At 52.3% G+C, this 531,769-nt stretch overlaps 23 protein-coding genes, 2 long non-coding RNA genes and 1 other non-coding gene across 55 annotated transcripts; 8 read left to right on the top strand and 18 right to left on the bottom strand.

Moving 5' to 3' along the window:
- Positions 1-2,573: 2,573 nt before the first annotated feature.
- On the bottom strand, positions 2,574-7,442 carry LOC141968036 (glutamine-rich protein 2-like). The gene is made up of 13 exons (XM_074922370.1): positions 7,196-7,442; positions 6,977-7,068; positions 6,746-6,860; positions 6,374-6,577; positions 5,978-6,103; positions 5,677-5,751; positions 5,199-5,363; positions 4,923-5,044; positions 3,966-4,031; positions 3,638-3,739; positions 2,900-3,053; positions 2,636-2,704; positions 2,574-2,594 (listed from the first exon to the last, which is right to left on the bottom strand). Exons 1-13 carry the CDS (start codon positions 7,385-7,387, stop codon positions 2,574-2,576), a joined length of 1,503 nt encoding a protein of 500 aa, XP_074778471.1. The 5' UTR covers positions 7,388-7,442.
- Positions 7,443-15,139: 7,697 nt separating this feature from the next.
- LOC141967865 (phosphoribosyl pyrophosphate synthase-associated protein 1-like) lies at positions 15,140-17,147 on the bottom strand. 2 transcript variants are annotated; one of them, XM_074922065.1, is made up of 3 exons: positions 16,861-17,147; positions 16,015-16,161; positions 15,140-15,340 (listed from the first exon to the last, which is right to left on the bottom strand). In XM_074922065.1, exons 1-3 carry the CDS (start codon positions 16,927-16,929, stop codon positions 15,182-15,184), a joined length of 375 nt encoding a protein of 124 aa, XP_074778166.1. In that variant the 5' UTR covers positions 16,930-17,147; the 3' UTR covers positions 15,140-15,181. The 2 variants fall into 2 exon arrangements, 1 of the variants encoding a protein (XP_074778166.1); XR_012634774.1 differs by having other exon boundaries at positions 15,229-15,340; positions 15,439-17,147.
- A 4,994-nt stretch (positions 17,148-22,141) lies between these two features.
- LOC141968035 (glutamine-rich protein 2-like) lies at positions 22,142-27,010 on the bottom strand. The gene is made up of 13 exons (XM_074922369.1): positions 26,764-27,010; positions 26,545-26,636; positions 26,314-26,428; positions 25,942-26,145; positions 25,546-25,671; positions 25,245-25,319; positions 24,767-24,931; positions 24,491-24,612; positions 23,534-23,599; positions 23,206-23,307; positions 22,468-22,621; positions 22,204-22,272; positions 22,142-22,162 (listed from the first exon to the last, which is right to left on the bottom strand). The coding sequence occupies exons 1-13, from the start codon at positions 26,953-26,955 to the stop codon at positions 22,142-22,144; spliced, it is 1,503 nt and encodes a 500-aa protein (XP_074778470.1). The 5' UTR covers positions 26,956-27,010.
- A 1,560-nt stretch (positions 27,011-28,570) lies between these two features.
- On the bottom strand, positions 28,571-30,937 carry LOC141967896 (uncharacterized). 2 transcript variants are annotated; one of them, XM_074922120.1, is made up of 4 exons: positions 30,580-30,937; positions 29,559-29,663; positions 29,033-29,189; positions 28,571-28,940 (listed from the first exon to the last, which is right to left on the bottom strand). In XM_074922120.1, the coding sequence occupies exons 1-4, from the start codon at positions 30,907-30,909 to the stop codon at positions 28,573-28,575; spliced, it is 960 nt and encodes a 319-aa protein (XP_074778221.1). In that variant the 5' UTR covers positions 30,910-30,937; the 3' UTR covers positions 28,571-28,572. The 2 variants fall into 2 exon arrangements, with proteins under 2 accessions (XP_074778221.1, XP_074778222.1); XM_074922121.1 differs by having other exon boundaries at positions 28,571-29,189.
- Positions 30,938-34,541: 3,604 nt separating this feature from the next.
- LOC141967867 (phosphoribosyl pyrophosphate synthase-associated protein 1-like) lies at positions 34,542-36,549 on the bottom strand. Of its 2 annotated transcripts, XM_074922066.1 has the most exons (3): positions 36,263-36,549; positions 35,417-35,563; positions 34,542-34,742 (listed from the first exon to the last, which is right to left on the bottom strand). In XM_074922066.1, exons 1-3 carry the CDS (start codon positions 36,329-36,331, stop codon positions 34,584-34,586), a joined length of 375 nt encoding a protein of 124 aa, XP_074778167.1. In that variant the 5' UTR covers positions 36,332-36,549; the 3' UTR covers positions 34,542-34,583. The 2 variants fall into 2 exon arrangements, 1 of the variants encoding a protein (XP_074778167.1); XR_012634775.1 differs by having other exon boundaries at positions 34,631-34,742; positions 34,841-36,549.
- A 3,373-nt stretch (positions 36,550-39,922) lies between these two features.
- LOC141968034 (glutamine-rich protein 2-like) lies at positions 39,923-46,381 on the bottom strand. The gene is made up of 13 exons (XM_074922367.1): positions 46,135-46,381; positions 45,916-46,007; positions 45,685-45,799; positions 45,313-45,516; positions 44,917-45,042; positions 44,616-44,690; positions 44,138-44,302; positions 43,862-43,983; positions 42,906-42,971; positions 42,578-42,679; positions 41,840-41,993; positions 41,311-41,644; positions 39,923-40,977 (listed from the first exon to the last, which is right to left on the bottom strand). Exons 1-13 carry the CDS (start codon positions 46,324-46,326, stop codon positions 40,778-40,780), a joined length of 1,947 nt encoding a protein of 648 aa, XP_074778468.1. The 5' UTR covers positions 46,327-46,381; the 3' UTR covers positions 39,923-40,777.
- A 14,489-nt stretch (positions 46,382-60,870) lies between these two features.
- LOC141967879 (phosphoribosyl pyrophosphate synthase-associated protein 1-like) lies at positions 60,871-62,661 on the bottom strand. Its single transcript, XM_074922088.1, has 3 exons — positions 62,593-62,661; positions 61,746-61,892; positions 60,871-61,070 (listed from the first exon to the last, which is right to left on the bottom strand). The coding sequence occupies exons 1-3, from the start codon at positions 62,659-62,661 to the stop codon at positions 60,912-60,914; spliced, it is 375 nt and encodes a 124-aa protein (XP_074778189.1). The 3' UTR covers positions 60,871-60,911.
- A 5,512-nt stretch (positions 62,662-68,173) lies between these two features.
- On the bottom strand, positions 68,174-72,664 carry LOC141968033 (glutamine-rich protein 2-like). Its single transcript, XM_074922366.1, has 12 exons — positions 72,473-72,664; positions 72,254-72,345; positions 72,023-72,137; positions 71,651-71,854; positions 71,255-71,380; positions 70,954-71,028; positions 70,476-70,640; positions 70,200-70,321; positions 69,244-69,309; positions 68,916-69,017; positions 68,245-68,331; positions 68,174-68,177 (listed from the first exon to the last, which is right to left on the bottom strand). Exons 1-12 carry the CDS (start codon positions 72,662-72,664, stop codon positions 68,174-68,176), a joined length of 1,350 nt encoding a protein of 449 aa, XP_074778467.1.
- Positions 72,665-74,060: 1,396 nt separating this feature from the next.
- On the bottom strand, positions 74,061-76,479 carry LOC141967882 (uncharacterized). 2 transcript variants are annotated; one of them, XM_074922091.1, is made up of 4 exons: positions 76,373-76,479; positions 75,352-75,456; positions 74,826-74,982; positions 74,061-74,733 (listed from the first exon to the last, which is right to left on the bottom strand). In XM_074922091.1, the coding sequence occupies exons 1-4, from the start codon at positions 76,421-76,423 to the stop codon at positions 74,366-74,368; spliced, it is 681 nt and encodes a 226-aa protein (XP_074778192.1). In that variant the 5' UTR covers positions 76,424-76,479; the 3' UTR covers positions 74,061-74,365. The 2 variants fall into 2 exon arrangements, with proteins under 2 accessions (XP_074778192.1, XP_074778193.1); XM_074922092.1 differs by having other exon boundaries at positions 74,061-74,982.
- A 3,807-nt stretch (positions 76,480-80,286) lies between these two features.
- Positions 80,287-104,286, bottom strand: LOC141967682 (phosphoribosyl pyrophosphate synthase-associated protein 1-like). 4 transcript variants are annotated; one of them, XM_074921721.1, is made up of 11 exons: positions 104,170-104,286; positions 103,375-103,486; positions 96,883-96,935; positions 95,149-95,215; positions 90,712-90,884; positions 90,178-90,293; positions 88,968-89,023; positions 88,304-88,449; positions 82,056-82,126; positions 81,209-81,355; positions 80,287-80,533 (listed from the first exon to the last, which is right to left on the bottom strand). In XM_074921721.1, exons 2-11 carry the CDS (start codon positions 103,455-103,457, stop codon positions 80,375-80,377), a joined length of 1,071 nt encoding a protein of 356 aa, XP_074777822.1. In that variant the 5' UTR covers positions 103,458-103,486; positions 104,170-104,286; the 3' UTR covers positions 80,287-80,374. The 4 variants fall into 4 exon arrangements, 2 of the variants coding, with proteins under 2 accessions (XP_074777822.1, XP_074777821.1); XM_074921720.1 differs by lacking the exon at positions 104,170-104,286 and having other exon boundaries at positions 103,375-103,672; XR_012634730.1 differs by lacking the exon at positions 104,170-104,286 and having other exon boundaries at positions 80,422-80,533; positions 80,632-81,355; positions 82,054-82,126; positions 103,375-103,660.
- Positions 104,287-112,174: 7,888 nt separating this feature from the next.
- SPHK1 (sphingosine kinase 1) lies at positions 112,175-119,862 on the top strand. The gene is made up of 5 exons (XM_074921894.1): positions 112,175-112,642; positions 117,140-117,289; positions 117,588-117,682; positions 117,945-118,060; positions 118,603-119,862. The coding sequence occupies exons 1-5, from the start codon at positions 112,225-112,227 to the stop codon at positions 119,384-119,386; spliced, it is 1,563 nt and encodes a 520-aa protein (XP_074777995.1). The 5' UTR covers positions 112,175-112,224; the 3' UTR covers positions 119,387-119,862.
- Positions 119,863-121,811: 1,949 nt separating this feature from the next.
- UBE2O (ubiquitin conjugating enzyme E2 O) lies at positions 121,812-187,736 on the bottom strand. Its single transcript, XM_074921692.1, has 18 exons — positions 187,362-187,736; positions 153,379-153,438; positions 148,121-148,231; positions 147,084-147,181; positions 145,565-145,628; positions 143,681-143,824; positions 142,921-143,030; positions 141,924-142,074; positions 140,623-141,125; positions 137,692-137,846; positions 136,127-136,239; positions 134,903-135,028; positions 132,983-133,072; positions 129,938-130,595; positions 128,876-129,012; positions 128,213-128,416; positions 127,449-127,506; positions 121,812-125,854 (listed from the first exon to the last, which is right to left on the bottom strand). The coding sequence occupies exons 1-18, from the start codon at positions 187,734-187,736 to the stop codon at positions 125,091-125,093; spliced, it is 3,921 nt and encodes a 1,306-aa protein (XP_074777793.1). The 3' UTR covers positions 121,812-125,090.
- An 11,404-nt stretch (positions 187,737-199,140) lies between these two features.
- Positions 199,141-201,692, top strand: AANAT (aralkylamine N-acetyltransferase). Its single transcript, XM_074921959.1, has 3 exons — positions 199,141-199,393; positions 200,407-200,561; positions 200,950-201,692. The coding sequence occupies exons 1-3, from the start codon at positions 199,234-199,236 to the stop codon at positions 201,253-201,255; spliced, it is 621 nt and encodes a 206-aa protein (XP_074778060.1). The 5' UTR covers positions 199,141-199,233; the 3' UTR covers positions 201,256-201,692.
- A 758-nt stretch (positions 201,693-202,450) lies between these two features.
- RHBDF2 (rhomboid 5 homolog 2) lies at positions 202,451-224,516 on the bottom strand. Of its 4 annotated transcripts, none has more exons than XM_074922173.1 (19): positions 224,457-224,516; positions 214,159-214,306; positions 211,748-211,897; positions 211,525-211,640; positions 210,741-210,933; positions 210,457-210,669; positions 209,768-209,896; positions 209,263-209,396; positions 208,782-208,994; positions 208,523-208,634; positions 207,895-207,969; positions 207,333-207,494; positions 207,070-207,170; positions 206,512-206,575; positions 206,292-206,386; positions 205,999-206,074; positions 205,414-205,514; positions 205,012-205,165; positions 202,451-204,376 (listed from the first exon to the last, which is right to left on the bottom strand). In XM_074922173.1, exons 3-19 carry the CDS (start codon positions 211,871-211,873, stop codon positions 203,957-203,959), a joined length of 2,484 nt encoding a protein of 827 aa, XP_074778274.1. In that variant the 5' UTR covers positions 211,874-211,897; positions 214,159-214,306; positions 224,457-224,516; the 3' UTR covers positions 202,451-203,956. The 4 variants fall into 4 exon arrangements, with proteins under 4 accessions (XP_074778274.1, XP_074778275.1, XP_074778276.1 ...); XM_074922175.1 differs by having other exon boundaries at positions 204,092-204,446; XM_074922174.1 differs by lacking the exon at positions 205,414-205,514 and having other exon boundaries at positions 203,979-204,446.
- A 9,901-nt stretch (positions 224,517-234,417) lies between these two features.
- On the bottom strand, positions 234,418-252,047 carry CYGB (cytoglobin). Its single transcript, XM_074921971.1, has 3 exons — positions 251,567-252,047; positions 240,484-240,715; positions 234,418-239,898 (listed from the first exon to the last, which is right to left on the bottom strand). Exons 1-3 carry the CDS (start codon positions 251,707-251,709, stop codon positions 239,734-239,736), a joined length of 540 nt encoding a protein of 179 aa, XP_074778072.1. The 5' UTR covers positions 251,710-252,047; the 3' UTR covers positions 234,418-239,733.
- A 14,218-nt stretch (positions 252,048-266,265) lies between these two features.
- Positions 266,266-267,593, top strand: LOC141967749 (uncharacterized). The gene is made up of 2 exons (XR_012634749.1): positions 266,266-266,636; positions 266,922-267,593. It is a non-coding gene; the product is annotated as an uncharacterized LOC141967749 (long non-coding RNA).
- Positions 267,594-290,244: 22,651 nt separating this feature from the next.
- LOC141967841 (uncharacterized) lies at positions 290,245-293,691 on the top strand. Of its 2 annotated transcripts, none has more exons than XR_012634767.1 (6): positions 290,245-290,297; positions 291,042-291,140; positions 292,155-292,243; positions 292,973-293,043; positions 293,318-293,451; positions 293,614-293,691. It is a non-coding gene; the product is annotated as an uncharacterized LOC141967841 (long non-coding RNA). The 2 variants fall into 2 exon arrangements; XR_012634768.1 differs by having other exon boundaries at positions 292,954-293,043.
- Positions 290,899-290,974, top strand: LOC141968111 (small nucleolar RNA R38). The gene has a single exon (XR_012634811.1). It is a non-coding gene; the product is annotated as a small nucleolar RNA R38 (small nucleolar RNA).
- A 784-nt stretch (positions 293,692-294,475) lies between the features above and the next one.
- Positions 294,476-306,236, bottom strand: ST6GALNAC2 (ST6 N-acetylgalactosaminide alpha-2,6-sialyltransferase 2). 2 transcript variants are annotated; one of them, XM_074922274.1, is made up of 10 exons: positions 305,931-306,236; positions 300,300-300,392; positions 300,120-300,177; positions 299,256-299,430; positions 298,284-298,449; positions 298,061-298,199; positions 297,792-297,895; positions 297,548-297,631; positions 296,888-296,987; positions 294,476-296,707 (listed from the first exon to the last, which is right to left on the bottom strand). In XM_074922274.1, exons 1-10 carry the CDS (start codon positions 306,053-306,055, stop codon positions 296,540-296,542), a joined length of 1,212 nt encoding a protein of 403 aa, XP_074778375.1. In that variant the 5' UTR covers positions 306,056-306,236; the 3' UTR covers positions 294,476-296,539. The 2 variants fall into 2 exon arrangements, with proteins under 2 accessions (XP_074778375.1, XP_074778376.1); XM_074922275.1 differs by lacking the exon at positions 300,300-300,392.
- A 7,393-nt stretch (positions 306,237-313,629) lies between these two features.
- On the bottom strand, positions 313,630-334,900 carry ST6GALNAC1 (ST6 N-acetylgalactosaminide alpha-2,6-sialyltransferase 1). 4 transcript variants are annotated; one of them, XM_074921848.1, is made up of 11 exons: positions 329,432-329,512; positions 328,988-329,093; positions 327,391-327,426; positions 323,183-324,254; positions 318,939-319,107; positions 318,572-318,743; positions 318,055-318,193; positions 317,598-317,701; positions 316,940-317,029; positions 315,573-315,672; positions 313,630-315,147 (listed from the first exon to the last, which is right to left on the bottom strand). In XM_074921848.1, the coding sequence occupies exons 2-11, from the start codon at positions 328,990-328,992 to the stop codon at positions 314,977-314,979; spliced, it is 2,058 nt and encodes a 685-aa protein (XP_074777949.1). In that variant the 5' UTR covers positions 328,993-329,093; positions 329,432-329,512; the 3' UTR covers positions 313,630-314,976. The 4 variants fall into 4 exon arrangements, with proteins under 4 accessions (XP_074777949.1, XP_074777948.1, XP_074777947.1 ...); XM_074921847.1 differs by lacking the exons at positions 327,391-327,426; positions 328,988-329,093 and adding an exon at positions 334,803-334,900 and having other exon boundaries at positions 329,432-329,575; XM_074921846.1 differs by lacking the exons at positions 327,391-327,426; positions 328,988-329,093 and adding an exon at positions 334,798-334,868 and having other exon boundaries at positions 329,432-329,575.
- A 10,057-nt stretch (positions 334,901-344,957) lies between these two features.
- Positions 344,958-375,011, bottom strand: MXRA7 (matrix remodeling associated 7). 3 transcript variants are annotated; one of them, XM_074921920.1, is made up of 6 exons: positions 374,460-375,007; positions 367,113-367,208; positions 364,720-364,780; positions 360,521-360,620; positions 357,950-358,030; positions 349,393-351,083 (listed from the first exon to the last, which is right to left on the bottom strand). In XM_074921920.1, exons 1-5 carry the CDS (start codon positions 374,874-374,876, stop codon positions 357,997-357,999), a joined length of 708 nt encoding a protein of 235 aa, XP_074778021.1. In that variant the 5' UTR covers positions 374,877-375,007; the 3' UTR covers positions 349,393-351,083; positions 357,950-357,996. The 3 variants fall into 3 exon arrangements, with proteins under 3 accessions (XP_074778018.1, XP_074778021.1, XP_074778019.1); XM_074921917.1 differs by lacking the exons at positions 349,393-351,083; positions 357,950-358,030 and adding an exon at positions 344,958-346,317 and having other exon boundaries at positions 374,460-375,011; XM_074921918.1 differs by lacking the exon at positions 357,950-358,030.
- A 935-nt stretch (positions 375,012-375,946) lies between these two features.
- JMJD6 (jumonji domain containing 6, arginine demethylase and lysine hydroxylase) lies at positions 375,947-393,817 on the bottom strand. 2 transcript variants are annotated; one of them, XM_074921658.1, is made up of 7 exons: positions 393,548-393,817; positions 392,424-392,812; positions 389,229-389,515; positions 387,759-387,894; positions 387,501-387,639; positions 386,714-386,841; positions 375,947-380,414 (listed from the first exon to the last, which is right to left on the bottom strand). In XM_074921658.1, the coding sequence occupies exons 1-7, from the start codon at positions 393,713-393,715 to the stop codon at positions 380,366-380,368; spliced, it is 1,296 nt and encodes a 431-aa protein (XP_074777759.1). In that variant the 5' UTR covers positions 393,716-393,817; the 3' UTR covers positions 375,947-380,365. The 2 variants fall into 2 exon arrangements, with proteins under 2 accessions (XP_074777759.1, XP_074777760.1); XM_074921659.1 differs by lacking the exon at positions 375,947-380,414 and adding an exon at positions 381,258-385,163.
- Positions 393,818-393,933: 116 nt separating this feature from the next.
- On the top strand, positions 393,934-396,108 carry METTL23 (methyltransferase 23, arginine). Of its 2 annotated transcripts, none has more exons than XM_074921852.1 (5): positions 393,934-394,509; positions 394,616-394,720; positions 394,813-395,050; positions 395,390-395,474; positions 395,762-396,108. In XM_074921852.1, the coding sequence occupies exons 1-5, from the start codon at positions 394,429-394,431 to the stop codon at positions 395,928-395,930; spliced, it is 678 nt and encodes a 225-aa protein (XP_074777953.1). In that variant the 5' UTR covers positions 393,934-394,428; the 3' UTR covers positions 395,931-396,108. The 2 variants fall into 2 exon arrangements, with proteins under 2 accessions (XP_074777953.1, XP_074777954.1); XM_074921853.1 differs by lacking the exon at positions 395,762-396,108 and adding an exon at positions 395,552-395,750.
- An 817-nt stretch (positions 396,109-396,925) lies between these two features.
- On the bottom strand, positions 396,926-400,436 carry SRSF2 (serine and arginine rich splicing factor 2). Of its 9 annotated transcripts, none has more exons than XR_012634748.1 (4): positions 399,737-400,404; positions 398,629-399,377; positions 397,861-397,972; positions 396,926-397,360 (listed from the first exon to the last, which is right to left on the bottom strand). XR_012634748.1 is itself a non-coding variant. In XM_074921856.1 (3 exons), the coding sequence occupies exons 2-3, from the start codon at positions 400,096-400,098 to the stop codon at positions 399,074-399,076; spliced, it is 666 nt and encodes a 221-aa protein (XP_074777957.1). In that variant the 5' UTR covers positions 400,099-400,130; positions 400,317-400,436; the 3' UTR covers positions 396,926-399,073. The 9 variants fall into 9 exon arrangements, 4 of the variants coding, with proteins under 4 accessions (XP_074777957.1, XP_074777958.1, XP_074777956.1 ...); XR_012634745.1 differs by having other exon boundaries at positions 396,926-397,972; positions 398,629-398,732; positions 399,067-399,377; XR_012634747.1 differs by having other exon boundaries at positions 399,067-399,377; positions 399,737-400,402.
- A 102-nt stretch (positions 400,437-400,538) lies between these two features.
- MFSD11 (major facilitator superfamily domain containing 11) lies at positions 400,539-424,398 on the top strand. Of its 2 annotated transcripts, XM_074921851.1 has the most exons (16): positions 400,539-400,719; positions 403,087-403,246; positions 403,456-403,621; positions 405,157-405,212; positions 406,227-406,334; positions 406,766-406,845; positions 406,943-407,039; positions 409,379-409,437; positions 411,392-411,410; positions 411,710-411,775; positions 412,545-412,585; positions 413,718-413,783; positions 415,757-415,882; positions 416,842-417,016; positions 418,004-418,139; positions 419,441-424,398. In XM_074921851.1, the coding sequence occupies exons 3-16, from the start codon at positions 403,526-403,528 to the stop codon at positions 419,606-419,608; spliced, it is 1,293 nt and encodes a 430-aa protein (XP_074777952.1). In that variant the 5' UTR covers positions 400,539-400,719; positions 403,087-403,246; positions 403,456-403,525; the 3' UTR covers positions 419,609-424,398. The 2 variants fall into 2 exon arrangements, with proteins under 2 accessions (XP_074777952.1, XP_074777951.1); XM_074921850.1 differs by lacking the exon at positions 411,392-411,410 and having other exon boundaries at positions 411,634-411,775.
- Positions 424,399-451,488: 27,090 nt separating this feature from the next.
- Positions 451,489-521,076, top strand: MGAT5B (alpha-1,6-mannosylglycoprotein 6-beta-N-acetylglucosaminyltransferase B). 2 transcript variants are annotated; one of them, XM_074921787.1, is made up of 17 exons: positions 451,489-451,815; positions 458,221-458,333; positions 476,969-477,113; positions 488,669-488,781; positions 490,142-490,215; positions 491,727-491,897; positions 492,749-492,913; positions 493,573-493,742; positions 504,352-504,483; positions 505,386-505,519; positions 506,187-506,317; positions 508,877-509,032; positions 509,750-509,896; positions 511,494-511,610; positions 518,416-518,490; positions 518,976-519,250; positions 520,375-521,076. In XM_074921787.1, exons 1-17 carry the CDS (start codon positions 451,748-451,750, stop codon positions 520,571-520,573), a joined length of 2,385 nt encoding a protein of 794 aa, XP_074777888.1. In that variant the 5' UTR covers positions 451,489-451,747; the 3' UTR covers positions 520,574-521,076. The 2 variants fall into 2 exon arrangements, with proteins under 2 accessions (XP_074777888.1, XP_074777889.1); XM_074921788.1 differs by having other exon boundaries at positions 506,187-506,323.
- The last annotated feature ends 10,693 nt before the right edge of the window (positions 521,077-531,769 follow it).

The following is a 531,769-nucleotide window of genomic DNA, read 5'->3' as shown; positions in this document are numbered from 1 at the left end:
GGCTGGGGGGGGGCTCAAGGCACAGCAGCAAATCATCCCCCAGGGAAAGGGGAGACCCCCAACACGGCCCAACCTCAGAAGAAAAAAGGAAAAAAAATGCCCCAGCTGGGGCTACTCTCCTGCTCCAGCAGCGCAGGCAGCACCCAAAAAGGGACATGGGGCTGGGTGCTCATGTGGGGGGGTGGGGGGTGTTTATAGGGCACAGCGGGGTCCCAGCAGCAGCGAATGGGACAGTGGGTGGGAGAGGGGCTGAGCTGGGGGACACACAGACACACACACGTGCACGCAGCAAAGGGCTCAGCCCCAGCTGGGCCAAATCCTGCAAATGCGTTTTTAAGCCCATCAGTGCCTGACCCCCCCTCCTGGGGTGCGGGATGGTCCTTTGCTGGCTCTACTCCAGTGCCCACCAGTTTGCTCTGAGTGCTCCCAGTTATCCCACTGGAGGTGGCACTGAGGGAATCCCAGATCCTGATGGAACCACCTGGGCACCCAAAGCAGGTATTCAGCACCTAGTTTTCCCCTGAAAAACCAAACCCACCAGGGGAAACATCCCCGGCCGGGGGGGGGGGCCTCAGGTGCCTGGAGACTGCAGTGGGGTGGGCAGGGATGGGGTCTGCCATTGTTGGGGGGAGGTTTGGGTGCTTCCTCGCCCCAATTTAGGGAGACGTAGGGGAGCAGTTTTTCCACAGGGCAGCCCCCAGCACACACCATGGCGGGGTGAGGGGATGCTCCCCGGGTGCCTGGGTCCCCCCAGGCTGCCTCTGGGGTTCCCCTCAGGGTTTCCCACCCTCCCACTCACCTGAGAGGTGCCACCCGCTTGGTGTCTGTCCCCCCCCTCCATGTCACTGCGTGTGTGCATGGGGGAGTTGGGGCTGTCACTGCGTGTGTGCATGGGGGAGTTGGGGCTGTCCCCGGCACTTGACACTTTGTGCTGGGACAGCCCTGGCTCCCCCATACACACAGCCACATGTCCCCAGCTGTGACACCCCCAGGTCCCCCCACCATGTTGCTTCCAGGGACTGCAGTTTCCCTGCCCGGTACCTCTCCATTTGTGACATGACTTATGCCAGGTCTCAGCATGCCATGGGCCTTTCTCCCATCTGATGGTGAGGGGTGGCAGAAAGGGGCTGGGGAAAAGTAGCCCCCAGCAATGGGGGTGGCATCAGAGAAAGGAGGGGATGTGTGTCCCCAGGGCTGGGGGCACAGAGGGGTTATGGTGCTTCACTCCGGAGGTGGGAATCATCAGCTGCCCCGAGCCCGGCAGCAGTGGGGTCAGTGCCTTCCTCCTTCCATCAATGGCAGCATTGGAAGAGGGACGAGGGGGTGACAATCCACGAGCAGATAAGGAAACCTGCTCAGTGATGCTCATCGCGCAGGATAAGAATAGCAAACCAGCGGGCTTGGGGTGGGATTGGCTTTTGGCGTGAAGCCCTGTCCTGCTGCCACCCTTCCCACCGCGGTCCCCATCTCCCACTGTGGTCACCGTATCCAACCACAGTCCCCATCTCCCACCACCTTCAGCAGCAACGGAGCGTAATCCTCCTCCTGCTTTAGTGTGGGCTCCCCCAGACCCTTTTGGGGGCCACGAGCTCCCTGCCAGGGGCTATCAGGGCCAGAAAGGGGTTCATGGAGGCCAGGGGGTGTCAGGGGGAGTGTGGCAGCACGGGGCTGGCACAGACGCCGGGATGGGGGTTGGACAGGGGCTGGTTTCAGCTCCTCTGGCCTCCTGTGGCTGCAGGACAAGGGATGCTGCGACCCCTCCTTATGCATGAAGGGAAGATCCCGGCCCAGGGCCACCCCACTCAGGCCACACAGGTGCTTGGCTGCCCATCGCCCTTTATTGCTGCTGGCCAGAGATGCCTGCTCTCCTGCTTGGTGGCGGAGGTGGTGGGGGTTCGGTCGGGGACCCCCAGTCCTGCCTGGCTTCCGAGGTGCTGGATCTGTCCCACAAGGGCCGGAGGGGCGGGAGGAGCCCCCGTGCCTGGGAGAGGTGGCCGTGGGAGGAGGCTGTCCTGGTCTCTGGCGAGGCGGGGGTGCCTGGGGGCGAGGGGTAGGGGTTAGCCCCCCTGCAGCCCCTGGGGCAGGCACCACCCATGTGCACCTGCCCGGCCAGAGACACCCAGAAACAGGGTCCTGGTCCCCACCCTGAAGCAAACAGGCTGTTGTCCCAGAGCGGCCAGGACCACCCTGCCACATCCCCCCACCTTGCTCTGGCTCCAACATGGGGATCTGGTGACCCGTCTCCCAGTCCTCCCCCTCCAGCCTCCTTCCACCCCACCCCAAACCCCCATCCCACCCTGCTTTCCCCCACCCACTGGGACACAGCAGGGTGTCCTCTCCCCCCACCCCGGTGCCCTGGCAGGGCTGTACCTGGCTGGCTGAGCGAGGACACAGCACTCTGGGGCCGGGAGAGCAGGCGGCCGGTGTCCCTGGCGTCCCGCTGCCTCGGGGACAGGTTGGGCTTGGCCCTGGGGAAGTTCGGCAGGAGGGAGCAGAGGGAGCTGGGCTGGGGGCAGCCAGGGGGAACATGTGTGGGGGGAAAACTGGGCACCCTGCCCACTCCACTGCCCCCTTCACCCCCGCTGGATCCTCTCCTTGAGGGTGGCCCAGCCGTACCCTCCTTGCCCACGAGCACAGACAGCTGCCTGCCCCGCCGGCCCCTGTAGACGTGGCCATCCTGGCCCAACAGCTCCATCTCGTCGTGCTGGGAAGGAGAGAGGGGGCTGGCTGAAACACAGCGCCCAAATCAGCATCCCCAGGCAAACCCCCCCCCAGCTCTCCCTGAGGAAAATGAATCACAGATCATTCCCCGCCCCACCCCCCCCACCCCCCCCGGATGCTCAGCATCACCCTCCCAGCCGCGCTCGCCCCGCCGTATCCCTACCTTCGTCATCCCTACCTTGGTGGGGAGCAGGGTTTGGGGCTGGAGCGGCCGCAGGGCGCCGGGCGGGAGGGGCTGGGGGCACGGGCAGCGCTGCAGCGGGTGGGTGAGGGTGTGCCGGCCCCCGCAGCGCCGTGGCACGCTGGGGTACCCACACTCAGCCGCCAGCTCCCTGTGGGACAGAGCACAGGGATGCTGAGTGCCCAGCACTGTGGCACCCCGTGCGTCACCCTACTACGCCGGGGAGGGGGCCGCGGGTGCTCCCCAGTGGGGTATGTCCCTCCCGGGTCCCCTCCGACTGCTGAAGGAGGCCCACACCCATCCAGCCGTGCTGGATCTGCTCTTTCCCCATGGCCCTGGTAAGCTGGTCATGGCCATGGCAGGTCCCTGCACCCTACGCAAGGGACATCAGGAGGCAGGAGCTGGGCTGTCCCAGCTGCAGTGCTTAATTTCGGCGACTTGTTTCACAGGAGGCAGCTGACTCCGCCCGCAAGCCTGAAGTCAGGCTGAGACCAGACACAACTCATCACATGTGGCTTCAGCACCACTGAGACACAGACCTGGGCTAGACAGGGCAGCGCCGGAAGGGCTGTAAAACCCCACAGACCTGGGACAAGCACAGCTGACCCCTCTGCAGCACTCCCCTGCCCTGCCCAGGCCCCCCCTGCATCCCTTCACACCCACCCTGGGAAGAGCTCTCCCTCGCCAGGGCAGGGCCAGCCTGCACCCCAGGGGCCGGGTGCCCACGTCCCCTACCTGTGGCTGTGCTGTGGTGTTTGCTCCACCTCAGGGACAGCATGGGAGCGCCCGGCAAAGTTGGGGGGCAGCGGTGGCATGTATGGGTTGGCCACGATGTGCCTGGGGAGGGCAGGAGATGTGCGTGAGTGACAGGGGACACACAACCCAGCCCAGCTCGGGGCAGTGCCCCAAAACCCACAGGCTTGTACCCCATTCCCATCCCACTGCCCTCAGGGAGGGGCTCAGGAGGGCTGCACCCCCCAGGCAGACACCCTAACCCCCGTGCCGGGCACAGCGGGGCACCACCAGCACCCATCTCTCCTCCAAATCGCCGGGCGCTACTCACGGGGCAGGCACCAGCACGCTGAGGGGCCGGTCGCAGGACAAGCAGTGGAAATGGGCCAGCACCTGCCTGGGGGGGGGAAGAAAAGGGCTGGGTGAGTTCCTGGGGGGGGATTCAGCCCTGCCTGCACACAGGCAGGCAGCTGGCAGGCAGCAGCAAGGTGCTGGGCACTTTATGGTAATGAGTTATGGTATTTGAGGGTGGAACCGCAGGGGTTTGAGCCTGGTTTACTCACCCCCCCCCACCCCCAACAAGGTCACAACCCACCGGCTGGCTACAAAATCAAGGGGGTACAATGTGGGACAGCGGTTGGTTGTGGGCTCCTGCTTGGGAAAAATCTCCACCTCATCTTAGGCACTGGAGAATCCACTGAGGGGAGCACCCAAAAACCACCATTATGGGAACTACTCCCACGGGCACCCACATGGGAACTGGGGGTGCCGGCAAGGACAAAACGGCGGTGTTGCTGTACCTCTTGCTGGGGTGCAAATGCCGGGCCTGGGGGATGCAGGATTACCACGTTTTTCGGGATGAGTTTTGTCACAGCTGCCCCGAGGACAGGGACACGCTCGCCTTGGCCCTGCGGCCGCCTCCGAAACCTGGCAGCTGCCTGTGGCTGCCCAGGGCGAGCAGGGATGGGAGGTGAAGGGCACAGGCGCCCATAGCTGCCATCCCAACCAGCCCTCACACTGGTTTCATCACTTTGTCGGTGCTAATAACCCCCCTGCACCTTGCCAGGGGGGCAGGTCAAAACGCAGCTCTGTGATGCCGCGTGTCACACCCCTGCCCAGGGGGACGAGTCGCCGTCCCTCACCCTTGCTCCAGAAAACCTTTGCACCCACATCCCAGTTGTGGTTCGGGAGGGCTCCATCCTGCAGGTCCCCCTCCTCGTGCCTTCTTTAACTTCAGGAACCTACTACTGGTGGGAGGAGAAGCCACCGCCACCCCCATCACACTCACTTCTTCGTCCCAGCTGCATCGTCAGCCTCCGTCAGCGGCGCCTTCTCCTCGAGCTGCTCCAGGATGCTCCTGCAGTGCTCCTCCAGCTGCTGCCGGAAAGGGCCCAGCTCCAGGCGGTCCAGCTACGGACAGACACACACCCTCAGCCACTGCCCCGGGTGGGACATCGTGTTCCCCATGAAAAGCCAGGAGGGGGGATCCTCAGAGAGATGCTGCCTCAGGCTGCCAAGCCCCGAAGGCGCCAGTTTGGCGCAGCAGGGACGTGCCACCCCTCACCTTGGAGTCCATCTCTTCACTGAGCTGCTGCTGGACCTGGTGCCAGCCCTGCTCCTGCCCCGTCACCCGGCTCAGCATCTCCTGGATCATCTCACGCTGCCGCTCCATGCTTGCCTCAAACTGGGCGCGACTCACTTTGCCGGCCAGGGCGGTTTTGACTGCCTTCTAGCAGCAGGGAAAGGCAGGAGAAAGGTGAGGAAAGGATGGAGGTATGATGGGCAGGGCCAGCTCGTGGCGGGAGGAGAGGGAGAAGTGGCTACATGGCCCCACTCGCCCCATCACACCCGTGGGGTTGGTCACAGTAGCTGAAGGGACCCGGGAGGAGACAGAGGGACCTGGGGAAGGAGCCACAGCCAGTCTGGAAATCCTCCCTCCCTCCCCCAGGCCAGTTCTGCCACCGAGCCCCCAAGAGACAAGGGGTGTTTGCCACCCTGCCCAGCACCCCCTTGGCTGGTGCCAGGACCCCCCACGGCCATACCACGTCAATTCCCAGCACAAGGTCTTCCTTGTCGGCTTTCTCCTTCTCCAGCCTCTCCAGGGACCGGAACAGAGCCTTCCAACACAGAAAAGCATCCCGTGACACCACGGCAGGGTTGGAGCTGCTTCCTGGCCAGCCGAGCAACCCCCACTCCCCCCACCTCACCCAAACTTCCAGGAAAGGTACACTGAACTTCCACAGGGCTGCAAGGTTTGGGGGGGTGCAGACAAATCCCTTGTGGTTCCCAGCCTGGGGTCTGCCTGGAGGATGCTCTGACCCCGGGGGGGTTTCTGTCACCTACCTCGATATCTTTCTGCTTCTGGTGCCGGTCATTCAGGAGGCTCTCGGTGACAGAGCTGAGCTTCTCGTAGTCCCCTTGCACCTGCGTGATGGTGGCCTGGATGCGCTTCAGCAGCTCCTCGTCCTGCTTCAGGGAGGAAGATGACAAGGTGGTGCCGTGCAAGGGGGGGCTGGCTGCCCCCGTGGGGACAGACCCAGGTTACTCGCCCGGTGACCATGGGCTCAGTGCCAGCAGGACATTTGCATCAAGGCTTTAATTTCCTTCCACGCTGCTCACTTGTATGAGCCAATCTGGGGGGCAGCGAGGGGCTCCCCCACATTACAGTAAGTGAGGCACAACCAGCTGTGGGGGTGCTGGCAACCCCCTCCCAAGCCCCCCATGCCGGTATCTCCCTACCTGGCTCCTCCCTGGCAGCTGCCTCACCACCTTGCCCACCGCCTGCCGCGACATGAAGTCGTCCACCAGGTCCTGGAGCTTCTCGTAGCGCTGGAGGAGCTGCCCCACCTGCTTGCTGAGGTCTGTGCTGCAGACGGGGCACGCTGCCTGCACCTCTGCCTGCTCCTGCCCCGTGCTTGACACGGTCGCCCTCAGCTCACCCAGCTGCAGGAAGGGGAGAAGGAATCAGCTCTGAGATGAGGTGGATGCAGTCAACAAGTCTGGGTGCCGTGGAGGCTTGATGGCCCCAGCCAGCCAGGGGATGTGGCTGGGAACCCCTCCAGAACCACCCCACCGAGCTGCAGCGGTGGGAGCGCTGCCCCCAGACCTCACCTGCTCCTGCGGCTTGTCAGCTGTCTTGGCCACCAACTGCTCCAGCGTGGCCTTGGTCATCTGCTGCTGTTCTTCCAGCTCCTTCAGCTTATACTTTATCTCCTGCAGTGTGGACCTGGTCAGTGAGACAGAGGCACAGGCAGGCTTAGCCTCCACAGGGACACTCAGGGGGTGTCCCTTGTCCCCCCAAGCTCCTCCTGCAGGGTAGGAAACCCTGTCCCATCCTTTTACCCCAGTTGCAGGGTGATCTGGTTGCTGACGTCCCCTTTCCAGGTGGCTCCAGCTACCTCCAGCTTTCCAAGGGCATCTTCCAGCTGCCTGATCTGGGAAAGGCAGTGGTGGATGAGTCAGGGCACAGCTCCTTGTGTTGTCCCAGCCCAGGGGCCCTTCAGCTGCCTCCTCCCTGCCCAACTCCCCCGCTGGCAACCCCGCAGCCCCCCAGGGACTCACCTTCCCTTTCTCGCCCTGCAGGTCGCTGGTCAGGCCCTGAAGCGAGGACACCCGGCCCTGGAGGTCGGCCAGGATGCTGGCGATGCTCTCCTTGTCTAGATGTGGTCCAAGGGGACACGCTGTCAGTGAGGGGGTCTCACCTTTGAGGCCAGGCTCTGAGTACAACGAGCCTCCAGCCCAGGGTGTCCCCATGCCTACCCCCCGCCCCGGCCGTCCCCCCACGGGGTCCCCCCTCCCCCTGAGAAGAGTAGGCGCAGCTTCTCAAGCTCAGCGTGGTCTGACTTGGTGACTTCCAGCTGGGCCACCTGCTGCTTCAGGGTGGCACAGAGGTGGCTGAGCTGCCCGATCTGGCGGAGAGCCTCCACCGTCTCTGCGTAGCGGTCGGGGACACTGCTGGAGCCCGAGGACCCGCAGGGCACGGGAGGCTCTTGTGAAGGGGACGTGGCCCTGGGATCAGCGTCAAGGGGGATCTCTAGCCCCTGGGATGTGGGCAAGGTCCCCACCGCCGGGTGGCCTGTCCAGGCAAGCTGTGTGGTGGATAAAGCCTTGCCTTCCTCCTTGGGACTTGTATCATCCATCTGTGTCCCCAGAGCATCAAGGATCGCTTCACCAGGGATTTTCTCAGCACCAGAAAGGCTGGAGTCCATGCAGAAGGGGCTTGGCTGAACCCCTGCTCCTCCTCCTTGGGTCCCTGGAGGTGTTGGCTGCACCCCTGGGATGGTGGTTTGGGTGCTGGGGGCCCCTCTCTGCACCCCTGCGGTGGTGGTTTGGGTGCTCGGGATCTCTGGCTGCACCCCTGGCGTGGTGGTTTGGGTGCTGGGGGCCCCTGGCTGCACCCCTGGCGCGGTGGTTTGGGTGCTGGGGGCCCCTGGCTGCACCCCTGGCGCGGTGGTTTGGGTGCTGGGGGCCCCTGGCTGCACCCCTGGCGCGGTGGTTTGGGTGCTGGGGGCCCCTGGCTGCACCCCTGGGGGCGTGGTTTGGGTGCTGGGGGCCCCTGGCTGCACCCCTGGGGGGGTGGTTTGGGTGCTGGGGGCCCCTGCCTGCACCCCTGGAGTGGAGATCTGGGTGTCAGGGGCCCCTGACTCTGTCCCCAGTTTGGTCGTCTTGATGCCAGGGGATTCTGTCTGTGTCCCCACGGTGGTGGCACGGGCATCAGAAGTCTTTTTCTCGTCTGAGGAAGTGCCTGCCCCCTTCTCAGTGGCCACTGGTGCTCTCTGTGTCCCCAGGGAGCCAGGCTGTGTCTCTGGAGTCCCCTTGCTTGTCCCTTTGCTGGTCCTGGGTACAGGCTGTGTCCCTGGTCCCTTCAGTCCCAGCACTGAGCTTGCCCCGTGCGGGGTGTCCATGTCTGCAGTGGGAGGCTCGGCGGGGACAGCCTGACCTGCACTGCCATCCTGGGAAGAGGAGGCAAAGGGCAGCAGGTTTATGGGCAGAAGTGCAGCAGCAAGGGCCACCCGCCCTGTCCCCAAACCCCCCAGCTCATGGAGCCAAACTCAAGTACCCCAAAGGCAGAGACTGCCCAGCCCACAGAGACCCCAGAGCACCCACAGCCACCCGGCCCCTCCCCAGCCTCCTTATAGTCCTTTGGCCACATCTGTGCCTGCAGAGTCATTTTAGCAGCCGATCCAGAGGATCCGCAAAGCCCCTGCTGATGCCACCTGACACAACAGCAAGGCATTTTCCTCTCCAGCCATGGGATTCTGTACTCCAGAGCTGCTAGACTAGACCCACTTCCCAGTCTAATGGGCTGCATCTTCCTTTCAGGAGCAGCAGCCCCAGGTAGGATTTGGAAACCATCTCATGGTGGGGTTCACCCCAGAATGTCCCTCCGCTGTCCCCAGCTCCCACCCACCAGCTCCAGAGAGACTATGAGGGCAGGGAGCCATGGTCCTGCCCAACGTTGAGCAAGGACAGGGGGCTGTGCGGCCACTCCAGGGTTTTGGGTACTCGCTTGCCCAACAGAGGGGCTGTCGGGGGCTGTCAGTGGCATAGACGATGAGGAGGTCTCTGTTGGGGCAGCCAAAGAGCTGCCCTGGCTCTGCCAGTGCCAGGTCCTGCCTCCCGGCGGGATGCACAAGGAAGACAAGTGCTGAGTAAACCTCCGCTGAGGGCCCGGGGTGCGCAGCAGCTGGAGGCGCTGGGGGCTGCGGTCCTGCTCAGTCCTGCTCCCACAGCTGGGATGCCCCAGCACTCACCACCGACAGACCTCGACCTTCTCCTTCTCCTCCTCCTTCTCCTACTCCTCCTGCTTTGCTGCCCACCAGGCAATCCTCCAGCACCTCCCAGCGCACCATGTTGCTCACCTCCTCCGGGGCCGGGTAGAGGCTCAGCCTTTCCTTCAGATTTTGCTGGGGAAAAAAGGGATCGGAGGGTCAACCCTGGCCACGTAGCCAGGTGGGGTGGGACCCACAGGAGCACTGACCCCCCCCGGGCCCATGACTTGACACGGAGGGACTGCGTGCACTGGTGCCTCGGGGATGCAGCTGCCTCCATCCTGGAGCAGGATCCGGGTGTGCGTGGGGCCGTACCACGTCACTGTCCAACGCTGTCTGGTCACGGAGGGCCGGCAGCTGGCCGGCAGCATCCTGGAGATTCCCCTGGAGTGGGACAAGGAGAGGGATGGCAGCCCGGACACAGGAGCGGGATTTAAAAGGAGCATCCAGGAATCAACTTGGGCACAGGACAGAGGGATGCCAGGCAGGGCTGTGGCTGTGTTGCATCAGTAGATCTTTATCTCCACTCCTTCTCAGCACCCATGTTTCTTTTTTTACAGCTGTTCAAAAATGTCTTAGCTTCTCTTTGGTTGGTGCATGCAGTCACCTCTTCAGCCTTGGGACACCCTTCTTGCTCTTCCCTCCTGGCACCCTTGACACCCAAGGGCCGCGGGGCAGGGGCAGCAGGGTGACACAGGGGCAGGGAGGGGGGTGAGGGCCCAGCTGCCTCCCGGGGACAGTGGCAGCAGCTCACCATGCCAAGCGTCTCCTGGATCGTCCGGATGTCCTCTTCCATGCGGGACTGCGCCGCCTTCGTCCTGCCGATCTCCTCGAGGAGATCCTGGGAAAGAGCTATGGCCTGAGAGAGGGGGGTGGCAGGGGTGAGTCCTGGGGGCACTGCGGGCAGCACTTACCATTCATCACGCCTTCAGCAGCTCCCCAGAGACCCCCCCACCCCTGCCCAAGGGGCGTCCACTGTACAGCCCGATTCAGCAGGGACCGATCCATCCCCGCCTGTCCACGTCGGCCGATTCAAAGGGCAAAGAGCTGCTGCCATCCTGTCAACCGCAGCCTGGCCTGGGAGGGCACCGGCAATCGCCGCTAACAAAGCGAGGAGTGATCAAGCAGGGGCCTGCCCCGGGGAGGGTGAGCTCACCCGGTCGGGAAACTCTCCCTGCTGCCTTCTTCCTACGTGTCCCAGCCTCAGCAGGATCCAGCCCTGCAGTGCTGAAGGTGGCCATTTCCTTGAACCTGAGCTTATTTCTTCCCACTGGGGATGTGCACGGCTGCAAGTGGCTCAGCACTGTGCAGGATGAGGCCCCTCTCCATCCCCACCAGTGCTGGGTTTAGTGCTTGGGCGAGCCAAGGGGATTTAGGGTGGGAGATGAGGCCCAGGAGATGCTGATGGAGCCTCTCAGCTGCCTGAGGAGCAGAGGTGGTACCCAGCTGTGGGTCAGGAGTAGGGAAGGAAGGGATGGATAGTGGTGGGGCAGGACCTCCACAGGTGCTGAGCTTCTGACTGGTGGAGCTGAGGGCACCGGGTGCTGTATTGGACCAACAACTTGATGGAAACTTGGGGAGAACCCAGAGCAACTGGAGCAGCATTTCAGCCCCAGCACTTTCTCCCCAAAACTCCATCCCTTTCCCACAGTGAAGCTCCACACACCACCTCGAGCTTAGGCTTAAACCAGACCTAAGGGCAGACAATGGTGGTGCAGACCCCAGAGGAGGGGGTGTCTCGGGGGGGCACCCAGGGAACTGGGAGTAGCCTCTACCTTGGAGATGCTGCTCTTGTTCTCTTCAATCTTTGTTTTCATCTGTCCCATGTCGGCAGCCGTGGAGGCATCACATGGGGTGCTCACGGTCCCCTGCAGCGGGTCCCTCGAGGGGGTCAGCAGCTCTGTGCCTGGGCCTCTGCCCTGTGCCCCTTCTGCTCTGAGGGGTGCCTCGGGGGGCTGATCGCACCCCAGGGCAGGCAGGTCCTCCAGGCCCAGGTGCCCCAGCACAGCCTGCAGCAGGCTGTACAGCGCCGTGAAGTTGACGGCCCCGACCTCGGGCGTCCCGATGGCGACGTCCAGCAGCTGGGACAGGCTGAGCGGGGCCATGGCTGCTGCCCTGCCCAAAAACACGAAGCCTCACCTAGGGGGGACACACAGCACTCCTTTTGCCTGGAGGGGACCTGGGCAGGTGGGAGGGATGGGCAGCCGGCAGCCGCCCGCCTCCTCCTCACCACAGAAAGTGGCCGAAGCAGCGGGTGACCCGGTGACCCCCCGAGGGCAGGGCTGTCTGGGGGAGAGGGGGGGTGTCTCCTTCCTCGGCCACCCCCAGCCCCATACCCGGCTCTGCCTCACCCCCAGCGCCCCGAACCGCCCGGGCCCCCCGCCCCGCCAACCTCTGCCCCCCGCCAACCTCTGCGCTCTGCCGCCAAGCTGCGCTCCCCTAGCCCCTACCCTCACCCTGAGCCCGCCCCTCCCCTCTTCTTATTGGCCAGCAGCCGCCGCTGCCCACCGTCCATTGGCCGAGCCCGCTGCCCACGTGCCCGTGTTTCCATGGCAGGACACAGCAGCGCCTCCCGTTGCTAGGCGACGCGGCGGCCCCGGCGGCGGGCAGGGCCCAGGCTCCCCGCTGCCTTCTCCGCGGCAATAACCCAAAATGCAAACGATGACGGCTAATTTTGACGCAGCTCCCTGCAGCCCGTGGCTGCGCCATGCACAGAGACCGTCCTGCCCGTCCGGCACCCTGCTCCCCCCGGAAAATCTCCCAGACAAGCCCAGTCCCGGCAAGGAAGCACCTCCGTTTATTTATTGGTTATCAAAAGCATGACAGATTTCACCCTCTCCCTCAGACGCGGGAATGGTGGAAGGCTGCTGCTGATTGCATCGACACCGCCCCTTGCAGCAAAGTAAAGGGCCGTGTAAGCGGGAAAAAAGAAACGCAGCTAAACACAGGCACCCAGACAGCCCCAGCAAGTGTTCAAACACTGGGAAAAATCTTCGAGCCTGAGGGATCCATCGAAGGACTTACAAAAATAATCAACAAGAATTTCTTTTCCCTTAGAAACCTCCGGCTCAGACCATCACAGGGTCAGAGCACCCCCTTGGCTGAGGCACTCAAAGACCATTTCCAAGAAAGGATGAGGGTGGGCAGGCAGGAAGCGGAACAGACACCTCGTGTTTTTAAATGACACCCGATACCTGTTTTCAGACATTAAAATCAAAGCATCTAGATCTGCTCTGTATTCTTCTTTTTTCAGACTGGGAGGACTAAATTCCAAGAGGGAGTAGAAAGATTAACAGATGGGAACAAGATGCACAGAGGCAAGAAGCAAACCCTCCTCTGAGTGCCCCTCTTACCTCCAAGTCAGCGTCAGACCTGCAGGCTCAGGAGTGCGAAAGCTACACCCAGGGGCTGCTCAAGCTGTCTAGACAGCACTCGGGACTGGCAGGAAAAGATGTAAGACCCCCTAAAAGAGCACAGGCTCCATCAGCACAGCGGCGCAGCAACAGCAAGGGGAGGATCTTGGGGCTGGAGAGAAAATGCTGGTTTGATGCTGATGGGACAGCAACCTAGGTCTGGGCTGGTCAGGTCGGGCAGATGCTGTGTCCCCAACCCATATCCCGCTGCCACCCTTATGGGCCCAGGGAATACAGGGTACCAGTTTTCCTAAAGCAGTTAAGGATTTTGAGATGTGAACATCTCCTGGCTTCAGTTTAGCCAACTGCTTTTTTGGCTTCTAGTCAGGGTAAGGTTTGAAGCAAAGCCTGAGAATAATTCAGGTTGTGGTCCCAAGCATAACTCTCTGCACGCCTGTGCTGTGGTTTCAGTTTCCACACAAATACAGCCCAGTACAAGCAAGCCTGACTGGGGCAAGAGCACTCAGCAAGCCCTGGCCGTGCTTCTGGCCGGTCTGACAAGCAGTTTGAGGGGAGAAAAGAGCAACACTGCTCACAGTGTAAGCCAACGTTAAAAGTGTGAAGAGTATGATCCAGTACTGGCTCCGAACAAGGGGACATGCAGACACCTGCAAGGGCTTCACACACTTCAGCACAGAACTGTGTTCCTCCACCCAGCTGAGGACCCACGCTGTGGTCACAAAGTACAGCTGTGATTTGTTCACAGTGCTTTGAAAACGCAGGAAAACAATCAACAGCATCAAGAGCTCATTCAGCCCCAAGCATCCCTCATGGGATCAGGCTCGGAGGTTTAACCCATGCTGGATACTGGAGATGACCCAAGAGCTCTGGGCTTCTGTGTACCCTCACCAGCTACGAGACAAGGCGCTATGCTGCAGAACCAGCTCCCCCAGGCCGAGGCACGCTTGTGTGCCCAGTGTTCAAGGCTTGTCCTTCTCCCAGAGTCGCTGCCTGCTCCTTGGCACTGCGCACACTTTAGATGCTGGAGTGGAAGAGAAGGATGTAGGCAGAAGTTGAAGGATAAGCAAAAAGAAAACAACTGCCTGCTAGAGACAGCCCGTTAGCAGCAGTGCTCTTTTAAAGCTACTGCCTCCAAGCAGGATTTGTTCCACACATCAGCCGGCTACAAAGTGGCATACATTTTACTGAAGTGTGTTTGTCAGCCTCATCAAGGGGGAAGATCACAGTTTGGGAATTTATCCTTGTTTCATCCTGGAGATGAAAGCTTTCACAAGCACCTTGTGCAACTTTCTCAAGTGCCCCTCCAGCCAAGGATTAGTGTCACTCAAGAAAGGAGCAAGCAGCGAGTCCTGCTTCCCCATGGAAGCTCCAAGTGAGCCTGGTGACAGCAACAGCCCCACGGTACAGACAGAGCAGCTGTTCGGGGGGTACAAGGTTCAGGGCAACCACCAAAAATGAAAAATTCTATGCTTTTTGTTGCAGGTTCAGTGTTAGTGTTTTGGAGAGCACAGCTGCATTAGAGGCAGATATTGTTCCAACTCCCCTTCCCCGTGAGAGTGCCACAATTCATCAGCTCCATGCTACTCCAGAAACTGCGCCTTGTTTTGCAGTGCAGACAAGTTTCAAGTGAGGACTTAAGACTCTCATGTGACTTGCCACTGAAGAACAATAATGATCCAAGGCTCGTAAAATGAAAAGGCCAGCACATTAACTAGCACCCCTTGCCCTGCTGGGAGACACATGTGAGCTTGTTCCCAGAGCCCCGACACAAGGATGTGAGCAGCCCTGCGAATGGGTTGCCCTAAACTGCCCTGTCTGGATATTCCGCTAACTTAGTTCTGATGAAAGTCCTTGCTATGCTGTGCAGGAGATGAGAGGCCACTCGGTTGGCAAGGAGCTGCTCTGCTGATCAGCCCTGCCAGCAGCGAGCAGTCCTGCCCAGCTGTCTGAATAAAGCACTCCCTTCTGCGCTCTCTCAGGCGAGTCACAGTCAGAAACAGAAACCCAAAGGCTGTCTCCTCTTGCTGCCCACACGCAGCAATGAGCAGTCTCTATTCCCTTCTCATAAGCTGACAGCTACTTCTTTTTGCTTTGCTTTCCACCCCTATAGGGCAAGAGATAACAACTAAAAAAAAAAAAAAAAAGAGGAACTTAAAAATTCAACACCACCTCATTTCTCCATCTCTCTCACGATATAATCCTCCCCACTGCCAGTGGCCTCTTCTGTTCACCTGTAAAGTGCTGGCCAGGTTGATGTTTTCTATTAGATCTCATGGCTCAAGACTGAAAACCTTCACGCTCCTACAAGAATAAACTGTTGTGTTATGCCTATAATTTATGGTATTGCCATTTCATGCGTATTTCCTTCTCTTGTGGAAGCCGGGACGGGGGCAGCGCCAGGTCTAGTCATCGACAGTGATGTTGCGAAAGAGATAGGCCATGGACTCGCCATTGTGGATTCGTCGGATGGCTTCAGAGAGAATCAAACTGATATCCACCGTCTTTATCTTGGGGCACTGCAGCTTCTGTACCTCGTGAGGAACTGTGTTGGTCACTACCACCTATGGAGTGACAAAAAGAAAAGATGGTTAGCTGTGCTGCTGATACGCTTGCTCTCACTGAACAGCCACCCTAGATTAACTCCACGAGAGGTGTGTACCTGCTGTTTCCCAGTTCAGGGGGAGAAATCCTTGTACGTTAGGAACAAAAGATGAAAATAAATGGTCTCCCCCACATGACAGTCAATCTGTTGAGGGGCCCGGCGTAACCAGCACTCTACAACAGCCACCTCCACACAGGCTGACGGGTGCGTTTAGAGCGCAGGATCTGACATGTTTGTTCCTAAGGGCGAGGTTTGAAATCTTATCCTCTTAAGGCATCCAACAGCTCGTCATCAGCTGGGGGAGAGGGGCAGGTAGAAGGTCTGTGCAGTGAGAAAGCGATCACATGCACTCAGCTGTGGGAAGGGAAGTGTCCAGGCAGGGATGACTAATATCTGTGCATTAAGGAGAAAATATACACAGAGAAGCATGATCTGAACACGTATTAATCACACACGCTTTTTTTTTTTTTTTTTCAGTGAAGAACCAGCTAACTGAAAGCATCTGATGAAACCAGTCGTTTCAGAGATGAGCTACGTGGCAGGGGAAGAACATCAGTTTGTGGGTTTTGGTGCCTTAAATCAACCCAGTTACCAGAGCCAGCCCTTCCCCAGCAGCCCAGAAAGCAGATGCACCTCATCGATGGAGGATTCCTCTATGAGACGGGGGGCATCTGCTGACAGGAGCCCGTGAGTAGCCATCACAAAAATCTTGTAGGCTCCACGCTCTTTCAGGAACTCTGCAGCAGCTACAAAGCTTTCCACATCATCGATGATGTCATCCTGAGAAGAGACAGAAATAACATCAAAACCAGAAGTTTATTGTGCCTGCAGGGCAGGAGTGGATCCGCAAGGTACTGCAGCTTTGGCCACAAACACAGCCAAAAAGAATATAATCTCTGGCTACTTCAGCTGCTGTTGAGATTCAAGCACAGCCACGTGCACAACTTAAATCTGTGGACACCATTTCCCTAATTTACACACCCTTTTGCTAGTGTGCAGAACAAATATTGTGTCTTGGAAACAAATTAGTCCCTGCACATGCTCACAGGCAAACAGAGCTTATCTTCAGCAAGCGTTTTTGGTTTTTTTTCCACAGTGATAGTAGCTGCATGTTGATTACTTATACTGCAGCATGGCACAGCATGTAAGAAAAGCTCAGCGAGTACTTTGGTTGGTTGGCGTTTTTTTTAAATACTTCAGGAGATTTCTCTGCATGTCCTGGATTTGTTGAGTATTTGCACACATCTGGTATTTGTAGATTCAAGGGAGCAAGGAGATTTCAGGGCTTAAAGCACTGAAATACAAAGGATTTTCAGTGAAAGCTGAAGTAACCAAAGCCACCAGCAAAACTGGAAAAAACAGTGGTGACAATCCTGTTACCACCCCTACATGAGCAGTCCCTCCTACCCTCTGGGATAAAGCAGCTCAAGGAAAGATGCTGGGAGGAAGCCACCCCCCTCCTCTCCATCACACTCATACCACAACGATGGCAATTCTTCCTCCAACGTCTCCAACCACAGTTATTGGCGGTTTCTCCTTGGCCATCATCACTAAAGAAGAAAAAAAAAAAAGCCCAGGTCAGTTAGCCTTGAGTCAAACCACAACAGCTTCACCACACAAGAGGCCCTTAACTGTGTCTTACTGGTGCACAGATACAGGCACGTGCTTTCCATTATCCTGACACCCACCTAAGTGGGGAACCACTCGTTTAACCATTGTTTTCCTCCTTAAATGAATAGCACTGCTGCATGAAAGATGAAACTCAGTTTCTGTGGGGACCTTGTACTGACCTCAGAGACAGTAAGCAAATCCAAATAGGTCACAGATACCTGTGCAAGGAGAGCTACAAAGCAGCACCTAGTTTATGGGAAACATCAGTGACTTTTTATGCTCCAGAACAGGACTTGGAATTTAAAAAAAGAGGGTATTTCATGGCTGGGAACAACAAAGGGACTTCTCTGAGCAGCACCTCTCAAAGGGCATATGCTTTACCAGGTGCAGTTTTTCACCTGCTGGACTCACTAATTCATCTGAAGGATCTGAGACTCACACTGCAGCTTGCTTGCTTTCTCTCACATCACCAAACACACAAGGCTCTTTCGGAGGGCATAAGCACCTTCATAATATCTGCTCAGGCAAAGAAAGCTTAAGGAAGCTTACAGGAGCAAATTTGCTAATTTTTTAATTTTTTTTTTTTTTTTTTTTAAAGTGGATTAATGGAAAGAGCAGGACAAAATCCAGTTCAAACTCAGTTCTACAAGCTCAGGGCAATCAGCAATTTGAAGCAAAAGGATACCTGGATGAGCTGTGCTATCTGACACACAGTGATGTACTGCGAAATAAGGTTCCACTCCCTCCTGACTCTACTTTTGCACTGACACGGTTCATAGAAAAACTACATGTGTAGCAGCCTTTGTCCTTTATCCTGAAAAACTTCCAGCAGCACTATAAAAAGTAACAGAGAGATGAACTAGGATGCACTGAGAGTGTCCAGACATAACAGAGTCTTCAGGCTTGAACCAAACAGCAACCAGCCTCTGATATGGGCCAGGGACTTGCTGTCCATAAGCCAAACCTCTCGCCTGCCAGAGGTGCTGGTTTATACAGGGAATGCAGTACAAAAACTCCAGCATGGAAATGACACAGTGAAGGGCATGCCCGCGTCATGAGGCGATAATCTGCGCTGATCTAACCACTGAAGCAAAGAGGAACATCCAGCATTTTGGAACACTTACCTGGCCTAAGTGGGGGGGGATGACACACGCTGCCGGGGAGGGCACCAGCCCACGAGAGCCTCTGCAAGAGTCACTAGCTGGTCTTTTCTCCCCCCATTTTTTTAAAAAAATATATATAATATATAAATATATCTAATGTATATAAATCCAGAGAGAAGGAGCAGCAGCACGGAGGTGGCTGCTGGGGGGGGGGGGGGGGGGTTCCCTGTGGCTCCCCGTCCCAGCAGGAGAAGGAAGAGGGCGGGGCAGGGGGGGAGGAAATAAAAAATAAACGGATGGAGGCAGCTGTTGGCACCCCAGATCATGGCCACGGGCACGGAGCCGCTGGTCCCCCCATCCCTGGCTCTGGATTTCCTGGACACTTGTTGCAGCGCCCAGAGCAAACATGCCTCTTCTCTGGCTTCTGAAATTCAGCTCAGCTTCTTACACAGACCCCCCCGGACCCCCCCCCCCCCCCCCCAACCCCATCCTCCCTCCCTTGGCACCCCCAGGGCATAGGGGGATTTATCAAGGTGATGCCCCCACCCTCTCCCTGCAACTGCCATTCATGGCCCTTCCCCAGAGAGGGGGGAGCTGGGGGGAGGATTTTTTAGTTTTCAAATCAATCTTGCTAAAAAAAAAAAAAACAAACCCAAACAAAACAACAACAACAAAAAACAGGCTGAAGGTTTTTTATTAATTTAAAAATAATTAAAAACAAAAATCACTTTTTTAACACCAGCTGTCCCTGCCTTTTCTCTTTGCTGGGAGAACATCCCTGGGACTGAGAATGGGCTTGAGCACCCCCCCAGGAGGCTGCGCCAAGTCCCATGTGCTGCCCGCACCCTGCCCGCACCCTGCCCGCACCCTGCCCGCACCCTGCCCGCAACGCCACCGCTGCCATCCCCAAAGAGGGGGCGGAGGGAAGGGGAGACCCCGGAGCCATGGGGGGGCCATGTGAGCACAGCAAGGACCCCCATGTCCTGGGCTGCAGCGCAGCCCCCATCCTGCACCCTCACAAAACACTGCGGTTTGCAACCCACCCCCCTCCCCAGCCCCATCACCCAGCCATGTGATGAGCCCCCCAGGCCTCAGCCCTGCAGGGACCCCTGCCATAGGAGGGCTGCCAGGCCTTTAGGCAAACCCTGCTTGGGGGGAGGGAGGTGAGCATGATCTTTTTTCAGTGTCCCCCACGGCCCGAGGACATGGGTGGGGGCTCGCTGGCCACCAACTCCTTCCCCCCCTCCCCGGGCCCAGGCGCTGCTCAGCCCCAGGCCCCGACCTCCACCCCCCTTCTAACGGCTCCAAACAACACAGCAGCCCCGGGTTTGTGCTGAAGTATCCAAACGGGATTAAAATTGAGTCAGAACACGGCACCTCCCCCATCGCCACACCGCACACACACCAAGCGACTGGGGTAAAAAACCCCAAAAACCAGAAGGGGAATGCAGCAGCTCCGGAGATGGCAGCAAGGGCTGGGGGGGGGCTCAAGGCACAGCAGCAAATCATCCCCCAGGGAAAGGGGAGACCCCCAACACGGCCCAACCTCAGAAGAAAAAAGGAAAAAAAATGCCCCAGCTGGGGCTACTCTCCTGCTCCAGCAGCGCAGGCAGCACCCAAAAAGGGACATGGGGCTGGGTGCTCATGTGGGGGGGTGGGGGGTGTTTATAGGGCACAGCGGGGTCCCAGCAGCAGCGAATGGGACAGTGGGTGGGAGAGGGGCTGAGCTGGGGGACACACAGACACACACACGTGCACGCAGCAAAGGGCTCAGCCCCAGCTGGGCCAAATCCTGCAAATGCGTTTTTAAGCCCATCAGTGCCTGACCCCCCCTCCTGGGGTGCGGGATGGTCCTTTGCTGGCTCTACTCCAGTGCCCACCAGTTTGCTCTGAGTGCTCCCAGTTATCCCACTGGAGGTGGCACTGAGGGAATCCCAGATCCTGATGGAACCACCTGGGCACCCAAAGCAGGTATTCAGCACCTAGTTTTCCCCTGAAAAACCAAACCCACCAGGGGAAACATCCCCGGCCGGGGGGGGGGGCCTCAGGTGCCTGGAGACTGCAGTGGGGTGGGCAGGGATGGGGTCTGCCATTGTTGGGGGGAGGTTTGGGTGCTTCCTCGCCCCAATTTAGGGAGACGTAGGGGAGCAGTTTTTCCACAGGGCAGCCCCCAGCACACACCATGGCGGGGTGAGGGGATGCTCCCCAGGTGCCTGGGTCCCCCCAGGCTGCCTCTGGGGTTCCCCTCAGGGTTTCCCACCCTCCCACTCACCTGAGAGGTGCCACCCGCTTGGTGTCTGTCCCCCCCCTCCATGTCACTGCGTGTCTGCATGGGAGAGTTGGGGCTGTCACTGCGTGTGTGCATGGGGGAGTTGGGGCTGTCCCCGGCACTTGACACTTTGTGCTGGGACAGCCCCGGCTCCCCCATACACGCAGCCACATGTCCCCAGCTGTGACACCCCCAGGTCCCCCCACCATGTTGCTTCCAGGGACTGCAGTTTCCCTGCCCGGTACCTCTCCATTTGTGACATGACTTATGCCAGGTCTCAGCATGCCATGGGCCTTTCTCCCATCTGATGGTGAGGGGTGGCAGAAAGGGGCTGGGGAAAAGTAGCCCCCAGCAATGGGGGTGGCATCAGAGAAAGGAGGGGATGTGTGTCCCCAGGGCTGGGGGCACAGAGGGGTTATGGTGCTTCACTCCGGAGGTGGGAATCATCAGCTGCCCCGAGCCCGGCAGCAGTGGGGTCAGTGCCTTCCTCCTTCCATCAATGGCAGCATTGGAAGAGGGACGAGGGGGTGACAATCCACGAGCAGATAAGGAAACCTGCTCAGTGATGCTCATCGCGCAGGATAAGAATAGCAAACCAGCGGGCTTGGGGTGGGATTGGCTTTTGGCGTGAAGCCCTGTCCTGCTGCCACCCTTCCCACCGCGGTCCCCATCTCCCACTGTGGTCACCGTATCCAACCACAGTCCCCATCTCCCACCACCTTCAGCAGCAACGGAGCGTAATCCTCCTCCTGCTTTAGTGTGGGCTCCCCCAGACCCTTTTGGGGGCCACGAGCTCCCTGCCAGGGGCTATCAGGGCCAGAAAGGGGTTCATGGAGGCCAGGGGGTGTCAGGGGGAGTGTGGCAGCACGGGGCTGGCACAGACGCCGGGATGGGGGTTGGACAGGGGCTGGTTTCAGCTCCTCTGGCCTCCTGTGGCTGCAGGACAAGGGATGCTGCGACCCCTCCTTATGCATGAAGGGAAGATCCCGGCCCAGGGCCACCCCACTCAGGCCACACAGGTGCTTGGCTGCCCATCGCCCTTTATTGCTCCTGGCCAGAGATGCCTGCTCTCCTGCTTGGTGGCGGAGGTGGTGGGGGTTCGGTCGGGGACCCCCAGTCCTGCCTGGCTTCCGAGGTGCTGGATCTGTCCCACAAGGGCCGGAGGGGCGGGAGGAGCCCCCGTGCCTGGGAGAGGTGGCCGTGGGAGGAGGCTGTCCTGGTCTCTGGCGAGGCGGGGGTGCCTGGGGGCGAGGGGTAGGGGTTAGCCCCCCTGCAGCCCCTGGGGCAGGCACCACCCATGCGCACCTGCCCGGCCAGAGACACCCAGAAACAGGGTCCTGGTCCCCACCCTGAAGCAAACAGGCTGTTGTCCCAGAGCGGCCAGGACCACCCTGCCACATCCCCCCACCTTGCTCTGGCTCCAACATGGGGATCTGGTGACCCGTCTCCCAGTCCTCCCCCTCCAGCCTCCTTCCACCCCACCCCAAACCCCCATCCCACCCTGCTTCCCCCCACCCACTGGGACACAGCAGGGTGTCCTCTCCCCCCACCCCGGTGCCCTGGCAGGGCTGTACCTGGCTGGCTGAGCGAGGACACAGCACTCTGGGGCCGGGAGAGCAGGCGGCCGGTGTCCCTGGCGTCCCGCTGCCTCGGGGACAGGTTGGGCTTGGCCCTGGGGAAGTTCGGCAGGAGGGAGCAGAGGGAGCTGGGCTGGGGGCAGCCAGGGGGAACATGTGTGGGGGGAAAACTGGGCACCCTGCCCACTCCACTGCCCCCTTCACCCCCGCTGGATCCTCTCCTTGAGGGTGGCCCAGCCGTACCCTCCTTGCCCACGAGCACAGACAGCTGCCTGCCCCGCCGGCCCCTGTAGACGTGGCCATCCTGGCCCAACAGCTCCATCTCGTCGTGCTGGGAAGGAGAGAGGGGGCTGGCTGAAACACAGCGCCCAAATCAGCATCCCCAGGCAAACCCCCCCCCAGCTCTCCCTGAGGAAAATGAATCACAGATCATTCCCCGCCCCACCCCCCCCACCCCCCCCGGATGCTCAGCATCACCCTCCCAGCCGCGCTCGCCCCGCCGTATCCCTACCTTCGTCATCCCTACCTTGGTGGGGAGCAGGGTTTGGGGCTGGAGCGGCCGCAGGGCGCCGGGCGGGAGGGGCTGGGGGCACGGGCAGCGCTGCAGCGGGTGGGTGAGGGTGTGCCGGCCCCCGCAGCGCCGTGGCACGCTGGGGTACCCACACTCAGCCGCCAGCTCCCTGTGGGACAGAGCACAGGGATGCTGAGTGCCCAGCACTGTGGCACCCCGTGCGTCACCCTACTACGCCGGGGAGGGGGCCGCGGGTGCTCCCCAGTGGGGTATGTCCCTCCCGGGTCCCCTCCGACTGCTGAAGGAGGCCCACACCCATCCAGCCGTGCTGGATCTGCTCTTTCCCCATGGCCCTGGTAAGCTGGTCATGGCCATGGCAGGTCCCTGCACCCTACGCAAGGGACATCAGGAGGCAGGAGCTGGGCTGTCCCAGCTGCAGTGCTTAATTTCGGCGACTTGTTTCACAGGAGGCAGCTGACTCCGCCCGCAAGCCTGAAGTCAGGCTGAGACCAGACACAACTCATCACATGTGGCTTCAGCACCACTGAGACACAGACCTGGGCTAGACAGGGCAGCGCCGGAAGGGCTGTAAAACCCCACAGACCTGGGACAAGCACAGCTGACCCCTCTGCAGCACTCCCCTGCCCTGCCCAGGCCCCCCCTGCATCCCTTCACACCCACCCTGGGAAGAGCTCTCCCTCGCCAGGGCAGGGCCAGCCTGCACCCCAGGGGCCGGGTGCCCACGTCCCCTACCTGTGGCTGTGCTGTGGTGTTTGCTCCACCTCAGGGACAGCATGGGAGCGCCCGGCAAAGTTGGGGGGCAGCGGTGGCATGTATGGGTTGGCCACGATGTGCCTGGGGAGGGCAGGAGATGTGCGTGAGTGACAGGGGACACACAACCCAGCCCAGCTCGGGGCAGTGCCCCAAAACCCACAGGCTTGTACCCCATTCCCATCCCGCTGCCCTCAGGGAGGGGCTCAGGAGGGCTGCACCCCCCAGGCAGACACCCTAACCCCCGTGCCGGGCACAGCGGGGCACCACCAGCACCCATCTCTCCTCCAAATCGCCGGGCGCTACTCACGGGGCAGGCACCAGCACGCTGAGGGGCCGGTCGCAGGACAAGCAGTGGAAATGGGCCAGCACCTGCCTGGGGGGGGGAAGAAAAGGGCTGGGTGAGTTCCTGGGGGGGGATTCAGCCCTGCCTGCACACAGGCAGGCAGCTGGCAGGCAGCAGCAAGGTGCTGGGCACTTTATGGTAATGAGTTATGGTATTTGAGGGTGGAACCGCAGGGGTTTGAGCCTGGTTTACTCACCCCCCCCCACCCCCAACAAGGTCACAACCCACCGGCTGGCTACAAAATCAAGGGGGTACAATGTGGGACAGCGGTTGGTTGTGGGCTCCTGCTTGGGAAAAATCTCCACCTCATCTTAGGCACTGGAGAATCCACTGAGGGGAGCACCCAAAAACCACCATTATGGGAACTACTCCCACGGGCACCCACATGGGAACTGGGGGTGCCGGCAAGGACAAAACGGCGGTGTTGCTGTACCTCTTGCTGGGGTGCAAATGCCGGGCCTGGGGGATGCAGGATTACCACGTTTTTCGGGATGAGTTTTGTCACAGCTGCCCCGAGGACAGGGACACGCTCGCCTTGGCCCTGCGGCCGCCTCCGAAACCTGGCAGCTGCCTGTGGCTGCCCAGGGCGAGCAGGGATGGGAGGTGAAGGGCACAGGCGCCCATAGCTGCCATCCCAACCAGCCCTCACACTGGTTTCATCACTTTGTCGGTGCTAATAACCCCCCTGCACCTTGCCAGGGGGGCAGGTCAAAACGCAGCTCTGTGATGCCGTGTGTCACACCCCTGCCCAGGGGGACGAGTCGCCGTCCCTCACCCTTGCTCCAGAAAACCTTTGCACCCACATCCCAGTTGTGGTTCGGGAGGGCTCCATCCTGCAGGTCCCCCTCCTCGTGCCTTCTTTAACTTCAGGAACCTACTACTGGTGGGAGGAGAAGCCACCGCCACCCCCATCACACTCACTTCTTCGTCCCAGCTGCATCGTCAGCCTCCGTCAGCGGCGCCTTCTCCTCGAGCTGCTCCAGGATGCTCCTGCAGTGCTCCTCCAGCTGCTGCCGGAAAGGGCCCAGCTCCAGGCGGTCCAGCTACGGACAGACACACACCCTCAGCCACTGCCCCGGGTGGGACATCGTGTTCCCCATGAAAAGCCAGGAGGGGGGATCCTCAGAGAGATGCTGCCTCAGGCTGCCAAGCCCCGAAGGCGCCAGTTTGGCGCAGCAGGGACGTGCCACCCCTCACCTTGGAGTCCATCTCTTCACTGAGCTGCTGCTGGACCTGGTGCCAGCCCTGCTCCTGCCCCGTCACCCGGCTCAGCATCTCCTGGATCATCTCACGCTGCCGCTCCATGCTTGCCTCAAACTGGGCGCGACTCACTTTGCCGGCCAGGGCGGTTTTGACTGCCTTCTAGCAGCAGGGAAAGGCAGGAGAAAGGTGAGGAAAGGATGGAGGTATGATGGGCAGGGCCAGCTCGTGGCGGGAGGAGAGGGAGAAGTGGCTACATGGCCCCACTCGCCCCATCACACCCGTGGGGTTGGTCACAGTAGCTGAAGGGACCCGGGAGGAGACAGAGGGACCTGGGGAAGGAGCCACAGCCAGTCTGGAAATCCTCCCTCCCTCCCCCAGGCCAGTTCTGCCACCGAGCCCCCAAGAGACAAGGGGTGTTTGCCACCCTGCCCAGCACCCCCTTGGCTGGTGCCAGGACCCCCCACGGCCATACCACGTCAATTCCCAGCACAAGGTCTTCCTTGTCGGCTTTCTCCTTCTCCAGCCTCTCCAGGGACCGGAACAGAGCCTTCCAACACAGAAAAGCATCCCGTGACACCACGGCAGGGTTGGAGCTGCTTCCTGGCCAGCCGAGCAACCCCCACTCCCCCCACCTCACCCAAACTTCCAGGAAAGGTACACTGAACTTCCACAGGGCTGCAAGGTTTGGGGGGGTGCAGACAAATCCCTTGTGGTTCCCAGCCTGGGGTCTGCCTGGAGGATGCTCTGACCCCGGGGGGGTTTCTGTCACCTACCTCGATATCTTTCTGCTTCTGGTGCCGGTCATTCAGGAGGCTCTCGGTGACAGAGCTGAGCTTCTCGTAGTCCCCTTGCACCTGCGTGATGGTGGCCTGGATGCGCTTCAGCAGCTCCTCGTCCTGCTTCAGGGAGGAAGATGACAAGGTGGTGCCGTGCAAGGGGGGGCTGGCTGCCCCCGTGGGGACAGACCCAGGTTACTCGCCCGGTGACCATGGGCTCAGTGCCAGCAGGACATTTGCATCAAGGCTTTAATTTCCTTCCACGCTGCTCACTTGTATGAGCCAATCTGGGGGGCAGCGAGGGGCTCCCCCACATTACAGTAAGTGAGGCACAACCAGCTGTGGGGGTGCTGGCAACCCCCTCCCAAGCCCCCCATGCCGGTATCTCCCTACCTGGCTCCTCCCTGGCAGCTGCCTCACCACCTTGCCCACCGCCTGCCGCGACATGAAGTCGTCCACCAGGTCCTGGAGCTTCTCGTAGCGCTGGAGGAGCTGCCCCACCTGCTTGCTGAGGTCTGTGCTGCAGACGGGGCACGCTGCCTGCACCTCTGCCTGCTCCTGCCCCGTGCTTGACACGGTCGCCCTCAGCTCACCCAGCTGCAGGAAGGGGAGAAGGAATCAGCTCTGAGATGAGGTGGATGCAGTCAACAAGTCTGGGTGCCGTGGAGGCTTGATGGCCCCAGCCAGCCAGGGGATGTGGCTGGGAACCCCTCCAGAACCACCCCACCGAGCTGCAGCGGTGGGAGCGCTGCCCCCAGACCTCACCTGCTCCTGCGGCTTGTCAGCTGTCTTGGCCACCAACTGCTCCAGCGTGGCCTTGGTCATCTGCTGCTGTTCTTCCAGCTCCTTCAGCTTATACTTTATCTCCTGCAGTGTGGACCTGGTCAGTGAGACAGAGGCACAGGCAGGCTTAGCCTCCACAGGGACACTCAGGGGGTGTCCCTTGTCCCCCCAAGCTCCTCCTGCAGGGTAGGAAACCCTGTCCCATCCTTTTACCCCAGTTGCAGGGTGATCTGGTTGCTGACGTCCCCTTTCCAGGTGGCTCCAGCTACCTCCAGCTTTCCAAGGGCATCTTCCAGCTGCCTGATCTGGGAAAGGCAGTGGTGGATGAGTCAGGGCACAGCTCCTTGTGTTGTCCCAGCCCAGGGGCCCTTCAGCTGCCTCCTCCCTGCCCAACTCCCCCGCTGGCAACCCCGCAGCCCCCCAGGGACTCACCTTCCCTTTCTCGCCCTGCAGGTCGCTGGTCAGGCCCTGAAGCGAGGACACCCGGCCCTGGAGGTCGGCCAGGATGCTGGCGATGCTCTCCTTGTCTAGATGTGGTCCAAGGGGACACGCTGTCAGTGAGGGGGTCTCACCTTTGAGGCCAGGCTCTGAGTACAACGAGCCTCCAGCCCAGGGTGTCCCCATGCCTACCCCCCGCCCCGGCCGTCCCCCCACGGGGTCCCCCCTCCCCCTGAGAAGAGTAGGCGCAGCTTCTCAAGCTCAGCGTGGTCTGACTTGGTGACTTCCAGCTGGGCCACCTGCTGCTTCAGGGTGGCACAGAGGTGGCTGAGCTGCCCGATCTGGCGGAGAGCCTCCACCGTCTCTGCGTAGCGGTCGGGGACACTGCTGGAGCCCGAGGACCCGCAGGGCACGGGAGGCTCTTGTGAAGGGGACGTGGCCCTGGGATCAGCGTCAAGGGGGATCTCTAGCCCCTGGGATGTGGGCAAGGTCCCCACCGCCGGGTGGCCTGTCCAGGCAAGCTGTGTGGTGGATAAAGCCTTGCCTTCCTCCTTGGGACTTGTATCATCCATCTGTGTCCCCAGAGCATCAAGGATCGCTTCACCAGGGATTTTCTCAGCACCAGAAAGGCTGGAGTCCATGCAGAAGGGGCTTGGCTGAACCCCTGCTCCTCCTCCTTGGGTCCCTGGAGGTGTTGGCTGCACCCCTGGGATGGTGGTTTGGGTGCTGGGGGCCCCTCTCTGCACCCCTGCGGTGGTGGTTTGGGTGCTGGGGATCCCTGGCTGCACCCCTGGGGTGGTGGTTTGGGTGCTGGGGGCCCCTGCCTGCACCCCTGGCGTGGTGGTTTGGGTGCTGGGGGCCCCTGCCTGCACCCCTGGAGTGGAGATCTGGGTGTCAGGGGCCCCTGACTCTGTCCCCAGTTTGGTCGTCTTGATGCCAGGGGATTCTGTCTGTGTCCCCACGGTGGTGGCACGGGCATCAGAAGTCTTTTTCTCGTCTGAGGAAGTGCCTGCCCCCTTCTCAGTGGCCACTGGTGCTCTCTGTGTCCCCAGGGAGCCAGGCTGTGTCTCTGGAGTCCCCTTGCTTGTCCCTTTGCTGGTCCTGGGTACAGGCTGTGTCCCTGGTCCCTTCAGTCCCAGCACTGAGCTTGCCCCATGCGGGGTGTCCATGTCTGCAGTGGGAGGCTCGGCGGGGACAGCCTGACCTGCACTGCCATCCTGGGAAGAGGAGGCAAAGGGGAGCAGGTTTATGGGCAGAAGTGCAGCAGCAAGGGCCACCCGCCCTGTCCCCAAACCCCCCAGCTCATGGAGCCAAACTCAAGTACCCCAAAGGCAGAGACTGCCCAGCCCACAGAGACCCCAGAGCACCCACAGCCACCCGGCCCCTCCCCAGCCTCCTTATAGTCCTTTGGCCACATCTGTGCCTGCAGAGTCATTTTAGCAGCCGATCCAGAGGATCCGCAAAGCCCCTGCTGATGCCACCTGACACAACAGCAAGGCATTTTCCTCTCCAGCCATGGGATTCTGTACTCCAGAGCTGCTAGACTAGACCCACTTCCCAGTCTAATGGGCTGCATCTTCCTTTCAGGAGCAGCAGCCCCAGGTAGGATTTGGAAACCATCTCATGGTGGGGTTCACCCCAGAATGTCCCTCCGCTGTCCCCAGCTCCCACCCACCAGCTCCAGAGAGACTATGAGGGCAGGGAGCCATGGTCCTGCCCAACGTTGAGCAAGGACAGGGGGCTGTGCGGCCACTCCAGGGTTTTGGGTACTTGCTTGCCCCACAGAGGGGCTGTCGGGGGCTGTCAGTGGCATAGACGATGAGGAGGTCTCTGTTGGGGCAGCCGAAGAGCTGCCCTGGCTCTGCCAGTGCCAGGTCCTGCCTCCCGGCGGGATGCACAAGGAAGACAAGTGCTGAGTAAACCTCCGCTGAGGGCCCGGGGTGCGCAGCAGCTGGAGGCGCTGGGGGCTGCGGTCCTGCTCAGTCCTGCTCCCACAGCTGGGATGCCCCAGCACTCACCACCGACAGACCTCGACCTTCTCCTTCTCCTCCTCCTTCTCCTCCTCCTCCTGCTTTGCTGCCCACCAGGCAATCCTCCAGCACCTCCCAGCGCACCATGTTGCTCACCTCCTCCGGGGCCGGGTAGAGGCTCAGCCTTTCCTTCAGATTTTGCTGGGGAAAAAAGGGATCGGAGGGTCAACCCTGGCCACGTAGCCAGGTGGGGTGGGACCCACAGGAGCACTGACCCCCCCCGGGCCCATGACCTGACACGGAGGGACTGCGTGCACTGGTGCCTCGGGGATGCAGCTGCCTCCATCCTGGAGCAGGATCCGGGTGTGCGTGGGGCCGTACCACGTCACTGTCCAACGCTGTCTGGTCACGGAGGGCCGGCAGCTGGCCGGCAGCATCCTGGAGATTCCCCTGGAGTGGGACAAGGAGAGGGATGGCAGCCCGGACACAGGAGCGGGATTTAAAAGGAGCATCCAGGAATCAACTTGGGCACAGGACAGAGGGATGCCAGGCAGGGCTGTGGCTGTGTTGCATCAGTAGATCTTTATCTCCACTCCTTCTCAGCACCCATGTTTCTTTTTTTACAGCTGTTCAAAAATGTCTTAGCTTCTCTTTGGTTGGTGCATGCAGTCACCTCTTCAGCCTTGGGACACCCTTCTTGCTCTTCCCTCCTGGCACCCTTGACACCCAGGGCCGCGGGGCAGGGGCAGCAGGGTGACACAGGGGCAGGGAGGGGGGTGAGGGCCCAGCTGCCTCCCGGGGACAGTGGCAGCAGCTCACCATGCCAAGCGTCTCCTGGATCGTCCGGATGTCCTCTTCCATGCGGGACTGCGCCGCCTTCGTCCTGCCGATCTCCTCGAGGAGATCCTGGGAAAGAGCTACGGCCTGAGAGAGGGGGGTGGCAGGGGTGAGTCCTGGGGGCACTGCGGGCAGCACTTACCATTCATCACGCCTTCAGCAGCTCCCCAGAGACCCCCCCACCCCTGCCCCAGGGGCGCCCACTGTACAGCCCGAGTCAGCAGGGACGGATCCATCCCCGCCTGTCCACGTCGGCCGATTCAAAGGGCAAAGAGCTGCTGCCACCCTGTCAACCGCAGCCTGGCCTGGGAGGGCACCGGCAATCGCCGCTAACAAAGCGAGGAGTGATCAAGCAGGGGCCTGCCCCGGGGAGGGTGAGCTCACCCGGCCGGGAAACTCTCCCTGCTGCCTTCTTCCTACGTGTCCCAGCCTCAGCAGGATCCAGCCCTGCAGTGCTGAAGGTGGCCATTTCCTTGAACCTGAGCTTATTTCTTCCCACTGGGGATGTGCGCGGCTGCAAGTGGCTCAGCACTGTGCAGGATGAGGCCCCTCTCCATCCCCACCAGTGCTGGGTTTAGTGCTTGGGCGAGCCAAGGGGATTTAGGGTGGGAGATGAGGCCCAGGAGATGCTGATGGAGCCTCTCAGCTGCCTGAGGAGCAGAGGCGGTACCCAGCTGTGGGTCAGGAGTAGGGAAGGAAGGGATGGATAGTGGTGGGGCAGGACCTCCACAGGTGCTGAGCTTCTGACTGGTGGAGCTGAGGGCACCGGGTGCTGTATTGGACCAACAACTTGATGGAAACTTGGGGAGAACCCAGAGCAACTGGAGCAGCATTTCAGCCCCAGCTCTTTCTCCCCAAAACTCCATCCCTTTCCCACAGTGAAGCTCCACACACCACCTCGAGCTTAGGCTTAAACCAGACCTAAGGGCAGACAATGGTGGTGCAGACCCCAGAGGAGGGGGTGTCTCGGGGGGGCACCCAGGGAACTGGGAGTAGCCTCTACCTTGGAGATGCTGCTCTTGTTCTCTTCAATCTTTGTTTTCATCTGTCCCATGTCGGCAGCCGTGGAGGCATCACATGGGGTGCTCACGGTCCCCTGCAGCGGGTCCCTCGAGGGGGTCAGCAGCTCTGTGCCTGGGCCTCTGCCCTGTGCCCCTTCTGCTCTGAGGGGTGCCTCGGGGGGCTGATCGCACCCCAGGGCAGGCAGGTCCTCCAGGCCCAGGTGCCCCAGCACAGCCTGCAGCAGGCTGTACAGCGCCGTGAAGTTGACGGCCCCGACCTCGGGCGTCCCGATGGCGACGTCCAGCAGCTGGGACAGGCTGAGCGGGGCCATGGCTGCTGCCCTGCCCAAAAACACGAAGCCTCACCTAGGGGGGACACACAGCACTCCTTTTGCCTGGAGGGGACCTGGGCAGGTGGGAGGGATGGGCAGCCGGCAGCCGCCCGCCTCCTCCTCACCACAGAAAGTGGCCGAAGCAGCAGGTGACCCGGTGACCCCCCGAGGGCAGGGCTGTCTGGGGGAGAGGGGGGGTGTCTCCTTCCTCGGCCACCCCCAGCCCCATACCCGGCTCTGCCTCACCCCCAGCGCCCCGAACCGCCCGGGCCCCCCGCCCCGCCAACCTCTGCCCCCCGCCAACCTCTGCGCTCTGCCACCAAGCTGCGCTCCCCTAGCCCCTACCCTCACCCTGAGCCCGCCCCTCCCCTCTTCTTATTGGCCAGCAGCCGCCGCTGCCCACCGCCCATTGGCCGAGCCCGCTGCCCACGTGCCCGTGTTTCCATGGCAGGACACAGCAGCGCCTCCCGTTGCTAGGCGACGCGGCGGCCCCGGCGGCGGGCAGGGCCCAGGCTCCCCGCTGCCTTCTCCGCGGCAATAACCCAAAATGCAAACGATGACGGCTGATTTTGACGCAGCTCCCTGCAGCCCGTGGCTGCGCCATGCACAGAGACCGTCCTGCCCGTCCGGCACCCTGCTCCCCCCGGAAAATCTCCCAGACAAGCCCAGTCCCGGCAAGGAAGCACCTCCGTTTATTTATTGGTTATCAAAAGCATGACAGATTTCACCCTCTCCCTCAGACGCGGGAATGGTGGAAGGCTGCTGCTGATTGCATCGACACCGCCCCTTGCAGCAAAGTAAAGGGCCGTGTTAGCGGGAAAAAAGAAACGCAGCTAAACACAGGCACCCAGACAGCCCCAGCAAGTGTTCAAACACTGGGAAAAATCTTCGAGCCTGAGGGATCCATCGAAGGACTTACAAAAATAATCAACAAGAATTTCTTTTCCCTTAGAAACCTCCGGCTCAGACCATCACGGGGTCAGAGCACCCCCTTGGCTGAGGCACTCAAAGACCATTTCCAAGAAAGGATGAGGGTGGGCAGGCAGGAAGCGGAACAGACACCTCGTGTTTTTAAATGACACCCGATACCTGTTTTCAGACATTAAAATCAAAGCATCTAGATCTGCTCTGTATTCTTCTTTTTTCAGACTGGGAGGACTAAATTCCAAGAGGGAGTAGAAAGATTAACAGATGGGAACAAGATGCACAGAGGCAAGAAGCAAACCCTCCTCTGAGTGCCCCTCTTACCTCCAAGTCAGCGTCAGACCTGCAGGCTCAGGAGTGCGAAAGCTACACCCAGGGGCTGCTCAAGCTGTCTAGACAGCACTCGGGACTGGCAGGAAAAGATGTAAGACCCCCTAAAAGAGCACAGGCTCCATCAGCACAGCGGCGCAGCAACAGCAAGGGGAGGATCTTGGGGCTGGAGAGAAAATGCTGGTTTGATGCTGATGGGACAGCAACCTAGGTCTGGGCTGGTCAGGTCGGGCAGATGCTGTGTCCCCAACCCATATCCTGCTGCCACCCTTATGGGCCCAGGGAATACAGGGTACCAGTTTTCCTAAAGCAGTTAAGGATTTTGAGATGTGAACATCTCCTGGCTTCAGTTTAGCCAGCTGCTTTTTTGGCTTCTAGTCAGGGTTGTAAGGTTTGAAGCAAAGCCTGAGAATAATTCAGGTTGTGGTCCCAAGCATAACTCTCTGCACGCCTGTGCTGTGGTTTCAGTTTCCACACAAATACAGCCCAGTACAAGCAAGCCTGACTGGGGCAAGAGCACTCAGCAAGCCCTGACCTTTCTTCTGGCTGGTCTGACAAGCAGTTTGAGGGGAGAAAAGAGCAACACTGCTCACAGTGTAAGCCAACGTTAAAAGTGTGAAGAGTATGATCCAGTACTGGCTCAGAACAAGGGGACATGCAGACACCTGCAAGGGCTTCACACACTTCAGCACAGAACTGTGTTCCTCCACCCAGCTGAGGACCCACGCTGTGGTCACAAAGTACAGCTGTGATTTGTTCACAGTGCTTTGAAAACGCAGGAAAACAATCAACAGCATCAAGAGCTCATTCAGCCCCAAGCATCCCTCATGGGATCAGGCTCGGAGGTTTAACCCATGCTGGATACTGGAGGTGACCCAAGAGCTCTGGGCTTTTGTGTACCCTCACCAGCTACGAGACAAGGCGCTATGCTGCAGAACCAGCTCCCCCAGGCCGAGGCACGCTTGTGTGCCCAGTGTTCAAGGCTTGTCCTTCTCCCAGAGTCGCTGCCTGCTCCTTGGCACTGCGCACACTTTAGATGCTGGAGTGGAAGAGAAGGATGTAGGCAGAAGTTGAAGGATAAGCAAAAAGAAAACAACTGCCTGCTAGAGACAGCCCGTTAGCAGCAGTGCTCTTTTAAAGCTACTGCCTCCAAGCAGGATTTGTTCCACACATCAGCCGGCTACAAAGTGGCATACATTTTACTGAAGTGTGTTTGTCAGCCTCATCAAGGGGGAAGATCACAGTTTGGGAATTTATCCTTGTTTCATCCTGGAGATGAAAGCTTTCACAAGCACCTTGTGCAACTTTCTCAAGTGCCCCTCCAGCCAAGGATTAGTGTCACTCAAGAAAGGAGCAAGCAGCGAGTCCTGCTTCCCCATGGAAGCTCCAAGTGAGCCTGGTGACAGCAACAGCCCCACGGTACAGACAGAGCAGCTGTTCGGGGGGTACAAGGTTCAGGGCAACCACCAAAAATGAAAAATTCTATGCTTTTTGTTGCAGGTTCAGTGTTAGTGTTTTGGAGAGCACAGCTGCATTAGAGGCAGATATTGTTCCAACTCCCCTTCCCCGTGAGAGTGCCACAATTCATCAGCTCCATGCTACTCCAGAAACTGCGCCTTGTTTTGCAGTGCAGACAAGTTTCAAGTGAGGACTTAAGACTCTCATGTGACTTGCCACTGAAGAACAATAATGATCCAAGGCTCGTAAAATGAAAAGGCCAGCACATTAACTAGCACCCCTTGCCCTGCTGGGAGACACATGTGAGCTTGTTCCCAGAGCCCCGACACAAGGATGTGAGCAGCCCTGCGAATGGGTTGCCCTAAGCTGCCCTGTCTGGATATTCCGCTAACTTAGTTCTGATGAAAGTCCTTGCTATGCTGTGCAGGAGATGAGAGGCCACTCGGTTGGCAAGGAGCTGCTCTGCTGATCAGCCCTGCCAGCAGCGAGCAGTCCTGCCCAGCTGTCTGAATAAAGCACTCCCTTCTGCGCTCTCTCAGGCGAGTCACAGTCAGAAACAGAAACCCAAAGGCTGTCTCCTCTTGCTGCCCACACGCAGCAATGAGCAGTCTCTATTCCCTTCTCATAAGCTGACAGCTACTTCTTTTTGCTTTGCTTTCCACCCCTATAGGGCAAGAGATAACAACTAAAAAAAAAAAAAAAAAGAGGAACTTAAAAATTCAACACCACCTCATTTCTCCATCTCTCTCACGATATAATCCTCCCCACTGCCAGTGGCCTCTTCTGTTCACCTGTAAAGTGCTGGCCAGGTTGATGTTTTCTATTAGATCTCATGGCTCAAGACTGAAAACCTTCACGCTCCTACAAGAATAAACTGTTGTGTTATGCCTATAATTTATGGTATTGCCATTTCATGCGTATTTCCTTCTCTTGTGGAAGCCGGGACGGGGGCAGCGCCAGGTCTAGTCATCGACAGTGATGTTGCGAAAGAGATAGGCCATGGACTCGCCATTGTGGATTCGTCGGATGGCTTCAGAGAGAATCAAACTGATATCCACCGTCTTTATCTTGGGGCACTGCAGCTTCTGTACCTCGTGAGGAACTGTGTTGGTCACTACCACCTATGGAGTGACAAAAAGAAAAGATGGTTAGCTGTGCTGCTGATACGCTTGCTCTCACTGAACAGCCACCCTAGATTAACTCCACGAGAGGTGTGTACCTGCTGTTTCCCAGTTCAGGGGGAGAAATCCTTGTACGTTAGGAACAAAAGATGAAAATAAATGGTCTCCCCCACATGACAGTCAATCTGTTGAGGGGCCCGGCGTAACCAGCACTCTACAACAGCCACCTCCACACAGGCTGACGGGTGCGTTTAGAGCGCAGGATCTGACATGTTTGTTCCTAAGGGCGAGGTTTGAAATCTTATCCTCTTAAGGCATCCAACAGCTCGTCATCAGCTGGGGGAGAGGGGCAGGTAGAAGGTCTGTGCAGTGAGAAAGCGATCACATGCACTCAGCTGTGGGAAGGGAAGTGTCCAGGCAGGGATGACTAATATCTGTGCATTAAGGAGAAAATATACACAGAGAAGCATGATCTGAACACGTATTAATCACACACGCTTTTTTTTTTTTTTTTTCAGTGAAGAACCAGCTAACTGAAAGCATCTGATGAAACCAGTCGTTTCAGAGATGAGCTACGTGGCAGGGGAAGAACATCAGTTTGTGGGTTTTGGTGCCTTAAATCAACCCAGTTACCAGAGCCAGCCCTTCCCCAGCAGCCCAGAAAGCAGATGCACCTCATCGATGGAGGATTCCTCTATGAGACGGGGGGCATCTGCTGACAGGAGCCCGTGAGTAGCCATCACAAAAATCTTGTAGGCTCCACGCTCTTTCAGGAACTCTGCAGCAGCTACAAAGCTTTCCACATCATCGATGATGTCATCCTGAGAAGAGACAGAAATAACATCAAAACCAGAAGTTTATTGTGCCTGCAGGGCAGGAGTGGATCCGCAAGGTACTGCAGCTTTGGCCACAAACACAGCCAAAAAGAATATAATCTCTGGCTACTTCAGCTGCTGTTGAGATTCAAGCACAGCCACGTGCACAACTTAAATCTGTGGACACCATTTCCCTAATTTACACACCCTTTTGCTAGTGTGCAGAACAAATATTGTGTCTTGGAAACAAATTAGTCCCTGCACATGCTCACAGGCAAACAGAGCTTATCTTCAGCAAGCGTTTTTGGTTTTTTTTCCACAGTGATAGTAGCTGCATGTTGATTACTTATACTGCAGCATGGCACAGCATGTAAGAAAAGCTCAGCGAGTACTTTGGTTGGTTGGCGTTTTTTTTAAATACTTCAGGAGATTTCTCTGCATGTCCTGGATTTGTTGAGTATTTGCACACATCTGGTATTTGTAGATTCAAGGGAGCAAGGAGATTTCAGGGCTTAAAGCACTGAAATACAAAGGATTTTCAGTGAAAGCTGAAGTAACCAAAGCCACCAGCAAAACTGGAAAAAACAGTGGTGACAATCCTGTTACCACCCCTACATGAGCAGTCCCTCCTACCCTCTGGGATAAAGCAGCTCAAGGAAAGATGCTGGGAGGAAGCCACCCCCCTCCTCTCCATCACACTCATACCACAACGATGGCAATTCTTCCTCCAACGTCTCCAACCACAGTTATTGGCGGTTTCTCCTTGGCCATCATCACTAAAGAAGAAAAAAAAAAAAGCCCAGGTCAGTTAGCCTTGAGTCAAACCACAACAGCTTCACCACACAAGAGGCCCTTAACTGTGTCTTACTGGTGCACAGATACAGGCACGTGCTTTCCATTATCCTGACACCCACCTAAGTGGGGAACCACTCGTTTAACCATTGTTTTCCTCCTTAAATGAATAGCACTGCTGCATGAAAGATGAAACTCAGTTTCTGTGGGGACCTTGTACTGACCTCAGAGACAGTAAGCAAATCCAAATAGGTCACAGATACCTGTGCAAGGAGAGCTACAAAGCAGCACCTAGTTTATGGGAAACATCAGTGACTTTTTATGCTCCAGAACAGGACTTGGAATTTAAAAAAAGAGGGTATTTCATGGCTGGGAACAACAAAGGGACTTCTCTGAGCAGCACCTCTCAAAGGGCATATGCTTTACCAGGTGCAGTTTTTCACCTGCTGGACTCACTAATTCATCTGAAGGATCTGAGACTCACACTGCAGCTTGCTTGCTTTCTCTCACATCACCAAACACACAAGGCTCTTTCGGAGGGCATAAGCACCTTCATAATATCTGCTCAGGCAAAGAAAGCTTAAGGAAGCTTACAGGAGCAAATTTGCTAATTTTTTAATTTTTTTTTTTTTTTTTTAAAGTGGATTAATGGAAAGAGCAGGACAAAATCCAGTTCAAACTCAGTTCTACAAGCTCAGGGCAATCAGCAATTTGAAGCAAAAGGATACCTGGATGAGCTGTGCTATCTGACACACAGTGATGTACTGCGAAATAAGGTTCCACTCCCTCCTGACTCTACTTTTGCACTGACACGGTTCATAGAAAAACTACATGTGTAGCAGCCTTTGTCCTTTATCCTGAAAAACTTCCAGCAGCACTATAAAAAGTAACAGAGAGATGAACTAGGATGCACTGAGAGTGTCCAGACATAACAGAGTCTTCAGGCTTGAACCAAACAGCAACCAGCCTCTGATATGGGCCAGGGACTTGCTGTCCATAAGCCAAACCTCTCGCCTGCCAGAGGTGCTGGTTTATACAGGGAATGCAGTACAAAAACTCCAGCATGGAAATGACACAGTGAAGGGCATGCCCGCGTCATGAGGCGATAATCTGCGCTGATCTAACCACTGAAGCAAAGAGGAACATCCAGCATTTTGGAACACTTACCTGGCCTAAGTGGGGGGGGATGACACACGCTGCCGGGGAGGGCACCAGCCCACGAGAGCCTCTGCAAGAGTCACTAGCTGGTCTTTTCTCCCCCCATTTTTTTAAAAAAATATATATAATATATAAATATATCTAATGTATATAAATCCAGAGAGAAGGAGCAGCAGCACGGAGGTGGCTGCTGGGGGGGGGGGGGGGGGTTCCCTGTGGCTCCCCGTCCCAGCAGGAGAAGGAAGAGGGCGGGGCAGGGGGGGAGGAAATAAAAAATAAACGGATGGAGGCAGCTGTTGGCACCCCAGATCATGGCCACGGGCACGGAGCTGCTGGTCCCCCCATCCCTGGCTCTGGATTTCCTGGACACTTGTTGCAGCGCCCAGAGCAAACATGCCTCTTCTCTGGCTTCTGAAATTCAGCTCAGCTTCTTACACAGACCCCCCCGGACCCCCCCCCCCCCCCCCCCCCCAACCCCATCCTCCCTCCCTTGGCACCCCCAGGGCATAGGGGGATTTATCAAGGTGATGCCCCCACCCTCTCCCTGCAACTGCCATTCATGGCCCTTCCCCAGAGAGGGGGGAGCTGGGGGGAGGATTTTTTAGTTTTCAAATCAATCTTGCTAAAAAAAAAAAAAACAAACCCAAACAAAACAACAACAACAAAAAACAGGCTGAAGGTTTTTTATTAATTTAAAAATAATTAAAAACAAAAATCACTTTTTTAACACCAGCTGTCCCTGCCTTTTCTCTTTGCTGGGAGAACATCCCTGGGACTGAGAATGGGCTTGAGCACCCCCCCAGGAGGCTGCGCCAAGTCCCATGTGCTGCCCGCACCCTGCCCGCACCCTGCCCGCACCCTGCCCGCACCCTGCCCGCAACGCCACCGCTGCCATCCCCAAAGAGGGGGCGGAGGGAAGGGGAGACCCCGGAGCCATGGGGGGGCCATGTGAGCACAGCAAGGACCCCCATGTCCTGGGCTGCAGCGCAGCCCCCATCCTGCACCCTCACAAAACACTGCGGTTTGCAACCCACCCCCCTCCCCAGCCCCATCACCCAGCCATGTGATGAGCCCCCCAGGCCTCAGCCCTGCAGGGACCCCTGCCATAGGAGGGCTGCCAGGCCTTTAGGCAAACCCTGCTTGGGGGGAGGGAGGTGAGCATGATCTTTTTTCAGTGTCCCCCACGGCCCGAGGACATGGGTGGGGGCTCGCTGGCCACCAACTCCTTCCCCCCCTCCCCGCGCCCAGGCGCTGCTCAGCCCCAGGCCCCGACCTCCACCCCCCTTCTAACGGCTCCAAACAACACAGCAGCCCCGGGTTTGTGCTGAAGTATCCAAACGGGATTAAAATTGAGTCAGAACACGGCACCTCCCCCATCGCCACACCGCACACACACCAAGCGACTGGGGTAAAAAACCCCAAAAACCAGAAGGGGAATGCAGCAGCTCCGGAGATGGCAGCAAGGGCTGGGGGGGGGCTCAAGGCACAGCAGCAAATCATCCCCCAGGGAAAGGGGAGACCCCCAACACGGCCCAACCTCAGAAGAAAAAAGGAAAAAAAATGCCCCAGCTGGGGCTACTCTCCTGCTCCAGCAGCGCAGGCAGCACCCAAAAAGGGACATGGGGCTGGGTGCTCATGTGGGGGGGTGGGGGGTGTTTATAGGGCACAGCGGGGTCCCAGCAGCAGCGAATGGGACAGTGGGTGGGAGAGGGGCTGAGCTGGGGGACACACAGACACACACACGTGCACGCAGCAAAGGGCTCAGCCCCAGCTGGGCCAAATCCTGCAAATGCGTTTTTAAGCCCATCAGTGCCTGACCCCCCCTCCTGGGGTGCGGGATGGTCCTTTGCTGGCTCTACTCCAGTGCCCACCAGTTTGCTCTGAGTGCTCCCAGTTATCCCACTGGAGGTGGCACTGAGGGAATCCCAGATCCTGATGGAACCACCTGGGCACCCAAAGCAGGTATTCAGCACCTAGTTTTCCCCTGAAAAACCAAACCCACCAGGGGAAACATCCCCGGCCGGGGGGGGGGGCCTCAGGTGCCTGGAGACTGCAGTGGGGTGGGCAGGGATGGGGTCTGCCATTGTTGGGGGGAGGTTTGGGTGCTTCCTCGCCCCAATTTAGGGAGACGTAGGGGAGCAGTTTTTCCACAGGGCAGCCCCCAGCACACACCATGGCGGGGTGAGGGGATGCTCCCCGGGTGCCTGGGTCCCCCCAGGCTGCCTCTGGGGTTCCCCTCAGGGTTTCCCACCCTCCCACTCACCTGAGAGGTGCCACCCGCTTGGTGTCTGTCCCCCCCCCCTCCATGTCACTGCGTGTGTGCATGGGGGAGTTGGGGCTGTCCCCGGCACTTGACACTTTGTGCTGGGACAGCCCCGGCTCCCCCATACACGCAGCCACATGTCCCCAGCTGTGACACCCCCAGGTCCCCCCACCATGTTGCTTCCAGGGACTGCAGTTTCCCTGCCCGGTACCTCTCCATTTGTGACATGACTTATGCCAGGTCTCAGCATGCCATGGGCCTTTCTCCCATCTGATGGTGAGGGGTGGCAGAAAGGGGCTGGGGAAAAGTAGCCCCCAGCAATGGGGGTGGCATGAGAGAAAGGAGGGGATGTGTGTCCCCAGGGCTGGGGGCACAGAGGGGTTATGGTGCTTCACTCCGGAGGTGGGAATCATCAGCTGCCCCGAGCCCGGCAGCAGTGGGGTCAGTGCCTTCCTCCTTCCATCAATGGCAGCATTGGAAGAGGGACAAGGGGGTGACAATCCACGAGCAGATAAGGAAACCTGCTCAGTGATGCTCATCGCGCAGGATAAGAATAGCAAACCAGCGGGCTTGGGGTGGGATTGGCTTTTGGCGTGAAGCCCTGTCCTGCTGCCACCCTTCCCACCGCGGTCCCCATCTCCCACTGTGGTCACCGTATCCAACCACAGTCCCCATCTCCCACCACCTTCAGCAGCAACGGAGCGTAATCCTCCTCCTGCTTTAGTGTGGGCTCCCCCAGACCCTTTTGGGGGCCACGAGCTCCCTGCCAGGGGCTATCAGGGCCAGAAAGGGGTTCATGGAGGCCAGGGGGTGTCAGGGGGAGTGTGGCAGCACGGGGCTGGCACAGACGCCGGGATGGGGGCTGGACAGGGGCTGGTTTCGGCTCCTCTGGCCTCCTGTGGCTGCAGGACAAGGGATGCTGCGACCCCTCCTTATGCATGAAGGGAAGATCCCGGCCCAGGGCCACCCCACTCAGGCCACACAGGTGCTTGGCTGCCCATCGCCCTTTATTGCTGCTGGCCAGAGATGCCTGCTCTCCTGCTTGGTGGCGGAGGTGGTGGGGGTTCGGTCGGGGACCCCCAGTCCTGCCTGGCTTCCGAGGTGCTGGATCTGTCCCACAAGGGCCGGAGGGGCGGGAGGAGCCCCCGTGCCTGGGAGAGGTGGCCGTGGGAGGAGGCTGTCCTGGTCTCTGGCGAGGCGGGGGTGCCTGGGGGCGAGGGGTAGGGGTTAGCCCCCCTGCAGCCCCTGGGGCAGGCACCACCCATGCGCACCTGCCCGGCCAGAGACACCCAGAAACAGGGTCCTGGTCCCCACCCTGAAGCAAACAGGCTGTTGTCCCAGAGCGGCCAGGACCACCCTGCCACATCCCCCCACCTTGCTCTGGCTCCAACATGGGGATCTGGTGACCCGTCTCCCAGTCCTCCCCCTCCAGCCTCCTTCCACCCCACCCCAAACCCCCATCCCACCCTGCTTTCCCCCACCCACTGGGACACAGCAGGGTGTCCTCTCCCCCCACCCCGGTGCCCTGGCAGGGCTGTACCTGGCTGGCTGAGCGAGGACACAGCACTCTGGGGCCGGGAGAGCAGGCGGCCGGTGTCCCTGGCGTCCCGCTGCCTCGGGGACAGGTTGGGCTTGGCCCTGGGGAAGTTCGGCAGGAGGGAGCAGAGGGAGCTGGGCTGGGGGGAGCCAGGGGGAACATGTGGGGGGGGAAAACTGGGCACCCTGCCCACTCCACTGCCCCCTTCACCCCCGCTGGATCCTCTCCCTGAGGGTGGCCCAGCCGTACCCTCCTTGCCCACGAGCACAGACAGCTGCCTGCCCCGCCGGCCCCTGTAGACGTGGCCATCCTGGCCCAACAGCTCCATCTCGTCGTGCTGGGAAGGAGAGAGGGGGCTGGCTGAAACACAGCGCCCAAATCAGCATCCCCAGGCAAACCCCCCCCCAGCTCTCCCTGAGGAAAATGAATCACAGATCATTCCCCGGCCCACCCCCCCCCCCCCACCCAGATGCTCAGCATCACCCTCCCAGCCGCGCTCGCCCCGCCGTATCCCTACCTTCGTCATCCCTACCTTGGTGGGGAGCAGGGTTTGGGGCTGGAGCGGCCGCAGGGCGCCGGGCGGGAGGGGCTGGGGGCACGGGCAGCGCTGCAGCGGGTGGGTGAGGGTGTGCCGGCCCCCGCAGCGCCGTGGCACGCTGGGGTACCCACACTCAGCCGCCAGCTCCCTGTGGGACAGAGCACAGGGATGCTGAGTGCCCAGCACTGTGGCACCCTGTGCGTCACCCTACTACGCCGGGGAGGGGGCCGCGGGTGCTCCCCAGTGGGGTATGTCCCTCCCGGGTCCCCTCCGACTGCTGAAGGAGGCCCACACCCATCCAGCCGTGCTGGATCTGCTCTTTCCCCATGGCCCTGGTAAGCTGGTCATGGCCATGGCAGGTCCCTGCACCCTACGCAAGGGACATCAGGAGGCAGGAGCTGGGCTGTCCCAGCTGCAGTGCTTAATTTCGGCGACTTGTTTCACAGGAGGCAGCTGACTCCCCCCCCAAGCCTGAAGTCAGGCTGAGACCAGACACAACTCATCACATGTGGCTTCAGCACCACTGAGACACAGACCTGGGCTAGACAGGGCAGCGCCGGAAGGGCTGTAAAACCCCACAGACCTGGGACAAGCACAGCTGACCCCTCTGCAGCACTCCCCTGCCCTGCCCAGGCCCCCCCTGCATCCCTTCACACCCACCCTGGGAAGAGCTCTCCCTCGCCAGGGCAGGGCCAGCCTGCACCCCAGGGGCCGGGTGCCCACGTCCCCTACCTGTGGCTGTGCTGTGGTGTTTGCTCCACCTCAGGGACAGCATGGGAGCGCCCGGCAAAGTTGGGGGGCAGCGGTGGCATGTATGGGTTGGCCACGATGTGCCTGGGGAGGGCAGGAGATGTGCGTGAGTGACAGGGGACACACAACCCAGCCCAGCTCGGGGCAGTGCCCCAAAACCCACAGGCTTGTACCCCATTCCCATCCCACTGCCCTCAGGGAGGGGCTCAGGAGGGCTGCACCCCCCAGGCAGACACCCTAACCCCCGTGCCGGGCACAGCGGGGCACCACCAGCACCCATCTCTCCTCCAAATCGCCGGGCGCTACTCACGGGGCAGGCACCAGCACGCTGAGGGGCCGGTCGCAGGACAAGCAGTGGAAATGGGCCAGCACCTGCCTGGGGGGGGAAGAAAAGGGCTGGGTGAGTTCCTGGGGGGGGATTCAGCCCTGCCTGCACACAGGCAGGCAGCTGGCAGGCAGCAGCAAGGTGCTGGGCACTTTATGGTAATGAGTTATGGTATTTGAGGGTGGAACCGCAGGGGTTTGAGCCTGGTTTACTCACCCCCCCCCACCCCCAACAAGGTCACAACCCACCGGCTGGCTACAAAATCAAGGGGGTACAATGTGGGACAGCGGTTGGTTGTGGGCTCCTGCTTGGGAAAAATCTCCACCTCATCTTAGGCACTGGAGAATCCACTGAGGGGAGCACCCAAAAACCACCATTATGGGAACTACTCCCACGGGCACCCACATGGGAACTGGGGGTGCCGGCAAGGACAAAACGGCGGTGTTGCTGTACCTCTTGCTGGGGTGCAAATGCCGGGCCTGGGGGATGCAGGATTACCACGTTTTTCGGGATGAGTTTTGTCACAGCTGCCCCGAGGACAGGGACACGCTCGCCTTGGCCCTGCGGCCGCCTCCGAAACCTGGCAGCTGCCTGTGGCTGCCCAGGGCGAGCAGGGATGGGAGGTGAAGGGCACAGGCGCCCATAGCTGCCATCCCAACCAGCCCTCACACTGGTTTCATCACTTTGTCGGTGCTAATAACCCCCCTGCACCTTGCCAGGGGGGCAGGTCAAAACGCAGCTCTGTGATGCCGCGTGTCACACCCCTGCCCAGGGGGACGAGTCGCCGTCCCTCACCCTTGCTCCAGAAAACCTTTGCACCCACATCCCAGTTGTGGTTCGGGAGGGCTCCATCCTGCAGGTCCCCCTCCTCGTGCCTTCTTTAACTTCAGGAACCTACTACTGGTGGGAGGAGAAGCCACCGCCACCCCCATCACACTCACTTCTTCGTCCCAGCTGCATCGTCAGCCTCCGTCAGCGGCGCCTTCTCCTCGAGCTGCTCCAGGATGCTCCTGCAGTGCTCCTCCAGCTGCTGCCGGAAAGGGCCCAGCTCCAGGCGGTCCAGCTACGGACAGACACACACCCTCAGCCACTGCCCCGGGTGGGACATCGTGTTCCCCATGAAAAGCCAGGAGGGGGGATCCTCAGAGAGATGCTGCCTCAGGCTGCCAAGCCCCGAAGGCGCCAGTTTGGCGCAGCAGGGACGTGCCACCCCTCACCTTGGAGTCCATCTCTTCACTGAGCTGCTGCTGGACCTGGTGCCAGCCCTGCTCCTGCCCCGTCACCCGGCTCAGCATCTCCTGGATCATCTCACGCTGCCGCTCCATGCTTGCCTCAAACTGGGCGCGACTCACTTTGCCGGCCAGGGCGGTTTTGACTGCCTTCTAGCAGCAGGGAAAGGCAGGAGAAAGGTGAGGAAAGGATGGAGGTATGATGGGCAGGGCCAGCTCGTGGCGGGAGGAGAGGGAGAAGTGGCTACATGGCCCCACTCGCCCCATCACACCCGTGGGGTTGGTCACAGTAGCTGAAGGGACCCGGGAGGAGACAGAGGGACCTGGGGAAGGAGCCACAGCCAGTCTGGAAATCCTCCCTCCCTCCCCCAGGCCAGTTCTGCCACCGAGCCCCCAAGAGACAAGGGGTGTTTGCCACCCTGCCCAGCACCCCCTTGGCTGGTGCCAGGACCCCCCACGGCCATACCACGTCAATTCCCAGCACAAGGTCTTCCTTGTCGGCTTTCTCCTTCTCCAGCCTCTCCAGGGACCGGAACAGAGCCTTCCAACACAGAAAAGCATCCCGTGACACCACGGCAGGGTTGGAGCTGCTTCCTGGCCAGCCGAGCAACCCCCACTCCCCCCACCTCACCCAAACTTCCAGGAAAGGTACACTGAACTTCCACAGGGCTGCAAGGTTTGGGGGGGTGCAGACAAATCCCTTGTGGTTCCCAGCCTGGGGTCTGCCTGGAGGATGCTCTGACCCCGGGGGGGTTTCTGTCACCTACCTCGATATCTTTCTGCTTCTGGTGCCGGTCATTCAGGAGGCTCTCGGTGACAGAGCTGAGCTTCTCGTAGTCCCCTTGCACCTGCGTGATGGTGGCCTGGATGCGCTTCAGCAGCTCCTCGTCCTGCTTCAGGGAGGAAGATGACAAGGTGGTGCCGTGCAAGGGGGGGCTGGCTGCCCCCGTGGGGACAGACCCAGGTTACTCGCCCGGTGACCATGGGCTCAGTGCCAGCAGGACATTTGCATCAAGGCTTTAATTTCCTTCCACGCTGCTCACTTGTATGAGCCAATCTGGGGGGCAGCGAGGGGCTCCCCCACATTACAGTAAGTGAGGCACAACCAGCTGTGGGGGTGCTGGCAACCCCCTCCCAAGCCCCCCATGCCGGTATCTCCCTACCTGGCTCCTCCCTGGCAGCTGCCTCACCACCTTGCCCACCGCCTGCCGCGACATGAAGTCGTCCACCAGGTCCTGGAGCTTCTCGTAGCGCTGGAGGAGCTGCCCCACCTGCTTGCTGAGGTCTGTGCTGCAGACGGGGCACGCTGCCTGCACCTCTGCCTGCTCCTGCCCCGTGCTTGACACGGTCGCCCTCAGCTCACCCAGCTGCAGGAAGGGGAGAAGGAATCAGCTCTGAGATGAGGTGGATGCAGTCAACAAGTCTGGGTGCCGTGGAGGCTTGATGGCCCCAGCCAGCCAGGGGATGTGGCTGGGAACCCCTCCAGAACCACCCCACCGAGCTGCAGCGGTGGGAGCGCTGCCCCCAGACCTCACCTGCTCCTGCGGCTTGTCAGCTGTCTTGGCCACCAACTGCTCCAGCGTGGCCTTGGTCATCTGCTGCTGTTCTTCCAGCTCCTTCAGCTTATACTTTATCTCCTGCAGTGTGGACCTGGTCAGTGAGACAGAGGCACAGGCAGGCTTAGCCTCCACAGGGACACTCAGGGGGTGTCCCTTGTCCCCCCAAGCTCCTCCTGCAGGGTAGGAAACCCTGTCCCATCCTTTTACCCCAGTTGCAGGGTGATCTGGTTGCTGACGTCCCCTTTCCAGGTGGCTCCAGCTACCTCCAGCTTTCCAAGGGCATCTTCCAGCTGCCTGATCTGGGAAAGGCAGTGGTGGATGAGTCAGGGCACAGCTCCTTGTGTTGTCCCAGCCCAGGGGCCCTTCAGCTGCCTCCTCCCTGCCCAACTCCCCCGCTGGCAACCCCGCAGCCCCCCAGGGACTCACCTTCCCTTTCTCGCCCTGCAGGTCGCTGGTCAGGCCCTGAAGCGAGGACACCCGGCCCTGGAGGTCGGCCAGGATGCTGGCGATGCTCTCCTTGTCTAGATGTGGTCCAAGGGGACACGCTGTCAGTGAGGGGGTCTCACCTTTGAGGCCAGGCTCTGAGTACAACGAGCCTCCAGCCCAGGGTGTCCCCATGCCTACCCCCCGCCCCGGCCGTCCCCCCACGGGGTCCCCCCTCCCCCTGAGAAGAGTAGGCGCAGCTTCTCAAGCTCAGCGTGGTCTGACTTGGTGACTTCCAGCTGGGCCACCTGCTGCTTCAGGGTGGCACAGAGGTGGCTGAGCTGCCCGATCTGGCGGAGAGCCTCCACCGTCTCTGCGTAGCGGTCGGGGACACTGCTGGAGCCCGAGGACCCGCAGGGCACGGGAGGCTCTTGTGAAGGGGACGTGGCCCTGGGATCAGCGTCAAGGGGGATCTCTAGCCCCTGGGATGTGGGCAAGGTCCCCACCGCCGGGTGGCCTGTCCAGGCAAGCTGTGTGGTGGATAAAGCCTTGCCTTCCTCCTTGGGACTTGTATCATCCATCTGTGTCCCCAGAGCATCAAGGATCGCTTCACCAGGGATTTTCTCAGCACCAGAAAGGCTGGAGTCCATGCAGAAGGGGCTTGGCTGAACCCCTGCTCCTCCTCCTTGGGTCCCTGGAGGTGTTGGCTGCACCCCTGGGATGGTGGTTTGGGTGCTGGGGGCCCCTCTCTGCACCCCTGCGGTGGTGGTTTGGGTGCTCGGGATCTCTGGCTGCACCCCTGGCGTGGTGGTTTGGGTGCTGGGGGCCCCTGGCTGCACCCCTGGCGCGGTGGTTTGGGTGCTGGGGGCCCCTGGCTGCACCCCTGGCGCGGTGGTTTGGGTGCTGGGGGCCCCTGGCTGCACCCCTGGGGGCGTGGTTTGGGTGCTGGGGGCCCCTGGCTGCACCCCTGGGGGGGTGGTTTGGGTGCTGGGGGCCCCTGCCTGCACCCCTGGAGTGGAGATCTGGGTGTCAGGGGCCCCTGACTCTGTCCCCAGTTTGGTCGTCTTGATGCCAGGGGATTCTGTCTGTGTCCCCACGGTGGTGGCACGGGCATCAGAAGTCTTTTTCTCGTCTGAGGAAGTGCCTGCCCCCTTCTCAGTGGCCACTGGTGCTCTCTGTGTCCCCAGGGAGCCAGGCTGTGTCTCTGGAGTCCCCTTGCTTGTCCCTTTGCTGGTCTTGGGTACAGGCTGTGTCCCTGGTCCCTTCAGTCCCAGCACTGAGCTTGCCCCGTGCGGGGTGTCCATGTCTGCAGTGGGAGGCTCGGCGGGGACACCCTGACCTGCACTGCCATCCTGGGAAGAGGAGGCAAAGGGGAGCAGGTTTATGGGCAGAAGTGCAGCAGCAAGGGCCACCCGCCCTGTCCCCAAACCCCCCAGCTCATGGAGCCAAACTCAAGTACCCCAAAGGCAGAGACTGCCCAGCCCACAGAGACCCCAGAGCACCCACAGCCACCCGGCCCCTCCCCAGCCTCCTTATAGTCCTTTGGCCACATCTGTGCCTGCAGAGTCATTTTAGCAGCCGATCCAGAGGATCCGCAAAGCCCCTGCTGATGCCACCTGACACAACAGCAAGGCATTTTCCTCTCCAGCCATGGGATTCTGTACTCCAGAGCTGCTAGACTAGACCCACTTCCCAGTCTAATGGGCTGCATCTTCCTTTCAGGAGCAGCAGCCCCAGGTAGGATTTGGAAACCATCTCATGGTGGGGTTCACCCCAGAATGTCCCTCCGCTGTCCCCAGCTCCCACCCACCAGCTCCAGAGAGACTATGAGGGCAGGGAGCCATGGTCCTGCCCAACGTTGAGCAAGGACAGGGGGCTGTGCGGCCACTCCAGGGTTTTGGGTACTCGCTTGCCCAACAGAGGGGCTGTCGGGGGCTGTCAGTGGCATAGACGATGAGGAGGTCTCTGTTGGGGCAGCCAAAGAGCTGCCCTGGCTCTGCCAGTGCCAGGTCCTGCCTCCCGGCGGGATGCACAAGGAAGACAAGTGCTGAGTAAACCTCCGCTGAGGGCCCGGGGTGCGCAGCAGCTGGAGGTGCTGGGGGCTGTGGTCCTGCTCAGTCCTGCTCCCACAGCTGGGATGCCCCAGCACTCACCACCGACAGACCTCGACCTTCTCCTTCTCCTCCTCCTTCTCCTACTCCTCCTGCTTTGCTGCCCACCAGGCAATCCTCCAGCACCTCCCAGCGCACCATGTTGCTCACCTCCTCCGGGGCCGGGTAGAGGCTCAGCCTTTCCTTCAGATTTTGCTGGGGAAAAAAGGGATCGGAGGGTCAACCCTGGCCACGTAGCCAGGTGGGGTGGGACCCACAGGAGCACTGACCCCCCCCGGGCCCATGACTTGACACGGAGGGACTGCGTGCACTGGTGCCTCGGGGATGCAGCTGCCTCCATCCTGGAGCAGGATCCGGGTGTGCGTGGGGCCGTACCACGTCACTGTCCAACGCTGTCTGGTCACGGAGGGCCGGCAGCTGGCCGGCAGCATCCTGGAGATTCCCCTGGAGTGGGACAAGGAGAGGGATGGCAGCCCGGACACAGGAGCGGGATTTAAAAGGAGCATCCAGGAATCAACTTGGGCACAGGACAGAGGGATGCCAGGCAGGGCTGTGGCTGTGTTGCATCAGTAGATCTTTATCTCCACTCCTTCTCAGCACCCATGTTTCTTTTTTTACAGCTGTTCAAAAATGTCTTAGCTTCTCTTTGGTTGGTGCATGCAGTCACCTCTTCAGCCTTGGGACACCCTTCTTGCTCTTCCCTCCTGGCACCCTTGACACCCAAGGGCCGCGGGGCAGGGGCAGCAGGGTGACACAGGGGCAGGGAGGGGGGTGAGGGCCCAGCTGCCTCCCGGGGACAGTGGCAGCAGCTCACCATGCCAAGCGTCTCCTGGATCGTCCGGATGTCCTCTTCCATGCGGGACTGCGCCGCCTTCGTCCTGCCGATCTCCTCGAGGAGATCCTGGGAAAGAGCTATGGCCTGAGAGAGGGGGGTGGCAGGGGTGAGTCCTGGGGGCACTGCGGGCAGCACTTACCATTCATCACGCCTTCAGCAGCTCCCCAGAGACCCCCCCACCCCTGCCCAAGGGGCGTCCACTGTACAGCCCGATTCAGCAGGGACGGATCCATCCCCGCCTGTCCACGTCGGCCGATTCAAAGGGCAAAGAGCTGCTGCCACCCTGTCAACCGCAGCCTGGCCTGGGAGGGCACCGGCAATCGCCGCTAACAAAGCGAGGAGTGATCAAGCAGGGGCCTGCCCCGGGGAGGGTGAGCTCACCCGGTCGGGAAACTCTCCCTGCTGCCTTCTTCCTACGTGTCCCAGCCTCAGCAGGATCCAGCCCTGCAGTGCTGAAGGTGGCCATTTCCTTGAACCTGAGCTTATTTCTTCCCACTGGGGATGTGCACGGCTGCAAGTGGCTCAGCACTGTGCAGGATGAGGCCCCTCTCCATCCCCACCAGTGCTGGGTTTAGTGCTTGGGCGAGCCAAGGGGATTTAGGGTGGGAGATGAGGCCCAGGAGATGCTGATGGAGCCTCTCAGCTGCCTGAGGAGCAGAGGTGGTACCCAGCTGTGGGTCAGGAGTAGGGAAGGAAGGGATGGATAGTGGTGGGGCAGGACCTCCACAGGTGCTGAGCTTCTGACTGGTGGAGCTGAGGGCACCGGGTGCTGTATTGGACCAACAACTTGATGGAAACTTGGGGAGAACCCAGAGCAACTGGAGCAGCATTTCAGCCCCAGCACTTTCTCCCCAAAACTCCATCCCTTTCCCACAGTGAAGCTCCACACACCACCTCGAGCTTAGGCTTAAACCAGACCTAAGGGCAGACAATGGTGGTGCAGACCCCAGAGGAGGGGGTGTCTCACGGGGGCACCCAGGGAACTGGGAGTAGCCTCTACCTTGGAGATGCTGCTCTTGTTCTCTTCAATCTTTGTTTTCATCTGTCCCATGTCGGCAGCCGTGGAGGCATCACATGGGGTGCTCACGGTCCCCTGCAGCGGGTCCCTCGAGGGGGTCAGCAGCTCTGTGCCTGGGCCTCTGCCCTGTGCCCCTTCTGCTCTGAGGGGTGCCTCGGGGGGCTGATCGCACCCCAGGGCAGGCAGGTCCTCCAGGCCCAGGTGCCCCAGCACAGCCTGCAGCAGGCTGTACAGCGCCGTGAAGTTGACGGCCCCGACCTCGGGCGTCCCGATGGCGACGTCCAGCAGCTGGGACAGGCTGAGCGGGGCCATGGCTGCTGCCCTGCCCAAAAACACGAAGCCTCACCTAGGGGGGACACACAGCACTCCTTTTGCCTGGAGGGGACCTGGGCAGGTGGGAGGGATGGGCAGCCGGCAGCCGCCCGCCTCCTCCTCACCACAGAAAGTGGCCGAAGCAGCGGGTGACCCGGTGACCCCCCGAGGGCAGGGCTGTCTGGGGGAGAGGGGGGGTGTCTCCTTCCTCGGCCACCCCCAGCCCCATACCCGGCTCTGCCTCACCCCCAGCGCCCCGAACCGCCCGGGCCCCCCGCCCCGCCAACCTCTGCCCCCCGCCAACCTCTGCGCTCTGCCGCCAAGCTGCGCTCCCCTAGCCCCTACCCTCACCCTGAGCCCGCCCCTCCCCTCTTCTTATTGGCCAGCAGCCGCCGCTGCCCACCGCCCATTGGCCGAGCCCGCTGCCCACGTGCCCGTGTTTCCATGGCAGGACACAGCAGCGCCTCCCGTTGCTAGGCGACGCGGCGGCCCCGGCGGCGGGCAGGGCCCAGGCTCCCCGCTGCCTTCTCCGCGGCAATAACCCAAAATGCAAACGATGACGGCTAATTTTGACGCAGCTCCCTGCAGCCCGTGGCTGCGCCATGCACAGAGACCGTCCTGCCCGTCCGGCACCCTGCTCCCCCCGGAAAATCTCCCAGACAAGCCCAGTCCCGGCAAGGAAGCACCTCCGTTTATTTATTGGTTATCAAAAGCATGACAGATTTCACCCTCTCCCTCAGACGCGGGAATGGTGGAAGGCTGCTGCTGATTGCATCGACACCGCCCCTTGCAGCAAAGTAAATGGCCGTGTTAGCGGGAAAAAAGAAACGCAGCTAAACACAGGCACCCAGACAGCCCCAGCAAGTGTTCAAACACTGGGAAAAATCTTCGAGCCTGAGGGATCCATCGAAGGACTTACAAAAATAATCAACAAGAATTTCTTTTCCCTTAGAAACCTCCGGCTCAGACCATCACAGGGTCAGAGCACCCCCTTGGCTGAGGCACTCAAAGACCATTTCCAAGAAAGGATGAGGGTGGGCAGGCAGGAAGCGGAACAGACACCTCGTGTTTTTAAATGACACCCGATACCTGTTTTCAGACATTAAAATCAAAGCATCTAGATCTGCTCTGTATTCTTCTTTTTTCAGACTGGGAGGACTAAATTCCAAGAGGGAGTAGAAAGATTAACAGATGGGAACAAGATGCACAGAGGCAAGAAGCAAACCCTCCTCTGAGTGCCCCTCTTACCTCCAAGTCAGCGTCAGACCTGCAGGCTCAGGAGTGCGAAAGCTACACCCAGGGGCTGCTCAAGCTGTCTAGACAGCACTCGGGACTGGCAGGAAAAGATGTAAGACCCCCTAAAAGAGCACAGGCTCCATCAGCACAGCGGCGCAGCAACAGCAAGGGGAGGATCTTGGGGCTGGAGAGAAAATGCTGGTTTGATGCTGATGGGACAGCAACCTAGGTCTGGGCTGGTCAGGTCGGGCAGATGCTGTGTCCCCAACCCATATCCCGCTGCCACCCTTATGGGCCCAGGGAATACAGGGTACCAGTTTTCCTAAAGCAGTTAAGGATTTTGAGATGTGAACATCTCCTGGCTTCAGTTTAGCCAGCTGCTTTTTTGGCTTCTAGTCAGGGTTATAAGGTTTGAAGCAAAGCCTGAGAATAATTCAGGTTGTGGTCCCATGTAGGGGGAGGCGCTCGGAAGATCTCGCAATGTACGGGAAAAACAGAGGCACATGAAAAGATCTCGTGATGCATGGAAAGAACAGGGAACTAAAGATCTCGCGATGTACAGAAAGGGGTATATAAAGCAATTGCGCAGTTAATAAATCGAACAGATAGCATCCACCATAGTGGCGTTTGTGCTCTCTTTTCCCGCGGTGGTTAACCTCCTGCAAGGGTTTGCTGTGATCTGAGCGCCGCACCCCTGTGGCTAAGCAGATGGAAAAACCAGCTAATACCTTACCACAACAAGTGGCGACCCCGGTGTACGGACGGTGGCTGTCGGCGGTACACGGCAGGAGGCAAAGGAGCTTCACGCAGGACGGGAGACTCCAAGGCGTGCCATGCAGGCCACAATAAAGGTAATAAAAATATGGACCAGAAAATAAAAGACTTCTGTGGAGTCGAGCGCTTTAATGAGATGCTACAAAGATTATTAAAGCTCGGTATTCTGCCTGAGCCGATGGATTGTATGAAGCTTGAGCTGTGGCCCCTGATTAGAGGTGATTTAAAAGAGCAAGCAAGAAAGAGAAATCCGCAGCACTTGATGACTTGGGATAAAGTAAATGCATTGATGAAAATTGCCCAAGCCGAACAGCACGCATCTAAGGATGCACGTAGAGGGTTGCAAGGTTTCTCAGAGAAAATGACTCAGACAAAGAACCTTGCAGATATTTCCTCTAAGGAGGAAGCTATCAAGCTAGGGGCGGCGTGGCCTACAGAAGGCAAACCCCCTGAAGAGAACAAAGGGAGCCGAAGTGGCACTAAGCCCTTCCAGTTCGCCCGCACACCCCCCCCCTCCCCCCCGTATGCCCTCGGGGAACATCACAAAAAACAGAAGCCGCAATACAACTGGCTGACTTAGAGGATGAGGAGTGGAGAAAACAAATGCAAGAATGTAAACAAGAAATGCAGGCACTTCAAAAACAGCAGGAGAGCAAAAAAGGGGCGGCTCCGGCCGGATCCCCTGCTCGATTGGCTTGCGGGGGCACCCCCTCCTCCGGAGGAAGTGAAACCTTGGATTGTAGCGGAGCCTCCTGACCCCTCCGATATAAAACAATCAGGCAGTCAGTTTGCTCATTGCCGAGATCAAAAAACTCAGGCGGAGTCAGATGACGAATCAGCCGACAGCGGTCCGACATCCAATGACAGGGGAAAGGGAGGGGCGCTGCCGGAAGGGGAGGAGGAGAACCCGGGGGAGGAAGTGACGAAATGGCTAGCGGCACTGACGGCAGCGGTGCGCACACCGGCAGCCTCCACCCAAGAAAACAGACGTCTGATCCTGGGCGGGGCTGCTTCCTCTTGTTTACAAAAACCCCCTACTGATCGGCAGCTCGTAGCGAAAGACTGTGTAATGTCAGGAGTGAAGCTTCAACCTACAACCGTAGATGCTTACCCAGTTAGGTTACTCCCAGGAGGACAGCAAGAATGGCATCCCCTTGGTGCCAAAACAGTACAAACATTGTTTAAAGCAGTGAACGAACATGGGCTGAGACATCCGGGAACGACCTTATTATCAGATACTATCTTAGCTCTACCACTAACCCCAGCTGATCTAGGACAGTTAGCAAAAGCAAGATTAAAACCAGCTATGTTTTTGTTTTGGAAGGAAGCATGGGGCAATCGTATTAATAACCGTGTACAAGCAGCCGTAGATCTACAACACCCCTCACGTGGAGACTGCTTTCGACCGCCTTACAGGACGGGGAGCATTTTCAACAACCCCTGCTCAATTACAACTCAGACCCAGGGAATTTACCGCCACTACCGAAGCTCCTAAAAAAGCTTTCATGGATATAGCTAAGTTAGAAAAGGCAGAACCCCCGTGGACCTCTATTAGGCAAGAACAAAATGAACCGTTCTTGAAATGTGTTAATAAGCTCCACGCTGCGGTCACAGAATCAGACTTACCTGATGGTGCTAAGGAAGCTGTAATAATAGAATGTATGCGACAGCAATCTAATCTAATGATCAAGGATATTGTAAAGGATATTCCTTTGAATACACCTATAGCCACCCTCTTATGACAAGTGGTGCAAAAGGAGGCAATGATCCATGCCCCAGGTGACATCCATCTTGCAGAAAAACCTATATCATATAGGAAAAACAACCTCTCTGGTGTTCGTAGAAGATCTCATCGGATGAAGCGACAAGAACCACGTTCCTTGCTAACTGCACCTTGCTGGGTATGTGGCAAAACAGGTCATTGGGCACGTGATTGTTGGTATAAGTATCAGGGAAACGAAAGGGGAGGAGCCAGGAATGGGGGCCGGGCTCCTCCAATGCCCCGCAAGCAACCCCCAGAAATCAGAGACAACTTCTCCTATACTCCCCGAGTGACAGTCAAGTATGCCCACAATTTTCCACAAGATGTCCCTCAGGGACAGGAACCGTGGCTCTCGTTTTAGATTGTAGCGATAAGCCCACGGTCACCGTGTGGATGAGCCAGCTTCGCCCAGGAAGAACAGAAGAAATAGTGCTGCAGGCCATGACTGATTCAGGAGCTGATACAGCAGTAGTGGGCAAACAATGGTGGCCAGGACCCTGGCAGACTACATTTGGGGGATTTGTGGCAGGTGTCAGAGGAGAAAACCAGTGTACAAAGCAATCACCGACACAACATTTAAAATCCAAGAGCAGAAGAAAGGGGCCTTGATTGCAATACTCAAGCCTATAGTATTAGCAAATTTCCAGGGAGTTTTGTTGGGCCTTGACTGCATGCAACAAATGAAAACTGGCATTACAAATTTAGATTAGAGGCCACTGCCGAACACATACCAGCCCTAAAACTTACATGGTTAACTTCTTCACCGCTGTGGGTCGAGCAGTGGTCGCTTAATTCAGTAAAACTAAGTGCACTTCAACAATTAGTAGAAAGAGACGTACAGGTGGGTCATTTGGAACCCTCTACAAGCCCTTGGAATACTCCTGTGTTCGTTATCCAAAGAAAGATAAGACTAAGTGGCGCTTACTCCATGACCTCAGGGCTGTAAATCAACAGATGCAGGCAATGGGCGCCCTGCAACCTGGATTGCCCTGGGGTTCCGCCATACCAAAAGATTGGTCCATTGTGATTATTGATATTAAAGATTGTTTATTCAGCATCCCTTTACATCCCGCTGACAAACAAAGATTTGCCTTTACTGTGCCTTCTGTGAACCTTGCTCAACCAGCTCAGCGTTGGCAATGGACTGTACTACCTCAAGGTGTGAAAAACTCACCTGTCATTTGTTAGCTATATGTGGCCAAAGCCATTGCACCCTTGAGAGAAGGTAAGACTGACCATTATGTGATACACTATATGGATGACATTATTAGCAGCACCTACAGAGCAGCAAGTGGAACACCTGTTCCAGCGTGCCAAAGCCTTGTTGCAACAACATAATTTGAGTATTGCCGAGGCAAAGATCCAGCGAGGTACGCAATTACAATATCTGGGTATGACTTTAGCTGGGAACAATAGAAGTCCACAACCAATAGCTCTTGCTCCACACATTGCCACTCTACATGATGTTCAGAAATTAGTAGGAGCCTTACAGTGGCTCCACAGCTTTGTCTGTATTCCCTTGGGACTTATGCAACCCTTTTACGAATTGCTGAAAGGGGAACACTTGTGGGAACCAAAAAAACTCACAAAAGAATGCCAGGACAATGTAGCACTTACACAAGATATTTTACAACAACAGAGACCTTTGCAGCAATGGGATTCAAAACCGCCAATCATAGCAGGGTGCTTTATTTCTGACCATGGCACAATAGGCATCCTGTTTCAAGGCACGGACGGCAAGCCTGCGCCTTTAGCCTGGGCTTACCAAAATACCAACAAGGCCGCCTTTGTTACCATAGTTGCTGTTACAGTAGACCTTATCGGACGCCTACGTAATATGACCCTTCAACACTTTGGGAAGGAACCTGACACAATACTCATCCCCTGGAAGCAACAAGTATGGGATGACATAGTTATGCGTTCAGAAGATTTACAATGTGCCATCTTTGACTTTCTGAGCACCATAGTAACTGGAAAGGGTCTACAATGGGTTTCACACTTGAAAACACTTCACCTACAACTTACACTACCTCTAGTCATGCGCCCTCTTATTGGCACAACATACTTTACAGATGCCTCATCACAATCCCAAACAGCTGCAGTCGTATGGAAAGCTGAGGAACGCCGGCAAAAGAAGTTGTGGACTCAGATTGACAAATCAGTACAATGGTTGGAAGCCAAAGCGGTCCAGACGGCACTTCAGCAGGAAACAGAAAATCCAATTAATATTGTTACAGACTCTTTATATGTTTATAAACTTGTACACAAAATGACAACAGTAGGATTTGTACAGACAGAAGCATCAACTTTACTTTATGATGCTCTACAACAAGGCATAGGGCAGGTCTTTCTTACACATGTGAACAGTCATCAATCCCTACCTGGTCTAATTGCAGAAGGCAATCATCATGCTGACCAGGCGGCTCAGGGCGTATGGTCACTAGATGCTGCAAAGCATTTGCATGCCTTTCTACACCTCGGAGCAAAAGCCTTAGCGAAAACATGTCATATTTCTCTGTCACAAGCAAAAAACATAGTAGCACTTTGCCCCTACTGTCAAAAGGGCCCATTGTGGGAAGCAGGTGTCAATCCAAGGGTTCTCTCTTCCAATCAGATATGGCAAACTGACATAACAGAATGTGACCTATTAAAACCAAATAAATACCTCATAGTAACTATCGACACCTTTAGCTCTACAATATTAGCCACAATGGCTCGCAAACAAACAGCCAGACACATTACTGCTCATTGGGAGGGCGTCATTGCCTTATTAGGGAAGCCCCAAGAAATCAAAACAGATGACGGCCCTTGTTTCATTGCTAAACGTGCTAAAGAACGGTGTGCATTATGGGACATCAAGTTAGTACACGGCTCCCTTACAACAGTCAAGGACAAGCAATAGTAGAACGTGCGCATCGCACCCTAAAAGCAAAACTACAACAGCTTGGGGAGGGGGAAGGTCATAAGGGGACAACACCCATAGACCGGCAGCAGACTCTTTTGTCCCGCGCCCTTTATGCTCTAAATCACTTTGTTAGAGGCGACGAGTCCACACCTCCCCTACGGAAACACTTTATGCCAACCAGGTGACAAGAAATTATCCTTTGGTTCAGATCAAGGAACCGGGAGCGATGACATGGGAATCGGGCTGGTCACTGAGAGTGTTCGGACGTGGGTATGCAGCAGTGGAAAAGGATGGTTTAATTAAATGGATACCTGCACGATGTATAAAACCTGAAATAACCACTTCTTCTTAAAAGTTTTGTAGATTTTCTGTGGCCTCTGGCTACTTAAATCCTTTGCGAGACGAATTCTCTCGCCCAGACCTAACATATGGGTAACTATAGCAAATGAGACGGGAAAAGAACTCTTTTATTTATCACAGGTCAACACCACTGCCCAAAATATTAATTTTGGTGGCAACACCACAAACATTTGGTAAGGTTAAATTAACGGATGGTGGAAAGGTGTGGTGCAAATAGAACTATTTTCTTTAATAACCTGGAGAAGAGGTTACGCTTGTGTGTTCACAGGTCACAGTCCCTGGTGATTACTGACAAGGTGTGTGCAACCCCACCTGAGGCGTGAGAGGCAGCCAGCACTCAGGATCCAGCTGTGGGTGCTGTGGATGCCCCTGTACCAACTGTTTGTAATCTCTTCGACTGATCTTTTTAAGCAGAATGTCTGGGTAAATTTTGCTACTGCGACAGAACGAACCACAATACAGTTGCCTTAATGAAATATTTAGATTTATTAGTCAATAGTGGAAGATGTAGTTTAGATGAAATGTAGTTATTAACAAGGATGAAATGCTGTAAGAATGCATGTATTCAACTTTCTTTGCTTAGGAATATTAAGAATTAAGAACTCAAGTGTTTAACCCTATTTAGAAACTCCCTTGGTTTTCCCCCTGGAGTTCTGGCCAGACTCTGGGTGGAACCCAACAGGAGGATGAAATCAGATGTTCCCGCTCAAAGAAAACTGCCAGCTGTTTTGGCCTGTTGATTTAGAGGCTGGACCTGCTTGCAGCGACGTTGGACGCCTCACCTACGGATGGACGCATCGCGTAGGATTTCCGGTTTGTGAGGAAGGGCACTCTGAACTCTCGCTGCATCCAGGGTTCCCTAGGAATTGCGGCTCTGAACATTAGTATTTTATTAATTAAGTGTGCTACTTCATATTTTCCTCACTGTTTCACATCCCTTAATTATAAGTAGTGAACTTAGCTTATCTTTTAGTTAGTAATCATAACTGCTGTATTGTTTTCGCCTTTTGTGGAATTATTCTAAGTGTGCTCTGTTTTTGAAGTTTGACTAACCCTTGATTGAGACAGCTCCCGGACGGGTCTTGCGGGCGCCGCTGCAGAACAAAGAAAGGGAAGATCCGGAAGGCATCGGTCTGATACAACTTCTGACGCATGGTCAATAAAGCATGGGGAGGGGAAAGTGTAGGGGGAGGCGCTCGGAAGATCTCGCAATGCACGGGAAAAACAGAGGCACATGAAAAGATCTCGTGATGCATGGAAAGAACAGGGAACTAAAGATCTCGCGATGTACAGAAAGGGGTATATAAAGCAATTGCGCAGTTAATAAATCGAACAGATAGCATCCACCATAGTGGCGTTTGTGCTCTCTTTTCCCGCAGAGGTTAACCTCCTGCAAGGGTTTGCTGTGATCTGAGCGCCGCACCCCTGTGGCTAAGCAGATGAAAAAAACCAGCTAATACCTTACCACAACAGTCCCAAGCATAACTCTCTGCTCACCAGTGCTGTGGTTTCAGTTTCCACACAAATACAGCCCAGTACAAGCAAGCCTGACTGGGGCAAGAGCACTCAGCAAGCCCTGACCGTGCTTCTGGCCGGTCTGACAAGCAGTTTGAGGGGAGAAAAGAGCGACACTGCTCACAGTGTAAGCCAACGTTAAAAGTGTGAAGAGTATGATCCAGTACTGGCTCAGAACAAGGGGACATGCAGACACCTGCAAGGGCTTCACACACTTCAGCACAGAACTGTGTTCCTCCACCCAGCTGAGGACCCACGCTGTGGTCACAAAGTACAGCTGTGATTTGTTCACAGTGCTTTGAAAACGCAGGAAAACAATCAACAGCATCAAGAGCTCATTCAGCCCCAAGCATCCCTCATGGGATCAGGCTCGGAGGTTTAACCCATGCTGGATACTGGAGATGACCCAAGAGCTCTGGGCTTTTGTGTACCCTCACCAGCTACGAGACAAGGCGCTATGCTGCAGAACCAGCTCCCCCAGGCCGAGGCACGCTTGTGTGCCCAGTGTTCAAGGCTTGTCCTTCTCCCAGAGTCGCTGCCTGCTCCTTGGCACTGCGCACACTTTAGATGCTGGAGTGGAAGAGAAGGATGTAGGCAGAAGTTGAAGGATAAGCAGAAAGAAAACAACTGCCTGCTAGAGACAGCCCGTTAGCAGCAGTGCTCTTTTAAAGCTACTGCCTCCAAGCAGGATTTGTTCCACACATCAGCAGGCTACAAAGTGGCATACATTTTACTGAAGTGTGTTTGTCAGCCTCATCAAGGGGGAAGATCACAGTTTGGGAATTTATCCTTGTTTCATCCTGGAGATGAAAGCTTTCACAAGCACCTTGTGCAACTTTCTCAAGTGCCCCTCCAGCCAAGGATTAGTGTCACTCAAGAAAGGAGCAAGCAGCGAGTCCTGCTTCCCCATGGAAGCTCCAGGTGAGCCTGGTGACAGCAACAGCCCCACGGTACAGACAGAGCAGCTGTTCAGGGGGTACAAGGTTCAGGGCAACCACCAAACCCGAAAAATTCTATGCTTTTTGTTGCAGGTTCAGTGTTAGTGTTTTGGAGAGCACAGCTGCATTAGAGGCAGATATTGTTCCAACTCCCCTTCCCCGTGAGAGTGCCACAATTCATCAGCTCCATGCTACTCCAGAAACTGCGCCTTGTTTTGCAGTGCAGACAAGTTTCAAGTGAGGACTTAAGACTCTCATGTGACTTGCCACTGAAGAACAATAATGATCCAAGGCTCGTAAAATGAAAAGGCCAGCACATTAACTAGCACCCCTTGCCCTGCTGGGAGACACATGTGAGCTTGTTCCCAGAGCCCCGACACAAGGATGTGAGCAGCCCTGCGAATGGGTTGCCCTAAGCTGCCCTGTCTGGATATTCCGCTAACTTAGTTCTGATGAAAGTCCTTGCTATGCTGTGCAGGAGATGAGAGGCCACTCGGTTGGCAAGGAGCTGCTCTGCTGATCAGCCCTGCCAGCAGCGAGCAGTCCTGCCCAGCTGTCTGAATAAAGCACTCCCTTCTGCGCTCTCTCAGGCGAGTCACAGTCAGAAACAGAAACCCAAAGGCTGTCTCCTCTTGCTGCCCACACGCAGCAATGAGCAGTCTCTATTCCCTTCTCATAAGCTGACAGCTACTTCTTTTTGCTTTGCTTTCCACCCCTATAGGGCAAGAGATAACAACTAAAAAAAAAAAAAAAAAAGAGGAACTTAAAAATTCAACACCACCTCATTTCTCCATCTCTCTCACGATATAATCCTCCCCACTGCCAGTGGCCTCTTCTGTTCACCTGTAAAGTGCTGGCCAGGTTGATGTTTTCTATTAGATCTCATGGCTCAAGACTGAAAACCTTCACGCTCCTACAAGAATAAACTGTTGTGTTATGCCTATAATTTATGGTATTGCCATTTCAAGCGTATTTCCTTCTCTTGTGGAAGCCGGGACGGGGGCAGCGCCAGGTCTAGTCATCGACAGTGATGTTGCGAAAGAGATAGGCCATGGACTCGCCATTGTGGATTCGTCGGATGGCTTCAGAGAGAATCAAACTGATATCCACCGTCTTTATCTTGGGGCACTGCAGCTTCTGTACCTCGTGAGGAACTGTGTTGGTCACTACCACCTATGGAGTGACAAAAAGAAAAGATGGTTAGCTGTGCTGCTGATACGCTTGCTCTCACTGAACAGCCACCCTAGATTAACTCCACGAGAGGTGTGTACCTGCTGTTTCCCAGTTCAGGGGGAGAAATCCTTGTACGTTAGGAACAAAAGATGAAAATAAATGGTCTCCCCCACATGACAGTCAATCTGTTGAGGGGCCCGGCGTAACCAGCACTCTACAACAGCCACATCCACACAGGCTGACGGGTGCGTTTAGAGCGCAGGATCTGACATGTTTGTTCCTAAGGGCGAGGTTTGAAATCTTATCCTCTTAAGGCATCCAACAGCTCGTCATCAGCTGGGGGAGAGGGGCAGGTAGAAGGTCTGTGCAGTGAGAAAGCGATCACATGCACTCAGCTGTGGGAAGGGAAGTGTCCAGGCAGGGATGACTAATATCTGTGCATTAAGGAGAAAATATACACAGAGAAGCATGATCTGAACACGTATTAATCACACACGCTTTTTTTTTTTTTTTTCTCAGTGAAGAACCAGCTAACTGAAAGCATCTGATGAAACCAGTCGTTTCAGAGATGAGCTACGTGGCAGGGGAAGAACATCAGTTTGTGGGTTTTGGTGCCTTAAATCAACCCAGTTACCAGAGCCAGCCCTTCCCCAGCAGCCCAGAAAGCAGATGCACCTCATCGATGGAGGATTCCTCTATGAGACGGGGGGCATCTGCTGACAGGAGCCCGTGAGTAGCCATCACAAAAATCTTGTAGGCTCCACGCTCTTTCAGGATCTCTGCAGCAGCTACAAAGCTTTCCACATCATCGATGATGTCATCCTGAGAAGAGACAGAAATAACATCAAAACCAGAAGTTTATTGTGCCTGCAGGGCAGGAGTGGATCCGCAAGGTACTGCAGCTTTGGCCACAAACACAGCCAAAAAGAATATAATCTCTGGCTACTTCAGCTGCTGTTGAGATTCAAGCACAGCCACGTGCACAACTTAAATCTGTGGACACCATTTCCCTAATTTACACACCCTTTTGCTAGTGTGCAGAACAAATATTGTGTCTTGGAAACAAATTAGTCCCTGCACATGCTCACAGGCAAACAGAGCTTATCTTCAGCAAGCGTTTTTGGTTTTTTTTTCCACAGTGATAGTAGCTGCATGTTGATTACTTATACTGCAGCATGGCACAGCATGTAAGAAAAGCTCAGCGAGTACTTTGGTTGGTTGGCGTTTTTTTTAAATACTTCAGGAGATTTCTCTGCATGTCCTGGATTTGTTGAGTATTTGCACACATCTGGTATTTGTAGATTCAAGGGAGCAAGGAGATTTCAGGGCTTAAAGCACTGAAATACAAAGGATTTTCAGTGAAAGCTGAAGTAACCAAAGCCACCAGCAAAACTGGAAAAAACAGTGGTGACAATCCTGTTACCACCCCTACATGAGCAGTCCCTCCTACCCTCTGGGATAAAGCAGCTCAAGGAAAGATGCTGGGAGGAAGCCACCCCCCTCCTCTCCATCACACTCACACCACAACGATGGCAATTCTTCCTCCAACGTCTCCAACCACAGTTATTGGCGGTTTCTCCTTGGCCATCATCACTAAAGAAGAAAAAAAAAAAACCCCAGGTCAGTTAGCCTTGAGTCAAACCACAACAGCTTCACCACACAAGAGGCCCTTAACTGTGTCTTACTGGTGCACAGATACAGGCACGTGCTTTCCATTATCCTGACACCCACCTAAGTGGGGAACCACTCGTTTAACCATTGTTTTCCTCCTTAAATGAATAGCACTGCTGCATGAAAGATGAAACTCAGTTTCTGTGGGGACCTTGTACTGACCTCAGAGACAGTAAGCAAATCCAAATAGTTCACAGATACCTGTGCAAGGAGAGCTACAAAGCAGCACCTAGTTTATGGGAAACATCAGTGACTTTTTATGCTCCAGAACAGGACTTGGAATTTAAAAAAAGAGGGTATTTCATGGCTGGGAACAACAAAGGGACTTCTCTGAGCAGCACCTCTCAAAGGGCATATGCTTTACCAGGTGCAGTTTTTCACCTGCTGGACTCACTAATTCATCTGAAGGATCTGAGACTCACACTGCAGCTTGCTTGCTTTCTCTCACATCACCAAACACACAAGGCTCTTTCGGAGGGCATAAGCACCTTCATAATATCTGCTCAGGCAAAGAAAGCTTAAGGAAGCTTACAGGAGCAAATTTGCTAATTTTTTAATATATTTTTTTTTTTTAAAGTGGATTAATGGAAAGAGCAGGACAAAATCCAGTTCAAACTCAGTTCTACAAGCTCAGGGCAATCAGCAATTTGAAGCAAAAGGATACCTGGATGAGCTGTGCTATCTGACACACAGTGATGTACTGCGAAATAAGGTTCCACTCCCTCCTGACTCTACTTTTGCACTGACACGGTTCATAGAAAAACTACATGTGTAGCAGCCTTTGTCCTTTATCCTGAAAAACTTCCAGCAGCACTATAAAAAGTAACAGAGAGATGAACTAGGATGCACTGAGAGTGTCCAGACATAACAGAGTCTTCAGGCTTGAACCAAACAGCAACCAGCCTCTGATATGGGCCAGGGACTTGCTGTCCATAAGCCAAACCTCTCGCCTGCCAGAGGTGCTGGTTTATACAGGGAATGCAGTACAAAAACTCCAGCATGGAAATGACACAGTGAAGGGCATGCCCGCGTCATGAGGCGATAATCTGCGCTGATCTAACCACTGAAGCAAAGAGGAACATCCAGCATTTTGGAACACTTACCTGGCCTAAGTGGGGGGGGATGACACACGCTGCCGGGGAGGGCACCAGCCCACGAGAGCCTCTGCAAGAGTCACTAGCTGGTCTTTTCTCCCCCCATTTTTTTAAAAAAAAATATATAATATATAAATATATCTAATGTATATAAATCCAGAGAGAAGGAGCAGCAGCACGGAGGTGGCTGCTGGGGGGGGGGGGGGGGTTCCCTGTGGCTCCCCGTCCCAGCAGGAGAAGGAAGAGGGCGGGGCAGGGGGGGAGGAAATAAAAAATAAACGGATGGAGGCAGCTGTTGGCACCCCAGATCATGGCCACGGGCACGGAGCCGCTGGTCCCCCCATCCCTGGCTCTGGATTTCCTGGACACTTGTTGCAGCGCCCAGAGCAAACATGCCTCTTCTCTGGCTTCTGAAATTCAACCCAGCTTCTTACACAGACCCCCCCGGACCCCCCCCCCAACCCCATCCTCCCTCCCTTGGCACCCCCAGGGCATAGGGGGATTTATCAAGGTGATGCCCCCACCCTCTCCCTGCAACTGCCATTCATGGCCCTTCCCCAGAGAGGGAGGAGCTGGGGGGAGGATTTTTTAATTTTCAAATCAATCTTGCTAAAAAAAAAAACCCAAACCCAAACAAAAAAACAGCAACAAAAAACAGGTTGAAGGTTTTTTATTAATTTAAAAATAATTAAAAACAAAAAAATCACTTTTTTAACACCAGCTGTCCCTGCCTTTTCTCTTTGCTGGGAGAACATCCCTGGGACTGAGAATGGGCTTGAGCACCCCCCCAGGAGGCTGCGCCAAGTCCCACGTGCTGCCCGCACCCTGCCCGCACCCTGCCCGCACCCTGCCCGCAACGCCACCGCTGCCATCCCCAAAGAGGGGGCGGAGGGAAGGGGAGACCCCGGAGCCATGGGGGGGCCATGTGAGCACAGCAAGGACCCCCATGTCCTGGGCTGCAGCGCAGCCCCCATCCTGCACCCTCACAAAACACTGCGGTTTGCAACCCACCCCCCTCCCCAGCCCCATCACCCAGCCATGTGATGAGCCCCCCAGGCCTCAGCCCTGCAGGGACCCCTGCCATAGGAGGGCTGCCAGGCCTTTAGGCAAACCCTGCTTGGGGGGAGGGAGGTGAGCATGATCTTTTTTCAGTGTCCCCCACGGCCCGAGGACATGGGTGGGGGCTCGCTGGCCACCAACTCCTTCCCCCCCTCCCCGGGCCCAGGCGCTGCTCAGCCCCAGGCCCCGACCTCCACCCCCCTTCTAACGGCTCCAAACAACACAGCAGCCCCGGGTTTGTGCTGAAGTATCCAAACGGGATTAAAATTGAGTCAGAACACGGCACCTCCCCCATCGCCACACCGCACACACACCAAGCGACTGGGGTAAAAAACCCCAAAAACCAGAAGGGGAATGCAGCAGCTCCGGAGATGGCAGCAAGGGCTGGGGGGGGGCTCAAGGCACAGCAGCAAATCATCCCCCAGGGAAAGGGGAGACCCCCAACACGGCCCAACCTCAGAAGAAAAAAGGAAAAAAAATGCCCCAGCTGGGGCTACTCTCCTGCTCCAGCAGCGCAGGCAGCACCCAAAAAGGGACATGGGGCTGGGTGCTCATGTGGGGGGGTGGGGGGTGTTTATAGGGCACAGCGGGGTCCCAGCAGCAGCGAATGGGACAGTGGGTGGGAGAGGGGCTGAGCTGGGGGACACACAGACACACACACGTGCACGCAGCAAAGGGCTCAGCCCCAGCTGGGCCAAATCCTGCAAATGCGTTTTTAAGCCCATCAGTGCCTGACCCCCCCTCCTGGGGTGCGGGATGGTCCTTTGCTGGCTCTACTCCAGTGCCCACCAGTTTGCTCTGAGTGCTCCCAGTTATCCCACTGGAGGTGGCACTGAGGGAATCCCAGATCCTGATGGAACCACCTGGGCACCCAAAGCAGGTATTCAGCACCTAGTTTTCCCCTGAAAAACCAAACCCACCAGGGGAAACATCCCCGGCCGGGGGGGGGGGCCTCAGGTGCCTGGAGACTGCAGTGGGGTGGGCAGGGATGGGGTCTGCCATTGTTGGGGGGAGGTTTGGGTGCTTCCTCGCCCCAATTTAGGGAGACGTAGGGGAGCAGTTTTTCCACAGGGCAGCCCCCAGCACACACCATGGCGGGGTGAGGGGATGCTCCCCGGGTGCCTGGGTCCCCCCAGGCTGCCTCTGGGGTTCCCCTCAGGGTTTCCCACCCTCCCACTCACCTGAGAGGTGCCACCCGCTTGGTGTCTGTCCCCCCCCTCCATGTCACTGCGTGTGTGCATGGGGGAGTTGGGGCTGTCACTGCGTGTGTGCATGGGGGAGTTGGGGCTGTCCCCGGCACTTGACACCTTTGTGCTGGGACAGCCCCGGCTCCCCCCATACACACAGCCACATGTCCCCAGCTGTGACACCCCCAGGTCCCCCCACCATGTTGCTTCCAGGGACTGCAGTTTCCCTGCCCGGTACCTCTCCATTTGTGACATGACTTATGCCAGGTCTCAGCATGCCATGGGCCTTTCTCCCATCTGATGGTGAGGGGTGGCAGAAAGGGGCTGGGGAAAAGTAGCCCCCAGCAATGGGGGTGGCATGAGAGAAAGGAGGGGATGTGTGTCCCCAGGGCTGGGGGCACAGAGGGGTTATGGTGCTTCACTCCGGAGGTGGGAATCATCAGCTGCCCCGAGCCCGGCAGCAGTGGGGTCAGTGCCTTCCTCCTTCCATCAATGGCAGCATTGGAAGAGGGACAAGGGGGTGACAATCCACGAGCAGATAAGGAAACCTGCTCAGTGATGCTCATCGCGCAGGATAAGAATAGCAAACCAGCGGGCTTGGGGTGGGATTGGCTTTTGGCGTGAAGCCCTGTCCTGCTGCCACCCTTCCCACCGCGGTCCCCATCTCCCACTGTGGTCACCGTATCCAACCACAGTCCCCATCTCCCACCACCTTCAGCAGCAACGGAGCGTAATCCTCCTCCTGCTTTAGTGTGGGCTCCCCCAGACCCTTTTGGGGGCCACGAGCTCCCTGCCAGGGGCTATCAGGGCCAGAAAGGGGTTCATGGAGGCCAGGGGGTGTCAGGGGGAGTGTGGCAGCACGGGGCTGGCACAGACGCCGGGATGGGGGCTGGACAGGGGCTGGTTTCGGCTCCTCTGGCCTCCTGTGGCTGCAGGACAAGGGATGCTGCGACCCCTCCTTATGCATGAAGGGAAGATCCCGGCCCAGGGCCACCCCACTCAGGCCACACAGGTGCTTGGCTGCCCATCGCCCTTTATTGCTGCTGGCCAGAGATGCCTGCTCTCCTGCTAGGTGGCGGAGGTGGTGGGGGTTCGGTCGGGGACCCCCAGTCCTGCCTGGCTTCCGAGGTGCTGGATCTGTCCCACAAGGGCCGGAGGGGCGGGAGGAGCCCCCGTGCCTGGGAGAGGTGGCCGTGGGAGGAGGCTGTCCTGGTCTCTGGCGAGGCGGGGGTGCCTGGGGGCGAGGGGTAGGGGTTAGCCCCCCTGCAGCCCCTGGGGCAGGCACCACCCATGCGCACCTGCCCGGCCAGAGACACCCAGAAACAGGGTCCTGGTCCCCACCCTGAAGCAAACAGGCTGTTGTCCCAGAGCGGCCAGGACCACCCTGCCACATCCCCCCACCTTGCTCTGGCTCCAACATGGGGATCTGGTGACCCGTCTCCCAGTCCTCCCCCTCCAGCCTCCTTCCACCCCACCCCAAACCCCCATCCCACCCTGCTTTCCCCCACCCACTGGGACACAGCAGGGTGTCCTCTCCCCCCACCCCGGTGCCCTGGCAGGGCTGTACCTGGCTGGCTGAGCGAGGACACAGCACTCTGGGGCCGGGAGAGCAGGCGGCCGGTGTCCCTGGCGTCCCGCTGCCTCGGGGACAGGTTGGGCTTGGCCCTGGGGAAGTTCGGCAGGAGGGAGCAGAGGGAGCTGGGCTGGGGGGAGCCAGGGGGAACATGTGGGGGGGGAAAACTGGGCACCCTGCCCACTCCACTGCCCCCTTCACCCCCGCTGGATCCTCTCCTTGAGGGTGGCCCAGCCGTACCCTCCTTGCCCACGAGCACAGACAGCTGCCTGCCCCGCCGGCCCCTGTAGACGTGGCCATCCTGGCCCAACAGCTCCATCTCGTCGTGCTGGGAAGGAGAGAGGGGGCTGGCTGAAACACAGCGCCCAAATCAGCATCCCCAGGCAAACCCCCCCCCAGCTCTCCCTGAGGAAAATGAATCACAGATCATTCCCCGCCCCACCCCCCCCACCCCCCCCGGATGCTCAGCATCACCCTCCCAGCCGCGCTCGCCCCGCCGTATCCCTACCTTCGTCATCCCTACCTTGGTGGGGAGCAGGGTTTGGGGCTGGAGCGGCCGCAGGGCGCCGGGCGGGAGGGGCGGGGGGCACGGGCAGTGCTGCAGCGGGTGGGTGAGGGTGTGCCGGCCCCCGCAGCGCCGTGGCACGCTGGGGTACCCACACTCAGCCGCCAGCTCCCTGTGGGACAGAGCACAGGGATGCTGAGTGCCCAGCACTGTGGCACCCCGTGCGTCACCCTACTACGCCGGGGAGGGGGCCGCGGGTGCTCCCCAGTGGGGTATGTCCCTCCCGGGTCCCCTCCGACTGCTGAAGGAGGCCCACACCCATCCAGCCGTGCTGGATCTGCTCTTTCCCCATGGCCCTGGTAAGCTGGTCATGGCCATGGCAGGTCCCTGCACCCTACGCAAGGGACATCAGGAGGCAGGAGCTGGGCTGTCCCAGCTGCAGTGCTTAATTTCGGCGACTTGTTTCACAGGAGGCAGCTGACTCCGCCCGCAAGCCTGAAGTCAGGCTGAGACCAGACACAACTCATCACATGTGGCTTCAGCACCACTGAGACACAGACCTGGGCTAGACAGGGCAGCGCCGGAAGGGCTGTAAAACCCCACAGACCTGGGACAAGCACAGCTGACCCCCCTGCAGCACTCCCCTGCCCTGCCCAGGCCCCCCCTGCATCCCTTCACACCCACCCTGGGAAGAGCTCTCCCTCGCCAGGGCAGGGCCAACCTGCACCCCAGGGGCCGGGTGCCCACGTCCCCTACCTGTGGCTGTGCTGTGGTGTTTGCTCCACCTCAGGGACAGCATGGGAGCGCCCGGCAAAGTTGGGGGGCAGCGGTGGCATGTATGGGTTGGCCACGATGTGCCTGGGGAGGGCAGGAGATGTGCGTGAGTGACAGGGGACACACAACCCAGCCCAGCTCGGGGCAGTGCCCCAAAACCCACAGGCTTGTACCCCATTCCCATCCCGCTGCCCTCAGGGAGGGGCTCAGGAGGGCTGCACCCCCCAGGCAGACACCCTAACCCCCGTGCCGGGCACAGCGGGGCACCACCAGCACCCATCTCTCCTCCAAATCGCCGGGCGCTACTCACGGGGCAGGCACCAGCACGCTGAGGGGCCGGTCGCAGGACAAGCAGTGGAAATGGGCCAGCACCTGCCTGGGGGGGGAAGAAAAGGGCTGGGTGAGTTCCTGGGGGGGGATTCAGCCCTGCCTGCACACAGGCAGGCAGCTGGCAGGCAGCAGCAAGGTGCTGGGCACTTTATGGTAATGAGTTATGGTATTTGAGGGTGGAACCGCAGGGGTTTGAGCCTGGTTTACTCACCCCCCCCCACCCCCAACAAGGTCACAACCCACCGGCTGGCTACAAAATCAAGGGGGTACAATGTGGGACAGCGGTTGGTTGTGGGCTCCTGCTTGGGAAAAATCTCCACCTCATCTTAGGCACTGGAGAATCCACTGAGGGGAGCACCCAAAAACCACCATTATGGGAACTACTCCCACGGGCACCCACATGGGAACTGGGGGTGCCGGCAAGGACAAAACGGCGGTGTTGCTGTACCTCTTGCTGGGGTGCAAATGCCGGGCCTGGGGGATGCAGGATTACCACGTTTTTCGGGATGAGTTTTGTCACAGCTGCCCCGAGGACAGGGACACGCTCGCCTTGGCCCTGCGGCCGCCTCCGAAACCTGGCAGCTGCCTGTGGCTGCCCAGGGCGAGCAGGGATGGGAGGTGAAGGGCACAGGCGCCCATAGCTGCCATCCCAACCAGCCCTCACACTGGTTTCATCACTTTGTCGGTGCTAATAACCCCCCTGCACCTTGCCAGGGGGGCAGGTCAAAACGCAGCTCTGTGATGCCGCGTGTCACACCCCTGCCCAGGGGGACGAGTCGCCGTCCCTCACCCTTGCTCCAGAAAACCTTTGCACCCACATCCCAGTTGTGGTTCGGGAGGGCTCCATCCTGCAGGTCCCCCTCCTCGTGCCTTCTTTAACTTCAGGAACCTACTACTGGTGGGAGGAGAAGCCACCGCCACCCCCATCACACTCACTTCTTCGTCCCAGCTGCATCGTCAGCCTCCGTCAGCGGCGCCTTCTCCTCGAGCTGCTCCAGGATGCTCCTGCAGTGCTCCTCCAGCTGCTGCCGGAAAGGGCCCAGCTCCAGGCGGTCCAGCTACGGACAGACACACACCCTCAGCCACTGCCCCGGGTGGGACATCGTGTTCCCCATGAAAAGCCAGGAGGGGGGATCCTCAGAGAGATGCTGCCTCAGGCTGCCAAGCCCCGAAGGCGCCAGTTTGGCGCAGCAGGGACGTGCCACCCCTCACCTTGGAGTCCATCTCTTCACTGAGCTGCTGCTGGACCTGGTGCCAGCCCTGCTCCTGCCCCGTCACCCGGCTCAGCATCTCCTGGATCATCTCACGCTGCCGCTCCATGCTTGCCTCAAACTGGGCGCGACTCACTTTGCCGGCCAGGGCGGTTTTGACTGCCTTCTAGCAGCAGGGAAAGGCAGGAGAAAGGTGAGGAAAGGATGGAGGTATGATGGGCAGGGCCAGCTCGTGGCGGGAGGAGAGGGAGAAGTGGCTACATGGCCCCACTCGCCCCATCACACCCGTGGGGTTGGTCACAGTAGCTGAAGGGACCCGGGAGGAGACAGAGGGACCTGGGGAAGGAGCCACAGCCAGTCTGGAAATCCTCCCTCCCTCCCCCAGGCCAGTTCTGCCACCGAGCCCCCAAGAGACAAGGGGTGTTTGCCACCCTGCCCAGCACCCCCTTGGCTGGTGCCAGGACCCCCCACGGCCATACCACGTCAATTCCCAGCACAAGGTCTTCCTTGTCGGCTTTCTCCTTCTCCAGCCTCTCCAGGGACCGGAACAGAGCCTTCCAACACAGAAAAGCATCCCGTGACACCACGGCAGGGTTGGAGCTGCTTCCTGGCCAGCCGAGCAACCCCCACTCCCCCCACCTCACCCAAACTTCCAGGAAAGGTACACTGAACTTCCACAGGGCTGCAAGGTTTGGGGGGGTGCAGACAAATCCCTTGTGGTTCCCAGCCTGGGGTCTGCCTGGAGGATGCTCTGACCCCGGGGGGGTTTCTGTCACCTACCTCGATATCTTTCTGCTTCTGGTGCCGGTCATTCAGGAGGCTCTCGGTGACAGAGCTGAGCTTCTCGTAGTCCCCTTGCACCTGCGTGATGGTGGCCTGGATGCGCTTCAGCAGCTCCTCGTCCTGCTTCAGGGAGGAAGATGACAAGGTGGTGCCGTGCAAGGGGGGGCTGGCTGCCCCCGTGGGGACAGACCCAGGTTACTCGCCCGGTGACCATGGGCTCAGTGCCAGCAGGACATTTGCATCAAGGCTTTAATTTCCTTCCACGCTGCTCACTTGTATGAGCCAATCTGGGGGGCAGCGAGGGGCTCCCCCACATTACAGTAAGTGAGGCACAACCAGCTGTGGGGGTGCTGGCAACCCCCTCCCAAGCCCCCCATGCCGGTATCTCCCTACCTGGCTCCTCCCTGGCAGCTGCCTCACCACCTTGCCCACCGCCTGCCGCGACATGAAGTCGTCCACCAGGTCCTGGAGCTTCTCGTAGCGCTGGAGGAGCTGCCCCACCTGCTTGCTGAGGTCTGTGCTGCAGACGGGGCACGCTGCCTGCACCTCTGCCTGCTCCTGCCCCGTGCTTGACACGGTCGCCCTCAGCTCACCCAGCTGCAGGAAGGGGAGAAGGAATCAGCTCTGAGATGAGGTGGATGCAGTCAACAAGTCTGGGTGCCGTGGAGGCTTGATGGCCCCAGCCAGCCAGGGGATGTGGCTGGGAACCCCTCCAGAACCACCCCACCGAGCTGCAGCGGTGGGAGCGCTGCCCCCAGACCTCACCTGCTCCTGCGGCTTGTCAGCTGTCTTGGCCACCAACTGCTCCAGCGTGGCCTTGGTCATCTGCTGCTGTTCTTCCAGCTCCTTCAGCTTATACTTTATCTCCTGCAGTGTGGACCTGGTCAGTGAGACAGAGGCACAGGCAGGCTTAGCCTCCACAGGGACACTCAGGGGGTGTCCCTTGTCCCCCCAAGCTCCTCCTGCAGGGTAGGAAACCCTGTCCCATCCTTTTACCCCAGTTGCAGGGTGATCTGGTTGCTGACGTCCCCTTTCCAGGTGGCTCCAGCTACCTCCAGCTTTCCAAGGGCATCTTCCAGCTGCCTGATCTGGGAAAGGCAGTGGTGGATGAGTCAGGGCACAGCTCCTTGTGTTGTCCCAGCCCAGGGGCCCTTCAGCTGCCTCCTCCCTGCCCAACTCCCCCGCTGGCAACCCCGCAGCCCCCCAGGGACTCACCTTCCCTTTCTCGCCCTGCAGGTCGCTGGTCAGGCCCTGAAGCGAGGACACCCGGCCCTGGAGGTCGGCCAGGATGCTGGCGATGCTCTCCTTGTCTAGATGTGGTCCAAGGGGACACGCTGTCAGTGAGGGGGTCTCACCTTTGAGGCCAGGCTCTGAGTACAACGAGCCTCCAGCCCAGGGTGTCCCCATGCCTACCCCCCGCCCCGGCCGTCCCCCCACGGGGTCCCCCCTCCCCCTGAGAAGAGTAGGCGCAGCTTCTCAAGCTCAGCGTGGTCTGACTTGGTGGCTTCCAGCTGGGCCACCTGCTGCTTCAGGGTGGCACAGAGGTGGCTGAGCTGCCCGATCTGGCAGAGAGCCTCCACCGTCTCTGCGTAGCGGTCGGGGACACTGCTGGAGCCCGAGGACCCGCAGGGCACGGGAGGCTCTTGTGAAGGGGACGTGGCCCTGGGATCAGCGTCAAGGGGGATCTCTAGCCCCTGGGATGTGGGCAAGGTCCCCACCGCCGGGTGGCCTGTCCAGGCAAGCTGTGTGGTGGATAAAGCCTTGCCTTCCTCCTTGGGACTTGTATCATCCATCTGTGTCCCCAGAGCATCAAGGATCGCTTCACCAGGGATTTTCTCAGCACCAGAAAGGCTGGAGTCCATGCAGAAGGGGCTTGGCTGAACCCCTGCTCCTCCTCCTTGGGTCCCTGGAGGTGTTGGCTGCACCCCTGGGACGGTGGTTTGGGTGCTGGGGGCCCCTCTCTGCACCCCTGCGGTGGTGGTTTGGGTGCTGGGGATCCCTGGCTGCACCCCTGGGGTGGTGGTTTGGGTGCTGGGGGCCCCGGCCTGCACCCCTGGCGTGGTGGTTTGGGTGCTGGGGGCCCCTGGCTGCACCCCTGGGGGCGTGGTTTGGGTGCTGGGGGCCCCTGCCTGCACCCCTGGCGTGGTGGTTTGGGTGCTGGGGGCCCCTGCCTGCACCCCTGGAGTGGAGATCTGGGTGTCAGGGGCCCCTGACTCTGTCCCCAGTTTGGTCGTCTTGATGCCAGGGGATTCTGTCTGTGTCCCCACGGTGGTGGCACGGGCATCAGAAGTCTTTTTCTCGTCTGAGGAAGTGCCTGCCCCCTTCTCAGTGGCCACTGGTGCTCTCTGTGTCCCCAGGGAGCCAGGCTGTGTCTCTGGAGTCCCCTTGCTTGTCCCTTTGCTGGTCCTGGGTACAGGCTGTGTCCCTGGTCCCTTCAGTCCCAGCACTGAGCTTGCCCCATGCGGGGTGTCCATGTCTGCAGTGGGAGGCTCGGCGGGGACAGCCTGACCTGCACTGCCATCCTGGGAAGAGGAGGCAAAGGGCAGCAGGTTTATGGGCAGAAGTGCAGCAGCAAGGGCCACCCGCCCTGTCCCCAAACCCCCCAGCTCATGGAGCCAAACTCAAGTACCCCAAAGGCAGAGACTGCCCAGCCCACAGAGACCCCAGAGCACCCACAGCCACCCGGCCCCTCCCCAGCCTCCTTATAGTCCTTTGGCCACATCTGTGCCTGCAGAGTCATTTTAGCAGCCGATCCAGAGGATCCGCAAAGCCCCTGCTGATGCCACCTGACACAACAGCAAGGCATTTTCCTCTCCAGCCATGGGATTCTGTACTCCAGAGCTGCTAGACTAGACCCACTTCCCAGTCTAATGGGCTGCATCTTCCTTTCAGGAGCAGCAGCCCCAGGTAGGATTTGGAAACCATCTCATGGTGGGGTTCACCCCAGAATGTCCCTCCGCTGTCCCCAGCTCCCACCCACCAGCTCCAGAGAGACTATGAGGGCAGGGAGCCATGGTCCTGCCCAACGTTGAGCAAGGACAGGGGGCTGTGCGGCCACTCCAGGGTTTTGGGTACTCGCTTGCCCCACAGAGGGGCTGTTGGGGGCTGTCAGTGGCATAGACGATGAGGAGGTCTCTGTTGGGGCAGCCGAAGAGCTGCCCTGGCTCTGCCAGTGCCAGGTCCTGCCTCCCGGCGGGATGCACAAGGAAGACAAGTGCTGAGTAAACCTCCGCTGAGGGCCCGGGGTGCGCAGCAGCTGGAGGCGCTGGGGGCTGCGGTCCTGCTCAGTCCTGCTCCCACAGCTGGGATGCCCCAGCACTCACCACCGACAGACCTCGACCTTCTCCTTCTCCTCCTCCTTCTCCTCCTCCTCCTGCTTTGCTGCCCACCAGGCAATCCTCCAGCACCTCCCAGCGCACCATGTTGCTCACCTCCTCCGGGGCCGGGTAGAGGCTCAGCCTTTCCTTCAGATTTTGCTGGGGAAAAAAGGGATCGGAGGGTCAACCCTGGCCACGTAGCCAGGTGGGGTGGGACCCACAGGAGCACTGACCCCCCCCGGGCCCATGACCTGACACGGAGGGACTGCGTGCACTGGTGCCTCGGGGATGCAGCTGCCTCCATCCTGGAGCAGGATCCGGGTGTGCGTGGGGCCGTACCACGTCACTGTCCAACGCTGTCTGGTCACGGAGGGCCGGCAGCTGGCCGGCAGCATCCTGGAGATTCCCCTGGAGTGGGACAAGGAGAGGGATGGCAGCCCGGACACAGGAGCGGGATTTAAAAGGAGCATCCAGGAATCAACTTGGGCACAGGACAGAGGGATGCCAGGCAGGGCTGTGGCTGTGTTGCATCAGTAGATCTTTATCTCCACTCCTTCTCAGCACCCATGTTTCTTTTTTTACAGCTGTTCAAAAATGTCTTAGCTTCTCTTTGGTTGGTGCATGCAGTCACCTCTTCAGCCTTGGGACACCCTTCTTGCTCTTCCCTCCTGGCACCCTTGACACCCAGGGCCGCGGGGCAGGGGCAGCAGGGTGACACAGGGGCAGGGAGGGGGGTGAGGGCCCAGCTGCCTCCCGGGGACAGTGGCAGCAGCTCACCATGCCAAGCGTCTCCTGGATCGTCCGGATGTCCTCTTCCATGCGGGACTGCGCCGCCTTCGTCCTGCCGATCTCCTCGAGGAGATCCTGGGAAAGAGCTACGGCCTGAGAGAGGGGGGTGGCAGGGGTGAGTCCTGGGGGCACTGCGGGCAGCACTTACCATTCATCACGCCTTCAGCAGCTCCCCAGAGACCCCCCCACCCCTGCCCCAGGGGCGTCCACTGTACAGCCCGAGTCAGCAGGGACGGATCCATCCCCACCTGTCCACGTCGGCCGATTCAAAGGGCAAAGAGCTGCTGCCACCCTGTCAACCGCAGCCTGGCCTGGGAGGGCACCGGCAATCGCCGCTAACAAAGCGAGGAGTGATCAAGCAGGGGCCTGCCCCGGGGAGGGTGAGCTCACCCGGCCGGGAAACTCTCCCTGCTGCCTTCTTCCTACGTGTCCCAGCCTCAGCAGGATCCAGCCCTGCAGTGCTGAAGGTGGCCATTTCCTTGAACCTGAGCTTATTTCTTCCCACCGGGGATGTGCGCGGCTGCAAGTGGCTCAGCACTGTGCAGGATGAGGCCCCTCTCCATCCCCACCAGTGCTGGGTTTAGTGCTTGGGCGAGCCAAGGGGATTTAGGGTGGGAGATGAGGCCCAGGAGATGCTGATGGAGCCTCTCAGCTGCCTGAGGAGCAGAGGCGGTACCCAGCTGTGGGTCAGGAGTAGGGAAGGAAGGGATGGATAGTGGTGGGGCAGGACCTCCACAGGTGCTGAGCTTCTGACTGGTGGAGCTGAGGGCACCGGGTGCTGTATTGGACCAACAACTTGATGGAAACTTGGGGAGAACCCAGAGCGACTGGAGCAGCATTTTAGCCCCAGCTCTTTCTCCCCAAAACTCCATCCCTTTCCCACAGTGAAGCTCCACACACCACCTCGAGCTTAGGCTTAAACCAGACCTAAGGGCAGACAATGGTGGTGCAGACCCCAGAGGAGGGGGTGTCTCGGGGGGGCACCCAGGGAACTGGGAGTAGCCTCTACCTTGGAGATGCTGCTCTTGTTCTCTTCAATCTTTGTTTTCATCTGTCCCATGTCGGCAGCCGTGGAGGCATCACATGGGGTGCTCACGGTCCCCTGCAGCGGGTCCCTCGAGGGGGTCAGCAGCTCTGTGCCTGGGCCTCTGCCCTGTGCCCCTTCTGCTCTGAGGGGTGCCTTGGGGGGCTGATCGCACCCCAGGGCAGGCAGGTCCTCCAGGCCCAGGTGCCCCAGCACAGCCTGCAGCAGGCTGTACAGCGCCGTGAAGTTGACGGCCCCGACCTCAGGCGTCCCGATGGCGACGTCCAGCAGCTGGGACAGGCTGAGCGGGGCCATGGCTGCTGCCCTGCCCAAAAACACGAAGCCTCACCTAGGGGGGACACACAGCACTCCTTTTGCCTGGAGGGGACCTGGGCAGGTGGGAGGGATGGGCAGCCGGCAGCCGCCCGCCTCCTCCTCACCACAGAAAGTGGCCGAAGCAGCGGGTGACCCGGTGACCCCCCGAGGGCAGGGCTGTCTGGGGGAGAGGGGGGGTGTCTCCTTCCTCGGCCACCCCCAGCCCCATACCCGGCTCTGCCTCACCCCCAGCGCCCCGAACCGCCCGGGCCCCCCGCCCCGCCAACCTCTGCCCCCCGCCAACCTCTGCGCTCTGCCGCCAAGCTGCGCTCCCCCAGCCCCTACCCTCACCCTGAGCCCGCCCCTCCCCTCTTCTTATTGGCCAGCAGCCGCCGCTGCCCACCGCCCATTGGCCGAGCCCGCTGCCCACGTGCCCGTGTTTCCATGGCAGGACACAGCAGCGCCTCCCGTTGCTAGGCGACGCGGCGGCCCCGGCGGCGGGCAGGGCCCAGGCTCCCCGCTGCCTTCTCCGCGGCAATAACCCAAAATGCAAACGATGACGGCTAATTTTGACGCAGCTCCCTGCAGCCCGTGGCTGCGCCATGCACAGAGACCGTCCTGCCCGTCCGGCACCCTGCTCCCCCCGGAAAATCTCCCAGACAAGCCCAGTCCCGGCAAGGAAGCACCTCCGTTTATTTATTGGTTATCAAAAGCATGACAGATTTCACCCTCTCCCTCAGACGCGGGAATGGTGGAAGGCTGCTGCTGATTGCAGCGACACCGCCCCTTGCAGCAAAGTAAAGGGCCGTGTAAGCGGGAAAAAAGAAACGCAGCTAAACACAGGCACCCAGACAGCCCCAGCAAGTGTTCAAACACTGGGAAAAATCTTCGAGCCTGAGGGATCCATCGAAGGACTTACAAAAATAATCAACAAGAATTTCTTTTCCCTTAGAAACCTCCGGCTCAGACCATCACAGGGTCAGAGCACCCCCTTGGCTGAGGCACTCAAAGACCATTTCCAAGAAAGGATGAGGGTGGGCAGGCAGGAAGCGGAACAGACACCTCGTGTTTTTAAATGACACCCGATACCTGTTTTCAGACATTAAAATCAAAGCATCTAGATCTGCTCTGTATTCTTCTTTTTTCAGACTGGGAGGACTAAATTCCAAGAGGGAGTAGAAAGATTAACAGATGGGAACAAGATGCACAGAGGCAAGAAGCAAACCCTCCTCTGAGTGCCCCTCTTACCTCCAAGTCAGCGTCAGACCTGCAGGCTCAGGAGTGCGAAAGCTACACCCAGGGGCTGCTCAAGCTGTCTAGACAGCACTCGGGACTGGCAGGAAAAGATGTAAGACCCCCTAAAAGAGCACAGGCTCCATCAGCACAGCGGCGCAGCAACAGCAAGGGGAGGATCTTGGGGCTGGAGAGAAAATGCTGGTTTGATGCTGATGGGACAGCAGCCTAGGTCTGGGCTGGTCAGGTCGGGCAGATGCTGTGTCCCCAACCCATATCCCGCTGCCACCCTTATGGGCCCAGGGAATACAGGGTACCAGTTTTCCTAAAGCAGTTAAGGATTTTGAGATGTGAACATCTCCTGGCTTCAGTTTAGCCAACTGCTTTTTTGGCTTCTAGTCAGGGTAAGGTTTGAAGCAAAGCCTGAGAATAATTCAGGTTGTGGTCCCAAGCATAACTCTCTGCACGCCTGTGCTGTGGTTTCAGTTTCCACACAAATACAGCCCAGTACAAGCAAGCCTGACTGGGGCAAGAGCACTCAGCAAGCCCTGACCTTTCTTCTGGCCGGTCTGACAAGCAGTTTGAGGGGAGAAAAGAGCAACACTGCTCACAGTGTAAGCCAACATTAAAAGTGTGAAGAGTATGATCCAGTACTGGCTCAGAACAAGGGGACATGCAGACACCTGCAAGGGCTTCACACACTTCAGCACAGAACTGTGTTCCTCCACCCAGCTGAGGACCCACGCTGTGGTCACAAAGTACAGCTGTGATTTGTTCACAGTGCTTTGAAAACGCAGGAAAACAATCAACAGCATCAAGAGCTCATTCAGCCCCAAGCATCCCTCATGGGATCAGGCTCGGAGGTTTAACCCATGCTGGATACTGGAGATGACCCAAGAGCTCTGGGCTTTTGTGTACCCTCACCAGCTACGAGACAAGGCGCTATGCTGCAGAACCAGCTCCCCCAGGCCGAGGCACGCTTGTGTGCCCAGTGTTCAAGGCTTGTCCTTCTCCCAGAGTCGCTGCCTGCTCCTTGGCACTGCGCACACTTTAGATGCTGGAGTGGAAGAGAAGGATGTAGGCAGAAGTTGAAGGATAAGCAGAAAGAAAACAACTGCCTGCTAGAGACAGCCCGTTAGCAGCAGTGCTCTTTTAAAGCTACTGCCTCCAAGCAGGATTTGTTCCACACATCAGCAGGCTACAAAGTGGCATACATTTTACTGAAGTGTGTTTGTCAGCCTCATCAAGGGGGAAGATCACAGTTTGGGAATTTATCCTTGTTTCATCCTGGAGATGAAAGCTTTCACAAGCACCTTGTGCAACTTTCTCAAGTGCCCCTCCAGCCAAGGATTAGTGTCACTCAAGAAAGGAGCAAGCAGCGAGTCCTGCTTCCCCATGGAAGCTCCAGGTGAGCCTGGTGACAGCAACAGCCCCACGGTACAGACAGAGCAGCTGTTCGGGGGGGTACAAGGTTCAGGGCAACCACCAAAACCGAAAAATTCTATGCTTTTTGTTGCAGGTTCAGTGTTAGTGTTTTGGAGAGCACAGCTGCATTAGAGGCAGATATTGTTCCAACTCCCCTTCCCCGTGAGAGTGCCACAATTCATCAGCTCCATGCTACTCCAGAAACTGCGCCTTGTTTTGCAGTGCAGACAAGTTTCAAGTGAGGACTTAAGACTCTCATGTGACTTGCCACTGAAGAACAATAATGATCCAAGGCTCGTAAAATGAAAAGGCCAGCACATTAACTAGCACCCCTTGCCCTGCTGGGAGACACACGTGAGCTTGTTCCCAGAGCCCCGACACAAGGATGTGAGCAGCCCTGCGAATGGGTTGCCCTAAGCTGCCCTGTCTGGATATTCCGCTAACTTAGTTCTGATGAAAGTCCTTGCTATGCTGTGCAGGAGATGAGAGGCCACTCGGTTGGCAAGGAGCTGCTCTGCTGATCAGCCCTGCCAGCAGCGAGCAGTCCTGCCCAGCTGTCTGAATAAAGCACTCCCTTCTGCGCTCTCTCAGGCGAGTCACAGTCAGAAACAGAAACCCAAAGGCTGTCTCCTCTTGCTGCCCACACGCAGCAACGAGCAGTCTCTATTCCCTTCTCATAAGCTGACAGCTACTTCTTTTTGCTTTGCTTTCCACCCCTATAGGGCAAGAGATAACAACTAAAAAAAAAAAAAAAAAGAGGAACTTAAAAATTCAACACCACCTCATTTCTCCATCTCTCTCACGATATAATCCTCCCCACTGCCAGTGGCCTCTTCTGTTCACCTGTAAAGTGCTGGCCAGGTTGATGTTTTCTATTAGATCTCATGGCTCAAGACTGAAAACCTTCACGCTCCTACAAGAATAAACTGTTGTGTTATGCCTATAATTTATGGTATTGCCGTTTCGTGCGTATTTCCTTCTCTTGTGGAAGCCGGGACGGGGGCAGCGCCAGGTCTAGTCATCGACAGTGATGTTGCGAAAGAGATAGGCCATGGACTCGCCATTGTGGATTCGTCGGATGGCTTCAGAGAGAATCAAACTGATATCCACCGTCTTTATCTTGGGGCACTGCAGCTTCTGTACCTCGTGAGGAACTGTGTTGGTCACTACCACCTATGGAGTGACAAAAAGAAAAGATGGTTAGCTGTGCTGCTGATACGCTTGCTCTCACTGAACAGCCACCCTAGATTAACTCCACGAGAGGTGTGTACCTGCTGTTTCCCAGTTCAGGGGGAGAAATCCTTGTACGTTAGGAACAAAAGATGAAAATAAATGGTCTCCCCCACATGACAGTCAATCTGTTGAGGGGCCCGGCGTAACCAGCACTCTACAACAGCCACCTCCACACAGGCTGACGGGTGCGTTTAGAGCGCAGGATCTGACATGTTCGTTCCTAAGGGCGAGGTTTGAAATCTTATCCTCTTAAGGCATCCAACAGCTCGTCATCAGCTGGGGGAGAGGGGCAGGTAGAAGGTCTGTGCAGTGAGAAAGCGATCACATGCACTCAGCTGTGGGAAGGGAAGTGTCCAGGCAGGGATGACTAATATCTGTGCATTAAGGAGAAAATATACACAGAGAAGCATGATCTGAACACGTATTAATCACACACGCTTTTTTTTTTTTTTTTCTCAGTGAAGAACCAGCTAACTGAAAGCATCTGATGAAACCAGTCGTTTCAGAGATGAGCTACGTGGCAGGGGAAGAACATCAGTTTGTGGGTTTTGGTGCCTTAAATCAACCCAGTTACCAGAGCCAGCCCTTCCCCAGCAGCCCAGAAAGCAGATGCACCTCATCGATGGAGGATTCCTCTATGAGACGGGGGGCATCTGCTGACAGGAGCCCGTGAGTAGCCATCACAAAAATCTTGTAGGCTCCACGCTCTTTCAGGATCTCTGCAGCAGCTACAAAGCTTTCCACATCATCGATGATGTCATCCTGAGAAGAGACAGAAATAACATCAAAACCAGAAGTTTATTGTGCCTGCAGGGCAGGAGTGGATCCGCAAGGTACTGCAGCTTTGGCCACAAACACAGCCAAAAAGAATATAATCTCTGGCTACTTCAGCTGCTGTTGAGATTCAAGCACAGCCACGTGCACAACTTAAATCTGTGGACACCATTTCCCTAATTTACACACCCTTTTGCTAGTGTGCAGAACAAATATTGTGTCTTGGAAACAAATTAGTCCCTGCACATGCTCACAGGCAAACAGAGCTTATCTTCAGCAAGCGTTTTTGTTTTTTTTTTCCACAGTGATAGTAGCTGCATGTTGATTACTTATACTGCAGCATGGCACAGCATGTAAGAGAAGCTCAGCGAGTACTTTGGTTGGTTGGCGGTTTTTTTAAATACTTCAGGAGATTTCTCTGCATGTCCTGGATTTGTTGAGTATTTGCACACATCTGGTATTTGTAGATTCAAGGGAGCAAGGAGATTTCAGGGCTTAAAGCACTGAAATACAAAGGATTTTCAGTGAAAGCTGAAGTAACCAAAGCCACCAGCAAAACTGGAAAAAACAGTGGTGACAATCCTGTTACCACCCCTACATGAGCAGTCCCTCCTACCCTCTGGGATAAAGCAGCTCAAGGAAAGATGCTGGGAGGAAGCCACCCCCCTCCTCTCCATCACACTCACACCACAACGATGGCAATTCTTCCTCCAACGTCTCCAACCACAGTTATTGGCGGTTTCTCCTTGGCCATCATCACTAAAGAAGAAAAAAAAAAAAGCCCAGGTCAGTTAGCCTTGAGTCAAACCACAACAGCTTCACCACACAAGAGGCCCTTAACTGTGTCTTACTGGTGCACAGATACAGGCACGTGCTTTCCATTATCCTGACACCCACCTAAGTGGGGAACCACTCGTTTAACCATTGTTTTCCTCCTTAAATGAATAGCACTGCTGCATGAAAGATGAAACTCAGTTTCTGTGGGGACCTTGTACTGACCTCAGAGACAGTAAGCAAATCCAAATAGTTCACAGATACCTGTGCAAGGAGAGCTACAAAGCAGCACCTAGTTTATGGGAAACATCAGTGACTTTTTATGCTCCAGAACAGGACTTGGAATTTAAAAAAAGAGGGTATTTCATGGCTGGGAACAACAAAGGGACTTCTCTGAGCAGCACCTCTCAAAGGGCATATGCTTTACCAGGTGCAGTTTTTCACCTGCTGGACTCACTAATTCATCTGAAGGATCTGAGACTCACACTGCAGCTTGCTTGCTTTCTCTCACATCACCAAACACACAAGGCTCTTTCGGAGGGCATAAGCACCTTCATAATATCTGCTCAGGCAAAGAAAGCTTAAGGAAGCTTACAGGAGCAAATTTGCTAATTTTTTAATTTTTTTTTTTTTTTTTTTTTTTAAGTGGATTAATGGAAAGAGCAGGACAAAATCCAGTTCAAACTCAGTTCTACAAGCTCAGGGCAATCAGCAATTTGAAGCAAAAGGATACCTGGATGAGCTGTGCTATCTGACACACAGTGATGTACTGCGAAATAAGGTTCCACTCCCTCCTGACTCTACTTTTGCACTGACACGGTTCATAGAAAAACTACATGTGTAGCAGCCTTTGTCCTTTATCCTGAAAAACTTCCAGCAGCACTATAAAAAGTAACAGAGAGATGAACTAGGATGCACTGAGAGTGTCCAGACATAACAGAGTCTTCAGGCTTGAACCAAACAGCAACCAGCCTCTGATATGGGCCAGGGACTTGCTGTCCATAAGCCAAACCTCTCGCCTGCCAGAGGTGCTGGTTTATACAGGGAATGCAGTACAAAAACTCCAGCATGGAAATGACACAGTGAAGGGCATGCCCGCGTCATGAGGCGATAATCTGCGCTGATCTAACCACTGAAGCAAAGAGGAACATCCAGCATTTTGGAACACTTACCTGGCCTACCTGCCCCCCCCCCCCGCCCCGATTTTATATTCTCTACAGGGAGTGCAGCAGTGTCCTACCAATGCACTTTGTGCCTCTCCGTAAACTCAGGTCTTGCCACGATTCTATCCACAGAGGCTTCTCAAACGCCAAGTTTTGGGCACCCTGGCTAGCAAGACTTTTCTCCTTTAAGATAACCTACTTCAATATAATACTTGAGCAGCACAAGAACACAAGCCATCGCCCATCAAAAAGCCTGTCTGAATATTGATTTCTGCCCTCCTGGGTCAGAGAAGTCCTACACGCAACTCCCCATCCTGCACAGCAGGCTGATCCAGTAGCATTCCCACAGCTCAGTGCCCGGGAATGCCTGGAGTGCAAGCACAGCTGGGTGAGCAAGTCAGGCTGAGGGACGTGATGAAAGCAATTATAAGGACCACAGCTCCAAAGATTTGTGTGTAGAGCTGTTCTTCATATACACAGCCTACTCCGCAGACTGGTTTTCCGTAAGCCTACCAAAACTGTATAAAAGGTGTCCAACAGTTCTGTTTTGACCAAAGTAACATTACTCATTGCTAGGTTTTGCAGTTGAAGTCACAGCTACCTTGGATTTAAGAGTTAATTGCTCTTTGGAGCACAGATTCCCCAGCCTCCCTTGCATTGTTATTCCTGAGTCTCCTGTGAAATGCAAAGTCAAGTCTAAATCCTGAAGGAAAACTATTCTTATGAGAAGGAAGAATATTTGTAATAAACCAAGATTAATTATCACAAGAGATAAGCAGACCATAAATTTCAATTACAGGCACTACCTACCTGATTCGATTAGTTATTAGTTTATTATCTGGTTTGGACAGTAACAAAACTCCTGGCAGGAGCTGTGAAAATACCTGTGAAATGGGCTGCCATCCCACCCTTCTGTGCCTCAGAGTGCCATTTCTGTTTGCAACAGCCAGGCTAGGGAAAATTCTTTGCTAAGCAAATGGTGAACAGGCCTAGGGAGCTGAAATTCAGTACTATTTTACTTACAAACACATGAAGTTTCAGCAAATCAGTATCCTTCTATTCCATAAAGGAAGCAGACACATTCCTTGCTATGCTTAAAAGCTAACACAGCAGCTAGCAACATCAGCAGTGCTTCACATCTCTTTTTTAAATGCTGTACTTAAATTGTGCTTTATTTTTAAAGTATGGTAGGCAACACGTCGACCTACCCGGATCCTAAAGAGATGTTCTCCCTTTTTCTTGTTCAATTTTCTCTGCAAAGAAAAGAAAAAAATTGCAAGCCAAAGATCTACCCACAACCACATGAAATCTCAAGAGAATTGCTCCAATGTGATAAGACCTTATGCAAGGGTTACTGCAGCCAGGTTCTTTTTCTTCAAAATATTTGGCCATATCAAGATGTGCAAGTCAGAACTGCTACAAGAAGGTAGCTTGAAAAAAATTACTCAAATAACGAAGAACGTTTTCCTCCCATACACAAATCTTCTATTTATATGTAGACAAAAGAGGGCAACAGAAGTAAACCACAGCTGCACTTCTGCCTGGTGTAACCCCTTCGATTACGTATGAGTTTAGGTTAAAAGAATTGCTGGGGTTTTTTTCTGAAGAGAAAGAAGAGTTTGTAGTATCTGTAGCTTCAGGGGGGAAGAGGAGAATAAAGTAAAAAGAGAAAAAACCAGAGCAACCACAATTTTTATAAAACAAGCCTATCAAAGAACACTGAGGAGTGGCGGGGAAATAAGTTAATCAGCCAAACAGTCTATCTTGCCCTTTTATTTCGATGCGAGTACCACATGTTAAAGGTGAGATTATCACTGGCAGGAAGAAACAGCATTCCCAGGTGCATAAACCTGTTGCTTTAATTAAGCGGTCAAAACTCGGTTAAGAAATGCTAAAACAAACTCTGTTTGGAGCTGACAGCTGCATTAAAGTGATAATCACCAAGAAAAATAGCGTTACATTTACAACAGTCTATTGAGCTCAAGAACGAACTGTTTTGTGAAGAGATAGTACTGGAATGACAGATAATATCTCTGTGCCCAGCCCAAACACAGGAAAGAGATGGGGACAGGGAAGGAGGAACAGACCTAGTCGCTCCTGGTTTTCACCCAAACTCTCTTCCTTCATGGCAGTTTGCTGGGCTCTGGGTTTGAAGCAGACCATTAGCTATCTGTATAAAGTACTGAATTTCAAAGCACTGAAATGATTTAACAGATGGTGCTCCACCCCTTTTCTCAAGGACAGAGTCCACACGCATTTGTTAAAGCACAGCCCCAGGCCAGCTGCAAGCTTTGAGACACAAAGAGCACACAATCAAACAGAATAACCCCGGAGTAACGGCCTGGCTCAGAAACTCAGATTTCTGGGTTTTGAGTGAGCTGAGCTGTTGCTGCGGCTCTAGCACCACACTTGGTGCAATTGGAAGCACCTTCAGCATTTTTCTGTTACAGCTCCATATGACGCTAAATCAGAGTATCACATCAAGCTACACTCTCAGGACAAAAAATAAGCCATTACACTGCATAAGACTCGTTAATTAAAGGCACATGACCTCTACTAGAATAAGGAGAAAAGGCATATGCCAGGACACAGGAGCCCAGCCAATTCACTAGGAAGCCCATGAAGAATGGCATAAAGCACAAGCCATTGCTGTAGGGCTCTGAGGCTGCTCCCAAACAGGGGTTTTGCCTCTCTTCTGGCTGCAGCACAACCGTCAGGGACCCTGAACTGCGGAGTGCAGAGAGGGAGGAGAGGATGCTCCACACCGACTGGGTTGTAGCCCAGAGCAGGATCCTCCACAGTCAGTCTCAGCCACCCTCCAGGAGTGCCCCCACCTTCCAACTGCCCAGACCCAGGCAGACTGGGAGACCGGTTCCGTTTCAACAACCGGAGATTTTTCTGGCCAGTGTTGGTGTAAGGAAGCACCAGCTCTGGGTGAGCAGCACACATCCCACCTTTCACAAACAACAATACAGGGACGTAGCTGAACCCTGCTTCGCTGCCATCAGACCCGACACCACCAGGATTGCTGGTGATGGTACACAGAGCAGGAAGAGTTGATCAAGGGTTTTGTTTGATGTGCCAGTTGAGGTGGGAACACCAAATCAGACAAAAAAAGGAGGCGCAGCAGAGAGGGTAAGTACAGACAGTCACAGTGTTGCCATCCCTGACCCTAGCTGCATTTTCACCTCCCTCTGGCAGAGTGCAGCTCCCCGGCAGAGGCTGTGACACAGCCAGGATGCACTAGAAGCTTACAGACTGCTTTTACACAGCTCTCACCTCACTATTGTGCACCACCAGCACCAGAGCCCAGCTCACTCCAAACCAGGTTTCTATTAGATTAGAAAACTGGAGAGAAAAGCAGCTTCCTACTGAGAGTTTTGGACAAGACTGCCCCATAATCCACCCCACGTTTCCCTGACAAGACAGCTACCAAGCCACAGCTTGATTATTTTACATTTGTGCCTTAGGCACCAAGGAATGTAAGGTCGTTAGTCAAGTGCTGAGTTTCTGCAGGAGATAAAATAAGAAAGTGGTGATACACAGCAAATTAGTTTGTGTTTGGATAGCTGAGGACCGAAAACAATTTTCCAGTGGAATCATAACTAAACTAGACAAGGGCACATTTCTGTACAAGCTACCATCTACAAGGCTCTCCAGCAGCACAAGCCCCCACAGCTGAGCTTCCTTAAACTGACATGGTTGGAAATGAAAATACAGTTGCATCAATGCCCCAGTAGCAAACAAATGTCAGCTACTGATATTTCGGAGGACAGCATCCTCTTCAGAGCAGGAGTGGAAGAAAAAGGCCAAGAGGAACCACACAAATTCCTGTTTTGTTAGAAGGGCATGGAAAAAAAACCCCTTGCCTGAAGGGGAATGATTGAGATGAAGTCCCAAACTTCAATGCCAAACCCCACGTGTCCTCCAAGGCCCAAGAGTAGTTTCACCAGCAACAGAAGCACTGTTTAACTGATTGTATTATAGTGAGCAATGACTGGGGTGATGTAAAATGCCTGCAGTCTTACTTGCCTTCCCTCCATGACTTGCTCACAAACTGGTTGGATGTTCTCCCTAAACTTCAAGAAGATGAGAGGAGACACTTATCAGTAGCTCTCACCACTGCTGGTATAATTAAGTTTGGCTGCACGAGGGATAGCTCCTTACCACACAGCACAGCATGCATCCTTTCCCACAGTCACTTCTCAGCCACATTCCCTGCACTCAATTTCTGCTCTACCACCATCTACCCAGAAAGCAAAAATCCTTCCAAAACAGAGCTGGATTTTGATTGTACTGTTGTTACATGGCTGCTGCCGTTGGAGGAATACAAGCAATCCTAAGAGGACAGCACTTCCCAGAACACAGGTTTCCTCCTTTTTCCTTTGCTCTGTGCTCCAAAATCAGTGCTTATCCATCAATGCCAAGAGCACAGGAAGAAGCTCAGCAACGCTCTCGGAGGACCTATTCATCCTAGCCACATAAACCTCAGAACCTTATCAAAACAGACACTGGAACATGATCACCTCACTGCCAAAACGAAGAAAATTTCCAGCGGTAACAATGGCTGCAGCAGGAGGGGAAGACAAAGGCCAGCCGTCCCCGGCACGCTGGGGACAGCAGCCTGTCTCAGTGGCTGTTCCCATGGTAGTTACACTTTTGAATTTCTTTTCTGTTCCATTAGCTCAGTGAGTTTTGTTGCTGAGCACTGTAAAAGCACCGCCTTTATCAGAGGTTTGTCAGTCTGACACTGTTGAGTGGGCACAGCCAAGGAGAACAATACTGATGCTCTGCATGGCCAGAAAGAGTTAAATAAAAACCTTCCCCTGTACCACCTTCTACAACTTGATGATATCAACCTTTCCATGAGAAAAATTCCACCCGTCCAACTGCCATTAGACTGGATATACCTATACAGCTAAACCAACAGTTATTTCCCACCAAACTTTTCTTTTTTTGTTTTCCCTCCCCAAAGGTAAGCAGAGAAGCTTAATCTTACATGGTAGCTCCAGGCCAGGATGCACAGTTGCATTTTTGACCATTGGAGGGGAGTGACGTCCATCATCCATGTCCTGCTCAGTACACTGAGCCTCTCCGTGGATCACTGCTAGTCCCAGCCGTAGCCTCTCAGCGTAAGACTGAGCCCTGCAGGAGACAACCACAGCATGTCAGGAACATGTTGGGCTGATGCAGCTCCACAGCCCAGTGCAGCAGGCCTCTCCCAAGCCCAGCAGGGCAAGCAAAGGCTGCATCTCTGTGGCTGTTTCCCAGCAAGAAGCTTCACTAGAAATGACTTTTCATTCCTCCTTAATATCCCAAAGCCCACTCTACCCCTTGGCTCCACCGCGGGGGTCTCCTGGCATTCCTCCATATGCTAAATACTTTCTGAGATGGTCAGGCACTACTGAAACTCAGCTAGTCTGATCCTGGCCCCAGGTGAACCACCCAGCTCTGCAGCAGCAGAGATCTCAAGCATTTACTCCCACAGGGTTGGGACTGCAAAATCCAGCTGCCCATCTGCACCACAAGAGACTTCCATCCCAAAGGACTTATGGACCAGACTGCTGATCTATTTGCAACCCTCCCATACTTTTCCTGGTGTATTTCCCATCAGCCCAGATCTTTTCCAAGTTTCTTAACCCACTAGTAAAGCATCCATTTACCTTTTAGCTGCATCAGGAGATTTGGCTACAATAACTGCATTTCTGTAGTCTGGAATCTGGATGTGATAAAAAATTATTTAAGTAAAGACCTTTTAGCCGGTAACTGATTTGATACATAGCTGAATAATCATGCCCACTCTCCTTCCCCAGACCCAACTCTTCATTCTGTGGCAAGAAACTAGAGAGGCAATTGCACTCATTTTCAACACCAGTATTTGTGTATTCTGCCCTAAATGCAACACAAATAAGTTTAGTACAGCAAGACTGCAGGTCCTACTCTGGATGTAACTGCAGCTCCATGCCTCCTTCCCTGCTGGTGCCCGCAAGTTACAGCCTGGTCTGCAGTGCTGAGCACAGCTGCCCGAGGAACAGGGAAGGAAGGGGAAGGGGTTGTGACGGGCCCTGGGGGCCAGAGGCAGCGCACCTCTGCAGAGATCAGCATGTGGAGACCCAGAGCCTGCGAAGAACAGGCGCCGGCCTTGTGTTCAGAATGGGCAAAGGTGGGAACGTTCACCATGTTCAACCTACGCTATGGGGACTGACAGCAGCTAATTCTGTCTGCAGGAGGAGGTCTGCCCGTATGGGGAAGCCTTGTCCTTGCTGTGTAGGCATAAACCATCGTCTTCTGCACACAGAAAATAAAACCTCCGTGCCCTGCCCCCAGCCCTGCTGTGCTCAGCATTCCTACACTCAGCCCAAGACAAAGTCTATCAATAATTCAGAGCAGTCAGACATCCACTGCAGAACAAAGGGTGAGGGGAGACAGTTTAACAGGATTTAAAAGGTGATTAAAGGCAGGAGCATAAATGGCATCTATCAAATGGCACTAACCCTACAGAAAACAAGCTCATCTTCTGCTTATTGTCAAGAGCTCAATTTCTATCCAGGTACAATCACACAATGTAACATTTCCCCACTTCCCTAAGAAACATGCAACAGGTGCCCCCCTAAGAAAAAATTCATTAACAGAATGATTGACCTAGCCCGATAACACCACCTCTGCATGAGCTGAGGCCCAACACTGCTGTCACATTAAGACGAGTTACGACAAGATCATATATATAGAATCACAGAATCATTCAGGTTGGAAAAGACGCTTGGGGTCATTGAGTCCAACCATCAGCCCGACTCTGCATAGTTCTCCTCTACACCATACCCCCCCAGCATCTCATCTAAACAACCCTTAAATATAGAACTAGAGTAACCTCACTTCTTCCTGTATATACTGAAGCAAGAAAGGGGATGCTCTCAGGTTGTCTACTGGGAAGCTGAAGAAGCCTTGAATTTCTTTTTGATGAAGGTCCATAGTGATAATGTGTGTTAAACCTAAGGGGGAAAAAAAAAAAAGGTAACAATTCATTGAGAAGACTCTCACATGGCTAGAGTTCCTCGAATATCTCCATTTTCCAGACTATTTTAGCTATTACTCAGACTGTTAAGCCATGTGATAAAATAAGCATGAACAGGTTAATGTAAAAAGTTCCAAAGACATAATGAGAAACAGGCATGCGGTAAGTCACAGCACTAGGCTGACACTGTATTTCAGTATGACACTTCTAGGCCACTTCCCCAGGTGCAAGTTACAAAGAAATAAAATTAAGCTGAAGCAAAGGAATTCCCCCAGAGTGGCACAAGGGCTCAGCAGCACATCCCCACACTGAGTGGGAGAAGAATGGAAGGACAGACGCCCTCTGGGATGCCCGGCAGCCACATGCAATGCAGCGTCCAAGCCTGCAACACTCACCTGCCTTGGCGAGCATCGAAGCCAGCAGCTTGCAGACTATAGAGCCCCTTTTCCTCATCTTGCTCTGTTTGCTGTAGGGAAAGTAAGGGATGACCCCAATGATGTTCCTGGCACAGGATGTCTTCAGTGCATACGCCATTATCAGCAGCTCCATGACAGCAGTATTCACATCCCTAGGAGATTTGAAAACCATTCCAAGTATCAGTAGGTGGTTTTCCAATGCAACTCCTTTTCCTTTTATACCCATACCTCTCCTCACTGAACTTCCAAGCAAATAATGCTACATCTTATGCTAATGTATGCAAGACCCAGATTGTAATTGTATAGCTCCTTCCATCGTGCCACAGCACATTACAATCAACCGTTGCATGTACAGGACATGACTCCAGCACTCAAGAGCTGTGGACTAGAATTTGATTTTGTATTCTAACATGAGGTGTATAATGATTCCCCTCCCATCATCACAACAAAAAAGGGCATTTTTTTCATTTATGTTGTAACAAATGTCACCTCATACAGTGTATTTTGAAATAAAATAGTCTTTTAAAGAAGCAGAACACATGTAGCCAACACAACTTCATCCACATTGGATTTATTAGGGTATTTTCATTTTTAACAGTATAAGGCAGGGTATTTTTCCTGTCATAAGAAATATTGCACTTTGGAGCAGTACAAAGTTCAGGCACAACACTTTGGTGGAGATCGGCATCTCCATGCTATCTTGCTTATCAGAGATGGGAGGAACAACAGCACAGTAAATGCCAAACAACTCCTTCTTGAAAGAAAAAACAAAAATGCAACACAGGCAGAACTTATCTGTAGACCACAGCAAGGTATACTCGTAAAACCCCATTTTCAGCTCGCTTCAACGTGATGACTGACATGGCCCAGCAAGGGATGTATTAGTCTGTACTTTAAATAATTTTGGGAAGGGGAAAAAAAAGCCAAGCCCTTTTACTTCCTTAAAACCTCCAAAACACACCGTCTGCATCGTCCCAAACTGACTTGAGGTCACTTGGGAACTGAAGAACATGCATTTCAGAGAAGACAGGGACTGGCAATCCTCTGACAGCACAGACACCCGCAATTGCCTGGGGGGGGGGGGGGGGGGGGGGTCAGCACAGATGGCCTCAACTGACACACCACTTGCACAGACTGGTCCCCGGGAGGACAACACCGGCAGTGGAGCCCATGGTGACAGAGCAGGGGCTGAGCAGACCATCCTTCCACACAGCAGCAGAGGAACAAACAGCACAGAGCAGCTTAAAGCTCTGCAGAGCTTTCTGGATGTTACCCAGACATTGCTCGAGGACCCATTTTCCTCCTGACCACCAGGGAGGGCTTCCCCAAGAGCTCAGAGAGATGGTTTATCCCAGCCTCTGTCCATGTGACCTGTGACAAACCCCTAACCATTTCCATTCCTCCATCACTCCCCCTTCCTTCAGAAATTAACCTCTGTTTGTGCCTCTTCATTTGGGAGCGCTCTGGGTCTCTGTTCTCCTGCTGGCCCCGCCAGCCCTCGCACACAATGCCGTTTATACACAAGAAAGCTTTGTTAGCTCTGAAGAACCCAGCCAAGAATTACATAAAACATAGCCCCCTGCCACATAGGACAACGAGCAAACAAAGAACTGTTTCTTCCCTCTGGTGTTTTAGCTGTGCCAGTGGGGCCATGAGAGGAGAAAAAGATGCTACTATCAGTGTTGTATGAAAACAAAGTGGCCAAGTTCAAGCCTATTTAAAGTTCATCCCAGAAATACAATATTTTCCATCATTATTTTTCAAATTACTCTTTAAAAATACATATATTCATGTGAAAAGCAGATAGAGAACAAAACTTCTCCTGGCAGAAATGGTTGCCACTGATTTCAAATGGCACCAGCAGTCCTGGTGCTGCTGTGGGACACTGGCAGCCATGTCCATAGAGAAATTACTCGAGGAGGAGCCCTTCTCTCCATACTCAAGCAGGACCCCACGCTGGGCTCTGGGAAGCTCCTGCAGACCAGCCAGCACAGCACCAGGCAGAGGCGGCTGCGTCTGTTCCTCCAGCAGGACCCGGGGGGCCGCTGGGGGGTTCGTAGAGGCGAGGAGCACCCTCCTGGAGGCTTCACGCTGAGCCAGCCATCACACTGACCCACTCCTCTGCAAGGGGCACGGACCCCAGCCAAGGGCCTGGCTTGGGGTGGGGACTAATTGGGGGAAATAACATCTGCAGTGGAACCCCGGCCACAGCACTTCCAAAATGGGTACCCAGGAGAGCACCCCAGCACCCTTGCTGCACTCCCCACCTCCTGCCTTGAAGCTGTGCTCGTGGTTACTGCTGGAAAACCTGAGCCAAGACCTCACACAGGGACTGTCAGCTCATTACCAGGACATTCAGAGCCAGCTCAGCTATCCCTCACACCCCACTTACCACCCCTCTCCAGCCAGCCTCCCACACTGCTCCCAGCCCTGTTCTTGGGGCTAAGCAAATGGCTTATGTGAAGCTGCCAATCAACTTTGCAACAACCAGCACCAACACTCAGCACTAAAAGACTCCTTTTGCTCTTAGTGTATCACTAAAGCACCAGTTCTTCCATTTTTCTACAGTCTAAACATGAGCTATTTGGTTTTCCCTCATACAAATGCTAGTCCACACACCAACAGTCTTGGATGATACTGGTCTCGCTAACATTTTTAGTTCTGCTGTATGCTTTTTGGACAGGGAGCTGGTATCAAATATTCAGGTATTTTCATTCTCTCTGTGCATTTAAGATGCAGACTGCAAATTCACATTGCAGCATAACAAGGTTGTTTCCCTCTCTACTCCCTTCCTACTGAGTCCTAACATTTTCTTTGATTTTCAAACCGCTACTGAACATGGAAGAGCTATTCTTAGAATATTCAACACAGTTGTTGTTTTTACTCTCCTGAAAAGCTCCCTGAAACTCACTGCAAAATTGAGATGCCCTTGAACCTGTCCTCTCAAGCAATGCAGCAAAGCACAGCTGCATTTTAAGAATAAAAGATGACTTGGCTGCACAACGGCAGCTCCTCACCTGGAGAGCCTTGAACATTTTGGCTAAAAAGGACCCTTTTCTTGGCCCACAACACTGAATTCAGTTTATGGAAAAACAAGGAGATCAGCAAGTTAAAAGCAGAGGAGGTTTTCCCCTCCCCAAACTATTGCTGCCCCTAACGCTCTGAGTTATCTCTCTCTCAACACCTTGTCTGTTCCATGTTTACACAGCTCTCAGTTACAAGTTATTTCAGAGAACTCTCTCACGAGGCACAGGAGAATGGCACTATTCACTCGAAACATAATCCTGCATCACTGGACTTTCTTCTCGCAGAGATTTAGTTGCTCCCTGAGGAAAAAAACACTTTGAGCATCTGTCCAGAGAGAGATGAGCTCTAGGAAAATGTCTCAGCCTGCAAGAGGAACTCCAGAAGGGAGCAAGCTGATCTTGTAGTCCTACTGATTTCTTTAACAACAGGCCAAGCACTAGAAGAGAAAATGAATCTGAATTCTCACGGGGCTCTATTTCTTTGGCAAGCAAGAAAAAGTTCTGTTTCAATGGTATTCTGCTACCTGCTTGAGCTCTGGTACTTATCTGTTCTTGTGATTTCCCAAATCTGAGCAGAATTTGCTAACTTGGAAAAAGCTATCAGAGCAGGAATATCCTTGTTTTGCTAACTGTGCAAAAGGCATCCTACCAAAATCTCATCTCTGAAAACAGCACCTCCCCTACTCACAGTTGGTCATTTTGCAGTTACTGTTTGTTTGTAGGCTCCCTTCCCACTATACTAGTGCTATCTTGCTACACTCTTCCTCAGTCAGAAAAGCAGCAAGATTCCTGAGGTTAGCAGCTGGTTTTCTAGTCCCCTAGTTACTTGCAGCACTTCTTGTTCCTCTTATTCCAAGGCTAGAACAGATCAAAATAAAAACCAGAAAGGCTCACTTAAGAAAAGGCCCAACATCATCAAGAATACAGGAGGGAAGGTACAGACTTCCACCTCACCACAGCAAAAGGGGAAGAATAATCCAGCCTGCAATGAAATCAATAGCTGCTGTTTGTTGCTGGCTCTGCTGCTTGGTAATTGGGAGGCAGAGGAAATTACACATTTCAAAATGGAAATGGCAGTCAGAAATCATCAAACAACTGAGCCGGCAAGGACACCAACCCACAGACCAGGGATATTCCACTTGAAGCCATCAGTCACACCTGTTCTTGCCTCAAGTGACACACTCATTTGATGGGACGCTTCTCAGTTTGCTGTGGCACAAGCGATCCTCTGGGAATTTTAACAGCTTAACACTACGTGGTGTCTTAAATGTAAGTCAAAGCAATGACAACACTGGGAGGATACTGGTTATCATGCTGGCTATCGAACAATCTTCTGAACCAGAAATTCAAAGCATATCACAGCTCTAAAACTGAGCCACAGGTCCCCTACCTGGGGATTGTCTGTATAATGAAGATATCCTGTACCCGGACAGATTCTTTTATTTCAACTCTTGTTTCTGAAGAGGATTGAAAACACAGTCAGTTTTGTTTCCAAACATCAGATTAACAGTGATAACAAACTATGTTTTAGCAGCAACTTTGCCCACTGCTCAGGGCAGATGAGGACCTGCTCCTTTGCCCCTCATGCACATACACCCACTATACAAATGGCAGATGAGTCAAGGGGATTTTCCAAAGGCTGGTCCTGGAAAGTAAAGAGCTGGCACGACATATCAGTGAGTTAGTTGGATTTACAGCACAAAATCAGGCTGGATAGCTGTTCTCTTACATGTATAAGACAATTAACTAACTCTCAATGAGAGATCCATTTCACTTCTCCATGCTGAGTGCTGAAAGCTGTCAATACCACCTGCATTAGCGACCAACCAACCACCCAAAGCAGTGTAACCTTCAGTACTTACCAAGAAAGTAACTTGGCTCTTTTGCAGCTTACCATGGGGTCAGCTCCATACAGACTGGAGAGCCCAAGGCAACACCAGCAGCACAGAGTTCAGAAGGAGATCTCCCCAAACTCACTACCAAGGTCAAGACATTTCAAGACTGACACTAGCTGGAAACCCAGGTCCTTGCTGAACACAATTTCTACGGTCCCAGACTCAAATGCAAAGGCCAAGGCCCAAAGCAGAGCAGCAGGCTCTGCAGAGACAAAGCAGTGACACGAGGTTTCCCGAGGTGCCTGTCTTAGCCACTCATTTCCCACACAGTTGTGAATTAAGAGGGCAGGGATAATAAGTGAAAGGAGAGAAACATCTACCCAGCTACAGAATTCAAAGTCTAATTGCCTGGGCACTGGCAGTAACCTTAAGGGACTCTGCTGAAAGCAGACGGACTTGCTGTGCAGTGATGAAGAACGACTTCAGACCTTGTAGCAAGTAACCTGATTTAACGCTAACCCCACAGGGCAGAGAGCTCTCACTAGCACAAACACAACAGCCAACCCAACCCTAACCACGGCAGCTTACACACTGCGTGGCCCATTCTGGCTGTAAGAGCAGCAGCACTATCCTAAATCCTCCCGCCGAGCCAGCCAGCACCGCTTCCTCTTGCCTGTATCAGCTCTTTGGTTCCAGTCTCTCTTGCAATAAGGTCTTCAAACAGTAAGTGACTCTCAGCCACTGAACTCTGTTAGCCAATATCCTTGTTTTAGCCCAGCGTTGGAAAACAGACACTTGCCACATTAGAGAGAGGAAAGCAAGCTCCAAGAGGCACGCTCCCTGGCACAGCCCTGAATTTGCACTCTCTAAAGCAAGAGGACAGGTCCTTGCTAGGGCAGCTGTAAACTGTGGCGGGGAGGGCTGGAAGAAAGCGATAATTTACAAGTTTGCAAGGCAGACACTTAGAAAGCAGGCCATTACTTTTAAACCTGGGAGATGTTTTGCTAAGCACAAGAGCATGGTAAGATTTTGTAGCAGCTAACACCCAAGGTAGGACTCTCCCTTAGACAAGCATTAGCTGATGGGCAGACGAACGAGATAACAGGGGAAAACAAGGAACACATTTAATTGCTTTGTCCAAGGTCAGCCACGGGGGTTTAGCACTGCCAGGAGCAGCAGCAACTTCACAGCTGAATCACTGCACTTACTAGACAGGTTTCACTGATAGAGTTACCCAGCATTTCTGAGATTACCTCAAAATAGTTGCAAATAGTGAAGATTTCTCTCACCTCCATTGGTTTCCTGGTACACCACAGATTTCCCCAGCTCAGCACCGAGACGCCTGGAGAGAAAAAGGAGATTAAAAATGGAAGAACCCAGCAGTTCGTGATCCAAAGCAGAGACTGGACCAAACATTACACACCAAAACACAGCATTGTCTAACTGGGAGCCAAATGCACCAGCCAGGTTGCAGAACTACACATCCTCCCCTTCCTCGGGAGGCTCCTTCCCCCCCGACATCCCTGGGGCATGCTGCCCTGCAGCAGGTCAGCGCCGCACTCGAAGAGCCAGTCCTTGCACTGACCACAGGCTGTGCCTCCTGATGGCACAGGATATTTTGCCAGCCTATGCAATGCCACCTTAGGCAGATCTGTTGTGATTTACTCAGATTTGATTAATGGCAACTAACTCGGTTTATTTGGTTTTGGGGGTTTTTTTTGACTCCCACGTCTTTTTCTTTTTTCTTCCCCCCATACTTTCCTTCTGAAATAACTCAGCTGACTGAAGAGATTTTAACTTCAGAAAATACTTTTCTGATTTTTTTAAATTACTCCTTCCTCTTCTCAAATGTCAAACCTACAACATTCATCACAACAAAGATTAACAATTGCACCTCCCTTTTTTTTATTTCTTATATAAGAACAACTAATTTTGAAAAGCATTTTAAAAGGCTCCGAAAGGCAGATTATTCCCTCAGATGACACTTCTGTATTTAGCTGTATGGCAAGTAACCCATCAGTGAGTATTTAGAGGCACATGTGCTTTAACCATGAGCCTCAACTGAGAGACCCCACACCAGCGAGACACTTGGGATAGACATGTTGCTGCAACTGAGCTGGCTGGAGCAGACGGCAAGTCCCTCCTCTCTTCTAGGGTCTGCTTGGTGGCCGTGCCCACACGCTGGATTAGCAAACAGTTTATGCCTAAAAAATACCTTGTTCAATGCGTGGATTATGGCAGTGGTTTCCTGTCTGCACAAATAGTGTATTTACCTGGACACATGCCAAAATTATGTGAATTGAAACTATCCCCAAATAAAAGGCCCACACCCGTTGCTAGTTTTCCTCCAGTTTACCTCCTTCAGCAACTGATCTCTCTCCATTTCCTTAGCCACAGACTCAGCCCTGTATTTCAATTGTCCCAAAGATTTGTTTTTTCGGAAGTCAATGAGCAAGACAGCCTGACACAGGCACACTGCTGGCCCACCAGCAACTGCTGGACTCAGCTACGAGCCCACAAGCTGGAGGTCTCAGCTAGAAGCTGACCTGGAAAGCGTGCCCGTGACAGCTGCGATAACAGATACTCGAATGCAACGGGATATAGTTGCTTAGCTGGCTACGAAGCACGTATTTGGCACGCACACGTTTGCGATCATGTGTCTGGCAGCACGTTTTGCCATGGCTAGGGCTGATGAGTAAACTCCTGCAACAAGAATAAGTGTGTGGTTGTCACCAGCTGACTGCAGCATCACCCGGGCACTGTGCCATCCAGAGCAGGCAAGTCACCCAAATCTCCAATTCAGCTTCTCTCATCAGCCCTGTTGACTTAAAACGTGCAGCTGCGATACAAAGGCATCCTCAGTACCTTCAGTATCTTCAAAAAAGAACTGGCAGCTGGACAAGCAAAGGCATGCCCAGGGATGGAAGGACAGTAAAGGCGAGTTTTGCAGATAGGCTCCAGCAAGCTCTTTCAGCCCGCTGGGATCCTGCTGTCTTTCCCATGACAGTCAGGCATTTGCAACCACTAAGCTTTGGCCTAATCGCTGCCAAGGCATCCAAGTTGAAACTAACTCAAGAATCACATGCAAAACAAACCAGTGTGGGGGGGTAAACGTTTAATGACTCACACTTGTTCCTCCACCACTGCATGGTAAGTCTTGCAGCTCCCTTTGGAGACACGTGCACCCTGACTTTACTGCAGACAGCACGCTCCTACCTCCCTACTGGAAAAAAACCTCCATCAACAAGATTGTGCAAGTGCCCTTAGTCACCCCTGCATCTCGTGGAAGGTGGGGAAGCTTCAAAAACAGTCCAGCTGGACACATCTCAGAAAACACCTCTTAGAGGGTGGCACTTTGAATGTTAAGAGGTGGCAAACGCACACAGTGGAGGTTGTAAGGCAGTTGTAAAGTTATCTCCAGTACAAACATTCAATTTGAAGAGAAACCTGCATACAGACAAAGCCCTTGACTATGACACGATTTTATTTTGCCATTAGCTTCATTACAAACACTTTCACTGGTCTCAGCTCTGGAAATATCCGACTCTCCCCACACCTAGAGACTCCACAAACCGCTGCAGACTCCAGAAGGAGCTGGAGCTGACAGCAGAGGGATCTGCTCCATGCTTGACCACAGCCAAAGCAAGCCACAGCCTGAGTTTGAATTGCTTTTCAAACTCAAACAAACTTTTATTTAAAGATCAGCTAGCACAGTAGCAGCTCCACAGTGTATTTCCTAATCTCCCACTACAAGAACCTGCCAAGAATGGGAAAGGAAACAGCAGCTTCCTGGATACAAGACGATCTGTTCAAATATCCTGTAACTATCTGAGCTGGCCTTTACCTCCCTCCATCCACCCGGCACAAATGGATACTTGAAGAAGAGTCCCTGCTGCTCATCTGCCACTTACTGCTTACTCATCTGCCTCTGTACCCAGAGCTATCTAGCACTTGCATCACTCGTTCCAGCCATGCCAAAGCTGTGCAGCTGAACTACCAGCAAATACTGCACAGATTTTCCTCTACTCCTACCAGTCCACTCCTCAGGAAGGAACTTCCCCTAAACCTGGCACTGGCCGGCACAGAAAGCTACCACACAAAGCCAATCTGCTCAGCCACATTACATGCTTCATCTAAGCTGCACAGAAAATCTTAAAGCCCAACTGCTCCATACTCACCCTACTCCAGCACTGTCCCCCACCTGTAACCCTTTTCACCTCTACTGTTTTTTAAATTATTTTCCTTTTTCAAAATCCTCTGATGCAGTTTCACCCTGTAGTATCTGTTAGGCCCCTGCCACAGTGCTGCATCTTCCGAGCTGGAAAAGGGTTGGTGCTACCTCCTCTCCTCCCACAGCACCACTCAAGAGCTCTTTCAAGAAGGCAAGAACAGGGTTTGAAGAGGGAGAGCAGCATCCCAAGGTCACCGTGATCTGACTCCCCTCTGCCATCCTCTCACAGGCCGGCAAGATGACCTAATGAGGAAGGCTGACATTACTCTTCTTCCATCCCATCAGAAATTCTCCTTCAGCTGAGAGAGGTTGCTGCGAGTCCTCCTAACATACTGTCTCTTCCAAAAGCGGGGCTCACCTCCCACTCATTCACAGAAAACACCACCCTGGTTTTAGTGTTGTGTACCCGGCTCCCTGCAACCAGAGATCAGAACACGAGGAGCACTGGGGAGGCATTAGCAAGCTTCAATCAGCAATCCCCTCCAACCCAAACACACAAGGAAGGAGTGGAATGTAACATTTGTACCCTCTGTGCCAAACACTGCAGTCAGAGGGAGATCTAAATACATCTGTTGGATTCCAGAGATTAAAAAGACTTGCTAGACTTCCCTCCCCCTTGCAGCACACAAGGCCCATTAGGGATCAGCACTGGTCACAGAAATTATCTTTCTCCCCTGCAATTGCAGCTTGTAATCAGGTGCCCAGTGTCTCCTAATTAGAGCAGGAATTTTCTTTCCATCTGGGAAAGAATTTTTAAAAAAACCCACATCCCTCTCAATTTATAAGATACAAATAAACATATTATTTTACTCATATTTCAGTGGTCCTGAGTCTAAGGAGCATCTTAAAGTTTCACAAGGTATTTGGTCCACATAAGCCAGCATCATCTCCTCTCCCTGGCAGACACTAACATAAACAAAAACTCTGAAAACTCGAAGTGAAAGTTAGACTAACCATCTAGTCACTCATCCTATAGACAGACAAGAATGCATAATGGGAAATTGTAAAGATGGGAAGGGTGCCAGAATGCCATGCTCAGAGCCTGAATCGAAAGGAACTCTGGAAGTTTTGCATTAAATGAAGTCAGGAGACTGAAGAGCTTTCAGATGTCTGGTTTATGTCACACTGCTCCTCCCCAGACTTGAGATTTTTACAAAAGGATAAGCCAGGACTCCTCAAATATTGATTTTAACATCATACCTACAGGCAAAGAGCAATGGAGCCTGGATAGACAAGTGTCTCAAGGGGCCCTACTCCTAATATTGCGTGTTGTTTTAAAGTTCTTTTACTACTTATACTAAAGGTCATAAAAAAACTTTAAAGTAAGAACGCACAATATTAGAGGACAGACTCACCCTTATAAGACTGCTCCAACTCTATTAAAAGGTGCAACTGACCTCCCCAGCAAAGTACAGGCTGGGATGTGACACAGTGGGAAAGCCAGCAGTCACGAATCTTTTGCAACCTGAAAAAACAAGGGATGTATTACAAACGTGTTGAAACAGCCCCTGAGCTCCTAAGGGAAGTCAGTGCAAAGCCACCACACAAGATACTGAAAATACCTCTTGGGATTTTTTGGAGACATTTTACTGTGAACAAATCTGTTCTATTAACGGTTCCAGATTTTGCACCCCTTCCAACAAAACAGCACTCATGTATAATGCTTTACACCTTTCAGAGTGGTCACTACTCCCATCCTACAGAAACTAAAGCTACGCGTCCTCAAGTCTCAGTTGAAGCAGTAGCTGTGTATCTCACTGTTGTGCTCATAGCGCCACCAGAGCATCCAACTTCCTCGCTGACATTAGAGCCAAGGCAAAAAGCCCACACTGCCTCTATTAAAAGTTTACTTTGTGAAGAACAGCCAGGAGGTCTCTCTGGATCCTGCTGTCATTCACCCTCAGAGCATCACTGGGAACCCTGCAGAGGGTTACAGCAGCACGGTGCCACGACCCAGGGAAGCCTGCTCCATGTCTCTTCTCATTACATCTTTAAAAAAGTGAGTTATTTTTAAGACAAAGAACAGAGAATAAAGACTGCCCGTTTTCTCTTTTAGTCCTGAGAACCTGGAGCTCGTCCCCAGGGGACTTCTGTTATGGTCTCTGTTGACGCAACAGGACAAGCCTTGTAAAACCATGTCCCATCTGTTGCAGTAAAACTTACTTTTTTATATAGAGAAACACTATTTTCAGAGTTGTACCTGTGAAGGGGAAGTGATACGGAACTGACCAAATATAGCAAAAATACATGAACCAAAAAAAAAAAGCTTTCCACTGCCAAACACTGGGATTTCCCTTTCCAACTCACATCCAAAGAAGTCCATCACTATTACCCAACACCAGTGCTCCCAGCCCAACAGCCAAGTCAGCTTCAAAGAGATAATCTGTGCTAAGGATTGAACACACTGTTTATTAAGCTAGCTGGACAAACAGCAAAATATGCTTGCAGTTTAAGGTAGCGGCACACCTCTATTTGGTAATGTGTCCAATTTAAGCATGCCCTTGGAGACAGGAACAGACCAGCAGCTGCTTAAGGGGTAGCAAGGACACTATCTGCTGCAGGAGACAAACAAGCACTGAGCCCCCTCGATTCTGCGAGCAGCTTCCATGAACTGTAGCCAAGAAGAAAGGAAATCCAAATCCTGCTTTAGAATGACAGCTCCCCAATGCACAGATGCCTGTCTCAGAAAAGCCCCTTCGGCTGGGAGCGCCCTGATGTGAACCAAACTAATTCTAAACAAAAGATCAAGTGTCAGGGTAAACTCAGTGCCCCTCTGTGCTGCAAAAGCCCCATTCTGGAGTCAGCTGCTACACACCTCCTTCAGCAGGACCCCACACATCCATCCCTGCCAAGCCAAGGTCAAACTCTGCCCAAATCAGTGGGCTGAAAAGAAAAAAAAAAAAAAAAAAAAAAAAAAAAGGAAAAAGGGGGGGGGGGGCACAATTCTATCTCTAAACTCTCTTTTGTTAGCATGTGCTGCCCACCTCTCCTACCCCACCGAAACTCAGATTCACTAATCCACTTTGGTTAGTGCAAATGCTGGTGTTACACCGAGGTCTGCGCAGGTAATGCTCCCCTTGCCCCAAGCAGTAAAGCTGTTGAGCACACAAGGTTGCTAAGCTGTCCCCATGAAAAGCAGGAGAGAAAGTTTTGAGCATCTCCCAAAACAGTTAAAACACTTTCTGAGGTTTGCTCAGCCAAGTTTTACCTTCTCCCTCCCCAAAAGGAACAGCTTTTACTGCAACCCGGGCTCTCCAGCATTGAAATGGATGTCAGAGATGCAGGAGACAGAAAACAGCCGGTCCATCTTCGTCGCTGGGTCAAACCGAGTCATCGGGAGGGATAAGCCGGCACCGAGGAGGAAAAGCGCAGAGCTGCTGAACGCTCTCAGTGCAAAACCTCCACAGCAAAGGATCTCACAGCAAACACCTTTGGCTTGGGAACGCAGGAGGACGCCAAAAGCCTCTCCAGCCGCTTTGAAGAAAGGCTGCCTGCACAGAGGAGCTCGGGGGAGGAGGGGAGGAAGAAACTTGAAAGAGAAGGAACTTACTCCGTGATCCTCTTCGCCAGCTCGGTGCAGGCTGCCGTGGAGTTGGCCGAGAAGACCCGGTAGCCACTTCTGGCTGCGTTCATCGCCAAAGAGTCATGCAACCCCCGTGGAGCTCGAAAGTGAGAAAAAACAGATTTGTAAGGCAACAACAGCTTCCGTGGCATCCTTTTCTTCCTCTCCGCCACGATCACCGCCCCTTAAGGGGTGGAGAGGAGGAGGAGGAAGGGAACCCTTCCGCTACCTACGGTCTTACTGGTCCACTCCTGTAACAAAGTATAAAAGGGGGTGGGGGTGTGTAGAAAATAGGAAAATATGGCTATTAAAATAAAATGCACCTGCAGGGCGGGGGGGCTGCGTGCTGCTTGCAGAGCAACCTCCAGCCCTCAGGAGCCAGGCCTTGGGTAACCCCAACCCAAACCCGCCTCACGCTCGCCCAGAGGCACCTCATGCACCGGGGGGGGGTGTAAGACCCCCCCCCAAACGGGGAAGAGCAGATGGGAGAGGGGATCCCTCGGCTGGGGAGGGTGGGGGTGAGCTGAGGGGAGCGTGGGGGGCTAGGGGGGTTCTCTGTGAGGCAGCAAGGCTAGACGGGGGTCCCTGTGGTGATGGTGGGGGTGCCTACGAAGCCGGGTGGGGGGGGACGCCCTCCCGCTCCCCTCACCCAACCAAGCGATTTCCGCCACCCGGCTAGAGCGCCGCTTCCCCCGGCGGCCATCTTAGGTGAGGGCACAGCGGCCGCGCTCTCCCCTCACTGGGGCAGAGAGGTATCAGCTACTGCCCGAAGAGCGCCGGTACCTGAGGAGGAAGCGTGAGAATGGCGTAAACTCTCCCTCCTCGGGCGGGACACTCCTCCCGCTTCCCGGGTGCTGTTGACAGCGGAGCCCACTCTCCCTTCCGCCCGGCTGTGCCGGGCACGGCCTCAATGCGGCGGCTTCACTGCCCGCGCCTAAGATGGCGGCGGCGCCGGCGGAAGCGCTGCGGCGGCGCTCTAGCCTCGCTCCATGGCGGGCGGGGCGGGAGGCCTCGGGCCTGAACCCGGTGGGGCGGGCGGGAACCACAGCCCTCCCCGCCCCGCCGCCCTCAGGCCCGAGGCCTCCCGCCCCATAGGACTTAAAGCGGAGCCCTCCCGGAGCCGCGCAGTGTGCGGGAGGGGCTCTGCCAGCCGGTCGCTGGTCCCACGCTCTGGGCCTGGGGCTCACCTTAGCACCCCAGGGCTGTGACAGCAGTGTGATGGCGGCCCTGAGGAGGTGCTGCTGGAGCTAAACCTGGTCTCTGCACCATTTCTCCAAGGTGCTCTGTGCTCCTTGGATGTGAGGACAAAGTCCCTCTCGGGTACAGGCACTAAACGACTTACCTAAGCAGAAAACTTCTGCCCCAACCCATCTGGCAGAGCTCTGTGCTGACCTTTCCAGGCCCAAAGAGCATACTTTATATGGCAGGGAGGGCAAACAGCATTAATTTCATCACTAGGATCGCCCTGCAGCTCACTCTGGAGGGAGAGGTTTTTCCTGACAGTTTTCTAAGCCGCTGCACAAGGTTGTTATCCCTTCTCCCAGCTGAGAGTGGGGAAGGAGGAGGAAGTCATGCCGGCCTGCGTTCAGGACGTGGAGGACGTACGCATCTGTTATTCAGGAGTGACTCTCCCCACTGCTGGGCTGCTCTGTGCGTGGGATCAGGTGTGTGATGGGATCAGGTGTGTGATGGCAGTGGTGCCTCTGGCAACAATTCCTGTCATAAAGCATTTCATGCTTAGCTGGGAACTTCAGCATCGCTATCAGTCCTCTTCCACTGAACACTTCATTAAAAGCTGTCTTCAGCCTACATTAAGATTCAGCATCCTCAATGTAAACAAGACAGAAATGCATCAGTGTCACCTCTGCCACTGCTGCGCCTCCTGAGCACCAGGATGGTAAGTTTTGTCCCCCTTCGCCATGCCTGGTGACGTGGATCTGTCCCTGCAGTGTGGTTCCATCCCATCTCCCTCTGTGATGGTTCAAGACCACCCCACAGTTATTTACCTGGTGTAAGAGCCAGGACAGTCCCCCTTTTGCCTCACCAGCCACCTGGGTTTGCTCCTGCAGCAGGATCAGGCCGCCGGGCTCAGCACAGATCCCCCATCACAGCCGCAGCCCTGCTGGGACCAGCCATGAGCACAGCAACAGGGGCTTCAGGCTCGTGTCCTGCAGTCAGACGAGGTCAAGATTTACATCCCTGTCCCCACAGTGCCTGTGCTGGCAGGGCGAGGGGAGCCACGGCACAGCCCTCACCCCCTTCGCTTGGCACCAGACGCATCTGCCCTAGTTTTCTGCCACCAAAGCTGCGTGTGGTCCAAGCTGGGTCGCTGGTGCCTCTCCAGGTCCCCTCTGTCCCCTGCAGGTCCTTCATCCGTGCCTTGTCCTGGCAGGGGCTATTCCAGCTCCACTCCCCTGTCCCCACTTGTTCCCTGAGGTGAGGCGAGAGCTAACAGCATCAGCTGCCTGCATTCATTCCGTGCCTCTGAGGAGAAACCCAGCCATCAGGCTGGTGGTAACCCTGCAGCTTGGGATAAAACAGGAGCATCCATCTGAGCACCCCCAGCCCCAGTCTGCTTCAGCCACGCATGCCACTGCGCGTTTAGTGATGGCGGCTGCTGCCCTGCAAGGCATGTTTGTCTGACAGTGGTCACAGCATCCATGCTACAGCCCTGCACTTGTCACAAGTTGCTGGCTTTGTATTTCAAAAGCAAGAAGCTCGACAAAAAGTTGGGGGGGCAGACTATTTTTGGGATGTAGGAAGTTGGCTGCTTCCTGAGATCATTTCTGCACCCACCAGAGAAATGGCAGTTCCTGGAGGAGCAGGAACACCCTAAGGAACAGGGACAGGCTCCTGTGGGACACCCCAGTGAGGGCAGCAGAGTTACAGGGAGAAACCCCAGAGCAGCACCCAGGCAGGGGGAGTGAGGGAGACCCAGCGCTGAGGGGCCATGGCACAGCACCTCTGCAGGGTGCTCAGCCTCCCACCAACTCCTTCCTGGGCCCCTGGGGAAGGGATTTGCTGCTCCCCTCCTCTTTTAAAGCCCTTCCCTCCTGGCTTGCCATGCAATTCAGGTGTGCGAGAGAAAGAAGGGCTGTTTAACCCCTTCCTAGTGCTCCTTGCTTGGCAGCCTGGACAACACCGGCCCAGGGCTGATGCTGTGGCCTCTTTGAGTGTGCTCAGCCTCTGCTTTGCCCTCTGAGTCCTCCAGCATCATCCTTCTGTCCTCATTCCTCCTGCCTCGTGGGGTGCTCAGAGCCATTCCAGCCATAGGGGATGGATCCTGCCTGTGTTGTCACCACCCCTCACGTTCTCAGCCACTGAAGCTGAGATGCAACAAGTTTGTGCATTCTGCTGCAGGGCAGCCACCGGCACGGCAGACCCCAGGTGGCACCTCTGCGGTCACCTCGGAGGGGCTTGACAACACGTCCTGCCCCAAAACCACCCTGCTCTTGTTTTTCGGAGATCTCCCTCAGTGCCACCAGCTTCATCCCTGTGGGGAGAGGACCAACCGCCTTGCAGGGACGGCCCTGTGCATCCCACCAGGATGGCTGGTGGAGCTTGTGGGGTTGGGATCTGCACCCGAGAAGCCTGGGCAGGGCAGCGGGCAGAGATTACGGCTCTTATCGCTGCAACAACCAACCTTTCTCCTGGGAAAGGGAGCGACTTTGCTCTGCGGGCTGATGGTCACACCTGGTTTTACAGCCAGGCAAAGGAGAAGGAAGAAGCAATTCTGTTTACTTAGGGAGTAATTAATTTCGCAGCTCCTGGCATGTACAGAGGCAGCAGTAACCTCCCCCACAGAGCAGTGGAGAGCAAGGCTTTGCAGCCCTTTATTATTTCATTATCAACCGTGCAGGATTAGGAGGGCGGTCAGGAACAGCACGGGCTTTAAGCAGGTTTAGCTCCTTTGAAAAGGCTTATCCTGGCTCAGTCTCACTCGCTGGCTGTCATGCAGTTATTTGCTGAGCAGAGGGGTTTGAGTAATGTTGGGGGGACGGGCAGAGGGTCATGCATTTTTAATAGCAAAAAATAGTAAAGCCCAGCAGGGAAATCTTGGGAGGTTCCTTTAGCAGGAACTGGCTTTATTTGCTGAATTTCAACAAGGAAGGAGGGCAGTTTCTCAGCTCTGCCAAGATCTACACCTCTCCCCAGAGAAAGCAAGGGCCTCGGTGCTGCTTTGGGGTGGTTTCTTGCACAGGGCTGACATGGCACCGGGTGGAACAACCATTGCAGGCAGCTTCCTGCAGAGCTGGACCAGGTTTTGCCATTTCTCCTTTACCAAGTTTCTCCCTGGAGCCCGGGTGGGGTGGCTGCAGCGTGCCGATCCCAGCTCGGCGAGGAAAGATGAGCTGTGGGAACCGCAGCAGTAAATTCCTCTTCTTCTTACCCAGGCCAGAACCGGGGGGCTGTGGTGGGATGCTGTGTCCCCCATAAGTAATTCTGCCCCGGGAATGCTGCCCGGAGGCGCCGAGCATGGCGGCGGGGATCACCCCAGGATCCAGCCTCCCAGCGGGGCCTGGCCAGGTGGTTTTCATTGCAGCCTCTGACTCACCTCCCAAAAATGTCTGTGTGCACATCACAGCAGGAAACCGCTACCGGGAAGTGGTGAAAACCTTGCAACAGCCTGAAATGTGGCTTTCCCCAGCAAAGGGGGAGATCAAAGAGCAGCACTTTGGCCTCAATCCCACCGACGCCAGGGCTAGTCATAGGGGTGACTTTTTGGCTGAGTGAGCGGTGCGTGTGGTTACTCCAGACTCAGCAGCTTCTTGCGGGGCGTTTGGGAGTGTTTCTCCCAAGGAGGCCTGACCTCAGAAATACTTCGGAGTAAATCATCAGCTGGGAGGAATGAGCTCAGCTTGCAGGCATTACTGAGGGCATCCTGGTGAGCCCTGTGGTCCTGGGCTGTGCTGGCGGCTGCCGAGAGCTCGGCGGAGGGAGGGTCAGGGCTGGTAGCAGCCCCAAGCAGGTTGCAGAGCCTGGCTGTGATTTAGGAGCTGTCATAACACTCAGCTCTTTGGAGGCTGAGAAACCTCCTGGGTCAAGTCCTGGCCCTCGTGTGAAGCTGGGATTGTGGGTGATACCTGCTGCCTGCCCACAGGTCACGGAGGCAGAGACCAGGGGTGCAGTTACTTGCCAGAGTTCCACAGCAAGTCAGTGGCAGACCCAAAACCTGCATCCCAGCTCGTGCATCTCAGGTGGGATGTGATCCCAATTGCTCTCCTCCAGGAGATACTTCTGTTATTTCTGTCCCCTCCCACTCCATGCTGGTCCTCTGCGTCAGCACCAGCATCTCCCCGGGGACCCCTGTGGCTAGGGGCTGAGAGGGGCTGAGCTGCAGTCCCCAGGCTGGGTCTGCCCCGAAACATCTCCGACTCTGCACCGGCCGCTCCCGCAGGCGCTGGCTGGAAAGTTCCCACTGCTGCAGTCGGTGCCTGTCCCCCTGCCAAACCCTGCAGCCCTGCCAGCCCCGACGCAGCGCGGAGCCGCGCTATTTCTGGCTCCACCTTGAGAGATGTACCTTCAGCATGGGAACAACGATGCAAGAGTCGGATCCGGGATAAGTGCATCCCCCTCCTGTTCCCATTCCCCGAGCGGCTGGACGCGGCAGAGCGAGCAGGGATCTGGAGGAGCTGCCTGCCTCGAAGTGAAACGCTGCAGTTCATCTTGCAGCAGAGCCATGTCCTCTGCACGCCTCCTCCGGGGCTGCCTGCTGTGGAGGCAGCAGGAGCCCGAAATCCGGGCCTGCCCTGGTGCAGAGAGCCTCGAGTCCGCGCTGCAGCCGGGATGCATCAGCCGGGGGGACACAGGGTTATGGCAGGACTGAGAAGCCCCCAGCCTCTCTGCTTTCTTCCCCCAGGACAAGCTCCCTGTGGGGACCAGCTCCTCTAGTACTGGGGGCAGGAGCAGGAAGAGTAGGGGCAGGAGGGAGCTGAGGGGGTCTTAAATTGCCATATTTAACCCTTGGCTTCTTACACAACTCAAGGCAAACCTTGTCTGCTGCTTCTACCTCAGTTTCCCCAAACACATCTTCTCCAGCGAGCCCAGGGCACGACGCTCCAGACATACAAGCCTTTTTCCCCAAAAATTATGTCAGTGGGGTCTGGGATACCCCACAGGCCCTCCCAGGACAGGATTTTGAGGGGTGTTTGCTCTTGGAGGGAGACTGGTGGCCCCCGTGGTCACAGCTGGACTGGACACTCTGCAGCTTTGCGATGAGAAAGGAGGTGGGGGGGGATTCACCACCAGCTGTCCCCACCGGCACGCCGGGTCCCTGCCATGTCCCTGCGCCACGTCCCTGCGCTGCCCTCCCACACACACGGCCTCTGCGGCACCGCCGGGCGGGAATGGAGCCAACCAGGACAAACCCGACGGGCAGACACCTGCCCACGGCACGAGAGCCCCGGCTGCAGAGCACCCTTTGGGCCGCCAGTCGGGTCAAGGGAGCTCGTTAAGGCTCTCATAATTAAGATAGCGCTGAACGACTGTTTATCAGCACTAAGCGGTGACGGAAGCGATCCCACTTCCGCATTAGACCTCGCGTCTGGAGGCAAACTAGTGGTGGCTGTGCGGGGCTGGGTTGAATCAGCTGGTGGCTGTGGCGAGCAAAGGAACCCACATGGGCTGGTGGTGGGCACTGGGCTGGCCGTGGCATGAAGCGGGCATCTGCCAAGGGTGGCACGGCATCGGGACAGGCCCACGTGAAGTCCTCATAGACCAGTACTAAGATGGAACAGCTCTGTCCCTTGCTGTCACAGAGGCTGAGACTGTGCCATTCCCCATCTGAGCAAAACCTGGCTGCAGCCCCCTCATCTCCCTGCCCTGGGCACCCCCCCCACCAGTATCCCTGCACTAACCCTTCCCGTGTCCGAGCGTGGTGGCATTGCCGCCTTCAATGGCTCGTGAGGGAGCTGCTCTCAGCCCTTCTCCCCAGCCCACAGCATGGCTGTGGCAAGCAGAGCCCAGCTGGGCATCTGACTCCTATTTAAAGCACAGGCAGCCAGGGCAAGAGGATCCCTGCGGCATGGGGCCACCGACGGATGTAGCACGGGAGGACAGAGCCCAGAGCAGCCCCGTCAGCCCAAGGCACCTGCCAGGAGTGGCTTGACAGCTGCTCTCACATCCTCCCACCACATCTCGTGCCTTCCTGAGCGGAAATCGGGAGTGGATTAGTCACCGAGAAGGGTGAGGGGTAGGTCAGGGTGCTGCACTCCTCAGCAGCCAGCTATTTCCTCCGGTGACACCTTGCTGAGGACCGCAGGGATGTTTACAAACGCTGGACCCGTGGCAGGGCAGCAGCCGGGGAAGTGCCCGTGCCCAAATCTCACCCAGAAACAGATGTGGGGGCTCCGGTTCTCCAGTCGAAAGCATCAGCCAGCAAACGGGTGGAAGTGGGTTTTGGGTTTTGCCCCCCCTGCCCAAGCATCAGTTTGAACCCATAGCCCCCAGGGGAGTCTTTCTGGAAAGCGCAATGCTCCAAATCATGGCACCTCGGCTCTTGTTTTAGGTCACTCTGGGAAAGCAAGGCTTAACCACATTATGTGCCCATCCTGTGCCCTCCCTGCAATTTTTGGCCAGTTTCAGTGGGTTTAACTGGGGACAGAGGGCCAAGGGCTCACCGCTAATTAAACTGCTGTGAGTGTGAAGAGCGATGCCTCCCCGAGGTGCGAGCTCAAGGTTACGGGGTGTCAGGCTGCTGCCAGCCCAGCAGCACCCGGCGTGCGCAACCTGCATGAACACTGCCACGAAGGGTGGTCTGAGGGATGAGGAAGGGGCAAGGCCCAGGAGAGCGGAGGGAGGGACTGGGGCATCTCTCCATCTGCCTTACCATTCCCCCAGCTCTTGTCCGAGTGCTTATCACCCGCTTGCCGGCGCAGCTCTGCTTTAGATGGGGCCTCAGGAGAGCAAAGGGCCAGCTGGAGAGTGTGGAGCAGAGCTACATCCATGGGGCTGGCAAAAAAAAAAATCATTGTTGAGCTGGGCCATCCCCCCTGGAGCCCAGCAGCCCCTCGGGAGGGGGAAGGTCAGTCCCGTCACCATCAGAAGCTGCTGTCAGTGATTTTTGCCAGCCACCGCGGGCACCGAGCGGCTCCCAGCCGTGCTGGCACCCTCCAGGCAGGTCCCCTGGGCTCTGTCCCAGCTCCCTGGTGCCCCGAGGTGGGGTTCAGAGCACTGCCCACCTCCCTCCACGGGGCTCCCTGCCCCTGGCATCCTCCAGCCCTCACCGATACCTGATGGGGCCACCAGTGACGGGCAGGACATCGTCCCCCTCCATCCGCCCTCCCGGAGGTGTCCCTCGCCGGCTGCCCGCTGTCGTCCTCATCCCTCGCCGTACCCCGATTTCTCCAGGCACCCGCCCCACTCCTCTCGCCCTGTCCCGGCCGGAGAGATGCAGAGATGGCGTTTAACCGCTGCTCAGCCCCGCGTGGGCTGGCGCGGCTGCCCGGTGCTTTGCCGCTGCTCTCCCGGTGGGAGCGCGGGTCGGTGCCGTGCCAGCCCCAGGACCGGGGGAGCACCCACGCCGGACACCCACCCCGGCAGGGCAGAGGCACCCACGGCGGGTCGTGTGTGTGTCCCCTCGCTGCCCACCCGTGGGAGCTGCCGGCCGGGAGCGCGGGGCGGCGCTTGGGGAAACTGAGGCAGGAGCGGGAGTGGGGGGGGCTGGGGGCAGCCCCGGGACGGGCCCCCCCACCCCGGGGAGGGGGCTGTGCGCGGGTTAAATTTTATGAATGGGGCCGCCCCGCCTGCCATTGCCGGGCGGCGCGGCGGGTGTCAGCAGCGAGCAGCGGCGGGCGGCGCTCCCCGGTGCGTCCCGCTCCCGTTCGGGTTCCGCCGCCGATGGCCGCCGGCCGCCGCGCTCCCCCGGAGCCCGGGGGGGGCCCGGTATTACTTCAAGGCATCTTCGGTGCGGGACCGAGCCCCGGTGCTGCCGCCTGCTCGCTGGCTCTGACGGCGCGGGAGCTGCAGGTGCGGCGTCCCGGCGGCTGCCCCGGGGGCTCGCCCGGTCCCGACGCCGCGCTCCGCCTGGCCGACTGCGTGGGCTCCGCCGCCTTCCCCGCCGCCGCCGCCGCCGCCTGCTTCTCGCTGGTGTGTTACCCGCTCCGCGAGCCGCGCTGGGGCTCGCCCGCCCGCCAGCGCCTGGAGCGGACCTTCCGCGTCTGCCTGGGCCCCGACGCCGAGGGCAACCTGCGCATCGCCCAGGCCTGGAGCCGGCGGATCCGCGAGCTCTCGGTGCCCGCCGTGCCCACGCAGGACGGTGAGTACCGAGCCGCCCCACGCTGCACACACACGCACCCGGACGGACACCCACCCACCCGCGTCCGCTCCGCCCGACGGAGCGAGCCTCGCCACCGGGGCCAGCGGCCACCCGAGGGCGTGGGAGCCGCCAGCCCTGCCTTGCCCCGTCCCCACGCGGGACGGGTGTCCCCGAGGAGCGGCCTGGGGACGCGGCTGGCGCCGCGGTCGGGCCCCGAAGGGACCGGTCGGGGGCGAGGAGGGACCCCCATCCCCGCGAGGTCACCCGGATCGCCCCGGGCCTGGGGGGACGGGGACATCCCTGTGCACAGCCGCGGGGACAGGGGTGGCTTCTCCCCCCTTTCGCCCTTAAGTCGAAGGGGGAGCAGGGACGTGGTCGCACCACGGGGTTCCTTTGCACGACACCCCCCGCCCCCCGCTTCCCTCCGCATCGCTTTGGTTTGATAACTAGGAAAGCTCCAAAGGGCAGCATGTTAACGAAAGGAAAAAAAAAAAAAAAAAAGTCATCGTTGCTGACGCAGGGAGGAACGGGAGCCAGACACCGTCCCCGGCAGGTCCCATCCATCACTTGGGAGCCAGCGAATCCCCCGGGACTCCCCCAAGACCCGCCCGCGGTCCCGGGGCAGGACGGAGAGGTCCGGGTTTCAGTCCCCCCCCGGAGCTGCCACCAGCTCAAAGGGGAGCGGCTGGTTCGGGGGCCAAGTCCCCCAGCCCCTGCAGTCAGGGCAGGGCAGGCTGGCATATATTTGAGCATCTGAGCAGAGATTCAATTATATGCACTACTTCATTTATTTAGCTGTCCAGTCCCACTGATCAGACTTGGAAATTAAGAGGCATGCGGTTAGAGGGATCCTGTCAAATCACATTTAGCCCAACTCTTCCCTGCTTGGATTTTAAAATGCAGATTTTTTACATGACCTGCAGCTACAAAACAACTTTCTGCTACTCTTCCTAAAGAATAAAAAAATCCAGTGGAAATGGGTGAGGGTGAAACCAGTTCCTCGGCTCTATTTCCAGACTGAACTCTGCAGCTGTAGGTCTCCAGGCATTTTAAAGCCCTCGCCTTTTTGCAGGCGGTGCGAGGGTGCTGGGGCAGGAGCAGCTCATTGCATGGCAGGAGCCTCGGGGGAGCCGGAGGAAGGAGGACGGCAAAGGCGGTGTGGGATTTTGCGGTTATTTTTCTAGCTGAGGGCCAGCAGGATTTGCAAACCTCCTCCCCCAGTTTGGGACAGAGCTAAAAATGCCTCTCGCCACACCCTGTGCTCGCACGCACCCTCACGAGCGGCATCGCGGCGTGTGCGGGACCGATAAGGCCGTGCCGGGAAGCTGCGTGTGAGTCTGTGTGAAGCAATCCTGCCACCCCATCCCTGTGGGGCCACCAGCCATCCCGTCCCGCTGCCCTCTCAGCTCCAGCACCCCCTGGGATAAAAGCCCTGGGGAGAGCTACAGCAGGGAGGATGCTTCTCCCTCCTTATTTCACCCCAAGGGGACCAAAAAAAAGTCCCTCAGCGGTGAATAACCCCAGAGCTGGGGCTGCCTGCAGGGGGGAGAAAACAGCCCCTGGAGTTGTGTCCTGATGGGGAAATCATCCCCTGGGCCGTGGCACTGAGCTGCAGTTGAGCGCTGCCAGCAGTGAGTGGGACTGGCCCTGCCACAGGCCCCTGTTGTGGGGGACTCCTTTGCCATGCTCGTCCCCTCGGTGTGCGGAGGTGACACTGCGGAGAGGGGATGCAGCCTCAGGCCAGCTGGGTCACCGGGCAGGACAGCCCTGTCCCCCGCCAGCTTGTCACACTGTTCCCTGTGCTTGGAGGGTTTCCAGAAGGATGTGAGGACACAACGGAGCAGCTGGGGCTGCTGATGGCGGAGCCGCGGCAGCGTGGTCCCTGCCTGAGTGCTGCCAGGACACGTGTCCCATGGGGGGATGCGGGCGGAGGGGGGAGAGCAGAGTTTGTGCGCTGGCAGCAGCTGGAGCCCCTTCCTCCTGCTGACTCAGTGTCTGCTCTGCGCGGCGTTTGAGGTTGAAAGCAACCGCACTGTGCCGGGAAGTGGCTGAGCCTCGCTGAGATGCCAGGGGCCGGCCAGTGTTGCGCAAGGGAAGGGGATGCTGCTGAAATCTGTCCCCTCTGCCTGGACATCGCTGCTGCCGGCTCCGGCTCTGAAGCACCACTCTCCACTTCTGCCACGGGAGCCTGGGCTGAGCCTGGTGCTGCTGGTGTCACTGGTCCCACATCGGGATCACGTCCCCATCCCTGTTCACACCCGGGTACCAGCAATCTGCCTTGTGATGGAGTCACGGCATCCCTCTGTGCCCTGAGCAGGGTTTGCCTTTCCCCCTCCAGCCGAGGAGCAGGTCCCTGGGGTCCCAGATGTACCCCACTGCCCAGGGAGGCCATGGGCCTGCAGCCACAGGTCCAGGCAGGATTTTCAGGCAAGACCCAGCTGCAGGTCTGTGTGCATGTCAGAAATGATGGGGCTTTAAAATGCTGTGGGTTTAAAAATTGCATTTAGATTCTTGTGCCTCTTGCTCTCACTCTGCATCCTCCAGGGATGAAGGGGGGTGGGGGGAAGAGAGGAAAAAGCCCCTCCATCACCTGCCTCCGGCAGCTGGGGCTTGAGGCCCCTGTCCTGGGGGCTCGGCTGTGTTTGTCAATAGGGGATTTTAATGCCGGTTGTGACCAGGGAAGGCTCCGGAGGGGCAGGAGAGGGGCCAGCCCATCCCCGGGGTTGCTGCCCGTTATCCCTGACCCAAGCTGGGGTGGCCTCTGCTTGTGGCACTTCACCACTGTCCCCAAGGGCAGCTGGTCTCCTCGCGTCTGGCACCCACTGATAAGGGGCCGGGGAGGGAGGGGGGCAGCGGGTGGCTTCCTCTGGCCCTGGGTGGCAGCAGGGAGAGCCGGCCCAGAGCCAGCACCTGCACCCAGGCTCAGCCCTGGCTGACGGGGCTCCCATGGGCAGACAGACCTTTGCTGTGGGCTCGGTGGCAGGTCCCAAGCAGGTGGGTGATGGCCTCACCGGATCATTCCCAGGGGCAGAAAATCAGCCTGACGGTGCTGAAATCAGGAGCGCTCTGTGTGCTCCCCACGGCTGGGATGGGCACAGCCATGGGATGCTCCAGGCAGCTCGTGGAGCTCTGCCGGCCCACGGGGAAGCCCCTGGCGTGGCCGTGACCAGTGTGATGCTGGGTGTCACCTCAGGGAGTTGGCACATGTGGGGACCTCCATTGCCCCAGGATCCCCTCGCCTTGCCTCCATCCCTGGTGTGGGCAGCAGGAGGGGGTTTAGCTGTAAAACTGCTGCCTGCATGTTCAGATGGCTCAAATCAAAGTGTACAGACAAGAGGGGGGGGGCGGGTGGTTGGACCCAGCCCTCCTGCCCTAGGTTAGAGAGGGGTTCCTGGCCTGGGGGTAGTGCTGGGAAATGTCATCTGCTTGGTTGACTCAGCCCCTGACAGAGCAGCAATTTCTGCTGAGTCAGCAGACCAGCCCCCACGCTGTCCCGCTGGGCCCCAGGTCAGGGCACAGAGCGGGAGGGGACGTCCCCACCCCCACAAAACTGGCTTCCCTCTGCAGGGCCGGGACTTTCCAGAGGCGCTGCAGGAGCTCGAGGCACTCTGCCCTGCTCATTTTGGGGCTTGGGGTGCCCAAGCAGCACACAGGGGTCCTGCCCTCAAGCACGCTGTCACCAGCACCCCTGGGTGCCATCACGTCACTCCTCCTCCCTGCGCCTCCCTCATGGGGCATCTGCAGCCAGGGCTCACCCCGTCCCCCCGCACGGGGACCACTGGGCTTGGGGGGGATAGGGGGGCTGGAAGTTAGCGGAGAGGGGGCAGAGGGATGTGGATCCCTGCCAGGCTTGTAATTACAGCCCAACCCGGGCCCTCGCATGTGAAACCTGAGCCCCGTGGGGAGCAGGGGAAGCAGAAGTGTCCGTCTGTCGGTGCAGGTGTCTGTCCTGGCCCGGCTCCATCTGGGGTGGATGTGGGGAGTTGGGACCTCGAGTCCCCCTGGCCCTCACAGCTCCCCCTCCCCGCGCTTGGCTCCGGGTGCTCTGGGGACTGATCCGTGGGGCCCAGCAGGGAAAACTCAGAGCTGAGGGTGTTTGGGGCCGGGTGCCCCAGCGGGGGTTGGGTTTCAAACCTCCCCTTTGCTTCCACCTTCCCTGTCTCAGCGTGTCCGAGAGCACAGCCAGCAGCGCCCCGCGGCACAGGGCCGTTGGGCGCAGCAGAGCCCCGGCTCCTCTGCGGCATCACTGGCTTGTTGCGAGTCTCCGGCCTGGGCATAAAACATCTCTGGTGATTGTGGGAGAGCTCCAAGTCCCTGCAGGACCCCGTGTCCCTGCCACCTCCCCAGGAGAGATCCTCCATCCCTGCTCACCTCTGGGTACGGAGGTGGCCCAGGGAGCTTGTGGGGATCTGGGGGCAGCTCCTCATCCCCTGGGGCTGCCCTCCCTGGGCAGCACCTCGGCCCCGGTGCCCTAAGCCCTGCTCTCCCCCCGCCCAGGTGACAGCTATGGGGTGCTGCCCCGGCCCTGCCGTGCCCTGGTGCTGCTGAACCCACAGAGTGGTGCCGGCCGCGCGCTCGAGGACTTCCAGGCCGTGGTGCAGCCCATGCTGGCTGAGGCCGACATCGCCACCACCGTCTTCGTCACTGGTGAGTCTGTGAGCAGCTCCACCTCCTCCTCCTCCTCCCTTCCCAGGATCCTGCCTGGGTGCTGCCGCCCTGGGACAGGCTCCTCCAAGGGCCTCGCGCTCCCCCCGCATTGCCGTGGCTCCAGCGATGGTTTGGACGATGCGATGGGGGGGTTGGCTGCGCTCAGTGGGGGTGACTGCCTGACCTCCTGCACCCCTGGGGCTGGGACCCCCGTGGGGGCAATGGAGCTGGGGTCACTGTCTGGGCGAGGGCAGAGGGATGGAGGGCGATGCTCGACTCTCTCTACTTTCACCTGCAGAGAGACCCCACCACGCACACGAGAAGGTGCGGGATGAGGACCTGTCGCAGTGGGACACGCTGGTGGTCATGGCTGGGGACGGGCTGCTGTATGAGGTGAGGGGCACCGTGGGGCAGCCTCCCGGCCAGGGTGGACAGAGAGCTGCGAGGAGAGGGGTGCCTGCGGCAGGAGCCAAGCTTGGAGACACAAAAGTGGGCAGGGAATGGTGAAGGAGAGGTGGCACCTAGCTTGGAGCAAAGCCGGGCAGCCATGGCCTCGGTCCTGCCCTGCCCGAGGGCCCCGTGGGCACCGTGGGCTCTGCTCCCAGCGGGTCCCTGGCCCAGCCCTGGGTGCCAGCAGGTCCCTCCCTCCCTGCAGGTGGTGAATGGGCTGATGGAGCGGCTGGACTGGCAGGACACCATGAAGAAGCCGCTGTGCATCCTGCCGGGGGGCTCTGGCAACGCCCTGGCTGCCTCCATCAACCACTACGCAGGGTGAGTCCTGACACCGTGGGGGCACCCACTGCTGGCACCGCACCGAGCCGGGGGGGGGATGAGGGGAGTGAAAGGCTGAGTGTGGCTCCAGCCCGGGGGGGGTGCTGGGTGCAGGGATGCCTAGCACAGGGGTGCCCACCTGGGCCTCCACCACCCCGCAGGCAGGTGCTGCCCAGCCCCAGCCAGTCCCTGCGAACACCAGCGTGTGTCCCTTTGTCCCCAGCTCCCCCCCCGCCCCAGCCTTTCTGCTCTCTGGACTGAGCCTGGCAAAGCTTTACCCTAAACGATCCACCCTGGGGCACAGCTGATCCTGCTGTGGGGAGGGCAGGGACTGGGACTGCCCTGGCCCAGCAGCCCCAACTCAGTTCCCTCTTTCAGGAGCTGTTTTATCCTTCCCATCCCCACCAAACCCTCTCCCAGCAGCTGTCCCAGGGGAACACTGTCACCCAGCTGGGATATGTCCCAGCCGTGACCCAAGGTGGGTTGCACACAGAGGCCCCAAGCTGGGTCCAGGCTAAACTCACCCTCTTCATCCCCTGCAGCAATGATCACGTCGCCAAGAAGAAGCTGCTGACAAACTGCACCTTCATCCTGTGCAAGGGGCTGCACACACAGATGGACCTGGTCTCGCTGAGCACGGCCTCAGGCAAGCGCCTCTTCTCCTTCCTCGGCTTCGGCTGGGGCTTCATCTCGGACGTGGACATCGACAGTGAGAAGTACCGCCGGCTGGGCAATGCCCGCTTCACCCTGGGCACCCTCCAGTGCCTGGCCAAGCTGCGGGTGTACCAGGGCCGCCTGTCCTACCTGCCTGCCGTCCCCGAGCAGGACACCTCCCCAGCACCCAGGGACCCCCATGCGCCCATCACCAACGGCCAGGCTGGTCACACCGCGCCGCCGGCGGGGACGGATGCGCCCGGGGCTCGGCCCAGCGACTCGCTGCTGGTGCCACTGTGCCAGCCGGTGCCGCCGCACTGGACGGTGGTGCCCGAGGAGGAGTTTGTCTCCGTTTACGCCATCTACCAGTCCCACCTGGGCACCAACCTGCTGATGGCACCAGCGGCCCAGCTGCACGACGGCTGCATCCACCTCTTCTACCTGAAGGCCGGCATCAGCCGTGTGGCACTGCTGAAGATTTTCCTGGCCATGGCCAGGGGGACCCACCTGGACTTGAACTGTCCCCACCTGCACTATGTCCCTGTCCGGGCTTTCCGCCTGGAGCCACGGGCGGCCGCGGGCATCATGACGGTGGATGGCGAGGCGCTGGCCTGCGAGCCGGTGCAGGGCCAGATACACGCCCGCCTCTGCCGCGTCCTCAGCGGCTCCTGAGGGGCCAGGTTCGCCCCTCCCCGCAGCGCTGAGCTGCCGGCACGGCCCAGCACGAGGGCGGCAGAGCCTTCCTCCCACTCAGGAACCTCCTCCTCCTCCCATAGCAATAGGTGTTGGGGGCTGCGGGCACTCGTCCCCTCGCTTGCCCCCATGCTTAGCTTTACCCCCTTGGGACAGCCACCAGCACTGCCCCAAAAATGAGCTGCGAGCCCCATCAGGTACTTGGTGCCGGCGAGACGCCAGCGCGGCCTATCCCGGTACGAAATCCTGGCCCTGAGCGGCTGCGCCGGCACAGCCCCGTCCCCTCCCTGGCTCAGACGCACACGGTGGCAGCGCTCGTGTCCCCGCCGCGGAGCCAGTGCCACCCCCCAGAGATGGTCAGGACCAATATGTCTAATACAAGAAAATGGCTTTTTTAAGAACATTTCTACCCAAAGCTTCCTGTAGAAGCAGAATTTATTCTTGTGAGAAATGCAATAAATATCTAGTGTTTGCAAAAAAAGTGCCCCCTGGGTTTTAAATCTGGGTTCCTGGCTGTGGGCAGGGTGGGGCAGGGGTGCTGTCACCCCGGGCTGGGGTCACACACAGCCTGGCCACGTGGCCGTCAGGACAAGTTTAGCTCAGCACCGTGGCCCTTCGCTTCCCAGGATCCTGCCCGTGCTGCCAGACCCTGATATCTTGGGGCCAGGAGCAGTCTGGAATGATGGCCCAGGAGATGCTCCCACGGAAAACACCTCAGAAGCAGGACACAGGGCACTGCTGTCACCAAACCTGATTTTTGGGGTGCACCAGTGCCTCCCTGCTCAGCCTTGCACAGGGGCTGATCAAATCCAGGGAGCTCAGCCCTGCAGCAATGCTTTGGGCCATCCTGGGGAAGGTTCAGCGCCTCTGAGCGAGCCCAGGGAAGGGGTCAGAAAAGAGATTCAAGGAGGGGGTTGTTGGAACCGAGGGGTTTGGCTTTCTGCCGGGAGCAGGGGCCCTACGGGGAACTCGAGCATCCCCCTTCCCGGGCAGCCCGGGGCCAGCTGGAGCTCTGCAACAGGTCCCTGCCCGGGGGATTGCCTGGGGGCGGATTACTGAGCGTATTTGGTATAAAATTGCAGTAATTAAACCTCATTTACAGCGCTCAAGTACAAAGTAGGAGAGTAAACAGTGGTGGCTGTTTGCATTTATTCATCTGCAAACTATGCAATTAGGATTGCGGAACCGGGAAAGAAAAGCACGATTGTTCCCCCCGGCCACGTCCCCACTGGCTCCTGGGGAGTCGAGCAGTTCCCGGGCCAGCAAGGCAAGCAGCAGCTGGGAACCACCTCCCAAAATAAAGTTATTTCTCCCGTGGCATTAGGCCAGGCCTAAGAACAGGCTGAGCCATGCTTCGCTGAACTCTAACCGTGTGGAACAGCCGCCACTGCCGGAGGGGGCTGCAGGGAGAGCCCGGGGTAGGGGACGGGCTCAGAGCTCTCGGCTGCCTCCTCAAGTGGGACAGTTCACAGAGCTGAGCCCTTGGGGACTGCAGCACCCAAAAGGCTCCCTGGAGTCCCCTCCAGGGCTCTCCCACAGACAGCTGGATTGCTCACAGCAGCAGGTTGGTTGGGTTTGCCCGTGCCATCCCTTTCCCAGGTTTTGCTGCACAAATCTCTTCCTTGACCCGACCACTTCTAGAACCTGGAGCCCCGCCCCAGCTCTGCCCGTGCAGCCCCTCGCTCCTGCCACCCAAGGGAGGTGGCAGCAGCAGCCACACACCCCTCCAGAGGCAGATGGTTGCTGGTTTTGAACAACTCCAGCAAAGCTGCAAGTCTGACAGCGCTGCCCCTGTCCTCTGCCTGTACCGGTCCCCTTGGACCCTGCCCGTGCAGGCAGAATGGGGCCAGGCAGAGCAGCCCTGGGGGCAAATGTCCGTGGGGGTCAAACACCCCCCCAGCACCCAGGAGGGGCAGGAGGTCCTTGGCTGGACACGGCTGCATTTGCCTCCCATCACACACTTACCTGTGCTGGGTCGAGGGGCTGGGAGGGCAGCGCCAGGGGAGAGGTGCCAGGGCCCACCAGCCCCCCTGCCAGGCTCCGGGGGCTGCAAAGGGTTTTGCTTTGCCCCAGGTCTGACCCCATCTGCCAGAGCAGCCGTGGGCTTGCCACCAGCTGTGCTGCGGCACAGGCCGAGCCACCGGCAGCCTGTGTGCACCCCGTGCCAGCAAAGCACAGGGAAAACAAACAAAAAAAAGCCTGACAGATGCCTCGTGAATCAGGGTTTTGGGGAGCGAGGTCCTGGAGAGCCAGAGGGGCAGCCCCTCACTGCCAGATCTGCCTGGCTCCCTCCGGCCTCGCTGCCCTCCCCACGCCCTTGGGCTCAGCCAGCGGGAGCCCGTCCAGCCCAGGGCAAGTGCCAAAGCATGGCAGGGGGGAGAAAGAAAGAGACAACAGTCAGAACTACTCACAGAGGCAAAATTTAATGGCAAGTCATCTTCCCTCCTTTATTACACCTTGGTTAGCCAAACAAAAAAAAAAAAAATTCTGCAGGTAAAAAAAGTTTTAATGGTCACACAGCACTTTATACATATATCATAAGCAACCAAGCATCCACATCTGCACGTGAACAACACACCTCTAAGCATGGCCTCAATAGTCAGGTCTTTTTTTTTTTTCATTAAATACTGTACAGAATCAAGGCTACAAACTGATTTTGTAATGCTTCTTCCCTAACCCCAGCACTTAAAACAGTTACAGGCTGCTCTCATTTGTACATCACACAGTCGTGTAGCCAGTTTTAAGGCTAACAATATGCATCATGCTTTGGCTTTTTTTGTGTGTTTTTAAATTTTTTTTTAAGGTTTTAGCCTTTTAAATTTTGTTACCCTTAAATATTACATACATACACAAAAAATTACATAGCTGCAGTGTGCTCACCACCAACCTCATCACCCAGGAGCTTCACATTATCAAAAGCTTTAGAAAATTTGTAAACCTCTGTGCACGCCTCAGTTTGGGACAGCCAGCTACAGAGTGAGCGATGCCAGGGGTAGCGGCAGCCAGGGAGTTGTGTCCCCTTCCAGAAGGCCAAGGAAGCCCCAGGAACCTGTGCAAAAGCTCTCGATTATGATCAGAGGAAACAAAGACTTCTTGAGCGAAAGGGAGGACACGCAGCTCACCCCAGCAGCACCAGCTGCCTGCCCTCCTCCCCCTGTGGGTGGGCAGCCTGACCAGCCCCTGCCACCCGCCCACCCTGTGAGAGGAGAGCTGCGGAGAAGACAAGGTGGGCAAAGCAGGGAAACCCAGAGCTCCTCTATCCCTCCATCCCCAGCCACAGCTCAGCCCTAAGGGGTTTTCTCCCTTCCTCCATGGCCAGTGGGGCTAAGGACAGCCACAGCCTGGCACAGGAGACAGAAGAAGTCAGTATCTGTAGATCACCAACCACAATTTTGTCTGGTGAGTAAGAGGTTTAATCATTTGCAGAACAAGCCTCTCTGCCTGCCCTTCCCCTGCCCTGAAGTAACAGCCTCACCCCTCGGTCCCAATCAGCCCTTTAACTTGGGACACACCAGCTCCTGGCTCAAAGGGATTCATTCATTTACCACCAGCCACAGCCAGGAAGCGGCCGCCGGTTACACGTGCAGCCTGCACTGCGGCCCCAAACACCTCTGCACTCCGACAGGGGTCTGCCACGCTGCCAGACCTCCTGCCTGTCAGGCAGGGACGGCTCTGGGTGCCAGAGCAGGGCCAGAGCGGCCACGCAGCTGATCCACCTGCAGACCAGTGCTATGAGAGCTCTACAGGCCCAGGTCTGTGCTCACAGCCAAGCCCTGCTTCCTCCGGAGCACCGGGAGCAGGATGTGCCTGCTAAAATCCCAGCAGGGGATGGTGATGGAAGGGCTCTGGAGCACCGGGGGGGTGGGGGGCAGCTGGAAATAACAGGCGCAGGGAGCTGGGTGGGGGGGTTTGGGTCAGTAGGTGCAGACCCTGGTGCTTGGAGGAGCAGAAAGCACTGTGCAAACGTGCCGAGATTCGCCTGCTGTTCTCTGTTTCAAAATGAGAAGGCCAGACCCTGGCCCGGGTCAGGGGAAGGGACACAGCCATACCGAGCAAGAGCAAAGGAGAGGTTTGGCTCTGTCCTTCTGGCAGACTCATCTGCTCAGAGACTCCTTCCTGGGAAGCCTGGCACCACCAGCTCCCCGTGCTGGCTGGAAGGACCAGGGGACTCTCCCTGACAGACCGTGCTCCACATGGATGCTAAGTGGGTGCTTCTCCAATGCTGAAACACTGGGCAAATGCAGTAGTGCTGGAGTGCAACCTCCCAGCTCCAGAAGTGACAGTAAGTGCATGCTCACAGAAAAAGAGGCTTCAGGAAGGTGTCTTGACCAGCAGACTCTGGCAAGTCACTGCTTCAAAGTGCTCACGGTCACCAGCTCAGACAGCTCTCGCTGCTGAAACACGGGCTGATCTCGCCAGGCACTGCCCGGAGTGGCCAGGCAGTGCTGCACTTGAGATCAGGAGTAGCGTGTGCTGTGCCCACAACGCTGCCGGCCACAGTGGGCCCCGGCCACTGCGGGAAACGGCAATAGTCCACGCCAGTGTCTGACATGCTCCAGTCGCTGGCTGAGTAACAGCACAGGAACGGTCAACTAACTGCTGCTGCTACAGCAGGAGCTCGTCAGGACAAGACAGCTCCTTTCCCTTGGGTGAGCCCGGCTCAAGCAGCTCCAAAATACCCATCTACAGCCAAATGACAGAGAAGCAGCAGCCATGCCAGGTTCACCATCCAGACTAGCTGCTAGATCTACAGTACACCCCAAAAATCACTCGCTGCTGCCTGCCCAGGCGAGGATGAGATCCAGGGTTAGGTGTAGTGCTGTGTGACAGCCAGGATGGCTGGAACGAAAGACGCGGATATCGAAGTAATCAGGGCAGAACCCTAAATCCCATGTATTTCTAGAAGACAGGCATGCATGGTGGAGAAAGGGAAGTTTGCCTTACTCTGGAGAAAAAGAAGTGGGGATGGCTAGAATTGCTTCCAAAAGGCCGACCAGAAGTTGCAGAAGTGGATAGAAACCCCGCAGCGCTGCCAGGGCAGCACAGGTGCTACAGCAGAGCTCTGGCTCTGCCTACCAAGTCCTGATCGGAAGAACCTCGTAGCTATGGGTGAACAGCTAAGACTAGCGCAACTCCGTATGGTGTAGACAACCTCAATGCAAACACAATCCAATGTCTAAGTACATATAAGCTGGGGTGGACTTCATAAAACCCATGGTAACACAGAGAAAAATAAAAGACTGGGAGGGCATTGCCCTTCACTTCCAGATTCTACAGCAATCACTTCTCCTGGCTTGAACCCCACCAGAACAAACGGCTGGGTGTAGCGCTGGGTGGGAAGAGTCCTTGTGTGGAAAGGTGCCCCAAGATGAAAGTGCAGAGGGAACGTGGCTGCAAGACTGCTTCTGTGCAGGTCTCAAATCTTACCATGGCAGGGTCAAACTCGCAAGAGGAGCACGTACATGGGACAGGGGGAAGGAAGAAGGGCTGGGGGCAAAGAGTTATTCATGCTTAGACAACCTTTCCTTGGAGGAGCAATCAGGCCTACCACCTTCTTTGGAACAAACCAAGCTGAGGAAGAAAAGCTGGAAGGAGAAGCCAGTTTACTGGTAACAGCGTTTGCCAAATTCCTTTCTGCTGCTTTCCCTTCTCCCCTGCACCTGCCTGTCCCTAACCTGACAGTTTATTTGTCCTCTGTCCACTCTGGGATGTTGGCCCCTGCTAAGGCAGCCCGGTACTGCTGCAAGACACCGCGGATGCTTTTAATGAACCCCTTGGACAAAGGGAAGAGGGGGAACCCAATATCGGGGTAACCGCTCTTCTCCGGAAGGAAACTCCTGTAGCTCTTTCTCCTTTTCTTTGGTTTCACACTAGGCTGCAAGGCAGAGTCCTGGGCAGCCTTCCCCTCGTCCGTTCGGTCTCTGGCCAGGTCTACCCCCCTGGCTTGGCCTGTGCTCTCCGAGTCTGAGTACTGTTGGAGATCACCAGCGTTGGGTGTCGAGGTTGTGAACTCCAACTCGTCCAGCTCCTCCTTCCCGTCAAGCGCCGAGTCGGAAAGCTCAGCGGCCGCCCCCTGCTCTGAGCTGCTGCCGTATTCCCCCAGCGATCCCGCATTGTCTCCAGGGCTCTCGGCCAGCGTGCCACAGGCAGAGAGAAGGGAGGCAGAATCCGCCCCGTTGGCCTGTTCGTGGCTCCGCTCCACCAGCTCGTTCGTCTCCAGCCAGGACTCGATGCGGGACACCAGGCGCCAGCCGTTGCAGCGAAAATGCTCACGGATTTCGTGCTCAAAGACCTCCACCGGCCTGCGCAGCAGCTGCATCATGGACTGCACCACCCGGATCAGGGTCATCTCATTGTAGCAGCGGCTGTTCTCGTAGCCCTCCTGGAGACCCCGGTCGCTGTCAAAGCCTGCCTCGTTGTAGTAGGGCTCATTCACTAGGATGAGACCTGCCAAGAGAAGGGGAGACCAAAGGGTTAAGAGAGGAATTTTACCGTGAATCACCCTCCGAGGCAGAGACAAGACACTGCTGGGCCCTGATATCTGCCAAGAAGGTTGAGGTTCAAGGGTCACAGTACTGCCTTGCCAAGGCATCAGGCCAGCTTCACCTGCAGCCACCCTGACGCAGGCAGCAGGGAAGGCAGGCTTTGACTTCAAGCAGGTTGCAGAGGCCAGGCTGGACAACCAGGGACCTGCAAGATGCAGTGGACTGGTATTGCAAGGGAAGCACTCATGTGAATGGGTCTGTGGCCTCCTGCTAGGGTGGTGGGGATCTCGGACACTACCAGGAGTGGCACTCAAGGTCCCTGGCTGGCAAGAACAGTCTTCCACCAACACGATGCAGAGGGTAAACAACAGCAGAGATCAAAAGGGGAAAGGTATCACAGCTCCTTTCCTTTCACTGCCCTCCAAGCAAAAAACAACCCACAAATGCACCCAAAGCTTTTTCTCCTTAAATAGTTTCTTTCTCTTAATCAGAACAAAGGCCAATCTTCAGTAAGAGGCTTTGAGCTGGCCAAGTCCCAGCCTATCCAGCATAGTCCCATCAGACAAGGCAGTTCCGAGACAGTGAATATTGTGACAAGTCACCCATGCCAAGCTTCCTCCCGCTTGCTTCTGGTCTAACGTGATGACACATATGTAGCCTGGTTGCTGGCAGCCTGCCACCAACTCCATTAGAACTGGTGGAGGTGAGATCATGAGTCTCTCAAAGCCCAGGCAGCAGGAGGGAGGCAGGAAATTTTTCACCAGCACCAAGCTGCTCCAGTAAAAGATTTAGTATTTCATTTTCTAAATTTGGACCCTCAGCTTTCTAAATGAGAAAAGCCTTTTCTCGTGGTGTTGTTCCCCCACAGGATACAGGCGGACTGTGGGACTTCAGAGAAGCAGGAGTTGCCTGCTGACTGGAGGCAGGAGCCCTTGCCCTGTATCAAAGGTTTCCAAGTCACATGCCTGGACTCCCTGCATAGAAAGTTGGCCTTGAGGAAGAGATTTGATTTAGTCTGTCTGCTCTCGAACTAGATACAACAGGGCAAAGCCCTGTGGCAGGAAGCCCTGGGGGTGGGCTAGACACACCCTGATTATTCTCTGCTTCGGAAGGAGCATAAACACCATCACCCTGTGCAAAAACATGCTCAGTGTAGGATGGGCGGGTGACTCAGTGGGGATAAAAACAGTGCTGTGGATGAATCTCAGTTTTAGCAACTTCAACCAACTTTGGTAACGGGCTGAGAACACAGTGGTTCACCTTTGTCAGCTCAGAATAACAAGCAAAACAGCTCTGTGCTTAGCTGCCGTAGTGAGAAGGGAAAGCATTGTGTCAGGGATCTGGGATGCAGCCAAAAATCAGGGTATGAGAAAAGCTTGCACCTGCTTCGACTATTGAACTGGAGAGATAAGGACGCTGCTTTGTCCAGCAAGGTGAGAGCAAAAGGCAGCACAATCCCAACTGGGGTGGCAGACCCTACCTGCGCACCCCCATAAGCCCGCAGCCCTTCCTCCCTCTGCCTTTTTCTGTCCCACAGGCTCTGCAGGAGCATTTACCTTGGATAGAGATGAGTACTTGAAGCAGGCTGGATTTACTGGTCCACCTTTCTGTCCCCTGGAATGCACATACAAATGTGTTAAAGGGCTGAAGCACCATCAGTTTGCTCTGTGAAGACTGTCAGATGAAGCAAGGCCCCAGTTTCTCTGTGCCCCTACTGCTAAGGTCCTCTGGCTCACAGCGGGAACAAGGGACTGACTTGACAAGCACGTGATGTGCTAGTGTCCCGCTGCACCTTATCTTTTGCCAGCACTGCACCCCATCAAGCAAGTTCAGCCTGGAACAGTGTAACCCTACACACCAGACACCAGTTCCAACCCCGCCCAAGCTGTCCTGTCGATTTACCTGACCAAAACACAGCATTTCCCTGGCTCTGGTTATTCCAAGTCTCCAGCTGGATGCTGTGTCACACTATGTATGTGATTCATCTGCAGTGTGGGAGACAGGGACCCGAGCCGTGGGAGAACACCCCATGCTGGTGTTGGTGTCTCTGCTCTGCCCAACCGTGATGCAGCCCAGCGGGTCTGTGGCTTCTCATCAAGGAAGGACAGACAAGAGCCAAATACAGTCCGAAAGCAGCCAAACTACACCAGTTACCGACTCCAGACATCTAAACAGAGCCCAAAGCCCAAGCCATCCCCAGCTCAAACACCACCTGAGAACAGAAGTCACCCAGGACTCTTGGCTCGGTAAGAAGCGGCTTGTTCCAGAAACAGCCTGGCACAGCCACCGCTCCCCACGGACAGGGAGAGGAAATCGTTACCTTGCCTATCCACGTCCCCAGGAGGCTGACACACACTTTGCCGTTGTCATACAGGTTGGGATTCAGCCTCCCACTGCACTGGGAGAGGTAGCGGAAGAGAGGCGGGACAGCAGGGTAGATGTTGGGGAGCTGGATATCGAAGAGAAAGAGGCCATCTTCATAGGGTGTGCGTGTGGGGCCTTTTATAAGTGCTGAGAAGAGATCCTGTGGAGAGAGGATGTGATTAACTCGGCCCTTGCAAGAGTCAGCTCAAGGTAACACGTCTCTGGGCACCTTCTCCCTAGAAGCTGCACTCGTCCCACGGCCTGATGGCAGACCAAGCCTTCGGATCCAAAGCCAGGCTTCCGAGGACGGCCAGCAATCCCCAGGCTGCTCACCGGTTACACCAGCTCCTCGCTGGCTGCTCCCCCCACTCCCTTTCCTGCTCAGCAGGACAGGCAGCCCAGTGGGCAAAGCACCCGAAATAGGGGCTTCCCGCTGTTTCCCACCCTGACTTGAGGAATGCAAAAGCAGCTGTTTACGGTAATTACAGCTGTATTTCACATGCTGCACACATTCCTGCAGCTCTAGCGCAAAGGATTAAGGCTAAGCAGGGAATTCCAAAGAAAGCAATCCGGATGCTGAGCCCAGCACTAACACAGGCATTTGAGAGCAGACACTTGCCATTCGATCCTCGAAGGTTTTAACCATGATGCCATCAGGTAGGGAGGTGGCCAGGAGAGCCATCTCTTTCCGCACAGTGCTAAAGAACTTCTTTGCTTCTGGGGGCTGGAACTCCATTTTCTTGAAGACATGGGTATCTGTGGGGAAGGAGGAGAATGGGATTAAAACCTGACTTTGGAAACTACCTCAGGTTCCTTGTGAAGGCAAATCTATCCATGTGTTAAATGTATCGTCTGGAAAAGAAAAGTTGAGTTGCTTTGGTGCTGAGCCAGGAGGCAGCCTAGAGATTATTTGATTTTTCCCCACACTGTACAGCAGCCACAACTTGCACCTCCTGTTCTCATGGTCCCACACAACATCGTCCCTGTGCCCCAGAAGGAGCCCTGTCCCACAGCCAAGACAATACTGCATCATCACACAGACTGATGACCCTTTCTCTGCAAAACCTGAACATAGCTCTCCATCTTTATTTATACACACCTGCAGGATCAGAACAGTTTAGCCACCTTTCCTTCTCAGGTCTGTCCTGGCTGGCTCGCTGAGCACCTTGGGCTCTGCTGTCACCAATGTTCCACAAAACCAGATGCTCTTTTTTATTTTTGGCTGATTAACACTGCCACAAGTGAACAAGGACACTCACCCACCAAGGACACCCAGCACAAGAACACCAGCTGTTCCTGCTCTGCTTCTTAACCAATCCATCCCTGCAAAAAAGCCTGAACAAATCTTGTAGCTTTCAAGAAAGTATCTGCAATGGAAAGAACTGAACTCCACAGCCCTTCAAAAGGTAAGTTACCAACGTGGACAAAGGGGAAGCCCACTTCTGTGGCTTGAGAAGTGACAGTAGTGCCTAGAGATGCCATCTAAAAGCCAGGTTTAAGTCCCAGAACAGACTGTGCTACAGAAGTTGTCTGCTCCCCAGTTAATGAGCTGTGACAAGGACTAGGAAGAAGAAAGGATACCCAAACCAAAAGGCCTGGAAGCAAAGGTTTTGGAGAAAGAGAAACACTGAAGGACAGGAAAGAAAGAGTATCCCACACTGGCCTGACCTGACACACTCACCTGGAGCATACTCCAACACAGAGAAGACTTCTCCCTTGGCACTGGTGAAGGTGACTCCAGGCTTGCCTCCACTCTGCTGACAGAGCACTGGTGTCTCACTGGGCCACTCTGACCTCACTGGTGTCTGTGCCTCTGCTTTTTCTTCTTTCTTCTCTGTCTCCACCATGGCTTCCATCTTTTCCTCCTCTGCAATAGCCACATTATCCAGGGTCTTCTTTAGATTTTCCTGCAGCTTTTTAATATCGTCCAAGAACTTCTTCTCCCGAGTGGGTTTTTCCAGCTCCACAGTTGGGGAGGTAGGAGAGCCAGTCAGCAGCTGCTCCACAGTCATATTTTTCAAGCTTTCCAAGATCTTGATGGCCTCCTTTAGTTCCCGGAAGCTCTTGGGGGCTCCGTCCTTGCCAGCTTTCTCTGCAGCAAGATCCGCAACTGCCATAGCCACAGCTCCCTGGACTTGTTCCTCTACTTTTTTCACTTCCTCTGCTGCCGGCTCCTCAGGCTCTAACTCCTCAATTTTTGGGTGGTCGTCTTCCATGAGGCCATTGTCTGTCTCCCAGCTGTCGCTTTCATCCTCCCACTCAGAGGATGCCCCGCTGGTGCTGCCGTCAACAGAATCATAGTCCGACTCCTCAATTTCTGATTCAATATTGTATAAGTGCTAAAGGAGAGCAGAGTTACAAAAGACACCAGAATAGTTAGGATGAAGCACAGAGTTTTAGTTGTTTTTGCAACACAGGCAAGTAAGTTCTCCCCATGAAAAAGGAGCTCCCAGCTAGAATTTGTTGGGCCGTTTCAACCCCTTCCTCTATACAGGGTGGACTGTGCTTGATCCAAATAATGTGCTCATCAATGACCAGCACAGATTATGAATCGGCATAGCCCCACCCTCCACCTTTCAAAGTAGGGCATTGGGGGAAAACTAGGGCAAGTTCTAGGCAGGCTGCATCCATCCCAGCAGCTGGGATCCAGCCACCAAGGAGAGCACACAGGTGCCGAAGAGCTACCTGGATGCCCCAGGGTTTCCAAATGCAGAGCCCGTTCATAACATATTGGGTATTGTGTGTGCAGTAAGCATTTCTGGTCCTGCTTCTGCACCAGCAACCGCCTTGGCACAGAGCCCTGGTTTGGCTGTCTCCACACTCCATCCTTCTACAGAGACAATGCTGGAACCAGGAACACATTCCCATACCAGCTTTCTTCTTCTGCGGCACACACTACTTGCCGTCAGAGCCCTGCTACACTGCTTTAGCTGTTGTATGTCACTACTGCTTAAAATTCAGCTGGGACAATGAGCCTAACCCAAGTTGCTGAATAAGCTCTTACATAAAACATTCTCTTCCCCTTCACTACTGGAAGCTGAACCCATCCATGCTCTGCCTAGCCTCACCTCTCAATTCTACTTTTGCACATGTTATGTCTCTCACAAAGTCCCCCTGCAGAGGCTTGCAGACATACTCCAGCTACGAGCACCAACACAGAAGCAGGGGAGCAAGAACAACTTTATAGGGCTGTGTTAGGAGTTACAAGACGGAACATTTTATCCACAGGCCTCTGACACTTGAATGACAGCCCAAGAATCCTCTTAATCTTACAAGATATGACCCCAGAGGCTGAAGTGCATGGATGGACACTCATTCATCTTGTCGAAGCCTTGAACTGAACCAGCACTGTTCAGCCAGTCCTGTGCCACCCAGAGACAAGCAGCCAGCAGAGGTTAGTCGGGTTCAACACAAGTGACTGCAGGCAGGAAAAGCCATCAAAATTCACTGCTCTCAAAGCTAATCCAAATCCGAGTAGGAAAGTTAATTAGCCAGTTATGCCATCTTTATTTTTAGAGCTGAGAAAAAGCACCCAGGCAGCTCGTCTCTGGGCGCATGGACAGGCATTGATAAATCACAGTTTTACCAACTGATAATTCACGCTCCTGACATTTCCCCAACTCCCATAATTACGCAGACAAGCAGAATCGAAAGGACTGGCGTGACACAGCAGGAGCTGCTGCAGAGCCCCGGCACCGCAGCGTGAGAACAGCCCTTTGTGGAGCGCGCATCAGACCTCTGATTGTGCCTGTGATCCAAGCACATGTGACAACAGGGGGAAGGGACACAGCAGCCTGCTTTGTAACACTAGTCCACTGCCATAGTGCAGGCATTGACTATTCTACAGTAATTAATGCAGAGCTGCTTGGTTTAAAAAGAAATCTTGATCGAGTACTTTCTACTTGCAAACGCATCTCCGCAGTGGAGGCAGTGGTGTTTCTGCCACAGCAATGGAGGTGGGACCCTACAGATGCAGGGCTTCTCTCATCTTTAGGCTGTCTTAATTTGAAGCAACACAGAGAAAAGACATGGGATGAAACTCCATGTGGAGTAGTGAATAAGATTACAATACAGTACAGCAAAAACCTTAGAACAATGCAGAAGGCAAATCAATGGGGTTAAGCAGTGTGGCTGTATTTATATTCTGAAGCTTATACTCAACTCTTTTCCCTCCCTGTCCTGGGAAGAGATTTGGGTCTGATCCCTAGGTTAGCTATGGGGACAACTTGGGGCTCTAGTCCAGCTTCTGGAAGAGCTTCTTCAGCCAGAGAAAACACCATGGTGCCATTTCACAAGCAAGACAGAACAAGCAATCGCCTTCCAGCAGTGCCTTAGTTGGGCAATGCAGCAAACCTGGGTTCAAGTCAGAGCGGATGATCCCTGAGCTCTGCAACCTGCTCTGCAAAGCACAGGGTGCTGGAGGCCAAGAGCAGGGCTGTGGTCAGAGCTGTGAATGTGCAGCACAGCATGTGAAGGAAGCAACAGCCTGCTCATACTTTCCTATTTTCTATATTCAAGAGCAGTGATGACCAACTAGTTGCCCAGTCCTCCTGACAAAGGAAGAATTTTCTTGTGGTAACAGAAGTGGGAAGCTACCCTCTCATATGGGAAGGCAGCAATAGAGCAAGATTCCCTTACACAGTGAATCTCTCTGCACCTGGGATTTAAAACCAAGATTTATCACTTAGGAATTACAGGGATATCGCGAGCTGGAACAGGACCTCACCTGAGGCAGAATGATAGTCTTGGAGTTATCAGCCCACACCACTTCCACTTTACTGCTGACATCCACACGAGCCACTTGTCCAACCGAAGGCTGTGGAAACAAGAGCAGTTTGTCAGTCCCTTTTCTTTTCCAAGTACTTCAACGCAGAGCAGGAAGGTTTTGAGAAACAGATATTGCCCAGTTGGAGAAGCACCTAGAGCAATGCTTGCAGTCTGCCACAGAAGTGACAGGAGTCCTGGGGCCCCATGTCAAGGGGGAGAAGAATCCTACAGATTGGGTTTCCATGAGAAACCCCACAACACTGCTGTGGAGATGGGAAAAACTCCCCACCCTGCCATAAGGAGGAGAGGACCAGGAGGACTGGTCTGGCAGCAGATCCCAATTTCTGATCGGGCCCAGGGCCATGGCAGAGACTGGGGCTGTGCCAGAGAGGGGACAGGAGCTTGCCCTGGCTGGGGCTGCCCTCTAGCGAGGTGCCGACAGCCGGCCCCTGCCCTCGCACCCCGCCGGGCTCACAGCAGCTTCTCCCAGCAGAGAGCGCGCAGGCGTGAACGGCCAAGTCACAGTTGGCACAGGGTGTGCGCAGTAACTTGCACTGGAGGAAGGTTATTTAGGTCAGCTGAGCAAGCTCAGATGTGTTTCATGCTGCTGAAACTAGAACCACGATAAGAACCACACTGTGCCTTTTAACCCTTTCTGAGGGCAGCAGTCTCTAAGCTAGAGGTCTTCCCTGCACAGTAAGGAAGCCTGTTTCCTAGCAAAGAACGTATCCTCTACAGTATAAATTGTTCCCTCTTCCTCCATAGGAGATCAATCAGCTAAGCAGAATTAATACATATATAACAACTCAGATGAAAACTGGAACCCCAGTCTTCTCTTGACAAATTAAACTGGTTTCATGACAAATCCACCTTCACTCTTGTGATAGGTGGTAAACTGTCTGTTCATCAAATTCAGCGAACTGTAATATGAACTACTGCATACTGTGTAATACTAACAGCAAATGCTTAATTGAACTAACATGGTAGTGTAAAAAAAAAAGGTGACAGGAAGGGGGGGTGAACAACAAAAGAGGAAGTATCTGTACATCAGAAGATATGGAGAATTGCAGGCGCATAATTGAATAAAACAGGAGGATGTTCACGACCATGAATCTCGTTATGCAAAGCGATTACTGGACCTAGACTGACAAGAACTCTGCAAACTCAGAGGATCATCACATTCCAAGCCAAAGGTGAAACGTACACTGTGAGAAGGACCTACGGCCTTCCTCCCAGAAGACCACCCCCCACGATTTGAAGACCCCTGACCATAGTTTTAACAACTTCTGCGCAAGCGTAAAGGACTGATAAGCTAATTACCATACGAAGCAGGAGTAGGCGGGTTCAAGTAATGAATATGTATATGTGTATAATGACTATGTAATACTTTGTAGTATAAGATTGAAACAGAGTGCCCTGGAGGGTGTGGGCCGTTGTTGGAGCAGGAGACTCCCCGGCCGACCAGCGCTGTTTTGCTTGTTGCCGCTTGCTAAATAAAACTCTGACTCAGCCAAATTTAAGAAGTCAGTTTATAACAACTCTTGCTCAGGAGCCCACAGAACATTCTTGTATTAGAAGTTAACCTGAAATCCTAAGCAAAAGTTTTATTAAAAACCCTGAGGTATACATTCAATTCTTGTCTCAACTTTGTTCTTGTTCTGCTATAGACTGTCACCAAGGGCAAAGGATTTCAAAGTTGTATCTCCACCAGACTTAGAGATCTGATATGTTACTCATGACAGCAGGGGACATGGATGCAAAAACTAGCAAACTAGGGAGTTTAGGATGCCCATGTGGGGCCTAAGGCCCTCCTATTGACTCTCAATTGTCTCCACTAATACCTGGTGACAATGCAGTCACAACTGTGCCCAGAGCCTACCTCATCCTCCTTAGCTGTGGCTCCATCCGAGTTGCCAATGCGAATCACAATGTCAGTAGTGCGGAAGCGGAAGTCTGGATGATCAGCAATGTCATACACGCTCACATCCTCCTCCTCCCCAATCAGCTGCACAGGAGACAGAAGGCGAACAGGTCAGCCCCAAGGTGCTGCACCGACCTTCAGAGCACACCTTCAATACTTGAAAGCACTTGAGTGTTGTATTTTGTCAATTTTCAGTTGCTCCAGCTGCCTGCAAGGAGCTGCTAATGTCCCTTCTTGTCACCTCATCCTGTAGCACATCAATCAAGGCACAACAATGAAAGGAAGCAGATATTCTGTCTCATCTGCTCACCCTCACCTTTGCTTCAGGTTCCACATCACTAAATCACAAGATATGCAAGAACAACATTCTATTCCCTTCTGAACACCCCGATTTCTCAAAGCAGTTCACTGGGGTTTACAGGGTTAGAGTTTACTTTTGAAACAATCCAAGGCAACAGGAAGTATCTGACAAAAAAATTATCAATTAATGGGAAACATCTTTCCTTTGATTTCTGCTGGAGGATGAGAGGTAGGGGCCAACAGATAATGAGAAAAGGGTAAAGCAGAGCACAACCCTATGCCAGACTGATGTTCCACGTCTGGATGTAAAGGGCCCTGCTCAGTTATGACAACGCAGTCTCCCCATCCCAGGGCAGAAAGCAGTGCACCAGATTTGAGTGGTTCAAGTCCCCCTCTCACCTCCAGCCAGACCATAGGCTATCAAGGTGACAGAATACAGTGTTCCTACAAGCTCCAGGAAAAAGATATTAGGGCTGACTATAGGCAACAGTGCCTGGCAGAAGCAACATGTCACACACTGATTCTCTTTCCATGAACTAGCAAAGACACGGGAATGAAAAATTCTTACACTGAACTCAAGAAATTAACTGTCTGTGATGACTTTTAGCAAAAATCTTGATCCATACCAGAACCTGATGTTGACTATGGGATGTAAACCTTCTGCTTGGTCTTTGCTGCCTTGCAGGCATAAACAAATATGAAGCGACATCACCTCTAGCTAAGCCTCCCAGGCCCAAAAGCACATGGCTGTTCCCGTCCTCAAGGACAAACTCCACTAAAGAGCTGACCCTCAGGCTTATCTGTGTTTATCTGTGAAGCTTGTGCTGTTTCGTGGCTGCTTTCTCTTAGCTGGTTTCAACAGGCACTGGCTCCTGCACTTACCTCCACGTCATCTCCGCTGGATTTCAACTTGAACCACTTCACCACGCAGGTACGGCCTATATGGTCACCAGACTGCACGACTCCGTATAACCCGGGGTCCTGGGAGCTCTGAGCTTTTGGTTGCAGTGGTAGGGAAGAAAATAGGCAAGTTAAGTGGAGGAGCACAGACTTTGCATAGCAACTGAGGCTGTCGGTTCCCAAGCTCTCATGGCTGAAACCTTCCATTTGTGAATGGCATGAGGAAAAACAGTTCTTCCTACACAGTCAAAATTGTACTCAGCTAACAAGTTGCATTTTAATGGAGCATGGAGTAATGATAAAGATAATACTGCATAGGACTGTACCATTCATTTTGGACCATTTTTGAACTCTATCACCAAGAGAAAACATGCTGTCACCTTAGTGCTCTGCTCTCCAAATTAGCTCTGCACCAAGACTGCCAGAGTTTCTGGACAGACTGGCCAAGACCTCCCTGGAAGAAGTCCCGGCTGCCAAGCTCTTCATCTAGAAACATGCCACCCCCACAACAGTTCTGCTCCTCTGGAAAAATGGACTGGACAAAGGTGGAAGGCAGGCAGGATGCAGGCAGGTATATGTGTGTGTATGCATGCACCAGGGATCCAACAGCATCAAAGCTGGGCCTGGACCACCTCTCCAGGGCTGGGCTGTCAGCCAGCACACTGGTATCCAGACATCTTCCAGATTTATCTGGCTGACAAGGATCCACCTCCTGGCATCCTTAGCAGGGGGACACAAGAAACCATGGGCATCCCAGCCTGTTTGGAGAGCACGTTTGACAGACAGAGAAATACAGATTTCAAAAGGCCAAACTAGAATAGTAGAGCTGGAGCTGATTAATAACTTGTTTCCACAAACTACACTTAACTCACAAAACCAGTCAGACTATTACTCATCAGAAATGGCCATGCAAAACAGCATCTTTTTTTTGCTAAGCCAGCTTTTCCTCTTCCCAACCTGACAATATCTTGTGCTCCCCACTGTTCAGAGACTACCCCTGCAAGAAAAGGAGGAGCTGAGAGCCAGATGGTGTGGCATCAGTATTTCGTATCCAAAAGCTGTAAGTCTCCTTGAACTTACACCATGACCCTCACAAGCATCACCAAACCAATTGGGTGCAGGTGAAAGAAAAGGGATGCAGAAGATGCCTCTGGATCCCAAAACCCTCCGAGAAAAGAAGAGGGTCATGATAGACAAGCTGAGGTGAGCTGTTCATTTCTCTCCTCATTCTGCCGAGAGCTCAGAGCCATGTGCACTTTCAACGAAGAGAATCTTAACTTTGCTCCTTGGCCCTTATTCCTTCCACATCTTACATGTTGTCATAGTTCAACTTTAGTATTTAAATATCAGCAGATAACCTTTATTTATGTTAAGTCAGCTGAATTACTGTCTGTTCCATTAGGCTCTTGAGCCTACCTCAGGTGAGTACTACTAAGAGCTGCCCTAAAGAGGACTACAATGTACATTAGGAGATCCAGATTGAAGAATACTTTGCAATTAAGAGCACATTTGTTCCCTGAGGAGAGTGTTGTTTTGACACCCAATACCTCTTTTGTCCACCACAAAATCCCCAGGGCAGAACTCGTTGTTGTCCAGATGATGGACTGGAATCAGCTCGTTGGAGCGAATGTTTGTCTCCACGGTGCCATCCTGCCACATAACATCAGCTGAAGTCATCGTGGTCACCACTTCTACAGCAACTCTGGGAACACAGAAAGGCAACGAGTTACCAGAGGGAACACGCATGAGCATAACCAGAACGTGATGCTGCCAACATCAAGAATCAAGATGGATCTCAGCAACACAAAGGTACACAGCACGCTGGAAAGCAAGTCAGGAAACTCCATCTAGTCCCGGTGGAAGCAGCTACAGAGCAGGCTTCACTGTGACAGGTTCTCAATCACTGCAGATGTCACATTGCTGCAAGTCTATGTTGCAGGACGACTTACTTTCCAGGGAGCTGATGCTGAGCTCACTTTTATTCCTAGTGAAGTAAATTAACATCTACCAGCACCCACTTTCCACCCCTGACAGAGGCATGACAGGAGCTTCGCATCATCTAGCCTGGCAGCTCTGAGGAGTCTTTAAAGCTAGAGGAGCATGGGATAAAGAAGCATCCACCTCAGCCCTTCCAGAAAGGAAAAGAAAAAAAACAACAGAGACAACACTTTGAATGTCAGTAAAGCAAAAGGATTTTGTTTAAAAGAGACAAGTCTCCTTCCCAGCTGTTCAAACATACATGTGTGTCTCTGCAGCTCAGAAATGAAACCCAAACATGCAACAATGGACCACATGCTGGTACTTCACTGTGGAGCCTGACAGAGTTGTGTAAAGAGACAAGTTGCTTGGGGGCAGGAGGAGCAGAGCTACAGTCTAGCTAGACAGGCTCTTCTAATGAGCCCTCCACCATTTTCATGTCTCCTACAGTATGGAACAAATTGAATTCCATGCTGATTTAAAATTTTGTCTTTATTTTGCTGGCCAGACCTTCCAGACATAACACAAGTGCTGCATTTATGTTGGTTTCAAGTCAAACCATAAAGAAGATAGAATAGGCAAATACAACTGTCTTCCTCCAGCACTATTCTTATGAATGTCAAGAGAAATATTTTTTAGGAACTAATATGAAGAAGTCATATTAGCCAGCACTTAACAGCAGAAACTGTCAGAGAAGAAAATCTGTAAGAGTTCAAGTGTGGTGGGTGACATGCCAACAGACTGTTTCTTGAGGGAAGGAGGAGCATGTGCAGCTGAGGATGAGAGAATGGAAAGGCAGGCCACCCAAGGAAATGTTAGTCCTGTCTGTAGTGCAGCTTATGTGGCTCCACAAACAAAAATTCACCACTTGACATTAACAAAAATCCCTGTGTATCCTCACTGAAAAAGTAACCAGAGGTCTGCATGCTGTCCAGAGAGCTGCAGCAGGTCACTAAACAATGGTAATGCCACATGCTGAGTTGGCCCCCTGCAGTCAGAGATGCCCATGAGCTGACACATCAGATCTGGTGACTTAACTGCAGCAAGCCCATCTACTTTGCATTTCTCAGCAGTGTTGGCAGCACACCTACTGATGGTCTCACCAGCTTCATCTGAATATTCAGACAGTGAAGACCCCTCATACTGAGCTGTGACCAGCTGCCACATATGCCCTTTAAAGTATCAGCTGGGGTTTGACATTCTGTAAAAACCTCTACTTCTTATTCTGTGACATGGCCATCTCTGCAAAGTGTCCCAACATCTGATCTCTGCATTTCCTTGTACGGACCTGCCCAGATCCAGCACAGCAATCTCTTGCTGTGAATCCCAGGGATTTCTCCCCACTGCCTGTATGGCGCAGAAAGCTATCAGGTTTACCAGACAGATTCTCCTTAAAACCTTTAGTGAAGTAGAGGCACTCAGCAGGGGGCTGAGAAGTGAGAAGTGAAGCAAGAATTAGTTCCCAAGAACTCTATCACACACTCCCATTTTTTCTTTCACTTGAATACTGCTCTGGCGAGGTTTGTGACCTTCAAATTCAATTTCTCCAAAACCCATGAGGACTAAATGAACAGCTCTCCTTTATACAGGCAAAGCTAAAACACCTAAACAAAATGTGAATGAAGTTTATTGCAAACTACTGGATCTCCTGAATGCTGATAATGTCACTTTCCTGGGAGGATTCTCACAGTTATCTTGTACTAGTTCATTTCTGATGCAGGATCTGTATACAACTAAGTAGCCATGGGAAGCCAGCAAGACAAGGTATCCAGTTGTCAGATGTCTTTGTATCCCCTGAAAACAGTTTAAACATTCTCAAGTTAAAAGGTAAAAGCTGCTGAGATCCAGTTTTATCTAGAAATGGGCGGATACATGCCACATTCCCTCCCCTAAGCTTAAATCAATTCCTTCAGGGCTCATAGGAAGTGCGTTTTGTTCATTAGACAAACCAATAAAAAGTATACTGCTGGCAAAAGTTGCAGATCTCTCTCCAGAGCAGCGTAAGGATAATGGAGACCACTGCAGCACGAACTCCTGCCAGCACAGACCTCTGTGCTGATCTGGAGACAGCTCTCTGAGGATAAGCTGTCCATTCCTGCTAGCAGGGCGTATCCTCAGCCTCTCTGCAGAAGCTGCCAATGAGGTAACCAATTAGTGTCATGTTTAAGCTGCATGATCTTTATTCACCTGTCTCTTTCTCTGAATACAGAGTCTAGCACAGCACAGACACTCTGTCGAAGCCCCAAGGCATAGCTAAAACAGAATAGCATCGGTGTCACATCACGTGGCCCCAGTTTCGTCAGAAGCTGGACTAAGACCAAGCTCATTTCACACAGGTCACTGCAGTCACCACAAGATAACTGCTGTTGGTTACTACCAAGCAGTGTCCTAACATGAGGCACATCATCATCCCCCCACCAAGCTGAGGAGGTGCTTTACACCTGAGACCTTCAACAAGGGAGATATTAGCAAGTATACCTGGATTTGGAAATCCAACTCACCTGTCTCCTGGCTTGAACTCTCGTGAAATCTTGGTCTTCTTCTTCTTGTGCTTCCGCTTCAAGTTTTTGATGGAAAGAGGGATGCTCTTCTTGCGGCCAGTGCCGCTGCCACTCTGGGACGAGGCAGTGGAGCTAGCAGAAGAGGTGACAGAACTAGTGTCATCAGTGTCATCAGCTGCCTCATCATCAGCATCTTGCTCCATGGACTGAAGCCGGTAGTCAGATGAGCCTTCATCCTTGAGCAGAAAGGGAGGTTGCTGCTGTCGTGCTGCTGCTCCCCCTTTCTCCTTCCCTGTTTCTTCAGGCTGCTCCTCCTTTCTCTCCCCAGGACTTGGTGCACTGTTGGAAGTGTCATCCAGCTCACACTTTGATCCAGGCTTAAGATCTTCTGATTTTTGGTCAGCAGCTGCAGCAGACTCTTTGTCAGGGGCTTCACTAGTGCCCTGAGACTCCGGGGAGCATGACATGATCTTCACTATCTGCTTCTTCAGTAGCCGCCTCACCTAGAGAAAGTGAACCTGAGTCAGACAATATGTCTGTACACTCAGCAAGCTGCCAGCCCACCTGGGGAATTCTACACAGAGGGAAATGGCACCCCATGGGCCTACACACATTCCACCTGCACCAGAGTATTCTGCAAACCAGCGCCTCACCACTGCTCTACTCAGGAGCAGCACTGGACTAGTCCAGGGAAAGCAAGCTTTGCTCCTTAAGGCTATTTTAAGCATGTTCTTAACTTTTTGTTATGGAGGGTCACAAGAGGCTGCACAAGTTAATCTATGCAACAGATGCAGATATGCAGGGAGGTCACATCCACACTGATGATATCCTGTTGTTCTAGGAACACCACTGCTCTACAGCCAGCACTTAAAACCACAGCATGACTCATCTGGCCTAGGAAGCAAAGACTTCTTTCATCTCTCACTGTAGCAAGGATGTAACTGAACAATTCAGCTCCATGAGAAAACTGAGGTCATGCTAATGAAAATGACATGTGTCTAACAGTACATTGCCAGAGCACACCAGCTCTGACACAGCTTGACCCCTGCAAGGTGACACCTCTGTGTTCAAGGTCCTGTTCATGTTCTCTCGTGGCATTAGCTGCATCCTTCACCAAGTGCAGTCAGACTGTTGTACAAGGTGACTTCGCTGCTGGCAACAACAAGCCATTACTCTTTACAACCACCACTTCAGGAGTCACATTTCAGACCACATGACTACCAGAAAGGTTTCTGCTTTAAAAGTCACAGCAACCAGAAATTCTTTGAGAAGTCAACATCTCCCCTGACCCCTCCACTCACCTTTTTGGCAACTGATCCTTCACCCAGGACACAGTTCCTCTCGGGGCATTCACAGGTGATTTTTGCAGGTTCCACTTTGTCTGGGAACACATAGAGGCACCTTTCCCCAAGCTGCCTTTGGGCATGGTCGAAGCACCCCAGACGCTTTACCCTGGCAGAACAGGAGGATGGCCATGAGCAAAGTGCAAAAGCTGTAACAGACCCCAGCAGCAACTGGGCCCTTACACAAGGCTGGCATGATCTCATGCCAACAGCACTTCTCGTGGGGTGGCAGAAGCTAACACCACACCAAATCTTTTCCAGGCTCAGAATTCTAAAGGAGGAGTGGGAATCAGACCAGGGACTGGGTGGGGACACAAAGGGTTTGGGTAGGACACCAGTCACTCCTCTCCCTCTAGCTCCCCCTCCCAAAGACAGCTGCCAAGAGACATTTGAAGTTGGCATTGTTTTGGGGTTTTCTTGCCATCATCTGAGAGCTGCTCTCCTCCAGCTTATGAACTCCAGGCAGGAATCACACTGCAATGTGCCATTACTCATCTGACTTTTCTGAGTTTTGTCCAACCCATTTTTGCAGCTGCAGCCTGCAGAGGGCACCAGCTGCTCCCTCAGCACCAGTCTAGGTCCAGAGCAGGACATCTCAGCCGCCTACTGACACACAGTGAAAAGATGCAGCCTTGCTGCAGACACAAGTGGAAAGACGAGGAAAGAAGCAAGCTGTTGACAGACACTGCTTTCCTCTATGTGCTTGTCAGCTGGAGAGTACCTGGAGAGGACTGGTGGGATTCTAGCCCCTGTGCTGGTAACTCTAGTGTCTGCTAAACTAATTTGGAAGTTATTTGGTCACATTTTTGAAGCTCTGGAATATACAGGCATACAACAAGGAGAAAAGCCCACTGGAAACATCAGCATTGTGTCTAATCAGCTGGTAGGCATGTTTCCCAAAGCCTGTGCAGACCCTGGGTGCTGGGAGTGAAGAGGGGTTTTCAACTGATCTCACCTGGACAGGTTCTCCTGGCTGATTATTGATGGAGGAGGGCTCACACTGTCAGTACCTCCAGGACAGAAGCTTTTAGTGATCCAAGTAACCTTTAGTTCTACCACCTGTACCTACAATGTAAAAAGAGAGAAGGCAATTTAATTTCAGAGGCTTTCCTAGACCAATGTCTAGGATCTGAACATTTACACACAGGAAAGCAGCAAACCTGGTTTTATCATTTAAGATGGCCAAGTGCAATTTCACCACATCCAGGATCACTACAGTGCTCCCACAGCATGGCTCTTGGCAACACTGAGGGCTTCTGTAGTTTTAAACTTTGAGACAGACAACATCTGGCTTCGGAAGGAAGCTATAGTACATGCAAATCAGCAGTCCAATGTCAGAGACATGCTAATGGACTTGGAGCTGCTCTCTCTTCCAGCAAAGAGTCAGCAACATTTCTCCCTTTTTGGGTAGTATACAACATTAAGTTTCAATAGAAGAGGTGCTGCTACTACCCTAATGATCAGCAGTACTGGCCTCTAAGTGCACTGGCACACCATCACCTTACAGGGCACCGGCAGAGACCCTTGGGAGGAAAAGCCAAACCATACTCAAAAGTCCTGTCAGTCCACAATGAGAAATTTGACACCTCAGAAGAACACAGCCACAGTGCATTTGCTCTTGGAAGGTTACCATGGCAAGCTGACTCTGCTCCAAAACGCCAGCCAGGGACTGTTCTGTGCAGAAGGTGGCCATGTGTCAGCTTGTCAGTCCTTACCTCTTCCACCACCACTCTGAATTTGCTCTTTGTACTCAGAACAGGCTTCACACCCGAGAGCCACTGCACACTGGAGAAGACTTTAGAAGGCCCAATGAGGACTTGCCCAGGATAAAAGCCATATGAATCATCAAAGAAGAGACCCTGTGGGGGAAAGGGAGGGAGGTGAAAAAAACAGCATAAAGGACTCATAAGATTTAAGATTCCAGCATTTCTCTTCTCTCATTCATGATCAGTAAGATTAACCATAACGGTAAAGCCTGCAAGTTACCCACCTCCTAAAGCTCATTCCTTTCCTGAAGTCATCCCAGCAGTTCCTATAGCAACCTGCTCTGATACACATCCAAACGGGACTATGACTCAGTGAGGGAGAAGCAAAGGTACTTGCAAGAAACAAAAGATGCATATTTCCACACAATTGTTCTCAGTAACAGGGTAGCCAAGGTGGGCTGAGTCCCAGGCAAGAACACCCATCCCTTTTCCACACTCCAATTCAAGCACTTAGAGCTTTCAGTCAGAGGATGCCTGCCTTTACTCCTTTGTTCATCAAATCACATTTGTAATTATTATTCCTGGCCTGAATATGACAGTTCTCTGAAAACAAAACAGGACTGTAAACAACAACTGGTCTCTAGAGTTCTTTCCCACTGATAGAGTGACTTGATGAACTGAAGATTCAGAATGTGGTGGCAGACAGAGCAGTTTGGAGTAGATAAAATACTGAGCACAAAACTGTATCAAGTCATGTAATTTGTCAGAAAAGGTAAGAACAGTGCTACAAGATCTAAGTCAGATAAGTATCTAACACAACAATTCCGAGTACGGGATCAAGAGTAACACTGGAGAACTCAAGTTTCAGACCAAACCACACTCTCCAGAGGACTAGGTACATTTTAAAGGCAGCCTGACTCAAAACAAAAGTATCTCAAAATTGGGTAACCAGAAGCTGGATGCTGCTACATCATCTATTTAACAAGTGGAAAACATATTGCACAACCCAAAGTAGCAGAGACTAAGATACTGGAGACTATCTAGCAAGAGACCACTCCTGTACAGAACAGGACAACCACAGCAGCACATCCTAATTAAACTGATATTCCATTTACTCTTCAAGAAACAGGCATCGAATTTTAACAGAAGTGCAGTTTGAGATCAAAGGGACCTTTGCTTTGAAGGCTGGGAAAGGTAAGTGCTGGCTGCATTGCTAATTCCTAAGAATTACATGCCATTCTCAGTCAGCTCCCAATACCGCTGCCGGGAGTGCAGCAAGGCCCCACGGATGCTGTTTGGAAGAACAAGCAAACTATTGTCAGCCTTCGAAGGGGAGAGGTTAGATCCCATTATCACCCAGGGAACCCTGTTTTACCCAAAAGCTAGCAAAACCTTCCCCACCACATGACTAGAAAATACCAGTATGGTGGCAGGTCTCCATTCAGGGATGGACTACAATAATGAGAGAGAGTATTTTACGTGATCTGGAAATGTGCAGAACACCTTTTAAACAATATGCCCTTTTCCAGAGGGGAACAATTTTGAAAGCATTAAATAGAGTAAGAGCCTTTTCAAGCATGTACAGATATAATGAGCAGACAGTGGATTGCCTTGACATCAGCCATCTGACTGCATGTTACACAAGTTGTCTGCAAAGAAAGCAGTTGGATATACTAACTGTAATACCTCCTCAAAACCTGCTCATTACTAATGTTACCTTTAAGCAACATCTTGTTACACTTACTTCAAGTGAAGATCTAGTGAAGTGTTTTTCAGCTGTGATGCATCGTTTAATTTTTAGGATTAATAAATGCCTATAGTTTTCCCTCTCCCTCCCACACAAAAAGCTTACAAAATGAAGTTGATCAAAAAGACTCAGAACTAGAAGCTCACCGAGTCACTGACGTGAGGACAAACGTCATACAGCTTGGCTCCATCTTCTGTGCTCATAGAACACCTGGAAAACAGACAAGAGACACAGTTGCATTTCCAGAGCCATCCACCTCAAAGCAAACAGCACCAAACTGACTGACACTGCCTGAGTGGGTCTGTCCATATGCTCAGGAGTGTGTCACTGAGCCTTTAAGGTCCAGAGCAAAACTGGTTATAGACAAGCTATAAATGCACTGCCTCATATCTAAAGGTTCCATTCAGCATGTAAAAAAAAAGTAATATGCAGGGTTCTGCAAAGATTTGTCTGCTGCAAAGATCCCATTTGTTATTCACACCAATGCTAGAACCTAAAGGCAATCTGGATATACTTGCTTCAGTAATAACTTCATTTCCAGAGTGAGTTCTGGTGGGATTTAAAATGATTCATTAGGAAGAGATTTTGAAAACAGTTCCCTCGTTTTATGTAGCTATGCATGAGCTGGTAACAGATACCAAGCAAGGTTTTAAATTGCACCAGTAACTGCAGGCGATACAGATAGAGAAGTGTAGCTATTTTTCACTCCCAGTTTAACATATGCGTAAGCCTTCCAGCCTGGGCTAACCGAATGCTGAAACAATCAAAATCAGACACATCCACCAATCATCTGTTATAGCTTTTGCATTACTTGCTTATCAGATTCAGAACTGGCTGCAAGATTGTGGGTTTTTTGAAACATCAATGTCAACACTCAATTTACAAGACAGATGGGTTGTTCCCCAGCTTCCAGGCCCATAAGCCTCTTGGCCCTCCACTGGTTCCTTCCTTCCCTTGCATCAATAAAAAAAGTTTGTTGGACAATACAGGCCTCAGTAACAGAGTGAATGTTGTGAATTCTTAAGGGTTTAGCTCACAAGTAACTGTCCAACATGCACAAGGAACAGAATTCAGATCCTGCTGCTGGCTTTGCAGAAATAAGTTAACCAGCTATTTCTTTCAATATCTCTAGCTAAATCTCTCTCTAGAGATATGACTTTAGATTATGTCTTCATTGAAAAACCGTTCCCAATACAGTTACAAATAACAGTGGAAAAGGCAAAGCTGTTCAATCTTGGGCTGCTTTTTCATCTTTAACACTAGCCTGCAATTTTCTACACTTTCACAGACCTTTTTTTAAGGTAAGAATCCTCCCTACATCTCAGTGAAGTTAATCCCTCCTACTGAGAACAGGTCTGGAATAAGCATCCACCTTAAACAGCTACTTTTCCAGAGGAGAAGCACTGTTCAAAGACCAACGTGCTTGAGTTCTGGAGCACCGATCTGCTGGGATTGAAAAAAAATTGTCACCTTTCAGACTACAGCTTTTCCAGAGGGTGATAATGAATCTCAGTGTCAGAGAAGGATGTATTCTTACTCTACATCTGAAGATAACACAAGCAGATAACTTGTCAGTATGTGAATGAAGCCCAGTCTGTTTCTAGTTCTAAAATAGATCAGGATTGTGAAAGCCAAGGGGACAGTCTTCAACAGAAAGAGAAGTACCTGGCTCCATTGGAAAGCTTGAGGATGACCTGGTTCTTCAAATCATAGACCTTGCCCAGCCAGCAGTCATAGGCTATGTAGTCACCATACATGAAAGGCTATGAAGAAAACAGGAAGCAAAACCTTACCAATATTGTACTTTGAGCCATCCAGTCAGTTCTCACACAATGCAGACTAGATAGGCATCTCAAAGGGACTTATGACAGCAACTGCAGATCTCACTAAACTGGAATTAATGTACATAGAAGAGTTTGCTTGACAGTCAGCACAGCCTGGGTTCTCCAGTTAAACTTAAGATCTGAGGAAAAAAACCCCAGAGAAAGGCTGAGCTGTTTAAGTCAAGTGTCCTGTTCCATTCAAGAGGTGCTCTGCAAAGTAGAGGCATACTCACACTTGCCTTCAGTTAATATTAACAATTGATTTTTTAATCACTGAGACTAATTTTCCATCCCAGAGAAACTTGTATCCTGTTGCCTTTTCACAGGCTGTTTCTTTAGAAGGGTTGTGACACTCTACTCTTTACTCCCAAATTATTTTTTTTCCTCAGAGGAAAAAGAATGATAAAATCCTATCCTGCCTCATCTCTGGAAATCACACACCCACTCAAGAGGGAGAACCAGGTATGTTTCAGACCATTCCAGTGCAATAGAAAGATGCTTGACTCACCCCAGCATTTTTATAGCCTATTTAAACACGATACAGCAGCTCAAAAGCTCTGTGCCACTGCCATGAGGCTGCCCCAGTCAGGTTGCTATACCAGCCCATCTCAGTGAAGTTCTCACACAATTTAATGTCAACCTAGCCCTTCAAAATCAATTTGGTCTCAGCAATGTCATCAGAAACACAGAACAGATGGGAAGATGAGGCGATGCTGTATCATCTTCTTCCAGGGAGGATGCTTGCAGTAAGTTTAAAATAAAACCAAACTGCAGATGCATCTTGTACAGTATGATATGCATGTGTTACTTAAAAGTACAGCAGCATCCCTCCAAACCACCAAGCCCTGGCTCCCATGTGTATTTTGGCTGCGTTCTCACCCAGATATGTTGCAGGTCTTTGCTGTTGACAGGGTAGAGGATGCAGTTGGTTCCTACCAGCTTCACAGCACACTCTATGTTGACATCAATTACAGTTCCACACTGGCTGTCCTGAAAAAACAGAAGAGAAAGGGTTTATCACCTAGGGAAGGTACTACATACACACATATATGCTCTGTGTACAAATCGGAAGTGCAGAGATGAGTAAACTTTCAAGACTAGACTTCCTCTTATCCTTCACATCCTCGTTCTGAAGGGGCATTTCACATGACCCTAAGACAACTCAGAAGGTGAGATGACTATTAAAGACCTGTAGTGTTTTCTTCCCAGTTAAAATTTGCAGTGGCTGCTAAAGCAATAGCCCAGACACTCCTGCATCTGACCAAATAAAACAACACTATGTCAGGTGTTTAGTCTTTACTTGTTTTAAAATCTGCCTGGCTCCTTGGTCTACTCAACCAAGCAGATCTCCAACTCCATAGGACAATCCTGCAGATACTGCCCTGAGTCAAAGGCAGGAGTAGATCATCAATCCCAGAACAAGAGAAATTCTTTAAAGCTATCTAACTTCTCACGTAAAGCTTGATTTTGTATTGTAGGACAGTATAAATGGTCTTCACTTGCTGCCATGCTAAAAAAAATATGGCACCTTTAGTCAGATTTCAAGGTTTCAAGCAAGACAATTTTCAGTCGGTCCAATTATGAGATGGTTGTCATTCTCTCCCTTTTAAACAAAGTTTTTCTTTTTTTTTTTTTTTAAATCTTTTTTGTCCCCAAGAAAATAATGCATGCTGTCAAGAGCCTTCTGGGGATAGTTTGGCAGGGAGCACACAATATGCACGTTGCTCACACATATGGTAGAGGCCTGCAAGAAAGGGCTGCTAACCCAAACACTGTCAAATGCAGCAGCTGCCCTGGCCTCCTGACAGCTGGGACAATCGATACTCTTATTTATTAAAGACCACAAGTCCATTATAAAAGCTGACTGAGGGCCAGCATGACGAATGTCCTGGTATCAGCAACTTCTGAAGCTGTCCTTATCTCAAACATCAAGGTCTCTGCTCCAACAGGACTTGAACATAACACTCAAAGGGCTTATAGCCTGCAAGAAGCGGATTTGTTTGCTTAGTCCACTTATAAACATGCTGTTCTTTCGACCACATTAAATATTTATTTAAGGCTTTCACTTGGAGCCCTAGACAGCCCTTCTGAGAGTTCAGGAGTTTTCTGGTCCTCAACTCATCCAGTCTCATCCTGGGGACAGGTAGTTAGAACAAAGAAAGACACCCTGCAGACACCCGCAGTCCAGGATAATTCCTGGACAGATTGCTCAGACCATTTGGCTGGCTTGCTTTCCACCTGCCTGCTGCAAATCCTCACATCACACAAACCCTGTGCTCCACAGTCCTCCTGGCTCCCAAGGAGGTGGCGGGGAAGAGAACGGGTCCTGCCCCACTCTTAGCTGTGCCAGCACTGCCAGGAGGGCTGGGAGAGCCAGGCTGGCAGAGCCTGAAGCAGTAGGGGCTCATTCCTTCCAGCTGCTCCATCTATCACTCCCATTTCTTTCTAGAAAGCCTGGGAAGCAAAGGAAGCCTTTCCCAGCTATAGTTTCATCATGACAGACAGCAAAGCTTAACATAGCTTGCAGCCTGCACAGGCTGCCAGAAAAGAGCCCAGCAGAGCTGTACCGTAACTCTCACCTGAACAGGGTTTGTCAGAACTACACCAGATTCACAACTGCTGCTGCCAGCATGATTCAAGCCATAGGATGAACAAGACCTGCTCAGAAGTGGCACCTGCCCAAATCTGCTGATTCTGCAGGTGAAAGCACAGCCACCTCCCCTGCTTTTCCTACAGATTAAGCTAAATTAAATATGCCCAGTCCATCCCCTGCCCAGGCTTTGCAGTTCAGACCCTCTATTTTAGATTGCTTCGCAGTCAGAACAAAAAAAACCTTCAAGAAACAAATTCCTTGCACTACACTGAGCATTTCAGAATTAATTTTTCCTTTATCAGTAGCCAACACAACAGCAGCTGAGACATAATACAATCCAACACCTGTGGTTTCTGTGGATCATCTTGTCTCTAGGCCTAAACCCCCTCTTTTATTGATGGTGAAAGAATAACAAGTAATAAAACCAGGACCGAGGCAACTGACATACACCCTTTGCGCATTCTCTAAGTGACTGTTTCCCCCAGACAAGATGCCTGCACCACCCTACAAGCCTGCCTCCCATCTACCAGTTGGATGCTGTTAGTCACAGGTAAGAGCACCAGGTTTAGCTCAGCTAGCTTCTCCTTACAGTTGCAAAACGCCTGAGTGAGCACAGAGCACTGTCTGTAGTCAAGAAGGCAGAGATCAATGTTGTGAGCTGCCCCAGAAGCTACAGGGCTGTTGAGTAACAGCTTTCCTCCCTCACCTGCCACTGAACCTTTGTTTATTATGAGTTTATTTCACTGTCAATGAAACATTAGCCTGCAACAGGGGAGGCAGATTTGCAGGCTGAGGGGTTCTGCTGAATCACTCCGTGATATTATAGCAGTGCTCAGCAATGCAGTCCTGGAGCGAGAAGTCGCCAACTCGTCTAGTCTTCCAGGGCAGGTCTACAGCCAGAGCACAGCTCCCCACCAGCCTGCTCTAATACGGCTGTCCCATCCTGTTCATAAGATGCTTCCAGTAAAGGAGGGGCCAAATGAAGTGACCTGGCATTTCACAGCTCTGTTAGAAAAATCAGTTCCCATCAACCCAGCTGGAAAAGGGAAGTGACTGATCTTTGTTAGAAGGGTTGATGGGTTCAAGCCCCACTCATACCAGATGAACTGCACTCCCCAGACTTTCTTCCTGCTTCTTCTGGTACTCTGACAGAATGCACCACACTGGAGATACTGAATATTTAAACAGTGAATTGATGGAGAAGTGACTCTCTCCCTTCCCCAGAGACAAGGCTTTAAGGCAGACCAGCAAACTCCCACCTGAGACAAGAGCAGCTCAGCAAGCACAGGCTTCAACCCCATATCTTCTACCTCCCATCCTTCTACTCTTTCCCTCAACACTTTTCTAACAAGATCTTTATACCACCCTCTTATTCCTCTATTTAAAAGGGACAGCATAGCCCAGCACCCTTTGAAGCAACAAAATCCAGATGTCTGACAGATTACAGACCTACTTCTAATCTTTCCCCCAAATTAGCGTATCACCTGGAAAAATGAACTCTGCCACTTTCACCACTTCTCATCCAGCTGGATTAGATTTACAGGCCTAACTGCATTCAGAGAAAATGATCTCATTTTATGCATTACCCCCTGAAGCAGTCTTTCCCCATGCTCTATGAGAAACACATGAATTTGAGTCAGCTCTCTTCTCTTGAGGAACAGAGGATTTCAAGTCCTTCCCGCTCAAGGTTAAAAACAAGCCCTAAGAGAGTGTAGTGAATACAGAATAAGTTCCACATTGTGCATTTTCCAGGCCAACTGGTGCAGGGCAACCATCCCACATCCTGAATTTGGCAGGCTGACACTTGCAGATTTTCTATTTTAAATGCTCATGTAATTTTCGGAATATATCTGATTAACAAGTGAAGGTTTTCTTTGGGACAGAAGGGGTTTGTTTCATTTACCATTGACATTTAAAATATACTTGAGGGTAAGGTAAAGCATAAGTCATCTTCAGAATTGCTATGTTTTTGAATAGAGAGAAGAAACTGAGTTACACCCTCACCATTCCATCAATTAAAAAAAATGAAGTTATAAGCCACTAGTACAAATGGTTAAGCAAAATCCAGTGTTCAAACATGCAAACAGACAATAAATGAGTGTGCAAAACAACTGCTGGGTAACATATCTACCAATACACATGCAGCAAGCCAGAGAAGTCAATTTCTGCTCAGATGAGTATGGAAATTGCTAACAAAGGCAACACATTCATGTTTGCCAAGAGGAGAGCAACCTGCTGTCCTGAAAGCTTAAAATGACTTTAAGAAGCATTGGACAACAGTTGAGAGGCAGGACTCAAAGTATCCCTCTAAGAGAAGGATAAATACTACAGACTCCAGCTGTGCCAGGTACAACAGCATGAACAGCTGATATTTTAATCTGCTAGCTGGTCACTGTTTTGGACTGAAGCACTTTCATAAAGCTACAATTTTAGTAAGATGCTGACTCCAAATTTCCATTTCAAACAATGATTAAGTTTAAGGAAATATTTTGTTTCAGCATTTTTCAAATTACCCTTCAAGTTATCCCTCCCTTCTCTTTGGAACATTCTGTGAGAATATGAGAAAGGCAATTATTTTTTAATTGACAAAAAAAGCTTTATTTAAAAAAACAGAACACCCAGGCCAAAGAATGGCCTTCCCCATCCCTGCACCAGGCTGCACACCATGTGGCACAAATGCAGCAGGTAGTGGCCAGCTGCCTGCTTCATCACAACCTCAGTAGCCACATGGCTGGAAGGGAGTCAAGAGAAGATACAGGCATGCACATGGCAGGCCATATGGCTCGGGGTTATAGGTTAGGTGTGAGCAACAAGAAACTGCCAACTTAGCTAAGCTCCTGAAGAGACCACATCTCATCTGATAATCGATACTGAACAACATTCCCACTAATTTCCTATATAAAAAACAAATCCACACACCTCTGATAAGCAGAAATGCTGTACAAGCAGAACAAAGTGACTAGGACTTAAAATAATCCAGAAAGAGCAGAGGTAATGATCACAGGCTGCTGACGAAGAACCCACTTGCTTTTTGTCAACCTGCATCAGATGCTTCACCAGTGTTAGGATTTGCTGTATTTCTGGGAGAAATTGGACAAGATGGTGCTCACTGTGGATTGAGAGGTCTCCCTGAAAATATTTCCCCCAAATTCTCTACCACAGCACACCAAAAGGCACACAGCAGTAATGCGATCTGCCTCCGCTCCAGTCTCCCTGTTAGGTCTGAGAGAGCAGGTCTGCACTCCTCATCTCTCAGAATGGACTGATTTAAAACTTAAAGGATGGCAGGACAGACAAGCTTCTTGTCTCATTATTTGACATCATCAGGCTTGCTTGCTCAGGAGACCTTTGCAGATATGCAACAGTAGAGAGGCAGCCTGATCAGCATTTCATTTTCAAAGGATGCAGCTAGGTCTATCAAACACACTAAAAATAGAACATGCTCAAAAGCATTACTGTTCGGTTCCATTCAGGCAATTTGGCAAGATTTAGAAATCCATGCAGCAGTACCACAATCAAAAAGGACAAAGAAAAAAGCACTTACGCTGGAGCTCATATGTCTGACCACATCTCGAGGGACCACAGAACGATCTTCAAGCTTCAGCTAAGGGGGGAGAGAGAGACACAGAATTTAGTGACCCCAAATGGTACTTAGTCAGAAATAACATAACAAAAACAAATGCACAGCATCCCAATCCTCCAGACTGAGAAGGTTTTCAGCAGAAGATGCTGAGCATTTCCATACACAGAGTTAATCCCCTCAGCATGTTCACAAAATCCAGCTGATAGATCTGAAACACAGCAACTAGGCAATCTGTCTACGACTGTCCTAAGTCAGAAGACACATCAAAAAGGGTGCAGACATTCTGACTCATTCAAGTGTCCTCCTTTCCCCGCATCATTTCCTACCCACATCTAGCCTATGGACTAGAGAAGACAGAATACACAGGAAGCAGCACAGCACACCACAGTGCTGTTTCTCATCCTGCGTGCTTTTCACCCAATGATCTGTGGAAATCCTGTTTGGCCTGGAACATTTTAAGCAAGGTACTGTACAGTGAGAAGTCTTAGCTGGCAGGGGAATTGGTGCCAAATTCACTGCAGCAAGCATTTGCCTTGGGAAAAAAAAAAAGGAAAAGAAATGGCTGTCACTGCACTTAGTAGCCCCCAGGTCCATGCAGGTAACATGAAACATCAAGAAGAGCATGGATGAAGTCAAAGCACTGCTCATACTCCAGCTCCTTCTAAAGCACTTGCTGACTTGCTAATGCTGGCAACAAAAGATGCATTACATATTCTACATTAGTTCCACAGGCCACCAGGAGTCATTACTGGTAAGGGAAGGTATCACTTATGAACCTCCAGCGATTACTGGTCAGTTAACCCAGTGATGTCCTCCCAAAAGCAGTCCATTATGCTGCTTCAGTGATCTCAAGACTACTTGCAGGCTGTTTCATTAAGTGTTATCAACAAGCTCAAAACTGCAAAACGCAGTTACCATCCAATACATTAATACGCTACACGAGGGATAACATCCTAAGCATACTAACAGGGAGGCCACAAGACTGAGCTCCAATTTCAGGCTTGCTCAGCCTCACAGTAACTCAGTTAAGAATTCCTTCTGCTGAACAGGGAGAAGCCTCATCTGCATTTCAGTGGTCAGGAACATATTTGCATTGGTACATCATTCTGAGCCCTGCAAATACACTAATTACACAGCACACATTTTGGGAAGCACCATGCAAACGCAGTTATCAGGGACAGAGCCTCTTTCACATCTCACTTTCAGAACCTGCCTCTCCACTGCTGCTGCATTCGTGGCTTCTCCTTGTTGATCCCCAGCCCGAAATCCACTGTGCTTTGTCAGCATTTCATCCTAACCCACACCCTGGCTTAAAGCCTGCTTTACTAAATTAGACATAAATCTATAATCCAAGGACAGGATCCGGAATCAAACTGAAGTACCTGAGTATTTATTGCCTTCTTGACTGAGTGTTTCAGTAAGAGGAAGAGAGGCAGCCAGCTAGGCTTTTAGACCCAACTTCTGGAGTCAGAAATCCACTGGAGTGGGAAACCTGAAGCCTCCCACAGCCCATTTCCAGACTGTGGAAGTGTTTTCATTGCCTCCCACATCCCACCAGGGTATATAGACACACATCAATTTTTACACAGCTTTCTAAAATTATTTGTTAAAATAAGTACTGTATAGATAGCCTCTCAGCATCCAGAACCAGGCAGCAACATTCACATTCCAGTAAGTACTCACACGTGAGCAGCAGTTTGGGTATTTTGACTAGAGTTCTCTTGCTGCAGAGCTCCAACTGCATAATGATACTTTCATTTCAACATGCATTAGGGCAATTTGATCTCTGACACATGGTGTTTAACACATTTCAACATAACATTGAGCCATACTGCTCTGTTCTGTATTAAACTGTATCTGAAGAACCCATACTAACAAGATGATCCAGTGCTACCTGGCACAGCAATATTTGTGTGTTTGTCAGCTCTGGTAAATCATAAAAGTTGTAAATGAATAGCTTTCCCATTCTGTAATCCTTCCTGAAGGATGTAATCACACAAATTCTTCCCAAAGCAAGGCATAAAACTTTCTCTGCAGGGGGGGCTACATTTAACCTACTTTCAGATCTCTTGATTTTTAAAGGCAGCACAACTATTTTCAGCTTCATGTGCCAGACCCACCTGCCTCAGTTGCTAGGATAGCAAGCCAAGTAGTAGGCAGAACGCCAGCATCAACAATAAATACTCAGCAGGTCTGTCATCACACAAAAGACTGTCAAAACCCAGAAGAAACCCAACCAGGGGAAACCAGAATGGCTGCTGATGAACACATGACAGTTCAGTCATTCCTCCTCTCATCTGTTATACCCAGAGTGATGTGATCATCAGCCGAAGGTCAACCCCCTCACTCCGCAGTGACGGAACTCAATATTGGAGAAGCACTTTTAAAATAGGTACTTACAGCTCAGTTGCTATATTTACCTCTATGAAAGCCAGTATTAACATGACTAGTTTTATGTTCTAGTTATGCACCTTGATAATAGTCCCAAGAATGAGAAATACCAGTTCCTCAGATGCTCTCAGCTAGTCCTGCAGTCCCATATGCCAAGCTGGGCTCAAATGTAAGGCATGTTTTATGTTGCCTTTTTTTAAAAAAATAAATTCACATTATGTACGTTAAATAAAGCAAACCAGTGACACTCATCATTGCACACACATTTTAACCCAGGCAAAAAGGGACATTGGTTAGTGCACTAACTGCAAAAAGTGGCAAAATAGCTCTGGCACCCATGTATTTCCTCCACTATTCAGGTGCTCAGCACTGAATCAATGCCTGAGCTCCACAGCAGAACTACTAGTCAAAAGGTACTAGCTGCAGTCTGGAGAACAGCTCATACTTCACCAGGTCTGATGATGCTCTCATACCAAAGCAGGAGGGGTACAGAAGTTTTCATTTTTGCATAGAGAACAAGGACCAACAAGAGCCTGTTCCCCTGCTCAGCTGAGTCATCTCAAAATGAAATAAGGCAGCCATCACAGCTCTCACCTGAAACTGGGCAGACTAGGAAAGAAGGACAGACCTTTCTGCTTAGCTGCTGAGCTACTCCTTAAGCCTTGGTAGTTTATTGCTTGAAACCATTCGACTAATTTCTTATCACAAAGTTGTCATTTGAAGCAAAATCTTTGTGGTTTGTTTTTGTTTGTGTGGTTTTTTTGTTTGTTTAAATTAACTGCAGAGGTTGGAAGATATATCTGTGACAGTAAGCGGGATCCTCACTTTAGCAAGCAATTCAGCAGCTAACTGTAAGCAGCCTTGGGCAGGGGTGGGCTAAACTCACACTGTAACTCTCTGGGTTTAACCTCTCAACTCCATAAAACAAATGGGAGACATGGGTCCAATTTTCCACTCCAACAGCTGCTACCTTCTGACAAGAAATCAAAATCAGAGCGATCTATTTTGATGATTTGGAGTAGCCACCAGCGCCAAGTATTGTGGCAGGTAAATAAGCAGCAATCACTTCTGAAGTTTAGTGACAAATAATAGAGGAGTTAGAGATTGATAGAGGGACAACTAGCCTTGGTTGATATGTATCCAAACAGATCCAGTACTGGAAGTACTCAGCAGTGGCATAAAACCCTGGTCACTATCTGCATATGTAAAAGCAGAGCTTAAATCCACTAATTAGCTGCTCAGGTTTGCTTGTAACATCATCAGTACCCAACATGGACAAAACCACCTCTAACACAGTCTAAAGCTACCAGTGTCATTCCCCCCACAATGCTTTATGAAGTAATGGGGAAAGACAGTACATACACCCTTACTGCCAGCACATCTCTTCCTTTCCTCTTCCCATACAGTCTCTTTTTTGCATGGGGCAGGAGTCTTGATCTCTTACTTTAGGAGAAATAAAAGAAGGTAATTCTGCCTACAAATGGCAGCATTTGGTTTTGCTACTGCCACATTTCACTCTGAGTGAACAATGTTGTCACAGGAGATAATTATGAACAAACTGTCCCCAGCTCCAAACAACCCAAGAAGAAAAGCTTGGGGACAAGCTTAAATGCAGAAGGGAACCACAGCTGTAAAGGGTGAATGCATCTACATGTAGTCTCAAATACACTAGCAGGCACCTTTTGCACAGGCTCCCTTACCAGCTTTCAGAGAAGCTGAGTACTCAATGGCTCTTGCAGGTTCAACCCATGCTTGGACACCAGGAAGGCCAGCACACCTTGTCACTATGATTCATCACTGCCTAAGGCTGAACTTCAGATCACAGTTCCTTAATCTTCAATACCATGACACAGACTTGGGAGCACACCTTTCACCTCGACCAGCCATGGTTTTATAACTGCATTTCTGCTCAGCTACTGGGCAGTAGAGAGTGCACCCTGGCTATGGATGATCACACCTGATCCAGTATAATGGCTTAAGTTGGTATTGGCAAGCTTTATCAGTCAGTGCTATCTCATAACTGCAATGTCTGACCAATAAAGAATAAAATTTGCTCAGGGTGCTAGTGTGATCCCACAGCCTCTACCTCCAACACAATCACTGTGGTGAGAACATCAGTTTCTATTCCAGACACATTCCAGATTTTACCCTCCAAAACAAGAGCTCTGGGAATAAGCACATAAGGATGGAGGAGAAAAAGCAGCACACACCCACCCTCCCATGGTAACTGCTTATAAAAATGGGAATACAAGGTACCACAAAAAAAAAAAAAAGGAAAGCACAATGCTGGAGATGAAACTCTATACATTTACCTGAACTGTAATATGATGGTTGAGATGTTGACATTCAACTAAGAGTCAGAAGTCAACTATTATGGAAGTTGCTTCTACCATCTGAATTAATGACTCTGACTCTGCTAGCAGTGGTCACCACCATGAGGGCAGGGAAGCCAGGCTTTGACCTGCACAGACCTGCTACTGCTATTTATTATGGGCTATTTCTCCATCTCACATGTCCCAGCGCTTCTCATACACCTTGTGTAACTGATCTCATTGAAACCACTGTTTCCAGGCTCTCCTACATTTGCAAACAAAAAATAAAAAACAAGAATTACTTGCAATTTTATAACGCCTGTCTTGTAATAGTGATGGTGAGTTCTGTCAGGGGGACTAAGAAAGTGTGAGGGGAAAAATAATATGTCTTTTGGATGTATTACTTTTTTATGGTGCCCTTTTTTCGGTCAAGTCAAGGTATTACAGAAAACATGTCACTTGTCTTTTCTGTGCTAATGGACAAATGTCATGATGGAGGAGAGATGAACTAGATGTCTGATTTCTGTCCAAGTTTAACAGTTAGGATTTTAGTCTCACACATATCAGCGGTTCTTTAAACTGCACTAGAGTGTGCTCCTGGCAAGTCAACTCGCTGAAGCTGTTCTGGAGCTAAAAATTAATCCCCTCCCTGGAATATCCCTTCACATCACCAGCTCCAACTGCCAGTGTCCCACAATCCTCACATTAGGTTTTTGGTTTTGAAGGGACAGCACCTACATGTTAGCTTGGAAGTTGTCATGGAAACTTATATGTTCAGAGGAAAAAGAAAAACAACAGGTTAAGAGCAAACCATAGCAAAAGCAGTCTACTGCAGCAACAGGGAACAAGGCACTGCAGAGCTCTCCAAACCCCAGAATACACTCAGAGGATGCTCCATAATCAATTAAAGCTAAATTGAAGTGCCCAATTCTGTGAAAAGATATAATCTTGCTTCATTCAGATGACAGAGGGGCTTGTCAGGTCTTTCAAATGACCTGGCCTCTCAGCACCTGAAGCCCACATGAAGCAGGTGATGGTGTACGGTATTTCCATGCCATTTCTAACCCTGAAAGTTATTAGGTCCTCTTCTCTTACTGGAGGTTAAGGAGAAACTTCCTTCCTACACAAAGCAGCTCCTAGTACACCAACAACTCTAGCCCTGAGCACTACTAGAAAACAAAATTATTCCAACTGATGTTATGGCCAGCTGTAACGTGGAATGGCTCAACAGCAGCCTTGGTGCAGGGGTGGTGTGGGATGGGCGCCCACGGTGGCAGGACAGGAGGGAGCACAGCTGGCTTGGCAGTAGAAAGCCCAACTCAGCATCCCCCAATTTTTATTTTTAACTCTAAGGTTTGATTACACACCCAAATTCACTTCAGCTAAAACAGTAGTGTAGCAATCATCCCAACACAAGCTGTTTTTATATAAACCCAAATGAGGTGTCTAAAATAGCAAGTCAGCTGTCCAAATATAGCATGGAGACAGAGTTAGATGACAAAGGTTCAGAAATTCAAAGACCCAGAAGATTTGAAGCCAAGATTATTTTTAATACAATTTCAGTATCAACACATTACTAGTGGCATCACATGCTACTCTCAGGAAAATATGTTCCACATTAAGTTCACTTCCCTTGTAAGACTTCTATTACATTGATCATATCGCATTGCACATGAGCCATCTAAAATGCAGGAGGAGAGAGGATAAAGCAGCAAGAGCAGAGAATCCCACAGAAGCTCAGGTTTAGTTCATACTGCAACATTTGAAGTGCACAAGTTGCTTCACTTCGAACAACTGGAGGTTTCCAACCACACTGGGTTTTATGGGGAGGAAAGATGAGAGAATGAGGCAGAAGAAAGACTACTAGAAACTTAAGACTCTTGAGAACAAAAATTCTACTACCCAGAAAAGCTCAACAATGACCTAGACAATATGGAGGGTTTTAAAAACAACCCTTGAGGAATGCAGCTGCAAAACTACAAGAATAAATCTTCAGCGCTGATTGGCACAGAAGTTCTGCCTGTGACAGCTCCTGGCTACTGCTACATGAGAAGCACACGTAGTCTGTGGCTCTTCCAGACAAAAAGTTCAATATCTGCTGAGACAGGAGGTTGTGGAGTCTCACACAATAAAGAAGAACTATGTCCTTCTGGGACAAGGTCCAGGCTTCTGCCTGATCAAGCAGCAGATGTCAGTGGTACGTGGTTCCCAAAACCCTACTATAGAACAGGGTTGATCACTGCTCTCCCCACATAACTAATGCCTTTAGATGCATTTAGATTTTTAGCCATTTTGCTTTTTAACATAATTTTGCATTTTTATAATATCCTCGTATCATGTGTCATCTCAAAGCACTCAAAGAATTATAAGAAGATATTCAGAGTTACTTGGGAATTGCACCAGAAGCTTAAAAAAAATGTTCAGCATGGCCTGTATTAAACTAACTCACAGCAACCTTGAGTGATTTAGGCACATGTAGCTCTCATTTGGATTGGTCAAAGCAGGGGAAGGACAGTGAGCAGGATTTTTTCTTCCTGTATTCAGTGCAAAGAGTCCAAAAGCCTGTTCATGAGGCTGTTCTGGGCAGTGCAAAGCATCCTTCTGCAAAAGGTCAGGTTGACAATTAACTTCAGCTGCAAGAACAACATAACAGGCAGGGAAGTGCTAAAATACCCCCCAAAACAGAGATAAATGCTTTAAAGGATTTTGCAGAAGCTAAGATGAAATCAAGACAGCTTTGCATCACATGCAGCACTACCTGCAGGCAGTCAACTCATAACGTATTACAATTCTTTTGTTCGTGCAACTAGCAGATCTGAATCTGCCAATCATCCAACATTCAGCACATTCACAACTAGCAGCACAAAAGATTCACCGCTAAGCCTACCCCAAGTAGTGCCCGTCACCAGCAAACTACTATGGATTTATTTGTACAGTGTGGATACAACACTTTTTCAGAAAACAAGGAAAAGGCATGACCTAAAGTAAGATTTCCTAATTTAGCACATGAAGATCCCATCACTGGTAGGGATAAGCACAGCAGCTTCCAGCCCCAGGCCATCACACACTGCTCTAAAATAAACTCGCCTGTCACCAGCTGAATGTCTACAACAGCTTTAAAACCCCTGTACTAGGGGAACATGATTTTTTATCAAATTACACGCCGATTGTTTACTGGACTGCCAGAGACAGGCAGAACCTGCAACCTTCTACAGTCATTTAGGAAACACACAGCCAGTGACTGCATGGAAGGCAGCAGAGGAGGAAAGCCTTTGCAACACCCACAGGAGATCAGGCAATCTGAAAAATGAGAATCAAATCATTGGCTCCACATCACTGTTTCCTTTCAACACTGCCAGCAGTGCAGGAAGGCTTGTTACACAGGCAACTTCAAAATCCAGCTGTGTCATTAGTTCTTATCTCCCAACAGAGCAAGCCTCCCCAGGGACCTGCAGCTATTGTAAGATAAACTGACTGCTCTTTAATTTGTCTTTATGACATATTATGGAGACACAGAAACCTGAAGTTGTGCCACTCAGCTGAGCTCCTTGCAACTTAAGGCTGAAGCTCCTGAGCTTCCACTATCTACACACCTACCTGCAATGGACTTGTAGCTACCTGTCCCTGTCTACATTTCTAATCACCCTACCTGTTGGTTTTTTTTTATTTCCCTCTCCATTATTTTTGGGTGGTGAAGTTCTTCAGTGGCAGAGTATCTTTCCATCCTCTGTAGATAGAAAACTCCTCCTGCAGCACAATTCTGGTCCTTCACTCACAGCCATATGCTGCAGCATCTTCCCCCTCTCCCAACAAATACCACCTTGGAGCCTTCTGGCAGAAAGACACTGAAAGGCTCTACTTCCCTTTTCCAAGAAATGGAATTTGGATAAAAGTCTGAACAAATCATCAGATGCAATAAAATTTCAGTTTAATTATAATGGAGGTAAATGCCGTGCTTCAGAGCAGAGGAATCTGGCTTTAACATAAACCTTTTGCTTAGCAGAAGTAAATCTTTTACTTGGATTTCCCTCGTCCAAGACTGTCAAGCATTATTTATTATACTGGCAACAAATCACTTCTGTAGCTCTCCAAATTTACATGACATTTTGGAAAACACTGCAAGACAGATTCTCTGGCCTGGTGAACACACCAATCTAAAAACAAAGTACAAGGCAATAATTCAAGGGAAGAAAGACAAGACAACAGGAGGGTTCCTGAGTTATTATTTAAAGGAAAAGAAGAAGGTTTGCAAGCATTTCCCAGCAGAGGCAGCAATGTGGTTGGGAGAGGGGAGGGTCCTGGAATTGCAGCAAGGAAAGCTGCACAAATCCAACTTGCTCTCCCCTTCACTTGGAAGGTAAATCATATCTATAATCAGCAACATCAGCTTTCAGCTTTTCAGCATCCTTAGTTTCACATTTGTATCTTATGTGTGTAAAAGTTGAGCACCACCACTCATCATGAAAAGTATGTGGGAACAGGGAACCCACTCGCATGTGAGCCTGGGTTGGATGCCTCAAGAAGGGGTAAAGCAGCAAAGACAACCTGGTACCTAAAGCACCAGCTCTGGCTTTGAGGAACAGGACCTCAACAGCCTACTGAGCTTTCTAGACACGACAGACAAGAATGATCTTCAGTGAAACCGGGAAAAGTCTGACTTTGCTCAACCTTGTCATCAAGTGCTGCTGAATTATATGTTCAAACAGGCTTATACCCCATAAACTCACATCAATCAAAAAACAGGTCTCTCCATCAGGGAATGCAAAGCAACCCTTTGTGTGCAAAAAGGTTTACAAAACCTTAGAGGAGACCCGAAAAATAATTCAGACAGAATGAACATGATAATGATGCTTAGCATAAAGATATGGAGGGCTAAAGTTTAAAAATACATCACTATGACTACAAAACATGGAAAGATCTTGTAAGAGAAGATTTACTGAGTAGTAAGTCTAGCAGTAAGCCACTTAGTCCTACGGGGAATCTTTCAAGATGTCCCCAGTTGTAGGACTTAATCTAAACATAGAACTTTTCTTCTGAGCAGCAGTTTATAGGAAAAGATATGATCTCCCTCCTAAGAGTTTATACTTCTTGCTTCAAGTACCCAGTCTTTTGAGTATAGCAGTTCCAGGAAAAACAGCTGCTTAAAAGAAAAGACAAGAGAGGCCTAAAGGATCTCCTCCAGGTGCAATGTCCCAGCAGCACAGATTATTACAGGACACCCCTCCTCCCATTTTCTTATAGTAAGATGGCTGATTAAAAGCAATATTGTCCTGCTACCTCTGCCTAAGAATTTGAGAAAAGCTTGATAAAGAGCAGTGCTCTAGCACCAGATGGCACTGTTACCTGAAAAAACCCACATGAGACTGCAGTTAAAGACACAGCAGAAGCTGGTTGGAAGCAGTAAGCAGAAAAGACAACATTTTGTCTCTACATCAGCCAGCACTTCTCACAGACAGGCTGTCTCAACGCTCCCTCAAGTAAAGCCTCATCTGAAACACAGGTCAGAGATAGCAATCCCCACCAAGAAGAAAACAGCCATGAGGAGCAGACACCCAAGCCCAGTTTGTTGAGAGATGCCCAGTTCAAACAGGATCTAAGGGGATGGCTGTGAAAACCCTGGTGAATACCTAACCATCCAGGGTGAAGGCAATGGTTGTGCTGATCTTTTTGGTAGTATCTAACAAGGTCTAAATGAGATGCATTTAACTTAGAAGAGAATCCCCTAAGGAGAAGCTCACCCAGATGCTAGCACCAACCAGGGTGACAGGGAGACAGTAGAAGCCCATTTCAGTCACTGGTCTCGATTCCTGGGATTCCCAACAGCCCCCTGTTTTAGCTTGCCAATTAAGCTGTGCTCCTTGTGTGCAAAGAGTCTGTCCAGCAGCTCTTTCAGATCTGAAGCTAAAAGATTCATCAAATTGTTGCCTTGGGAGGGAGATGGCAGTTACGCAACAGGCTTTCTACCCTCTTGCTGGGCTGTGCTGGGGTTACCATCTGGACAGCATCAGCAGTGTAGGAACTAGTCACTCACCACTCTGAGTGGCATCTGAGGCACACTGCCAGGTTTAGAGGAAAGAGTGGGGCTGCTCGAACCTCCATCTGCCTTTCCAGAGGATAAAAAGGATGCTGCGAGGAAATCTGTGTGGCTGTTGCTGACCAATTCACTCCTGAGGCACAGTAAGTGACACCACACCTTTCTACATCTTTGGAAGTAGGAATAAAGAGTGTATCCATGAAAAATAATTCCTTTGCTCCACACCTGGAGCTCTTGCTGAGCTGAAACTCGACACTGCTAGGTTGGTGGTAACTCTGTGGTAGGGAATGAAGCATCCTCTCTCCCCCTGCAATCAGTGTGCAGGAGAAACTCCTCATTAGCCTGCAGCAAAAATCCACCTTGCAAAAACTGCCAGCGAACAACAAGAGGGAGACATATCAACAGAAAATCACCGTGTCTGCTTTCCAGCTGGTTAGCTCATATGCTGCTGCTGTGAATACAAACCAGCCATTTAAATTAGCTTCTAATTGTTCACAATTATTCAGAGACAGCATAACCTGCAAGCAGCTTTAAGACGGCAGGCAAGTAGGAGAGAAAGAACGGTTTAAGATGTCTTAACAAGATTCATATATTCATACTTTGCAAGTCTTACAGCCTACAATCTCCAGCAATGCTGCCTAACAGACACCCCCCCCCCCCCCCCCCCCAGATACGTGCTTCGCATTGCAGAGGAAGATAACCCATAGGCGTTTCTACACCTCAGGTTTCTACTCTTTACTGCTTCAGTTTTTGGACTGGTTCAAAATTAAACCAATAATATTTTGGTCTACCCCAGTCGTTCACAGTCTCTGCACACACAGGCAGTTTGAGCAACACTATTTATAAAGCTGCTTAAAATTCTGGACACAGCCAGAGCTCTTTGATAGGATGTCAGCCATGCGACACCCGAACGTAGGAGGTTGACACAGGATGGTTAGTGTAATACAGCCCACTCTTCTTTCCCTTTCTTTCACCCACAGCCTCCACTACCACCCTCACTGGAGTCCCTTCCCCCCAACACAGACAGTAACATTTCACAATCGCTGCAATTTTCTCTCCTAGGATAGAGGGAAGATATTAGCCTATTATCCTTAAATCCCTAGCGTGCCAGTTTTGGTTCACACATTAAGACGCAATGCAAGTCCAGTCTGCAGGTCAAATGGCTTTAGGAGACTGAATTCAGACATACCTTAATGATGAAATTCCCTCACATTCAGCCATGTTTGGACCCAGAGGTACAGCGCTGCCAAAGCCATAATACTCACCTAGGTCTAGGAACTGTAACAAATTTTATTTAAAACAGATTATTTTATAAAGTACAGAACCTCCTACAGGAGACAAAGTAACACCGAAAAGTGATGTATAAATAGCTGTAGCTGAACGCACAGCAAATGCTGTGTCATGCTACACTCCCAAATCACTCCTGGGCAGCAAGTGCATGGAGCTGACTGGTCTCTTGTAGCTTCTCTGAGTTTCATGCCTGCTCCAAAATGAGAGCATCCCCCTGGAGAAATATTCTGGGTTGATCTCGCATGCAGAATGCATTCCCCAAACACACTGCAGTGCCTTACCGCTTTGATACGTGTGCTCTGCTTCTGTCTGAAGCCCAAGGAGAAGAGACAGAGCAGTGGATTCAATGAAGCAGATCAGGACCTGGTTAAATTTCCTGGCTTAGCTGGGAAATACAGGATGCTCAGGCTGGAGATGGGGGCAGTTTTCATAGCTAGTGATTAAGAGTGCTCAGGGAGAACTCTGAAATTTAGCTAAAAAAACCCCAACCAGTACCACTGCCTCCTGGTCAAGACATATCCAGGGTAGAGGTCTAGAGTCATCCCTCCAGTCCCTCCTTGCACAGAACAAAGTCAAATGCTGTTTTAAGAGGTACAATGGCTAATAGCTGCAGGACACAGTAAGTGTTCTGCAAATGATTTATGTAAAATAACATGCCTTCTGAACCAGCTGTATCCACAGTTAAGTCAGATACTGGTTTAAACAAAAAAAAAATCAAAGCCTTTACAACCAGTTCAAGCAACCTCTGGAATGCTACAGAAAATCCACACAAAATTCAGCGACAGTGTGGGTTCCCCGTGCATGCATTTGTTTCTGATAAACAGCAAAGCCACTCCCCCAGCTCAGACTGCAGAAGAGAGTGTGTGAATGCTACTGGGACAATGCAGCACAATTGCATCATTGCCCAAAAAACCTCAGCTGCATTTTCTATTCACTGAAAGAGTTTCAATTATCCCCCCCCATAAATGCTGTATTGGCCATTACAAAAAGAAGGAACAGCCCCTACTGAATCCATACACCAGGCTACAGAAGCCCAGTTATTTAACAACTGATTTTCTGCAACCCCTGCACTGTTAGATGCCTTTTTATTCAAGGAGTGAATTCATCGCTTGCAGAATGGCTGGGGGAAGACTAAAACATGTCCGAGCCACAGCAGGTTTCATTTACTGCCTTCTGTTTGTGCATCCTATAATACAGAAGAAACCACCCTTCAATTCCCTTCAGTAACTCTGAGAAAATCTCACCAGGACCACTGATAGCAATGATGCAACAGGTACAGAAGTGTTAGGCCAAACACCTAACACTCCCGGAGCAAAGGACTGTTTCACAGCACAGGCAAGTCTAGTGGACTGAATTTTTCTTCCTTCCTATCTCAGCCAGAGAACAAAGCTTTCAAAATCATATTTATACCCCATCAATGCAATCATACAACACTACTGTATCACCTTGCCTTCAGGTGTTTTCTAGGCTGCTTCTAAACGATTTATCATAAGCTCTCCAGATTTGTGTCAGCAACCCAAGACAACACAGCATTTGACCAGCAAAACATCCAACACCCGCATGGAAACACCACTCTCCTCTCCTCTTACTCCACAGGTATCCATTCAGTTATTTAGCAGCACATTTGATGTGACAGTAATTCAAGATTGTATCTTGGGGAATCTTCTACCCTGTCCCTTCCTTGGCAACTGAGCAACCAAAAAGCACATATATAGACAGCTCACAGAAGTCACTGAGCCACAGTAAATGCTTATAGCAATGACATAGAAACCAGGGGAGCAATAAAACCAGATGTTCCCTGGTTTTGTATGAAGTACACACAGTTCCTATTCTAAACCTGCTGAAATCAGATTAAGTACCTCTCTGTACACAGGTTTCACGGGAAAAAAATCATTTATACCTGCATTAATCTTTGCCAGATGGATTTTCCTCTGGACATAGCACACAGACAACAGTAAACTTCTTGGAGGAATACATCTTCATGCTTCTCAACTCCACACACGCTCTACAGCACAATGTAACCCAACAGCTGTACAGCAATCACAAATTACTGGGAAAAAATATTTCCCAAGATGCTCAAATCTAGTTTTCAGTAATGGTTTAAGCATTCAGGAGACCCAACAACAGAAGAGTCCCCAGGGGAGTAACACACCTCTAGTACAACCAGGAAACCATGAAATCTTCCATTTTAAACAAGAGGAGTGTCTCAGAGACTTGGAACTGCCCCTTCACTAAGCATTTCCAAAAGGTCACTTCTTACAGTCAAGCAAAGGGAGACAGGCTGTTAACAGAACTCACCTTGGAGCTATCTTCCCATAAATGTCAAAGAGTTAAGCATCAGAATTTTCCTAACTGGGGTTTAAAACTGTTTTAAGGTATGTTTTGCTGCATTCCTCACCTCTGCTGATAGATCAGCAAGCTGCTCCTAGCAGGTTTTTAAAAAATTCTCCTCTGAATCTGTACCCCTTCAGCAGGAACAGAGCTCTGTTCTCTTTCTGGCCTAATATGACAGACATCAGATAGCAATATCACCTGTAAGATATCTGAATGCAGATCTGGTTAGAAAAGATGCTAAAATGGCATTGTGGGATATCACATTTGACTCAGCAGCTCTGTCAAATATTGCACACTTATTAAGTGCCTTTGTTCCCCTCCTATCCTTTCTACCCCTCCTGTAGACCTGCTAGCTCAGCCTAAGGCCTGAGATGAGCTGAGGTCTTTCATCTTAAGCATCTTTACTGCCTCCATGGACTCTCTCAGGTGTAGCCTGACTGGCAGTAAGTAGCTCTGCTGAGGATGCCCTTAGAGGAATAAGTGCTCACTCCAGACAGCATGAGCAAAAAGCAGTAAAAGCCTGTTTGCCTGAAGTCAGCAGTTCTGCCTCTAAACAGACACACAGCTAGTCAGTGAGAGGCTTTTCCTTTTTTTTCATTCCTTTTAAAAGAAGCATTCACCTTTCAGAGCAGAAAGGCACTAGATTCCTAGCACAGATGTGATACTGAGTCTTGCATTGTACCTGTGATGACAGCCTCTTGGGAATATCTTAACCAAGAAGAAAAAATACTAAGGACAAATGATGCAGCTAATCAATTACAAAGCCACTGATCCCTGTCCCTACAGTGGCATGATTCCAAATGTATGATCTGTACATCTGGATGCCTTCACATCTACACACCAAAGAATAAAAACAGTCTGGTGAACACCTAATCAATAGTCCCATCTGCAAAAATACATTTTACCTTCTTATACCAAGTCAGTTATCCTTGACAGGGAGCTCCATATTTCCTGGAACTGTAATTCACTTGATGCCTACTTCCTAAAATGACCTTTTTTTGAGGATATATCGCTATGCAAATATACAGTAGGAAAGTGCGTATTTTGCTTTAACACCAGACTGTTATGTGCCATATACATAACATGTTCCTTGCTTTAATGACTTCAGTTATAATACAGGGATTTCAGTCCATCACAATCCCAGTGAAACACTGAGCCATAAATACAGCTAGAGGAGGTTTGCAAACACTACAGAAATACCTTCACAAGATGATTGAGAGCGCTCTCCTCCCCTTACAGCTGGAGCAGTGCTCTGCCGCCTCCTCCCTGCCTCCAGCAAAATGGAGGTTAACTGAATTCTGCCTCTGATGGGCACTGCCAAAATGCCATGGTGAGGACCCTCCTGCAAACCCTTGAAAGGGGGACAAAGCTCCAAGCCTGTGACTGCAGAAAGGAATGACTGGACAACAGATTTCAGAGTCACTGAAAAGCATGAACTGAACAGCAGCAGCAGGACTGCAAGCAGAACTGCTCTGGGGTGTCGAGTTCCAGCCATATTCTGGGAGGGGTCATGGGTTGATAAGCCTTAGGCTGCATTATATGGCCTGTCATTCCTAATTAAACATACAAACTAGGTTCTTCCTTAAAATTGCCCCTACTTATTAATTGCCACTGTATACTCTTCAGATTTGGCAGGCTCCTGAATACAATGTGTGACCTCCAGCAGCAACTCAAACTAAGTCAGACCAGCCATTACCTGACACTCCTATGCTTACAACAGTGATTTGTACTTGAAAAAGGTTCCCCAGCTTTGCAGGCTATGCATACACAAAGGTACTGTGTCATCAGCCACTGAAATGCAGCTAGTGCTGCAGCTGAACATGGTAGCTATGAAAAATCAGGTGCACTGTTAAACAGTGGACAATAATAAACCAAGAACATGGCACTTCTCCATTTGAAGGTGTACACTCTGTATATACTCAAGACACTGTCAAGATTTAACGTTGAGTATACAGAAGCAGCAGCAAAAGGGATACTTTTGCTCTGAATATGAAATGACACGCTGTGTTCTTATCACAACTAAAAAGATCAAGAAAGCATCTGATGCAGCAGAATCCTGTAGTGAAAGATCCTCAGCCATGAACATCTGCATAATATAACCACCAACATTAAACTCACTGCTGACAGGCATTTGTTGTCTTTTTTTTTTTTGGACAGACCCCTTCTCAGGTGTGCATTAGGAGATCTCCTGCATGTTACAACACACACCTTTGCAAGAGATTGATGCAGTAAACACAGAGCACCCTCTTCTCCCCACAGAGCCAGCTTTCATCCCACTTAATTCATCTGTCTGGATTCATTTCTCATTACCCTGGAGCTATGTGCCTGGCCAGACGGCCAGGTATGCAACATTACCTTTATCCTATCTGGTACTTAACAGTGCCTCACATCTCACTGCTTTCCTCCTTTACCCTCGCCTTGGGCACTTGAAGGCTGAGAATACCAATTTGGACAGAGAAAACATGGCAGACAGGAGGATGCACTGGTCAGGATGCCAGCCCTAAAGCCTTAAGAATCACATGTGCCATGGCATTTAGTAGGGCTGAAGCTGCTACTTAATTAGGTTTGCTTAATGAGTCATATTAAATAGTGTATATGTAAGAACAGGTTTTCTATTAGTGCAAGGACCTCACTGGATTATCTAGGTGAAATGCTGCCATTACAATGGAGTCTTCTTTCATTTTATATATTTAACCATGACCTACATTCCTTTGCTCGAAGGAGGCCCATCTCCATAGGGAATGTGCCTCATTAATCAGCTCCAGCATTTTTTCAGGGTTCAGCAGGGATGGATGGGCTTCATGTCTCTTCAGATAATACACGGCTTACAGAAGCTCCACAAGAGAATGGTAAAAAAGCCATGAAGTTCAAGTAAGGGCAGGCAGTACATGTAGCCTGATCTGACCAGCACCCTCTGCTCCAAAGACCACTGGGATTGATGAACACCAAAACCTCCACATGTCCCCAGTGAGCCTGGCCAGCTGATTTACCTTGTGCAAGAGAGTCTCCTGGTGAAAATGCAGTCAAGATCAGGAGAAGTCTTTGGGGCAGTCAGCAACCTAAACTCTTATCTCTACAGGAAAGGAGCCTATGAGCCATTTTTTAGTAAAGAGAACACAGACAAGCACACTCACCGGCTGCATTAAAATACAAAAAGGGAGCAGCGACTCACATGTAAGGATTACACCTTATCCTTGTTTTCCAAAAGTTTTGGGAATTCCAAGCTGCTTCCAAGACACAGCCTCTCCTCTCTACTAACGTAGAGCCAGCAAAAACCAATCTCCCACACCATCCTCCCTACCTACCCCAAGAAAACCCCAGAAACCACAAAGCACCACAGAAGGCTCAAAAGGAGGAGTCTGTACAAAGATGCTCTGAGGCAGCATGCCCAGGGAGCCAAGGCCATCCCTGAGGGCTCTCCCAGGCTGCCCAGGGCCTCCCCAAGGCACACCAGGCAGGGACACAGCCTGCCTGGAGGGCATCAGGCTCCAGGGACAACAGCTCATGTCATGGGCATCAGGGCTGCACCAGGAACTGAGGAAGGGCTAGAAAAAGCAGTGACAATCACACACTGCACTACCACAGCCTTTAGAAAACTCTAATTTGATCAACCCATTCTCCCCATCAGGACATGTTTCAGATTTACATTTTTTTCAATCCTGTATCAATTTTAGATATTTGAAAAGACAACAATTTTTACAAACTAAATCCCATCATTTTTCTGCCCCCTCCATCACCACCAGCAATAAAGATCCCAGATACCTCCGAAGGCCATTAGCTTTGTTGATGCATGACGCAGAACAGGGTACACCCAACACTGCAAAGCTCAACAATACTGACAGCAGTAAAAATAACTCCTGCTTTGGTATACTAAGCAGTTAAGATCAGGAGGTGCACAGAGAATGTGCATACAATAAGCTGTCACAAAACAACTAGGATTATGTTGCACAGAAACAGGTCTGAGATTTAAACAGATATGAGATCACCAGGGGCGTGGTAAGAAAGTCATAGATGAATAAAATCCCATGATTTTCCCTTTTGTTCACATCATCCCAAACAGAAGAAATTATGGAGAGATGAGGCTTAAAGTTCCCTCCAACTGGAAGGAAACAAGCATGCCCTCTCCTTTGTTATGGTATAAACTCTTTTCCTTCATAGAGCTCTACCGAGATACAGGCCAGTGGGTGTCAGTGAAAAGGGCCTTGCCCACACTCACACCACATCCAGACCCAGGCTACCCACCGCAGGACAGACCCAACCCTTGCAGGACCCACCACCACCACAGGCACCTCCCACCACATCCTGCTCCCTCACTGCAGCACTGGCCTCTCTCAAGTGCCTGGTGCCATTCAGCACCGCACCTTCTCTCAAACTCCGTCCCATGTGCCAGACTTGGGGAAATGGAACAGATCCCAAACTCAGCTGTGTGCAAGCACGTGCTTACACTGTACTCTATTAGAGCACGACAGGCTCGACAAGGGATGAAGAGGTGAAGTCTGCTCATCTTCCTCCCACTCCTCACATAGTCTTTTAAAGAATTGTCATTTTCCTTGCCATTTGTGTTTTGTTTTCAAATCTCAGCCAGAGAAGCATTACCTGGGAGTACAAAGCCATTAACTAGCTACTTCTGGCCTGGAGTCCAAGCAACTGGGGGAGGCAAGGACAAGCAGACTTTCCAAAGGCTTCAACCCATGAGGTACTGCCTGCCCACAGAGTTACTACTCTCTACACAACAAGAAATAACCACTCACTGAAAATCCATACAGAAGGGTTTATGGAGCTCACTGAATGGCATCCTCAAGGGTCACTGAATATAAGCATGTAATCAACTGATCTAATCTCTTTATTTTTGCCAATGTTCAGAGCTTAGAACAAGATAAGGTTACTTTTCACAACTACCTAAAAACATGAAGAGCCCACAGTGAAACACCTGTTTTAGAAGCAAAATTTAACCCTAGATTTTTAGAGAAATTTAAGCCAACATTTATATTTAAGCGGAAACATAACAAGAAGGGTCTCCCCTTTTGTGTACCTGATCAGCAGTAACACAAACCATTTGTGACCAAGTCCCATCAGAAATACAAGTCATCTCTGAAACCATCTCCTGTCTGCAAGGGTTGCACTGATGGATGATTTGTATTGAAGTACTACAATAATTAGTAAATTATTAATTGAATAGAAGACAATCACACAGGTCTCCTATCAGAAATCTGCATTTTCAACCCAAGACAAGAAGGAAACGCTTAAGGAAACTCTCTTACCATCCTGATTTCTGCACTCATCAGGATAGAGCCTCCAACTATATTCTTACTACACTTAAGTCTTCCACAGAGAAAGCACACATGTTGTTTCAGCCCCAAATACAGCGTTCTTCCTAGCTTTCAGTCTGGTCAGCAACCTAGACTGAGACAGTAACACAAAAACGGGAATTACTAAAAATCATTTTTAGGGTGGTGTGGTACATGCTTGCTCATCATGCTTGAGTCTTCTGCCACAGCCACATTCCAGAACCTTTTCAGGATTATACTGTCACCACAATTACATCACCCGCAGGCATCAGCACTAAGCCTCCTTGACAGTCACAAGCAGGGCAATGCAGAGATAACTTCCATGGGCTTTGGTTGTCAGAGATTTTTACCAATAACTTACTAGCTCACTTAATAAAGCAATAGTGGTAACTACAAAAAGGAATTCTCCAGACAGGTTCTCCATCCAGCCACCTAAAGCCTTTAAGCACCTCAGAGTTAAAGCATTTAAGTGTCACACACCTTTTGAACAGGAACAGCCCAAAGATCAGAAGTTGGCTTAGAAGTCAAAGCCTATAATTCAGCAGTCCCAGTTCTATCTCATCTAGCAAAAATGATTTTGATGCAGTAGCTTTTAAAAAAAAGATGCCAATGAATTTTCAAAAGAAGCTGCTGCTCTCACCTCACGAGTCAGTGATGATTGGTAGAGTTCATCATCTCAGAAAGCAACTGTGATAAAGGCAAGTAAAATTTGCAATTGAATCCTGCTCCTACCACATGCACCAATTACAGACGTCTCCACAAAGTTCAAGTAACACTTCAGGGCTGAATGGATCAAGACAAACTGCAATTTTCCTCTTGCAGAAAACCTCAGCATCAGAAGTCTAGTCCCACAGCAATACTGCAGAGATGGCATGTGATGGGTAAATATTTCAATGGGAAAGTCACCATAGCTTACTCTTTCAGAGGATCATTATAAAAAGAGAATTGTGAAGATACTTGAACACTGCACCAAAAAGCATACTGCTAGATGTTACCAACAGTCTGGGCACTCAAACAACACTTCTTTTCATAATAATGGAAAAAACCACCATTGTGATGTGCACAAAAGTAGGGAACTGAAAAAGTGTAGAGTTTCCTAAAAAAAAAAATCACTTATGGTGGGGGAGTAGGGTGGGATAAAAACAATACGTATCTGTGACATTTTAGCAACAACAAGCAGCTTTTGTGAATGGAGCACTGAGATGATTCAAGAAAATATTAGTTTCAAAACACTTTTAAGAGAAGCTCTGATAAACAGCTATCTCACCATTACAACATTTCTTGGCAGAGATGTGCATCTTTCCATACATCAGACAAAGCCAGACAATGCCTCTCTCTGCTCAGAGACATGCATTCAACCCATCGCTCAGATTTCACCCAAGTGATATTTCAGTAGCACTTGACCCCAGTTAAAATAGCTATTTATAGCAAGGTGGGTGTCAAGAAGGGTAATTTTACCCATCACTCAAGGCCTGGGTGCAAATCACAGACCTCATGTTGTCTTTTATGATTAAAAGCTCTTCCTCTTCCTGAGCTCTAATGGAGATTTGTCACTTTGCTAAATCAGAGCATAGCTGAACATGACAGGTGTCTTCTTTTCCTGAAATCACAAGATAAACTCAAAAGCAATGTTTGGATGAGGCTAAACTGGAAGTATCAGTACTAGTTATGCACATAGCATATACTAACCTTGCAATGTTCCTTGCGGAGCCTCATTTTCACATGGGAACATAATAAACATCCTTTGTTTTACTCTTCTTCAGAACACAGATAATCCTGCTTCATTTCAAATACCCTAGAGCAAGTTAGTGGAAAATATGCCTTTTTAGCTCACATACCAGTGTTGTTCATTAGCAGGAAAACCTAAAAAAAATAGTTCAACATCACTCCTCAGTTCAGATACAACACTCCCAGGCTAGAAGGTCATATTTAACCAATTAAGCATTTTGAGAACATCCAGAGATTTTTTTCTGACAGAACTGGAAAAACAAGAGGGCAAGCAGATGCCCTGCCAGACAGAAAAGGCAAAGCATCAGACAGGTCTGCCACTGTCCAGAGCAGGGTAGGGACCACTCTCTTAAGAACAAGGATGTCATTGCCCTGAATAACTTAACTCCCAGGGGAAAATAAAAATAGCAAAGATAAGGGATGTGAGGATAAATGGGTGGGGAGAAATGGGTCCTTGAGGTGCCAGAGATCTTGGTGTGGGGAGAAAACTAAACCTAATCAAAGGGCATGAACAGTTAAGGGTCTCTGAAGCAGCAAAATGGTTAAAAAATAAGAGCCATGAAAACAGATCTGCTACCACAACAAACTTTTGTCTGCCATAGCAGTGACACACCTGATCCTCTTACAGCACAGCAGGAACCAGCTAAGAGCCAAACCAGCAAATACTTAAGAACTGCAATTTGGTGTCTTTTCTACCATGCTTGGTAGTACATACAGTCTGAACAATGATGCTGTGAATGTCATTCTGTGTCTAATCCTTGATCTTTTGTTTTAAGCCTTCATTCAAGCATTGCCAGCACTGTAGATCAGAGGCAGGCAATCTGAACTGAACTGAAGCTGAGCTAAATTAACAGCACTAACGAGAACAAACGGCATTTCATAAAGATTTCTTAGGCTGCTTTCCAAAACAAGTATCATGGACTCTCCAGCTCCTGGGGTGTTCGATTCACTGCCATCATCACATCAACATGATTCTTCCAGCACCAAGGAGATGCACATAGAAGCTGCACAGCAGATTCCTAAGACTGCTCATAAATGCTTCTACAAAATGGCTTGCTAGCCCAAACAGTACTAAGCAGTCATAAAGATTCACATGCTGGAAAGGAAGAGCTTTCCACCCCCAAGTCTGTTGTCCCCTCCACACGCTCACCCTTAGCAGTGTAAGAGAACAACACTCATTTAGAGAAGCAGGTTCAGGAGCAGAGACAGGCATCTGCCCTACAAACACCACCTTTAAAAGCCGATCTTTTCAGTCCCTTCATTTCTCATCACAGCTCTCCTGACAGCAAGCACTTATCAATGACAGATTAGAATAGATTAATTAAATTATCACAAGAGAAAGTTAAGGTTCATGTCAGTCACCACAGGCAGTACAGTACACTCAATAGTAGCTATGAGAGGTATGACGGGTGGTAGGAGCGCTCTACCCAACTGACTATGGCCAAGAAGGTCAAATGCAGTTTGTCAAACACATAGGGCTCACCATCAGTCTCCAACCATCTCCACAACCACTACAGGAAAAAAACAGCTTTTGCAGCGAGTGCTCACTTTACAAGTATGCCAGCCCTGGGATTTCTCAGATAAGAGTATTTTCTCTACAAAACTGCCATGCTTGCATGGTTGTACATATGCTAATAAGAAAGACTGCCATAATCTGAGGAGAAAGCAACTGCATGGGGCAGAAACAAAAGAAGCCAAAGCATCACTGTGAGAGAGATACTAGGTGTAAATACACACTGCGTGCCTGCACCTGAATGCTAATTAAACAGTAGAATACACAGAATTAGTGCAACCACACACTCAGGTTAGCATAGTGGATGTGACCTAAGATGTAATTCAACTCACACTTACTTTAACCATTGCACAAGAGCAGATAGATTCTGAAGTGTAACCAGTATGTATGGATGGCAGTCTGGTACTAAACTATGTTACTGGGAACAGAAAAAAGAAAATAAATACAGACAGCATGATTAAGAGGAAGCCAGGAACTTAGCCTGGATTCTTCCAAAGCTCAAAGTGTCAACACTGGAAAAAAACAGAGTGACTCCTCCAATTCAGGATTTTACACATGCACTACGGTGACCACATCAATTACCATATTTGTGATATTTATTTCCTATAAATTATTAATCTTTCTCTAAGATTCCCAACAAAACAAGAAATAGCAGATCACAAGACCCCTGTGAAGTACAGAGAGTGCTTCATATGGGAAGTGTTAAGTTTTTACCTAACACTTGGGCTCAGATAAAAGCAGCTTCAGGAAAGAAACAAATACCATTCACCAAGATACTCAAGGCTGATCAGGGTAGTCAGAGCTAGTTCTGATCAAGAAAGCACACTGCAAGCTGGAGTAGGTGCGGTCAAGGGCTGCAGGATGAGCAGGGAAAAAGAGTCCATCTGGCAAGTAGATTTATGATATACAGTCTGAGAGCAGAAGGGGAAAAAATGATTTGGTTTCATCACATAATAGCACATTTATAAAGAAAGAAGCTATGTAGCAGCCAGGTTTGCTTTTACAAGAGATGGGTATAAACTGCTTGCATGTTTATGCTAGAAATTACATATTTTCTCATCAAGACTGGAACAGCTTCTTAATTCAGGAAATCAAAGCAAACAGTTAATTCTTTTTATGATGCCCCTGCCAGTACTAGCCTGGAGTGCTCACGAGTATCACAGGGAGCTCCTGCCCCGCACACTATTACAGTAAAGTCACCCTCTACCTAGCACTTTGCTTTACCATTACAGGGCAGATTTCGTTTGTGAACCAGATGAGATATTTCTGTCATGTACCAGCACAATCCCCCAACACCACACAAATCTAAACGGAGGAAGTTTCTAGCCCCAGAGTCAAAAGGGCAAATAAGCCAATTCAGCTACACAGGTCAGATGTTCTGGGTGAAAAGGTAGTTACTGAGCCATTAATACACTCTGAATCTGATTGTCTAATTTTTACACATAAAGCGAGATCTCAAAACATTGACAGCTGGCACATTAGGATGATAAAAAAATCTATTAATATATTAAAAAATCCTTACGTTTCTTCCTAATCTAAGCAGCCAGGAATTCTGGTACTTCCTGTGCAGTGTCACTTTCCTTGCTGTGTAATTCTGCAAGGTGCTCCCTTCTTTCTTATATTTCAGGAATATAGAAAGGTGCATAGTCTAGGAAGTAACTTGCTTCATCCAGGGTGCAAGTTGCTTTATCCTGTGAAGCCTGCTCCAGTTCAGAAAGCTTCCACTGTCAGGATGAATAGGGTCCATGTTCATCAATCACAAGCTCCATTAAATATACCCCAAGGAAGAAACATTATATACTACTACACCTCCTTAGGAAGAGCCTCCCAAGCTCTGTGAAGTACATTCGAAATGTTGGCCAGCCTACCTCTTACAGGAAGCAAATGAATCATCCACATCTGCAGACTTAAAACCCCACCAAAACCAGAAGTTTTCCAGGAAGGATGGAGATTCCTCCTTCTCCTCCGCTCCCATTTTCTGCTTTAAACTGAAGCCCACAGACAATTCACTAAGAAATATTGTACTTCAGCACGGGAAACCACAGCAAATTCTACAACCTGTGGTACAAGGAGAGAGAAAAGGCTTCTGACAGAAGTCTCGTGTAAGTACAAACCAAATATGAAGAGGCAGTTCATTATGTACCATTTCCAGCCAGTTACACAACTGTGTAGTAACGCTAAATTTAGAAAATGTGGCGATTTTGTCTCAAGACTAATGCTGTTTCAAGGAACTTGGACTCAGACGCTGAACAGAAGCATGAATATTTCTTGCAGCAGTCATGAGAATTATCCACTTGGATTAGATATGTAACCCACCTTCCAAGGAAAAAAAACCAACTTTCATCTTCAAAAGCAAACAGAAGGGCAAAGCCAAAGGCCAAAGAGGACCTTGCTGGAAATCTGATCAACTCTGAACAAAAATATTAAGCAGCACTCCATGCACACTCACTTCAAATATTGAAAGGCAAAGGTGCAAGGGCAGAGGCCAGGGGCAGCACCAGCAACTTGAGCCAGGCAGCAGCCAGGCAGGGCAGCAGAGCCCCACGCTGCAACGGCCAAGACCTCCAACTCCTCTCCAGCAGCTCGTGAGGCAGAAGGAACATTTTAGGACCATGTAGCCTAAAGCTGGATGAAGGAAAATACAAAGGCTCCATGGTGATCAGAGTGCTACTCAAGCTCCAACTGTGTTGCCAACAATTTTACTGAGGACTGAGATCTAGGACCTGTTATTTAACAATAAGTCTTGAGCCAAGAGGCCTGAAACACCCACTTGATTCTAGAAACACCACTATGAACTAAATTAACAGCCTACAATCTAGGCTGCTTTTCACTGACTACATTTCTAACCCAGCCTCGCAAAACTCAGCTCACTAGATTTATACCTAAACTTTTTCAAATGCCAGGTTACTCGGTTTAGCTGCTCACATGAGTAAAATCAAACACAAGTTCCTCACTAGCAAGAGATACAGTGTGCCTGCCATTTAGTTTCCACGCATCCCATTTTACACATATACCAAATAAGCAATGTATTATGGTTTAGGGTGAGAATAATTTGCACAGAAGTCTCTAGCTATAACATGAAAAGTTTTTCCACCCAGCAGACAGCTCACGCTCTCCAGACCTGATCAGAAAGGGTCAAACAGAAGGCACTGAGCACACACCAGGAAAACGCCACCAGGGCCTGGCAGCACTGAAGCTGGCTGTCTTACCCAGAGTTACCTGAGGGGGAAGTTTTTGTCACCTTTCCAACAGGCACAGCCAAAGAGGCACTGCCACATCAGAGCCCAGAAAACGCTTTGAAGATGAAAAGTGCTACTTACTTGCTAAGTATCCTTATCAGCAGAGAAGCAGCACCGTTTCTTACAACCAAAATGAATCATAAGCAAAATTTTTATTCTCAAAGAAGTTACATCTTTTCAAAAGTAGGTAAAAAAAATCAGTCAATCATGATGGAACTAATTCCAGGTCCCCCAGTATTAGTGTATTTCACTAAGCAGAAGGTTCGTCATCCACAAGTGAAAACTGCACCCTGTCACTTCAACAGGAGTGATGCACCAGGAACTCCCAGCTTTGGGCTAAGAAACACAGTTAAAAGCCTTAAGCTCCTGATCTTTTCAGCAGGTGATTAAATATCCCTCTTCACTTGTCAGTCTTCAAACCCCTCCCTCAAAGCAGAAAAGCTAATAGGTTTACAGGCAGCAGTAAGAACAAATCACCAAGACTGTTTGATGTGTGCTGAATACAGAACCACATGGTACCACTGGTTAAATTTTATTGTACAAAACGAATTCTGTTTAACAGACCAAGGGCATAGATACCTAGCTTCTCCAACTCAAGAAACGGTAACCAGAGGCTGTGAAGTGATACTACTGTAAATGCAAGCTGAGCAGGGTTTCCTTGTTTCAAATTTACTCCTGTGAATTGAATTTTTTCCTGGCTGGAAGCTACAGTAAGATACCAAGTGCTCCTGTCCCCCCTAGCCTGCTTTGCTGCAAGTCCCTGGTCTCACATCCTACCAAGGCACAGCCTTCACACTGCCCATTCATTTCACAAAGTTGCAGCACCAGCTGTTGAGGAAAGAAACAGAGGTTATGATTTTAAAGACAATGGCAAAAGAAGGGGAAAAAAAAAATCAGTTTTGCATTTACAAAGAAGCCTACCTACCTACAGCATCCAACACACATCTGTAGCAGAGAGCTAGCCGTTCAAAGCCCTTGAAAAACCGGGAAAATTATTTAAGATGTAGCTCTATGCATCCCACTTTCAAGCTCTTGGCATATGTGCACAAAAAGCATTTTGTGTCTTGTCTTCCACCTGCTCCCCTTATATACCCAAACAACCTTCTACTCCATGTCAGAAGCTAATAGAGCAAGCAAAGCCCAACCTCCCCCCCAACTATAGTCTCATCAAGATACTGCTCTAGACACCACTTCCACACATCTTTATTCATCATGCTCATGCTCTAAGCTCACAGCACACAGGAATCAATGCTATTCAACTTGAGTCTTCCCCATAACCTGAACTGCCACTGCCTCCACAGTCACAGACCTTCCCTGGTGCAACATGCATTTGACTAATGAAGAAGGATGAACAAAGCATAAAGGTGACATCACTTGTTTGAAGAACAACGCAAAAAGCCAATTCCAGTGTACAGACATACAGATTTCTTCAAGTCTGACCACTTTCAACCCATGTTTTTGGACTTGATCTACATGTTATATTCTGTAAGAGGAAGGAATTCCATCTGCTTTTGGATCCATCTTTCCATTAAGTTGCTTTTTGGGTGCTTATTGGATCCATCTCTCCATTAAATTGCTTTAACTCCCACACTATTAAGGGCAGAAAACAAATATAACATCAGCTGTACCTCCCCTCACCTCTCAAGCACATACCCAACGTACAGTTATCAAGTCCACATCCACCACCAGTACCTTTGTTTCCATCTACACCACACTCTGAAGATTTCAACCCAGTAAATGTTCTCAGTTTCCAGTTGTGCCATTTCCACTGCCTGGTCCAAGCACTCCCCAAAGGCTGGTACAGAAAGCACAGCAGACATGCCTCCACACCTTTCTTTTTGACAGATATGCAGTCAAATGCACGAGGTAGGTAAGAATAATACTGAAATGCACAATAAGAGATGTTTTCTATCAAGAAATACAGCCGAGCCCACAACACACCTAACTGCACAAAGCTGGGCTGCATGTGCTCTGGCTTACCACCACAGGCAGAGGATCCTCCACCTAATTCATTCATCACAGACCAAAAAGAGCAATAAAACGAAAAGCCCACCTGTCCACTTGAAACTCAGGCACATCTGAAAGCACTGCACCTAATACAGTTATCACAATCCCCACCACCTCTACAGCCAAAACCACATGTTTTTCATAGCATTTGATGATTCTAATCAGCCCTTACAATCATTATCACTCTACCCCACACATCGTCTCCTGTTCCCTTCACAGGAACACATAACATTTCAGAAGAAAAAACCTTATGCAATCTGTCAAAAGCAAATCCCCCACCCAGTCCCAGGATTTTGCCATTACAAGAAATTGACTTTTGCTGAAATTTGTTAACTTCACAAATTCAAATTAGCAGAATATTTTGGTTTCAGGCACAAATACACACACATCTATTTAGCAGCCTAACAGCCAACAGCAAATTAAAAAGAGGCAAAACATTACCATGGAGTCTCCCCAGGGGTGTTTTTTGTTCCAGAAGATGGAGTTCCCATTCTCTGACCTTGCCACAGGTCTAAAGGCCTCAGCAGTGGGACACAGCAGCTACACAAGGTACATCCTGAACCGAGTTACAAGTCAAGTGCTCCAGAGGACCACACAAAAAGAAGAAAGCCAAGCCATCAACCCGCATCTCTCAGTTCCACAAAACTCAGTACTGACCACCTCAAAAGCAAGTGCAAAGATTTCAGACTGAAGTATCTGGTCCTGTGCTTACAACAACCCATTAGAGCAAAAACCCAGCACATGGTGGGAGGTAATAGCAGAGTGGAAACAATAAAGCAGGTTTTTCCTAAGTAGCATTTAGGAAGGTGTCACCACCTTCTGAGCCTTTGAAATCCCTCAAGTAATTAAACAAACAGCCAAATGAGAAGAGGCTTTTAGCTTAACAAACACCAATTACTTCCTAGCACCAACACAGATGCTGAACATTAAAAATACTGTCTTTCCTCTAAAGAGAGGAGCTGAGGACAGCTGCCATAAGCAAGACCTTGCCCCGAAAAGCATCCGTCAAAGCTTCTGACATTTAACTTTGATGAAGAACCAAAAAAGTATCTTTATAAAATTGCTTAAAGCCAGTTATTTGCAGAAGTCTGCAATGGAGCTGCATCACATCAACAAAGGAAGAATTTGTATGACAAAGTTGCAGTAACACGCCTCACAGGTATTTCAAAGCCTGTCATGGGCTTTGATTGATTCCTTCTAAAGCTTTTAGTGCACATTAGTTTGTTTACTAGTCCTAAGAGCATTACTGGGTTTTTTTAAGCTATACCAGCACAATGGAAGTGAGTGCACCTTGGAAGAGAGCACATCACAAAAACTACTTGCTTGGGGAGAAGTTTCATCCATTTTAAAAATAACACTCCTGTCCAGATTTAGAATAGTTATAATTAATTGCTTAGCCCAGGTGGCCATTTGCAACTCCTAAATTATCAATTCACTCTGCACACTGTACACCAAACAACTCTCCATACAGTAATAGCGTACAGTATTTAGTACTCCTGAGATTTCTATACTGCAAGTTGTGCAGGATTCCACTTTTGCAGTAAAATATTAATGATGATCCCCAAGTCTATATTGCAAAAGCCAAACAAATCAAAGCTAAATTGACTCAAGGGTACACGACCTTGTGATGGATACTCACACAATGGGAAGGTCACCCATTAAAGTGGTTCTATTTTACACAGAGCTGCAAAAATTCCAGTAAGCCTTTCCTCATGTCTCTAACAGCTACAAACATCAGGTGTTTCAAAGAACCCCCCTGGGAGACTAACTGAAACATCAGATGCAAGAAGAAGGTTAGATACAGCTTCCTCACGCAATAAAACCCAGTATTAACAGTTTATGGGCATGGAATTTATGTGCTGCAACAAAACTGGAGTTATGCACTGTGACTAGCATCTCCCCATGGCTCCTGAAAAGGACTCTGTCCGTGCAAGGCAGATCTATCCCTCTTCACCTCCTACAATGTACTCACAGCACATCACTGCCCTTCCAGACAGCAAACACCTTGCCAGTTTTGAAGATGGAAGAGTTTTAAGGCTCATGCCAGAATTCAGGCAAGAAATAAAATATTAATTAAAATCTTGAAGTGATGAGAGTATAACATCTTCAGAAACTTCTCCTGCAATCTTATCTTCATGACTCAATATTTGAGGTCAAGAAATTGTAACAGTGAAAGGTGGAAAGGAACTGAAGAGGTGCGTGGGGTGAAGCACAGTTGAATCCACAGAGACTTGTGGAGATAACATCAGATAATTTCCAGCTAACAAGCTGATCAACCATTGGATTATGTCTGAGGAGCCCTGATAGTTTGAATCCGTTTCCAAAGCGAAGCTAAATGCCATGAGAGCGCCACCCAAACCAAGTTGTATTCTGGACCTTACTGAACAAAACGCTAGTAAAAACTTAAAAAAAATTGCACCTTGACTCTTATGGCAATCCTGGGGCCCTGTAGGGTCCCCTACACATAAATCAATCAGCACCACATGCATACCACAGCATCACACCAAGACACCAGCACACACATTCACTCCCCGAGGCAGACACAGAGCAGGAGGCAGGTGCCCAGCCGCCTGGCCAGCTGAAGGCCTTCAGATAAGGTGCTGAAATACAACACCTGCACTTTCCATTTCCCCCGGGCTGCAAAAGAGGCATATCTGCCTCGCACAGGCTTTGTACAAATAAAAGGTGGCAGAGAGCTCTGAGGCTTTCAGGTGAGAGGAAGGAGCAAGGGTAGGAGCATTTTAAAGCACCCTATGAGCCTTACTACCATCTAATATGTTCAAGCATTTTTGTAAAGTTCCCAAAGGCAGCTCGTGTGCAGCAAGAGCACTAACCTACAGCTGAGAAATCCTGAAACTCAGATTCAGCTGGGTCTCAAGTACTCCTGCTGATTTGCTAGAAAAAGCATCAAGTGCTCACACCAGTTCACAGTACTTCTACAACCTGAGCTGCAAATCACATCTAGCATTCAAACAGTACCATGAAGACAAGAGAGAAAGCTTTAGCCAGAAAAAACACTCTTCAGGTTTTCTGGGTCAAGCAAGACATGGATGGCAAATGTATTTGGAAAGGGAGGCTGTCTCCTTCCAGGACTGCTTGGGTTTTACAATATTCACCAGCAATGATTTCCCAGTGTTTTAACTGGTGAAAGTGGTCATGGAAGGCAGGAAAGGAGCACACAGAGCCCGAGGGTAAGAAGTCCTGGCTCTTCTATTCACATCGTTGTCATGATACTGCTAATGACTCTCAACATGGAATCAAAGACAGGAATGCACTCAGATACACCACTTACCATTGGAGGAGCTAGCAGGGCTTTGTACCAACTGCTAGCTCTATTTCAAGAGAAAGTTTCTATTCCTTATTAAACCTAAGCACACGATTACTGATGTTAAGTGGCAGTCTGCCTATAGATTCCAACAGGAAAGAGCAACAGCAAGCATTAAACTTCTGGAAGCAACAGTTAAAGTGATTAGCCTACCTATTCCCTAGCTGAAAAAAAAATTATTGAACCACCCATAGTTTAAAGATGGGAAAGCTCCAGGATTACCACTGGGTACAGAAGGCTGCTTTTGACCATTGCACTGGGAACTGAAGATGCTGTTACACTATCCTCAAAATTTGCACAACTTCATGTCTCCGTTACAACACTCACTCTATCGAATCCATGCACCAGGGTCCACAGGAGATAAACAGGCACCCAGCCTTCTACATGAAAGCAGGACCTAATGCACAAAACAGGCACACAGTGGCACAAGATGGGGCTAGTGAAAGCCCTGGCCCCAGGAGCACCTTTACCTTCTACTCATTTCAGAATTAAGCGCTCGGGGAATAAAAGGGTGCAACAAGCACTCTCTTGAATCCATGGTTTAGCTGCAATCAGAACAGGTTAACACTTTTAAGGACATCAAGCAAGAATCTCACAGCCAAAGATGTACCGGCCGATAACAGCAGGCAACAGCACCCAAAACCAACAAACTTCAGGCCCAGGACAACCACGTGGTGCCGTTTGTACCCCTCCCAGCATGGACAGTGACAAGCAGGTCAGGCTTACCTGGCTTGTTCTCACACATCCATGTAACCCAGAAAGGGCTGGGTCAGCAAACAGCTAAAAACCCTGATTATAACCACAAAATAGTAAGTCCCACAACATGTTTCCAATGGCACTGGATTTGTTTTTAGCAACCCCAAGCTGCAGCAGACCATACACAATGCCTCTCAATTTTGTTAGTGGGCAGCTCTTCAAACGGAAAAATTAATGTAAGTACACCTAAATTTCTCAAGCACTTAGGAAACTTCTCCCCAGGGTCTACTACCCAAGTGGTAAAGACATCTATACCAGAGGAAAAGGACCATGAAAAGGAAAGACAGACAGACCATTTATTTACATAACTGCCTTTGATTTCTGATCCTCTCCAGTCTAGTTTTTTCTAACACTGCAAAGGGTACAGTTACCAAGCGACTAAAGTCGGAGCTAGCGCTTCTGGATTTGGGAACCCAATAACAACTCCTAAGTCCGTGTTTACTCACCCAAACCGAGGCGGCTTTGTCTAGATGCTGAAAACCACACTCAACTTGGGGCAAATTTTTGCTGCAACAGCACACCAAGATTTTATTGGAAGGCCGCAGTGACTGAATTGTGGTTCTTTAGAGAAAAAAGGGGTTTTTTTTTAGGTAGAAATACATCACGTGGTAGTATCTTTTCTGAATACCTGTTTTCATTTTCCTTATCTCCAACCAGTCACGTGTCTAATGACACTACCACCTAAATTTAGCTCATTCTGTTAGCACTTGCAATCCTACCGATGCCTGTAGGACTGCAAGACACCTTTCTTCCTCTCAGTCTCCCCTCTCTCCTTCGGCGTATGGGGCCATTTCTGAAACAGCAAAGCAGACGGCAATACCAGAAGCCTCCTGCTTTTGCCTTGCCACCCCAGAAGAGCGCTCGGACCCGCTCAGTGCAAGGACAGTGCAAGCCGCCTGTTTTGTTCGGTGCAACGCCCATCCCTCGCAGGCCCCTTTGTGCTATATTACAGTGCCCCCTCGCTCGCTTTTGTCTCTGTACTGTCAGTCTGTGCGAAACCCCACGCCAGGCGAACTTTGGGAAGTGGGAATTTTCTAATACAGAGCTGCACCTTGTGGCTCTTCAGATATAATTAGGAGGTCGCAGATTTACGTATGCCTCATCAGCGGGGTGGTAAACGCTCACGTAAACAAGGGCAGATCCAAATCAGGGTTACTCGCCACCGAAATCTTTATCTAGACGAGGTTTCCCTATTCGGCTGTTGACTCCCTTAAAACATGCGATGACGACACTGTCCAATAAAGGCAGAGATGCTGGCCCACATCCCCAGCAAACAAGAGGGGTCTGGAAGCTCGCTCAGATCACCTTCCTTCACAGGCGGGCCTCTCCTTGTGCCCCTAAACCCCCGCGCCCCAGCCGCGCTCTGCCACCAGCAGCATCTGCGCTGGGCTTCCAGAGGAGCGTGAGGAAGGAAGAGAGAGGGATTTCACCTCCGGAGGACACCGTCCACCTTCCCCACGCTCAGACGGCGGCGCCAGCGGGCAAGGACGGGGGGTAATACGGGAAAGGGAGCAGGAACCCCCTTCCCGGGAGGCTCCGGAGCAGCCCGCGGGGGAGGGAGCCGGCCGGCAGCCCCGCAGGCCCCTGAGGCGGAGCCCCGGCCTTGCCGCCGGAGCCAGGGCCCCCGGGGAGCGGAGACACATGCACACACGGAGGCAGAGGCCAAGGCAGGCCGCGGCCAGCCCCCGTCGGCGGGGGGCGGCGGAGCCCGAGGCCGCCCCGGTTACCTTGGTCTCCTTGACGTGCTGCTTGATGCCCTCGGGGTACCACTGCACCCGCACGTAGCCCCGCCGCAGCGGGCTGGCGCGGCCCTCCTCCGCGCCGCCGGCCCCGGGGCCTCCCGACTCGGAGCCGCCCGAGCTGGCAGCGCCGCCGCCGCCGGTCCCGCGCCCGCCGCCCTCCTCCTCCTCCGAGTCCGAGTCCTCGCCGTGGATGAGGCGCACCAGGCCGAACCGCACCGAGCCGCGGTAGCGGCCCGACACCAGGTCGTGCGAGAAGAGGAGGCGCTGCGAGCCGCCCGGCGGGGCCGGCAGGGGCAGGGCGGCGGCGGGGGGGGCCGGGGCGGCGGGGGCCGGGGCCGCCTCAGCGGGCAGGTCCGCCATGGCGCCGGGCTGAGCGGGAGAGCGCGCGGCCGCCGGCGCAGGCTGGGGGAGGGGAGGGGCGGCGCGCGCCGCGCGGAAGTAACAGCCCGGGGGCGGGGTCTGGGACGGACACGCCCACCGCCGGGACACGCCCGCCGCGCCGGAGGGGGCGGGGACGGAGCCGGCCCTGGGGGGGGCGGGCGGCACTGCGTCATCCCCGGGTCACCCCCCGGGCCACCCCCCGGGTCACCCCCGGCACGGGCGGGGGGCGCTTCGTCACCCCCGGGTCCTCAGTCATGGGGGGTCACTGCGTCACCCCCGGGTCACCCCCAGTCAAGGGGGGTGGTCACTGCATCAACCGGGATCCCCAGTCACTGGGGGGGGGCTACTGTATCACCCCCTTGTCCCCAGTCATGGGGGAGGTGGGCACTGCGTCACCCCATGGGTCCAGCCCTGTCATGGAGCCGGTGGACACCGCACCACCTGGGGTCCCCCGCTGTCATGGGGGGCTGCACTGCCTCACCCTGAGCACTCAGTCATGGGGGGGCTGCAATGCATCACCCTTGGGTACCCCCCAGTCATGGGGGACTGGCACTGCATCACCCCCGGGTTATCCCCAGTCAAGGAGGGTGGGCACTGCATCACCCCTGAGCCCCCAGTCATGGGGAGGGGCTGCATTGCGTCACCCTCGGGTCCCCCCCAGTCAAGCTGGGTGGGCACTGTATCACCCTCTAGTCCCCAGTCATGGGGGGGCAGCACTGCACCACCCCTGAGTCCTCCCCAGTCACTGGGGGGGGGCCTTGCATCACCCCTGAGCCTACGGTCACGGGGGTGGGGGTGGGAGTGTGTCTGCACTGCATCACCTCAGGTCCACAGTTGGGGGGGCGCACTGCATCACCCCTGGGTCACCCCCAGTCACGAGGGGGGCACTGCATCACCCCCAGGCCCCCAGTCACGGGGGGCAGAGATGGCCCAGGCCCGGTGCCCAGCTGGAGAAGCCGATGGGTCTCTCCCCCCAGAAATGTATGCGCCTCTATCGTAAAAAGCCTCAGTGTTGCCGCCCAGATGTGGGTATCTGCACTGGGAGGGGGTACAAGGCCCACACACCCCCCTCTCCCCCCCCCCGGGGCCCCCCCTGTCCCGCAGGACGGGCACCCCGGGCATGGGGTGGGACCCCACCCTGGCACTGGGCACTGCCCTTTGCTGGGAGCTGCTCTGCAGCCAACAGCAAAGCTCAGTCGTGCTTTTTATGGCTCCTAGAAGCCCCCATTAGGGTGTCCAAACCACCCAAACATTCACTTCATTGACTCTAATGAGTTTTTCCCCTCTGTCTGCAGGGATTTTTGAAATAGAAATGGTTTCTTGAGCAGGGCCTGCTGCTTTGGCAGCCCAAGGCTAAAGGAATCCAAACCAGCCTTCACTGTCCTTTACCCAAAGGCATCCCGCCTCTTCGCTCCCTGGATCTCCCCACCTTTGCAGCCCCGGCTGGAATCCCAGGAAAATGCCTGAAATCCTCAGCCTGACTTGTTTTGTTGCAGGAAAGACCCCCAGGAGCAGCAGAGCTGTGTTTTCCCTCCTGCCCTCTCCCTCCCACAAACGCAAGGTTGGGTCACCTGGCTATCAGTTCTCCCAAGGTTCCTCCTTTTAGGAAAAACAGCCAGGAAAACTGTCTGCCCGTGTTCACCTCCGAGGTTCACCACCCCAGGAGGGAGCAAGGACCCTCTCCTCAGGCCTGCTGGGATTTTCCAACCTTGCCAATGACCCTAAAACCTTGGGAAGCAGCTGAGAAGAGGCTGGGACGGGGCGGTGTGTGGGTGAGGGATGCGCTGGGAGCCGGTCCGTGTTTCAGCTCTGCCCAGCTCCTTGAATGCTCTAACTGATGGTGAAATACAAACTATTCCCATCCTGCCTCCAAATCAGGGAGCTGCAGGCAGTGCAAGCACTCTCAGCGCCTGCCTTCCCCCCGGGGCCCTGGGTCAGTCCAGCCTCCATGCCAGCATTTAATCACTTGTTACAGCATCATTTTAATCAAAGGAGTATCGTGTTGATGTGGTTCCCTGCTGGAGCATTTCTCAGCATCGACCCCAGGGATAAGGAACAGAATAGAGCTAAAAGGGACTGCTGGGTGGGAAAATAGCAGCATACCCGTGGGGAAAAACAGTTTAAATATCCATTCAGTGCCACTGGTTATACAGCTGTTTACAGGGGTGTGCTCCTGGGAGTACAGAGCTCCATCTGCAAGCCATGACCTCTGTAAAGTGGAGGAGGTGGGAAGCAGAAAGGCAGCACATGAATGCCACCAGCGCGAGGATTTCACCCCCCCAGCATCGCTGTGCTGGAGCGGGGAGTGCAGCACGTCCCCCCGGGGCATACAGCCAGCCCACCTGGAACCAGGGGTGAGGTGCCAGCCTCCCTCCCCCTGAAACTGGGGAGGATTGTGCTTTTGTGGGAGCAGGATCAGGCCTTTGGTATGGGGAGAGGGTGCCCTCTGGCTCCGCTGGTATTGGCGACATGTTCTTCTCAAGGTTTCACAGCTTTATCCAGCATGGCGATGCTTCTCATCATCTCCTTAATGCACATTGTAACAGCTGCTAATAAAATGTAGATACACATAATGGGCATAATCATGTGTGTAGATGGAAACTGTCCCTCTTCAGAGCGATTACATGCTGAAGAGTAGCAGTGGGGTTTCAGGTAGCCACAAATAGCCATGCAAACAATCACATTATACAACCGGCAGGCTCACGGCAGGGGGATTTTAATGGGGACAAGTCAGGGCTGTTTGCTCGTTAGCAGGAGTTGAGGTGGGTGTGTTTCTGCACTGTGATCCCAGCTGGGATCTGATGTGCTTCCATCAAGAAGTGACACTGAAGAAGAACGCAGCACTTTTTCAGGACGCAGCCTGGGGCCTGGACTGCCACAACACAGGTGTGCTTCGGACACATTACGGTCCCTGTGTGTCAAAAAGAGCATCTCCTGTTCAACACGCCAGGCTGCCCAGATCTCTGCTGAGGGACCTCAACAAGTCAGACCACCCTGCAAAATACTGAGGCAAAACCAAGAAGCATTCTGCATGCATGACTGTTCTGGCGAATGAGGCTGCAGAAGAAGTCCTGTGTGTTCAGACCTCCAGCTGAACCAAAGTGACACACACCAAGCATCTTCCCCCCTGTTAAAGACAATTCCTGGTGTTAGGCTGTTTCAGGAAGCAATGGCCTTTACTCTCTTTGCAGAACATCCTCCCTGAAAGCAAGTTGCTCATGTGATCTAACCACCTTACCTGCCTCTGCACCAAGATACTGGTGAAAAGCTCAGTTGCTCCTTTCTCCCTGGGACCCAGCTGGTGCTGGGTGCACCTCTCATGGGGCATCTTTGCACAGGCCTTGTGAAGGTTAAGGGGCAGGTGCCAGGCTGCCTGCAGGGTACCAGGGTGCCCAGAGGCTGCTGGGGTGTCCAGAGGCTGCTGGGATGCCTGGAGGCTGCTGGGGTACCCACAGGGTGCCAGGTGCCCAGAGGGTGCTGGGCATACTCACAGGGTATGGGTGTGCTCACAGGGTGCTGGGATGCCCAGAGACTGCTGGGATGCCCGCAGGGTGCTGGGGATGCCTGGAGGGTGCCAGATACCTGCAGGGTGCCAAGATGTCTGGAGAGTGCCGGGATGTCCAGAGAGTATTGGCGATGCCTGTGGGGTGGCAGGATACCTGCAGGGTGCTGAGATGCCTGGCACATATTCAGGATGTCTTCAGGGTGCTGGGATACCTGCAGGGTGCTGGGATGCCCAGAGGATACTAGGGATGCCCGCAGGGTGCTGGGAGGCCCCCAAGGTGCTGGGGATGTCTGGAGGATGCTTGGTGCCTGCAGAGTAGCAGATGCCTGGAGGGTACTGGGATTTCCAGAGTGTACTGGGGCGTCTGGAGGGTGCCAGAATGCCCCGAGGGTGCCGGGATGCCCAAGAGGTGCTGAGATACCTGCAGGGTGCCAGGATGCCCGGAGCGTACCGGGGATGCCCTCAGGGTGCAGGGATGCCCTCAGGGTGCTGGGGATGTCCAGAGGGTGCCGGATGCCTGCAGGGTACCAGGTACCTGGAGGGTACTGGGATTCCCAGAGTGTACTGGGATGTCCAGAGGGTGCTGGATGCCCACAGGGTACTGGGAGCCAGCAGGGTGCCAGGGTGCCCACAGGCTTCTGGGGATGCCCAGAGGGGACCAGAGATGCTGGGAGGGTGCCGTGATGCCTGCAGAGTGCCAGAGATGCTCGGAGGGTACCGGGGTGCCCGGAGGGGACCAGAAATGCCCGGAGGGTACCGGGATACCCGGAGGGTACCGAGGTGCCCGCAGGGTGCCGGGTGCCCGGGCTGCGGCGGGGCTCTGGTGCCACCTCGTGGGCTGCCGCCTCCCGCCGCCGCGCAGGGTCCGGCCCGCTTCGGGGCTTCCGCGGAGCCCCAGGTTTGCTCGGCAGCCCCAGCGCTTGCAGCCGGGGTCTGCCCGCCAGCCTGGGGCGGCCGGTGGAGCTCCGAGGCAGCAGAGCGCTCAGCACCCCTCTGCTCAGCTGTGCAACCCCTCCTTGGCCAGTCCTGCCAATATTTTCTTCTTTTGCTGCTTCCCAGAGGCACACGTGTTCCTGTACCACCTCTACCAGCTGCTCGAAGAGTTGGTGTCTTCAGAAAAAGCGGCTCAGAACAAAGCTCGCTGCTCGGATCCCAGGGAAGGTCTCCAGACCCTCCCACAGGGACAGACTGGGAGCTGATCGCCATCATGCAGACAAACAGCTTAGCAGGAATCGTTGTGTCCCAATCCCATCAGGAAACAGAAATATTAGCAAGTGATGCAGCATGCTGCAATCTTTCGTCCTGTCTCCGTGAGCCCAGCAAATCTCCCAAGGCTGGGAGGGTAAGGGAAAGCTGTGAGAGGGGCCCCGAGCAGTGCCCTGTGCTCCCATCCTTCACGGGATTACAGAATCACAGAGTCACAGAATCATCTCGGTTGGAAAAGACCTTGAAGATCGTGCAGTCCAACCATTAACCTCACCCTGACCGTTCTCAACTCCACCAGACCCTTCAGCACTGTCAATCCGATTAACCAGCCCTTCCCTCCTTGCTTGTGCTGCCCTGAGCAAACACCTCTAGCCCTCCCTGCCACTGGCCTCAGAGAGGCATCACCTTGTGCAGGTATAACTTCATGCAAGTGCAATCTTTCCCTGCTCTTTCTCATGCAGGTTTGGCTTCCTCACAGATGGCATCTGGTCCTCATCCCTCTCCATGGGGTCGCCCTGGCTCCCACCAGCACCGTGCCAGAGATGGCCCAAGGGCAGGAAGGCTCCTGCAGAGCTCTAAGAAGCAGGATGTCCCAGCAACAAGCACCAACTTCCATGTCCCAAAGTCAGAACTGGATCTAATTTGCCTGAAGGTCTGGGACTGGAGGGGAGGCAGCTGCCTCTGCCCCACCTGCCTGGCTCTCTTCACCCAGAGGAGCCCCTGCAGCCCCTGCTGAACCCCATCCTCCTCCTCCCAGGGATTGTGTTGTGAGTGGCCATGACCTAGTTACGAAGTACCACAGCCCGGCAGAGGCTAATCACAGCCAGTGCCTGTGCTCTAGGGAGGGGATAAAAGAGGTCCCAGCTGCATCCTGGACCCCGTCCCCCGCTTTTGGCTGAGGTTGCCATGGCCAAACAGACATGAGTGAAACTGTCCCCTAAACTCTTTGTACTCTTTCCTCACTGGCCCATGTAGAGGAATAACAAGATACACCAGCCCTGCAAAGGCATGTGTTGATCTAGTGCAGGTCAAAGCCTGCTTCCCCTGGGATCACTGCGATCCAAATAATCTGTGCAGTAACATCCCCCATCCCTTCCCCATGTCCCTACAACTGTCTACGGAGGGAGTCAGCCCTGCACACTCACAGAAGGACATCAGCTGCACCGATGGGCCAAAGGAATATGCCAGAAGAAAGCCATGTACGTGTATATTTTCATGTCATATATATTACACACTCAGAGCACAGAGCAGAACCAGCCCCTCTAGGGTCTATTTAGAGCCTGGGGCTGGGGTCTGGCCACCATCCATAGGGGCCCTGCATTGCTATTTTGAAAGAGCACCCGCTCACAGGCTCCTAAGCCCCACTGAATGTCCCGTTGCAGCAGAGAGGCTGGAGGCTTGCTGGCTTTGCAGGACGTGCTGGTGATTTTGAACTGCTCTTGGCAGCATGACAGGGGAGCACCAAGGGATAAAAGTAGCAGGTAGCCAGCCTGGCAAGCGCTGAGGTTACCGAGTATGTCCAAAGAGCCACATCCTGCTGTGAAGTTACAGCAACAACGAGCACTCACACAGTGTCTGTCCGCAGCAGCTGATGAAAAGGCAGGAGAAGGCAGAATGAAATCAGAGCCCGTGGCAGACCTTGCAGGGATGCCAAACTGCAGAGCCCTGCTGCCACCCGTGATATGCCACTGCCAGGAGAAAAGCGCCACCCTCTTGGGTATGCGGGTCCCTGTGGCTAAGCCAGGGGAAGGTGTAAATCAGGGATGTAAGCAGTGTTCAGCTCAGTAATTATGTGGGTTACATGAGTTTGGGAGAGAAACCTCCTTGATGGTGCCACATGGGGAAAGATCCTGATGCCACCTGTGTCCCCAGTGATGGCAGACCCTGCCCCTCGAGGCCAAGGGACTGTGAAGGCTTAATCCCCCTGAGCACCGGGATAACCCGGCACTGCGGCGGGGATGGAGGCAGAGAGCGGCACGGCTGAAGAGCCCCTGGGCTGCCTGTGTGTCGCTTCATTCCCAAGTCCTGGCAGAGCGGGGGACAAGTCGTGATTCATCTGCCTCCCACGTGTTGCCCCTTGCTGCAAATCCTACCCAGAGATAATTGCTGCTTCCTGAGCGGGCACCCCAACCGAGGGACCAGCCTGGCTGGGAGCCGGAGTGACAGCTTGGGGCTCTTTGAAGATGCTGAGAGAGCTGCTGAATATGTAAATCTCAGCACACTGCTGTGGCTCTGGTTTAATGGAGTTTTTGACCCTCTGCAGCTGTGTGGGAGCAGGGAGAGACAGACCCAGATAAAATCACCAAGAGCAGCATCCCTGCTTGACTATTCCAGCCACGGGCCAGCCTCTGCTCTGCTGGGCTGTTTTAATGGCTAGCAGTTGCTCTGAAATGCCATTTCTGCAGACAAGAAAGCTGCTGGGTCGTACTCTGCTTCAATTCCATGGAAAAAAAAGAGGGAGATAAGGGTGTAGCCCCAGGTCATTTTGCCCATGGCTGAAAACTAAAGCAGGTCTTGAGCTCCCCCTGGAAATGTCTCCAGTGGAGCAAAGCCAGCTCTGCTTCCTGTTCAGGGCTTCTTTCAGGGCTGCATCTGGTTCATGATGATAATGATGATGCCAACATCATCCTCATGCCTGGGATAATCCCCCTTTTATTACACATGTCCTGATGGAGACAAATATTGCCAGCTTTGCCTATCCAATTTCTTACATAATAGCTCCCAGGGACCAAGGGATGTGTGGGGGAGACATGCTTCCTCTTTGGAGTAAGCTCCTTGGGGCAGAAACATTAGGTCTGGCCGCCCATCCTACAAGGAGCCAGCCGATTCCCCTGAGAAATTCCCTACTGCTCAAGCCCAAGAGATGATCATGTCTGGCACAACCAGCAGCCTCCTCATCCTTGCTGCAAAGAAAGCTCATCCATGCTGCCTTCAGCTTCCTACGGGCTCGCGATGCTATCAGACAGGTCTGGATCAGGCGCAGTACCTGGCTCTCCTTTCCAAGCTAAGCCCTCTGCTCTTCCAGCCCAGTTTACAGCAGGGACTCAGCACAGAGATATCAGCTAAATGCTTTATCCCTCTGCAGGCAGTCAGGCCAGGGGGAAAAAAAAAAAAAAAAAAAAAAAGCCTGATGGAATCCTTTTGCTGGCCTGTCACCTTAAAGCCTCTCATCTCTCCCTGTCTTTTGTCGGGGTTATAAACTCCTTAGGATGTCATCATGTGGTCCGTAAATAACAAATATATATAAGCAAGGGCTGTGGAGGGTGCAGCAGACAGAGGAGGGGAGGCAAAACCCCTGGGTCCTTCTCTCCTGCCAGCTGCAAGACGGCACCACCGGAGCCAGGCGGGCAGCGGAGCGGCGCGGGGTCCTGTCCGGTAAGCACCCACCTTTCTGTTGCATCCAGGTGGCACTAACAGACTTGGGGACAGCTGGTGTTCCCAAGGCCACTGTGACTTAGCCCCAGTATCCCAGGATGGGAGGAATGGCCCCAGAGGGAACGGAGGTTGGTGCATGGAGCTTAGCTTGCCTGAAAAGTGACTTTTTGTGGAGGTAAGAGCACAACTGTCACCACAGCCCGTGTCCCATCCCTACACTTCCACCACATGCTATCAAAACCTGGGTGCAGGGACTCTTCTCACTAAAACCCTCCATGTTTGGGGTGTGGGAAGAATTTGAGCTCTTTTGCAAAGAGCTTCAGAAGGCTTCAGAACTGGGTGAATAACTCCTTACTATCAACTCATTTAAAAATTCAAGCTCCAGATCCAGGCAGACATCCATAACATAATAAAAAGATGCTGTTAGTGGGTTACTGCAGATTTGCCTGTTTATTCACGTGTGAATGTCCCCCTGGACCATGCAGGTGCTTTGATGTCTAGTGCACAAACACAAGTGTGTGTGTGTGGAAATTTCCAGAGCAAGCTCTTGGTACGCTGCTACGTACACACAAATGTATCGGGCTCATCTCAGGCGGGTCTGGTGAGGAGTTACAGCACAAAATACAGCATTCATCAGGATACAGGAGGCTGTGTTGGAGCATTGGAAGGCAGATGTCTGGAGCCAGGGAGGGAGGGTTTTTCCTCACTCTGTTTCTCACTTACTCTATGACCTGGGGCGTTTCCTTCACCTCTGCAGGTCGGCTGGTTCCCGGGTGTAACAGCAGTGCTGGCATCCCCATGGGGTTGGCTCCAGGGATGGGCTGGGAAGGTCAGCTGGCTCCTCTGTGCTTTGCAGGCTCTGTATCCCCCACCCCAGAAGTCATTTGCATCTGTGGGGAGCCAAGAAGCGAAGCAAAAAGTTCATTTTCAGAAAACAAACACAAATGTATCAGCCCTCCAGCTGTATAACCTGGGTTGCCAGAAATAAAGTGCCAAAGGGGAAAAAACACAAGAAAAACAAGCCAAGGAGCAGCCTTTCTCCATCACCAACTTCTGCACCAGGCTGTTGGCTGGTTGGGGTCTCAGGAGATTTCTATAAATAGCTGGAGGGAGCTACTTCCCCTTTCCTGGTTATCTCTAATAGGAATGGACCAGTCATTTGCATAAGAGGTGTTGAATCCCCCCAGCTCTGTGGATGTCCCTGTAGAGACTTTCCACTCTTCAGTTCTTTCCCGCCTTTGTATGATCTGGGATAAAGGCTTGCTCTTGGACAGTGGACTGTTTAACAGTGGGTATTGGGGAGCAAACAGCCCTGAGCAGCCTGGTCTGGCTGAAGGTGTCCCTGCTCATTGCAGGGGGGTTGGACTCAATGACCTTTAATGGTCCAATCCAAGCCAAACTACTCTATGAGTCCATGATCCTGCTCTGTAATTCCCATGAAGAAGAAACGCCATCCCTGTCTGGGGCTGTACTCAGCTGGCTGCTCTGCCCTGCCATCCTCAGGCCTGATCCAGCAACCCCAGAACCTGCCCCAGGCACTCAGCACCATCCAGGATCAAACCACCATTGCATTTTCTAGGTGCCCGGAGCCTACCCTCTTGCCTGCTCTGGGATTTATCCAGGTGGATGAGCCCCTAATTCAATTAGCAGGATGAGGAGTTCCCAGAGATTTGATAATAATCTCTACAAACACTACAACGGCCCCTGCATCCCATTTTCCCCTCCAGCTTGGCCACCCCTTTACTTCCCTCCTACACCATTTCTGGGAGCATGAACCACCCATTCCCAGCATCATGGCAGTTCTTGGTGACTAGAAAGAGCATTGGGGATGCTAAATAGTTCCCCTGCAAAGGAGACGCCCTCTCCCTGATAGACCTGATCCCTTAAATACACACCCCCTGCCAAACCAGCAATTCATTGAAAATAAATGACAACAGCACCCCGTCTCACCTTGGACTGGATAAAACAGGCGTTTCAAGCACCCAGCCCTCGGCATTTCAGGATGGAAAATTCCCAGCTTGTGCTGGTTTTGCCCTGTGCAATGCTTGTGCTGGAAATGCTTTTGTTTCTATAAATCCTGTTAGCTGGAGCCAAGCCTATAATTAGCAGGGAAAGCCGGAACCTCTCAAACAATAATCAAAAATGACCAGGCTTCGCACTGGCCTTACTGCAAATTGCTGGAATATTGAGCAGGGATGGATGGATGGATGGACGGATGGCCCTGGAGCATTTCCCACTATTTCTGCCTGTGGGATGTGTGTGCTTAGCAAAGTTATTCACTCAGTTTGTAGTTCTCTCTGGATTTATTAACTTGGTTCACTCACACATAAAACCAGAGGCAGATTGAAGCTGCAGGCTCTGATCCAGGTCAAGGGATTTGGTTGGGCTGTGCTGCCGGAGAAGCTCGGCGAGCTCAGGTGCTGGTGACCCTCCTGGCAGTACTGAGGAGTCTGGGGTCCCATGTCATAGGCAGCATGTCCCAGGATGGGCTGTGCCTGGTGGGATCGTGCTGCCTGAAGTTCCTGGGACAGGGGTAGATCCCGGGGGCACCTCACCCAGGTGGGATGCCTGAAGCTCATGGTCCACTTGTCCTGCCAGTGACCCATCCCAGCTATGTCTGTGAGCGTGGATGTGACCTGAGAGCCCAACGGGGCTAAGCTGTGTCGCTTACCTGCTGAGCAAGCTGGAAACAGGAGCAAATCCTGGCAGCTCGGGCTGTCTCTGAGAGGCAACTCTGGCTGCCTGATGTGTCCGTCACTGACCTCTCGCTCATGTACAACCACGCAGCACCACATGGAGCTTTCCCCCAGAGATGTTTATTTTGCAGCCCCTCAGCTTCCCACAGCCACATCCCACCCTGCCTGTCTCCAGGGCAGGGGCTGGACGTGTCCTGGCGCTCTCCTGCCCATCCTGCTGCCTGGCTTTGCCATGGGCTGGGTCAGGAGGTGTGGGGCAGGGTGTTGGGGCAGGATGCTCAGCTCCATGTCTGCTCCCCCAGGTCTAACAGCCCCTGTCCCTGCTCTGTCCCACTGCCTGGGTGCTGGCAGCTGCTCACCAGGCTTTTGGCCCCCACATCCCTGAGATCACGAGTGTGCTACAACCCACGGCTGGTGCCAGGCTGCTGCACCGGCCCCAGCTCACAGCACCGGCAGACCCGCAGTGGGGTCACTGTGGGCAGGTATTTGCTATGTATAGATATATACACACATATGTATAGGAAAAGGGTGGCAAGCAGCCTAATCCCATGTGTGATGAACAGGTATTTTCAGCGGCTAAGAGCGCCAGAGCAGATTGGCTGAAGTAAAGGGTGCCGTGACGCTGCGGGGGCCAGCAGAGGCGGCCCCGAACAGACGGAGCAGTGGGAAGCCAGGCAGGAGGAGGAGGAGGAGGATGATGTCGGCACTCAGCCCGTTGCCTTTTCTGAAGCCCGTTCACCTGAGGTCCCCCCGGAGCTCGCCCGGGGGCCAGCGCCGCCACACGCTGCCCGCCAGCGAGTTTCGCTGCCTCAGCCCCGAGGACACCATCAGCGTGTTCGAGATCGAGCGGGAAGGTGAGGGGCTGCGCCGGGGAGGCCTTGCCTGGTGGTGTTGGCTGGAGCTTGGTGAGGTTTAGACTGGACATTAGGAAAAAAATTTTCACAGAAAGAGTGGTCAAACAGTGGAATAGGCTGCCCAGGGAGGGGGTGGAGTCCCCATCCCTGGGTGTGTTTAAGAGTGGTTTAGATGAGATGTTGGGGGATGTGGTGTAAGGGAGAACTGTGTAGAGTAGGGTTGAGGGTTGGACTCGATGATCCCGAGGGGCTTTTCCAACCTGAATGATTCTGTGATTCTGAGATTACCCCTCCCTTTCCTCCTCCAGTCCCCTGCGCTCCTTGAGGGCACACCGCGGTGCCAAAACCCCTCTGCCATGCCCTCATGGGCGATGAGGGAGGGAGCCAGCAGCCATGCCTTGTGGCCAGGCCACCATGGGCTCCCTAATGAGGTGGGGGAGGCTGTGATTAAGGAGGTGAAGAACCACAGCCCCCAGTTCAGCCAGCTGCCTCGGGTGGGGATGGTGGGAGGCAACCCCAGAGCAGGACCAGGCAAGTTGACTGGAGAGGGGGAAGGTGGGAGGAAGGCCACAGCACTCTGTCTCCTATTGCACAAGAGCCCTTTTTGAGATGCACCCCCAGCAACCTCCCCACTGCCCTCCACCCCAGGCACCCCCAGCTCCCCTCACCCAGCCCTCCCCAGGCCCATTTCTCCCTCCTCTCCACAGGGCAAGGCAGCTGGGGAGATGCTGGAAGGGAGGGCTCATCTCAGCACCCACTGCTGTAGCCCTGGAATCAGCAAAGAGAGCGGGGAGCTGGTCCCTGGGTGGGTGGGGGGCTGCCTGTGGAGGAGCAGAGCCGCTCCCTGCAGCTATCCGTGTCACTTAGAGCTCCTTTAGGCCACACAGGCAGCAGGACACATGTCACCTCTCCCCATCACATTCCACTTTCCCTCCCTACATTGCCGCTGGGGTTTTTTCTGAGTCTGGGTGTTGTCAGTCCCCCTCACTGCGCTCACTGCTGTCCCCCTCCAGCCTTTATATCCGTCTCGGGGGACTGTCCCCTCCACCCGGACGAGATCCGCCACTTTCTGAACCTGTGCCCGGAGCTATCCCTTGGCTGGTTTGAGGAAGGGCGGCTGGTGGCGTTCATCATCGGCTCCCTCTGGGACCAGGAGAGGCTCAGCCAGGTAAGAGCTGAACCCTGTTCTTCCCAGCTTGTGCCCTGGGAGAGGCACTGCCAGAGCCTGGGGATGAGGAGAAGCTCCCCGGGGCCCAGAGGCTACTCACCAAGCCTTCTCCCAAGACTAACTGCTTACAGGGCTGCTCTGGTGAAAATGAACTTTCTCATTAATTAATTTTCCTGATGCTGTTAAAAGTATGCCAAGTAATTCCCCTCAACATTAATTTTAAAATGAAAAAGACTCCAAGGATAACGGGGGGAGGTGAAGGGGGATGGCACTGGGACCCTTTTCCCTTCGTGGGGAGGATGTGGACCCTGGTTCATTGGAGTGGGGAACCAAGACACGTGGAGGACGGGACCCTCCGGTCACACTAACCCCCGCCCCCCCTCGGCAGGCAGCGCTGACCCTGCACAAGCCGCAGGGCACGGCGGTGCACATCCACGTGCTGGCCGTGCATCGCACCTTCCGGCAGCAGGGCAAGGGTTCCATCCTCATGTGGCGGTACCTGCAGTACCTGCGGTGCCTGCCCTTCGCCCGGCGTGCCCTGCTCATGTGCGAAGATTTCCTCGTGCCCTTCTACCAGAAGTGCGGTTTTGAGGTGCTGGGTCCCTGCCAGGTGACGGTGGGGGATCTGGCCTTCATCGAGATGCAGCACTCCGTGCGGGGACATGCCTTCATGCGCAGGAACAGCGGCTGCTGAGCCCCCTCGGCTTAGGCCGGGGGTTGGAGAGAGGCTGTTGGAAGGGGCATGAGGGGCTGTGACCCCTCTCCATCCCCACCACGACTCTACGTTTTCTCTGGCTATGGCTGCCCCCTCCGCCACATCTTGCCTTCCAGCCAGGAGATCAGCCCAGTCCCAGGCCAGCCCCGCAGGGCTGGGGACAGAAATCTCCTGCCGGGCCCCACTGGAAGCACTGACACTGCCCACCCCTCTGCCAGTCTCTGCTCTAGCCAGGGCTGTGCTGGCAAGCCTGGGGGGGCTGCAGGGCCATGTGTCCCCCGGGGAGGGAAAGCCCTTGTGCAAGTAGCAGCTGGGGGGGGCTGCTGGGGGGACTCTGCGGATTTCAGAGCCCTCACAGACATGTTTTGCTGCGACACCCAGCAGAGCCCATGTGCCTGCAGCCCTGCACCCCCTCCCACCACAGCCAAGCCCTCCCTGAGCACCCCCCAGACCAGGCAGGGGTCCCAGCGGCCTCCTTCCCCCCCCAGACATCTTTCCAGACCCCTTGCAGCACACCCCCAGCCCCCCATCACCCCCGGCCACATATTGCAGAGCCTCCCTTGGGGTGTGTGTGTGTGTGTGTGTGTGTGTGTGTGTGTGTGTGCAGTCCAAACCAGTCCCCCCCACCCTCAGACCCAGGACAAGCCTTCTGCAAACACCTCAGGCTGTTGTGAAGCACCAAATAAAGATGTGGCAGTGGTTTTCTACGCAATCTGTGTGTGTTCCTGCCCTGCTCCAATCGTCACCTCATCAGGACAGCTGGAGGGAGGGCACCACCTGGCATGAGGGGAGCCCTCCAACACCCCTTGGGGCATCTCAGATTCGGGGGAGAGGGGGCAAATCCAGCCCCAGGTCATTGGATGAAGGGTAGGGCACAGGCAGAGGTGGCTCTGCTCTTGGGCAGGGTCAGAAGGCTCTGTGGGATCTTTTTCCTCCAGGCATTTGGCTTTCCCTTCTGCTCGAGGCCCTTCAAACCCTGTCCCCCTCCCAGGGAAGGCTTTGAGGGGTACTGGGGGACACAGCAGCCCTGTCCACCAGGGCACTGGCCCCAGGCACTCCCATCTCTGCCTCTCTCCCTGTCACACCAGCCATCACCAAAACAACCAGAACTCCCTAAAAGTGCCACGTCCCTGCACCCGAGAAGGGAGAAAAGGCTTTGTACATCTCATTAAATACAGGTAGAAATTTATTAAGGGGGGAAAAAACCCACAGCTTTTAAAAAAAGTATCAAAAAGACACAAATGAAGTGAAGTGTCTGTCTTTGGCTGGAGCAGCACCAGAGGGACAGAGCGGGGCTGAAAACTGGCCCGTGGTGGCAGGAGGATGCAGGGAGGGATGCAGGGAGAGACGGAGGTGCCACAGAGCTCCTGGGGTCACCTGGAAAGTGGTTGTGGAGAGAGGGAGCCAAGCTCCCAGCCCTTGAATACTCACGCCAGGATATCCCGGCTGGGGGACTCACACCTTCCCCCATTTAACAGCACTGAGACCCACCCCTGCCAAAGCAACATGTACCAGGAGAGAGACAGCCCAGCACCAGCCTGCATGTAAACCAGCCCAGAGGAGTCACCTGGACCCTGGGAAGGACCTGCCTTCATGCCCGTGGGGGAAAGGGAGGGAGGAGGAGACGCTGGGGAGCAGCAGCCAAGGGCTGGGGGCAGGTGGGGGACATATAGCCTCTGGCAGGGAATGAGGAAGGCAACTGCCCCATCCCTGCACTTCTCTGTCCGTCCAGGATTACCCGGGTCCTTATGCTTTGAAAAAGGGAAAGGGGTTAAGCAGGAACTCGAAGCAGAAACAGAAGTGAAAGGCAGGAGCACCAACAGCTTCCTGAAGGGTCTGTGGGCTTCAGGAGCAGCCACACAAACCCTCCAGGGTGTTTTTCTCCATGTTTTCCTCCCAGTATGGCACTACAAATGCAGTACATGCCACTTCTCTGCTTCCAAAAAGGGAATTTCACCGAAATAAGGGGAAAAGGAGCCCCCCGGCCCTGAGTCCTGCCTCTCCATCCAGTGAGGAGCCCAGGTGGGGAAGCACAAGCCCCCTTCCAATCCTCAGGGGAGCATCAGATGCGAGAGCCAGACTGAAAAATACTTTCAAAGCCCAGCTCTGAACACCTCAGAGCCACAGAAAAGACCCTGGGGAGCTCAAAGTGGGGGAAACCCTCAGCCTAAAGAGCTGTGGATAAAAAAAAGTGCCCCTGCAAAAAAAGGGGTCATGTTCACAGTATGAGCTGCAGCAGCTGCAGGCACTGAGGCAGGATGGGGCCCTGGGCAGGCAGAGGCACAGGCAGGAGACCTTGGTAGCTTCATTCCCAGGTGCTTTTGAGGCCCCTTGCCCCAGGGGTAGGAGCCCAGCCTGGCTGTGGATGCACCAAAATCCCACTTCCCTTGGCCCTTTCCCCATGCAGGCAGCAGCCGGGGTCAGACCTCAAACTAATTATGGCTTTTCAGTGCCAAGCAGCAGCCCCAAAGGGTGCAGGACAGGAGGCTCCAGCCCTGCTCCCCACTGCATCCCCATCATTTAAAGGGGGGAGCCCAAAACCCACCAGCCCTGAGGATGAAGCCATGCCCAGGGTCTCTGCCCCTTCCCAGAGGAGCCACCGTCTCCTGCGGGCTGGTGAAGATCCACTCCAAAAGCATCACTGCCAGCGCCTCTCCCAGCCCCGTCCCCGCCAGCGGAGTCAGTGCAGGACCTGCTCCAGATCGTACTTCTCACAGAACTTGCTGGTGAAGGGCAGGCAGGTGAGATATTCCACCCAGCGCCAGTTCACGGGGTAGACGTAGAGCCAGACCACCAGCGATGCGAAGAGCCCCACAAAGACCAGCAAGGAGACGATGATCATGGCTCGCTTGCGGTACTTGTCCACTGTGCCGAAGGTGATGTAGGGCAGGAAGGCAAAGGAGAGGAGGAGGCCACTGAGGAAGCCGAAGAGGTGAGCGATGTTATCGATCCATGGCAAGAGGCCGCAGACAAAGAGGAAGAGGACGATGCCGAAGAGGTTGAGGAAGGCTTTCCAGGGTTTCTCCAGCACTTGCCAGCTCTGGAAGAGTTCCACGAAGAGGCAGGCCAGCAAGCCGAACTGGGACCCAGCAGGGCCCACCTGCAGGGATGGGGGAAGTCACGGCCAGACCCTGCGCACCCGGACATGTCCCCAAGGACTGTCTCCTCCCCTGGCAAAACACAGTTGGCTCCTGCATCCCTCCGAGGGCTGCACTCACGCTGGTGTGGGGCTCACGGGTGGGAGCCCTGGCACAGGAGGAAGAGGAGGGGAGCACACCGGTGCTGTTTCAGTCAAGCCAGCGCTTTTGGTGACTCAGCAGCCAGGCAGCATCACGCCCCTCCAGGCCACAGCCCCCCCAGCCCCGTTCTGATGCACCCCCGGGGGGATTAGGGCGCTTGGCCTGATCTCATTTAAAGCCCAGCAGGGTTTTGCTGCCAGCAGATTAGCCATCTGCCTGCCCGGGGACCCAGCACACACCCCGACACGTGGCAACACGTGACCCACATGGCATGTGTGAACCCCACACGGGGGGCAGAGACACCCCCTCACCACAGGGGCATCAGCTTCCCACCCCCAACCTGGCAAAATCTGCCAGAGGATGAGCACTCTGTGTTGCAGCCCCCTGCCCAAACCTCTGCCAGGACAGGGACAGGGAGGGGGTGTCCTTTGGTCCCCAGGGAGCTGGCTGGGTTTGGGGTGATGTGGGCAGAGCCCCCTGCCCCCCGAGCCCTCACCTCTGCCCTGTATGGCAGGAAGATGGCGCTGGCCAGATTGCCCGTGATGCCGCTGAGGATGAAAATGATGGAGATGCGATGCCAGCCCGCCAGCTTCTCCAGGTCCCTCAGCACTGTCATCTGGAACGTCACTGATACCAGGCAGTGGATGATACTGGGGGGAGAGACTCCACATAAGAGACCCCTGCCCTGCCAGAGCCCCCTCCCAGCCCTCCCATCCACTGCCCCAGGGCACGAGACATCTTACAAAACACCCCCCACAGATGGCACGTGTGGCTGTACTCTGGGGGTGTCCTCCCTCTCCTCTCCCAACCCATCAGGGATCACAGACCATCCCAACGGATACTCCAGTCCCAAGTCACCCCCCCATCCCCTGGGGGTGCAGGGGGGGCCGTGGCTCACCCAGCGTGCAGGAACAGGGACAGCCACAGGCGGTAGAACTGGTCGGGGACCTCGGGGTTGAGGAAGGGCAGGAGGCCACAGACCTCGTCCAGGCAGTGCACCTGCAAAGGTGGCAGGGTTGGGGGGTGCTGGGAGCTCAGCCCACACCCGGGAGCTGCAGGGAGCAAGGGATGGCTCACAGGGACGTGTGGCCGACGATGTCATGTACCAGTTGTGGGGGAACACTGGGTGGTATGAGGCACCCACACTGCCCAGGTGCTGGGGAGGGAGCAACCGAGCATCCCCAGTGCCCCAGAAGATCCTGAAGGGCCATTTTCCTGCCTGGGATGTGCCTTTCCCAAGGACACCAGTGCTGCCCGGGAGAGGTTGGCTCCAGCCCTACATTTCCTCCCGCCCCAACCAGCAAGGCAGGCACGCAGTGGGGAGAGTCCCTGCACTTTGCATTCCTCCTGCTCACACCCATCCCAACCGTGTGCCATTCCTGGTAGGATCCTATAAAGCCCCTGGGCATCAGCACAGCAGTCTGTGACCCAACTGCCAGCATGGTGTCCCGTGTCCCCTGTCACGGCGCCCAGCCCCGCTCACCTGCGAGCAGAGTGTTGCCTCCTCATGGAAGTAGCCGTGCATGAACTCGCAGTACTCCCGCGTCGTGATCTCACAGCTGGGCAGAGGGCAGGCAGCGGGCTCACTCACTCAGGACAGGGTTTGTTCCCCGTTCCCCCGAGCATCCCCTTCAGCTCCCGGCTGCCACCAAACCTCCCTCCCACCCCAAGGCTCTGTAACCTCCCTCTCCCCCTGGCACAGCTCCAATACAACAGGCAGCAGGGCAGAGTGGCGGAGCCCAGCCTGGGCCTGGTGCCCCCATCGCTGTGACCCACCTGCCCTTGGTGCCGATGCAGCAGGGCCTGCCCTTGATCTGGCAGTCCATGTGAGCGAAGCCAGTGTGGTTGGTTTGGGTCTCGTAGGTGCAGATCTGCAGGCAGGAGGGAAAGGAGCTGTGGCAGGGCCCAGCCCCAGGCTCTCCCCATCGCCCGCTGTGTCTCCCACGGAGGCTGCCACCGCGGTGCCACCCAGCTCGTGGTGCCACCGGGCTCTTACCGGCCACTTGGTGATGTCGTCGGGCCACACGTGGGGTGGGTTGGATGCCGGCTCCTCGCATGTTCTGGTGGGAGGAGGTGAGGGGTGGGGTCGGGATGGGTCCCCCTCCCTGCACACTAGTAACCCCCCACAGGCACACAGCCCCAGACCTGCCCCTTCCCTGGCCTGGGAGGGACCCTGCACCCTGGTGTCCTACAACACCGCCCCCATCCCCCGAAGAAACACCTTCTGCTGGCGAACACCGCAGCACCCACATCTGTCAGACACCCCCACGGCTCCCCTCGCAGCATCGCCCACCGCAGCAGAGCGGGGCAGGCAGGGGCCAGCGCAAGCCAACGGCATCACCCACTGCTGCCTACTCTGAGGACAGACCCCACCTCTGCTTCCCTACCGATTCCCTCTTCCCTACTGCTCTCCTACGGCGTGTAAGAGCCCCCCAGCCCCTTGGACAAGAGGATTCGAGGTATCCAAGCTGGAAACGCAGCCCCAGGCAGCACCTCTGCCGTGCCCACAGCCGGTGAATGTGCCACCTGCCCCCCCCGCAGCCATCACTCCTACCTGGGGTCCTGGTGACACACGGCCCCCGACGTCCGCTTCTCACCCAAGCCCATGGCCGGCGCATTCATGCCCGGCCACTTGACGAACGTCGCCAGCGTCTCCTGTAGGGAAGATGGAAAAACTGAGGACGCAGCAGTGAACACACCGCTCTGACCCCGCATGCATCCTGCTCTGGTGCCGTGCAGGGTGGAGAGATCGTTTCCCCCCTTCTCCCCAGGGATGCCCAGGGATGCCCAGTGCCTCCCGGTGCCGGCGGCACGCACCGAACAGTCCTGCGGCAGCGTCTGGATGCAGCCCGAGTTGTCGTTCTGGACGCAGCAGCCGGAGCCGCGCTCCCGGTCCCGCTCGCGCTGGATGAGCCGCTCCACTTGCCGATCCTTCCGGATGCAGGGGGAGAACTTGGCTCCCAGGTGGATCAGGTCGATCTGGGAGGGAGATGTCAGTCCAGGGGACACTCTGTGGCACCCCCCCACACCTCTCCTCCCTCCAGCTGCCCCAGGGTAGAGCTCAGCCGGGTCCCCACAGGTGATAGTCCTGAGCCTCCATTACCCCAGTGGGGGAAGGTGGGTGGGAAGGGGACAGGGTCTCTTCTGACCATCCCACGGTGGTGCTGCAGCTCTAGGAAGCGCCCATGAGCTCCCAGAACTGGGTAGCAGGTCCCAGAGGGATGGGGGCACCAAGGGCCCAGGACAGCAAGCTGGGATGAGGGGTCAAGCTCCTGTCCAGGAGGAGGAGCCCCCCAGGGACCCCCCCTTGGCTCAGGGCAGGGGGTACAGAGGCTAGCAGAGGGCAAAGCCTCAGGTTGGGGTCTGGCAGAGCCCTTACCGAGCTGGGCCCAATCCAGAAGTTTTCCTGCTGGATGTACTTGACGCTCTCATAGACGCCCTTGTTCCTCAGCACCTGCCGAGCCAGGCCAGGGTCAGCTCCCCATCCCCTGGTGTGCAGCCCCCTCTCTCCCTCCACTCGTGAGGTGCTGAGCAGCCCCCTTCTTCCGAAGGGAAGGGCTGCTGGGTCCCACCAGCAAGATGGGAGGGAGAACAGCCCTGCCACCAGCACACATGCTGCTGTGACACACTGCTGCTCGTCCTGCACACACAGAACCCCTGCCCCGGTGATTTACTGGAGCCTCTCAAACAGCAGGAGCCAGCAGCGCCCCAAGATGCTCCCAGCCCGAGCAAGGAACACAACAGTGTGGGACACTGGTGGTCACAGTCCCTCCTGGGAAGATGGACGCCTGCTCTTCTCTCCAGCCTGGGTGCTGGGGGAGCAGTGCAGCTGGCTGCAGGCTCCCAGGATTAACCCCAGAGGCAGGATCATCCCTGCGAGGTGTCGAAGGTACCCCCAGACACCAGCCCTGCTTTCCTCAGCAGCTAGCTGGTTGCCATCTCAGAGCCAGACCTGTCACAGGAGAGGCTGGGAGGGGACAGCCCCGGCCAGTAGCTCTTAAACTTACTAACTCTGTTGTCACGTGCTGGGTGAAGCCGATGGGGGCGATGCCGTAGGTGCCAATGACCAGCAAGGTGATGAGGATGTGGACAAAGGTGATCCAGTATGTGAAATACGGCCTGCAGAGGAAAGGAGCCAAAATTTGAGTAACTCAAGGACGGTTGGGCAAAGGGATGCTGCAGTCCCCCAAGTACTGAGGGATACACACAGCTGAGTTACAGCTGAGGAGCCCCGTGCCCATCCCCGTCCCACCAGTCCCCCCTCACCGGTGGCTGTCAGTGATCTCCAGCTGCGACTGCACGATGCTGCTCAGGCTGCGGCGGTACGTCCTGTTCAGCCACTTCCCCACCACCCCCAGCCCGTAGTAGCGTTTCTTGCGGTCAAAGGCAAAGTGCTTCACTTTGGAAGCGATGCGCCTGCCTCGCCGGGGAGCCGGGCCGGCGTCGGCAGAGGCCGAAGTGAGCCGGACACCCTCCCGCCTGCAGAGAGAGGAGGAACCCATCACACCTGCCCAAAGGGGCCAGCTGAGAAATCCCCCACCTGCAACCCCATGGCAACAGCTCAGAGCTGGGGAAGGCCAGAGGATGCTTGGGATGAGGACTAGGGGCATCTCTCGGCTTCCTCCTCCTAGAAGCACACCAGAAGTGCCCAGTTGCCCCTGGCAGGGATGGCGAGGGACGGCGTCCTGACTGCACCACGGGACATGGGCAGCCTTGGGGACTGGACTGTCTGAGAGCTGGAACTCACGGGGTGGGCTGTTCCACCTCAGGGGACGCCCTGGCATCCTCCCCTGCCGGGTGCATGCGTAGATACGTAGCTGATAGAGGCGGTGACTCGAAGACATCATCGGGCATGGAGTACGTCTCGTCATGCATGTCCATCTGGAAGGAGGAGAGAGATGTGTTTTTGGACATGTGTGATGGGTGAGAAACCTCCCTCTGCCCAAGGATGTCCATCACCAGGTGGCTCTGGAGCCTGGGGAGGCGGGGGATCTCCACTGACATCCCCTTAACTGCACATCACAGTGTGAAACACACCCACGATGGCGGCACCGCTTCCCACCACCCCCAAGGAGCATCACCGAGACCGGGGCTCTGCAGCACTGGGCACAGCAGCCACCTGTGTCCCTGCTCCCGGCAGGGTGAAGCACCAACACGGGGGTCCCCATCAGAGCCCTGCTGCACGTCCAGTCCCCGTGCAGGGGCACCAGGACCCCTCCCTGCTCTGGCAGCTGGCGTGGAACGGTGCTTGCCTTACTGAAGAAGGACGAGTCCAGGGTATCCACGGGGTCCACCATGTCCTCGTCCATGAAGCTGGGGTACACAAAGCTCCTCTTGTTGCTCCTCTGCTTGGGAGCCAGTGGCTCCAGGACAGAGCGTCCCTTTGGCAGGGGAAGCAAATGAGGGTAAGCAACCAGAAGTCCTCCAGGATTTGTAGCACCGAGGATTTCTTGTAGCTTTCCTCCCCAAAGCCAAATGGCAAGAATTAAATCCCAACCAGGCACCATAACCCGCTGTGTGGGAAGGGCAGGCAGCAGGAGCTGGCAGCAGTTGCTGCCTTCAGCTCCTCAGAGCCAGCATTAGACCATGACCATGTTAGTCAGCATGACAAGTGAAATCTGAATCCCATTTGGTCTCAGTCCCAGTCCCTGTCCCCGAGGCTTGCCCAGAGCTCCCCATGGGCTAGAAAGCTGTCGGAGAAGCTTCCTGGCTCCTCAGCAGTGAAACTCAGAAGCTGCTTTTTTCTAGGGATGTCCAGTTTTCACTAAAACTTCTTTTTTTAAGCAGAGCTCAGGTTAAAAAACACTAACCTCCCCCCTCAAACCCAGCCTGGAGAGACAGCAATCTCTGTGCAAAGCAAAAAGCCAATTCGATGGGTGAGGGACAGAGCTGAAACCCAGGTCAGGACGATGATGACATCCCCCAGGTCCACAAAACTCACGCGGAGAAGGGCTGCAGCTGCCTTGAAGCTCATGTGGGCAACAGACTCCCTCTTCCTGCGCGGCAGGCGGCCGTAGCCGGAGCGGATGCTGTTGAAGGATGCCAAGGAGACAACACCGGGGGTGAGGGGGGGCAGGACGTGGTGGGGCGTGTTGGGACGGTCGGTCTCATCGGGATGGCGGAAGGGACGGCCCCTGGCCAGCGGGTCCACAATCTGGAGGATGGAAGAGGCGTCAGTGCTGGGAAAGCAAGGCTGGGAGCCAGACCCCACGCCCTGAGTTCTACCTTGGGCATCTTGGCGGGCTTGGGTGACTCGGTTCCTTGGAAGGAGGGCACGTCCTGGCTGGGCAGCTCCATGTCGCGGTAGGCAGGCTTCAGCTTGCCGTATCTCATGCTGCAGTGCTGCAGGCTCTTGCGTTGCCATTGCTGTCGCTTCCCCTCCCAGTCGCCGCTGACACCAAACCACTGCGCCGTGCCCCTGGACGCACGATGGGCACGCTCGTCACCCAGCTGGGCCCCCCACCCCAAGTACCACCATCCCACCCGGGCATCCCCTCCAGCAGATGACTGGGGTTGGGGTGTGTTGGCTCAGCCCACAGGGGGCAGTTTTGACCCAGCTATGGGTTTCAAGGAAGAGGGGAGGGAAGGGGAAGGGACGCTGCAGAGGGGTCGCTGGCCTTTGCGTCTCTCTGGAGAGGTAATACCATCAAGAGTGCACCTTGCACAGGACACTGCATCGGCTCTGGGCTGCAGCAGACGCCCGGCTTAAGGTGCTTGTGAAGGCCCTACATAAACAGGGCTGAGAAATTTCCCCAGTGTACAAAACAACAGTGTGAATGAGCACTGAACAATTCTGCTGCAGGATTATCCCCAGGCAGACACCAGGGAGTCAAAGCAGAGCGGCACAAAACCCTCCAAGGTGTTCCCTTCCAACCTGCGACTCTCCATCCCCATCCCAAGTCCTCTGCTGGTACCCACAGCCACAACACCCCAACGGGGACTGAGGGACCCCTCTGGTGATGCTGCCAGAGCCCACCCTGCCCTCAGGCCGCCGCTCCCCAGCCCTCACTTGCGGATGCTCTGGGACAGGGAAGTCTGCCGGCGGAAGCCAGGCCGGTGCTCGCAGCCCTTCGAGCGGGGCTCCTGCAGGCTCTTGCTCTTTCGGTAGATGGGGACCTTGGAGGGCTGGAAGGCAGAGCAGGGTGTTAGGGACAAGACGGCATGGGGGGATCCCTCAGACACAGCAGGCCCCCAAGCCCAGCATGGGATGGACAGTGCTCCCCGTTGCTCACCTCCTTGCGGGTGCCATCCTCCTCTGCCTCCCGCGGGGGGATGACGATGGAGAGGTTCGGGGGCTTCTTGCTCTGCAGGCGGCTGCTGTTGGAGCGGCTGCCCCCGTTCTTGTCGCCGGCTGACATCTTGGGCTGGTGGTGGCTGGCAGGCTGGGGGAGTGCAAGGAGTCAGTGAGAGAGGAAGAAATATCTCCCCAGGAGCTCGTGTGTGGGGTCCCAGGGGGAGATGGGGTCTCACCAGCCTCAGCCCCGTACACCACTGGCCATGCTGCTGAGACCTTGTCACCAACAGCCCAGCCACTGTGTCCCCAAAACCTGCACCCCCTCCCTGGGTTTGGGTGGACAGGAGGGCTTCCATCACCCACCCACTCCTGGTCCCCCCGGACCACCCGCACCACCCCTTTACTTGCCAGGAGCAGAGTGAGGGATGGCAGGGGCAGTAGGGTCAGAGCATCCCCAGCACCCTGGCACGTGCCTGTGGCACATGAGGGTTCCCCAGCCCGTCCGGAGGCACCTGACCAACTCAGCATGTGTGTGGGAGACACGGGGGGGACCCCTGCAAGCCCTGGACAGGCCCATGGCACACAGCTGTGGCTCTCAGATACGAGGGCACTGGCCCCCATGGTTCGGCACAGTGAGGGAACTGAGGGGGGATCGCAGGTGCTCCTGGGGGGTCTGAAAAGTGCTTATCTTGTCTGTGCAGGGCAGAGTGGGAAGGGAGGGGATACAGGCAGGCAGGGGACATACAAAGCCTGAGAACACCAGATTCACATCCCCCCACCTCCAGCACAGCCCCCCATGGGGGATGGCTCTGGCTGCTGTGAGAGGGGCTGGGGCAGCCTGTGCCACCTCCGGCTACGGAGCTGGGACCCCCATGTGTTGGGGCGCCCCATGGGAGGGGACACGCGGGGCATTCCCCTCTGGCACATGCTCGCATACACCAGGCTGGGAGACTGAATCCTCCCTGGTACCACGTGCAAGGAGGGGGAAGCTTAACAGCCAAAAGGTGGTTAATTCCTTGAGTAATCCCCTCCCGAGGGTCCAGCTCTACCTGCACCTCACAGGAAAGGTAATTCCATCCGAGCACAAGGGAGCGAGTCCCAGATCCGATAAGTGGCTATGGGGGCTCTTGAATGGGGGTATGGCTCCCTCTGGCCTCTTCCTGTCCCCCCAACCACATGCCAGTGCCCAGGGGAATCACCAGGTCTTACGAACATCCCTTGTCCCCCCAGCACAGCCACGGCCATGGGGATGGTGCCACCTGCCCCGCTCACCCCCTTTGGTGTGCCACGGGCCAGCCAGGAGGACCAGCATCCCCACAGGATCTGCTCAGAAAGGGAGACGGGAGCTGGCCCTCTCCCCCTGAGGGGGATGGCAGAGTTCCCCACACCCCCCCAAGGGGTCCCACTGGGGCTCCTCTGCCCTCACCCACCACCTCCGAGTTGGAGCTCAGAGTCCAACTGTCTGCAAAACTCCAGCTCGACCCATAAGCCTGGCCCCTCTCTCTGTCCAGGAGCCCAATAACCAGCGCAGCCACATGGCCTCACACCCTGCTCTGTTCTTGCCGAGTAAGGGTGCTCAAGCAGTCAGCTGGGCAGTCGAGACCACCCCCCCCCCCAGTCCCCTCTGCAATGGGGTCCCCCTGGGCAGTACATGCCTGAGCAGGAGGCAGGTACAGGGGCACTTCTGTAGCTCCACCAGCATTCACAGTCCCAAGTACAACCCCCTCCTCAGACCCCACCACAAGCAAAGCCTGGCTTTAGCAGCATGGAACCAGCTCCTGGGGGATATGGGAGTCCAGGACCAGCTCCCTGAGGACACAAGGAGCCCAGAGGTGGCAGCACTCGAGAGCATCACTGCCCTTCAGCAGCTCCTGGGCCAGGTTTCAGCCTGCTGCTCCCACCTGCCCCCGCACGGCTTAAAATGGGTGATGGGCTGGCTGGGGCACCGCAGGGCAGGGACGGGGTGAGCCACTGGAGACACGCGAGACATGTGCGTGGCAGGGGGAATGCCAGATCCAACCCGAGCAGTGGCTTCAGTAAGACCCCACTGTCAAGGGGAACCAGTGTCCCTGGCTGGTGGCAGGGCAGGGTCCTCATTCCCAAATGAACCCTGCTCCTCTCTGGCCTTGGTGATAAATCAGTTCATGGGGGGGATCTGGATGGGAAGATGCAAGGCAGCCATCACAGACGCCACTAGGAGCAGAAAGATGTTGCTGGAGGCAGCACCTGTGATCGCAGGCAGCATCCCAGCATGCTGCCTGCCTCCCCTCCTCGCCAGAGGCACAGAAGCAGCACCCTTGGGTGCTGTTGGCACTTCAGCTGCTGCCTCAATCCTCAGTCCTGTTAAGCACCAAAGCTGGGAGCAACCAGTCCCCAAAATTCTACTGGTCCCTGCCGGAGTCTCCCTACCTCATAAGAGTGGCAGGGATCCTGCACAGCGTGTCTCGATGGCAACACCTGTGGTGGCCTTCCTCTTCTTCCTCCTCCTCCGTCCTTCACACACGAGAGCCCTGGAGCACGGCCAAACTCCTCCTGCCTTGCCTGGTGGGGAGAGAGCCTGCAATGAGAAGTCACGCATGGGAAAGCTGCAGGAGCATCCTGGGCAGAAGGAGAGCTGAGCTCAAAGCTCCCCAGGTCCTGGGGACAGGGCTGCCAGCGGCCAGACACTGGGGACATGGACCAGCTGCTGACACAGGGTGGTAGGAGGCAGCAAAAACACCATTTGCAGCAACGCACCTCGCTCCGTGGCAAGAGAACTGTGCAGGATGGGCAGGGAGTCTTCACTAGCCCCTGCCAGGCCAAGCTCTCACCCACAAAGAGCAGGCACGAAAGGCAAGTGCCTCGCTGAGGTATTTAATAGCTGCTAAGCTGGGAGAACGCCAGCCAGGCGGTCCAGCCCCAGCAAGCAAAACTTTCCGTCCTGCCGGCGAGCTGGAGATGTTGTTTGTTTTCCTCCCAGGGCAGCCAGCAATGAGCTCGAGATGCCAGCTGCTCCGGGGAGCCAGGGATGGGAACACATCAGGGCTGGAGCGAGCCCCGGGACACCCTCATCCTCCTCCACCCCTGGGGAATGGTTACCAGCAGTAGGGCCAGAAGCACAGGAATTGGAGCCAAATGGTGTTGTTCAGGGGTGCAAGAGGACATGGTGCCTTTGTGTAGCCCCCCTCTTAACACTCCTGGCCCAAAATCCCATCCCTAATTGCTCCCATCACACCCAGGCAGCGCTGGGCAAGGACATCTGTGCTTCCTGGTGAAGCAGGTTTGCAGCATGGTTAAAAGCCCCATCCCACTCCCCACCAGCTCCCACACAGCGCGGGTAGATGCACAGACCCAGCCTGCCCGAGCAAGGTGACGCAGCTCTGGGGGAGCTGGCACAGCCCAGTGGGCACCTGCTGTCCCGGTCACGCAGGGTAGCCAGAGCAGTTTTCATGGCTCTGCACATTAACACACATTATTTGGAACTGAGAGAGTGGGAGGAGGAGGGCAGCAGCCCCCGAGGGCTGAAGTTCCCTTGGCCACATGAGTTGGGTGCAGCAGCCACCCCCCCAGCACAGATCCTGACCCACAAGAAGTTTTACGCTGCGTCAGCCAGAGAAATCCCCCGCAGATGGTGCTGGGAAGGAATTTCCCAGCTCCCCGCGTGTTTAGCCCTGGCACCGCTCTCACCCAGCGCGCTCGGTGTGCGAAGGGGCCAACCAGCACCTCCACCCAGAGCTGACCTGCCATGAGCTCGGCCCCTTGGGTCCCCTTCACCCTCCCAGCCCTGGGACGAAGGGCTATGCCAGCAGGAGCATCACTCTCTGCCCAGCAGCCCCACCCACAGGGCACAGCCCCTGGGTGCTGGCAGCTGCAGGTCCCCAGGGAGCCTCAGCTCAGTCCCCAGGCACCCGGGGTGGACGTGGTGGCTCTGCCCTGGGGTTAGGAAAGGGAAGTGAGAGGCGACATGCTGAGCTGGCGGCAGTGCGAACGCCCTGCTGTGGGGACAGCAGCGGGGGGGTGACGGAAAAGGGACTCAGCACCCTCAAACACGTCCTGAGCTTGGTAAGAGCTTTGCTTCTAGCTGGAAGAGGGGTTCCAGCGTAGCACAGTGTCACTTCAGGCGGGAAAACATCTCCAGGGAGAGACAAAAATGCACTGGGGACACTACCATCATCTGCAGGGGAGCGATAAACGGGCAGGGGGGTGGAGGGGGGTAACCTGGTCTGTTTGATAAGAAGAGATCCCCCACATCATGATCTTCCCTCTCAAAGCTCATCTGAAGTTCACCAAAAGCCTGACATCCAGCAGCGCGGGACACAGCCCGTGCTCCAGCTCCAGCAGCAGGGGGGTGAAGTCTCTACCCCCTTCCAAGAGGGCAGATGTGTTGCAGTCACTGGTGAGCAACTGGGACGAGGTTTTAGTCTTCACTGGGCAAGGCACAGGGAGGGCGACCAGGGCTGGCTCTCAGCCCTGGGGTGAATCACGACAGACACTGACCCAAGGAAGCACACCCAAGGAAGCAAGTGATGGAGAAAGTGACGTGGCTTGTACAAGGCATCACCATGGGACACGCTGGGATGCTCTGAGCAACACAAAGGGACCGCCAGCAAGGCCAAGCAGCAACCTGCAGAGCAGAGCTAGGGAAAACCAAGCACAACCATCATATGAGACGCTGGCGACAACCCTGCAGAGCAGCCCTGGTCGGAGGGGGATGTATGCAGGGCACAGCAGGTGCACAGAGCCCCAGAGAAGGGTCGGGACTGCTCTCCCTGAGCCTGTTGGCGTGAGGAGAGGCAACATTACCAGTGCTGGAATATAAGTGCATCAGGCTGGTGCAATTAAGCTGGGAGGAGAAAGCAGCTCTGAGCTACCCAAGGGCGTGGGGCCGAGAGCGGGACCCCTGTGAGCACCCAAGCACCCATCGCCCTGAGCACGATGACCCCTGCTCTTCCCTCTGCACCTCCGGAGGGCAGTGAGAAAAGGCTCAGCGATGCCGCGGAGCCCCCGACCACCCCCGCAGCCATCGCGGAGGCTCACACCCAGGAGTCCATTAGGCAGAGTGCGTGCTGCTGCGCTGACGGCTGCCAGAAATGATTCAGAGTGCCTTAAAGACCTTTCTCTAGGCTGGAGCCTCGTTAAAAGGTGCTCCTGGTTATTAAGAGCCCCAGATAGGAAAGGCAGTCAGCCCAACTGCTCTGAGCGTTGAGCCTCTGTGGCCTTGCACCCAGGCAGAGGACCCCGAGCAGCCACCCAGCACCATCTCCCTCTTCAGCTCCCTTCCTAAAAGCTTTTTATCATTTTCCAGTTTCTGAGAGAATCAGCCCAGCACAAACTGCTCTTGAAATGAAAAGCCATGATTGAAAAACAAGAACAAAAAAAGGAAAAATACTTCTGGGATGGGGAACTAATTATCTTAATATTTTTCTTTCTTCTTGGAAAGCCCTGACCTGTGTGTGCCTCAGTCCCTCGTGGACCCACCCAAATGGGGAGACCTGGAGAGCACCGACCCCTGAGCTGAGGAGCCGCTGCCTCCCTCCTCCCACCCTCTGCCTAGTTTTTGTGCTCTGAATATTCAAGCTTTTTTTTAAAAGGACGAAACACACTTTATGGCACCACTGCAGCAACCCTCCTATCCCTAAAAGACTTCATGTCCCTGTACAGCCCCACGCCCACAGCACAGAGCCCCCCCTGCAGCCCATGCATGACCATTTCATGCCCCAGCACCATGACAAGACGCCGATTTATTTTTTTTTCTCCCTCCACCACAGCAAAAGGCAACTCCATCTTTTCCCCACATGTGCCAACCCCGCCACAGTGGGACTGGTCAGCAAACCTCCAAGATGCAAGGTTTCACTCTGAGTCTTGAGAGAGGACCTCTGTGTTCCAGGGGGTGTTTTAAGCTGCCCCCTCCCTCTCCTCTATTGCTGAGCCACGTGGTCAGCACCAGCACCCACAGGAGCTTTAATCCCAGTCTCAGCATGGCTGCTGGGGTAGCAGGATGGGGTACGGACGTCTGACGGGTGGTGAGAGCCCGGCCGGACCCCGGGGCACGCAGGCAGCCGACACGCACCTCACCCACGCTGCCATTAGGAAATCCTCTCCCATTTTCTACATCGGGCAGGACATTGGGCAACCACAGGCGGGTTTGTTCAGCCCGGGCGAGCTTGGAGCGCGTGGCACGCCCTGGAAGGAAGGAAAGCTACCAGGGGAGATGGAGCGGGGGGGCTGCGCGGGGTGCTGCTGATAAAGGCGTAGCGGGCAGAGCCCTGCCTGCCTGCCTGCGGGGAAAGGAAGCGAGACCTGGGGAGGGTCACGGCGGCTCGCATCGCTGCACAGGGCAGCCACGTGCTGGGCTTCCCCGCTGCAAGGGTTTGATCACCGGGAGCCTGCGTGACCCAGCTCTCCCCAGCAGTCTGGGGTGACACCGCCGGTATCTGCATGGAAAGGGAAAGATTTGCCTGCAAGATCTGGGATCTCCCGCCATGGGGAGGATTTCCCACATCCCAGACGCATCTCCTTTCCCACTCTCATTAATTTTTACGAGCACAATGACCCACCCTGCCCTGGCAGAGTGGGTGCTGGCACCCACAGGCTTCCCGACCCGCTGGGATGAGCCGGGGTCCCTCTGTGCCGCTGCCCACCCACCCCACCCCTCCCCGCTCCCCCTTCCCATGGGTCCCTCACAGCAGAATAACCCCAAATAGGTGGCACTGCACAAACCCACTCTACTTCCTGAAGTGGAGACGCACTGGCCAGGGCCGTGGGTGCTGCTGGAGGGGCCATGGCTGTGCAGGGGGACCCTCAACCCACTGGCCCTTTCCTCAGGCTGGAGCCCAGGGCAACTGGGGAACACGCATGTAGATGCTTTGAGTCACCCCAATGGCCTTGGAAAGAGCAAAGGGCGAAAATCTCCACCAGCAGCGTGAGAAGCAAGGGCGGCTCCACCGGTGAACGTGCAGAGGGGTCAGCTGCTCCCCAGCTGCACTGCAGGAAGGGTTGCAGCACTCTCCAGACCCGAGAAAGCTCTTTTCCAGGCACTGCACAGATTTCCCCAGGCTACCAGCATTGATTTAAATTGGTTTTATCTAAGAACTGAGTAATTACTCTGAGCTACTTCGATTCCTCATTAGCTTGGCTTAAACACGGGGTGCATGGGCATGATGGTACAAGTGCTTCGGCCCCAGCTGCACCTTCTGGAAGGGGCTGAGGGGTCCCAGATCATTATTTACATGAGGCAAAGGGGGGCAGCTTGCCTGCAAGCTGTCTGCCTGCGATCCCCACAGCACAGGTCATTACTGAGTTCACTCTCACTTCCCTCTTCAAAGCAAAATACTTGGTGCGAGAGGACAATGGGGATGGGGGGGTACCTTTCTTCCTCCCATTCTTCTGCAAAACAGCAACTCTTGGTGTGAGGACTCAGGCTGGACTTGCAGACTTCCACAATCCCTCACTGCCTGTTTCAGAGAGCACTGAGCCACCCAGAACAGCACCGAGCTGGGAGAAACACCCCATATTTGCAGAGGGTCCCCTCACCATGAGCTCCAAGCATTCCCGCTCCATGTGGGATACAGCAGTGGGAGGTGGTGCTCAGTCCTGTGCATCAGTTCAGCTCATCCCAGGCACAAGATGAGCCCTGGGCTGGCGTCAGGATAAGGCCCCTCAGCTAAAGCTCTCTATCTCTGGGAACAGGCTCCTTATCTCAGCGCAGCCATTTCAAGGCTCGTACAATGTGGCTGCTCACCCCACTGGCCCCCTGTGCAAAGGGAGAGGCCTGGATGGACAACAGCAGCCTCCTTCGATCCCCCCTGGGGCCAGCAGCTCCCAGCGGGGACAAGGCAGTGGATGAAGGTGGCACCTCTGCTTGCGACAGGCTGGGGGGGTGCCTCTCAAACACCCCATTAAGCCTCAGTGCTCCCCTGGCTCCCGAGCAACCCAGGGAGGCTGCTCCCTGCCCACCTCTCCCTCCTCCCAAACACCAGCAGCCAAATGTGGGCCACTCCTCAGCCTTCTTCCCTTCCTTCCCAACTGCCACAAGGCCAGAAGCACCCAGGGCTGCACCCTGCAGAGGAAAGCCTGACCCGGAACAGCTCATCCCCATCCAACACACCGCAAGCCCAGCATGGGGGTTCCTATGCTCACCAGTGCCTATGGAAACCGTGGGATGCTCTCCCCCACCGCAGATCGCTGTTGGATCTGTGCCAGCAATGCACTTTGCAGCCTCTCGGCTGCCAAGAGCTGGTGGTGGGGTCTCCCCCACCATCCTCATCCTTTTCCTGCTTGCCATCCCACTCCAGGGATGCTGCATCCACAGGGAAGCCACACAGCTCACTGCAGGGGCTGGGGATGCTGATTTTTAAGGAGCCATGTCCACGGCTTCCCCAGGAGTGCTCGGATTAAACCACCACATGCATGAGCCGACTTCACCCTGGTTATGGCGTCACCCAAGGAAAAGCCTTACGCCAGCAGCACGGTGCCAGTCCCGGCAAGACTTCCCTGCTCACACTACGGAGGAGCTGAGGAAAGGGCAGGACGCGCCAATGCCGAGCGTCAGGGATTCGCTCCGGCTGCCCACGAGAACGGCATGCAGCCTTCGGGCTTACACGTAACGGGAGGTCACTCCCAGCCCTGCCCTGGCGTTCCTGCAGGCCGGCGAATTACAGGGATAACCGCCTCAAATCCCCAGTGCAAGCTGCCCCATGATGCATGGGGAGCGGAGGCAGCCCCGTGGGGCTGCACCGGCACACTGGGCATCTTGGAGGGCACCAGCTACATCTCCCCTGCCCCAAATGCACCTGTCAGACCAGACAAATACATTGGGAATTCTTATTATTTTTAAGCAAAAGGCAATGAAAATCCCCCAAACAAACAAAACCACAGACTGCTGGGAGGGGCCCTTTTCCCTGGGAGCTGCAGCACTCCACAAAGGTGCCTGTGGATGGGAGGGATGGGATGGCTGGGCAAACCCGAGGATGGGAGCAGAGGGTAGGAGCATCCCACTGGCCACACACTGCCCGGCTGAGCAGGTCACCACGGGGCTGGGCATCCTGCACAGAGACCGTGTCCCCCCCAGACTGGCCGATCTCTCCCTCCCGTACAATGGCAGCAGCATGGGAAAAGGCTGGGGAGCATCACCTGACACTTGCCCTGCTCTATCCTCAGGCATATCAGAACCATCTTGGTTGGAAAAGACCTTGAAGATCCTCCAGTCCAAGCATTAACCTCACACTGACCATCCTCAACTCCACCAGATCCTTCAGCGCTGGGTCAACCCATCGAGCGAGTCGGTTTGCACCCTTGCTCCCCCCTCTCACGGTATGGCCACAGCTGCAAATCCTGCACCGGTGAGTGCTCAAACTCCCCTCGAGGTGACAAGCAGTGAGTTTCACAGGAGACATTCAAGTTTTCTGACTAATCTGTGGCATTTGATAGGTGAGGAAACTGAGGCACTGCAACACAGTACAACTCCCTGCCTCCCCACCCTCCACTGCCCTGGCAGGCAGGGAGCTGGTCCCTTCCCTGGACAGCCTGGACGGACTTTATCAAAGTCTGTGCAACTCCCCCCAGATTTAAGTTACCAGAGGATGACAGAGGAAGGGGGAAGCCCTCACATGCAAAACCAATAAGCACTTGATTTCCACAAGGGGTGCAAGCTGCTTCCCTGCCCCTTCAAAACAGTTATGGCGGGTTGCCCCTGCCCCGTGCTCAGCTAACGCAACCAGCACCCCGCGATGCTGGCCCTTGGGGTGCCGGTCTCAAGGACAAGGGGGACACGAGGGTCCTGGGGGGGGCCAAGCAGAGGGCAGGGTTGGTCCCAGGGCCACTCAGCATGTGGACCTTCCCCAAGGCATCCTCCATTTATCCCCCACCCCAAAAGCCTCATTAAGAGAGCAGCCACCAACCAACTGCTTTTTGATTTTTAAGAAACGGGAATTAATGAGAAAAAGGCCACCAGTGCCAAGGGTTTATTCCATACTCTCAAGCACACACAGAGCTTTCAGTGCTCACTCAGAAGCCTGGAAATGACCATAACCCAAAGCACCACATGCTCCCAAATGGCCACAACTCCTGGGTCCTTGTAATTAAAAGGGACGGTGTCCATCCCCGCTGGGGGCTCGTCACGTCAGACATCTCCTGGCTCAGCAGGACAACAGGGACCAGCGGTCATTAGATAAAAAGCTCTTCGAGAGGAGAAGAGTTTATGATCCCATCACTTGCGGGCTCATATGGATTTAAGTAATTAGTTTTTGGTCTCCACTAATTGACTCCTCTGGCACAGAGCCCCTGCCAGAACCAAGCCCACGCTCACTCCTCCAGGCTCAGGTCCCTGCAGGGCTCCCGGTGTCCACGGGAAACACAGAAATGTCTCAGGAGCCCTGCGCCAGGCTGGGCAGCTCGCGGGCAGGGCTGCCTGTACAGCAGAAAAGGGACAGTGAGAGAAGGACAAGCCCCCTCCTTGCAGAGTGTGGCACACTGCCACTGATGCTTTAGGTTGTGAGACCAGGGCTCCCAACATCACCCCCCCACTTTATGATAAGCACTGTTTTGACTTCCATGCTTATCCTGAGGGTGGGCTTTTTTTCAGATTGAGACCAACAACCTAAGGGAAGGAATAAGGATTTATTTGGGGGATCCCTCAGCTTCACTGTAAGAGTTAAATGGGAGCAGTATCAAAGGACAAAACACAGACCCCAGCACAGCCAAACACCACCTGAATTCCCCAGCTCCCCCAGTGCAACCCCAGGAGTGTAGCCCCGCTCCCGAAGAGAGATGACCCATCCAGCCCCTTCCCCACCAGAATCACACCCCCATGTTCCCCATCCCATCCGCTGTTCCTCGCGCCTGCATCCCCGCTCCGGCAACGCTGCCTGCACCCACCGCACGCTCACACGTGCCCCCGAGAGCGACACCAGGCTCGGCCCCATCTTGCAGAATCTGTACCAGGGTGGCTGTTTCAGCGTCAAACCCTACTCCCCCGCGCTGTGGTTTACCCTTTCTCACGCGGGGCTCGTAGCACCTCCAGGTGCAGTTTCCAGCACAGCTGCAATGGTGCCAGAGAAACCCCCCACTGAGGCAAACAGGGTGGCTACCAAGGCTCGCTTCGGACACCCGCTTTCCAACAAATAGGAGCAAAACAGGCAGAAGCTGCCCTCCAAATGAGCAAGCAACAAGAGATGTTGATTACCCCACTAATTGCAAAGGAGCTCGGCAGAGCCCAGGCACAGCAGCTGGGGAGCTCAGGGAAGCTGCTTGTGAAGCCTGTGGTGCTGGGGTAGAACAGGCAGAGGTGGCTCTGGTTTCTCCCAGGCATGGCTGCAGTTGAACCCTCTGGCTCGTTTCAGAGGTGAAACATTTCCAAGTTGGTTATTTTCCACTTGGGAAATGGGCAGGAGACAAAGGATGCTCTGGGCTGCACTTCCCCACTCAGGAGAGCCATGGGACTGGAGTGGGGTGCTCTCCCCAACCCTCCAACTGGGCTGATGTGCTGCGAGCCCAGGACAGCGGTGATACCACGAGCTCACCCTACAAAACCCCAGGAACGACCATGCAGGACCCTGGCGCATGCAGGCAGGAGAACGTCCCGGCTCCCCATGGCTTTGCGGAGGGAAGGATGACGCCGTGCTGAGGAAGAAGGCAGGCACTTCCTCTTGCCACAGGGACCCAGCGGTGACAACGCAGCCTCTCAGCTCCCCTTCCCCCTGCAGAATGTGGGCACGGGGAGCCGAGTGAGAGCTACAGGGTCGCAGACTACTGTGGGCACTGCACTCAGGCAGTGGGCAAGCCTGGAGGAAAGAGCTTCTGCCTGGTCCTGTGGGCCTGGCAGCAAGGCAGGGCAGGACTGGGGTAAAACTCAGCCCCAAAACCACTGAAGGCCACCAGCAAAAAAATCAACTGGCTAAAACATCCACAGCCAGCATCCCTCCATTCGCTGTGGGATGCACACATGGACACGGGATAACCGGACCCTTCCGATCTCGAAGGGCTTTGTTTGTTTGCAAGGGGCTGGGGGCAGCACTCGCCACTTCAGGCAGCACGTGTGAGCGTGCCAGAGCCCTTAAACCAAACCTCACACCAGCAACAACAACAAAGCCCCGGCAGCGGCGGGAGAGGAGGACGATGCTCTCGGGCACAGCGGGAGCGGGCAGGGGCCCGGGTACCCTCACCCGTGGTTTCGAGGCTGCCGCCGCTTCCAAAGGGTGCTGGGAAGGGGAAAACCCACCAACAAAACCAAAACCGCACACTCGCCTCTTTATCGGGCCGTCGGCTCCAGAAAGTAGGTTATGGCTTTCCTCCCCGGCCTGGGCAGGGGAGCAGGCAGGGCCCTCCGCCCCGCCCCGCGCTTTCCCCTCCTCCCGGGGCGCACGGCCGGGTCACCCCGCCGGGACACGCACCCACTTCCCCCCGTGATAAGGAGGAGGAAGAGGAGGGTCCCCCCCGTTCGTCCGGGCTTTTCGCCCCGGGGGCCGCGGGGAGGGCGCGGGGCACGGCCGCGGCCCGGGCAGGGGGATCCCCACCGCCCCGGCAAAGCGCCCGCGGGGAGGGGCAGGCCCCCACCGCCGGCGGGGCCGGTAGCCCGGGCCGGGCCGGGCAGGGCGGCAGGCGCGGGGCGGAGGAGGAAGCTGGCGGGACGCGGCCGGTCACAAAGCGGCAACAAACCGGGCGGTCACGAAGCAAGACGGTGTGGAGGCACCGGGACCCCCCGCTCCGCCCCCACCCTCAGTCCCGCTCACCTCGGCGCGGCCGCGGTCCCGGTCCCAGTCCCGGTCCCGCCGGCACCGGCCGCCGCCGCCTCCACCTGGGCCGGGCGGGGCCTGGGGGCGGGGCATCTCGGGGGTGGGGCCGCCTGGGGGCGGGGCCTCCGCCCGGGCCCGCCCCGCTGAGCGCCCGCCCATGGCATCACGCCTGGTTGCGCCCGCGGGCCCCGCCCCGCCGGCTGCTCGCCCACCCCCCCGGCCCCCCCCGGGGCTGAGCCCCTGCGGCCTCCCCGGGCCCCGGCGGCTCCCCCGGGCCCCTGCCCCGCGGCACCGGCGGCGGGGAGCTGGGCGCTGCGGGCACCGGGCGCGGCCAGGGCCGGCGCGGTTGGGATCGGTCACTGCCAGGACCGCTCACCATTAGGACTGGGCACCGTTAGGACTGGGTACCATTATGACCAGCTACTACTAGGACCACTCAATATTAGAACTGGTTGCAATTAGGACTAGGTACTATTAGGACTGGTTACTATTAAGACGAATTGCTATTTGGACTGGTCACTATTAGGACCAGTCAGTATTAGAACCAGGCAGTATTAGGACTGGTCAGTATTAGGACTGAGCACCATTAGGACCAGCTACTACTAGGACAACTCAGTATTAGAACCAGTTGCTATTAGGACTGGGTACTATTAGGACTGGGTACTATTAGGACCGATTGATTTTGGACTGGTCACTATTAGGACCAGTCAGTATTAGGACTGGTCACTGTTAGGACTGAACACTATTAGGACCAGCTACTACTAGAACAACTCAATATTAGAACCAGTTGCTATTAGGACTGGGTACTATTAGGACTAATTGCTTTTTGGACTGAGCACTATTAGGACCAGTCACTATTAGGAGTGGCCACGATTTGGGCTGGTCGCTGTTTGGACCCCAGGGCACGGCCCCTCCGGCCTCACTTCCCAGCAGCGGGGACCCCGCTGTCCAGGCGCGGTGGTCACGGTGCCGGGCAGTGGCCGCAGGGCCGCTCGCGTGGGCTTTGGCAGCGGGGACGGGCCCGGAGCCCGGCAGGGCTGAGCCCCGCGGGGAGCTGCCCCTGCGCCATCGCCCCTTCCGCAGCCTCCTGGCGCTGGGCTCCTGCCCGGTGCCGGCGGGATCGGGGGGTGCTGAGGAGAGACCTTTACACACTGGGCTGGGCATGAGCTGGTTATGGCTGAGGCTTTTATATGGGAAAAGAGACCCTGTGTTTTTTCCCAAAAAATAAATTCTGGATTCATGACTTGCTGCAGGCGAGCACAGACTGAATTTACAGCCAGGACCAGGAATTAACTTTGCCTCGCTATTCCACACTGCATTTTTCCTTTATATTTGTCTTACACAGGGACACTTCAAGCAATCCCGCTGTGCTAAAACTGCCCCTGGGTGCTGCAGCGTGAGTCCAGCTTGGATTCACTGGTGTCTAATAGGGTGTTTAGCTCATGCTCACAGCTACCCTCCACCTTCCACTTCCATGGCTTCTTCCTCAGCAAATCTGATCCTGGTTCCTCAGAAAAAAGGGTGGAAAAAGGTTTCGGTTCCTCCCAGCTCCTTTGAAGTTGTGTTTTGAAGCGGGTGGAGAAGGGGAGAGCCCAGTGAGTGCCAGAGTGGGTGGCTGGGCACGGACGCCCCGACGCGGGCTGTGCCGTGGGGCGGGTGGATGCTCCCTGCCCGTGACTCAGGGGTGAGGGAGGGCTGAGGTCGGGGTGTCCCCAGCTGCAAGGTGGGGCAGGTGGCAAGCAGGGACCTGTGCCAAGATGCCAGGCACTGACTTCTCCCTGTGTCTGGGAGGGGACAGATCAGCCTGTCTTTGGCTGGGACAAAATGAGGCAGACAAAAAACATCGTGTTGTGGCCCTGCCTGCATCCTGCTCCAAGGCTTGGACCTGCAGGATGTGTCCTTCTGTGGAGGAGCCAGGCAGAGCCCCGTGCAGGATGGCCAAAAGGAAAGAGAGGATGGTGACTGCCACCTGTGCAAACCCTGTGGCACGTTGGGCAATAAGGAAGCGAAAGAAATGACCAAAAAACCCCCAAGGCAGCCACGTCAAGGCGTTGCGTCAGCATGCCGGGGAGATGCTCTGCAGAGCATTTCCCTCTGCTGTGCAAACTGCCCCACAGCCCAGCCTGGCCTGTCCCCAAAGGAACGCGGGGGGACACAGCACTGCACTCCCCGGCGTGGGGAGACCCGTCCTGTGCAGGGTGCACCCGGCAGTGGTGCTGCTGGGTGACTTGCTGGGAGCTCCTGGTGCCATGTGCCAGGCCCAGGGCTGGGACATCTCGGCAGGAGCCATCCCTCCCTGTCATGCCATGAAATCTTCCAGGGTGGGATCCGTCCCCAGCAGCCTGGGGCCAGGCAAGGTCCTGCTGCTCACTGCCCACCGGAGGCTGGGAGGTGGCTGCTGCCAGGGCAGGTCCCATCCCTGGATGTGTAGACACACTGCAGCACCCGGCGAGGAGGAGATCTGAGCAGTATTGGGCTTCGTTAGAAACCAAAGACAAGGTTTCAGGGCCTTTCAAAGAGCATTTTCAGAGACAAGCTCAGCTCCACTTCCCTTGGCCTTGACCTCCCTGTAGCAGGAGTTTTTCTCAGATAATTCAGGTAGGTTTGGCAGAGGGCATTTGCTTTCAGGGCAGCTGTGTTGTTTCCTCCCAAGGATGACGGTGCATAAACCTGGGTGCCAGTGGGGCTGTGACATGTGGCATGAGCCCAGACATCCCACTGTGGGAGAGCTGTCAGAGCCAGGAGGCTGCCTGCTGCCCGGGGAGAGGGAGCCCAGACTCCTGCGGGGTTTGACCTTCCCTCTCGCCAGGCACCCTCCAGCCCTGGCTGGGGCACACAGGTAGGCAGAATCAGTATTATGGGATGCGCTGGGGCTGGATGGAGCTGGGGAATGGCCTTTCGGGTGGGCCCCCACCTGTGGAGGCGTCCGGGAACCTGGCACCACCTCTGGTGACTTGTCAGAGGCAGCATCCCAAGGATGCTCAGGGTGAAAGATCCTGGTTTTCACAGCCTTATAGTTTTGTGTCTTAAAAACCCCACGCTCCCATCCTGGGGCTGCAGTCCAAGGTTTCCTTGTCTTTCCAACACATCAACTGCTTCCTAAAACGGCTCAGGTTCTCCAGGATTTTTTTTTCCCATTGTTGGCTCTTCACAGGCCCCCCACCTGAGTGGGAGATCCCCTCAGCTGTCTTGAGTTTCTCCCACGTGCAGACAGATGGGTTTGTGTCCCCCCATCCTTTCACTCCCTGGTCTCTCAGGACACAACCTGGGGGAAAAGCCCCACATGGAGGGGACACGTCTTGCCCAAACCCTTGCCACCGATTTGGACCCCTTCATGTCCCGCTCTCACTCTCCCATCTCAGGGTTAAAAAATGCCTGTCCCTGCTGCCACCATCACCTCTGCCCGCTGCAGGCCAGCACAGCCCCTTGGCAGGCAGCTGCCTGCGGTACCGCCCGGTGCCGGAGCTGGCTGCCTGCAGCGCTGCCGTTCCCGGTGCGAACGGCAGAGGCCAGGCCGCGGCCGCGCTCGGCGCCGCTGGGAGAGGGGTTGAAGCTGTTCCCAGCAGCAGCAGAGGATGCTCAGCCTCTGCCACCGCTCAGCGCTCCCCTCCCTCTCCCCTCCATCTCACCAGCGACCGCCGCCCCACTCCCCCATCCCCGCTGGTGTCACGCCGGGTGTCACAGCTGCCACCCCTGCCCAGCCCCTGAGGGACACGGGGCACCCTGGGACCACCTGCCTCCTGGTGCTTCACACAAAGACGGGGGGAAGTTTTTCCGATCCGGCAAACTGGGAACCCAGGTCTGGTTCTGTGAGGGCAGAGTGGATGGAAAAGCCCCCCCCAGCCTTTCCCACCAGCATCGCAGTGCTGGTTGCAGCTGTGCTGCCTGGCTGTGTGGCAGATGGAGCTTGTCACGGCGTCCTCACCTGCCTGTCCCCGCAGCTCCCCTGCCCCGGCCATCGAGGGGCTGGGAGATGGGGAGCAGCACCCCAGTGCCGTGCTCTGTGGCAGCCCCATGCTCCGTCACCTTTGCAAACACGGGGATGTTCCTACTCACTTCCAAGCTCATAGCCTGGGGAACTGGGGGACCCCAGCTCCTGTTCTCAGAGGTACTGTCACCCCCAGATCCCCACCGAGCCACGCTAGCAGCACACAGGCCCCTCCAGACACAGATATTAGTGGGAAATTTGTATTTTTACCCACTTCAAACACTGTTTCTTCCTGCCCTCCCTCCCTCCTCGGCCAGCCTGTGGTGGGAAAGCATTAAGAAATAAAACAATATCAAATGCAATCAAAGGCAGGCTGGTGGGAGTTTGCCTTTTGGGGTTTCCTTCTCTTTTATTGCTTTCCCAAAGAATAAACATTTGGGAGGGCTCTGGGGTGATTTAGTGGAGCAGGAAAGGGCAGGAGTCCGGGAGCTGCCTGGTCCCTTTGGCAAATCTCATAGGATGATGGTCCAGCCTTGGGGATTTTCCTTCCAGTAGAAGTGACTGCCCAGTCAGATAAGGCTGGGAATAGCCTGGCCTAATGGGGAGACTGCTTCGCCCCCCAGCACTGGGGCTGGGGTCAGTGGGAGCTGCTGGGTCAGGGGCTAGGGCAGAGGATGCTGCCGTGGAGAGGAGGAGGGACTGAAGTGGGTGAATTCACAGCAGTGCAGAGGAAGCGATGACCTTTAAGAAGCAATTTTCCTCGCCTGCTGCTATTTACCCACCCTTCCCAGGGCTCCTTCTGCACAGCCGACCCTGTACGTGTGGACCAGGCCGGGAGATGCTGGGCTGCCCTGGTGCTGAGCCACGGCTGTCTCCTGTCCAGGGCTGGTTTGTGGAGCTGAATGCAATGTTTACTGCTGGAACAGCAGCTCTGCAAGAGGCTGAACCTTCCTTCCTGCCGGGTGTCCTTGGGCAGGCGAGCTGGGAGGAGAAGCTGTCCATTTGTCCCCAAGCATCCCTCTTGCCTTGCCTTCCTCCCCCCTACGCCACTCAGACTGCGGGATGAGCTGTGCCCGGGCTCTGTGGATCCACGCCCGGCTGAGTGGAGGCTGCAGCGCGGTGTTTACCTGCACAGCTATCTGCATTCACCTTCGGAGAGGTTACCTGCCTGCTGCTGGCGCTGAGCCAAGCTGCATCCAGCAGCTGGGCTGGTGTGAGGAGCAGAGCTCTGAGCGGCCATGCAGCACAGCTGTCCATCAGCCCCGGGCCTGGGGGGCTCCAGCATCCCTTGACCCCGGGGGAGATGGGTGCTTGGTAGGGAGCGAGGCTGGAATGCCAGTGCTTCCCTGGAGCATCCTTGTAGCATCCACACCTCTGCTGGCACCCTGTCTCTCCATAGGCACCCCAGTATCTGTAGGCACAACGTCTCTGCAGACACCCAACCCCGCAGACACCCCTCTCTGTCCTCACCTTGGCCCCTCTGCCAGCATCTGGTCCCAAAGTGGACCATGGCACAGGTGGGTTTTCACAGATGGGGGGGTGGCTGCTGTCTCACTGACCGCCCCACCCAGCCATCATCACTAGGATTATTTTTTAAATCAGGTTCCTAAAGCTGACAATACGATTTCTAGGACCTGGTCCCCACCTTTTCCACCTCCTTGTTACCCACAGAACCAGTGTGGATGTCACACGGTGCTTCAGCAGATGCAGGCTGGGGATTCTCTGTCACAAGGGACAGAAAGAAGCTCAGTGGAAAGCTCCCGGCCACATCCTGGCAGCAGGCAGCAGGCAGGGCACAGGCAGGGCACGGGCAGGGCACGGACAGGGCACAGGCAGGGCAGCGAGCGGCAGGGCATCCAGCCGTGGCCCCAGGGAACAGTGGCAGCACCACAGGGCACACAAAGGCACGGGTCTCCTGAGCAGCGCCAAGACCTCCAAATACATCTGGAGGACTGCATCATATGTAGATAGATATAAAATGTGTTGTTAGATCCTGAGTATCATCCTAATTTGCTGGTAGCAGAGCCCCAAGTGATGTACAGCTTTTGGCAGACAGATGAGACATGGGTTTTCCGAAGTTTAAAATAAACCAATTTACCTGCCCGTGCACTGCTGGGCTTTTTGTTCGGCCAATTTTTCCTCTACCAAGAAAACAATAAAAATAAGTGAAAGTATTTGTAGTTATTTACTGCAATATCTAAAGAAAGTAAATGAACATCACACTATTGCTTAGAAAAGTATCCCCAAAACAAATCCCTCTGCTATGTAAACATAAACCCACACCAGTGTGGCAGAGCCTGATGATTATTTTATTTCAGGAGCTGTTTGGAACATCAGCTTCACAACTGATCAAACAGAGAAACAACAGCATCCACGGGGCAGTTTTCTAAAGCTTCCCCTGAAAGTGAATATACTTGTCAATTAATAAAAAGGATTTGTAATAAAGAGCAATAGATGTCCCATCTGTGTGGGGATGGGAATCCTCCCAGCAGCTTGGTTTGGGTGGGGTGATCTCGCAGTGTACAATGCACCGAGCAACGGGAATGTGCTTTTTGCAGGTTTGTGCCCCAAAGAGAGGGGAGCTGGTGGTCATTAGTGTGGGCCTGGCAATTGCCCCCCAGGCTGACGGGCACCGACCCAGCAGCGAGCAGAAAGCGGAGGGAGGCTCCTCTCCTGGGCACGGTGCCGGCTGTCCGGGTTCAGGTGTCCAGGAGCACCTCGGTGCCTTCGGCGCTGCGTCCTCCACTGGCACCCGGGGGGGCCTGTAAAACCAGAGGGTGGCTTGGCTGTGCTGGGGGCTGCTGGTCATGTCCCCCACCACCCCCCAGGACCCTGGCAGTGGGGCCAAGTGCTTTTGGGCACCCTGGGGCCAGCTCCTGCGCACGGGGCAAGTGTGGGTTCCCAACCATCCCCCCTTCCTTGGGTTCTGGGGGGGAGGAAGAGGAGGAGGAGGCTGCCTGCCCCCCCCTTCTCTTCGTGGTCCTCTCCCCCATCCTCCCTGTGCCCTTGACTTTGCTCTCTCTTAAGAGTGCTTGGGAGAAGAGAAACCTGGCTGTAAATTAGCAGGGAGGATTTTTCAGTCTGAGATGTGCACTTCCCCCCCCCCGCAGTGCTCTTATTTCATCTCTCGGCTGCCAAACTCCTGGGAATTAATCCCGGCTGGCGCTGACAGCGTTTACATTCAGCCCTGCTCAGATAAACCATATCAGCCGGCGCAGCTGAAGAGGAGCCGGGCGCGGAAGGAAGGGCCGGCTCCTGCTCAGTGTCAGCCCTACCGGGGTGGGATTTTTTCCTGCTTTTTTTTTTTTTTACTCCCCGAGGGTTTTGCTCTGAGCAAGGAACTGCCCAAAACCCTGCACTGGTGAGTGTGGCCACAGGGCGGTTGGTACAGAAAAGCCAGGAACTTCTGACTCTTATGTCGATGCAGATAATGGAGAAGAAGAAGGGACATGTCCTTCAAGCCGGTGGGAGCCTATGGGTTCAATCTTTTGAGGTTTCTCACCCTGTGCCACCCAGCACACAAGGGAGGACTTTCCTCACCATCACCTCCTGCAGGTTGGGCTTTAATAGGCATTTGTGCAGCACAGTTATTGCATAGTCTCTTTTTTAATCTCCTCCTTGCAGATGTATTTCTGTCTGTCTCTCACAGTAACCTCCTGGCTCTCCCCTTGGCTGTCGCAGGGTGCCGGTGGGCTATGGACACACGGGGGAGATGTGCCACCTCTGAGGCAAATCTGCACCGTGCTAGCAGAGCCACAATTCCCCCAGCACGTGGCGCATGGCGGGCCTGGACCCCATGGCCAGCGGTGTGGGGTGGATGGGCTTTCCTGGGGCTGAAGCATGGGAAACGGGCTGGGAGCACAACCCGTGCCATGCCTTGGCTATCAAATTTCCCTCTTCCTCCATTTCCCAGCCCATAAAACATCACCAGAACCATCGAGGTGGTCTCTAAGAGCTGGATCTCTACCAGCTCCCTTGGGCGAGGGGTGCCTCCTGGAAAGCAGCATCCCTAGGCTGTGATACTTGGAAACAAGATGGATTTAGCCCCCACCCCCAGGCACAGGGAAGCAGGAGGGTGTGAGCCCATCACCCAGGCACCTGGGCCAGTTTTCCAGTGCACCACGAGCCTCATCCTCCCACCCCATCTCCTTTCCAAGCAGCACTTGCAGAGGACTGGCGTGGCCATGGGGTCTGAGTCACGGCGTGACCGTCACAGCCACCCAAAGTGATGGGATCTGGGGGTAAATATTAGTACAAAGTGAAGGGCTGTGTACATATTTTCTCCCTGCAAGGTAATGATGAAATTCCCAGCTCCTTTTCAACAAGCCATTGGAAAAAACAGCCTTGTGTCAGCGCTCTCCAGCCACCGCTGGTTCTGGCTAGTCTCAGTCCAGCATGCAAAGGTCTAAGAGCTTCAGGTCCCCACCGCAGCCTCCTGGGCTGGTCAGTCCTTTTGCTCGTGGTTTCCAAGCCAATGTTTCCCATCTGGAGCATAGCAGCGTGCGGGCTTTGCTGACCGTTCGCTTCCGCCTGGAAGCATATACAGGATGTGGCAGAGACTCCGAAGACAGCTTATTAATTGCATTAGCAGCACCAAGCGGTTTTCCCCTCCCAAAAAAGATGCAGCGGGAGAAGACAGATTGAATCAGGCATTTATTTCTCTCCCCACATGGGTTGGTCTTTGGTTCCCTTCTCCATGGCCATGGCCAGTTAGGCTTGATTTGGCTGAGCTGTAGGGGAAAAGATAGGCTCCTCCTGCATGGTCACGCCAGTCCCTGTAGCTTGGGGAACCCAGACCAGCGCCAGCGTCTGCCCATGCAAGAGCTGGAGAACACCATTGTTGCCCTCAGCCCAACAGAAGGCAAGCCAGCATCAGGGTCCCCAAGACTCCAGGCATCCCTCAAGGCAGCAATATTTGCCCTCCTCCCTCTCAGAAACCCCAGCCTCAGACTGGGGTCCTAAACTGGGATTGATCCCCTTAAAATTGCTTGTGGCCAGGCACTGGTGGTTGCTACCACACTGATAGGATGAGGTTTCCCTTCCCTGAAAGCCCATTCTGAGTCGTGCTGATGTACTTGGCATTCACAGAGAGGAGCACAATAAAAAGGATTGCTCAGATTTCTTTTCCAAGCTTTGCATCACACAGAAATGGGAATTATGGGACCATAACACGATTCTGTCGTCCATCCATCCTCTGCCACAACTTTGGAAAGGTTGGCCAGTGTCAACCAGATTTGACAGAAGGTCTCAAATACATCAGAGGCCTGTTTTGCAAAAGAAGAAAGACCCATGGAGCAAAACCACAACGTGACCCAACTGTGCTGGGACTCATCCCACTGCAACGTGATTCAGCCACAGCAAGAGGCACAGGAGGAGCCGCGTGGGACAGAGCCATGGAAAACTTGGCTTCTGCTGCTCAGGGAGCTGTTTGTTATTTTTAAAGGCTGGGAACTATCTCACAGTCCTTGGTGGTCATGGTTGCTGCATCTTGCAGCTATCACCACTTCAAGTTTCACATCCAGCTCTGCCCTACACCTCCTGCAGTGGAGAGGACATTTCGTCTCAGTGTCTGCTGGGGTTCACATGTCATGGAGGCTGTGCGTCAGGCTTAGGGCATCTGTTAGGGAAAGTCCCTGGCTGGTCCTGTGCAACTCATCCTCCCTGCAATCATTTTAGGCCAACCGGGCTGGCGAAGGCATAGGAACAGCTCCTGATTCAGGGAGAGCCTCTGGAGGTTTGCACAATGTACCTGGAAGCCAAGCAAAGACCCTGGAGAAGGAGCAGACCTTCCCCTTCTCACCTGAGCCCACTAGTAAGATACCTCCACCACCTCTACCACCCTTGGTGCAGAAGGGCAGTGAAGGGCACATATCCTCCCTTTGCTGCTGCTTTCCAGCTGCAAAGCTCCCTCACTGGTGCTCCGGAGTGAGTAGGAAGCAGCCCCCAGCATCCCCTGACATCCTCCACCTCGTATCTGCCCCACCAGAAAGAAACCAAGACGAGCTGGAGGGGTTTGATTGATTTATCCACTGAAGATACAAGTTTCAGTTTAATAACACCATTCTGTCTCGTTACAAACATACTAAAAACCTACAAAAAGAAAAACAAGTTACACCCATCATACACGAAACGGCATGTATAAAACCAGCACAGAAGCGCCGAGAAACACGTACATGAACAGTATCTGCAGCAGTAACAGGAAAGACACGGAGTTACATCAGACCACGCCGGCTCATGTCTGTGGGTCACGGTGGGACTGGTTAAGACATACTAACAATTAGAGACAACTTCAGCTACAGAAAATAATTAGCGTTGCAGTCTGTTAAACAGGTCAGACCCAGGTGGGTAGTTTTATCCCTCCCTTTCTGTAAGTTGGTCCAAGGTTAGCTCATGGGTTTCCCTTCCACCCATCTGTCTGGCATCGCTGGTGCTGGCCCCGAGCAGTCCTGACATCAGTGCACCAGGGCGGCTTCCCCACGGCAAGGGGCAGGGACGGCTGAGCTCTGGCACCAGAGTCCAGCCAGCCGAAATCTGGTCCCCACTGAAGTCGCTGGGCACGTCCCCAGAGAGTGGGGAGACGCTGGGATCCCCTTTACTGGGGCAAACTGGAGCGAAGTGGCAGAGATACAAGAGGATTCTCCCGGGAGAGCCTGCGGCTCGGCTGCCTCGGGAATTTGTCTTGCCATAAGACAAGACAAGGGTGGTGGCACAAGGTCCTTAAGGGCTCCTTGTCCAATGGGCCCTGGTGGCGTTGGGGTGTCTCTCTGGCTGGCCGGGTGTGGATGGAGCTATACCTGCCATGGGTGTTGGACATAGGGAGCGGGGGGACAGGGTGGACGGGACCTGTGTCCCATCCCAACCCAACACTTCCCATTCCCTCCAGTGCTGCGCTCCCTCTGATCAAACGCAGCATTGAACTTGGGGTGGGGGAGGGCACAAGGTGGTTAATACGAGCGGGTATCCCCAAAGAAAGCCAGGATGAGGCGCTCGGGGGGGACCCAGGGACATCCCCCTCACACACACACTTGGCATTCATCTACTGCTGGCAGGAAGCACAGACTTTGCCACCCAGGTCCAAGCCCAGTCCTGATGCTAATGCAGAGGCAGAGGCTGAGCCAGGGGCCGCATCCTGCCCCGGTTACAGAGGCGGCAGCTCTGAGCTGAGCTCGGCTGGCCTGCGCGGGGCAGCCACGACAGCACGGGTGTCGGAGAGGAGCAGAGTGAGCAGGAGCAGTCTGGCAGCATCCCTGGGAAAGTGAACGGGTTTGGGGGACATGGGGGTCCCCACAAGGCAGGGGAGAGACCAGCTGGTTCCCAGCATGTGCTGATGCCATGCCCTGAACCCCCAGCTTCTTGCCCATGAACTCTGGGGGGACAACTTCACAAGTTGGTCCCTACCTCCCACTGCCAAGGAGGGCAAAGCCAAGCCCAAAGCGTGGCTGGGCAGTGTCCTGATCTCAGCCCAAGTGCACCAGGAGGGGAAATGTGAAGCCTCAGTGAGCAGGGCCTGAAGGGAAGGGGGGATAAGGGGTTCCCCAGCTGGCTGCAGTGGGTTCAGGGAGGGCAACGGTGCTGGTGGTAAGAGGGAGCAGCTGTGCAGGCGTGTGCATGCGCGTGTGCCGGAGAGCCGCGCTCAGAGCCAGGACCCAGCCTCCCTTTCTGCTCTTCCGCACAGCATTTATCAGCCCTGTCATTCCGGAATGGTATTTTTTCCTTTTTCTGTTCATTTTCATCTCTCCCCAGATGAGAATTTTCCCTGATTTAAGCAATGCCTCCTCTGCTGCGGGTGGCGAAGAGGGGGTGTTTGCTTTATCTCTGTCTCTTCCCCTTGCAAGCTCTGCTCCGGCCGCCCTCCCTGCTTCATTTTACTTCCTACAGAGCTGGTAAAAATAAACATGTTTTTGTTTGCATATATTCGACTGGCCTGCAATTTGGCTGATGGGGGGGCTCCTCAAGGGACAGCAGCTGCACGCATCTGGATTTGCGTTAGAAAAATGTGCCTGGAAAATAAACTCAAGCCAAGCACACACACGCGTGGGTGCACGAGGTCATGGGTCAGTTTTTTCTAGGGATGAAAAAAAAAAAACAAAAAGAGAAAGAAACCAAGGCCAATTCAAAGGTGAGGTGCGGGGGGACCTCACTGCTGCTCCCCCAAAGCCAAGGCACTCGGGTGGGTTGGGCATGAACATGAGAACTTCCCAGCCACCCCAAAAATTGCTTTTCCTGCTGACCATGACTGAGCCCAATTGTGGTTGTGGGAAGGGAGAGGAAGGGTTTGCACTGCAAAAATAAATTTCCCACCTGGAGAATATTAACCTCAAAGGTTAATGTGTGAACTTTGTCTGAAGATGAAGCATCCCTGTACGGAAACATCCCTGGCTCAGCATCCGCAGAGCATGGGGAGTACATGAACTCTTTAAAAGAATGCACTGCTGGCCCCGAGGTTTTGGCAGAAATCAGTGAAGTTGTGCTCATGAGAGTCCCGTGATGCACCTAGAAAAATATCTAAGAGTATTTGCTCCAAGCGATGGCTCGCCAGCCTTGCACTGGAGCAAAGTCAAGGACTGAACAGGTCTTTTCCCATCTACACAGGCCTCATCCTGACTGTGGCCGGCAGCTGCCATTTGAAGGGTGCTTCTGGCAACCATGCAAAGGACAAGCAGCTGCTTTGACATTTGGATGTGAGCCAGAGGCATCAGCTGCTGGCACCTTCATGGGTGTGAGCTGGCGGACTGAATTTCAGGGGTGCTGACTCTGAATGACAGCCCACCCCATCAGCGAAGCAGCATTGTCACCCTGTGCCTGTCCCTTTCTTTATAAACCCCTCGACCTTGCACGCTGCCACGCCAAGGACAGCCATGCCCCAAGTGGTTATTTCCACCCAACCCTCTGTGTCTGCCCAGGACGTGCCATCGCTCCTGGCTCCACCTGTTTTACCATGGGACATAGGGAGGAAAGAACTGCAAGGCCAGAGCGAACGGCTGTAGTGACATTATTGGAGTTGTGGGGATATTTTTGGAGTAACCCTGGTCCTAGGGCTCTGCAGGAAGGCGAGAGAGTGTTGGGGAATGCAGCCAAGAGGTTTCAAGCCCTCCCCAAATTCCCTTTGCCCAGAGTCAGGGCACGGGGTGATGGCACAAACTCCCGGCTGCACCTAAGCAAGCCTAGAGGAAGAGGAGAAGACATTTTCCCCCAAGAACACCTCCCCTGCTGCTCTGAGCTGCAGTCCCTGGGGTCACTGCCCAGCTGGGGGCTGTGCCACCACCTTGGCACGAGCGATGGAAGGGGCAGGGCTGGGCGTTTGCCCCTCTCTATGGGGTCCCACAAATCCCAAGCAGAAACCTGCCGTTACAGCCGGTGGAGGAAAGGGGAAAACCCCACTGAGAGCTTTTCTGGGAGTGGGCACACAGTGCTGGCCACCCCCTTGGCAGTGCCAGGGCTGGGGGGCAGAGGACCCCCTTGGCACAGAAGCAAAACACCAGAAACAGGCAAAATAACCTATTCCCTGGGGATTATTAAAAGCACAGATGAACTGGCTGTGGGTGAGCATAGCAGGAGTTTCTGGCTGGCTGCTCCAGAGGAGGGAGGTCAGCCCCGGGGAGAGTTACTGCTGCCCCCTCCAGCAGTGTGCCCAGGGCAGGGTCGGGGGGGATGTCCCCAGGGTGGCTGTGGGGATCCCAAGCCAACACCCAGGATTGGAGCTGGTCTCTCCTGGAAAGCTGCCAGCTCTCCAGGGCGGTAGGGAAGTGAGGCCAGAGGAAACCTCAGAGGGGAACTCCCCATCCCACTTCAATAGGTAACATTGCCCTTAATGATAGCGCTCTAAAAATAACAGAGACATTTTGGGAACTACTGGGTGACAAGGGTGGCAAAGCCTCCTAGAACACTTGATGCTTCATCCCTAATCCTTTGCCAGTCACTCCCCAGAGCATCCTATAAATCCGAGCACATGTGTGCAGGAGGCAACGGGGCTGCTCCTCCTCCCTTTTTTGTAACCGAAGAGGAAATCGAGGCAGAAGCCAAGCAGACTTGCCCACAGCTTCAGGAGGAGTCGGTGTCGGAGGCAGGATGAGTGCTGCAAGCCATCTCTCGTTTTGAGGGGGTGTGGGGGGCCCTTTGCCAGGCACGGGTGGGAGCACTGCCAGCCCCTGAGGAGGGACACAGTTCCTGCGTGGGTTGATTTCTACCAGGCACTTTATTTGAAGGAACCCAGTTTCACCAGGAGGGCAGGAATATGCTCTATATAACAAGTTATTTATTAATTTTAACAGAGCAGGGACATTTCTTCACACCCAGGAATCCCTCTGCTACGTCCACTTCATTTTTCCACCTCCTGATCACAGCCTGAACCCCTCTTCTCACCGAGCGGGGAAAGCTCTGCCCTGGGCCCACATCCCTGCACCACCCTGCCGCTGGCTGCCAGACAGACAGACGCACGCCAGCTCCCAGGGCAATGGCACGACGTGTGCCACCCCAGCCCATCCTCAGCACATCCCTGCTGCCCACGGGAGCTGAGGGGAGGCGGGTGGGCTCACCAGCACCCCTCATCCAGCACAGGGATTCCACCTACACACTGTGCTCTGAGCCACGAGGGGAGGCAGCCCAAAGGCATCCCCCTCCTTCCCCATTCTCACTCTGAGGGAGCACGTCTCTCCCACCGCGCCAGCCCCCCAGGAGGGTTTCCAACAGCCAGCCAAGGAGAGGGACTGGGGGTGATGGGGGGAGGCGAGGGCTGCTGCCAGCCCACGGTGCAGACGAGGGGCAGGCAAGAGCGGCTCCAGCTGCAGCCGTCAGCCCTGCCACCCTGCCAGGGGAGTAGAGAAAGTGCCAAGCAAAGTGTTTTCAGTGCCAGCCAGGCAGCCGGCGGTCCATATAAGCGTTGCACCCCCAAAAGCAAGGAGCCAGGTTTACCCAGGGGCTTTGCATGGGAAACAAGGGTGGTGTTGGTCGTCAGCGGATGGGGCTGCACGTCACTGCTTCGCAGCAGAGCTTGTGCAAGGGACTTTGAGATGGCACAACCGAGGTGCAGGGCTTGGGAGGTGGTGATGGACAGGCCAGGACAGTAAGATGGAGCCAACAACCAACTCTCTCCCCTCGCGCTCTGCATCCCCTTCCAGCGTCCCCTACAACTGCTTCACCCCGACCCACCCACACCCTTTGTGGTTCTATTTTTTTGGCTTATTTAGTTTGTTTTTAAACCCCATTGAGATCAAATTGTGACTTGGCAGCTAACAGAGCTGGCCCTACCGGGCTCCCCAGACTGAGCGAAGATCTTGAGAAGAGACCAGAGTGAAGTCCTGGGGTGAGCGAAGCCCTCCCTGCCCCTCGCCTGGCCCTGCTGGCCACTCACAGGGTGGCGGTGGGGTACTGCGCCCAGCCCACCTCCTTGTACGCCGCCGTCACGTGGGTGTAGATGAGGGTCCTCATCTTGGTCCAGGCACCGTGCGCCTCTGGGGTGAAATCATTGGCATATTCCTCAGCAATGACCTCCAGCATGACACCAGTGAGTTTCTGGAAGGAGGCAGACAGCCAAGGGTTACTAACTCTCCAGGGAGCAACTTACAGCGAATTTAGCTTTTTCCTACAAAAACAATTTAATCCTATTGCTGCATTCTGGGAATGATGACCCAGACGTTCAGGAGGTCTGTGACATCCCAGGGATGAGACAGGGCAGGTAACGAGCCTGCCCAGGCAGGGGGATGCCAAGACCCGGGCACAGTGCTATGCTGCTTGCAGGTACAAGCATCTCCCTAATTTAGGCACCTCAAATTATTTAGTCCCTTCTATCACACTTGATTTCTAGAAGAAAGGACATATAGCCACAACCATACTGGCGGGGCTGCAGGCAGGACTCAGGCAGGCTGGTTTCCCTGGGTAAGGTACTTGCTGCTCCCACATCAGCCGTTTTTGGGAGTGGTGGTCTGTGTGGGACAGCATTGCAGGGGGACACTGTGGCCACAGGGGGGGTGACCCCCATGACCAGCCAACCTCATCTGGGAGAGGATGGGCAGCACCTGCTTGCCACAGCTTCCTCTCTCCTGCCCACTGCCTAATTTCTAAAGCATCCCAGAGATTTTCTTTGCTCCTATCCTTTACCTTAAAGTAGATGGGCTCCACTTTGTGCTTGAGGGCATGGGCCTTGCCCACCAGGGCCAGAACAGAGGAAACCTTTTCGGAGTCATTGAGGTTCTCCACCACAGTGTTAATGGCACCCATGACCCGTCGAGCGTGCTTACGCAGTTGCAAGCTCCTCTCCATCTCCAACGGGTCCTCCATGTGCTTGAACTGGCTGAAGTACTGCTTGGCCGAGGGAAAGTTGACAAAAAACCTTCAAGAAATAATAGACATGAAATACCATCAGCAGGGCAAGTGCAGGCTGAGAGGTTAAAGCAAAGCATGGAGTGGTGGAGATGCTGGAAACCACCCCCTTGCATCTAACACAGCCATGACTGGTTTTCTCATTGAATTCCCCAGGAGCTGTGGCATTCAGCTGCCTCAGAACCAGCAGGTTAATGCCTTTCTCCCCAGCCTTCCCTGGCTGCTACAAGGGAATGCTGCAGCTGGATAATCATCTACAAAACAAAGGCAAGACTAAGTTCTTAATATCCAGAAACTGCACCCAGGTATGCCAGATGCTGTGTACATACCCACATACATCATAATCTCATGTCCTGTCTCAGAGAGCGGGAGATGAGCATGAAAACCTCTTTTTATCCCAGTCAGCCTCTCCCTGCCCCTCTTCCCCAGTCCCACAGCAGCTTCTGGGCACCGTGGGCTTTATTCCTGCATTGCCACCCAAAATAGTCTCTCCCTGCTCAGGATACCCCCATCTTTCACAGACCAGCCCACCAGCCTCCAGCAAGATCTCAGCCCTGAGCTCACATCACTGCTCATCTGTGCCAGGAGCCGTTTCCCCCAGCACAAGGACACCCCAAACACCCAGCCAGCCCCTCTGAGGTGCTGAGGCTCCTCTTTTCTGTGGGATTAAATCAACCCCAGTGAAATGCAGCAGAAGCAAATGAAGTTGTGGTTGCAGCTGATGTGCTGAGCTCCCCAGGGAGTTGGAGGGCTGGGGGAGGTGGGGGAGGTTGGATTTGAAGGACTTAAGGTGACAGGGTGCAGGGGTGGGACCACCAACGCCAGCATTGCAGCTGGTGGCTCTCGGCAGCCGGGGACGACACTGGAGTTGCATGAATCATTCCTTTCCACCTGATTTACACAGGACAGAACCACTCCAGCGTTTGATCTCCCCTTTCACCCGGCTCCCTCCCTTCAACGAGGTTCTCCCTGCCTTCTCCTGGCCCCTCTTTGCCTGGACCAGTGAAGGACACTCAGGAGGTAGCAGGTGGCTCCCAGGGCTGTCCCCTATCGTCCCTGGCCCCAGACAGACTGCCTCCTCCCCACTCCCAGGCTGCCGTAACCCCCTCCCCAAGCACCATCTCAAACCATGTGAACCCATCCCACCTTTTCCCAACCATCACTACCTCCCTCCATGACCAGGTGGGATCCTCTTCCCTCCTCACCACTCCATGAATATTCACAATATTGAGGACCAGGCTCATTTACCACTTCGTTATCCTCCTTTTCCCCTCTCCCTTCCTTCCCCCGCTCCCTTGGCTTGTGAAAGCTTGGGGGCATTGCCAAGGAAGCGGCATGAAGCAGTGCCTGGAGTGCACCACCGCTTCTGTTGCTTCCCCGAGGCATCTGGGATTCATCAGAAGGCCCAAAATAGGTTTTGGAGGTGTGAAGAGTGTGTGGCAGAAAGGGTGGGGGAGGAAGGAAGGTGGAAGGGGGAGACAAGGTGTTGCTTTTAAAACCCAGAGGGGACCTGTGACAAAACTCCTCTTGTTATTGTGCAGCCTCCTCCCCAGCAAAGCTCCTTCTGACACATCTGGTCCCTGTCGGGAGGAATCATTCCCAGGCCTGGCTGTCTCCAGTTCCTGTTGCCACAGAGATATTCAGTCCATACCCTTCAGCTCAGAGCTGTCAGAGAGGTGGTTGGGGATGGACACCGGTCCCCTGGCCGGGGCACAGAGCTGGCTGGGGCCATGCTGATAGCACTGTTCCCAGGATTCAAGACTTCTGCTCTGAGCATTTCCCAACAGAAAGACAAATGTTCCCCTCTGTTTTAATGGGACCATTTTTTCCATCCAGCCCCAGCATCCTTCTCCCCCTGGCCCTCCAGCCCTGTCCCTCCCCACCTCTGTGCAAGGCGGCCCTTGAGATCAATGCCCTCCAGCTATCGACAGCAGACACCAGTCAGAGCTAAGGGTTTTGCCATCCCTGCCCACAGGTCTTTTCCCCCTCACCATCGGGCTCTGGAAGGCATCCCCCCAGGTGCTGGGAGCAGAGGGTGCTGCTGGAAGTGGGACCTGCTGCCCACAGACCACCCCAATGCAGGGGATGGAGGCTGCCAGCTGGTCAGTGTCTGCCCAAGCCTCTGAATCCCAAACCATCGTTCCCCGAGAGTTCCCTGAAAAGCCCCATTTGATCTTCAGCATGGTGGTGTGAAGACCCAGGAAATGAGCTGAGAAAAAATTCTGGTCTGAGCCAGGCTCTTTCAGCAAAGGGGGTACAGCAAGGGGGGACCAACTCCACATCACCAGGGATTGCAGCATCACCCAAGAGAAGGACTGAAAGGAGCTGCTGGGGCCGATGCCCCTCGGGAGCAGGGCCTTTGTGCCTCTCCCACAGCATCATCTCCACCTCCCTGCTGCCTTTGACCAGCTACACCACGAGCAAAGACTAATTAAACCCCAAAAAGTTCCCAACTTGGGTGAGACCAGGCCAGTGAAGGACTCAGAGATTTGGTTTCCAACCTTTCTCCACTTTGCAGACCCTCCAAGTGATGCCCCCGTGGAGCTGAGCCCAGCACCTTTCCTAAGGGACCTGCAAAAGGGACGGCAGCGATGCTCAGGGGTTGTAAAACCAGCAAACCCCTGGCTCGTGCCTGACCCCGTGTGCTGTCTGCTCTCCTTCATCCATGGAGAACTGAAACTGGGGAGCCCAAACTATCTTTGCTTCAAGTCCAAAAGCAAACCCGTGGCTGGCCAGAGACCTGCAGCCATCACTCCTTGGCCAGTGCTTCTCTGCAGGGCTGGAGAAAGGCAGGCGCCTGCGGCAAGAACTTCTGGCCTGGAGCAAATATTTGAGTTGTCGAACTGAGAAGAAGAGGGAAGGAGGCTCACTCAGTGGTAGTTGTTAATAAACAGAGAAGATTAATTTAACACAAAGGTTAAATATAACCAGGAGAAAGGAGGGGAAAAAAAAAAAAAAAAGGAAGAAATAAAATAAGTCAAACAATAGTGACTTAGAAGAGGTGTCAGTTGGGGTTTTTCCATCTACAGAACATTTTTTGAGAGTTCAAACCTCTCAGGCTCTGGAATTTTGTTGGCTCATTATGTGTGCGTGTGTTTGGGGCTCTTTCTTCATCGGAGTCATTAAAAAGATGATACTTACCATTGCATATCACACAAAATGATGATTGATAGAAACCAGATGCCTGCATACCGATCTCATTAAATTTCTTTTTAAGCGATTCCATTCTGCACCCGCTAATTTGTACTCTGTGAGCTACATCTGGAACCAACGGACAGGATGTCAGGATTGCTTTTCCTCTCTCTTTTGCCCTTTTAACAGCTTTAAGGACACAACCGTTCCCAGTAGCAGAGCCAAAGGAAATAATTAAGGTGCAAAACCACTGCAGTCACTGGGAACCTGTTTCCTGGGTTTTCTCTTCAGGAGGAGATGTCGCTTCTCCTCCCCTCTCCCCAGTCTCCTTCCCTCTCCCCAGACCCTGCAGAGCAAACCCCACACAGAGAATTCTTCAAGTCCAGCCATCCCCTTCCTTTCCCAGCTGGAAGGAGGAAGGAAGCTGCTTGTTTGATCCTCCTGAGCACCTAAACCCTTGATGCCTCACTTACCCTGTTTGCAAACTTCAGGGCAAAAATGCTAGCGAGCCCTTGAAGCTGCTGGGAGGCTTCAGCTGAACCCTCAGCCAGCACTTGTAGACTTTTGCTAGATTTTCCTACCAATGCATTCATGTTTTCTCTCGCCTCGTCCCTCTACGTGGGAGAAGCTCTCTCTAATGCAGCCTGGAGTCTCTCCGTGTCCCTTTTCAAACCTCTCCTTCCAACTCCTTTCTGCTCGGGTGCCTACAAAGCAGCTGATAATGGGTAGGCAGGTGGTGTGTGGTGCTGCTATTTATTATGCCGAAGGCTGTCTCACCGCTTCGCCTGCACGTTCCCCCTGCTCCCCCCAGCCACCTGTAGTCTATTGTCCTATTTTTGGGCTGGGGCAGGGGTGCTGAGTGCTGCCTGTGTTTACAGCTCCCAGCCCAAGGTGAAAAAGGTCTCAGCCATGTCAATGCCACCACCCAGCAAGACAGAAAAAGACAAATCCAATTGGAGTAAGCAGAGGATGGTGCCTGCTTGCCCCCACAGCACAGCTCTGCCCGTGTTCTCTCTCTGAGGGCTCATGGACTGGTGGTGGTGGTGGTGGGCAGCACCTCCAGCTCTGGTGCAGGAGGGCTGGAGGGCAAAGGGCCAATCCCCCAGTCCCCGCACTGATGCTAAATTCAACTTCTTCTACAGCTGAGGGAGAAGAGGTGTAGCTGGCCTTCCTCCAGGTGAAGCCCACGTCCCACTGCAAAGCCTCAGGAGCAGATTCCAGCACAACACGAGCTGTGCTCGGGCCTGTAACACCCCAGGCAGTGCAGAGCCCCAGGGCAGAGGGACCAGGACACCCCAGTGAGGCTGGGAGAGGACCCAGCAACAAAGATGCAGCCAAATACATTTGGACTTGATCTAGCAACTCCCAGGAGAATGTCCTGCTCACTTGTGTGTGCACAACTCACACCTCCAAGTCCTCATTGCTGTTGTCTTCCCCTACCCTGGATGTGGATTCAGCCCAAATCCTCTTGGCTGTGGAGATGAACCTTTAGGCTAGGGGTAAGGACAGCTTTCATCAGATAAACGAATTAACAGTACCAAAGTGGCTTTTCCACATGGCTCTGGTTTCCTACGGCCCTTGCAATCCCCTTTGCTCAGTGCCTTCATCCACAGCATCATTCCCATCCGCCACAAGCATGTCCCTGCCCCTCTCCACTGCCAAGCCACTCTCCCCACCTGCATTCCTGCCCGCTGGATGCAAGCAGCTCCCAGGGACAGGGATGGCTGCATCAGCCCCTTCCACCCACCCACCAGCATCTCCCCCCACCCAGGCACCCTTCCTACAGCTCTGCCAAGCAGGGTCAGCGCAGTCCCGCGGGGTCCATGGGTGTTAGGAAACAATGGTAAAATGTGACTGTTGCCTCCGAGGCAGAGGCACCGTGAGGATGGAGCTTGGTGGAGCCCAACAGTGTGTCCCCAACCCCCAGGGACAGCAGAGGGGTTTGGGGGTGGAAGACAACCCCCGGTCAGGTGGAGAAGAGATAACCCCAATTTACAAGGACGAGGTCCCTGCACCACGACCTGCCATCCATGCAGTAAAAATCTGGAACCCAATTTTTGTTGGTGTCTGCCACCACCTCTCCCCTCCAATGCTCCCGTGCTGATTTTCAGCAGCCCTGGCTTGGCATTACCAGTGGCTCCGCCGGCCGCTCGCTCCCAGCGCTGTGCTCCAGCAGGATTGCCAGCCAGCCAGCACTCCCCGTTCCTCGGCCACGCTCAGCGCCTGCCAGCCCGGCGAGGGCTGTCCTGACATTTCCCTGCCTTTAATGAGCGCTGAAACTCCGCAGACGGGCGCTCACCCAACCGCGTTCGGAGGCACAGTCCTGCTCCGCTGCAGCAGCCTCATTAATGGAGCCGGCTGCTAAAAATCTGGGGGAGGGATTTGCAGGGCTGGTACCAACACATCCAGCATGTCCTCAGCCATAGCCAGGGAAATCATCCAGGGAAACTGTTCAAACCCCCGTGCCTTTGCTTCCCTTGGCCAGGGATGTCCTTGCAGCTCTTGGGGTGTCAAGTGGGATCTTTCTAGGCCCGCTCACAAGCGATTCAAGGGTCTCCCTGGGACAGGGGATGTGGGAAAGGCTCTTCTCGGGTCACCCCGAGAGCTGCTGGCAGCCCCCAGGCCACGGCTGGTGCGGGATGTGCCGCAGGGATCCCCATGCAGCCGCCTTGGCCATGAAGCAGCCGAAAGGGCTGGTTTCAGGTGCTGTGATCAGAGAGAAAACGCAACCATATGAAAAGGGGCTGTTTCTGGAGAGAGATGATTAAACCCACACTCGCCCCCTTCACTGCTCCTGCGTGTCCTTGTCAGCAGAGCAGAGTCCTGCTGCTCTCAGGCTCTCCTTGTCTCCAGGAAAACATCTCTCTAGCTTGACCACAATGACTCGCAAGCATGTGACAAGACGTGGGACAGGGACATCACCGCCCAGAAGCTCAGTCTTTTCACTGGGCCCTTTTCAAAGCAAGATATTGCAGCACAGGGATCTCTCTGAGCTGCTTTGCTCTTAAATTTGCCCTTGAGCAGCCAGGAACAGACCCCTTCCCTACGGACACCTCCACAAAACACATGTTGGCTTTAGGGGTAGCTCCAAAATAATTTCTTTAAATGCCATTTTTTTGGGTGGACTCAATGCATTTTTTTAGATTCAGCTGAAAAAAAAAAGGTTTTTCTGTGTTGCCAGACTCATTATTCAGGCTCTTTGCTATTTTAACCTAAGACTTACAGTAATGTCTGGCATCCAAGGAGTGCTTTTGTATTTCAAAGCTCTTTGCAAACTCTCTGAATCCAGGTGTGTCAGCTCAGACTAAGCAGCTGTCAAAATCCGGGGGCCTGATTCTGCACTGGCAATCTTTTTGCTTCCCCTCCTACACCTCCTGGGGGAAAGAGAACATCAGGAGTGATGGAGAAGGTAACAGTTTTGGAAATTTGGAAAGCTGATGGATCTGGAGTGAAGGAAAGAGTGATGGAGAAACCCCACGGACGCAGCACAGCCTGCAGTGCCTGTGCTGGGTTGCATTGTCTGCCCTTGGCACGGCATTAACATTTGGTGTGGCTTTGCCTGGAAGCTAATAGAAACTCTCCCCGGGTTTTATCCCCTGACGGGATCCATAAAGTTCTGCGGTCCCACATCTGTGACTGCGGTACGTGTGTGTGGGTGTGGGAGCGAACGTGTGTGACGGTCAGGACAGGCTGTGGTTTTAGCTCTGGCATCCCGGGCTTAATCGGTGTCTGCAAAGGAGGGAGGGTCCCGAGCCCCCGCTGCTGCTCACCCCTGCTCGCCTGGGTGCCCTCAGCACCTCGTGCCGCCGAGGGTGGGCAGCGGCAGGGCTGAGACACCCGGGTGCTTGCATCCCCCAGCGCAGTCTCAGAGCATGGGGCATTGGCAATAAACCATCGCGAGGGCGTTAGGGAAAGGGGGATGCTTGGGGAGCGACGGCTGCATGCTCGAAGGGCTCCTGCACTGCCCGGCGAGGGCTAATGCAGGTGCTGGAGCTGCTGAACTTGCCCTGCTCCCCCTGCATGCCTGGCCGGCCAGGCTGTGATCTCTTTAGGGACGAGTGCTTTTCAAAAAGGGCTGATTCCTAAATTACAGATGGGGAAACCGAGGCACAGCGAGGAGTCTGGGGGCACGGGGAGGCTACGGGTGAGCTGCAGCCCAGGGCTCCCAGCCGTGCTGGCCAGCGTGCCTGCTTGGGAGTGACCCAGCTGATACCAGAGCCCCAAACGTGCAGGTCAAGGCTCCAGCTCCAGTTCCAAAGGGTTAAGGCGGCGGCTGCGAGATGGAGCCTGCAGCGGCCCCTGAGCTCTGGAGGAGGAAGATGAGCGTGGCGAGGAGACTGTGCTTCCTCCAGTGCGAGGCTCCCCCACCGAGGAAATTGTCAATTAACGACATAGTTTTAACCACAGAATGCAGATTCCCATGATCTGGTGGCTGCTCAACCAGAAGTCCCCATTATTTGTGCTTGTGTCCCCTGGGAGCCTAGAGGCCCTGCGAGATGAGGGACCCTCTGAGCTGCTGGCAGGACCGCAGGGGTTTGATATGGATTTGAGCACCAGCAGCAGCCACGAGGGCTGAGAATCGGATGCCCAGCTCTGTGCCTCAGTTTCCCCATCTGCAAAGCATGGAAAGGCTGGGATGGAGGAGGAGGTTGCTGGGCAGGGGCTGAAGGAGGGGGACAGAGGGAGCCAGGCTGGGTTCCTTCGGGATACCGGCGCTGCAGCCCTCCCCATCGCTGCCTTTTGTGTGGGCATTGCTGCTTCCTTGCCTCCGCCCTCGGGGCACAGGATCAGGCTCCAGATTAATTTTGACCCTGTACGTCCAGAGGTGCTGCAAACCCTTCCCACAGGGAAAAAAGTCATTCCCTGCCCTCAGCATCTCCAAAGGGATGGAGAGAGGATGGAGCAGGAAAGCATGGAGAGACCCTCCGCCACCAGACAGGCAACTGTCGCAACCCCAACAGAAACGCACCTGTGAACAGATCTGCCTGCTTTTACTGGTCTGCACAGCAGGGTTGCACCAAAGGGGGGCCCACGGCGGTGCATCCCCCTTCCCTCTCCCCGGCCACCCTTATGCACATCACTTTCTGCCTCAGTTTCCCTAGCAAGGCGATGAGCAACACCAGCTCCGTACCGATAAAGCTCGGCGGCTGGCTGGGGGCAGCTCTCAGCCTCTGGCCCCCAAAGTGAGCAGGGCAGGTCAGCTCACACCGCACCGACGGTCGCCCCCAGCCCCTCCCCAGCCCCGACCTCTGGAGCTGCTGAATCATGTCTTGGGAAGCAGCTGCCGCCCGCGCCGCCCGGGCTCCCGGCGGCCTCCACGCATGACCCACTTCTCCCGGCGGCTGATGCCAGCTGGGAAACGCAGCCGGGAGAGCGGCGGCCGCCGGTGCTCCCAACCCCGGCCAAGGCTGCCCTGCTTTCACCAGGCACACTCTTCCCCGGGGAGCCTGGGTTGAGCTCATCGGAGCTCATAGGAGGAGCAGGGCTCAGGGCAGCAGCATGAAGCCCTCTTTGGGGATGGGGTTCAGTGCCGGGGGGGCAGCTCGGGCACCGGAGCAGTGTCACAGGGATGCAGGCGAGTGTGCTGCTCCAACCGGTGCTGCTGGAGGGGATGGCAGCTCTCCTAAATTACACTGCCATCCCCGGAGACACGCACTGAAAGTCCAGACCTCACTTTAAGCATCCCAGGGAAGCTCTGACTGAAGGAGTGTGTGGTGGGTTTAGCTGGGACGTGCCAGGGCACACTCCATGGCCGAGCATGTAAAGGGTCCCAAGGAGCCAGGGTTTCCCCTGGGAGCCAGCTCAGTCCTGCCCTGTTGGCACAGTGGGGGAAAACCCCCCACCACGGTGCCACAGCTCTCCCTGGGTGAAAAAACGAACCAGAAACTTCTACTGGGGAAGTTTGAGTCGGGACCAGAGCTCAACCACATGGTCCTCACTGCCCCTAGTCCCCAGTCCTGCTCTGAGCCCCATGACTGCACACAGGGACACCAAAAGCAGTGAGCTGCCCTGGGTGAATCCCCCATGGCATTGCCATGGGTCCCTCAGCGCCAGCAGTGGGCACCCGGCCACCCTCCCTGTGCTTGCAAGCAGGGGGGCACCCGGCTGCACTTGTGGACGGGGCCATGGCATGGCCATGGTGCCAGGCACGGAGCTGGCCATGCACGGCTGCTGGCCGAGCCCTGTGCTGAAGCTCATCGGATGGGGAAAGGGGGAATTTTGCATTCCCCAGGCCTCTGCATCCCCCAAACCCAGTGCAGGTGGGTTTGGTGTCCCCAGCTGCCGGGGCTGCTGCACCTCCAGATCGCCCTGATCAGCCGCACGGAGCAGGGGGCTGTGGGGGAACAGGCTCAGCCATCAACTGGCTCTGGGAGAAGGAAATGTTTTGAGGAGGAGGCAGAGAGGGGACTCAAATGTCATTTTGGATTCTCTGCAGAGGGGTCTCGATAGGAAAATCCCATTGCAGTGCTGGCAGCGAGCCTGGAGGGAAACCATCTCTGCTCACCGACACGTCCAGGGAGCCTCTGCTCTCTGCAGATCCCGCAGGCTTGGGGTGTTAGCTCTCAGCCTCTTGGAAAACTTTTGGATGATTATTAATAAACAGCGCATCTATCCCAGGGGTTCTCTGAGCACCCACAGTCCCCTGCTGCAGGAACAAAACGGGAAGGGCACAACCCCGTCTCCTGTCTCCTCTCTGGAGTGCCTGGGGCTGAGGCAAGGTGAGAGCCTGGTCAGGGCGTCCTGAGTTGCTGCTCCCCGGGATGGGTGGTGGGAGCTTTGTCTCTCTGGAGAACATCTTTGCCTTCTGCCAACAGGTCAGTGCCAGCATCTTGCCTGCCCCTCTCCTTGCCCTGTCCATCCTCCTCTCCCCTCTTAAACAAGGGAAACAGCCTGCTGCTGCTGCACCCCACTGATAACCCAAACTCCCGGTGTCTGCAGGACCCTGTGGGATTCCTGCTTGGCGCTTTCCTGGGGTACCCGGACAAGGGTTGCACCCCCAGACAATGCAAGAGAACCCCCCTGCCTCTGTTCCCCGTCTCAGGAGCATCTCCCCTGCTTTGGTTTCAGATGCAGACACGGGGCTTGTGAGCTGTCACACAGCCCCACGTCACCAGGAGATGCTCCGCACCCCACTCCCAGGGCAGCTGGGTCCCTGTCCCCTGTCACTGCCCCCCGCTCCTGTCTGTGCCCCCCACACACCCCTGCCGCCGCCAACTTCAGCGCTCTCCTTCCCACCGACGCTGCCGCCGGAGGGACAGATGGTGCCCTCGGAGACACACCTGCTTGGGTTTTATCTTGGCTCCCAACTTGCATTATTTCACCCGCCAGCCTGCTACGTAGCGATGCCATCCGCACGCAGCTAACTGGGGGGAGGTAAAAAAAAAATACCCCCAACCCACCCAAGCCCGGCACCACTCTCTCCCGTCCTCCGCCGCCCCCCAGCTCTGTCCGCAAGCTAAGGTGACCTTTATGAGGGAAGCAGCTTTCCCCAAAGTCCCCGGCAAGGCTCCCCCCACTCCCCCCGCTGCCGCCACCCGGCTCAAAGGTGTGGAAATCAGAGGAGTGCTGTGAAACCCTCCCTGCTCCCAGCCAGCGAATACACCCAGTCAGCTCCCCACTCGCTGTCATTCATTTCAGTTCAGTTATATATATTGTTCTGCCTCTTTCTCAGCTATAAAGAGATTTAGTTGGCTTTGCTGCTTCCTTTTTTTGTTTGTTTTTTAAATACCTGATGAGTATGGAGACCCCAATGTCCTCGCAGTTTGCATATACTCTGCTCCATGTCTCTTGAATAACCTTTTTTTCTGCGTCTGAAATCTCTTCACTTCTTTCCCATCTCTCAATCTCCATTTCTCCCTGGACTTTCTCCATGAAAAACAGCCGGCACGATCCTCCGGGAAGCCAGGAGGAGATAAAGAGAGATGTGTGTGAGCGGGTATATCCTGCGAGAAGAGACAAGGTGTTTGCTCAGCGGCCGTGCGGGTGCTGGCGGCTCTGCCGACGTGTGGATGTATATGTGTGTGTGCGAGCGCGGCTGCCTGTCAGCGTGTTTATATATGTAATTTAAAAAAATATCCTGGAGGTATGATGCATGCGATTAGATTTCAGATCTCCTAGTGCTGTCCATGGCTGTAGTTAGCTTCAGCTCGGCTCGGATGTGTGTGGCTGACTGATGGGGAACTGCCTAAAAGTAAAATATTCAAAGGCATTGCAAGACCAGCCTCTTTACCAATGTGTGAACGTGAGCTCACTTTCTCCCTCTCTCCTCCTCTCTCCCACTCCTCCCTCCTTCCTTTTTTTTTCTCCCCAAAAGGGAGGGATGAGGGAGATGTTCTGGGCAACATCAGGACGGTGCTGGTGGGGGGAGGTAGGGCTGGAAGTTTTTTTTTTCGCCCTTGTAAACAGCTCGGAGGAAATTCAGAATCCAAAGTGTCGAGTTAAAGTTATCACAACCGCTGGCTGCGCTGAGCTCTGCCTTGGCTTCCCCTTGCACTCCCTTATTTTGCAGGCGGTTGTGTTTTGAAGGACAGACCCTCTCTTGCCTCTGATTCTTGGGCTGCATGGAGAGTCGGGGTGAGAGGGGAGTGCGAGGCACCCCCACCTGCCAGCATCTCTCTGCCACCCAGAGATCATGGTCTGTCCCATGGGGACTTTTTTAATGACGAGAATTTGCGCTCCCTTCTCATGGCAGGACTCACTTGTAAAGGGATCCAGAGTTAAGGCACTTGTGAAAGGAATATATTATTGTTGTTCTGCTATTGCATCGCTCCTGGTAGTGTCTTGGCAGGGATGAGGAGCGCGGGAACACCTCCACGCCAGGCTTCCCACTGCCTCCATGTGTGTGTTTTTGGGCTGTTTTTTTACCCAAATGCCATTTCCACCTCCCTGACAATCCAGCATATTAAACCAGCAGCACAGTCCATTTGCACAGAGAGAAGGAAAATACTACAGAGACTTGTAATAACCGACAATCCCCCAGAGGGGGATCAGAGACAAGAGAAGCAGCGTAGTGTGCACAGCTGCCTCCTGCACCCGCTGTGCACCCTCGCAGGGAAGACAGACAGACAGACAGGCTGAGGGTGCAGCTCTGACACCCAGGCAGGCAAGGGCTGGGGGGTGGCTGAGCCCCTTTTGGGGGCTGGAGTTTTGTTATTGCAGATCTGTTGAGGCTTTTTGCTGTATTTCTCCTGCAAACCAGCCTCGGCCACCTCCCTGCTAACAGCAGCCAGACTGGCAGTGTCAGCAAATTTGCTCTTGCAAATCTAATGAGAACTGATGGAAAAGGTGCTGCCCACAGGTCCCCCATTCATCGAGTTTGTGCTGGGACTGACCGGGAGCCCCACATGTCTGTGAACCCCTCGGCTCAGGGACACAAAGCTCAACCCACCTGGGAGCTGCCAAACCCACCAGTGTAAAAACAACGTAGCCAGCCTAACAGCTGGGCATCATTCAGGTCCCTGGTAACACTGCCATCGGCTTCCAAATCATCAGATTTTCACCCCCCAGCTTAAAGTTTGAATTTGCCTTCTGTCCGTTAGCCACTGGGATTAGCACCTGTGAACCTGTGCTCAAGTATTAACTACAACGTCCCCAGGTGGCCACCACAGAGCAGAGAAACCCCCCCTGAACCCAGGTTGGCATGGCCAAGCTTACTGCCCTTCCCTTAAAAATGCAGGGGAAGAGGTGCTGTGCTTAGACCCAGCTTAAAACCAGAGCAGAACTGCAATGCAGCGCTAGTGCTTTCAAAAAGGGAAAAAAATCAAATTCTGACAAATATGAATGCTCGGGTGGTAATCCAGGTGGAGCATTGGTTAAGTTATTACTTGCTGTGTGTTTACAGAAAAGGACTCTTCGAAGCTTTCATACCTTGTGTCTTAGTCAATGCTGGGCTCACATCTGGTTACCTGGTGAGCCTGGCTGCTGCGGTCCATGGTCTTGGCTCAGGAGTCTCCATTTAGAAATATTAGAATATTAGAAAAGTAAGTGAGAAATCCCCCAGTCTTTTCAAAGTTTCTGCCTCCCTCTTTGTGGACATCACATCTGGCCCTGGCAGGAGCCCAGCCCCGTTCCCACGTGCCATCTCGCTCCGCAAAGAGGAGACGGTGAGTAAAGCGGCGGCGATGCTCCGCTGCCTCAAAACCCCAAACCAACCCCAACAGCCCTGAAGTTCTGCGTCTTGTCCCAGATGTGGGACATAAATCAGGGGCAGGACCACGGGCACACGCTGTCATGCGCCAGCCGCCCGTTTCCATGGTTTCCCACAACTATTTCTCTTGAGGGCTGAGGGTTAGGAGGCAACTTGTTCCAGAAGGAGAAAGATGCTGCATTGACCCCATCGCTGCAAAATCCCAGCTGGGGATTGCACTGCAGGCAGGCAGCATCACCCTGCAATGCCCTGCCAGCCCGTATGGCCTTGTAGTGACTCGGGTGATCCCCTGGTCCCTTTGGTGCAAGGTGCTGTGCAGAGGGAGGTGGCAGCCCCAAGGACTGGGACGGCATTTCCTCGCCCTGCCCAGCCCAAGCTGTCCGTGGCCACTGCCTGCTGTCCCAGAGGGGAGCTCAAGCACAGTGCCTGCTGCCGTGGCAGAGTGGCCCAGGGCCATGGGGCTCAGGAATGGGGAGAGAGGACTTGGCCCCCCTGGGCAAGGCTGAGATGGGATCAGCTTGGGTAATCCCTGTGGGAGAAATGTCTCTCAGATCCCAATTCATTTCAACACCCTGATCCCTCCCCCATCTCCAGCTGAGCATCGCAGCCCTCCTGCTTTCCACCTCCTTCCCACAGACCTGTCCCCGCGACAGGGTGGCACCACGGTGCCAGCCCTGCCAGCGGGGCCCCTTCCCTTCCAAGCCCGAGCCTGCTCCTCCCGCAGATCTGCACAGCAAGAGAGATCAAGTGCCAGTTCAAGCTGCCCTCCATTTGCACGGCCGCAGGGGGTGAGGATGGGTTTCCAGCCCTCTGAGTCTCTGCTCGTGCTGCTCTGTGTTCCTGCGGGGTCTGTACCCACCTGCCGACGGCTTCTCCCACTCCCCCCGTGCCCTCCCACATTGCCTCTCCTCCTCCCCATGCGCTGGGTGCAATGAGAAATGTACTTGGCTCCCAATCCTCGAGTGGGAGGTGAAGGCAAAAAAACCTGAGACTTCAGCTCCACAGCGTGTGGGATGTAGATGATGGCAGATCCCCACCCTTGACTCCTCCACTGTCTCTGGGGCGAAGGCGGAAACCCCAAATTCAGACCCCCAGGGCTGAGCCCACCTTTCCTCGTGCATGGGAACAGTCTTGTTATTTGGTTCCTAGAGAAAAGCAGGTGACTTCTTGTGCCCCCTGCAAAGTCAGCTCCCTGGGACCTTCTGGCAAACACCATTAGTTGGGGTGGCCCCAGGAAAAGACCCCACGAGGTCCCTCAGGGAATGCTTTGGGAAGGAGCTGCAGGAGCTGCCCCAAGCCCTTGGTGCTGGTGTGATGGTGGGAGCCCAGCGACGAGCCCTCCCCCAGACCCTCGAGACACTGACCTGGCCAGTAGCAGCCCTGAGATTTTAAGTGAAATAAAGGCAGAAGGCACCAGTATGGTAAAGCACAAGGCACCCAGAAGAGCAGCCCTGACTGCCCCTTTTCCCTCAGAGCTGGACAGGGTGGGAGGTGGGAGATGCTGACAGGTCTTGTTGCCATTTTTGCTCCCACCACCATGGCCGAGGGCTATTGCAGGACACACACGCATGCCGGGTTGGGTGTTCCTTCTCTGTCCTCCTGGAGCCGCTGCGGGCTGCTGCGCTATCTCACCCGGAGATGTTGGACTTGTCACCCTGAACACTGCTGAAACAAAGTCCCTGTTTGCCAGCCTGGCTCACCCAGCATTGCCCCCAGTGTGCAATGCCTCTCTCTCTCCCGCTTTCTAATCCAGCCCAGCTGCCAACTGCAAACTCCTGGCCTGAAAAGGAGTAACAAGACCTTAGGAAACGGCTTTGCAGTGCCTGCTACCCGAGGAGGGAAGGATTTAGCCTAAAGCCTGTATAAATGCTCTGTACTTATTGCAGGTTTCCTTCCCCCAGCTTCTCTGATCCCAGGAGACCCATGCGCAATCCCAATGCTCCAGCTCTGCGCCGGCAGCGCCTGCGGCCCACTGCGGGGACAGGCTGGAGGACAACATGCCGGGGGAGTTAAAAGGGGCTACAGCCAACAGGACCCCCCCGGATCCAGCTGGGGCTGCATCACTGCCTGCCTCTCCATCATGTGGGGGTGGTGAGCCACTTAATCATGTAGCCATCATCAGCATCGCTGGCACGCTCGGTCGCTAATTTACTCATAAAGACCAGTAGCGTTGAGACGCTGGGATTCCCATGTCCTCAACACGGCTGAGAAGAGCTGGGCGAGGGAACTGACAGAGGGGGAGCTGCTGTGTCATCCCCCTGCCCCGGGCAGCCCCGGGGAAATGAAACCCAGGCTGCTTGTGCAGGGCAAAGCTGGGGGCAGACATTCCTCCTCTGATTGAAACCAGACCTCAGGCGGTGCTGCTGGAGCGGGTGAGGAATGTGTTTAAACCAAACCAGCCCAGGCTCTCCTTCACACGTGGAAATAGGGTTTGTCTGCTCTGGGGTCCAAGTGTAAGAGATGCAGCTTTGTGCAGAGACCGAGGTCTGTGCTGCCACAACCCCACAGTGGGATCCTGCCCCCAGACCCCAGAGGGGACCCCAACCCCACCCCGACCTCCAGCTCGCCACCCCCCCATGCCAGGGACACCAGCCTGGGGACAGGGACAGCAGCACTGCTGGGAGGTGCCCAGGCAGGGAGCACAGGATGAAGACACCCAGGCAGGACCCTCGGAAGCAGCAGGCAGAGGGGAGGCGGGTGGGTGAGATGGGGACAGCTCAGCCTCTTCGTGACCTTCTCAAATCTTGTGCCAGCTTTCCACCTCCCTCAGTAAAAAATCCCTACCAACCCACAAAACCTTAAAAACCCGATGGTTAGGAAATCCAGGGGAACAAAAAGAAACAGAGACGGGCCTTGGGAGTGGGGCTGGGTGCTGCCCAGTGTACTCACAGGCAGGGCAGGGCAGGGCAGGGCAGGGCAAAAAGTTGCCAAGGCAGCCCTGGAGAGCACCTCCCGCCCCAGCCCAACCTGGTCCCATCCTGGGAACTGTTGCAAAAACACCCAGTCCCACCCTGGGATTTGAGGAAACTGAAACCTTGTAATGCAACCAGGAGGGATGAAGCAAGAGGCGCTTGCTCAGCAAGCAGGTGACGGATCCGGCACCACAGGGCTGCATGGGCAAGGCATCGGCCGGCTGCTGATCTTCCTCGGACCTCGAAGAGCCTTTGACATCCCCACCTTCCCCTTTGCCCCCCCGTGCTGAGCTCTCCCCGCCGGCAGGAACCGGCCGCCCCCCCGGGAGCACAGCCCCTGTCACAGCCCGACCCTTCAGCGGTAAGCGAGGATGACAGGGTTATTGGGAAACAAGTCGACACTTCCAAACAGATTCTCTTTGCTGCTCTTTTCCTTCCTGAAGCTGGTCTGAGCATGGCAGGGAAGCCAGCAAGCTAATATATTCGTGTCATCTTGCATTTGGTGCCAGGGCATGAAGTAAACACCGTCAGGGACCTCGCTTCAGTTCAAAGACAAGCCCTGTTTCTTATTCCGATCACATTATCCATGCTCCCCGTACAGCTTCATTGATTCATATCTTAAAAAGAAAAGCCTTCAAAACCCATTAAGTCTGCCTTGCTGTTCCAGCCCTGCTCTCAAGGGCTAGGGCAAGAAGCATTAACTAATCTGCTCACATTACCTTGCCTTCGAACCGAGCATCTCTTGGCGTCAATCAAGAGTGTTTGGAAGTGATACGCTCCCACGCGGGACGAGTTTTGACCGGTGAGGTCACCCAATGTCGAGCAAGTGGAGGGACTGGCACTAAGGCATCGACACCTGCACTGGGCTCCCTTCCGTGCCTGAGGAGCACCCAGGGCTGGTGCCTCTGGAGGTATGGTGGGGCAGCCCAAGTTATGGTCCTCTGCTTAGTTATAGAGGACTGTACGATTGTAAACAAGCCCATGGAGGAGCAAGGTCCTGCAGCTGCTCTTTCTCAGGGCCTCAGACATCATCTGGGGAGCAAGAGTGGGGACCTTGCCAGTGTCACCCTGTCTGGGTCTCGGCGAGGGGAGAAGGGTTGGCAAGCAGCAATGTCCTCCCAGGGATTACGAAAGCCACGCTGCCTATTGCCAGGGAAAAGAAGGTCCTTCCAGCCTCGTGGGCTCCAGCTCAGCCAGCAGCTGCTGTTTATTTGGCTTCAACAACTTCACAGCATACTGAAACGTGCTCCTGGGGGCCCAGCGTGCTCCAGCATGGCTGGCTGGGACATCGGGCTCAGCCGCCCCACGCACTCCCCAGTGCCTTGCGTAAGGCAGCTCTGCATCCTCCAGCCTGACTTCCACTCGGGAAGAAATTATTCACTCTTGTTTCCATCTGGCTGCAGGAGACGCTTGGGATGTTTCTTCCACCACCCTCCCAAAGGTTCCCACCCTGCTGGTGCCAGCAGCGAGGATGGATCTGTCCTCTCTGCCTCCAGCCAGTCCCCAAGTGCAGGGATAGGGTCTGTTTACTGGATGGGCTTAGAGAGGTTTGGTTTTACTGACATTTCAAGTGCTGCTCGTGACTGTTGTTTTCAGGGTTTGGAGCACTTTGAGAGGACATGTCCACCATGAGGGGATTAACCACAGCTGTCCCAGGCCCCTGCCATGGCTGGACTTGGGGGTATCTCTGGCCCTGGCTGGATAGGGCTGGAAAGCCAGGCTTCCTGGAAAGCTTGGCTTTGCTTTCTCTTTCAGATCCAGTCATCGAACCTGGACTGATCTAGGTTGCTTGGATTCAGTTCTGGTTTCAAAATCCTTCTGCAGGGGGAAGCTGTTTTGCAGCTAAGTCATGGGAATGTCCAGCTTGAGGCTTTTCTCGGCTGTCCTGCTGCAGTCAGCATCTGTCCCACGTCAGCCCTCGCCTTGATCCCCAGGGCCAAACTGGACCAGCATAAGAGGGAGAACCCCTGGGATTGCATGCAGACCCCTGGGCACAGCCCCAAAGGGAGACACATCCCAGTTGTGGTGAGCACCAGCGTTTGGCCCCGAGGGTCTCCGTGGCTCAGAGCCCAATGCCGCAGGGTGGGTGTGGGGCAGGTAACGCTGGGGGTGTGGGCAGCAGAGAGCACTCACCTGAGCTCCCTCATGGAAAAGCCCCACTGGGGGCAAAAACCCGCATGGGGACAAAACCCCACAGGCGTAATGGTCCACAGCTGCCTGGGAAGCCAGTGCCCACGGCTCCCTGCCTGCTCCAGGGCTCTTCTTCAGGTCAGGACCCTCATGCACTGTCAAACCCTACAGGAGTGCGTGCACACACACGGCTGTCTTCCCCTCACCCTCCCTCTTACAGAGGTTTCTTACCCTGTTGTTCTATTTAACCTAAACCCACAAAGTCACTGACTCCAGAAGATGTGTTTTGCAAAAGTGTGTGAAGGCATCTCACTGCCCTGGACTGGGACACCCAAAGAGCTTATAGGGGAGGGAAAGGCTTCCCTGGCCATGGGACAGGCACAGAGGTCTGGGGGGAGACCGTGGGGCCAGAGCTGTGCCGTGGGGTGTGCGTTGCTGCTGTGTGGTGGGAGAGCAGGAAGGAGGAGGCAAACCCAGCCCGGACAAGGGGAGGATGCAGACAAGGTCTCGGGATCAGCTGGCTGAGACGTGTCCACGGGGAATTACAGGCAGGTTTGAGCCTGTCAGATTACTGGATCCGGGAAGGGGGGAGCGGGTTGAGGCAGGTCTGGCAGAAGGAGGGATAAAGGAGCTGGAGGGAAAAGGAGGAGAGGGGGGGAAGGTGGCACATGGGAAAATGGGGAGCAGAGGGGAGCACTCAGCCCTGGTGGTGGGAACAGGGAAACGGGCTGGGGGAGCCCTGGGGTGGATGAGGTGGGAATGGGTTTGGTCCCTCAATGTCGCCCCGGCAGCTGCCTGGCCGAGGTGCAGGGTCAGGGGCCAGCTGGGGCGGGAGAACCACACGTGAAACCAATTAAATGCTCAGTGGGTCACAGACCAGCCACTCCGCTTCCATTCGAAGGTCAGAGGAGAGCGTCCTCATTTGTTGCCTCTTAATTACATCTGATCCTGCCCTAATTCCTCCTAAAACCAGTCCTGAGAGCCTTCAGGTGGCTGCTGGGGAGAGGTGCCTGCCAGCCAGGGTGACGGGCCAGTCAGGCACGGGTGACAGCTCTGGGCCGAGCGGTGTCTCCAGGAGGGACACGAGGGGCCGGCGGCGCTGCGTGGTGATGGAGGAAGCGCCATGTGCACCACCCTCCTGCTCCTCGGCACGCTGGTCATGATGCTGCGGCGCCGCTTCTGCAACAAAGTCGAACCGTACGTCCTCTCCCGTCCCCTTCCTGTCCCCTCGGGGCCCTGGGGCTGCGCGCGGGAGGGTGAGGGGTGGCCCTGGGGTGCAGGATCTCGCTACTCAGCCTAAGGCCCATCCTTGGAGATACTTGCTGACCTTCTAGTTTCGGCCCTCTGGGTGACACCAGGAGACATTCTCTTGAGCTGGGCAGAGGGGACCCTTCTGCGATGTGCTCCCACCTCCCCCCTGCTGCACCAGTGGGAGCAAGAAGGAAACGCAGGATTGGTCCCTGTGTCTCTGGTGTAAAGGTACAGGGCTGAACTCCTGGGATGCTTTTACATGAACCCATCAAGGTGTTTCCTAAATGGAACAGTCCAGCACCCTGCTGCCCAAGCAGCCTGGCTCCCTGTTTGCCTTCATGGCTCAGCTGGGGAAGAGACCAAGCCATACTCTCGGCCATGGGGACATCACCAGGCTGCCAATGACACACAGCAGCGCCCAGCTGGCAAATTTTCATCTGTCTGAAATAGCCCTGAGGAGGTCCTGCTCCACCCCTGGGGTGCTGGGATGTTGGATGAGGGTCGGGGTATGGAGGATGCTTGAGAGCATCAGCTAAATGTTGGCTCTCAGATGAGCCAGCAGCCACCACCCTGAAGCCATGGCCCTGTTGTGCTCTGATCCGGGCCTCCCCCCCCCCCCCACACACACACACTCCCACACGTCCTGGCTCCGAGGCAATGGCAGGGAGCAGATGGGAAGGGACTTGCTGCAGTCCCACATCAAGGTAATGACAAAGCCGCGACCGGAGAGCAGGGTCACCTCCTGCTCGGTGCATCCCCACTGCGCCACGGGCACGGTGCCGGTGGCTGCGGCTTCCACTACCTGCAGCTCCCCCGTGTCATTCGGGAGGGAGTTTTGTTCCTGTTCAGTACTCGCTTGGCTTCAGCTCGGCAGCAGTGGGGCCACGCTCATGGCGGGGCCGAGCATCACCCTCGTTTGCTGTGCAGCCACTTGCTCCAATGCCAGGCTCAGCTCGAGGAGGTTTCTGCTGGAGACACACAAATCTATTTACCAGTGGAGACTGGAGACATCTGAAAATGGGGAGGTGAAATTGGCACTTAATGAGTCAATTAAGTCAGGGAAGGAAGAAACAAGACTGGAGGCAGGGAAGGCATCTCCCAGCCTTCGTGCCCTGGGCCCTGCTGGTGCTACCTGTAGCAGCAACTAAATTAAAGACTCATTAAGTGCCTGAGCAAACGTGCTCACTGCAGAAGTGGGTGCTGTCTCTGGGCAGGGTGTACGGGGGCAGCTGGCGAGGCTGGCAGAGCTGGCAGCCTGCAGGTCCATCTCTTGGGAAGCTGCAGGGTGGGCAGGCAGCACTGCCTGCACACAGGAGAGGTACGTGGGGGGGGACAGGCCACCTGCAGTGATGGCACTGGCTCTGGCAGCACGCAGGCAGCCAGGACCCTGGCCCCAGGGAGGCAGATCGAGGCGCAGCACAAGCCCTGCTCATGGGAGCAGGGGTTTGCTGCCATCAGGGTGGCTGGGGCAGGGGTGGGGGGCAGCTTTGTGGCTGGCTCAGCACCCTGTTAGGAGCAAGCAAAGCGTGCAGGTGTGGGAGAAGGTGTCAGGGCTGTAGGACTGGTTTGTGGCTCAGCTACTGTGTCCTTGCTGTTAGGACTGAGCGGTGGGAAAGGACAAAACCTTACAGGAGGAGGTAGGATGGAGTCTGGACCTGAAAAATCTGGGGTTGGGAGGGAAAGAGGGGCTGCCCTAGCTATCTCCAGTCATGGCAGGGTCAGCACCCTTTCCACCACGTCTAAACTGGGGCCCTGCAGCCTGGTCAGACCTTGCACCTGACTGCCATCATCACCACCATCATCACCAACGCATGGCCAGGGAGACAGCAACGCAGCGCCGGGAGGGAGAGTGCCTGGCACCGGCAGCTCAAGGCAGCTCAAGGCTGGACTAGGCAAAGGGCTGCCTGGCATGGTGTGGGGCCCCAGGGAGCACGAGGGAGACCCACGGCTGGACGGCCAGGAGAAGCTTCCTCTGAGCCCCGCTGTGGCTTTCAGACAGGCACCTTGTCTGGATGCAGTCACCAGCCAATAGAGAAGCTGTACATTGCTAGATTAGTTCTTTTGGTGATTAATTGCTCTCACCATTAAAGACCAGTGGCTATTAACAGGTTTTTTACTCCTACCTCTCCACCTTGCTCTGCACTGGCATAAATCAGTGCAGTTCCACTGACAGCTTTATACCAGGAGAGGATTTGCCTCCAGCCTTTCGTAGTTTGGAAAAGAGAAAGAGCAGAAGCAAGAGAAAGAAGTGCTGCTGGCCAGGGACTGGGGAGAAGAGGTTCAGGTGACCGGGGCAGAAGGATTGAGGCGTTGGATGGGTACAGTGGAGGGCAGACACCATTGTTCAGACCAAGGCACCAGAGCCCCAATCCGGTTTTGATCCAACCGGATTTTGGTGAGTTAGAGAACTGGGCTGGGCAGGCACCAGGACCCTATACAGCAACAAAGACCATATGTGTACTGGTCTGGATGACTCCTGGATTAAAGATAACCCTGAAAACCAGCACACAGCGAAGAAAAAGACAGGAGTCCACATGTTCCATGCGATAAAGCTGTCTCAGTGCAGGAACGTCCCTCTGGCTCTGACGTCCATGTGTGGGAAGCAGAGCATGTGTCCTGGGCAAAGGACACAAATGAACAGCACAGGCAAGATCAGATTATGTGAAATCCCCTGCTCACTTGACCTCCTTCACGTCCCATCTTCTATTTATATGCCTTGGGGCCGCCAGGGACAGCACGGGTTGTCCTTGGCCCCCACTCGCAGGGCTGGGGGCTCAGCCATGTGTCCATGGGGTTAGGGTCGGCCCCTGGAGCTGGCTGCCACTGCCTCCACAGGAGAGGCTTGAAGGGTTTCCTCCTATCAGCCCACCCCTGGGGTCTGCTATCCCACCTCACGGGAGGTGGAAAGCAAACTGAAACACTACCTTGGACTAACCGCCCTGTCAAGGGAGAGGAAGGTCAAGGCGGACTCCTTGGGCTTCAGTGCTTGGGTTTCCTCAACAAGCAGTGATTTATTCTTTGTTTTATACAATATGTAATGAGAAGATCCTGGCCAGGGGCCAGGACTGGTTACAGATGCCTGCTTTGCCTTTCTCATGTTTCTCCCCTCTGTTCCCCCCCAGCAGGAGCTGCTCACTGCCTGCTCCTGAGCAGTGTGTGGGTTTGGGGAGGTAGAGATGCTGCTGACCCCAAGCCCAGGGTTTGGTCTCTGTGCTGGTCCAGCGTGGCAGAACACAGGGCAGGGAGCACCCAAGGGAGTGCAGGAGCACCCCAAGGAGCCTGCGGGGAAGAAGAACCCAGTCTGTGAGGGGAGATGACCCCTGTGGAGAGCTTCTGGAGAGGGATCAGGTCAGGGACTTGGTGGGGCAGGGCCCGACTATGGCAAAGCAAAGGGGGCTTTTTGGGGAAGTGAAATGTGGATTTGCTTTTACTGCTGCTTTCTCAGCCCCCTCACAACAGGCTGGACACGAATCCCTGGAGACCTGGAAAGGTTATTTTCCTAGGAGTGGGAGCTAGGGCCATGGAGAGAGGGAGCGTTCGGTGCCTGTGCTGATCTCCCCCCATGAGGACACCCTGTTGCACCCCACACACGGTGCTGCAAGACTACAACAGACCCTCTGTACCTCAGGCTGGAGAAAACAGAGCCAGTAGCTTGGCATCATCTGGATTTAACCTTCCAGCTTAGACCCCTCTGGGAAGCAGGACGTGACCTCCTCATTTCCACCACCCAAGCATGGCTGGCAGCCGGCAGCGGCGGCACACAGCTCTGCATCTCCGGGCTGGAGCAATCAGCGCGCAGCAGGCATGCACAGACAAGTGTCAGCTGAATTTCTGTATGACTTTAAATACATTAGCAAGGCCACAAACACAGCTCCAAAGTGCTGCAGGCACAGCCAAGCTGACAAATAACCCCCAAACCCACCAGCAAGAAAATAATCCTCCTTTTTCCCCAGGAGACAAGGTTTAGCATCACTTTCCCCTTATATCTGTATAGCAACTGAGCAGATCCACTGTCTACCTTGCTGTGCTTGAATCCAGTACCAGAAGGGTCAATTCTGTGCCACTTCTGCGGAGTCATTATACTGTCGGTTATATAAATGTCTGGGCATGCACAAAAGGCAGTGCTGATACAGTGGCTCCGACACCAACTCTCTCCAACACCTGCTTTTCAGCTGGAGAGAAAGCCGAGCACAAGAACATCTCGAGAGCTGTCACACAGAAAGCTGCTGTCTTTCAAGCTGAATGGAGGTCTAAATAGCTCTCACTTCTCCTTTAGAATCTCATTTCTAAATGCAATTAATACTGGCACATGCATAATGAGAGACTGACGAGTGAATACAGACTCCAGCAATAAAGAAGCCAGCCCCAAGTGCTATGTAAATATTACAAATCCTCACTAGAAGCTGACCGGGGGAAGACAGCTTTCTGATGATTAAACCCAAGTGACAATACAACTGGATTCCTACATCTGTCACAATACTACCTGCTGATACATAATGAGCTACACTAAAAGAACTAGCTCTTGCTGCTCTTCAATGCAGATAAAATGTCTATTTGTAGAATGTAATTAATCTCTTCTTCAAAATCAAGAACCTTAGTGTCCTTGGTAACAACATGCCAGTGACTCAGAGAGCATCTCTGGCTTTTTCTTCTGATTTTTGAGTGAGTTATTGAAAGTGACCCCAAATTCTAGCGCTGGAAAGGAGCTGTGCTACAGAAGTGGAAAAGCCAGCTGGGTATCTGGAGGTGGGGATGGGTTTTACCCACCTCTCTGGTCTCTGGAGGGCTCCTTTGGCAGCTTAAGGAGGTTCCTGGGCTTGTTTCAGTCACGTTCAGGGTGAGATAAGCTCTGTCCCAAGACCTGGTCCCCCACCCATTGAGCACAAATTTCCTTTTACCATCAGGTGTAACCAGGCAGAGAATAATACTGAAAGCAGAACAAGGATGAGAATCAAGCTGCTCCCTCTTTTGCCTGGTTTCCACAGGCAGTAAGTGCTGTGCGATCATGCTGTGTGTGTGTGCACATGTACACACATGTGTGACTGCTCCCCAAATGGCTTCTGAGCCTGCTGGCTTATTTCAGCCAGGTTTGGCAGGGGATAGAGGCTCAGAGACATCCAGGCCCTACCAGGTAGCGAAGATGCAAAGCCATGAGCACTGGCTGGCTGAGCCCCGGGTCTCTTTGAGGGTTCTGCTTGGGCATTGCCTGCTCCTCCAGCCACCCTGCTCCAGACTGGCTGAGATGGGTGCCGAGAAGGCAAAGCAGGGCCACTCAAAAGCACCCATGGCCATATCTGCTTTCTATGAATTTCAGTGGGAAGCAGCCGCTGCCGGATGTAGCTCACTGACCCAGTTCCAAAGCCCAGGGGAAGGATGGGCCGTGATAAAGGGACAGCTGGTTGGAGAGAGTGAGTGATGGAGAACTTGCATGATTTATTTATTTCCTGGCAAAAAAATTAAAAAAAATGTTTTTGGATAAAATCAGCTTATTCCAGGCTAAACAGTGCTGCAGCAATTCCTTGTGGGACTTAAGCTGAGGTGCTTTGGTCCCGCTGTAAGGGCCGCTCACCCCTGCTGCTGCACGGTGCTTTGCAGAGCCGGGGGGACATGGGGAAAAGGAGGTTTCTGATGTTACCAAGGGCTCAGCTCCTGCAATACAAAGCCACCCTTTCTTGCAGCAAGTTTTTGCTTTAATTTAGAAAGGGCTGCAGTCAGCACCCACAGTTCCCCCCATCTCCTCTGTCCCCAGGCATCCTGAGGGAGAAGAAGAGACCAGGAGAGAGGCTGGCTCTGACCCTCGCACCACGTAACACCGCTTCGGAGCAAAACCCAGGTGGGAGGTCGTAGCTATCTGGGATAGATGCAGCTTTGGGGAAATCGCGGGAAGAAAGTGATAGCTTGGGGTAAAAAGCCTCGTCTTTGCCTTTCTGTCCTGCTCACAGACCCCTCGGGCATTTTAATCTTGGTTTCCTTCTGTTTCATCCAGGATTTATAGGTCTCTGCCTACTGGTGAGGCTGTGAAGGCTCTAGAAAAGTGGCTCGCTCTGGGGGAAGGAAATTAGATTCTGAAACATCCAGATTGGAGGGGAAAATCCCGTTTTTCCAACACTTTCAATAGCAGCTCAGTTCCTAGGTGAGGGCACATCCAGCCTTTCCTTGGTGGCTTCCCACCTGCTGCCTGGATGCCAAGAGCACCTTGTAGAGGCAGAAAAGACAGCAGAGATGGTGGTGGTCCAGCTGGGGTGGGCATGGGGTACATGTGATGTGGGGATTTGGGACTGATGTGGCTTTGTGTCCTGCACAGTGACCCCGGGAGTGAGGGCTGGCTCCAGGCTGTCCATCTGCGGCTCCCAGCGAAGGTAGGGCAACTCACACCACTGTCTTTGCCCCGGGAGAAAACCTTTGGTGTCCAGGGTGAGGGGACCCTGGCCTGGGCTGGGGCATGTGTGTGGGGTTCAGGGGGAATTGAGGCCAGGACTGTCTTTTCTAATCCCCCCCCAGCCTACAAGGCCCTGCTGAACGGGCTCCTGTGGGCAGCTCAGGGACTCACCTTGCCCTGCCTTCCCTTTGGCAGATTCCCCAAGGCTCATAACCTAGTCTGTCCGAGCTCAGCAAATGATTAACAGTGACTCCTTCTCCTGCAGCTTCCCTGCACCCTGCAGCCAGCACCCAGCACATCCCAGCCTTGGCACATGCTGAAAGCCCCAGCAAAACAACCCACAACGTCAACCTGCACACCGACAAACCCAGCTCCCCTCCTGCAGCTCAAGGAGGACCAGGCACTGGGTTAAATGCTGGCACAGAAAAGAAATTTGCTTGTCTTTAAGGCTGAGCCCTGGGGGGTGGCCAGCAGCCCCATGGCAATGCCCTCTGCAAGCCAAAACGCAGCCTGCAAGCATGGGGCGAGCAAGCATCCTGCTCCCGGCGGTGGGGTTCACACACCCTCTGCAGCTTTCCCATCTATATAAATACGTTAATAAAAGATCAGTTTGCAGACACAGCTTGCTGTAGATGACAGCATTAGAGGCGCATCTGTTTCTACTAAGCACAAGTCTCGTGCTGGGTTTATTTGGTCCATTTGTGGCGGGGAAGAGTTGCTTTCGGCATTCAGAGATGTCTCATGTCTGGGAGGGGGGTGGTGGGGTGGATATATTTTTGGCTCTATTTGGCCACAAAAATTTGAGTTTAGAGTAAAGAAAAATATTCCTGTTTTCTGTTTGCTGCCAAACTGAGGCAGACAATTTCTTGTGCAAGCCTTCATTTGTTTGAGAACTCGGTGTCCTGTTGGAAAAAAAAATGTTCTGATGGGAAAAGTCTATCAGTGTGGATTGATCAGTCATTGGGCGTGGTGGGCTTGTACACATCAGCTTCAAGCTAACTGAAGAAGCAGCTCCCAAAGCTTTTGCTAATACATACAAGGCAAAAGGAGACAGGTCTTTGCTTTTTTTGGTGAGTGAAGTAGTCACACAGCAGAATCACAGAATCATCTGGGTTGGAAAGGACCCTGGAGATCACCTAGTCCAACCATTCGCCTAGCACAGTTCCCACCTACAGCATATCCTTAAGCTCAAATCGACCCTACTCTTGAACACCTCCAGGGATGGGGACTCCACCACCTCCCTGGGCAGCCCATTCCAACGCCCAACAACCTGTTCTGTGAAGAAATGCTTCCTAATATCTAGTCTGAACTTTCTGTGGCGCAACTTGAGGCCATTCCCTCTTGTCCTGTCGCTTTCTACTAGGCTAAAGAGGCTCAAACCCAGCTCTCTGCAGCTTCCTCTCAGGGAGCTGTAGAGGGTGATAAGGTCTCCCCTCAGCCTCCTCTTCTCCAGACTAAACACCCCCAGTTCCCTCAGCTGCTCCTCACAGGACATGTGTTCCAGACCCTGCACCAGCTTTGTAGCCCTTCTCTGGACATGTTCGAGTCATTCAATGGCCTTTCTGTAGTGAGGGGCCCAAAACTGAACACGGTATCCAAGGTGTGGCCTCACCAGTGCTGAGCACAGGGGTAAGATCCCTTCCCTGTCCCTGCTGGCCACGTTAATCCTGACACAAGCCAGGATGCCATTGGCCTTCTTGGCCCCCTGGGCACACTGCTGGCTCCTGTTCAGCCGGCTGTCAATCACCCCCCCAGGTCCCTCTCTGACTGGCAGCTCTCCAGCCACTCCTGCCCAAGCCCTTAGCGCTGCTGGGGGTTGTTGTGGCCCAAGGGCAGCCCCTGGCACTTGGCCTTAGTGAAGCTCCTGCAGTTGGGCTCAGCCCATGGCTCCAGCCTGTCCAGGTCTCTCTGCAGCCTCCCTACCCTCGAGCAGATCAACACTCCCACCCAACTTGGTGTCGTCTGCAAACTGACTGAGGGTGCACTCCATCCCCACGTCTAGATCATCAATAAAGGTGTTAAACAGGAGTGGCCCCAAAACCGAGCCCTGGGGGGCACCACTCGTGACCGGCCGCCAGCTGGATTTAACTCCGTTCACCACAACTCTCTGGGCCCGGTTGTCCTGCCAGTTTTTTACCCAGAGAAGTGTGCGATTGTCCAAACCTCGAGCAGCCATTTTTGCCAGGAGAATGCTGTGGGAAATGGTGTCAAAAGCCTTGCTAAAGTCAAGGTAAATTACATCCACAGCCTTTCCCTCATCCAATCAGCAGGTCGCTCTGTCATAGAAGGAGATCAGGTTTGTCAAGCAGGACCTGCCTTTCATCCTTCAACCTTTCTTGGATCATCCTTCCAACCCTTCTTATAGATGGGCGTCACACTGGGCAATTTCCAATCAGTCGGGACCTCCCCAGAATCCTTTCTGCGGGCACAGATGCACCAGCCTCACCACAGCTGGCATGAATTTTCAGTGCCAAATACACCCCTTTTGCACCCAGAATGGACTGTTTGCTCCTTTCTGGGACCTGACCACCACTGGTGGCCACGAGCAGGAGACAGCAACGGGGGAAGGCGAGCAGCTGCCAGTGATGGTGGGGAAGAAGCCTGGGATGTGGCTCCTGACCAGGATGCTCATGGCTGATGGCAGCACCTTCTCCCCATCCTGGGGCTGTAGGGTCACCTCCCCGCCACCGAGGTAAGGTCAGACATATAGACAAGAGCTCCCAGCAGCTTGGTTCTCCACGGTGAGAATTTCACAAGCACCTATAGAGTTTTCCTAATAATTTTTTTTCCCCTGAAGCTTTTTAATTAAGTCTTTACAACCTCAGCTCACTTTAAATGTTTTTTTCTTCTTTTTGGTAAAGGAAGTATTATGATCAGGAAGAATAAAACTGCTGTTTTACCTGGAGCTGCCTTCATTTTATAGCAGACTAAAAGCAAGATGGAGAGTCAATAATGCCAGGAAGGTCAGGGGATGAATAAAATGTACATGCACTGAAGGCAGTGCAGAAGAGATTGGGGGCTGGAAAGATGAAAGCTTATCAGGATTGAAGCCTCAAAAGCAGAATCAGCTCCTTAGATGATATAAATCACCTGGACTCCCCTGACATGCTGGTATTGCTGTAGCATGTCTTTTTTCTATTGATTTAAGGGAAAATAAAGGTCAGGGGCTTAGTTGCAGAGGACGCATCAGGGCTGAGGCTGTTCGGCTCTGGGTGGGCAGTGATGAGCAACAAGGAGGATCTGCAAAGTCAGAAACAGGATGGAGAGGAGCCCCAAGAAAGATGTTCAAATGGTGCAGCTGTGATAGCCTTAAAGACTAGGAGCAGAGCCTTGCATAACCCACTGAGGGTAGCCAACTGGAGCCCAAATTTCCAGGGTTAGCCCAGGCACAGTCATCCTGACCTTTGGGAAAATCTAGATTTCCGTCTGGACTTACCATCAGTAACTCCGACCTTTCTCCCCCTCTGGACTAGCAAGCAAAAAACCCCAGAAAGGGCAACATGGGCCAGCTGGAAATGGCGCCTGCAAATGTCATGGAGCTGCTGGGAACAGGGTCAGTGCACTGCAAACCTGGGTGTGCAAACATCGCTTGCTGAATTGACTGCATGGGGGTGGTGTAGATTTGGGGGATAAAGGTTTCCTGAGCTGCGGAAAGGCCAGCTCTCTGCCTGGGGACCTCTGAGAGGGTGGATTTCATGAGAAATGTTCTTTATTTACTCAATCAGCCGCAGCCAGCAGCTGAGCTAAGAGCGGGTGAGCCTGCCTGTAGCGAGTGGCTGCCTGAGGGCTGCTGGCTGAGGCGAGGTGTTTGCTGTCTGTGCTGAGATTTGTGATGGTCCCAGAAGGCCCTTGGTGGGTGGGAGTGGGAATTCGCTTAACCTCATTAACTGCATCCTCTCTGCCGGCCAAAACCACCCTCTGCTTTACAAGAAACACAGAATTGGTAGTGACAGCCCTCACAGACCAGGCGCGGTGTCACCGGTGGCTCTCTGAGGGGTGGGATACTGACGGTCTCCTCTGGGCCAGGAGGCTGAAGGACACGGTCCCACCATCGCGGTCCCACTGAGGAGATGCCATTTGTTTGAGGAGGAAGGAAGGATTGTGACATCTCTGCTCTTCTTCTTTCCATCTCTGTCCTCATGAAAATACACTTGGGGAAAAAAAAACAAAAGGGAAATGAAACGGCGAGTGGGCTACACCCAGCTGGGGGGTGGTGGAGGTGGTGTGGGACCAGCAGTCCCATGCAGCCTGGAGGAGGGGGCAAAGCTGTGGGGCCTTGCTAGGCCCAGCTCCCCGGGGTTTATCTGACTGTTTCCATCATTTTTCTATGAGAAGGGAAAGGGACCACACAGCAGCAGAAAGTCCTGGAAATCTGTGAGGGAGACCGTTCCCAGCACCCTCCCCTCCAATGTCGCCCCTGTATACAATTGGCTATGGAGGATGCATGGCTCTGTATAGGCTCCAACTCAGTGAGATAACGCCTCACAATTAAATTCCTAATTACAGCCAGCGAGTGCACTTTCCCAGCTCTGACTCTCCTGCCTCGGTTGCACACATTGTTGCTCTGACAGACCAAGTGGACCAGGGCTGGGGTCACCCCATCTTGACTGGCCCGTCTGCTCCATATCAGACACTGCTGTCTCTCCTCTGCTCCCACTTCTGAAGCATCCTAAAGGCTGCTTGTGTCTTATAACTTTTACTTTTCTCAAAAAAAAAAAAAAAAAAATTCAACCAAAAAACAACAGTAGAAGCACAGGGAGGAAATTGCTTCAAGTTTCTTAACTATCTCATGGAACAAAAATGCTTCTTAAGGCTGTTCAGGGAAAGAGAGGGTCAAATGTCCCTCATTAACGCTGATTTACTGAGAGGGCTGGGAAGTGGAAGACGGAGACTGTCCAGCTGCCTGTCTCATTGCACAGGAAGCCTGGTCTGGGATCCAGGCTGGAAGGTGAGGGCCAGTCCCCCCAGCATGAGATTGGGGTGGTGGGTTTACTGGCAGAAGGTACAGCGGGGTGCAGGCTGCTGTGCACCCATGCTGGGCCACCTGCACCCCAGAGCAGACCTGACCTGCACTGACATGGCAAAGAGAGAGGGCAGAGCTCTCTCAGCTCTTAGTAGGAGTCTGGAAATCTGGTGGCAGCAGTTGAGTAGTCCTTTGCAGGGAGGCTGGTGCTGGGTCAGGACAGTTTCCTTGCACCAACCCCAGCCCATGCTGCCCTTTGCTGGCTAGAGGCTGGCCCAGATTTGAGGGTGTAAATCAGCAGGGTTCCTCTCCAGAGAGAGCTCAATTACACTGATTTACACTTGCTGCGGATTTGGTCCATTCAACCCAATTAAAACTCCAGAGGAAGTGCAGAGAGGCAGGATGTAATTACCCATGCTGGAATCCCAGTTCAGAACAGGAGGCAGAGCTCTCCGGATCAAATTAATCCCTGGTGTAACTCTGCTGAAGTTACACCAGGGCTATAATTGGCCTGAAACATTTTAACTATCTCATTTAATGTTATTCATGCTCTGCTGGAGATGAGAATGTTTATCCTAAATGAGAGACTCTAATGCTCCGTAGCAATAATAGAGTGTGAGGCTTATGCGGTTTCTCATTTGCAAGGATGCTGGGGAGGCCAGATTGTCACGGAAGATGCGGCAGATCTGGACTCCCCAAATCTTTAACCGTTTCCCTGGCTCCTGCGGCGGCTGGTTGTCCCATTGTCCTTTCTCCAGTGTGTCCTCACTCCCCATGCTCAGGCTGCTTTTCCATCTCTTGGAGATGTTGGGGGCTTGTACCCCAGACACAGTACCCCCCAGGGGCAGAAGGAGGAAGAGATGTAAAGTGGTAGAAGAGGAAACAGAAAGCACTGAGAGAAGCCTTTCAAGATTAAAGCTCCTGTAAATCAGCAGCAGTGAGATTTCCCAGCAACAGACTTGCCTTCCCAGTGATGCTAAAATGGGGGGTTTCCATCGATGATGCTCCGTGGCCTTTCTCTGAGTCACTTCAGGGAGGCAGCCCCCTAGGCTCCTGCAAAAGGAGCAGGGTCAGCGCTGCAGGTAGCTCAGCAAGCACACGGCATGGACAGTGCTTCCAGCTGCCAGCCCTGGGTTATCCACCAGGCTCAGAAGATGATCCCACAGTCATTTTTGCTGCCACCCCAGAGGAGGCCTGAGCACGGTCCCCACGGTGGGAGGCAGCAAGGCACTGTCACCCTCCGAGGGGAACATGGCTCAGAAACCACGATCCCTCCCATTCCCCTTCCCATGGAGATGCCATCGGCCAGCCCAAGCACACATCCCATCACTAGGAAAGCAAAGCCTGTGGGTTACATTCCTCCCTGCCACAGCTGTACTCTGGCTGGTGGCACCCTGCCAGGGATGCAGTTTGGCCTCAAACCTCCGCTGCGTGCCCTGCATCCTCCCTGAGGCAGCCCTGGCAGGTACCGCTCACTGCAGGCTCTGCATCGGCCTTACTGGGCTTTTGGAGGATTGTGATTATGTGTCATTAGATCTTACTTCCACCCTCCAGGCTGTTTTTAAGACAGACCCCTGGTCTTTCCCTCTGCTTCCCTGCCAGCAGAAACCACAGGAAAGGCAGATCTGTTTGTTCCAAAGCAATTTTTAATGCCCTGTAGCTTAGTAGAGGCTTGAGCATTACAATTCATTCTGGCTCCTCTCTGTTCCTCAGAGGGTATGAGATCCTTCTTTTGATACTTCCTCACTCTTTGTAGATGTTACCCTAGTTTTAATTTCCAGGGCTTCCAGACTGTTTTTAACAATGCTGAGTTTTCAGGATGCTTCCTTCAAACTTTCTCCAGCCATGCTTTCCCAGAGCCTAAATAGCTTTGATTATTCCCAGATGTTTTTAGTTTAACCCCAGAGTAGTATTGTGTAACAGCTTGGAAAGAAGATTGGTAGCAGGCATCCTGGGTTCTCTTTCCTGGTTCACCAAATTACTTCCCAAGCAGAACATCTATGGGAATAATCCTACAGAAGCAATGCCATTAGCACCAGGTTATTCTGCTACAGAGAACAGGACTAGCGGTGGCTGAAATCCTCTTGCTGATAAAGACAACCCTCATGGGTCATTTTCTCCACCCGGTTCCTTCTTGTCCTCTGCTGAGATTTCTAAGCAGGATGACACGTTGGGGCAACAAGGCAACAAGCATGCAGGAAGCCTTTGAGCTGGCATCACCCATGCTGCTAGGCAGCACCCAATGGCAAAGACCTCGATCACCTCCAGGCCAAGCTGGATTCAAGCTGTGGCCATCCCTACGCGCCAGCCGCCCGGCCAGCAGCACAACAGCAGCTCTGCTCTGCTTGGGCCAAGTTTTCCTTGGCCTGGGAAGATATGTGAGTCTATCCAGGCAGGCCAAAGTGTGGGGAGTAAGGAGTTTTACACAACTGGCTGAGCTCCTAACAAACCTCTGCGGCCCTCCTGACTCCGGCAATCCTGCCACTCTCGTGCTTAAACCACTGCATTGCTAAACACGCAGAAAAAATATCCCCATTCCCAGTAGCAAAGAACCAGGGTGGAGCCGAGCTGGCTGGAGATGCAGTTCCTCTCAACCATCCATAAATCTTCCTGAGATCACCCCAAATACCCCATATTTCTTGGTGCCTCCACCCACCCTGCTGAACCCTTCCACTTCTGTTTCTCAGTCCAGTGCTCAGCTCTGCAAAGCCCAAGGTCACTGGGATGGATGTGAGCACATCCATCAGTGTCTGCCTCCCATGTGTGGAGGACCACGCCTGGGCAGGGCAAGGAACAACAAGGAAGAAGGAGGAAAACAAGATGGGAAAAGGAAAAAAAAAACCATCAAGAGAGGATATATTTTTAGCAGAGGGATAAGCTAAGGGACAAACCAACCTGGAGTGTCCCCATGACTGCAGCGTGGTACCCAGCCTTGCCACTTTGTACCAGCCACAGCTGGGAAAGCAGGTGAGAAGCCATCCAGCAGGATCGAGCCCTTGTACAGCCAAACTGACCTGCCGTACAAAGACCCTACCCCAAAGAAAATGACCACGGCTCTGCCTGGGACACAGAGCATCCCCAGCACCCAGCCCCACCACAGCAGGGTGCAGCACAGTGCGGAGCTGATGCGCCTCAGGCCAGATCTGTCAGAGCTGGTTGGACCAGGGCTGCACCCGGAGGTGCTCCGGAGAGCAGGGAGGAAAGAGGATGAGGGAGGAGGACCAGAAAGCCAAGCTGTGAGTGAAGAGTGTCAGTGCTTGGAAAGCGCAACCAATTTGCTTTTAGTACAGTTCATGCCTCTCCAACAGTGCCTAGAATAACAAATTCCTTCCACCCTCCAAGCCTGAATGCTGGAGGAAGCTGCTGAGAAACTTAATTGATTAGCTGGATGCGTGCACAGAAAAAAATTGCCCAGCATCAAGGAAGTCACTGTCTTTTCAATTAATGCAGACGCTGGTAGGAGATTAGAGAGACCAGCTGCAGCTTTTTATCACACAACCCCTTCTTTTAGTCTGGGAACAAGGCAAGGTCTGTTTTTATGGGGCAAACCATTTTGCAGTGGTGTCAAGGGGCTGCAGCATTAGGGCTGTGTCCACACCGTGCTCTCCACCCACCCAGGGCTCGCTGGGCCGGCATGGCCCGATCCTTGGTCTGGGCACCTTCGGCCAGAGCAGGGCAGGGAGGCAGGTTTTGGGCTGCCTGCACCTCTCACCCCCCACTCTCCAGCCCCAGAGGTCCTGGGAGCCCCTGAGCAGCAGGAAGAGATGCCCAGAGAACAACTTCAGCATCCAGGGTGCAGTGGACGGAGCTGAGCACATTGGAGGAGCTGAGTTTCCAGATTTCCCACAGCATCCTCCCAGAAAAAGAGGTGCCCAGCTTCCCTAGCCCCTGCAGGCCACCCCCCCCTCTCCCAGCCCCTGCCTAGGCTTTCTGCTTTGCTCTCAGCATCTCCAGCTCTGCCCTGCCTGCCACAGGGTCACCGCCTGCAACTCTGTTGCCACACAGGGTTGCTTTCCCTGTTTGGCAAAAGAAAACAAGAAGCCAAAGGCCTGCAGGGGCTGTGAACTTGCCTGTCACGTTCTCTGACAGTATCAAAACCTTTTTGCTGCTTGTGTTTTTCCCAAACTGTCACCGCTCATCACACCCCTTGTTTAAATCTCTGATCCTGAAAGCTTCCCTGAGCCCTCTGCAAAACAAATGGAGAGAATGTGGTCTGTTCTCCAAGGGGATTAGACACCACCTCAAAAGCAATGAGGCTGACAATGCCAGAGCTCCCCAGAGCAGGGACAGGCAGAGCCAATCGTGCATGCCTGCACCGGGTGGCTGCCAGAGGTGGGAGGCAGGCAGGCAGCCTGCTAACCCCCAGCTCCCTCCTCTCCCTCAAACTGCTCAGCTCCTGCTTTTTGGCTCGAGGGAAGATGAAAGGGAAAGAAAAGGGCTCGGCCCTCCTGTTTGCTCTCTGCTGAGCAGAACTGCTCTCCTGCCCCCTGCTTCCCCTATTACTGCTATTTGCTATTTGACCTGAGCAGCCCAGAGGAATTTTAGTCACGGTGCATTCCTAGCACAGCATCCGTTTTCTACAGCAAAACGGGAACAGCTGCCAAGAAACAAATCTTCCCCTGACGCCTGGCACTTCTCATGGGTGGAACGAAACTTCTTGAAACCCCAGGGGAAAAACTACCAGAGCTCAGCTGCAGCAAAACCCATCCCACTCCAGCCCATCCCCTCCAGGGATTTTTGCAGCACGAGGGGGCTCAGACAGAGACTAATGAACATCATGATAGCATCCATACGGTACCTCTTTGAAAGCTTTGAGTGAAAAAGGAACTAAAGAAAGATCTTTTCTTTAGCAGAAGGCAGAGCACTGTGGGAAAGAGTGCACTCTGGCTGAACCCCAACCCCCCCCACCCCAGCACCCAAGATCAGCTGTACCCAGTGCCCTCCTACCTGTCCAGGCCTGTTGTGACTATTGTAACCTGGCAGGATAGAGGCAGGTAGATGGTGCCAATATGGGACATGCTGTGTTCACACATGGCTTGCTGTGAAAGAGCTTTTGAGGCTTGTCAGGGCTAAGTGAGGTTTGTTCCCAAGAGCTGTGAGAAAGCCTCGTGCTATCAGAGGCAGACTGGCGAGGGGGGATGCACACAGGGCTTGCAGGGGCTGAGCTGGCTCTCAGATTTCAGGTGGAGGTGTCAACATCCATAGGATTGCTGCATGCTTGAATAGCAGAGCTGACAGACATACATAACCCCTTTCCCCATGAAGGTTAATATCTCCCCCAGGTATTAACTAAATGTGGGACAGAGCCTGCAGTAGTCTCTCTGCCACACCATTCGGTTTCTCCTCAGATTGCTGTGGCTCAGCAGGGTTTTCAATGGAGGCTAAAGACTGAGGTACAGGGTCTCTGGCTGCTGGGAGGAGTAAGGAGCAGAGCAGCTCAGGTAGCTGATTCAGCCAGGCAGAGCTCCTGCAACACTTCGGGAGCAGCAGCATTACTCAGGAACAGGGAGATGTCAGAGATACGCAGAAGGGAATTGAAGAAAGGCTTTCTGAAGGCCTGGGACCAGCTGAGACACACAAGCAACCTCAGAGCACGTAGTTTCTTGGCCCTTCCAGCTGAAGGAACAACACTCGGTCTTTGCTCACATCTTGAATGCAATACATAGAATAAAGTCAGAAATATCAGTAACCCAGTTTCTTGGAGGGCTTATCCCAGCTGACACCTGGTTTTTGCTGGTAACCAGGTTCCACCCTCAGTCATGATGCAGAAGGCAGCCTTCAGACAATATCAAGGCAATATGCCTTTTCTTCTCCACCCTGATTGAGACCGAGGTTTATCTTGAAAGTATCCACTGCAGTTAGTGCTCAGCAGTCTCAGTCTGATAGCGATGGGCCTGATGGAGGTTCAGCTTCACCTTCCCAGTGCATCCCTGTAGCAGGATATGCTGGGACAGGCTCAGTCAGTAGCAATACCAGCCAGTAACTCACACCAGCCCAGTGGTTCACTCAAGTAAGGGCACTGTTTCTCCAACCGTGAGGATTCTTAGGCATGAAGCAGGTAGAGTTCACAGTTAGGACAGATGCAGCACTGATCTGCTAAAGCCTAAGGCAGTGACACCAGGTTAACCTCAGTTAGGATGCATTTAAGTTTTTTTATAAAGGTGACATGAAGTTCACATTGCAACACACATCACATCCTCGGTCATCGAGAGTCCTGGCAGATTACTGTGAATGCTGCAGGGGAACTAGAGCTACTGACTGCAGGGAAGTCACTTTAGCTTGTATGCTGAAAATGGCTGAAAAGTCTGATCCTTGAAAAAGCAAGAGTTCATCTGTGATCCGGGCTTTCAGGCCCTGTTTACACAGCAAGCCAGTCTCAGCAAGACTAGACTGCAGCTTCTCCTTCCATTTCTTGGCTAGACCAGGCCGTTCTGCTATAACAACACAAGCAAAGTCCACTGTCACAAACACCATCTGCTGAAGAGGAGGAAGGTTTCACACTGTGTCAGTCTCTTTTATCTCAGTGTAGGTTCTGCACAGGAGCTGGCTGAAGTTAGAAAAGCAGAGACCCCAGCAACAGCTTTTCCTGATGCCGTCTGTGGGCAGTTACTGATTCGACTAGAACAGGGCTTCAGAGAGTCAGGACAGCACACAACCAGGCCAGACCCTCACATCACTCTTCAGGCTTTGGTCAAAAGCAGTATCAGGGTTTTCTCCCACAAAGAGGGGCTCAAGAGCTAAGCCAGCCCAGCTCTTTGGATTAGGTCACTCCAGCAACAGAAGCAGCAACAGCCAGGCTGGGACTACATACATGTGCATACGCCTTCCCTCCGAATCTGCACACAGGTGCAGCCACACACGTCAGCAGCAGCAAGGTCAGCTCCTTAAGCCACCCAACAGGCATTGGAGCTTCTCTGGAAACAGCATCTTCAGATCACAGCTCAGTACCGCTGTCAGACTGAGCAGCTGAAGCAAGAACATCATTCTAGAAACTGTAGAGCAAACACGGCAGATCAGAGCACATTTCTGTAGCAATACAGGTTGCACACATCAGCCAAAGCAACTCAGAGCAGAGACATCTCACAGCAGAAAGCAGATAGCCATCTATGGGTGCTGAGGTGATATATACCCCACAGCAAGGCATGGGGCCAAGAAGGATTGGGCCAGAAGGAGACTGGGGCAAACACAAGACTGGGCAGGAGCACAAGCCCTTTCCCTGGCTGGGCAGGAGCAGAGCAGATGGGAGTGGGCAGAAACTAGCCCCAGCTCGGGGTGGTGACCAGCTGAGACCTCAGGCAGGTTGGTGGGGAGTACAGCCCTCCTCTGCTCCCCAGGGACATCGTTCTCATATGTCCTCCTCACAGATCCACCCTCATTTTCCCAGTCCAAAGTCTCCCCCCTGCTGAGTAGGATGCCCCTTCCCCTGAGATCCCACACGGATGATGATCCTGCTCTAGGGCAGATGCTCCAGGGCTTGGGATCCAGAGTGCCAGATCTGCACAGAGGCTGGAGGGTAGCCACTGGTCTCCAGCAACCTGCAGCACCCAGGGCTTCAGATCAAGTCCCTCTCAGCCAACCCAGGGTACAGCTCCAGCTCTTCAACACAAAAAACCTGAATTAGTTAAAGTTGTGTTGCCAGCTGTGTATTTAAACAGGAACTGTGGTAATGCACCAGGTGCTGGTAGTGCTACCAAGGCAAATGAGGAAGGAGGGGCAGTGGGCCAGGAGCCCCCATCTCCTGAGAGAGGGGCTCAGGGGAAAGAGGGGCTCCTGATTCCTGGCCCACGTGCAGGCAGGGTACCCCAGCCTGCAGCACCTGCCTCCTTTGAGCTCCCTGGCTCCTGCTGAGCTCGCTCTGACCGCTGTGAACCTCAGGTCTGGGAAGGAAAAACATCGTTGGGAGCACTCACAGCCACTGACTCCTAGCAGAGATGCCCTGGCCCTGAACCGGGATCCTACAGCACAAGGTGCTGGCCAAGTGCAGACATCAAAGGTGGCGTCCGTGCCAAACTGCAGCCTCTTGGAGAAAAATGTTAGGGAAGCGATTATGAATTTGGAACCTCCCAAAGCCCGTTAGCAGCTGGATCCTCTGGATGAATAAAGCCCTGCCAAAAATTAAGATCTGTTTCTGTGAAGCTGAAACAGCAAACTTGTTTGTCTTTCCTCCTTCCCCTCCCAACTATGTTGTTGTTTCAAACATTTACAGAGACCTTTATACTGTTTAAATAATGGGGGGGGGGCGGGCAGGGATTGTTTTCACTTTTTTGCCAGCTGCTCCAAGTCAGCAGCACTTCACACACAACTTCTGGTAAATCAGGTGCTGTGGTTTGAGACGGTACCACCCACGCTGTCCTGGTTACCCTTGCCTTAGTTTGCCTGTCCCACACCTGGTCTGGCAGAAGGAACACCCACGACCCCCTTAAGCCTGAGTCATGCCCCCACCAGCTACCGGGGAAGGGGGTACCCTGAGACTGGGGAGCTGCAGCAGGTCCCTCTCCTCTGCAGGCTCTGCTGTGTGCCTGTGCCGGAGGAGTGCCAGCAAGGACAGTCCCTGGGTTGCTAGATAAAGGGGTGCATGTCCAGCTCCCACCACACAGCCCCCCCAGCAACACTCCCCAAGCTCACACACTAGTGCCGGTGCACCCATATGTGCTGGGCAGCCGTGGTGGGGCTTTCTCCCCCTGATGTGGCAAGGAGAGGTGGAGGAGGATGCCACCGCGGCTGAGTTCTCCCATCCCTGAGCACAAGTGCTACGGAAGATCAGCCATCTCCTGCGGTGCGTGTTCTCCCGCCCACCTCCTTCAGCAGCAAGGCTGCTCGAGATGACAGCTGAGGGGAGAAAGGAGAGCACTTGAAATGTGCAGGGGGAGAGACGGCTGAAGACAGACCGACCTTTATGCAACAGCAGAAACATTAGGTCAACAGCAAAGCAGCAGTACATGTGTTGGTAGTTAAATCAGAAAGAAAGGCACGTGAGTCTCTCCCTCGTGGGCAGGTCTCCAAGAATTCGGGGGTTGTCTTGGGCTGATTGAGTTTTATTTGCAACCTGGCAGAGGCTGGGGGGAAAGGGAGTGAGGAAGGCTGTTGAGGAGATCTGGAGGCTTTTTGCAGGATGTTTGGACTGAGTGAAAGGACAGAGAAATGTGTACAAGACATGCTGTGGAAGCAGGATGTGGGATAGAGAAAATGTTTATACAGTCAACCGTGGGCTAATCCATGGGAGGCTTTGGAGACCATAAAAGCCATCTGCAAATGGATAGATCACGTTCTGTAGGAAACCAGTGGTTTAAAACAATGCTACCCTCACTCTTTGATCTCTTCTGAAGAGATCAGACTTGGGAGCCTGAAGAGAAGGGAAGGATAAACAGATCCATAAGTTCTGCCCGCACAGGCAGAGTGGGTAGGAAGGATCATTCATGGGCCATCAAACAAAACTAAAAGGAGCCAGACACAGAACAAATGAAAGGAAGCTGGTCCTTCTCACAGCACGGGCTGACCTGTGCAAGTCGTCCCCACAGCAGGGAACGGCTGTTACAGGTTCACAGGGGGACTGGGCAAGTTCATGGAAAAGAAAGTTATTGAAATCTCCATTCCACAGAAAATGGAGACAGTGGAGGCACTGAGCTGATATCTGGCTCTCAAAGTTCACACCCCTTAAATGGCTGGTGGCTGGGAAGGTACTGGGAGATGCACTATATGTAATCACCCTGCTCTTGCACTTCCATAGGCAATCATTTTGGACCTCTCTTGGAAAAACGATGTTAGGCTGGATGGCCTTTGGTCTGATGCCCTGCAGCAAGGCTCCTTCAAGGAGACATCACCCAGAGGCTGCCCTCAGCAGATCCTCTTACAGACAGCAGGAGTAACTGCCCTCTGTAATCTAGTGAGAGCTCAGTTTACCACTATGGACTTGGTCAAACTAGGCATTTGGCCTGCTTTCCCTGCATAAGGGCAAGAAAAATGACCTAACGGGTCCTGAAATAATGTGCCCTTTAATCATTTAAAGATGTTCTTTTCCACAAAGCAAAGAAAGCAGCAGAGATGCTATTCTGAAAAGTACCTCAAAACAATTCTCTCCTTCCTCTGGTATAAACAACGGGAAGCAAGAGGTAAACCAGAGATATAGCATTTGCAATTCTCCATTTTCAGCCCTCCGTAGGAAGAAATGCTGGTGATTTGTATTGTGCTTTGACACAACCGCTTGACCTCAGTGCAGTTTATGCTAATTACTTGCAAGAATATGCTTGTTGGCTCCGTGCGTGCCTAGCATACTTCTTGTATCTAAGCATGATAGATGAAATATTGCTTATATGACAGTGCAGACTGGGTGACTGAATCAACGGCTGGCTGGCCGAGCAATCCAAGCAAACAGAAAAACTGTTTGTGGTAAAAGAGTACCTGAGAAGTTACTCATTAATATTGCCTAGATATTTTTATACCAAGTCACTCCTTTTCTGCTTACCATGCTTTTAATCTCTCAGGCTGACACAGAAAATGGAGAGGATCCATCTCTTTGCTCAAAGCAAGGTCAACTCTCCTCTCCTGGTAACTGCTTATCTAGCTGGGCCTTAAAGACCTTCAGTGATCGAAATCTTATGCCTGGTTTCACAAGCTTTACAGTGTTATGTTTTTCCTACTATCTTTGAGTGCATTTGTGTAGCTGTACGCATCTTCCATCTCCGGGTATGCTCTGAGGATATATATTTTAATTAAACATATTCATCCATGAAGAAGCTGGATTCCTACTGCTGTTGTTCAACAAGTGCATATGTCTGGCCCCAGGGTTTATCTATGCACACACCGCAACCGGAACAATTCGTTGTGTGCTCTCTGTTCTGATCAGCTCCTCTGAGGAACGAAGCTGTGAACGCAATCTGGCTAGCTCTGACAAGATGGTCATTTTGCCTGGCTGGGACATCAGACCTGAGGCGATCAAGTCAGCGGATCAGCTTGTCTCTGTTCCCCTGACATCATCTTCTCAAGCTCCATTCCCTGTTGCACTTGAGGATGGTGCCATAAGACAGGTTTTGTTGCATTGTGCTCAAAACTCAGTTAAGGAAATAGGGAAGAAGTGGGAGGAACAGCTGAGTGGCTGAAGTTGCCATTTCTTCTGCTGTTCAGCACCATCAGGAGGAGAAAGGGGAACCTTTTCTGTTCTCCACCTGCAGGAACCCGTATCATAGCCCTACCTGCAGATACCACCATGCTCCCAGAAAAACCATCCCTTCATTGCACAGATATTCTGTAAAGATAAAGCTCTTGTTATTCAGTGTACAAGGTTCGGCCTTTAGATAGGCCCCAGTTACAGCAGAGCATTTCAGAGCCTGCTAAAATTCCACGTAAGCACCCGCTGAGGAGGAACGGGTTTAAGTGTGTATTTAACATTAAATGAAGGCTTAAGAGCTTGCCACTGGGAGAAGGGAAGAATGTTTTGTTTGCAGCATGCCTTGTCCTGTGTGGGAAGATGCTGCTTGTCTGCTACTGAGCTCCAAAGAGCCTTTCTTTTATTTCTTGGGACTGATTTTAGCAGCAGACACCAGGATCTGGGACCTCATGGCAGGCTTTTTTTTTTTTTTTTTTTTAACACTACAGATCTTTTCTCTCCCAAGTCTGGCACCTGAAATACCAGCAAGCAATCTCCAGCCGTACCCCAAGGGACTGCTCTTTGTGCACTGCTGTGCACACAGCATATTTAAGAGAGGCAAGCATCAATCTAGCTACCCCCTGCACCTTGACATCTCCCCGTGCTTTGTACGCTCAAGCCATGCAGGGGGCTGGTGCCTGCCAGATGCAATTAGCCATGGGGGACTAACTTTTTAATGTGTTCAAATACCCTGGTTGCTTCCCCTGGCCATATGTGGAAGACAATCACCACAGCAGGGCATCTCTGAATAAACAGATGCTTTTGTTTCTCCAGGCTTTGCGGAACCCTGTCTGGAAGGTGGGACCAGCAGAGGCAGGGGGGGAAATCAAGAGGAAATCAAATTGCTGTCAGTAAGCATGGAGAGTTTCTCCCTGGAGGGACTTACAGGCAGCCAAGAGGGGAAATGGGTGGGAAATTGGGAGGAGACCTTGTCCTTCAATTTAAGCGTGGGATCAAAGCCCAGCTGAAGTTGAAGAGGTTCTGTCATTGATTTCTGTTTGTGTTTCTGCCTTTCCCTTCTCTGTCACATATTATGCCCTTCTCCTGTTACCTGCTCTAGGGATAACCAGATACCCTACACCACAGCTGCCACTTCCTTGTAGAGGGGAATGCTGTGACTTTGCAGGACAGATGCTGAAGTGCCTTGAGAAAGCAGAAAGACAGGGGCGTAATGTAGCATACGATTTGCTGGAGCAAGCAATCCCCTCCAGATCCTCTGCTGGGAAGTTGAGAGCAGCCCCAAAATGTTCACATGCAGATCTCCACAGCCTTTTAATAGCTTTCCTTACTTGCTTAACCTTTCAAAGACTGGAGCAAGAAAATACCGTAACTGATGGAGATTGGCCACAGGAAATCTATCAAAATTATGTCCAAATTGCCTTTGGGAGCAGCACTGCGACTGCCTGAGGAAGGAGAATTTGTTCCGCCAGAACCGTTAAGGCCAGACTAAGTTCCTTCGCATCCCTAGGAAGGTTCACAGACTCCAGAAGAGCCACCATGTTCTGCTGACCTCTGGGAGGCTTCGCCTTGCACTGCAGCTCCCGGGTGAAGTTTGCGCGCCGAAGATGTGTGTTACATGGACGCCCTCTAAAGGGAAGAGCTGAGATTAAGTCCCACACAGGAGAAATTGCAGAGATTTAAGAGAATGTGGGCATGGGCGAGGCAATGACCGTACCTCTTCAACCAGAGTCTTTGTTCTGCCTCTAAAATATGCTTAGAAACATTATCTGTGCACGGCAGCCACGAATAATGACAGCCAACCTATTGCGCACTAAGCTCATACCATTCTGAGCTTTACATTGTTGAGTCAGTTCTTTACTTGGTAGCTGGCAGAGTTTACCCATTTGTAGGCACAAGCAGTTAGTTAGTCTATGGTCCGAGCAGCTTCCACCCAAAAATCAAGTGTATGTCTTCCCTCCTTCCAGGATCCAAATTCTGCACAAGGGAGGATTTTAGTTGTTTTATTTTACTTTAAAAAAAACCCAACTCTTAGGTCCCTTGGGGACTTAAAGGGCTAATTCTAGTTGCAGGGTTTGATGTATTTGCTTATTTGGAAAGTTAAAAGTAGTCAGGCAGATTGCCAGTCACATCTTCGCAGAGCAAAGGCCACTGCAATAAAGGCTGCATTAATTACTGCTGTTCTGTAACATCGTCCACCTTCCCACCAGGCCAAACACTTGTGCACCAGGCTCCTGTGGTGCAGGAAGGCCTGAAGCTCTCATCTCCTCATGCCAGAGCACAGAACTCATTGCAGGCTGCTGCCTCCCGGCACACAGGGCAGCCTGTTAGACTTTCTGCAGCTAGCAGAGGGCACAGAGGGCTGGGGAACACCTCACAGTCAGCCACTTACGTTGGAAGCAGCTTATTTTTAACAGCATGTTGGCATGTCTTTACAGCCTTCTTGCACCACTGTTAAAAAAAATAAAGTGCCCCTCAGTCTGTTGACTTTTAAGAAACAACATGGGCTATTCTGGAAAGCAAAGGACTCATGAGTTGGGTTAAATCTATGCTCTAGAAAAAAAAACCCAACCAGGTTCTAAAATAGAAACAAGGCCAGGAAGATTCAGGCACTAAAAATAAACATGAAGTCACGCTGCCTTTCCCTGGGAACTTGACTGTCTCGCCTGGAGAGGGGCCGGCCGGTGTGGGCAGCAGCACGGAGCCATCTCCCAGCCATCGCAGGGGATCTGGGAGCAGAGACACCGAGCACAGCCAGCTCATGGGACTAGGCTCTTTAGGATAACAGAAGGTTTTCACAGCCTGGGCAGTCCAGGCAGCCAGGTCAGGCAACAAATAAGCTGGCCATGCCGTGCCGATGCCTGCAAGACCCTTCCTCAAAGTCAATGACCTATCACCCTACCCCTGCGCAGTTAGTTGTTGACAGGCATCAAAACCACAGGTTCTTGCCTAGTTCAAAACCACAGAACATATTGTTCAGTCCAGAAACTGGCATCTTGGTTCTTGCTTGTGGTTTCCTCTGTACCAAGAAATGTTTAAGGCAAATGTCTGTGCACGCGTCCACCACACCAGCCCGTAGCTTAAACACTGATTGGTACCATTTCCTGAAGTCCTCATAGTCCTTGTCTACGGGGGTGATATGCACAGAACAGCTAGAAGGAAGTATGAAAGAAATAGAAGTGACCATACATGTAATCATGCATTGCATGGTAGCTATGCTGATTAATAACATATTTAACCATAACATACTTCAATCTAACTGATTTTACAAAATCAAAATGCGTCCCAGGCTGAGTTTGAGGACTTGCTTATGGCCCTGGGGGAGCAGAAGGAGTTGATTGTCTACCATGACAATCGCAAGGCAAGCATATATTAAAAGAGTAATTACAGCAGTAGCTAACAGAATAAGTACCCCAATATAAAGAAACAGAATTGTATACATTTTATCTTCTCCTCTTGCAACTCTTCTGGTGGTATCAGCTCACAGATTGTGTCTTTGTCATGACAGAAGAGTACCTTCTCTGCGTTATTCCCAGGGTTCTGGTCATGGTTGTTGATTGCAGCCCTAGTCTGCCAGAGTTGGGGTCTGCGTATGCAGCAAGAAAATTGGTTTCCACGCCCCCAGCCCAGAGCACACGTGTGGTTTGGGCCTGGGTACTTTCATCACGGATTCTTCCTGCCTTATGGTTCTGTTGTTTCAATTCCAATCCAAATTACCAATGCTTTTTGACATCTCTACCTCTCCCACCCCATGGGTAGGGGAGCAGCTGTCTCCTCTTACACTGAAATTAAAGAGATCATGATTGAGTTTTGTTTGGTCTGTGACAATTATGATAGCCATGGGTTGAGTCTGGCCAGCACCAAAATGGCATCAGAATCTCCATTTAATTTTAACACAACAAATTACTTGGATACTACATAGAAATGATTGTTGGGTCTCTACACATTTACCAGAGCACTCTTTAGGAACACCAAAGTACATGGGGATTCCAATCCCCGACAATACTCTCTTACACAATAATATCACCATTACTCGAGGCCAGAGCTATGGACAGATGACAATGAGTGCAGTCTTTTGGTGAGGCAGTGCTAACAGGACTAATCAACAAGAAATCCAAATAGAAGAACCACAGGTATCCTGTAACCATAATTGTATACAGCAATATCATCTAAATGATACAACTCCACACTGTAAAAACAGCAATACTATAGATGCAGGACTAACCAAGGGGTGTAACTGTTACATGGGATATGTAGATGGCCAATTTGATCTAGTCCTCTTAGATTTAAATAAAACAAAACCCAAACCTTCAGTTGGGTGGCCTGTACCCCAAACAGAAGGAAAAGGATGGTATTGGCTATGTGGTAACTGAGCTCAGAAAATATTACCCCTAGGGTGGAAAGGGGTGTGCACCTTAGGAGCACTAGCCCCAAATGTAACAGTAGTTAATCAGCTGCATGAACGGAGTGGATGGGTGAGGACAAACCAGAAGGACTCACAGTGCTATAGCAGATCATCCTTATGTATTCCACAGTTTCATTAGATGGTTTCTCCCTTGGCATGGAGTAACTGAATTGGAAAAGACAATCATAAATATATCTGCTGTAATTGAGAACATAGAAAACAGAACTATGGACAAGCATTACAAATTGAAGTGTCCAGTTTATCTCAGGAAGTATTACAAAATCAAACGGCCCTTGACTTCCAATTGGCTTTACAAGGTGGTGTCTGCACTGTGATTAACACAAGCTGTTGTGTATATGTAGATCAGAATGGCAGAATTTCCATAAATTTGGCAGAAATTTGGGAACAGACAAAGGTCCTGCATCAGGTCACCAAGGACAACACATCCTGGAGCTCTGAAGAATTGTGGCACAAACTTACCTCTTGGCTACCAAACTGGACATGGTTGAAAAATAAGTTTGCAATGATAATCAGTATCTGTGTTCTATCATGATTCAGTGTTGTAGCTGTTGTTCACAATTATGCTTTAGGATCAGATATGGGAAATTGATATAGAATGAGACTTACATTATCCTGTAAGTCTCAAAGGGAGGAGTTGATGCCTGCAAGCAGTTGGTGCCAGCAAGTTGAGGCCTGTAACAATTAGTGATAAGAGAAGCACTCCATTATACCTTAAATATTCAGAAATTCTTTTACCAAACAATGTTTAACTTTGTATTTAACAAGTCCTGAGTGATTAAAATGTACGGAGAAAATATCCTAACCCTGAGAATAGATACATCCTGGCAGAAATGCTCAAACAAGGCAGGTAAGAAAGAACAGCCTGGCTGAACAACAGAGTTGGGAAACATACAAGAAGAAATTGTCCTCAAAAGACTCGTGACCATAAAAGGGAAAAAGGAGTAGGGGGCTAAGGCCCCAAACGACCACCAATGACCACCCGAGACCCCTGTGCATGTATAGTGTAGTTTTGCAACGCCAGCATTATGTAAATGTAATACATAGGCAGAAAGGTGGAGAATTCTTGGAAAAAATGTATGAATATTCATGTCTTTAAGGTATATAAAGGATGAACTTTTGTTTTAGCACGTGCCTGTTAGGTAGTATGATCCCCTGTGCATCCAGCACTGCAATAAAGAATGCCTGCTTTCTGTAACTCCAAAATGAGTCTTAGAGTTCCTCTGACAGGCTTTTAGGGTAACAGTACAATGCCAGTGTAGGAAGCTTACTCTTGCTATCACTGTGGGGAACTGGGCAATGTTCCACAGGCACATCTTCGATTCCAACGCCCCGAGAGCCTGCAAATCCCCCACTTTGACACTCAGACATCTCAGTTAAATACAAGGCTTTCATCTGTACTCAGGACGTCTCCGCTTTCAGACTCAAGTTTGTCTGCTTTCTGTTTCCAGTCACTGGAGCTTTTCAGCACAAGGGTGGATAAACCTTTGGAGAGAGAAAGTGGGTATTAGATGTTATTATTTTTCCTCCCCTTGGTTCTGTTTACACTTCGTTATTATTTATAAGCTAAAGAGGACCCTATAGATCTCATGGCAGGTTTTAACAGCCAAGGCCAATCATAGTACACACTGGAAGCATCACATATTCAAAGCATGGCACGTAAATTTACTAATCTCTGACTAATCCCCAAACTCCAGACAATTAGCCTTTTTGAAGTGTGCCCCCTTCCTACATGAGCTAAAGCTTGTTTAGCCTTCTGAAGCATTTAGCGTGCTAAATACAATCACGTGTGTCTCCCCAGTAAACAGGGCACATGAAGAACAAATTAGCAAGCACCATGACAATGCAAAAGCTCTGTGTATGGAGCCGAGGCCCAGCTCTGAGCACACGTGCCCGTATCACCGAGGCTGATCCCCTCCAACTCCATGCTTCCATGCATCAGCTGCTGAGCCCTTGGCCAAGGTTACAGCTGTAGAAGTGGCCTCTGGAGACGTCAACCCTCATCCTAGTGCTGAATTACACATGCTTTGGTCTTTGACTTTCTCCAATTTCCCCACCCTGGCAGGCGGAGGATGGAAAGTGGGCCCCAGCCCTGCTCACAGCTCCTGTCCCCCAGAGTCATCTAGTCCAGCCGTTAACCTAGCACTGACAGTTCCCAACTACACCAGATCCCTCAGTGCTATGTCAACCCTACTCTTACACACCTCCAGGGACGGGGACTCCACCACCTCCCTGGGCAGCCCATTCCAACACCTAACTGTTCTGTAAAGAAATGCTTCCTAATATCTAGTCTAAACCTTTTCTGGGACAACTTGAGGCCATTCACTCTTGTCCCATTGCTTATTACTTGCTTAAAGAGGCTCATCCCCAACTCTCAGCACCCTCCTTTCAGGTAGCTGTAGAGGGTGATGAGGTCTCCCCTCAGCCTCCTCTTCTCCAGACTAAACACCCCCAGTTCCCTCAGCTGTTCCTCACGACTTGTGCTTCAGACCCTGCACCAGCTCTGTTGCCCTTCTCTGGACACACTCGAGTAATTCAATGGCCTTTTTGGAGCAAGGGGCCCCAAACTGAACCCAGGAATCAAGGTGTGGCCTCACCAGTGCTGAGCACAGGGGTAAGATCCCTTCCCTGTCCCTGCTGGCCACGGTAATCCTGACACAAGCCAGGATGCCATTGGCCTTCTTGGCCACCTGGGCACACTGCTGGCTCCTGTCCAGCCGGCTGTCAATCACCCCCCCAGGTCCCTCTCTGACTGGCAGCTCTCCAGCCACTCCTGCCCAAGCCTGTAGCGCTGCTGGGGGTTGTTGTGGCCCAAGGGCAGCCCCTGGCACTTGGCCTTAGTGAAGCTCCTGCAGTTGGGCTCAGCCCATGGCTCCAGCCTGTCCAGGTCTCTCTGCAGAGCCTCCCTACCCTCGAGCAGATCAACACTCCCGCCCAACTGGGTGTCATCCGCTCAGATGACATCTCTCCCAGCCCCGAGGGCCAGCCCCGAGGTGCCGGTGCCCGGGCCTGCGCAGCCATGGCGGCTGCCGAGGGGCGGGACTGCCCTTCCCATGAGCCCCCGCGCCTCTCGCGACACTTGGCGGGCGCGCGCACCCCACCCCCCCTTTTCCACTTCCGTCTCGGCGCCGACATGGCGGCTGGGCCGCGGGGGGTGAGTGGGTCGGGCCGCCATCGGCAGGCATCCGCCGGCAGGGCGGCCCCGAGGGGCGCGGGGGCCGCGGGAGGGGGAGCGGGGCGCTCTTGCGCGCCGCGGCGGCTGCCTGTAGGGGTGCGGCGAGGCCTCGATATCTGCCTGTAGGGACGTAATGTTGCCCCCCCCCCCCTTCCGCCATGGCGGGAGGCAGGGCCGGGCCGCGCTGGGCCCGAGGTTCCTGCGCGCCGCCTGGACGGGGCTGCGGCCCTCTCCGTGCGGGGGGCGCGCCTGGCAGCACGGCCTGGCCTGGTTTCGTCTGGGCTTGTAGCGGTTCTTCCCCAGAAGCACCGGGAGAGGGTGTTTAATAGAGCAGCTGCCATAGCTCAGCCTGAGCGTTGGCATCGCCGCGGTGCCGGGGCTTCTCCGAGCGCTCAGCCGGGCAGAGCCCGCATTACCCGTCCCCTCGAGCGAGTACCCACGCAGAGACAGGTCCGTGGGGTGAGTCCTGCCCCGCGGGTGCCGTTGCTGCCCGGGTGAGGAGCACGCTGACCCCGGAGCCGGGAACAGGCTTCAGTTGTTTGGATGGCTCTGCCTGGCCCAGGGTTGGCTGCTCTGGAAGCTGAGCTAGTGATGATAAGGTTATCCCTGTCTGAAATTGGATCTTTCCCCTGTGGAAGCACAACTCTGAGGCTCAGCACTAAAGACACAAAGGTAAAAGAAGAATCCGTTACATGAACTGACACTCTCCCCTTTCTGTTTCAGGGCACGGCGTGGTGTCAAGTAAGGGTGAAAACACTCACCTGCCAGGGGAAGCCGATTACTTCACCAGACTGACAGGAAACCTGCACCAGCTGCACAGTGGTGAGAAACATCAGCATCTCTCTTGTCATAGTCTAGTTTTCTCACCTCTTGCTGAGCTGTGGAAATAAAAGTCTTCCTGCTGTGTCAGATGATATCCTCCTGTGTTCCTGAGGCTACTGGGAGGAAATATAAAAGCCTAATGGCTTGATTAATGTAATTAAGCCAATCAAGGCTGTAGCTTTGTTGCAGCTGCCACCTGAGTGTGTAGCCCTTTGCTGCCATGGAGCACAAGTTGAAAGGCAGCACAAAATGAATGGGAAATTTACTGTTGTTGGTGCCCAGAAGAGTACCTGCTTGTCAGCATGGTCAGAGATGAGCAGGATTAGAAGTCGGAGGGATTGGATGACAGCCCATTATGGAGACACTTGACACAGCCCATCTCATAACTGTATTTGTCACAGAAATAGACCTAGTGAAAGAATAATTGTTCTGTTTGCTTGCTGGAGGTGCACTGGGGCAATTGCAAACTTGGATCAGGTTGCTGAGGGTGGGGAGGTGCAGTTCATGTACACCACAGGGTCATCCTAGAAAAGACACACCCTGAATCCTTCCCCAGAAGGGAGGTATTTGTTTTAGGTCTGTTTGAATGCATTTCTCAAGATAAGCCCATAGACAGTTTACATCCTGGATGAATCGATTATTCTTGTGTGCAAGGAGGGAGTTGGACTGAGATGTTTCTGTATGATGATGAGGAGGGTGTCTGCTTCAAACGGCTAAAAAGGGTTCAAAAGCTGGTGGGTTTTTTGTAAGCAAGGATTTAAATAGCATCCACCTCCCAAAATTTCTTGTCTTTGAGTGAGACAACTCACACACAGACATGACTCTTTATCCCCAAGGGACAGGTTTCTGCTGTGCTAAGTTTGTGAGACAAATTTGCCTGCCTCTGAATGGAAAACTTCTGTCTCATTCTTGCTCTGTGTTCCAGTGCTGTTTTTTTCAGAAGGGGTGGAGAAGAAATGAGTGGAGGACTAACTTTATTTGTTGCTAACAGTGTTCAATGCAACTTGTATTTAGGAGGAAGTTGTCCTGCAGATGCTGGGGTTGTACTGTTGCCCGAAGACAGCTTTGGCAAGAGGGCAGCTGCTGAGCTGGGCTTCAAGCTGGTAAGAGAATGCTTCAGTATTGCATGCTGTTCATTTTTAATTTATTAATTATATGTCAGATCTGTACACTGCATGACTCATCTGCTGAGCAGAATATCTAGTCTTTGAACGCTTACCAGGAAAAATACGTAATCAGGAAGAACGCTGGTCATCAGCATGTTGGCATCTGGGTGTCTCTGCTGTATGTAATTTTGTAGAACTTGAGGAGTTTATATAGCCAAGGGCAGGAGAGAACCTGAGCCTGTGATGTGCTGTTATCCCTGTCTGACAACTCAGCTGTGAGGTAGAAACAACTGTACACTGAGGCTTATATATTGCCCTTAGCGGGTCTCCTGTGCCTTGCAAAGACTGGTGACACGAGTGGCACCAGGAGGGCAGAAGCAGCGTCTCCCCTTTCCTCCTGCCCTTGCGATGAGTGACTGGAGCACAAGCCCAGTGCCACTGGCTGTGTGGCCACCAGCTCTCCAGAGCCGAGTTACAGGGGCTGTAAGTGCTGCCTGCTCTTGTCATAGTACCGTTTAGATCTGTAAAGAGCTTTTAAGTTGCTGATCCAAACAGTGAGGCACAGCTGCAGGTTGAAGGGCAGATACAAAATGTCTTTTTACCTGACCTGATACACAGTCATTGAATACACAGGCTGCAGCAGCACTTTGGTCTCGAGGTAGCTGACAGCTGCGTTCTGCTAAATAATTTCATGCTTTATTTAACAGGATTTGTATTTGTTTGCAGAAGATCAATAAACATTCGCTGACAGGCTGAACTGGCAAACTTGATGACAGTGGACTTCTTAAGAAATCAAGGTTGGTATGCAGAAGGGGAGGAAGTGGTACTACAAAGCAGCAGCCAGATGGGTTGCTCTGTCAGTACTGCTGTGTTCCAGTCACTGGGGAGAGCACGTGGGGCTTTTGGCTTCCAAGGAATAACGTGAAAAAAGTGAAGGGGCAGCCTGATGATAAATAGGAAAAGTGAAAGCTGCTCCGTGCTTTGAGAAAAGAGGGGGGCAGGAATTGTTTCAGAACAGACTTTTTTAGGCAAGCAGTTACAGTGTTGCTTTGTGGTATCTCCCACCTCTAGAAGCCAAGGAAGATTGCATGGGAATGAGTCTCGAATGGCCACCGATGGGCCATTTGCAACCCTGTAAAGTGGCCACATGTGTGTAACCGTAGGCTCCTCCTCGCTGCTCGGTGGTGGCTGCAGCTGCATCCTGGGTAAGTTCCAGTAAAACCAAAGAGGATTTGGGTACTAGTGCCAGTGGCTTGTGGGGAGCAAAAGTTTGTCTCCTGAGACCTGTACTCTTGTTTAAATAGTACAAATCAGGAACTTTTCAGCTGACAGTTGCTTTGCTCTGACACTGTCTTTTTTTTTCCTAGGACCTGGTCTACAGCTGGCTGGAGGAAAAAGTGGTTCCCTGCAGTCTTCTGTTCCAGAATAAAATAATTTATGGAAAATGTTGGGAGTTGAAGTTGGGTTTTTTTGGTTAGTTTTGTAGAAGTTATCTACTTGAACAAAAATGATTTTGAGCAGGTAGAAAGGATTTGGGGTTAAAACACTTTCTGAAATGCAGGCAGTTGTGAGCTTACCCTTCATAGCAAAACCTGCTCCTCCCCGATACCTAAAGACTTCAGTGTCTGCAGAGACTGAAAGCTGAAGAAAAGCAATTCATGGTGACTGTGACAAAACTGCTTACGGCTAAGCTAGGACTGGTGGCAGAGAAGGTTCTTGTGGTCAGCTTAAAAGTTCAAAGGGAGAAGAGAGAGGCAGTAGTGCAGCCATCAGGTTCCTTGTCTGATAAGCCCTTGAAATGGAGTGTGTTTAACTGCAGGGCTGGGCTCCACCAAGGCTAGAAAACCTCCCTTTTTGAAACGAAAGGAGGGTGGGCGTGGTAGTGCCCGATGGGCACAAACAGCTCTGCCCAGGAGCTGGATGGGATTCCTGGCAGGATGCCGCCCTGCGACAGCACCCCGTTTTAAATCCTTTTCCTTTTGCCCTCTGTGTTGAGGTGCTGCTGACTGACATGTTCAAGGTCACCTGTGTGGGCTGTGCTGAGGCTCAGCCAGAGCTGGTTAGAGGAGGTTTTGGTGCTGTTTTGGTCAGGTGACGTGAGGATCAGGCTTGTTCTTGTCATGAAAGAGATTTTGCTGAGTGCTAGTGAATAAAAAACAGGCCTAACAGGCTGCCTTGTACCATTGTAAGGTGGCTCTGATGCAAACAAATGTTAATTTGAGACCTGGAACACATGATGGGCTCCATGCTGGAGATTACATCTGGAACAGAACGGGTTTACAGACCAACCTTTTGTAATGCTGGGAGGAGCCTGCTGTGAGCTTGAGGGAGTTGGAGGTTCCCTGGCCCATGGCCGGGGTATCTCTTGTCTCCGCAGTAAATTGCTCCTCCCCAGCTGACGTTCACCAAATGTCATCCCAGGTGGAACACGGCTGTGCTCAGAGCTGCTCCCCACCTGCAGCCCAGGTCTCCTCGGTTTAACCCTCCTCCATCCCATCCCTCTGGGGCTGTTTCCCAGCGGGAGTCTCTGCTGTGTGAGACAGCTCCTCTGCTGCAGGAGGTAGGGGGTCTCACCCCCGCCCAGTTCGACAAAACAACAGAAACGGGCATAAAAGAAAACGATCATTCAACATTTATGTAATTACACAAAGTGGGAGGGTGTCTCAGATTACACTGTCCTGCCGGATCAACCCTCTGGCCACCCCCAGCTGCAGCAGCCTCCCCAGTGGGTGTTCCTGAGCAGTGCTGGCTCACGGGGGGCAGCTGAGGGGTTCAAGACCTTCACCTCCCTTGGATTTTTTGGGGGAGGAAAAAAAAGACTGATGATCATTTAGAGTCCCCCAGGGAGCTGGCAGGTTGCTAACCCACCTGGCATGGGGTTGCCTTCCCAAAGCATGCACAGGACATGGTCTCCATGCAAGAAAAACCCAACCAACCCATGACCACACACAGGCACTGCAGGGCCCTCATCTCCAGGATGCTCAGAGGCCGCTCACACTTCTGACATCCCTGCTGAGCTGCAGTAACCCTACTCTTAGCTGATGCCTTTTAAGATCTTCCTTGTTCGAAAATAGTGTGACCAGCAGAAGTAGGGAGGTGATAGTCCCTTCTACTCTGCACTGGTGAGGCCACACCTGGACTGTTGTGTCCAGTTTTGAGCAGCTCAATATGAGAGAGATCTCAAGGTGCTGGAGTGAGTGCGGAGGAGGGCAACGAGGCTGGTGAAGGGCTGGAGAATAAATACTGTGAGGAGTGACTGAGGGAGCTGGGACGGTTCAGTTTGAGGAGGAGAAGGCTGAGGGGAGACCTCGTCACTCTCTACAACTACCTGAAAGGACATTGCAGAGAGGCTGGGGCTGGTCTCTTCTCACAAGGGAATTAGCGATAGAACAAGAGGGAACGGCTTTAAACTGCAACAGGGAAGGGTCAGACTGGACATTAGGAAAATTTTCCTAGAAAGAGTGGTCAGAGAGTGGAATAGGCTGCCCAGGGAGGGGCTGGAGTCACCACCCCTGGGGGTGTTTAAGGGTCGTTTGGATGAGCTGTGGGGGGATGTGGGGTAGAGGAGCGCTGTGTAGAGTAGGGTTGAGGGTTGGACTCGATGATCCCAAGGGGCTTTTCCAACCTGAATGATTCTGTGATTCTGTGAAAACATCATGACAGATGGGGGAGGGCAGTCTTTCCCACTAATCATGGAGGCAAACGGATCCTTCTGGAAGCGGCACACGCCAACCCAGAGCTGGCTGGAGTTCGGGCTTTCTGCAGTGAGGGAGGGAGGTGGTCTCCAAGCACAGCCCCCTCCTGCTAGCTGGGTGATGTAGTCTCCAGCCCAAGGGTTCACTGTGCCTGCTGTGCTCCCAGCATGGTGCCGAGCACTGGCACTGGTGGGTGACAACAAGGTGAAGGGCGTTTTCCACCCAGAGGCTGCCACATGTACATAGCTCCAGCATCACCCTGCCCCTCCAGTGCTTCACAGCAGCCACTGCTGCCCCACAGCCACGTTTGTGGGGCCGGGAGGTCATAGCCACATGCCATGTGCTTCTTGGTGCCCCAAAGGCCATGTTCAATCACACTGAGCCATGAAACATTGCCGGAGATCCTCGAGGAAATGCAACGTTTCTCTACCAGCTTTGGCTCACCCCTTACCATCACACCACCGCCAGCTGCAGTGCAGTGGGTCTGCTCCTTGGGCTGGCCAGCTGGGGAGAGCCCTCGGGAAGGAGAAGGTGGCCTTCAGGAAAGAGAAGAGCCACAGGAGTCCTTGGACTTGCCCCCGTGGGCAACAGCCCGGCCTCACCGCTGGTAGAGGGTCATGATCCCCGCTCGGTGCAGGCTCCTCCACAGTGCTGCCTCCAGCATCATGTCGTGGTTGGCATAAAACACCAGCGGTTTCTTCTCCAACTCGTAGTAGTGGTCTGAGAACTGCTCGTAGTTGGCAGTGATGAACCCGTAGGCGCTGACCTGCGGGGAGGGAGGTGGGACAGACAGACAAAGGACAGGGTCAGGGCTCCACCTTGGGTACGGGGGGTGGCACATGCAGGACAGCCACTGGCCATGCTGGTCCCCACCAGGAGCCTTACAGCAGCCAAAGGGGGAGGATGCCCTCATCCCCAGAGGGAAGGTGGCCCCCCAGCCTCCTACCTGGTCGCAGGTGTGGAGTGCAGTGAGGAGCATGAGGGCGCCGGTGCTGGGCATGTAGAGCGACCCGTACTGCGTGTTCAGCAGCTCCGACCGCAGGAACCTGCCGGTGGCACAGTGGGTTGGGGGGGGCTCACGGCTGGCACGGCACCGCAGCCCCCAGCACCAGACCCAGCAGCACCCAGCGCCTGTCCAGACCCCACCATGTGCTTGGTGATGCCAGAGCCTGGTAAGGCAGGAGCACCGAGTGAAACGTGGATTCTCCAGTGGCTGCTACTACGATTCAGCTCATTTGCTTCAGGTTGCTAAAAGGCACCTCACCACTGTTAGAAATCACCCCAGTCCAGGACCAGCTTTCATGAAAAGTAGGAAAAGACAATCCCTTTGGGCCTTACCTTTGTTCCTGTTAGACTAGGTTAAAATTTATTTTGGGAAATGGGAGGCGAGGTGCTGCAGTGAATAGGGACGGCAGGGGAGAGATGCCTCTGCCTTGTCTGCAGAGAGCAGGGCAGAGGGAGCTCCAGGGCCTGGGGAGGACTGGGACTGCACTTTGATGCTGGGCAGCCACTGGTCTGTACTGGAGAGAGCAACGGCAGGACACAGGTGGTCTGAGCCCAGCCTGGAGCAGAGCTGGGCAGCAGACATGGTCCTTGTCATTCTCACCTCGCTGTCAGGTACTGCAAGAAATCTGGGTGCAGCAGCTTGAACTTCTCTGCAGATGCCTCTGGTCCAAAATATTTCTGTGGGCTGCAGAGGGGTGAAGAGAAGGGAAGAATTCACGTCATGGGAGTCCTGGAGCTACCTGGGGTTTATCCCACCAGGGACAGATGTGGAGTGAGGGCAGGCAAGCCACATGCCCTCTAGTGCATCACCAAAGGTGCTGTGGGAATTTTGGGGTGCTACTCACTCGTCCCCCTTGTCTGAGCCCTCGGGGACTGAGCTGCCCTGGATGGCCGACTTCAGCATGACGTAGTCACGGAAATCCGAGGGGATGAAGATGTACCTCAGGTCCTGCCGTGGGGACACAGACATGGCACTTGGGGGGGGGCTTTGGGGAACTGCTCACACCAGCACAGAGAGGACTGAGGGCTCCTGAGATGGGGAGAAGTTGGGGGGCACACCCAGCCTCAAAGGACAATTTGGGGTCACCTTTTCAACAAGCCCTCGGGGTCTCACCTTGGCCTGGGGTATCTGGGTGAAGCCGTACTCCTCGTAGGCAATGAGGGAGTTCTTCATGGTGTTCACCGTGAAGCCATAGAAAGAAATCTTGGTCCCGACGTCCTCCTCGAAGCCTTTGATCACGGCACCATTAAGCCTGTGGCAAAAGCATGGGACACGTGTCCAGGGCTGGCCTCTCCCCAGCACCTACAGCCCCACCCTGCCCGGGACCCGCCCGCACCTGAAGACCAGGTCGTGCGCGTCGATCGCCTTGCCCTGCCGCGAGCCGTTGAGGATGCCGCCGTTGCCCACCACAGCGCAGCGGATGCAGCCCCCGGGGAAGATGTCCCTGTCGAAGAGGTGCCTGTTGGCGGAGGCGTTGAGGAGCTGGAGGGTGCTGCTCACCACTGGAATGGAGCAGGATGGGGCCGGTCAGCGGGGAAAAGGTGTGGTCAGCCCGCGGGAGCACGTGCGCGCTTAAGCGTGTGACAGCGCGCGCACACAGGCTTGTGCAAGAGCACAGCCAGGAGCCACACACAAGGAAGCTCACGCCATCCTTGTGTGGGTCTACAGGTGGGACGGGGGGACACCAGCCAGTCCCTCCTCTCCCAGGCTTGGTGTCACCCCCTCACAGCCCCCCACATTGCTAAGCCTGATCCAAACAGCAGCCACCTGAGGCCGTGCAAGGCACGGGGACGCATCCAGACATCTCCAGCCCCAGCCCTGGGGATGCTGCTGCCCATGCTGGCCATGTCCCCTCCAGACAATGACTCCTTGCAACTGCCACCGGTTCACTCCCCCCCGCGCTGCCCCCAGCACTTCCCAGCCCAGGGATTGAAGCCAGCGGCTGCCGGGGAGAGCAGAGAGCGGGTTTGGGGTAGGAAGGGAAACAATCTCCATCCACAACAATGGAGCGGGTTGTCCAAGCTCCTCCGGCCTCAGTTAATAATCATGCACACACTGGAGCTTTTATTCAGGGAAAATGTCACAAGATGCAGCAAGTGGCATTTGCAAAGGCGTTCCCCTCTGCTCCACACCCCAGAGGCAGACTGGGAAGAGATCAACGTCCCTGGCTCCTCTGCAGGGCTTCTCTGCCTGCCCCGTGTCTTCAAGTCCTTCTGCTGGGCTCCCCAGGCCCCTCGAGCTGCCCCGTGCCCTCCCATCACCCCCCTTGCCCCATTTGCTGCCACCCCCATCCCAGTTGGGTCCATACCTTCCTGAGACAATCCTTGCCATCCATAGGGGACATGTCGTGTCTTCAGCCTGTCCCAGGCCTCCGGGGTGAAGTGCTGGTCCCACATCAGCACAGGGGTGTCGAAGCGGAAGATCTCCCCAAACTTGGGGTCTGCCTTTGCTCTGGCCATCACCGAGTGGAGGCATGTGCTTGGCTGGGAGGGAGGAGGACCTCAGTCTACAGCCCAGATCTACCTGCCCTCCAACACCTCCATCCCTCCATCCTCACCAAGAAGAGGACAAACCCAAGGACAGAAATGCTCGTTGTTCATCACACGTCCTGCTGGATCACCCAGGCAGGGCACTGCCTCATGCCTTGGTTTTCTGCTGTAAAACCCCCTTCAGTACCCAGCTCACCAGAGCTGGGAGGCCCAGGGCTTACAGTCACCTGAGAGCATGAGCCCTGGGAAAGATTCAGCACCTTCTAGTGAGGGAGTCCTGCTAAAGGCCTTTGCCGTGCAAGAACAGCCCCAGTGCCCAGGACTGGTCCCTCCCAGAGCCTGGATCCATCCTGACAAGTCTCCAGCCAGGGCTGGTGGCCCAGGTGTCATGGAGTTGGAGGGAGGGGGTGATGTTGACTCCAACCTCCACATTGGGGAACTGGAGGAGGTGCTGCAAGAGCAGCAGGGAGGCCTGAGGAGACCCACACGCACGGATGGAGGAGGTTGCTCCTCTGCACGCACGCGTGCGCGCGCACACACACACGCACATACACACACACACACACACAAAACCCCTCCCAGATGCTGCTGCTCCTCCTCAGCTCCCCCACACAGACCTTCAACCAACAAAACCCAGCGAGGAGGGGCACCAGGGACACTCACCATCCTGTGCTAATGGTTACCTGCTTTCTGCTGGGCTTGGGCTCCTTCAGCTCGGCAGAAGGCTTGAAGGACTTCCCACTGGAAAGGGGGAAACATATAGCAGAGTAAAAAATTCCATCCCTGGGGCACTGGGGAACCACAGGGTGGGCAGGGGCCTCCCAGCTTATGCCAGGATGGCTGCACACACCTTCCCCCCTTACCTCTCCAAGCTGCCTTCAGGGGCCCGTCTGCGGCTGGTGGCTCGGTGTGATGTCCCCAGCGGAGCCAGGACCAGCGGCTCCGGCTGCAGCAGGCTGGGAGGAGAAGCCGGTGGGGGCTCAGCTGGGGAGGTGACACTGAGCCACTGCACCCCAACACCCCCCACCTGCGAGAGCCATGGGGCGGGACATCACCTCTGCTCAGCTCCCCTCCACCGCTGCCCCTGCCCACCCACCCTCCTGTCTGTGCCTGTTTCTGCAAGCGGAGAGCCATGGATTTGCAAAAGACTGAGTTTATGCAGAAAGCAGCCGCCTACTCCTGGCAGGTCCCACCTCCAGGACCCCCACGCACCAAAAACCACACCCAGCCCAACCTGCAGCCTTGGGGAAGACCCTGCCAAGACCTCCCTGGCTCTTCCCACCATCCCACCTTTCCCAAGCCTGAGGGGGACGGGGCTGGGACATGCTGAGCAGGCCAGCGGGACATGTTTAGTTGCTACACTGGAGAAGCAATCGGAGGTTCTTGGGGTGTCTGGGACCCTGCTCTGCCATGCCCTGATCCTTCATTTAGTGCCAGGGCACAGAGGCTTCCCACCCCCGAGTATCGTGGGGTGCCCTGAGCCCCATGGGGCCTGGCAGAGCAGCCCCGGCCTCCTGGGGGGGGGGGGGGGGGGGGGGCGCTGGGGGCTGGGGCAGGCAGGGTCGCAGCCTGGCAAGCAGGAGGTGGGAGCCCACCGGAGGGGAACAGGCTCCCATTCATCCCTGCACAGAAGGGCCCTTCAGAGCCCCCCCGGCACCGCCTCCAGCCCAGCCAGCAGGTGCTCAGGCCAGAAACGGGGTATTGTGGAGGAGACAAGGGCCCCCTTGTTACAGGATCTCTGCTTGGGAGCCCAGGGACAGGTAGAGGCAGGTGGGGAGCGAAGCTCTGCCTCCCCCCCTGGCCCCCGCCGGCGTGACACTGCCCGGCACAGCGGGCATTGGGTTTCCGTCCCCACCGTGGCCCCTGTCAACACCAGCAGCACCCTCAGCCCTGCCCGGGAGTGGATCCAGCCCCGTCTGTCACCTAAACGCTGCTCTGTGCCACCCCAGGGACACGGCACGACACGAGGGGGACAGCCATGCTGGCACCAGGGGCTGCAGCATCTCCCCAGGCGTGGACTGGAGTCAGGGCCAAGAGGGCTTTAGTCTCAGTTCACTTCTTGCACCGTTCCAGCACTGCCAGCTCTGGGCAGGGGATGCTGAGGGTGAAGGTGCCCTCCCTGCGCAGGGGGCTGAGGGCAGGGCAGCTTTTTAAATCAAGCCAGTGCCTCGGTGTCCCATGAAAAGGCAGCTCCCCAGCAAGAGCTGCTGCCCTGCAGAGCCCCCACCATTCAGAACGCACACACTCCAGCCCAGGGACAAGGTGCCTGGCTTGGCCCTGCCCCGTGGCCACATCCTGCCCCCAAACGCCTGCAAAGAACCATCCTGCTGCGTACAGCGCAGGAGCGCCGGCACCAGAGCCAGGAGAGGGGGGGGGCACAGCACTGCTCCCCTTGCAGCCACCAGCTCCACCCCGAGGCTCATCCCAGGAGCACCGGAGCTGGCAGAGAGGAGGGAGGACAAATCCCGGGGAGGGTCCACCAAGCTGGGACTGAACCATCCCAGGGAGATGCCAGAGCTGCAGCTTTCTGCAGGGCCTTTCTGGTGTTATCACTCCAAGCAGCTAAATAAACCCAGCCTGACCAAACTTCCCTTGGCTTGCGGACAGGAGCGGAGCTGCCCTGGCAGGGTCTGTGCACAGCAAGGCACCGGCTGGGAAAGGCCATCCAAAGGCTGTGTGAGACCTCGTGGTTACGCTGGAGGCGGCTCTTTCAGCCCATCACTGCGGGTACAGCAATCACACCCCGGTCAGAGCAAAGCTCACCCGTGCAAGGGCCTCGCAACAGCTCCCAGGAGAGCTCCGTGTGCTGAGTCAGCTCGCTGCAGGCAGAGCCGGGGGATCCCCGGGAGCTCAGCCTCAGGCGGCCGCCCCAGCCCTGCCTGCTTCCTCCACCGCCCGACGCGGGGGATCCCCGGCCCACGTGCCTCGCCGGCAGGAGCTTATCGAGGTTACCAGCACCCAAACGACAGACCAGAGACTGGAGAAACCTCCTGCTCCAGAGCCAGAGCCAGCTCCCGCAAAGCACTGAAATCCCTGCAACAGCAAACCCCGCTGCACGCAAAGCCCCCTGCTTGGCCACCCACCCTTTCTGTGGCTGCAGAGGCACAGCCCAGCACCAAACCCCAGACGCTGTTCCCCAACACACCGCGCTCAGGGCCTTGCTGCCCGGGAGCTGCACAAAACCCGCCGCTCCCAGCCCTTCCCCATCAGGCTCATGAGCCCCAGCTGCACACCTCTGCCCCCCCAGCCCCTCCTCAGCCCTCCAAACTCTCCCAGTCTTGTTTCTTGGTACAGACACTTCCCCTTCCCATCCCAGTGCCTGCAGGGTAAGGCAAAGAGCCAGGCACCAGCAGCGGGAGGGTGCTGGGCTACATTCTGAGATGCCAGGGGTGCTGCGGGAGCACTGTGGGCAGCGCAGGGGGCTCAGACCCGGCCGTGCTCAGGCTGGCTGGAAGGAGGTGGGCACAGGCACCACAGCGGGTCAGCTCCCCCCTCCACCTGTGGCCAGACATGGTGCGTGGCACTCGCTCATCGCTTCTTCCAGGACTTGTGCTGACCTGATAAACTCAATCCCTGTGTCACCACCTCCCTGCACTCACATCCCAGCTGCGGGTGCTGGAGGCAGCTCCCCAGCATCACTGCAGCCATCCTGGCTGGGGCCACTGCCCAAACCCTGCTGGGGAGGGTGTGGGGCGTCAGGGCCCCCCCTGACAGATGGCAGCTCAGCGGTGCGCTGGGGAGCCGAACGCTTTGACGTCACCTGCCAGGATGTGGTGAAGCACCTCGTGATGCTTGGTTGACTCAGAAGATGACAACCCTCCCCAGGACTGGCCGATGCACAATAGGGCTCTGGGGAAGGAGTGGCCCATGGCTACCCGGGCACCGGCCACGGCAGCGGAGCCAGCCAAGCCTGGGTGCACTCTCTCACCACCGTGGCATTCACAAATATGACGTCTCTGGTCTGTGGCCCCCCCTCGTTTCCGGAAGATAACACTATGTATGAGTGTTGTGAGCACACGCTCCAGCCTTATCTTCAGCAAACACTCCCAGGGCCCTGCAGAGCCATTTGAGGGAGCCGAAGCAGCAGCACAAAACCACTCTCAGAGGGTATTTGCTCCATCCCACCACAAAGCGCCGAGCTCCAGAAAGCATCTTTCCCCGGCGCAGAGCCAGAGCGGCACAGAGAGGCTGGGCCAAGCTCCACGCTCGTCCGTCTGCCTAATAATAAAGGCACAAAGTGGTGCCAGCAGCTCGCCAGTGGGGTTTCAGGGAGATGGCCGGGCTGGGAGCAGGACTGGGCTGTGCCCAGTCAAACCCCAGGGGCTCCAGGGATTTGGCTCCCTGCAGCCCTGCTGACCGCGGGGTGGCCAGCTCTCTGCGGGGACAGTGGCATTTCACCCATCTCTGTAGGGTCCTTCACGCTGTCACCAGCTTTGCACTGAACTGGAGGGGAACTCGGCACTGCCGTGGCTATCTGGCCGAGGGTGGTTTGGTTCTGGCAGCAGCCAGCATCAATCGGGGGGTCAGCTTCCCCCCAACCCCCTTCATCCCCCCAGTAAACCTACACGGAGACAGTGCTCACACAAACCTCCCCAGCGAAACATGGTTGCCTGTGCCAAGGCATGAGCAGCCTGACCCTCCCTTTCTGCCCCGATGGCAGGCAGAGTGGGAAACGCTCTGGGACGGCGTCGGCTGTGCCAAACGCCGCCTGTCCCGCCTTCACCTCTGGGCTCAGCCCCGCAGCCGTTGGCAGGGCAGTGCCGATTCCTCCGGGTGCGTGGGTCAGGCTGGACAAGCAGCGGTCACAGGGCAGTGTGTTTGTAAACACAGAATCAGAGCGAACAGGACTCACTCTGGTTTGGGTCTAATTTTAGCGGATGGATTAAAGCCAAGAGGAAAAGCCTGGGAGAGCTTGGGCGCGCAGGTTATCTCCGTTACCTCGCCCTGGGCTTCTCTCTGGGGCTGGACAAGCTGAGCCTCGGTCCCATCAGTGGCGGGGCAGGAGCCCGGGCTGGCCCTGCAGCAGGGGGACCCGGGGCTGGGGCAGGTCCAGGCAGGGTTAGGCAGTGGCTGACCTGACGTGGTGGGGAAACCCACTCCCAGCTCCCCTCCCATGGGTCTCCTCCACATCCTGCTTCGGGAATGGGCACGGACTCTGTGCCAGGGCACGGCTGGTTTCTATTCCCAGATCCAGCGTGGTCCTTGGGCACGTCCTGCTGCCCTCATGGGCCTCAGTTTCCCTTCTTATGGACATTAAGCTCTGTGGGGAGCTGCTCCACAGCCATGCCCTTCCACCGGCACCACTGCCCACCTGGCACGGCCAAGGGTGAAAACAGCCAAACTGCCCGGGCTGCTGGGGATGCCTCTGCTCCGCAAGCCCAGCAGGAGAGGGGATCTCTGCCCTGGGCAGGACCGGAGGGGGCAAGGAGAGCCCTGAGCTTCCAGCTGGGGAAGACAGAGCATCTGGAGCCCAGGGCAGCCCAGCCAGCTGCATCCCCAGCAACATCCAGCACAAATCTGGCTGCACTCAGCTCACCCCGTGCGGGACCGGCTCCGGTCCCCACAGCATCCTCCATTCCCGGGCAGCACCCAGGCAGCTGGGTTCTGTCACACCGGCAGCACCCAAGAGCACCCAGCTGGAGGTGAAGGGCACCCACAGCACTCTCCTGGCACCTTACCTGGTGCTCGCAGGAGAGGAGGGTGGTTGGTCCTGCAGGCCAAGTGCAAGTGCTGTGCAGGCTCCCGCACACCCTGCCCGCTCCCCAGGGCTCCATGGGGTGCCCCAGCACCCTCGCCTGCCTGGCACCGGGGGGGGTCAGGAAGGGGCTTGGGGAGATTGGAGGATGCAGGGAAGGCAGATGTGACCACGGAGGGGGAGATGCAAATTGCTGGAGCTTGGGAAACGCTGCAGCCCCCAGGAGTTTACAAGCCAGGGGGGGCAGGGGGGGGCAGTCCTGGGGATTTCAGCCGATCCCTGCAGTGGGGGGATCAGTGCAGCTCCACGGGGGCCAAACCTCCTCCCCAGCACAGTCATTCAGCTCCGATCCTAAATCAGCCCAACGGGGACACATGGGGCTCGCAGAGGGTCTGTCCGGCCGCTGAAGTGGGGGGTTTATCCTGCCGGGGGCTGAGCACCCTGAGCCTCAGCCATCCCTGGACCCAGCAACGGTTTCTTTGCACTGTGATGAGCTGAACCCACGCGGGGACCCCTGCAGCCCCCCACGGCTCCGGGGTCCCACCCTGGGCACCCCTGAGTTCGGCTGGTGGCTGTGGGCAGGACCCGGTGCCCAGGACACCCGGGGGGGGGGGGGGGGGGGGGGCGGGGGGCAGAGCACGTTTCTCAAACCAGCCAACAACTGGGGGCACAGATGGGATAACCTGCACCGAGGAGCCCACAGCGGCACCCCAGTTCCCCCTCCCCGCGCCAGTGCACAGTACCTCATGCTGGATTTGCACATCCCTGCCTCCCACCCCCCTCCCCGTCCCCCCCTTACCTGGCTATGATCCTCTGGCTAGTGGTCGACTCCACCGTAGCGTAGTAGTGACCGTAGAGGAGCAGGGAGGATGTTAAACCTGCCAGGAGCAAAAGGCAGAGCCGTTTCCAGTGTGGGGACCCCATCCCGGGCACCGCAAGCGCTGGAGCAGCGCTGGCAGGCGGGAGCGTGGGAGCCCGCGCTGCCTGCACCGGGCACACCGCCGGCCCGCCGCCGCCTGCCTGGGGCCCGGCAAACTTCCCGGCCCCTCTCCTCTCCTCTCCTAGCCCCGTGGGTGCAGACCCCGCTCTGGCCTGGCTCCGTCCTGCCCTGGGTGCCCAGCTGCACCTTGGAGCAGGCTGGGATATTCCTCCGAAGCGGTGGGAGGGAGGGTGTGAGCCGGAGGGAGGAGGCACCAGGCTGACTGGTTCAGACTTGCTGAGAAAAAAAGCACTTTTGAGCTGCTTTTTCTCCGAGCTGGGGATTAAACATTTACTCAGACCAGCAGGGAAATGCGCTTTTTTTGCCTCCTTTTCATGCCACCCACCTACCTACATCTCACAAAGCAGGGAGGTTCCCCCTTTCTGTAACTTTCTTGTTCGACTAAAACATGTGCTTTCACCACCGGCTGCTTCACAACTGGCGGCTCGTAGAGCCCACGCCAACACCCGGCGACCCCACGGCGCAGCCACCGCCGAGCGGAGCCGGAGGTGTCCACTCTTTGTTTTAAGTTTATCAGAAACTCCAGGCTCCAAAGTAAAGCCGAGCTCTGGCCCCGGGGTGCCCCATGGCAGCACCCCAGCACGCACCCGCACCGAGCTGCTCGCAGGCAAATGCGCTGCTGTGGGAGCAAACGCAGTGCAAAAGGGGAGAAGTGGGGGGGGACGCTGGTGGGAGTGCTGCCGCCGGGTCCCTCGGCTGCTTTCTGGCTCAACAGATCGCTCCCCCCACAACGCGGTTTTGCAGCAAACAAAACCGTTCGGGGCTTTGTGCCGAGTTCAACAAATAGTTTGGGCTGGGGGGAAGGAAAAACGGGTTTGGGGGGTTTTTTGGGAAATCCAAATGAAGCATTTTGAAATTTTTGGAAGGGAAGTGCTTCAGTTTCTTTTTTGAAAGATTATTTTGACATTACTTTAGTTAAACTCATCTAAAAAAAGAAAACAGCCCTGCGAACTAAAGGATATGCATACCAAAATGTTTGTTACAGCGGGGGAAGGGACTCAGCAAGGAAAACAAGGGGTTTCAGTTGATCTGCAGTGATTTTGGGAGGGGTTGGATTTTTAGGAACCCACCAGCCTTGGGGAGCAGCACTACAGTGAGCCCTGCTCCATCCAAACCCTCTGCCCTGCACCCATAGCTCCCCGAGCACCTACATGTCACCCCAGGGTGTCCCCCACCTCCAGCCCCTCCCCAAATACCCGCTGTCATTATTCAGACCCAGAAACGCGGGGCCAAACCCCATCCCCGCTCCCACCCGCACACCTCCAGGCCAGTGTATTCACGGCCCCATTTTCCCCAATACCCATCGCCCCAGATCCAACCACCCCCCACTCCCAGGCCTCCCGTGCAGACGTTGTTTCCATTGATGCCGCTCGTTCAAAGAAGGATAAATGCAAGAAATTCTTCCATAGGAGTTCGTTCCAGTCTCTGTTTGCTTGTATTTCTGGAGGTCTCCCCGTTACCGGCCTCTGGGAATTTTGGCTGTGTGGGGATGGCAGCGCCCGGCCCCCATGAAGCGCCCAGGTTGTGCCGGTGGCCGTGCCCTGGCACAAACACGGGGGCAGCCCGCGAGCCAAGGCTGGCAGTGGGGGCAGCGCTGGCCTCGTTCCCCTGGAAGAGTGGACATTGGACCTGGGTCACACAAGGGGATGGCGGCTAGGACAGTTTGAAAGAAAATTTAGAGGGAGCAAACCCCGCTGTTGCACGGGGGCTGGGGAGCTGCAGCGGGCAGGCTTGGCTGGGCACGGGGCGTCTCGGGGAGGGAGAGAGCAGGCAAGAAGTGGGAAGAACAGGGCAGACCATCACTGCTTGGACACACAGAGGTGAAATCGGGTATAAAGCTCAGCTGGAGCTAAAACTACAAAAGGAAGGGCAGGAAGGGGGAGTTAACATGTATCCTGGTAGCAAATGGGCAGCTCAGAGAAATGGGGGTGACACTGATGGAAGAATTTGATGCTTTTTGCCTCCACCAGTAAAGCCAGTTCCCAGCCCCTGGGACTACCTGCGTTGTGTAGAAGACTCAGGGCCAGCAGAGGAGGGATGAGAGTCTGAGGTCCTGCTCAGAGGTCCCCCAGCCTGGAGTCTGTCCCCACCCTCTGTCACTCAGGGATTGTCCTTATTCGCTCTGAGCCCGTGGATTTTCCCCCTGCGACCCAGTGCCTCAGCTCATGTGCTCTTGACTGGCCCTTTGTTAATCACAGCTAATTATTACCAACTGTTCCAGTAAGTCACAAGGGACACAGCAAGGCTTGGCCCTGGAGGTGGACATCGGTCTGGAGCAAGCGGCCTGGGGAAAGTCAGGAATTTGCTGTTTAGAGACATTTATGGCCCTATTATGCAAATGCTGGTGAGTGACAGCTTTGGTGCCCAGAGGGAGGGAGGAGCTGGTTTCTTCACACCGCTCTCATCTCTCTGTTTCCATGATATATGGTTTTCTACTGTTGGGATTTTTTTCAAAGGGGTGAAAATGAGATGCACAGCTCTTCATCTGCTCTACTTGTTTTGTGCTACAATGCATTTTGGCCCATGCCCCAAAATTAAGTGGTGCTTATTTAGAAGTTACATAAGTGTGAAAACCTTTTAGGATGATAGTTGCCAAATAAAGATTAGGAAAAGAACACAAAAGAAATTACAATGAAAGCCAGCAAGTTATCATTTTTAGCCTGGGCTTTTTATTCCAGTGATTACTTCTTGGAAACAAAACCCAAGCCTTCCACCTGGCTAGAGAAAGCGAGATGAAAATAAGCACATTTTGCACCAGCTAGCTGTTGGCCATGGGTCGGTGGAGGGAAGTCTTGTGGTCTTTGCTGTGATGAATTGTCCATCTGGGAGAACGAGATCTCCAAAAATCTCCTGGTGGATTTATATATCTCAATTTGTTCAGCACAGGTCAGGGGTGCATTTAAAAAAGTGCCAAAAATCTGCTCATAGGAAATTTCCCTGAAATGCAAAGTCTGGCCCTAGGAACACGTTGCTGTGTCAGCCCCGCTGGAGAACGTGGGGCCATATGGCTGCCTGGGGAGGCAAGGCCATCGCATCATGAAAAATTAGTCAGCAGATGTCTGGGGAGGCTGACGCACAGCCCCTTCCCGACGGGGCGGGGAGAGCAGCGGGAGCCCCTCGGCCAAGCCTCCTCTCGCCAGGTTCCCTGCAGAGGGGGGGTCAGGCAGAGCCCCCGCCCACACTAACGCTGCCTGACAGTCTGTGCTTGGATGTTTAGGTGTCACTGCAACCAGGAGATGAGAGGGAAGTGAGCACACGGAGGCTGCTCGGATGTGGGGACCCCGGCACCGCCATGGTGGCAGCGCGGGGGCAGCTCTGCTGTGGGATGGGAGACGCCCAGGGCCGTGCTCAGCATCACCCCGCAGCAACCACAGCTCTGAGCGACGGGCTCTGCCCTCCTGCCTTGTGTACAACCCCCTGCTGCAGGTAGGGAAAGGGGCTCGGGGATGCAGCTCTGCAGTGAAACCGAGCTGATGGGCCCCATCTTTGTGCCGGTGTGGCAGGATGGAGCGAGCCATGGGCTGAGGTGGCAGGTTGGGACCTCAGATGTGGTGGCAGTACGTCGCTTACCTTGGCTCACTCCCCTCAGAGCTGCCGGGGCCCAGCCCGTCTCTTATCGCAGAGTTGGCTGTGCATGGCAGAGCTGTTGGTCAGCCCTGGACCATCTGACCGGGGCTGAGATAAGCCAAACACACAGTCCGAAGGCCATCTCCTCTCCACCGGGCATGACGCAACCTGTGAGGCTCTGGAATGTGCCCTGGAGGGGAGCAGAGCTGGGAAACACCTTTGGGAAATGAGGGTGACAACGCAAACCGCTGCCTTCCCCTTTCTTGTGGGCTCGGGACCAGGCAGAGCAGATGTGGACTGATCCTGCCCTGTTCTTAGCAGCATAAAGAGTCCCTGAGGTCTGCTGAAACATGGGAGCCTCAAAGCCACATGGCCCAGAGGTCGGGCCAGCCTCTGTCCCCAAAGCACCGAGCTGGGGAGAGGGGACGTCGCCTCTGAGTGCAGGTGGGCACCCACCCCTTGTCCGCCTGCACCGTCCTGACGCTGTGTGGCTGCTGTGGGTGGGGTGGAGGGAGCCTTGGGATGTCCTCAGGACTTAGCAAGTGTCTTTCCAGGATTTACCACCCCAAGGGCTGGATCAGGCCAAGCTGGGAAAGCCCTGCAGCACCCAAGAGTCTTGCTGCTCAGCCTGGCAGAGGAGCCCAGAGTGCCCCAGCTCCTTGGCATGAGGAGCAGGAGCTGCTGCATGCCCAGGAGCTGTTTGCCTGCAGGGCCCTGCCCTGGCACCTGGAGACGAGGGCTCGCTGCAGGGCAGGTGCTTGGAAGTCACCTGGTACTTTTTCCACAAGAAAGCCATGGGCTGATCCTTTATCTTGTTCTCCCTCCCCTATTATCAATAGTTTTTCTGGTCTGACTGGATTTCCCTGCTGCCACATCCCCAACAAAGTGAGAAGGTCCAACAGCAGAGGTGAGGAGGGTGAACCCCCCACCCCTGCGCCCTGAGGGCCTGCCCCAAACTTCTCTCTGCTTGGAAAACAGAAATAGCATCTGGTAAGTCACGAGCACAGAAGTTTTTGTGCTGACCTGGAGCCGACACACACCTCTGCTGCACTCCCATGGTGCCTGAAGAGCTTGAGAGCAGTGCATCGAGAGGGATCACCTGCTCCACGCTGGGAAGCCGGGCACTAGTGTCCAGCTCTGGCTGCTCTGTGCCTCCGTTTCTTGTCTGGGAACAAGAAAGGCAAGGAATGACAATTTGGATGTGCCACCATGGCACCAGGCTGCCTTGGAGCTATGTGTGGCACACACAGTTGCTCTCTCTGGCACCTGGTTGGATTTGGTCTTGGTTGCCAGCACTGGCAGGCACCCCACGCCCTGGGACACGGAGCCAGGCTCCACAGAGAGGGGTTGGGCTGACCCGAGGAAGGGGAAAATGGGCTCTGCACCACCTGCTTGTCTCCAAGTGCCCATCCGCTTCCTCCTGCTTCAGCCCCAGCCCCCAGCTGAGGAGCTACGTGCATGTGAACATGCCCCTGCTTCTGCTAGACAGGAAAGCAGTCACACCGCAAAAAGGAAAGAGGTGGAAACCAAACAAAAGATTCGAAGCTCTGCCAGGAAGGTGACACCACAAGAGCTCCTGGGTGACAAGTGGATTTGTTTCCCACAAACTGGCAGGGAATATTTAGATGTGGTTAACTCCTGGGGAACCCCAGGAGCAGTTGGGCGCAGCTGTAATAATGGCTCATGGTACTCACCAACGGCTTCCCAAAAAAGCAGGGCTGACACGACAGCAGCTTCCAGACACGCTAAAGCACGGTTGTGTTATTTCTTCCCCAAATCACACATCTTTGTTTAAATCCAGCAGACCCTGGAGCTCCTGGCTGGCAATGGGGAAAGATGCTGCTGGTCGCTGGCCCTGGGTATCGTGTCCATGCACGAGGAGGAGTTGCTGTGTCTGAGGCATCTCTCAGGACATCAGACCCGATCCTGGCGCTGGTCCCTCCGTTTGTGCTGCCTTCAGTGCCAGGCCACCTTGCACAAGCTGAGGCTGCACCTTTGTGCACACTTTGTAGCTGCAAGAGTGGCACTTGTAGGTACCAAACCTCCTCTATGCATGTCCCTGTGTACCCCAAGGAGCTCCCGAGCCATAAATCCTTGGTGCAGGTGGGTGTTATAAAGTGAAGGACACTGGGGGACAATAGTCTGCTGGAGTGTGGGCAGCTGCAGGGCTGGGCAGGGCCCTTGGACACGCCTGGACCAAACCTGGATGTGCCAGCCACTGCACGATGCTGGCAGGTCCCTGACCAGGAGCTGCCACCTGGTGGCACTGGGACAATCCTGCTGGCCACAAGGATCTGGATGGGGACATGTGGGGCGATGCTGTGCCATGGCACTGGCTGTGTTCAGCTGCACTGAGGGGGCTGGGGCTACTCTGGCACAGCCTGGCATTGCCACTTTCGCCCCAGGACACACACCCAGCCAGGGGACTCGCCCAAACCCCGAATCCTGGCTCTCACCCAGAGTGCTCCATCTGTATCTGCCCCCCACAGCTTCTGCTACTCTGCTTTATGCTGGAAACTGGCTGGGAAATGCCACCTCCAAACCCCTGACTTCCCATGGCCGCTCCGGACCTGGAGCCGCAAGGTCTGGTGGCTCTGGTGAGGCGCAGCTGGGCTTGTGCGCCGCGGCCAGCCCACGGTGGGAGGGGACGTCTGGGTGCAGGGGGGACAGGAGCAAAGCCAGGAGGTGAAGAGGGCAGCCAGGTCAAACCCCAGATGTGGGTTTGAGCCTGCTGGGAAACTCCAGGCAACAGCAAGGCCCTTCTCCAGCCAAGGTTATCCCTGATAACATCAAACTATGCCAGCTGTGTTGAGAGGAAAGCCTGGAGGGAACAAGCTCTGCTGGTGGGGAAAGCCTCCTGGGAAGTTTTCTTCCCTTGATTCTGGGAAGCCTCAGTTGCACTGGGGGAAAGCACAGGCTGGGGGGTGCCAGCCCATCCCCACAAGCTTCCTTGCCCACCATGATCCCCTTGCTTGGCGGGACTCAGCCCCATCCCACTTCCCAGAGGAGAGGGAAACAAAAGAGGAGGAGGGGGAAGGGAAGGGTCTAAGAGAAACTTCTTCCAACTTCTTGGGAAGAGAAAAGCCCTATTCAGGCGGGAAGAATACCCGTGGGGAGCTGGTCACTAAGCAACTCACAGCAATTTGGTACGGCCCGACACACGGGCAAGGAACAAAGCTGCCTCGCTGCCCGCCGAGAGCCCAGCTGAGCCAGTGCTGGGCCGGGAGAGCCTGGGGACAGGGGACACCAGCCATGCACAGCCACCACGAGGGGCCGAGACACCCAGCAGGTGAATGCTGCGGGAGTTTCTCCTCGGGCAGCTCTGGAGGGTGACAGGCCTCCACTGGGCTCCTCCTCCATGGGGAGGCCATTTGCTGTCAGGAAGGATTTCTGGTCTGCTCCAAAGCCCGTGGCCCCCCTTGGGCCTGGCATTCATGCAGGGCTACATACATCATTCCTAGCAGAGGCACAGGGCATCCGGATAACTCCCGGCTCCCACGGACACGGCGGCACTTGTATGGGCAGAGCAGCCAAACGTAGGCTGCACCCTCTCCCAGATAAATTGAGTTCTTAATTTAGATTATCAAGGGGGGGTGGGGGGTGGGGGGGTGGTGTCCTTTGCAAACAAGCTTAGTGAGACATGAGAAACTGCTTGGCTTCTCTGCAGTGCGAGGCAAAAAGGGACAAAGGAAATTAGGCCTCACAAACCCTGCTGACAATCCATGCTGAAATGCCTCCCTCAGAGACTGGGGGACCCTGGAGACACTGCTGCCCCCAACAGAAATGCTGCTCAAAAGAAAAACTGCTCGCAGGGAGAGCAGCTCCACCGGGAACAGTCAGTGTGCAGCTGGGCCCCAGTCCAGAGCCTGACGAGCCCGGGGAGATGCACTGGACGTGCCTGAACACTGGAAGTGGCTTTTCGCCTGCGTCGTGTCATGGGGAAACATCCAGCCCTTCATGCATTTGTCTCCAGCACCTGATATGCTTGGAGAGCAGCTGCTGGGACAAGAACAAACTCGCCAGATGTTTACCCACTTCCTTAGGGAGGTGTTTGGCCAGCCCGGATCCCTGTCCTGCGATAGCAAGTGGGGATGCTCAGGTATGTCCACACAAGCTGCAGAGCACCTGCAGATGGAGGAATTCTCATTAACAGTCTTGTTCTTTCCTGGCTTCACCAACTGCTATCTCAGCCTTTAAGCAACTGCTTTGGACGTACACTAAATAACCACAACCCACAGGGCTGCAATGAAAAATTGGCTTGGCCAAAGTAATGCCATTTATTTTGCTTGCAAAACCCTTTCAGAAGGGCAGTATGCTGCAGGCTTGCTGGCTGCGACTGGGCTCCTCTCAGCATGACGGCGGACAGGCACTCCAGCCAGCAGCAAGGACGGAGAGCATCCATCCCTCGACTTGGAGAGCTCCCACCTCCCCTGGCAAGAGGGCAAACAGTGCTCCTGGCACAGCCGGGAGCCAAGAATGCCAAAGCTCAGCTAATCAAGGACTTGGCACACCAGGACCACGACACAGCATTCACATGTCCTGCAGCCAGGGAAGCCCCAGAGCAAGAGGCACCATGTCGGGCATGCCCGCCACACCATGGAGAGAATTTACCTGCCCTCCAGATGATGGTGGTGCTCCTTCGGAGGTGTCATGATGAGACCACACTTGGAAGCAGAAGTGAGACTCATCCCCTCTCAAATTAGTCACTTGGAAGAGTCCAGACCATCCATTTTATCTGCAGGGAGCAGAGTGAGAGCAGTACCTCCAGGAATTAACCTGAGACAGGACCTGTGTGTCCACCTCCATCCACTGGCTGCCGAGGGAGCTTGCTTAGACAATACACACAGCTCCAAGATGGGCACCACTGATGGAGAAGACCCACACAGAACAGAAGTAGCCCCAGCCTGAGGAGCATCTCCTTGCACAGAGAGAAAACCTGGATAAAGATGCAGGACACTGGACCACATACTACCCAGATGCATCCTGGATTCTTCTCCCCCAACACCAGTGCCTACAACCACCAGCAACAGTCTTGCAGCACAGCCAGATGGGACTTCTTTGTTAGCATGCTGCATTTTCTTGCTCTTCTTCTCCTGCTCTGTAGCATTTGCACATTCATAGAAACATTGTGAGAGAACAGAAGTGCTGAAGGAGGGAAGTGTCTTTGTGGGGATGAAATGTGCCTGGAAGTCCATAGCTAACCTTGGCTCTGGTGGTCCTCTTCCATTCCCAGTGAGGTGGTGTTGAAATTTCCCAGGCAATGGCCCTTCCAACACAATCAGGATCTCTGGTAAAGCTTCATGATATTCTCATCATGAAGCTTTTTCCACACCTGCTTCTCCAGGTTGAAGTCATGGTTAATGTAGAAAATCAGACGCTTCCAGTCCTTGTCGTAGTAGTGATCCGAGTATTTCTCATGACCCTCTGTGATGTAGCCATAGGCACTCACCTGGAAAAGACCGAGGGCTCACTGGGGAGAGGTACCAAGGATGGAGGGAGCTAACTGACATACAGGACAGTTCCCAAACGGGGAGGGATCACAGGACAGGGATGCCAGTCAGGACTCCTCCTCCGGGTAACCCTGCATGGGGTTCCAGAAGGACCAGACCATGAACACTTGCTCCAGAGAACCTGCTGTCTTCTCACAACCTCCCTGGGAGGCAGGATGGCTCTCAGGCCACAGCAGCTTCACAACTTCTATGTAAACTATTTCAGGGTTGTTTCTCTTGTCTTCAATCTGCTCCTCCACAGCTGACAAGAACCCAAATACCCTCACAGCAGATGGTAGGCAGGGTTGGAGCTACCCCTGCTCTGCACTGTTATCCTTTCCCCGTTTCCAGACAGTGCTGTGTGCAAGAATCATTGTGCCCTTACCCGGTCACAGAGATGGAGGGCAGTCAGCAGCAGGAAGGCCCCTGTTGTGGGTCTGTACAGCCGCCAGTAGGGTTCTTCCAGATTTTTAGATTTTAAAAACCTGCAGCAGGAGAGCAGAAAGCAGACAGCAGTTGCTGGATGTGGTGGTTTAAGCCAGATACACCTGGTTCCCATGGCCTGTGTGGCATCTTCCCTCCTTGCAGCAGTTTGTGGCCATAGGAGACATTTCAGAGAAGCCATGAATATGCCCACGTGTGGGTACCCCTGCGTGCTCAGTAAAGCACAAGGCCAGCCCAGAATGCTCCCTCACCTGTACTGCAACCTAAACCCAGCTCTGCCCCAGCTTTATGCAAGTGGTAGGTCTTGAGGCAGTGGGGATGGATTAAAGGATTGAGCATGTTAAAGCCCACTCTTAAATCTGTCCTTCGCTTTGCAGTGCAGAAATGGCTTTGAAGTTCCCTGGTATATCCTGCTCCCCATCCATATTTAGGAGTGAAACGAGACATAGGAAAGGTGCAGAGGAGTGTCACAAAACCCGCTAGGAGCTGCAGTGTTTTACACCAGCAGTTGTTAGGAAAGTAGGAGTCTACACCAGGAAAAAATAGCATTCAAGCCCTTTTGGCCTTGGAAAGGACCCAAGTCAGAGGGGAGATGGCAGAACGAGCCGGGAGGTGCAAGCCATCTGGCGCTGCATTTGCCTTCTCTCAGAGAAGGCATAACTCAGCTCTCAAGGAGACCGAAGGGTAAACGCAGCCACAGCCAAAGCACAGAACAACAGGAGCTGCTCTTCCTATATCTCTTGGTCATGTGTGGCCAACGATTGGTAGATCTTACTGTGAGAATGTCCAGCAGGCTTGTGAAAAGGATTAGGGAGGCAGGGAGCAGCAGCCAGGCCAGGCAAACACGATGCTGAAGAAGTGCCTATTAGCATGTTTGAGGGCACAACCTCCCGAGTCAAGGAGGGATCTCGGGAGAGAAGGGCTGTTACAGAGCCCTCCTCCAAGGAAAGGGGAACATGAAAGGCTGGTCCTGAACTAGATAACTATTGTGGCACTTTAGCAACACTCCTCCCACATCTAAAATTGCCATTTGCCCAGGACCTCTTCTGGATGCAGAAAGCCAAACTGCCCAATGTCTGTTGCTTCTCCAGCTCACAGATGCTGGACGTCTACTGACCAGTAACTGCTCTCTGCAGAACCACAGAGAATTTTAACTGACTACACACTGACAAATCTTACCTCCAATCTGCTGGTGTGGCTAAACTGCAGTTTCAAGGGAGTGAGCTGGGAGGAGAGAGCTCAGAGACAGACAGAGATGGTGCTGGCCAGAAAAATTAAGCCCATTAAAGCACATAACCCCCAGCTCACCTGTTTTTTGTGTATCTGAGGAAATCAGGGTGAACCACCAGGTATTTGTCCATTGTGAAATCTTCCTCAAATCTCTCCCGGGGCCTCTGCCTAAGGACAGGAATGGAGAGACTCAAGACAAGCTCCTGTATTTCATCACAGCTAGAAAGCATCAGCCCTGATGCTCTTGGTGATAAGAGAAGAACCACAAACACTGTTAAGTTATTCAGCAATATTTCCCAGGTTATGACAAAGCCTCCATAACCTGTGTGCATTGCAGATGAAGAGATCAGGAAGGAGAGGCAGCAACACGAGAGAGGAATATCAAAAGCATGTGTGTGTAGAGACAAGAACTGGTGAGACTAGGCCTTCATCCATGAATAGGCCACCATGTACAGCCACCAGTCCAGACAATGGCATGTGTACATCCCAGAGGACCACAGAGCTTTCTCTCCAAGCTCTGGCCACGCATCACTGGGAAGGAAGTGTATTGGTTGCAGCAGTGCTCAAAGCTGTGGAGGAAATAAGATATTTCTCCAGACAAATCTGTCAGGGGAGGGAGGCTTTAACCTGGCTTTGCCCTGGCCTGCATCTCAGCAGGGCTGAGCACAGCAAAGAGGAAAAGGGCACAACAGAGCGCTGCTCTGAAGGGTGTAGAGGTGGGGCCACTTTGTTTTACCCATAGGCATCCAAGAATCCTTTTCTGATGTCCTTGTTCAACAGAAGTGCCTTCAGCCACTCATAGTCTCTAGCTCCTTCCAGGAAGTGAATGTATCTGACATGCTAAGAAAACAAGTGAGCATTAATGAACAGCAACAGAGAGACACGTTCTTTAAAAAGCAAGCAGGCATCTAGGCTCACTGAGTTTCTCAGACACACATCTTCAGTCTGCAGCTTTTAACTATCCCACAGAAGCAAAATGGAGGTAACATCTGACGTGCAGCTACTTCTACAAGCCAAAAGGCTGCAGCTTGCCACTGCAAATACTCTGAGCCAAGCCAATCCAGGTTCCCTCAGAAAGGGTAAAGTGTTAGCTCAGCCCCGTTTCTCCTCATGCCTGCAAGATTAGAACTGAAGGCCACAGACTAACACATCCCATCAAAGCTGTGCATGCATACAGCATAGACCTGACTTACTTTGCCCCGTGGGATGCTCCTGAACCCTCTGTGTCCCAAGATCTGGAGAGAGGACACTAGGGAGTAGGCTGTGAATCCATAAAAGGAGGTTTTTGTTCCCACATCTTTTTCATAACCTTTGATTACAGCCCCGCTCACCCTGTCCAAGGAAATTAAGCAGAGGAGGAGAGTCAGCAGATGATCATTGAAAACCCTCGCATCCATGTTTACAACAGGAAAAGACAGCATTAGTCTGGAGAAAAGAGGATTAAGCCTATTTTGAATTACAGCTCTTGATCTGCAGGAGAGCCCCTGCTTTGGAGATGGCTCTTCATGGCTCATCTGAGAACCCAGGCTCTTCCTGTGTGTTTAGGAACTTTCCAATTCCCTTTTTTGTTTTTTCATCTCCTCCTGCCATCAGTCATTCTGGCACTTGGGAACCAGTGTAATACTAGAAGAGGTGAAGTTATCCAGCCATAATTATCTGCTAGCCGGAATAAGCTAGCTGTGTATCTTCTAAGAAGGAAGCCTGCCTTACCGGAAGACGTAGTCATGGGAGTCAATCTCCTGGCCCATCCCAGAGTTATTCAATATTCCTCCATTTCCCACGACAGCACAGCTGATGCACGTTGGCATGCTGCTGTTGCTGTTGGCCAGGAGCAGCTGCTGGTGGGAGTTTGGAGGCAGCAGGGACATGACCTCCTCCACCACTGTGAAGCAAACATGGTGGAGAGTTAGCATCAAGAGCCTTGGGGATGGACACAGTGAAACCACCACAGTTTCCATCACAAGGTCCATCTAGCCTGATGCCTTTGACAAGGAGATGCTGCAAACCTCCAGCTACTGGCATAAGGTTCCTCTTGGGAGTTTGATGGTCCCATCCTGACATGCCCTGAGGGACTCACGTGAATAATTCAGCTCCATGAAGCCATACGGAGGTGCAAAATGCTCCAGGCGCTCCCACTCACTGTCATTGAAGTATCTCTTGTCTGTGAAGAGCATGATGTTGGGCAGGAAAAGACCTCGAAGCCAGTCAGACTTGGCAGCTTTGGCCTTCACTGATTCAGAGCAGGTCTTGAAAAACAAAAAGAAAACAATAAGGACTGATTAGCAGGGAGCTGATAAACCTGACTGAGTGCCAGTGCTTGCATGGCTGTGTGTGAGAGTATCGGAAAGAAGCACAGAAACTCCAGTGGTACATCATCCATTCCCCTCAGATCCCCATCACCATGACCATGAGGCATCATTTCAGCACTACATCAACAACTACCTGGTGGGAAGTCACCTACAAGGAAGCCAAGCCAGAGTGACTCCAGGTCTCTAAGACTTTCATCTTCAGAACAACAGGCCTGCAATGATCACATTTTACTGGTTTTGGGCCTCATTATCTGTGATAGGTCTAACCTAAATGTACCAAATAAGGCTAGCAGTCCCCATTGGCAACGTGCCTCACAAGGTCCTGGACTCAAGGTGCACATGAGCAAACACATTGAGGAACATGTGATATGAGATCACCATTATCACTCCCTTCAAAGATAAGAAAAAGCGTGCAAACAACTTGTTCAGCGTCATAAATGAATCACAAAAGAAGTGTGCAGCTGAGGAGGGAAAACAAACCAGCTTATCCTCTCTGACAAGAGGGGTATCATTGCAGCTGGCAGCAGTTAGGCGGTGTGTGCAGATGGAGAGCAAACAACTCCACTGTGCTGGATTTTCCGCTCCATCAATTTGGGGTCTACTTTCTTAGACATCTTCTCCAAACACCTCCTGCAATACCTACTGAAAGACCAAACAGGAGACCAAGTGGAGCCACATGCCCAGCTCAAATCCCCAGCAATGACCAGGCTGCATGGCCAAAGCTTTGCTGTGTGCTCCACAGCTCTCTGCTACACGCAAGGATGACAATCCGGTCACAGCCTGAGGAGAAGCCCACATTCTGCCTGTCACAACAGGAGTGAAACAAGAACAACACTGTGGAGGGTTTCATGTTGGCATCATTTCACTTGCAGCATATTTCATGTCCAGAGACAGGGACATTCCCTTCCTGCTCAATCTGTACTTTGTACTGTCCAAGGTTTGGTACTTCTTGTGCCTCCACAGCTAGACTGGATCAATACCAGCAGAACTAGGGAAAAGTCTGATCATGTAGGAAATGAAGGAGGTGGGAATACTTCAAGTCACTCCGTGTGCAGAATAAGAGATCAGGTTTGGGAGCGAGACCCAACATGTGATGTCTGGATCCACATCTTCATTGAAGACCCTTCTGTGTGCACTTGCTCCTCTTTTCTGTACCGAGGAAGGGTTTTCCCTGCTTTCTCAGCTGTTCTGCACACCCAGATGCTCTGCAGCCTCAGTAACAGTGGAGGATGTCCCCAGCTTCCTGCTGTGAGCTGTTGTCTCACATTCCTCTGCCAGCTTCTGCTCTGCACTTCTGAGATGGCTGCACATGCTCTGCAGCTCATCAGATGAGATGAGAGCATCTGGCAGTTGACGAACAGGATCCTGGTGCCTAACCTCACTGTGTCTACAGGCGGTAACACTGGGCAGGAGGGGTGAGGTACTGTCTCATGGGGCATACAAACTCTTAGCCATGTAATTCGCCCACTCCCATTTGTATCCTGGGTGCCTCAAGGCCATGGGGAGCCCAGGAAGAAGGATGCACATCCTGCATAAGACTGGATCATCTGCCAGGCCCTTCTGCTGTGACTCAGTAAGGCTGGGCCAGCAAATGTACTCAAGTGTTTAACAGCCAAGTTCTACATTTAATAGTCACAGATCTTTGGATTACAGAGGTGTCTTTGGGGCCAGCTGCTTCTCTCAAGCAGCTCAATGCCACACTGAAGAGCACATCCCATCAGCAAAAGAATGGCTCACACTGCCAAAAGGGGCAACAGAGAAAAACATCAAAATACCACAAAGGGGAGAGAGCTCAAAAATAAACCATCAATACAGTAAAACTCATCCTAGGATTTTTTTATCATCCCAGTTCATCTGCCTCTGCTCTCTGCATGTCTCCCAGGGCATCCTGGGCACCCTGGGGTTGGGGAATAGGATTAAATTTTTCAAGAGTAGCCTCTGTTCCACCGGGAGAGGTCTGAGCAGAACAACATGGTGCCTGTAGCCCTGACAATCCCCTGGAGCAACATTGACACTCCCCCTAATGCCACCAAAATGACACATGGCCATGGTGGAAGATTGTGGCACCAAGACTTTAAATAGGCAAATGGCTCCACTGAGCTAGAAGAGGTGCTCCTGTCCTCTGCTCACCTGCCTACTCCCTCCCTTCTCCCTGAGCACATGAGCAGTGCGTAAAGGCCACTTACACCCATGTATAAAGACCTTCCTCACTCTAGAGAGGCTTACCCACCTGTCCAAGCCTTCCAGCAACAAGGGAAAACTGCTCTGGGTAAGCTTTACAGAGAGTTATCAGCATAAGATGGGGGACAGAGACAGTACTGTGCACTACAACCTGCCCCATTTGCTTGCTGAGAACTTTCTTATAGTTTACAACTTTCCTAAAAGCCCTGGTCCTGGACCCAAGTAATTATGATGTGCTCAAATTTCATTTTAAATTAGTTCCAAACCCTCACAGCTACAAAAGTGAAAAACATGCTCAGAACAAGAGTTCAGTACAAAACAGAAAAGACAGTCTTTCAGTTCCATGGTTGTTAAGACAACCTGATGGTAGGCACCAGACCTACTGTTTTGGAAGATCACATTAGTAGTATAACCTACACAGGCAGAGGTGATCACGAGAACTAACCTACAGAACAACACTCACAACAAACAGGATCTGTAAGAAAACTTTGAAGCTGTAGCTGTGCAAGTGCTACTGCCCTGACAGGTACAACAGTATCATTTGAGATTCTCATCTCCACCTCTACCAAAATACTTTACATGTCCTGAGCAGGTCTACAGTTGTTCCTATTTAACAAAGAGGAACAAAGCAAGACTTGCTGAATGCCAGCTCTGTTATGAATTATTTGCTCTGCTGTGATGAAGAATGCAAAAAAATCCTAGATAGCAACCCAGCACGCTGGAACCATCTGAGTTGTGGAGCCCTGAGTGGGTAAAGAATCTGCTTGCTCACTGTGGGCGTCTACATGCAGGGTGGCAAAGGTGAATTGGCAACACCTGGGAAAGACTCTCCTTTTGTTGATAATAAACCACAAGAACAGTAAAAAAAGTTACTTTTTAACCATTATTTCTCCAATGGGCCACACATACACATAGTTGAATTTTTGCCAATATTGACAGAAAACCTTAAAAACGGGAACAGTCCCCACCCTACTGTCTCTAAAGCAGGCAGGTACATGCTTATCAGTCCTCATCTAAACCTTTTTTTTGACCTTATTTTGACTTTAATACAAGCAACAAACAAAGCTTCTATTCCTGTGCACTGAGACCCTCCTCCCCATCACCACCAGCATCATTCCTCACAGCCTAGCACAGCTCCAGTGTCACTGCTGCCCTACTGCTGCCAAAGCTTTCGACTTGCTTTGGTACGTATGTGCTTGGGTGAACAGGCACACGGAAGCATTCCTACTCCTCTTCCCTCACCATGACCCTCTTTTCTTTCTCCATAAAACAAAGATTAAGGCAAATCTGAGGACTGTGATCCTGAGTCTTCATAGGAATGCAGATGTTCAGTTTCTCAAGAGATTGGGTGAGAAATGGGATGCTGGTATGAAGACTGCCATTTAGTGCCAGTCACAAGACTAGGTGTGACCCAACTTACCGTAGGGTGCCATTCCACACAGAACATACACACTGCATCGTGTGCCTAAGTCCCCTATGCAATGTATCAAGGTGCCTAAGAGTGGGACCAACTTGTAGCACATCTAGGAGGAAAGAGATTTTCCCCAGCTTCTGATGCACCTGAGCACCAGAAAGGGCAGCTCGGGCTGACTTTCAAAGGAACCCATGGAAATGTGTGCAATTGCGGGAAGTTCCCCCACTGGAGCACGGCGGAGGGACTGGTCAGGCTAATTGAGTCGCACATACAGGTGTCTCTGGGTCCCAGCAGCACCTGCATATACGAGTTGACCCACCAGCTTGGAGATCATCCTTGACTGCAAAGGGCACAGCAGACAAGGAGGTCAACAGGAAAGCATCATTCTTGGAAAACACACATGACCATCACACCTACCGATGGTGGAGATGAGTTGTCCAGCAGGTACTTGTCCTCAAAATCCCACTGTGGTTCAGACTTGAAGTCAGCAGCTCTCAGTTTCTTCTTTTCTGTCACTGCAGCTGCCTGAGGAACAGGTCTTGCAGTTTTCACTGGTGCAGGAGGCTCTTTTGGCTTTGTTTGGTCATTGGATGTGTTGTTTTCATGAGCTCCCTGCACCCCAGAGGATGGTTTCACTGTTGCCTTCTCCTTGGCTCCCTCTACCCTGGGAAGTGGTTTCACTATTGACTTTTCCTTGGCTTCTTCCACCCCTGAGGCTGGTCTCGCTGTTGTCTTCTCCTTGTTTCCCTGCACCTTAGGGCCTGTTTTCATTGTTGTCTTCTTGACTCCCTCTACCCCTGAGGCTGGTCTCACTGTTGTTTTCTCCTTGTTTCCCTGCACCTTAGGGTCTGTTTTCATTGTTGTCTTCTTGACTCCCTCTACCCCTAGGGCTGGTCTCGCTGTTGTCTTCTCCTTGTTTCTCTGCACCTTAGGACCTGTTTTCATTGTTGTCTTCTTGACTCCCTCTACCCCTGAGGCTGGTCTCACTGTTGTTTTCTCCTTGTTTCCCTGCACCTTAGGGTCTGTTTTCATTGTTGTCTTCTTGACTCCCTCTACCCCTAGGGCTGGTCTCGCTGTTGTCTTCTCCTTGTTTCCCTGCACCTTAGGACCTGTTTTCATTGTTGTCTTCTTGACTCCCTCTACCCCTGAGGCTGGTCTCGCTGTTGTCTTCTCCTTGTTTCCCTGCACCTTAGGGTCTGTTTTCATTGTTGTCTTCTTGATTCCTGCCAACCCAGGGGGTGGTTTCACAGTCATGTTCTCCTTGGCTTCCTCCACCCTGGCAACTGGTTTTGTCATTTTCTTCTGCTCCTCCTTTCCTTCCCATCTTGGTGTCTTCTCAAACATATCTTGTTCAAGCCTTGTGATGTCTCTCCCCAAAGTCACCTTTAAAAAGCTCCTTGAGTTCCTGTTATCAGAATAGTTTAAACCCTGTTGGTCTTGGGTGTCCGCTTGAGGCATATCTGGGGCACGCTGAAAAATGCTCAAATGCCTGAATGCAATCAAAGGAAAAGCAGACACATCACACACTTTCCACTTAACATTGAACACTTTCCAACCCATTTCTAGTGCTCTTGACTCTGAGCCCCTCTCTGTGCTTCAGAGCAGCCACTGCATATGGCCACCATCCTCAGAGGACTTGCCTTGGCAACTGCCACTGAGTTTCTGCAGGATGCTGTATGAATTCAATTTAATTTTCCACTTTGCCACTAAAGTGTTATTCAACTTCCCACACCATTCTGGCCTGAATACCACTTATCTCCCCACTACGCAAATCCCAGAGGCTACACACTCCTCTTCAGCACTTGGCTCATGAAACATCCACACTGGCAGTAAATGCAAACCAGCAAACAACAGCTTTGCCCTGCAGTGGGCAGGACCCCTGGCAATGTCCCCAGAGCACTGCAGGATTGTTTTGGAGACCCTGAGTTCAGGACACAGCACACACCGTGAAGGCAGCCATCTGGCTCTCTTCTTTGCCAGCAGAGCCAAGTGCTTCAGCAACAGAGCATGAAGATCTTCAGTAAGGGAAGTCTAATAAGAAGTAAAACTCACTTCTTTACCATACATCACTTCTTGAGCATTTGGGGCCACAGGGCACTTTTTCATCTCCTCAGAGACTTAATGCAATGCTATCACACAGCACTTACCTGGTACTCATGTCTCAAGACAAGCACTTTGAATCTATTAAAATATACTTTGAGTGCTAAAAATGTAAAATCTCTGCATTTTCAGCAATCGCCTCTAATATTGCAGCTGCTCTGTTGCCCGATTCAGAGGCACAGGCAGGTACAAGGATATCACAGGAGGATACAGCTGCCAACAGCAGAAGAGCCACCTGCAACAAGACTGGGCTGAAACCCAGCAAAAAAAGCAAGGCAGAAGTGGTGGGTTTTTGTCCCAAGCATTCATTCTTATCTGCACATGGCTGGAGGGTGGAACAGGAAAAGGGAAGGTGAAAAATTTCTGCAGCTGAGCTTTTATGTACAGCAAGGCTTTTCAGGATAAACCAGCATAGTTGTGGCAGTCTGATTTCACACTCATGTTCACCCTTTGCATGACACATTTCTTTCAGAGCACTGTGGATTGCTTTCGAGGTGATAAATGGGGAAAAAAAGCACCTCTGCAGATAGCAGGCTGTAGATAACAGTTCAATTGCTGCTGAAGCTTCAGAGTGGTATGGCATTCGTTAAAGTGATTACAAAATTATCAGCTAAGAAGGCTTTCAAAAATCATTTTGTATCAGATAAATACTTGAACGTTTCCAATGCTATTTCTAAGCAAAAGAGGTTGTGGTAAATGGCCTAACAGCTCTTCCTCTACCTCCCTTCATAATCATTAGCCAGTTTCAACTAAGTATGCAGCAGTTGCTTTCTATCATAGTGCATCATGTACAAACTCTTGTTACGATTTACTGCCTAATAAGAGGAAAGATTTTATATCTACACTCTAAGTAAAGAGAAATTAAGTAAGGTAGCTCAGGAAGATCTTAAATCCCTGAATGATTTTCTGTTGTATTTTTAAGATTTTAAAGATTTTAAGATTTAAAATTTTGAAATTAAATGGCTGAGAACAAATGAAACAGGACAGTATGACAAACCAACTCCCATCCCAGACTTTCCATATGTGGTATATCGCAGGACAGAGATTCCATCCCAGCTCTATTGACTTTAATTTCAAATATTGTGCCAAACATACAGAGACCAAAATGTAAAACCAAGGGCCCTTCACATTCAAAACTTTGCTCCCTGCAGTCAGACCCACATGGCCAGGCACTCGTGCCTACACAGGACCCTGCTCTCCTGAACAGCTTTTTAAATCCAGACAAATGGTCAAAGCAGCTCATCAAATTTCAGGCTCTAGAGTCCAGCTGGCAAACGACTGCAGAAGCTCAATGACATTTACTGTCATTTTCCTCTCCATTTACAAAGCCCTAGGACAAATAGAGGATAAAGCCATGAAAACGCTGCTTTGTGTATTTTACGTTACATATAAAGGTACAGAAATAGAACTGACACACAGGTAACAACATACAGCTCATGTGTTTTACTTAAGTTGCAAAAATACGGACATTTCTATTATCTGAAACTACAGCAGAATGAAATGTCTTCAAGCAACTGGGCATGGAGAGTCAGTTGTTGTCCTAGCTCTGCCACTGATGGACTCTGTGATCAAGGACAACTCATTTCATTTTTCTACACCTCCTCCTTCTGTCCTTCCCCCTGCCTCCCTTGTGCAGATTCCAACCTCTGCAAATTGATAGCTGTCCTCAAGGTGTGGTCTGAAGTCACTGAATCTGAGCTAAACTCATGCCACCTCCAGAAGAGATATAGGTACTCACAGCTTCACCTCTCCTGCCTGCTCCCATGGCATCAGCCCTGAGAGGTCCAGCTGGAAACTAACCCCACCAAGAAGAGCCAGAGGAGCTCACTGGGAGAGCTGGGACCATATGAGGGCTGGTGAGGAGGCTGGGGAGTGGTGCTTCCTCTACACCACACGTAAGCAAGCCATGACTGTAGTAGGAAAGGCTCAGGTATCTGCTGTGCTCATGCAAGGAATGGTGCTTCCTGCCAACAATGCTGGAGACATTTTACTGCAGTCTACACTGCAATTCCCTCCACACCCTTTCCTGTAGGATTTACTTGACCATTTATATAAGAAGTAATACATATATTGACCATGTCTGCATGACATTGGTCTCACAGGGGGTGTATTTGTATTAGGAATCAGATGTGGACTTGCTATAAATTCGAAGGTATCCCACCAAATTCAGTGCCCAGCAATGCAATCTGGACTAGTGCTGAATGAGGTCCTTCTGGGAGCGACCAGGAAAAGCAAATACTATGTAGTGCTCAAGTATGAAAACAGGTAGTATTAGTAAAGCAAAATCTGCTTTCTTAAACAGCTACACAAGGAAACACTGGAAACTAATGATCCAGCAGAAGCTTTTGACTGTGGATCTTCCAACGCTGTGCTCTGCTTGTACATAATGTGGTCTGCTAAAGCGAAGTGTTCATCTAACTCAGATCAGAAGTGCAAGTTTCAGGGTAAAAAGACACAGAGAGCAAGAAAGTGAGCACAAGCACTTTACCCAGACAGCACATATCACAAGGAAGCAGCTCTCTTACCTGAAAATCCTTGTCTTCGACAGGTCAAACAAGGAGCTGAAATTAGCAATGAAGATGCAAAAGTGTATTAAAACAATGAGCCAAATGAAGGCTCTGGGAATTTTAGGAAGCCTTCTCCTGAAAAACCACATGGTGAGATGCCCGAGAACGACAGAGGCTCTGCTGCTGCTGCCCAGAGGTGCTTGCTAGGCAGTGCTTTCTAAAGGTGTGTTGAATGAGTGGGTTGGTCTTCTCTCCGCATTTCCCTACAGGAACATGCACACCCTCTCTCCCAACATTTCTCAGGCAAGACAGCAGCTTTGCACCCTAAACTTATTGCAACACACAATGAGGAAAGAAACCCCTTTTACTGTAAACAATGGAAGTTTCCTGTATTTTCCTTAATGAGTTTAGTCCTGTGTAAGAAGGAAACCCTTTACCTCCAATCTGGTGGAAGTATCACTGGGAACATTTGTGTGAATTATAGGAGTAGCCATAGTTTCAAAGAAATTAGCTTTCAGACCACCACCTGCCCAAGGGCTCTAGGCATAACCACAAATAGATCTTTATTTTCTTCTTCATGCAGTAACTGCCTGTAGCTCCAATCCAGAAGCAATACCTGTCCCCAAAAGCTGATGGCCAGATACACATCTACTTTACTTTGTGATTGCTTTGAAGTAAGTCAGGCTCCTTGCAAACCCACTACAGAACAGAGGAGTTTGTGTTTAAAGGCAGATTAGTGCTTGAGTAAAGCACTGGAGGAGAGGGCTACAGTCCCCTTCCTCTCTAATCAAGTTGACCTGCCCTTAGGGCAACAGGAAAAACTTCAATCCAGCATTTCACTTGTCAGAAAGGTGCCAACTCCATCACAACTTAACTGCGCTACTGCTGACAAACTTGTTACACAGGCCTGCTTGCAGCTAAAGTTCCCAAACTGAATGAAGAGTTTGCCACTTCAGCTCCAAGCTGCTTGTACAGACAGCATAGATATGTGCTCCTCAGCTGCTCTTCTTTTTGGGCAATCAGTCAAGCTGCTTCCAGTACCAATGCTAGGACTAGCCTTTTACTTTTGGCTTTTGAACCACCCCATCATTTCACAGGAATCACTGAGTGACCATGAAATGATACCTATGTCAGTTCACCCCTAAGATAGGACCTGGATGGATTTGAGTCTGTGGCTAGTTGAAGAATTTCAAAGAACTAGAATACCCTGGAGACCTCCACAGTACAGCCCCTTGAAATTCAGTTGGTTTCAAGGGATCATCTAATACATCTGAATTTTTCTTCCACATAACACCAAAATAAATCTCAAGTTTCTCATATCTGTGACTCACACCATCTGTGACTCACGTGAACAGACAAACCACCTTCTACACTACTGTCCTTAGTGGGACCCTGGTCATTTAGGTTTTGTACAGTACAACCACGGCTTGTTCATCAACAGTGTCAGTTAAAACAAAGCTTCACTAATGCCACATGCACAGAAAATGCTCCAAGGGTAATGAATCCCTGCTACAACCCTAGGGCTTTGCACTACATTTCATTTGAGCCATGAGCATATTCATTCAGACCTGGGATGTGTTGCCTCTGATTGATAAGTAGCACCTGACAATCTCACCCCATCCCAAGTTCCACAATATGTATCTCATCCTCTCCTCTTCATGAATATCAGTGATCTGCTTGGAGATAGATCTTTGGCAGTCCAGAACACATCTACCTGCCAGCTGGGGGAAAAATTAGCAGAGGTGAACACCACAGCCAGAGAAATGCTTACTTCTACTAGAGATGTAGTTTTACATGCTACAGCAAAGGACTCTTAACTCATGGGGAGTTGTTAAATATTAACCCTGAAAGTTCCAAGGAGAGAAGACCATACTGCTGCTTACGACATAGGCTGCTTTTGCATAGCTCTTATCAAAAATTAAGCTCAGATATAAAAAAGCTTTTGTTGACAATATCACAAATCTCAGAATCTAGCACATGCACTGTTGCTGAATACACATAGAACTGAAGATGTTTGCTTTAAGTTACAGGAAAGCCAGTGAACAGGTTTCACACCTACCTTGCACTCCTCCACACATCACAGCAAAAAGCTGCAAGGATTCCCTGTACAAGACTCAGCAGTAGCTGCACTTCTTTATTGTCCATTCTTCCTGACAAGTTACTCTCCCTGGATTTAAGTGCAAGATGTGGGTTATCAGAGGACCTAGGAAAGAAAAATGAAACAATAACACAGGTTTGAAAAGCCCTTGAAAGAAACACAAGGAAGGTTGTCAGTCCAGACTACAATCCTGCCTCCATTTCCAGCAAAACACGTCACTATTGCTCAAAGGAGATCTGCTGAACAATTACAGGCACTGAGAAAGGGATCAGCCAAGGCAGCGCCATACTCCTGGGCAGCCCTCGTTAGCTCCAGGCAATTCTAGAGAGGTGGGCTACAGGTCTGCGTGCGCAGCAGAAAAGTGGCAACTCTGTACCCACAAGATCCCCAACAGGACATTCTTACAGGAACAAGTATCAGTCCCGAAGCACTGATATGCAGCATACATAGCAACGGCTTCATCTTAGCCTTCCTCTTTCAAGCCCTATGCACCTTCAGGAAGCAGCTGCTTGTCTACAAGGCTTTTTTTTGTTAATCGGGTCCCAAATGGAAATTTTGGAGGCACGAAACATTTTCCTTCAAGCTCTTCCATGTAACATGATTATGAAACCAAGAGCCACAAGGGATAGCAAGATTCCTACATCCAGAAAAAGACAGCTTGCTTTGCTTTTAAGGAACTGGGCTAACAGTTGTGGAGAACATGTCTGTAATACTCTATGTTCAGGAAGGACTCTGCTTGGGGGACTATCCAAAGCTCTGGCAAGAACATTAGGCAGAAGTAGGCCTGCTACACAAAACACATAGCTTTTCACCTTCTCGGTGTAAGAAAATAAAACATTAAAAAAATCCCCTATCAGAGTACTGGCTTTCATATTATTTCACCATCCTCCACCCCTACTGCTGAAATCAGTCTGTCAGAGCACAGGCAGCCAGGCTGGTTAGCTCAAATGTGAGGTCAGATTGGGAAATGGGGATGTATTGTAACTCCTCAGGGATGGCCTGGTGAAAATTGAGGCCAAGACCAGAGCTGCTCCCTTATAAAGCTCTATAAGCATAATTCCTGGGATACGCAGGGCTCCCGGCCCACAGGCAGGAAGATAATAAGCAAAGACTGCACCTAACACAGGGGCTGGCAGCCTCTCAAGAGCCACAGGCCAGATGCCAGGCTCCTTTTCCAAGCAAGAGGATTTGCATGTTTCTCTGGCAGTCCCACCAGCAATCCCAGGAGATGCTGCTTCTCTTGTAGGGAGAGACTCCGAGCCCAGCAAGGCTGCTCCATGTTCAGTGTGTCCAGCTACCAACATTAATGCCTACACCAGTAGTTCTTCTATTCTTTAGTGCTGTGAAACCAAGACCACTTTTTTTTTTTAAGCAAACTGCACCTGGGACTATCAAGCAAAGACGGTTATCTCTCAGCTCTTTTCCACCTCCAACAGGCCATTAATTCTACATCCACTTAACTACATCCTTAGTTACATCCTGGACAGATAAAAGACAGATTTGCCATTCTGTTGGGTTTTTTTTTCATAAACAAACTTTATCTCCATTAGATCTTGAACTGTGTGTGCTGTGGGTGTCACCTAGAGTCCCAACTATGCCAATAATTTATCTGTGTGCATGTTCTCTAGAAGGCTGTGTATCAAATCATGTTTACTTGCCCGTGCCCTTTGTGCTTTCCACATTCCCATGGCGCTGATCAAGGGAACAGGGCATCACAAGACGTGCTTTAAGAACAGAGCTGTTCTACAACTTCATCAGGCTTCACTGTAGGACAAACTTGTCTTTCAGTGATGTCCACATCTTACCAAACCCAGTACTTGACTGGAAGCCTGTGGAATAAGGAGCTACTAAAGAAGCTGGGGGTGTTTGGACCTGTTCATAATAAATATTACCTGATGATATAAGAACTGAGTGAGTTATAACTGGGAGAGAAAAAGAATTACATTGCCTGCAGCATGTGACTGCTCAGTAGTCATGCCTGGGGGTTTGTAAAGCCTAAACTAGCAGAGGCTTGGCTTGGAAGTATTAGGTTTTTGTTTTCCACTCCCAGTTCAGTCATCATCTTCAGAAGCACATGCTTTCAGGCTGGGAATCCAGGGGAGGGAAGAAATTACAAGAGCAAACTCTGCAGAGCTATTTGTCTTGCTTTCACCCAACAAAACTGATGGCCCAAAAAGTCCCAAGCTTGCCTCAATAGCACACTCACTGGACATTTTCCAACAAGTCCTTTCCCTTCTGCACCAAACCTCTCAAAACCACTGAACGACCAACCAGAGACAACAGCATTTACCAAGGCAAAGCCCTCACCTCTTCTACTGCTGCACTTGCAAGAATACCTACAGTTTTGTCACAGAGCAAAGCCTCAGAGAACTGCACCAGGAGGTGGGGAACCGCTTGGTGAGCCAACTGGTCTGTGTTCTTCAAGGGCTGAAATGCCCCAGGAGAGACAGTGGCTTTCATGGTGGAACACTAATAAGTGCCTCCTCAGTGGCCACATAGCAGAGTAGGCAAAAGTTATCATTTTTTTATTAGAGCTGTTTTGTCTGCTTGGTATCCAGCCCCACCCAGCTAATGCCCCAGTAAAGAAACTTCCCTGAATCTATGTTGTGACAGCAGATGATATGGGTCCAGGCTGGAATATTTCCCCCTCTCCCATGCAGTAATGGGACCACAGGCAGGCTCCTCCAGCCAGCTCCCATGCACCATTCCTTGCCTGGAGCAATCACTGGGAGATGGGGTGTAAGTGCTCTGAATTTGGCCATATTACAGCCTCTGGTCACTGGAACTTGTTTTAGTTCTTTCTGCAAGCACAATGACTACTCAGCTATTGAGCACGTTCCCTGCGGCCACAGCTGTGGGTGTTAACCTCTCCGTACCGAGTGAAGCAGACCAAGTCTTCCATCACACAGCTTTTCTGCTTCTTGAGCTCTTCACTATTCACCCCAGCCCACTTAAGCTGCAACACTGAAATGGCTCTGGTCCCAGCATTCTTTTCTCATATACACAAAGCTGAGAAGACTAATGAGCCACTTCATCTGAGAGAATTAAAAAAAAAAAAACAAAAAAAAAACAACAGAAAAATACACTCCAAGCAACAATGGCTGGAAACGTCAGCTGGAGTTACACAGGCTGGAAAGAACCAGGGATCCTTTATCCAAATGCCTGCCTCAACAGCCTTTTGTCTGTGCCATCCCAGCAGGAAGCCCAGCACTACACCTGAGAGCTGACAGAGAGACAAAACTGACACCACTTCAGGGTTGGTAGGGGGTGTGGGGTTTTTTTCTCCCTTTAAAATCTATTGATGGAAAGGAAGAAAATATTCTGCTGCTGGACTAGGAATCTCTCAGAGAGCTGTTCCCCCAAGGAACAAGGCAGTACTGCAGACAGGTGAGGAGGTAATTTATTAAACTCATGGCTAGCTGGCCTCCCGTCAGAAAAGCAGCCTCTCCAGCTCCTGTCCCCGACAGCTGCCAGGAATAGCCACGTTCCAGGACTTTCCACTGCTCCAGAGAGAGAAACACAAGAATCACAAAGCCCAAATCCTTCTCTGTACTCCTGGCAAAAAAAGCAGGTATATTATCTCCACACTTTACATCTGGCTGCATAAATCAGTTCCTGCACAGATATGTATTACAGAAACATATCTGGGGGGGGATCTACTAATTTTAGAGGCAGAAATGAAACATTTCTTGCTAAAGGTCCTTCCCATACTCTTCCCACTGACTTAACATCCAAACCATCTTGACATCTGGCAGGACAAATGTGCCATTCGGCATCCTTTGGGGTGAAAAGTGTTAATGGAATGCAAGATGCAAGCCTGCTTCTTGAGTGGTGAAAATCATTGTGTCCCTGACTTACACTTGGAAAAACATGGCCTCCTCTCTGGAAGAAAGTGCCCCTCTCTCTGTTCCTCACTGACAGATGCATCAGAAAAGTGCAGCCACATTTTTAGTTGCAAGAGTAGCACAGCCACAGGGTGCTTGCATGAAGCAAGATGGTTTTACTGCTGGAAATCACATTTCTCTTCCCTTCTCTCTCTTTTGTCTATTGTCATCTATTTAACAGTTGTTCTGCTTTATTTAGATACCTAGAGGGTCCTGTGCTACTTATCTTGACAGAGCTTTGACAGAGGCTTTTGCCAGCCATGAGGAGAAGGTAATTCATTGCCACCCCAGTTGTGCAACACCCATCAACTTCATACTGGGAAAACCCCAGGCACAGTAATTGCCGGGCAGGAGAGCAGCACACTGTGCTACTGTAATGGAAATGTGAGAGATCCTTGTGCTCAGGAAGGTCATGCCTTTCTCTTCTGGTTCCTTGGGAGTTGCTTAGAATCTGTTCAGTTGGGGTTTGTTTCACAGGCCTTAGGTCTCCAAGAAGGACACTCCTGTTGCACAGTCTCTGTGAGGGCCAAGAGGATCAGCCAGTCTGTTTCTAATAATGCTGCGGGAAGGACATTATTCATCTCCTCCCATGAGCTGCACTTCCTAAAGTTGGGTGTCACTGTAGTGAAAAGCATGGCATGGAGAAGTCAGGCAGGACATACACTGAGTGTGTTTGTTTCTAGCTCTGCAGCTTGCATCTCCAGCCTTATGTCCCCATTTTTAGTTACCAAATGAGAATGATCAGGCCTCCAACAGGAACAGTCTAAGCTGTGCTGTTAACTGGTTGATGTAAAATTCAGGTGGTGGCCAGCCCTTGTGCTAATCTCCACTAGCCTGCCCTCAGAGCTCTCTTCTCTGTAGCAGGCATTTTGTGCTCACTGAGACACTACCCATTCGTCTAGAACGAGTTACACTGCAGAGGCACAGCAACAAAGGCTGGAAGAGACATCTTGAAAAGGTCATCTCATGCAGCTCCAAGCTTCAGTGGTACCTAAACCACTCCTGTGTCTCTAAGCAGATAGTAGCTGGGGCTTGTCTGTCTTTCAGCGCTTAAGGTTTTCCTCCCTCTCCCTAAGTAATCTATACCACTGCGTCATACTCCAGTGACTGTCATCCAGAGCATCCCCTTTGCCCCACCTCACCTTTCAGCTTCGTCAATGTTTGAGTTCATACTTACCCCTTGATACTGTAACCATAAGCAAACACAAGCCCAGTTAACTGGAATAATTAACATCTTAAAGAGTAAATGCACAAAACAAGAGCAGAGGACACTGAGAGCTCCATAGAAAAATAAGGACTGTGGAAAATTACTCTTCTGGTTGTTTAATATGTGTGCTGTTCTGTGAAACCATATGGTAAAGTGCTCTGAGAATCCAAGAGCAAATAACAAGCCCTTGGGTTCATAAACTTTATGTAATTTACCCTAAAGAACTTGCAAATCACCTTACCGTGTTTTCCTCAGTTGTTACTGAAATGCAGTCATTGCTGAGAGGAATATGAGGAGCCATGCTACAGCACCCCACACTTTTCCAGACAGAAGGTTTCTGAAATAAAGAGAAAGAGGACAGAGGGATAAAAGGCAGCTAATCACATGAGAATTTAACCAGGATGGTGCCAACAGTCTGCTTTTGTCCAGAGTTACATGGATACATTTTTGTTTTCAGCTTCATCTAGATACTGGTGGCTCCACGGCAGTCTCCACAGAACCTGGATGGCTGAAGCCACAGTGCTCTGGCAGCTAAGGTGGGCTATTTGTTTTGCCACAGCCAAAGTATTGCACTGTTGTTCAGGAGGTCAGTCTGTTAAAAACAGTTGGATACGTCAAGTGCACCACAAACACATTAAATTATCATAAGTACACTGTTTCATGGATGGAAGTGCAGGTCCTCCCTAAAATACAATTTGATTTGAGAATTAGTTTTATCTCTCTCGTAACTCATGCCTACAAAATGTCCATTGTCTCTTTCTCAATATAAATAGGTGGCATTTTACTTGTGGAATTTCACATGGTTTGCTATCTAATCTATCCAGGAAAAAAAAAAAAAGACAAACGTCCCATCTTGTCATGTGGCTAGTCTTTGGGTTCTCTGTTATCCTGTAAAACAATTTATTGCCTAGGGATTGCAGCCGAAGTGCAAGACTGTTTTTCTGAAAGGCCAGTTCCTTCAGTTGTTTACTCTTCCCTGTAGAACACTGTATTCGGCCGACCTCTCGCTTCACTTAGTATCAGCACTGGACAAGGTCTGGCCTTACAACTTCAAGTAAACCGTAAGACTGCAGTTCCATTTATGCATAAATAAATAGTGCATGCTTCACTAAAAAGGCCATTCACTGCACACACCCAAGTTTATCTGCTACAAAGTTTGAAGTGCACCACCGGTCTGGAAAGCCAATAAAAATGGGACCTTAAGGCTGCCTGACCTTGTGCTGGTGACTCTGGGTTAGATGTGCTCCGTCACAGATACCTGTTCTTCACGCTCTGCAAACTGCACCTGAAATCCCAAAATCAAGACAGGCTTGGTGGTCACCAACATTACCAGGGTTTTCCTGCAGGCCAAATCGAGTCACACTCACGCCTGCAAACCCTTGGTCACCAGTTTTATTAAGCTGGTTTGACTCAGAGCAGAGTCCAGGTGATCAGACTTTGTTTCAACAAAGTGGAATCTGTGCACCAGCAAGTGGAATTGATGCATGGAGATGAGCAGAACTGGAAAACCATAGACCTTCCTTACACCATCCTTTCCTACGTGCACCTAAACATGACTTTAAATAACATGCCTGTCAATACCGTCAGCTATGTCACCAGAGAACACTCTCAGTGTTCTCAAAATATTTTGTCATATTTTGTGCTCATAAAGAAGGAAAAGAATTGAGAACACGAGGCAGGCAGCTAATGCAGTGTCTTCTGGTAGATTCGTTTAGAGAGAGAAGGTTTGTATGAGGGGGTCTCAGATCACAGCTCTGCTATCCTGCCGTGTGCTGATGACCCCCTAGGCTAGGGGGACAGAACCCTGCCATTACCACCTCCACATGCTCTCCCACCTTAGGACAATGTGGTGGATCAGTCTTGGACTCCTAGATCCTAACCCCAAGTGTCTGCATGTGTGTGCCCCCGCAGACATTGAAACAGCCGCTTTTTCTCAGCTGAGTCAGCTGCTATGACTGACGAGGGCAGGATAAATCCCACTGTATTTTGATACACTTAGGAAGAGATGTCCACCTCATCTCTTGTGGCAGAAGGTGAGCGGGGACATCAACACCATCTGCACGGGCTTGCCAGTATAAATATTAACAAAATGTCATGCATGATGCAGATCATTCCTGGGTACAGAATATCCATGTACAAACAAGGACAACCCACCCTTTACTAAGAAACCTTTGCCACAAATGGCTGTAGGAGAAGCTGGCAAAAAGGACGGTGGGAAGCAGATAGAGCAGGTGATGCTCCCACAGCTCCATGGGACAGGCAGCGTCACTCAGGTGCAAAGACAGACCTTTGTCACGAAGGAGCCTGGGAGTGGAGGGGCCTCCCAAGGCAACACTTCTGCTGGAATAAAGGTAAATGGGTGTAGGTTCATCATCTCTGCCTGCACACCCAAAGCTTTGCAGCGATAAAGACACCACTCCCCATGAGTACCAGCAGCAGAGCAGCTCCACTAGCAGCCTAGCATGGATCAAGGGGTTTCTCGTAAACCTGCAGCATCTCTGCTGAGGTGATTGCTGAGCTGCAGGTCAGATGGCAAAGTGCAAGGGGAGAGGGACCATCCCAAATTTTGTCTGCACAAGTTCTCAGCCTTCAGAACAGGAAACCATTTGCTAACAGGATCTTCACAGCCATGACTGCAGTGTCTCAGGCAGAATATTTCAGCGGTGAAAGCTTCCCAGGAGGCATTTCCTCAAGATCAACACAGATCCAAGAGCCACTGGTATAGGGTTTTCTTTTGATTCTTTTGTATTACACAGGAATTCCTCTCTGCTGCAATAAGTTATATTCCCAGTTACATTAACATCAGATTTTCTCCCTTAGTTCTGCTCTCTGATGGGGATGTTCATCTGTGAGAACAGGGAATAAAGGAAAACTTGGGACCAGAGTCCCTCACAGATCTCAGGGGCAGCACAAAGGACTGCTGGATCTTCCAATTGCCCAAATGACAAGTTAAACAGCCAAACAGAAAATTTCCCACCTCAACTGTGCTGACAGCAGTTTTTAAAAGACAAAGAAGGTGTGTAGGACAGTGTGCAATTTCCTTGGGACATTTTAGGAAACCATCTCCTCAACCCACTCACAGCACTGTCAATTTAACAGTGCAATTGTAGTGGTGTTGAAACTGTCATGGCCTACACACAAAAGTAAAGAACTGAGGCCCAACACTCTTGGGTGTTAACGGGCAGCTTGAAAATAGCTGGAAGATACACACACACACCCCTCAGAAACAGGTTTTCAGAATGCTTCTGCTCCTGTCTCAAGGTTGCTGGGTTCATACACGATGGTACTCCCCTTCTTGACTAAGGTCACACAGCTCTATCCTGCTGCAAGGACAGTGGATGAGACACAGGAATCCTTTATTGCAGGACAAAGAAACACAGCCCACAGAGGAGAAAGAATCGGCGATACCCAACCTACAATTTTGACACAGCACTGCCTGAAATAGACTTTTTGCTCATGCCAAAAGTCAAACTTCACCGCTACAAAGTTGATGTAAGCGTGTGGGTGTGAAAATTTCAGCATAGTCTATACAGAGAAAAGCTGGGTTTTCTATTTTCTCCATCCGGTTTCAACTGATCTTTCTATTGCTAATATGCAGGTAACACCCTGTGTAACTCATCCAATAGCTTCACACTACAGTGGAAAAACAAACAAAACAAACACCATGGAAGAGGAACAGACAACATCTACCCAGGTCAATCAAAACTGAAGTGCATAAATACACACAGAGATCTTTTAACAAAAAGCCAAAACAAACAGAAAGTTCAGAGATCAGGTGTGTGTCTCTCTCCCTGCCATTCTGACCACACATAGACCGCATCTTAGAAGTATCCAGAAACTCTTAACTCCTCCATTTTGCAAAAGACATAGTTCTGACTGAGTACAAATGTCAGATGCTTGGATGAGGCTAGGCAGTCAGTCATTCCACCTCCCGGCAAATCTGCTTCCCCAGGCACTCCTGGTTTATCCATCCAGTCACATTTTCAGCAAGTCCCTCTTCCCTCCATAGGTCACAGTCACCTTCATTAGCTGCTGGGCTATAATATTCTCCTCCAAAAGGAAACAGCTGGATTTTTAAATGGCACTTGCTGGCATGAAAGGACATACTGCACACAAACAGTGGCAGGGAATTGAGGGTGACAGGAGGGATTAGAAAGATCCTGTGCTGCGGAACCACCCCTGTGAGCCCAAACAAGCTTACAATAAAATGAGAAATTAAGGCATGAATCTGATGCTGTTACTCATCTGGAGTCGGGACTTGCTTTACGTATGAACCAGTGGCATCCCCAAAATAAGATACTCTCTCTTCTGAGCTCTGCTTTCCCCCCACATTTGCCAGTCAGTCTCTAGACACTGGTCAGTGACACCCACACATGCCTCCCACCAGACCAGCTCTCGATTAGCTCAGACATGGCCGCTGCAGGAGCACAGGTACCAGTGAAAGCCTTGCCAGGGCCACAGAACACACGCCCTGCTCTGAACCAGTGCCATCACACAGGGGTTTTCTACCTGGACTCCACAGACTAGCAATGGTTGCTAGAAACAGCTACTGCCAACAGTTTTCTCTGCAAAGTTCTCCTCTGCCACCAGAATTCGAGGTATCTGGAAACTGAAGAAGCTGACCGCCAGTCCTCTGGTGCTGGAAGGCACTGACAATTCAAACTATCACCTTTCAGAAGAGTTACTGAACCAATGCGGCCACCCTGAATTACTACAAACGAAACACTTTCACCATTTCCCACCCTCCCATTTCTTTAAAACCAGCATCTTGAGTTAATTTCTACTTCCATCAATTAACAGTAGCAGAATTCCAACTACTGAGTCATAGGCAGAGCTTGCAAAACCATTTCTTACACCACACAGGCTACTATTCTTTGTTTCCGTTCCAATAAAAAGCTGTAACAGTGTTGACAAGGAAGACAAATTACAGAGGCAATGATCCACAAAATCCTCTCCTTCGTAAGGATCGCAGTTATATCTTTAAGAGAGAGTTATAAAACAACACAATAAAAAGTTACAAGGACGTTAGAATAATGTCACGTAAGTCGCAAATACCTATTTCAGCTCTTATCTGATGCTACAGCAGGCAAACAAAAGTCAAACTCAAGTCCTGGCCTCTGGAAAGGTGGTTTTATCAGAGAAATGTGTCTTCGCTTTCCCCCCAGTGAAGTATAACCACAGACTCTGAAAACAAGCATTTCCTCCAGCAACTCCTAGCTGACCCCACAGATACTCATCCTGCAGGTGAAACAAACTCTTGGGGGTTGAGGGAAGTTTTAAATGAGAATTTTTAGAAAAATTCTGGTCCTGATCGGGAGGAATTGATCAGAAAATATGTGTTTTCCCATCCATAAACTAAGTTTAGCCAGTCTCGGGAATGGTGGATAACAGGCAGATCACAACACGCGGGATTTGTGAGAGACTGACTGAGGAGAAAAGGACTGTGCGTATCCTTAATTCTCTCTGAAACAACAGTGCTTGAAGTCTCCAGTCGGAGCTATGCAGGACCCCTCTGCTGTTTGTATAAAACAACAGCACCATCCAGCGGGTAAATGGTACTCGCTTTTCCTCTCCCACCACCTCACATATACCTACAATTATCTACAGAATATGCAGTAAATAAACTTTCTTCTAATTGTGAGCACTTTAGAGCTGTCATTACGTTAGCCTTATGTAAGAACGTGTGAGCCATTTTAGGAGAGCGGTAAAAAATCAGCTCCAAAAAAGAACCACATTTTCCACGGCCAGGCAGCTCTGCCAGCAGCAAATTACGCAGCACTGTCTGCTCCAAGCGTTACCTTCCCTTCCACCAGGGCTGCCATCTCTTAAGCACTGCAGAGGAGGGAAAATGGGCACCAGCGAAGGTAAGGACTGATCATACCTCACCTGCAAGCTGAGCCACTGGGAACAACTTCGCAGCCAGACGCGCCGCAGTGAGGCCACATGTGACCACAGGAGAAGGCACGCAGCCTCCCCCGCCGCGCGGCCCGGTTCACACTGCCAATTTTGGAGATGTGTTGAGACTGCTTGTGATTCCCCAGGACACTGGTGGTTGGCTCTTTCATCTCTTTCTACAGCAGCATTCCTAATAATTTGGCTTAACACTGGAAAATTGCTCCAATCCCAACTGTAGGTTTGACACTATCACGGAAAACAAAATCAATTATCCCCTTTCTCTGAGACATATGCAGATGAAACAACCTATGTAATACCTCCTCTTTGATAGTTTATTGTTTCCAAAGCAATTTAGCAGTTAACCAATGTGAGCAGTACACAGCATTCCCATGACTCACTACACACACGTATCTCAACAACTGCATTCCTGACCTACTTTGGGAATTAAGAAAGCATTTCAGACAAGAGATTTTCCCCTTTGGAAAAAGGAGTGTCCCACAGCTATTCTGGAGCTGTTGGCTGGGATCCAGCAATTGGATCTGTTTGATGTGCAATACATCTATTCAAAGTTAAAAAAAAATCACAAGGACTTCCATGTTTTACTCTGTTCCCATCCAAGCAGAAAGACAGGTTCAAATCCCTGGTACTAGCACTCCATCCCCACCTCCTGAGCTTATCTTTATGAATTCCTATCATCTAGTGCTGCTTCCGTAACTCAGTCTGAACACTCAGTACTCACAGATCAGAATCTCTGCTGCTTTACTTGATGTTTAGAGAGGACTCACAAGAAAGATCACATTCCTGGAACATGTCAAATCCCTATAAAAACTCACCTTTGTGAGAAAAGCTTTAGTCATATTATGGAGAAAGAAGACTAGAACAAAGTACAATTCACTTGCCACAAACAGAAGACAACAGACACCACTGCACATTTCCCACCACCTCTGAGATTATGTTGATCAGACAACTTCCAGAGCAATGCAGGTAGAAAAGGCTACAATATCAAGGGGTTTACAGAGAAATGTCTCTTTGGCCCCTTTTTATAAAGTCCTTCTATCAAAATGTGATTCACCAACAGAAGTGTGGGTGGTAATGAAGGTGAAGCTGCCTTCTTAAAGCAGGAGATGCTTATGCCACACATTCACTGCTTGTTTACTACACAAATTCCCTATAGCCACCAGTTACTGCAAGTTGCAGGACTAGTTATTGCACTCCCCACAGGAAATCATATTCTCTAAAATGGATTGTTATCTACAACACTATTTTTTAACCTTGATCCCACTATTCTTATGGGAATAAACCCAGTCTACTATAAATTCAGAGGCTGTGTATTTAATTCCCTGCCAAATGCATGTAGCCTGGATACAGTGATCAAGAGACACGAGGGACTGGGGTGGGGGAAGCAGGAAGGAGTGGGCTTTTTTAAGTCTTATGATAACTCCAAAGCTGGTCTGGAAACTCCTACTTGTTCTCCTCCAGCAGAGATTAATGAAGACTTTTGCCTTTGATTCATTATGAGGAATGCCCTGTGGAATTTACTGAAAATATTTGACATAGTTTGCAAAAACCCCTGTAGCTCCCCTGAAGAGCGCTGAAGGCAACGTAAGATGGAAAATAACCTTGTAGGTGTTTATGGTGGGTATGGGGCCACACTCTTTCCTATCTATAACTATTCCCATTTCCTTCAAAGGAAAGGGCAGCGGAAACCCATCAGATACACTCGACAAGTTCACTGGCACAACTCCTCACACTATTGGCACAGCCATCCACTTTGTCTACACTGTTCATGCACTGTGCTGAGCCCAATTTACGTAACTTACTCCAGCTCTAGAGTGTAAAGCAGATGCTATCACATCATGAAGTGCAAGGTGTACCAAATCCAGAGGCAATCTATGCAAAAAACCTAATTTAAATGATCCATAAAAGGTCTCCAAAAGTCCTTAGCAAAGCTACCTACAGAGCCAGGGGCGGGGAGGGATTCACTTTCTCCTTCTCCTGCCTTCACCTGCCCCACCTACTAAATCCTTAACTAAGTAATTCCAGATTTTTTTAAACCTGGATCTCATTTAGTGGTCAAAGACTGCCTGAGCTTGAACTGGAAAAGAGAACTGCACCCAAGACCACTGAGGATGCAGAATAAAACACTCTCATTCTCTGATCTACCCAAGATTACATCAAGAGAACACAACCCACTCCTTATCTGCAGGACAGAATCACAACACCAGATTACACAAAAGCATTCTTAGTGGGATGTCGGGAATACACATAAATAAGAGTAACAGAAAAAACACGGCTACAAAATATCTTGGCAAAGGTCTAGGATGAACTGTTCTTGCCAAACATGCCAATGAGGGCAGCAGCACACACTTCACACTGCTCTGGGCACTTTTATAGCGACAGAAGATTCATTTCCCAAGGTGCCAGCACAGGCAGATCCTCAGATCACCGCCGAACGTGGATTTACTAAAGAACGGCTTAAACCATGGTCACCTCATTTCACTGCACTCCCACTCCAAACCCACTGAAACTAACGTCCTGACAACTTCAGTGGACTTCGGGTCAGGCTAAACACCCGGTGAAAACTGTCAGAGCACAGGCGGGCTCACGGGGATGCCTCGGACAGCCGGTGCCCGGCGTGCTGCCTGGGGGCTGGTGAGGGGGCGGCAGGTAAGGTCTAACCCCGCTGCCTCCCGCACAGGGCAGCCCACCGCACAGGCACCGACACGGCCCTCTCCGCGCGGCCAGGGGCGCTCCCGCACAGACACACACCACGCCCCGGTAAGTCAGGCCTCAGCCCTTCGGCCGGGCCCGCTCCGGCAGCGCTCCCAGGCCCGGCTGCGGCCGCCGCCATTTTAGTGGGAGGGGTGAAGAGCGGCCCCGCCCCGCGCACGCGCGCTCAGCCCCGCCTCGGGCAGGCGCCGGGGCTACGTCACTAGCAGTGCGCGGCCCCCCCGCATCGCGCATGCGCACCGCGCGACAACGGCGTTACTGTCATCCCGGTCTGCCCCGCCCCCGCGGGGTTACGGCGGCCGATTATGGACAAACCAGTCCCGTTCCGCGTTGCCGTACGGGGGCCGAGTGGGGACACGTTTATCCAATGGCGAGAGGCCCAGCGCTGGTTGCCGTAGCAGCGGGACCCCTCGCTGGGCCCTGCCCAGGCTCCAGCGGACCCGCAGCCATGGGGACCCGCCGCGCCGGGACCGGGCTGCCCTCACACCCCGGCCACCTTCCCGAAGCATCTGGGACAGCCGTGCGCAGGACCTGCATGCGGCTGCGGGAGCTGCCCCGGGGCGGCCGGGGCTCCCAGCAGACCAGGCCTCCATGTTATGCAGGGCTGTGACAGGCCCCTCTGCGCCAGCACCAACTCGGGATTTTCCCGCCCGTGTTTGTGGCCCCAGAGCTTGTCAAAGGGGAGAAACGTCTCCCCAAGGGCTCTCACAGTGTTTTGCCTGCCCCACTATCTGCAGTGTATTCATACGGCCACTTTGTACCCCACAGCCCAGCATGAGGCTGAGGAAAAGCAGCCAGTGTTATTTAAAGGACAATTGCCAGAAGGGGAGATCCTGCCATAGCAACTGGTGAAATTTCCTGTATAAATATTGATGAGTCCAGAGGGAAAAGGAAATTAGAAGCTGGCTGGCCAAGTTGGGACATACTCCATTGCTGCAGGTCCTGGCGGCAGCCTGTGGCCTTGAAGGCAGTCTCCGAATGCCACCTCCCCACCGCCGAGCACAGGCTCACAGAGACCTGGCCAGTGGGCTCCTCTTTGTTACAGCACACAGAGAAAACTGACCATTTACAACCCGTGGGTTTTACATCTAGACATCCCTTTGTCTCATGTCTCGGACACAGGCTTCTTTACTTCGCTTCATTTCTTTCCTAAATTCAGGCCTAGTAAATGACAGATCTTTACCCCTGTTCTGTCATCAACAGCATCTTAACATTTTGATGACATTGCTCAGAGCTGATATGGACAGGACAGGTTTAATGCCAGCTGCTCTGCCTTACTCAGCATTATCTTTGCTGGCATAATGTAAAAGTGAGGAGTTTGAGGAAGTTTTTTTTTTCCACAAATGTTCCTATTCAGAGAAGGCCCAAATGTAAAAGAAGAAATATAAAAATATTTTGGAAATAAACTGAAAAGTGTACAAGACAAAGACTAAAAATCAACTAAACCTTAACTCTCCTTTGCTTGCTTTCAAGAAGAGCTTTGGAAAAGCGCCTGCTTTCAGTTTTGAACTATGGAGAAGTCCCATATACAAATTTCCTACATTTCTCTCTTTGCACAGCTTGACAAAGGAAATTGTGACCTAGGGACACAGAAGTTTCACATCATGAGACACCTTTTCCCACTTAATTCCTTCATGTTGCATAAGAAGAAGTAATTTTCAGACATTGAATTTAGATTAAGTCATGACTGGTAGTAAAACCAGCTTGTTCTCATAATAAACATGCCTTCACCCCAGCGAAAACAATAAGAAGATAAAATTACTCTTAAAAGTCAAATAGTAGGGTGTTATAGAATACACTGTAGTGGAAAACAGTGATCAGATAATGAGATATTTGTTTTCCCAGACTCAAAAGGTTTGTACAAAATAAAGCAAAGCTAATCTTTTAAGAGATCATTCCCTAAAACTGGGTCAGAAAATGTTGCCTCCCTTTGTCACCAGTTATTAAAACTGAGAAAATCCTCCCTGATAAGAAAGCATTTAACAGGATTTCATAGGAGAGATAAGTACACCAGAAGACATTCCGTTAAAATTAGGAATGCTCATTGATTTTCTCTATCCAAACCACCAAGGGTTGGTCAAGACTGTTCAAAATACTTGATAAATTCACAGAGATTTCCTAAGTATATAGTTTCCCATATCATTTTTATATTAGGAGAACAGGAACTGAGTTAGGCACAATCATCCTTGTAAAAAAGCCAGCCACCTTTCTGTACTACTGTTACCCGTGTCAAGAGTCGAAGAGATGTTTCTGTTTCAGTTAACTGCTGTTTTCTCAGGCGTGAAGATGAGCTCAACAAGGTCAGCCAGAACCGACATGGATTTGTTTCCAAAAGCCAGCGGGAAGGAGGATGAAGTATTTCTTCCAAGGAGATGAGAACAGCAACTCACCTCTAATTGGAGCACTAATGCCTTGCCTTTGGCTATTCGTTTTCTAATTGTAGAATTGGAAGCCTCTCTGCCAAGAGAGGTTGTATAGTCTCCATCTTTGGAGGTTTTCAAGACCCAACAAGATAAAGGCCTGAGTAACCTGGCTTGGTCTCATAGCTGATACTGCTTTGAGCAAGAGGTTGGACTACAGAACTCCTTATGTCCCTTCCAACCTGAGTTATTCTACAATTTTATTATTTTCATCCATTTTACATCTATCATCTTTGGCTTTCTTCAGCTATCAAACTGTTAAAGACTAGGCTTGAAAGCTCATTTTTATAAAGCATGGCCAGAAAAAAGTTGCAAGTTTAACTGCTTTGTATGACTGAGACATATGACCCAGCCAGAAAGAGGTAAAAATCTCTGTACAAGGTGAAAAAGTTGTAATAGCTCTTCAAGGAAAAACAATAAAAAGGGTGAGAAATTACCAGTCTTTTGAAATGCATATCACAGGCCTATATGTGTTTGCAAAACAAACTGGAACTGCAAAATAACTACTGAAACATGTTTATAGCGCTACAGCCTCCAGTGTCCTGCATAATAAGGGCCAAGATGACTTTTGGGCAGAGTCTCCACTGGCTGCAAGGTTATATATCATACAGTCTAAGCTGCTCCTTCATGTCTCCTTCAGACATCTCTCCAAATGTGTCACTTTTTTCCTTCATGAGCCTGAAGATGGCAGCCAGCTGCTCTCTCTGAACCCTGTCAAGAAGAAAAGGAGAAGTAGGAATAGCTAGTCCCCAGAAGGCACTTTGAGCAAGAACACCATGGTCAAACGAAACATGAAACATGAAACCAAACGCAGGTCATTTTACAAGCCTTACTAGGAAATCTGCCTGTGTGAGATAAGAAAGAGATAGCCTCTGGTTCTCCTTCCTCCACCTTCATCCATCCAATCAATCATCCTGCACGTCTCTGCAGTTCTTTAAATATGGAGATAAAACAGACTGCTTTAACACTAGCTTTGGAGTTCCTGAGGGCCTATCTATGCTCAGAGTTTCAAGATAACTCAACATGCGGAATTTCGTAAGACCAACATGTCCCAGTTTAGCAAAGTCCATAATGAAACTGGATTAAGCTTCATCAGCCCAGTGTCCTTTCATTCTGTAATGACAGTATGTCGATACCGAGTAATTCAGGAATAGCGATTAAATTTTAAATGTATACCCTACCTTAAAACTAGAGACCAGACTACCTTCCAGTGTGGACATGACTTTAATCAGCTACTGGAAGATAAGATCACAGACAGAAATCTGCTTTGATTTGAGGGTTCATTTGCCAACAATGTCAGATGGTGAGATGGACTTGTGTAGCCAGTCCAGCAGCAAGGTGATCCCCGTGTGGGCAGAGACTGACCAGTGGACCACCTAACTCAGATTTCCATGCCTAGAAAGTCCCATAGTAGATGATTAACACCCTTCTGCACATAACACATGATATCCCGATTTTTCTCTAACCTGAAGCAGTTAACCATTGTTGTATGTCCTCCAGCGCAAAGATTTGTATCTGTCACAAGGCTTTATCTGAGGAACCTTTATAGGAGGGCTTATATTCGTCATACATCTACTGATCGTCACTCTGGGATAGAGAAGGGTGGGCAGCACAGGAGTGTCATTTGTTCATGAGTAGCTCATGAACTGCTGCAGCTGTCTACAAAATCCTCTTTCAGGGCAAAATGAATGTGCACCTTGGCTCCAGTCAGGGCTGGCTGTGGGCTGGTGCATTCTCATTGCCAGACTCCTACCTGATTGGGGTCAGATTGCAGTATTGCCTAGCACACCCCATACCTGACTCCTGTGTGAGATTAAAAGAACTAATGAGGTTGTGGAGATGCAGTTTCCATTATTTCAAGTCTCATTTTGCCCCTATGTGACCGAGGGGCCAGAATTCAGCGACAGCTCAGAGCACAGATCTGCTGCAGTCCCAGCTCCTCTGGGTTGTGTAGCATCCTTAGACCTCCCTTGGGCTAGAAAGACAGACTCTGGTCTTTGTTTCCACAAAGTCACCCTGTCAAGAGTCCTCTGTCTCCATTACAGCCAGCTTTCTGCACAGGGTTTTAATACACTGGATTAATTACACTGTAATTAATCCATTTAAATACATGCCATTAGTAAGGTAGGGTAGTCTTCCTGCAAGTCCTGTGTGGACAAGCTGTTAGCTGTCCCAGTAACAGGAGGGGTAGAAATACCTATTGACATGCAAAACCAGGACACAATCTTTGCCTGAAAGAACAGAGGACGCCAGAAGCAACCACACCAAGAACAAGATCAATGGAAGGAGACAGACAGGAAGGAGCAGAGGAGACTTTGCATGCTGAGCTCCTCCCGAGTCAGGCTCTGCATTTCCCCATCTCCTGGACTAAGCCCCAGCAGGAGCAGGAGCAGCAGGCTGTCCTCCCAGCACCACTGCAGCAGGCAGGGCAGGAAAAAAGCAGATCCTGGCAAAAGGAAGCTCATTTGCCAATTCTTTTCTATTGCAATTAAAATGCAATTGTCCCACGGCCAAACAGAACCCGATAATTATGTGGGATCTTTTGGTTATGAAAGCTCTGGCCACAGGCTGTCAAGCCCCTGAATCTGTCTGTCTTTTCTCTGATTTTTTGTGCTCAGATGAATAGCATCCAACTACCGTTTCCAGAGGAGAGGAAGGAAAGCACAGTCATTAGTGATCAATATTTTATTTTAGATCACCGCTGAGCACCAGAGGGCATATTTCCAGTCTGGTGTGGAGAAATTCAATACACGGCTTCGCCTCACGTGTCCGAAATGCATGCCAGCTGGGAGTGCTCCACACAGGTCTGCATCCCTTGCTCGTTATTTCACAGGCATTAACACTGCTGAAATCTCCCCAAAGGCCTGTTTCCTTGTCTCCAAACCTCCAAAACCAAGATCACAGACAATAGTCACTCTATTTTTTTTACTGCAACATCAATGCATTTTAGCTCTCCCCTCAACTTTAAATACGACTGTGCATTTGAAAAACAGAAATAAAAAAGAGCTGTTACTGCAGTTACTTCTTTGAACTACATAATCTACAACAAAGGGAGAGCAACACAAAGATAAAGAGAGAAAAGAGCCTGGGAAGGAAGAGTAAGGCATCAAAAATATGAAACTGATTTCAAAAAGGAGCTCCTCTTATCAAAGGCGACCTTGCAAAACAACTTTGTAGTGCTCCAGGTTGAGCTGTTTTTGATGATTTCAGATCAAACCTGCCCCATTCACAAGTAAAATCATTCTCTCATCCCATAAGTGCTGTCCTCAAAACTATCTGGATTCAGCAGGTCAAACAGGATTTTACTTATTGCTGACAAAACAGATTAATTAAGGGTTTTCAAAGCAGCCTAATTCTTCTTGATAGGCAATTGAATTTGCATACTTAACTCCCTTAGGCTCTTTTTAGACATTGCAGTCCAAGACTTACACAATTAACTGGAGGTTTGAGGCAGTGAGCCATAGGTATGTTAAAGGAGACCTCCGTTTCAGGGACTGCAATCCTGGGCAGAGCTCTGCCTTGGGAATGTTCCTAATTGCTCTGCAGCCAAACAAGACCAGGATCCTGCTGCGACACTCTGTTGCTTCAGCAGAAATAAGGGAAAATCCCTGACTTTTGCCACTGGTCTGACTCTATCATTAAGGAAGCCAGTGGAATCATTTATGGAGTAAAAGGCATAGGAGTGCAGAATGTACCTCTAACCTAAAATCCAGATTTTCAACACAAATCTCTTGAGAAAAAAGTTACAAGCTGCTGGAGGCAGGGAGGACAAGCACAAACAAAATAAACTATTCAAAGGTTTATTGGACCAAACAAAGGCAATTTTTACAGATTCAAGCCACTAGAATTACAGTCCTTTGTATAAGAGCCACCATCAGATACAAAACAAACAAACAAAACAGACAAAAGTAAAAAATACCCAGACAGCCATTTGAGTTGAAGAAATACTTTGACTCGCTGCCACTAGCAAAAATCTGGACTCGACTATAGACTTTGCTCGATGTACATATTGCCATGTAACTTAAACACAATGTATATAAGGCATTATTTGCATAGTTGGGTGCTTGGGACACAGCCAGCCAGCACCGAGGGGAGACAGCAGCTGTACCAGCGGGTGTTGAAGCAGAGGGTCCAGATGTGCCTAAATTCATATGCAAACCACTGAACACACTTGCAGTTGTCGGCTGGGAAGGGGCAGCCCAGCCTCTTCTAAAGCTGAAGCCTCCTGCTGTTCCTTAAATGAGCCCTTTTATTACGAGTTTGCCGACCCCAAGCGCTGGAAAGGACAACTGTGTACAAGGTTTCAAGTATTGTTTGCATAGGAATTAAAAGGGGTGGGGGGGAAAGCAGCCTGTTGTGTTTCTGATATGTTTGCAGCGTTAGCCAAGAGGCAGTTGTCCGGCAGTGAAAGCAAAACTTTGAAGGACACATCGCCACCCAGCCTGGTGCTTCTGCAACATCGCTAGAGGACTTGGACCCTCTTCTCACTCTCACAAACCAGCTGGGTTTGATTTGAAACCTGCTATGTCTCAAGCAGGTACACGCACCCATCTCTGGCTCCAGGGGACAAGCCACATGGCTAGCAAGAGAAGAGGGCACTGGAACAGCAAGCAGGCAGAGGAGTGGGGAGGGTGTCTCTTCCAGGACCCTCACTAATCTCATCCTGAGCCAGAGGGAACCTCTGATGCCATAGCTACCTCCTTGGGTCTCTCCTCTTGGGAACTGGATTAGGGGAAAGTGAGAATCCAGATATTAAAGCAGCTAAAGTGTGGTCTCCTAAACCTCTGCCACAAGCAGAACAGCTAAACTATCAGTCTTTGACACTTCTTGAGTCTTCTGTCTACCTACAGAATCAGTGCTCTGCTAAAATAACTACAGAAGCAAGATTTGAGTCAGTCCAGCTACCATCTGCTATCCCTCACTTGGACCCCACTTTGTCCCTCCACCCCTCAGAGTAAAGCAGCATTGTACAACATTTGAAATCACAGGCAGTTCCCAGCCCCCAGCAGGAAAGAGGAGTTTGGCCCCAAGAAGAAACAGCTTGATAGTCCAGGCTGGTCTAGGAGAAGAGCTATGGTTCACCCCCCCACAGTAAAGGAACAACACAGATTTCATGGCAGGCCTAATACATGGTAATGAACACAACTAGTAGACTTGCTGCATATTTAGTGTCCAGTTTGGGTTCTGTTTGAGGGAGAGGGAGGAAGGTTCATCCCAGCCCCCCAAACACAACTCAAGTCATTGCTTGGGCCCAGCCCCAGTCCATGGAGCCACACAACAGGATCTCCTCAAATTTCACACCATAGGAGTTTTTGAAGAACTCAACTTCAGACCAAAAGGGGATCCCAAGTTTTGAGGGTTTATGGATTTCTCTTATGGGTGTGTTTGGTTGGTTTTGGTATTTCTCTCAAGCCTTTAAAGATGCCAGGGGATGCCTTTAGGAGGAGGCTAGGGACAACTTCATATAGTCTTCAGTTCTGCAAAGAGAAACAGGGAGAGAAATCATTTCAGTCATTTCACCCCTCAGGTGGTTCATTATTATTCACATAAACGAGCAGGGGGAAAACGCAGTGTGCATGTTGGGGGGAAGGCAAGGCAACTTCCCACCTCAGGGCAGAACAAGCTGCTGTTTGCAAACCTCACACTTCTAAGAAGGAGGCACTTTGCTTCATCACCTGCAGCAGGATAGTCGAAAAGCAATCAGAAGTGTAAATCTCTCGTCTGGCACCCATCTAAGTTACAACCCTGGGAGAAGCCCAACGAATTGGAAACCTTTATTAGCTCCAGGGGTTACCGCCTCACTGTCCTGTGCAGAGGCTCCCTGGGCTGTTCCAGGCAATTCCTCTTCCCACCTGCAGCCAGGTGAGCTGGGAACAAGTACTAGTTTCACAGGGCAGTATGGCTGAGCAGGTTGACCTTTCTCAATCTTCCTACAGATGTGCCTGTTCAAGGGAAGAAGGAAAAAAACCCAAGACTTTCTGCAGGTCATAGGGCTTCCTTTTGATGGGAAGCTCTCCCAGTGTCCCCAGGAAAGAGGGTGAGATGATTAGGTGTTTCATGAGTAGGGACATCCAGGTACTCCCTGAGGTCTTGCAGCATGTTGTTAGCAGAGCCAGAGCTGACCTGTGTGGTGCCTTGTTCTCAGCTTAACCCCTTCAGACACTCTGCCCTTACTGGCCCAGCACCTCTCATGGTTCACCATCCACAGTGGGAAACACCTGGCAGAGGGTTGGACAGCTGCCCCGGCACAGAGACCTGCGCTAAGCTAGAGGGAAGCCACAATGCACGTTAGCTGGGCACTTATAAACACACGCAGATGCAGCTCAGCCTAATTCCTCCTGAATTCACCAGGGTTCACTGTCCATAACACCTGAACCCCATGTGAAAGTCCCCTGCTCCTGCCAGCCACAGCATGAAGGCAAGTTACAGCCTCATCTCTTCCCCACTCTTCTGCCAAAGGTTGCCTTCTCCAGCAGCCTCACGAGTCAGCTGGTGACCCAGATCCTGGATGGGAGATGCAGGGTGAAGCATCACGTGGGACCCGAGTCACTCAAGCAATGCTGTGGAGGCTCAGTGGCCAACCCATCAGGACAAAGAAAAGAAATTCTCCGGAGTGGATAATCGCTCTGTGGGATTCGCAGTGCTGAGAATCGGATCATCCCGCTCAAGTCACGCAAGCGTAATCAGATTTCACGCGTGAGGGCGTAAGCTCGTTGCCACAGGGGCCCAGAAGGAGAGGTCCCCTCCAGCATGCCACAGTTGGAGTATGTCAGGGAGGGTGCACGAGGCTCAAGCCCTCACAGGGATACTCACCTCCAGGGCAGGGCGAGGTCAATAGCTGGGTTGCAAAGATCTTAAACGAAGCATGAACTTAAGGAGGATGTCTGTCAGAGCCATAAATCTGCACAGTGGGGATACCTGGAGCAAGCTGTGAGGGGGATTCGACTAAAAAGCATGAGGCAGTCTAACACTGGGGAATTCAGGACCATATAACCCCCCAGGCTGAGAGGTTCTGGCATTGCTGCCATGGAGCCTGAAAGACTTAAGTAGCTGGGGGTGGAGGCTGACAGCTTTGAGCCACTGCTTATCCTTGGCTCTTCCCTCCTCTCCCTTCACCTTGGATGATGAAAACAACCTGATCAGCATGCTGTGCCCCAGCAGCGCATCAATCAAACCAGGTTAGGGTCCTCTTTTGCTGGAAGCCGGTGTCTGCTCTTGCCCAAGTTGCAGGCCAAGTCAGTGAATTGTATGATTTGTCAGCCGGACATGGTTCTGTGCAAGGAACACCTGGAGAACAAGGAGCTCAGACATGAGCAAGTCCTGGATTATGAGGGAGGCTCAGGTACTCAAAAGACTATTCTTTTCCTGAAGCATGGAAACTGGGTGTTCTTCTGATGGCCTCAGAAGCGTTCCCCTCATTCCAACTCAGCCATGGCATTGGCACAAGGCTTCTTGCCTTTGAGAGCAGACAGGATCCCAGCACTGGCGAATGTGGTGCGCTGGTGGCAGTCCCATGAGCGTTCATGCCTCATGTGGGCAAAATCTGCAGCAGGTCAGGAAGTCCTGTAGCCCATCTGTAGACTATAGCTTTCCAAAGGAGTCCTGACCCACTCTCAGGAAATCCCAGAGCATCTTGCTGTAACCACCTCTGGTAACTGCTTGTGCCTTTTTCTGGAATATTTTCATTCAGAAAGCTGATTTTCAGAAACGCAGAGCATCCCAGCTCCTTTTCCTGGCAGAGGGAGAAGGTGCTCACCTTGTTGGGACCATCAGTCCTCTGGTCTGAAATCCTGGCAAGAAGGGCAGATAGCAATCTGGCTCCAGACTCTTCTCACTCCAAACAGGCTAGGATCCCCTTGAGGATCAAAAGCAGTGAAGGAAGGCCCTGGGCAGATCTGGCAATGGGTGGTCAAGTTCTCCCCAGGCAGTTCCCTCCCATCTCACTGCTGGGGATGGTCCCATCATCACTGCTTCCCATTTCTTAACCATGGGGACAGCTATCATCTCATTTTTGGTAGTGACCATAACCTAGTCTTGTCCAGGAGCGGGGTATCGCAGGAAGAATATGAGGAATGACATACTAAATCTTAGCTTTCTCAGTGGTCCTCAAAGCGTGGGCCAGTTGCTTCAGCCAATAGGTAAAACACAGAGAGAGGACTTAAATGCAGAACAGGAAGAGACAGTTTGCTTAGAAAAGAGAAAGGCAGCAGAGTGAGAGGTACCAAAGGGAACTGCTGTCAACACAAATCTGAAAATCCTCCAGTGGGACAGAAAAGTTGAAAGGTGCACTTGACCTCAGGAAATACCTACTGCTCCTCAGGAACACCAGGAAAGCAGTCGAGGCTGCCGGAGCCTGCGCGACTGGGGAGCACAAGCCCCACTGCCTGGGGCCAGTGAGGAGTCAGTGGGGTCAGGGACTGTGTTACCCCTGAGCAGACCTTGCCCACTGCTGTTTCAAGGCGGAAGCCTCCCACGTTTCCCAGCCACAGCAGCAACAACCAGAAAGGTCAGAGCCCAGCCAGGAAATTGTCTCAAGCCAAGAGGCCACAATCGCCTCCTTCAGTCATCTCCCCATCGCCTTGCAACGCTCCTGACCCCCCAGCCAATGCCACAGCAGTGGGGAAAGCTGGATGGGCCAGCCTGTGCTTTCCTGCATCGCTCAGTGTTTGTTGTTCCAGCTTGCTGTCTACCAGTTTGCACCCAGCCTGGTGTGATGCCTCAATTCCCTGCAGCCCTCGGTCTCCCCCAGCCGCAGGGGAGCCGCAGGAGAGGCAGAGCCAGGCTCCCAGAGTGTTAGGAGATAGAGAATGGCAAGCTGCCCGTGCTGCGCAGGACTAAGCAGAAGCAGATGAAGACAAGTTGTGAGCGTTGGGTGAGGGAGACATGGAGAAGCAGCCACAAGCTAGGACAATTCAGGACCTGAGCCAAAAGAAAAAACCCAGGAGCTCAAGCGGAGTTTCTGTCTGGTCTGAAATCTCAGGTCAGGGCAGGGTCAGAGATTCATACCCTGAAAAGGCTATGGGGAAGCTTGCAAAAGTTTCCCCTCTGGGACAGGAGAGGAGGAGGCGGGGAAGGGGCTTCCTGGCCTCCCCTTCTCTGGGCTTCTGAGGGAGGCATCCTGTGTTACTCAGTTTTTAAAGCTGCTGGGGACTCATGACTCAATCAGTTCCTCTATAAATAGGGTGGGAGCTCAAGTCCACTGACATCTCGTAGGTCAAAGGACATTTTCCCCGGGGATATGGTGGAAGCAGGAATCAGCACTGGGCCACCACGAGACTCCCTCCTCATACAAACAGAGTTTGGCACCTACAGAGAGAACATCAGGGCAGGAGGAGCTCAGCAGGGACCCCCAAACACCCAGTGCCCCTTTCCTACAAGGGGCAGGTAGGAAGGAAAAGTGTCTCATGTGCTGGGTGTTTTGTGGCTGAAAGCAGCCTTGCCCATGGTTGGTGCCAGTGACTCGCCTGCCCTGGAGTGGAGTCCCATGGCCCCAGGCTTTGCAGTTCTACTGCAAACTCCTGCTGCTACTCCTCCTCCCTCAGCCCAGGACGACTATCGTGCTGCAGAAGATGAAAAGCAAACAAATAACAAAACCCCAAAGAAAGCCCAAACTTACCAGCTTCCCTCATCCAAAAGAAGCACCATGCCGGACAGGACAGGACAGCAAAGCCACTGGGTTGGGGGTGAAGGTTGGCAAAAGAGAAGGGAGGAGAAAGAGGCCCAGATCCCGTGCCATACAGAGCAGGAGCAAGCAAGCAAGGCAGGGCTGTGTGATGACAATGCCAGGGGTGAACAGGGACAGATGCCAATGGAGAGCTCTCCTGAAATGAATCCCCCCCCCAGCCCAGTCCACCCACTTATTTTTGGAGGGCCAGGAGTGGAGATGTTCGAAATAGGTCAAGGTCTGTCAACAGAGTCATTAAACCCCTGCAGCTGCTTCCTGCCCTTCTGTGCTCCACAGTTGTCATCACAAGCATCGTCTCGTTCAAAACCAAACTTCGGCACAGTTCTCCCTCAAGCCACAGCTGCATCCCCACTTTGATCTGGGATGTCTGGCAGAGCAGGGAAAGGTCTCTCCTCTCTGCCATTCCCTAGAGCCAGGGTGCACATCCAGGGCATCCTGCCTTGCTGAAGCTTCAGGGTCCAAGCCCAGTGTTATTCAGTGCCTTGTAACCAAGAGGTACTGTGAACCCAGCTGGGGAGGAGACAGGTTTCCATTGCTAAATTACCACCAAGGAAAGGACTCAGCATGAGATTTACAGCCATCCAATTCCCCTTGCATGAATTTCAACTAGCAGTTGAGCCCTAGGCTTAAATCCAGTCTGGATTCAAGCAGTGTCTCATCAACCCATCCATAGCTGGTCAGGAGATGCGAGGATTAAGAGGCAGGAGAAGAATTTGCTCCTGGTAATTTGCTATAGGAACCGAGCCCATTAGCCAGGGAAACTGGGCAGCCATCCCTACCTTCTCCTCGGTCTTACAGAGACTGGACTGTGGTCTGGGGCATCATCTGCTCCATCCCTGAGTGCACCTGCAGATAGCAGAGTGTGTCTGAGCAGTTTGGTGCCATTCACTTGGACCCTGCTCAAGGATCCTGCAAGGGTGCCTTAGCAGAGGGCCCCCTTGGGCAGCTTCTGGCTCTCCACCCCCACCTCTTCCTAAAACCCAGAAACAAGAGAGAGGGCAGAGAGGAGAGACCTTTCCACAGACTCAGATGGCATCTGCTCTCCTTTCTCCAGCCAACACACCTAGCGAAGAGTGGGAAGGACAGAGCACAGACAGCTCAACCCCTCAGCATCACCAAGGCCAACCAACCAAGACTTGGCTGGGACCTGCTCTGCCTCATGGAAAGAGAGAACTGAAAGCAAAGACCCAAGGGAGTAGTTTCTCCTGATTGTTTTCTCTTTTACTATGAGCAGAGCCTTGCTGAAGCTATCAATGCTTAGAGTCCTGATCATACTCCTTTCTAACTGGAAAAAAAACCCCACTAACCTCTTTCAACCTCGAGAGGTTTGAAGAGCAGCTGGCAGAGACCACTTCAATCCATCCACGCAAGCCAGGCCCTGAAGGCACACTGGGGAGCCCTTCCTCTTCCTCCCTTGTCTGCATGAGGTGTCCAGCCAAGATAGCAACACCGACTAGTCAGCCCTTGTGGGCTGTGTCTCATGCCTACACAACAGCCCAGGGGGCAAGTTGCATGGCTACGAGTAATATTTCTCAGCCTGAACTAGTGCTTTGCACCATGGCAGCTACAATTGGCAATAGATGGCCAAAAGCCTCAGGTGCAGAAGAGGAGGATTTGGGAAATACACTGTGTTGGCTTGATTAAGGTCTGCATCCTTCCCCTGCTCTCTTCCCCTTCCTATTTTTCTCCCCCAGGGGAGAGAACACTATGTGTTTCTGTTCTAGAAGTACTGGTGACCCACCAGGTGTGATCACACACAGTCACCACCCACACAGATGTATCTGCCAACTAGATTTACTGTCCTCCTCTCTCCCTGAACAGTCTCTCTATTTTCTTAAGACTGAAGTAACCAGAAGCAGGAAGTTGCATCACTCAGTAAAGGTCACATTCCTTCCCCTTTTAGTCCAGATTTAGCACCAGTTTGAAGCCACAAAACTCAAGTGAATACTAGGCAAGACAACCACAACTTCTGGAGTGATGCAGGTTAGAGCAGAAGTGGGATTTTGGTTAAATAACCCAATCTACTGCATGCCTGTCCTCTCCTGTCTGCAGTCCTATAACTCTTCCTGGAAAAGGAAAGTAATTCTTTCAATGGCACCTCCAAAATGAAGGGTTCCTAAATTAAGACTCGGACTAGTGATCAACATAACAAGTAGCCTCAAGGGGGTCTGGGGGATCCACTTGCATTTTTAGGACATTGCTTACAAGCTGCTTCACATGGGAACCTGTTGGTCCATGGGAAAACTGGAGGAGTGACAGGGCTAAAAGCAAAGACTAAGCCAGTCTCAGCTTTAACACACCTTAGGACTAACTACCCACTCACTCAGCAGCCCTAATTTTCTAAATTGGTAAACAGAAGTGGTTGTGGGATGTCCAGCTTCAGGCATCCAGGACAGAAGAGGTGAGCATCCAAATGTGTGAGCCCTCATCCCCCTGGAGCACTCATGGAAAGCGAGATGGAGGTAGAGGGGAGTGGACTCATTCATCTGTTATGAGGAGGGAAGGGGGAGGGAGGTGGGGAGGGAGGTGGGACAGGCAGTCAACTGCAACTCAAGGAACAAACCCTCTCCCAGAAAATGAGACCCAAAAGCAAAAAAACCCCACATTAGCAGATGTTATCAGTGGTACCACTACTTCTAAGAAACAGTGTGTCCTTACCAAAAAGATTTGCAAGAATGTTTGTGGCCGAGGACCTAAGGTACTTGCTACAGAGATGTGAGATCAGAGGTCAGCTCAATCCTGCAACATAAAGGTGGCAAACCTGGGTCACAGCAGATCAGCAGCATGGTCGGGGTGCATGGAGTCGGGGAGAGGGATGGGACTGCCGAGGGAGAAGGATGCAGGACTGGGCTGAGTGCTGTGCCCAGCTCGCCCGGGAGCTTACCTGGCAGCAGCCCTGCCCCCTCACACCACCTGCGAGGCCTGAAATGAAAAGCTGCTGATGCCGCAGTGAAGATTTGGCGTGGGGGTAAAGTAAGCCAGCAACAAAGCAAGACAAAAAAATTTCACAAAGCTGCCTTAAGGAAATGAACAACACAAATATGGAAGAGAAGAAAATAAAGGAGCAGCAGGAAAAACACAGCGGCCGATGGCTCTCAGTGTGGAAGGCTGCTGAGAGCCTGCAAGAGAGCCCAGGCACTGTCCGTCCGTTCTAGGGGCACTGTCCTGCCCTGGGACTGCTCCAGACGGACATGAGCGGTGATGCCTGGGAGGTCCCACATGCCCTGGGAAGGTCCATCACCCCCTGGAGCCTGGTCCTGAATACAAACCCTCCACTGCTGTCTGTAGGCAATGCCCCTCAGTGTCCCCAGGTGACAGCAGGAGCATTTGTTGCCACAGAGGAACCAGCCCAAGGCTCTATAGGACTTCTGGCCCTGAAAACCTGAGCAGCAATTGCTCAACTCGTTTGGATGGAGCTGCTGGTGCAAAGGGCTTGCATTTGCCTGGTGCAGGTAGATTTTTGCATTGGTGCTTAGCAGGATCCTGAAAAGCAATTCCCATTAAGCCCCATGGGTTTCTCTTACATTCACTCAGTTCATTCCACCACTACCCTCCCCAAGTGAAAAAAACAGTGACACTAACAGACCTGCTTAACATTTACAGGGTGAGGGCTTCAGGCACAATAAAGATATAACAAAAGGAAGAAAGCAAACAACATTTTTGCTGATGTCACCAATGCAGAATCAATCTCATGCTAGAGGAAACTGGAACTTATATCTGTTGCTGACCCCAGAACACACAGACCTTGCAGATCTTAGCTTCTGGCAGTGCCACAAGGCAGGTAAAGCCCAAGATCTGGGGTCAACTGGAAGCCCAGAAGCCAGGGGAGAAAGGGAAGACATCTCTTGTTCGGAAAGTTGGATTTGATGTGGAAAGAATGGCTGCAGGCTTGGCTAGTGAAGGCACAGAGCCCCGTGCACCACCTGAGTCTTTCCCAGGACCAGAGTGAGTGTGTCAGTGCCAGCCCTTGGGGAGATCTCTGGATTTACGCTGCCTACCAGTGCCCTGCTCACACCATGGAGACAAACCTCAGCCAGCTCAGTCACTGGAAACATAGAGACATTGGCCAAGGGCCTCGAGGAAGGGAGCATGCCTGACCCAGGGGCAAGGTGCAATCCCTCCATCTTTGCCTTCCCTGCTGTGCTCAAGTTTCCACTTGGCCTGTGTCAGGCCTTTACACCATGCCAGCTGTGGTGGTACTTAGACCACAGCATCACAGGCAAGAGGTGACAAATTCCCCCAAATCATTCTAGGAGGTGCACACCCCTAGGTGGAAAATTGGGTCCCACAGCCCTTGGGACAGCAACGGAGAGAACAACATCCCAGGCTTGTTGAGCCACCACTGGGAAACCAGTTCCCTGCAGGTCACCCAAGAGGGAAGGGGTATGAGCTGCACGCATCTGCGAGGAAGCAGCCTGCCACGGAGCCTGCTTGTAGGGCAAAGCCCTTGGCTGTGGGGTTTGACACTTCTGGTTTAGCATGGGCTCTGTGTGCCCCTGTGGACAGGGACTTCACACTGAGCGAACAGACTGGCTTTGGATAGGCTTTTGCTCGAGGTGCACGGTTGGGGTTTATTTCCCTTGCATAGGCTGGGATATCTTGAGCTAGAAAGCTCATTTTCAGTAACAGGACAGGCCCTTGCTTTCTTCATGAAGGGCTCAGGCAACTTTAGCAAAAAGTGTGAGATGGACAACTCTCCATCTCTACCAGGCCCACTACATGGCAGCTGAGGAGCCAGCCCTGGGTATGGACGTTTCCAGTCTCAGCCCCATCACAGGGAACTCTAAAGCTCCACACTTGCTCGCTGTGCTCCATGATTTCTGAGCTATGCCCATGTCGTCAGTTGGGAGGCCACCCACAGGGTAAAGGGAGGGGAAGTAGCTAGAGATCAGGTCTTCAACAGATGTAGATCAACATGGTGCTAATGGGATCTGGGGAACTACACCAGCTTGCAACAGCTGGAAAATTTGGTCTAAGCATCCAGACAAGGAGCTTGAACAGCTCCAAAGGTACATACGGCCACAGGCTCTCCATCTCCCAAATCAGCATGACTTTATTTATTCTCATGTCTTCCTGGGTGGGAGGGATCTGGACTATGGGGCAATGAGATGTTGAGCCTGAGGCTACCAAGCCAGTGTGGGGACAGAGAAGTCTGAACACACCTAGCTCGCTTTAAGAGGATGCCAACCAGATAGCCTTGGGCAAGAAGAAAAAGGAAACTCAACTTACCTTTGTTCTTCCTCAAGTTCTTCTTTGGTCATCATTGACTTGTACTGGTTCCCCCTCAGCTTTCCAGGACTGTATTTAAAAGAGAACGTCTCATCTGCAGCTGGAGAGTGGGAGAAGGAGAGACAAAGAAGAGCAAGAGATCACATGAGGCAGAGACCTCCCAAGAACAAGAGTCAACAGCAGTGGGCTTGTTCCCTTGAGATGCTCGCTGACCACTGCTCCTGCACACAAACCCCAAACACTGTGGCCACCCCAAAACACTCTTCCTCAGTCAGCTCATCTCCAGAAGGCCTGGGCAGTGTCAGGGAAGCTGTGTGGGTTGCATCCCTTGGATGCAATCCTTGGATGCACACCCTTGGAGAGCCAAGGTTTTGCTGGGCGGAGGGCGGCTGCAGCTAGCTCTGGAAACAGCGGGGACTGCTGCGAGCGAGCAGCCCTGCTTGGCAGCAGATACAAGTAAATCCTACAGCACAGGAACCATATGCTATTGCTCTCCCTGGATTCAAAGCCTTGCAGCCCCATCTTGGCTTATCAAGACATGCTAATCCTGCCCTGATTAGCTCACAGCATTTTCCGTTTCTCCTCTCCAGACCTGCATTCCTCCTCTCTCTCTCTCCTCGTCCAGGGGCCCTTTCCCATGCTTGGAGTCCAGGGACAGTGCCACAAGCAGAGCTGTCCCAGGCCACGCAGCCCAGCAGCTCTCCTGCAGCCCTCGACAAAGCCTGTGAAAAAAGGAGGTGCCACACTGCAAATCCTGGGGCTGAGCCAAGGCAGCCCCAGGAGCACCAGCACAGCTGGGTCCACGTCCCTCTGTCACCAGCCCACAGACCTGAATGGGAAACTGAGGTCTCCTCCTCCAGGCCTGGGTGCTCTCCTACCTGTGGCTTCAGCCCTGTGCTAATTAGAGCACCGAAGCTCATGGACTCCGAGCCAAAGCCGATCTTTTTTCAATCGGATTTTGTTCGAGCACTATTTGCTTTTAAAAACCTCTCCCCTGCTTTATCTTCCTACAGATGGGAGAAAACAACAGGAGTGGAGGTCAATCCAAAGGGCAGCCCAGGAAGAGTGGCTGCTTTGGGTAGTTGCCTTTATTGGTTAGTCTGTGGGCTGTTTATCTGCGAGCCTTTATCTCCCAAGGACTCCAGGACTCGGCTGCTTCACATCAAGCCATCCAGCATTGCTGTTTCCACATCCACCCAGAAACATCTGCTGCTTCCACTGACCTTTGGAGCCCCGGGGATACTTCTAAGGGGTCCACAAAAGGAAGATGTAACTATGTCATCAGCAAGTCCCTGAATATTTGCACATTATCCACAAACGAAATATGCAGGATGATACCTCCTGGCACCAGCAAGACCCCAAAAGTGGTGAAACTCCTCCAACTTCTGTGGCAGGACAGAAATTCCCAACATGTATATAACCCATGGACCCATCCGCTGTCCCCAGCCACCTAGGAAGCTCCTTCCAATCCTCGCTGCTGCTATTGCAGGCACCACATTCATGAAAGTCTCTCCTCTTCCTCCTGCCCAAATTAAAAGCACACCACAGCCCCTCTCCTCCATTCGTCGCACCTGGAAAGATTCACCATCAGCAGCTTCCCTCTATTTTCCAGTCAATACTGCCCTTAAGGATTTTCTCCCTGTGATCAAGGTCAGCTGCTTGATTTAGTGATTTCTCCAGGCCCAGGCTCAGGCACACACTCAGCTGCTGCCAGAGCTCTCACAGACCTCAGGGACCCACAAGCAAAAGACAAGTCAGAGCCTTATATTGTAGATGGAGAAACCTGAAATCTCAAAACCAAGCTGTGCAAGGCTGTGCCGGCAGGTACAGGACCGAGCGTGCTGACCACTGCGAGGTCCCTGCTGCTGGCGTACGGAGCGTGCCTGGAGCAGTGGTGGTGGGCTGGGAATTTGGCAGAAACCTCCTCCCTGCAGATATTTACGTTTCTTCCCCTCTCTACATCTCCACGTCCCTGATCCTGGGGAACTTCCCTGGAAAATCCTGGGGAACTTCCCTGGAAAATCCTGGTGGATTACTGCGCAGTTACTGATACAGAGTGTTTCTCTAATGCCAAAACACCATCGGGGTTCCCAGGGAAACCATGAGGCAAATCCTTTCCCTAGTTTCTTCACAAATGTCCAGACACAAGCACCCCAATGCTCCGATCCCACGGCCCTGAGCATTCAGCTTGGCTACATCCCACTTCTCTCAGTAGGAAAACCCTCTGAACGGGCAAACAAGTCTGGCCAGCTGGAAACAAGCAGTAACAGCTTATCAGCCCTTCGAGTGGCCATAGAAGTGCATGGAAAGAAAATTCAGCTGCCTGCTGCTTTGGGAGATATTAAGAGAAAGAAAAAAATAAAGAGGGTGTAACATCCTGTTTCTTACCCTGATGCAGAGCAGGAGCTGTTTCATTACCTTTGTATAGCTCGCCTGATTCCAAGGACAATTAAGATCATTTCCCTCATGTGGTTTTCTGCCAAGTAAATTGAGATTTGGGATTTTGTTTCTCCCAAAAAGGGCAGTTGAATTGCCACCCTGCCAGAAAAGAATAAGGGAAGAGGGAGGCGAGGAAGCTAACCATCTCCCTGCCCACATGTTGTGGTTTAAAAAGGAGCCAGCGTGTGGCTTTTGGAAACCACTGGCTGTTTTCTGAGCTGAGGAACTTTCTTTGCAGACTGAAAACAAACTTCAGGAAACACACAGAAAAGGGGAGGCTGGGTTTTCACATGAACAGCAAAAACACTACAGCAATATGAGGTGACCTACTTACTCAGAGTCTCCACGAGTTTGTATCAAAGAAAACATTTGTCTTTCATCTCCGTGTCCTTGCGTTGCCAGGGCTGTGACCCTGGGCTGGCAGGGTGAAAGCAGCCCCGAGAGCACACCTCTCCCCCGAACAGGCTCCCTCTGGTACGCTCCGCGTGTGCTCCCTGCGCCCCTCGCTGCCCGAAGTGGGGAGATGGCTGCTCTGGTGGTTTTGGCCAATGCAGCAGCATCCCGGTCTGGTGACAGACTGCCTGCACGATTCCCACAGGCCCAAGGGGAATCTCTGCTGGCAGGCTTGCCAGGCAGCAGCTCAGCAGCTTGAGCTGGGCCAGGACCAAGCGATGCACAGCAGAGACGGTGAAGGAAGGAGCAAGGTTGCTCCCCAGCAAAGCCAGGGCACCGCCGTTATTCCCAGCTGCACTCCGCCTGCCTCCTCATCACCAGGCTGAGCCATCACTCTACCCAGTCCCGTTATAAAATACTTCAGAAATGGAGTAAATAATTCAGGAGCAGAGTCGGTGGCCGTCTGCAGAAGATGCTTAGGTAGAACGCTGGGCTAGCCATGACTCACAGCCAGGGGCTGTCATTGCCTTCTGATCCCAAGCCACAACCACTTCAGGGTGACGCACAGTGGTGCCAGAGCAGCCCTGAAACCAAGCTGAACTGAAGGAGAGATGCCCTGGCAGAGCAGCGTTACTGAGCATCCATTTGGCAGGATACATCCACCATTCCTCAAACCAGGTCTCCCGCAGGGTAACATCTCTGGCCACCAGTGCTGCGAGGAAGCCTAATGGGGTGGAATAAGTGTCTTTTGGGAACCCCGTCTCCAAAGGCACTTCCCCCACCTTGCAAGCACAGCACCAGGATTAAAATTTGATTCTCTGCAGCATTAGGCGTAATCCTCCCGAGCCAGGGGATTGCCACACAGCACCTTAAAAAGGGCAAGCAGAAAGTGGGGCAGGGAAGGGGGAACACCCCAAGCTCTCCTGCTGCCCCCAGCCACCCTGGGCAGGGGTTCCTAGAGACATCCCAGCATCTCCAGGGCTGCTCAGGAGCAGAGTCCCCTTCACACACACACACACACTCTTCCTTGGCACCATCTGTTTCATTTTCTTACTAGCACAGCAGTTGTCACCCCAATTAGTCAATTAATCATTTTCCAATCAACTAATTGGTTAATCAGTTAAACATGGCTCTAACTAAAGCCCCTGGAGATTGTCCTGGATGTGAACAAGGAGCTTTTGGAGCAGCTTCATCACAAAGCTACCCTGTGGCAAACAGCCCAAGGGCATCTGGGGAAGCAAACAGGGGCTGTAGGAATTTTCTCTACATTTCCTGGAGGAAGGAGACCATCCCCAAGCACTCAGGGCTTCAATCCCTCAGACCCATCTGTACCCTCCCCACAGGTTGCTGACTTGCTCGGCACTTACCATCCTCATCCTCTGGCTCTCTCACCACCAGCTTCTCGTTTTCTGAGTCCAGATCTTCCTCCTGAAGGGGTTAAAAACAGAGAAGCTGTGAGGAGAAGGTGCTGTGCTGAATAACGGGGATGGCAGAGCCTGCAGGGCAGGGCAGCAGAGACCAGAGCTCCTGTGGTGGGGGCTGGGTACCCCTTCCCTGCCTCCTTCACAGAAGAGGCCAAAAGGATACTTGCTAATGAGCAGGGGTCATTAGTGTACTTTCCTCTCACTAGTCAGTGTGGGGGGATTTGCCCTTGCTTACTGCAGTCCCACCCAAAGGCTGTGAACTGCAAGTGCCTCCCCATAATTGAGGGGATGCTTAGGTTTCTAAGAAGAACCTGCTATCTCAGTGTCCTCAGGCACAGCCTTGTGCCTGAGCACCCCCCTGGGTTTGCACCCCCCCACCAGCACCCCCTGCACTCCCCACCCTGCCCAGGGATGTGCATGAGACTGAGCCACAAGTCACGGGGACTTCTCCTGTATGTGCCGAGGCCTGGCTTGGACAGACTGTCCCAGAGCTAGGAAAAGGTGGGTCCCCACGGAAAGCCACCTTGCAGCCACGGGCCAAGCAGCTGCTCCAAAGTACAGGAGCACTCACCAGCTGGGACCAGTGGTCAAAGCCAGCACTGGAGAGTTTGTGCTGGGATCCCTCCCGGTCTCACCTGGCAGCAGCCCCCAAAACCAGTGCTGGCTCCTGCCCATGGACCCCCGGCCCCTCACTCCTCCAGGACAGGCTTGCCCACACACACTGTGATGGCACAGCTCATCTCTGGAGCACAGACAGGAGCAGCAACAGCACTTTTTTTTTTTTTTTTTTAATACAGAACAATTTTGGAAGTTTTGGGGGTTGCCTCCTACAAGCTACAACAAGCTTGATCAAGTTCAGATTCCTTTCCCTTGCAGAAAGTCATGCAAATGGCAAGCAGGAAGGGAGAGGAGTGCTCCAGCTCTGAAGACAGGGACACACAGCAATGCCACTGTGTACGTGCCTTCCCCCTGCAGAGCACAGCACCCAGCACCCCAGCTGCAAACCCCTGTGAGCCCAGATCTGGAGCATCCTCCTGCATCCTCTCTGGCCCTGTGCATCTCACTCGAAGTAACAGAGCTGGTGTGCAAAGGGCAAAGCACATGGGAGAGTGGGGAGGGAACATGGAGGGAGCCTGGCAAGCCACTGCGCTATCGAGGGGGACACAGAAAAAGTCAGGGTGAAGGAGACCCAAGGGAAACAAAGATGATCCAGGAAGGACCCTGTGCAGAGCAAAGCACTGGCTTTGCAGTGCAGGGCTTTAGATAAACTGCTGGAGTACGGTATGCAGCCCTGACCCAGAACTAGGTTAGTTTGTCATCGGTGAGGAATGTGCATTATTCACAGCCATTTGGCTTCTTCTGGCCACCCTGCTCTCAGGCTCCTCAGAAGGACAGGCCGCCGAGACACACACACCCCCCCCCGCTATTTTGGGCCAGGCTTCCAAACATGGGCACTTCCCGCCAGACACCCGGGCTTCCCCTGGGGACAGCTGGGACGCACCCAAAGGAATGGCCTTGGAGAGGGTGCAGGAAGGGAAAGCTCAGCCCTGGCCCCAGGGCCTCGGCCAGGGGCCCAGGACAGCAGTTCCCCATCACATCTGCCTCTCCCTGTGAGCTGGGATGCCACCGAGAGACCCAACACTCCAGGAGCCAGCACAAGAAGGGATATTTTAGCCTGTTCCCTGCCCGGGCATTAGGGAAATGCCTCATTTCTGAGCATTTAACAGTGGAAGCAAATAGGAAATTTGGGTGCCAAACCTCCAAGGAAGGAAAATATCTCTGCTCCAACAAAGAAGAAGAAACATTTGATGGGAGCAGAGAGGGAGCAGCCGGGGCTGGCAGGCGACTGCAACACGCTGTGGCTGTGCTGGGAACCCCCTGCTTGTGGCAGGCAGTAGCTCTCTGCAGCACAATATTTTTCTACTTGGATGGCTTAGAGGCAGATGCCAGCACCTCCCTTCCCCCATGCCACGGCCCCAGCCTCGCCATCCCCATCTGTCCGCCTTGCCAGGGCTGCTCGCTCCCTCACACCCATCACTGCCCCACTGCCAAAGCCCCCCCGGCTGCCCTGGCATGACCCCACTCGCTGACCCCCCCACCAGGAGCCAGACATCGCACCCTGCACATCCAAGAAGCACATTTGCACCTGGAGCACTGTTTCTCTTTGCTTTAAATGTCCCAGACCATTGAAAGCCCACCCAAACCCCCTTGGGGGAGTGCAGCAGGTGAACTCTGCCCACCCCCACCATGGTCACCGCTACCCTGGGACCATGCAGGGAGACCAGCACCACGTTGGCTGTGCCCCTCTCCTCAGGCTGGCTCTCCATCCCACACACCTCTGCCTTGCTGGAAAGTGCTGCGTGGCCGTATCCATCCTCCGCTTGTCCCGCGTGCCCAAGGCCGGACCCAGGTGAGGCACCCAAAGGTGGTATCTGGAAAGAAGCAAAAGCTTTGAACACAAACGCCCCCGAGCCCTCCCTGTGCTCAACCAACCAGCCCTGGCAGCATCAGCACACGGGGATGAATCTCCCACCAGGACCACCAGCCCACCTTGCCCTGGTGCCCGAGCCCATGCTGCCTCCGATCCACGTGCCAAGCCACGGCACGGCTGCTGGAGCGAGGAACACCAGAGACCTTCAGTGCCCAGCTCTGGAGCCAGGGTTTGGAGCTCGTGAGCTGCCCTCTGCGGCAGCCCCAGCCCGTGGGACCGGGATCCTTGCAAGGAGCCATCGGCGAGGGGGAGCAGCTTGGTCAGCACCGGGCTCTGCTGCCCAGGGGTCCTGGCCGGGCTGGAAGCAGCTGCCTGGGATGCTGATGCAGCAGATCGGGGCTAGCAGGAGGGGAGAGGAGATGAACAGCACAATATTCTCCGTTCATTAACCCTTGCAGGGCCTGCTCTGCCAGCTGTCTTCTCCATCGCAGGGTAATACCCCCTTGAAACCGTCCCGTCCCCCCACTGCAATCCCGGGGCTGGGGCTTCACTGTCTTCTCAGCCCCACATCTGCTTTGAAGACAGAATGGCCCTGACCCCCGTGCAAAGCCTCCCTTCCCCTGCCCTCTCCCTGCTCAAACAGTTCCCAGCTGAGCCTTTCCCTGCTGTGCGGAGGAGGATACGCGTGGGCAGGGAGCAGGGACATCGCGTCCATTGGCCTTGCAGAGAAATACCAGTGCCGGGCTGGGAGCAGCCTCTGGGCTGGCTTGAAAATCTGTCAGCAGGGACAAAACCCCCACACCGAGCTTGGCTGTGCCCACAGCCCCTGCAGCGGGGGTGGAGGGAAGAGCCCTCCATGCCTGGAGCATCCCAACACCTCCAGGAAGCCTGTCCCCAAATTTCAGGGCTCCTCAGCCCTGCCAGGGCTGGTGGGTGCTGCTGTGCTGGCTCCCTCGCAGCTGTGGGGCAAGAGCAGCTGAGCCGGGGGCTGCTGTGCCCAGGCCATGGGATGCTCTGCGAGAGGAGGGCAGTGTCCTGCAGCCAAAAAACATAAGGGGAAGGTGTTAGAGCAATGTTGAGGGGCTTGACAACCAAAGAGGACACTGTGGCACTGCTCTTCTATAGGCAGCACAGCCCAGGGGCGATGCAGGGAAACTCTGGAGCAGTGGGGAGCGAGGGAAGGGTGGACCAGGGCCAGATGGCAGCAGGAGCTGCTGGAGAAGCAGGGACCTGAGTGTTCCGGTCACCAGCCCGCAAGCCAGCAGCTCTCCACGGTTGCATGCTGACCAAGAAAACCTCCCCGCAGGAAAAAAAAACGGTCGACAAGAAGCACTGCAGGGAGACCACGCACGTCATTATCTGGGAGCATCTGGAGGAGACTTGACACGGGCTGCCCAGGCCAGCTGCTGCGGCAAACAAAGGCCGCATTGCCACTGGCATCGGCGAGGGGACGCGCTTGGTGGCAGCTGCCTGGCCCCAAGGCCACGCAGGGCTGGAAACACTCCCTGCCTGCTCCTGCTTGTGGGGAGGACGGACCCAGCCCACCCCACGGCACGTCCGCTTACGATGAATCTTCACAGCTTGCCAGGGGCTGCGGAAAGCTCAGCACCTGCCACCGCAGGGTTAAAATCCAGCAAGGCATTTACCTTAAATAACAATGCAGCAATAGATCTGTCTCGGCTTTTGGCAGCTCTTGGCTTTAGAGCCCAAGCATACGTGCTTTTGCCCTTTAGTTTCCACAGCCAACAAGCGAGACACCCGTGCCTGGAGCTGACTCTGGCAGCGGAGGCTTTGGACCAAAGCAGGAGCAAGGACGAGACCTCCAGGGTCATGTTGGGCACGGGCAGCACTGACCACTGACAGCCCCAAGTCTCCCAGGGGAAGATGGCTCAGACACAGGAGCTTGGCATCGTGTCCCCAGAATCCCCCCTTTTTGGCTTTGCTACTTGCATGAGCCCTCTCCCAGCCCTACGGAAGGTGGAGGCTGGGCTCCTCATCACAGCATCATCTGGTTTTCAGCTCATTTCTGGCCATTTCCTCCCCGCTTCCTCCATCCCTGGCGCAAACCCCTCTGAGCAATGGGCTTCCCTTCTCAGAAGGGACACGAGGAGGCTGTGGAGCTGGTGTGTCCCTCTCCCTGTCCTTGGTCATAGGGATAACCCTGGCATCTATGGATAAGAGGGGAACAAATGAGCGCCTCACTCCAGCTCCAGGAAAAGGAAAGATCCCAAGCTGTAAAGCAGGGGGAGAAAATTGTCTTGGATTAAACTCCTGGGCCCTGTGCGTTGCCATTTATGGCTGCACTTTCTGCTCCAAGCCTGATGCAAGACATTGCAAGAGGGAAAGAAAGCAGACAGGAGACAGCCAGCCAGAAAGAGAAAAGCCAGGAGAAAAAGGGGAAGGAAGAAGCCTTTTTTTAAAAAAAAAAAAAAAAAAATTTGGGCAAAGTTTAGCAAAGCAAAGCAGCTGCTACGCCGGCAGTTCCCTTTCAGCTCTCCATCCTCCCACCAGCCATAGAAGCAGCTGCTACAGAACGAGAGCAGTTCCCCGACCCAGGTGATGGTCCTACCAGCCCTGGGGTGTCCAGCGGGGATGTGCCTCGTGCAGAGGCAGCACCTTGTGGGTCTGACCCCAACCAAAGCGTGGGGAGATCCACACCCGCTAGTCCCTGTCACTGCTGTGGGCAAGGACACGCCACAGAGCAGCCAGAGCTCTGCCAAAGCTCCGGGGCCATCCAGCCCTCGGCGAGGGGGCAGGCAGTGCCAGATCTGATGAGGAAAACACTCGGCACATCTCACAGCAGGGTGAGGAGTCCCAGCTCAGCAGCACCACCCCTGCAGGCATCATCACACCTGGGTGCAGCACCCCCAGCACTGCAGCCAGCTGCTGCTCTTCTCCCCTTTTTGCTCCAGCCTCTGGCAAGCAAACACCACAGGCACCAACACCAGGACATCTCTTGCCACAGACGAGCCAGGTGGCATCTTTGAGCAGGGATGAGGGACAGGCAAGGCCTGCCCTCACCGCAAAGGCCTACCTGGTGGCCATTCACATGGGTGGCCACTTCAGGAGGCAGAGTCCTGGTGGCCTCTGCTCCAGCAGAGTACCAGCCCCGGGCAGGCTCCAGGGGTTGTACCCAGCCCAGAAGCGACTGGGCAGCAGCCTGACCTTGCAGACCCACTGTAGGGGACACCTCATAAAGCCCTGATGCAACTGTGCCCCCCACCACATTCCAGCAACAGCCCTGTGCTCCAACCCCACGGCTGGGATGCAGAGCGAGGGCACAACACATGCACAGGGGGGGTAACACACGTCCTGCCTTGCTTCCCAGTTCACAGTCACTGCAAGAGATGATGCATTTGTTATCGGCACAGACTGCGCTGGGTGAGAGCTGGGGCACACGCGACCAGTTATGGGTCTGGCCAGAGCGCCCCACACCCCGCTGGTAGGGTCCTGTGCCACTGCCAAGGCTGCAGTGAGGGGCAGCACATTGCCACGTCCTTCCCCACCACACTGCGGGACAGCAGAGCTCCTGCCCCAGCCTGCACAGCTGCCAATTAAAGCCAGACTAATTAGCACTCCCTCCTCTCCAGCATGGGCAAGGCAGGCAGAAGGTATTAGAGGGGGAGATGTTGACTTCTTAAATTTAAAGAGGGTCCCTGCTGGGAGCTGGGTGATTTGTGCCTCTGCCACCTGGTGTGTCCAGAGGCACCAGGAGCCCCAGGGAAGGCACAGAGTGGGGTGGGGGTGCAGGGAAAAGGCACCGGGAGCTTTGCGAAGGAGGCAGGTAACATCCCCTTCGTGCTTTTGCTATCCTGGTGACAGCACCGCATGACTCCCCTTGCCGCGTCACCTCCAGAGCTGTCCCTTCTCTCTCCACTGTCACCCACTTGACCCTGCTCTGTTTGAAGCCACCAGCTGCAGTTAACCCTTGGCAAACCAGACAGTCTGCCATGCTTGGCAGAGCCTGGCACTGCCCACTCACCCTCCCCATCTCCTGAGCCTCCTGGCCAGGATGGCAACTCAGAGGTGGCTCAGGACCACCACAGAAAACCCTGCCCTGTCTCTGCCACCTGACATTCCCAGGACAGAAATACTCATTACAGAATTGAAGTTTTCTGACCGTTTCTCCCAAGAACCAGACTCAGCAGCTCCAGTGATGCTGGGGTTCCCACCCAACAGCTTTTCATTAGGGGATTGCTTTGACAGCGCTGCCTCATGCGTTAACAAGCTGGGCATGGGGATGAGAATAGACAGCAACACACTAATTAACTTTTTTGCAGTGATGGGAGCCAGCAGAGACAAGGGGAACCACTACCAGCAGTTAATGGAGACAAGGACTCCTGGGATCCTTTCCCTGCTCTGCCACTGCTCCATTTTATAGCTGTGGGCATGATGCTGCGACAGTCCATTCCTCCCAGAGAGGGGCAGGGAAGCCTTGACCCACCCTGATTTTACCAGCCGGCTTCACACTGCAGGCTGCCCTCGCAGGAGGTGGGAGCAGGAGGGCGGCTGAGCCATACAGCTGCCCCAGCAGATACTGGTTCCCAGAGGCTGGGAGAAGGGAAGGAAGCCGGCAGCGGGGTGCACGGCTCCAGCCAGCCATTAAACATGCCAAAGCTGCTGTCCCCAAACGGGTTCATCCATCAGCATCTTGGTTGAGCGGTTAATGGCTGCAGTGAATCCGAACCAGCCTGGCGCAGTACATGCTGAGCAAACAGGAGGGAGAGAGAGGGGAAAAAAAAAAAAAAGGAAAAAAAGGGAAAGAAAGTTCTCCAAGTGCCGAGCACAGCCCTCTGCTTGCTGATGTACTGAGAAGCCCTGAGCCTGCAGCAGCCCTGAGGCTGCCGGCGGAGGCATCGGGGAGCCACCTCTGCTGAGTCACATCAGGGGAGCGCAGCCCTCCGGAGAGCCAGGGGGGGTCAGAGAGGGCACGTCCCCCCCAGCAGCCGCCTGCAAAGCGCTCGCTGCTCTGCCCAAGGCCAGTCTCGTCCCTGTCTGTAATGTCTGCTGGGCTTTGGCCTAAGCAGTGCTGGATGAGGAGGAAGCAACTTGGAAGATATATGCAGGGAGCACAACCAGGGAACCCAGGGGAGACTCTGCAGAGCTGTGGATGGTCTCTCCCCCTCTGCCCTCAGGATCAGCAGCCCGGGCGCTGCTCCCCACTCACACACGTGTGGTGCCCGCTGGAAACACACGTCCTCCCTCCACCGTGCCACCCAGCACCATGGGACCACCGGCCCTGGCCAGGCAGCCTGCTCCCAGCAGCCCTGGCAGCCGTGAGATCACGCGCGGGCCAGTGCTCCCAAACACTCACTCAGCAGCAAGAAGCATCCGTCCCCCTTCCCGCTGCTCTCCACCACCCCCCAGATCACAGCCCACCTGCTCCCTGCTCTTCCCGAAGAGATGCTGCTCAGGTCCAGGGCAACTTGTCCTGCCTTGCTCCTACAGTGTGGTGATGGTTTCGCAGGAGGAAAAACTGGCCAGGACCCTGCTCAGCCCCAGTGTCCCCCTTGCTCTGCTGTAAGGATGGCGCCACAGAGACCCCAGTCCCACAGGACCCAGCCAGGCTTCTGGAGGACACAAGACTCCCTGTGCCTTGAGTTAAGGCTTCTTTCCATGCATACAAAACCCTGTTACCACACCTCTGCCTGAGTGGGAACAAAGGTGCTGAGCCCATCTCTGAAGGCGACAAGCATTGCAGCAGTGCCTGTTCAAAGAAACCGGGACTGAAGAGCAGCCAGAGGGGAGGAGAAACATTCCTGAGAAGACTCAAGCTAGTGAGACAGCAGATGAACCCGTGAGCTCTGGCAGCCCTGCATACGGCCATCTGTCCTGACGGGGAGCTGCACTTCATCAGAGAGTGCTGGGTGCACCCCAGCCCCCCCAGCAGCTCCAGCTGGGTGGCCAGCTTTGGTACTGAGCTCGCCCAGCCAGGACCCAGCTGGCTAACAGCAGCCCAGGGGCTCTCCAGCTTGACAGAGATCCTACTACTCAAGGGCACCAATAAACCATGTGGCAGAGGGACAGATGTGGCTCCCAGTACACTGAGGTGAGGGAGGGGGCTGCTCGAGAGCTGTACCCATGGCCAAGGGGTGCCAGGAAGGGGAGACTTTCGAGGCTCAGAAACAACAAGGGGAGGTGAGGAGGAGCACAGGGAGGCAGACCCACATCCCAGCCCCAGGAGGGGCTCCAGGCTCACCCCTGGGCGTTGCAGAGCATCACGGTACAGAGGGGAGTGCGCAACCGACCCCCTGGGACTTGCCCAAGGCTGTCCAGTGAGACAGTGGCGATGCTTTCCAAGGCGAGGGCTGTCTGCTCACTGCCCGGCAGCCTGGATACAGTCGCTGAGGATTACAAATGCTGCTAATAATAGCCAGCAGGCGCCTGGGCCCCAGGCCTGCACTCCCCAGCTGAAACACACTGCCTGCACACCGACGACGCGTTGCTCCTGGATTTCTGAGACACCCCATTACTCACTTCCCCCCCATCGGGACAAGGAGACGCCCTGAGAGAAAGCCACCAACGCAGGGACTTGTCACCGAGTCCCATCCCAGCCAGGAGAGAGCAGGGCAAGCTCTTTCCATGGATGCTGGGTCACCCTTTTATTTCTAAACAAGATCTGGTGCTGGAGGGAGATTTACCGGGCGTTTATAGGCATCGCTGCCCCCACCAGCCCCCCCAGTTCAGCCAGTGGTCAGACCTCGGGGCCAGCGTCCTGCTGGGTTGGGAGGGAGGGGGAAACCCCCCGCAGGGCAGGCAGGGACAGACAGCTGGGCACAGCGTCTGGCAAGGGAACAGTTTGCTGCAACCCCCAGAAAAAGGATGCAGACAGAAAGAATAACACACACATACACACCCCACCTCGCCGCCCCCCCCCCCCAGCACCTGGATTAGCTCTGGGCGAAGGAGAAGGCTCCCAGGGGCTGGATGTGCAGCCAGGAGAGGCTCACACCGCCATACGCTTCTCTTCCGTTCTATCTGCACCATCTTGATTATCTTGAAGGGAGCGCGGTGGAAAGGAGCCCGAAACACCCCGCGCCCTCGCTGCCGCCCTCGGGGACAACGGGCTTGTCCCCACCCGAGGGCATAAGCCCGGCTTTTGTCGGGACCGCTCCTGCTCGAGAGGCAAAGCCCGGGCGCTGCGCTCCCGCTCCGCCACCCGCGGGGACGGAGGCAGCGGGACACGGCAGCGGCTGCGGGGACCCGGCGGTGCCGGGGGACGGGGAGAGGCTCCGCACGGAGCCGGCCTTACCTTGCTCTCCGCATCCTCCCGCTGCTCGGGCTCCCGGCGCTCGGCGGGCGGCTGCCGGGGGATGCTCTCGGCCGCCGCGGGGCTGGGCTCGGCCGCCGGGCCCGGCTCCGCCGCCGCTTCCCGCTGCTCGGCAGCCGACTCCTTCCCCTCCTCGCCCGCCCCGACCTCCTCCACCGGCACCCGGCCCCCCTCGTCCTCCGGCCCCTCGCCCGCGGCCGGTCCCGCTCCCTCCGGCGCCGCCGCCTCGGCCCCGGGGCCGCCCTCCCGGGCCGGCTCGGCCGCCGCGGGCTCCCGGGGCCGCTCCGCCGCCCGCTCCCCCTCGCCCCTCCGCAGCCTCACGAAGACGGAGGCGAGGACGAGGGCCAGGACGGTGAAGAGCAGCGGGACGGCCAGGTACAAGTCCAAGGCCACGTCCATCCTGCCCTGCTGCCGGCGCCCGCCCGACCCGACTGCGCGGCCGCGGAGGGTGCGCGGCCAGCCGGCTCGGCCTGCGGCGGGGCTGGGCAGGCTCTCAGCCGGCTTTACCCGGCGTCATCTGCCTGGGCCCTGCCCACAGCCCCGGCCCCCCCTCCCACACGGAGCCGGCGGCCGGAGCCATCCCCCCGCACCCCCCCGCACCCCCGGGTGGCCTTTGGGCAGGGGGGGAGCGGGCGAGGAAGGTTTGCGCTGCAAGCAGCCCGGCTCGGGACGGGAGGATCCTTCCTTAGACACCGCCCTGTACACCAAAAGCCGTTCCCAAACCGCGCCGCACACGCATCATTCGTAACTCTTTGACTTGGACGGTCTCTGCCTCCTTGCCTGTCCCCTGGGATGCTCGTCGGGGGCAGACAGGCACCCCCAGCTCGCTGAGCTCAGCAGGGTTGCAGCTCTGGGCAGGTTGGGGTGTCAGCCGGCCTCCGTGTACATTTACACCTCGTTGGCCCGTGGCTGGCTAGCGGAGGAGCTGGCAGGGCAAGGGAAGGGCTGTCCCGACTCCCCTGGGTGAGGAGCATCTGCCCAGCGCCTCCACGCCAAGCTTCAGGGCATCGCTCCTCCTCCCCTGCGGGCAGCACCGGTCTGTGCCATAAACTGCTGCCGCACCCACCAGGCAAGGGGGTGCTGAGAGCAGCTGGGCTGTGAGAGCCTCCCCCCAGCACCTTGCTGCCGGTGTGTCGGATAAACAAGCAGCTTAAAAAATGTGATGTGCCTAAAAGCCATCGCAAGCTGGCAAGGAGGCTGGCCAAGGGGTTGTCAGGTCCTTCCAGACTCTGCCACCAAGGATTTCCTGCCTCTTGAGACTGCTGGGAGGATTAGCCAACCTTTTACAAAGCGGGCTGAAATTAGAAGGCCTAAGCTATTCCTGCCAGGGTAAAACCAGCACGGAGCTTTCTCCCAGATGCACGCGAGGGGAGCAGACATGGGAATCTGCCCCCAAAATTCCCTCCAGGGAAAAGGCTTTGGAGATATCTCTGGGAGCAGAGTTTTTATTGACTGGCTGAAAACAAAACACGAACAAAGATGGGATTAAATCCCTGGGGTGAGAGGAAGGAAGTGAAGCCATGATCCTCACTGCGGTTTGTCTTTATTGGTAATCCTATCAGGCAGGCAATCATTAGCGTAGGATAATTGTATTCTAAGTAACCAACCATGGTACTTCCCTTCTGCATAGCTTTGCTTTCCTGGATCATCAGAGCTGCCCCTGAGCTCAGCCAGAACATCCAGACACCGGTAGCATCACAGCACTGTTCAGTTCAGCATCTTTTCTGATGTACATTTGGTCCCTTCTTCTCCCTTCCTGCCCAAATCCACCCTTTAGCTTGGTGAAGCTACTGGCTTCCAAAAGTTTGACTCGCTGGGTGAACGTAGTGGAAAAGCACGAGGGATGTGAGAGCCGGGGCGGCTCCACCAGGTAGCTACAAAGGGGTATAAACAGGTCTGGAGTACAGCGAGACTGAAATTCTCTCTCAAGCAGCTTCTCAAGACCCTTATGGGGACAGGAGGAGCAAAGAGGCTCAGCTGAAGGGTTTATGGCAGAGTCTGTCTGACAGACCAGGACAAGCATTGAACAGAGCCTGGCACAGCCCTGGGTACAGGACACACTGCTGGGCATTTGGGGACGCAGTCTGGGAATCAGTGAGTAATCAGGTTTGTAGTTTTTCAGATTTTCAAGTCATCTTGGAGCTGAGCTGACCACCTGCAGGAGCCATGAAGGTGCCGTCCCAAATCCAGTGCATCAGTTGCCCTCTGAGACTTCCCCCGAGCCCTGGAAACTGCTCGCAGCTGGAGACAGAACCGGGGAGGGGGAAACTCACCGGACTGGGTCTTTGCTCCTGTGTTCAGGCAGACTGTCAGATTTGGGGACAAGGAGGAATTTTGGGTGAGACTGGCCACCGTGGTCTGCTAGTAGGTTGACTTGGGGTGCTTTGGCCTTACACGCATGTTAGTGGCTGTCGCAGTGCCCTCGCCTGCTGCCAACATCCAGGACACCTCCTGCTCCTTCTCCCTGGCACTGTGCACTTCCCACGGCGCTCGGTGAAGCCTGTTAGAGGGTGTTTGCCCACGCAGGAACAAAATGGCACACGGCTTGCATGAACCCAGCACAGAGACCAAGCGCTTCAGTGGGTACCCTCTCAAGCAGGATTTATCACTCCTTAAAATACGAGGCGCTGGCGCTCACAGCTTCTTCTGAGGTCGGGATCACTGGTGGCGGAACTAAACAGGAGTTACAGGCAGGGACAACCATGAGCAAGCTCTGCCTTTGGCCCTGCAAGGATTCACTGTCGGGTCACTGGAACCTGTCACCCTCGCAGGAGTCATGAGGACTGCAGGGCTCAGGCACCTCTGAAAGACACCACTCTGGTCTTGAAGATGGCGAGGAGCGTGCAGGACACATCTGCAAGAACAGCTGCTCTCACCGGCCAACTTCATGCGAGGTGGCAGAATCGGCAGCAGGGCTCAGCTTCCCACGCCAGAGCTGGGGTGGGAGCCAGACTCTCCTGCAGACAGTGATCTGATGGGGACGATCCCCCGAGCAGAAACCAGGCCCGGCAGGTCCCCTGCCATATCCACTTGTCCCCTCTGTGGCTCTCCAGAGGCGAGTGGATGGAGTAGACTTGCCCTGATGCGGTAAGGCTCCCGCGGGGAGGGCAGGGGGCAGCTACAGGGTTCTCCCATCAACTCATAAAAACGTGCTGCTGTCTCCCTGAGCTGCCGAGGTAGGGGGGGAACCTGGTGTCTGGCAGAACAGGTGGCCCACAGAAGCTGGTGGCGACTCTTGTGCTTCCCTGGTCTGGGCTGCTGTGATAGCCGCCTGCACTGGACCCCGAGGGGTGGCTGTCACGGAGCCTCCCCAAAACTAAGGAGAAGGGACTGCAGCCCAACAGCCTCCGACTCCAGGACAGGAGGGGAAAGCTTCACCTGGGATCTCTGCCCGGCTACTGCCCGCCAGCCCCGGGATAGACAAGCTGCTGGTTTGCAGAGTCTGCGGGCTCGGGGAGGACAATCCCCCTCGGTCCCGCACCCCGTCCCAGCACGGGGTGCCCACCTTGCCCAGCGCCTGGAACCCGCATGAGCACGCTGCCCTCTCCAGGGAGCGGAGCGGCTCTGCACCGCCGGCCAGGATCGGCTCCCCGAGAGCCCTGGCCCTGCACAAAAGCTGCTTTTACAGGGCCGCGCAGGGGGAGCAAAGGGCTGGGCAACAGCTGAAGAGCTTTACCAACAAAGGCGGATTCAGGAGAGCTGCGGTGACAACTGCGCCAGGAAGCGTGTCCCCCCCGGAAAATGCTGCGCTGCAAATCTGCCTGCGGGAGGGACGGAGCTGGAGCGGCTGGAGGGGCCGGGAGAGCCTTCTGGAGGTACAAACCCCAACAGAGTACATCACAGCTTCTCACCCCCTCCCACAGCACATGAGCTACGTGGGTAGTAGCTGCTCCTCGTCCTCTGCTCACACAGGTGCCTCCCTCACCCCCCCGAAGCGAGTGGAGCTTCCAGACCCCTCTCCCCCACAGCTGTAACCCAAGCACGGGTCTACAAGATCCTGAAGCAGGGTGAGAAGGTAGAAGCCGGTTTCTAGCGGGGAAAGCGGCAGCTGTGGGTTTGCACAGACCTCAGCGACTCCAGGCAGATGACTCCATGTTCCCAGGTCCTCCAAGAGCCCAGCTCCCCTCCCCTAAAGCTTGAGCACAGACTGGTTTTGAACTGGTCCAAACTTGGATAATTTCTGCAAGCCCCAGTCATGCTCCAGTCACTAGTACCACTTTTTCCTTGCCAAGAGCAGCAACATCTCTGCGCTGCTGGCAGAAGTCAGAAGCTATCCCAGGAAATGTCACCATGCTTGCCCTGTTCTCAGCTGACACAGGCATGGAGGTCACTGACGCTCCTGGCTGCCGGCTCATCTGCGTTTTCCCACCCGGCCATGCGCTGGCTCTGATGCTGCCGTGATGCTCGGAGAGCTGGTTCAATTCACGAGTGGCAGAAAACTAAACACCACAAGAAGAGTTTGGCTCACCAAGAGGGCCGAGCCAGCCCAAGGGAGGGGATGGCCATGCCTGGCCCCCACTGAAAGGGGAGATCCCAAAAAGCTCTCTCATGAGGGCTTATTTCTGTGCTTTCTCCCCAAGCCCCACGACTAATCCAGCTGCTCACTAGGCCTCTGGTCTCACCCAGCACAGCTCTTTTATCATGTTAAAACTCATTTCCTAGTCTAATCCCTGAGCTAGGGCAGGCTCTGAGGTGGTGTTGATGGTCTTCAAAGTTTTAAGTCAGCTGTACAATTGGCCTTGCCCTTGAAAGCCAGCTGATAGTCCCCAGTGAACCAAAGCTCAAGGATACTGGCAGCCAGGCCAGTCCTGACCGCAGCAGAACAGCTGAGAAAAGACACAGCCTTGGGTCTAAACAAGGCAACACTGCACCAGAAAAGCAATTCTGAAATTCTCCTCCCTGCCAGCAGTGCTGGGACCCGGCCGGACCAGCTGCTGCTCCTCCAGCTGCCCCCATCCTCCTCCTCCTGGCAGGCTGTGGTGGAACCCCTCCAGTTTCAAGTCCTTCTCTCGAGCAAGAGGACACACAACGGTTAGAGGCATCACATACAGGTGGAAGCCACCAGCTCTCAAGCCAGAAGGGACATGGAATAATTATTTGGTTTTGAACACATTTCCAATCAGCTCTACCTGCCCCAGTTTAGAATCCTCCAGAAGCAGGGGAGGTGCAGTCCCACAGAGGAGCTTTTATATACCTTGAAAAAAGAATGAGATGCTGCAAGCATAATAGTTCAAACCTGAACCAGTCTTAAAACACACAGATACTTAGTGCTGTGCCTAACACTCAAGCAGGAATACAGCCCTGTTCTCTCTGTGATGAGCTTTCTAACTGCCACAAAAGAAACAGCAGTGGTTGTTGCGTTTGCATCAAACTAGATGAAAGGAGCAAGAGCAGTGGCAAGGGTGCAGCATAGACAGTACAACCTCTGCACACCCACTCGGGTAACCTCATCCTGTTGGCTCCCCAGTAGCAATTAAAAAAATCAGTTTTCTGTCCTCCTTGATGAGTTGAGGTATTAGGTTGTAACTGTCACTAAAAGGAAGACAGGTAGATAAATCAGAGGAACAAAATAATCAAGTCCAGGTTGCAAGGCCATAGTGGCACTGAAGTATGTACCAGCAGTACCTGCAAATTAGGAAGAACACTGGGATAATCTTGAAGCTGGGAACACGCAAAATTGCCTCTCTAGGGAATGAAAAGCAGAAGAGATATGTTATAAAAGCATTTCTACAATGGCTCTACTTAGCTTTCAGCCACCACAGTTCATACCACTTTCTGGAATTGGGTCTTGTTAAATGCCAAGCACCGAGGCGCCCGCAGTGCCCACACGGAGAACAGGGGCTCATTTGCTAATTGTGACGGCTTGGCCGCATCGAGCTAGACAGTGTCTAGCAGAGGCCGTGAACAGGGCACAGGGAGAGATCTTCTGAGGAGAAACTGGAAAGGAAAAAAAAATTTGGTTTTATAGGTGACACTAAATAAGAAGAGTGTTTACATCAGTGTTTGGGAAGGGAAGGACAGAGATTTATGCAGAAACCAGTAAACTTGCCGTCTGCTGCCACAAAACCATTTACTCTTCAAGGTGTTTCATTCCACAATATATTGATATAAATATTTCAGAAGCCTGTAGGCTGCTGTCCCACACTGTTTCAGCTTATTTACCTGCAGTTACTGGCTTCAACAAACCTCACTAACAAAATATACAAGTTTTTCCAGTTTCTCAATCCTTGTTCCACTACACAGCCAAATTTATTCCAAGGCTGCTTCAGACCTGGGGAGCACCCTCAGAGGCAGCTCTCTCCCAAACCCCAGGTACTGGTGGAAGGCTGGTTGGTGCTCTGCTTGGAGCCCTGCCCTTCCACCACCATCTCACACTATGCATCTTATCTAGAAGCTCAGCTGAAAGCAGCATGTGACACCTGGAAGATGAAACTCCCTCTCGCCAGTATTAGGTGGCAAGAGAAATACAAGCCAAGGCTTCCTGTAACACAGCCTGGGGAGGACAGGGAAGAGGGGAAAGCACGCACTGCAGGCTGGAAATAAAGCTACTGACACAAACCTTCTCCCAAAGCCATCACAGCCCCAGCAGCTTCCAAAATGTACCCCACCACACAGATGTGCTAATCACATGCGAGAAAGAGCTCGGGGAAGTCCCTAAAGCCCCCCTACGACCTGAACACCTCTCAGCATGTTGCTGCACTCTGGGAAGCGGAGGTGTACACGTGTAGGGGTTTTTTTTCAGATCAGGATATGGAAAAAAGCAACTAGCTGACAGGATAATGCAAAATAATTGATTTTATTTAAAATAAAAAGCCAAAACACAATCATCCGAACAAGACAATTAAGAGTATCCCAGCTCTGCTGGATGGGGTGATAAAAGCAGCTAAGGGCAGTGGCAGGGCTTGGAGCTGACAGCGTGACTGTCAAACGAATCAGTAAGCTCTTTCCTTCCCCCCTTTGCAAGGGGGATGCCAAACCCCTCCCATTACAACGAGCACACACAGGCATTTCAGATTAGATTCAGTCAACAGTCTTGCTTCCTGCCCCATGGTGGCTGGGGATTCAGGGAGGAAAAGGGTCTAGGTTAATTACGAAAGAGGTTGCTGTCTTTCTTCTAAGCATTTGGAGAGGCTTAATGTAACCGAGAAGACAAGCTGGAGCCAGCGTACCCAAGCTGGAAAGGGGAGGAAGGTATGCCAGTGCTTCCTCGGCATCACCCACTCCCGCAGCACTTGTGCAGGGAACAGGTGCCGAGATAGGCGTGCCTCTTGTTCACAACTACAGTTCTGATGGGGTATTTATTCGTTTGCTCCTGAACTGTCACAGCAGACAAGCCTGTATTGGTTATCAGACTCAAAAGCATGGCCAGAGCTCACAAATCCCTTTACCTTTCGCCAGAGCAGGCAGGACAATGACACTGATACGCACAGTACAATCGGGAAGCCCGCAGTCCAAACCCGGCACGTGGCTCGCTCAGCCCGGCCCCGGGGAATGGGGCAGCCCCCAAATCCCCCCCCGTCGGCCTGGAACACACCTGCAGGGGCTGAGGCAGAGCAGCACGGCTGCTTCGGGCCTCATGGAAACAAGGGACCCACTGTGTCTGGGTGCTGGACCACAGCAGCCTGCTGCATCCCGGGGCTCGACAGTACACAAAAGCAGTGGGGTTGGAAGAAGAGACATGGGTGCCCCCAGAAGCACAAGGCTGGAGAAGTGAGAGCACAAAACCCACTCTCCCCAGTCAGCCTCCCACAAGCAGGGAGCTAGGCACAAGGGGAGCACAGTTTTTAACTTTATTCCTCATTGACCTGGCCTGGAATGAGGGCTGGGAAGCACCAGCTCCCCCGCTTCCTGTAAGGCCCGTGAAGCTGACTCCCTGATGAGATAACTTAATATGGTCCTATTTTTAAAAAATCCCTATCTAGCAGGACCTCCTGTTTAGAGCAGGCCATGAAATGCCAACAGTTAAACTCTGGTGAAAAAAAAAGCCTTGTTCTGCTACAATTTATGTACCACACAGCAATTCTGGAAGGGCCACCACAGAACACCACGTGGCCAAGAGTGCTGAACAACATCCCTAATGTTTTTGGCTACAGAAAGCTAACACCAGGTTAGGAAGTCTCAGGTTGCTTAGGATGTCTGGAACACGTTTTGTGGGAGGACGACTTCAAAGCATCTTACACAGCAATGACATTTCAGCCTCACAACACCCCTGTGAGGTAGGTATTTTCCTCATTTGCTAAAACAGACAGAAGCTCACCAATGCGGCTGAGGCAAGAGCCTGTTAGTGGAAGAACCAGAGATCCCAAGAGTCCTGATTCCAGGTCACCTAAACGCCTTTGTTTCATATCAGAAAGTGCCTTGTGGAGAAGTCGGTAGAGCGTTGCTGGTATCACGATGCCTGCTGTCCATTTCAAACACACTGCTTCTCTGCGAGGGACGGCAAACAAACACAGGCTTCAATTGGGAATGGTTTTATTTCACCCCATGGAAGAGTTCATAGGCATGGAAGAACACTCTGCACTCTGGATCTTCCCACTGTGCTTCTGGTGGCAGAGGTGTGGTATTCCCGGCACAGTGATCAGGCTTTCACAGACAGGTAAGATTTTAAGACTGCAAAACTGAACCATGAGCGCCAGATGCAATCACAAGCTACAGCACAAGCCATCTTCCTGACACACTGTCAAACCACCAAGGAGGGCAGTGGACAGTTCTCCAAGGGCTCCCCACACCGTGACAGAGCTGAGACTTCTGAGCCTTCGTCTCCCCAGGCCCCCCAAGTTCTTCAAAAGGCAGGAGCTGCAGCCTGCTCTGTCTGAGGAGACACACAAATGGTGCAGGCTCCCAGACTTCAACTGGGCAGGAAAAAAGGCAGCCTTGGCCAGAAATGCCAGGAGTTTGAGAAGTTTCTTTGAAAATTAAGCAATTTTGTGGAATAACCTGCAGCAGTCTAGAGCAAGCGTGTTCACTTACACCTGGCTATCACAGGAAATTCAGGAGTCTGGACAGTTAAAGAACGTAGCAAAAAACCTTCTCTCTCTCCATTCTTCCACCACCACGCTGCTCCTACACAAAGTGACTGGCACAGAAGATTGAGAAATAGATCCTGACAAACGTATTTAAGGATTCCCTGGTACAACGGGATATGGCCTGGTCTCCCAGAAGGGAGAGAGTGTTTACATAGGAAGAGACAAGGTTAAAAAAACAAGATCAGAAAACCTAGTTAAGCAATGTTCTGGGTTCCATCACACCCAACACGTGTAAGAAAGTCACAGTTAAGGCTGCCAATCTGCTTTTTAATTCTGCTACCAGTGCCTGGGCATTATTGCATGTTTAGTACACACATGCCTCTTCTGCTTTCAAGTTTCCTCTCCCAAAGAAGAATGGCTGAAGCAAGATCTAATGCCCAATGCTCCTAGGTCTCAGGAAAGCACCCAAGGAAGCACCCCAACCCTGCCAGCTTCTGGCTGTGCTGTTCAGATTGAGAAGAAGGATCATCTCCTTGCAGCGCTCCTTCAGCCACAGGCCTCTTTGCTGACACCACCACCACAAACCCCCACTAAAAAAACCCAGCAGCTCCAACAGATCCCCTGGGGATGAGAGCTTTACCCAGCGTTAATACAAATGCATCTACACAGACTTAAAGCAACACATTGCATTTTTAAAAAGCATAGAACAACAATACATCCCCCTCCCAGTCCTTTAAAATTGGCACCACAAGTTCTGGAAACGTCTGAACCCATAACCTCAAAAAAAAGCCAGTTAGGGATGTGACCTGCACTGGCCTGAACGAGCCTACGACCCTGTAACTGGTATTTAAAGCCCAGCAACTGTTATTATACAAGAGTCAGATGTTGTCAGTTGTTGCCTACTGCTACATATCACACCTGCACCTAAAGGATTATAATTACTGACAAATGCTGACGTTTTTGCTGTGCAAGAAACTCCAGGATTCTCCTGCTCCATCAACCTTCCTATCGCAAGGTGCTAGTGCATCTTCGTTACCAGTCATCATAACAGAGACAGAGCAAAAGTAAACGGACCGTTGCTGGTTAAGGTGTTGCACCTCAGATGTATGCGCGTAGATTAAGACCATGAAAGATGCTTCAGGTCGGTGGCCACCTCTGCTGAAGTCGCTTCGGTGTTTGGAGCATTCATACCACCTTCCCCTCCTGAAATTCTGGTGTGAGATCCGCCGGACGTTCAGATAGGCCAAAAGGGCTGGTGTTCCTTTCCTCAAGTGTACAGGACAACATGTAAACATATGACAGTGTCAAAGCAAGGCAGGTTTTTAGATTTACCTGCTGGTTTTAAAAAGAGTTCTTTAAAAACTGACCGTCATCTTCCTTGCCAGTTACATGAACCATTAAATACTTGGCATGTCCTTACCCAAAGCTGGGTTATTAGTGCACTCACTCGGGGCGCAGAGGGGACAAAGCATTGCACAATAACGTAGAGTCGGGGCGTTCCCCTAGAAGTTATTAAGGAGCCAACCTTCGACAGCACATAATGAAGACTGATGTCTGGATCGAGGAACAGTGACAAAAACTTAAGGACTGTGAGAAATAGAAGCAGAAGGGGGTAGAACAGAGCTGGCTGGCTGCTAACGGAGCTTCGATCGGCAGCTGCCTCTAGGTGAGTGTTGTTATCGCTCAGGGGTAGCTGCGGCCTCCACAAGATTCCCTAATCCTGTTAAAAAAAGTACAACTGCCTGTCAACAACTACAGCATTCCCCTCATATCAGGGCACAACATAGCAGCATGCAGGTTAGTTGTATGCTTACTCTTCCTAAAGAATCGTACAAGCTAAAGTAAGGTTTTATGTTTGGAACTGTTTCTATCCACTAATCCATCACACAGCTAATGCAGAAAGCCCACCTGTTCTCAGAGTAAAACAATCAACATATAGGAGGAAGAACAGTGAAACCTGGAAAGCAAGTGTTCTAGGCAATGTGCTGATTTTTAATATTAAAGGTATTAATTTCAAAAGTTGAAGTGCAGACAACTGAAAAATGCACAGGATTTTCAGAAGCACAGATCTGCACATATGCTCTGCATTTTTACAGCTGTTTGTGGCTTTTTTTAAAAACAGGATCTGCATTAAGGTTCATTATCTCCTGCTGCTCCTCCCTGCCTGAAGTCACACTGGCTGCGAAATGGGATTTGACAATGTCATAACAAATTGTTAAAACCCCCAGGGCAAAAGAAGCAGTCAGTACAATTCTCTCCCAACTGTTTAATGATGCGCTTGTACCTGTAATTCAATTGTACTCAGTTATGAGCAGCTCCTGAAAACAAGAGAGCAGTATGTCACAGCAAGATAAACGGCAACATGTAGAGGAGCAAACAGGCCTTTAGGCGTGATCCTGGGAATCTGGGCTTCCCCAGTGAATTACTACTGCACGCCTGTCTCAGCTGGCCACACAGCAGGTCCCCACAGCACCTGCACCATCGGTTAACCAAACTGCAAGGAGTTTGCCTAAGAACGTTGGCCTCTGCTATATGAAAAAAATGCTTCATTTAGCAAAGAATTTCTAAGTTCCTCCCTGTGGAATACTCTCAGATTCCCAGTGTTTCACTGTTTTTAATCTGGCAAGACCAGAGAACTTCCTTCCTCGGCAACTTTTCCCTAAGCAATACCTATTGGTTCTGCAATATTAATGTTATCTCCCTCTAGACTGACTAGAAACATTTTTTTTTTAATAGGTAAACACAAGCATTTGCTATTTGAGATGAATTTTGCCTTTAACAGATAAAACAGTGGGTCACATTGAAGTAATCCAGGCAACAATAGAAGAAACTGTACAACTTTAAGGTTTCCTGTTTGGACAACAAGGCATCGAAACCTGAGTCTTGCCTGATCATTCATCATCTTTAACTGTTTACTATTCATTTGTGCTCTCTGAAGAGCACAATTAAAATATCCCACCTCTCCCATTAAACAAAGTAAAATGCTTTCTCTACTAAAAGAGACAAGTAGGAAAAATAATAAAACTGTTTATTAAATAAAGTAAAAAAACCCCGTTTAAAAACAAATATCAAGAATCTCAGTTATCAGTTTGGAGCCACAAAAGTAATTCATGGAGGGAAGATATCACCACTGGTCAACTGCTTTATGTTCTGTAAGGAATCCCTTACTCTCATCCCTCCATCCTGACGTTATCACCCTATCTGAAGTCTGCCAGCTCTGCCTTGTATTGTCTTTTGCTCGTTTAAAAACAACAGTTGCCATTGGGTCACCTGGAGGAGCTGCGCTCTTTGCTCACACAGTCGTCCTGGGAAGTTGTATCACCGTTACCCATCATGCTGCATGTTCTCCTCTTTTTCCTCCGGTGCATCATCCCCTCTGTCTCAGAGCCAGAGTCACACTGAAGCATAAAGAGATGAAATGAGAATTCAGATAAATCCAGTAAACTGGTAATGCTGTGGAATTCACCCTAAAAGCTACCTCAGCAACCCTGAATAATCACTATTCAAAGAACGTGCTATTTTAGATTAGACACATGAAATAGATTTTAAATTAAGTGTTTAAAAACCAGGAACAGGTATGTTCTTCGATTTGATCACTGACTAAGCTGGCTTTGGGCAAGATAATTGATGCTGAATTGATCCTAAAAGGACCTAATTTTCCGAGAGCAGACGTGGTGTCTTCTGAAGCACTTGGCTGCCTAGAGAAGTCCCCTGTCATAACTGACAGTCTCAGGCTTGGATCTTGTTTCCCCTTCTCATTTTTAAAACAATTGTTTTGCAAACATTTTACACAAGCATGGCTTAGCTAAATGACTGACAGATTTATACATAATATAAACACAGATCAAACAAACCAAATCCATTTCGCAACACAAAAAGGGCTTCAGCAAACTGAACCTGCCAAAACCACAGGCTCCTCCACCACATAGATTTGTTTAGCTGTTTTTATTAATTTCTTCCATAAGACACAAATATTAAGATGAAAACTCATGATCGGGTATGGAAAAACCAATATAATTGCAGGATATTGATCACCTACTGCGGTAAAAAGCATTACCTCTGAATCAGAGTCTGAGGAGCTGGAACTTGAGGAACTGGAGGAATCGCTAGAACTATCGGAAGCAATACCAGTAGATTCCTGCAGGTCAACTGAATCAGCCAAGGCTGCCAAGTCAGGATGCTCCTGCTTTAGGATCCTAAATACAGTTGAAATTTCAGCGTTAGCCTTTGAACAGTAACACCGCATGTAAACAAAGAGGGTATTTTGGGTTTTATTTTCAATAGAGTATGAAAAGAAAGCTACTAAATCTCTTACCTGTACCATTTCCGTGACAATTTGGGTCTCCCTCTTACTGTCTTGTGCCACACCACAGGGAAGTTGGTACAGCTGGCAAAGTTTTGTGTGATGGCAATAGTTGTGTCAAGATTGAGAACTACATGCCACCAGCCACCTATAAATACAACACCAATGACCGTTTCTGGCTGTTAGCAGAAAGGAAGTTCAAGAACAGCCATGCACACTTATCCCATAGCACAGGTGGAAATTGGACCTTATCTCCCAAACCCAGGTGAGTTTCCACCATGTCATCTTTCTTCAGTCTTATGTCAGCGTTCGCTCCAGTGCCTTACAGATTCTTGTTACAGAAGGCTGCTCAGCGCTCTGACCAAATTATCCAGCTCACAAACAGTACTGAAGATCTGACTTGACAGCAACACACTGGCTACTGACGGCTTATTTAACAGCAAGAGCCACTGTAACCCAGGCTGCACAGAGACCCTTTCTGTTAAGCTGGAGAGCACTTCCCATCCTGATTGAGTAATGTTCTTATGACTACAGACTAACCTTTCATTTAAAAATAGACACAAAATTGTTTCCCCACACAGGATAAAAATAGACAGGGTGTTCTTGCAACCCACTTATAACCTCAAAAAAAGACTAGGGAAACAGTTTAATGGAACCCGACAGCTACAAAATCTTAACAGAAGGTACACTGAGGAGTCACTAATAAGTGCCAAGACAATCACAAGGCACTCTTCAAACATGAAGTCAGCTGGATGTTAGAGACAAGCAATGTGGATAGAAGCTATGGGCCATGCTGAAAAAAAATGATGCAAGATTTAGAGATTAGAATTCGGCACTGAACTCACCGCTTTATCCACTAGCCATGTCACCTCCCAGTAATAATGGGCACACAGTGTGCAGCCACTCAAAGAGAATGGTATCTTGATCAGATCGTTCTTTAGCTTTTGATTTCAAATGCAAGATGAAGCATAACCACAGAGACGTGGGTGGAAGGTGTCAGTGCCTTTAAGTAGTTCTTTTCCCACAGCTAAGAAAAATTCATATGCAGCCAGACTACCCAGGCTACAAAATTTAGTCATGAATTTGCTACGGTGTATTTAAACTCAAACATTTTTGTCTAAGAGTTACTAGCACTCAGACACCTCTATTATTTTATGTCTTGACAGCTTCCTATTACTGCAATTTAGTTTAGTATCACATTCCTGTGACACTGCAACTCAGGTCCCATGTGTTTTGTCATCTGTACCACATGCAATCCTATCCTACACGTCATATATATTTCAGGACACTCAGAAAATAACTGAATAGTTTCAAAATGAACCTTACAGTATATGTCCCTTTTGAAACAGCTCAGTATGGTTTCTTTAGTAAGAGATGGGCCATATAAGAAAGCTGAAATACTCCCTTCATCTCTACTACACATAAATGTTAAAAATATGCTTTTCTCTCACAGATTTCCTTACTGGAGAGATTTGTACATACCTGGCACAAAGACTGTCTCTCCTGGTTTCTGTAAGATTTCCAGGGGTTTGAACTCAGGAGGCCAGGTGGGGAGCTGCGTCCTTGGATAGATGACGTTGAACCAAGTGATGGCCTCATCCTGCTGGTTCCCTCCCTCTTCTCGTGTCACTTTGATCAGCTCTCGGGGAGTGCTGGTAGGGAACAGGCACCAACGCTTGTGTCCCTGGACTAAGGCATTCCACGCACTCGTTCCCAAGGGATCGATGTGAATTCCTGTTCCAGATCGAGGTGGGCCCATCACAAACCATCTGCATGGGGGAAATAAAAAAATCCTTTAGTCACAGAGCAAGCAAGTTGTTACCTTCTCTCTTCTTCCAAGTTTCAGTTTCAGTTCCTTCATTCACCTTCTTGAGATTGTTAGGCTCACACTACACCAATAAGATATGACACATGGGTTTAACCTAAAAATAAACATGGATTTGGGACAGGAATGACTCTGGGACAAAAAAAGTGAAGATAGCTTTTTATATTTCACCACTGTGTTTTGTTTCAAACAGTTCTTCAATAAAATAGTCACATTCATAAACCTTGAAATCACTATCTAAGTCGCAACAGCTTGCATTAGGATTCTTATTATGCAGGGGGATTCTCCTAGTCCTATGTTTTCTAAAATTTGCTACTCATAAATGGATCCAGAAACACAGAACAGCGAGGAACAAACAAAAGGCAATACAAGTAAGGAACAGAGCAAAGTTACACAACCCTGGCCTCCCTCTATGCCTTCTGTTCACTTACAACAGGCTTTTCATTCTAACATTTAACTAGATGGAGCTTATTCTCCAGTGACCATTCAGGATTTGGTGTGTATATTCTCATTCCCCATTTGCAAGGTTTATTCCTCCCAATGGAGAACTTTATCTACTATACATGTTTAACAGCAGCAGCACCTTCAATTGCTCATTTCCCCTGTAACAGCACAGTAAGATCTACCATACCAGATAAAGCAGCATAAGTGAGGTGACTTAGTATCAGGCATCAAAAGGAAAAATATGGCGATAGTTATTTAATGGGCAGCAGAGAGGATATGAACTAGAGCACCAACAAGATCCCTCCATCACATGGCTGACAAGCAGGTGATACCCAGCAAGAGGAGTTCAAAGTTTCAGAAAATACCAGAAGTCAGCAAGCTCTCCATCTCCCCCTTCCAATGCAGGTGTAAATCAAGCTGGTTGTCAAGTATCATTTTCTAGCACCAACTGCAGGTACGTAAGTTTGTTTATCAAGCTGCGCTCTTCCTACCCCATAAAGGAGCCATAAAAAGGTAAATAAGCAGGTGCTTGTCACCTCTATTGTCAATTCACTCTTTAGATTCATATTAGCCTTGGAAAGCTAATTAAACCACAAACAGAACAGTCAAAGCTTTCCTGAAGAAGTCAGAAGAAATTAAACACATAAAAATCTGCCCGGTACACAGAGAGACACTCTGCTCAATATAATTTTTCTGACTATAACCTGAACCTACACACACAGAAGATTAAGAAACCCTTATTTAGCAACACTGTAATTTACCAGCATCTTCCTCCAGGCATTTAATTTACAATGAACATAACCCAGTTTGCCACAAGACATCAAATTTACCATTAAAACCTTCACAACCTGTAAGTTCAATTTAAAAGCAAAAAACACAAACCCCAACATACCTCTCCCAAACTAAAATAGCTTCTTCAGTAAATGTCTTCCAGAAATTACTGCCTTTATTTCAAAGAGGAACAACTCCAATAAAGATGCTCTGAACGGCAGAAGTTCCTACGTTAAGGTCTATATGCTATCACACACTTCTCAATCCAGGGATGAATCCGCACAGTTCTTATCCTGATCATATGATTAGAAAGCACCACTTCTAGATGGATTTTCAATTATGCTCTTAAACTGCTGGATACTCTTCATCCGTTTCTGTACCTAGATGTGACCCCTAACTCCAGGAGGCATCAGTGCGCTCTCCTGCATCATTCATCTCAAAAAATGGTAACAGCCTCAAACAAACCCACATTTTCCAGAACAAAGTACAAGAATTGTGAATACCAAGATCACAAGCAAGGAGCTCAGCATGTGCCTGTAGGTGGAGAGGGTGTCGAGGAAAGAGCAATATAGGTGAGTCACAACCAGATTATCTAGTTTACCTATAACTTGGAAAAACGATTGCCAGTTCTGTAAACATCTTCTGTTTCTACTAGAGACTACTGCTGGTGTGCTTTTGAATTGGATCAAAGCATTGTATGTTCTTAGAAGCGAATTAAAAAGGATCTGTTACAACACTGTAAACACACCTACTTCAGTGATCTTAAACAGCACTAGTTCTGCTTCACTCCTGCAAAAGCACACCTGGACTACTGACACGTGAGAGACTTGCAAACAAAAGTACCATTATTCATTACTTGTTCTATTTTATTTTAAAAAAACCCAAACAATGAGAAAACCCACATCACAGCCTCGTGTCGCTCAAAGGGCAAGGCATTCTCTGACAATTATAATGTCACTGTAAAGACTTTAATTACTTGGGAGCTTATGCTCATACTGCTGTGAAGCATTATATTAACATAGATAAAAATCACTTTTGTACTTAACAGCCCAAATACAAGGTTGTGGCATTTGATTTCAGGATTGAAGTGTCATTTCAATCCTTTTCCGATCAGATGCAAAAAAAGAGTTGAAAAGACTACACGGATGTGAAATACTGTTATCTCTCAAAATCATCTAAAGGGGAGCTAAGGACCAGTCTCCACACACACTTCATACTCATCTAGCTTCAGATCTTTACCTTAAAAGAACCCATAATTAAACTAAATTTCACACTATACATAAGCCACTGGTGCAAAACCCAGGAGCTAGTCTTGAGGTACTTAAAATCTGAAAGCCAGAAGGCACACATAGCAGGAAATTAATCCTCACAACCTTTATTAACTACGTAATTTTTTAAAAATCTAAAAAGCAAGGTAAACTTAATAAAAAAAACCCCAAACCCAAACTTGTAGCAATACTGGTGGCAGAACCAGAAATTAATTGTGATACACAAATCTGCCTTCCCTCTGTCTGCATATGCTCATTTCAGAAAAGCAGACATAAAGCTATTATTTTATACAAGACAGTTATACTTATTTAGGAGTAGCTAATGAGATGGAAAATACCTACTTTTATCTTGCTGACACTGTACTGTACCTGTAAGGTGGCCTTCGTTTCTCCCCTGCATACTGAAAAAGATCATCAGTGAAGAATTTGGGTACTTTGTAGTCCTCCAAGAGTTTCCTGCGCTTGGGATGCTCTCCATAACTGCTGTCAAAGATGTAGAGTGGGCTGTCATCGCGTGTGGTTTCCATGTACTCTATGTAGTATTTCATCTTCATCTTCACAGAATAACCGTCATTGTCCTCCCCACATTTGAACTTCTGGTTCCGATACTTGCGTTTCAGCCGCTCCAGAGTCCACTTCTCTTGGGCAGACCAGCCCACCTGGGCGTTCAGCAAGACTACAGGCTTGTAAGGTTTTTCATAACGCTCAACAAATTCCTCCACTGTTAACTGGAGTGCATCTGCCCTCTCCACGTTATCCTGTGAAACCAAGAGGAATACAGAACAGATATTAAAACAGACTAGCATGCTAGAGCTGCGCTTTCTAAGTCGGTGTGGAAGAGCTTCACACTCATACTTTGCTCCATACACCGCGAGGGTATCAATCTGCCTACGTGTTATTTTAAGCTCCCCGAGGCAGCAGTCCTATTTCTCTTGCCCTACTCCCTGCACCCATCAGTAACACCAGCACTTGGCACTCCTCCCCACCGAGGCAACTCCCCGGGTGGAGAGGCCACCCCTGCCCTTTCGGCTGACACATCCCCTGCTCCATTTTCACCCCTCTCACCGCCCCCGGAGAAAGCGCCTGGGAATTACGTGGGCGCTCTGGCACCGAGGGTGCCCATCCCACCCCAACGGGGCGCTGACCTCCCCGCACCCTCCACGCCACGTGGAGGGAGATAAAAACGCGAGCGCTGTTGAACTTGACCTGACCCTCTCTCTCAGCGACCCGGCCCAGCGCCCCCAGGGAGCCCCACCAGCTCTCAAAGCAGCCCCAGCCTCAAGAAAGAGCCCTTTCCCGTTCGCATCCGACTTCCCCCGGCCCCCCTTGCCCCTCAGGCCTCCCCAGGACCCCCTCAGCCGTGTGTCTCTCCGCCCCTCCATTCCCCTCAGGGCCTCCCTATTCCCTTCAGGCCCCCCCACTCCCCACCCCCCGCTTCCCTCAGCCCCGCCGTTCCCCTCAGGCGAGGCGAGGTCGGCGCGGCCAGGGCGCACCTTGCAGGCAGCGGGGCTGAGGGGGAAGGTCTCGCAGTAGTTGTGGCGGGTCCAGTCCAGCGAGTCCTTCAGCTCGGGCCGGGCGCTGCGCTTTGCCTCACGGATCCGCTTCTTGCTCTTGTGATTCATGCTGGCGGTGTCGGCGGCAGCGCTGGGGACCCCCACCATCCACGGCCGCTGCCCCCACCGTGCCCCAGGCCCCGCTCCTGCGCCCGGCCCGGCCCGGCCCCGGCCCGGCTCGCCCCGGCGCGGCCGCCGCACCTTCGAGAAATTTCACCCCCTTGCCGCCGCTGTCGCCGCGGCCCCGCCCCCGCCTCCCTCCCATTGGCTCTCCGCGCAGCCGTCTTCCGCCACGCCTCGCCCGCCTTCCGGCGCTGATTGGCCGAGGCGGGGAAGCGGCGCGGCCGGGCGGCCATGTTGGGAGGGAGGGTGTTGCGGACGACAGGAAGGCAGCGCGGGCGGCGGCCGCCCTTGGTCGCGCCTGCCCCGAGCGCGCTCGCCGGCACGGCGGCCCCGGGAGCACCCCGCCGCCTCTCCCCCTTCCCCCGGCGGGCCCGCGCTCCACCGCTCCTCTGACAGCGGCGAGCCGGCCGCACGTCACCCGGTTCGTGCGGGACTGCGCAGTGCCCCCTCACGGCACCGGCTGGCGGAGGCGCCCACCCTGCCCCGCCGGGGCAACGGCGCGGCCCGGCTTAACCGCGACACTCGGGGGAGGCGGCTCGGAGCGCCGGGACAGGCCGCGCGCGGAGCCAACCAGGCCGCCGCCATAATCGCCCGCGGCGGCAGCGCTCCCCGTGACGTCACGCACGGAGAAGGCGCCGATTGGTCCTCGCAGCCTCGGTGCGCGACGTAGCCGCCCGCGATTGGACGGCGGCGTGGCCATGGGGGAGCCGCGGCGGGGCGGCGTGCGGCGGTACCGCTTCAGCGAGGGGCCGGCGGCGCTGGCGCTGCGCATCCCCGAGGTACCTCCCGGGGAGGGCGTGGGGTAACCGGGCCGCCGGTGGGACCGTCTCAGCGGCGGGGCGGGGCCAGTCCCGCCTTCCCAGCGCCGCGCCCGGTGTGTTCCAGGTGTTGGACTCGCAGTACGGGCTGTACGTGTGGCCCTGCGCCGTGGTGCTGGCCCAGTACCTCTGGGTCCACAGGAGGAGCCTGCGCGGCAAGCGAGTGCTGGAGGTACCGCTGCCTGCACCCCCCTCCCCGACACTTGGCTCTAGCTGCAGGGGCAGCGTCCCCCTCCCGCCCCTCTGACCGCGCGGTGCTTCTAGATCGGTGCGGGCGTGAGTCTCCCCGGCGTGGTGGCGGCCAAGTGCGGTGCCGAGGTGACCCTGTCCGACAGCGAGGAGCTGCCGCCCTGCCTGCAGCGCTGCCGGAGCAGCTGCCGGGCGAACCGCCTGCCCCACGTCCCCGTCATAGGGCTCACCTGGGGGCGGGTATCGCCGCAGCTGCTTGCTCTCGCTCCTGTAGACATTATTTTAGGATCAGATGTCTTTTTTGACCCAAAAGGTAGGTTAATACTCTCTATCTTTGATTTGTGACAAACTGCAAGGATTTCTTGTCTAAGTCATACTGGGAACAGAGTGAAGAGATCAGGTGATAGCGTGGTATTGAACTTGTTATTCTTAGGGTAATTCTAGCATTAAGCTTTCATAAATACCGTCAGAGGGAGATGAATAGAAAATAGAGTACTTAACCAACTGCTCAAGGCCACACTTCTCCAGTCTCTCATACAGAGGCCGTTAGTCTTACACTGATTTTTAATTACCATTTCATATGACCAGATGTATTTAACTACCTAGAATCCAGACACTAACCAAGGCTGTTTAATCTCCCCAAACTACACAGACTTTGAAGATATTTTAACTACAGTTTACTTCTTGCTGGAAAAGAATCCACATGCTCAGTTCTGGACTACTTACCAAGTCCGAAGGTAAACTCCTTTGCATATTTAAGATGCAAATCTTAATTCCTGTCTCCCTGGTTTTAACTTAAGTGTTAACTTCTCAGAGGCACCACCACACCGATTCCAGAGAAGCTCCTCACAAATACTGGATCAGGCTGGTATCAGCCATGCAGCAGCCAAACAGAACCACCAAGTTACTGTTGACTAGAAAACTTAACACAGTTTTGTGAACTGTTTTGTCTGGTGACAACCTGTAATTACTACCAAAATTATAAACTGGGATGTGTTCACACACTGGTATTTCCTCCCCTCAGTGCCGACTGGTCTATTGAAGCTTTGCTCTGCAAATGGAAGTTGAAGACTATCCACGTTCCCCTGCATTTGTTCAGTGCAGACCAAGAGCACCTGGCCAGCTCTTCTCTACCAGGAAGACATACAATTGAAATGATGATCATCTCACTAGCACAATCAGATGGAACTTAAGTTTATTCCACTTGTTGGTTCCGATACAAGATGATACTTAAAACTGTTCACTGTATCACAGATCTGCAGAAAACAGTCCTGTTTACAGCAAACCTCGTGTGTACTTTTTGGGAAGCAGATCCCCTTAGCAGTAATTCTTAAAACATGCATCGTAAAAATAAATCTGTTCAATTTTTCAGCTATGGCTTTTGAGAAATTTGTGCTCCTCCCCAAAGACCATGTCATAGTTCAAAGACTCAATTCTATTATGTAAGCCACTACACAAAATAGCTTAACAACCTGACAAAATCCGCAAGTTCTAATTTCATTTCACAACTTCAGCTATGAAGAAAAGTTAACTGCACTCTTTCAAGATAGAAAAAAATATCCCCTTAAAGAGCCATTTTCCAGGACTGAAGCTCTTTCCCAAAGATTTATGGATACAAAAGCCAGCCCCATTGTTTTTAAATGAACCTGTGTAGACTGCCACTAGCTATGCAGTCCTGGAAGATACAAACTCCTCAGATTGTAGAAAAGTACTTTTAATCCCCAATCAAGCCAGACCAAGATGTTTCAGATGTTTCCATTCCCGTTTAACATACATGCATAAAGTTAACAAGGCATTACAATAACCCTTGACACATGATGTTTGAAGTTACAATTCATCTGGTATCCAAATCAAGAAGAAAAATCACAGTAAGATTAGCTCCCATCAAGCAGCAGCCTGTTGTCAGGGCAAACACACAGCAAATGCAATTAGTACTGCTCAGTGTGTATCTTGGTAACAACGTCTATCAGACCTGTCTGTGTTTATAGTCTGGTGTGCAATACTTGCCATACAATGTTTGGGTTAGTCACAATACTAGTTAAGTTTGCCCACAGTAATTTAAAAGCAACCCCAGTGGATAAAATCTGTAAGTAGTAGAATGCATTCAGTTACTATAGAGAAGTTAAACATTGACAGTATAATTGCAGAAATCTTTTCAAGCTAAAAATAAGCTGACTCAGACATTAAGTTGAGAAAAGTTAACACAGAAAAATGTTTAATATTAACTACAGAGACAGTGGGTATAGTACAGAATGTCTTAAGCAAAAGATACACCAATCAGTACTTACAAAGGAATGAACCATTTCTTTTCTTAACATTACATTTCTCATATGCAAGTTCATATATGTAGGTTGGTATGTTTTATCATTCTGGAAAAAATAAGGTGTGTATATCATCAGCTAGATGTGCTCACTGTATGCTCCATTATTTTTACGCAAGGCCCGGGTGACTGGAAGTGCAGTTGTCAGGCATTTTAATTAACTGGACAGCCATTTGTTTCTGCACGACAAGGCATCGTTACACAGGAGCAATCAGGAGAAAACAGGAAACAGCCAAGCACTCTGCACTGCAACACGCCACCTTAACAGCTAACCAGCATTACTCAACTGCTACACAACTGCGCCTAGTGCACAAAAATACATAAGAGAAGAGATTAGAATTGAGTCTGATAAAACAATCCTTTCAAATATCAACTGTCACCTGAAAAGATTTCTATCAATTTGAATTTGAAGATACTATTTGAATTCAAAGTAAAAAAAAGCATTTACAGTAAGTTTCAAATTGAAGTTTTGCAGAATTTTATTTAAGGAACGAAGACAAAATTGAGAATACTTTTTGACAGAGTTAGCTACTCAGCATATACTGGCTGCATGTTTTCTCAGTATGAAACTGGAGGCAGCAAGTTACCATCAGTTTTAATTTCAAATGAAAGTCAGCACTATATAAACAAAAATGAAGTTTTACCTCAAATATCCAAGCCAATAATGAAATCGGTAGTCGTTCACTTCACTAAATTACAAGAAATTTGAATAACAGCAACAAAATGGCACATAAAATGTAAAATCTGCCACTTGAGGCGCAACTTAAACAAGTAAAAAGTTAGACAAAATGTTACAAAATAACCTTTTCAACAGCTGGTTGCTCGTGCCAGGGGTCTCTCCAATGGGCTGAAGACTCAAGCGATCTTTTCCCCCCAAAGGCGTCCTTTATGTAGACTCTCATTTATCTGATGCATCTAGGTTTGAAGAAAGAAAAGTTCAGCCAGGTTTCTACCTTGTCTCTTTTGATTGTGTGGATGACTTCAGGTATACTTCTAGTTGTGTTTCAACTGGCTTTGCCTAATTTAATTAATTTTTAGGAATTTCCATAGTGTTCCACCTCCCCCCCCGTGTGTTGCTTTACTTCAGAGGCCAAATGTAAGGTTCTGTCCAAGTATTTAGTTACAAAGAATAACAAGCATCAGGCTGTAGATCAAGCCACCATTAACTTCAATTCAGCCTGTTCAACAATAGATTATTAAAAGTTACATAAAAAGTTATAAAACTAATACTTCTTCATAAAGACTTAACTAAACACTAATTAGCAATGAAAACAAAGTGTGACTAATTTTGCTACAATTATCTAACTTCAGAGCTAGCTTAGGCCCTTTCCTTTTAAAAATAGGACCAAACAGTTTGAAGGGTTAAAGACACACTATCCTTTCCCCACCCGGTGTATCCTTAGATGCCTCTTCAAGATGTCGACTTGAGGAAAAACTAGTTTCCATGGTTTTCTCGTTGCAAGGAATTTGCCACTTTTCTAGAACAGTTATTACCTCCAGTCAGTATAACGGCCACTGAACCGATCTTCCATTATAAAAGGATAGTGTATCTTTAACATTTAAAGACAAACCTGCTCCAATACACGCCCACAGAAACTGGTCCCTGGAGGATCAGCCAAATCAGTTAAAATCTGCAATACTGGCCAATATTCTTTTAGCAAACAGGAGACCGCAGCTTTAAAGGGGAAAATGCAGATGTTGGATAAATACAGTAAGAAATAGTCATTTTCATCATAGGTTGCGTCTCATACAATATTTTATCAAAACCAAGCCATTAATCTCTCAACAAAACATTTTCTCTGTAAAAAAATTTCTCCGTAGAAAGCCCTTCGGTATTAATTTACCTAAACCGATAACCAAAAAGCACTGCTCAAGAAAAAAAAACTAACAATGTGCCCCATTAGGATCCACTTGGTTCAGGCTATTAATACTCTAAGAACTACCCAACACCCCATCTAAGTGCTATAATAAAGTAACATGCAACATGTGCTGATCCCGAGGTACATTACCATGTTCCTAGGAGGATACAGCTCCTTCTTCTTCCGGAGACTTGGGAGGGCTCTTAGACCTGGATCTAGAGTTGGATTCCCTCTTTGAGGCAGGGGGAGGGCTTCTAGATCTGGACCGGGATCTTGACCTGGACCGGGATCTGGAGACAGACGAGGACTTTGACTTGGATCTCCTGGCAGACCTGGACTTCGAGGTGGAGCGAGACCGAGAGCGTGTGCGCGACCGAGATTTAGATCTACTGTAGCGGGACCGACTGCGGGATCTAGAGCGGCTCCTGCTTCTAGATCGGCTGCGACGGCGCCTTCTAGGGCTGAAACATACCAAGAAGAAAAAAAAACGTTAAAAGTTGAACACCTGCAGCGCAACAGATTTCAACGACTACTTCGGGCCAGGGAGGGTGGAACGGGACCCACGTGGGCCAGAAAGTGAACGTTAAGAGGGCGCCATTGTTCAGAGTGGCCAGGGGCTAGATCTGCTCCAAGGCGAAACCCTTCTGCTCTAAGCGAACTCCACGTGCCTTTGCTACTAATCCCGCCACTGCACGCACTCGGAAAAGAAACGAAACCAAGCGGCCCCCACTGTCCAGGCGCACGCCTAAACCCTGTCTGCCCCTTCATGAGTGAAATTCCGCTGCCCTCCCCCGCTCCCCGTCCCCTTCCAGGCGCTCACCTGCGGCTGCGGCGGCCGTAGCCACTGCTCCCGTAGCGGCGCGGCGGCGGGCCGCGGCGGCTGTGGTGCGAGTCGGGGGGGCGGCCGTACCGGGCCATCTGCACGCGGAGCTCGCGGCCATCCAGCACGGCCCCGTCCATGGCGTCCATGGCGTCCTCGGCATCGCGTTTGTCGTGGAAACGGACGAAGGCGAAGCCGCGGCTCTCCTTGGTGTAGCGGTCCCGGGGGATGTAGACGTCGCCTACGCGGCCGTACTTCTCGAAGACCCTCCGGAGCGTGTCCGGGGACGTACGGTAGGTCAGGTTGTCCACCTTGAGGGACGTCATGCCCTCCACGTCCGGCGGAGGGCGCCCGTAGCTCATGGCGGGCAATAGCCCCCGAGGGGCGGCGGCGGCTGAGGAGAAGAAACCCAAGTGAAGGGGGGCGAGGCAGGAGGCGGCGCGGCCCTGAGGGGGAAGCGCCTCACACCGGAGGGGGGGCGCCGGAGGGGCGGCCCAGCAGAGTCCAAAAAGGAGGGGAGCTACAGGGCATAGGGGAACGCCGCGGGGTCCTCAGCGGAGAGGAAGGAGCAGGCACCCACCTCTGGGGTCCGGGGGGAAGGCGGCCTAAGGCCGGAGCGGAGGCGAAGCGCCAGCAACGGCCACCCCGGCCCGCTGCCGCGAGGAAATGAGCGGGGCGCCGCCCGCGCGCGCCTACTTAACGCCACAAAATGGCCGACGGCCACCCGGAAGTGAAAGCGCCGCCCGGCGCGCGCCGCCCCGCCCGCCCCGCGCCTGGCGGTCGCTTCCCAGGGCGCGCCCTTGTCTGTCTTTTTTCTCCTTCCCGGCCGCGGATCCCCGAGGCGGCCTCGGAGGGCGCACGGAAAATCGTCCTCTAAATTAATAACTCGGCCACCGTTGAAAGTGACCGTTAAGGCGGCTCCGTCGTGACCCGGAAGGACTCGGCGGAGGCGGGGAAATTTTGAACAATGTGTGCCGAAAACGGTAAAAAAACGGAAATAAGGCGAGGCCTGTCCCTGCCAGGGGGAGGAAGGGTGGGAAACCCTCGCCGCGTGAAAAAAAAAAAGATTTAACGAAGGGAATCGCCTCTCGCGCGGGCGGGGAGGTGACAGTTTAAAATGGCGGACGCGGAGGGCCGAGCGCTGTGAGGGGAGGCGGTTTGGGGCCCTCGGCTCGGGCTGCTGTGGGGGTGTTTCTCCTGGGGCAGCTGCTGTGGGAGTTCGGTGCCTGTCCTGCTCCCGCTATAGCCGGGTGTGCGCTCCGGTCGCCGCTGCGAGGGGGCCTGGCAGGCGGCGCGGCCGGTTCCCGGGCTCTACCTGCCCTCCCGCCGGTAGCGGTGCCTGGTGAAGCCGCCTCGGTCCCTGCAGCCCCGGGCTCCCCGCGATGGATGCGCGCTGGGCTGCGGTGGCAGAGCCTCTGGCCGGTCGGTGCTGCGGGGCGATCTCCACCGGCTGCACGGGTGCCTCTGAGGGAGCTGGGAGCCGAGCTGGGAAACGTTACAGATCCTTATACCCGCAGCGCTCTGGGCGAGTTCATGTTTTGGTAGAGTGCGCGGTAAAATTGGAACAAGGGAGAAGATCAGCGCAGCCCTCGTGTAAGGATGACAAGCAGATTCCCCGAGTTATGTCTGGGGAATTCTAGTGAAAACTGCTTCCCCCCACCCCCCCTCCACCCCACAAGTTGTTGGTCTGTCACTTCAGGCGCTGTATAAAATGGCCAAGCTCCAAGCGTAAACAGTAATACCTAGTTCTTATCTTATAACTGTGATGAGTGTCTCTACCCATCTGTTTCATAATGCTATGTTTTAAAAAAAAAGAGGCAGTTCTCTACTGTTTTAACCCAATGACAATACTGATGTGAGAAAGTAAATTCTGTATTATAATTTAAATCCTTATTCTTACTGTAATTGTGTTTAATATTTTTTGCACTGAAATATAAAAATAAGCAATGACATCAATACAAACACAGAAGCAACAGTTCTTTTCCTGCTACAAAAGTTTGGAAGAAGTGAAATAAACTAGTACTGCACATTTGGTATTGGTTTGTGTTATATCCTTTGCTCTTTTTTCCCCTGAGAATTTTGATTAAAAATTTTCCCTTTCATCTGCTGAAACCCTTTCTCTTAGGAGAAATCTGAAGATTATCCAATGATTTCTCTAAAAGGACAGAGGGTTTCCTGTGTCCCTTCCTCCCTAGTTTCACTCACTTCAGTACAAGCTGCTGCTGTTGCCAAGAGAATTAATTGGTCCAGCACACCAGCCCGGCTTGCTGTGCAGCTACATGAATGCTTGTGCTGGCACAGGTTGAAGAAGGCATGAGTGGGACACGTTGCCTAGAGGATCTTAAAAATCTGTTACGTTAAATTCATAACATAAAAAAAGGAAGAAGCAAGCTTTGCTTGTGTTAAAACACCTTGACTTTCTAACTGGGTCTTTGTAAAGCAGCCTCTGAATAATCATACTGACTTTCTTCCACAAGTAAAAAATAAATACTGTTTTGAAAAAACTACATTTTTTAGAAAATACAACTCAGGAATTAAAAGTATTAAATGTGTAACAATAGCTGGGATGCAGATTTTAATTCCTTTACTGTAGATAGCAGAGGTAAGATTTGGTGATTTGTCATTTACTGCAAGTTCTGGATCATCTCTTTCTCTTTGGCCAGTAGTTAAGTGGAGTTGATTTAGCTGAATGCTCCAATCCTGAATTGGTCAGAAGATAGTAAAAGTAAAAAGCAGCCATTCAGAATACATGAGGCAGGATCCTCTTTCAATTTTGCTGATGTTTTAAAAGAGCTCTTCAAAACCTAAAGATCAGTTGATCTTAAATTTATTATTCAGAAATACTGTGAAGTAAAATATTAAGGATATGTAATGACTAAAACTGAATGTTGTTCCTGGAGACAAAGGAGTGAAAGATTATGAAGACTCTTTCCTGTTCTGAGTCACTGAACGCAGAGCACGTGTGTTGGTGGTATTGAGCTGTGTAGTTTCTCTGAAGGGGAAATAATTTTTCCTTTAGAATGACTATTTGTGTGTTTGAAATCAGCTAATTAAGCAGTTTTATTAGATTACTTTCTAAGACGTCTTTTTTTTTTTTTTTTATCTTGCTAGGTATTCTTTAGTGCATAGTGATAATAATTAAGAACTAGTCTACATCTTTTTATTTTAAGAATTAAAATTCCACCCTTTCGAGTAGAAAAAGTGTACTTTCATAAAACTGCATTTCCCATAGTGCACAAGGGCTTTCTAGGCTGGATCAGCTGATCTAGATTGTGAAATGTTCCTTATTTCCTGTCCAACATGCATGGAAATGACTCGTGTGTACGAATGTCTCATCTTTCTTTCGTCAGGTGATTTAAGGGCTGTGGACCAGAATTCTGATTTAGAACAATGGCAAGAGACTGAGCTGATTAACTAGCTGGATAGTTGGAAAACTGCTTCGTTTGGAGGAAAGTGATGTCATGAAGAAGTAGCATACTGCAGTCTGCTTTGTTAACTTCATGGGAGAAGGTAGAGAGAATCTTCATCTTTAGCTTTTGTACTAGACCTTTGTTTGTTTGTTTTTTCAAGTCACTGATTTTGCTGTACATTATTTAAGAGAGTTACCAGATTTCTTGATTAGTTAATGGTTATGTCCTAGCAGCTAGTAATCATAATTTTTGAAGCTTTCTCTTTTTCTTTTTCTTTTTTTTTTTAATTCTTTTTGCTTGTTTTAACAGAGGTTAAGAGGAAACTTTTAAAAGAAAATAAGAGTTTTTCCAGACTGAGGACTTGGCAAGAAAACACAAAATGTCTCCTGAATCAAAAAAACTTTTCAACATCATTATTTTGGGAGTCTCATTTATGTTTATATTCACTGCTTTCCAAACATGTGGAAATATTGCGGTAGGTGTGAATTTAAAAGCATGCCACATACCTGTCACACTAATTCATCCTTTCTTGTCTTTTGTGTACTCTAACATAATAGAGTTGCTTTACTTCGTATTTTTAAATATGCCAGACACCTTGACATTTTGCCTCTTTTGGTTTAGTGTTAACTAGATTAAGTTGGTTAACTGGATAATTAAGCAGTTTATTTCTTTAAGATAGCATACCTAGGTATGTAACTGTGCCAGATTGCTTAGAAAGTAGAAAATTAATGTTATAAAATTTTTGAACTTTAAAATAGTGTCTGTTTTGACACTTGTAATATTTAACAATTGAATTACATTGGACCTCCCATATTTCTAATTATTCTATATAGTCCCTTTCAAAATATTTGCCTAAGTTGTTATTATTAACCATGCCCGTAGTTTTTCCTAGAGTGGCTTTCCTAATCTAACACGTTTTTCTGTTCTAACAAACTAGACATTGAGGGGGAGTATGAGGATAACATCTGACAAGTAGTCAGACTTCCACAATCGCTAGAACTGCCAAATCACCTTTCATCTGAATAAGTAATTAACTGCTTTAGTAACACGTATCTCTGTATGCTGAAACAAAATTGAGCACAAGGTAATCCAAATTTACTGTTAAAAGCAGATTGCACTGTTTAATTTTTAACTTAAATTTTTTACAGTCCTGCTACTGACATACTTAGCCCAGATCCTCTAACTTGCTGAGTTGTTAACATTGCTTTCAGTATTCATTATATGCCTGAAGGACAGTTAGATTTCAACATACCTCTGGAGCCTACAGGTCTTACAGCTTCTCTTTTCTTGCATGCAAGAAGAATGCTTTCTGGGTTCAGACATGTAAATGTCCTTAGCTGCATTACAGAAATACTGCCTAGTATAGTAAGTGCAGCATGATCCTGTACATAAGTACAGCCCAGGGATCTTAGAACTTCTGCAATGTGTCCACAGCTCCTCGCTGAATTGGGTGTAGGGGTCATGTAATTTATTGTCATTAAAGTAATTACAAGTGACTTTCAATCAGATCTGCCCACCAATCAACTAATTACATGGTCTCATGATCACTAAAGCTGATTCAACAGGAAAAAAAAGGAACAGGGAAATAACAGGAAGCCGAAAAGAACGGAAACTCTTACCAGCACCTTCTAGTTAGGTCAAGTTAAGAGTATTTTGAAACCTCTCCTTTTTTTCCCATTTTTTGAATTAAGTTAGTCGTACATATCTGCCTAAGAGAGGTGCTTAGTGAAACAAAAGTTTTGTGAAATATTTTAAGGTCTCTGATGAAATAATGATAAAATCCTAAAGTGCTAATTACTTCTTCAAACGAAGATGTTTCCCTGCCAGGTATCATCCTTCACCTTCATTGTGGAGATGTTGTGAGTTGTAATTAACACTTTATTTTAAATACTTTGTAGAATGTATTAATGACTAATTCTAGCGTCTGATATTGACTTCAAACTGATGCAAGTGTTCTCAAACTACAAGATATATTCTAACATATTACAATATATGATTTTCTCCTCACAGCAAACTGTTATCACAAATTTAAACAGCACCGATTTTCATGGCAGTGGCTACACAAGGTAATTTACACAGATCTTATTACTTTGCTCTTTGCAGGGTGGAGCTAGTTATAATTCCATCTGGTAGAGATATACTCTCAAGAGATTGTAGTGTTCTGCTGACTTCACAATTTAATAACATACTTAAAGCAGTTTAAAACAGAGGCTTCTCACATTCACTCTAGTTCTACTCTGAATTATTTCTAGTAGAACTACATATCTGTTTGGTATGTTTTCTTTGTAGGGAGAAAAAATACCTTACGGTCATCACATTCTTAGCATTTATATTAGAAGAATGTGAAAGTTTTAAAATAAATAAAACGGCTAACTAGGCCTTGGTTGTTTGCCCTTGTATACCTCTGTGTGTTTGTGTAGGACAGGTGGTGTGGATCAACTTCCAGGAAATATTGCGACATAAATATGAAAGGAGCAGTCAGAAAGATGAGAAGCAAAGCCACAAAAAGCTGTTCTGTTTATTGCACTGACATAGCCAAACTCGCCAAGCATGAGCAGGGACCTTTTGTACGTCAAATTAACCTGTCATATAGGAAAACCTGGTTGTTGCTTTGGGGGATTTACTGTCTTAATTTAAACTAAAAATACAACTAGCACAAAATATATCTATAAATCTTCTGTGTTGTATTTGGCAGAAAATGAAAACCTCACTGATAGATGAATGAAGTTCTAAAACATTCTCCTCTAGAAGTACTGGACACAAACTACAGTAACTTGTTAAGGCACAGTTAGACCAATGCGTGTTGTAAATTACAAGACGTGCTTGCCTGTAGTAGTTTGGGACTTTACTCAGCAATCCAAGAAACACTGTGCACTCCTATATTCCCATGTGGAGTGCAACAGGTGAAGGTAACAGAAGGAAGAAAGGAAATGTTTGGCCATGAAAGTTACGCAGTTACTTAAGTTATGAATGTACTTAATTAGATATTTTTTAATTGCCTGAACATTCTTAAATCAGTTGCACTTATACCCTGTATTTTATCTGAAGTACTTAATCATCTTTGTTGTTTATTTATGTAGCATGTCCATTATTTATGGAGTATTCTCTGCATCGAATCTTATATCACCTTCAGTAGTTGCAATAGTAGGACCTCAACTCTCCATGGTTGTTAGTGGCATATTTTATAGGTAAGTATTAATTTTGTATTTTTGTCTGCTTCCTTTGAAATCTCCTTCATTTTTTCACACCTAAGGCTACCATGCCGTACATGAAATTGTACTGACTGACGAAAGCATCTTGCAGAGATACCATCTGTATTAGTAGATGTGTAACTGCAGGGTACTCCAGGCTACTGGAATCAGAGTGTATTTTTTCCACAGCATTTCCGGACTTTACTGACTGTGGAGTTCAGGTTTCAGATTAATGACTATATAAAAAAAAATCTACATGCTTAGAGGAGTAAAAAGATTACTTTTTTTTCATGTACAACCTAAGATATTTTCCATTGTCACTTAGGAGAGTGTAGCTGATTTAGAAGCAGCTAAGTGAGATGCGTGATTGTTAAAGAGCATTGTCCACTTTAAGTCTATATTCAATAAACTGATCTGTTCTATTCTAGTCTGTACATTGCAGTTTTTATCCAACCTGCTACGTGGGCTTTTTATACTGCTTCTGTTTTTATTGGCATTGCAGCTGCTGGTAAGCATTGTTCTTATTCTGCTTACTATTCTTTGCTATATTTGAATATACCTCTAAAATATTTTATTTCCTGAGCAATATATTCTGTATATCTCAGTACTCTGGACAGCACAGGGAAATTGCTTGACTGTAAATTCTGATGAAAACACCATTGGAAGGAACAGTGGAGTATTTTGGGCGCTCTTACAGTCCAGGTAAGCTTTATTTGTTCATCTTTTTTTGGTTGTGTACACATTCTACATTTTACACCTTTTGTTAAGTGGGAGAGACTGCATCAAAAAAGTACTCCAGTGGTACCTTGCAGTTAGTGAAGTGGAAGGGAGGGTTGGAAGCAACATTTCTATTGCTATTGTGCATTATAGAATAATGAATGAAAGTTACATACTGCAGGCCTCTGCTCTCCGCATGCTAGAAAGACACGTGTCTGTTAGGGGAGCATTTGACTTATGTAAGAGAAATCTTGTTGATTGTGGAGGGCTGTGCTAATTTGTGTCAGGATCCTGAGTGTACTAATAAGCCTTAATGATCCTGAATGACTCACCTGGGGCCTTGCCCACACCGTTTCTCTCTGCCCATGGGCCCAGGAGCCCTATTTAAACTCAGCCCTTGGCTTTCTATTTGTCTGGAGCTGTACTGGAGGAACACTTGTCTCCAGCTTAGCCCATGCTATGCCTGTGCCCTGCTATGGATTCTGGTGGTCTAAACCCCAGTCTGCAGACTGATTCCTCATCTTGGCTTTATCCTGCCCTGTCACTGCAGACCTGTGTGGCAATCACCAGACCTGACTCTGGCCTGTGGACTGACTTCCTAGCTTAATCTCAGACCTGCCTCATAAATTTGTGTGATGGTCTGGACTCTTGGTTGACCCTGTCTACAGTCTTTGGGTCTGCCCTGCTCGCCTTGCTCCAGTACTGTGGGGCTGGGCTCTAGCTGGTGAGGCACCTTCTCTGCTGGCTGTGTCATCCCCTCTTAGCCTTCCTTCCCTGAGGGGGCAGCTGGACCTTGCTGCTCACTGACAAGTTGAAGATACTAAAGTTGGACTTGACAATCAGAAGAGAGATCTTTTTGTTGATAGTTCTCTGATACTAAGCTTTGAGTGCTGCTTCAACCAAAAAAGTTGACAAAAAGCTCAGCATGAAGAATGGTAGTGACAACGAGGCAGTGGATGCTGAGTTGCTGCCATTGAGTATTTTGTGAAGATAGGGCTTATGCCTCTTGAGAGAGTGTAATGTAATAAGGTATAGGGAAAAATAACAAAGCTGTGCAAGAAGATAGAGCTGCTGACTTGAAGAGAGATTAAAAAGGCTGGGACTCTTTCCTTTAGAGAAAAAGCATCTGAGGAGGATTATACTGATGGGTTACTAAAACACAAAGGCAGCAGGTGAGCTGAATGTAGAACTGTTGCTCACCAAATGCTGCTCTACTAGAACTCAGGTCACTTGGTGAAACTGAAAGCGAATTAGTTTGAAATGGATAAAGTGTTTCTTTACACAGTGGGCAATTAAACTTGTGGAGCTTGCTGCCACAGAAGTGTGCAGAGTTGAATGGTGGCTGCAAGATCAAAAAGGAATCACATTCATTGGTAAGAGGTCCACCAATGGTTCCTGAAGAGAGATGCTTTTTACCATCCATAATATAGCAATTCTAAATTAATTCTATTATTTTAAATTAATACACCTGATCTAGTGGAAGGTGTCATTGCCCATCACAGGGGGATTGGAACTAGATGATCTTTAAGGTCCCTTCCAACCCAAACTGTTCTATGAATTCTGGATATTGGGAGATAATGAAGGGAATGAATTGCAGAAAGTGCTTGGACTGGTGAGCCTGCACTAAATGGTATTGCTGATGTTGTTGTGGGGACAGAACAGTGGATTGGTAGAACATTGTTGTGAAACAGTGGCATACTACTTGCGTTCCTGAAGTTTCAGGTTCCAGAATTAACATATCAGTATGTTATCAGAGTAGCAATTTCCACAAACCCAACTAATCGTGTGTTCTACAGCAAGTAAAATGCATGGCTTTATGTGAGCAAACTCGTAAGGCTGTTTTGAATTGCTTTTCTTTCAGAATTACTGTATTTCAGGAAACTGGAGGTAGGAACACAGAATTTCCCTTGACCTGTTAACAACCAATTTAGCATTGCTGGGACAGTGTTTCAGACAAGACACGTGACTCTTTTCAGGAAGCATTACAAAATCATCTCCATAATATGACACAATTCTGTTGGCTTTCTAATCTATACCCTTACAAAATTAGAGACAGGCAATTTAGATGCAGTTGTCCTCATTTTTGCTACCACCTTGTGCCTTGATTACTGAAAATAAATAACCAACATTATGGGGAAGAATCCTCTGCTGTGTTTGAAGTTGTCTAAAGAGTAAGCAGTTTGCATGGAGAGTGACTAGTGTCTTTATTTCTTTCAGAATTGCACAGTGCTATTTTTTGCAGAGAGTAGCATTGCTGTAATGCTACAACCCTAATCTTGCTGTAAAAAAGTGCTGTTCACCTTTGTTGTCCTTTTTGTTTACAGCTTGTTTTTTGGAAACCTATATATATACTTTGCTTGGCAAGGAAAAACTCACATATCAGGTGGGTATTGCTTGTTTGTGTGGGAGACTAACCTTTAAAATATGGTAGCATGAATAAAAAGATGAAATAATGAACTGAAAATTTGCAATAAACTTATACGACAGCAGACAATTTTTTTTCTAATTTATTGTTAGATAGACTCTATTTTTGGAGCACATTTTGATTCAGTGTTCCATGGTACTTATGGCCCCTGTATTATGTATGTTGTTTTCCTGCATGCAATGCACTTTCAGTGCCTTCTTTTAGGATATTGTCTATGACATTCTTCAGAATTTATTTTTCCATAACAGCTACTCTGGGATTTTCACTGTGCAGACACACTTATACCAAAATACGGATTTTTTCTGTGGGGAAAGGTATTCTGGAATGGCTGTATGTTTAATATACATGCTGTCCTGTTCCAAAGTAAGTTCCTAGTGTAGACAGTCCTTCTAAAACAGATTGGAGACTGATTAACTTATGAACTAAAAGAAAAGAAAGGAAAACCATCCCAGTTCACTTTATTGTGCTGGCACAGTTGAGTGTGTAAAGAACTTGGTCTTCCTTTCTTGGCATAGTTTATGAAGACTGACTTCCTAATGGGATGGTAATTAATACTATGGGTTTGTTTGTATGACGTTGTGCTAGATTGGTAAAAGCAGGAGAGAGAAAAGTAAATTTAATACTCTGAAGAAACTGGATAGTGGTTGATACTGGTTTTAAAGCAGAGATTTCTACTTGAGCAAGGCAAGATGAGGGGCAGTATCAGCTACGAAAAGAGCAATGGTAAAAACGGAGCAAAATAAGATTTTAATTATAAAACCTGAATATCACTGGAAAACCAACATTTTGTAAATAGGGTTAATTGTCCTGTCCTATAATGACTGTGAGACTTTATTGTATTGTTAAAATATCTACTAGAATGATCACTTCTTTTAACATTTAAAAGATGAGGATACTTCTGCTGTAGTCAATCAGGAATAAGATGTTGATTTTAACATTATAATTATCAGGCTTCAGAAATACTGCCGTGTTGAGGTGAATAGTCCACTTCATGTCTCTGTTAGGTCTGTCTTCTCAGGTTCCCCACAGACACGGGCGTGGTAGTGTAGCACAGGTTAATTTTTAAAGGTCAGCTCCCACATTCCCTCATCTCTAACACAAAGGTTGAAATGTTATTGAAAGCATTGGAGATGCTTTGGATCTCGTGGGCCTGAAATTCTGTGCATTGTGAATTTCATTGCTCTTTCTAACCACAGAATAGAGCAATTAACTATGAGAGAGTTCTTCTGTTTCATTTCCTCCTGTCTAAATGTCTTGAGATTCCTTTTTATTAAAAAATGTTGGTATCAGAAGATCTAACAGTGTTTAAAAATCAATTCCTCTTTCCTTTTACTACCTAAACAAAAATTTTACAGACAGTTCAAGGTGAAGCACATACTCTCTTTTTGATCTGTAGTTATACATGTTATTTATATTTGATGTAGAACAATTTGATGCTTACCTTTAAGCTAAAGGGGAAGTAAATACAAATGTAGGCAATATCTTCAGAATCGTATATTAGTGCAATCACAACTATTAACTGTTTCTTGGCTTTTTTTCTGCTTCATATTTGTGAATGGGAACAACTTCTGTATTACAGACTTCGCTGTGCCAAACAAGTTGGTTAGTGCAGCAGAGCTGGTGCTTAGAGCAGTGATGACCTTCCTCCACCTGCACATTGTGTGCTCTGTCAGTTAGATTTCAGTGGTTTTAAGGCCTTTATAGTTTACAAACCTACCAGTTTATGACATTACAGTGCTAATATTTCTGATGCTTGTTAAGAGGGTTGTTGGTGGGGGTTTTTTTTTTTTAGAAATCTGAAGGGTTTGGGGCTACTTTACTATGTCTGCTTTGAATAAGTCTTGAAAGATGTACTTTCTTCTGCTAATAATTTATGCACTTCCTTTGTTAATTGGCTCCTCCTTGGTCATAGCCTTTGCATGGCAGAAAATGTGAGTGACACTGTTTAATATGCCGGTACTTTATTAGCACCATAAAACAGACAGGAATTTGCCAGCAGCTGGGTACCTTTTGCTCCATGTGAAAGGTAAGTTAGAAAATTGGTATGCATTTTAAACGATGTTATGTAGTATATATTAGTTCTTTGAAGGTAGTTGAATTTGTTTGAAATTGCTTTTGCACATCTAGTTATGACTTTTCTTTGTTTTTCCACAGAGAGTGATCGCAGAACTGTCTTCATTGCTCTGACTGTTATCAGTCTTGTGGGCACAGTTCTGTTCTTTCTGATTAGGAAACAAGAGGACACAAAAACTCCAGGGGAGGAAGATTCTGCTAATGAAATCCTGGGGGACAGCTCGTAAGTGCTTATGGCAGTAACATGTTGTCACATACTTGTTTGTGCTCCTATTCTTCATTGGAACATCACGCATTCACTTTTCCCTCTGCACTGGAAACACAAATGTTATGAACAACCTGTAGAATTTACAGATTTAATAGAAAAGTGTCTGTACTTTAACAAGTGAGAATTAATGTTCTTTATATGACATATTTTCAAGAGTTCAGTGCAGTACTGCACATAAAGTTTTGCCATTAATAAGTGCCTTTAGAAAGATACCTTTTACCTCTTTTTTTTCCCCCTGATTATTATTAAGTGTGTATCTGACTTTCATAGTCTCTCTTGCCCTCATCAGCCCAGTTTAAAGGCTGGAATAGCAGAAATGTACATATATATGCCACTGATAAATACATTAGAAATGTGTAGGTACACAGATGGATTCAGTACTGTTTTGCCCGAGGCATCAGTTTAAATATTTTTGCTTTATTTAAAGAACAATGAAAATGTTAGAAAAGCATCAGTAAGTATGCCAGTGAAAAAATGTTCAAACCTGAAAATGCCCAGAAGAAGGATTCTTATAAGCAGGTTAAATTTTGAATGGTATTCACTAGCACAGAAAGAAAGTTTTCTAGCTAGTAGTTTAGATTCTCAGAAACTTTTAATAATGTATTTGCATATTCCAGCATATAGTGCTGGGCTAGAAGATGTACAGAAAATCTGAAAAATTAGGCTGCCTTCCAGCAGTGTGGTTATTCTTTTTCCATTTTGACTAAGTCATTTATTTACCCAGGTCTGCACAAAACAAAATGACGCGAGCAGTGGCTGCCTTCAGTAAGTACTGTTTCACGTAAGAGTTGCTTCAAAAAATACTGACATCCTTTCCAGTTCTCCATGATTCTGCTGATAATGGGATCATGTACAAATCAATTAGAACAAAACATTTTTGAACAGATAAGGTTTTGAGAATGCATTTCAGTTATTTCACTTCGAATATAGACCTTCAGGGATGTCCTCCTTGGAAAAATGACTGCCAGCTGGCAATGGTTTTCAGACCAGGGATGACAGTTCACACAGGGACACAGGACTGATGAGTTTTGAGCCTGTTAGGAATTCAGTTGTCTATGTGAGCATCTGTGATTTTGAGCCTAGCCAAAACGGGGCTTGCAACTGGAAAAGATTGGGAACCACTGAACTAAATTGTGGGCAAATTACTGCTGGTGTGGAATTGGTGTGAGCTGTCTGGCTATGTGACAGAAGTGTTCCTGTCAGGTGACAATACCATACAAACAGAGCTTGACTGCAAGCAAAGAAAGTGAAGTAGACTTCACTTCAATTACATACTAGTATAGTCCAGGAGAAATTTGGATGGATACGTCCTTGATGTAGTTTTAGATCCAAGTTACTTTACAACAGCTTCCTTATCTAGGTGAGCTCCAAAAGAGCAGGTCACCGCCTGTGAAAGCTAGTGCATGAAAGTTGTCTTTTTTTTTTCTTTTAAAAAAAATAAAATTCACTGACATAACAAGATAAAGAAGTTACATGTTCGTTTATTTTGTCATCAGATGATACTGGTTAAAAACAACGATTTTGAACTGGAGCATCTGCAGTTTCCGTTGAAGTTTGATGTGGTCTGCCTGTGACTGTTAAGTTTGTTTGGAGAGTTGAGATCTTTACTGAGAACTTAATTTATCCTTTTAGGAGACAATCGCCATGAACTGAGAGTACAAAAATACAATGAGCAGTAAATTGTCTGCTAACTGAAAATTGTGTATCTCCTCTTTAATATTTCCCCCCTTGCATTTCTTAGAAAAAAGGATTTCAGTTAACAGCATTTCTTTCAAAGTCAGGCTTGGTTTGTTTAGGACTCTGTTTACTCTAATAGTCACAGTTTGCATGAATTTAACCTGGTTTTGCAAAGAGCAAAAGGATAGTATTATTAATTTCTATTATTATGTCTTTACAGAGAAATCTATAAAGCTGAGCTTCACCAAAGAGATTCTCCTTCTCAGTGTTACAACTGCCTACACAGGTATGAAGCAAGTGGAGGGTGTAATCGTGTAGCAGTGGCAGGGCATTGTCTGGCATTTTAACCCCAGAGCAGGATTGCAGTTCCATATCTCTGCAAATATAACTTGAATATTTCAGTTAACTTTGAATGAGTTACTTATGACATTTCTGTGTTCTGGAAAGTGTTTCTGTGTGGGAGGAGGGCTGTGCCTAAATCTGCAAATACTGACAGATGTAGTAATGCTTGGTTTAGTACAGTTCTGTGTCACCCAAATTGAGGGTCAGGCAGAATTTACATCCTGACTTTTATGTGATTTGGCATTACATTATCAATAGGTTGCAGTTTGTTTAATGCAATTGCATTGCATTTGGTTTAAAATTATTTTTGTAGAATATGCTTTCAGTGTTCACTCTATTGAAGAGTCTTCATTTTAGTCTTGGTTCTATTGGGAGAAAGTTTTGCCATTTTCACCTATTTCTTGTCAGTAGTATCTGCTGTGGTAAAAGCTCTCTTTCTTTTTAGCAACTTTAGTTAAACCTGGTCTGCCATCGTTAGACCAAGGTGTGAGTTGTAAAATAAAAATACATTTATTTTTGCCATATACTAAAGTGATTCTTCCACCAAAAAAAATATAAAATGTTCAAAATGTTAGTGGGATCCTTGAATGGATTTGGGGGGTTTTCTTGCTTCTTATGTGGCTTCAGATGTAGTTCTGTTCATGATAAAGCTTAGGAAGAATAGATGCATTTTCAGAATCTCAGCTCTGAGTCACCATTATGAAAAATTGTTGTCAGCTCTTGTAGATGAAAAGAAAGACTTAGATGTGAACAGACTATAAACAGTGCCATAACATCTGCTGAAGTTTGCAGTCAGCTTCTGGTAGAGAAATAGCAATAGTAGCCATGAAGTCAACTTGCACGAGCTACTAACCTGAGTTACAAGTTACTTCACAGCATCTCCTGTGTGTCTTAACCCAAATTAAGTAATGAGAATTCCTCTTAGACGTTTATTGTGTTGGGAATATGAAGCAAGATAACAAGGGAAGGGAGTCAGTCAGGTTTTGCCTGATTAATCTGAAATTTGGTTTTATGGGTAGCAGGAAAATAATCCAGTTTGAAAAAATAGCTGCTGCCATCTGGTGGCTCTTGGTAAATATCGTCACTTTTTGTAGGAAAATACAAAATCCCATAAGGCCAGCAAAACCTTTTATTTCTAAAATTGGCAGTTGGGTTATTAAAACTGCTCAAAGTTCACCCTTTTTTGAGGCTATGCAGTTCATATACCATGCTGGGTAACCTGCTACATGTAGACCAGGATGTGGTGTACAATATTTTTGCAGTAGCAAAAGGCAAAGGACATAAATTAAAACAGTTCTATTTTTGAACTATTTTTCTTTGTTTAGGCATAACACTTTGCATGATTTTAAATATACTTTCTATTAAGGAACTGATATTTTTATACTGGTGGTTGCTTATGGTCATCCTACTTACTTGGCTATGTTACCTTTCCTCACAGTAATGGCAGTAGAAAGAAACCCTTTAAACACATAGTAGTTGTTCTTTCCCAGTTTTTGTTCATTATGTATAGAAAAGTAGCAGTCCATTTTAGGTATCTTACCTCTTTTGGTATTTGGAGGTGCAGGTAGTCTTTCTTAGGAATGTCAAAACTCGGGGGGAAAAAACCCTTATGTGTGAAATTCCAAAGTTCTTGAAAAGCAGAAATATAAACTATATGTAGAAATTCTGTAGTCAACAGAGGCAGTTCTGAACCTAAGCGTATGTGACTGTTTTTTCTAATACAGTTGTTGTAAACTGACATAGGAGAATATCATAATTACATAGTTTAAAATTCCCTAATGGCTTCTATTACACATACCTCATTTAAATATATGTATTTGAAAGGTACTTTAGGGAAAAACAGCCTTTAGACATAAAGAATTTATAACTAACTTTCATAATAGTTCATCTATCAATTTTGTTTGGTTTCTTTCAAAGGTTTGGTATTAACATTCTTTTCTGGAGTATATGGAACATGTATTGGTGCTGTGAATAGGTTTGGAAGTGAAGAGAAAAGTCTTATTGGTCTCTCTGGTATTTTTATTGGTGTTGGAGAAATTTTAGGTGAGTAAATTTACTACTGTATAGACAAAGAAGGATTAAGATGTAGCTACTACAGATGCTTTTTTGTCTTCAACTGAATAGTCTTTCAAACTTCCAGCAATGATTATGTAAACAAAAAATGAAATATTAGAAATAAAATTGTCAATGTCGTTCCTTATTGCACCGCGAATTGTACATTACACCATGTACTGTGAATGTGGACTAGGATGTGAATTACTGATGACTAAAATTTTGCATTCTTCTTGGGTTAGTGCAAAGAAATACATAAGGCTTAGAACAAGAGGAACACTAGGCTACAATGTTATTGGGGAATTTTTAGCATTTTGATAGTCTGTTTTTAAATAGCATTCTGTTTACATTTTTATTTCTTAAGTGGTGTCATAACTATTTTAAATTTATTTAAGTATTACACAAGATTTTTTTTCTTAATGTTAGCTTGTGTTAAATGAGATCTGATATTAGAATAAAATTAAATTCAGGCAATTAAGTTCATTAAGTAAATTTTTTTTTCTTAAACTCAAGTACCACAGTGTTAAAAGAAAAACCCACAACAAAACCTCCCCTGTTCACTAGCAACTTGGATCCATACAGATGTGTGTTTTTGCAATTAAGAGCTAAGCATTTTCACTTAGTATGTTGCAATAGTGGAGGAAGCAGCGGCTGCTGGGAAAATTCTTGCAAAAAGGTTGTGTCTCCATCGGCAATCACTGATAAATCTCCTTTCTGCATTTCCCAGATATCTCTAGCAACCCAAAAGTTATGTCATCTGCCAGTTGGGCTGGCAGGTCTGGCAAATTCTTGGGGCTGTTTTCATGTCTGTCAATCTTTGTTATCCAGTATGGGAAAGTTTATAATCTTAAGTTTTTAGCTTTTTTTTTTCCCCCTAGTATTTTAAGTTTGGTTCTGTTCTTTACATCTTCAGTTCTGATTTAATTATCCAATCTCTTCCACTCGTACAGGTGGAGGACTCTTTGGTTTACTGAGCAAGAATAATCGTTTTGGCAGGAATCCTGTTGTGATGCTAGGCATTATTGTCCATTTTATAGCCTTTTATTTAATATTTTTCAACATGCCAAATGATGCCCCTATTGCTCCAATGGAAGGCACAGATGATGTTGCTTATATGATTCCAAGGTATGTGAATTTTTTCCTTTGGTTGGCATAACTCAAGATACATATTTTGTCACTGTAACAAAATTCCTTGAAGCTGCTTTTCTTTGTAGTGACTACCTCCACAGAAAAGGCTTTTAGGAATTCTGTTTTTGTTAAAGGTAGATATTCTACCAGCATGTACCCAATTTAGGAATTTCAGTGGCATAAGAATAAAAAGCATGAGGGTATGTGGCAGCAATTTTGACACTGAGAACTGACATTCCTGAGATTTAGTACAGGAGTGAGGCCAGCAACCATTGTACTAGATGTCAGGAATTTGGTTTATTTTCGAACAGTGCTGGGCTTAGTTTTACTACAGCAGAGAGTACCAGCCTTGCACTGTTGTGCTGGTTTCCAAAGCCTTTGTGTGCTTGTTGTCAAAGTCCACTTGGTCTGACTGGAGCTGTGCTATCCCTGTCTGTTATACTGCTCAGCATTAGGGGAAGAATACAGGGAGCTTTCTTACCTAATCATTATTTTGGGCTGTATTTTTGCCACTTCATGAAAATACAGTGTTGTCTGTGCAGGGACAGCTGCTGACTTGTGATTACAAGCATTCATGCCTGTGCTGGTGACTAGTCTTTATTTAACCGGAGTATTTTTCTGCAAAATGGATTGGCATTTTTCTAATATTCCTGCAGTTTTTATAAATTCACTGTGTGTGTCTCAGCTTTTAATCACTGCCTTGTGGGTTTTGTGGCTCCAGGCACCAAAATAAGTTGTTCTGGTGGTTCTAATTCAGTGTAGGTTTGACTGCAGGTAACAATAACAAAAGTCTTATAATTCAAGAAATTAAAATCTCATTATTTTTTTTTGCCAAGCCAGATGTTCCCAGTTCTTTTTCAGTGAAATTTAAAGTTTGATAACTTTCTTCCGCTCAGTTTCCAAATAAGCCTGCCAAAAATAGTTTGAAGATATATAAGCTTTTTGAATGAATGTCTTTCAAATTTGATTTACTTTCTCCTTCAGCAAAGAGGTGGCCATATTCTGCAGCTTTCTGTTGGGCCTGGGGGACAGCTGCTTTAACACCCAGCTCCTCAGTATTTTAGGATTCCTGTATTCAGAAGACAGTGCTCCTGCCTTTGCCATCTTTAAATTTGTTCAGGTATTACATGCCTCAGCCTTTTGGAAGTATGACTGTTGGAATGTTATTGACATACTGGACTGGAATTTTCAATGAGCTGAGAAAAACATGTTGTTTCTGCAAAGAATTTCAGCCTGGGTTTATTGTCTTTCACAGGAGCTAAAGTTTTTAGGTAGGAGTAGCTTGATTGCATAGCTTGGTGTGATTATATAATCAAACTGCTATTACTTACAAGTTTTGAGGGAAGTTAGTGTTGGGAATTGTAGTTTAAAGTCAAAAGGCTAGTGTGGTTAGCCAGACTTGGATTTTATTTAAATAATAATTTACTGAATTTACTTACTCGAAGTCTTTGACAGAGGGGTATGAGTTAAAAGGAAACAAGTTTTGTAAATAGTAGTTGAAGAGTTTGTGGATGCTGTAGCATATCACTGGGAGTTATCACGTGGGTATGCAGACAAAAGAATTAAGTAATGTTTGTCTGTCCCAAGTTATCAGAATACCAAAATAAATGCATCTATGCTAGCTGGAGACTTGATGAAAAGTCTTCATACACTATGAATACAACTGTTGTGTTTTGAATAGATCACTTAGCTCACAGGCATTATTCTTGTTTGGTACTGAACTTCCCAGGTCACAATCTGTGATCAGAGGTATGGGTAGAAAAACAGGGGTGCAGAGCATTGAAACTGTTCATGCATGGTCGCACCAACAGCAAGCTGGTGCTGAGAGCAGAGGTCAGGGTACGTCTAGTTTAAAAGAGGACAGCTGCTTGCTTCAAAAAGATACCTATTTTTCCTTGTGCACAGCTCCATTTTTGTATCGTACTCGTGATACGTAAGAATTTGAGATAGGCATGGAATATAAAGATTCTTTATACGAACCTTTACCTTTAAAAAGGATAGATTGCAAGTAAGCAACATTGCTTGTCAAAGCCTCTAGCTATTTTGATATAGAATAGTTTGTGATGCTGTAAAACTGGAGATAGTTTTCTGGATTTTGTCTTACAGCCTTGGCAATGGTGTTTCTAGACAAACTGTTTGCAAGCAAACTGCACTTGCAATGCTGCAAACGCTTCTGAGTTTTGTGTTCACTTTCTGCAGTGAACACTATTTAAATAACAAGTAAAAACTACATCTGTTGTATATCATATTAAGACATATGTTGAAGTATAATGAAATTTTAAGATTATATATTTTCTGCAGAAGCATACTACTAGAGTTGCATATTAAACTGTGTGTATCAATTTGATAATCCTTGTATAGTAATACTATCCTGGATATCTCCACTGATTAATCCTTTTACATTGTGTTTTTTCCTCTCAGTCCATCTGTGCTGCAGTTGCGTATTTCTACAGCAACTACTTCCTTCTGCAGTGGCAGCTCCTGATCATGGTCATTTTTGGCTTCTTTGGAACAATTACCTTCTTTACAGTGGAGTGGGAAGCAGCAGCAGCTCTTGTTGCCCGTGGCTCGGACTACAGCAGCATTTGATCTAGATACCATGCCTAGTCCAAACATAAGGGAAAACACAGCACACTTATTGTGAGGTGATGTGAGAAGGCGAAAAGATCAAGCTGCTGCAGAGGTTATGATGGAGGATACCATATCGCTGTCAGTCTAAATGAATGTGAAACATGGGAGAGAAAACAAAAAAGCCCAATTTTGAGGGCTTTTTTCTTGCGTTAATCAACTGAGCATGGTATGCATGTTCTTAACAATCCAGTATTAGAAATGGAAGGAAATATAGGGATTGAACAACTGTATTGAACAACTCTGTTCTGCGACTTAACTTTCAGGTTAATTGATTAATTTCACTCTACCATGCACTACAGAATTACAGTTGCATTTTTCCCCTGAAATTATTTTTCTTATACTCTAATTCTGCAAACACTTAAATTCTTGTATGATATTTTTGTAAGGTACACTATATCACAGAGTGTGTCTACACAACTGAGAGATCAATTTGTCTTTGACTTTTTCAACAATTAGATATCTAGAGGTATTTCTGTGGGAAATGTTGCTGCCTTATTCTGTATCACACAGTTCCTTCTTTCACAATTGATTATGAATCAATTTCATGTGCTTAAATTTTATCAGATGCATGGGTTTGTTGGAAGGAACCTGTTGATTCAGGTTGTAGTGGGATATGAAAGATTTTACAAGAATTTGAAGAAGTTACCCGTAGACATCTTAAGGATGTGATCCTGAGATCTGTGAAATATTGATAATTGAAATCAGTCTCTTGGTTCCAGCATCTCAGAATGGAACTGTGTTGGGATAGCTGCTGAAACTTTCTCAGGGTAATGCTGTATGAAGGACCATAAGACCCTCCCAGACTCCCAAATAGTTCTTCTGAGTTCAATGAAATTTCCATCATAATCTGTGATGGGAGCATTGTCTAAGATAACTTTTTAAAGTACAAATAGACTCAGAATGTGAACTGTAAGAATAATCTTGCAGTGTTTATTTTACTGCATAGTCTAAAAATACCTGGAACACTTGATGTAAGTTTATTCACTATATTTTGGGAAGACTGTACTGTAGTCGTCTTCTGCCAAATGTGAAAACAAGGATACTAGCATAGTAAACTAAGTTTTAATCCAACACTGTTACAGATGTAATACAGGCAGCAAATGCAACTCATCTTGATTTTTATCGGTCTACATGACTCTGTAGTACTTGCAGTTATGTTTTTGTCTAGCAGGCAAACAAGATGCAACTGAAAACAGGTATGGAACACTGAGAAGGTGTTTTTAAACACTCCATGTAGCTATTTTTAGAAAATTACCATTTGCCAACCTTTTACGCACAGTCAGGATGTCTTATCTTTAAAGACAAGTAAAAAAAAAAGTCGACTTGGTATGTGTCAGTAGCTCCTGCATGTCATAACTATGTAGGTGTACCCAAGGTTAAGCTGGTTGAGGGATTAGAGTATCTCCTGTGACATTTGTTGTCACTTTTGCTCTCCCAGGGCATGTAACACACAACTCTCATGAAGCACAGCCCTCTTCATGCACAGTAAAACAGCAGAGAGGGATTATGTTACAGACATATAGAAAAGGATTTTAAAATTCACTGCAGGTTTTTGCTGTGAGATCAGTAAGGTGTTAATGGGAGGATGAGAGGGCACCTGAACATTTGGCAAGCAACAAAATCTGTGAGGACTGCCAGGAGGGAAAGCCTTTGTGTATTCCCAGGAGATTCAATGAACGATGTAAAAGAGAATGAGATAGAACACACACTTGAGCGAGGGGTTACCGAAGTCATTCCAATTTGTCAGACAAACTGAAAAGGCATTCAGCGTTCAATCAATACATATATGATTAACGTGACTAGCAACACTCTAATGCCTCTTACCCACTCCTGTTACCCTGTAATTTTGAGCACACTATTTTTATATACTGAGCACTGTAAAAGATGTAGACGATGGGATTCTGTCAGTGATTAGAATTCTCTTGTTGCCACACATTTGTATTTTCTCCCAAGTACCAAAAAAGATAAAGAGCTTTTTTTAAGATGGGGAATTACTTTTGTCTCTGAACTACTCCTGGGACCTGTTTTTCCCGTATGTATCAGCAAGAGAAGAAAACCTTGGAAGTTCACAGGAACAATTTTGTCTTACAGTACATAGGGGGAAAAAGTGATTCTCTGGTCTTGTGATGAGTAACTGTAAATGCTTTTAAAACAATGCCATTTAATTATAGCTAGGTTATGGCTCTCAGAGGTTGCTTTTTAAATTGATCCCTTTTAATGATGAACTTCTGTGTTGTTCATCCGCCATATAAGAATTATATCAAATATTGTATTAAAAACTAAATTGCTAAGTTTATGTAGTTTAAAAAAGCATTTTGAGACCAACTGTCAGGGACACTAATGAACTAGGACTTGCAGAGTTTCAGTACCTTTGAATTTCATGCATTTCTTTTTTTCTCTGTTCTGCTTGGTCTGACTTGATATCAGGTAATGTTAGAAGGCTGTGCAGAACTATTTATTGGGTTGTTACAGTGAAGCGTTATTGCTTTGTGACAAGTCTTACAAGAAATCATCAAATTCTCAAAACTGTCATGGATAGCCAATTTTTTTTACTATCAACTATGTAAGTATTCCTTTTGACATTTGATCTTAAGAGACAGTTCTCATTCAAGCTGATAATGACACATGATTGCTTTTCACTTACTCATATTTCTTTGGCTTGTCAGGAGGTGAAAAATTCACCCAGCTTTACACAATCATTAGTTTGATCAAAATTTTTGGTATAGGAATATCAAGAGTAGTAATGCTGACATCCGTTTATGATTCCATCTCTTAATCTTTTATCAGCATTTACCAGCCCTGAGACTGCACTCCATTCATTTCACTGCCTTGGGCCTTTGAACAATTTCATGTTAATCTGAATTGGGAGCTTACTGTTAAATTAAGTGGGATTTGAAAAAAGGCTTTTGCTGTATTTGTGGTATTGTGAGTTTATTTTATATTGGGGATTTTATCTTTATAAGGGAAATTACACATTAAGTGGCTTGGGTTTATTGAGAAGTCTTTTGTTGTTTTTTTTTTTTTCTCATTCTTTTAGGTTGTTAATATCTTATATCTTGTTTAATATCTTGACATATCCCCAAGTTTTTCAAAGAAATTTTGAAGAGGAAATGAAAACTGATGTTCTTGTCATTTGAGTGCCAAAGAAGCCGCTACAAATTAGTCTTTAATGCATGTCACATAAGCATATCTGTATTTTTGCCTTGCCAATTGGTTTTCATTTTGATATATGAATGTATGGAAACAGAAAATTTCTACAACTGTAGACCTTGTTTATATTTAAGTGATGTGCTTTTACTACTCTGTTGTGTTGATTTCATTAGGTACAATCTATGTTAGGAAGTTGAGGTAAGGAAGAGAACCATTTATAAAATGTTCTTTATAATTCTAATCTGTAAATTTCTGCAGATACAGCTAAATTCATAAGGGATATAAAAAAAACACAAAAAAAATCCAAACTAAAACAAACCCCATAACCTTTACTGAGGTCCCTATCTTAGCAGAAAACCCTCCTGTGGTACTGCCATTAAAAAGAAGAAATCTTCTGCTGGTATAGTTCTTTAATTTTTGTGACCATTTTAAACTTGAGCTTCCTGGTGAAGTTTGCTGGAAAATACACATTTTATGGAAAAATAAGTGTAGAAAACCATAAATTCAGGACTGTGTCAGTTAACCAGACAGAGAAAGCTCCACTTCACTTTCTTTGAATTCTACAAGCTTACTTCAGCTGGGGAATGTGGTTCCCTGGACGCCAGCCTAAGTGCCAGTAATTAGTCTTACAGAAGTTGCCTCAGAAGTGTAGGTGTGTATGAGGGGAACCTCAAAAGATTGTCTTCTAGGGCAGTGATTGTTTGCTGTCAGTATAAATGGGAACCACTATGTTCAGCATCATGCCAATAGACAATACTCAACTTTGACTTGAATTGTGCAAATATGTAGGTAGGTTAATACTTAACTTACAATCATGACCATTATTTTTTCTAGTGAAATGCATTTTTGAAGACTTTATCCACACTGCTGTTTTCCTTGGAAGTCTTGTAGCCCCACTTATGCTAACTGAATGGCAGCAGGAGTTAATACCATGTTTTCCTTGTTCCTTGGTAGGTCTTCTAACATGCTGGCAGAAAATATTAAAAAATGGGAGAATTTAAAGATGATGAAGTTGAGAAGTTAGCTGCTTAACAAGATACTTGCCATTCTGATATGACCATGCTGGCTCAGAAGCAAGGTTGAGACTGTTGTAATTTTCATGGATAAATTCAGAATGATGCTTTGATACTTTTAACTTCAGAGGTGATTTAAGTACCACAGAGAAGCACTAAAGAAAGAGGGGGGGGGGGGGGAATCCTTAAATTGCAATGGAGAGCACATCTAGAACTGAGCATAATTCTCAGCAGGCACGTGAAGGGGGTGCTTTGTTCAATTGAGTTTGGGCATTTAGCTGCTGCTGGCACTGACTCAATTTCTATTTGTTGCATACTGTCTCTGCTATCTTGGTTATTTCAGCTGTTGACATGTCTCCCTTCAAGCTGTCCTTTCTCTTTTGTTTACATTTTGATACTGTGCTAATTTAAATGATTGAAACTATTTTACCTTAATAAAAGATGTCTTTGGTTAGAATTGGTGACAATGGAGAACAGCCTCACACAATGATTATCCTAATGAAAATGTTGATTTCGAGTGTACCAGACTCTTTACTATATTTCTTTTCATGATCACAGCCATGCAAATAAAAGTGAATCACAGTGTTTCTGTTAATATACTTGTTGTCAGAATTGCTCTTGTCATGCCAGGGGCTTTGTAAAAGGGACACACAGCCTTAACTGATGGATCTTGGAAGTGCTTTGTGGCACTTGTAAGGGCCTGCTTAAGAAAACAAAAATGTTTGGTTTAGCGCTAAACAGCCCTTTTTGAATCGTTTCATTCTACTTGTGGCATCAGCTAGTGAAATGACTTGGGGAAATCAGGGTGGCTTCTTCAGTCCTGGCCTGTTTGCTTGCCCTGACCTGTGTGAGAGCCCGTCTCCTGAAAACTGACCTCCTGAAAACTGTCCAGAGGAGGATGTTTAATGCTTTGTTGTTGTTGTGGGTTCCTCTTTCAGTATCCTTTCCCACGACTTTGGATGTTTTTGCCTAGCTTAAGTCTTGTATGTCTCAGACTACAGAATTCATCAGAATTGTGGATTATAGCTTGCTGTTTATCTAAAATTAAATGTAGATGTGGAGGACTATTGTTCAGTCAGAAACTGCGTGGCTGGAAGGTATGATTCAGTCCTGGTTTCATGTTGCAATTAAAGGAGGTGGAGGGAGCAGCAGGCAACAGCTTTGCTGGCTCTCATTTGGCTGAGCTGTGTGTGAAAGAATATGACTGCAGAGACGAAGATGCTGAGGGAAGGTAACAAGTGCCACATGCAAGGAGGCCAGTGCAGACGAGTTTTGCCTGCTGCATTTTTCCCTTGAGGTTCAGTAATTTGCAGATTCATCAGAATCCACTGTGGTTCCACTAGTGTGATCTCTGGATGGCCTTGCTGTTCTGATTTCTGAGAGAAAATCTGTATTCAGTAGCAGACTGTAAAAGCCTTTATGTGAACAAATAAAAAAGAACCTTGCAGGTTAGCTTTTGCTATGCACAGCCCTTTGAATCTTTGGATAAAAGGACATTTAGGAGTTTGCACTTCAAAGTTAGATCATGACGGGGGGAAAAATAGAAGGTTTGTGCTTTAAATGAAAAAGAATCATTCATTCTGTCATATTAAAGGGAAATTGCTATTTGTTAAGGTCACTTGCTTAATTGAAGCTAATTTAACTATCCTTACTAAATGCAGTGGTGACTGCTTATTGTCAGAGCCACTCATCTTGTGGTAATGCCTGACCTGCAGAGTCTGTTATGATTATTAATCTTTGTAAAAAAAAAAAACAAAAAAAACCCACCACAATTACACAGATAATAACCTCTTTAAAAGAGCCTCACCATTATACATCATTATTTGTTTCATGCTCGCAGAAGTTTAACTGTGATACAGAGCATTTAAGAGCTCCAGTGCTGAATGATTGTGCAAGGAAGTGTTTCCTCTGTAGCAATAAAGCAGCGGAGGATGCTCAGCTTTGCTGTGGGACTGAGTGTGTGGTGCTGAAGGCAGGGCAGTGGACGGAACCACAGGCTGCCAGAGCGCCCCTGTCCTGTTCAAGCAGCATGGCTGATGGAGGAGAATGCAGGTGGAGGTTAGTGGGGAGTGCTCAGCCTTTTCCCTTGCTGAAATTTCTCCAAATGCTCATCTAAAATTTGCAGGCTAAATTTCTAAACTACTTTTCTTGCCATTATACATATTCCCATAAAATATTTATATAGGATATAAATGACCACTGTCATACCTTGTGCTCAGCTTGACACAGGGTAAACCCACCACATTCATCAGCTGGCGCTTCCATTCAGGTGTTTTCTCTGTAGGTGACCCAGCCCTGCAGCGTGGTGATGAAAGTAGCTGTTCTTCCTCCCCACGGGGCTGGGGTTCCCCCTCTGCTGCAGAGGCAGCAGGCTGACAGCATAGGCCCCAGGCTGGTGCTCTCCAGTGGCCCTGTTACTGTGTGCAGTGAGCAGACACTGGGCAATGCTAGATTCACCAGTCCAATGGTGAATCTTGTGCTGTATTTGGAAGTTACAATTACTTGTTCTGTCAATTGGAAATTTTGGTGAAAATACGGTATGAGTGAGTCTGAAAAGCGAGTGTTCCAGCGTTCACATTCACATGCCATCCTTACCTCGCCGCAGAGCAAAATCGAGCAGCAATCACAGGCAGATCTCAATGACATTTATGAATAATTATAATAATTATACTTTGCAAGAGCTTAATTCTGCAAATTCTCAGACGTGTCGGTAAGACACGAAGTGCTGCCCTTTCGCAGTCAGTGGCAGAGGACAGTGCTCGGCGCCCCTGCGGGTGTTCATGGGGAGCAGCGTGGAGCAGCACTTTGCCTACGCTTTGTGCTTTCATGCTGGCGCTGCTGTGATTTGATATACACATAAAAAATGACTGTAGGGAGAGGAAAGGGCATTATGCACACTGGGTTTCATTTCATGCAGAAAGCAATTGGATTTAAAAGTTTTCTAGCTGGTAAAAATATTTATGATGTTCTGCAGCAAACAAATAAACCACCAGTCCCAGGGATGGGGAGGGGAGAATGACTTGAAATGCTGCAACACTGGAAGCTTTGTGGTCAAGACATGCTTCCTGCATCAGACACCTTTGTACTGAGGGAGATCTGGGCACGTTGTGTCATGCTGTTTGTAACTGAAAGTGCCCGTCAGACTCTGTGGAGAAGAGCCAGAGGCTGTCATAACCCAGTGGGCTACCTCCCAGCACGTTTGCACGTGGCCATTTCCCCAGTTCCACAGCCCACTTGCCCACCTTGCTCTGACCCCCTTCTCCCCTCGAGCCCTGTGTGAGCTCTGCTTATTGTCATTAGTCCTTGTTTAAGCTAGGAAGTAGGTGCACATCCATGCTTGGCCTCTTGTTGATCCTGACCAGGTCATACTGATGTAACTCAACCTCAGGCCTGCCTTGCCTAGCAGTCAGGGGCTGTGGCTAACCCTGGCTGCTGTTGCTGGACCCAGTTTGGGTACTGTGCCCTTGCTGGTGCTGACACGGTCTTGTCTTTCCTTGTAGAGTTCTTGCTTCTGCTGCTCCTCTGTGTTGAGCAGCTCAACCTGCCTCGATAACTGTGTGTGCTTGGGGAACCTGAGGGAGCCCCTATGGGTGGAGCTCTGGGTTGGTGGATGTATCCTGGGGCTAACATGAGGCTATGGACAATCACACCTTGCTTTTTTTACCCACCATGAGCATTTTTTTTCACCAGGCGATTGAAGTATTGCTTGGCATTCATGACTGGGCTGGGGAAAGTCTTCCTGGGGCATAAACTGGTTCTGCTTAGGCAGTTTTACACACCCCGGTCCATATTTTTAACAGAGAAGAAAAAAAAAAGGTCTTATTCTGCTTTCCAAAACCAGCTCAGCCCCACCGTGGGAATGGATTCACAGCAGGATCAAAGCAAAAGCTTTTGGCCTGTGAGGGAGGCAAAGGCTGTAGCTACCTGGGGCCAGGCGAGGTTGGTAACAAGCCAAATGAGAAGCAGAGATGAGTGCTTTAATACATAGAAAAAAAATAAGGGGAATATTTTTCATATTTAGGCAACCGGGAGTTATGAAATGTGTTGATAAGCAATGATAACAAGGGGTCAGCAAAGCTTAGATCTGATTGTCTGTGAAGATTGTCCTGTGGGCCGGACTAGTGCAGGCCCAGGAGCAGCTCTCTGTGTCTGTCTTCACTGGCTTTTCAGCTCGCAGCGCAATGTAGTGTGGTTTGGTTTTACTCTGTGTGTGTGTGTGTGTGTATGTGTCCCTTTATTTTGAGAGGAATGAAGGGTCATGTTGCACCATTAAAAATTAAACTTCTTTTTGGCTGGTGACAGAGTCTTACAGTGGCAGGGCTTAGGCTGCAGAGAAAAGGAGTGGCAAAACCCTGGTAAATTCTAAGCTGCTGAAAGTGCAGTTTGATGGTCAATATTTTCATGAGAGGCTATATTTAGCAGGAATTATAATGTTCCCGGGTAGTTGACTGAAACTCTCAAATGAACTTGTTTTGTCTCTGGTGGAATTAAAGGCTTAGGATATTGATAATACTTGGATGTGGAGACTGCTCAATATTTTCTACTGCAAAGTACTGCTGTGAAATACTTAATTTGGTTTTCCTCTGCTAATAAATTCCTCCCCCAAAAAACTTCATGCAGGAGATAAATATTGCAAAACAGAAGAATTTTGAAATGGAAAGTCAAGTGGCATGCCTAAAGCGACAGGCATCCTCAGTGATGGAGCTGGGATTAGCAGTTGGTTGCTCCCAGCTAATCCAGTTTGCCAATCCCCAGACAGCCCTGCCATCCTGGGAGCTGCTTACGGCTGTAAACTGCTCTTCCTCCCCTGCCCCGGATGTAAAATACTGTCCAAAAACTTAACACAAGCCTTCCTCTCTGAGGGTTGGGAGGTAGAGTTACAGCTTTATGCGATGATAAACAGGTTGTGAGTGCTCGGGGGACTGGCCTGGTTTGTGAAGCTGTTGGAGGACCTGCCGTGGCAGAGCTGGGTGGGGGGAGACATCGGCTCATCCCTGGGTGGCTCTTGCCCTGGTTTTGCTGGCCTGACTGCTGGTGAAAAGGGCACTCGGCCTGAGCGGAGGAAGCTGGGCAGTTTGGGGAGTGGGGAGAAATGCACTGTGTCTGCTTGACAGTGCTGTGGGAAAGCCTCTGCGGAGAAACACCTTGAAATGGGCTTCTGCCTCCAGGTGCTGTGAGTGAGACCTTGGGGTGTTGCTGCCCTGAGGCGGGCTCTCCGTGCCAGGGCCGGCCGTGCGCTGCACGCTGCCCTCTGACGTGCCCTGCAGAAGGCTCCGTGTGTGCTGACTGCAAAGCAAACGGGCTGGATCTGATCTCACAGGCAGGACCTGAGGCAAGCAGCCCCGGGCTCCACAACCCTGGCTCTCCAACCCAGGGTCTGGCGCTTCTTGGCGTAGCTGCGGAGGATGCTCTCTGCTCGCACAGCTCCCCTCCACCCCGACGGCTCAGTCCTCCTGGACGCAAGGTGTGAGCCTCCCCAAGGTGCCCTTTCCCATCTCCCATCGCCAGCAACTGGCTTTCAATGAAATCCAGCTCAGGTCAGCTTTTGACAAGCATCCTCCCTTGTAACTCGAGGAGGTTACCAGCCAGCAGATTCTTGAAATGCATCTTAAAAAGAGAAAGGTTTGGGCTGCGAGCCAAGATAATTTATTTTTTTTTTTTTTCCTTTCTTCTTTTTTCTCCCTCTCCCTTCTCTGTAGCAACTCTTTCTGCAGAGCTGAGGCTCGGATGGGAGGTTGTGGGGACCAAGAGGTGATAGGGTGTGCATAATGTTAATTTGTTGTATCTGCATCACTGCCAGCATGTAAAACCTGATAGACCCAGTTGTCATAATTAATGAACACGGAAGTAGCAGAAGGGCTCTTAGACCTTGTGCTGGGGGATTTAAGCCAATTTTAAAGTAATAGAAATGAGGAAGAGACTTGAGTGACAGCAGGTCGTCCCATGTGTTTGCAAAGAGTTTCCTGCAGCCTCCTGAAGCAGCCAGAACATGGTGCTCTGTGGTTCAGGGTGTGGGAGACAGCTGCTCTCAGTTATGAGCTCTTCTGATGGCGTTTCTGCATTTACCTCTGTGTCAATAATTGTCCTTCATTAATACAGTGTTTGGTGCTGTACAGCACAGATGGAAGATGTGGTTTTAATTTTATAACTTAGGCTTCTGTGGCATATTTTGTACAGAGCAAAAGGAAAGGAATTAAGTTTGCTTTGAGGCACTGAACGGGAGCAGCTCCATTCTCCTGCTGTCACAGGGCATAAACCAGGAATCGCTGATGGGGTGGGAGAGGAGCTGGGCCTGCTGTGATGAGCAAACTGGCAAGTTCAGTTTCATCATCAGCAGGAAACTCCTTGCTTTAGCTAAGAGTCAGCAGGAGCTGCTCTCCCTGCTTGAATGGTGGTGGAGGCTGCAGGCCCTGGGTTTGGGGTCAGCTCAGGTGGGAAACTGGGGCAGGAACAGGGAGGGGTGAGGGGCTGGCCTCCTCCTCACTAGGAAGACTGGATTTTGGAGAAAATCCTTCTAGTTGTGGAGGTTTGAAGTGGGAGAGTCTAGAACACAGGAAGGCATGGGAAGATGTTGTGGCACTGGTGGGAAATTCATGGCCAGCTGGTAAGGGACTGGTGGACAGGATGGGGGTCTGGGTCCTGGAAACTTCCCTGCTCTTTGTGGGGTGGCAGCTTCATCCTGTTGGTTCAGGAAGGTGAGTAAGAGCCTCCGAGTATTATCCTCTGAGGATATTGTGTGGAATGGGAGGCACTTTGTGATATTTTTGCATTTAAGTGATTCATCAGAAGCCTGGTTGAGGGGGGGTTGTGTGTGACCTCCATAGCACCTTCACCCTCCCAGCGTGACTGCAGAAGCAGCCAGCCTCGCTCAGTGACGGTCCATGGTCCGTGCTGTGCCTCGGATACGGGAGGCGAGGTCCCAGCTTTCTGCTCTGCCTCGGGCCGAGGATATGTCAGGGCTGCACAGCGGGCATCGGTCCTGGGGCGCGGAGCCTCCGCAGAGCTCCTCGCCTCCTTCGCAAAGCACCTGCAGGTGAGTGGGTGGAAATAAGCAGGTGCAGAGCGGAGGAAGCCTTTTCTAGCTGGCTACAGCTGGCAACAAAGTTCTGAATGTGGCAGCATCTCTCCTCCCCAAAGAATCATTTTTCCACCCAGCAAGCCAGACCTGGAGCTGGGGCAGCCCGCAGCCGGGTTAGCTGAGCACGCAGCACTCCTGTCATCCCCTGCGAGGCCTGGTTTGTAGCAGCAATTGCTGGCAGAATTTATTGTTCTGTTGGGCACGTACAGCTGCTGACCTGCACTTGGCTTTCCCCTTATCTAGTGGAGAGACAATTCCAGCCTCAGTAATTAATGACTTTCTCCCACCAGGGTCTTGGGTGAAGCATCGACACAGGAAATTGGCCGGGCTAAGTGGTGTCTGTGCTTGGATCCCGGCTGCAGAGGCAGACTTTAGCCGGCTGAGATGAATTGTGGCTTGGTTGCTGGATTCATTTTTCATCCTTGGATCTGAAGGCAGACACAGGAATAGCTCCTGTGCAGTCTGAGCTGCACACTCACCACACCCCTCCTCTGCCTGTGGCCTCCTTTGTTGCAAGTATCCCATCCGCTGATGGAGAAAGACCAAGGCTTGGTTGTCTGTATCCCCGGGGGTTACTTGTGCTTGGGTTTTTTGCAATGGCATTCAGTGACCAGACAGTCCAAGATTGCTCCCCAGGGAGATAAGGTTACAAGATAAGGGATTAATTCTTAGAGAGCAAGCAGGCTGCTAATAGGCAACACAACTGCTCTGACCTCACCTGGGGTTTGGTTAATCTTGACAGCTCACCCTAGATGTTGGTTCTGAGATGCTGTTGGGCTCCCAGGCACAGTGGTGCTGTGCACCATGGCCATTGTTTCAGAAAAAGCCAATTTATTTAACCTGTAGTCAAGCGTAAGTCTAAACGTGCAGCAGGCTGCTTATTGTTTAAGGGAGACTCCTGTTCCTGTATGCCTGTGCTCCCTTATTGCATCCTTTCATAGGAATTCAGGTTCTGGTCAAATCCTCAGCGGTGCCATCAGGGTCAACTCCCGGGCCGGCTGCTGCTGAATAAATGACTGTTGAGTTGAATTGCTGATTCTTCGGAGCAGTGTCCGTACAACCTGGGCCCTGGCTTTCTGGATGCTGTTGCAGGAAAAGTAATTATGTTAATGTGAAATGGCATGTCCTGTTGTGCAGAGCGGTACTGTGGATCAGTGGGTGGTTTTGTTGGGGAAAATTAATGCGTGCTTTAGCTTTGCATCACTCAGAGGTGTTCGTGGACTGTGCAGATGGGGGAGTACTGCTCTCTCACTTGCCAAGGGTTTGTAGATCAGCAGCAAACTCCAAAAGCACAGAGAAACAGCAGCTGATGAGAATTGCTGGCAATGAAAGTCCAAAATCCATCCAGGTGCTGTGTTTGCTTTATTTTCACTCGTGTTTGGTTTGGAAGGGAGTAGGGGTGAACTGTGCTGCCCAGAATGGGACACACTGGTGGTAGCAGGCAGCTCAGGACATGGCTCTGAAGCAGAGCAGTGCTTAGCCAGTGCTACCTCCCCCTTCCTGCTGCTGCTCCAGAAGGAGGTCTGGGAGATTCTGAGATCTAGGAGGAAGAGTAGGGCTTGTTTTGGCCTGCTTTTTTCCCCCAAAGCCAAATACTCCCTGGAATGCTGTGAACAGCCAGCCCAAGGTCAGACTCTAGTCTGGCTGGCAGCTCAGGTCATGTGTGGCTGCACCACTCTGCTTGAGTGCAACAGCACTACCACTGAGGCAACCCTGTTCTCTAGCAGCAGAAAGCAGCAGTAAAGAATTGTGCCTGCAGAATAAAACAAGCAAAAACTTCCATGGTGGACTCAGGGTGATGAATGTGCAGGTTACCTTCCTGCTTTCTTCTCTCCTTTACTTTCCCTGCCTCTTGTCTGCCTCCCCCATCACCTTATCTCTCTTTCCTTGCTCCTTCCTTCCTACTGCTTGGGAGGTAGATGTGGTCACATCTGTCTCAGAGGTTCAGCAGTGTCACCTCGTGATGTCGCTGTGTGCGGTACAGATGAGGCAGTCTAGTGAGCTGAGCTTTGAGCTCTGAATTTCTAATCTTGGCCCCTTTGCTGGCCTTAGACAGGTGCCTTGAAGCAGGTCTTGGCTTACTCACCTGCATGATGGGACTGTTGCTAAAACATCCCACTTCTGGGGCAGCATGAGGTGTCCTTGGTGGGTCAGGTTCAAGGAAAAACAGTTGAAATCTGAAATTTGAAATCATTCAGACTTGCTGGCCAGCAACAAGGCTAGCTCTTCTCCGGGCTGGGAGCAATCCCTGCAGGAACAGCCCTGCTTCAGGGCTGTGGCTGGGCACACCGCAGGGCGGGCAGGGTTTCCAGATGTGATACCTGCCTTCAGGCAGCACAAATAAGCTGCCTTGCACCCAGGAGGGGACTGTGTGTCTGCTACTTCCCTGCTGTTTGAGGGGCAGTGGGGAGCAGGTGATGCTGCTGGAAGTGCTCGGTTATTTTTGGAGGCTGCATAAGGTAAATGGGGAGCATGTGCCTTTTCTGCAGAAGCTGAGCCAAGAGGCTGGTGTGCCAGTCAGACCCAGCTCCTGAAAACCCATGGACGTTAAAGTCAGTCCTTCACCTTATGGGTTATTTTCTGTTCCTTGGCCCTGGGAAGAGCTGGGCTCCTGCACCCTGTTGCAAGAGCATCCAAGAGGAGTTCGGCCCTGGGGAAAGGCTGTGATGGTGCTGGGGACACCGGGGACAAGCCTCCTCTACCTACAGTTTCTTCTGCCCTGGGTGCCTAACTTCTAAGGTGCTTACATTTGCTGTTGGCAAATACGGACATTTTGGAGGCTCTTGGATGGCTGGGCAAGGACTGGAGCAGCTTCCCCTTGCATTGATGAAAACTGCCAGCCCACTGCTCGAGTCCCCCGAGGAGGAAAGATGCTGAGTGTATTCAAACAGGGCGGGTTTAAGCCTGTCCGTGTGTGAGAGGGAAAGTGCATTTTGCAGAAGTGCCTTTTCCTGGCATTGCAGTTCATCTTGTTAATAAATCTGTTGTAACACCTCCCTGCAGAGCCCCTCAAGAAATCGGCTAACCAGGAGAAAGTCGAGATCAAAGATAAGCCTCCTAATCCATTATCAGCAAATGCAATCAGACTCTCCATCTGCTATCAAAGGCCCCTGCAACCCGACAACTGGGAGCCAGCCATCCGCTGCCTGCCTGCACAGATGCTTGGTCACCGCCGCGCCTTCCCTGCTGCTCTCTAGATTCAGCCTAGTGTCATCTTAGATTAGTGGGCTTGTGTTCAAAGCCTGTGTCTCCTCTCAGAAGGAGCCAGGTAGAGCTGGCAGGCTGAAGCACAAGCATGCACCTTGGCTGAAAAACAAGCACCGGGTGGTTTATGGAGCCATGTTCAATTTAGTGCTGTGTGCTCCGGTACAGAAATAAGAGCCCTCTCTTGGCCAGGATTGCTTCTGAGAGTGTCTGCAGAAGGAGAAGACAGACAGAAACTCTTGTGATGGGTATTTATTAGTGACATGGTTGGGAGTACTTTGTTTCCTTTCCCTTTCCCCCCATGTTTGAGCTCAGACCTGCTCAGAGGGGAGCGCTGGCAGCCTGGCAGTGTCCAGGAGCCCTGGGGCGTGTGGCTCCAGCATGTCAGGTCTCTGTAGATGCTCACCAAGGGGATAGTCCTGCCTCGGAGGAACTGGTGGTCTAAGATGAGGACCCTATTTTGCAGGTGGGGCAGAAAGATGTTATATGACCTCTCAATGGCATCTGGGCACGGGGCTGAGATTTTCAGGCAGGGCTGTGGTGTGCAGCGTTGCCTTTCCTACAGGACCATCTTTCCTGCCCTTCTGCTCCTTGGGATGGTCATCAGAGGATCCCAGACTGCCTGAGCTTGGAAAGGTTTAGTCTAGAGAAGAGGAGCCAGAGGGGAGACCTCATTGCCCTCTAAAACTCCCTGAAAGGAGGGTGCAGAGAGGGGGGATGAGTCTCTTTAATGAAGTAACAAGTGATAGGACAAGAGGGAATGGCCTCAAGCTGCACCAGGGAAGGTTTAGACTGGCTATTAGGAAGTATTTCTTCACAGAAGGGGTTGTTGGGCGTTGGAGTGGGCTGCCCAGGGTGGTGGTGGACTCCCCATCCCTGGAGGAGTTGGAGAGTCGGGTTGACCCAGCGCTGAGGGATCTGGTGGAGTTGAGAACGGTCAGTGTGAGGCTCATGGTTGGACTGGAGGAGCTTCAAGGGCTTTTCTAACCTTGATGATTCTGTGACCTCTGGAGGTCATCTGGCCCAAGCCCCTGCTCAAGCAGGGCCGCCCACAGCACTTTGCCCAGGACTGTGTCCAGTTACCTCTGGATGTCTCCAAGGATGGAAGCCACCACCCCTGTCATCCTCAGGTGATCAGCATAGTCTATGGCTGATCCATGAACAGCACGACAATCTCGCTCAGGGGGCTGCTCTAGTTGATGATGTCCTTGCTCATTGAGGGGGGGTTGGACTAGATGACCTTTAAAGGTCCCTTCCAGCCCAAACTATTCTATGATTCTATGACCTCTTCTGCCCAGGCTGCAAGGCTTCACCTCTGTTGATGGCCTTCCCTTACCTCAGTGGTAGTGATGGAGCAGTAGCGGGATGGTTTGCTGGGGATCTGTCATCAGTGCACCAGGTGTGCAGCCACGTGGGCACGTTTCTGTCTGTTCCAACCACATCACGCTTTTCCCATCAACCACTAACTGTTAAGGTTTGGGGACCCACTAACGGTTCCTACTTTTCGTCTTTCTCTATTCCTATTTCCTCTGAAATATTCATTATTCAGAATAAAAATTTGTCCCAGGTAATTTCAGGATTCAACTTGCTGCACAAAATGAGCAAAAGAGCAAAAATAACAGCGGGTAAAGAATGGTTTCATTTAGCAGCTGATTTGCTATAAAGTAATTATTTCTTAAAAAACCTGGGATTTGCTAAAAGTATCACAATTACTTTTTTCATTATGGCTACGGAATGAAGAGCTCATTTAATTAGTAAACATTTGGCATGCCTTTAAATAGGTTTTTAATTACATTAAAAGGACACTGTCAAGGTGTCTTTCATCATTTTTAATAGACCTGGATTTCTTCTTTTTCCCCTCGCAGTCGGATGCAACTCTTTGCGTTTGATTGGCTGCTCCAGACAAAAACTGGAGAAGCCGTTTCCCTACAAAAGATAAAAAAGGCTCGTTTGTGGGTTTGGAGCTGAGACGTGGCCTCCCTGCTTCCTCTGTTTCTCGACTTGCTGGCATCAGGGCACGTAGCCTGCTCTGCCTCGTGCTGCTGGCTGGGCTGTGGGGTGGTGGGGTGTCCCTGAGCACTGACACCCACAGCTCCTCACCCAGGGACACTCTGGGCTTGGTGGCAGCTCTCCTGCCCCAGCCAGCCCCGAAGGTGGCCCTGTGCTTGCACACCCTGTGCTAAACAATCAACTTACACCCCATAAATCACCCTATGTTGTTCATGATCCCTCCCTGGTGAAGCAGACGCCTGGACTACACCCTTACTGCTCGCAGCTGCTCCAAGGAGTACCTCCTCTGATAAATCACTATTGTTCTGAGCTTGATGCGGGCTCCTGGAGGAAATTCAGCTCTGGGTGAGTCCCCAGGCTCCTGCTTGCCCTTGGAGATGCAGCGAGCTCCTTTGAGATGCTGTGGGCAGCTGCCAAACGTGATTAACCCCGGCGGGTGACGGGGTGCTGCTCGTCCCCTGCCTGCTGCGGGGGAGGCTGGGCACGGCCCTGTTGTTGGTAGATGATAAATGATGCTCTGAGCAGCAGCCCCAAGCGGGGCAGAGGCTGCCTGCATCCCCCTGCTCTGCCTTGCAGGAGCTGAGGTTTCTGGCCCCCTTCTTGGGGAAGGTTCTTTAATTGAAATAGATGGGAGTTGCTGCAGGCAGAGGCAGCCTGGCTTGAGCAAAGGCATCCTGGGGTGTCCCCAGAGAGGAAGAAAAAGCAGTACAATGCAGAGTGTGGCTGTGGGGAGGCAGTGCTGGTGGCACCTCCTGGGGACATGACACAGGGGCTGGCTGGGGGCATGTGCTGGTTCTTTCTGCCCCTCTCTGATCTGTTGCTCCCCAGACCTTTTAGAGGGTTGAACAATCGTACTGAGATGCTTCTTGTTTAATTTCTGTTTGCATTTCAGACATTGTTGCTGTACTCTGAGGAGCAGAAGCTGAAGGGAATTAAAATATCCAGTGTCTTTGCTTTAATATCATTGACTTTCTGCTCTGTTGGGTATTGGCAGGCTGTCCTGTGGCCACATTCTCCTCCAGCATGGTCTGAGGAGTTCTTCTTGGGTTCCTCAAAGTTTCCTCTTACTCTCATCTTTTCTCCTCCACCCCACCCACCACCTGCCCCTTCCTCCTCCTGCCCCCTCTCGGCTCCCCACAAAGTCCTTTGCCTCTCCTGCAGCAACCATCACCCTCCCACCTGGCCTTGAGTCAAGGCACTGAGTGTTCCTGATCCCAAATCAGATGGAGATGTGGAGGAAGGGGGAGATGTGGGGATGGCTCATGGCCCTCCACAGCCTGGGGGAGCCTCGGGTGGGAAGGGTCCTGCCTGCTGCACCTCAGGCCGGGTGCAGAGAAGCCATGGCCTTTCGTCCATCCCCCTTGCTGGAAGGAATTGCTGCGCAGCTCGTCCACCTGCCTTTCCTAAAGGGAAGTAATGCCCCTTCCCACCTCGGCACTGGCTCCAGTTTCCAGGGAGACAGCTGCTGGGAAAGCAGTGGAAGTTCTGGAGCTGTCAGGATTGCACAGCTCAGCATCAGGTAGTGGGTGCCCCAGGGGTCCCCTCAACCCCAGCCTGTATCCCACCCATTGGGGGACAGAGGGCCCCACTCCCCCAGGAGAAGCTCTCAACAGTTTGTCCTGCTCAGCATCGCTGTGTGACAGCTTCCTGGGCAGAGGGGATGGTGCTGCGGGAACTGACCCTTTCCTGGGTCCCTCCTTGGGGCTGCACAGCCTCTCTGCTTTGCAGGGCCAGGGCTGGAGAGGGCTGCGAGGCGGCGGGTGCAGGAGCTCGTTGTGGTAGCAGCAGCGCTGTGCTGTGACTGTGACCATCAGTGTCCCCTCTGCCCTAGGGCGCCTGTCCCTTGGAGGTACTGGGGGGATGGATACTGGGATGGCAGGGTAAAACCCAGCCTGTGCTGGTGCCCTAATGCTGCTCCATGCCTTGTCACTGGCGTCACAGGGAGCCGAGGTCCCCAAGGTGCACGGCAGCTTCATCCCCATGCCCACGACTGATGGAGACTTCTGGAAGGGAGCAAATAGTTGTGAATAACCGTGATCACGGCTTTGCAACACTTCCATAAAATACAAATGCATGACAACATCTGCATAAATTATTCTAGATAATCAGCACAGGGGATATTTCCCCGGCAATTTCACGTGGGCTCCTGGAGCTTGATTGTCCCACCCGCTGTGTGTGCAGCAGAAAGGGAAGGTCCTGAGCATCCCAGGTCTCCCAACTCCTCCCGTTACTCTCCTTAGATTGCAAACTATTCTCCCTCCTGCCTCAATGTGCTTTCCCCAAGCTCCCAGCACTATTAACACCTCTAATTAGAGCTGCTTATTGATGTACTGCTGTTTGTCTAAGTGCAGCTGATCAAGACAGAGAAGCCATGAGCCTAAGTGAATCGCAGCTCCCTGCCTCGCAGTGCAGCAGCCTGCACACCCAGCAAGGTGCTTCTGGGGTCTGGGGGAGCAAGGAGAAAAGCAGCCAGGTAGGAAAGAAAGTGGAGAGCAAGCGTGTGCTGTCAGCCAGCCATGGCCACGCAAGCAGCTCCAGGTAATACTGGCATTTTTCTCTCTGGGAGTTGCTGCACGACTGCACACACTATCCCTCAGGAGGAGGCTGTCCCTCGTGCGCCTGCCTATCTTCAGTGCTGCCCCATCGGGATTGCCTCGTGTCAGAAAAAAACATCCGTACAGTGGGTGCTCCAAGGAGTTGTTTTCTTCCAGGCACTTACAGAAACACCTTCCCCATGGGGTCACTCAGAAAATGGTCTCAGCACCCAGGAAGTGTGACCCGGCACCCAGGGATGGATGGACGGCTGGGTGCTTGCTGCAGGAGAGCCATGAGCACAGGGGGCTTGTGGGCATGAGCATCGGGGCAGGGTCCAAACCCCCAAAAGCAGCTGGGCGTGGGGGTCTGCCCCTACAGCTGGGGTGCTGAGCAACATGGTCCTGCTCTCTCCTCCCAGCACAGGTACCTGGGAGGCCCTGGGCGTTTGCATCTCTGCAATGCCACCACCAGAGGAGAGCAATTCCTGGTGCCAAGGCAGTGCTCTGCAGCTGCGGCTGGTACTGGTGTAACTGGTGTAGCGAGAGAGAAAGGAAGGATTAATGTAGCACCGTGAAGAAGAGCGTTTGGACTCTGCCTCCTGCCAGCGGCTGAGCAAGAGTCTGTGCAATGACCTGCACGTGCTGAGGCAGCTTGCCTGATCTCCTCGCTCTGCTTTGAACCCCACAGCTCCTCCCGGACCACGAGCACTGACAGGGGAAGGTGGCACTTGGCCGCAGGGCCAAGCAACGGGGTGCTGCAGGAGGCAAGGTGCTGCCTGTCCTTAAAACACGGCAACCCCCCAGCACCTCCAACTGTCAGACAGCCTGGGGACAAGGCGGAGAGGGCAACGCACTCCAGAAGGAGCGATTCCCTTCCCCCTCGCCGTCGGGTTTTATTAATTCCTCACGCAGTGAAGTCTCTATTAATAATGGCTCTAGGATCTGGCTGCTAAGCTGGGTAATGAGATTCTCTACCTGCTGTTCCTGTGCTGCTGTGATTGTGTTTGGAGGACAAAATTCTATGTGGATTAATTAAAATGAAAAACAAAAGGAAAAAAAGGGGTTTGTTTGAATTATTTACTAGTTTCCAGGAGACAAAGCAGTAATTGCAAGTGTCTTATTGCAGGTGTTTGGAGGGGGGATGCTCCTTCCGCCGAGCAAGATGCAAAGTCTGGTTATTTACTGGTGTTGGAGGAGATTTATCAATCCTCACGAATGCCAAGCACAGCTCCAATTGCTCCTCATTTTGCTGATTCTGATTTTCTCCTCTTGGTTTCAGAAATTCAGAAGAGATGGGCTCTGAGACAGCTTTGACGTGGGTAAATGTGGGAACACACTCTCTGCCAGCAGCGTACTCTTGCCTTGTGTGTAAGTAAATGTAAGGGGAGAAACCCAAACCATGATGCCCCGAGGGACTGTCTGTTCTCAGTTGGTTTTCCATCCATGCCAGGGCCCCTCTGGCTCCCACAAATGCCTCCACGTGTTCTTCGTGGTGCCCCTTTCTGGATGCCCATCGTGCCAGGGGGCTCCTGAGCCTGAAGCAAGGGGAATCTCCCCGGGATGGAGAGAAGTGCCCTTGGGGGCTGACTGAGGTCTCGTCCCTAATGGACACTCCTGATCCCTAACCCATGCCTGGATCTGACCCCAGGGAAAACCCACCAAGGGCGGTGGCATGGCTGTCCCCCCATACTGGGGTCCTGGGGCCGGGGTGGCTTTGGCAGCATGACCCAGCCATGCTCTGCTGGGCTGGGGATGGAGGACTGGTATAAAATCAGGTGTTGAGATCCTGTCTTCCTTCCCAGACCCTCTTAACTGATGGATCATCAGCATTTTAGGGAGTGGTTCTGTGCTTTTACTGCTCTCTTATTCAACTGCTTCTCCCCCTGATTGCTTCTGTCCGTCTCCTTTCAACCAAGGTCCTCGGGAGCTGCTTAATTGACTTCAAAGGGAACAGGACTTGCTTGAAATTGAGTTTTGCATTCCTCTCAGCCTCCGTGACAAAGCGCCTGGTGACCCCATCTCCATCTCCTGCAGTAGTTCACCTTCACTGGTTCGTCTACAGGAGAAGAACAATAGAAAGAAAAATGAAAGAAAATGGTGCAAAAAATTCCATTTAGTACTATACAGTGTGATCAATATTCCTTTGTCTCCATATTCAAATTGTGAATCCTGCTGAGGGGAAACAAGTGGAGCTGCCTCGTTGGAGACGAGAAGTTAATCTTTAAAGCCAATAAAGATTTAGGACAGTGTAATTGCTTTAAGATTTGGTACTTTAGACTATTCAAACTTCCAATTCTTAACCCAACGACCTAGATCCTTGGCAATGAAGATGACTCGAAATGAGGAGCAATGACACCTTGTCATCCTGGAGAGAACCCATGGTGAAGCTGAGTGCTCTGGGATGTGGCCCCTCGGGGTCACTCATGGCTCAGCGGTGGTGGGGGACACTCGAGAGCTGGCTGCTGCCTGTCCCCAAAAGCCTGAGCAGTGAGTAGAGAAGGTGAAGAAGAGTGGGATGGGAAAGAATATAGGGGGAGGTGAATGATAATGCACAACCTGCATGGTAGGGCAGGATATGGCCAGGAGCTGGTGTTCACAAGGGTGGGTTTTGGCAGGTCCAGGCTGCGGCTGTGATGCAGCTCTGTCTGGCTTTGGGAGCTCTCCTTTGCCTCTCTCCCGAGCAGGGATGCTGCCCACCCATTGCCCTGTGCATCTGCTGCTGCTGAGCACCCCCAGCTTTGGACTGTGTGGTTGTGGGTGGTGGGAGTGCGGGGGGTCCTCTCCTCTCACAGCCTCCGTCGGCGATGGTCAGATCCACCCCAGGGCATCGAGGCTGGAGGAGGCAGAAACACCTTTCTCCCGTCTCTGTTGTCCTCACCGAGGTGAAGGGGCAGGAGGCCATCCTGAAAGCAAACCACACACCAAAGCAATGCAACTGAAGCAGCTAATTACAGGTTATTATTCACCAAGGAGATCGCTGGGGCTGGGAGCGGGAGGGGAGGGCTGCCATGGCTCCACGTCCCTCGCGGGAAGCTCAGCCCCAGCTCCCGGACACTGGTCCCCTTGGGTGGCAGGGGCAGAGGCACAGCGGGAAGTGTCCCGGGGGATTGGATATCCTTCCCCAACAGCAGCTGCCTCTGGGATATGCAAGCCCTGCCAGGCAGCTGCCTGTGTTTCTGCCCGCAGCGAAGGGCAGCCCCAGGTATTCAGTGGGGGTGAAAGCCACCCCATTTTCAGCCCAGACTAAATCATCCTGCTGCGGATGTGAAGGCCTGGATCTTGCTCCAGGTGCTCTCCAGGAGAAAGAGGACCAGCCCTAATGGGGGCTGGCAAAGAAGAGTACCCCTTTCCCTTCCCTGCTGGAAGGGGAGTAGAATTCAATCCCGATCTTTTCTGCTGTTGTGATTTTACAGTGTTTATATGGGAAGGGAGCACATTAGCGATGAGGTAGATCATTATGTGCTTATATTATCAGCAGTAAAGCAAAGTTGCTTTTAATTCCTAATTCCACCATTGTCTGACACATTTCTCCAGGAGTTTTCTATTCATCCATACTTTTTTTTTTTCCCTGGGTCTTCACTAATAGAAATTGCTTTGTTGTTAAACTCAATTTCACTCTTGACTGGATTGAAATATGCTTATTTCCTTTCTAAAATAATAATAATAAAAATCTAAAATGATTTCCACTCTTTGTATATGAAAAGTGAACATTTTTCTTCATATGGCCTATCAGGTTTAAATGTCTGAGGGTTTCAGAGGTTTATTTTTTAATGGTCTAATTGCATGATCTCAGCCCATAGCTGGGGGCTTTCCAATTGCTGCTTTATGAATTTGAATAAGTCAAAACAATATATGATTTCCTGGGTGATTTTTGAAGACTTTTGGCAGAGATGGGAATGCAAAAGGAAACTCCTCTCAGATTTTGCCTCCCAGTAGGTTGCTATGCAGCATAGCTAGGGCTGGCGGGCACCCAAAGAAATCACCTTGAGCATCCCCCCAGTGCTGGCTGGAGAGGTCTGTGGGTTGGTAACCCCTCCTCAGTCCCCAGTTGCTCCATGCTTGGATAATCCCCAGCATCACCAGCTCCGGGGGGGCTGTGCCCTGTGCTTGGAGCTGACCTTGCTGGACGAGGCTGGGAGGATGAAGAAGGTGCTTGTGGCTCCCAGGGTCTACCAGGTGTTTTGTGTTAAGACAGAGGCTTGACAATGAAAGCTACCTGTGCTCAGTATCCGTGTCTGTCTCCATCAGCGCTGGGCTGGTGTGCTTGGTTTGCTTGGTGCAATTCTACTGCTGCAGTAGGTGCCCAGCGTGGCTGTGCTTGCTCTGTGTTTTGGGGCTGTTGGGGTGCAGTAGCTCAGCTGAACGCTGTGAGAGATGGACCTGGGTAGCATCCAGCACATGGCAGGGGCTCTGTCCCTCCAGTTACTGACGGGGTGACTGGAAGGAAAGCCCAGTAGGAGGTAGGGACCCCCCAAACCCAGCTGAAGGCTTCTGATGTCCTCGCTACAGTGAGGGCACCCCAGGGAGCCCTGGCCTGTGGTGCTCGTCTCTGCTCTTCTCCTGACCGTGTCCAAAACAGGACAGTGGAGGGGCCTGATCCTGCCATGCCCAGTCTCCAGCACAGAGGTGTCCCAAGTGTCCCTAAAACGCAGCTCTCCCAGCGAGATGAGACCCAGGTTGTTACTGGAGCGAAGTCCTGGCATTCCTGCTCGGCTCTGGCATGCCCAGACTGCTGTCTCCCCCATCTCCCCCTGCCAGCCCCCAGGGACCAGCAGCAGCAACGGCTGGGCCCTTTTCTCTGTTATCTGTGAGAAACGTGAGGTAAGGGGGAGTGAGATGCTGGGCACAGTGTTGCAGAGATGCCATGCGTGAGTGCTCTGTTCAGGGATAATGAACGTGCATTAATAAGCAATGCAGGAGCCTGTGGAGCCCTGGCTGCTGGCGGGGCTGTGTCACCTCCCCAGTTATAATGCTCTGGCTCTATACCCTCCCTGCCCGCCCTGGGGACAGCCAGGTGAGAGGGATGGGAGCTGCCGTGGGGCATCCCAGCGTTGTGTTCCCCCAGCCTGCCTGGGATGTGGCAGCCGAGGCAGCTCCGGAGGAGAGCTGGGGCTCCGCTAGTCAAGGAGTAAGTGAGGGAGCGGGACGGGTTTATGAGATGTGAAACGAGGAGGTATGGCTCCCATCGCGGAGAGATGCGCTCGCTGCCCAGCTGCAGAACTGTGCTTGTATGTCAACAGGAGAAGCTCTTTGCCTGGGGTGTGCCAGCGTCTGGGGGGAGCTTTGGGACTGCCTTGGCTGAGAACGGCGCTTCTCTCCCCTCTGATGGGCTGCAGCGGATGGGGAGGGTGGGCAGACGCCTTCAGCTCCCCGTTGGGTGATCGCACTGTAGCTGCTGGGCTCAGGGACACGGTGTACGTGGGGCAGAGGCAGCAAACTCCTTACAAACCCCAGCAGGGAGGGCTGCGAGCTCCCTTCAGCACCGGTGACTCTCCTGCAGTAATTAAAAGGCTGAAGAGTTCTTGCTCTCCTAACCCCAGACTTTATTTTCTTTAATTACGGCTGAAGCTCGACATACCTTGTCCCTCTTAATTTGGTTAATGCTGGTGCAAGCCTTCCAGCAGCCTGCTGCTTTCTGCAGTGACTCCCAGCTCTGGTGCTCCCCAGATGCGTCACAGGGGGTGGAAGTGTCCTGCCCAGTCTCGCCGGGCTCACTTTGGGCTGTTGATATGAACCCTGGGCCCCGGCGTAAGTCCATGCACGTGTCGAAGGCTGTTGTGGGGGGTTATAAGCTCTCACTTTTTCCCAGCCTCGTGGTGGCACCATTTTGCATCCTCCTTCTTTCTGGAGCTCCTACATTTCTCCAAATTGCACGTGTTGATGCCACCAGGTCAGTGAGCTCATTTGGCTGAGCCCTAGGGGATATAAAATCCATCCTGTGGGATGGCTGCGGGGGCACCGATGGCCCCTGGACCCCCCTGGCTGGGGAGGCAGCACTTGCTGCAGGAGCTCAGTATAATGTGCTAATAAGCCTGGGAGGCTCCTCCAGCCTATTTTTCTTGCGGCCTCCCCTGTGCGATGTCCTTTCGATGCTAATTCAATGGCTGAGCAGTGGAGTGTCCTCCCGGGACTGCACCGGGCTGGAGAACGCTGCTCAGCTGAGTGTGACAGCAGGCAGAGGAGGAGGCAAACCTGAACTGGCAGCTCGGAGAAGTCTGTCCAGAAAAGGGACAGATCCAGCCCTTGGGTCTGACTTATTTTGGAGGTGACTGGATCCAACTGAGAACACACTGCCTTCTTGTCTTCCTGGTGGGGGCTCTCGGGGGGGTTTAGCCTCAAATAACCTCACCCAGAGGGAGGATGCTCTCCTCCCCTTGGGAGCTGTGGTTCAGCATCTCCCACACTGCCCTGCTGCTCTCATTTACCCCCGGCTTGGTCCCTTCTTTGTTTCCCCTTCCCTGCCTGGACTTGAGCTGGGCAGAGCTGCCCGGGCAGGCAGCTGAGCTCCCGAGGGTGTCAGGAGTTCCCCAGGGGAGCTGCAGCCCTCTTAATGCACTGCAACGATACGAATATATCTTGGTGATCTGCTGTACAGCTCTCCTTCTCTCTTTAATTTTTAATTGCTGCTCTTGTTTCCTCTGGGCATCTCCCTTTGCAGCAGGGCAGTCAGGAAACCTTTCTGACCAATAAAGCTGGTTCAGTCTTTCCTTTTACCATTTGCATTTTCTTCTTGGTGAAGCCAGGGTCATTGCTGGTTTTAATTAACATTGAAAGAAAAATGCACTAATTTCTTTCTTCAAGAAGAGAAAGGGAAATTCAGCTTCCCTTCTGCTCTCAAAACACATAATCCTACTGGGAGCTGAGGAGTGGTCCTTACCTCTATTATTTTCCTTTGCTGTAAGTGAATTAGCAGCTAATGGAAGTGAAGGATTCACAGTGCTGACACGCTTGCAAGGGCAGGAGCTTCCTGAATTCCCCGTGCAAGGCTGTGCTGGCACTGCCCCGTGCTGACAGGCGCTGTAGAATCCCATGTTTTACACCTGACCTGGCCATGCCCCTCCAGCAGGTACCTGAGCCCCGGCGCTGTGTGTCCTGTGCTGTGCTACCAGCACCGTGGGCTGCAGCCGCGGCGATGGCAGCCCCAGCCCAGCGAGGGTTCCAGTGCTCGTCCTGCTCCCCGGCTGCTCTCCCCAGGGAGGGCCTGGCCCAGCTGCTGAGGGCTGCAACCAGCCTCTTCGCCTGCCCGATCCATCTCCGGGGGATGCTGCTGGCTCTGACTTTCCAGCTGTGCAGAGGTGCTGTACGTCACTGCCAGGCTCCCAGCTGCTGTCCTAGTGAAGGAGGGGGCAGAGAACAGTGTCTGCCTGGGGTTACGTTGCACCTCACCAAGACCCAGCTGTGCAGAGAGCCCCAGGGACCAGAGGACAGCCCCTGGGACCCTGGCGATGGGTAAAACACCTCCTGGTGTTGTGTCAGGTGCCCTCTCGCAGCTGCCCTTTAGCTGAGCAGCACTTGGGGTTTTCAAGCTTTGCAGGAAAACGCTGCATCCTCTGGAGGCGGCAATCATAAGCCAGCGGGTGAGTCTTATACACCCCGTGGCTTCAGTGCACCGCAGCAGCAAGGCCACTCGTGCTGCTTGCTGTGAGGAATGTTCCACAAGCCACCGTCCCTCCCAGATTCTCTTGGTCCCCTTCAGCAATCTTGGGGACATGTGTGGCTCCTGGACTCCCTGTAGGTGGGGATGCAAAGGTGACTTTGGGATACCACCCCCCCTTCTCTGCTCTTTGCCCAGTGCCCTCTCCAAACACTGACATAGGAGCGAAGTTTGGGCTGGTTTTGCCACCACTGGGAATAGGCAGAAAGCCTCGATGCACTGAAGGGGAGGAGCGGGGCTGCCTGTACGGGACCCCCGGTACAGTGAGAGCACATCGCGGCGCTGGCAGGCAGCTCCATGCTGGCAGGGTGGCTGGTGATACTCGCTGGCGCAGGAGATCAGTACCAGCCTCGAAGCCTTTCCGCCTTGTTGCTACAGAGATGGACAGAGGCGTGAATGCAGTAATTGAAGCTGAGCCAGTGATGGAGCTAAGTTGTTTTACATCAATAAAGAGTGCCTTGTACCCAGCAATGTTGCTTGAGGGGGATGGAGAAGTTACTGTGACTAAGTGATCTTATGCCCAAAGCATTTGGGCATTGCAGCTCCTGCAATCAAATGATATGTCTTATCTCAAGGGCAAAATTGTGTGCGGGGAGAACTTGAGAAAGTAGCTTGTCATAGCACATTACAACTCGGTGGTTTGCTGTGATTCTTCTCTTCTGTGATCATTATTTTTTCATGAAGACCCAGTAGCTTGAGGCTTGAGAGGAGGCTCCAAGAAGAAACACGGGCAGAGTCTGAGCTCCAGGCTTTGGAAAGCATTGAAGAGGGGTCCTGGACTGGAGCAGGGACTCTTTGGAGGGTCCTGGGGTGGCTGTGGAGCCCTGGCAGCACTTGGCCATCACTCACCGAAAGCTGACATAAACACCGTCACTGTGACCTGTCTGGAGGTGCCCATGGCTGTGCTGCCTGCGGCTGAGCAGTGATGACTGCCACTCTGTGCCCTTTACAGGAATATGACATTTTAAGCTTCGTCTGTGGTGGTTTACAGCCCACCTTGCATTTATAATCCCTTTTCTCTGGTTGTGCTGATCTAAACCATCATGTTCTGCCCAGCAATGGCTGGATTAGGGAGCTCTGGGACTCGTGGTAACATGGCTACTCAGATCAGTTGAAAATTCCCAAGGTCTGTTGCTGGGCCAGTGGCACAGGCTGCCAGGGGATGTGCTGGTGTTGGAGCTGGAACCGTGGCTCTGCCCTGGGGTACGGGCAGGGCTGTGGAGGTGGCTCTCTGGAGCCCATACCAGAAATGCTCCATGTATACCTCTGGCTGGGCAAGTGTGGAATGGCTGGAAAACAACAGACATATTATGAGCGATCCAGACCAAACAAATGGCCTCGCTGTAACAACAGGCTGTGGCTGTTGTGAAGAACACCTGCAAGGCCAAGGGGCTGAGAAACTGCATGCGTAGCAAAAAGATAAGGAAGCTGGACTGTGGAAAACAAGATTTTTTCCTAACAGAAGAATGGTGCGTGGACATTGCACAGGGACCCATCATAAAGGGCAAAAGGGCGTGTGGACAAGTAGCTTCAGCTTATTAGCAATCAAGTAGCTGCGTGTGTGCTTTATGGTGGTCTATAAATCGCTGTGTATCCTTTAATAAAGTGGCATTAACTTGATCACACTTGTCGTGTAAGTTGTGTCCTGGAGTTCTGTGTCAGCAGACAAGGGCTCTAACTGGTAGAAAACTGTTTTTTTTCATACCAGTCAGCTGCTGAATTAGTTCTCTCCATTCCCTGCTGCTGCCCAATTTGTAATAATAACAAATATACGTGTGTGTGTGTGTACACACACACACACACATATAACTTCAGTACATTGATTTTTGGGGCCATTGCTTCTCAGCTGCTGAAGAAGATAATTCACCACTTTATTACCATCCTTGGATTTTAGATTTATCCCTCTCAACAGAGAGCGAACTGGTAGTTAATTAAGCTTTTGTTTCAAGCAGCAGCACAGGGAAGGGACTGTCTGCTGCAGCACTTCTCCTCAGGGACAAGGGCCCCTGGCGGGCAGAGAACACCATATTCCCATCGCTGGGGGATGGATCCTGCACAGGACGGGGCTGGCAGGAGTTGAGAGCAGCGGAGGTAACTCTGTGAGTGCAGTTGTTCCCTGCTGACCCCAGCACCCTCCCAGGCTGTGGATATGGGACATGCTTTTCCCCATCTCTGGACAATCCCTCTCCTGCGTGGCCTCATGGCCTCGGGATGAGGCTGGATGTTCTGCAACAAGAGGCAGGATTCCTGCAGCAAGGGGAGCAGCGGCTCTGGTGGCCTCCCTCCCTCCCTCCCTCCTTCCCTCGCCAGGTGTGGAGGTGTCCCTGCACGTTGGGGTTCACCCACTAATCGCTGGCTTTATGGGGTTTTGCACATTGCTAATGGGGCTGTTACAACCTCACTAATGCCTCTGTGCTGCCGTGCAGAGTAATGGAGAGTTGCCGTCTAATATGCTGGCTGGAGCCAAAATAAAAGCTTGTTGAATGGGGATTGCCAAGAGCAGATTTCTGCATTTTAATTTATTTGATATTTTTTGCTGGCTGGCACTGCAGCAGGCACTTGGAGGAAGCCAAAGTGGCTGAGCTGCCTTCTGCCTGCCCGAGAAATGGCCAGACCCTCGGGGGGCATTTCCAGCCCGGGGTCAGCCCTGGAAGGAGACAGGAGGGGCACCATCTCCTTCCCCGTCCCTTCTCCTCCTTGATGACCCTCATCCCTAAGTCTTAAAAAATTAATGTGTCCTGCCTCGCCATACCCCAGCCTTTTCCTGCTGGGACGCTGCTGCCGTTGGCCTCAGGGAAGAGCTGCCACTTGGCACGACCCAGAGCTTGTGGGATGCGCAGAGGGACCTTGGCACTACCCTTATGAAGGTGAGAGGGGGGGTCCCATCCCGCAGCAAAATTCACCCTACGCTGGAACTCTCGTAGCCCCCTGTTCTGCACTCCCTGCAATGGGACGGTCTGTTTTTCCCCCCAACCTCTCGGGAAGGTGCGGCTGGCTCCTGGTACCTGGGAGGCAGCAATTTGGCTGCTCCATTGACCACTTCATGGTGTGTGTTTACGTGCATTAGGAAGGTTTCCAGCCCCATCATGCCAAGCTGGTCTCAGAGCAAAGGGCTGCCACTGGAGCGGTGCTCTCAAGAGCAGCAAGTGGGGAAACACCAGGTTTTAAGGTGGTTTTACAGCTCAGGTGGGGACTAAGGTTTTCCTATCAGAGAAGCAGGAGCTGGGGATGGAGGGAGCGGGCAGGAGGAAGGAGATCAGGGGTGGTAGGATCCCCCCAGCACCTTCATTAGCCTGCTGATTCCCTCCTTGCCTAAAAAACAGGCTAAAAAAACAAAGTGTTTTTTCCAGAGAAGGCCAGATGAACCCAACTGCACCTAAAATGGCAAAGACTGAGGCACACAGGCTGGAGTTCAGTGTCTGTCCAACCCAGGGGGTCCGCATGGTGGTTGTCCATGAGGTCCCCACAGGACAGGCTTTGGGGAGGGTGTCCTTGCCAAGGTTTTGGTTGGGCTGCCTGTAGTGAACGTCAGGGAGACCTGACCTGAGGGTTTGAATTTGGCTTGTCAGTGCTGACTGCTGCTCCTGAGCCTCGCTTTCTGCAAGTTCTCAGTCTGTGTGTCCATCTGCCTCAGCCCGGTATTATCCTGCTCAGACCTGGTGTGGCAATGACTCCTTCCCTGGCCACAAAAAGTGTGGATGAACACAAAAATCCTTTTGTATTTATGAAACCCTAAAGGATACGGTTTTTTCTTCTCACTTCTCCTTGGCAAAAAGTGCTGTTTCATGGGGACAAAACTGCTGTTTCATGGAAAATTTCCAGCTGTGTTTCATCTCTGAGCTCGCCTGTGGCTGATGCTGTTGTACCATATGCCACCTGGAGCTCTGCTGACCGAAGCCACCCCTGGTTTCCATCAGGGAGAAGGGAGCAGAGTGAGTGCCTGGGATCCCTGTGGAGATCAGAGCCACGCTATCAGAGCAGTCATAACATGGCATTTCTTCTACATCAGCCTCATGGGAAAACACCGGGATTCTGCACAAGCGAAGGAGCCCACAATTAGTTTATAAAAGAGGGGGTGGTTGGCTGCGTGGCGCTGGGAGGGTTGCACAGCACTCACAGAGAAGGTGGTTGAGCCATGCCAGGTTGTTGGGGTTGGAGGGAGGTTTCTCACCCGGGAAATAGGGTGGAGAAGGGCTGGGAAAGACCATGGCAGGAGAGTGTCCCACCCTGGGGGAGGCAAAGGGGCAGCTTTCCCCCAGTGTCACCCTGTGCTTCATGGTGCCCAGGGTGGTATCAAGAGGAACCAGTATGGCACGAGGGGGCCCTGTCTGCACCAGAACCCCCAGACAGGGGCCTGGTCGTGTCCCGCAGCCCTGGGGTGACAGGCTCCTTCCAGCTCTCTGCAATTTTGTGCGCACCCCACGGGGTGATGCGTCCCCTCCCTCAGCGCCGGCTGGGTGCCCTCGAGTCAGGGGCTGGAAGCGGGGTGCCTCTGGGCTCTGCGCACCGTCAGCTGCTTTAAGTCCCCGTTTTGAGAGGTTTTATGTGCCTGTCACCCTTCAGACATGAGGCGGGAACACCTCTGCTGAGCTCAGCAGCTGCTTCTCCTGCCTCGGCTCTCACGGCCCCTTCTTTGTCTTCCCAAGGACGCCTCCCTGCCGCCCTCCCCCGGCCCCCCCCGCCAGCCTGGCCCTGTCGGCAGCACCCAGGGGTGCCCGGGGACGTTGGGAAGCCACGTGGTGGGCCGTGACTGTGACACCCCAAGAAAGAAAACAGGGTGATGGCGAAGCAAAGCCGCAGCCGGTGCTGTCAGAGCCAGACTCCATCCCCCCCTTTCCCCAGAAGCGGGGCTTGCCTCGCTCCTCGCAGCCCCCAGAAGCAAACAGACCCGCGGGGGCTGCGCCTTTCTGCTTTGATCCCCCCCGCCCCGCGCCCCCCTTTTTCCCAACAAGGGCTCCCGAAGTCACCACGCCGGGGGCCGTCACCTGCCCTCCCCGCCGCGAAACGACCCTCTTCCCCCCAAAATGCCCCTCCACCCCGGGGGCAGCCGTACTCTGCACATCATCCCCCCCCCAACAACACCCCCCCCAAGCCGCGCTGCCGCTAGATGGCACGCCGCGCCCGGCGCAGCCTCCGCGGGGCGGTGCGGGGCGGAGCTGCCTCCGCGGGGCTGCGCGGAGCAGCGCGGAGCAGGGCAGGGCAGGGCGCGGTGCCCCGCACGGGCTGCGCGGAGCGGAGCGGAGCGGCCCGGCGATGGGCTCGGCCGGCAGCGGGTAGGGCTGAGGGCGGGCGGGGAGGTGCCCCGCGGCCGCTCCGCGCCCCCTCCGCGCCCCGCCATGCGCCCCCGCGGAGCCCCGCGCTCCGCCCGCTGAGCCCCGCTCGCTGCCTCGGTGGGTCGGTGGGTGGGGGGGTGCGGGGGTCGCCCCCTCCCCGCTCCCCCCGCAACTTTGAACGATGATCACAGTCAACGCGGATGGGAAGATAATGGTCAGAAGATGCCTCGTCACCTTGAGACCCTTTAGGTAAAGTTGTTGTTTTCTTGTCCCCTCTCCCGGCTCCCCCCCGCCTCGCTCGGCCCCTGCGGGCTGGGAAGCGGTTGTCGGAGCACATTTTGCGGGTGGGGGGTGTGCGTGTCTGCGGCTCGCGGGAGGGGTGGGATTGAGCCCGCCTGAGGGTGTCAGGGATCCAGGCAAGTTTCCCGCAGGTCAGCGTGCCGGTCCCGCAGCGCGGCTGCCTGGCGGCTCCCAGGTCACTCCTCCCGCAGGTATATTCTGGGGGTTGATTACAGGGCTGTTTGCCGCCGTCTTTTTTTAATACCGTCCTCGGAGGTGGTGGTACTTGGGGGGGGGGGGGGGGAATCGGTTCCTCTGTTTTAAATCTGCTGGTGCTGATGGGGATTGTGGAACCCACCCTGAACGGGCAGCGGGGCTGGGGTTGATATTCAAGCCTGAAACCCTCCGGCCCCAGCACGCCTGTGCCCACCTATTGCTTGTTTCCCCTTGGTGTAACTCTCCCCATTTTTGCCTCCACGCATTCGCTTCCCTTCTCCAGTCCTTGCTCTCCAGCTTCCTTGTTTCACCGGAGATGCGCTTTGGTTGCTCCCAGGCTTGAGACACATGGGAGATGCTGGTAATTGCTTCGTTTCTCTGTGGAGAGAGGGACCAAAAACCCACAGAAGAAAGTGCCTGGGAGGTGTAGCACAGTGTGGGGTGAGCCTAGTCCCGAACTTGCCAGCGCTCCTCACTGTGTTTGGGGGCTGGGGATCACCTGGGATCACTGGAGGGGTCTGGCCGCTGTCTTTTTGCTCAGCCCAGGCTACCGCCCAGAGCTGGGAGAGAAGATGGGGCTGTGCTTGCGCCGCTCGCTTGTGCTCAGGTTTGGAAATGTTGTCTGCCTCTCCCCGGGAGTTGCCTGGCTCTGCACTGCTTGCTGGAGGGACTCCTGCTGCTGGATCCCGCAGCAGTACCCTGGGGAACTTGGCCAAGGGGATGGTGGAAAGCGGTGGCAGAACAGGGGCATGAGGGTCCCTATGGCTTGGGCTTGCTCTGAGTGTGGGGTGGGGAATGACTGTGAGAGAGGTGGGAAGGAAGCAGTGACCTGGGATCAGGCTGGGGAAGCACAGGGAGGGAGACACAAAGTCCCACTGGAGATGAGGATGCATGTGGACGAGGGGTTTGTGATGGCAGGAGAGCACCAGGCTGGAGGGTCCCTGTAGCAGAGTGGTGCATCTGCACCGTCCTGCCTGTGTGTCCCGGGCTGGCTTCTGCTCAAACCAGTGCCGACCAGTATGGGCGCCACTGGAACCAGCGGAGTTACCCCATTGTCAACCAGTCAGGCTTTTCCTGTGTAAGAGGAGAAATTCCCAAGATCCTCTCCCAGCTGTCCCGCAGTGGCCAGCTCTGCACCTCCTCCACATCGGTATCATGTTGAGTGTGACCCCTCCACGTCACCGTCCTGTGTCCCCTAGCTCCCAGCCCAACGTGGGCAAGCATTGGCACTGCCCCGCTCCTGCCATAATTTGGTACAAATCAGCAGTGCTCCCCTAAAATCAGCACCCCACATTCTCAGCTGATGTGAATCAGGGATGACCTACAGGAGTGGGAGAAGATACTGGCAATCAGGAGGGGTCCTGTAAATGGAGTGCTCGTTGCTGCCTGGGCAAAGCCTCGCTGCTCTAGGGAAGCCTGTGGTGTGATCCCCTGCCTGGTGCAGACTCCTGGCAGCGGTGCCATCAGCAAACAGTGAACAGGAAACCTGACCCTTTGCACCAAAACATTTCATTAACCACGCTCCAGACGTGCTTAGCAAAGCAATGCAAAGCCCTGAGCTCTGAAAGCGCCTGCAGCAAATGGGAAGGGGGGAGAGAGCAAATCGGTGTAGAAACCGTGTGTAGAAATGTCCAAGGATGAGTCTGACTTCATCTCAGCAGCAAAGGGTGTTTCATCTGTGACAGTGCCCAATTTGGGCATTAATTAGTTGTGGAGCCCTGGTCCAGCTTGCCCAGCTCTTGGTTTTGCAGAACATGGGGAGTTCAGGCAAGTTTGCCGTCTGGAAACCAAAACCAGGCTTTCTGTGTGTCTGTAACGTTGGCCAGTAAGAGAATTCACTCTGGTCTCCTCTGTGGAGGACAATCCCCGTGGCTGAGCATCATTTCAACAGTGCCGTGATGGTGTCGAGCTCTGAGCAAAACAAGGTTTGCAGGAGCGGGAGAATCTTTTATTAGCCCGATTGCTGCTGCTGTTAGAAATTGTGGCTCAGTTTTTGGGCTCAAGAGACTTTGGTATTGAAAACTTGTCTAATAAAAGATGTTACCTGTCTCTGTAGCCCTTGGTTTCCTGTGCACTGTCTTGCTGTGGGTCTCAGCTGGGTGATGCAGCACCGTGGATGCAGTCCCAGTGTCACAGCCCCATCTCACTGGGTGCTGCTGGCCTTCCTCCCCCCATCGCCTCACAACTCATCACTCAGACCCTCCTGACTGTATCCAGCTTTCACCTCCATGGGCCAAAATCTGCAATGACTGGGGCATCACTTCCAATTTTCACTAAAGACTCAGAGAATTTGGCTTCCTTCTCTTTTGGGCATCAAGCCAGAATCCAGAACTGTGAACATTTCAGTTTGGGGAGGATGTGGAGAGGGACTTGGCACCAGAACTGTGCCCAGGCAATGAATTAAACGTAATGTGGGATGACAGGCAAAGCCAGCATTCAGAGTGGATGTTATTTGGTCATTGGAGCTCCGTGGTCTTCAGTGAGTTAGACTTGATTTTGGGGGCAGAGGACTCAGTGCATCCGATGGGCAATTTGGAGTACCTGGGGTCTGGTTTATTCTACCTACTTCATGCTATTTGTTTTCTGCATAAGGAGTTTCTGCTCAGTTAAGGCTTGGCCAAGCTTTTTTATTCCCCTGGAGAAGATCAGCACAAAGTAAAAGAGATGGGATCCTCAGGGTGAGAGCCCATCCCGGCAAGCTCTGTGCTCCCTGAAGCACTGCTGCTGGGCTGGATCTGCTTCTGGATCCAATTTCAGTTAGGCTCTGATCCCTTTTTTTTTTTTTTTTTAAGGGAAAAAGGATCCTGTGTCTCCCCTACTCTCTCTGTAATCCAGTCAAAATGAAAACCATTATGTCTCCTAATGAGATGCTACAGCACAGATCACCTTTGTATCTTTTTCTTTCCTTCCCCTTTTTTTTTCTTCTTTTTCTTTCCTTCCTCCTTTTCTTCTTGGTGTTTAGCCATCACTCCTTGCCATAGTATAATTATGAAGATTAAAATGCATAAAAAAGGTCTTGCATAATGATGAAGGTATTGTCAATAGGAGGGGTGAGAATGAAGAGCAGAATCAGATCTGATTATTTAATCAGGTGATGCTTTGTTAAAATGCCCCTTGAGGAAGGGAACAGCTGGCAGCAGGATGGGGCCTTTGGGTGGGTTTTGTACTATGAGGTGCTCCCAGGGAGGACCCTTGGTTGCCGGTAATGTCTGGGCTTTGACCTTTTCCTCCAGCTTGTGCCTTCTCCACTGTGCTGTTCTCTCCTGCCAGGGAGGTGCCACAGCAGACAGTGTTCCCCACCCCTGCCCTAAGAACAAATTCAGCTCTCCGAGGCGAAGCTGGGAGCTGCAATCCCCTCTGTCATGTTCCTGAGCACCTCTTCCAGAGCCGGCACTGTGCTGTGTGGCTGGGCACGGGGTGCGGTAATGGGAATGGACTAATGTCCCTGAATCACCCCCTCTCCAAGCAATTAACGGGACACCACGTTGCTTCACAGCATCAAGGATGCTTTGCTGCCTCCGCAATCACCTCCCTGCCAGAGCTGGACGGCAGATCTCTGTAAACCCTCCTCCAAGGTCTGCTCTGGGAGAGGGGCTGAGGTCCGTAGTCATGTCTGCGTGCAAACGCTGCAGCTGGATGGTTCATCGGCATCTGCTGGGGAGGGGATGGCTGTGCTCCGCAGGCTGCTTCTAGGGCATGCCAGCCATGCTTATAGCCAGGCCTTTAGGGATGGGAGTCTGGATTAGCAGAGTGCACATTGCTTTTTATAGCCTGTTTAAACTGCTTTCCACCCCCTAGGGCAGGCTCATTCAGAAATAAAAGGAACTTGAGATGCTCCACTCCCGGTGTGCCTGCACATGGATGTCAGGCAGTTGTAGTGATGCACTTGAGCGTCCCCTCTCCCAGGTGGGTCAGCTCTCCCGGTGCCTGGCTGTGGGTCTCCGAAAGGGTTAGTGAGCGTTTGTGCTGGTGTTTTGTGCTGCTGGCAGAGCTTGTTAATGCTAATGATCCCAGGGTGTCGCTTTTTCTCTTGATGAGGCAGGAGCTGAGAAGGGGACTGGGAGCTGCTTGTCCAGAGCCCATGGCCAGGTGACCCTGGTCTGCTGGGACCCAGCTGGGGATGAGGCAGGGCTGATCCGTGGGAGTGGGGCTTCGATGCCCATCTGCATCCTCCTCGGAGCAGGCAGAGGAAACCCTTTGCTCTTGAGCTGTCCGATGCCGAGAGCAAAGCTGCCCTGGGTCTGGCTGTGTGGCAGCAGCGTCGGAGCTTGTGGGATGGAGGGAGGGAGCTCGTGGGGTCCCAGGAAGGTGCCGTGTCTTGCCCTGGAGCCTCTCCAGGCAGGGCAAGCCTGGCCACGCTGTGCTGGGACAGTAGGGACCTGCCCTGGGAGCTCCTCCAGTAGATCTCTCCGGGGAAGCCCAGTCCTTCTTGAGCTGCTTGATGCTGTACTTCAGCTCTCCACAACATTTCCTGTAGCTAATGAGTGCTTTGAAGCAAGTTACTCTATTTGCCAGCCCTTTCCAGCAACAGATAATTGCAATGCTGGCACGTTGTAGTCCAGACTTAATGGCTGGCTTCTAATCCTCTGCCTTTTAACTACACAATAATGATTAGATGGAGGGCTGTGGTGTTCCTTTGCAAGCCTTTCTCTGGAAAAGCGTGGCTTTGGCGTTGGGTGGCTGTGCTGTGTTGCTGTGCATGGCTCCTGAGCCCTGCGGATGATGCTGTGAACTTGTAAAGGAGAACTGCTGGTTCCTGCCCTCCACAGTTTGGTGGTTTGCTTCCCTTTGGCTTGGGGATGCTGAGAGGTTGAAATGCCAGTGGGCACCCCCAAGGGCTTACTCAGCTCCCTATCCCACGTAAGATTTATGTCTTGAATGACAAACCCGTTGTTTCACGAGGCTGGCAGTTGTCTTTCCTCCTCCTTCTTCTTGAAATGTTCCTTAGGTTTGGCCGGCTGGGATCCCGGGTATGGCCATGGCTCCGGGAGCTGTTGTACGTGATGCCTGGGAGCGGCTCTGCCAGGGCTTTGCCCGTGTGTTTGTTGGAGGATGCTGCACCTCCACAGAGAGGAGGAGGTGGCAGCAGCATCTCTGAGTGGTGGAAGGAGTCCAGGTGTTCGGTGCAGTGTGCTCTGCTTACACGCCGGGGAGACGGGAAGGCTTGGCTTTATGTTCCACAGTGCACAATAACCCTCCTGCTTGCACAGAGCTCCTGCCTTCAGGCTTTTCATCCCCAAAAGAGTCACTGTCCTGAATTTGGCCTGAATAGAAGCAGTGCTGCGAGCTCCTGCCTGTCTCACAGCTGGAGGTGGTCACGAGCTCGGCTGGGAGCAACGTGCAGGTCGGCATCCTGCCTGGCGCATCCCGCCGGAGCCGCTTTCCTGCCAGCCCGGACGAACAAAGCTGCGATGGGATGGTCCCAGGCCACAGTGTGCCACCAGTGTGGGTCCTCCTCGTCCTGCCTGCACTGTGCACAGGCTATGCTGGACACAATGACAAATACTGGTGGCCTAGTTACAGGGGGAACAAAAGACCTTTTTTTTTTTAACAAAAAAAAAAAGGGGTTTTTTTTTAGACCCTTTGGGAGGAAGGGAAGGTACAAGGTCTCTCTTTTCTCTGGACTCTCCCAGGAGGAAAATGAGTATTGTTTATTGTAGCAGTTCCTGCGGTCTGGGTTATCGGGCTGGATCTAGTGGAGCATCATAAGGGCAGTTGTGGTCTGGCTCAGCTTTCCCACCTAAGGTGCAAGTCCTCCGCTCCCTCTCAAGGCCTGCCCATCGGGGCAGGGATTTCGGAGGGTGTTCTCAGGCAAAACCCACCTGCTCAGTGCCAGGGTTTGGGCAGAAGCATCTTGTGGCTCTTCATGAAGCACCTGTGGTTCTGGCCATGGTTGGGGTGAGGCACTGGTGTGCTCTTGCGGGGCTGGGGCCGCAGAGATGCTCCTTGCCTGGGCTGGATGGGGTGAGCCGCAGGGATGGAGCAGCTAAGAGGGGGGGAAGGATTGTCCCAGCTGCCTCTTCCAGACACCCCAAAGCAAAGCGGCTCCTGCTGCTGTGCCGGCAGGTTACCCCAGGGGCGCGAAGGGTGCTGGGGCTGTCCCAGGAGCGAGCCAGTTCCTCATCACATCTTGCTACATCTCTGCTTTCTCTCCCACAGGATATTTGTGCTGGGCATTGGATTTTTCACCCTGTGCTTCCTAATGACGTCGCTGGGAGGGCAGTTCTCAGCCAAGCGCCTGGGGGACTCGCCCTTCACCATCCGGACCGAAGGTGAGCACGGCTCTGTGCCTGTCCTGTCCCCTGGGATGCTCAGTGACCCCCAGGCGCGTGGTCCAGCCGAGCTGGTGAGCACCAGGGATGCACAGAGGATGGTGCTCGGATGCCTCCATTCCCAAAACTCCATCCTGACCCATTTCAGGGATGTCAGGACGGCTCAGGGTCCTGTTGGCCCTTCTTGCCATGGCATGGGTCACTTTGCAGCATGTGGCTAAAACCTGGCTGTGCTGACGTCCAGAGGTGTGCAGGCACAGTGGGGACGTGTGTGCTGGAGAGTGGCTGCTGACCCTGGCTTGCAGCAGAGGGATGGGAAAACACCAGTGGCTGGGACTGATGGTATCAGACCTTCAGCTGCTGGTGGTGGTGTGGGTTGCATGGGCTGCACCCAGTCTGATGTGCTGCGAATTTGGCTTTGGTGCTTGGAGGGCTCCATGGTTTTGAGCAGTTTTGATCTGCGAAGAGTGGAAGTGGTTCCTTAGGGATGGGAAAATAAACGGCCTTTGTGGTTTTGGAAGTACTGAAATGTAGAAGAGAAATATTCTGATTTTTAGCAAGTGTGCTTTCTGTTACATTTTTTTTTTAACCAACCTGTTTTTAGTGAGATGTGCAGTCAGCTCAGGAGACAGCTTCTATAGTGGGAGGATTGTGTCCTGCCCTTTCTCTGGGAGGACACTGCCACACTGAATCAAGCTTTGCCTTGACTTTTCCTCTGTGGTCCCAGCCTGGAACAGCACAACTGAATTGCGCAGAGGGAAATGCCCAGCTTGAACTCTGGTGAGCAGGGTGAAATAAGCTTGCTCAGGCCACCATGGTCTTCTCCTCCATACCAAAGGCGTGGAGGGGTTTGAGCTCCCCAGCCTCACCTGGAATCAGATTTTTGGGCATTAAATCCTTTCCTTGCATTGCTGGAAGAAATGATAGTTGCTTTCCTACAGAAGGAGAGGACTGAAGTGGTTTCCAGAAGTCGGGTAGTCCTTGTAAACTGTTTAGTTGACTTTCAAAGAGAATAATGTGCAGCCGACAGCAGCTGGCTTTGTTTTCTGCCCCATGGACGGAGGATGTGGTGGATGGTGTTTCTCTCTCTGTGCTTCCCTAATTGTTCCTATCGCCAACTGCATTAAGCCCCTTCCCCCAGGGACTAGTGTTTGCTTGGCTGACCTCAGCCTGAGCCAGAGCAGGTTGCAGGATCAGTGCCTTTTGGTATTTTCTGCCTGTTTTACCTTGGTCAGGGTACCTGCCCCTGCACGGAGGGTGGGTGCTGTGTTATTGTCCCTGTCCCATGCCAAGCACAGCTCCCAGGCTGGTGAGTGCAGCCTGGTTGTAGGGGATTCCTTCCTTCTCAAGATGAGAAGTGGCACGTGAGAGGGTGGGCAGGAGCCTGGGACCATCATCTTCTCCACACTTGGGTTTTGAGGACATGAGTCCTGAAAAGGTTCCCGAGTTTGGAATAAAAGGTGTCACTTGTTACAGCTGCCCTCTGTTCCAGCATCCCCAGGGAGCTTGCAGAGAACTAGAAGAAAGGTAAAGAGGGACCAGCCCGAGCTGAGAGGTGTCACAGGTCGTGCTGCAAACAGCAGCAAAGGTTTCCAGAAACCTGCAGAAGCTGCTGGCCCCACCCCAGAGGACTCTAAAGTTGTGGTGAAATGATAGCAAGATGACAGTTATTCAGCTTCTTTATCCCCTTTCTGGATGCTTGGGATGGGAATAGCTTTCCCCATCCTTATTCTTGTCATCGATTTAACCCTCTCGTTCTCTCATTCATGGGGTGCAATGTTGGTGCAGTCCTGGAGCTGGATCAGAAGAAATCTCCTTCTTCAGGCTCTCGCACCTCTGAGTCCTCCACGCTTACCTGCTTTAGGTGATTAAATCAAGGTGTGTAAATGGGTTCACCCTCTCGCATCTGAGCTCCTGGTCACGGTGGGCCCCCTTGGCTCTGCTGAGGGGTGTGCTGCGAGTCCCTGCCTTGCTGCCCAGGGGAGATGCCTGCTGCTTTGCTCCAAGACTGTGTGGGTCTGGGTGTTGCTTCTGGTAACAGCTGCTTGGTCTCATTTAAAGAAAAAAAAAAAAAGAAAAATTTATGACCTAGGTCCTCTAATTATTCAAGCTTTTGATCTCTTAGGTTTGTAACTAGCTAAGGCAAGGCCTGCTTTGTTAGGAAGCTCAGAATTTCAGTATAAAACCATTTTTTTTGCCTTTATTGGATAGATTTGCCAAGCAAGGTATTGCTTCCAGATGAATTGCTGCAAATTTGGCTGTTGCTGTGTTTCTTGTTGGGGGAAGATTTGGTTCATTCATCGTCTTACACACCGTTTTGAAACACAAAGCATCGTCTCTCCTGTCTCTGGAGAAAGGATGCTATTTTGGAAGAAGGTTGTATTCTTTGTCCCCAGGACTTGGCATGCCCAACCCGAAAGGCTTTTTCTAGCTGTCTAACACTGGGTTCAGGCTGTTTGGGTTCAGCCTTTCCTGTGATACTGGTATGTAGGGCCTGGCTGTCCCGCATGGTGATGTAGCTGTTCTCAGCACACAGCTACACGAGGTGAGAGACCCCGAAAGTAGAACAGAACCAAGACCTCAGGGCATGTACAAGACTAGGGCTGGACAGGAGCTGGCCAAAGTCACTTCAGAGCCCTCTCTGTCATCTTTGAAAGGTTGTGGCTGTTGGAGGAGGCCCCAATGGCTGGAAAAACCCAACTATCACACCCATGGAAAGACAAGAGAAATGATGCATGCTGGGCAACCTCACTGGTGCCACTGGGAAATAGGGAGTCAAAGCTTCCAGGAAGCTGGTGAGATGGGGAAACTCCATCCTTGGAGACTTTCAAAACACATCTGGGTGATATCAGGCTGCAGACAGCTCGATCTGACCCCCAGGTCTGCGCTGCTTGGAGCAGGCAGTTGGGAAGGGGACTCCAGAGGTCCCTCCTGGGTGGGGTGATGCTGAGCTCACGTGGAGGAACACCGAATGCATGGTGAAGTCGGTGTGGGTTGATGGGAACAGAAATGGGTATAACTCTTACTAGTGCTGCGAAGTCTCAATAGGTCTGTTTGAATAACAAACTAGCATTTAATTACCATGCATTATGGATCCCAAGGAAACCTAAGAAATATTGCTGGTTGTTATTGTTGCTGTTAAGAGCACAATGCTGGTCTGAAGATGAGCTCAAAGGAGCAGGTTAATTTTGCTGGGCTGATTGGCTCTTGATGTGAGTAATGGTGGGAATCAGGCCAGTATCTGCACAAACCTGGATAGGTTCGGGGCTGTGGGCTTTGGAGGAGTTACTGGGTGTGTGGCCTCAGATCCGCCATGCGTTGAAATCCGGGCTTGAGTATCTCCCGGAGCCAAGCTCCCGGTGTGAAACCCTCTGGAGTGCAGTGGTGGTCCTGCCTGGGGAAGAAGCCTGGTCCCTGCTGCCGCTCTCCTCTGCGCATGGGCTCATCGAAGCACTGGCTTTAATGGGCCCTTCTGAGCATTATTCATTAATTGATTAATTTTGCATTGCAAGTTGTCAGCATCCTCTTCCCATACGGTCTGGGTGTGGGCTTACTTTACCAGCATAGCTGCTGTATTTAGTTGGGTACATTTGTGGCTAGCGAGTGTCCGCTCCTGTGGCCCTTCCTGGGGGTGACCCTGGCTTTGGTGGCTCTTTGCTCTGGTCCTTGTTTCTACGTGTCCTGCCAGGCTCAGCAGTGATGCTGTGCAGGTGGAACTGCCCATGCACTTAAATATCTGCAGGGTTGGGTTGGCTACAAAGAGCTGGGGGTTAAGCTCAGCACCTGAGCACTGAAAAAATCATTTGCGTCACAGAAATCCTGTCGGGTGGTGGATAAGTGGGAAAACTCATGGTTCATGGTCCAGTCTAGGCAGGGACTGTTCCTGTTTCTCCCTGGGTGTCCTGACCAGCCCAGCACTGAACCTTGGATATTGCAATCCGAGGGGAAGCTTATGAAAATGCCCCAGACTTGCCCAGAGCTTTCTTGGCTTCTGAACTGTGTGAGCAGCCAGTCAAAACCAAAATGAAGATAGATGTGAGGCAGGAGCATGAAAAGGAGAAATGGATAATGTCACAGTCCAAAAGTTAATCCCATTTAAAATTTTATTTTTATATGTGAATTCCCTTCTCGGAGGCTCCCTCCAACAGCCAGATTTCTCGATGTGTGCCAGAAATCATTCCTCAGATGGATTCTCTGCTTGGTGATTTGATGCAGCGGAGGCTTTGCGTCTTAACAATAAATAAAAAAATCTTCTGAAATGCAAGTTATTTTATCCTAATCCGCTACTGTCAAGTAAACACAGACAGAGGTTCCTTTGTTTTGAAATGGCCACCGAGAGAATTTGCTCTACAAACAAAGACCTAGATAAAAAAACCAGAACAGACAAGTCTATAAATTTTGAATGTGGGAGCTGCTTTGGGAAAGGCTCTAGACTCAGGAGACTGAGTTTTCTGTGCCCTCTCCTCTCCTCCTCTTTAGAATCTAAAACGTTTGTGTTTGGTTTTTTTTTTCCCAAGCACCTTTCTTTTGGTTTTGTTTTACTGACAGAGTCAAGGTGTCTTGAGGCAGGGGGCTGATCCTGAAAAAGCACCAAAATCTTTAATTGTGGTGCTTGTGATGTGGCTGGGGAGGGATTTGGCAGCAGTCCCTCTGCCCACAGCTGTAACCCAGCCTGGTTTCGGTGGCGATGTACATCCCACTGGTGGAGCTGCTGCTGCAGGGGATTAGTGGAGGAAAATAGGCTATTAAGTGTTAAAACGTGATTAGATGCGGCTGGAATGTTGCCTGCAACTGCTGTAGCTAGTTTAAAAAAAAATGGGAAGACTTCTGATTTCTCCTGCTGTTGATTCCTATACGGTAGGGTACGAGGTACCGGAGGCATTTGCTGCCCAGGGGATGTGTAGGGCAGGTCCTGAAGTCCTGAAATAGCTGGAGCTGAGCTTGGCCCTTGCTGTGGGCTGCTGATTCTTGCAGGAGGGCTCTGATTTAGTTTCAGCTGACCTTGGTGGTACTTTGATACAAGTGCTTTGAGTGGTTCATATAGATATCTCAGTGCTTGGGGTCTGTGTGCTGCAACAGCAGTTCTTGTGCTGAGATCCTCGAATCTCGATGCCTTTGGGAAGTGGTGGTTTGCTGAGCATTGGAGTTGTGTGTTTACTGTTCCCATAATGGTCTTTTCAACCCGTTTTCAAGTGTTTCCTGCCTGGATTGGTGCTCAGCTTGAGAGCTCAACACCTGCCTTTTTCCACCCCAAAACGAGCTCCCAGCAGCTTCTCCAGCTGGTTTCCTGTCGGTGACCACAATCGGGCTCCTGCATTGTGTTTCTTCCACCACTTTGGAAACAGGATTAGTGGGGACAGGGAATGAAGGAAGGACAAGACTGGAGCTGATTTTAGAGCGTGAGCTGGAAAATGCCAGTGAGCAAGGGTGAAGCACATCCTCTGCCAGGATGTGTTTTGGGGCCTGATCTCCTCGGGGCTGCAGGATATGGACCCTGATGGGATATTAAACAGCCTGTGGACTGGGGCTGGGGGTTTCCCAGTCCTATGCCACTGGGACTTTCTGCAGCTGGGCGATGGTAACTGCCTTGACCTGGAATCTATCTGGAGGTGGGCAGTGCCCCAGTGCCTGCAGGGACTTTCCTTGGTCTGTGGCATGGCAGAAGTGCAGGTGGCCAAGGGACAGCTGCTCCTGCAAAAGCCTCTGAGATTTGGTCATTTGCTTTCGTTGTGCAGGGAAACAAAAATAAATGTGGAAAAGTTACAGAGAGAGCCTGCTGGGGAAGCCCCCCTTGCTGGCTTGGGGCATCTTCTGTGGGTGAGGCTGAGCACTGCTGCGTTCTTGGGACATCAGAATGGCTCTGGTTTGCTGTGTTGGGGTGGGGGACTCGTGGGAGAGGTCCAGCAGACAACAGCCAAGGCATGTTGCTCTGGAAATAGTGTTAACATCACCTGGCAGAAGTCTTGCCCTGCTCTCTCCCCAAACCCAGCACCCCTTCTGTGTTCCAACTACTGGAGTGCTCTGCCTCTCCCACAGCTGTTGCTTGTTCCAGTTCCTGGAGTCTCACCTGCTTAAAGCAATTTCTTCCATCAATGAACACAGAGGAGGAGAGAGATGGATTTTGTTTAGGGCTGTGCAGCACAGCTGAATACTTTGGTGTTTGTGGCTTCTGTTTCTCTCCAGAGCAGGGATGTTGGTGGAGGGGGGTGGAGGGGTGGGAATTGTGCTGCGGAAGATAATGTTGAAGGTTGCTCGGGGTATTGTAGGGCATCTTCACCATTTCAGAGTCATAGTACCGTGAAGCGATGGGATCTCATGTTATTTCAGTCCCTTGAATTGCTCCCTGAGGAGCAGAGCAAAGAGGCCAAATAGAAATGTGAGAACCTACATGCTCACCTCAGAGGGGTCCTTTGCTCCTGCTCCTGTGTCTGCTGGTTTTCCTTCTGCTCCAGCAGCATCCCAGCTGGGTTAGCATGGCCAGGTACCATCGCCATTTGTTCTCGCAGAAGATGCAGAAAGGTCAAGCTCAGATTTGCTAACGATCAGAGTGAGCTTGAATACCTCTGTCATCTTCCCTCGCAGTCAGCTGTGCTGGGAGGGGAGGAGGAGGAGGTCTGTGTGAATGATCCTGACCCACTGCATACCCTCTGCGTGTGGCTCGTGCAAGGGAGGACAGCAGAGGAGGGGATGGCTTGGTTTGGTTCAGCCTGTGAGGTCCTGGCTGCAGTGAGATGCTGCTGAGTTTGAAGGAGCTTTAAAGCAAGACACAGATGTGTTCATCCTCACATCCCAGTTCCCCCTCTCTTGGGGAAAGTAATTTCTAGACCATTTGCAACCTTGGGTCACTGCCACTTATGACAGATTCTCATCTGCTCCTCAGTTATTTCTTCTCAGCAGAGCTCATAGTTCTTCTGTCAGGAGCTTGAGTTGGACAAAATACCCGAAGGTTGCTTTGTGGCTTTGACAATCCCTTTTCTTACCTGACCAGGAGCTTGGGCTGCTGCCTCCTTGAGATGTGATGCACAGATGTGCAGTTCCAGGGATGCTTGTGTTCCCTTTGCTTTCAAAAAGCCAAGTGAGTTATTAATTTATCTTGCTGCCTTTAATGCACAGTGAAGGTGACAGGAGAACCAGTTGCAAAGAGTCATGTAACCAAGTGATGGTGACGGGGCTGGGGAGGAGCATGGGCAGAGGGAGGGAGGGAGCTGGGCAGACTCTGCTCTGCAAACTCAGCACTAATTATTCCCCATTTCTTCCCGAGTGAGTTATAACCCTCTCCCGGGATGCTTGTGTTATGTTTTGATGGTGTCTGCTGAGCAGCTCTGGATAACTGTCTGCAGCAGCTTGTAAGCAGCTTGTCAGGATCTGCTGCTGGAGCATGTCTCACCGGACGGCACAGGCAGCGCCCGGGATGCTTGTCCAGGCGGAGGGATGAGGCTGTTCTCATGATCTAAATCCTTATGCAAAACCCTCTCGAAAGGCAGTGGCAGGTTCCCCTCTCGTCCCCTCTTCCCGCAGTGCCTGTGGGGCTGTTAGCTGGAGCAATTTCCCAGATCCCCACAGAGAGGGTGTGGGTAAGCGAGTGCGTGTCACCCCCCTGGCACCAGCTGGGACATGCAGATCCCACGCTTCCCCAATGATTAATTTTTCTGCTGTTGCATCCAGAGCTGGATTAGAGTCTCCTGGAGCCTGTGGGCCACTGGAGGGGTGCCAGCCAGGGGAGACCCTTGGGGAAGAGCGTGCTGTGCAGCTCTTCAGTGCCTGGGGCTCATTTCCAGCCTGGCTACATCCATTCCATCCAAGGCTGCTCCAAGCAGCCTCGGGGGCTGGAGCAGCCAGCTGATGCTGTAAGAAGCTGCCTGGTTAGTGCCAAGCTGAGCTGGTTGGTACTGGGAGCACCTCCTTGGTGAGGAGCTGTGCTGGCGAAGTTGGGCTTCTGAATCTGCCTCCCCCAGAAAAATGCTGGGATGGCAGGGCCAGCTCTCCAGCTGGCCCAGAGATGCTGTGCTCTGGCAGCTCCTGCTGCTTGGCACCGTTCTCTCGCTTCCTCATTGTCTAAGCGTCAGTGGGGAGAAGGGGGTTAATGGAGCCCCCAAAGCAAGGCAGAGCCCAGATTCAGGGTGAGGGCTTCTGCCTCAAACGCTGCCTTCCCTCCGGCCCTGCTCCCTGCCGGCTCCTGCCAGATGCTCCATTGCTCCAGGGGCTCTTTTGAACGGATAATGCTGCATGCAGCAGCAATAACTTATTCTGCTCTTTCTGTTGAGTATTAGGAGGCTTCTTTAATTAAGTGGTGCTCTGGGCTGAGGAATGGCTGCTGGAGAAAGATGCTGCTGGGAATGATGGTGGGTGTCCCCACTGTGCTGCTGGTGCTGGGGTCACACCCCCATGGGCAACACACGGGTGTCCTTAATCTGCATTTTTTTTGGAGCAGACCATTGCTTTGCCTGCGTGGAGAAAGTGGGGGGTTGATTAAAAGCATGTGTTCTCTCCTGCGCCTGCTTCTTCTGATGTCCCCATGGGCCATCCCCTTCGATCCTGGAGCACTGCATCCCCTGTTGGGTTGGTGAACATGCACCATGCTCCCATCTCCAACCCACGCTTGGAAAGGGAGTTTAAAGTGGAAGTGTAAAACTTTACTGCGCTTATTAAATTGCTATTACAGGAAGGGAAATGAGTGCTGTTAAAATAAAGGAAAATGAAGGCATCCGTGGGGCCTCCAGGGGGTTAACCAGGGGTTACTGCCCACTTCTGTGGGGATGTGCCGGGGGAATAAAACATGGATTGGTGCTTTGCAGGGCACAGAGGGGTAAGAAGAAGTGTAAGAGCTGCTGTAGTAGCAGTTAAGGCTTATTCCACCCTGGGAACATGTCTCTTACTGAAGAAGTACCCATTGGATACGATCGCTGCTCAGAATTGGATGCCTGGAGGCTTAAAAAGAGAGAAAAAAAAAATAATGCCACCAAACTTATTGGAAGATGGAAGTGTGGATTCACGAGTCTTAAACTGGTGGAGCAGAGATGAAGATCTCAGTGCAGAGATGTGCACTGGGCCCTTCCCTGCCGCTGCCATGTCGGAGGAGGGAGGAGCAGCATCCCGCTGGCCTCGGCACTCTGTTATCTCCATAAGCAGTGACTCCCAGGGAATGATTAAATCAATGAATTGATTTTCTATAGCTCATAAGGAAGTCAAATGGCATTTCCATCAACGTGTGATGAGCAAACACCCCACCATGGCCAGGAGGAATGTTACTGGCGCTCTGTGCTTTTATTACCCCTTTTCACTCCTAAATCAAAATTCATCCTGAGCCCAGGAGGCAGCAGGTACTTCAGAAAATAAAACTAGCACAGTGGGAACCATAGCAGCGTCTGTAAAAGCTGGGTTTTCCCACTGATTTATTTGTTTCTCTGGCCTAAATGAGAGAGCAGGGCTCAGTTTAGCTTGGGTAGAGATTAGCCGAGGCTTGTCCCATGGCTCTGCCAATGCCCCCTGGCTCCTGCAGGCTCTGCTTTGGGCTGCTGCCCCACTCTGCTGCTGCTGGAAGGATCCAGATGCTGGGCTCAGCGGAGGCTGATGGGTTTGGAGGAAGGGGATGATTTATTTGCCTGTGGAAACAGAGTGGCAGAATGCCTGACACTGTTTGGCCAATATTTTTGGCTGAAGAAGAAATGGTAATCATTTTGGAAATGTTAAATTAGTGAGTTCTGCTGTTTCTGAAACATAACATTTTGGGGCAGCTGTAAATAAGGCTGTGGGCTTGAGTGCTGGATGTGCAGAGCCAGGGGAGCGATGGTGGTGGCGAGTCTCCTGAAGCCTTCCTCCGGCTGATCTTGTGGTGTGCAGATGCTGTGTCAAATCCTTCCTCTGCCTGAGGGGTTTGGGCTGATTTCCTGCAACCCTTGGGGCATCAGCTCTGATAATACAGTTTTCCCTGGGTCAGCAACAGGGACTGTTATGCGGAGAACTAGTTGAGTTAAATGCTGATGCCCTTGGAGAGATGCCTCTCTTCTAAAGACCAAGAACCAGAAAGAGGGTTGGTGATGGAGGAGCTTCCTGGCTCACGGGTCTGTGGAGCTACTCTGGAGCTGCCCCTGTGCTGTGAGACCGGGATGTGCTGCTCATTGCCTGGAGCTGGGGGTCCCGACTGCAAAACTGGGGTCCAGCTTTACCCTCAGTACTGACAGCATCCAGCCCAGTGCAGGGTCCAGCCGTGCCCCAGGAGTCCCAGTGTCCTTTGGGCTTTGCTACTGGCAACTTTCCTTGAGCAAGCCCTGTGCTGGAGCCCTTGTATTTTTAGGAAGCGATTTAAAATCGATGTTAATCTTGTAGTTTGAAAGTCTCGGCTGCAGCTTGAGGTGTTTGGAGCACTGCATAACAGCTTAAAATGCAATTTAAAATAGTGCTGGCTGGCAATAGAGGAACAACTAAAAATATCCTGCTGGTACTTTTTTTAAAAAAAAAAAAAAAGTGAGAAGGGAAAAGAAGATGGGGTTAAAAACCCAAAATAAATAAAAGCTGAACTTCGCCTTGTGCTGGGGTTGTGCACAGTAGTTTCCTTTTTCCCAGCTACCCGCATCCCCCAGCCCATCTCCTGAGACTGCTGGGAAGAGACGACCGAGCTCATTTCGCCTGAGAGCAATGGCTTGTGGCAGGACTTGTGGGACTGTCCTCGTGTCCCACAGGGAACATCAGGTCTCTCGTGTGTGTTTGCGGGGTAGGGAGTAATAAAGATGGGGGGGGGGACAGCCCTGTGCTCTCCCTTGTGGTAATGAAATGCTCCTGTCTGTGAATGTAAGTGTCTATTTGTATTGCTCAGCTTCCTGCCTTTTCTTATTTATATGGAAATAGGGAGCAAACGTGTTAGGGTGGAGATAGAGAGCTGCAGTCTGCTCTTACAGGCGTTTCCTTTGGGGTGGGGGGCAAGGGGAGCTGGTTGGGGTGGAGAAGCGGCAGGAGCCCCTTGTGCAGGCTCAGCTCAGGGTCCTGCAGCCAAAGGGCTGCTCAGAGGGAGGGACCAAGACCCCAGACCCAGCGGGGTTGGTGTGGGGACACGGGGCTGGCACCCCCCCATGCTTAGTGCAGCAGCTGGAAAAGGACTGGTGGGACCTCGGGTGGAGGCTGAGGGTTGCTCAGGACCTCTCTGAGGCCTTTCTCTAACCAACCGCCTCCATGAAACCGGGGGCGGGGGCATCATCATCCTCCTGGGGAGCATCCCCCTCTGCGGGGAGGACCTGCAGCATGCTGGGGCGCAGAGGTACGGCTCATCGCTCGGGGAGCCGTTGGCAGCACGGGAGAGCGGGGCCTGAGGATGTGGATTTGCTGTGGGGGTCCGGGAGCGGGGTGGGCAGAGCAGTGCCTGCCCGTAGGGGTGGGGTGGTGCTTGTGGGAGCGATTTATGGGGCTGGACAGTGTTGCTTCCTATCTGCTGGTGCTGTTTTGGGCAACGCACATGCCACGGCACAGCTGGTTCTTGCTTTCAGTTGGGAAACTTCTACAGCACGTTGATCCCTCCACTGGGGTGTCTCGCCCTCAGGCACCACTGACATGTGGGGGGGCTCTAGGAGAGCCGGGGGGGGGTCTCTTGAGCCTGTGGCAGCGTTGTTGTTGCTGCTATGGCACGGCTGTGCTAGCAGAGCCATGGGGCAGGTCCTGCCTGGCTCCGTTGTGGCACCAAACTACCAGCCCCATGGTGATGGAGCCGGCCATGCAGGGCGTCGCGGGGCCTGATGGGCTCTGCCTGCCCATGGATGTGGCGAAAGATAGTGAAAACATCCCTGAAGCTGCCCATTTGCTGCTGATTGCCCAGCAGTGGACAAAGAGATGGATAAATCCCAGAGGTAGATGATAGCAAGCAGGTGGGACATTATCTATTTTACCAGCCAGTGACTTAAGGCTGCTTAATTTGGCTGATTACTGGAGAGCCACTTTGCTGCTGGCCGTTTCCAGTGGCTCAGCAGCAGGTGGATCGTGCAGTTGGAGCCATACTGAAGTATCCGCTTCACTGTCAGCCCCCAACCTGCTTCGTGGACTCCTCCAGGTGCAAACTCTGCTGCTGGTGTGACAGTTCCCTGTGCGGCTCCTTGTGCTGTTTGCCTTGGGGCACTGGCTAAGCAGGTCCATATTTTCTCTGTATAACTTGAAATAATAAATCTGTAGCAGTTTAATGGCAAGTGTGGGTGGATTTTCTGGAAGCAACAACTGGCTGGGTGCCCATGCTAGTGAGTGGGTGCCCTCGAGGGGTGCAGCCACCCAGCAGGACCTCATCCGTCCCTGGAGCAGCTTTCCCCAAGGGTGGGTGCTAAAGGGATGGAGACAGGAGGTGGCCGTCGCTGCCAGACTGAGCCTGGCCTTGGGCTTTCTTGTTGCCAGTTAGTGCTGGGTCTCTGGTCTGTGATTGTAATGGATTATGTGTCAGGGTTAGCTGGAGCCCTTGGCTAGTTGGGTCTTTGGCCTTTTAATCTGCTTGAATCAAAATCAATAGTGAAAGTAACGGGAGGAGGAGAGAAGCGAAGGACTGGTGCTTTGTTCCCTGGGAACTGGGGAGGTGCTGGGGTTGTGCCCTCCCAGGAGGATGGGGTCCGCAGGACAGCCCTGGCTACCAGCCCCCAGAGACCTGGGCGGTGAGGTCTGGGTCCAGCTGCGTGATGGTGGAGGTCCTCCAGTTTCTTCTCCAAGAAATCCCTCAAGAGTACATTGTCCTTTTGAGGGGCTTAAGTAGCCTGGAGTTGTCCTTTAAAGGAGAAAACCAAAGCAAAGCAAATGATGCTTTAGATTGAAATTAATTCAGCTGGTATTTTCAATGGACATAAGTAATATCTTACCATCTCTGAGCAAATTCCCTTCTTGTACTGGAGCGTTCAGCTGTTGCGAGATAGTCAGGCAGGGATATGACATGTCTGAGAAGGCGGGGTGGGAAAATCAACAACAAACCAGCCATGTTATGAAGAGTGGAGATTGTGGAATCGCATTTTAAATATCAGGGGGATGTTTCAGTGCCATTCGCACCGATGTGGGTCGAGGCTGTGCCTCGGTCTCCCCATGGGAGATGGACTCTTGTGGCTGCCAGGTTAGGGAGGCTCTTGCTTCCATTGAAACTGGACATTTTTTGCGTGGAAAAGCTCCCTGTAAGTGATCAAGGTGAGATGCCACCTCTGCACCCATGGGGTGGCACTGGGGTCCTCTAGGAGGAAAACGCAAGGGGTGTGTTGGGCTGAGGGCTGGTGTGCAGCTCAAACACAGTTTTCTCTATGTGTTTCTTTTTCCTCATCTCCTCAGCACGAAGTTGGTGCTGAGCATTGTGAGACCCCCGAGCAGGATGGGGCCAAGTGACCAAGGACAGGATGCTGTCATCTGGGTCCAGCAGGTACGCAAGGCAAGGAGCTCTGCATCAGTCCCAGCAGCTAAAGGGAACATGACCCCAAAATGCAGTTTTTTCTCCCAAAGGGTTTTGCCTCCTTTTGAAAATGTCAGCCCAAGTGTCCCAAAGCCACACACAAGCCTGTGTGATGGGGTGACATCCTGCATGCCCCCTCTGTGCTTGTGAAGTGCTGGGTGAAGGTGGCTCCCAGCACGAGGAGCAGTGGGGTGGCGTGGGGAGGATGCTCCGGATCCCAAAACACGATGCCTGAGCATGGAAATTCCTTCCCATCCGCTCCTTCCTCCGTGGCACAACCTGGGCTTTGCCAGCTCTGCTTCACATCATCTCCACTGGTCCCAGCAACATACTGGGCTGCCTGGCAGGGAGTTCCCTGTGCCGTGGCTGTGCTGGAGATGCTCTGTGAAGCACTGCTTGCTCAGCTGCTCTCTGCTCCTGCGCAGTTGCCCCAAGGCGTCTGGCATTGAACTTCACCCTCACGCCCGGAGCAGTCTGCACACGCAGCAAAACTGACCCGTGTGTCCGTCCTGGCTCCTGTTCCTGGAGGTTTTGGTGACAGGTAATGGCAGGAGGTGGGACGCCTGCCCAGGGGTGTATTCACTCCAAGAAGGTATTTTGAAGACGATTGTATCATTAGTGAATTCCCCAGGGTTTCTACCCATCCAAATTTGAGCATATTGGCTGTTGACTATTCCACTGGTTTCGCAGAGAAACTATTTCTTCTTCCACTAGACATCACCCTTAGGGGATGCTTTCTTTTTTTCCCCTGATTTCATCCAATTACTTAGCTGTATGCTCTTCTGAAGCACCATAAATAATTCTCCTCCCTCTGCTGTGTTTACCAGCATGTCTCATGAAATCCAGTAAGATATGATTGATTGCAATCATTATTTCCTAGTGCTGCTATGAAAACCTCTGTCAGGTTCAGTGATTGCCTTTAAAGAGTGGCTGCCACTCAGGAAAACTGTCAAAAACCTGTCATACTTTAGCAAACTCCAATTAATCTGTTGAGCAGTTTTACTTGTGTTTTCTTGCCCATCATTGCTGATTATCAAGGGTAATTAGAATATTTTTCCTTTGTAATTAGCAGCTTGCTTTTTGAAAAAAAAGTGGCTTGCAGGACTATTTGACTGGGTTTTCACGCTATGGAGTTGGGTTTGGGTTTATCCTGTGTGCCTGCAGTGCTGTTTGCAAGTCGTTTGGGGATCTTCATCGCTGGCTTAAGGGGAGAAGCTGGGGGTACCGGCTGGGCTCCTCCGCACCCTCTCGCTGGCACATGCTGTCAGGCAGCCGAGCAGCCGTTCGGCAGGTGTCTGGGTCTCCGCTTCAGGTTAGCAAATTAATCCTGGCTCTTGCATTTTTAAGAGTTGCTTCAGCACTTTTCCTCCTTTCTTTTCGTTTTAATGAGACACACTTTCCAAGAGATGTAATAATCATTGCCAAAAATGTCAAATCATTCTTGTTATCCTCCTTAAGCTTCTGGAACAACAACAACAACAACAAAAAATACCAAGAACAGAAAAACAGAGGTGTTGACGAGGAAGGCCTTTGACTTCATCTCCAAGAGCCAAGGGAGGGCTGGGGGGAGATGTGCCCAGCGACAGCTCTGCTTTCTGGCAGGGTGCCCAAAAAAATAGCCCAGTGAAGGCTGAGGTTTTTTTTTTCTTGTTGTTACTATTTTTGCTTAGGATTTGGGGTGATTTTTAATTTCTTTGTTGGAGAAGGAATATCTCTTCTCATTGTTGACAGCAAAGCTCAGAGCTTTGCTGTTGAAAAGCACCCTAGAAACGCTCAAAACCAGCTGTGAAATTGGATGGTGGCAATGACATGAGGGGAAATCTCGGTGAAGCCAGTGGGAGAGCCGGGGGGGGGCCCGGGCTGGTGCTGGGGGCTCACTTGTGGAGCCAGGATTTGTAGCTCTGCTTACTGCTGGCTTCTCTGGGATCCGGGGGGAAATGGTTTCCTTCCCCAGTGGGACTATCCTCATCCCTCCTTAGAGATCTGGGAGTAGGGCTGTCTTGTCAGCTGTGCTTCTGCAGAGAGGACCCTGAGCAGACATCCTTTCTTGGGTTGCCTGGGTGAGGATGGAGCCCGAGCAGCAGGAAATGTCTATCTTCTGCTCATGCTTGAGCATGGGGTTATCCCTGGGGGGCTTTTCCTGGGCGCTGGGAATGTGGCACTGAGCACCCCTGGGTGCCCAGCACGGACATGAGCTCACCTGCTGGAAATGTGAGCCCTGTGTAGCTCTGTGCCTCAGTTTCCCTTGTCCTCCTGCCCAGGGCAGGATTAGGCTCCCTTAGCAAGGCTGGAGAGGCTCCTGTACCCATCCCAAACCCCTCAGGAAAGGGCTTTTCCAAAGTCTCTTCTGCAGGGATGAGCTCCATGCATGTGTCTGGGTTTTAATCAGGGGCCAGAGCTGTTTCTCTGCCTGGGCTTTGCAAGCAGACATTTAAATTTCAAATGAGCGGCACCACTAAACAGGCCTTCGTAATTAAATGAGTGCAGCCTGGCTACCAGCTGGGGCAACAGCCCAGTCCTGAGTGGCAAAGGCAGCAGCAGCAGCTCTCAGTTATCTCCATTGCCTTCCCAGACATGATCCTTGCATCTTCGCAGTGGACCAGCATGACCTGACCTCCCCAAAACAATCTGGGATCCCAATGCTTGGGCCAGGGGTACCACTCTGTCCATGGAAATGTGCTGGTTGTGGTTTAAGCCCTTCTGGCGAGCTGTAGGTGGTGTATTGGGTCCTTTTCCTGACCTCCAGACTCACCTGCCAGCACAGGAACAGGCAAGAAGGATGCATTCTCCATCTCACTCAAAGACTGAGTTCAGGGTCTAAGCTCTGACCCCCTGGCAGTGCCTGGATGTTGGACCAGGATCAAATCCTGAGCAGAAATCCCCATTCAGGGGGTGGTCAGGCCTGGAAGCTGCCTGGGGGAGGCAGATGGAGGATGCTGAAAGCTGCAAGCTGTGACCACAGCCCAGCTGTGGTGAGGATGTCACCGCAGTCGGCTCAGTCCTGGGAGGAAATAGCTAATGTGGATTTTCTGACTTAAGCCCAACTCAGAGCTTTTCTATTTTTCTTGGCTGTGTATTTGCCTGATTTGCTCAGCTGTGCTTGGGGAGGCCCCTGTACAAACTGAGCTCCAGGGTCCAAGTTTCCACTTTTTTCCCCCCATAGCATCTTTTAACTGCGACTTCATTAGCATTTCTGCCCTTTAATGGGACAGGCTGTGACTTGTGTCCCATCCAGGGAGGTCTGGGATTGCACAGGACTTCTGAACCCACCAATTCAAGCAGAAGTTGGTGACTTCTCGCCATGGGAGTGCAGGGATTGTTTGGGGAAGAGCCCGGTTTCAATCTCCATGAATTTTTTTGTTTGTTTTTTGTTTTCTTTTTGAGGAGTTGCTTTTGTTAACTATTTCTCTTCCATTTTGTTAGATAGCGTCAGGAAAAGTAACGTGTTGCTGATAATCTCAGCCAAGCGTGGAAGATAGCCTTTGGTGAGATCTGACTGGCCCAGTGTCTGCTTCTTACAAGGGTTAAGGATTGGCTTGTGGCCCTGTGTTCACATGCCACGTGTCTGACAGCGACAGGCAGCCACAGTAATGTGATGCTTTCACTGTGCCCACCGGGCGAGAGCCTGGCAGGGGGGCACGTGAGTGCTGAAGCCCCCAGTTTGGCTGTGGTGCTGATGCAGCCCTCCTCTGTTAGAGCTGGAGAACTGACCCGCGGCAGCTGTGGGTCTAGTGCCGTGGCATCTGGAGCTGGAGTTAGTGGGTGATTTACTGGGGTCGTGGGGAGGGAGCTGGGGCTGCATCTCTGCAGCGGTGGGAGCCTTCGTGGCAAGCCAGTTCCCACCACAGCCACACGCACTGCTCTCATCTGAATACCAAAACCATCTAGACCGTGTGTTCAGGCTGGTCTCCATGCTGTTTGACGTGTGCAGTGGCCTGAGGCAGCTCCTGTGGCAAGGAGAAGCAGTGCCGGGGCTGTCCCCAGCACGGGATGTTGTTGGGATGCCCCACTCCATCCCACCGCCAGGGCTGAGCTGCGTGCAGGGTGCTGTGCTGGGGTGGGGGACCCAGGGGCTGCACCAGCACAGCCATTCTCTGGCTTTGCAAGATGCCGTTGGACATCTCTTTGGAGATGCACGAGATGTCTGTAAGCCCTGATAGCCACCTGGGGTGTCCGGCAGCCGTTAGCCTTCCCAGCGCCGGCCACCCGACTCCTGCTGCTCCCTAAATTAAATATGTGCTGCCTCTTGAAAAGCACATGTGAGTGGAACAGCAGAGATAAGCTAAACGGGAGAAGTTCAGGGGATTATGCACTGATTAAGTTATTACTAATGTGAAATGAGCCACGCTGAGATGAAACAGAAGCTTTATTTTCTGTTCCCTGGCTTCAGGCTCGGGGCTGCCTGTCACTAGACAGCAGATCAAACCCAGAGCCAGGAGCCTGGGTATCTCCCGGCACTTTCAACACAGCAGCAGGTCGGTGCTGTGCAGACCCGTAGGAATCAGTGTTAAATGGGGCTGGGAATCAGGGGCCTTCCCTTTTTTTGGGGGGGAGGGGGGGTGGGAGGGGGGGGGTGCTGAGATGCAGCTCTTGATACAGAGCTATTTCCAGTGCTGGAGCACCCACCCTGTAGCAGATTTGGGTAGAAAAGGAATTCTTCTCTGTAACAGGAAAATCCGGTGCTGCTGGAAGGATATGTTGGGGGAGGACCCCCTATTTGCTCTGTTTCCCATGTGTTTTCCTTAAGCATCCCCTGCAGGCTGCTCTCAAAGGCAGGATGCTGGGCTAGGTGGGTCTTGGAGAGTGAAAAATAGAAGTGCAAAATAAAAGGCTGTTTGGTTAGTGTTTGAGAATGAACTTGGTTTCCTGTAAGCACTCAGGACAGGCTGAGCTGGGTGGACAAGCCAGGAATTTATGCCTGGAGAGGCAGCTGGATCTAGGGCTGGTGTAAACGCTGGCTACCTGGGGCTGTAGCAGCCCAGTTGGATTTTGGCACAGGCAGGGATTAACCCACCCTTGGGCAGGATGATGGGGCTGTCTGGCTGTTGGCAGAGCCAGGTAGGGGGGTACCAGGGACAAAAGGGCACCGAGATGGTCCATAAACCACCAGACCCATCGGTGGGGTAGGGGAGCACAAGACCATGGGCAGCTTTGGGGCTGAAGCCATGGGGAAGGGGATTTTCTCAGTCTACACGGCAGCGCCCAGCCCATGACCGTGTCTCGCTTGCTCTTTGTGTGCCTGCAGTGATGGGCGCGCTGGAATCCCGAGGGGTGCTGCGCCGAATGAGCGACATGCTGGAGATGCTGATGAAGAGGATGGACATCCTGGCCAGGCTGGAGAATAGCACTGACTTCCACAAAGGGGATGAAGCGCGATTCCCTCTGGACAGGTCAGTCAGCCGCACTGATGCCCCATGCAGACCCCCTGGAGCAGTGCTGGGGGGGTTGCAGGAGCAGAAAAACCCCGATGTGCTCTGCAGGGTTAGGCCGAGCCGCTGCGTGGGGATGGTGGAGCCCACCAGGGCATGGGGCTGGGGCAGATCTTTTGCAGTCTTCTTGTTTGGCATTTCTGGAACCTGTTTCTTTTGGGATTTATGAAATTGCCATGATTTGGGAAGTTACCTGTAGCACCTGTCCCAGCTGCTAGTGTTGCGGTGTGGGAGGGTGTCTCTTCACACCATCGTGCTGTGGTGGAGCTGGAGGTGGGACTTGCCGATGGCAGGAGCAGTACCTGGTGCATGGTCTGTGCTCCGTCTGCCACTAAATCCTGGAGTGAGCTCAGGCTGGTTTCTTTGTGCCCGTATCCCCCCAGTAACTGTCAAAATGATTAGCGTTTGAAACCCAGGGCTGACACGTTCAGCTTTGGAGTTGAGCAAGGCTTAAAATGAAATAGGAGCAAACTGTTGGGCCCAGAGCTGGTGTCCTGGCTCCCTGTGATGCACGCACCGCATCTGTCCCACTGGCATCTTGAGAGATGCCGTCAGACCTTCTCACTGTGACATGCTGATTTACAAGAGACATTTCCCTTTGCTTCGAGAGCCTTTAAACATCTATTAATACTAATTTGGCTGTCAAGCCAAGGCCTGCAAAAATGGTAACTAAAGCGACTTGAATGTGGAGAAGCAGGGATGAGAAAACTGAGGGCTAGCACTTGGGACCAACTTCGCAATGCAGAAAAGGTGCCAGCGTAGATTTTGCTCAGGTGGGGTCTGAGCGGTGGGTGGCAGCGATGTGACATGCAGCTGTCACCGCTGCCCTGTTCCGTGCCACCCGAGCCGGCGCGGGAGCGGCGGTGCGTCCCGATGGCTCCTGCCTGGCATTCCCGCCTCTGCTTCCCGCGGCGGCCACGCTCGGTGGCTGGCGGGGGTTCCTGTGCCTCCCTGTTTCCATCATCATTTCCATTTCTCTCCCTTGCTTTCCTTATGAGTCTCTTTTGTGCCTATAATGGAAAATAGAGTAAGTGAGCCTGTAATTAAAGGCTGTGCTGTGCTGTACGGCGTGCACACATGAATTAAAGCTGCACAGGCAGCCTTGGAGTGCATGGTCTTGCCTTTTAAGTAACATAATTTCCACCACTGAAAAATGTAATTTACCTTGGTAATGGCAAGTGCTGGGAATTTTGTTGTTACGAGACTGGCTGGTACCCAAGCATGGAAGGAGGACAACAGTAATCCTGGACAGGAATGGACAGGACTACTACAGCCAGCAACTGGAAGGTGCTTGCTCACATTTGATGATTTTCTTGGACAATCTTGTGTTAAAAGAAGCAGTAATTTTATGTGATGATAATTTCTGTACACCAGCAGCCAAGAGATAAACTTAAAAGCATTTATGTGAACTGGCAGCAATCGCTGCAGGTAGGGATCTGGCATTTCAGATCTGCCATGTAGCTGGTGACTCTGGGGCCACTGCTTGGAGACACCAGAGAGCTTGGGAGCTTATGGGCCCAACACATCAAAACAACCTCGGGTTTTGTGTGTGTGCTGAGATGGGTTTGAGTGCTTGAGATTACAGATGTCTTCATTTTCAGGAATAGAAAATCGGGACAGCTAGTTTGTCACCTTTTGCTCCATATAAATTACCCCTTACGTGCATTCGAGTCTCTTCACTTGATCTTGCATCAAAACTGATCTGTGTCATCTTGCTCTCACCCGGCCTCCAAAGATCAGGTTTGGGTCATGGGGCAGAGCACATGAAGCAACCACTGTGAGGACGTTTCTTGTGGGTGGATTTTTGCTCTGAAGCACTAGCAGCATTTGCAAATACTTGTGAAGCGTTTCCCAAGTGCTCCCCACTTGCCCTGCAGCCCCTGGGTCTGGCTGAGGTCTGGGGTCAGAGGAGACTGTTGGCAGTGTTACAGCAGTGCTGGGTCTCAGCGAGTTTGAGCAGCTCCATCTCTGCTGCCACGTGTGCTCCCTCATCCGTGGTGCCCTTTCTTGGCTTGTCCAGGTCCCTGCCCTCCTTTGTGGGGTGTGCGAGGCAGCTGGAAGGCTGCAGAGCCAATACACACTGTTTTCGACCCTGCTCTGAGCAGGGCCTGGCGCCGGGCTGATCCGCTGCTCTGATGGATGCTCTGCAGGACTGCGTGGAGCATCCTGTGGGGAATCAAATAGCAGCTGGTGCGAAGCCTGGCTGAGACCCTGTGGGGTGGGGGTGCTGTGGTCCCCATCCCTTTGGGGGTAACCAGCTGCAGCCCCTGGGGACCCCCTGTGCCGAGGGGGAACAGGGACCACCAACTGCACTGGGACCAAGTGGTGTCTCCTGAGCCCAGATCAACCCCGTGGCCATGGAGACACCCTGGTGCTATTTGTTATTAGGACCCTGGGTCTCTACCAAGGGCTTGTTTCCACCTTCTCTCCCTGTCTCTGTTGCTTTGATTGCCAGTGACTGACTTGAAGCTGTCAGTGAAAGATCATACAATTAAAGGGTGCTAATTTCAAAGGGATTTTATTCTTTAAAGCTGCTCTGGTTAGCATGGAGGCCGCCTTCCTTCATCTCCTTCCCTGCTCAGCACAGCCCCGAGCGCAGGCTTTGCAATTCCACCTGTGCAAAAGTGGATTAATTCTTGTTTTTACAAAGCATTCTCCTGCTTAATGCTGGATCTCCGATGAAATTGGGAGGGCTTGGCTTTGCAGAGCCCCAGTGAAGAGGAAGGAGGCGAAGGCTTCAGTGGGCTTTACGGAATAGCCTGTGAGCACTGTCCCCCTCCAGCACTGCTCCAGTGGAGGGCAGGAGTGGCTTTTACCCCTGGAAAGTGCAAGGAGGAATTTAAATATACAGGGTATAATTAATGACCTGCCTTGGAAAGCCTCCAAGCTGCCAGGGCAGTCAGCTTTATGTGGCTGAAAGTTACTCCAAGATCTTTCTCGCTCCGTAGGTCCTGTCTGATTGAATACTCTATAGGTGCCTCTCTATGTAGCCCACCAGGATCTTGCAATGCTTTGGGTAAAACTCTTGGAAGACTCAAATGTCCAGCATCCTCCTTAGAAGAGCTGCCCAGGGGTTTTGTGGGGTGTCCTGCTGGGGTAGGGGGACATAGGCTGTACCCATGAACCAGCCTGCTGTGCCCCTGGGCATTGCTGGATTCCTCTTCCAGCACTCCCCGGGCTCCCCGCTGCCTGCACCCCGCCTGTGCGGGGAAGGTAAGCGATGGGTTCCCTAACGAGGGCGAGCAGCCTGCCAGTCAGCTGCAGAAAAATCAATACTGCTGTTAATTGAATGCAACCCTCATAAATCATCAGAGGGGAAGGAAATTAGAGGTACTTATGGACGCCTCCTGGAGAGCTATTTACTGGGCAAGGGAAATATTAGTTTGCTGTGGAAGTATTGGTCGCCTGCTGGAACTCACTGGGGAGGGAGGGGGTCTGAAGTGGCTGACCCAAGCTGGCACCATAACCCGAAAGTGCTGGGGCTCAGAGAAGCCCTTTTCCAGGAGCGGGGCTGCCCCTGCCCACCCCGTTTTGGCTTACACCCGTGCCTGCAGGGAGGTGGCAGAGGGGAAGCTGGGGTCTGCAGTGCTGGCAGCCCTGGTCATCCCTCTTTCCCGCATAGTAGTTAGCCTGCAAAGGGTGTTATTTGCTAATGACTGATTAATCTTCAAGCTTAATTACTGCCAAGGCTCAGTTAATTTCCACACACTTTAAGTATTTGTTCTTGTAATCATTACATGACTCCATATTCCCCCAGTAATTAAAAATCTTACAATATGACACTAAATGGGTGATGTTCCTCATCCTGCCAGCCTGGTTCTATTAATTCCTGAATTGTTGCAGTTGATAAGCTGGCTTTAGTGAAATTGCTGCTGGATGCCACTGTCCCCTGCTATCCAGGTGAGCCCAGAGTGGGCTTGGAGCCCTCTGTGCATGGTCTCCCCATCTCCTCAGCACACTGCAGGGCTCAGCAAGGGTGTCTGCCAGGTGAGGCTGGTGCTACGTGGTGTGAAAGGTGTCCAGAGTGGGCAGAGCCCTGAAGCAGCCCACAGGGAAGGTAAGGCCTGTTCTGTGATCCAGCCCAGCTTTGCTGGGTGGTTGTTTTGCCAAGTAGAGCTCAGCCACGGGAGCTGCATCAGGGGTGCAGCTGTGCAGGAGAGCCCAGCAGCCAGCGCTGCAGGAGCCTTCCTCCCTGGCACTCTCCTTCCTCACAGGTTTCGCAGCCCATTTCATCCTGGCAGAGGCTGCAAGTTGTTTCTTGCCAGTCTCCAGCCTGGTCCTGGATGCTTTCAGTGTTAGCCTGGAGGGAATGGGCACAATGCAGGGGATCGCTGAGGACCCCTCAAGTGTGGGGTCACTATCAGGGTCAGGGGAGGAGATGCATGGGGAAATTCATGCCTGGGCAGCTGAGATAAAATGCAGAACATCTCTCTAAGGCAGAGCAGAGGACCAGGGTCCATCCATGTGCCCCCACCTTGCCTGAGGGGCTCTGGACTTGTTGGGAGACCCCATTGGGGGTGCCATCACCCACGGCTGGAGGGTGATGGGCATTGCCAGCACGGTGGGGGTATCGGTGCCCATGTGTGCCCAGGTCACTCACACCCTCCCCTCCTGCTCCCAGGCTTTTACCTCCCCCAGCACCTCCAGCTCAGTTTGCTGAACCTAATTCTGCGATAGGCTTTGCTTTCTGTTTATTTTGTCCCTTTCCATCTCAAAGCATTGATACGCTGGGGGCTGCTTTATTGCAGGGCTTTGCAAATGAGGCTTTTTGATGCACTAACACATGGGGTCAAAGTGCTGTTGCTGGAGTCTCTGTGCTGTGGTTGGATGTGTTGACTTGGGCAGCTTGCACGGGGAAGTCCTCGGCACCCAGTCCCCCAGGGTGAGCGGAGCCCAGGGCTTTGGGGCAGTGCTGGGGGGCCTGGTGATGTGGGATGGGGAGAAGCGTGACACCAGCGTGCCTTTGCCCTGGCTGTGTGTCTGATTAACCCTACGAGGAAAATCAGCTCCCATTAACTGTCCATCGGGTGTCGTTCATTTTGGGGTAGCTGGGAGCAAGCAGCTCCCTCCGAAGGGATGAGCCTGGGGGCTTTGCAGCTGGGGGGCGTGGGTGAGAGGGAAAGGGGGGGCTGTCTGGGGATGCTGCAGTGCCGATGATGGAAAAACAGGCTGCCAAAATAACCCTTCCAAGATGAAGCAGTGCATGCCCACAAAACACCCAGCTGGCAAAGAAAATGTGAGGCTGAGGGCTGTAGAAAAGCACAGGCTTGGGAGAGCATCTCATCCAGGCAATCCCATCCCGAGGGTTTGTGATCAAAATGGCATATTTTTGGTCTAACTTTTGGGTGGGTCCCTCTTAGGACTGCCAAGGCTGGCAATGTCTTCACAGCTCACCAAAGGTGGTTTCTTGCAGCCTGCATCAGGCTACTCAGGCACGTAGACAAATGTGTCTGATTTATGCCCCAATCAAGTGAAGATTAACATACATCAAAGTGACTGATCCCATAACCCTCCTGTCCATCACCCTTCGTGTTCACATAAATAAAACCCGCTGCTGCCGGGTGTGTGGCTCAGCTCAGGTCTGCTCTGGGAGTCAGGAGAAAAGCGAAGGTTTTGGCTTGTGGCTTTGGTTTTGTGTTCTGCTTGGGAAGGAGCTCAGAGCACTTTATAGCATTCATAAAATATTTTAATTAACGATCTTGGTTATAGTTTGCTGGCAAGTTCTCCCTGTGCTGGTGAGATACTGGCTTTGACTGGAAAGCTGGTTTTCATAATTTTTTTTCATTAAATTTATTGCCAGCTCATTAAAATGGCAGCATCCTCCCCTGCGGTGTGCAGCTCATGGGCTTTGGGTTAGCTCAGGGTCTGGTCCTCTAAATGCATTTGTGTGAGAAACATCACTCACAGTAAACTGAAATTAAAATAAATAGAAGTACTTTAGTGAGTAAAATGCTCTGGTATTTGTTACATGATTTATTATGTAACTTGGAGTTGGAGGAGTTCAGGGAAGGCCCTGCCCATGCATCATCTGATACTTGCTTTGGATGAGTTTCCAAGGAACCTTCCCACCCCAAAAAACATTCTCTGGGATGTTTGCCCAGGATGAATTCCCAGCAAACACAAACACAGCCAGAGCAAACTCAGGTCTTTATTCAGGTGTTCATGGAGAGGAGGCCGAGCTGTTATCTCAGCCCTGAGGTGTAATAGAAAAGATTGTGGTATATGGAATACCAGAAATTATATTGGAAGCATATGCTGTTCTGTGATTTAAAAAATATTTTTACTTCTTTTAAAATTTTTACCTAGCTGACTGGCTGGAGCTGTCTGTGAAGAATAAGCCCTCTTATCAGTGGTATGAGCCTTCTTGTACGTGGCTCTTGGGGAGGTTGCGAAGCCGGGTGCAGCATCCCTGTCCTTGTTTGATGTCAGGAAAGGCACCAGGGAGCTGAACGACCTGGCAGAGTCTGCACTGGCAATAGCAAAGCAGCAAGTCCAGTGCCTCAGCCCCAGCACTTTCTTTCCCCTGAATGTTGCTATAGATTTCTGCCAAGCTGATAGCAACCAGGGCTTCACGCTTCCACTCTGCTCCCTGGGAGTCTGAGCCTTTCCCAAGAGGATCAGGGCACAGGACCCTCCCTGTGCTCCCCCTCACAACACTCTGCGTGCTGCCTCACCACGGCATGGGCCACCAGCTCAAACCAAGCCAAGGTTGTTTATCCAAGCTTAGGGTAATAGCTCCAGCACTGGAGTTAGGAGGATTAAATCCAGGATTACAAGTCAAATTAACACAAAACACACAGCTGAGCCTCATGAGCAGGGCACACACCTGGCCATCGCTGCCTCTCTCGCTACACCCCTGTTGAGAGCATCTGTGTCAGGGGACTGTGACCCAAATTTTAGGGAGAACATCAACTGCTTGGTAACCCCCTTGTTTGTCTGTGTGTGTGTCCTTGCTCTCTCACCCGTGGGCAGTCCTGGCTCCCAGCCTTTTGGGTGCAAGCCACCTCAGAGAGGATGCAGAGATGAGCACAAGGACATGGGTCCTCCAAAAAAGTTTTGCCTCCAGCATCAGTGAGGTTTACTTGGATTCTCTTATGTCAGAGGAGCAAAGCTCTTAATTGCTCCATTTTCTTGGAGATTTAAATCACCTTTTTTAGTTATCCAGCATGTGGATGAGGGCTTTTCCCCACATCCCTTGGGGACTCCTCAGCTTGTCCCCCACTGGCTGTTGGGCAACTCTGAGCTCGTCCCACGAGGATGGTGGAGGGAAGGATAGGTGGATGGGGAGAGGAGCCTGAGCTGTGGATAGGGGGATGGGGAGAGGAGCCTGAGCCCGTGGGGTGACCCACTGGAGATGCCCTAGGCATTGCTTTCTTCAGGAGGTACCCCAGCTATTTTAACAGGCAACACCTCAAAGGCTGCAGCAGGAGCCAGGAGGACAGGAAAGCCTTTTCTCATTGCCAGGAAGGGTTATCCTTCAGTGCTGCCTCTGGAATTTCAGTTCCCTGTCCTAGAGATTGAGGCTGTCGTGGAGCTGGATGTTGGGGTGTGATTTGTGTCCCCAGAGCGGGGAAGCAGCAAAAGCCCAGCACCAACCTTGGGCGCTCTACCCAGCTGTTTTCTGCTCTGCCTTGGGTCTTTGGGCAAACAAAAAAATCTTTAAAGAGGCAAATGGTAGTGCAGACATTGTAATGAGCAACTTGAAATTCTTTGGTAAACCACTCTGTGCGAATGTTGCATTTGTTGATGTATTCTCTTCAGAACATCTGCTTTTCTCCATCTGTATCGGTCTTCCCAAAGTCCCTGCTTTCACCAGTTAATAGCAAGAAATATCGGATGAGCAAGCAAATACGTTCAGGGCTTGTATTATGAAGACAACACACAAATAGAAAGAGATTCATCTTTTCATAATGCCACTTTTATAAAAGGCAATAAAAATACAGTGCCTTGTAAAGGGATAAACAGGCTGAATCTGAGCTGCTGCTGTGGGGTTGGGGACAAGAGACAAAGTGAAGGGAACCAAATTAATGCATAAAAAAGTAAAGGAAAACTCAACCTCCGGCTGTATTATATGGCAAATGATCTGCCAGTGGGGAAAGATACATCTTAATAGCAGTTTTTGAAATGAGATGAATACTGTATACAGTGCATTACGAAGCACAGTGTGATCTGAATCTTAATCAACACAGGGAAATATAAATCTGGAAATAATAAAGATGAAATCAATATTGATGGTTAGAAGTAAAAGTACTGTATTTGCTGTAGTAAACGGTTTTAAGGTCCCAGGGAAAAATTTGTTCTAGAAAACCCATAGTAATTTACTATAGTTTCAATAGCTGGCACAGCCCCAGCACATTTTGGTGGCATTTATATTGTCACTATAGAAAAATTTAAAAAGCAACAACAAGAAAAAAAAGCCCGTCGCTGCTCCCTCTGTAGTGGTAGTGCTGGAAGTGAGTTGTTCTTTCCCCTGGGCAGGCAGAGACTGTGCTGCCATCCCAGCCTGGGTGGAGGCACACAGTGGGATATTCCCCTTCTGCTTAGCTGTCGCTGAGCAGAATAAATCACTTACCTTGTCCTTTCCTGTGTCTCCACTTACTAAGTATAAGGCATCAAATTCTGACGAGCTCCAGAAAACCTTTTTGCGTTTGAGGTTTTGCTTTAAATGTCTTATTTTCTTGTCCTCTGCCCAGGTGACAAATCACAGTAATGATAGGTGATGTAACTTATGCTTAACCTTCTTGTCATCTCTTTAATACGTTAAATGCAATTTGCTGCTCAAGTGAGAGTCTTGTTGCCCAGCAGGATAAAAAACACCAAGGCAGCTGACTGGGTGCTGCCTGTGTTAGTGCTGACACTGAGGCACATCAGTGCTCCCGATGTGGGAGCGTGGCTCTTCAGGCATGAAATCCCTTGCTCAAATTCATGTGGATTTGGAGAAAACTAGTTTGACAAGTAAGGGTGATGGGCATGCAATGGTGGGAGATTTGAGCCTGGCTCCTTATTTTGGAGGGATGATTTCTACCATTTTTCCATCTTCTTAATATATGCCAAGAGCCATGGTGGACATTTTTTGCATCACTTTGCAGTAGCCCTCTGCATTTTGGGGAAAATCTTGCAGAACCCATGTGGCGCAGCTGTCTTGTTTGTGAGAACTGAGAGTGCTGTCTGAGTGTGATGATCAGATGTACATTTTACATCAAAGGGCTCTGAGTTGAAATCAGTGTGTTTGGGGAGCAGCTGTAGCTTACAAGAGCTGGGTGAGCTGGCATAGATGCTGGGCCAGATCCATCACCCAGTGGAAACCGCCACTGTGGCTGGAGCTCTGACAGGACTTAGGCTGGCTGCAAGGCTGGGCCTGGAAGAAAGCCATTTATCTAGGATAACAATCCTGATTTTTGTTTGAACATGTCTGTGAGCATCCAGTGCTCAGCCCTGGCTGAGCTGAGGTCTGGAGGTCATCAGAGGGGAGGTGGGAACTGAGGTTGCTGTTGACTTTTGAGGTTTGCCTAATTATTTGGGTGTTTGGGAGTGGCTTCAGACCCAAGAAGGAATTGGGTTAGCTTCTGAGAGGATGAAGATGTTGGACTGTGGGCTAATCTGAAGCGTGGGAGCAGGGTTGCCGTGGCTGTGCTTGTCTTCTTTCCTTGCCATGAGTGATAGAGAAACCTGAGGAGCATCTCCACCAAGCCAAGGTCCCTCTCCTGTTGTTGGAGCAGGAGGTTGGCCTCGCTGGCTCTAAATTCTCTGCATCCTTGTGACGTTTGCTCCTTAACTGCCCATCCCAGCTGTTCTGTGTTTACTGAATGCCTGTGCATCACCTGCATGGTCTGATGGCTGCTTGCGTGTGGAAAAGGGGTTGCAGAAATGGGGGGGTTGCAAGCTTTCAGGGCTGGCTGAGCTGTGAAGCCCTCAGACTGGGAGCATTTTATCTCCTTGGAGCCACGCTGACAAGTGGAGCTTATTGTAGGTCATTTTTGTGCCCATATTTTACCAGGGCCTCATGAGCAACCTCCCTGCTGCAGCAGTTACAGTAGCTGGCAGGATACCTGGCGTTTATTCTCTGCAAAGGTTGAAAGTTACTTGGGGGCAATGGTGTCCTCTGCATTTAATTACTATTTCTTAAAGGCCTAAGATATGTGGCTCCCTGTGGAGGTACGCAGGCTGAATATTGATGGTCATAAACCATGCCAGAAGGAAAAATGCGGGCTGCTTGCTGCTAGCAAATGGACTTTAAATCAACAACCGAAGCAGTATTGGTTCATAAAACTAGGATTTTTTTAGCCTTGAGGACAGAGGTACTTTAAATCCCAGCCTTCGGGTTCACTGATCTGATAGAGAACAAACATAAAACTTCACTGGGAAGGACCTGACATCAGCACGTATTTTTTGTGCCAAGAGTATTCAAGGTGTAGCTCTTTTGGTTTTGCTCACTGCTTATGATATTTCCTTGTATTGTAATGATCTCGGCAGCAGCAGGAGGAAAAACTTATGACCCAGATGCTGCAGAAGGAGAAATTATTTACTGCTATAACCACGCTCGTCGAGACGTGGTGGTTGTTTGCGGTGGAAATGGCAGGTGAGGCGTTGGAGGTGGAGAGCTCGCTCCTTGTTAAGCCTGGCAGGGCACCGCTGCTGATGGATTGAGTTCTCTTGCCCTTTAATATATTACAGCAGGTTTTAATTGACACCTGGCCTCTTTACAGTGCTCTCTCGCTCCGCCCTCGCAATGTGTTATGCAGATGAGTTTAATGGTGCTGTTTACCCAGGCCGGTGTTGATTGCGAGGTTTAATTTGATAGACAGCGTACGCAGCTAGTCAGACTGGTGGAATCTGATCTCAGGCCTTGGTGGGAAGGTGCCTGCAGGTTTTGCTGGGACTGTGATACCCAGCTCAAGCCTGAGATAGCCAGATCAAGCTCGCCCTGGCACCCTGTCCGACATGACCCTCGCTAGGGGACCCGAAACTCCACTCACCTACATCTTTGGTGGGTGGGCTGGCTCAGGCCATCCATATGTCTTGTGTGTTTTGCATCCGTCTGCAGTCTGCTCCAGGCCCGCAAGCTTCCTCAGCCCTCCTCTGGTTTTGCCTTCCTTTCTCTGTATTTTTGGGTATTTTTCTAACTTTTTTTTTTCCCAGCACAGCTTCCTACATGCACCACAAGGGCAATAATTGCAGCAGATGATTTTCAAACATTACACATCTGAAATAAGAGAAACAATTTTTTCCAGCCTATTTAATTTTTCCCTGTGTAGAATGCACAGATGTATCCGTGTTTATCAGCATGCTGTGAAAAAATGGCAAAATACTGACTTCCATATGTTTTTAATCAAACCTTTTGGAAGACAGTGACCTCTTTGCCCAGTACATGCTGGACCAGACATTCCCATGTTGCTAAGTTCAACCTGCTGGCAGCTTCCAGGGTGGCAGGTTTGCTGTCAGCACCCCTGGGTGTCACCACTGGATGACATCAAGTTTTCAAGTTTTCAAGGTCTTTTTTTTTTTTTTTTCCCCAGATTCCAGCCAGCAGCTGGGTTGATGGAGAGGATCCAAGCTATAGCTCAAAATGTCTCAGATATCGCAATAAAAGTAGATCAGATTCTCCGGAACAGCCTCCTGAATGGGAAAGGTGAGTGTCCCCAGGGGTCCCCATGCTCCAGACCTCCTACGTGTTATGCAGTTTCAGTAGGAAGATCCAGCCAAGCCTACCATGAAAAATTTGTTGAAAAAGCAGGGGAATGGATGCTGATCTGAGGTTACCCAACGCATCCTTCTGCAGGAGTAAGTAGGGCACCGAACCTCTTCGGCAGACCTCCTAGGGCTGTTCGTGTCCAGCTCTGTGCAGATGCAGCACATGGTCACACCATCTCTTCGAGGGAGGGGAGATCCTGAGTGTGGTCTGAGCCTTCTTAGAGGTTTCCAGGACTCTCACCTTGCTATTTACAGCCAGGAAGGCTGAAAAAGGAGGCTGCATAGGAAACCACTCTCTGTGGTCTCTGACAGCAGTGATGTTCTCCTGAAAGCGTTGCCTCACTTGGCCCAGGAGGACTTGTGAGACAGGGAGATCAATCTGTAGAGGAGCAAGACCTGGGGAACTCATGCCTGCAAGAGGGAGGAATGGTGACAAATCTGAATTGCTGTCAGAAATAAATGCCACAGAATTAAATGAAGATTAAAGATGAAGAGTAGTGCCAGCACAAACACCTAGGTAGAAAAATGTGTCAGTTTGGATCCAAAGCCCAGAGGCTGGTATCCAGCGCCAGGAGCGATGTTCCCATCCCACTTCAGCAGTGCTGGGTGGGCAGCCAGGCACTCCAGATGTTTCTCTACACAGCTGCATGCTTTCTGGGGTTTGGGCTGCCATCATCAAGTAGAAGATGCTTCCTTCACCTCTTCCACCTCATGCTTTTTCAGTTATATGGAAAGGAGGGCTTATAGGATGGGTGGTGTCTTTTATTAATTTAACCACAGAGGAAGAAAAGATCCTATTACCTTTGTAGCCACTTCTGTGCCTTATTCTGGGGCTGACCCCAGGGGGCTGAGTTTTCTCTCAGCAGCTCAGCAGGACAATTTTTATTGCAAGTTTATGGCATAAAGGCTGTCAAGTGCTTCCTTAGATACTGCAGCCTGCTTACAGATGATTAACAGAAGCGTGGATAGGTGGGACCTGGGGTCTGGACCAGGCTGAGAGCAGCAGGGAGGTGCTATAAAGAGATCTGCTGAGATTTATGAAAGGGGAACACGGTCTCGGCATTGCAGCAGGGATGGGGGGTTTCCTGTTTCCTCTGTGACTTTAGGGAAGGTGCTTCACATCTTGGTGTCCTGCTCCATCAGGTGAGATGGGGCTGTCTGCTGGCCCATCTGTGGTGCAGATGAATGTGTTTGGGGGCTGGCAGTCCCATCCCAACCCATCCCATCCCATCCCAGTGTTTCTAGCTGCTCTGCTGACATGTCCTGACTCTCCCTGTGCCCAAATTATCTTTCTGCAGTGGTGGAAGGCAGGAGGGACCAGTGCGAGGTGCCCAGGGACCCCAAGTTCCCTGATTGCGCTGGGAAAGTGGAGGTGAGTTGGGGTTCCCTGGCTGGGGGAGGGTCTTGAACTGGGGTGGAAGCTGCTGGGAAGGGCACAAAGCAATGACCCAAAGCATTAAACTGGGAAGGGCAGTGAGGAGGGGGATTCTTTCCAGAATAAAACTGTTTCCTTTAAAATGGGAAAGGTGCAGCCCATTGCAGAAGGAGGAACAGAGCCAAAGATGTGGAAAGCAAAGCACAGCTGTGCTGCTAGGAGAAAACACAAGAGAGGTGTCCAAGATCCTCTGGGAGCCTTTGCTGTACGAATGTAACTGTTTTCCCCAACAATAAGGCATATATCTTCAGTTTTAGTCACACAAAGCACTGAAACCATGGTACCCAGAGTTGTGCAGGCAGCAGCAGAATCAGCTCTTTGAGACCACCTCTGCCTGCAGTCCTCCCTGCCTGGAGTTTCTGTGTTTAATGACAGAAGCGTGGTGAGAAAAAAGCACTGTCACATTGTCTTTAAATATCTGGAGTGTTAGGTAGCGTCTGGGGAATAATCTCAGCACTGCACAGAAGAGTATCTCGTTAAGGTGTCCAGGACCTCCATCTCATTTAGGATGTCCTGCCTGACCCAACCTGCTCTTTAGACCTGAATGCAGCCTGGCATTTGACCTGGAGCGTGATTGCTTTGTCAGAGAGCATATTTACAGGAACTAATTAAAAGCATCTCTCTCTTCCCTTCCCTTCCTAACCTCCTGCTTCAAGCTCAGGCTTCTGCAGGGCTGAGTCTCCCTGAAAAGATGTTGAAGCGTATATTAAAATGATACTGGGGGATTGTATTTTCCTCTTCCCCTGGTGCTAGACATCTTTTCCTTCCATGATTTGAGTAAATTCGGAATGTAATTTAATTGTGGAAGGCTGTAATTCGATCTCCTGTCCGGGTGATTGCTGCATTCTACATACTGGGTGCAGCGACCTGTCTCCTGAGTAGATTTGGTTTTGTAGTTGAATTGGAAAGAGGCTGGCAAGAGCTGTTGTGGGGGATGATAAATCGCTGTTCTGCTTGTTGGTTATTCTCCTTCAGGTGAAATGATCCCTGGGGACTGCTGGTGGATCTGTCTCCTTGCCCTGCTGTGCCCAGAGCAATGAGATCAGCAGCTCATCTCACTCCCCAGCAAAGATAAGGAGAAGAAAACCCCGTAGTGTGTCATTTCCTAGGGATTAACGGCTGTGCCCCTGGGGGAGACACATGACAGTGCTGGAACCAGTACTAGAAACCCAGGGATCCCCCAGCAAAGCCTCCTCTGGGGTTGCTGCACTCCTCCTCTGCCTTGTGTGCCCTGGAGGCACCAGATGGGCAAACCCAGCACCACGGGAAGGGTGCTGGATGCCTGCTGGTCTGCAGCCTTTTATCCACCCTCTGCCCTTCATTTCCAGCTCCCAGCTAGAGAAAGGTGATGGAGAATAGAGGTTGCCCATAAGAGGGCAGCTCTCAGGGCTGCCTCATCCCCTCCTGGCTGGAGGATGAGCCCCCCATGTTTCTTTGTCCCCTTGCAGTGGATGAGGGCCAGGTGGACCTCCGACCCCTGCTATGCGTTTTTTGGCGTGGATGGCACCGAGTGCTCATTCCTCATCTACCTCAGTGAAGTCGAGTGGTTCTGCCCTCCCCTGCCGTGGCGAAACCGGACGGCGGCTTTGCCTTCCCCCCCGCCGCTGCCCCGGGTGCAGGTAAGGTGGAGGCAACCTGTGTCCTACCGGTCCCAGGGGCTTGGGGGAAGATGATGGCTTCAAGGCTGCTGGAAATAAATGTTCCCAGAGCCAGCAGTGTCAGCAGGCCATGATGCCTCACGTGGGTTTTCATAGAATCACAGAATACTTTGGCTTGCAAGGGACCTTGAAAGGTCTAGTCCAGCCCTTCTGCCATGGGCAGGGACATCCCCAGCTGGACCAGGTTGCTCAGAGCCCCGTCCAACCTGGCCTTGAATGTTTTCAGGATTGGGGCATCTACCACCTCTCTGGGCAACTTGTGCCCATGTCTTGCCACCCTCCTCATAAAAAATTTCTTCCTTATATCTAGTCTGAATCTAGCCTCCTTTAATTTAAAACCATTACCCCTTGTCCTATCCCTACACCCCCTGAGAGACAGTCCCTCCCCCCTTTCCCGTAGCCCCCTTTAAGTCCTGGGAGGCTGCTCTAAGGTCTCCCTGGAGCCTTCTCTTCTCCAGGCTGAACAACCCCAACTTTCTCAGCCTCTCCTCATAGCAGAGGTGCTCCAGCCCTCTGATCAGTTTTGTGGCCTCCTCTGGAAGTGCTCCAGCAGGTCCATGTCTTTTCTCTACTGAGGAATTTGGGATGTCACAAGATGCTCTGGGTGCAGCAGGGCCCCTGGGATTTGGTGCGTTAAGTGGAGGAGCTCTGGTGTCAGGTCTGGCTGCCCCTGGGGAAGCTGTCCATCCAGGAGGGACCAGCAGCACCTCAGCTGTGATGGGCAAACCTCTGCCAGCCCCCGTGGCAGCCCAGGGGCTCCTCTCACAACTGCTTCCCCTACACTCAAAGTGCAGAGCGTGCTCCTTTCCTAGGCAGCTTTCCGGAGCGACCTGGCTCATCTCCTGGAGCTGATCGGCACGGGCAAGGAGTCCCTCAGCTTCATGAAGAAGAGGATCCGGCACTTGGCCCAGCAGTGGCTGCTGGCGGCTCGGCGGCTCGAACAGAAGCTGAAGGGCCAGCAAAGGGACCAGAAACATGTACGAACAAATTACATGGGGGGACATGGTGGGGAGATGGGAAAACAGCCCTTGGGAACACAGAGACAGCTGGGATGTGAGCGAGCTGGGAGGAAAGTTAATTTATGGAAGCATGTGGGTCTGCAGGATTGGTCTGTGGTACATGGGCACAACTCTGCACACATTTGGGTTGTCATAGGACTGGTGTTGCTAAACTAATGGGGTGAATTTTGGAGATGGATCCTGGTGGGTGGGAGACAGCGTCCAGCCAGTGGACAGCCATTAGCAGCGGGCAGGGAGTCTGGCATATCTCCTCTGTGGAGGTGCCAAGGTTGTTGGTCCTCCTGTTTGGTGTTTTTGTGGTGCCATGCCCTTCAGTCCCTGTGTGCTGGGAGATCTGGCTCCAGCCCGTGACAGACTGTGATGTACACCAGGAACATGAGCCTGGTCCTGAGATACAGAGTGCCAGTTGATGGGAGATGGTAATCTCTGACTATTGGGTCTTTGCTAATTGGATGTAGATCACTTCTCTTTACACCTGACTGATTTCCCTAATTATACCATGCAAAAGGAGCTGGAGGGAATCAGGGACCATAAGTCATTTTGGGCTGGAAAACCCAAATTGTCCTTATTCCCAGCACCACCCATCCCAGCGCTCACCCCTCTCCATGTCTCTCCAGATCTTGATCCATATTGGCTTCCTGACGGAGGAGTCGGGGGATGTTTTCAGTCCGCGGGTGCTGAAGGGGGGCCCGCTGGGCGAGATGGTGCAGTGGGCTGACATCCTGGCTGCCCTCTTCCTCCTGGGACACAGCCTGAGGGTCACGGTCTCCCTGAAGGAGCTGCAGAGGTGGGTGCTATGGGTGTGTGGTACCCCCCAGGGGGGTCTGCCCCCCACGCCTGTGTGGGTTTGCTTGGAGGTCTTGCATGAAAACACAAAGTCTGCAAAGCCTTAGGGATGGCTTTTCTCCTGCCTGCATCTCAGAGCTGTTGCTGTACTGGTGCAAGTGCTGGGTGGGTGCAGACCACCAGCATCATGGCTAGGATCAACCCCATCCCTTCTGCATCCCGGGAAAGCAGGAAGGACTTTGTAGTAAGGCTTTGCAGCAGGGCTTTGCATGGGGCTAATGTGGAGATGTCTGGGGCAGGGCTCTGCCCTTTGGTCCTGGCACTGGATCTGAGCAACATCAGTTCCCTTCTGTCAGCCCACGGCATTACCCGTGTCCCCTGACACCTGCCTAGAGCTGGGTGTGGGAAAAGCTCCCTTTTACCCCCTTGTTCCCCAGTGATGCTCTCTGCGGGGCTGGTGGCCATACGGCTGCAGGATGCAGGTGTCCTGCAGGTCGCTGGCTCTTCCCACCATGCACGGCTGTACTCAACCCTTGTGGCTTTGCCGGCGTTGTTGGAGCAGTGACTGTGCTCTCTTCCTTCCTTCCTTCCCTCCCTCCCTCCCTCCCTTCCTGCTCCACCACGAGGCAGGCAGCTGGGGCAGCTGCCAAAAATAACCTGCCTCCCTGACAGGGGGGTGACGGCCACCAAGGAGTCCCTCCTCAGGAGGTTCTGCTGGTGGCCTGGGGACCTGTGGGGGAATTTGCTGCTGCTGGGGCAGTTTTCGAAGAGGGATGGACTTTTTCTGCCATAGGATATGGGGCAGTGCAAGGTGAGAGTGTGCAAACAGCTACACTGGGCCACCCTAAAGTGTCTCGAGACAGCACCCTGGCTCCAAGAGAGACCGATATTAGATGGAAGAAGTGTGAAGATAACAGTGTGCCGTGTTCCTCTCTGCTGATGCAGTTCTGTTATTACCAGGCTGACGCTGCTGCCTCTTGTAACCTCACAAGGTTTCTTTGCCTCCTGTGAGACATCTTGTGTAGAGGGCAAGTTCCAGGGAAAATGCAAATTAGGATGGGTTATAAATTGAGAAAAGCCTGAAGCTGCCTTGGGGACTGGGCAAGTCTTGGGCGATGCTAAGCCAGCATCGACTGCATAATGAGCCATGCTGAAAAGGGAGTGAAAAAAACCCACAGTCCTGAAAAAAAACCCAACCAACAAACCAACAAAAAATCCCAACCCAGCCCCTGCGGCGTTCAGAATTAGCGAATGGAATTAGCTCCCAACTAATTAACTCAAAAAAATAATCCTGGTCCTAATGCAAAAAGCAGCAGCTTCTCAAAGAGGCGGGCGTGCATCACGGTGATCTCCACGTGGCATGCTGAGCTAAATTGACATGCTAAATAATATCTGTGTACTCAAGGATGAAAAAAGTTGATGGCTGGGAGGGTTGTGTTGTTGTTGTGTAGTTCTTGTTTGTGTTTTTTAATGAAGAGCCTCACAGTGGTTGTTTAATGAGGGGAAGGAGCTGACCAAGTCTTAGGGGTGGTTTTGCAGCATCTGTTTCCCTCTGCAAGTGACTCTGGAGACGGTGTCGCCACTACCTGTAGTATTTCACCTTTCTCAGAAGTGCAGGAGCTTTGACATCTGTTGGTAGTGATGACAGTTCCTCTTCTCACATGGATTTGGACATGTCCCCTGGGATGCCTGGGAATGGCAGCTCCACCTCTTCCTTTTGTAGCTGTGATGGGCATGAGCAAGCCAGGCTGGGGCTGCACATCTTGCACTTCTCTGTCCCAGCAATAGAAAGCGTCCCCACCTCCCCAAGCATGTGTCCTGTGCCTGGGTTTGATGGCATTTTAAATGTTGGACACCTGCGTCATTAGTCCACCTCCAGGTTGATGGGGCTGGGGTGAGCAGAGAGGCAGGACCTGGGGCTGTAGCTGGGCCCCCTCTGTCCCTTTGGAGACTGAGTCCAGTGTTCACTGGGGCCCTCCTGCAGCCCATCAAGAGATGGGTTAACGCAGGTGTCAGAGGGGGAGCAGAGGTGCCCTCCAAGGGAGGACTGAGCGGTGGCAGCAATCTTGCTCTGTGCTTTCAGCGCTCTGCGACGTCCCTGCTATTGGGCTGGTACAGCATTAGCAGTGGCTCTGAGGAGTGCTGAGATAAGCCTTTGCCCAAGCATAAGTAAGTGGGAGGCTTAGCAGAACACGTGTAATTAATCCTGAGTTGTGCTAATAATTAATCTTTGGTTCTTCGTTGAAGCCTGGAGGGGACTTTACCAGTAGCCGCGGCTCTGGGCAGGGGTTAGTACACAGAGAGCTGGGGGATGCACGAGGGGCTAGAGCTGGGCTGTGAGAATGTAGCAAAGCTAAAGCTGTGTTGCCATGGAAGGGTCAGTCCAAGTACTCTGATTTCTTATCCCTTCTGCCCCTGTGCCACCTTCTGAAGCAGCAGAGCTTTGCTCTGCTGTAGACTGAAGCTAAATTTGTCCTCTCCTGTCCTGGGTACCTCTTGCTGAGCTTGCAGCAGGGCAGGCACCAGTGTCAGAGTGGGTTTGAGGATATTTTGCTCCAGCAATGTGAAATATTGAGTCCACTTGTTTATTTTTCTTTGGCAACCCCTGCTCCTTTCACAGCTCAGAGCTGTAGCTGCTCCCACCCAGCACGGCCTTCACGGAGCAAAGGCTGGCACCCATAAATTATTCAGCATGGAATAACCTCTCTCCTGGTTTGTTTCTTGTCCCTTCAAATTTCTGAGCTGATTTTTCTACATGTATTGATCATTGGCAAGGGATCACTGGAAGGTTTGTCTGCATACACTTCAGCCAGTAGTTATTTGAGAGCTGTTCATTATTAGCATCTATATTGATTGCATTGCAGCAGTGCCTGGAAGTGGTGCTCAGGATCGGGTCTGAAATGCTAGGGATCGGGCAAATGAGGAGGAAAAGCTAAGTCCCTGGTCCAAAAAAATGGTGATGGAGGGCTGGGGGTGAAAACAGGTTGGGAGTGTGACCGTGTATGCTGGACACATCCTCATGCCAGGGGACTCCAATGGGAAGAGCAGCAAATGCCAAGCGGTGAATAGCAGAGGTGTTAAATTTTTCTTCTCCCAGTCTGGGGGACCAGTGCTAATCTGGAGTGAAGCCAGGGAACTCTGGGAACCTGCAGGTTGGCTCCACTGCTCTGCTGGGCACTGTCCAAATGCCCCTGTGAGGTCTGAGATCGAAGCTGCTGAGCTCAGCCCTGGTTTTCCAGGGCTGGTTTATCTTTTTCCCACTATAGACCTTAAAGACCTGTAAATTCCACTGCTGTGTCCTACCAGAGGCTAATTTTTCTCCTGTAGTTCAACTAAGTGCACGTGTTTGTCCACTTTTGCGTTTCCTGGTGAATTTGTGAGCTGCTTCTGATGAGTCTTGACAGGCAAGGGCTGAGACATGGGATTTTCTGGTGGCTGGTACAGAGCATCGCCGGGCCTGTGCAGCTGCCTGGGAGGAAAGCAAAGTGTCGAGCTGGAGCAGGGAGTCAGGAGCTGTCTTCCGTCTGAGGTTTGTGCTGGGTGCTTAGGGGCAGTGGAGGGAGCCGGCAGCATTTTGAGCCCCATCTTGAATCAGGGAAGGAAGAAACATCCTAAATCTGAATGCAAACACTTTATTCCTGCTGAAGACCCCTTGTACTGCTTTAGTAACCAAAATGTGCTTTCAGGGAAGTGAGAATCAAGGCTGGTATGCATGTGTGTGTTGCTTGGTAGGGGAGGAGTGGGAAGTGCCTGAAAGACCTGAGCTGGGTTGTTAATGAGGCAGCTCAGAAGTAGATGTTGGAAAATTACAAGCAGCACTTTGGAGTGATGGCTGCACCGGTGCAAAAGCTGCAGTAAGCCAAGCTTCTTCCTCCGGAGCACCCGTGCCCAGGGGCAGGCAGGGAGGGATGTGCTTGTCCTTTCCCCCCAAGAGAAGGGGCACAACGGGCACTGCTGGGACCTCCAGCCCCTACCCCTGTCCTCAGGACATGGGAATGGTCATGTCAGCATCTCCAGCTGCTTTTACGGGGCTAAGGGAGAGGCTCGGGGAGACGGGGGTGCCGTGCTGTGAGCTGCTGGAGTCACGGGAAATATTGATCTCGGTGATGCTGAAAGGTGCTTTTGCAATGGTCCCCTTGAAATTAACTGCTCATAAGGCAGGACAGAAAGTCGAAGAAAACAGGATTTGATGTCTCGTGGGGTCAGAGCTTTACAAAGTGTTCTTGGAGCTTAATTGCTCTGGTGTCAAGTCCTGGTCTCCTAATACTGGCCGTAGCAAGGCACTTAATTTATTAACCACGTGCTTGTATCCCATGCTGGCAGCCCTTTCTCTGCCAAGCAGTAGCTGTGGCCAGCATGTGGTTTGGGTGACGAGCCACTCTCTGTGTGCTGGCGCGGCGTGGATGGGCTACAGCAGGACCAGCACGAGAGCAGAGCCAGTACCGTGGCAGGAGGAGGTTCAGCTCCTGCTGCTGTCGCTCTTCTCTCATTGCCTGGCACATAATTGTAGCAGCTATTTTCCTGTGCTTTCCACAGCCACCAAGGTGTATTCAGGCTGCAAAAAGGCTGTTCAAATGGAAACACGATGCCCAGATGAAGGCATTTCTAATTATTTTCTGGCGGATAAAAGCTATCTTTATGTCTTGCATCTGTTCACACGAAGACCTGTGCAATGCCCAGGCTCCAGGCTTCACCTTTTCTTGCCAGTTGGCAAATACAGTCCTGCCATTGTGCTGGTGAGCCAGGAATTGCTTGTGGAAACAGCCAGAAGTGACCCATTGTTGGCGGTCCTGATGGAACTTTGTGGTGTGGCTATGGGACTTACAGCTCCATGCTGGTGGGGAGGAAATCTCAGCCTTGCATGTCGCATCAGATGTTCCCATTACTTGAGAGTGAGTGATTCTGTAAGCTGTTAGGGCTACTGGGTTCCTTTCTGGCCAGGCTTTGATGTTCCTGCTGGGACACTGTTGTGTTTGGGATGTTTTAAGCTCCAGAAAGGCTGGATGTTTGGTTACAGGTCTTGGTGGGAGCTGAAGATGGTGCCCGTGATTGTGGATGCTTGACTGCTGCAATCCCTCGCAAAGAGAGAGATGATGAAATCTGAACCAAGAGGTTACACAAATGCTGGACGCACCACTTGGATTCTCCAGTCTGTAGTTTAATCGGGACATGTGTCCAACAGACATATCTTAGGTCATGGGTTAGGCAGGGGTCTGGGACGTTAGTGATAGAAATCAGCTTCACTTTAAATGAGATGTAGATGATAGACCCATGAAGATTTGACTAAAACTGTCCCTTCATTTTGAGCTGCTGGGGCAGTTGGGACAGCGGGGGACAGCCTGTGTGAGTGCTCAGCTTCTGCTCCCTGGAAGAGCCCAAGTATTTATTTCCCTTTCCTTGGAAATTTCTTCATTATTTGCTGAATTTCTGACCAGAAAGAGCTGTTTGCTCTGGCACCCTCCTGTGCATCTCCAGGGTCTGACGATGCCCAGCTGGGAGGGCGGCTCTTGCCAGAGGATGATGGATCCCATTGCTTTCCCTGTTCCTCTTCCCCTCCTCACCCAGGTATAGCTGCTTGCAGAGTTGCAGTCATGTATCGCCACAATTAAAAGCCAGGTACATCAAAACAAGACGGCAAAAGCCTCTCCCTTTAATTACAACAGCTTCCCAGCACCTCTGAGGAGGCGGCTTAGAGCTTTGCTGGCAGCAGCTATACAAGGAGTGGGGATGAGCTGCCCTGCCATGGTGAGGAGCAATGGAAAGGGATTTCTTCCATCTTTGAGGGCTTTATTTTGTAGGAGAGGAAGTTGCATAAATTAGCAGGAATTACCAAGCTGTTAAATTACACTCCTTCATGAAATATGTTTATTTTGGAGCCAAATGACGACTCGCTTGTTGGCTTCTTTGCCACTGCAAAAACCTCTGCTTTGTCACATACCGGTTATCATAACCTTATTAATTGCTAGGTAATTTATATAGGTGAGAGGAGGTTATGCCTGGTGTGTGGGGAGGGTTGATTGTCCCTGTGGGAGCCCAGAGCCCTTTGGGTTGGCAAGGTTGGGGAGGATGGAAGTTTCAGTGCACCCAGAGATGGTGCAACTGGGAGCCCTGCATCAAACCCAGCCTCCAGCCCCACAGGACTGTTTCTGGGGGCTTTCAATACCATTATAAGATGCGAAGCATCCCACAATCTTAACTCCTCATGGCTTATCTTTGCAGCCTGGAAAAAATGTCTTCCTGAGGAACTCCCGGCAGAGGGGATCTCCTGGTGGAGCCCTGCCGGGACCTGCTGCTGCTCAGATGAGCAGCAAAATCTCAGCATCAGCTGTCTTCTGGGGATGTGCTGCAAAGATTTCCAGCATGTGCTGCGTCCTGCCGTGATGGGAAAACAGGCTTTTGTTGAACCTCAGAAATAAATAAATTGATTGCTGAACCTCACCCCGCAGATGGGTAGGGCTGTGTCACACCGGATCGATGATGGGCCAGAGAAACAGTCCAAATGCACCTTGCAAAAGTAAATCTGTTGCAGGTGGTTTAAAAAACATACTGTAATTGCTCAAAAAACCTTGCTTTTGAGGTCATCGTGTCCCTTCTAGCAGGAAGAAGAGCTGGGAGCAGAGCCTAGGCAGTGGGGCGTTCATCTCGTGGGCTCTGATTTGCACTTTAAATTGCTCGTGTCTTGTCCCAGACCCCTGGGAGCTGCTCGGTCTTGGCACCAGCACTTTTCCTTCCCCTGATAAGGGCCCTGTGCTTGCTGGGCTCTTGTAGACAAGGAGAAGGTGAGGGAGCAGAAAGGACAGAAGCCCTCCTCCATTTCCCCTGCTGCAGTCCACCTTGCTGATGACAGCAGAAGCGGGCAGAGAAGATGCAATTAAATATAATATAGGATATTGGCCCAGCCTGCCAGCAGATGCCCATGAGATCCATTTAGTGCTGGACTTTTCAGCCCCAGGAGTGATAACATGGAAGGAAACGTTGGGTTAATTTGAAAATAGGTCAATGGGATGTAAAGATAACCCTGCAGTCATCTGATTTCAGAGAGCCTGCACCGCACTCGGGAAGGGAATGCGTCCCCTGGTTGATTAAAGTACCTATAAGGGGAAAATAGCAGGACGAGAGGCTGCTGTAGGTTTATTCTGGAGTAGGCACAGCTGGTGTATGCAGCTGGCGGAGGGGCGAGCTCTGCGCTTGCATCCGCTTGGATTGAAGCCGCTTCGACTGCTCTCTCCCGAAGAGGAGTGAGGGCTGAGCCGATGCACTAATCCTGGGTGTTGGGATGGGACAAGCCATTGGGTCACCTGCTGGGGCCCCATAGGTGCTGAATCAGATGTGAGCTGGTCGTCATCCTTGGCTGGTCTGGGAGGGGAGGTTCCTCTCGGGGCTGGGATCAAGTGGTTTTCAAAAACAAATCTCTTGGCTGTGCTGGCTGAGAAGAAGGCATTTGCACTCATCAATTTTATTTGCGTAATTTCAAGCACCATTAATAGTACATGGCACGAGGAAAAATCGGGGAAATCTCACTCCAACCATGAGTGAAATTGGGTTTAGTAGAAAATTAGTTGACTTAACTGGCAAATGATGAAAGCTTGAATAAAGAATGTTTAAATAAGGAAGAATGAAAAAAAAAATATCCACCCCACCTCAGAGGTGCAGCCTGGATTTGCATGATTGGAATATTAAGATCTGTGGTTATAAAGTGTTTAGGAGGGATACGGGGGGTAAGTGAGAGAGATGCTCTGCTCCAAAGACACTGATCCTGCTTTTAGATCTATTCCTGCCTTGCAGCCTTGGCGCTGGGAGTACAAATGGACGTGGCAAGTCCTGAGCACCCAGAGAGGGGATGTCTGGCAGGTTGCAGTGATGAGGGGGAGCGGGGGAGCCAGACCTGCTCTATCGAAGCAGTGGAAAGTTTTTTGGAGGCTTCAGTATGAGATACGCTAACTGCCGTCTCCTACAACCCCTTGTCAAGCTTGGTTAGGGCTTTTTAAAATTACGGGTGATTTTGTAATGGAGCAGCTTGTGTGATGCATACCAGCTAGAGGATGGGGTGTGCTGCAAAAGACGTGTTACGGTTTGGGGATTTCTAGTTAAACACAAGGTTTATGGATCGGCTGAGTTGTTCACCGCAGCGCAGGTCGGTGTAAATCAGTGTTGCCATTTGGCTGATGACTGAGGAAAAAGCAGCGTGTATGTGAGAAAATGTGATATTTTGTACTGCATCTCTGCAAAATCTTGGGGTTTTTTACTGGCTTAAAAATTCCCCTTCTACTTCAGCCTCCCTAGAAGGAGTGGGTCTCTTTTTGCCCTATTTATTATACTGAGGTGGCTGCTGGAGGTGAGAGCCTTTCTATTCCTGCCATCTTCCCAATCAGCCATGTCGTGTAAAATTGTACATAAAAGTGATAAAACTACAACCTGTTTCTCCCATGGCTGACCCAGCTGGGCTGCCCTGAGCTGATGCTTGTATTCCTTTTGACAGGAGCAATGAAGCAGCTGCAAACACAGCTCTTTGCCTTAAATTGAAATCGTGTTTTTCCTGGCTTTGGCGAGCAGCATAGTTCCACCTTTACTTGCTCTGTGGAGTAACGGTCGTGGTCAGGATTTTGGGATGAGCCTTCAGCAGTCTCAGGTCGGGATGGGGCTGGAAGAAGGATCTTGATGCCCAATGCTCAAGGGCTTGCAAGCCATATTAGAAGAAGAGGGCGATATGGTCTGGAGCAGACCAAGAACCCTTTATCATATCTATAATGGCCAACAAATTCACTGGCTACATATGACCCCTTCTGATGTTAGCGGGAGACTGGAGAGCAAATGCTTGTGATAACTGTATCACTTGGCTGTTCCCCAGGTGGGAGCACCTTTGATTTCCTCTGCAGGCAGCCATGGGATCGATAGACGAAATCCTGTGTGTAGTTGTAGGTCTGGGCAAGGGATGAGCACCCTATGGATGTGCTCCTCAGAGGATGGACCCTTGGACTGTGGGTCCATTCGAGCTTCAGCTGAGCAAAAAGAAGAGGATTCTCAGATTCAGAAAGGGAAATTCAGAGAAATTAGAATGAGTGAGAGGAGTCACATAGAGGGAAAGCTTCAAAGCCTGGGAATGTAAAACCTGGCTGGACCTTTATTCCTAAGAAAAGGGAAAATACTTACAGGTATGGCTGGGATAAATTCCCATCTCTGCATAGGTGCTAGGAAGTGAAGAGCTCAGAAGAAAACAAAGACAGACAACTTGGCAGGCAGGAGCTAAGGGTGAGATTTCACACTGTCTGAGCTCAGACTTGCAAAATAAAACAGAAATTCCTCAGTCCTGTTAGAAGGACTGAGAACGAAATAGGGTGACTGCGTGGTGGGAGTGGGGCAGAGGCCAGATGGACTAAATCAGCTCAACATTTTGGTTTTACATGAGGATGATGCTGTTGTTCTTTGGGTATGAGTGGGGTTATGAGAGCAAAGATGAGGAATTATTGTCTTTAGGAGGAAAAAAATACAAGAGCGTTGAAACTGAGGGGTGGATCATTTGTATTTCTGAGCAAATTGGCACTCAGAAATCACAAGTACATGTAACAAGGATTTTTGAGAAACCTGCTGAAGCTGGAAGGTGTCACAGGGATTTTTCTGAGAAGGAGGAAACGTGGTCCAGACAAGCAGATGGGCTGTCAGGCTGACATCAGTGGTACACTTAGTGGAACAGCTTTGGAGAGAGGGATTCATCAGTTCACAGAGGTAATTGAAAATGGAAGTAGACATACTGCAGGTTTACCAGCCTTATATCATGCCGGATTAATCACATATCACCCTGGCAGCAAGGTAACTGATGATCTTGATTGATAGAGAGATTGTAGTTGATCTAGTTTATCTGGATTTTCATAATGTATTTTATCCGCTGGAGGAGGAAAGAGGGGCTGAGTGTGGCTGTTGTAAGGAACTGGCTGAAAACCCACTGAACGAAACCCAGAGTCTGGCTGCCTCAGCTTTATTCAACTATTTCATAAATGGGACAAAAATGAGAAATATTAATTAAATGTACACAACACCCAAGGATAGGCAGTGCCACCGGAGTCAAGGGGAAGCTGATGGTGCTTTGGGATGTGGTGGGTACCTCCAAGGACTGGAGTAGCAGAAACAGTGAATGGTGTGTGCTGGGAGGGATATGGGACTGGGAACGGGGAGATTTAGGCTAAGCGGGGAGCCTTGCAGGCAGGGAGGTGGGGAAAGATGTGGCTTTACAAGTCTGTCACTGATGTGTTTGCAATGAAAGCAAACGAAATCTGGTGTCTTCGACAAGAGAGGTCCAGGGGGAGTGTTTGTGTTGAATGAGATGCTGGTGAGCCCTGGCTGGGAATTCTGTGCAAAAGCCTCATCATCCACATGGGAGGAGCAGGAACTTGGCTGAAGCAGGTGCAAAGATGGGGAGGGACCAGAACTCCTCCAAACCTTAGATTTTTGGCCCAGAAAATAAAAACTGGAGAGAGGAGAACCATCTGCTTCCCCCTCCATCAACTAGGGAGCTGGTTGCTGGCCCCTGTAAATGCCCGGCAGGGAAATGAGTGTTTGTGTTGCAGGACGTTCGTGGTCCTGGGGCGCTGATCGGTCCCTCTGCTTCTCCCCAGTCATTTAGGGGTGCCTCCAGGACGGGGAAACTGCCCCTTGACCAATCCCTTGCCTTTTGACCTGATTTACACTGACTACCACGGTCTCCAACAGATGAAGCAGCACATGGGGCTCTCCTTTAAGAAATACAGGTAAGCAAAACCCATCCCTTCTCTTACTCTCGATTTCATTAATTAGCAAGCAAAGACTAATGGTAATGACCTTGAAGGATAGACCCCACATCTGAGGAGATGGACCCTTTGATTGCATCTTTGATTTTTGCCTGACACTGCCAGCTCTTGCCTTGCTGTGTTCCCTGCTGCCCTGGCACGAGGCGATCTGCTCACTCTGGAGCCTCATGTGTTTAAGATGAAACCTCATTAGAAGAGACTGAATTGGGAAAAAAAACCCTGCGTGTGCCTGTGGTGTGTGTGTGCTTCAAGTACCGTGCCTGCAGCCAGGGGTGGCCATAGCACAGAGGGAAGTGCAAGCCTTTTTTATTTGCAAGAAGCCCCATCTCTGGCTCCTTCAGCATCAAGACAAATGTCATCATCCCCTGGTACATCACCAGCCAGGAAAATATGCGATTTAATTTAGTGCTTATAGTCCTGCTATTTATTATTTTTTCCCCCATCTCTTCCATTATCCTACACAATTTTATTAGAGAGAAAAATGACAAGTGGTATTATTGCTTTTATTATAAATGCATTTGCTCTCGCATTCAGCTTGTTTTGCTCTTCCCTTGCTTGATGCTCCCCTTCTCTCCTCGGTCTTGTGCTGGTAATGGCTGCCTCAGCGTTGCTGGGATATTGGGAAAAGCATTAACAAGTCTTCAGGAGATACATCACTCTCACATCCGTCAGGGAGATGAAAGCCCTGCAAGGGGAAGCTGCTGGTTACAGGAGGGAGCAGTGGGTTGGGAAGGGCTGCTTGAGATGTTCCTGCACCCTCTGCTCAGGGAGCAGGCAAGGGATGAGCTGTCTGGGGACACCAGATGTCCCTGACAGTGGGACTTTCTCAAACTGAGGTCCTCAGGTCCTGTCTGCTCCCCCAGGTGCCGCGTCCGGGTCATCGATACCTTTGGGACGGAGCCAGCATACAACCACGAGGAGTACGCCACGCTGCGCGGCTACCGCACCAACTGGGGCTACTGGAATCTGCAGCCCACCCAGTTCATGACCATGTTCCGTAAGTGGGGGGCGGGGGCACGGCGGGGCGGTGTCGGGGGCTCACAGGCGCTGCAGAAGCAGGTCTCACCTCCTTCAGGAGGTGATGCACAGGCAGTGCTGCCCTCCCTGGCTCCACACCTCTTCCCCTTGCCTGCAAGGAGCTCCCAAATCTGCTTGGCCATCTCTTGGGCTATAGAAATGCTCTGGGGAGAGACATCTGGCTCCTTCCTCTGCCATGGGTTGCCAGCTCCAGCACAGTTAGGGCCAAACACAGGGCACAGCCAGCAGCTTCCAGCTCCCGGGAGGGGAAACACAGGGCGGTTTTAGTTGCAAAGCCTGGTTTTATTTTAGCTGGGATTCTACAGGTGAGAGGCAGTTCATTGATTTGGTGACCTGTTGGCTGCTGAGTGACTCACAGGTTGCTTTTTCCTGGCTGGGTAAAGCCCTTTTGGCAGCTTTGATGCCTTACTTTTTAAATAGTTGCTCGAGTGAGTTCCAAAGCATGTATTTTATGAGCTGCTTGGATTCATGCCAGATTTCCTCCAAGCTCCAGCAAGGCTCTGGAACTGGGCTTATCTCAGCCTCTGTGCTACAGCGGGGTTGTGTTCCCAACCCCGATGAGGTCCCAGCAGCAAACATCTGTCCGGCCAACAGATGTTTGCCATCCCTCCTCTTGGTGTCCACAGCTCACACCCCCGACAACTCCTTCATGGGCTTCGTGTCGGAGGAGCTCAACAAGACAGAGAAACAATTCATCAAGTCCAACAAAGTGAGCAGCATGGCGGTGGTGTACGGGAAGGAAGCCAGCATCTGGAAGGTGGGTGTCCTCGGCACTGCGGGGAGCACCCAGGCAGGCAGGGGCAGTTGTAGGCAGAGCTGTGAGGCAGCACCAGCCTCTGGCTCTTACCCTGAGCTTTTGGGGCACAGATCTCAGTGTGGTTCTAGAGAAGCATCCTTGTCCCATTCATAGAGGGGAAGCTGAGGTTGCTGCAATGATGTGACGTGTCCAGCGCCTCCGAGCCAGCAGGGCAGAGGCTGGTGAGACCCCGTCCCCTGCTCTTTGCTCTAGGCAGTGCTTCCTCCCAACTGGCTGCTTAGACCGAGGATTTCATTTCAATGGTGTTATGTAATTAATTGCAGTGATTGCCATTAGGTGGTTTCCTGTGTTATGATGCGGATGGTTTGTCTCTGCTTTCAAGTAACCGCTGCCTGCCCGCACCTGTAACACCTGGGGATGAGGGGTGGGCAGCTGCATGGGGGCAACCCTCCAACGCCCCCAAAACATCCCCCTGCATCTCCTATAGCATCCAGGGGATGTCTATCCTCCCCCCTGGCTTATCCAGAGCTAGCCAGCTGCGTTCCCTTTCAGGGCTTAAAAAAAGGAGCTAATTCTCATTGTATCTTGATTTATTTCTGTTTCTTTTCCCTTTGTGCGCTGCCTGGGGCTGTTCCAGTTGCAGGTACTGTACCACACCAGCTGCTGCTGGGCTTTACCTCTGCACATCTCGCAAGAGAAGAGGTTTTGCTGGAGTTGACTTTGCCAGGATTGATGCTTGTTGATGCAGCTGGGGGCTGTGTCTCCTCCCCATCCCCACCTTTCCTGATTAGCAGCTCTGTCCCCACAGGGAAGCCTGCAGTGGGCCAGGATCCAGCCACACCATCTCCTGTTTGCTGGTGTTTGTGGCTTTTCCATCACCTTCCACATCTGAGAGCAAATCCCCCCAGCATCCGCCTAGCTCAGGGGCTCCCTAAAAAATATACTGAAACACACTAAATCTCATTTTGTCAGAGCTGTAACATCTTGTCTTCTTTTTTACCATTCCCTCACCCTTTCTTACCCAGAAATTTCATTTGAGCCTAGTTAGGTTAATTTGGGAGGGCACTAAAGGAGTTAAAACCTCAGAACAGACATTTCCCTCCGCCATTAGTGCTAGGAACGTTTGCTCCTTTTAGCCAGAATTCACAAACAACACCAGTTTCTCCAAAACTGCATATTTGGGGTAATTTATTACTGGGTGAAGGGGCTGGGGCTGGTTCTTGCTGGTGGCTCTTCCTTGAGGCCAGGCTGCCTGGGCATTACTTTGTGTCTTGTGCCACCTCATGTAATAAAATAAGGGAGAAAAGGAGCGTTTTCTTATTTTGACTGATTTTGAGGTCTAGGAAGGAAAAGAGCACCTCCATCTTCTGGAGCCGGGTGCTTATTTACAGACCTTGGACCAAGCGCCGTCTGCAGGGCAGGATCTTTCTGACATTTAGAAACATTTCATTAAACCTACCTTCCTGTTATTTCTCATTTCCTACCCCTCTGAACTTCTCACCTCTGGCTCGCAACAGGAGCCGAAGTTTTAATAAGCTGGGAAAGGCTGTTTTCATCAGGCTGCTGCCCAGCTTCCATGGGTTGAAGCAGCTCACAGTGCTCAGATGCAGCAGTGGTGGGGGTCTCCCATGCCAGCCCCTTCACCGTGCAGGGGGGTTGGTCCCCCCCAGTGATGCTCAGTGATGCCAGGTGCTACCCAGGGACAATAATCTGTGTTTCACTCCCATCTCCCCAAGCACTTTGCATTAGGGAATTGATATCAAAATGGTGCTGATTTGGGTGTTAGTGGCACTGTTGACAGGATTTCACCCTGCAGGCTCATCCCACTAAAAGCACTTGTTTTAAGCCTCAGAGAAGTCCAGAGGTACGTAGCTGAGGGCAGAAATACAGTGTTCAGGAGGCTTTAAGGCAACATACAGAGTTTTCTCAAATTCCCCATTTATACCTCCTTATTCCCTCCTGATCTTTGCTCTTTTGGGGCCTGGTGCAGCACTGGAACAAGCTGAAAATGCAGCATACAGAGAATGATCCCTGTGTACTTTTTCCAAGCAAAAAAAATCTGCAATAGAGAAATTGTTAAAAAGGAAGATTCTTTCTGAGAGCAAAAGGAGGAAAGCCTCCAAAAGAAGAAAACTGGTGACCCCCTTGATTTTTACAGGTAGTAAAACAGGATTAAACCTGAGTAAGGAAATCCTGAGGACTTGTTACTTGAAAAAGAGGCCATTAGGAAGCTCTGGTCTTTGCAAGCTTCCTTCTGAATCCCCTGAAACCTTTAATTCAGCAGCCCCAGATTGGCAGATGCCCACGGAGGCGTCAGGGGAGGCAGGAGCTCGAGGTGCTGATGTTCAGGGTGCTGGATCCCACAGCTGTTCAGGCTAACTGGGAGCCTGGGGTGGTCCAGGACATGTGTCTGAGGGATGCAGAGGGGAGGGTGTGGGTTTTGCACTGCTGTGGATTGGGCTGAAGCATTTAGGGTGCTCTGGAACAGCAGCTTGAGAGTTAAATCCCTCCTCATCACCATTTTTCTGGTGTGGTTCACACCTCTGCCTTCCTCTCCAGGGCAAGGAGAAGTTTCTGACCATCCTTAACAAGTACATGGAGATCCATGGCACGGTTTATTACGAGACACAGCGGCCGCCTGAGGTGCCAGCATTTGTGAAGAACCATGGGCTGCTGCCACAGCACGAGTTTCAGCAGCTGCTGAGGAAGGCGAAGGTAGGCAAGAGCCAAGTGGGGCGTCCACAGGACCCTGTGCCCTGTTAACCAGCCAGCAGTGAGAACTCAGTTGCCTTGAGAAAGAAAACCTAATTAAAGGAGGAGGTTGGGGGGAAAGGCCGTTATCTGCACTCCTCCCAGGCTTGCAGGCACTATCAGCAGGGCTAATTAGCAGGGAACCGAGCAGAGCACATAATTTCAAATCAAGATGTGTCTGACGAGTTTCTCCTTGCAGACTGTCCACAGATGGAGCACAAAGTTTCCTAATTAATTCATTTATTGCTAAGCGGGGTGGGTTTCTCCCCGCCCCAGCTGTGATAAAAATAAACTTGGAGTAAGTGTGGGGTGTGTGGGCACATCCTGGTCACCTTCACCTGGTCACCTTCACCTGGTGTCTGGGGGAAACGTTGATTCACCACTCCAAATGGCTTTGACAAGCAATATTTCTCTGCACAGGGCCAGTATGATGGTCGTAGCCCCCATGAGGGAACTTGCAGCTCCTGAACACCCCATTGCCTTGCGCAAGTGGGTTGTGAGCCATGGGGCAAGGGGAGTTTTTAGCACAGTTAAACTATGGGGTGCTGCATGGCATGGAGCTGCCTTAGAGGCTTGGTGTGCAGGACCAGAGCAGCAGAGAGGGGTGCTGGTGGGTTGTTTGGCAGATTTTCCTATGGGGTTGGCCAAGTTTGCTCACCAGCACATGCATTTCCCTTGCAGCTCTTCATTGGTTTTGGTTTCCCCTACGAGGGTCCTGCCCCACTGGAGGCAATCGCCAACGGCTGCGTTTTCCTGCAGGCGCGTTTCAACCCCCCGCACAGCTCCCTCAACCACGAGTTTTTCCGCGGGAAGCCGACTTCAAGAGAGGCGAGTCTGGCAGGAGGCGAGCGGATGGGCTGGATGGAGCCACCCCCTTTACACCGGGATTCAGGCCAGCCCCGGGGAAGAGCAGTAGCTAAACTGAGATTTATTTTTTTTTTTTGGCAAGATTTTCTCCAAATGCAGAATTGCAGATACCCGCAGATGGGGTCCCCTCTCCCATCCACACGTCATCTCCATCTGGAGCACTTGGATGCAAGGGCCCCTGCTGTGGGTTTGGGGTTCCAAAGGAGAAAGTGGTGCAGGAGATTTCTGCAGACCACAAACCCCAGCTCCTTCCTCATCAGCACAGATCCACACACAGCCCGTACCCTGCTCCCAAACCAGGGTAGTGCTCCCCTCTTCATCCTTTTGTACACCAAGAGGGACACTGGGACCTCCATGGTGTTACAGGGGTATTGAAATCCCTCCCAGGCTTGCCTGTCACTGGGAATTCAATCTAAGTGAAGCAGAAACTCTTTAAAAGTTAAAGGGTTGAGAAAATTGCCTCTTTTATTATTAATAAAGTGGATAATGCAGTGCAACGCTCGCTCCCGCTGAGAAAGACTTTGCTGGGAGACTGTGTGGCTCAGTCCTGCCGCAGCCCAGCTTGGTGGCACCCATCATGGGGTGGGGGGCACTGGGCTGTCCTGGACCCCTGTGTCTGTCCCATGCACCCCCCTAATTACCTGCCAGTGTCAGCACCCATCCCAGGAGGGTGCTGTGGTTGTGCTTCAGCCTGGAGCCAGGAGGGCAGCCAGGGACCAGAGCTGTGAAATGCCCCGGGGTGTTTATACGCCGGAGGGGAAGGAGGTGATTGATCTGTCAGCAAAAAAATGGGAAAGGACAGCAAGCTGGAGAATAAAATACAGAGCATGCCCTGCTCTGCTCCTCCAGCTGGCAGGTTTTCAGGCCCCTCTGCAATGCTTCGCGGTGCCCCCAAAACACCTCCTCTGCTCTGCTTCCTCTCTCTTCCCTTCCTGAGAGTAGATCGGGTTCTGGCTGCCTCACAGCAGCATGTGGCTGAAAAGGCAGCTCAGGGGCTGAAACAAAAGAGGTAGATCCCCCAAAATTGCCTGGTGAGAGGCAGGTGGCTATGGGGTACCAGTGTGTGGGGCTGCCTGTGGCATCAGGACAGTGCAGCTTCCAGCACTACTTTCTCCCTGTGCCAGACTTCCCCAGCCTTCCGTGGCAATAGATTTTCTCTCTGCCTTGTTTCTAGAGCTAGCAAACCTGGGAGACATGGTGCCTTCACAGACCTTTGCTGTTTTGGTCTATTTTTGTCACTCCAGACCTACAAATGGCTCAATGTTAAACTGTACCCATATTATGGAGGTTGAGATACTCAGGGCTTTGGAGGCAATTTCAGTGTTGATGGGAATGGGGTATCCTGACTCAGTGGGATTTTTAGAGCATCAGCCTGATGTTGGGTAGCAGCTGGGTTCAAAGGAAACCTTTTTCCAGCACATCTCTATGTGCAATGGGTTAAAACCCAACACGTCTGTGCCTGAGCCTGCTGCTCCTCTCTGCAGTCGTGGCTGCGAGCGGCAGGCAGCAGCCGTTCCGGCAGGGACTGCCAAAACCAGCTCACACTGCTGTGTTTTAGGTGTCCTCCCAACACCCATATGCTGAAGACTTCATCGGGAAGCCACATGTGTGGACTGTCGACTACAATAACTCCGAAGAGTTTGAAGCTGCTATCAAAACCATCATGAGGACCCAGGTATGGCTCAGGGGAGGTGGCAGGGCGATCTCCCTGCTGCTGGGTTTGCAGGGACAGACATCGGCAGTGATTGCTGGTGCCTGGCTCTCCTGTTTGAGCGTTAATTGCTTTTCCTTCCTTGCTTTCCCTTTGAAATTATTTGCACGTGCAAGGCAGAAATCCTCCTCTCCTGCAGCTTCAGAGAGACTCGTGCTTGTGCCTTGCTTTGGTACCGTGCACTGTTAGTGTTTGCCCAGGGCAGCACTGTGCCTTTGAGGGATCCCCTGGGAATCCTCCGGGCAGAGCCAGAGCAAGGGGAAGCTGAGATAAGGAAGATGAGGTTTGGGACCAGGAGGTTGAGATTGCTGGAGATGAGCAGCAGTGCTGGGACCTGGTGTGAAGCAAAGATAAATCCAGAGAGCATCTCCCTGTGAGAACCCCGAGAGCTGCAACCTCTGTGCCTGCTGTTCCCCCATTTCACTGTTCATCATTATTGTTTGGATCAGGCAAGTCAATAGGAATAGCTCCAGGAGTTGCCTTTGTGAAGGATGAAGGGATATAAGGAAGAGGGGGGATGCAGGGACCCCTGGGAAGGCAGCGCTCCCACTGCGCTCGCCCTGGAAACACTCCCTCATGAATATTTACCTCCTGCCCTGTGGCAGGAGCCTTTCAAGTTGTCCAAATTATTAAAGTCAATTTTCCTGCAGGGGAGAAAAGTGCTGATCTCCGTTTTGCTTGCAATTTGCTTCACTTTGGATGAGCCATCCCCTCGTGAGGACTGCGATGTGCTGTGAAACTGGGGCTCTGCGCTGGGCTGCAGGGGTCTAGGGTTCACGGTGCTGGGTGGGATTTTGGAGGGGACAGAGTGATACTGGCCAGAGAGGTGTCATCCTTGCTTTTCCCTGCATTAGAAGCTGCAGAGGTAGGAGTCTGTGGCAGTCTGGGGACTTTATTCAGCTGATGTGGCCACACCATCTGCCCAGGTCTTGGACCTTATCATGGTTGATTGCCACAGCTCTTCACCTCGCACTGATTTTCTCTACAGGTTTGCAAAGAACGGACAAACCCAACTTATGAAAACAGTTGTTGTTTTGCACATTCATTCCCATATCTCGATTAAAATTAAATTAAAAATAATTACATCCCTGCTGCTATGCTGCCGGGCCAGCTGTCAATGCTTGACCCTCCACCATCTGGGCTGAAGAAATGGCCCCGAGGCAAAGGCAACGCTGTGGGTGGGCAGCTGGGAGCTGCTGGTCTCTGTTTCAGGAGAGAGAAGGGAATTTTCAGGTTTTCCAGAAAGGAAAAGGAAAATACTGAAGCCTGGTGCAGTCGTACTATTAAAATAATTTAAAAATGATTGAAGAGTTAAGTGGGGGAGAAGACTCTGCTGGCTCCTAAGCAGCTGTATGGCTCTTCAATGTCAACTGGATGTGCACCAGGTCATTTAGATGCTTAATGATAATCTCTGGTTAAAGATAATAAGAAAAAAGGATTTTAGGAAGGGATTTGGTGGTGTGATGGGCACCAGGCAGAAGGAGCTGGTGTGGGCCTTCGGCACTGGGTGCTCACCCGGAGCGTGCTGCTGCCATGCTGATCCTGGTTTTGCCCAAAGATGAGCTCCCGTCTCAGCTTTTCTCCCCGTTCCCACTCTTCATGTAAATGCAGTTGTGGTGCAGTCACAACACGTCCTGCCTCTCTCCCTTAATTAACATTTCTTCAGTTGCTGAACAGCTGATGGAGGGCAGGGGAAGCAGAGCTGGAACACGGGTGTCTGCAATGCCAGCACGGCGTGCGGGCAGTGTGGGCAGCTGCCTGGGCGGGCAGGCTGCTCTCTTTTCCATCCCAGCGTGACACCACGTGTAGTCAGATAAACTCTGTCTCCTATGGGACCGCAGGGCAGCTAAAGCTGTCACCCATCTCTGTGGGACCAGAGACCCTCACCCCGAGGTCCCCTCCTGTGAAGCAGCCCAACCGCTGTCATTACCCTCTGCTGCCAGGAGGCTGAAGTCCTAAATTTGCCTCACGTTAATAAAACCAGGTGCTGAGGTCCCGCTTGTGTTGAAAACATGCAGTTGCTCCGGAGAGAAGTTACTCCTTCCCACCAAGAAGCATGCTGGGTTAATCCCACAACTCGCCTCTCTGGATTTTTTTTAAAGATATTGTATAAGTCCTCCTGAAGCAGAGCAGGGGGTGAGTGTGAATAACTTAGAGCAACTTCTTTTTTTCCTCATTTTTTTTCCCTTTTTGTCTTTTAAGTAGAAAGGTCTGCTTTATTAGAGAAGCTGTCAAAGCAATTAAGCCTAAAAATTACCTACCTTACAGGTTTAAAAGCCTTATTATGGGCTTTGGCTTCAGGAATCCCTTGGTATCTTGTCTTCAAAATAGTTTGTCACAGCAGAAATTGAAAAAAAGAGCATTAGCAGGAGGAGTGGCAGAAAGATCGTGTCTGGGCTGTTTAGTTTTGCTGTTCCTAGCCAGGTAGGAGTTTGAAGAAACTGTTTTACTGAATCCTTTTTTTCCCCAAAGGCAAAATGGGTTGTTTTGTTATCCGAGTATCTTAACAAATTTGCCTGTGTTTCAGAATAACCACCATCAGTTTATTTTTTCAGTGAAAACATCTCATTTCAACATTACTGGAATGAAGTAATATAGCTTTGTTTCCCATCTGTCTGCCTTTGTTTGAAAATACCCTTCCAGTTTATTGAAACGAAGGCTTGTATCCGAAATGATGCATTTCCCTTTGCTTCACCAGCCCAAACAGAATGTTGAACCTGAAACATCCTCCTTGATGGGTCGAAACAGTGGAAATTGAAAACTGACCTGAAACAGATTTTCTTTTTTTTTTTTGTTGCTGTATAACTGAAAAATCACTTATCCCACAGCTTTAGTTTTGCATCTTCCAAGCAAAACTTAGTAAAATGTTTTTGGGCATGTGGGATGTTGTGGGAAGCTGTGAGATGTCTCCTTTGCTTTGCCTCTGCCGTCAGCTTTTCCCAGCAGCAACATGCCAGGTGCTGGGAACCAGGGTGCCAGGGACCAGGAACTGGGGTGCTGGGAACCCCTCAAGGGCTTTGAGAGCTGATTTCATGAACCTGGTGGTAATTCGGATATGGTCAAGCTGACAAACAAGCTCACCCTGCTTTAGAGAATCGTGGCTCTGGGGGATTTGCTGATACTTCAGCAATATTTTAGCCTTTGTGGCTGCCCCAGCCTGTCGGTCGCTCTGGCCAGGTCGCTGCTGGCGTGACTGCACAGCTGTCCTGATTTATATTGCAGACACCCGGAGCTGCAGCTCAGGGCAGGATGTGCCATCCCTGCAGCTACAGCCCTGCCCTGGCTCTGGCGGGGCTGGCAGAGCTTTCCTTGGTGGGTTTGGAGCTGGCCGGGTCTGCTGGCAGGGCTGGCTGCTCTATTTGTGCAAATACAGGAGTTGAGATGCCACCGGTGTCCTTCGCCAACCTCGATTTGCTTGAAAGAAACTTTTTCCTTCTGGAGAGAGATCTGAATCATGGCTTGGACATAGCTTGGGCTTGCAATATGGGATTTTTCCCCCAAGAAAAGCCCTTGTGCTCCCCTCCCTCATCCTTTCGGAGGTGGCACCCGCTCCAGGTCACCCTGCAACAGCTGGGAAAGGTTTTCAGCAAGCTGTGCCTCTGCCCTTCATTCCCCTTTGGAGCAGTTGGAGGTTTCCCTGATGGCTCGCACCCCTGACCTATTTATAAGGAAAATCAAAATCATGGAAGCATCAAACCTGTCTACCCCAGAGATCAAATCCCGGCACAGTTGCACAGGGCCAAGAGCCAAATTGCATCCCCCTAGGAAAGGTGATGCTGGGAGGCTTGTCCTGGTGATGGATTATGGCAGTTAGCTGAGGGTGAGAGGATGGAGAAGGAGAGAGGTTTGCAGGCACCACCATTTTCTCGGCCTTCAGCTTTTTCCATTGTCAATAATAGTCCTCGCACAAGCAATTTAATAGACCCAATATTCTGGTGTAGTGAAGGGAAAAGGCTTCATTATATTAAAGTCAAACATACAGGAATATAATGGAAAATTATACATTTCAGACTATGCTTGAAAGAGTGGCATATTAAACATCACAGCGAAAATAGCTGGTTAAAGTGTTCCCAGCCTGCTGTTACGTGCCGGCAGAGAATTGCATTATTTTTCTACTTATTTGTCTGATGATGTTTGGATTATTTTTTTTTTTCCTTTATTTTCCTTTTGAACAAGGGAGCCACTGCTCTCTTCAGCTCTGGGATTCCTGCTGGATACCGGGGGTCTCATGGGGGGAACAGCAGTTAACTCCCCATTTGGCTGATGGAGAGCGCTGGGGTCCTGTGTTCCCCACCAGTGTCTGGGTGTAAGGATGGCAAAGTCCATCTTCACCACCCCTTCTGCTCCCTCTCCCATGCTTCACTCCGCCGGGCAGCGGGGTGCAGGGGTCCCCACCTCAGAGCCCCTCTCCTCCTCCCTCCCTCCCTCCCAGGGCTCTGGGGAGATCCTGAGCTCCCAGTGCAGGGAGTGGCATTAATGATGTGTCTGTCAAGAGGAGGCCAAGCCTGTCAGATTTTAATTAAACAATTATCTTCTTGAAATTGGCATTTTCTATCAGCGCTGAGTGCATGAGCTGAATCCTAACGGGACCGGGAGAGGGGAGCAGGCAGGAGCAAGATCCTTTGGGGGAGCCCCTGGGGGGCAGAGGGGCACATGGGGGTGTGGGGGCTGCAGTGGGCTCCAGCTGCAGCCTCCTGATGCCCTTGGACCTGACAGGGCTCCTGGGAGCCTGCGAACAAGTGGGATTGTACCCAGAGCATCACCTCTAGGTACACATGCAGGCGCAAGGAGGTTTTCTGCCTCTGCCCAGCTGTGGGTGCGCTGCATCCCACTGGGTACCACGGTGGGGTTCTGGGGTAAAGAGGCTGTTTTACAAAATCACATCTGCACCATGCCTGGTGTAACACGGTTGTGGGAAAAGCCCCCAGCATTGCAGCCAGGAAAGCAGTAGCAAAATGAGACTGAGCATTAGTGATGCTGAGCAAGGGGAGGGTTTGTCTCCCCCACGTCGATGCCAGGCAGCACCCAACACCCAGCCTGGCTCAGGCTTTGTGCGACTGAGATGTGCAGTTTTGCTCCGTGGAGGACTCTGCCCCAGTTAACTGAGCGCCCATCAGTAATTCAGAGGCAAGATTGGTGCCTGTCATTGTGTCAGCCCTGATTAGCGTTCACATCTGTAATTAGACTGAGCAGCTGTGATTTCCAGCCTGGCTGAGATCTCAGGTGGGATATTTATGGCAGGGAAACGCTTAGAGGGATCTTCTCAGCAGACTGAGCCTTTGAGCTTGGGTTTGACGGGTACTTCAAAAGGAGATAGTTATTTCGGAGGTGCAGTGCTCAGAAAATAGAAGAAACAGTGTTTTCCAGATGAATTATCTTTGCGGTGGTTTTGCTTATAATCCTTTTGCATGAAGCTCTGCAGAGATGTTTTGGGGAAAGAGGGGTCCCAGGACCACCCCCTTCCAGGCACCAATGTCCTGTGGCTCGTGTAACATCTCTCTGGAAAAAAAAGAGTGTGGAAAATCTGTCTTCCCAGAGCAGAAAGTTCCTTAAAAAATAATTTGTTCCAGAGGGAAGAGGTCTATCAGTGGTGCAGCTCTCGGGGCAATGCTCTCCCCGTGGGAAAAATCACTGCTGACTCTGGGACAGTGGCCACACACCAGCCCTGCTGGAGGGCAGTGAGCCTGTCTGCCTGCTTCTGCCTGCTTCTGCCTGCTTGCCCTGGAACCTCTGCCACCACTGTACCAGGGACATGCTCGTTTGGGGGATGCTGCTGAGCCCCTGTGCAGGGGGGGTGTCCCATGGCAGGACCCGAGGGTGACTCTAGGGGCAGGGAGATGTGATGTTGGACAGTGAGTGCAGACAGAAGTCTCCCAAAGACTGGCAACGTTTCGTAACCTAAAAATACACCATGGTTTAAGTGCTGCTGGTTTGGTATAAATAGCAGTTACCAACATGGGGCTGCAGCGACAGCACTGCCATCAACGTGGGCATCAACATTTGCTGCGTCCCGGCGTGCAGCCACTGCTGCCTCCCCGCCTCGTCCCAGCCTGTGCTGGCAGCAGCGGGGAGCACCGAGCCTCTGGGGCTGGGGGAGACACTGGCTTCCACCCCATCACAGCCATCCACGCAGGGCAGAAAACCCTCAGCAAAGTGCCAGTGGGAAAGAGATATTTTTTTTCCTGTGCTTTTCACCGTTTGGTTTGGTGGGTCGTAGCCCAGGGAGGCAAAGCCTGGACCTTCCTCTCTGAGCATGCAGAGCCGTGCTGAGGTCAGAGCACTCAGGATGCTAGGCCAGACCCAGAGCGCCACCAGGATGCTCTTGTTCTGGGTTAGCTTGGCATCTTTACCATTCCTAAATTCTCCTCTGTATTTTAAAATTACCCCCCCCACTTGCCGGCAGCTGCGGAGTCTTTCTTGGATTGAAACAGTTCATACTTTAATTGGAAGTGACTTATTGCGTGAAAACTGATTTTATTTTATAACTTACCAAAAATGAAAAGTGAGACTAAAATAGAACTTCATTTTCACCAGTACATGGGTTAAACCCAAATTAATCCTTCACCCTCTTTCTCCAGTGCTTTATTGCTTCTGAAGTTTTTCCAGTCCTAGTTTTCTGACCTGCTTGCTTTGGACAGACACGAGCCATTGGCTTCAGCGGGTGAGGAGAGCCATTGCCCAGGGCACTGCTGTCCCAGGCCACCAGGCCCAGGGGGAGAACAAGGCTGTCCCCTCTTGCTGCCTGTGCTCTGCTCTTCTCCCTTCACAGGTGGACCCTTACCTGCCTTACGAGTACACCTGCGAGGGGATGCTGGAGCGGATCCACGCCTACATTCAGCACCAGGTTGGGGAGCATCCCTGACCTCGCTGGGGTGACCATCCCTGTTCTCCTGGCCAACCATCCCTGTTCTCTCATGGGTCCATTCCTGTTCCTCTGGGCGAGCAACCGCGCAGCTCCCCAGCCAGGGACTCCAGGTCCCAGCCCTGTGCAGCCAGTGGCCTAATTGCAGAAAGCACCAGGAGATGGGGGCTGGGGGAGGTTTGTCATGAACCAAAGATGCTGGAGGGCGATGGAGGGTGGCTGGGGGGGATTGAGGCTGGGTCAAGGCCTTTCTGCTGCAGAGAATAAGGCAGCACTGGGAGAAGAGGTGGCCAGTGCCTTCATCTCCCGTAGCAGGAGATGCCATCTGTGCGTGCAGGTGACCTCAACCTGAGGTGCAAACTTAGCAGCCCAAATGTCCTCCTGTCCCACTGTCAGCCTCCCTCCCCCATCCCCAACATCTTGCTCTGCCTCTCCACGCACTGACCCATGGTCTTCTCTCCCACTAGGATTTCTGCACCATGTCGTCTCCTCCTCTGCCTCCCAAGGCCAAGAGTCCTGCTATGCAAAGCCCTCCGAGCCTGCTGGCCCTGTCCCCCAATGCCACTCACCTGGTGTGGTCCCCCAGTGCCAGCCGGGACCCCCGCGCCTGGCCCCCAGTGGACTCGCTGCAGGTGTGGGTGTCAGAGACCCGGCACGCCTGCACCGAGACATGCCGGCGGCACGGGCTGGTCTGCGAACCCACGTTCTTCAGGTTCCTCAACAAGAAGGAGGTGTTTCTCCAGTGAGTTGTGACCTTCTCAGCGAGGTGGGGTTGGGGGCCATCAGCCAGATGTTCCCTTTGCTCCCCCCATCCCCAGCACCCATTTTCCTCATGTCTTTCCTCCCGAAATCCCGTGGAGGTGCCTCCATGCCCAGGGTGATTTAGGCAGGGCACTGCCTGCAAAGCAGCCTGTTGCTTGCATGTGTTGGGCCTGACCAGCTTCACACTTCAGAAGGCAGTGGTAGCCCTTCCAGGCACGTTTCTGCCTCTCTCCCACCCCATTCCTCTCCACCTCCTCTTTCTCTCTTTTTTTATGTCTTTCTCTATAAAACTGCATTTTGAATACACAGCAGTGAAGTTCTAATAGAGTATAAATCTGCCACCAGGCTCCGTGCTGCTCTGTGGGCAATTAAAATGCGAGCATTACCATTGCTGTCATGCTGGTCAGGCAGGTGCTGTGAGTCCCACTGACATTTTTATATGATAAATTACAGCTGGGGCTTGGATTTCACTCTCTCCCCTCCATGCCCTCCTCCAGACCTTAAAACGAGCTGGCTCAGGGGCTCACCAATTGAGAGGGGTTGGTGGGAGGGTGGTGCCAGCACTGCTGCTCCGTCTGCAGAAGCAAACACGGGTGGGAGGAGAGGGATGCCGAGATCCACACTGGCCATTGCTGCTGCTCCTTCGGGTGTTTGCTGATGCCCACCCCGGTTTTGCTGGCTAATCCCAGCTAGCTGGGGACATGTGGGTTTCTGTTGAACTCACATGCCCTTCTAGGGGACATTAGCTGCTGTGGGAGGTGTCCCCAGAGAGTGGACAGACCCGTTGGTGAGCAGGGGGAATATAAAATATTTAGGTGGATTTTAGTGCGTGATTCCCTGAGCCATCCATGGCCCATGCAAGGGATGGGGTGGTCTCTGGGCTGCAGGGTTGAGTTGCAAGGGTCACCCCTTCCTGCATGGTGTGTCGGGCTGGTGACGAGCATTCACATCTAGCCAAGGGGTGCCAAACATAACACTGGTGCAACCAGCAAAGATCTGGCCCAACGCTTAGTACATGAAGGACAGATCAGCACTAAAAACCCTTCAGTGAAACCCCAGGCAGCCTCCTCACCTGAACCAACCCACCTTTGGTTTTGTTCCCAGGCTCAGCATCACCTGCGATAGCACTGAGTATGAGATGAACCATCTTTACCCAGCGGTGGCTGAGAATGTCCACGAGTGCTACCTCCAGAAGGAGCCACTGCTCTTCAGCTGTGCGGGCTACAACACCAAGTACCGGCGCCTCTGCCCCTGCCGTGACTACCGCAAAGGACAAGTGGCTCTGTGCAGGGACTGCTTGTGACTTGGTGTGTCCCCCCCCATGTTTGCAACGCGCAACGTGCAACGAGTGGCTTTTTTTCAAAGCTTCTGCAATAGCCGAGGGAGGTGGGACAGGTCCCTCCTGGCGGGTGAGCCAGGAGTGTCAGACTCTGGGGGTTGTTTCATCTGCCAGTCAACTGTGAATGACCACGTCCTGACCTTTGGTTTCATTTTCTTCTCGAGGAGCATTGTCTGACCGCATCCAAACCCCCCTGGACCGGGTGGTGGGAAAGGGGGACCGGGGGTTCCCTTCCTCTGACAATGGGACAAGCAACCAGCAGACTGCAGTTTCAGGGTTTTCATCCTCTTCAAGCATCCTGGGTTGTTTTATTTATTGATTTTTTTTTTTTTAACCCTCCCCCCGACAAGTCATAAATTAAAGGGGAAGCAACACCCAATCCTTCTGTTTGGAGTCGTTGGGCAGAGCTGTGTTGAGGGTTTGGGGGGAGCTGCTGGTGCCTTCCTTGGCTGTGAAGCTGGGGGAGAACAAAGCCCAAGGAGAGTGGCTGGGTTGGATGGACATGGTGGGGGCTGCACCCATGGTTCCCCCAGGAAGAGTCACTGCGGGTTGGATGATGCCCTGGGAAGGGAGGGGCAGGATGGGGCTGGGGAGGGCTCCTGGGTAGGACGCTGGTCCCAGGGAAATGCTGTCAGCAGGGCAGAGGTGCCCACAGTGAGTCCCCCCCACCTCTGGGCTGTGCATGGAGCTGCACGTCCCTCCAAGGGACCGAGGCATCGGAGACAGCGGCGGGGGCACGGAGGCTGCTGGGGGTTTGCATGAGCAGCCGGGAAGGAGGACACGCTGCAGCAGCAGAAAGGAATTGCCAGCTCTGCGTGCCCCAGATGTTGCAACCAAGGGAAGAGGTGAGCTCCAAGCAACCATCTTCCATGGATGGTCTTTGCTTCTTTAACTTTTCTTCATGCCATTCATCTCAGTTCAGGGAAATTTTCACTGCTGCCACTGTATCCCCTTGCTTGCTGGGTGACCTGTTTTTGTAGGGTTGCTTACTGGAGTGAGACTGAGTGTGTTGTTGTAAGGTTGGTGCTCCCCTGTTGCTTGGAAGCATTCGATGGTGAGACTCCTGCATCCCATAAAACATGTGGCTGGAAAATTATGGACTGGAAATGTCCTCCTAGCCCTTTGCTGCACAGAAAAGCTCCTGGTCTGGCCAGCGAGGGAGGCTGGTAGGGTGGCAGCCTGTCCTGGTGGTGTCATCACAGGGTCCCAGGCTTGTCCCCCCAGCTCGAGGTGACTGATGGAGAGCAGTGCCATGGCAGGATGAGTACATGAGGTCTCCCCCAGGACCCAGCTGTGCCACATGGCCTTGGCCCCTCCAGCCCATCCACCCCATGGCTCAATGGCTTGCAGCTGGGTTTTGGGAGAAAATCCCATTCTTTCAGCTGTGCAGCAGCATTGGGCAGATCCCAGCTCCCCTCACCACCGTGACCCCAGGAATGGGGACACCATACAGTGCTCGTGTCCTCTGGATGTCCCTTCAGCCGAGCCCTTGAACCCGCTGCAGTGAGACCGGCCGCATCCTGCACTGGATGAGGCGGGAGCTGGAGACACTGCCATTATCCCAAAGCAATTTGTCATCTTCAGAGCAAATTGCGTAGGCAGCCTCCATCCCGCCTGCAACGCCAGACAAGGGGAAGGATTGATTAAGTAATTTTTGTGTCTTGCAGCCAGCATGTGTATAAATAAAAGCAGCACAAACCTCTCTTTTCAGAGCTGAGCAACAATACCTTGTGCCTTTCTATGGCACCTTTCATCTTGGTCTCAGAGCATCACCCAGCACAGGCTCCCTGCGCCGCTCACCCCGGCTGCTGTGAGCTCTGGGTGGGCAGGAGCTAGCCCAGGGGAGGCACGGGGGATCTGCAAGAAGAAACCACCAGTGATTCACCTCCCAGGGTTATAAGGACCAAATAAAACCTGGTTTTACAGGGGATCTAAGCAAGCTTTAAAGACCAAGAGGTTCGGGCTGCATCTCCAGCCAGTGCTCATTGCACCAGCTCCCTGGGCAGCTTTCTCCACTGGTTCTGCTCAGCTGCTTTTAAAATAGCCTTCACCTTTCAGCAGCCCAGCGCCTGCCTCCCGCCTCAGAGTCCCAATTATTCCCTGGCAGAAGCATTTTTCTCCAAGCTGAAATAAAAGGCGTCTGGCTCACCTTTGCCGCTGTCATGGGAAATAATGATCTGTCGGGAAGCTTGTTGGATCTTGAGCCAGCCTGTACATTTGGGTGATGGGGCTGAGTAATGCTCTGGTATTACCTGTCACGTCTGTGCCCCATCAGCTGGCACCAGGTCCTGCTCTCAGTGCTGCCCTGAGGGTGGATGCTGCCCATTGGCGATTGCAGATTGCTCGTGGATTCTGGATGCAACGGGCACCAAAGTGCGGGTGCTCAGGTCAGCCCCTCCTGCCTCGTCCTCTGTGGAGCCCCAGGGGGATGCCTTGGTCTGTAACATCCCACATAAGGGACAAAGTGGGGTCTTGGCTGGTTTGGTAACTCCAACGCTGAGTATTAACAGTGGCTTTGGGTGTAGAACTGGCACCAAATTGTTTGTCATGTGGGCTTGTGTCTGCCAGGGCTGTGGGGTGTATCGACTCCTGCAGTGCTGCTGGTCCTGGGCACCCCAACACAGAGGTGGCAGCAAGGGATGGAGGTGCTGAGTTAGCAGCAGCTCCCAGAGGAGCTGGTGTGAAAGAAGAGGGACTTTGTCAACTGGAAATGCTTTTTCTCTGCCTGTTTCTGGTCCCGACTGCTCAGCTGATCAGTGGAGCATCCTGCTGCCTTCCTGAGCCCTTTTCTGAGCAAGTCTCCAGCACTTGTCCCAATCTCCCTGGTCAGGATGTTTGCATCTGAAAGGGAAATCTGAGGATGACACAGACATTGAATTCACTTTTTAGTAAGTAGGAGCATAGAAGAGATTTAAAGGGAAGCCAATGTGCAGCCATATGAAAGAGATTCTAACTACCACAGCTAATTACAAAGAAGAAATCCCCAGTTGGGAGGGGGAAAAGAGTGGGAAACAGTGCAAAACTAAGAATAAAATCAAACAATGTAGCTGTCAGCTACACCCTCCAATGCTGGTGGGTGAGACAGTTTATTTAACAACCAGAGCACGTGCGTGGGGAGCCCCTGGGGTCTCCTTGGGCTGGGGAGGTGTGGACCTTTTGATGGCATCTCTGGTGGCATCGCAGTGGGCAGAGCCTCCTGGAAGATTTTCTTTTTAAATCTGTTTTCCTCTTCTTGGCAGCTTTGAAAGCAGGACAGGCGTGTCGAAAGAATGATATTTTTCAGGAAATCCATTTTCTGTACCTAGAAATGGAGCCAAGGGCGCTTTTTGTTTCTGAGTCTCACTCTTCTTAGTAATTCCACTCAGAACTTTCTTTCTGGAGTTCTGTTTTTTCCCCTGTTTTTAATGTTGATGACATCAAAACCTTCCCTTGCCAGTGCAGCTGGGGCAATGGGGGGATCTGCTGAGAGGGTGGGTGGTCCCTGCCCCGGCATCCCCTTGCAGCATCCCGCTGCTGGCTGGGTGTCTCTCCCCACACCAGCATCCTCCCCTGCAGAGGCTGAGCCGCTGTTAGCTCCTGGAGCAGCAATCTGGGCTGTAAATCACAGCCGAAGGGAGGTAATAGCACTGCTCCGCTCTTATCTAGGGCTTTATTAGGAAATCGTTAAGCGGCTTTTCCCTCCCGATCCTCTGCTTATCAGCAGCCAGGTAAAATGGCAAATTGCATCCATGATGTGGACAGTCCAGGCAAGAGAAACCCATTTATTTCCCCTAACGGGTTTATCGCTAGATCAAGGAGCTGCTGAAGATGTAAGCACCGGTGGTTATTTCCCCAGGTGATGGATCTAGCTGCCACACAGCCTCCGGTAACCAAGGCACGCTGCCTGACAGGGATGTCTAATGGGCCTGTGGTCAGGACCACTGGCTCACATATTTCAAGGTCTTGCTTTAATTGAGTCCTGTCTCCCTGGTGTCATGGTTTTTTCTTTCTTTTTTTTTTTTTTTTATTATTTTCCCCCCCTTTAGAAAGACTTCCCACAATAAACTAAGGCATTTAATCTCCTGTCCCCTTCCCTCATCTCTTGCTCCCTTTGGCAAAGCCAGAGCCATAAAGAAAGTTAGCAAATTGAAAATCTGTCCTCAGACTTATTGAGTGAAAAGAGCAGTGAAATCTTTTGCCTTTTTCTGCTTTCTTTCTTTTCCTTTTTATTCTTTACTTTTTTTTTTTCCAGTAGAAAGGACTCGGGGTGGGCGGTGAAACTCCTTTTCAAAGGTGTGGGCCTGAATGTTCCCTTTCTTATCAGCTCAGGCAGTGATGCCCAGTGACACACACTGTGGCTCATTAGTGGAAACCCTCTAACACTCTGGTTCAATGTTTGCTCAGGAGAGATAGGGCCCACTGAATGTTATTCCCCAGGCAGGCAGAGGAACACCAACGCCTCATCCACAAAGCAGTGCAAAACTGCTGAGGATGCAGCTTGTCCTGCCACTGCCTGCAGTGGGGACAAGACAACCCCCAGCCTGGGCAGCATCGGAGCTGAGCCAGGAACCGACCCTTGGCAACCAGGTCTTCTGGAAAGGGGGGAAAAAAAAAGTTGGGAGGATGGGGAGAGGGGGAGTGTTAGGGGGGAGGTTAGGTGCCTTTGCGGGGTTTGACCTCCAGCGAGGGCCCCTGGGTGCAGGTGATGCTGTTGCCTGCAAAGGGCCTCAGGAGGGCAAAAATGTGGCCATTCCCAACACTTGGCTGCTGGCTTTGGAAAGCTGAGAAGAAAGGGGCTGGCGGGGTGTGCAGCCCCTCTTCTTGCTATCTCTCAGAGGCCTCCCACTGCCTCTCACCCTCTGGAACTCAGCTCCCAGTAAAGACCAGTTGGAAACAGGCCAGAGGTTTGCTTTTAGAGTGAGCTACCAGAAGTATCAGCTTTTCTATAAACCAGAAAATAGGAAATAACGATCCGCCCTAATTTAGTTCCTTTCATCTAAGGATTCAAAGCATCTGACAGCATCTCTAAGAAATAGGAAAGACTTTGCAACCTGCATGGAAATGCAACCATTTCAGAGGTGTCCGTGCAACTTTTTGCTGACTGTTGCATTGCAACCCCTCACTTGCCAGCCCCAATTCCTTCCCAGACTACCCCAATTTCATGTCCCTGAGACCAGGACCCAGCCTGGGAATGGGTGATGTGCTTGCAGCTTGACAGAGTGCACAGCTGGCTCAGCACTGCCGAGCATGGAGGATTGTTTATTTAATCAATTAATTGAATTAATTAATTTTCAGCAGAGTGTTGAGAAAAATAATAGGAAGCGCCAGCAGCTCTGCCAGCTGTCTCACCCTGTGCGGTGGTGGGAACAGGGGCATGATCCGTACATGTGGCTCAGGGGAGTGAGGCGAGCCCGGCCGCACAGTGCCGGGGCAGATGTGAATCATAGAATCACAGAATCACTGAATGGTTTGGGTTTGACCTTTAAAAGTCATCTAGTCCCATCCCCCTGCCATGAGCAGGGACATCCCCAGCTGGACCAGGTTGCTCAGAGCCCTGTCCAACCTGGCCTTGAATGCTTCCAGGATTGGGGCATCTACCACCTCTCTGGGCAACTTGTGCCCATGTCTTGCCACCCTCCTCATAAAAAATTTCTTCCTTATATCTAGTCTGAATCTAGCCTCCTTTAATTTAAAACCATTACCCCTTGTCCTATCCCTACACCCCCTGATAGAGAGTCCCTCCCCCCTTTCCCGTAGCCCCCTTTAAGTCCTGGGAGGCTGCTCTAAGGTCTCCCTGGAGCCTTCTCTTCTCTGGGCTGAATAAACCCAACTATCTCAGCCTCTCCCCTTAGCAGAGGTGCTCCAAACCTTTGATCATTTTTGTGGCCTCCTCTGGACACACTCCAGCAGGTCCATGGCTTTTTTGTACAGCGGTGGCTGCTGGGGCAACCCAGTCTGCACCCTGGCAGCAATGCTTTCCTCGGGGAAAGGAACACTCAGCTGCCCTGGCTACTGCACAGAGCCTGGGCACTCAAACTGCTTCATCTCCCCTTTCCTGGCATTGCAAATCCTCTGTCTTTGCTGTCCACTGAGCCCCCTGTGTGTGCTTCACCCCCCCTTCCTTTACTCTCACCAAGTCTGTCATGCTGGGATTTCCTTGTGTGGTTCATCCTGGAAACTAGAGAGGACGTGGCACCGGTTTTACCTGCAAGGATCCTCCATCACTGGCCTCTTGGTGCATCAGCTCTGACACAGCGGCAGTGATGTTCCTCAGCCACCGCTGTCCCCAGGCTCTTGCAACATTTCTGTCACTCTGCAAAGGCTTGTTCTGGTTTGGCATTGAGGTTGGAGCCACCTTGGTTCCTGTCCTCAGCTCCTGCCATCTTCACATCTAGGTCAAATAAAGAGCAGCGACTGGGTGCTAAAATGGAGCCCAGCTGGCTGTCACTGGCAGTGGCAGGGCCACAGCTGTCTCATGTCATCACACGGTAGCGACCAGTCCTCTGCCCTGCCAGATGTGGCCAGATGTGGCCAGGACTGGGCTTGGGAGCAAGAAGTTCATAAAAGAAATCTGTGAGGTAATGGATTTCCACACTTAATTAACTCAACAAATTAATCCCAATTAGAAGCTGTAATTGGGATTATAGTGGTTAATCATCTTTCCCCCTCAAGCAACAACCGCACTATCTGCTGTAACTTTATTATAACAGCAGAGGACAAGGAGTTACATGTCCCCAAGACCAGAGCTGCCACCGCCACCACCCAGGCACACCCTGGTGGGGATTGGATGGGGTCTGGTCCCCTTGACATGCTTCTCCCCAGGATGGGGGACAGGCAAAGGGACAGCACTGTGTGACCCAGTGATCCCCCCGTGACTGTCAGGGCATGATGTGCTGGATTCCATCATCGCCATTTTTCCAAGACCGCTGCAAATTTGGCTGCTCTTGCTCCTGTTTGAGTGGTTTCTCACCAGAAAACTAAACAGCAGGGAGATTTCATTGACTGTTTTTGTCCTTCTTCACTGCTCTAAAAAGAGCCTGAATGAAAACATCTGCTTGTTCTTTTTCTGAGCACGTTAATTAAGCAGTGTTCTCCTGTGACGGTTTGGTCTCAGCAGGAATACAGAGAGTCCTTTCCTCCCGCACTGCTCTGGATCACATTTCTTGTCCCATGGGTGCCGGTGGGTTCTGGACTCTTGGAGTCCCAGTGACAGCTCAGGACTGAGCCCAGCCCGGGCTTCAAACACACCCTGCTTCCCCTCACTGCTTCCTAAAGCCCACCCAGCAAAACCCGAACGCCTCTTCCCTGCACCCATCTCCTGCTATTACCTTCAGGAATTTGCTTTCGGGGCCACGTGGTGAGAATCATGCTCAGCACCCACAACCCCCTCACCCCCCTGCTCCTGCCCAGGCACTGGAAAAGATGCTGCCAGCGCCAGTTTGGCTTCGGGTCCTTTCCTGCCCTACGGAGGAACATCAGGGGGGCTGAAAGGGGAACACTTGCAGAGGCTTCACCCCAAGGGCTGGCTCCCAGCATGGTCCCAAAGAGAGTATTAGATTCCCGGTGTTCAGGAGGCATCAAAACAGTTGGGCAAAGCTCTGTTAAATGCCCCAGAGAGGACAAACTCGCTGCAGCAGCCCCTGGAATCATTCCTGCCAATATTTAGCAGCACAGAAAACACAGGATTATGCTCCTTCTTACATTTGGCTCAGCTTTATCCAAGCCCACAGAGAACTTGTGCGCTGCAGATCTCGGGGGTTATCTTCAGTGAAAGAGTGTTTTGCCGCAGAGGAAGGGCGATGTTGTTTGCATCCTCCTCCGGCTGCCCCACGCGCAGCCGGTGCTTTCACACCTCCCCACCTCCAGCTCCTGTCATCGCCCGTGAGGGGCTCAGTCTGGTTTTGTAGATACTATTTTGGTTGGGTGTTTTTGTTGTAAGTGTTGTTGAATGGGAAAAATAAAAACTCAAGGACCCCAGTGGTATTTTTAGTCCCGTATCGGTGACTAGTTCAAAATCCTCAACAGGATTATAAAATAAAATTAATCTGCGTCTGCCGTGCGTCATTTTTACAAAGCTTGTCTCCTTCTCTTCCCAGAGAGATGGTTTACAACCCTGCTTGTCTTGGTTTGAGAGTGCGCCAAGTACCTGCCAGGTGGCCCCAGCCAGAACAGACAGCAGCGGGAAACCCTCCGAGATGGGGGTGAGGTGGGGGCAAGAAGGAAGAAAAATTGATGTTGTCTCTTGAGTTTCCAACAAGTTTGTGCCCCATCTGACTGTCCAGGTACCTGGGCAGATGCTGTCTGTTCAGGTGCAGTGAGATGCACTGGTTGTACTGGTTTGCTTTCAGCGCAGAGCTGCTGGGAGGAACTGAGGGATGCTCTCAAGTGGAGGACCTGCTGTGGAAACCCCTGAGTAATGCCCCACCACCCTCGATGGGGAGGGAGGAGTCTTACTGCCATGGAGACCGATGAGGCTGTTGAAAACTAGCTGCCATGGAAACCAGTTTGGGAGCCTGTGGAGCCGTCCCGCCGGGCTGGTCCCCAAGTCATGGGGACGGTGCTGGTCCATGCAGCATGGGATGGCTGGGGCAGTCGGATGCTCCAGAGCAGAGCTGAGCCCCACGACATCCCCCAAGTGGAGTAACATCCCCCTAACTGGAGTAACAGGGCCCCAAACTGGGGAACTGAGCATCCCAAACTGGAGTAATGTGGGCTGGTAGGGAAAGAGCTGATGGGTATTTCTGGGCTCTCGGACGCACAACCTGATGGCACTCAGGACTGCGAATTGCACAAAAGCACGAACATTAAAGCGGCTGAGGGAGGAAATGCGGTATGAGCCACATCTCCTGAGAGAAAATACACAGAGGCTGGGAGGGAAGAGCAGGACTGGGATGAGGGGATGGCAGGAGCAGTGGGAAAGATGGGGATGCTCTCAGCTTGGCAGCATGAGGTGATGTGAATAGAGCTGAATAGCTCTTGCTCCCCACCCAGAACCAATAAAGCATCTCCTGTTTGAGTTTTGTGTTTGTTTTCTGTCCTAAAATAGGACTTTGGAAAAAAAAGGAAGGCCTCATCACCCCTGGGCTGACTCTCCTTTGCAAGAGAGAGAGGTGTCCTCAGTGGGGACCGAGGTGGCTTTTGTCACCCTTCCCATGGGCCATGCTCACTGTGCCGTGCAGCAGTGTTTAAACACCCCAGGGTGCCTCTGCGCCCTTCCAGCCTTGCCTCTAGTACCGAGCAGGCTGGCATGTGTGGGCTCCCACCGTGTCCCCCCCCACCTTTCCCCTGCATCCAGCAGCATCTCCCCTCTGGCAGCTGGCAGAGGGATCCTCTGCCCCCAGGTGATGAGCACCTTGCCACGAGATGGGAATTCTCCAACCTGCCCGCTCGCTTTTTTGCAGCCACAAAAACACCCACCGACATTTCCATCCATTTATTGTCTGCCCGGTCAGACAGGGCACAGCGGCCATGCTCCTTTGTACCGGGGTGGGGGAAGCCACCCCACATCAGGACATCCTCCCACCCCAGACATGCCCCAGCCCTGTGGGGCCAGGGGATGTTCTGGCTGCGAATTTCAAGACCACCTCCTCTTGTGATGGGGTGAAGTGATGGCAAAGGGATGGGAGCACAAAAGGTCTTGGTGGGGGAAGATGAGGCTTCCTCACAGCTGTAGTCTTAAAAGCACCTTTCTGCCCTCATTACCTATTCCCAGGGGTCCAGCCTGGCCTCCAGCTTCTCCCACCCCAGCACAGGGAGGCTGGGAGATGTTGGAGCCTATAAAGGGCTGTTAGACATGATTTGAGCTGTGCTGCTGGGGAGGGGGGGGGGGGGGGGCTCTGGGTTGGTCCCAGAACCTGGCTGCAAGAGGGATGGTTGGGGGTCCCAAAGCTGGCTCGGTGAGTTGGTATCCCCACCCCTGTGCCCTGTGGGGAGGGTTGGGCTGGTGTTGGCAGCAACATGGGTGATGGTTTGAGGGCTGTCAGGGGTCCCCCTCTGTGTGAGTGTCAGCTCTGTGCAGCTGTGGGAGATTCAATAAGAGTCAAATCATGTGTTACTGGTAAATGATTAAGAAGCAAGTTGGCATTGGCCTGTCAGCCCTGCACAGCTCTGGGAGATTCAATATTTAAGAGCCAAATCGACATTGGCCAGGGAGCTCTGTTTGGGGAGCTTAGTGAAGTTGGAGAGCTCTGCTTGGGAGAACTCTGCTCGGTGAGCCAGGCGGGAGCTCTGGCTTGGAGAAGTGCCGGCTCTGCTCTGGCCCGGAGGAGAAGCAGGCCTTGGAAGAAAGATAGGTCACCTTGGAGAAAGTATGGAACTGTTTTGGGGAGAGGGGGTTGATGACTGTCTAGTTGCTGATTTGCTTGTCATGAAGTATGAGCTAAGGTAGCAAGAGCATAAATATGTACCATTAAAATAATAAAGGATTTTCCTTCTGTATTTCAGTGGGGAGTCTGTGCCTCAGTTGCCACCTCTGTCCTGAGATAGGCAGCCTGAGTCTCTGGAGCCAGGCTGGGCTGGGCAGGGTTTGTGGCCAGGACCCCTAGGTTTGGGGAGGTGGATCCTCCTGTAACTGTTGATCCCCAAAACCTCCTCTCTGCAGCAGGGGGAGGGATGGAGAGGCCATGCCCCCCCTGCTGCTGGGCTGGTGCCCAAGAGCTCAGCTTCCCCTTACCCAGGGCTGAACACAGCTCTTGCACTAACTGCAACCTCAGGATACCCTTTAATTTTTAATGCTTCAATAAAACAGTAATTACAAACACTGCAATTTGAGTTTTTAAGCAGAAAGTATTAACTTCCCAGGGTTTAATTATTCAACAGAAATTAATGAAAGTGGGGCTGGATCCTGCTGTCTGTCTTGGCTTTTTCTAGCAGGGCTGGCACCTATCTGCTTTGCAGGGAGGAGGGCTGGGGTGAAGCCCATCCCCGGAGCCTTGGGGCTACCCAGGAATGACTGGGTGCCTTACCAGCCAGGGCAGAGGTCTGGGAGGGCACCAATGTGCTGGGCTGGGGTGAGGAGAGGTTCAGGGGGGCAGCAGGGCCCCCAGTAAATGCCTCTTTCTCTGCTCCCTGCAGGATTTCCAGCCAAGGCAGTGCAGGATCCTGGATGTGGGGTGCAGCTCTCTCTGGGAGTTCAGTGACTATTGTGATCTCAGTCAGTGCTGCAGGAGACTGTGCCTTAAC

The sequence above is a fragment of the Athene noctua genome, chromosome 18, assembly GCF_965140245.1.
Source record: "Athene noctua chromosome 18, bAthNoc1.hap1.1, whole genome shotgun sequence".
Lineage (NCBI taxonomy): Eukaryota > Metazoa > Chordata > Aves > Strigiformes > Strigidae > Athene > Athene noctua.
This window is presented reverse-complemented; position numbering and strand designations above follow the sequence as displayed.

Excerpts from the sequence above, each read along its gene's own strand:
- LOC141968036 (XM_074922370.1), bottom strand. The coding sequence starts at position 7,387 with ATGGGGACACCCTGGGCTGGAGGCTCGTTGTACTCAGAGCCTGGCCTC. Across the intron at positions 6,861-6,976 it reads CAGATCACCCTGCAACTGGG|GTCCACACTGCAGGAGATAA; the intron begins GTAAAAGGATGG and ends CTCACTGACCAG. Across the intron at positions 2,705-2,899 it reads AAACCCTGCTCCCCACCAAG|CACGACGAGATGGAGCTGTT; the intron begins GTAGGGATGACG and ends TCTCCTTCCCAG.
- LOC141967865 (XM_074922065.1), bottom strand. The coding sequence starts at position 16,929 with ATGATGGCCAAGGAGAAACCGCCAATAACTGTGGTTGGAGACGTTGGA. Across the intron at positions 16,162-16,860 it reads GAAGAATTGCCATCGTTGTG|GATGACATCATCGATGATGT; the intron begins GTATGAGTGTGA and ends GTCTCTTCTCAG. Across the intron at positions 15,341-16,014 it reads AGGAATCCTCCATCGATGAG|GTGGTAGTGACCAACACAGT; the intron begins GTGCATCTGCTT and ends GTCACTCCATAG.
- LOC141968035 (XM_074922369.1), bottom strand. The coding sequence starts at position 26,955 with ATGGGGACACCCTGGGCTGGAGGCTCGTTGTACTCAGAGCCTGGCCTC. Across the intron at positions 22,273-22,467 it reads AAACCCTGCTCCCCACCAAG|CACGACGAGATGGAGCTGTT; the intron begins GTAGGGATGACG and ends TCTCCTTCCCAG. Across the intron at positions 22,163-22,203 it reads GGCGGGGCAGGCAGCTGTCT|GAGAGGATCCAGCGGGGGTG; the intron begins GTGCTCGTGGGC and ends GCCACCCTCAAG.
- LOC141967896 (XM_074922120.1), bottom strand. The coding sequence starts at position 30,909 with ATGGCCCCGCTCAGCCTGTCCCAGCTGCTGGACGTCGCCATCGGGACG. Across the intron at positions 29,664-30,579 it reads ACAAGAGCAGCATCTCCAAG|GCCGTAGCTCTTTCCCAGGA; the intron begins GTAGAGGCTACT and ends CCCCTCTCTCAG. Across the intron at positions 28,941-29,032 it reads ACGCAGTCCCTCCGTGTCAG|CAAAATCTGAAGGAAAGGCT; the intron begins GTCATGGGCCCG and ends TTTTTTCCCCAG.
- LOC141967867 (XM_074922066.1), bottom strand. The coding sequence starts at position 36,331 with ATGATGGCCAAGGAGAAACCGCCAATAACTGTGGTTGGAGACGTTGGA. Across the intron at positions 35,564-36,262 it reads GAAGAATTGCCATCGTTGTG|GATGACATCATCGATGATGT; the intron begins GTATGAGTGTGA and ends GTCTCTTCTCAG. Across the intron at positions 34,743-35,416 it reads AGGAATCCTCCATCGATGAG|GTGGTAGTGACCAACACAGT; the intron begins GTGCATCTGCTT and ends GTCACTCCATAG.
- LOC141968034 (XM_074922367.1), bottom strand. The coding sequence starts at position 46,326 with ATGGGGACACCCTGGGCTGGAGGCTCGTTGTACTCAGAGCCTGGCCTC. Across the intron at positions 44,691-44,916 it reads AGAAGCAGAAAGATATCGAG|GCTCTGTTCCGGTCCCTGGA; the intron begins GTAGGTGACAGA and ends CTGTGTTGGAAG. Across the intron at positions 42,680-42,905 it reads AGCGTGCTGGTGCCTGCCCC|GCACATCGTGGCCAACCCAT; the intron begins GTGAGTAGCGCC and ends TGCCCTCCCCAG.
- LOC141967879 (XM_074922088.1), bottom strand. The coding sequence starts at position 62,661 with ATGATGGCCAAGGAGAAACCGCCAATAACTGTGGTTGGAGACGTTGGA. Across the intron at positions 61,893-62,592 it reads GAAGAATTGCCATCGTTGTG|GATGACATCATCGATGATGT; the intron begins GTGTGAGTGTGA and ends GTCTCTTCTCAG. Across the intron at positions 61,071-61,745 it reads AGGAATCCTCCATCGATGAG|GTGGTAGTGACCAACACAGT; the intron begins GTGCATCTGCTT and ends GTCACTCCATAG.
- LOC141968033 (XM_074922366.1), bottom strand. The coding sequence starts at position 72,664 with ATGGGGACACCCTGGGCTGGAGGCTCGTTGTACTCAGAGCCTGGCCTC. Across the intron at positions 72,346-72,472 it reads TGCAGGGCGAGAAAGGGAAG|ATCAGGCAGCTGGAAGATGC; the intron begins GTGAGTCCCTGG and ends TGCCTTTCCCAG. Across the intron at positions 68,332-68,915 it reads ACACCACAGCACAGCCACAG|GGAGCTGGCGGCTGAGTGTG; the intron begins GTAGGGGACGTG and ends TCTGTCCCACAG.
- LOC141967882 (XM_074922091.1), bottom strand. The coding sequence starts at position 76,423 with ATGGGACAGATGAAAACAAAGATTGAAGAGAACAAGAGCAGCATCTCC. Across the intron at positions 75,457-76,372 it reads ACAAGAGCAGCATCTCCAAG|GCCGTAGCTCTTTCCCAGGA; the intron begins GTAGAGGCTACT and ends CCCCTCTCTCAG. Across the intron at positions 74,983-75,351 it reads TCCAGGAGACGCTTGGCATG|GGGAATCTCCAGGATGCTGC; the intron begins GTGAGCTGCTGC and ends GTCCCACTCCAG.
- LOC141967682 (XM_074921720.1), bottom strand. The coding sequence starts at position 103,538 with ATGCCACGGAAGCTGTTGTTGCCTTACAAATCTGTTTTTTCTCACTTT. Across the intron at positions 82,127-88,303 it reads TCCTGGCCTGGAGCTACCAT|TGATGATGGCCAAGGAGAAA; the intron begins GTAAGATTAAGC and ends TTTCTTCTTTAG. Across the intron at positions 81,356-82,055 it reads GAAGAATTGCCATCGTTGTG|GATGACATCATCGATGATGT; the intron begins GTGTGAGTGTGA and ends GTCTCTTCTCAG.
- SPHK1 (XM_074921894.1), top strand. The coding sequence starts at position 112,225 with ATGGCCGCCGGCCGCCGCGCTCCCCCGGAGCCCGGGGGGGGCCCGGTA. Across the intron at positions 117,290-117,587 it reads CACCACCGTCTTCGTCACTG|AGAGACCCCACCACGCACAC; the intron begins GTGAGTCTGTGA and ends TTTCACCTGCAG. Across the intron at positions 117,683-117,944 it reads GGGACGGGCTGCTGTATGAG|GTGGTGAATGGGCTGATGGA; the intron begins GTGAGGGGCACC and ends CCCTCCCTGCAG.
- UBE2O (XM_074921692.1), bottom strand. The coding sequence starts at position 187,736 with ATGGCGGACCTGCCCGCTGAGGCGGCCCCGGCCCCCGCCGCCCCGGCC. Across the intron at positions 148,232-153,378 it reads TCAGACATATGAGCTCCAGC|GACAGCCAGTGTGGAACTGT; the intron begins GTAAGTGCTTTT and ends CTGTTTTTTCAG. Across the intron at positions 130,596-132,982 it reads AGACTATCATTCTGCCTCAG|CACTTATACAATATTGAATC; the intron begins GTGAGGTCCTGT and ends GCTCTCCTTTAG.
- AANAT (XM_074921959.1), top strand. The coding sequence starts at position 199,234 with ATGATGTCGGCACTCAGCCCGTTGCCTTTTCTGAAGCCCGTTCACCTG. Across the intron at positions 199,394-200,406 it reads GTTCGAGATCGAGCGGGAAG|CCTTTATATCCGTCTCGGGG; the intron begins GTGAGGGGCTGC and ends GTCCCCCTCCAG. Across the intron at positions 200,562-200,949 it reads ACCAGGAGAGGCTCAGCCAG|GCAGCGCTGACCCTGCACAA; the intron begins GTAAGAGCTGAA and ends CCCCCTCGGCAG.
- RHBDF2 (XM_074922173.1), bottom strand. The coding sequence starts at position 211,873 with ATGTCAGCCGGCGACAAGAACGGGGGCAGCCGCTCCAACAGCAGCCGC. Across the intron at positions 210,934-211,524 it reads CTGTCCCAGAGCATCCGCAA|GGGCACGGCGCAGTGGTTTG; the intron begins GTGAGGGCTGGG and ends TCGTGCGTCCAG. Across the intron at positions 205,166-205,413 it reads TCCCTGTTCCTGCACGCTGG|TATCATCCACTGCCTGGTAT; the intron begins GTGAGCCACGGC and ends CTCTCCCCCCAG.
- CYGB (XM_074921971.1), bottom strand. The coding sequence starts at position 251,709 with ATGGAGAAAGTCCAGGGAGAAATGGAGATTGAGAGATGGGAAAGAAGT. Across the intron at positions 240,716-251,566 it reads GGGGTCTCCATACTCATCAG|GTTTTTTGTCAACTTTCCCT; the intron begins GTATTTAAAAAA and ends TATTTCTTGAAG. Across the intron at positions 239,899-240,483 it reads TGGAGCCCATCTACTTTAAG|AAACTCACTGGTGTCATGCT; the intron begins GTAAAGGATAGG and ends GCCTCCTTCCAG.
- ST6GALNAC2 (XM_074922274.1), bottom strand. The coding sequence starts at position 306,055 with ATGGGGTCCCCACACTGGAAACGGCTCTGCCTTTTGCTCCTGGCAGGT. Across the intron at positions 297,632-297,791 it reads GGCTCAGACAAGGGGGACGA|CCCACAGAAATATTTTGGAC; the intron begins GTGAGTAGCACC and ends ACCCCTCTGCAG. Across the intron at positions 296,708-296,887 it reads CACTCCACACCTGCGACCAG|GTCAGCGCCTACGGGTTCAT; the intron begins GTAGGAGGCTGG and ends CCCTCCCCGCAG.
- ST6GALNAC1 (XM_074921846.1), bottom strand. The coding sequence starts at position 334,862 with ATGGCTCCTCATATTCCTCTCAGCAATGACTGCATTTCAGTAACAACT. Across the intron at positions 315,673-316,939 it reads CTCAGATACACAAAAAACAG|GTTTTTAAAATCTAAAAATC; the intron begins GTGAGCTGGGGG and ends CTCCTGCTGCAG. Across the intron at positions 315,148-315,572 it reads CCCTCCATCTCTGTGACCGG|GTGAGTGCCTATGGCTACAT; the intron begins GTAAGGGCACAA and ends GGTCTTTTCCAG.
- MXRA7 (XM_074921917.1), bottom strand. The coding sequence starts at position 374,876 with ATGGACGTGGCCTTGGACTTGTACCTGGCCGTCCCGCTGCTCTTCACC. Across the intron at positions 367,209-374,459 it reads GGGAGGATGCGGAGAGCAAG|ATACCACCTTTGGGTGCCTC; the intron begins GTAAGGCCGGCT and ends GCTTCTTTCCAG. Across the intron at positions 364,781-367,112 it reads CACTTTCCAGCAAGGCAGAG|GAGGAAGATCTGGACTCAGA; the intron begins GTGTGTGGGATG and ends TAACCCCTTCAG.
- JMJD6 (XM_074921658.1), bottom strand. The coding sequence starts at position 393,715 with ATGGTGGGGGTCCCCAGCGCTGCCGCCGACACCGCCAGCATGAATCAC. Across the intron at positions 389,516-392,423 it reads AAACGAAGGCCACCTTACAG|ATGGTTTGTGATGGGCCCAC; the intron begins GTACAGTACAGT and ends TCCCCCATGCAG. Across the intron at positions 386,842-387,500 it reads CCTCAGACTCTGATTCAGAG|TGTGACTCTGGCTCTGAGAC; the intron begins GTAATGCTTTTT and ends TTTATGCTTCAG.
- METTL23 (XM_074921852.1), top strand. The coding sequence starts at position 394,429 with ATGGGGGAGCCGCGGCGGGGCGGCGTGCGGCGGTACCGCTTCAGCGAG. Across the intron at positions 395,051-395,389 it reads TGTCTTTTTTGACCCAAAAG|ACTTTGAAGATATTTTAACT; the intron begins GTAGGTTAATAC and ends CAAACTACACAG. Across the intron at positions 395,475-395,761 it reads ACTACTTACCAAGTCCGAAG|TGCCGACTGGTCTATTGAAG; the intron begins GTAAACTCCTTT and ends TCCTCCCCTCAG.
- SRSF2 (XM_074921856.1), bottom strand. The coding sequence starts at position 400,098 with ATGAGCTACGGGCGCCCTCCGCCGGACGTGGAGGGCATGACGTCCCTC. Across the intron at positions 399,378-399,736 it reads TACGGCCGCCGCAGCCGCAG|CCCTAGAAGGCGCCGTCGCA; the intron begins GTGAGCGCCTGG and ends GGTATGTTTCAG.
- MFSD11 (XM_074921850.1), top strand. The coding sequence starts at position 403,526 with ATGTCTCCTGAATCAAAAAAACTTTTCAACATCATTATTTTGGGAGTC. Across the intron at positions 403,622-405,156 it reads AAACATGTGGAAATATTGCG|CAAACTGTTATCACAAATTT; the intron begins GTAGGTGTGAAT and ends TTCTCCTCACAG. Across the intron at positions 406,335-406,765 it reads GTTAGTGGCATATTTTATAG|TCTGTACATTGCAGTTTTTA; the intron begins GTAAGTATTAAT and ends GTTCTATTCTAG.
- MGAT5B (XM_074921788.1), top strand. The coding sequence starts at position 451,748 with ATGATCACAGTCAACGCGGATGGGAAGATAATGGTCAGAAGATGCCTC. Across the intron at positions 477,114-488,668 it reads GCGCGATTCCCTCTGGACAG|ATTCCAGCCAGCAGCTGGGT; the intron begins GTCAGTCAGCCG and ends TTTTTTCCCCAG. Across the intron at positions 519,251-520,374 it reads AAGAAGGAGGTGTTTCTCCA|GCTCAGCATCACCTGCGATA; the intron begins GTGAGTTGTGAC and ends TTTTGTTCCCAG.